Source organism: Diceros bicornis, chromosome 12 (genome assembly GCF_020826845.1).
Source record: "Diceros bicornis minor isolate mBicDic1 chromosome 12, mDicBic1.mat.cur, whole genome shotgun sequence".
NCBI classification, from domain to species: domain Eukaryota; kingdom Metazoa; phylum Chordata; class Mammalia; order Perissodactyla; family Rhinocerotidae; genus Diceros; species Diceros bicornis.
In genome coordinates, this window is record NC_080751.1 from 44,036,179 (window position 1) to 44,612,894 (window position 576,716).

General features: G+C 39.1%; 1 protein-coding gene across 4 annotated transcripts; it reads left to right on the forward strand.

The window, feature by feature from the left end:
- The first annotated feature begins 43,154 nt into the window (after positions 1-43,154).
- SLC8A1 (solute carrier family 8 member A1) lies at positions 43,155-364,883 on the forward strand. Of its 4 annotated transcripts, XM_058551369.1 has the most exons (10): positions 44,571-44,743; positions 62,794-64,625; positions 299,847-299,950; positions 302,967-302,984; positions 303,100-303,114; positions 306,981-307,049; positions 312,215-312,345; positions 316,393-316,492; positions 335,315-335,590; positions 361,369-364,883. In XM_058551369.1, exons 2-10 carry the CDS (start codon positions 62,827-62,829, stop codon positions 361,743-361,745), a joined length of 2,889 nt encoding a protein of 962 aa, XP_058407352.1. In that variant the 5' UTR covers positions 44,571-44,743; positions 62,794-62,826; the 3' UTR covers positions 361,746-364,883. The 4 variants fall into 4 exon arrangements, with proteins under 4 accessions (XP_058407349.1, XP_058407352.1, XP_058407351.1 ...); XM_058551366.1 differs by lacking the exons at positions 44,571-44,743; positions 303,100-303,114; positions 306,981-307,049 and adding an exon at positions 43,155-43,219 and having other exon boundaries at positions 62,791-64,625; XM_058551368.1 differs by lacking the exons at positions 303,100-303,114; positions 306,981-307,049.
- Positions 364,884-576,716: the final 211,833 nt, after the last annotated feature.

A 576,716-nucleotide genomic window follows, 5' to 3' on the forward strand; every position in this document is an offset into this window, starting at 1 on the left:
GTTCAAAAGTACACTGTCATGTGCGACTTCCCTTTTGACAGTTAAAAGGGAACATGTTCATTCTTTCCACGTGCTGAACAGGATCTCAAAAAAAGAAAAAAAAAATTGAGGGTAAGCAGCTTGGGAATCCTGTTTCAAGAGAATTCGCCTGCACATCAATGAAATGAGACGGCAAGAGTCACTCCTAAGAGCATGTGAAAGGACCTGAATCGCCTCAATTCTATCTGTGGCCATTTGCTGGCGTTTATAGTCTTGCGCCAGCTCTCTCAGTGAGCTTGGGCACAAGTGGAGAGAAGGATTATGGATAAAAAAGCCCTCACTTTCTTTCAGTCTATTTATTTCTGTCCACAGAAGGTATCCCCCTTGTGGTAGTACCAAAGGCTAGTCTGGCATTTCATCTATCTTGTGATATTTCAGACGTGTACAAAGACTTTCAGTTTTCTGTCTAGCTACCCTTTAATAGCTCTTGCTTCTAAAAGGGTAAACGTTTATTCAAATACTCATGCCTCTCTGAAAGTTAATGCTAAACTCAAAGCCAGATACGCAGTCAGCTGGCTTTAAACTATTTAACCTCGCATATTATTTTTACATTCTCTTTTCCTGGGACTGGTTGTATCGTTTTTCCATGAAGTAGTATCAGAGATTAAGATGGTGTTATCTGTCCATTAACAATTTACTTACTGGAGCATGAAAAAGTGCTTAAGCACAAGTGTCTGTTTCAATGCCATGGCTGACCATTAAGCATTCTCAATTATGCAGTCTAGCTTTGCCTTTTTAGCAACGATGGGAAAACCAGTCTGAGTCAGCAGGCTCCGCAATGGGCTTCTTCGACTCCTGTTCCCTCTCCTTGGAGTCAGAGTAAACACTGAAGTAGTTGGCAGTTTTGCTTATTTTTAAGGAAGTACCTCAGCTGAACTGCTGGTTCTCTATTTTGAGTAGTGAGTAGGAATTAACTTTTTTTCCTCTGTCTACTGTGTCAATATATCCAGTTATCCTCTCCAAACTGCAGAAACAGTAAAGCTTTATATACTGCTTTATTCAAGCAAAATAAAAGGTGATTAAGAGCTCTGAGTCCTTAGTTTTATAAAGAAAATCCAAATTAGGTTCTATCTTAATTGGAGAATTAAAAAAAAGAGAGAAATGTGAATTATTTTTCTCAATTGGCTATCTTCTACAACTAAAGTAATTTCTAGGATACTTGAGGAAAATGTGCATTATGGGTCTAAAGTGTCGAAAATAGGAGAAAATCTGAGTAGTGGTAAATGAGTATCTAGTGGTATGAATGTCTACATCTTACGTATTTTATCTCTAATGCCACCTCCTTAAGGAAGCCTGACAGTGTGTGTTTTTCACCATTGACAACTCAATAGCCTGGCCTATTTCCTAAACGCAATACATGTTGTGAATTGAATAACTGAAAAAATGAAGTAGATACTTTAGCAATACTTCATATTTTTATACCACCTTCTTCTCAAAATCTATTTATACAAATGCCATTGAAGGTTGTTTACAACAGATTAGGATGCTAACAGGAAACCTCATTAATGTGGTGTTCTTGGACATATTTTCCCATTTTCTACGTATTCTTTCTAACTTTTACTCATTGATACGTTATCTTTTTTGTTTCCTAAAACTGCAACAATTTTTTAAATGAAACATAGAATGGCTCATATATAAAACACATTACAGAGAATGAGAATTATTTGTTAGAAAGAGGGATATATCTTATTGTCTAATGGCAGAATTGTCTTTCAGGGGATATGATCTGATTAAGCATCCAGATTCAGGGACATGCTGAAATAAATTCCACCATATTTGATACTCAGACTGAAGCAGGAAATATCAATGCTCTCTTTCACAGTCTATGTTATACATCTTGTATCATGAGTGTCTTTTTCTGGCAGACACTCTTTGCATAAATGTGTTCATCGTTTGTTTAAAAATCTGCAGCATAAACAATTCTATTGTTTTGTATTGCCAGCCTGTCAAGGCGGAGAAGCTGGAGCAGACACTTAGATCGATCCAAAGCAATGGTTGATTGGTTCATTAGCACTGACATTTGTGAAGGGAAATGATTTGATAAAAGATACCTGTGCCTCTACCAGCTTGGGGGCTCTTCATTTTTTCTGTGGCATTGGGCACAGTCTAACTAATGAAAATAGTGCTTTTAATCATGCCCTGTGATCTTAGGACAAACTGCCGGTGAGTTAATATTGAATCCTGGGATGCTTAGGAAGCTCATATAAGGCAAAATTGCCACTGTTCCAAGCACTAAATTGATCATCAGGGGAATACTGTACTCACTTTGGAGACCACATTTTTAAAGAGTTAATAACATATAAATGACCAGCAAGGCAAAATATCTGGGAAGAACTTCATTGAGGAACAGGTGAAGGAGCCATGGATGTTTAAATTTATTTGAGAAGGCAGAACTTCCTTCTAATACAGAAAAGTCCATCATGTGAACTTGAGGGTTGTGTTTCTACTGGAACAAAAGCACCCATAGGAGACTTCACAGTATGAAAGAATTCAGGACAGCACAAAGAAGCTTCCAATAATTTGAGACGTACAGCAAAGAGTTGGACTTCCTTGCAAAGAAGCTAATTTCTTTAGGGTGATCAAAGTGGTCAAAGAATGCCAGACAACTAATTCTCAAATGTGTTACCAAAGGAAATACTTTATTACCAAAGAATTTAGGCTATACAGTATTTAAGGGCACTTCCAACTCAAATAATTCAGAATTATTCAATTATCTAGCAGGTAGGAAGTTACGAAAGGAATGTAAGATTCAGAAGATAAATTCAACTTCACATATAACAGGTGAAAACAGATGCTTATTGAAGGAATAAAGGAGAATTATTATTAAGGGGCCTGGAGTATAAAATCAGCAATCTCAGATGAAGCAGAGTAGCAAGTTAGCCAAGAAAAATGGCTTCAAACCAAACTATGGCTATTATATAATTTGAAATATATGATATATATAATATATAATACGTTATATATTAACATATAATATAATATATAATATAACATTTATTATATTATATATTAACATAGTATATCAATATAATGTAATATATAATACAATTTATATATTATATATATAATACCATTAAGGGAAGCACAAAGTAGGTTTTCAATTAGTATTTGTTGAGATTCATTCATGCGATCATTTATTGGGCACCTCATATTGTCCATGCAATATGCTCAGCATACCTACTTTGTACAAAGTACTGTGCTAGATGCTGAGAACACCAGAGTGAACATTCTCTACCCTTGATAAGCTTACACTGCAGTTGCAGAGCTAGATATTAGACACAAATTATAATCTTAACTCATTACAGTTACAGTAAGTGTATTTCTAGAAGTACAGGCTATATAGCAGGGACCTGACCTGGTCTAGGTAAGCAGGGAAAGTTTTCTTGAGGAAATAACATTGATCTGAGTGATGAGAAAATAGCCACCAAACTTGAAAGCCCTCATAGAATGAATATAGCAGTTCTGTACCAAAAAAGTGAAAATGCATAAATATAGACCGCAGAAAAATATGTAATACCATATGAAGGCACATTAAATATGTATATAATATTTGCAACAGTCATATGCTATTTATACTATGTTATTATCATGTATAACCTAGTTTCCAATAAAGAAATTATCAAGCAAGGTGCTTATGGTAAAGATACATGTTCAGCAGGTAATGAATTACATTTAGAAAAATTGGGGCTGGATATTAATGAAACAACATTAACAATCCCTTCCACCTCTAAAATTATGATATCTGTCAGACAACCAAAAATGTAATTGATTAGGAGAAATATGGAATATGTTTGACTGTGAATCATTAACATTAAAATTATGAATAATGGATACAGTACTGAGGCATATTTAGATTACACATCATCCCCTTCCACAGTGTTGATCACTTAACAGGCCTTCAATTAATAATTGTTGAGTGATTGATTCTCTAATACTCAAATTAATTTATTGATTTAGAAGAAACAGATTTTCTCTTTTCTGAAAGATAGTACTTTGTTAGTTTGATTAATTATTAATCTCCCCCAGAAGCAATTATTTTACAATTTAGCTGATTTTTCTTGACTAGTATTGGTTCTCCAAGCATGAATTGGTTGATTTTAATCATATGATCAAACATTTGCTCTCACCTTCTACACCACTTCCTCTTATCTTATAAAAGTGATTTATTTCACACTTTCCACCAACTTCCTCCATATCTCAGATGTTTGCATTTGCATCACATCCACCAACTGTGCCATTTGTATAAGAGCAATTTATTTATCAATTTATTCATTCAACAAATATTGAATGCCCAATATGCCCAGATCATATATGAAATATTCTACATAATATTTTTTGAACATCTCCAGAAAGACGCCGTGTATAAAATGCCTTCTCTCTTTTGCTAGAAATTCCAGCATTGGTGGAATTACTTTTGCTAAGATTGTTTTCCTGGGGATCTCATTGAAGTGGTCGTTGTTCTAGAGAGAGTAACAATTTTAGCCACTAATAACGTAGTTAAGAGTATTCAATTTAAAAAACTGTTTATTGTGTGTTTTCCTTCAATGGGAGAAATCAGAGCAAAATGACAACAATGATCCCTGAGATGAAGAGAGATTGCAGAAAAGGGGAAGTCGCCCAAGATGAGGAAGAACATATCACCTGCCTCATTGTTTACTTAACATACCTCATACTTAAAAGTGACTAATCATTTGAACAAGCAGGATTTAGAGGGAATGATCATAAAAGCAACATCTTTTTTCCTCCCACTGTTCTTTTAAACCTAAATACAAACCTAGACAGTAAGTAGTAAAAGGTAGTTGTTAGAAGTTCTGCAATCACTTTAAGACCTTAATGTGGTCCCAATTCAGAAAACAGAATGTCCCATGTAAAGCTCAGTTTAATTTGACATAAAGTTGAGCCTTTTTCCCTGGGCCCTGTTGAGGTTGGCTCCAGGTGAGGGTGATGACTTGCCTGGTGAGACGGAGGAGAGAAGGGAGGAAGATGGTTGTTCTCTCCATGTCTGCCTGCTTCCGTTCCTCCTCCCCATTCTTGCTAACCCAACTAGAGTTGAGGGTTGTGGGGGAAAAGAAAGAGGAAGTAGGAATAAGGATGTGCCAAAAAGCTCTTACTCGTCCTTTGGTAGGAAGACTTCTCAGAGTCAGGCAGGTGTCCAACTCTTTCTCTCATGGGAACCGTCTTTTAAGAGATTCCAGCAGGGGATACATTACTTTATAATTCCCAAGATACAAGCAATGCATTGCATTTTTCTCTGACTTGCCATTCCATGTCCAGCATCCTTCTGCTGAGGTTCCATCACATGCCAGGTGGCCCTAATGTATAGAACCTAACATGACCCCACACCAGCTCCCTTGTGTTCATGGCCCACACCTAAGCCCATGAGAAGCACTTACATCCTCTGAGTGCTGCCTGTGGTTGTTCACTTAAGTTCTGAATGCAGAACTCAGCTCTCTCTCCCTTTGCATTGCTAACTCAGGTGATAATACCGACTTTCACCTTTACCTTTTTGAGTGTATATTGGACATTAAGTTCCCCAAATTCTGGGAGACACATTTCAAGCTCTCAAGAGCTTCTCACTAGATTTGGGTGATGAGAACAGGGAGTACTAAGGGATGCTATGTATGTAGGATCATCAGAGAAGTCATCTGTGATAAGGTTACATCAAAATGATTTATTGTAAGGATATTGGGAAGCTCGTAGCATCCCTGGGAATAGTGGAGAAGCAGGCTTGGAGCATGGGTGGAAACAAGGGAAGGATGGGCAGTCAGACTCCATCCAAGCTAGTCTAGTAAGGATACTGCTCCACCACAGAGCCCTAGGTGCCAAGCTTGCACCACCACACCTCCTATACTGGGTAATGCCAGTTCTTCCAAAGGACACTCTGATCACTGCCATATCTGGAAATTGGGTGTTGCTGCTGCTCCCACCACTCCAGAATGGATGCTCCATTGCTCCTGCTTCCCTGCCCCACTACCTCCCACTAAGAGGCACAGCCAGGTGCCTTTGGCTGATCGTAGGTTTTATGCCCGTATTCTAGGTGCCCAGGGCCCAGAGAAGCAAGCATTAGACTTTTCAACATCTATGGTGAAATGCGAGCTCTGCCTTAACATTTATTGATTGAATAATAGTTACTGAACAACTTCCATGTACCAGCCACAATTATGCACTATTCCCTCAGGTTGAACAAGACAGTAAAACAATAGTCCCCGCCTCATGGAGCTTCTATTCTAAAGGAATGTATGAGGTAATGTTAATAAGTGATGCAGGGAGAAATAAAGCATGATAGAGGACTGGAGAGCAGACAGAGGGAGTTACCCAAATTCATACGGTGGATAATTTCCCAACCAAATGAAGAGCTTCAAATACTTAGAAGCAAAAATAACCCAATAAACATCTACTACAGGGACCTAATTTATAATAAGATGTCTATGGAAATCATCTAAACACAGTTCCCAAGGAAAAGCTCTAACACTAATTCGACTAATAGCAGTATGATTGGAATAATGATCATCTTTTCTCCCAAAGTGATAGCTTGTAAGGGATAATTTTATTTGGGTGCATAATAATAATGCATTTGTTAAAAAAATAAGTGTAGTCTTGTGTTAGTTATAGTTATACCTGCTCTATACAGTGGGATCTTCTGTACAGAATGGTGGTTCGAGGCAGCATTCTCAATAAAGGTTTTTATCGGTTAGGATTAAGTTCAGCTGCAAATGGCAGAAACCAAAAATAGACATTTCTTAAATAAGTAGTGATCTGTCTCTCTCTGATGATCATAATCTGGAGATAAGCAGTTCAAGGCTGATATAGCGGCTTTATAATCACTAGAACTCCTATCTATCTTGATGCTTTACGAACCTTAGTGTGCTGTCTCGTGGATCCTGATGGCTACTCAAATTCCAGCCATCGGTCTGCATTGGAGCCAGCAGAAAGGAGAAAGGGGAAGAGAAAGGAACAAAGGGAGCATGTCAGCTGTCTTTTAAGAAGATTTTCTGGAGGTTGTCACATGACACTTCTGTTTCCAGTTCATCAGGCAGAATTTAATCATGTGGCCACACTTTACTGCAACATGGTCTTTATTATAAGCAGGTAAAATTAAGGGGTCTGTTACTAACAGAATATTGGACTTAGCAATTAGCAGTCTCTGTCAATTTTTTTTTCTTTTATTTTGTTTTTGTTTAAGGTAGCTATTCTCTGGTGAAGGTTAAGATTATGCTTTCTCTCCTCTCTGAATGGTGAAGCTTTCCACATCCTTCCTTGTGCAGCTTATAGGTTTATAGCTATCTCGCCTCGCCCCTCCCCTTATAAACCTTCGGTTTATCAGAATATAAGCTTCTGGGGATCAGAGACGTTTCTTCTTTTTCTTTTAACCACTCAGAATCTTCATCAATTATTTATCATATATATATTTCTCAATATATATTTTGAGTGACTGTGTATTTTGAATTTAGATTTTAGAATATAAAAATATGTAAATAAATAGGGTAGCTTAGTCACTAATAATGAACAAGTGTTCGACTAATCATTGTATCTTTTTGTTTGTTGTCATCAGTGCTTTATTTCATCCACTAAGAGTATAACTGTGGCTCCTGTAATGGAAATTAGGAGAAGCATTGTTTTTCTATGGCTTTCAGAAAACAGGAAGTATCTATAAGAGGCATTATCTTGCCAGGGTAAAAAGAACAAAGGGTCTGGAGACAGGCTGCCTGCATTCAAATCCCAGCTCTGCCACTTACTAGCTGTGTGAACACAACAAGTTACTTAATGTCTCTGACCCTCAGTTTCTTCACTATATAAAGTAAAGACAGAAACAAAATGGATTGTCATGGTGGTACTCGGAAGTGGATGTACTCTGAAGCTAACGAAGCTTATGTCCAGGGACCCTGATATCCTCGGGTCCCTTCCCAAGCACTAGGAGGGATCCCGGAAATATGTTCACCTGATCATATGTTTTGGCTAAATTTACAGAAGTGAGATCTTTTTTGTTTTTTTAAAGCAGGCCCCCAAACTGTATAAGCTTCAGTCCTTGGAAAACTCAAAGCCTCCCCTAGCAGTTCTGCGCTGAGTCAGAAGCAATAAAAGACACAGCCCTGGGTGGAACCTTGAATTAGACAGACTTAAGGCAGGGGTGCTCCATGTGGGTGTGGACCAACTGAATCAGAGATACTGGGACATTTGTTTAAAAAATGCAGGAACTTGGAGCCTATACCTCCAGAACAAGAATCTTTTAGGACAGGTCCTGCAAATCTCCATTTTTATCAAGCTTCTCAAGTGATTCTAATGTGCCTTAAATTTTGAAATACTCTATTGTAATATCGCCTCCACCTCTGAAATTCAAATTTTAAACTACACAATCCTGATTCAGAAATCACCAACCAAATGGCTGTGGAAGAATCAGAAACCTGACTCCCTCTTGCAGGATTTGCCCAAGACAAGGAATGCTCTGAATTTTGAGAGAAACAGAAAGGAGTGGGGACATGAATGTTGGAATCCCACTTTTGAGCATGTAAAAACAACTCTTCGGAAAGGGTTAAGACTTATGAACCACTGGTTTTCCACTGGTATATTTTTAAGAATAAATAAATTATTCTATTTCTTCCTCCTACCCATGAGCCCAATGGTAAAGATCATGATAATTCTCTGCAATATGAGATTTTATTAGCTCATATTGCTAATAAAACCAAACGAAGCTATGTTTTTTTTTTTATTGACTTACTCTTTCCCAGACACACTGTTGGATGCTCTACAAATGTTATCTTGTTGAATTTTTACAACAATCCTGCAAGAGAGGTGGCATTCCTATCTTTATAAATAAGAAAACTAAAACTCAAGCAAATTAAATCATCTTGCATAGAATCACTCAGCTAACATGTGGCAGGGATTTAACCCCAGGTATGGCTGAATTCAAAGCCTGTTTTGTCCTCCCCAACACCATGGTGCTTACAAATAAATATGGCTTTCATTTGTGTGTGAGGTGACATTCAAAGCTTAAACCTTGAAAAGATATGATGTGATATGCCGCAGAACCAATTAATTGCCCTCTTTTTTATAGCCATCCCTCCCATGGTAACTCGTGTTCTTTAAAATAGTAAAGTGAATGTGTGCATGTGCAAACACACAGACACACACAAACACACATACACATATGAGAACATTTGCTTCCACTTGAAAAATGACTCTAAGAATGATGCCATTTATGAAAAGAAAGCTGGGGTAGCAGTACTCATATCAGACAAAATAGACTTTAAAACAAAAACTGTAAAAAGAGACAAAGAAGGGCATTACATAATGATCAAGGGAACAATCCAACAAGAGGATATAACACTTGTAAATATCTACGCACCCAATGTAGGTGCACCTAAATATATAAAGCAATTATTAACAGACATAAAAAGAGAAATAGACAGTAACACAATAATAGTAGGGGACTTTAACACTCCGCTTACACCAACGGATAGATCATCCAAACAGAAGATCAATAAGGAAACATTGGCCTTAAACGACACACTAGAACAGATGGACCTAGTAGATATATACAGAGCATTCCATCCAAAAACCGAAGAATACACGTTCTTTTCAAATGCACATGGAACATTCTCCAGGATTGATCACATATTAGGCCACAAAACAAGTCTCCATAAATTTAAGAAGATTGAAATAATACCAAGCATCTTTTCTGACCACAACTGTATGAAACTAGAAATCAACTATAGGAAGAAAATCAGAAAAGCCACAAATACGTGGAGATTAAACAAAATGCTACTGAACAACGACTGGGTTAACGAAGAAATCAAAGAGGAAATCAAAAAATACCTGGAGACAAATGAAAATGAAAATACGACATGCCAGAATTTATGGGATACAGCAAAAGCGGTTCTAAGAGGGAAGTTTATAGCGATACAGGCCTATCTCAACAAACAAGAAAAATCTCAAATAAACAATCTAACAATGCACCTAAAGGAACTAGAAAAAGAAGAACAAACCAAGCCCCAAATGAGTAGAAGAAGGGAAATAATAAAAATCAGAGCAGAAATAAATGAAATAGAGACCAAAAAAACAATAGAAAAAAATTAATAAAACCAAGAGCTGGTTCTTTGAAAAGATCAACAAAATAGACAAACCTTTAGCTAGACTCACCCAGAAAAAAAGAGAGAAGGCACAAATAAGTAAAATCAGAAATGAAAGAGGAGAGGTTACAACAGACACCTCAGAAATACAAAAGATTATAAGAGAATACTATGAAAAGCTATATGCCAACCAATTCGACAATCTGGAAGAAATGGATAAATTCTTAGAATCATGCAACCTTCCAAAACTGGATCAAGAAGAAGTAGAGAATTTGAATAGACCAATCACCAGTAAGGAGATCGAAACAGTAATCACAAACCTCCCCAAAAATAAAAGTCCAGGACCAGACGGCTTCCCTGGTGAATTCTACCAAACATTCAAAGAAGACTTAATACCTATCCTTCTCAAACTCTTCCAAAAAATTGAGGAGGGGGGGAAGCTCCCTAACTCATTCTACGAAGCTGACATTACCCTGATACCAAAACCAGACAAGGACAACAAAAAAAAAAGAAAATTACAGGCCAATATCACTGATGAGCATCGATGCAAAAATCCTCAACAAAATACTAGCAAATCACATACAACAATACGTTAAAAAGATTATACACCATGATCAAGTGGGATTTATTCCAGGTATGCAGGGATGGTTTAACATTCGCAAATCAATCAACATAATACACCACATTAATAAAATGAAGCACAAAAATCACATGATCATCTCAATAGATGCAGAGAAAGCATTTGACAAGATCCAGCATCCATTTATGATAAAAACTCTGAATAAAATGGGTATAGAAGGAAAGTACCTCAACATAATAAAGACCATATATGAGAAACCCACAGCTAATATCATCCTCAATGGTGAAAAACTGAAAGCTATCCCTCTAAGAACAGGAACCAGACAAGGATGCCCACTGTCACCACTCCTATTTAACATAGTACTGGAAGTCCTAGCCAGAGCAATCAGGCAAGAGAAAGAAATAAAAGGGATCCAAATTGGAAAGGAAGAAGTGAAACTGTCACTATTTGCAGATGACATGATTTTATATATAGAAAACCCTAAAGAATCCACCAGAAAACTTTTAGAAGTAATAAACGAATATGGTAAAGTTGCAGGATACAAAATCAACATACAAAAATCAGTTGCATTTCTGTACACTAACAACGAAGTAGCAGAAAGAGAAATTAAGAATACCATCCCATTTACAATTGCAAAAAAAAGAATAAAATACCTAGGAATAAACTTAACCAAAGAGGTGAAAGATCTGTACACCGAAAACTATAAAACATTTCTGAAAGAAATTGAAGAAGACACAAAGAAATGGAAAGATATTCCGTGCTCTTGGATTGGAAGAATTAACATAGTTAAGATGTCCATACTTCCTAAAGCCATCTATAGATTCAATGCAATCCCTATCAAAGTTCCAACAACAGTTTTCACAGAAATAGAACAAAGAATCCTAAAATTTATATGGAACAACAAAAGACTCCGAATAGCTAAAGGAATCCTGAGAAAAAAGAACAAAGCTGGAGGTATCACACTCCCTGATTTCAAAATATACTACAAAGCTATAGTAACCAAAACAGCATGGTACTGGCACAAAAACAGACACACAGATCAATGGAATAGAATCGAAAGCCCAGAAATAAACCCACACATCTATGGACAGCTAATCTTTGACAAAGGAGCCAAGAACATACAATGGGGAAAAGAAAGTCTCTTCAACAAATGGTGTTGGGAAAACTGGATAGCCACATGCAAAAAAATGAAAGTAGACCCTTACCTTACACCATACACAAAAATTAACTCCAAATGGATTAAAGACTTGAATGTAAGACCTGAAACTATGAAACTTCTAGAAGAAAACATAGGCAGTTCGCTCTTCCACATCGGTCTTAGCAACATCTTTTCAAACACCACATCTGACCAGGCAAGAGAAACAATAGAAAAAATAAACAAATGGGACTACATCAAACTAAAAAGCTTCTGCACAGCAAAGGAAACCATCAACAAAACGAAAAGACAACCTAACAATTGGGAGAAGATATTTGCAAACCATACATCTGATAAGGGCTTAATCTTCAAAATATATAAAGAACTCATGCATCTCAACAACAAAAAAACTACCAACCCAATTTAAAAATGGGCAAAAGACCTGAACAGACATTTCTCCAAAGAAGATATACAGATGGCCAACAGACACATGAAAAGATGTTCAAAATCACTAATTATCAGGGAAATGCAAATCAAAACTACAATGAGATATCACCTCACACCCGTCAGAATGGCTATAATTAACAAGACAGGAAACAATATGTGTTGGAGAGGATGTGGAGAGAAGGGAACTCTCATACACTGCTGGTGGGAGTGCAAACTGGTGCAGCCACTATGGAAAACATTATGGAGATTCCTCAAAAAATCAAGGATAGAACTACCATATGATCCAGCTATTCCACTGCTGGGTATTTATCCAAAGAAATTGACAACACCAATGCATAAAGATACATGCACCCCTGTGTTCATTGCAGCATTATTTACAATAGCCAAGACTTGGAAGCAACCTAAGTGCCCATCAAGGGACGAATGGATAAAGAAGCTGAGGTATATATACACAATGGAATACTACTCAGCCATAAGAAACGATGAAATCCAGCCATTTGTGACAACATGGATGGACATTGAGGGTATAATGCAAAGTGAAATCAGTCAGAGGGAGAAGGTCAAATACCGTATGATTTCCTTCATTAAGTAGTAGATAATAACAACAATAAACAAACACATAGGGACAGAGAGTGGATTGGTGGTTACCAGAGGAGAAGGGGGGAGGGAGGAGGGTGAAAGGGATAATTCGGCACATGTGTGTGGTGATGGGTTGTAATTAGTATTTTGGTGGTGAACATGATGTAGTCCATGCAGAAATAGAAGTACAATGATGTACACCTGAAATTTTTACAATGTTATAAACCAATGTTACTGCAATAAACAAAAAATTAAAAAAAAAATAAAATAAAAAAAAGAATGATGCCACTTTTCTGACACAATTGTATCTAAGGGCAAAGAATGCACTCCTCTCTCCCCCTCCCACATTATAGGACATGACTATAATGAAAACGTTGTGGTTTTGATCTTTCGTATTTTTAGTCATTTGTGTTTAAATATTGATGCAGTTATAGTCACTGACAAATCCCTTGGAAGTGTAAGATTATATGTGGGTGCTGGTCGCAGATGCTGCACTGTATCATGGTCTTCATCTTTTAGCCTCTCACTGAGCTCATTCATTCCTGACAAGATATGGACTGTATTTTAGAGTGGTCCATGCACCCAACACAACTTGAAAAATTATGTCTCTGAGCCCCTTTCACCCCAACAAGACTTGTTAGGATTCAACTAATACACTCAACCTCTTTCATCAAAGCAAGTTTAGGGCAGCCTAACCTTTGGCGGCAAAAAGCAGTTCATTTGGGGAAGAGAGCAACATTTGGCTTCCTCTTTCAATGTTTCATAAGGTTTTTTGTTTTTGCTCTAAAGAATAAATGTTTGTGGCCTCTCTATTGACACCAGAGAAAATCAGAATCGCATTTGGAAAAACAACAATAAAAGTATGCAGTTTCTATCTTATGGCCCTTCCTTGTCCATTTTTGTCCCATTCCTCGGTAAAATCAAGTTACTGTGGAAACCTTATCATGGGCCCTCAGTCAATTTTTATAGCTATAGCAACAGATTGTGGCGTCAGGAAGAAATTGCCCTGGTACATTAATTACCGGCCCCTGGGTGGGGACTGAGGACAAGCAGTTACACAGCTACTATTGGACCATTAGGAAGAGATAAACAATGCAAAGGATGTTAAATAGGCATGTATTTTTCTCTCGATATTAATGATTTTTAAAATGTTTTCCACAAATCCAGAAGCGTTAGGATGTCAAAGCACCTTGTAATTAAAGCTGAGCTGGAAGCACTCATTTATTGTTAATATTTTAGTAGTGATTTTTCCCAATTAGAAATAAAATCAGTGTTTTAAGAGCTGGGAACATGAAAACTGTACTTATTGCCCCCGGAATATTTTCTTTCTAAGATGAGAAATTCCTGTTTCCTCATCTGTAGAATGTATGAAGTATTTATCGTCATTATCTCTATATCAGAATACCTTAAAAAAAAAAGTGGTAGCCAGGTGACTAAGAGAAAGACTTCTATGAGTTTAAAGAACACTTTTATGATTTCCCTAAAACAGAGAAAATTCATAATCATAAGATAAATAGTATATTAAGAATTTGGGGTACAGGTTTTACTGGGACAATGAATTCATTGTGACTCTATGCTATAAACATAAAATAATTAGACAAAAAAAGTAATTTTAAATTTAGAAGTTAAAATTACATACAAAAATACAAATTCTGACATCTCTTAAATATTTATTTTAATAAAATACTGATTTAGAATTGAATTCCTACCAAAAAGGGCCCCAAAAATTCAGTCAAATATACTTTAAGTGTTTATTTCGCAATAACCACAGGTCTAAATGTTTGTACATTCTGAATTAGTGGTTTGAATTGATGAAGCTTGAAAGTTTTCCTGAAGTTTAAAATTAGTTGGTGGATAATGAAATGCAACATCTAGTAAAATGGATGTGAATTTCCTTCAGAGAGTTCATCAAAGTATAAAAATCATATTGAAATCTTCTGTCTCTGAGATCCTTTAGAACCCGTCAGAATCTGATTTTTTATGAGAGAGAGAGAAATGCACTCTGTATATATAGGAGAGTTTTTTAATGAAAAAACCTAACTACCTGAGCTTTTTACCACTCAAATGTCTATGAAATCACAGACATTTAAATGGACAGTACAGGGCCGGCCCCGTGGCTTAGCAGTTAATTGCACACGCTCCACTACTGGCAGCCCAGGTTCGGATCCTGGGCGCACACCGACGCACCACTTCTCCGCCCATGCTGAGGCTGCGCCCCACATACAGCAACTAGAAGGGTGTGCAACTATGACATACAACTATCTACTGGGGCTTTGGGGGAAATAAAAAGGAAGATTGGCAATAGATGTTAGCTCAGAGCCAGTCTTCCTCAGCAAAAAGAGGAGGATTAGCATGGATGTTAGCTCAGGGCTGATCTTCCTCACAAAAAAAATAAATCAATAAAATAAATAAATAAATGGACAGTACATTCGATTAGCTAATGCATGTTGCTTTAAATAGGTTTTTCTTAATGTTTGGATTTATAAATAAAAAGGTGACTGCCTATTACAATGTGTCGGGTTGGTTTAGCTCTGTAAAGGTCATACTGAGTTTAGTCAGCCTCAGCAATATGTAAACAGAGCATGAAAGACACTTGGTTCAGCCCAGTACTCTACTGATGGCGGCTCAAATAACAATTGTCCTCACTGTGACAAGTAGAACTGCCTTAAACAGGTGACTTGTTTTGCTTTTCAGAGAAATGAGAATGGTGTGTGTGTGAGAGAGAGAGAGAGTATGCGTGTGTGTTGAGATTAGAAAAACTGGGAGATGGAAAGTGATCTACCTTCCTCAACCAAGATACAGCTGAATGTGAAAAGGCAGAATAAAGAAATTACTGTTCAAACAAAATGAAAGAACAGGGAAAAAAAGAGAGAGTAAAACAACTTTCCGGAAACTGTACTACTGGATATTCACAACTTGATACCAAAACCTATGGCCGAGGGAGGCAGACTGGAATAATAACAATGCCATGTGTTAATAGAGGATTTCCCCCCTCCCCCCAGAAGCTTTTGAAACATTGTGACCATCTCTGGCCTTTCCCTGAGCAGCAGTCCAAACAGCTCCTGAAAAGTACTGAGTCACAACTCTTCTGGAAACGCACTATGTCATATCAAGTATTCTAACTCAGAAATGGACATTTATTGAGCATTTTCTGGGCCCCTGGAAAGTTTATTAATCAATGTGTTTGCATTCAGTTCCCACGTTGACCAAATCTCCCCCCTACACACACACACATCTTTACTGAAATTTAGCAGTTCAACTCAAGGGCGAAGTACTCGTGTGGCTTAAGTGTACAGAGCAGAGAAAAATGCAGTTAGGTTCATCTTCGGCCAGAGGAAGGAAAACTTTCCATGCCAACTTACCCCTTTTTTAGCTTCAGCAAAAGGTCAAGAGTCTTTTGCATTTGGGCGGGGCCTGAAAAGTTGAGGGATCATTTCTAAAATAGTTTAAGAGGCAAGAAATTATCCTCTTTATAATAATGGGGGACAAAGAAATAGGGAGGGGTCGGGAAGAAAGGAGCAGGTGGATCATTTTGCAGATAAACAACCTGAAGCAGAGAGGACTGAATTGATTTTCTTGCATGTATTCAAAGCGTTCTTGGAATAGGAAGCTACAAAACCCCAGCTCTCAATCTAGAACTATATCTAAAGTCTTCTGTCTTTTAAGATAATAGAAATCTTACATTTTCTTCAGACTCCATGGTAGTTCAGCCTACTAAAAATAAACTAAAAAAAGATCACGTTGCCCAAGAAATTCACTTATTTATTTAATAAGCTCTCTGTTCCTATTTTCAGAAAATAGTATTATATATATTTTTTTTATTTTTTTGCGTGAGGAAGATCAGCCCTGAGCTAACATCCATGCTAATCCTCCTCCTTTTGCTTAGGAAGACCGGCTCTGAGCTAACATCTATTGCCAATCCTCCTCTTTTTTTTTTTCCCCCAAAGCCCCAGTAGATAGTTGTATGTCACAGTTGCACATCCTTCTATTTGCTGCATGTGGGACGCGGCCTCAGCATGGCTGGAGAAGTGGTGCGCCGGTGCACACCCAGGACCAGAACCTGGGCCGCCAGTAGCGGAGTGCACACACTTAACAGCTAAGCCACGGGACCAGCCCCAATAGTATTATATTTTTAAAATTTTTTTTTTAAATTTTAAACATTGTTTTTATTTATTTATTTTTTTCCCTTTTTCTCCCCAAAGCCCCAGTAGATAGTTGTATGTCATAGTTGCACATCCTTCTAGTTGCTGTATGTGGGATGCGGCCTCAGCATGGCCGGACAAGCGGTGCGTCGGTGCACGCCAGGGATCCGAACCCAGGCCACCAGTAGTGGAGCGCGCGCACTTAACCACTAAGCCACGGGGCCGACCCCTAAACATCGTTTTTAAAACTGCAAAGTTTTTGAACCTTGAATGTGACAACTAATGCATGACACTATGATTGCCAATATTATGTTGGCTATAGGTAAAATGTACCCATAGATTAATCATAACTATATTTTCCGGACCAAAATATCAGAAAAAATAATCCGTTAACTTTTATTCGTTGATTTACTGGTTCACTCACCCCTTCAAAAATTTAACGTGTACTTAAAATGCATTAGACATTAGGTTTGGTGCTGTAAATGAAAAAGTGAACAAGACAGACTATGGAAAGGTGATTATATTGGAAAACCTGAAATGAGTGATCACTATCTCTAGATACTCAGAAATCAAGAGAACATTGCATATCCTATATTCCAAGTAGCTTCTCTGGAGAGAAAAGAAATGTATATTTCCCCTAAGATACTCTACTCTTCTTGATCCAGTCACACGATCAGGATAGAAATTAATGCTGGAGGTGCCAGCCTCCAAGTGTGCCCCCCACTTTTTGGAAGTCTTCATTCGTAGGTTTGGAAAAGACGTTCAAGTCCTTTGTCTGCAAGAGGTAATCAATAAACTTTGTTAAAGGAATGATTGAATCGTCTAGTCTAAGGATGGTAAAGAGGTTTCATTCCACATCTGAACTCTGGAAGTTGCTATGGTAGCTCCTGGTGTGACCCTGTTACTGGCTGAATTGTGTATAGATGAAAATCTCTCCAAGAGTTAAGGTCTTATGTTCAATCTCAGAATTCATGACGGGGATCTAAGAACTAAAGACACAGCTACCTAAATTACCACATAAAATTAGTGACAGCCTAAATTCTTTTGATTTTTTTTTCTGATTCCTCAAATAAAATCCCAAATTTGTATTGGGGTTGCCTATACAGCCCTTTGCTTCTCATGCCTTATTTCTCACCACCTTTCTCTATGCATTAAGCATTCTAAACATGTCAAACTTCTTGTACATCCCAGGAAGCAACTTGATCTCTCATGCCACGGTGGTTTCGTATGTCACTGCCTCTCCCTGCGACGCCTTCCTAGAAAACCTCTAGTGGTCCTTTAAGACTCAGGACAGCCGTCCACTTCTCTTGAAAGCCCTACTTGAGCCTCCTCATTTCTTTCCTCTCTGTGGGGAGCCAGCCGGCCCTCTCTCCTCTCTACTTCCATAACACCCAGACCATATCTCTATTCTGCATTTGCTTGCTTGTCCGTCTATCGTCCCCATACCAAGGTGGAGACTCCTAGAAGGCAAAGATTTTGACTTGTTCATTTCTGCCTCTCTCTACAGACCAAGCTAGCAGGACTGCAGTAAATGTTGGCTGACTGAATGGTTAGATTAAAATGAATGAAAAGCAGCATCCCCACAGAAGTTGAGAACCCACTTCTACTCAGCTTTCTCTCCTCCCATGTCTAGAACCAGACACCTGGGTAGACTAGATCTGCAATATTTCAGGCAAGTTCCAGTTGCTTAAGGACCTGTCCATCTTCCCAGGCATGGCTGGAGACAGTTCCCTACCCTGAGAGGGCAACAGCAAGGATGTGTAAAGCATTCAAAGGGTGGGACAACTACTCTTTCTGAATCTGATATCAGAACCTCTGAACCATTCCTCATGTTGTCATTTCTTTTTTTTTTTTTTTAAGATTTTATTTATTTATTTTTCCCCCAAAGCCCCAGTAGATAGTTGTCTGTCATAGCTGCACATCCTTCTAGTTGCTGTATGTGGGACGCGACCTCAGCATGGCCGGAGGAGCAGTGCGTCGGTGCACACCCGGGATCCGAACCCAGGCCACCAGCAGCGGAGCACGCGCACTTCACCGCTAAGCCACGGGGCCGGTCCTGTCATTTCTTTTATATGTCATTACTTTCCCACCAGGACATGAGGCCTCAGGGCTCACCCATGTGAGTTGGGCCTGAACCACAATGTACTCCCCAGTCATTTGTGCCTTACCTCCTCGTAACTTGTGCTTTTCTTCAACTGTCTAGGGACTCTCCTGACAACTCTCGCCTTAAAATATGCATTATGTAGCCCAACCCTGACTCCGTCTCCCCGCATGACTATGATCTGAGGCCTCATCCATCTTCTTTTATTGGCATTGACAGTCCACAGCAATGTACAGCCCAGAAGAGAAATGTCACCTGCCTCTCCTTTCTGCTGATTCACTTGCCAGTAAACTCTTCTGTTAGCTGTGCTTAGAAAACATCATTTTCTGCTCAGTTATTCTAGTTAGTAGAGCTTAGCTACATAACCACACATTAATTTCTGATTCTAGAAGAATAGGAGGTATTATGCTTAACCCTAAAGGATACTCAGTGTAATTATATTTTCTTTAATGATTCAGAAGACTTTGGGGACCATATATTAATTCAAGGATATCATTATGAACATCAATTATTTTCTCATAAATATGAAAAAGATCCAGTTAATATAATGTTCCAGAAAATAATTACTGAACAATTATCTTGTTTTTGTGGGTTTTTTAGTTGCATACAGCAAACCAATTTGTTTCCAGTTGATAAATATGGTGCATTTCTTGGAGAAATGTCACGCTAGAGGAGGGGTGGGCTTTGAAGGGATATGGGGCAAGGATCCTGGTCTATGATATCTAAAGCATGCTGTAGCACAGGATAGGGACAGTCTAGGAAGTGGGTAATACCAAAATAAAGGCGGAACAACTCAAGGTGAAGCTTTAGGTGTAGAATCTAAAGCTTGTGCAGAGAGGAATATAGATGGGACTCAGCACCAGGCACTCAGATGGCTTTTTAAAGTCAGCAGCAGGAAAAGGCCCTGTCACCCAGGGTACTTGCTGCCTACTTTTCTAAACTTTTGCATCACTTGGCTCCCAGGACATCACATTCTCCTCCAAAGTCAATGCTTGCTCTTCTCCAAAGTCAGTGCTTGTTCTCCTCCAAAGTCAATGGCCATTTGACCTGGTTTCCTGCTCTGATTCCTGCTCTTCTTCTCAATCTTTAACTGTAGGAGTGCTCTGGACTCAGTCCTCACATTCCATATTCTCTTCTTTCTACTCTCACTCTTTATTTGATTCCACCCAGTACTGTGAATTTTTAACAACTATATATATGCCAATATGTTCACATTTTTATCTCAGGCCACAGCCCTGAGTTCCAGACTCATACACTCAACTGAGAAGTCAACATCCCTACTTGCATATCTCCTAGGCATCTCAAACTTCATACGTTCAAAATAAAACTTTTCATTTTTATCCCCTGGTCTCCCTGTCTTAGTAAATGGCAACTACATTCACCCAACTGCTGAACAGAAAAATCCATTTACATTTGTTTATTTTGTTTTTCATATATCTCACTTTTGATCCATCAGTTAATTCTGTTGTTTCTACCATCCAAATAGAACCTAACTTGGACCACTCTTCTCCCACTGCTAATATCCTAGTGAAAGCCACCAGCAACTCTCTCCCCAGTGGTCTCCCTGCTTCCATCATGCCCCTAGGGCAATTCTCCACAGTGGACTCAGAGTGATCCTCTTTAAACATGACACTCGTCTACTCAAAACCTTCCAGGAGCTTCCGGCACTCTTAAAATAAATTATAGCACCCTCTCATGATCTTCATCTCATTTCCTATCTCCCTATCACTTGTTCATTTAGCTCCAGCCTCATTGGCTCCTGCTGCTTCCTCAAATGCAGATAAGCCAAGTTTCTTCTGACCTCAGGGAATTAGCATTTTCTATGACCGCTGCCAGGACTGATCTCGCCCCAGAAATAAACTTCTCCCTTACTTTATTCGGGTCTCTAAGTGAATGTTACCTGCTGAGGTAGGCTTTCTCTGACCCTCTTACCTAAACCCCTTTGTCACTCGCTAGCCCCATAACTTACTTGACTTTTTTCTAGGGCTTATTACTGTCTAACTTACTACCACATAACTTAGATTATATCTTTGTTTATTTTTAGTCTTCCTCAGCTGAATGCAAGCTTCATGAGGGTAAGACTTTATTTCTCTATCCCTAAATGAATGAGTTGACCTCAGCAGGCATCAAGAATTTAGCCTCTTTGCAACTGAAGTCAGGGAAAGGAGTTTGGACAACAGTGCGTGGTGGCCTGGGGAACTGAGACAACCCTCTGCTTTAGGCCTCAAGTTCAGAGCTTTTATAGGGTCTCCTTTAAGGAAGACAAGTGAAAATAGGTTGCTGTAAACTGGGTGATATGAGGAATCCATAAACAGGAAAAAATCATAATTTCTGAAAAAGAACCTAACACTTGCATGAAATATCAAAATGTTCCACAACTAACCTCAAAATTCTTTAATTGACTTGTAAATAACGCTTTTTAATTTCTCATTACTCATTTATTTCCATGCCTTGACACAAAATAAAAGCTCCTAGAGATAAAACAAGCCTGGGAATATGTTAAGGTTGTTAACTATATTTTGAATAGAAAATTGCTTAGAGGAGGGAAATTCCCCCAAATCCCTTACAAATTCTGAAGCATCGTAGAAATATTTTTTGGGGAAACAGAACTGAAAATAGGAGAATCTACAGCTTATGTAATGATCTAAAGGAAGCCCTAGGTTTATTTTGTTTTTCTCTGAGTCAGTCATTCTAAGACAACGGTTCTCCAAGTGTGATCTGGGAGCCCCTGAACATCTCAGAAACTTTTTCCGGGAGTCCATAAGGTCAATGCTATTTTCATAACAATTTGAAGATGTGATTTGCCTTTTTCATTTTCCTTTCTTCACACGTGTACACTGGAGTTTTCCAGAGGCTACATGGTGTGTGATATTGCAACAGATTAAATGGAAAAGCAGATATGAAAATCCAGCTGTCCTCTCTTAAGCCAGACATTAGAAATATTTGCAAATATGGAAAACAAGATCATTCTTCTCGCTAAATATTTTTCTTTTGGAAAATGTAGTTATTTTCATAAAAATATATTATTTGTGTTAACAGTTAATGGGTACATGTTATTGTTACTTTTATTGAATTAGTAACTAAGTATTTAATAAATTCTTAGTTTTAGCTTCTAATACAGTAAATGTCTATAGATATAACCCACAACAGCAAAGGCTCTTTTGGATCCTCACTAATTTTTAAGAGTACAATAGGGTCCACAAAGTTTGAGAACTGCTGATCTAAGACACTAAACTACTGACAAATAGATTCCTAAATAAATAGTTTATAAATTAAATTTAAGACAATGAAGACATAGATATATTTTAACCTGGATCACTTTACTTAAATATGTTTCTCGGGACTCCAAGATAATTATGATATATTTTTTTTGCATCCATCATGTCTTTCTCTTTCTGCAAAGGTTTTTAGTGTTGACTCAGACAATTGTTTCAGCTTATTTGCACATGCAATTAACTAAAGCTTTGCAAACATGAATCCAAATGGAACCCCATGGAAAGTTTTAGGTCTAGTGCTGTGGCCATGAGCACAGGCTTCCCAAACCAAACTGCCTAAATCTCCGCAACCCTTCTTTGCTTCAGTTTATTTAACTCTGAAGTATGGATGACATTAGTACCTAAATCAAAGGGCTGTGAGGCTGATTAAATACCTTCATAGTTATAAAGTACACAGAATAGTGCTAAGCACATTTCATAAATGTTAACTACTATTATGGTTAGTATAGGAATGTTAGCTACCATTATAATCATCACTGAGAATAATACCAATGTATTATCAGAAACCATGAAGGAAAAAGGAAAACTGACATTAAAACTTGAGGAAGTATTGGGATTTCAAAGTAATTAGAAATTGAAAGATAAATTTAATCTTACCCCGGAGACAGTATCCTTTTCTGAGAAACCATATATGTTTTCATGCAACAGTAAATTTCTCCTGCTGGTACTCTATCCAGTAACCATGTGATAAGGTTACATTATGCAGATGAAATGTATGCTCCAAAGAAGAAAACAGAGACTGCATATTATGAAGATCAGCAGTTATAGAAAAGATAATCTGTTAGTCCTAAATATATCATCTCCTGATAACACTGCCTCTCAAGCCAGGGCGCCATATTTAAAATCATATGGCTAAAAGACAATTGTCCCAATAAAGTATAATGAGAATCAATGAAAACCAACTTTGTAGGAAAACAGTGTATTGAGAAAGCCAGTCTCATCATTTGCACTACAGAAAAGACAGCAGTGGGAATAATCTTAAATGGAATATCCTGGATCACGTAAATTACTTTTTTATTAGTACTATGTCTATAACTTGTAAAAGTTACATTTTTGGCATGTTTTCAATCCTAAATTGATATATGTCTACATCTATATTGAATATCAATTCATATTAGAATTAGGATCACTAAATAGAGTTTTCAGAGTGTGGAATTTGGTTCAATGTAAGAAGAAAATACAAAAGAGCAGAGTTGGCTGCCCACCTTTTCTGAGGTAATGAGTTCTCCGCCATTGGATGTATAAAAGGAAAAGTCTATATCTTTCTAACAGAAAAAAATCATAGATCCATCTAATTATACTCTTTACGCATTGCATTAATACTCTAGTAAACAAACCCATTACCCCTCAATTGTCTGTAATAGAAATAAACTGCTCTAGGTGGCAACCTAGTTCATATTCTGGACAACTCTCATTCGTTTATTCAACAAACATTTATATATCAGACATTCCTCTAGGAACTTGAAATATTACAATGAACAAAACATATAAAATCTCTGCCGTCACATGAAATATTATTTTGAGGCAAGGCAGATTAATAAATAATAAGTAAGTAAAATATATATGTGTCAGAAGGTGTTATGTGCTATGAAGAAAAATAAAGCAAGGAAGTGGGATAAGGAATGTTGGAATGGAGGTGAAGGGATGTTAGTTGGTTAAATAGTGAGGAAGGATGTTCCCAGAAGAAATAGAAGAAGTGGGAGTGAAGATTTTAGGAAGATTTATATTTGGCCATGATTGAAACGAAATTTGCTATCTGGAACCACAGCAAATAAATTTAATTTATTTATAATTAGGTATTTATTATGTTTAAGTCTTTAATATTCTAGGCTAAATATCTTCAGTTCTTTCATCACTTACTGTGTGCTATGATTTTTAGATCCTCTGTGTCTTGGTTCTCTTCCTTGGACACTTAGCCAGGAGCACTATTCTCAAAAACGCAGAGTAGAATGGGAAAATTACCCAGTACTCCCATTCTGCATTCTGTCTTCTGGCAGAAGCAGTCTTTCCTTTGGGATGCCTTCCTGACTCCCAAATCTGAGTTACGTGTCTCCTCTATGCATTATCTTAGCCATATTATGCTATATTATAGCTCACCTTAAACTTGGCAGCCTCCAGGCTGCCTTCTAAGCCAGAAGATCAACAACAGATAATGTGTATATTCTATTCCATCATTGTGCTTGACTCATAGTAGGTCTTCAGAAATATTTGTTGAGCTGGATGAATTAACATCCTTCACAAATCTAGTCATCTACAATTTTAGTCTTCACTGGTTGGACACGTAAACTCCAGGAGGCCATAAGTTTTACTGCATTTACTGCTATACCCATAGCACCTAGAAGAGGCGTGGTACATAGTAGACACTCAAAAATCATTTGTTGGAGAACTATCCACCTTTGAAACAGCCAAGAGGGGTGTGGGGTAACAACAGTTAGGTTTGGGTAATTGGCAGATAATTCTAACAACTCCACCTTATATTAATACAGTGCTCTATGTTGTACCAAGTCCTTTTTTGTGTATGTTCTCATGCAATCTCACCAACTCCGCAGGGTAGGTGAGATGAAATGCTTCATTTCCATTATAAAAGAAGCAATTTTCTGAGGCTCACAGAGGTTAAAGATTATTTTGAGTGGTAGATGTTGTCAGGCTTGAATCCAGATCTTCCAAATCAAGGTCTTATGGTTTTTTACTCCTCAACAGGCGAGTATAAGTTTTCTGCAGGGTTGCCATGTAAAATGGACACTTCTTTATCAGATACAAGTCAGAAGGTCACTGTTGACAGCACTTGGCTTTCCATACAACTTTGATTCCTCTGCTTTCATGCCCGTGTTTCATGCCGTCGTTTAGATATAGGTCAAATTTGTTCACAGTGAATCTCAGTCCATTCTTTTCCCAAGCCGGAAGAGTGCTCTATCCTATGTTCTTGATGCTCTGCACTTTTCATCTGTTAGATGATGTATCATAGCTGGATAAATATCTTTTAAAATTTCTTAGTTTTTAAAGATTTGCCAGCATGATATAGAAACATGTATGTAAAAGTTTTGAGTAAAAAATGACTCTTGCCCTATCTTGCCAAAGGTATCTGATATTTTCACTATTTGTAATTTCTAAAACCCTGTTTCAAGTCGTTGCAATTGCAGTAATCATTTCAGATTTCCTGTCAACCTTACTGCCTTGGGGTGTATGAATAGGGTATTTCCAGACAGATGCCTGAGGTCAGTAACTTCTTATTTTAATGAAGGGTGTGCTTCCTCTATATGACTGGTGGAGAAACATTACTTTTAGGTAGCAGAAGCAATTCAGTGTGCTTAGCTTGCAATTTATTACTATCTCAGTATGCAGGGTGATGGAGGAAGTAGGGCGTCCCTCTTTCACAGGAGCTGAAATTGTGCTAGAGCCATAAGAGTTTGGACATTGATGGATAAGGTAATTTATTCCAACAGAAATATGGTGTCAGAGAATTAAGTAAGATATTTTCTGTGTGGTTAAGACTTGTCAGATAAGACTTTCAAGGTAGAAAAGAAGTGAATGAGACTAATGTGGGAATGCAGTGGTCAAGCAGGCAAAAAATGGACTTTAGAGTAAAAAATCCTTGGTCCAAGTTCCAGCTTAAGAGTTTATTACTTGAGTGAACATGGGTTTTTCTCTCACCTGTAAAATAAGAGTTATCAATACTTATATTAGAGAGTGGTTCTAAAGATTAAATAGCATAATATGTACAGAGTCTCCATGCACCACAGAACATTAGCAGTGGCAAGAATTTCTGTCTGAGAAACGAAACCTTCTGTGTAAATTTTCCAGCAGCCCAGTTCAGTGTAAAATCAGCAGTTTCACAGGTGATAAGAAGCAAGTTGAGACATAAAATTTTAAAAGTTGGATGGTAGAAATCATAGTAATAGCAAAACCACTTACCTGTTTCTAATCTACACCATGAGATTTAAGGGAAGAAGAAATAATGGTTCACGTTAGGCTTAAATGACAATGGACAGGAATCTTTATTTACAAATTGAAAATTGATTATTGGTTTTTGCAATTAAAGAAGTGTTTCTTATTGTTGATTGAAAATACTTCTTTAATAATAAAAAAATGAATGAAATTTCAATTTATTTATTTTTATTCTTAATTGTGAAAAAAAATCATGCATTAATGAGAGTAAGTAAAGTAGAAAGAGAAAATTACTCAAATGCCACCACCAGAAATCGGTAAATATAAGTAACATTTGAAAAGATAGGCTTTCAGAATTTTTTATGCATATATCTATATATATAAGCATCTATTCATATAAAATTGTTCTTTTTACAAGTATAGCATCCAACTATATATGATGTTTTGTAATCTGCTTTTAACACAATATTTGTTCATGTCAATATAAATCTATATTCTATATTGATCTATAGATCATTCTGTTTATGTCAACATGGATCTATAATTCCATTTTTGTGTGTGTGTGTGTAAGGAGGATTAGCCTTGAGCTAACATCCATTGCCAATCCTCCTCATTTTGCTGAGGAAGATTGGCCCTGGGCTAACATCTGTGCCATCTTCCTCCACTTTATATAGAATGCCACCACAGCATGGCTTGACAAGCCATGTGTCGATCCATGCCTGGGATCCGAACCTGTGAACCCTGGACAGCAGAAGCGGAGCTCACAAACTTAACCGTTACGCCACCAGGCCAGCCTCTATAATTCCATTTTTAATGGCTGCCCATGGTTTTCATAATGTGTTAGACAGCCTATTATTAGGTTTAGATTGTTACAGCCAACATTCAGATGTAACATGTTACATTTAGATTGTTAGATTGTTACATTTAGATTGTTTGCAATAATGTTTTCCTTTTATAAACAATGCTGTGTTGAATTTCTGTGCATTTATATTTGTGCATACTTTTCAATTATTTTCTTAGGTTAAGTGTCTTGAAGTAGAATTATTCTGACTAGGGGTATGCACGTTAAAAATTTTATAAAGTTTGCCAGATTGATCTCTAGAAAAACTGTTTAGATTTAAACATAGAAAATGTTTGTCTCTATAAAGTATGGAGCTATAATTGAATTAACACTGCTTAAAATTTTTAATTATATGTTGTCTTCCAAAGGAGGGAAAGTACATAAAACTGTGGATTAAATCAAATAAGAGAAAATAGGGAAAGAGTGTGCATAGGTAGGATTTAGTGAAAGTATTAAAATACTGTTCAAATCAACTTCATGGTAACCAAATAGTTGATGAGAGTGTAGGAGAGGAAAAATAATTTTCCCTCTAATTTTCCCAGGTCTCAGTTCCTGACTGAGACCCTCCTGTAATAAAAGACAGATTAACAGGAGAAAAACAAACAGAAGTTTAATAACATGTATACCTCCTGTATACAGGGGAGATACGGAGGAAAACTGAGTAACTCCCTGAAATGGCCCAAGCCATCACCTTAAATACTATCTCCAGCTAAAGACAAAAGAAAGATATTGGGAGGTTGGGGAAGTCCAGTTATGGGAGGTTACCAGGAAAAGAGCAGTAAACAAGGGTGAGGTTGTTATGCAGATTTAGGTCATTGCCTTCTTCATTGATAAGAGTTTCTGGAGATTTAGTCATCCTTCTCTTCCCGATACAGAGAGGAAGTCATCAAGTTGATTCCGACTCCTAGTGACCCTGTGTACAACACAGCAGAACCCTGCCTGGTCTTTTGGCCCCATCCTCTCACCTTCCAGCGCTATATCAGACAATGCTCTGCTGCTATTCATAGGGTTTTCAAGGCCAATTTTTTTGGAAGTGGGTGGCCAAGTCCTTTTCCCTAGTCTATCTTAGTCTGGAAGCTCCACCTAAACCTGTTCACCATGGGTGACCCTGCTGGTATCTGAAATAGCTTTCAAATGGCACAGCTTTCAGCATCACAGCAACATGCAGCTGCCACAGAGAGGGAGATACCCTTACAAACGGAGATTTCTCTTATAAATGTAAATGTCTCTTAACAACAGGATAACTTCTACTCCATTTCCAGAGCTTCTCCTATGTCTGCTGTTTCTTAAAAATAATCAGCCTAAAATAATTCTTATGCCAAAAAGACATATTTTGAGGTGGCAAATTCTGCTCCCCTTCAAGAGAAAGTTCTTCTTTTAAGAATTCCAATTAGTAAATTATGAAGTAATGATAGATAACATATTACCAATTTGAAATCTCCAATGAAATAAATGATCTAGGCAATAATCATCAGTGGCTGCTGAAAACACTAGTTGGAGACCTTTATAACAGATGAATCAAGCTGATGATACCTGAACACACTGATAAGTTTAATAACACAAAAAGAGGGAATCAGATATTATTTTATTCTTGATATGACAAAATGGAAGATATATACACAACACTCCCTGTGACACAGTCAGGCCAGATAAGCATCTAAGTTTATAGAAAAGATAGGGGACAGAAATCCATTAAGATACCACAGCAATGCCATCAGCAAATTCCAGAATGTGTGAAACTTGACAGAACAAAAGACTCAATTTCTTAAGACATTAAATTCCAAGAAAAAAAGAGAGGAGAAATTTATAAAGAGGGTCTTAAAGACATTTCAAACATATATAATGTTTTAATGTTATTTGAATCATTATTCTTACATACCTACTATAAACATATTATTAATGAAAGAATCAGAGAAATTTCTACACTGGATGACTATTGTTAATATTTTAAGCATGATAATATTGTTGCTGTTATGAAAAACAAAGAATCTTCTTTTAGAAATATATGTTGAAGTAATGTTACCACACAAAAATGGGGTTCTCCTACTCGATGCACATAAACAAGCCAATTAATTACGGCATCAGCTTTTAGGGGAGAAATCAGCTTTATTCTGTGAGATTGATCTGCAGAGAGACAGGGGTTGTGTGCCCTCAGATCTGTCTCCCCGATTCAGGATTTGGGGAGAAACTTAAGAGATTGGGGAAAACAGTTTGGCAAGTGGAAAACCTGGCAGGACAGGTTTTGATTGGTGGGCTTCAAGCATTTATGGTAAGGTTCTAAACATTTATGATGAGATTCTAACCTTTTACAGTAAGGTGACGAAGGAATTTTAATATTAGATCTTTCTGAGTGAAGAACCCGTCGCTTCTGATAAGAGTCCAACTTTTAAGTTCTAGTTATGTCCTGGTCTTTTGGTTCCATGGGGAGGAGAATCTTGGGTTCTGGGGTCATTTCAGGTCAAGATTTCTTCTTCTGTGCATACTCTGGCTACGTCACTTTGCAAATTTTCTGGAAGGCAATGTCTTAACCACTCTGTTGATAAGAGATGGGGTCTGTTCAAACTGGCTCTAAATGGGCCTGTGGTTGCAGTAATTACTGATGAAATAATGTGATATCCAGAAGTAGCTTTAAAATAATCAAACTTGAAAGGTGGAAGGTAGATCTAGATACCACAAAATTGGCTATTTGTTGTCAATTGTTGAAGCTGAAGATGGGTATGTGGAGACTCATTCTATTTCTCCCTCTACTTTTACAGATGTTTGAAATTTACTATGATTAAAACTGAAGAAACTATTTAAACATAGATTATTACATGCAAAAGATTTCTGCACACCGGGAATACACAAACTACAGAAAAGAAATTTAATTAAGAGGAAATTAAAATAAAAATAGAAAATTGTGATAATCTAAAAATTCTTTCTGTTTCAGCGCAGCTTACTTAAACTTGATGAGCAATGCGAAGAACCGTGTGGAAAGACATGAAAAATCTTCATAATCAAAATAATTGAGTGATTGTTGATTTTAAAAATAACTGTTTAGATGGATAGGAAAGAGCAAATTTCTGTAAGAAGCAATAATACTAGGGCCGGCCCCGTGACTTAGCGGTTAAGTGCACGTGCTCTGCTACTGGCAGCCTGGATTCGGATCCCGGGTGCGCACCGACGCACCCCTTGCCCGGCCATGCTGAGGCCGCATCCCACATACAGCAACTAGAAGGATGTGCAACTATGACATACAACTATCTACTGGGGCTTTGGGGAGAAAAAGGTGAAAAAAAAGGAGGAGGATTGGCAATACGAGTTAGCTCAGGGCTGGTCTTCCTCAGCAAAAAAAAAAGAGGAGGATCGGCATGGATGTTAGCTCAGGGTTATCTCCCTCACAAAAAAAAAAAAAAGGAAGCAATAATACTAAATAGTAAAATAAAAATACATAAACATCATTTATTTTTAAATAAGTAAATGCCACTAAAGTTAGTGTTATCTCAGAGTTATCTTTCCCGAGAAAATGAAAGACTATGTTTTGAACAAGATAAAGAAAATTCCCAATCATGGAGGAGGATGCTAATAATTCCATAACACCTCTCTTATAAGGTACAATTAGACCAAATGGTGGAAAGTGAGCTTTGAAACCAAGAGTAAGCATTAAGACTATGTATCATGAAATCTCAATGTTTTAAGGGACAAAGAGACAGAAAACAATTCCACACTCCCCTTTTAGAGATAGTCAACCTGAAACCCAGGAAGCTGAAGCAATTTGCTTAGAGTTATACCCACAGTTATTAGTAACTAAATTTATTTTTGCACTGTCATGTGGTCATATATGAGAAAGTCTTTATTCTAATTTTGTTATCAAAAATTACTTTGTGAAGATTACAAAAGTGATAGCATAAAAATTTAATAACGTGAATGTAGTAGATAAAGATGGTGAACCTACTAGTGAATTCAAAAGTGTCAAGAAAGCCACCATTGTTTTCTTTGGGAAAAAGCAGAAAGTAATCAGGATTTAATTAAAGTGGACCGCATTCTGAAGGGAGTAACAAGGACAGAAGTTATTTATGTGAACGTCAAATGAAAAGAGACATTATATGCCCTTTAATTAAGGAAGAAATTGCCTCTAAAAGGAACAGAAGGTAGCAAATCATTATTCTGTAGAAGAAACAAAAAGAGACAAAGACAGCAGCTACCAATGTTTTTAATTGAGAGGAGAAAGATAATTTAAAGAAGTAAATGAAACGGTTTAGGCTCTGTCCTCCCTCCATCCATACTTAGTAGCACCATCACCCGCTCATCAGAAGCAACTCTAATCATCACAGTGCAGACCTCTGTTTAGGAGGGCAGTGCTACTGTGTGATCTATAGAGTGATGCTCTAGAGGGCAAATCCTTTCACTTGGAATCATTCCTTTAGTGATGAGATTGGGTTGCATCCATCCCCTACCACACTCTCGGCTCTGCGCAGAAGGAGACATTTTCAGGATGAGCAGCTGGGATTAACAGTGGAGTCTTTGGACAGGCAAAAATTAAAGCTGAATAAGCCGCTTGCGGATCAAATACATACTCTACAGGGCATCATAAACACGGGGTTCTAACCATTTTAGCCTCCAGCCAGCCTTGGGAACTTAACTCCACTCCTTTCAGAGGACTTAACTAACTGCTCCCCTGGTGTTCACCAGGTGGGATTTCACTCTCAAATGAATCCACCTTTTAAAACACTTATCCAGCTTCTTTCTTTCTCTGCGTGTTTTGTTTTTAGATCACCAGTTCGTATAAAACATATGATTAACTAATCTCAATATCTAGAAACTACTATATTTATTTTTTCTTGGGCCATTTATAAATGAGTTAATGATGTCAAGTAATCATAAACAGTGTTTTCAGGTACATTATACACGTGAATGAAGAAGTTAAGCATCATCCATTGGAAATATAGACACCAAGTCAAAATTTCCAGCATCTGTCCTCCTTGGGTTGGGGTGCGGTGGGGAGGAGGGAACAGTCAACCAACCAACATGAACTATTAGGTATTCTTATATGCACAGCCTGGTCCTGAGTACCGTCAAATGCAAGAAGGTACAGAATCACAATTTCTTTCATTACGAACACTTTGTACTTATTGCACCAACGATTAGTACAATAGTATTGAAAGAAGTAGGAAAGTTATTAGTATTTTCACTTCGCAAGGGAAGCAAGGCTCAGAGCAGTTGTGAGTTTACCAGCACGTAGTTAGTAGCAGAACTGGAACTACACGTTCTTTCCACTCTTCAGGTAAGTGGCAGGTAGCTGACCATTCAATTGGATATAAAATCTACTAGGAGGACCCTTAACATCGTTTTCCAACGGCAGGCTCCTTTCCTGCAGAGGCTTCCTGAAGAGCAAATCAACTCAGACAATTTTCAATCCTTTTTAGTTATCGAAAGAGCCTCATTATTGTAATTGACTCATTCCTATTCATTGTTAAATTTCAATCTCATAATCAATTCAAATTTCTCCTCCAATTCCTGCCTTTGCCACAGTAAACTATATTCGTAAGTCTTAGAGAGTTACAAACTTGGAGAGGTTTTCAATTCCTTTGGATCCGATTTCCCCCTTTTATGACAAATACGCTGTAGTAACCTCTTCATTATTCTGAAGTAAAATTAATTGATAAATTAATCAATTCCAAGAATAATTTTTTCGAATTCTATATAATGGTCTAACTATAATATAAAAGTGGAATAAATGCCAATATTTTATACTAAACTAACACGTTATTCAGTTTATGAAACTCAAGTATGACCACTCTAGAAGATACGATGGAGCAGTCAGATGCTTGTCCCATTATGTAGAATCACCCCAAGGACAACAGCTACAAATGCTGGTTAACAAGCAACATTGCCATCAGTGAAATGATTTTCCAAAATGGTGAACAGCTCTTGTTAAATTCCAAATAAAACAAAGTACATTCTTTATCAATATACACAGTAGTTGCATTCCTGGAAAAAATCATTTTAAGTTAAAATGTGCAAAAGATACTTGGTTCTTATATAAAAAATGGAGTAAATGTCTGGCCACAGACAATAGGTTTTTCACCTACATGAGTGCCCTGCACAAGATTTGAAAGTTATATGGAATGAAGGACAAGTATTCACTCTGTGGGACTGTCTCACACATTGCAAGATGTGTTCATCCCTGGCCCCTGCCCAATAAACGTCATAGCAATTTCCATATTATTGTGGCAACAATGAAACACCCCTCATGAATTTCCAAATTGACCCAAAAGAGCAGTACTGCCCCAGTTAAGAACCACTGCTCTAGAGACTTGGAGAGGAAGGGGTTATTGTCCACCCTGTGCCCACACTCCTTCCTCTACACTCCTGTAGTGTTTGGGCAGGGAGGGAGGGCAGGGAATACCTCTTGTGGCAAGGTTGAAAGTCCTTCATGTAGGTCCCTGCTGCTGACCCATTTCATTGGTTATATGCTCAGTAGGGTTGGGTCAAGTGGTCAACTGTCTCCACTGGAGAGGGACCTTTTACTTAGCATCTCCTCCAGGCATTGAGGATCTTCTGTGTGATTGTACTATTACTTTAGGTTAACCCCCAACTGGTGGCTTCACACAAAATCCATCTCATGTACTGTAGTGGAGTCCTTGGCAGGTCCACAGCCCCAGTCTCCTCTCCCCACTACAGCCCCACTTCTGCGACCACCCCATCCCATATCTCCCCCGTGGTCTTTCCCCTACTCCAGGAGTACATGATATAGAATTAAATGGGAAATCAAATGCCAGTCTCTTCTTCTTACCATCTTTAAAGCAATTCTTTTGGGAGCCTCCTTTCTTTACTTCAAAGAGGAACCAGCTGAGTACTCTCCTCCCACAACTCCTAACAGAGTGGGTAGCATGCTGGGTGTGGTGGCTGATTTGTTTATATACCACAATGCAGAAATTTTCACTTCAAATAAACAAGTAGGAATCTTTTAAAGTGACGAAATGCATTGCTTCCATTCCAGAACTGAGCCAGTGCTTTTCGCTCACTTCGCCTATCAATATTTCTTCTTATCCATAAGTACAAGAGAGTAATTTAGAAGAGCATGTCTGGAAGCTATCTTGATCTTAAGAAAAGACCAAAACACCAAGCCCTACAGTTCTTCACGGGCCTGCCTACACTATAGCCCCTGCTAATAGCCTCTCTCCCTCACTTTCTGTGCTTTAAACCCTCTGACCTCCTTCTAGTTCCTTTTCTGCTCCATCTCACCCCAGGGCCCTTACACCTGAAGCTTCTTCTGTTCAGGACTAAACTGAGCTCACGCTCCTCTTCTCTTAGCCAGTTCCTAGTACTCTTTTAGAGCTTTACAGGCTCTCCTAAAAAACGTCAGCTCCCTCTGTTAGAAAATTATGTAATTTGGTTAATATCTCTTTTCTTCCCAAGATGAAAGCTCCATTCATTCATGTGTTCACTGATGATTCCCTTATGTCTAATTCAGTGCCTTGCTTACTAGTCACTCAAAAATACTCAATAAATGACTGAATGAATGATTTTTATCTGTGATTATATAGCTATCAGGTAACTACCAAAATTCAAGTCCATTTCCACAAAATTCAAGCTCATATCTTCTCTGATCATGAGACACTGCCTCTCACAGAGAAAGGAAAGAAGTTTCCAAACTTTTCAGGAAATTCATTAGGCATTTTTCTAATATTAGTATTTATAGGTAAATAAAATGGTATTTTATTTATTTAAATAAATTTATTTAAACTTATTTAATTTTAATCAATCATTAAATATGTTACATTTATTTAAATAAAATAAATAACATTTTACCTTAAAACAAGAGGCTAAACATCTAAAAATCTAACATATGCTTTCCATTTTAAAAACATATCCTATAGTGTCAAGTAGTACTGGTGTAAACACTAGATTTCTCATAATGATGAACGTACAGTTTGTTAGTTTGTGTCAGATTAAGGGTATATCACAAGAGAAGTCAGAAATACACGTGAAAAACCAAATCAATTAATTTTATCTTTGGATATGTTATCTAACAAATAAGACTGCTTTTAGCAAAACAATGTTCTTCTGAAAATATATATATATATATACACACACACACATATATATGTATATATATGATCAAAAGACAAAAAGATTTGATTAAATGTTTGATTATGTTCACATTTCCTTCACTGATTCTGTACATTTCTAAAATACTATTAAAAGCAGCTATAGTTAGGGGAAGCAAGAGGCTCTTTATAAAGTCCATGCTTCACCAAACTTGGCTCCATTTGGCTTTCCCATACAGTAAATATAAATGTCTGGAGATTTACTAGTGGAGTGGTTGGCGGGGTGGGTGTTGGGGGAAAGAATCTTTTCACTTGCTCCCTAGTTACAATGCAGCTCGATGTTGTAGAAAGAAGACCACATCTTCTCAGCTTTCTATAACCAATGTAAAAGGCAGCCACTCATCAGGGGGCCAGGCAGTGGGAGCAGTAAACCTAAGGTACAAAGAGTAAGGGGGTGCATTGTCTGTAGAGAATTTAAGCACAGTAATGAAACCAACTAAGGGTCATCTCCTCTTTATTATCACAATGTGCCTTCTCAGTGATGAAATACTCTCCCTGCCTGCTGGAGCAGACTACACCCTCCCCCCCCACACACACACAGACACATACTGTACTATGCCACGGTTAAGGGAGACTTTTTTCCTAGAATACCAACAGCCTTATATAAATCGTATGTGTTCTAATTGAAACCATCCAGAATGATTCCTCTGAAAATAAATGCTCAGTACTTCTTTTAAATACTGGGCTGAGGTGGAGGCGAGGAGGGTAATGGGACTTGGCCAAGAAGCGAGCCAGAAAAACAAAACAAAACTGTATTCTTCCCTTTCTTCTCCAGTCAATGTTTAGAGTCCTCTTACTCAGGCCTTCTGTGAGATGACTGTAACCATCTCCTCACCGGTCTCTTTATCTCTGACCATGCCCACTTTAACACATCTCACACAGTCCTGAAGATGCATCTTCCTAAGGTGCATATCTGGCTCCAGTGCTCACATGTTTAAGAATCTTCAGTCTAATTCTAGCTGTGAGACTATATTCCTAGAGGTCTTGGACTGTGTCTAATTCATATTTTAATCACCACAAGACTTAGTTCACGGCTCTGAATGGAGTAGTCAGTCACTATTTGTTGCCTGAATATTTAAAAATTTAGCCAGTAAATCTACTGCAAAATTTTCTTTAAATGATTGCCCTATAATGAGGTGTGCTCCATTAATTTACATAATTATTTAAAATTTGAAATATTTATTCAAATATTTTAAATATTTGGCATATCTATTGATCATCTATATGAGTTAGGTAAGCACTTTGCTGTGTCGAATAATTTTCCATCCAAAATCTACTGTTTCTTGAGCAATTTCCACATTCAGAGGGGTTTTTTTGGCAAAAGAAACAGGAAAACAAAAAACTCCCACCTCTCTTAAGATTCATAAGATACATAATTTAGGTATCTTTTATTTTTTTCTTTTTTGTGAGGAAGATTAGCCCTGAGCTAACATCCAATGCCAATCCTCCTCTTTTTGCTGAGGAAGACAGGCCCTGGGCTAACATCTGTGCCCGTCTTCCTCTACTTTACATGGGACGCCGCCACAAGTGGTGTGTCGGTGCATGCCCGGGATCCGAACCTGCGAACCCCAGGCTGTCTGGCAAAGCAGAGCGCGTGCACTTAACCGCTACGCCACTGGGCCAGCCCCTAGATATCTTTTTGAGGTCTCAAACCTATCATTGTTCATTTCAAAAGAGAGCAGTGCATGTGTCACAGTCTGCTTTAGCCTATGAGCTTCTGAGTAGACTTGAAACCAAGTATATAAGACCTGGCAAATAAAAGATCATTCATGTTAAATAAAATTAGAAAAATAAGAGGTCGGCCATTATTTCCATGAGTTATTTGCAAATTTGCAAAAGGTGATTTTCCAATAATTAGATATTTGGCCACAGCTAGGAATCACATATGCGAGTGAGTGTGTGAGTTTGTATAAGAGGGTGTGTGTGTGCTATATGTATTGTGTAGTCTCAGGTAAGAATGTAGGAAGAAGGAAAAAGAGGTGTGACAAACTCATGGAGGGAAGCACTGGAACCATCGTTAAGTTACACATGTGTGATTTCCCTCTCTCCTCGCCAGTGCCATTGACTTTGTGGCAAGAGATTCACCCCTGAGACCTGGATTTTGCAGTTTAAACTTTGCAGTTTAAAAACTGTTTAAAGTTTGCCATCCAGTTGCATTAATAAGATGCTATTCTTTAAATAAGACCAGAGGGGCGCTCAGAATTCTTGCTTCAACTCTGCCTTAGAAGGAACACCAGCATTTTATGTGCAACCTCTGGGAGCTATCTGTCTTTTTGGAACAACTCTTGGATTTATATCCTATGAATATGCTCCTGAATGCAGAGATGCAAAAGCCGTGTGGCCATGCCTCTGCAGCCAGCGCACATGAAGCTTGGTGGCTTTGAGGTGGAAACTCCTAAAGGAACCTCAACTCAGGGCAGAAACGAATTATCAAACAAACAAAACACTGCGCTCTATCATTTCATCTGTTTGGAAGTCTCAAAAAAGGGGTGACATTGTCAATGAGAAACCCTAACTTCATTCAGGTCTCTGCAAAATTGACCACCTAAACTAGTACTTGCTCCCGGAACACTCTATCTTATTTTCCTAGCTTCACTTCTTTCATAGCAGTATCTCCATCTCAGTCCCTGTAATGTGTTAATTTGTTTGTTTTGCTTACTGCCTGTTGTTTTCAAATAGAGTATAAGTCCCAGGAGGGTGGGAACTTTTCCTGATGTTTTGCTGTTGTAGCTCCAGGGTCTGGGACAGTGCCTGGCTCAAAGTAGGTCCTCGTAAATCTTTGTTGAATGAATACATGAAGAAATGAATGAACAAGGGAATTAATATGACTATTCTCAACTGTGTTTTGTTTGTCTCTGCTCTGCTCAGCTTTTTGCCTTTAATAAGAGTTGTTTGAAGGCTGACTTGGAACATGTCAGGAAGTTCACAGTTTCCTTGATTCTTGAAAAATAATAAATGAGAATACAAGCATAATACCCATAGAATCTATGCCTAAAGGGCCCCTCTTCACAGGAAATAAGAGTCTCTGACATGCTTACAAACAGGGCCAAACAAGAGCTTATAAGTAATCCCTGAGATAACAAAGGGTCAGTTTACAGGCACAAGCCTGAGGCTCAGTCAGATTGCCATCTCTGTGTGGTCTGGTTTCCTGCAATGTCACAGACAATCTGTCTGTCATCACAGAGCAGGTGGCCAGGCAGGACTGTGGGTGTGGATATGGTGACGATGTCAGTTGCTAACCAGGGCCTGCACTGTAGCTACAAGGAGATGATTGCTATTAAGTTGCAATTTGCACTGGACAGGAGCCTATAACCAAAATCCATCTTCTGTCCACATAGGCCATCCCCCCACAGGGGACATTCTATTAACTCAATTACCACACACCAAAAACTGCTGTAGACACTGGGAATGGAGTGTTCAACAAGGCAGACAGAGGCCCTGCAGCTGTGGACTTGACTTTCTCGATCATATCTTCCAATCTGCTTGTACATCTTTGTCATGTCACTTACAATATCCACTTGTAGCTCTTGGAGACTCAAAACTGCCCTCAAACATTTGTCAGTTCTCTTAAACTTCCAAGAAAAGTCCCAATTTTTACATTCTGTTAAATAGCAGTGTTCAATGGAGAAGCAGAATAGAAACAACATTGTGCCAGTTGTAAGGAGATTTTTTTCACTTGTCTTTACCACCAGTTAGCTATTTGATCATAGGCCAGTGGTTCTCAGCTCAGGCTGAACTTAGAACCACCTGGGGAACTTAAAAAAATACCAATGCCCATACTCTACTTCAGACCAACGGGAACAGAATCTCTGACAGTGGCCTGGGCTTCCGCATTATTTTAAAACAATACAACTGATACTTCTGTGTAGCCAGGGTTGGGCAAATCTCCGTACTTTCTTTCTCAGTCTGTAAAATGAGAGTAATCATAGCTCATCCAACTAGTTCATAAGGATTTCTTACATAAAAATTAGGTTGTTAATGGAAAATAATTTTAATATCCACACAAATAACATTTATTTTGGTCTGCACGCTCAAAAATTTCGAAACATATCCAAAGATGGCTAAGTTTTTCTTATGTGACAGGATAATATTTTAAAAGAAAAGGAAAAAACAATGTAGTTTCTGAACTTCTCTTGCTCATGATTGCTAAGGATTCTTTAGGTCACACTATAGAAGATTCTGAATTTTTAAAGAGACAAAAGCGTATAGTTTCATTATTTCCAGACACTTCCAGTTGTAGTGGAATCAGCATCATTAAAACCAGGGATTAAGACATCCATAAATTCAGTCTATTTCCCCCTTAGGTACCTTGTTATGACCATTTTCAAGGGCTACTGTCTGGGCATTGCGGTAACCACTAAAACACTGGCCGTTCTCAGCAGATTCTAATCACCAGCCAGCAATTGAAGAAGCAGTGAGGGAGCTATACATTATAGACAATGTCTTAGACAAGAGATTGATGAAAAAGCTGAAGCGCAATCTCTCAGGGACATTGCTTCAGAACGAGGTTGCAAGGAACAACTGCCTGGTGCAGAGCACCCCTGGGGCTTCATCTTGAGTCCCTATTGATGGAGAATCCTTGAATCAATGTTGAGGAAAGTGTGTGCAAACTTAGCGAAGAAGTTTGTGTCCTACAGATAAGGTCCTCTCTTAATAAAAGTAAGGTGACAAGCAGAATCTTTGTTGTAGTGAAATTTATTTAAAATGGCTCTATTGGAAATTATACCCTAGATTATAATCGAGATGGAATCAAGTTGACACCCAGATATAAATGAAAAGAAATATTGTGATCCAGCAAAAAAGTGATGTCCCCTTTATCAATCAGGTAACCACACTCTATACTTACAAAATCAGAAAATGCACAAGCAGCTTCTTCTATTACAGAGAAAGAAAGTACTCTAGTACTCTAGAGGCATCCATTTTCATGGATTATTCATTGTATAGAATTCTGCATACCAAAAATGAGAGCATAATTATCGATAATGAGATGGCCTAATTATGTATAGCCCAATTAGACAGAAACTTTCTTTTTACTTATGGATATCATTTTTATGGAACTTTACCAATAATAGTAATAATAACAACATCATTTATTGAATAATTACTATGATTAGGAACTATGCTAAGCATATTATATATATTTTATTCTTCCTATAACTCCTTGAAGGAGATTCTATGATATGGTTTTCCAGACAAAGATACTGTAACTCAGAGAGTTTAAGAAACTTCCCCAAGGTCACACAGCCAGAGGTGAGACTCAAACCCAGATATTCTGACTTCAAAGCCTTAACTCTGACCAGTCTCTGTTCTTTTCTGACCCACTAGTTGCTCTAAATAACGATTCTGCCATTGAGTTACTCATTGGTAACCTTACCATTAGCAAGGTTGTGGGATATAGAGTAGATAATGTCTTTAATGTAATAAGGGGCAGAAATGGAAAATGAAAGTGTCAGGGTTTTGTACAAGCCCAACCCTTGACTGTAAGTTGCTGAAATGCAGAAGTGCAGGCCCCTGATGTCCAAAGATTGTGACAAATTCAGAGGATGGGGGTGACCCCACAGTGAAGGAGCACAGGGGATGATGGGTTATAACTGTGAGTCTACCAGGAAGGCTGCTCCCATCCAGCAGCTGAGCCCACTTAGTGGACGGGGTTCAAGGGTGGTACTCAACTGTCAAAACAAAATAGAGAAGTAAATCTTAGTTACAGGAACACGATCCCAAGGAGGAGGAACAATAGCACTTGGAAGTCAACAAAGAATCCCCACTGTCATCCCTGAAGCAAAAAACCTTGAATCCAATCAGCAGCAAAGAAAACTTGGCCCCGTGGTCCACCTGAGATTCCTAGGTGTGGGAAAATGGCTAATGCTAAGTTCTCCTTGCTGGCCTGGCTGGGGGTGCTATAACATTTTTTTCTTATGTAGGAATCAGTATTAGACTTAGCCCAAGAATGAGCAGATAGTTGAGTGGTGAAGACTGGCAGACTAGGAAATGTGGTAGAGAATGACTAGTTCTGTATTTAACACTCTTAAGAGGCATCAAGCACTGAAAAGAACAGTGGTGGCACTTCTGACCTAAGTAATTCAATTTAAAAAAACGAAAGGAATTACAACAAAGTACTTATTTTCCCTTTGATGAAAATTATCAGATGTTTTAGTAAAATATTAAAAATTAAAAAAATTGGAAGTACCCTTGATCACGTGTTTAATTTTTCCATAGATGGGATAAAAACTAGGGCCTAATTCACGACATCGTCACTTGGTCTGAAAATGAGTTTGCTAAAAGATCCCCTGAAGGTTTGCAGGGAAATAATTCATGAGAATCTGAACCATATTTAGAATACATACATCAAATCTTAGTGATCTCCCTGTGGAGTGCCCAGAGTGGTCAAGACATACTGCTTTCGATAGATAACAGTGGAGACCCACAACTCTGAATCTCAAGTCCAAAGGAAAGAATGGCAATCAGTGTTCAAGAATACAATTAAGAAAGACTATTGCCATTGGAATGTAAATCACCACCTTCCTACATACAATATTTCTTCTTTCAAAAGCCACAGCCTGCAGCAGCCTCGCTCTTTCCTTACCTAGAGCCTTGTGGCAGTCATGTAGCCTTTGATAATTCTTACAATGAAAATCCAGTCATGTATGACATTTAGGAGGGAGCAAAAGATTTGATTGCCTTGGGGCCCTGGAACCCTCATAAAGATGCCTTTAATGAGAAATGAAAGGCAAAAATATTAGGGGCTCAGATATTGAGCCAAAACAAAAAGCATGCCAAATTAACAGGCACTAGGCTCCCTTTTAATGGTTTTAGGTAAAGAGAGGACCATTTAATGCAGCTTTTTTGCTCCCAAGAATTTAAATTAACCTAAGTATCAGTCTAGATTAGAAAAGACGAGGAATAAAGAGGACCAAGATGTAACCTTAACACCTTCTCAGCTGCTGACAAGATGGACTTTGGGCACCATTGGAATATAGACGTTTAAGAACAGGGCTTTTGTTACCCTGTGTCGTGAGCATGCTCACGCTTTCAAGAAAATCTGAGTTTCTTTAAGTGGTCCCTAACAACAATAACAGGCCACACCTTTCCTACAAAATCTATTCCAATGAGATGTAGTCCGCTCACATTTTCATTTAGCTCTTTTACTTAGTTCCTTCACTTAGCTTTGTCCTATTTCCTACGTGTAGTCTTTAGTTATATGCTTTTCTTGGTGTCGTTTAGAAAGCAGACACTTCTCTCCAAGCTCCTTCTGCTGAGTTTGGGCCAAATATCTGCCTCTCACACTCCCTTGAAGTCAGGACCCTAAGTAATTTTTGGCGGAGGACATACTCCAACAGAGAGATGGTGACCTTCTGTGTCTCCCCACATGCCATTCTGTTCACACCCACTAGTCAGTGCAGTCGAACAAAAAGTTTGTGTGGAGAGTGTCTTCTAAGAATATTTAACTCAGCAAGGAAAGGAAAATGTTCTTAGAGTGGAATGATTCTTGGGAATATACAAGACAAGAAGAAACTTGGAGCTTCCTCCACCAAGCTGAGTGTCCACAATCACTAGATGGATGCAACAGACCCTTGCTCATTCAAGTGTGGTCCTTGTTCAGGCACCATCGACATCACTCGTCAATTTGCTAAAAATGCAGATCCCAGGCCTGCTCCCCATCTACTGTATAAGAACCTGCAATCCCCAGGTGATCCATACACACATGCACATTCGTGTCTGAGGAGTGTTGACCTGGAACAGTGGTTCTCAACCTTGATTACACAGAGGAATCAACTAGGGAACATGAAAAAAATTACTGATGTCTGGGTCCCACCCCCAGAGATTCCAAGTTAATGGGTCTGGGGTGTGGCCTAAGCACTGGGATTTTTAAAATCTTCCCAGGAGATTCTGAGGTGCAGTCAAGGTTGAGAGCCACATGCACAGAGGCAGAGGAAGGCTACTTCCATTCCTCGCTCTTTGCCTCAGAGTCGAACGGTGGTAGTCCCAGAGTCAGCATCTCTCTTTTCGTATGGCCTGGCTGCCCCAGAGCTGCACTGTAAGTACTGGGGGAGAATCCTACTGAGGAATTGAACTTTCTGCCTAGAGTTGGGCAGCTCCCTCCTTCTCTCCCCTTCTCCACTTAGCTGCCCCTGATCCCGCACACCTTGGCAAACCACGCCAGTGGTCAATATCAACTGGTGCTTTAAAAACACAAACTTGGAGTCCAGCTTGAGAGCAACAACATCAGAGTCTCAAGACGGGACGCTAAAATCTGCATTTTTAACAAGCTTCCCAGGTGTGTCTGATGTGCAGCCAGGTTTGTGAACTCCAGAGGGTCTAGCCTTTCACCCTGCCAAGTCATTAAGGATTTGTAAGGATGAATGAGCTGTCAAGAGAGCAAGGGCCTGATGCAATGCTCCTTTATTAATTATGGGGAAGTGATGTATTGGCAATGATAATGCTTCTCTTGGAAAGGGCAATGAATGGTTCGTCGATTGCTGCATTAGATTTTCCCCAACTCAACCTTAATGCTCAGCTTTTACTCCTCTCTATAGTTTAAAAGCTGCACAGCTTTCACATTAAACAGCCTCTTGGTCTTTATTCCCAGGTGAGCTGCAATCTTTGAGGGAAATACCAACACGGAGTCTCTCTCAGAGTTCTTGGCTAGGGAATACCTCTTCTCCACCCTCCATATCCTTATCTGCTTGTGTCAGCGGCTACTAGCCAGCGTATTGCCGTGCATGCCTGATATACAGGAAAAACACGGAGTGAGGATTTAAGAGAAAATCATTGATATATCCTCAGATCCCTTTGCTAAAAGAAAGCTTCCTTTAGCAGAGGGATAGAAGGTGGAGGAAGAAAGATACAGCTGGATTAACAATTTCAGAGGTGAGAAACGGGTAGGCGAATTGGGGTTGGGGTTCTGTCTGGCGGTGAAGCGAGGAAGGTTGCAAAGAAAAGTTGCAGCGCCTGTCTGCGCGTGTCATCGATAGGCTGGGTGTCCGAGAGAGCGCTAGCGCGGGGCTAGAACGCACTGCAGGGCCAGGAGGAAATCGAAAAAATCTTCTTAGCGGCAGAGGCTGGGAGGCTGGAAGCGCTACCCATCCGCTCGGTGCTCCAGAAACGCGCCGGCTCTACGCCCAGGCGGTCGCCCAGGGCGCGGGGCTGGGGGCGCAGGGGCCCGGGGCGCCGGGACTCGCCGGTGCGCGGCGGCTGCAGCGGGGCCGAGCGCGCGTGTGAGCGAGTGCGAGGCTGCGGGCGGCGGGCGGGCGGCGGGCGGGCGGGCGAGTGTGCGCGGGAGGGCGGGGGAGCGCGCGCGCCGCCCGGGCCCCGGCCCTCCCAGCCTCCCGGCCTCCGCGCCTGCCTCCCGCCCGCGCGCACCGGCTGCCCGCCGCCGCCGCCGCTCTTGCTCGCGCCGGCGCTGCACGGGAGCCTGCCCGCCGCCGCCTGCTTTGTGCTTCCCCCCGAAGATGGGAGCGACCTCTTGCTGATCGGGAGCTATTTAAAAGGAGGGAGTGCGCGGCATTTCCTACTAGCGTGGAGGAACGGGGGAAGGATCCATCCACGCTCCCCAAACCAGGTAGGATCTTACGATGGGCAAGCAAAAGGGATTTGATCAGATACCGCCAACTATTTTCCATTTGTTGTTCATAAGGCTACACTTTTCTCCGGTCTGGCAAAGGACTGGTTCCTAAATTGTATGTGTTTGTGTGTGTGTCCCTACACATGTTCTGGGGGGTCTGCGCTTCTCGGGGAGTGAAATTGCTCGGGCTGGTGCGTCTGGGCGTGAGCGTGCCTGCCTGCCTGCCAGTGCCGGCTGCCGGGGGAAGAAAGGGCTGCTAAGGAGACATGCTGCACCCTGCACCGCGCTGAGCTCTGAGGATTCAGGGCGCGAAGAGCTAAGTCCACCTGGATTGCAGCGCTGCTGGGGATCCAGGCGTCCCCACCCACTGGACTCTGCTCCTCGGTCATCCCTCCTCCTGGTAATCCCTGGGGTCTCCCCCAAGGCCGCACTTGCGAGTCCCCTCTTTTCTGGCGAGCTCTGGGTGCTCCTTCACCAAGGACTGCGGAAAGGAGGGAGGTGTGGCCGGGGCAGAGGGAACAGGCAAGGGAGAAATGCAGCGGGGGAGAGGGCAGAAAGGTCCCCGTCTCGGGTGCTGTGCTGGGTTGTGCGCTGGGGATTCTGCGCGCACAGGCATCTTCCCCAAGAGATTCGAAGGGAACTTTGCAGCTGCATTTTCTGCCTCTGGAGCTTTGCTGGCTCTTGGGAAAATGGTCTGTGTTCTGAGATGTGAGGATATCCTTCTTGGCTCCTCCTTAATGAAGAAGAGGGAGGTCTTATGGGTGGACAGTCGGCTAAAGAAACCAAACCCACCCGGCGATGCTTTTAAAAATACATGTGTGCATCCTTGATTTTTAAAATCCCCCTTCCCCCATGGATTCTGTTGACTGTTTGATGAATGGCTTGGGCTTACAATTCGTATTTCCCTCTCCAGACGAAGTGGCAGTGGTTGGGTTAAGAGCAGAGTGACCAAATTTAACAAAGAATTTTTCGAAGAGAGCAGTGTGCATGGTGTCCGCAGTCACTGGAAAGAAAGTCCTGCTTTGCACTAGGTATCTGTTTAACCCCCCTTAGCCTGGCTCCCTGGCTGGCGCTCTCCATCTCTCTCCTGCTAGTTAGCCACTAGTGGTTGTGAATATAACAATACAAACTTTGTCCTGCTGGAGGTGTAAAGACTAAAAAGAGAAAAAAAGGATATCAGTAGGAGGTGTAGTGGAAGAAGCTTTTTAAAAAATGACAGATGTGGTAAAGACAGTACAGGCATCCCTATCATGGAGGAGCTAGCGGAGTAGGTGGGAATTCTGAACAGATCTGGTTAAAGGCATAGCTTGAGTATTTCCAAATATGAGCAACTGAAGACTCACAATCCAGCATCCATGTGAAGATTTCCTAAGGGAAGTGGGGAGCGACGGGGAGGGGATTCGGAAAGTATACCTCCCACCCACGCCCCCAACACACACATACACACCCACGTTTTCTCAATCTCTCTCAAAGCTACTCCTGCAGCAAGTGAGGAAAGGAGGAAGATGTATCTGTATGTTTCCTTCATTTCAGATAAGAAAACAAAGCTGGAATAGGGATGATTGCTTTTAAGTTCCTCTTTCAAATCCTGTGTTACTTGGATTTAGCTCTATGGGTTTGCTAAACTTGCTTAATTGGGAAGGTTAGGCGGATGTAAAAGAAGGAGGAAGGAAGAGAGAGCTCCATCTTGGGGGCCTTGTGAGTGAGAAGGTGGGGGAAGACCCACTTATTTCATCAAGAAGCAAGATGTATTTTCTTAAATGGTTTTCATTTTACAAATTCTGCCTGCTTGGAGGATTCCATTGGAATGTAAGGGCTCTTTAGCTAAGATTTCTCCCATCTACTATAAAAGGAGCCTTGGTTTTTTTTTTTCCCCTAAAATGGCTGTTGTCTTTTATTAAATACGGAATGATTACTTCCTAGGGGGAAAAAAAAGAACTGGACAGAGGTAAACCATTATTCACTGTTGAGCTGTGCAGGGGTTGCAAAGGATATAAGTGTCCATGACAATCAGACTACATTTACTCTGTCGTGACAGCTTAACAGGGCTGGAAGAAGAGAGTAACAAATTAAAAGAATATGAAGGCTGTGCTTTACATCTGTCTATCTGTCTGTCTATCTACCTGCTCACCTATCTACCTATCTATCCATCTTTCTATGTACTTTACCATTATTGTTTAACGGTTTCTACTGTATCATTTTGGATTAAGATTAAGAACTAGATAACCCTTTTGTTGACCATGAAGGCGAAGAAACATGCATAGCAGTAGCAGTGCTTTAACTCCAGATAAAATTACAAAAGGAAGGTGAAGTATAGTCAGTAACACCTACAGGACTATTTGCAGGAATTACATTCATTGGTCTTTCAAGCTTACTATGTTTTGAAAAAAAATTCCAAGAGAGCTTCAGAATTTTGTTAGCAAGCATATTTAACATGTTTTTATCAGACAGAATTAGACTTTTATTTATCTTGCAGAGTCAACACATGGTTCCTTCCCTCTAAGTGCTTAATCTGTTTCTTTGACAAAATAAATGATGAGATAAGCTCTGCAGATCCAATAAAGTTGCATTCCCTCTTTAAAGCAAGTTAAAGCATTCATTTAGCTCATGGGTGTGATTCTCCCAAAGTAAGTGCATTTTAGGACCTTACCATCTGATTTTTATGTTGCAGTTCAGTGAGAGGAGCCCTTTCTCCATGATGCTTTCAGGTAGAGGGAGAATAGCGTGCAGGTAAAAGCAAGCAGTCTGCCCCATCAGTGTGGAAATAAACAGAATTCAAACTGAAATAGAAATTACATCTGGAAAAAGAAATACACAATTGAAAGAGAATGGCAGAGCATATAGTCTTGCATGTTTTATATTTTTGCAGTGTGTATCTATGTTGCTTTTAACTAAAAATTAAATTGTGCCTTTACATTTGCTAAGAACTGAAGAATCAATGTGCTGCCATCTCTCTCTTCTTCCTGATCCTTTCATCCTTTTTTTTTTTCTTTAAGGGATAAATGTCTCTTGCCAAAACATCTTCCGATGTTTTGTTAGACCGCTTATCATAACCTCTATCGAATAGTCTCCCATCTGACCAAATTCTACTGCTCCCTCTTGTGGCAAATATTCTCCCTGGCTTTCCCTAGATTCCCGAATTGCATCTAACATCGCTTAGAACTCCCTTGGCTGCCCATCACTCAGTTCTAATTCTCAGTAGTAATTGTGGCTAACCAAGCCAGTGGGTTGCTGAAGTAGCCGTTTCCAATTTTCTCTCTGAACAAAGGGATGTCCATCCCCTGGAGACATACTTGAAATTTAGTGAAAGTAAATGTCAGGTATTTTCCAACCCACTGGGATGGACTAGATTCTGGGAATGTGAGCTTTCAGAGTCTGCCTCTGAGATTTTGGTTTGGACTCAGGGCTAGTCCGGTGGGGCCTCATTAAGTGCAGTGGGATGATTTTCAGTTTTCTCTCTTTCTCCTCCAAAAGATACTTCTCTGTGTGTGTCTGTGTCTGTCTGTCTCTCTCTCTCTCTTCTTGCCTCCCTCCCTCTTCGGCCTCTCATGCACACACACACACACACACACACACCACAAAATATATTTTACACAACACATTTTGAAGAATTAGACTAATCAACGGTTAGGCTCTCAGTGGGGTTTGTAAATCAAACAGCGCATTTTCTGAGCTGGAGACTCCTAGGATAAACTACTCTTACTGGTATGTTTTCATCAAGAGCAGTTCAGAACACGAATGAGGAGATCCGGCGCCTTTTTCCAGTGTGTTGACTCAACTTGGAAGATAGTTGCTCGCAGCTCTTGCTGCCTCAAGTGTTTTTGTAGGCTCTTTGCTGACAACTGGGTACTGAACCCTAAGTGTTTTATATCTACATTTGTGATTGTCCTTTGAGCTGCACAGCCAGGAGAGTGTAGTAAGAAGATAGGCAGAGGTTAAGAGAATCACATTTTTTCTTTACCTGAAACCTTCTAGCCAATTTCAGAAGAAGGAAGAGAACATGTGGAAGGATAAAAGTCCTGCCTGGCAGCTGACATGAAGGGAACATGTTTGTGGTCAGGGGCAAGGACATTATAGGTAGCAGTCTATAAAGTGATTTGAGGAGGGCCAAACATCCCCGAGTTCAAAACATTTATCCATCGGCCAACATAGGATCTAAAATTCTCACTATTAGAGACATTCATTTGAATAAAATAATTCTATTTTATAGATCCCTCATAAAATGCAATGATGTTACCTAGGAAGGAGCTACTGTTAATTCTCAGAAACCATAGCGTCTGTTCATTTTTGAACCTGGACTGGTTTATCAGATGAGCTAGCAGATAGAAAAGTCCTGAAGGCCTGGAATACAGGAAGATGCAGAGGAAGTGAGAGAAGTTTGAAACTGGGTTGCTGCCCAGTTAATGCCCTCCGAGGGCTCTGCTCGTGGGGCAGTGGGAGGGACCTGAGTGCCAGAGAGCAGGGCTGCTGATGGCAGGAGTAGAAAGTAGCCAGAAAGAGGCCAAGATAACCTTCCACCTGACACTGACACTTCTGGAGCAGCAAAGGTAATAAAAATTTGTTCCTTTCTTGACAACCTACTCTTTTTAAGTCTCTTTAAGCAAAATGTTTTCCAGCAAGTGTGATACCAATTCGGATAAATGGTTTCTTGCATATGTAATAAACATAGAAAAATAAATGTTAATATGAGAGTCCATCTTAATATTTTTTAAAAAGACAGAAAAAGTAATCACTTTGTAGATGTCCTTGCATGTTAATTTCCTGGTTGAATCTAATGTGAGATGAAGTCAAATAGACAAGGGGGTGATTCAGCAATTTGCTTCAACTCAGCCGTGACATTTATTGAGCACTCAGTGTGTGCAAGGCAGCGCGTGGCACTTTTCAGAGAATGCAGATGATGAAGAGGAGTTATTTGACATTTGTTGAGCACACATTTTGTTCCTGGGACCAGACTAAGCACTTAGTACATGTTTTCTTGTTTAATGCTCATAAGTGCCTTGCAAGGAAGCATCCTTGTCCCGATTTAAAGATGAAGAGTATGGCTCAGTTAAATAACTTGTCCAAGAGTTTATAGAGGATGGTACCCATTTTTGAGGCTGTTCAAAAGCCGTGCTCTTTGTGCCATGTTCTGTGTTCTTGGGGATGTCATTGTCTAGACCACCCAGATACTGCACTGAATGAGATAGATGGCTGCAGCTGTCTAATGAGCAAGTTGAAAGGAAGTAGACAACGTTTGAAAAGGCTTCATGGAGGAGGAGGTATTTTAGTTCTTTCTCAAAGAGTGAAAAGGACTTCGAAAATAAATAAAGCCTAGTTATGTTTAAAATGTGTAAACCAGCCCCAATTAGTTTATGACAAGGACAGCCTTGGGGCAATGTTGGGGCCATTGTCAGACTTTTCAAATCAGCTATATATCCTAGTGAGGACTATGTCATGGGAACTGTGGATCTGGATCAAATGAGAGTGTAAGCCATTACACAAATGTATTTCACATGTGAAGCCAACATTTATGAAGAATTTCCAGCACAGCCTTGAAGGCGAGAAGCTGGAACAGTCTGGGAGGTCAGGCAAGGGTCAGATTACCTGCCAGCCTATTTTTCCCTTGAATTCGTTGGTTATGTTTTCTGTGCCGTTACAGGTGGTTTTTGTTTCTTGGTTTAGCAGCGAATGGCTCCGGTGCTTTCTCCCTTCAGATTCTCGAGCTTCTCCTGCGTTTCACTTCTGCTTCCGCTTAACGCAGAGGGCCCAGGGCCCCCTTTGGCTCTGCTCTGCTCCATGTACAGCACCCAGTCCTAGCTGCAGGTTTAGAGAACTGGGCTGCTCACTCTACAGGGAAACCCAGACTTCCTCCATCAACCGTGGTGGAGCCCCAAAAGGGAGTGGCATCAGCCAGGGGCCAAAGGCAGAGTTTGGAGAGGTGCTCAGTCTTATATCACATGTCTCTCAGAAGTTCCAAGTCGCTCTTCCCAAATAATCTACCTTTCACATGTGGGGGGATGTGAGCCCCCTAGAGGTGAAATTTGCGAGTTGGTGTTGGGCAAAAGTGGCAGTTCTTTTTTTCCCTCACTCCTCACTGTCTTCTGCACATGCAGCTGTCAGTGGCCCTTTTTAGGAGCCTCTCCTTATCAGTGCTGTCACTGCTTAAAGCCACAGCCAGCTCTGGAAGAGACATCAGAGATCATCTAGTTTTTGTTGTTTTTTGAAACAAATAAACAAATGGAGCCCAGATGAAATTAAATGACTTTATGAGAGTGAAATTGGAGATAATTGAATCCAGATCTATGACCCTGAAGTCATTTCACCAGAGTCACTTCTCTTTTGGTTGATAATGTAGAAGGCCTCTAGAAATGGGCCTGGGTTTTCTGGCCTCAGGAGTCCCTGGATGTCTAGCAATGATTCCCAAAGGTGGAAAGAGAACTATGACTTTGCTTCTAGATTGAGGATATTGACTGACATTGAATGAAGAACGCTAGGGTACTGAGACTAAAGTTCTCTGAGGTCAGCAGGTCAGCAGACATATCGTGATAGTTATAATATTTATTTGAAATCAGCAAATGATGTATTCCACATTGTGCAAGGTACTTAACTCCTCTGTGCCTCATTTTCTTTGTCTATAAATGGGAATAATATTAGTAAAAAGACTTATGGGGTTTTTGTGCAGAATAATACATTAATACTTGTAAAACATTTGGAACAGTTTCTGGCACATGAGCACTCCATAAAGATTGCTTCTTATTACTTGAGAGATGAATGGTGAGAGAGCCCCTGTGTCTGCTTTTGTGCCTTTACAGGAATATGTTATGTTATGGGAGGCCAGTTACGGGAGGTTGCCAAGCGGAGGTTGCCAAGCAGAGGGGACGGAAGATAAAGACACATAATGACATGCACCAAAGGTCGCAAAACTGTTTTTTTAAAGGGGCACATAGTAAATATTTTTGTTGACTTTGTGGACCACAAGGTCTGTCACAATTACTCAACACAGCTGTTTTGGCATGAAAGCAGCCATAGACAATACTTAAATAAATGGACACGCTGTGTTCCATTAAAAATTATTTATTGACACTGAAATTTGAACAGTATATAATTTTCACATCACAAAATATTTTTTTTTCATTTTTTCAATCATTTAAAGATGTAAAAAATGTTTTTAATTTAATGGGCCTTTTAAAAACAGGTGGTGGGCTAAATTTGACCCCTAGCAATTGGGGTTGGTGTCTTGTGAAGAGAGATTGTCTAGAAACTCAGAGACGTTGTTTAGAAAAAATCTCTTAGGTTATCATGGTCGAGTTTTCATGTCGTGAAAAGGGACAAGGTGCAAAATTAGATGACTTTGAGGGGACTTACTAGCAATGAAAGCAGTTTTATGAAAGGAAATGGGACATTTGATGGATCATGGAGGACAGGTAGAAAAGCATGAGAAAGGAAAACATGGTACATATTTGGGTAATTTTCATTTAGTAGCTCAGCTGACTACCAGGAGCTGTAAACCTGGGAAGGTAGGTGGGTGCTGGATTATGGATGATGACCTTGAATGCCCAAGTGAGGGATCAGAATATCACAGCTTCAGATTGTTAGCAAAATTCCCCAGTTTAACAGATCAGGCTGAGAAAGGGAAAATGACTTGTCTAAGGCCGTATGACTGGTCAGTGAGAGCAGAGACCAGCACTCACTTCTTTCAGCCCTCTGACCAATGACCCTTCTGTCCACCACATGGCCCCCAGGGGTGTGGTAGAATGCAGTTAACTGTGATTGCATGATTCCCACCTCAGAGGGGAAGAGTCTTATTTAAATTACAGAAGCTACTTTCAATTCATTCTCAACATGATCTCATACCCCAGCATATCTAAGAAGGTAGGTCTGTGAGTAATCCCATTACAGAGAAGAGTAATTGCAAAAATGTCAACCATAGGCCTTGCACTCTAAAGACCTTTTGTCTGGCTTCCTGCTGATTGTCTTTTAAATTTCAGCTCACATGTTATTTCTTCAGCAAAGCCTTCCCTAACACCCTAATAGGTCAGGTCCTCCATTACTTACTTTTGCAGGACTGTGTTTTTCCTTCATAGTCTTTATCAGAGTTAATAATTATGTTTCTTTTTGTAACAATTTAAATTTACATCAATCATCTGTCTTCCAGCTAGATAATAAATTCCATGAAGAGAGAGATTGTGTCTGTTTAGTTCATGGTTCTAGTCCCAATGCCTTGCATGTTGCCAGACACATAATAGACATTCAGTGTTTGTTGAATGAATGAATGAATGAGTGTTCTCTCCTTAGTCATTGATATTGATGAAAACAGTTCTTGCTTAAACAAAGGCTTAACAGGCAGAAGTTACTATCTTCACTTGCTAATTAAGTGATTAAATGATTAGCGTTTCTTTCTCCACTGACTTTTTTCCTCTACATTTTTTAATGGCTCCTCTCCAATCCTCACCTATCACTAAAAGACAATAATAGTCTTGGCATAGTTGCTAACATTAAAGCCATAATGCTTAAGCCAATATTTTAAAAATTCTTCAAATACAGATGTATGGGATTGGTTTAAAGGGCATATTCACTAGATGGCTTATTTAGTAGAGAAACTGTGTGTTTCGTAAACTGTGCTCAGAGATTTGTGTAAAAACTGTGTGTTTTCCCATAAGCCACTCCATTTATTCCTCTAAATAATAAAATTTGCCTAGTTCCTTTCTAAACTGTTTCCATTTTTAAGATTTATTTGTTCTATGTAAATATACACTCAGTTTTAGAGCCATGTCACTGAGTGACATGTCATATTGTCAGGAACTTGAGAAAACTGAAGCATAGAATATGGATGAAGGGTCACCATTAAGTGAGCATCTATTAACTTGAGATTTTTTTTAAACATTTCTTTTTACTTCCTATTTCTACTTTTCTCAAGAGCATCTTATTCTTTCAAGGACTCTGATTTGAGACTATGCAGGAAAATTTAAAAGACTTACAAACTTCAAGTTGATGGGGCTCTGTCTCCTGAAAAGCAATCTTCTTGAAGATGAAGCTTAATGACTCAGGGAAAAAGCTGATGAAATTCACCAGCCTCTGCTCACATAACCGGCATTTACCTTGTTAAAAAAGATTTTTTAAAAAAGGCGTTCTGGATGTTCCCATCACATAGCTTGAAATTGGATTCTGTATTAAACATCTTCAGTCCCAAGAGGCAGAAAAAAGCGAAAACAGTGACTGCAAAGATTTACTCTTGAGTTGAAGTGAACAAGGGGAGTAGCTGATGCCCCATAAAGAGCCTATCTGTAAACTATAGTCCCAGGCTGTGAGAAGGAAAGCCCATCTGATGTATTCTTATTTCACATCAACGTCTTACTGATGATAGAACAAACACTGTTGCTAACTTTTAGGCATTACCCTCCGTCAGGTACCTTATTTAAGGGCTCTGCTCTCCAGTCTCTGTTTGCTACACAAGCCCCATGCCCTTTATGTCACCTCTGCCCTTCTTCCCAGTTCTACACTGTATGCCTTTCAACCCTTTATGCCAGCGCCTCTGAAAGGGTGGTGCCAAGACCACCTACATCAGAATCACCTGGGCTGCTTGTTACCATTCAAATTTAGGGTCCCTCTTTGGAGCTACTGTAGATCTGATGACAGGGCCCAGTTATCTGCATTTTAATGAGTTTCCCAGGTGATTCTTAGGTGAACTGAAGTTGAGGAAGCATTGCTCTATGCCTTTATTCCCATCATTTCTTCCTTCTGGAATGTCCTCTCTCTCTTTCTCTCTCTCTAGTTTTTGTCATCCTTCCAATCTCCTCCTTTTATGGAATGTTCCATATTCTTCCTAGTATTCATGGTTATTTGAGTAACTATCCCTTGAAGACAGTAAATTCATCCAGTGCAGGGACCGTGTGTCAATCATCTTTGTAATCCCCCCAGTGTTTAGTCTGGTGCTTTGTAATTAGAGGTCACTCACGAATGCTTGATGAATAAATAAGTTGTCCACTGTCTCCAGAACGAGAAATATAGAGAAAGCTATATTTCACTCACCAAATTTCTTAAGGTACAATGTCAACAGGCTAGTGTGGAAAATATTTTTAGGTAGGAAATCTTTCTTGATGACCCAGATATAAGTGCATGCATACGACTTCATTTTTTTTAAGTGTGTAAGGTTGAACATCAAAGAAAGGCTGCTCTTTCTCTTCAGGGTGGAAAGTGAGCAAGTTATTGTCTGAAATAGTTGTTATTGTGCATCATGAGGTCCCTGAAAGATTCAGAGAACAGTGGAGATACTCCAAGGCCCTGCCTTCAGGAGCTCATTACACTTGAAATCTCTTTGTTGCAGGATTGTAGGTTGAGCAGTCTGAGGTTTCTAGAAACCTAGTTTATTAATCCAAGACCACATGTGCATTAACCTGGGAACTAGGTAGTCCACTTTGAGTACCCGTGGTCTCACTATCTGAATGCCTGGAAAGTCTCTCCTGTTCTGTGATTCTCTAGTAATAGAAGAGTTCTGTCTTCCAGAAACGGGACTCACTCCTTGACTCTGGTAATACCCCACTAGAATATGAGCTTCTTTGGGAATGTTATTTTGCTCGTCTTTGTAACACAGTGTCTGGCACATATAAGAGAAGCTTGGCAAATGAAACTGTGAATGAATATGTTGTTTTCTCATTTCTTTGGATTACTTACCAGTTTAAAAAGTTTTTAAAAGTAATGTCTTGACCCCAAGACAGGAAATGTGTGAACCTCATTGAGATTCTTGAAAAAAATGCTGATTTATTGTTATTAGAGCAAAGATTAACTAACTCACTATGCTAAAATTCAGTATCATTCTCCCCCTCTCCACTCATTGCTCTCTTATTTTAGTTTTGCTTGCTCACTGCTAGGATTTCTTTCCCTATTTTCTTTTCTCCTGAACAAATGGAAAAACCGTGAGATTATTACATGACTTTGGAGTGATTTCAGAGCTCAGATTGTAGTTGATGATCCCCCAAATGGATCATCTTTCTGTTGCTACATGATGAATACAAATGCTTATAAAACCTTTCCTTGGGGAGTGGGGAGGCGTGAGACAGGAGAGGGACACATGGAGGGCTCTTGATGAGATGGGGCAACCCATGTGCATTTATTCTGGTGGGAAGGAGGGGCACACAGGGAGGTTATTCTGCACTAAGTACCTAAGTAAGGAACCCTTTGGTCTCATAGAACAGTACTGTTGATTTATGTAGTGAAAATAAACAAACAAAAAGTTTCTGCTGTTTTGGAAAGCATTATGGCATAATGCAAAGGGCGTGAATTAAAATCCTGGTCTGTCAAGTATGTTTGTATGACTTCAGCCAATTTGCTTTTATGAACCACTTATTTTTCTCATGTGTAAAACAGGAATGAGAAACTCTCTTTGCAATATTGTCAGAAAGGATAGGGACAGTGAATGCAAAGCAATCAGCACAGCACCCGGGACGAAGCAAGTGCTCAGCCTGTGGGTTCAGTCACTGTTGTCATAAACGCCCTTGCATGGGGCCCTTACCTTGCCCTGGGCCCTGGTGTAATGAATCTGAGGACCATCCTGGCTGACTTCACGTGGAGGCCGAGATTAGCAGAAGTCTTCTTTATTTAGTTACTATTGGAAGACTCTCTTTGTTCTCCAGCTTTTTCTTCCTCCTGCCCACATTTCCATGTCAGTGTGCAGAGTTAGTATATTTAAATTTAAATTCTTGATACACTTTCCCTTCTAGGGGCCTTTGTCATGGGGGTGATTTTGGGTTGGTGTTTAACTAGATGTCTTTTTATTGTACTAAAAGGAGAGGAAGATAGGCTTCCTTCAGGATGTCCAAAATATTAGGACCCTTTTGACAGAGCAGGTGATCTTGGTATTCCAGAAGAAATCAGCAAGCCAGGGCTGGTGTAGGGGGACCCACACCCAGGTCCTGGGGAAAATGACAAGGTCTCGGCCCCTCTTTATGCTGGAGATCAATTTTTTCTAGCCTGAGGTTCTTTGCCCATGAGCCTGAATCACAGGACACAGACATTGCTTTTCAGTCTGATACTGGCCAATGTTCATTTTAGGGGCATCCATTTTACATAGGGAACATTTTAAAATGCGGATGCCTAGCCAGCTTCCGGATTCTGATTCAACGTCAGAGATTTGGTGAATCAGCACATGAGCCTATGAGGATTATTTTAGTCATTCAGTAAGCATGTGCTGTGCAACTTCTATGTTCCAAACTCTGCTCTAGGAACTGGGGATACATCCATGAACCAAAGAGACAAAAATCCCTCCCCTTACAGAGTTTACATCTATTAGAGAGAGAAAGACAATAAACAGGATCATTAAATAAGTTACATAGCATATAAAAAGTAATATGTTCTATATAGATAAAGTAGGGGCAAGTGCCAAGGGGTGCATCTCATGACTTTTCAATAACTTTTTCATTATCCTAAATCCTAAACCTATCTTTGTTTTTTTGGCCATATCACCTGACCATTACCCCAATTGTTTCCTTTGGTGAATGAGGTTTTCTGACATGGGACAGGATCCTGACTCTAGTCTTGTAAGTTCAGGCAGAAGGGCTTGAGCCCCTTACGTGACCTCTCACTGCCTGTCCCCTAGAGGCTCTGTCCCAATTTATCTGGCAGCAAAGAGGAAACTCTCTCTTTGGAAGAAAAAAAAGCAAAGGTAATAGCAGAGAGTCAGTGTGGAAACCGAGCTCCTTCCTGAAGTGTGGTCGTGACCTGATGGCCTGAGGTTGGGAGCCAGAACAGTAATTTGCACCCTAGATGGATGATCAGATAAGGAAAGTCATCCTCTGGCATCTTCTCTTTGTTTAGAAGCATTTGGAAGTGCTTGCCTCACTAGTGGATAAGAATTATGGTTGCTTTAATGTTTAGAAACAGATTAATTGCTTAGCTTTTGAGGCTTTCAGTCGGGAAGAATTACATGGAAGGGAATTCAGGTCCTGGTGAAGGAGAGTCAAGAAGTTCCTTGGAATAACCCCACCTGCCAATCAACAGAATGGGGTTAGGCTGCCCCATGCACTGGACTGGCGGGAATGCCAGACGTATTCCTTCTCTCTGAGTCAGCTCTTCCTTGGTAGTCAAAACTGGTTACAACTTCCCACAGGGGACCCACTGCTCTGCTGCCTAACTTCTCCTTAGGCCTCTGCTGTGAGAGGATCTTCCTCACTCTTTACAACAGCAGTCTGATAAGGATCTGTCTTGCAGGTACATGTTTCCATTCCTGTGACCCCTCCCTTCCACACAGGTGGCTGGGCTTACTCAGTTGGATATCTTTTCACCATCCTTTGTCAATGCCATTCAGGTCTGTTATCTGTAGGTGCAGGGGTTGTTTGGTTTGTTCTAAAATAAATAGTGAGCAGAAGAGAATTCGAATATTCTTGATGCTGTGCTGAAGACTCATTAGGATAATGTAATGGATATTCTTAAGCAAGAACTGGCCATAGAGGTAAGAGTTGATCTGAAACCAACATGAAAATCAGCCTAGCCCTTGTTATAGATTTCAGTAGATCAAGGCAGAATATAAGAAAGCCAGGCAGCAGACCAACATATCAGCAGCCTCTATTTCTTGCTTAGTTTTCATGGAAATGTGTATTTGAGGAGACAGTGGGGAGAGTCAAGTAGATCTGCTTGAATCCGATGACAGAGGAAAGACATTGAAAGATTGGAGACAAAAGAATGAAGAAGGAACTCTCATTCAGATCCATCGTACATCCCCACAAGCATTTAGATTTGGAGTTAATTTAATAAAGAAAGAGACTGAAGTCCAGAGAGTTCTTTCCAGTTGCTTCATTGCTAATAAGATTTATCAGTGCTTTGTGTACACTGATTTCGCAAATTATAATACTACTACCTTTTGAATGTAATTGTGACATTTTTGAGTTAACCTCAGAAGCCCGTCTCTTGTTTCTCTGACGGTGATGAAGGATTTTTACTGCTCCATCCACCCTTAGACATTTGTACCCTTTTGGCTAGGAACATATTGTGACATGTGGGTTGGGGCGTAGCTTTTTCTTGGCAGACCTAAGCGATTGCCCTGAGAGTGTGCAGGAAGAGGTTGCCAGGTAATTGCTAAAAGGCCGGAGGGTGAAGGGCAGCTGTCTCTAGGAACTTGCCAGCCCACATGTTACATCACGCTATCGATGCTCGTCTGTTGGAGCCTCTAATCCATAAGATAAAAGCCAGACTGTTGGAAACCGTCCACGGGGCTTTTGCTACTGAGGCCCTTCTAACCTTGCATGGAAGCCAAGAGGGTTCCCCGTGGGCTAGTCCAGGCCCAAGTGCAATAGTTCTCAAAGATTCTTCATACACTGTCAGAGATGATATAATGGAGCAGTTAGTTATGTCCGTCTCAGAGACAGACCAGGGTTTTAACATCAGTTCAGGAGTTTACTATCTGTATGACTTGCAATAAGTACTTAACCTGTCTGAGCTTCAGTTATCCCACCACCAAAATGGGCCCATAATATCTACTGTATAGGGTTACTGTGAGGGCACCAAGCATCACACAACTCCAGGGGTTGCTGTTCACACAGGCTGCTGGAAATGGCAACGCTAGGAGTTGTGTGACACGGCAATGCTGGTTATTTTAAGTATTAAACATAATGATTCATGTGAAGAAGTTAGCATGGCGTCTGGGATAGTGTTTTTTTTTAATTTTTTTTATTTATTTATTTTTTCCCCCAAAGCCCCAGTAGATAGTTGTATGTCATAGCTGCACATCCTTCTAGTTGCTGTATGTGGGACGCGGCCTCAGCATGGCCGGAGAAGCGGTGTGTCAGTGCGCGCCCGGGATCCGAACCCAGGTCGCCAGCAGCGGAGCACGCACTTAACCGCTAAGCCACGGGGCCGGCCCTGGGATAGTGTTTAAGAATGGAACCTAGTGTCATTCTCTCAGACAATCGACTGTAATTTGCTGTTGTGCCATTTTGAAACCTGCTTCTAAGAAGGAAAATAGTTTGGGGCAAAGAAAACACAATCTGCAAAGACCTGAAGGTGAGAAAGTGTTGTCATGTTCCGGGAAGGGAAAGAATTTCCATATTCTGGAGCTCAGCGGCCAGATCCTAAGAGGTCTGAACAGCTTATTGAGGAGTTTGGATTTGTCTACAGGGCAATTGGCAACCAATGAAGATTTTTAAGGGAATTGAGCAAGTCTGATCTGCACTAAGTTCATCTGCAGTGAACTTAGGAAGTTCATTTTGGCTGAAATGGGAAGAATGAAATGATGAGATTTGGCAGTAATTTGAAGGGAGTGGTTAATTGTATCAGTCCTGGAGACAGACACAGGTCCAAATCTCTGTTGGATGTTTACTATCTCTGTTCTACACTACTGTCTGTGACCAAATACTTAAGCTTTCTGATACTTACAGGTTCCCAAGACATTTTAAGTTGCAGATCTTCCAAAAGGATCACTACAAATGTTTCTTTCTCCCTTTTAAACTTTAGATCTCTACTGTATCATTTTATATACCTATGAGGCATTGGGATCATTTATAAATCAGATTTTTTTATAATGGGCAAAGGCTGGTCTCCTTGTTTCCGCCTTTGACCCTACAGTCTATTCTCCACTGAACCAGCAGAGAGATCCTTTGAAGGGAAAAATCAGATCATATCACACTTCTGATCAGAACCTCCCTCTGATTCCCATTTCCCTCACAATCAAAGCCAGTGCCTTAACAGTGGCCTCAGTGCCCCTCAGGATCCATCTGCACTGTGTTCCCAGCTCCTGAACCCTGCTCCCCTCGCTCCTTGCCCTCTCATCACACTGGCTTCTCTGTGGTTCCTAGACTATGCAAAGTATAATTCCCGTCAGGGCCTTTGCACATACTTGGAATTTTCTTCCTATAGATTTCCACGAGGCTTGGTTCCTTGCTTCTTTCAGAACTTTGCTCAAATGTCACCTTCTCAGAGAGGCCTTCCTTAACCACCCAATATAAAATCTTACGTGCCATGTGCGTGCACACAGTGACACACACACAGACTTGTACTGCTTCCCCCCTCCCCACCACTACAGCACTTTTTACCATCTGACATTTATGTTTATTTGTTTGTTTCCTCCCCATTAGAATATAAGCTCAGTGAGGATGGACTGTGGTTTTTTTTTAATTCACTGATGAATTCTCAGGACCTAGAAGAGAGCCCAGCAGGTCATTCTAAAAAAAGTATTAGGCACTCATAAATATTTGTGGAATAAATGGCTGCATAAGGGAGTTGGAAGTAGATCTCCCACTCCTCTTGCAGGCTGGTTCTGTGTCACCTTGTTTTCAGCAGAGATCCTACATCCCACCCAAGCCTTGTAATGACTGAACAAGCAGATACACTGACCCTGAACTTCTGCATATTTTGAAAATATGCTACTTCTATTTTTCAGCTTTTTATTTAGAATGGAATTCTTCCACCACAACCATCTGCTGTGTCTTCTTTAGTATGGGAAAAATGTCAAAGAAGCTTATCTCTTGATAGTGATGAGCTAAAAAGGGTTTTAGGCGATGATGGGCTCTCTGAGGGGCTGCCAGAATATGCTGGGCCAGAGAGGTTCTCCTGGGCCCTGGTGCAATTTTCACAGAAGCCACCAGCAGCAAACATGGGCCAGAGAACATAAGAACATCTGGGAGCCACTCTCAGCCAGCCTGAGGCTGTGAAAGGCTCTAATCAAGCCCCACTTTTTACTTTTTATCAGGCCACAAAGCTATGTTCTGGCTTAGGACCCCTTCCTATCACCACCCTATCTAAAGTCATAACTGGCCCTTCCTGCAAGGCCTTCCAGACCAGGGTTACCCTGACTGGGAACAGACCCTCCTCTACTTCAGAGTCCGCCTGCAAGCCCTGGAGGCAGAGGTGATGGAAGGTCCCAGCTGAGTTTTGTCTGAGTGGATGGGTGAACTTGGGGCCGTGGTGGCTCAGTCCACCACGTTGCTTTGCTTACCAAGCTTTGTGCTGCTTAGTGACTGTTGCCATATCCCTAATTGCCTACAGCCCTTCATCATATGTATACTTTGTGGTCACTGTCATTCTGCCACATGAGCTAATTTAGATGGAATTGTTGCTCCTGCTTTTTTTGGTCACTTGAACCCTCTATAGAACTAATATGTGTTTTAGAATGACCATGGAAAGTATGACATTGACACCTAAAAGGAACATTTTATGGCTGGTAATGATGGTTTCACAGCCTGCCAGGCAAGAGTCTTACACAGCACTAGACCTGGGCCTGGTTATCTCCCTTTCCTGTTGTGAACAACCCACAGATTCTAAAGCGAGATCTGTACACAGATGTGAAGAATTGTGCTTGAAGAATCAGATGCCCAGCTGCTAATGTATCAGGAGACCTGGGCTTGCTGCAAATTAGGAGGAAATGTGCTCTCATCAAAACATGCTTTTAAAAACTGTACTTAATGTGTGGAAATATTGCATTGCAGCAGAATATTCTTTCCCTCGAGTACAAATACCATTGAGCTTTGATTGCAGGCAAGCTTCGAGATTTCTCTGTGTTTCCAAATAAGTGTGGAGCCATAGGACATGATTTCATGAAATGCAGTGTAAGATGTGCTCCAGAATTTAAGATCATCACTAGGCCTTGTGTTGGTAGGATTTTTAGAGTCTGAACTTCAAAGTATCAATTTTAATAAGGTGATTTTGGCAATGAAACAGTTTCTGGGAGGTAATTGTACTAAGTGAAATTTAAGAGAAAATCTGCTTTAGCAACAAGGAGAAAATTATTTAATGCTTCAAAAGTTTTGGGTTTTTTTTCTTATTGGCTGTTAGCATACATAAATGTGTATTCAGTGAGGCAAGGCTATCATTGAACTTTTCATTTCCAATAAATCTGTTGTATATCTTGCTCAGTGAATGGGGACTGCATGTCGAAAATCCGTAAAGGGAGAGAATGAGTTACAAAGAATTACTTAATCGCTGATGGATTCGTAGCATAATGATTCACCATAGACGTTGTGATAGTCAAATACAAACGAATCATTGGTTAAAGTAATAAAAATAAATAATCAGACGCGCCTTGGGTCTGGCTCTAATGATGTGATTTTTTTTCCACCTTCCCTCCATCTTATTTTTACCAGTAGGTTGGGACAGTTGGAAGTCTGCCATTGTACAACATGCTGCGATTAAGTCTCTCACCCGCCTTTTCGATGAGATTTCATCTGTTGGCCATCGTGGCTCTCTTATTTTTCCATGTGGACTATATAAGTGCTGAGACAGAAATGGAAGAAGAAGGCAATGAAACCGGTGAATGTACTGGCTCATATTACTGTAAGAGAGGGGTGATTTTACCCATTTGGGAGCCCCAAGACCCTTCCTTTGGGGACAAAATTGCTAGAGCTACTGTGTATTTTGTGGCCATGGTCTACATGTTTCTTGGAGTCTCTATCATTGCCGACCGGTTCATGTCCTCTATAGAAGTCATCACGTCTCAAGAAAAAGAAATAACGATAAAGAAACCCAATGGAGAGACCACCAAGACAACTGTTAGGATCTGGAATGAGACGGTTTCCAACCTGACCTTGATGGCCTTGGGATCTTCTGCTCCTGAGATTCTCCTCTCAGTAATTGAAGTATGTGGCCATAACTTCACTGCGGGAGACCTCGGTCCTAGCACCATCGTGGGAAGTGCCGCATTCAATATGTTCATCATTATTGCTCTTTGTGTTTACGTGGTCCCGGATGGAGAGACAAGGAAGATTAAGCATTTGCGTGTGTTCTTTGTGACGGCAGCCTGGAGCATCTTTGCCTATACCTGGCTTTACATTATTCTGTCTGTCATCTCTCCTGGGGTCGTGGAGGTCTGGGAAGGTTTGCTTACTTTCTTCTTCTTTCCCATCTGTGTTGTGTTCGCTTGGGTAGCGGATAGGAGGCTTCTGTTTTACAAGTATGTTTACAAGAGGTATCGGGCTGGCAAGCAGAGGGGAATGATTATTGAACATGAAGGAGACAGACCATCTTCCAAGACTGAAATTGAAATGGATGGGAAAGTGGTCAACTCCCATGTTGACAGTTTCTTAGATGGCGCTCTGGTTCTGGAGGTCGATGAGAGGGACCAAGATGATGAAGAGGCTAGGCGAGAAATGGCTAGGATTCTGAAGGAACTCAAGCAGAAGCATCCGGAGAAAGAAATAGAGCAATTAATAGAATTAGCTAACTACCAAGTCCTAAGTCAGCAGCAAAAAAGTCGAGCATTTTACCGCATTCAAGCTACTCGCCTGATGACCGGAGCTGGCAACATTTTAAAGAGGCATGCAGCTGACCAAGCAAGGAAGGCTGTCAGCATGCACGAAGTCAACACTGAAGTGGCTGAAAATGACCCTGTTAGTAAGATCTTCTTTGAACAAGGGACATATCAGTGTCTGGAGAACTGTGGTACTGTAGCCCTGACCATTATCCGCAGAGGTGGTGATTTGACCAACACTGTGTTTGTTGACTTCAGAACCGAGGATGGCACAGCCAATGCTGGGTCTGATTATGAATTTACTGAAGGAACTGTGGTCTTTAAGCCTGGTGAGACCCAGAAGGAAATCAGAGTTGGTATCATCGATGATGATATCTTTGAAGAGGATGAAAATTTCCTTGTGCATCTCAGCAATGTCAAAGTGTCTTCTGAAGCTTCAGAAGATGGCATACTGGAAGCCAATCATGTATCTACACTCGCTTGCCTTGGATCACCCTCCACTGCCACTGTGACTATTTTTGATGATGACCACGCAGGCATCTTTACTTTTGAGGAACCTGTGACTCATGTAAGTGAGAGCATTGGTATCATGGAAGTGAAAGTATTGAGAACATCTGGAGCTCGAGGAAATGTTATCGTTCCCTATAAAACCATTGAAGGGACTGCCAGAGGTGGAGGGGAGGACTTTGAGGACACATGTGGAGAGCTTGAATTCCAGAACGATGAAATTGTGTAAGTTCTTTTTTATATATATACATACATGTGGTTGAGTGCATTTGTGGATGTGAGAGTGTGTGCATGGTTTTTTAAACTAACTGGCATATAAGGTATGAAATAGTTATTATACACGACTGCTTTCAAAATACCAATCCTTGCTTGTGTGCACTTCTCAATATCCTCTATACACACAGATCTTAATTTGACATCACAATTTTATTTTTACTTTTGTGCTGTTACATATTTTAAGTACATTATAGACCATGATAGAATGAGTCTTGTGACACAGTTTTCCAAACCACTTACGATGGGTTGAAAAATTTGTATTGTGTTTTGAGTCACATAATATACACACAGAAAAGGAATATTTAAAACATCATGTTAGGTCCCTAACTTCATTACTGAGTACAGATTGGGAAAGCCCAAAAAGGAAACATCTCTGAAAAGAATTTCCTGACTACCAGGGCTGGCTGAAACTATTTCTACTGTTTTTATCTGACATTGTGTTTTTGTGACAATATAGGATGATGTTTCTGTTTAAATGCTAATGCTTAATTATGACTTAATGACCAATCCTGCTTTTTCAGTTTTATGCCAACGTGGGAAAAGCCATACAGCTCTTATTTAGTTCCAGTCAGATTTTACTTTAGATGATTAAGCAAACAATTTTACCCTACTGATATAGCGATGGGGGGAGAAATAAGATTCTGTCCAAGCATCCTAGTTGACAGGGAGCAGTCAGAGAAAAAAAGTGGGATGGGAACAATTTACTCTTCGTATGGGCACTTTACAGTGATACTTGCCCACATTGTAACACGCAGAGAGCCTGGTTGTGCAATGATTCTTCCATTGACAGCTGCTATTTAGAGAGCTAGTCCTCCTTCCTTGCCTAGGAGGGGGCATTGCATTCATTAAAAGCAAACCAGAAAATTTGACTCAATGAGCAATGTCCAAACTAGAAGGAAGGAAGAAAGGAAACCATTTATAATATCTGCAATACAACATAGGACATTAAAATGAATGATTATGTTGGTTGACTCAGAGGCAACTTAGGTATTTCAGGAAAGAAAAGAAGTATATAAAATACAGTTAGTTCAAAAAATAGTGAACTGTTGTGTAAATGGCATGTGATAAGTCAAATGGCAAGTACGTTGTCTCCAAGGTGAAATTTCTCCCACTGAAAATGTAGGGAAAACAAACACAAAAGTGTTGTGGGATGGGCAGAGGGAACAGATTTTCCCGAAAGAGCCTTCCAATGTCTTTGCATCTCTTTGATGTTGTTATAGAGTGAACAATTACTGAGTGCGACATAATGAAATCAAGCAAAGCAGAGATTATAATATTCATCTTCGGATGTGTGTGTATGGGGATAGCTTTTGATGAATATCTATTTTATGTTGGTTCTTATATAATGTTCCACTTATTGAGATGTGCTTTGTTGGGACACTTATTTTACTGAAAGATAGTAATATAGTAGGAAATGAATATCCTGCATACCCAAGGAACGATTTTCCCAAAGGCCTTGCACTGAGTATGATCCTGCCCACGTTAACACACATAAACTTTATTCCTTTGGTAGGAATTCTGTCTCATTATATTTTCTAATCATTTCAGTTATTGAGCCCTCTTGAATTAGATAGCACTTGTAATCCATGTAAAAGTGTATTACTTGTTATTAAAGGAATATTGCAAGTTATTAAATGAACTCACAAGGGTAGCCCTCAAATCTGACCAAATTGGTGTTTTGTTTTGTTTCTTCATTTTACTTAGCATGTTTTCTGATGAAAATTTGATCTTGCTTTCTCTTAAGAATAATGGCTCTGTACTTATTTATTAGAGAGTCAGGTTTTCCCTATCTTTTCTGCTATCCAAGACTTTTATCAAACCATAAATAAATAGCCTTCTTTCAGGCATAGTGTAGAAGAAGAAGAAGGAAAAAAAAAGAAGACTGGCGGTGATTTGATGGAATAATTTTTTCTGCCAAGCTCCATTTAAAACATTCATCCTATGCCGTTAAATTGATTTAATTCTTCTAAGGAAGGAATATTGCCAAATTCCAGCTTTAGAAATTTAGATATCCCATGAAAATTGGTAAGAATCAGTGGACTTATCGGCATGCCATCTCTGAATATGTGTTTTTAGGAGTATTCTAGATCAATCACCAGTTTCTAGTTTAATAAAACTTTTACTATATTTTATTTGCTAAGTTGAAATATGAAATTTTAGAAATGGCAAAATATTTTGTTTGTAAGTAGAGTGAAATTACAGACCTACATTTTTTTCTTCTTTCTAAAATTTTAATATAAAACAGTTTTCATTTTGATGTTATAGAGTGTTACCGTTGATGAACTTTGTAGATGCTTCATAGGTCTACTGCTTGAATAAATTTGTTTGGATGACTGGGACTTAGCCTTAAGCTAGGTACCAAGGATTCGAACATCATGTTTATAGAAAAATATAATATTATCAAAGATCTCTTATTCTTTTTTTTTTTTTTTTTTTATGGATCATTTTTCCTCTGGTAGCTGTTTCCAATGCCAGGTCCACAGACATCCAAGTGAAAGAGAGTTTGTCATCATGCAGTGAAGTTGAAGTATGTAGACTCAACCCAATTTATCTTTAAGAATGAATTTATATCTCATCCAATTACAGAGTTCATCTCGAGAGATGACTTTCTTAAAAACATAGATGGGGCTGTTGACACCACTGAGCTTTATTCAATATTTAAAAAAAATATTTTTGGGCCGGCCCGTGGCTTAGCGGTTAAGTGCGCGCGCTCCGCTGCTGGCGGCCGGGTTTCGGATCCCAGGCGCACACTGACGCACTGCTTCTTCAGCCATGCTGAGGCCGAGTCCCACATACAGCAACTAGAAGGATGTGCAACTATGACATACAACTATCTACTGGGGCTTTGGGGGAAAAATAAACAAACAAATAAATAAATAAATAAAATATTTTTGTTTGTTTGTTAAATGCTGTGCATGAAGCCAGAATTTATGATTCTTTCCAGAGCACCATAAAGAGATTCCTGGAAAAGCCTGGATTTAAAGCCTATCTAATTTTAAGAAGCCATTAACCAAGGTTGAAATAGGGTCCAATCTGATTAGGGATGGAGATCAAGAGGCAGTCAACTTTATTGATTCTTTGGTTTCAACAACAAGATAGATTCCTAATGTTTGATCTTATTTTTAGTGTGGAAGAAGTCATTTAAATTTGTAATATAAACATTTTTGTACCTATTCATTCATATTTTTACATAAATGAGTTGAATTATTTCAGCTTGACCTTTTTTAAGACCAAATTCTGTATTTGAGAAAAATATTGATAAATAAGTGGTGCTTGTAGTCTCTAATAAAATGTATCCTCGGCAAAACATTTTAACATTACAATGCAAAAATTCATTAAATAGATATAATTAACAGCACATGCTTTTGTATAAACTCAAGCAATGACAAATACTAAACCCATGCCAGCTAATCTTAACTTTTAACGGGGAATTCTGTCCAATGTTAACAGCTAATAAAAAATAAATGAAGAATATGCTCATTTGATTTGTGGTTTGGTAGGTGATGTCCACAAACTTGAAGTGCTACTAACACTGTTCTTTACTGATGCTAGTTTAGTGGTAATAATTATTACAAAATGTTGTTTGGTCTCAAAAGGCCTAACATTAGGTTGACTGTTCTAGAAAATGTTAAAGTTAATTAACTACAGTAGATACAAATCAGGTTTAATTACTTAGTTAAAACCCAGTAATAATATCATTTTTGGAAGATGACTCAAAAGATCATGAGCATTTGCTATTACATGTTTACAGTATATAGTTGAAAAACAAAGTATGTAGGTTGGGAAATTTGCATAATATATTGCTTAGCAAATCAGTTTACTAGGGATTCCTAGCCACAGCATAATTTATTAAATAATAGGTCTGTCCAAAATTAATTTTGTTTTAACAACTATCACATTTTCAAGTATGGTTGTAACTTCATTAACTCTAGGAAATACAATATGCAAGACATCTCAACAAATATAGCTCTTTGACACTGAATATTTACATCACTTTTTTTGGAAAAAGAAATAGAAAAGAAAATTTCAAGATGATATAGATTATATGGAATTATTATTATTATATTCCAGGGAAAATAAATACTTTGTGTTTGCTATTTATGTTGCCATTATTCTTCTCTTGCTCTATATAATTCCAAGGACTAAAGACCTAGCTATATGAAATAGCAATTTAATTCTGAGAGTAGAACAAATATGTAACACAAGAAAGCAGCCATCTATAAAAACACATGAACCAAAAATATTAAGAAAACTTGAAGTGATCAGGACAGAATAATAATTATGTGTGTATGAGGGAATCAGAAATGATGAAAAATAGTAGAGAAAATAACTTTAGGCAAGAAAGGCCATTAGTACATATTACCTTGAATCCCACATATTCAAGATTTACTTTATGGAAGAAGAATATTATCTGCTACATTTAGCCTATCAAAATGATGGAAGCGTGGTATTTTATATTGACATAAAATTATCCTAGGTAATGTGCTAATGTAAGAAATTTAGTTGTAATAATTTTAGGATTTTAATGGATTGATTTCTGCTTTGGTGGATTATCTTTTCAGACTGGAATATTTCTCTCTCAGAATCAAACCACATGTAGTATCATCTGCAAATCTAGATTATAACTACAAGAAATGTTTTTATAAATGTATATGTTTTTATGAATGCATAACTATTATAAAAATAAGACAAGGTAAGAGCCAAAAAGGAAATTTATGACTTCTAATTCACTAGTGCCAGGAGCCTAAATTGATTATGTGCAGAAGGGTTGTTTACCATGTCAACCAGATTGCCATGTTTGCTGTTGTAATCTCATTTTTCCACTGCTAATTAGAGTTTGGGGCTATAATATAGTTATGTAAAGAAATTTTATCTTAGCAAATGAGGATATTTCATAGTTTAGACACACTGAAGTGTTTACATTATGGGCTCTTTTCTGAGTCGTCATTCAAGGCCATTACATAGGGGTCTGGTTGCTTTACTAGTTTAGGGCTAGAGAAGAATTATATATCAATCAATCTGCACATACTTAATAAGCTACTGTTTTGTGCCCAGAACTGGGCTAATCATTAGGAAGGAAACAGAAGAAATATACTCCTTATACGCTAAAATGGGAAACATTGAGATAATGCTTATTTTGATAAGTACAAATATCATTACACAGATGTGTATGTGCTGTGTAGGAGAAGGCTTAATTTTGGACACAGTATTTGCATTTGCTTTTGAAGGACAGAAGTCATAACTGGAGAGAAAAATGAGATGTACATCTTAAGATGGAGTCATCTCTTGGTAAACCCGAGAGTATGGACAATTTCACTAAATAGGATGGTTGTCAAACTTAATGAACAGTCAGTGAACATTCATTTTCTTTAATGAGATGTAAATCATTATGAGAGTGTTTAAATTAATCTGAGTATATATCCCTTTAAGCCAGTCACAGAAGGACAAACACTGCATGATTCTACTTTATGTGAGATATCTAAAATAGTCATAGAAGCAGAGAGCAGAACTGTGGTTGCCGGGGACAGGGGGCAAGAAAAATGGGGAGTTGCTAATCAACAGCTATAGTTTCAGTTTTGCAAAATGAATAAGTTCTAGAGATATGCTGTACAACATTGTGCCTAGAGTTAATGTTGTATTGTACACTTAAAAATCTGGAAAGAGGGTAGATCTCATGGAAGTATTTTTACTACAATAAAATAAAAATAAACATTTTTTTAAAATAAGTGAAATAGTTGATCTACTTGAAAAATAAAAAGCTTATCTGCTTGCCCTTGTGTACCACATTGCCTCTTGTAGTTTCTAAAGAAAATTTACAAGATTTTTAGTAAAATGTTGTCAGCATTTCACTTTGCACTTTGTGAATTAGTCCTTGGTCTCTAGGAATGGTTTTGACCTACTTTGACTCTGTAGCCACTCTCACCCCACTCTCCTGCCTTTTTCTCAGAGTTACCAGTGTACAGCCACCAGCTTGGTAAAACCTGAGCAGATTTTACACTAAATTGTGAAGTGGGAAGAGATTTTCTTTACTGAGGACACTGGTAACCCAGGGAAGGAGATTTAAACATGCTTAATTCTTTTGAATGGAGCGACCTTGAGGGTCTAACACCTGTATAGGGTTATTTGTTGTTATGCTGTCTGTCCTTGTTAGCCGAGGTGTAGAAAATTGACTATGAGTTACAATATCATGGGGACTGTAGAGGTTTTCCAATAAAATATCTCCATCATGTTCTGTCATGGTTACTGAAATCTGCTCACTGGAGATTTGTTCTTTGGGATGGCAAAGCTGTTCAGCCCCTATCACATTGTCAATGCCCATGCAACTCTTAAGAGTTATCCTTCCGGGCTGGCCCCATGGCATAATGGTTAAGTGCGGGCGCTCAGCTGCTGGCGGCCCGGGGTTCGGATCCCAGGCGCGCCCCGACGCACCGCTTGTCAGGCCATGCTGAGGCCACGTCCCATATAAAGTGGAGGAAGATGGGCATGGATGTTAGCCCAGGGCCAGTCTTCCTCAGCAAAAAGAGGAGGATTAGCATGGATGTTAGCTCAGGGCTGATCTTCCTCACACACACAAAAAAAGAGTTATCCTTGTAAGAGTAGACTAGAAGTGGCACTGGGCCAGGTGGCAGGAAAGGAAGAGAGGACAGCCAAATGTAAGGTGTGTCAGTGGCACTAGAGATCGGCTTTATAAGGACTTGGGAGAGCCAGCTGAGAGGAGCTCAGTGGAAGGTGCCGATTGAGCAGGCAAGCAGCTTTGGCAGCTAGCGCACTTTGGCTGCTGGCTTCCCACACTGCCTTGCCCTTTCTGCCTTGGTAGTGGGGAAGTCCAGAAGGTCCTAGGAGGGAAAGCAGTCAGTCAACAATATAGGCAGAATTAAAGGAAATCTCCTCCTTTGCTTCCTCTCCTGGCTGGACATAACTGCCTACGTAATACCCATCTATTTGCCAAAGGTTGAGCCAGCCAGAGCTCATTCTTTTCACAGGCCTATCCAGCTGTCTCACTGTAGATCCTGGTGAAATAAACAGTGCATTCTCATTTCCTGCCTTTCTCCCGAGGACTCGTGCTTTAGGTGACATTTTTTTTTTTTTCCTCTTACAATGTCCCACATGGTCAGATATGGGAATAGGCATTGTGTTCTTTGGTGACAGTTGAAAATATAGAGGCAAGGGACAAAAACAGATCCGAAAGCAGAACTTGGGTTCCTTGCCTTTCAGGCTGGTGGTCATAACGGGGCAACCAGGGAGATTCAGTATACCTGGTAATTCAGATATTAATGAAACAGCCTGGGATATTTTATTTCCAGGTACAATTTTTTTTAAGCTTAGGTATGAGAGATCTGGAGTTCTTGGTACCCTCAAAACCAAGACCACCTCACTTTTCATGTTAGAGTTCCTGAGATAAAGATGGACCTAGGAGGAGCTCTCAACTTGGATTCCACACTCAAGTTTGAGCTCTACCTTTGTTGCCGACTAGCTTTGTAACTTTCAGCAAATTACTTAAGCTCTGATTCAGTTTCCTCACCTGTAAAATGAGGATGATGGTGGTACAGGTGGTGATGGTGTTGGTAGTAGTGGAAATGGTGCTTTGACATATGGTGGTGGTGGTAGTGTGGTAGTAATGGAGGTGGTGGAGGTGGTGGTGATCACAATGGTGGTGGTGCTGGTGTTGGAGGTGGTGGTGATGATGGTGGTGGTGGAGGTAGTGGTGATGGTGGTGGTGGTGGAGGTAGTGATGATGGTGGTAGTGGTGGATGTAGTGGTGTTGGAGGTGGTGGTGATGATGGTGGTGGTGATGGTGATGGTGTGACAGTGGTGGTGATGGTGGTGATGGTACTGAGATGTATTGAGAGCCATGTTTCATGCTGTATGAATTACAATGTTCATTTGATTTAATCCTCACAACAACTATATAAGGTTGGCACTATTATACTCATTTTACAAGTGAAGAAATTGAGAATTAGAGAGTAACTACCTTCCTTTGGATCACACAGCTAATTGGAGTGGATCTAGAGTTTAGCAGTAGGACTGCCTGACTGTACAGTCTGCACTGTCTCATCAGGGATTGTTCCCTCTTGCATGGCTTTCATAGGCAAGGACAAGCATGTAGGAGGCTCGTGGTGCTGTGACCCTGATTACAACATGTGCTCACACAGCTCAGAAGATGGGAAACTAGAGCAGTCATTTGTCTTTTCTGGAATTCTTGAACATGCACTAACCACATTGCACCCCACCCCCACTCTCCATTAACCTAGAAGAGCCATGATTAATGGAGTTTGAGAAGCAAGAAAAATACCAAATGCCATAAGCCCTCCATGTACCTGACCTGTCCAATTATTGTCCATTCTTTTGCCTCTCATGGTATTTATTTCTCTTCGTTCCTAAATAAAAAAGAAACTTCTTTATTAGTAGCTTTCTGTGCTTGCCTGCACTAGCCCTGTATCGTTTAACTTCCTTATATGGATGAACAATGAATGTAGCTTTTCTCCATCCTTAAAATAGTAGTTTCTTGGTCTATCTTTTTTTAATATATTACAAGACAGTGTAAATTAATGACAACAGAGAATCAGTACCAGAGAACATTTGTCACCTGGTGTCAGCACTACCAAGAAGTTTAAAAATTTCCTTTCTCTGCCCATGGAGGTCATTAACGGTAAGAATTCCTGGTTAAGTTTTCCTATAATGTGACCCACATGGCACTTCATCTGATACAGACCTACCCACAGCAAATGGAATATTTTTAGATACTGTTTTAAAAGTCCAATTCCAAGCCGCTCTTGCTTCTGAACTACATTCTTTCTAGGGGATGAGAACAAAGACAACAAAAAACCAAAAAAAACTTCTACCTAAAATCAGATGATTGTCCCATGACAGCTTGCGTACACTTTATACAAAATCAGTATTCAGGTGTGTCTGTAACTAATATGATTTTAATAAAGTAGTTCTATTTTATTTTATGTTTTTAACTTTTCCAGGTGAATTATTGGTCTGTTTAGAGTAAACTCATTGACAATATGTTTATAAATGTAATTAATTATAATTTTTAATAAAAGCCTCCAACTGTTCCCTTTCAACAGAAACTTTTCTCGTACACACAGACACACACGCGCATTTGTAATTTACCAAGCTAAAGATGGGAACGTAAAATTAAGTCCTATTTACATAGAGTTTAATTTTTAGGACATAATAAAACCAAAACAATTCCCAAAGGACAGCTTTCATTCTCGCACACTAAACATTACAATCTTAACTTGACACAGTTTTTTAAATGAGCTATTCAGTTTAATATGGCTATCTGTGTGTCTGAGATTTGTGTATCAGCTCAAAGAGGGGGAGGGAGAGAGAGGAGGCAGAGAGAGAAGGGAGAAAGAGACGGGTAGAAGGAGGGAAGATTGGAGTTGAGGAATGAGGCAGCAGGGGCTAGATGAAGGCAGAGGGAGTGGGGAGGGAGGGCAAAGGGGGGAGACAGATGTGGGAAACAAGGGACAACAGAGAGGCAGAAATGGAGAAAGGGACACCGAGCGAGGAAGCGCAGAGAGAAAGAGAGTGGGAGGAGGGGAGGGAGGAAGAGAGAAGCAAAGAGAAGAGAGAGACGGAGAGATATATAGAAAGAGAGATGGAGCAAGGGGTGGGGGATATGAAGAGGCAGGCGGGAGGAGGAGGAGGAGAGAGAGAGGGGTGGATGCAGGGAAAGTAAGAAAAGGGAGGGGGTAGACAGAGAAAAAGGCAGGAGGGAAGAAGGAGGCAGGCAGAGGGACAGAGACAGAGGCAAAGAATCTATAGCCCTGATAAGATTTCAGCTATTACTAAAGTGAAGTGAAGCCTGGAATTAGTCCAGATTCTTGCTCAAGCAAACAAAAGACGGTGTGAGAATAAGAAGATAGACATGGGATTCACTCAAGCTGCTTCTTTATCAAAAATAGACAGCAACTTTGTCTTTGAAATCAAATGCACAGTAGTTCCCCCTTATTCGCGGTTTTGCTTTCCGCGGTTTCAGTTATCCAGAGTCAACCCGGTCTGAAAGCAGATGATCCTCCTTACCGGGTATAGTCAGAAAGTCACTAGTAGCCTAACGCTACGTGCTGATGCCTTTATCCTTCACCTCACCTCATCTCATTTTATCATCTCACATTTTATCATCTCACATCATCACAAGAAGAAGAAGGATGAGTACAGTACAATAAGATATTTTGAAAGAGAGAGAGGCCACATTCACATAACTTTTATTACAGTATATTGTTATAATTGTTCTATTTTATTATTAGTTACTGTTGTTAATCTCTTACTGTGCCTACTTTATAAATTAAACTTTATTACAAGTATGCATATATAGGAACAAACAGTATTTATAGAGTTTGGTGCTATCTGGGGTTTCACGTGGTCTTGGAATGTATCCCCCTGAGGATAAGAGGAGACTACTGTACATACAATTGCCTGAGTATGTTGGAGGAGCCAGAGGAAGCTTGTGGAATCCAATAGGGCTGGTACCCTATTCTTGCTTTCAGCAAATGTTTTATAAGCACCTATCCGGTGTCAAGTCCCTTGCAAGATGCTGGGACAACAGTGGTGACTAAGACATGGTGCCTGCCATAGAGAACCTCATGCTCTACTTGAGGAGGTGGGTGTACAAATATTCGTACACCGTTGTGGATGTTTCGTCACCCCTGAAGCTTCTCTGTGCCTTCCTTGGCACCATTCTCTCGGCGCCTTCTGGATGGGGCTCTTGCCACTAGTGTTTAAGCTGAGAATGAATGATGATGAGCTGTCACTGTTGCTGCTGACAGTAGCAGTCCACGCCATGAGCCTGCTCGTCCCCAGAAGAGAACCACAGGGCTTCTGTCACCATTTGGCTGCCCTCTCTAATGGAGAGCAGAAGAGTAGAGATTGCGAACAATTCAAATCTGACTCATTGTTCATAGCAATAAAGAACTTAGAGGGATGTGAAGGAGGGGAAGGTGGCAATATTAGCTTCAGACCTGAGCAGCTGCCTCTCTCCTACTTTGTTTCCTAATCCTGTGCATTGCTAAGGGAAGTTATGTCACTCACGTCTGAGTCCTTCCTCTAAATGATATGATGTTATTGAGCATAAACAAACAAGGCTATTACAGACATTGAAGTACCTAGCCAGGAAGCCAGGAATTCAATCAACTGGGGCTTGGTGCCTTCGGATTCTCAGACTCAGATAGCCCAGCTTCTCAGAATATCTGGACATGGTGTTGAAGGAGGATGGACAGATTAGCAAGGAAAGACAGAAAGCTGCAGGGGGTCTTTTTGAGCTGTTGTTAATGTGGAAGAAAGAACTCTATGTGGGTGAGTTTTGGGATGCTTTAAACTGATGTATTATATTGGAAGTGATTCATCTGACCTACACATTGTCTAATAGAATGGTAGAATATTATCAATATTAATATAATGTAATAATGATATAGTAAATATCAATATAAGTATAGATATAAATATAAAAATAATAATATAAAGAATATTGTCTTCATTTATCTGGCAATATCTAGTGCTAAAATATCCTGCAAAAGTTAGTTGTTGGAATGACTAAGCATGTTCTATAGATTTGAATTCTCTCAGGGAAGGAACATCTTTCCTAATATTCCATGACTTCCATAGTCATTGTAAGTGATATTCTCGTAAATTAATATGTTTTTATTTGGTTATTAATTTAATGATCAATTCTTACATATGAACTCTTGGGATATTTTGAAGTGGATCTAGGCCTTTGATCCTAACAGTAAAGTTTTCCAGTGTTACGGTCTGTTGAGTTTTGAGTCCTTGTATTTGCCATATATATAAATATGTATTCTTTTTCCTCTTTTACAGTTAGACTGTCAGCGTGCCTGACTCTAGCTGTGTTCATTTTAAATTTGTTGCTTCCCAAACTTGCACATAGAATAAGACAGAATGGTAGGTGTTCCTTGTGTATGTAAATGACAGCCTTAGGAGGTCAAGATCTTAGCACTCTCCTTAGAGGATGGTCTTTGTGACAGTTCTTGCAAGCACCCAGAGGCATCATCTGCAGTAACATAATGATTGAGAGCACAGGCTTTGGGGCCAGACTAGCCAGGGTTCAAATCCTTGCTCTGTCATTCATAAACTGTATAAATTCGTAAATATTTAATTAACCTTTCTCTGTTTCAATTTCGTCCTCTATAGAATGAGGATAATCGTACCTATTTCAAAGGAATAAATCCAGTTAGCTAGTACTTACTTGCCTTATAGTTAGCACTCAGTAAATGTTAGTTGTTATTGTTGTTGCCTTTAGTTACCTTCCAGATGGTTGTTTACACAAGTCTAATCTAGGCTTGCTGGGAATTAGGCAGAGGGGGCTTCTCCTCTTATCTTCCTTTTCTTAAAAAAAAAAAAAGTACACTGCTGAGTTTTGTGATTCACTGTGTGTGGTGCCTGTGTGTGCACTTGTGTGTGTGTGTGTGTGTGTGTGTGCTTGTGTTTAGAGTAGGGGCACTCAAGGCATATAGTTGTCTTCTACTAGCCTAGTGAAAATGATAGCTACAGAAAATGATCCAAATTATAACAAGATGCTGCCCAGAGTATGCCCCATCACTGCAATCATCATTTTGGTGGAAGAAGAGAGGGGAGCAAGATGTAATGCGGAGACCAGGGAGCTAGGTGAGCGGGGTCAGAGATAAGACTTTTCCTTTCACATGCCACTCTGCTATTTACAAGGTTCCTACATCTCTATATTTCATCTTCACACCAACCTTTGAGGCATTAGCACATTTATTTTAGGGCGGAGAGAGTGCCACTGTGATTAATACCTAGTAGGAGCTCCACAAATGTTTCTGAATAGATAGCAGAAAGAGAGAAGGAAGCAACAAAGACTTTCACACATGGGAAAACTTAAGTTCAAAGAATTCAATGAGTTGTTCTAAATAGCAGAGCCAAACTGGAAACCAAGTACACTGGCGCCTCATCTGGTGATCTTGACACCTCACCAAGGGGTTAGTTGCTGGGTCTGGGACTTACCCTTCTTCTCTTTTGTATGCTCTCAGCAAGTCCAACTTTTAGGAGAAGCTGTTTGGCTGGGTGCCCACTCAACCTGCACAAACCTTTCATGGCGTTTATTTCCCTTATTATCCTTTGGAAGAGTATTTTAAATTGTTTGTCCAACGAGGGAAAAAGTGGTGCATTTTGATTCCCTGTGCTCTGCATCTCCTTGCCTCTGAGGGATATCCATGATGATGTTGATGTAAATATGCCTGAGGAGTTTTTGTAAGATACATCAAGTTATTCAGACTTAGAGTTGGGGGAAGGCTTATGATAGAAATAGTAAGAATAATAATATGCTGTATTGCAGTGGAATGTCCACTTCTATTATGCCTGCTATGAAATGAAAGTCCTTATGGGACAATGCCAGAATCATATTCTTACTCTTACCCCAAAATAAACAGGCCTGTGGAATTGAGTAATGCTTTTCCCTTCAATGTTAATGCTGCCTTAAAAGAAGCCAGTTATATTAGCAACTTACCCTTGAATCCTCATCGTGCCTGACATGTTACTTATATCTTTGCGTCTACACTTATCTTTATTCCTCACCAGTCTCATTCTTTCATCCATCCATGTATTAACTAACCAATTAATTCAGCAAAAATTGATTAACTTTTCTGTTTTGCTGAAGAAGATTCGCCCTGAGCTGACATTTGTTGCAAATCTTCCTCTGTTTTGTATGTGAGCCACCACCACAGCATGGCCACCTACCAGTGGTGTAGATCCACTCCCAGGAACTGAACCCGGGCAGCCAAAGTGGAGCATGCCAAACTTAACCACTAGGCCACCAGGGCTGGCCCTATTAACTTCTTAATTGTGGCTTAATCTAGAAACTTGAAAAAGATTGAGTCCCTTTTTTCCAAGCTTAGAATTTAGTGGAAAAAAGAAAACTAATTACAACACAAAGTGATATAATCATGATGGTAGAGATATATGCAAAGTGCCATGGGAGTTCAGTAAACCCTGGTCTGCAATTGTACTGGTTTACTTTCTTTTCTTCTTTCCTTTCCTTTTCTTCTTTTTTTAATGATCCCAGGACATATTTGTTACAAAGAACTGCATTCTCTTGGCAATTGTGAAAAATTTCTGGAAGTCTTAACTGTCTAAAAATAATAATCAATTTTTTCACAATTATGACCATACTGGATATTCATTGTATGTTGACTGATTCCTCAATGGAAATTAATCCCTAAATAAGCATGATTGGTCTAAATTTTTATAAATGTCAGACAGATAGAGACATCAAATATATATGAAATCTTCATACGAGAAATTTCAGTGTGTTAAAATCCAGTTAGTGTAACTGCTTCTTGAAGTTATTGATATGATAAATTCAAGTAAACGTATTTCCCTGAATCAAATGCACATTCTAATTCAACTCAATATTTAACACAGTATATAAATCTGTCAGGAAGGAAATAAAAGCACTTTAAAGATGGGTGTTTCACTACTTTTGTTTTGTCAAGTCTATTGCTTTCAACGTATTTGTTTTTTTTTTAATTTTACCTTTAAATTGTTTGGGAAAACTAATCCTAACACTTATTTTAAGACCCAATTAAACTTTGTATTAGACTGAATATTAAGAAGTAAATCTTGATTATGTTTTCCTTAGTTTAGCTCACAATTCCCAATGATGTCTCATGGGCCCATCCTTCCAAAGTTCCTTCTTTTCTTTTGTATTAAAGTCTGTCCTGTTGACGTCAGTGACAAGATACAGAACTGGGAGAGCCTTCTTTGTATTATTTGAAGAAGCAGTCAAATATCAATAGTCCAAGACATTTTAAAATGCTGATTTACAGACACTACCTTCCTTTGCCCCTTAAGAAAAAAGTTGGTAAATTAAAATTTTTATTTTTGGTCCTTCACTTTTTTAATCCACCTTCCCCTCTTGGAAAATGTAATGTTTAGGGAAAGGCTAGATTTTGATGACTTTTCTCCCTACCAGGAGGCTTGTAAGTAATACAAGAAATGAAGAGTATAATTCAGGAGACAGTTTGGAATGCAGGAGGAGGCTTGTGTTTAGACTCCAGTCCTCAGACCCAGCTCTGCCACTAACTAGATCAGTAGCTTTGGGCAAGTCATTTCATTTCTCTGAGTTCATTTCAGTTTTCTTGAAAGTAAAGTCAAGGAGTTGAAGTAAATGGTCTATACGTTTTCTCCCATCTCCAAACTGTTTGCTCTTCTTCTGAGAGAGAACACTGAAAAAAAATCACATAACAGTGAATAAGATTTACAGTCAAGTATGAGGAAACTTGATTTGTATTTCTTTTTGTTTTTGAAATCACTCCATACCTTAGTTTTCTTGACGTAGTTATTTATAAAAAAGAAGCATATTGAGAGACAACAAGTAATATAAAAACCAAATCAGAGGAGCTTAAATCCTTTCTTAGTGAGTCTTGATAAGTTTGAGCTTGCAAAATTATATGTGTCCGCTGGATTGGTCTGTTAAAGTGGTCATATCACTTTTGTTTCTGTGTCTTGTATAAATTGATATTCTTGTCACAATATATCTAGGGTAATCATGTAATTTATTGTCCAAATCAGAGCACTTTGGTGAGTAAAAGGGGGTACTCTTCATAATTATGTAGGCGTAATAATTAGGAAGTATGGCATAGTCATCCTAATTTTAACCACTGTCTGTGTGCGTGCTGTCTCAGAAAACTAAAGATTGCTTTTCTGTTGAAGACTCTTGTAATAAGAGAGCAATAGTCATCAGAAATGAAAAACTTTGTATTTGATATTTCTGTCTATTAGCTTCATCTACCCACATCGTATCCACTTTTTTTAAATGAAGCTATTCAAAAATCGTCTTAATACAGCGTGGCTAGTAAACACGTCTGCTGGAATGGAGACAGATATGAGGAATTAATTAGCTTAGAGGCAATGGAAGAGGGAATCCATTATGCCTAAACCATAACTCCAATGGTTTGCTGGTCAAACCACATTGGCAGGTTTGTTTTGTTTTTTTTTGTTTTGTTTTATATGGATTAAACGATTGATTTTTCTTCTGTGTCTTTAGGGAAATTGTAGAGCTGCAGTTGAAGCAGATCTGTGGGATTGTAAGTATAGTGTTGTCTCTGCAGCACTGAAAAAGTTACCAATTATGTCTTTATTTAAAAAAAAAAAGAGAGAATCTCTGAAGTCCCTTCCAGCTCTAACATGCAATTATTCAGCAGCGTTATTCCTTCCTGAGACCTTGTGACCTTGTCTTATCTTATCTTGCTCTGAGCCTTGGTTGTCCAAGTCTAGAGAAATGCTTGATCTACTTCTAAGCTACTGTGCCTCGGCTATCCCCATCAGCCTTCTTCGCGTGTTCCGTGGAACTCCTCAGGGCCCTTTCCTTAAATATGCTTCCATTCCCGTCTACAATACTATCTGAGCCAGATAATCCATACTTTTTGGTATTTAGATGATACAAGTCTGTCTGTGTCCCTTCTTCCTCAATATTGCCATCTGCAAAGGGTTTTCTCAAATTGATACCTATTGTCTTATTATAAATATATGTCATTACCTTTATTTAGCCAATAGTATTTTTTTCAGGATGACTGTCTAGGAGTAGAAAGAACACTATATTGACCTCTAGGCATATGCGAATTCATTTCCAATAAAGTTAGCTCTATGTTTTCTGTAATAAATGTATTGTCTCATCATAAAGGATGACAAATGAAGCTTATTTGATTTAAACAAAGGGAAAAAGTATTGGAAAAGTATGTAAATAATGAGTAAACCTCGAAGAGACTAAAACAAGTTCTCATTTAAACATAAGACTGTGGATGGAACAGAAAAATTATTAAATATTTTAATTAATGAAGTGATGGATAGTTGTAAATTAGTCAGGGCAAGAATGATATAGAATTTAGCACAAGGGAAAATCATTCATGCAAGTACAGAATCAGAAGCATTAGACCTGGAAATATTCTTAAGTAAAATAACATCTGAGAGTTTTAACTGACCACAAGTTTAATGTTACTCAGCAGAATGTACAGGTAACATTATGTAATGGTCCCAGTGTGCTAGGCACGGATCAGTTACACTGTTAGATTAAAACACCTTGTTACTACATCTCGTGTGGGACCTTATATATGGATGCAGATGTGTACAGATGTGTACAGACTGTAGCTTCCCCACAGTCTAGCTGTCTCAGCGGCTAGAACTTGAACAGTTCCCAGAATTTTGGTCTCAAAGTAGAATATTGTTTTCCAACAAAATCAATACCTAAAATAAAAGACAGCAAAGAATGCAATTTCATTTATTAGTAGTTCTGTAATCTTTGATTTGTGTTTCATTTTATAAAATACTTGAAGAGCATGAACAACATTTTTACATTGGAGAAATCAATTAATTTTCTCTTTCTAAATTGTTCATACAATTAAGATGCCATTTAAACATTAGGTTATTTCTCTTGCATAATTCTCATGAGTTTTCCTTTTCAATTGGTATAAAATATGGTACTCAAGAAACAAATTCTCTTAGCAGCTGTTTGGTGGTAAACCATCTGTATTCTTACATGTGACACCTAGCAAAACACCTCATCATGTGCCTGCAATGGGTCAGCTCATAGATCTTGAGAATATAATATATAGGTATATATAGATATATATAATGTATCTTTTTCTGTTTACATCTGTTATACTACTATCTATTTGTCCAGGGAGTAATAAATATAAATATTTGCCTTATGAACAAAGGAAGTTTGAATGAAACTTCTTGACACAAATTACATCTTTCTATTCCTTCGAGTTCCTATTTAAAGGATGTTGATTTATAACATGCTGTGAAATGTATCATATATAGTAAAACCTCAAACAGGATACAGGACATGAGTGTTTTCACTTTCGTTTGATAGGAGACTTACATGATATTTGAAAGAAGGAACAAATATAAGGTGCAAAGTAAATCAATGCTAGTAACTTCTGAATTCTTCCTGACTTTTTATTTATTAAGAAAAGAGGGATCTTTGTAAAGAGTCTTAAAATAGATAATTTAAAAATCAGCAATAATAACCAGAAAAAAAACCTCACACTAAATTAGACTCTAACATCTCAGAGGACACTTAATTGGAATCAATAACAGCAAAAGTGTCCATCAGTGGTTTTCATCCGTAGAAAATTGTCTGTGTCTTCCTAATTGATACTATCATGATAATAGTCTATATTTTTATTGTTGTGACTGACCTTTGCAATTTTAGCAGCTGTGGTTTTGTGGGCATTTATATTTGCCAATGAATTTAACAGGAATTTCCCAAATCCATCAAGTTACCTGTGTTGTCTTTAATCTATGCAGGTGGTAGTGCCTAAGAAACAGATTTTAGCAAGGAAACAATCTGAGTCTACTTGCTCTTAATGTAGTGCTCTCTTCTTGTGGTCAAGAAATAGCTTCAGTTAAGAGTACATGCCCTCTCCAAGACAGTGTTAAACTTATGGCAGTGAGCACTGTAACTAGTACTTCCCAGACTTCAACCAGTGCCTGGTACACTGTAAATGGATGATCACAAAAATGGATGTAATATCACTCTATGTTAAGTAGCCTTTGTGCTCTCAGGATTAAGAAATAACACTTTCATGAAAACCGATCATATATAGGGTAAGTTAAGTACACTTAATACACCATCAGAATCACAAGCCTTCTCACCAATGAGGCTATAAAATTTCATAGGCAATGGTCACAGTTGTAAGAGATCACTTTCTACATAACTAATATATTCTGACACATCACCAAGCAGCCTGTATAGTATGAACAGTATAACATGGCCTTGAAGAGCATGAATTCTGAAGTAAAATGGTTCAAAACCCAGCTCAAATATTTACTTGAGCTAGTTATTTAACATCTTTGGGCTAGTTATTTAACATCTTTGCCCCAGTTTCCTCATCTAGCAAACAGGATAAGTATCTCTACATCAATGATTTTTATGAGAAATAAATGAGATAATATGTGTAAAAAGGTTAGAACTAGCCTGACACGTGGTAAAAACTCAATCCACATTGACCATTGTTAAGATAAGCCTTCAAAATAACTTAGGTGTCTGTATAAAAATAATATACCTGATATAAAATGTTTTCAAAAGAAAAGGAGAAAATTGTAAAAATCCCACAAACCAGAGATGCTTACCTTTTACCTTTTAGTATATGTAATCTTTGTTTTGTTCTTGTTTTTGCTGTGTAGGTCTGTGTTTAAAGAATTCTTTATATAAATAAAATTATTTAAAATAAAATCTTAATAGCTGGATAATATTCTGTTATGTAAATACAGTTTACTTAATGAGGCCCCTATTATTGGTTTCTGTTTTGATATTGTTTAATTTTTACAAATGTTTACACGTAAATAATGAATACCATAGTAAACATTTTTGAAAAAAAAATCTTGGTTGACATCTTAGATTAGTTCTTTAGGCTGAATCCTTAAATTGGAATAAGTAGACAGTTAATGCTTTTAATAACTTTTCACCAAGGTATTTTATGAGACTGTACCAATTTACATTTCCAATGTCTATGCATAGTTTTCTGATGAGACTGATTGTTTATTATAAAACCTTATCAGTGCTTATATATGGAAGTGGTTCCTTTAAAATTTTTCTGCTAGTATTTATTGAGTGTCTACTGTGTGCAAAATATTGTGCCAGCCATTATCTTACTTTAAATTTGTTACCTTTGAAGTGTACCTCAATACCAATATATCATTATTGTTCCAAACTCTTCTTAAATTCTTCTTTTGAAATTATCTTCAAAGCCATAGATAATATCTGTTAAAAATTTTTATATGGCATTATCTTGCCTTATCATTCACTTTATTCAAAAGTCTTAGTGCCAAACAACTTGAAGCTGGTCCCCAAATCAGCCTATGCAGTATTATAGAATGGGCACTATTCTTGAGGTTGAAAAATCTCATTTTGAATCCAATTTACTGGCTTTATGGGCATAACTAATTTAGTTATGTGCTCTTAAGACTCAGTTTCCTTTTCTGAAAAAATGTTCTTAATCACAGTGGTGTGATGAGTATCATGAGATAAGATATGTGAAAATACCTTGTTAATAAGAAAATATATATTATCAAATATTGAAGATAATTTATGAGACAATTCAAAGAGTGGAAAGATGTGTTAGAATGGCATGTTAGAATTATGATGTTGACTATATTTACATAGTAGGAAACTCTCACAATTCTGTATTTTCACTGCTATTTCTGCAAATAGATATCTGCAAAGTTTTATTCTTTCCTGTAATGCTCATAAACAAGAAATTATTTGTAGAATCTATAGACCTCTTTTACTAGTCACCAGCTAGAAAGATTTTAATGCAAACCAAATAAAACTACTTTGAGTGTAATCCCTAGTATCGGATGTTGATTTCATCCTGCTTCAGCCAGTAACAGGTCAAATCAAAAGATTTTGCTGGGATTTCTGTAAATTGGGATAATTTAATGTTCTGATTTTTTTCGTTACAGCATTTCATTGCCCTCAGAGGGGTGCTGCAGTAAATTAACAAACCATCTCTGAGACTTATTGCCTGAAGCTTTAGTGAAGCGAGGCATGTATACTATCCCTTGCTCTGTGATTTATTGAAAAGTTAAACCAGAAAGTTTTTCTTTAATGGGTTTCCTCTAGTATTCGCTTCCAAAAGTTGCCCCTTTCTTTTTTCTCTCTATTTTCTCTCTTTCTCCCTCTTTTTGCTCTTCTCACTCAGTCCACGTTGCTCCTATTCACTGGGTTATTTTTTAGACAGCTCACAGCACTCCATTTTTGGTGGTGAAGGGATAGGAGATATGGAAGACTACCTTTAATAAATTACCAGCTTAATTGGTTGGTTGGTAGCCAGTTGTGAAACTGAAGGTAAAGTAGAAACAAGAGGACCATATACATATGACCCCGTTCTCACTACCACTTCTACCTTTCAGATTGATGATGGCAACCTTTGGACCACGTGGCACTGGAATGCATAATTTCCACTGTGTTCTGAGCAAGATGATTTCTATTGTAATTATTTCCAAAAACCTGAGCGTCTTATTTCTCTTCTTCCTTTCCACTCTCCAGCCTCATTATTTGCCACCACCTCCAGCTCTTTTCTATTCAGCAAACTAGATGACAGATGGAGGTTGTGCTGTAAGAATTAGAGTATTCTAAATCGATGCGTACATACCCACTCTTGATAAACTGAAGCTCTGATGTGATATTTTGTGGGCATGTTTCTGAGGGTTTGTGAATTTAAAAATCTTGAGGGGGTTCAAATTTGTTTCTGGCCAGCTACTTGTTTTGGGCAATTCTGAAGCAGAAGTTCTTGACAAAGAGCCTAAGAATCCATTATCTTTTGGCTATCGAGCAGGGCAGAAACCCTGATTTCTCTATGGACTCCAAGTGTATTTCTGAAGCCTTAATCTGCAGATTAGTTTTCCCAATAGAAAAAACAATTCAGAATATACCCTTGTAAAAAAATATGATTGGGTGCTTATAGGTGGTATTTTATTCAGCTAATAGGCAATTTCAAATGAGTACCAAAGCCAAACCAGTGTAACTATTTCAGGGAGATTTGTTCTCTCTGAGGAAAGTACCTTACACTTTTGGCTCATGGTCTCAAAAATAGGAAGAATTTTATAGGCTTTTCTTGAATTGGTATTTTGCAATCATATCAAAAGTAATGCTTAAATATAATCATTTACTCTGATTTAAAGCATGTTATATAAATATAACAATTTTTTTTCATTCTTGTGCAGTTGCAGTTGTTACCAAGGAAAATTCATTTTTTTAGGCTTCTTGAGGCTGTCAATTATTTCCTATATTAATGTCTTTTAACTTGATACTGCAGTTACAATTTGATCCAATGCTGCATCTTTTAGCATAACAGAATTGATCAAGCCCAAGGGACAAGTAATTTATGTTGCTAAACGTTGATCACGCTCATGAATGTTACGTATCTAACTGGAGCTTCTCCAAAATATGGGCCTTTGGTGCTGTTTTACCACTTTTGTGAGCATGAAAGCGTGCTTCAGTGTGCAGTGCTTTGTTAATTAACAGCTATGCCATTGTAGTTGCGTTTCCTCCAATTGGGCCACCTACGTGTCACTCCTTTATTTCCCAAAGCTGTCCTAATTGCTGTCTCTCTTTGCCCAGATTCAGGCGGGGGAATGATGTTTTATTGTGTCCTTTGTGTAAAGGGAATGTCCAAAGTGTCAAAAGTCCACATGGTTTCAGGAGGGAAATGTACAAAAGAAAACAACAGACAATCTTTCCACCTTAGTATTTCCCAGTTGGCCTTTGTTTGTGTGAATCTGCAGAGGTATGTCACAGGAATGAAGCTATCCACAGTCTAAAAGAAAATGTTGAGAAATTAAGGCCAGGAGTGGTATCTGAATGCCTGCATATCTTACAGAGAACAACATAAAATAAAGACTTTTGGGGGAATGAGTTGAGATTGGATGTGATCTGGTTCAACCCCAAACTTTCAGTAAAAATGTATTAAGTAATTTGGTGCCTCAAACTATGTCAGGAGCTGAGTGGTGGGGAGGAAGGAGATAAAGAAGGAAATTTACAGAGACAAAGAAAATGTGGCCCTTTCCATGGGCAAATTCACAGTCTAGTGTGATAGAAGATTATTCACTTGTTATGGAGATAACACATTTGTGGCTTTATACTTACAGAATATATTCTTTGGTACCTGACACAGTTATTTGCCTGCACTTGTGATTGAATAAATGCAAACTGGTCAGTAATTACAGTCACCAGTGAAGACCCATCTCAGAAAAGTCACCTCGGAAGAGACAGACCACAAAACCAGCTTTTTGTGAAGAAAGTTGGCCAGAAAAGCAAAGTGTGACTCCTCTTGACCATTCCCTTCCTCTAAAGGGACCTTCCAAGAAGGTTAGGAGGGGCAGTTATTCAAAAGATATTTATTGATTGCATGCTAAGTGTCACAAAGTTGGGAACACAGGATAAATAAGAGAGAAGGTCTTTGTTGAAAGAAACTGAGAGTTTATGGAGGCAGAGCAGTCGAAACACTATGTGCTGAGAGCCGTGGAGCTCCAGGTATAAAGTGGTGATATTTTCCCAAGGCAGGAAACCTGTGAGGGTGGGAGGAGAAGCTTCGTTGAGATGAAGGGTTAAAAATTCATAAAATAGAAGTGGAGGAATGGACACGGGCAAAAGGCAGAGACAGAGCAAACTACCAAGAAAGGAGAAACTGAAATTTAGAAGTGAAGGAATCATAGATAGCATCTAGTTAAGCATCTCCTTTTGTAGATAAGGAAACAGACCAAGAGAAATCTAGTGAGTGACTTACTAAGATCACACAGTTAGGACAGGACAGACTCGGGCCTAGAACCCACTTAGCCAAATCCTCAGTCCACTGTTTGCATTGCCATCATGAAATAAGAAAATTTGGGGGAAGAAATGGGAGAACACAACACAGAGAGGGATTACTTTGTCCCTGTTTTATGTATATGCAGTCAGCATGTAACATAGATACGGGGAATATATATCATAAGCCAACTTACCTAAGTTTAAACCTCAAGTGGTAAATGTTGAACATCAGGTTCTTCTGTGGATGTCTCTGAGCTTCAGAGAAGTGACCTACAAAGATGGTTTGGCTTGGAACTAATGGGATGAGTTGACAATGGTTACACTGTAGGCTTGGTGGAAATGCAGAACCACCCCAGCTCTGTTATTATGGCCAGGCCCTTTGCACCACGCACACAGCAGCGTTGGGCAGCAGAGGCCCTTGGCTTTCCCATAGTTCCACCACACTGATTTCATTAGTTGGTCTGGGAAGACACTCCATTCCTCTAGCTGACTAGCATACCCTCCACACTCAGCCCTCCCCTCAGCTCACCTATCGACATCCTTTCCTCCCCTCACCTCTCTGGTAGTGAAAAAGTGCAGACATCAATAGTTCTACAACCCACTCAAGAGTTTTTAAATTCCCTGTCTGGCATTTATATATTGAATGTTATATTAAAATTGCTTGGGGAACATCTGGTATCTTGCCAAAAAAACTATGTATTCACCAAGAATTGGAAAGTCCAGGAATGCACGAAGCTCCAAGAGCAGTGATATTTTCTATCATTTTTACATTGCATATCAAAAAGAGCATGCTCTAAATGTTTCCTGAGATCATATTTACCATAATCTTTGGCTTATTTATAGAAATTGTTTGAGGAAATGCAGAATTTAAAAACTGGATCTTCTAGATGTGTGTGTGTATTTGTGTATGTGCATATTTTGTAGAGATGACTGATGACGAATGAATTCAACACTAATTGCATTTCCCCATGAGTGGAAAACATTTAGAAGCTCGGTGCTATAGAAAGAGGATGATATATGTGTAGCATACAGTGATGTACAATGTATTGCATAAAATGATTTTATCAAGGTTGTGATAGTCTTTGAGGACCAGCTAACAGATTTTTCAAACTCATGCTAATCATTTTCAAGGAACACAGCACATTTATGGACATTTAAATTAGACTTCAGGTTAAACCTTGTTAATACAATCAGAATAATTTACAGCTACTGTGTTGTGTGGATTGACCAGAATAGACAAAAACTAGAATGGACAAAGGAAAAATAAAACACCTGTTAGCTCAAGTATAAACACCGTATTTCATTAAAATCATTAAAGATTGAGACAGCTGAAGAATTATCTCATCCTTCCCAATCTAACATTTCTAAAATAGAAACATGGCCAAAATAAACCATCATGCAAGCACTGCAATGCAAATGAAATAAGGTGAAGTACCTTCTCTTTGTTGGAAATTGGAAGATGAATTGGGGCATGAGGTCTCCCAAGAATTCTAGTTTGTGGGATGTGCTGGAAAAGGGGCCAACTGTTATATCATGACTCTTCCATTTTATTTTAAAGACAACTTCTTAAAAACTATCATTTACAAGATATGGAAACATCCATGTACTTTTCTTAAGCAATCTATGTTTAAGACATTCCTTGGCTTTGATCCACAATGTTTCTCATATTTATTTTTTCTTGCAGTAATTGTTTTAGCAAATGTAGATATACATCCTGTCCTAACACTAAGCCACTAATTCTCCTCTGACATCTTCACTAAGCAACAAAAATGGGATTCATTTATGCTCTGAAATGTGGCTATTCTCTCCAACAATTGGGGTGTTTCTTATGGAAATTGGGAAGCATGTTTTCCTAGCATTTTCCCCGTGCTGCCTATGTGGCCTACCTCATTTACATCATTGACTTCAATTCTCTGTTGAAATGAGTTCTATCCGATGGGGCTGGGGAGGGGAAGTAGCAGGGACTTGCTCAGTGGTTCAGTAAATTACAGATTTTCATGGAATTATAAATCTACTTCTGGATACAAGTATTTGACAAACAGAGATAACTGCTGTTACCCAAAAGCTTTCATCAGTTTTGAAAAAAGGAAAAATCAGTCTTTGCCAATTGCTTGGATGTAGCTTGTCTATAAAACAAAAAATCACCGTGGCACCCTACTTTTCAGCATTCATTTACACAGCAATGGGGTCATTTTTGGACGTTCTGTTTAGCTGTTCCACAGCTAGCTTTCTGGTTAATTATGCATTTCAAGCTAGGAAGCAATGTACTCATGCCAGCTTAAAACTACTGAAATGTTTTAGTTCCACTTTCTGATCATGAAAAGAAATGTCACCCTAAGTGAGACCAATGGCCTTTAGAGCCCATATTCTATATTTTAATGAATCTAAGGCATTGATGTGCAGTGAAGAAATGATGATTCATTAATTTAATTAATTGCTTAAATATTTCTTGAATTTGTTTCCCCAACATGCATAAACTCTTGGAATATTCAATTTTACAAATTTGATAGGTGTTGCATAAAATTATATATTTTAACATAGCCTTTTCAAATCACCATATCTATTGCAAAAAATATATTTCCAAAGGCACTAGCAAAAGCAATGCATTACAGATGGAATTTGGAAGTGATCTCAGTGTTTGCAAATGATTAAAAATAGTGCAAGGTTTGGTGATCATAGGCATATACACATAAGGACAAAAAAAGGAGAAAAGATTTTTGTCAGATATGTATAGAGAGAAGCATTTCTTCCACTAATGATTGACAAGTGAGAAAGCTGTAGAGAAATGTTAAAATTCATGGATCTACTTTATCTTGATAGTCTCAGGTTAATATGCTCTATTAGATGCCAGTAGATCTGCAAATCCATGACAATCTTAAATTTATGAAAAGTTACATTTTAAAATAATCAAATGTAATAGTGACACTTAGTATTCAAAAGCAACAAAAGCTTTCTACTTATTTCCTTGAGGGCACATATGGCCCTGTCAGGAGTTTATTTTTACTTCATAGCTGTATTGTCATGCTCTTGCCTTCAGAGACAGTGCTATTATTATTCATTATTAGTTACACATTTGTTTTGGATGGCAGAGTGCTTTCTATGAATAGGTTCTGTACTTTTTGAATCTCGCACAATAAATGTTCTCTTACTAGTCTGAAGCTAATGTTGAATTTCAAGCTAACTGTATATGAACAGAGGAATAACAGAGAGAGGAAATTATAACTGGAAGGTTTTCCAGATTAATGCAAAGATTGCCTAGAATACCTAGCAGTCAGATGGTCAGTGGCTTCACTGTTTCAGACCAATTAGAGGGTTCTACTGAATTTACTCCCGGAGGGAAAGAGAGCAAAAACAGAAGCACTCCCTTGGTGGGCAATACTGTCTTCCTCAATTAGAAAGCTGCAGCTAATGGACAAAGGTGTTGGAGGGGCTCCTGTGGCCTGGGGGGAATAAGGGAGTGGGGGCTGGCTGGGGCTCTTTGGAAGGGAAGCCATTGAGAAAGCTCCCTGGGCTGTGTACACTGCTTACTGTGGAGCAAATGCATTTCCGCCTTGAGTAATTAAGAGCCTGCTTTCTTCTTAATGCTTGGGTTTAATGGGAGAATTTTTTGCTTTGCAACATGTTTGCTTTTGAATAAAGGGAATTGGCATGCTGTACTAAATAATGCCAAATTGCTTGGTATTTTTCAAGCCTGCCTCATTTTTAATATTTCCTACTCAGTGAGGATTAACTTTAAATACCAATTTAAATCGCAATTTAACTTCCGAAATGATTTCATGTGGTGCTATTGATGTGTATTGTGCATAGAACCTACATCTTATACATTTGAGTGTCGTTTGTGAAAGGCACAAATACCTAGCTGGGGAGAAATTCATTGCTTTAATTTTGTTGATTGTAACTCAGATGTGGAGCAATAAGCCAGAAATAAAAATCAAATGGTGCAGTTGTGTCAGTAGCTAACAGCAAAGGCTTTAGTCTGAGTGATGCATTTACTGAGCACCAAGTTAAAGGAGCAAGTGATGATGGTTTAGTCAAGGTGAGCAGCTGAACAATGACTCCAGGACAATACTTGCCAGCCTTCTTTTCCCTCTCCTGTGATGGAAAAGATGAGATGGAAGCTCTGTGGTGTGATGTGGTGAAGACAGTTTTTCTTTAGCATTGGACGCATGGCAGCCATAACTAAGGGAAGAATGAATGCTAATGTCATGACAAAAGTCAAAGTGAAATTTGAGGTTCTGTGTAGCACCTATGTTTTAATCATTAAAAGCTCAGCATTGTATACCTAGAGTTAAAAATTTAGATGTGGGACAATCTACACATGTATTTTTTAGTACCTGACTGCGTATAATTTTTCAACAAGTACTGACTTCTGTATTTAGACATGACTCATAACTCAACAAAGAAAGATTCAAAAATTTCACTCATTTTAATTAATTCAACAGCCCCACAACCACAGACACAAAATGTTATATCAATATATAGAAATACATACAGATAGTCCTCCATAAATATAAGGTATAGAATTCAGTTAGTAAAACCTTACGCTAATTATAAATAGAATCTGCTTTGGCTTCACGGAATATTTTTTCATTTAATGTACAAGGAAATACATATTAAGAACTTAAAAGTTGTTTGGTTTTTTTTTTTACTAGTCTGTTCATTCAAAACCAAGTTCTTATACTGTGGAGGGAGTTTTATTACAAATTAAAATGAATACGAAGTTAAATTTGGTACAGGAGAAGAACTGTATATAAATACCTGTAATACAAAGAATCATGATGAAAATATCATAGAGGAAAAACAGATAACCTGGAGATTTAGACCTTGACAGATGTGGGTAACACTCTTAATCCAAGTTGGGCAAAGGAGTTCAGGTGGCAGAAACAGCATGAGCTATGACAGAGAGGCAGGAAAATGTGCAGCATGTTTAAAGAATGGTACTAATATGGTTTGCCTAAAGTATAGGAATCTGAACATAAATGGTGTTTGGAAGATAGCACTGAAAAGGTCAGTTGGGTTTAACTTCTCAAAGGCCTTGAATGCCAAGTTAAGTAGACTTTTTAATATTCAGAGAGTAAATGGCTGAGTTCTTGAGCAGGAGTTTAAGATTACATTCATGTTCTATGAAAGTTTCTCTGATGAAACTGTAATATTGGTTTGTTATTTGAGTTGGATAAGAATTGGATAAGAACTTGAACATCAGAGGAAGGCAGAATGGAAAGTGGAATATGCCTTTATGAGATTCAATGGGATTTAGGGACTTTGTGAACTAAGAATCTATAGAGCTTGGCAACTGATTGGAAGTCAATAAAAAAGATTGATAAGGAATGTCCAGAAAGGAGACTGAGGTTAAAAAGGAGAAATTTTAGGGTTCAAGATCTTGGATTTGAAGCAGTTCCTGAAGGATGGTTGTGCAGCAGTAGAACAGACTAAAGGGAAGGGCGCTGGAATGGAGGGCAAGCCAATTCAAAGCCAGGGTAGCGGAAGGTCCTCAACTCTACAATTTGAAATATACATTTAAAAACAGAAGATACCAAAGTTAAACATCTTATTTTTGTGATTACACTCACATTTGTAAGAATCTCAACCTGAAATGCCACATTAACTACAACTACATGCATTGAATAAAATTAAGAACAGGATTTTGAATTTTTTTATTGCTAAATTTTATTGAGAAATAAATAGAGGAGGGATAAATATAATTATTAGTCATCCGCTAAATGTAGTTTATAGTAGGGTAGTTTTAAACAATTGTTTCAGTTTTTGGAGTGATGAGGAAACAGTTGTTAGGAAAGTGTGGCTGCTCAGTGGGTGGAAATGTGGACCCTCCCCCAGGCTGCAGACCTGCCTGTGGAATTGAGCCCTAGGACTAAGCAGGAGTCTTACCACGTGGGAAAGAAAGCCAATTAGCTGGTGGGTAAGTGTGTAGAACTCTATGAATCCAAGCTTATTTTAATCTTCAATTGTTGGTTTTATTCCTGGCAGGGCCCCTAGGGCTAGCATACAGTAGGTGCTCAGTAAATATTTGTGGAATAAATGAATTTACTGTCATCTGTCAATCTTGTCAAACTATCAATTGTCAATCTTATCAATTGTCAAACTTATAAAAAACTAATAAAAAAATAAAAGCAATCTTCAAAAGATACTGCTAATCATCTTTGAAGTTTGTAAAGTAGACGAGGGAAAAATGATTTTCTGGCATAGTAGAGAGAGTTGAAAGTTTTACAGTTCTAGATGCAGGGAAGGATGGCTTCTCTGCGTGCTGGGTGAATGACCTTGGTCAAGTTATCTAACTTTGTTGAGCTTTAGTTTCTCATCTGCACTTTGGGTTTAGACCCAACTTGCATGTTACCATGAGGGGTAAAGACACTATATGTAAAGAACATGGCACATAATGAGCACTCAAAGGTAGCCACTCTAGGATTTCCTACCATGTCACTAGGAGGTGGAGACTGAATCAGACTTGACATTTGGGTCTCTATCCTTCTTGTCCATCCGCCTAATGGACTAATCACTAATATGGTGATGCCATATTGCTTCCACTCATTGCAAAGTGGCAAAGAACCCAGATGTTCAACTAGGCCTGATTCAACAGCAAAGTCAGTGTGCTCTGGGGTAGTATGAAGTTAAATGAGGACCCAAAAACCAATGAAATGTTTCTTTATTGAGACAGGTATTCAAACACATACCAAAATCAGTACTGTATTTGGATTCACTAAAAACCTCAGATTGGGTACTATATCCTCATTTATTTTATGTTGTTACAGAATTGTCACTTATCTGTAGCATTCATAAAGAGGGCTGACAATACACGGAAGCTACAGTTGAGGGGGGCAGCAAAGCAAGATGATTTAGAAGCTAGGAGTAGTCAACATCTATCCTCTTTGGAGGACACAGGTTTGAAGGTCAAAGGAGGCTCTCCTGGTGACCAGTGGATTAGTTAGGACTTTGATGTCACAGGGTTTTGAGCGATACCTTATTTTCCTTCTAAACTCAGAATTTGTGTCTTCGTTTCCTTCTACCCAGGGGAAGAATGACTGTTTCTAGGTGTGCTAGTAGTAACAATATAACAATACTAATAGTAAAAACTAGCAATTTAAGAATACATTACTATTTACAGTGCCCTTCTCACTCTATTCATTCAGTGCAGACCTGCCCCAGAGAAGCTGCTTAGATGTAGTAGAAAGAACATTAGAACATTAGATTCGTATAAGAAGACTTGCAGTCAAGGGTGTCACTTATTTCTGGGTGATAATTGCTTCATCTGGAAAATAGTGATAACTGTGCCTGCCTCACAGATCACTGTGAGGTTTCAATGTGTATGGTGTCTGTGTTTTGTAAACTATAAAACACCATGGAAATATAAAATATGGATGTCTTCCTCACTGAGGGTACCAAGATTCCATGTGGCTCCTTCTGTCTTCTCTCTCCTGTCCTTCAAATGTGGCTTTTCCCACTGAGTTGAATGCTCCCTGCCCATTTCCTCCTCTCCTTGTTGCAAAGAGAATTGGCACTCGGCACTGTGCCCCTATGCCAGTTGGCAGAGTCCTTAGAAGGCAGATGCTCTGTTTCTGACATCACCACCAATATCTCTCCCAGGGTTCTGAGAAGAGCCCTCCCCTGCCCCCTTCTTGCAGAGGAACTGGCACCTTTCTCTCTCATGGTGCTCTGTCCCTCCCACTTCATTCTCACTCAGGAGTAGGCAGTTCAGTCACTGCTGAGTGTGCCAGCAGGAACACCCTCTCATTTCCTCCCTCCCTGCCTGCCTCTCCTTCTCCCCTTTCCTCCCCATCTGACCCGCGAAAGTTTTACAAACACCTTTTACTCAGAGGCCAAGAGAAAATAAAAGACTCGAAAAGAACAGTCCAATGAATGTATGGTTTGATTTGAAATGAATTTGCTCTCGTACCAGGGACATTTTGACTGGCATGGCTTCTAGTTTCCTTGGTGAATTCTGATGCCCAGTCTGATTCCTTTTCTTTTTCTCTGCTGGATGAGTCTTTCCCTCAATTAGCCATCCTCATCTTTCATTTCTAGGATCTGCCTTCAGCCTCTGACTCTGTTCCCCTTAAACGTAAGGGGAACTTTACTATTTGTTAAATGGAATCTAATGTAGTGACCAGTGATGTAGGTTAATTGGCTATGGAATTTAGAAAAATGGTGGTTTTCATTTTGTCAATTTTAGCAACTTAAAACAGTATCCCAGTTCTTCATCAGTGATTTTTTTTTTTTCAAATGTCCTTGGTAAAAGAGAGAGGGGCTATTTATTTAATGTTAGTGTTTCTGGGCCGGCCCCGTGGCTTAGCTGTTAAGTGCGCGCGCTCCGCTACTGGCGGCCCGGGTTCGGATCCTGGGCATGCACAGACGCACTGCTTCTCCGGCCATGCTGAGGCCGTGTCCCACATACAGCAACTAGAAGGGTGTGCAACTGTGACATACAACTATCTACTGGGGCTTTGGGGGAAAAAAAGGAGGAGGATTGGCAATAGATGTTAGCTCAGAGCCGGTCTTCCTCAGCAAAAAGAGGAAGATTAGCTCGGATGTTAGCTCAGGGGTGATCTTCCTCACACACACACAAAAATATATATTAGTGTTTCCCACAGCATAGCATCTTGGAAACGTAACAAGTTAAGGCCCCTAGGGAGTATTTAGATGGTTTTTCATTCTGGTGAGAGTCAGATAAAAAATTGCAATCTTTTTATTTTTTGGATCGAGACCTCTAGAGACTTGGCCATTCCAGACCTGAGTAAAATTCCTTCATCCCCTTCAAGGGTTCTGCAAAAGTCATGCTAGTGTGGTCTTGACCTGGAGCAAGGTCCCAGTGACTACAACCTGCCTGGCTTGTGCTTCTGCTGTTCTTGTTCCCCAAATGGCCTTGATCCCAGGTTGGGGGATGTGAGGTAGGGGAGGTGAGGGAGGGCCTCACAAAAGCCCTGTCAGCCAGTCTCACCTTCAGTTTCTCCAGGGCGTGTTGCTAGCTCCAGCTGACCTTCCAGGTTTCCTGTTGGGAAGCTCAATCTGATAGAGAATCTTTCAGCTCTTCTGCAGTTCTGGTCTAACCCAATCAAAGAGAATGAAGTGATACCTCGGCTGCCTTGCCTGTTCTTTCCTCTTTTATACCCATGGAAATGTTAGCAAATTGAAGTGGACTTTCTAAATAGTAGCTAATCCTGACTGATGAATCTCTCTTATTTGGGGCTCTGGGCTATTTGTACCTCCGCATTCCTCATTTCATTTTTTTTTTTTTTTTTGGGGAAGATCAGCCCTGAGCTAACATCCATGCTAATCCTCCTCTTTTTTTTTTTTTTTTTTTTTTTTTTGCTGAGGAAGACCGGCTCTGAGCTAACATCCATTGCCAATCGTCCTCCTTTTTTTCCCCAAAGCCCCAGTAGATAGTTGTATGTCATAGTTGCACATCCTCCTCATTTCATTTTTAAAAGTCAGTTTTTAAAATCTTTTGCCATATATATATTTCACTTCTAAAGGACTTGATTATTGTCCTGCTCCAACAGCACAGTAAAAAGGAACTGCAAGCTCCAGGCCTGTACTGTGTGTCACCACAGCAGAAACAGGACCCACTGGAACACGTTTCCCACCCAACCCCACCCCAGACCTACTCACCAGATAAATATGTTACAATTTTTTTTTTTAAATAAAACAGGATAAATTAATAACTTAAGTCATTAGGCACCAAGAGTGCCTATAGTGAACAAATAGCGACCATAAAACAGCAATCCTTCCTTGGAGGCATTCGGATATGACAGTAACACGTATTGACCTGTTTCTTGATAAGCCACAGTGAAAGGCTTTGTAAACATTAGCATCTGTTGCTTCTTCCTAGGCCTAGGAATATGGGTCATCATCACTCAATCATGATCGCACAGTAGCAGTTGAAGAGTTACGAATATCATCGTAGCATAGTTATAACAGCAGACTATTCAAAACAACTAGATAATTATCAATATGGAGATGGTTATGTAAATTACAAGGAGATACTGTACAACCATTAAAAAATAATATTCTAAATGAATAATTATTGGTGAAAAGATATTTATCTGTTTTATTTCACAAAAAAGGAAGATTATAAGATATTGAGTATTCTGTGGTTGCATTTTTGTAAAAACAAAAAAGAATATGTACATAGAAAAGGTGTTTGGAAATTGTATTAATAGTCGTTATAATGGAGATTCCTTTCTTTCTGTTCGTTATATATATTTTATAATAAACCTGTATTGCTATTGTAATTTTCCACATTATTTAAAATTTAACAGCATATAGTAGAAAAACCAATATACCACCAGGAACCAGGAACAAGACAGTAACATGACATATGATGGGGAAAGGATCTAGAGATGATGCATTTGTTAGCAACAGCTCAGAAGGCGACTCTCTGATAGTGCTGCTAGACTTCTCTGGAATGCCAGCCAGATTGGAGGCCAGGTCAGTCAGAGGAATTGAAAAAACAGATCAAGACTAGAAAAAGGCACCAGGGCACACTTTGTGCTTCTTTTGAGCCTGGAATCAGGTTGAAAATAAGTTGGAAAAGAAAAAGTAACCTCATGTTTTAAGAGCTAAAAGATTACGGGTGTTGCTAGATTATTTTCTTTCAATGATCCCAGGGAAAAAAATGCTGTTTTGCCAAGGTGGCAGCAGTGTCAGATGAACAGAGGGTCTCCCCATTCTGTTATTCCCTGGCAGTTGAAGCATCCGTTGGCGCAGCTGTTTAGTGTGTAAGTTCAGCGTCCCATGGGTCATTCTCCATAAGGCAGCAGCTACCCAACCATAATAAATTCAGTGTCAGGTCTGGATTCAGAGCACACTCTGTCCCACTTTAAGAAAGTGCTCTGGGTCGTGTAGAGATCCGTGCAAATACTGGTGATTCCCAGGGGAGAAAGACTATTTTCCTTTGACCCACAATCTCTATTTCTCTTGATTCCCAGGATGATCATCACGGTGAGAATCCTTTCCATTTCAGAAAGCTTTGTTTCACTTTTCTCAGGGTGGAGCCTGAGCACTGATATGTTTATGGAGCTAGATAAGTGATTCTCATGTGCAGCCAGTCTTGAGAACTCTCATCTGGAATTGTCAGGCTCAGCAAATGTATCCAGATATATAATAATGACAATATGAAAACTTTCGAGTGCATAGATGGTGCTCATGCCCGTGATTGGTGGACAATGCTCCTTGTGTTGATTTTTCCACCAGTGAGAGCAGATTTGTGGCTGGTTCTCATCCCTTGTCCTCATTGTAAGCAATGGAAAACTTGTTTGAGATGGTCTTTGACTATGGGATAAGACAAGCCAATTAATCCTTGGTGAAACTGATCCTGAACTTTATTGTCCATAATACTTGTTTTTATCAACTGAGAAAACTGGCCTGATGTTCATAAGGTAGACCATCAAATGGGCATGTTAGCTCATGACATGTTTATACCGCATTACCAAACACTGGCGTATAGCTCGGAGAGAATGGGAAAGGGTGGAGTCAGACACATTACTGGATACCTATTATGTACCAGGAATTGCTTTAAGCACTCTGTGTTTATTTTTAATTTAATCCATAAAACAACAGTTCAGTTTTCTTCTGTTCAATAAAAGTCGCTGATCCAGTGCCTACATGGAGTACTGAGACATGCTCATCACCATTTTTCAATTAAGGAAATGACATCAAGACATTACTTTCCCAGGGCCATAGAAATTGCAGATTTAAACCCTGGTCTTCCTGTTTAGAACCTGTCAAATCTTATGTAGACTGAGAAAACACACCTTCCCAGTGCCACCCTGAGAGGTAAGTCCCTATAGAATAGCTAGAGGATTGACCTAGAAAGTCGAGTCATCATCACTGGATTAGTTGTTATCAACACAGCAGCCTATAGTTTCTCTGGCTTGTTTCTTTTATTTCTCTTCAGGTGTTTTACTTGTTTTTTTATGATGATTGTGGCTCAAAGGATACTGCTTAATAGAGATAAAAGCTCATTTACACCAATAATTTTTTCTCTTTTTAATGAAACATCAGGCTCCAGAAAAATTTAATGACTTATTCAAGTATTTCTCATCACACTTTTTCATTGTTAACTATTTTTTCTAGGCTGGGTAGGTAGTTGAAAAGGTGTTACATTGCCTGGTATCCTTTGATGCAGTCTTGTTTTGTAATCCATTGCTTTCAAATTTTTATCATCATTTTCTAATGATCTTTTTTTTTTTGTGAGGAAGATTAGCCCTGAGCTAACATCCATGCCAATCCTCCTCTTTTTGCTGAGGAAGACCGGCCTGAGCTAACATCTATTGCCAATCCTCCTCCTTTTTTTCTTTCCCTTTTTCCCCCCAAAGCCCCAGTAGATAGTTGTATGTCATAGTTGCACATCCTTCTAGTTGTTGTATGTGGGACGCGGCCTCAGCATGGCTGGGCAAGCAGTGCGTCGGGGCGCGCCTGGGATCTGAATCCCGGGCTGCCAGTAGCGGAGTGCGCGCACTTAACCGCTAAGCCACGGGGCTGGCCCATTTTTTCTAATGATCTTAAATTTGCATTAGACTTCTTGAATAGAATGGTGGTATCATTATTATTATTATTATTGGCAACAGAATTGAAGTCTGGCCTATAAGTAGTTTGCAGACCATCCATAGATTCATGTAACCTTAGAGATTCGTGAATGAGTGAATAACTGACATCTAGAGGGAAGGTGGTACCTCTCGAGTTGCTGCCTAATTAACAAATACTTTGTCTGTAAACTGAGGATCTAAAGCAGAAGAACGGTCGTAGTGCAATCAAAAGCATATTTGCTCCCAATTATATATTTCTCACATTTTCCTTTAGTGACTAATTCCTTTAAACACATTTTATCAAATGTTTTTGCTTTCTAACAGAGATGCATTCCTTTAAGAGCATTTTCAGCAAAACATTCAAGATTTCAGGAAGTAATATCTTTCTTCATTTACACTCTTGCCCATTTCTACCATGTTAGAAGGAAATGCGTGGCCAGCTGCTTGTTTCTAGTGTAAAACAATAGGAAATATGCTGAATTCATGGACAGAACCATACGGACAGTTATAAGGGTCTATTTAAACGACAGTGGGTGTTCATTCTCCGTGCATGCTGTTAGTAAAGATGAATGGTCTTCTCCCTCATCGGTTCTTATTTACAGAGGGTCTTTCCTGCATTGAGGCTCCTATGTAAGCTGGGGTCCCATTCTGTAAACTTTGGATAAGGAACAGCTTGAACTCCACATCTCTAATATTTCCTTTCCCATGTCTTAATTTTGAGTGCTCATTGCTCTGATGATGAGCAGACATTTCTGCAAATTGAAAATCCTTCAGTTCTGCTTTTGTTTTTCTTCCCCCCACTGCCTTTCATCAATCTGAGAGCAGTAAATAGGTCAGAATGGGAGCCTAAAGCCAACCTCTGCTCTTTCTTTTCTCTGACTCGAATACTCTGACCCAAGTAGGTGGCATTTCCCTTTACGAGTTGGACAGACTTATGGAATACCACAGGCAGGACAGCCAGTGGATTTGACTTGAGAAATTGAGAAGAATCTGGCCTTTCCAGTTTGGAGTATCAGCTATGTAAATCCAGATTAGCACAGACCTTAGTCATAAGACAGGTCTGGACACAGTTCTGGATAGGTATGTTTATAGGCATTTCCTGGTCTGAAGAGCAAGGATAGATCGGATTTAAGATTTGATTTAACCTAGTACTAGAAAGAATTTAGTCAGTCAGGATACTCAAGCAGGACTTTTTGTTTTATCAAGAATTGAACAGTTGATTTTGGTTTCTTCAACAAGGTTTTCCTACTTCTTATATCAATCACCTCAAAGAGGTTTTTGTTTGTTTGTTTTTAATGCTATTGTCGTTTTGGCCCTACCCTCAGAGGTAAGTAGATTAAGGTAAATTTTTGTCTTAAAAGGTGTTGTCTAGTTAGTCCCTGTTTTCTGGACACCAGTGGTCTTTTAAAGCTATTTCCAGGAGGAGAGTTAGTTTGTTGAGGCAGACGTGGTATTTTACCAGGGAGTTTGAGGTTTCACCCCCTGATAGGAAACTTTGTGGAAAGGAAGAGAGGCCTTACCTCCTTAGCTTCGGAATCTTTTATTTCGGTGTCTCATTTCCTCTTTGGGATTAGGGTAGAGTTCTTGGCACAAAAGATACTAACAATTGACTTTCTGGGAATCTTCGTGTAAATGACAAATTCTATGGCCGTCAACCTCCCTAAGCTAGCATAATGGGTAGATTAATATGTTCCTTCTTGGCAGGAATGGAAACTAATTTTTTAAAAGAAGGAGGAAAAAACATGTTGTGCTAAATCAGTGATTGCTATGGCAACAGGTACTCTATACATGTTAGAAAAAGAGGAAAAATGCAATCACAGTTCTCCAGAAAGGAAGAGAGCAGAAATTGGTTCATGAACTTTTCTTTTTTACAAATCAATAAATACGTATTAGATATCCATGATATGCTCTTTATAATCTTATCAAAGAGTGTAGCAGAAACTTGATGATAAAATTAAATCTGTCATTTGCTTTGTTACAATTATCTCTCTTGCAGAAAATCACAAAAAAACACAAAGACTACACACTATATTTTAACTGTAATAGTTAAATTTCACTGCCCTGATGAATCCACAATTCATCTGCATAAGAGCAGGCAAACATCTTATTAGTTAAGTGGGAAGAAACACCTGAATGGGAACAAATTACTCTCCCTAGAGTGGCTGTACCTCCCCATCACTCCCCTAGAATATAGGAATTTGCATACCATGTTGCAACTGCGTTGGGTGTCTAGTTCTTAATGTTTAGGGTGGGGTTTCTCACTCTGAGCACTGTTGACATTTTAACCCAGATAATTCTTTGTTCTGGGGGCTTTCCTGTGCATTCTGGGATATTTAGCAGTGCTCCTAGGCCCTACTCACTAGATGCCAGTAGCATCCCCAAAATTGTGACAATGAAAAATATTTCTAGACATTGCCATATGTCACCTAGAGGGCAAATGACTGCTGGTTTAGAACCACTGGTTTGAAGTAACCTGGTTGTGTTCTCAGGGCTTGTGGTGTCTGAAGTAACCCACTGCCACACCAAGGGTAATATACATAAGTAGGAACACTGAACTTCTCAACTTTTTGGTTGATTGGGTGATTTAGGTGATAGCTATCAGTGATTTAGCCCACTTGGGTTACATTAGTTCTTCATCTGGTGACAGAGCCTCTTACATAAATAAAATCACTGATTTTTCCTGCTCTGGTATCCAGTTATGTTACAAGGTGAATTTTGACAAATTCAAGAACACAGAGATAATATTCCAAACCTTCATCCTTTTACAATATACAGTTATCCCCCTCATTATTTTTGCTGGGAGCATCTTCATATGGATTTATATGGAATTGGAAAGAGATTACATAAATTAGAGTATATACCCAGGATTAAGACTTCACAATGGAAATAAGAAAAGAATGAAATAATATTTTACTATAATGGGAGTGCAGATGGTTTTTATGGACTGAAAAACCAGTGAGCTAAAAGAGGAAAGATAAGCATTGGAGCATAGAAATTCTTCCTTTGATCCTGTAAATGTCATCTTATAAATTTTATTTGTGAGATTTTGTTGTGTTATAATGGCAGTTAAAGTGACCACAAGCAAAGATTGCTGGGTTTCTTAGTGTACATGTTCTGCAGAATGACCCCAAAGCAAAATAGAGTACTCTTGGCTGGTTGTTGAGGTTTCTCTAGCTAAATATTACAGAGCTGTGAGGTTGGAAGTGTGTTCTAATCATCACACTTTTTGAATTTTCAGAAAGAATAGAAGTGATGCTAACTTCTGTGTTTTGGATATTGTGACTTTGTTCTTGACATTTTATAATTCTGTAAAAAGAGTTATCCAGTGTTGTAAAAGATTAGACAGTTTGCATATTTTAAAAAAATTTGAATGAGTTTATATATCTGGGCTAAAGATGAAAGACCAATAAAATTCAGTCAGTACTGGCACTGTTCTGACAATATATTTCTCCTACCCGTTTTATCTACTGACTCACGCCACCAACACTGTAATCTTCAGGGTTCTCACAAGGCACAAACAATTAGTATTTAATTCCATGTAGGGTAAGAATAAGTGAACCCAGAGATGAATAGTGTAATCTGTCCCAATATTTGTAAACATTAATGCCAGAAGCCCTCCTTTGCTCCATAAATCATAACAATGATATTTCCCTTGTCCTCTTGTTGGTTTTCTAATCTTTTCCTCTAATACTTTGATCATCAGCATTTCATTAACAATAAACAAGAGGGAATATGAAGGAGGTAGACAAGGTAGACAAAATCTTGGAAAGTTTTGGAAGTTTCAAAGATGTTTTAGCAAAAGCACAAAGCAAAATTCGTAGCTCTGTAGCAATTAGCACCTACCTACAACAATTGATGCCAGCTTGTTATATCAAGATACCCATGATACAGTGTTCCTTAGATGCATAGGGTGATTTTATTTTCCCACATTCATCAGTAAATGAGCCTAAACACTTACGTGTCCTAAATTTACCAAGGCATCTCTTCCTTTCTTGGAACTCTGTAATAATAAAGGAGGTTTCTAGCTGTTTTGTTCTCTGTTTAGTAATTCCCAGTTGCAATGGTAGATAAGATGGCCTCTTGAGATTTATTCTCATCTGAAATTCTATGATAAAAGTTATGATAAACATCTTTAGGTACATAGATTTATTTTTTTTAGGGAAGGCAACCAGCATTTTGCTGTCTCCACTTGAGGATTGAATGGGAAGAAATGATGTTGAACTTGATCACGGATGACTTAGTTTAGCCCTGTGTAAAAATATCCCAATGGTAAGGACGGTTAGTCACTAGGAAGATATTGATGATGATGGAGGCTAGTGAGATGAGGCTGAGGGCTCTGCCTAGAAAGGTGGAGCCCTGGCTCTTTGTTACTGTGTGATGTGGATACCTGATTTCATTTTATCAGCTGACAAGGGAGGGCATGTTTCAGTGGCCCCAAAATTTCCTCTAAGGTTCTGTAATTCTAAGGATTGGGACTAAGACTTCTACAGTGTACAGGCAGGATGATTGCTGAGCGGCCCTTGAAGTCCCAGAAGACTTTGAAGTAAAGACTCTGGGAAAGAAAGAGCATGAGAGGCATAATGCTCTCATAAATCTGGGGAGATTTACAGGAGAAGCTTTTATGGTTAGTGTCAAATTCCTTCTGGCTCCATGACTACCCCACAGTGAGTGAGGAGAGAGAAATTAGGCTGTATGCTGCTGGTTTACCATTAGCTAGAACAAATGGATTTTCTTAAAATAGGAGATCAGAGCTTCCAAAAAGTATTTCTAGTTCTCCACTCTGCTTTTTCAAAAGGATGCATATTCCTATTTATTCAAATCCCCTAATGTCACTCTAGCACCACCATCCCATTCTTAATAATAAAAAAAACTACTTTTCCTCAAAGCAGACTTTCCCCCAAAATGGAGTTATTTAAATATAATAGTATACAAGTGTTATATTTAAAAGTATATATTATTATATATATATATATACGCACACATATATTTTAAAGGGGAATAGAACTCTTGACAGGAAAGATTAGTAGAGAAACACTCTTTCAGTGTGAACACTCTTTGAGTGTTTTTCAAGTTAGAAAAAATCAAAAGGAAACAAAAACAGCTTCCATAAAGTGGTCTCTTTTGTCAATAATCTGTCTAGAAACAGCCCCACAGCATGTTAGACCTGCCTCAAGATAAATCCACAAAGAGTCATTTGGTAACTTCTGTATTTACTGTTTGCCCCTACAGGCATTTCTACCTGAGAATAGAAACACTAGAGTAAGATAAAATTTCCATTAAATTGGTTAGAGATCTTTGAAGAAATGTACTTCTCATTTTCTTCTGAAGCTCATTTGGAGTGATCACACCAAAGTGTTGAGATTAAGATTGATGCAGACCAGTAATATTAAAATGTCGCTGGGATAAATGTAATGCCTCAGACTGTTAAAAGAATTGGTGGGTGCCTAGGTGGGTTTATGCTTGTGCGAAATGGCTTCCCTGCATAGCATGGTCTGTCTATAGGATAATGGTTGAGCAGGCATCAAGGTCACCTGGAAGTTTATTAAAACATAAATTGCTAAGTCTAATCCCCAGGGTTTATGGTTTGGTAAATCTGGAATGTGCCCAAGGATTGGCATCCTAGCAAATTCTCAGGTAACTCTGATATTTTGGTCCAGAGACCACACTTAGGGAACCACTGGGATCATAATTATGCTCCTGTAACTATTTAGAATAATTAGCAGGAAGTATGTGAGAAATTGCCATAGGTTTTGGAGCTGAGGTGAATCAGCCCCATTTAAGGTAACACCTTGTTCAGAATTTAAAACTTTAAAAAAAAAGTGGTGAATAATTAAATGATTCTAAGACAAGAGAGAGTTGAAGGATGAACAGAACCTTCCCTTTAAGGAAGGCCAATGAAGAAAACAGGAAAAGAGAGCTGAATCTGTCACTTAACAGCATCTGAAAATATTAAACTTGCTACGAATACTCTTTACTACAGTGACTAGGCTGTATAATCCAGCTCTTCTAGAAAACTATTTCTTCCATTACTAATGCTCAACAATAAATTATGTTATATCCATATAATGGAATATCATATAGCCGTTGAAAAGCCTGATTTTGAGAAATTTTGAATGATGAGGGGAAAATGTTCATGACACGTTGTTAACTGGTAGAAAACCGAATTTTGTGTGTGTGTATGTATCTATAAATTGGAAGAAGGTAACCAGGCTATCAGCTGTGGTGATTTTGGGAAGACTAGATTATTATAACTAATTTTGTTCACTATTCTTTTCTATATTCGCCAAGTTTTTTAAGTTTGTATAATAAAAATTTATGTGAAAACAATTTCTTGTAATTTTAACTTCTCCTCTTTGCTCTCCTACACCTAGTTATGAGACCTACAAACGGACATGGGGGTTAGGAAAGGAATAGCACTGGGGGAGTTTTGGCTGTTTCTTCAGTTGGATGGCATGGGGCCATAAGTTTTTTTAAGTGAGACATAAAAGTAGTCTAAGTGATAGACTTGTGATTTTTGGTAACTGACAGAAATTTTTGTAACCATGTTTAGTCCCAACCATACTAGTCTCAGCAATTTCAATTTGCTAAAACTTACACTTGATAAATATTTTTAAATGTCTGTTCTATCTATCAGGGTGACAAAGCCCTGGAAGCTTAGGTTAGATTGCACACAGGAAATATTATGAATTCATGGCCTAGGATTGGCACAAAAGGGTTTAGGAATTGGATGTTCAAGTCACCCCTCTTAGTAGACATGGCATTCACCAGGGGATTGGGGATAAGGGATTTGGATCACTCCCTTGGGAAGCTAAAACAGAAAGGGGAAAAAAAAGGCTCTCTACACTAGCCAATTATTGATCTCCATAAATTGTCAATATGGTCTCTCTGTTGAATAATCCTACCAACAGAATCAAATATGAAATAGGAATATTTTAGGTAAAGCTTCCTCTTCATTGGAAGCCTTATTTAGACACACACACACACACACACACACACAGTCATATATATATATATATATACTCACACATATATTTAGCAAAAATACATACAAAAGTATAAAAATCAGCATGAAATACATATATAATATGATATGTATGTAGGAGGATGTTCACTTTGAGTTATTATTTGATTTGGCCCAAGCTTCTAAATAAAACAAATTTAGAAAAAGAAAATATTCAACAAGTTTTCAGAAAGCAATGGGTTTAACAAAAACATTTGCCAAGGTGACATGGACTATTCATGATAGTGTTGCTTAAATGTATAGAGTGATTTTCTTTGGCCCACTCTCATCAGGAAATGAACCTAAAATTTTAAACAGACCCTACTTGTGGTCTGGAAACTTGAAGTCAGTATTGAAAGAGAAGCTTTTCAGTATTTTCTCTGTCATCCATCATTTTTTGCAATACTGTGAAATGAGAGTTAAGATACTACTGAGACAAACATCATTTTCTGTGAAGTGTACAGCGGGAACACATTATGCAACAACAAATATATATTTTATGTTACTGGGGGCACACACACATGTTAATGTGATTCATAAAACATTTCCAAATGGCTTCTGTATTTTGTAGCAATTCAAGTTTAAGCACTTTTATGCATTTAATTACGCTCTCAAATGTATTGTTTAATCAATGTCTATAATCCCAATTCCTAAAGCAAGTTGTGACGATTTCCAAGTGGCTCTACTCATCAATAACAGACACATTTATTTATCTGGCCTAAGAAGAAACATATTTTATAGTAACTTTCTTTGTAAAAGGATCATGTAGTTTTCCGGTCACAGTTTAAAGGTGTCAATCTGAGATGCTTCCTAGGATTGTGCTTTCATCTATACACATATATCAATGTGGCTGAATTGATTAATTAGTGTGAGAGATTCCCCTAGTTAGTGGCCCATCAGTCTCAACTAATTCTTAAGTACCGTAAAGTCACTAAGTACCCTAAGTGACTATCCTGCTGGTATAGTCTCGTTCAGCATAATCAGCACAGCTAGTTGTACATGAAAATACAGCTATATGTTCTATGGTGCCCCTTTATGCAGATAAGTAGCAGTGAGAGTCAGAAACAACCAAGAAGGAGCAATCAACCCCTCTTCGGTAGATTGGCTACAAAGTTATGCATCTGGTTTCAATTAGCTTTGCAAAAATGTGGAAAAACACACTTGAACTTTGAACGCTTCGGCAGTTCATGAAAAGCTTGTTTCTTCCCACCTTCACTCTTGTGCGATATATCAACTCCATTTTTATTTGAGTAAGCAGATGTGGCAAAAGAAGACACATTTTTAAAAACAGAATCAAAGAAAGGGATAACAGGTTTACATTAATTAATTATTCAATCATTGGGTACCTCTAATTTGCCAAGCACTGTATCCCACACCCATATGTCAACGTGCTTATAACCATAAGACACATAGATTGTGCATTAGATAATATAAAAGCAAATAAAGTATAGTATTCATCAAATATTCAGACGAACAAATGGATGAGTCAATGAAGGACATAAAATAATTACAATGCTTGGTAGTTAGTTAATCAAAATGTCAATTAAAGCAGGAATTTTACATAAATTTAAAATAGGCATTTTATTTAGTTAAAACGTATAAATGTACTTTCATTCACTAATATTTTAACAGAATAAAGTTTTTCTTTAAATAAGGATCCACTAGTTGTAACTCTGTTTTCTTATTTGTTTAAATCCCATAATGTACAATTTTCAGTTTCAGTTTCTTTAAAGATAGTTGCAAGGCAATCTAATTGCAGAGTTCATTCAGATTTTCCCAATCTTTTACAGTTTTCTTGCCCTCCTCAAAGTAAACAATTAAAAAAAAACTAGTCTTTGCTGAGTATTTGCAAAACATTCTGCTTGACTTTCTTAGGAATAACTGTATTTTTAAACAGTCATATTTCATTAGTTTGGTAATATTTAATTAATTATGTAATTGCAGTAACAAAAATGGCATAAACAGGTTTGGGATAAACAAACTTTTACCCTTGGTAACTGTGCAATTCCACCATCCAAGCATGCCTGAGAATAATCTACTAGCTACAGGTACATAACGTGCCATGGAGAGCATTAAGTTCATCATCAAGTTCATCATTAAGTAGAGATTGGTTAGAAGAGCTTCTACTCTCAAGTCTGCTGAGTACCTACAATGTACTGGGCACTGTGGAAGGCCATTGGGTTTAGCCTATCTTGATGAATTCACAGTCTAGAGAAGAAGACAAATATGTAAATAAATAATTACAGTATACTATTAAGTGCTACATCAGAGGAATGTGTAAGTGTCTGAGATTGGGAAGGAAGGTTAGACTAACTGTATGGAAACAGGAAGAATGGGGCACAGTGGAAGACATTTGACCTGAATTTTGCAAAATGAATAGAATTTCACCAAACTGAAGAGGGAGGAATCTATTAGAAATATGGGTTGAAGGTTCACAAATTAATGGAGATAGGTAAGAAGAGGAAGTAGCCATGAAATTTGTCCCACTGGAGCCTCTAAGATACTAGGCAGCCTGTTATAATCACTTGAAGAGAAGTAGAAAAGGAGTTTTATGGAAGGACAGAGAAATGGAACAGTTAGTTCCAGCCAGGTGTGTGTGTGGGTGGGTAGAGGATGTGATAGATTGGGAAAGGCTTCCTGGAGGAGATAACATTTGAGCATTCATCATGCAGTAAACCATTTCAGGCAGGGCTGGTCTTACTGCAGAGACAGACAACCCCTGATTTTGATGTCTGGAGCAATCACAGAGATTGTTGACATGGATATACAACCTCGAGAACTTGGCTAGCATGCTTGGTGGAAAATTTTCTCTCTGTGGTCACATCCTCTTATAGGAAGCATAGAGGTTCATGGGACCCACAGATTCTGGGTTTCTTCGTTCTGAGAAAAACTTCAAACTCAGACATTGAAAGGTATAGTAACTCGGTGAGTCAGAGCTGAAGGAGGAAAAGAATCTGGCATGTCACAGAAAAAGAGACATTTTTACTGCCCTACTTTGGGTCAGATATGCAGGGTGATTTGTTGAAAAGTAGCACATCCCCTAAAGAAGTAGGACACCTGATAACCTTTATTTTAGCAGAAAGGCCAAATCTGGCCATAACCAGATTAGTAAGTAATTTCTGCTTTCCTGAATTTGTGAAAAGCCCACTCAGATCCAGTGTGGACCCTCGTTACTCAGGAAATTTTTTAAGTATAATCATTTGAAATCCTAAAAAGTGTAGTAATAAAATAATTAAGGCACTCGTCACTTGCCAGGAGTTACTTTATTTTGCTTTATTAGGATGATGAGGCATGCATCAAGTGCAGCTGGCAGAACCCACTTGTGCAGAATAATTAGTGATGATTTCTGTCAAACATCGACCAACAAATCAAAGAATTATCTAAACATCTGTCTTATAGCCCTTGGTTAAAAAAAAAAAAGTGGAATGGCACAGATAAGTTTTTTTTCCTTGTGCAACTTCTCTGTGAAGACTATAGAGTATCATGAAGAAATGGAATCAGTCAGACATCCAACGCACGTTACTGACTGCACTCATGGCATTTCATAGCCATCCTTTTGATTGATTTATTCTTTTTCAAAGGTGTTCTGTAACTAGGCTGTGGAGGCAAGGACCTAGCATCCTTGACGTATAATTGGGTCTAACTCCTGCTACCTCTCAGCATGGCCTGAGGGCCTTGACCTCTCCAAGCCTCAGCTTTGTTAAATGGAAAATGAGTACAAGAATATTTGTCCAGCTTACGTCTCAGTATTGGTATTGAGATAGAACAACAAAGAGTACTTTGTAAACTGCAAAGCACTATCCAAGTTGAAAGTATTAACATGCAGTTTTGCATGACACTCATTGTGGACGTGATGATGCAATTATAGTGCCACAAAGTGCTCGTGTGTGGTATTGTTACATAAACCAGATTTGAAATGCTTTATTAATGTTCACATCTCAAACAATGTTAGATCTATTAGAGTTCTTTCTTAATAGCTCCATATTGGCAAAATACTGAAGTGAGCTGTTAAACTTTTATGGTTGGGTATATGTTTTACATTAAATTTAGCCTACGAACGTCAATAGATTTTTTTAAAAAAATGAATTCAAGTCATCTCTATTAGCTAAAACTTCTTGATAGTCACAGAAGCTAACTAGACATAAAACAGTAGTTATCAAAGTGTGGCCCACGGAGCATCAGCATCAGCATCAGCATCAGCATCAGCATCACCTGGGACCTCAAACCTGAATCAGAAATTCTGGAGAGACAGTTCAACCATCCATGTTTTAACAAGCTCTCCAAGTAGAGGACCCGCTGATACTGGAGTAAATAACAATGGAGAATTTAAGCATTCACATTTATGCATTTACTCACTCAAAGAAGTATCAAAACAGCATCTATGATGAGCCAGAAGCTACTCTAGAAGCTGGAGGTAGAGCAGTGGGAAAGATGAACAGGGAGCCTGCCCTCATGGAGCGTCCATTCTGGTCTGGGGGACAAAGGGCAAATAAATAAATAAATTATGTAATGTAATGTGATGATAAATGCTATGAAGACAAAGCAGGGTAAGGGGATAGAGTGTTGGAGACTGCTGTTTTAGAAAATGTGGCAGAGAAGGCTTCTCTGCGGCAGTGACATTTGAGCTCGGCCTCAGGGGAGTGAGAGGCAAGGCCCTTTTAAAGATGGCAGTGAGTGAGCTGGGCCACAAGAAGAATTTAACAGGAACAGGAGCATGAATGGGCTGAGCTCTCTCCCAGCCTCTGACTTCAGCTTTTCCCCACGTATCTGACTCATTCCTCTTTCTCTGCAAATGAGACTCTGCTCCTTCTACCACAGGATGCGTAGAAGCCACTTCTAGCTATGTGACCACTCTGACGTGGTTCCAATTTAAAACTCCCAAGAAATGATGCTGATTTTCCCAGACACTCCCTTGCTGAAAACCCTATCCTGGCTTCCTGCCTCATCAGAGTAAAAGCTCCCCAAACCTGGTGTCCTGTTGCCTCTCAGACCCATTCTCCCCATCGCTTACCTTGCTCCAGCCACCTGGGCCTCCTTCACTTTTTCTAGGCCTTCTGCTGCAAGGTCTCTACTCAGACAGAGCCTTTACATTTGTTCGTCCTTCTCCTGGAGCACTTTTCTTCTAAATATCCTCTTGGTTTGCTTTCTTCTCTCCTGCAGGCCATTACTCAGATGTCATTTTCTCCAAGAGGTCTCCCTGAGTGTCTATAGAAAATTGCAGCTCTCTTGTCTTTCCCTGCGCTGCCTTTCCCCTTAGCACTCATCACCACCAAATATACTACAGATTTTGATTATTTTGTTTATTGTCTGTTTCCCTTTCACCAGAATTTAAGCTCTATGAGGACAGAGACTTTCGTCTGTTCTATTTACTGCTTTCTCACCAGTTCCTAGAACAATGCTTGGCACATAGCAGGTGCTTCAGAAATACTTGATGAACAAGTCAATGGGTGCCAAGGGGTACAGGGTCATTTTCTACAAGGGCTGTGAATTGAAATTGAGTTTAGGGTGGGAATATAAGGCAAGGAGAAAGGTTACAGCAGAGTGGAGTGAAACATGTTTCAGTTGCCTGTGAGGATTTCAAGACATGAGGCTTCAGCCTTAGTTTTCTACTGAATGGCCTTGAGGAAGTCACTGAAACGTCCTGGGGCTCAACTTTGTTATCTATAATAGGGAGAGGGTGGTAGAAGTAGAGCTGATTGGAGAGGCAGGGAGAGAACTAAACAGTGTCTGTGGAGGCTTCCAGCCCTTACTCTGTAATGCAGTTCCTAGAGCCCAAAGACCAGATATGTGGAACAGGGTATTTTATTGTCCCTGTGGAAATTTACTTAAATTTACCTAAGAATAAACAATGTGCTGCATGTGTGTGTTGATTTGTTTCGAGCTCTGCTCCAGGGCTGTTAGTTAGCATCTGAAGCACCCGTCTCAGAAGTGGTGCTTAAAGCACTTCAAATATCTTTATCATAGTCCACATGTACTGGTTTTGTATTGCTGCATAACAAATTACCAGAAGCATAGTGGTTTAAAACAACATACTACCTTTATTACCTCATGGTTTCCGTGGGTTAGAAGACCGTGCAGAGTTTATCTGGGCCATCTGCTCAGGGTCTCACAAGCCTGCAAGCAAAGTGATGGCCAAAGCTAGGTTCTTATCTGATGCTTGGGGGTCTTCTCCAAAGCTCATGTGGTTGTTGGCAGAATCCGTTTGCTTGTATCCATAGACTTCATGGTGGCTTGCTTATTCAAGGCCAGCAGGAGAATCTCTTTGAGTGTCTTCTTTTAGTGAAGGCCTGGACCCTCTTTTAAAAAGCTTACCTGATTAGATCAGACCCACCCAAGAAAAACTCTCTTTTGATTATCTCTAAGTCAAATGATTAGGGACCTTCAGTACATTTGCACACCCTTACCTTAATGTAACCTAGTCTTGGGAGTGGCATCCCCTCACCTTTACCATATTCTGTTGGTTAAAAGCAAGTTACATGTACTTCTCATGCCCCAGAGAAGGGGATTATACATAGTCACAGGTCACTGGGCATCATCTTAGAATTCTGCCTATTATACCATAATAGAGAGTTTGGTAATTATCATGAGCTAGGAGAAATAACTTTCCATTTTGGAAATGAGAAATATTCCGAATATTTGGTTGGCCAGAGAGATTTTGTGGGCCCCCCTGTGCCTGCGTTAAGGATGTATAAAACCTGCTAGCCCCACTGCCCAACACCTTTGAAGCAGTTAGTAATCATGGTCAAGAGCATCACTGGTCTGCTGTCTCCCATTTCCTGGGGGCTCTGCTGCCCAACTTGATTCTATGGTTGCCTGCTCCTGCTATCAGATGGTTACATTTGCCTCAGCAAGAGCAATTTTTATGAGGCACGTGTCAGACTGTCAACCGAGTGGGACTTCCCTGAGTTTGCAGTGCCTATCTTTGTGCCTGCTCATAAATAAATGTTTAAGGTTTAGCAGAATTTAGTCTGAATTTGCTTTCATGGAAAAGACCACTTGATAGTGAAATTGTAGGAGAAGAGACCGTAGCTACCATATACCTCTAATCCCAGATGACCATGAAGATTTAGCAAAATATTGAGAAGCAAATTGGCTTCGGTCAGTTTACATAAGAAAGAAATCATGGGGCCGGCCTGGTGGCGCAAGCTGTTAAGTGCGCGCGCTCCGCTGCGGTGGCCCGGGGTTCGCTGGTTCGGATCCTGGGCGTGCACCAAGGCACCGCTTGCCAAGCCATGCTGTGGCGGCGTCCCATATAAAGTGGAGGAAAATGGCCACGGATGTTAGCCCAGGGCCAATCTTCCTCAAGAAAAAAGGGGAGGATTGGCATCAGATGTTAGCTCAGGGCTAGTCCTCCTCACAAAAAAAAAAAAAAGAAAAAGAAAAATCATTAGGATGCTTATGTTGTTCATTGTCACGTGCTTGAGGGTGCCAAGAAGTACTAGAAGGCTAGGTTAACAGTTAAATCATAAATTTGTTTAGCAATTAGTGAAACTTAAAAATAGCATGATAATGATGTTGGAAAAAGTGTACTCTGGGGAAACTTTTAAGTTGGAGAGTCTGCTTCTTTATTCAGAGTTCTAAATATCTCGCTGAAGGAGTCAACCTACAAACCTAGACACGTGGCTCCATACAGTTGCTGAATCTTTCAGCTGCTTCAATTTCTTGAGGGCTGGATCTCCCCTTATCTAAAATCTATAATAGCTTTTAAGAGAATAATTGATTAGAAAGCTCTTAACCAATTTCGTTTAATTCTATCTGTGGTAATGATCCTGGAGTCATGTGTTCTACGTGGAAGTTTAATGAGGATGTTATAGTATTTGATATCATGTTGAAAATAGAACATATAAATTCTTCTAAAATTATCTGATTAAGAGATCTCTTTGAAAAATGAACTGCACTTTGCTAAATGGATACGTTTATTAGTTAGCAAAATCCCTCTGCTTCAGACTCCATTTAAAATTCTTCAAATTTTAAAATTAAAAGTCTTAAAATTCCCTAGTTGGACTGAAAAAGAAACAAAACAAACAAACAGGAAAGGAAATATTACCAATATATTGAGTCAGTTCCGTTTTGAATTCATCAAAGCTGCACGTACTGATATCTGAGTATCTCCTGTTCTCTAACTCCCTCAGGCTTTTCCCTTTTTTTTTGTTTCTTTGCTGTGTTTTGTGGTTGTTAATTAACTGATTGAGCATTCCTTCGATCTCTAAATTTCTTTAAAATATCAAGTATGTCTTGTGACCACCATCAGCTGCAAACACAGCATCAATTAACTTACCAAAACAGAGTCTTTGGTGATTAATCTGTAATGACAGGGCTGTTCTCCCGACTGATTAAATTCATTATCAAACAGCCAGAGGTAGAGCACTTTCCATGGAAGATTTATTGCTCTGGAATTACCTTTCTCCCTTGTACTGATGAAGCTAGATCTGGTAAATAAGAGGAAAATGCAAAGGGCTCCTTTTTAAGAGATGATGTTTTTTTTTTAAAATGGCTAGTCTCTATTTTCATTGCCTCAACTCTAAAAAACAAAGTACCTCCTTAAATGTATGTCATCTTTGGTCTTTCACAAAGCAATGGAAACTGCTTTACTATCAGAATGTGTAGTGATGGGTCTCTACAAGGATTCTGTGTGTGAGTCATGCGAGGAAAATGATTGTCCTTGTTCTTTCTGGCACCACCTTGGTTTACCTTATCATCAGCAAGGCTGGATTTGGGTAATAACATTCTAAATGGTTTCTTTGCCCAGCTTTCCCCTCTACTAGCCTATTCGTAGCCAGATTAATCTCCCTTGCTGTGATCTAGACTCCCTTGTACAAAATTTACAGTCTATAATTTAAAATTATTCACACACACACATGCACACACACACACACCAGAATAGCCTTAAGCCTTTTCGCTGTCTAAATTCTATTCATTCATTCATTCATTCCATTCTTTCTTTAAAGTTTTCCTATTCACTTGAGCCCAAAGTGACTTCCCTCTCCTCATTGTCTGTATGATTTTTGGCATTTAAAGAGCTCTTGGCATTATTTCTGGATGTTTGTTTTGAATCCTCAGTGAACTTGTGGGTGCCCAAGGATAGAAAAGTCTAGATTTTTACTTCCTCGTGCCCTGTGTTTCACACTGGTTCAGGCAGGGAGTATATCTGTAAACAGACAATACTTCTCTGAGATTTCTTGGGAAGATGATGTGAATTTATTTACTCTATCAAGTTGCCTCCCAATCCGTCTGATACAGACTCATGTGAAGATGTATGAGGGAGAATACCTATAACTACTGCTTTAGGGTCACTGTTAGGAGGTATAGGGCACAGATAGCAAAGAATGCTTGAAGGGAGGCTGGGGATACATACAGTGAAATCCAGTACCCTCACACCACTTGCCGTTGATCCTTACTCTGTTTTATCTTTTGGTTTGCTTGTTCCTGGGCATGAGAAATGAGAATTCTTGGCTCTAGATCCTACTGTGCCCTTTTGGTTGTTACTCAGGTTCTCTGAGCATTTGTTTCCTTATCTGTAAATTAGATATATTAATGCCTATTCCAATGCGTTGTTGGGCAAGCTAAATAGGGTAATGTGTTTAAAACAACCTGTGAGATACCTAGCTTAAAATAGACTCAGAAGAGATCTTAGTCTTCCCCCCAAACTATAAATTAGTCTTGGGATCATTTTAGGGAAGAAGGGTGACTATCACTGTATTATTGGTTATTTAGGATATTATTCATATTGACATTGAATTATAGACAGTAAATTTTGATCCTGGGAGATTTCATCACGACTGTGATAATCTATTTTTGAAGAGCCTCTTTTGCTGAGATTGACTTGGGGAGAGGACCTGTGGGTGGAAAGTAGGTGTAAATCATTCAAGACAGCTTTGTGTATTGGTAAAGGGACAGAGTCACATATGCTGAGAGAAATTTAATTTGACAGTTGACATTCACCCTTTTATAAACTCATTCTTAATATTATAACACAAAATCTAATAATAGCTTTTTAAAGAGACATTTTTCAAAGCAAAATAAGTAATAATATTGATGATGATAAGCATTTTGACATTTCTGGACTTCTTCAGTTTACAGTTGATGACATAGTTTAATTTTTTTCTAAGTTGTTTAAGTTTCAATGGGGACTATAAGGCTGATGTCTGTATTTTGTAAGAATTCCTTTTTTCCCTTTAGCATCCTTCTACCTTTGTTTTCCCACAACACCTCTCCCCAGAACCACCTGGGATTTCCCTTCCATTCACTAGGAGGTGAGGCAGTTGGCTCTCCTCTCCTACGTTAAGATCAAAACCAGAGATAATGACTTGCCATTGTTACACTGGGGAAATGAATGAAACAACAAAATATCATCCTATAAACAATGGCTCATTAACTGCAGGGGAGGAAGTATCTTCAACGAGATTCCCTAGAACCCAAGCTTATTCTGGAAGTGTCGTCAACCTAGAAAGAATGCAGGAAAATGTTATCATTTCCAAGAATATTTGAACACTGTCAGGAAACATCCTTTCTAACCTAAAGGCCAAAAGAGTAGCGAGAAAGGAGTAAAAAAAAAGAGGAGAGAGAGCACTCTTAAAAGTCTGCCACAAGAAAAGTTAATCTCTCTTGCCCCCTCTGGGGCAGTGAAGCCCACAGAATTTGGAATTCAGCTGACTTGGATGTTTATCAAGCAGTTTTATCTGTGAAGAAAATACTTCAGCATGATAAACAGTGAGATTTTCCCAAAGAGAGGGGAGTTTGTGGCTTCTTTAAATGGAAAGTGTTACATGTACTTGAGTAAAGCTCATTAATGAATCTTACGTGTACATTTTGCCAAGGTTAACAGATCCCTGTGGTAGAACATATACACAAATTATAAACTACATGGCATCTGAGTTTTCTTCCTCCATCTTTTCCTTTTTCTTCCCCTTAGGAGTTCTGTGACTATATATAGCCATGGCATCAGCTTACAGTCTGTAGGATTAAAGTTTTCTGTTTAGATTCAAAGATGAAAGTCCGGAGTTGAATGTGATTATTGTAAATATTTCTTGATTTCTGGTAGCAAGCTGTCTAATCCTTCCTGTATTAAGAAGAGTTTATCATAATTTTCTTCTTTTTAAATTACCTGGCTTTTGCAGCCGTGCCTTAGAAAAGCATTTAATTTGCTCCGAAGAGAATAAACAATGCTTATAAATTAAGAAATGGGGAGGACATCGCATCCTGATTTCATGGACGAATTTAGCCCTGCATTTGGTTCTCAGTGTCTGCCCTGGAGACCAACTCTGGACCTCGTTCTGTTGTAAAATTATGTTGTCTGACTGCAGTGCTGCTGCTACAGCAACGGAGGAACCAGCAATGTCACATGCTCAGAATCTGCCTGCCAGAGACAGCATTTCCACAGAACAGGGTCAACTCCGCGTGGAGACAATTTTGCACACCCCATTCCAAAGAAATATAGTTTAACCTTTAATTCTTTCATGTTCTCTCTTTAAGTATATTTGTCTCCATTTGTTCTATCTCCAGAATCAGATAAAATCCCATAATCATAGAAGGAGATAGGATTTATTGAGCATTTACTCTGTGCAAGTTAGTATGCATTGTGCTTTACTTTCATTATCTCATTCCATCTTCACAAAAACCCTAAAAGGTAAAAGATTTTATTTTCATCTTTCCTTTAGGAATCAGGAAACTGAGGCTTGGCAAAATTGAACACTAAAGTCCATGTTCAGAATCATCGGAAACTAAACGTGACTTTCCCAGTCAGGTCCATGATTGTTGATGGGGCTGCCCTGGGCCTATGTCTAACAACCTCTTTTTTCCTCCCCAAATCCCACCCTATTTCTAAAGCCGTGATATTTATATAAAAGACAAAGATGAAGAAATTTTGTTTGAGAAATTTTCTTCTATGTTTTCAAAAGCTGACACCTAGACTGGAAGGAAAATGCAAGTCTACACTTGAAATCCAGATTCTTGGGTGAAGTGAAGTAAACTGGAATCACTGTACAGGTGGGGCAAGGGACCACTAGTATTTAGAAATCCTTGAACCTTGGGCACAATTTGGCAAAAAGAGATCCCTTCTAGCTATTGCCCCCTTAAAACAAATTTTTCTGAAACTTGGAGAGAGCAGAGTCTTAGGTCTCCCAAGGCAGAAAATGAAATTTAGGTGGTCCTTCTAGTATGGAAATCTAGAGTGTGGTTCAGAGAACTACTAGTGTGTTAAGTAAAAACCTAAATAAAATCCATGGACTTTAGAATCATGAGCTTTGGAGTTAAATTTCACAATATCTCAAGTTAACTTCTCTGACCTTCATTTTCTTTATTTGTAAAATGGAGATGATGATAGTAATATGGTATTAATAAAACTGTTAATATTATGGTTGTCATATTAAATAAAAATACAAATATGAAAGTGCTTTGTAAATTGTAAAACACTAGAGTTGGTATTAATTTCTTAAGCGACTAACCCAAGAATACAATAGAAGCTTTCTTTGCTTTCATTGTAGTATATTTATTGACTTAGTGTACTTTGTAAATTTAACACTTTGTAATTCATCATTAGAGTTGAACACACTTTTAGGAAGAAGCTCAAGTCAGTCTGATAAGAATAAGATAGCTAAGAAGTAAAATTTTCACCAGAAAATTGTGTTAGACTCAAGAATAGATTAGGCTGTTAATTACACAGGAAAAAGCAAAGTCACTTTAAAAACAACACTAAGCCAGTGAGGCCAACACACAAGTTTGAGGTGAAAGGAAGGGGAAAGGAGAAAAGAGACATCTGAGAGCCTTTTCCATACAAGAAGTTGGGGGGAAGGTGCCCTGGAGGGAAGGCAGGAAATGTAAATTGATTTCCTAGGGATCTGGTGTCCTATTCTCTTTTTAACTTCTAGAAAAATGTCTGAGACCTAAGAACTCACCAACCTATGCTGTAGTTCTAGAAGAAACTCTGAAAGGGTTATCACTCCTGCCCATATAGTGACTCAGTGACAAGCATAGAGAAAAGAAATCCTTTCCCTTATTTTTAATATGTATTACATTCTTGTTGAATCTGTTGCCCAGAATTTATATCCAGAATTTATAAATGTGCAGCTATTAGAATGCCGTATCTCTCTCTGTCGTGTTTTCTAAGACTAACAGCATCACGTAAGGTTTTAAGGTTATCTCAACCTCTTTACATCTTCCTAGTCTTTATTTCATAGATCTTTATCCTTAAAGAAATATCACAAAGATATCAAACCAAACCAAAGGGGAAATTTGAAATTCTTTCATCAGTGTTTCTAACCAGTTTTCTGCCTCATTTCTGTCGACCCCAGCAGCAGTAAAGTACATTTCCTTCTCGTGATATTCAGCGCGCAAAATTGGTTGCCAGGCTTAACCCACAGATGCTTCTCCAAATTGGCTCCAGCCAATGGCTCAACAATTTAACCAGAAAGACATTTATAAGAACTACTAAAGAGAATCCAAATGGACTTGACAGAACTTTGTTTCCTGCATACTCCATGCTGTTGGTGCTAACACATATGGAAATGGCTGACAGCCGTAGATAGAACAGGATCCTTGGAGCTGGCTAATCCGTTACCCAATAAGCATTTCTTAAACAACTGAGATTTGACTGGGGTACAGTGAACCATCCCAAGACAACTGATGGCTGAAAAACGAGACAAAACCCCTAAAATTAGTATTGCTAAAACTATCCAGTGTTTCTTAGAGTGGAGCTGTTGAAGCTCATGCACATTACCAATTAGGAGATTATGTGCTGATGCTTCTGTTCCCAACGTAGTTCTTCATGTCCTCAGCTAATCGCTGTCACGTAGTTGTTATATCCCTGAGCATCGTGGAGGTTGCAGACACGGAGGAAACAACCCGTCTTAGATGATGACAACATGAGGGTGGTGAGAACAGTAATAATAGAAAATGTTTCTCAGTTTTAATAAAAGAGGAAGAGAATTATCCTGGAACTAGCAAATCTCACTTCTTCCCAATACAATTCAAAGCCAGAATATTAATTTTATTATATTAATAAATTAATATTAATAAATTAATTACAATTAATTACTAAAATTATAATAAATATATAATTGTATTTTAATTGTATTAATAGGATAATCTATATTATATTAATTGAGTAATATTTAATTAATAGTAAATAGATTAAAGAAAGAATTTCAGATAAATATAAAGACTTGAATTTCAGTTTAAAAAAATACCAATTGCATAATGAGGATGTGGGAGACCTGGCTTGGCACCATTTCCTGGGAACAAGTATAGAGGTTTTTGTTGCCTTCAAGCTTCATGTGAGTCCATGGTGTAACGTGTCTGTGAACAAAGATAGTGTAACCCTAGACTGCATTTTAACAGAAGCAATGTATCCAGATCTTAGATGTCCTCGTCTCCCTACACCTTGTATTGGGTAGACCACAGCTCCAGTATTCAATTCCATTTAGGACTTGAATGTTCAGATCTCATTGACAGCCTAGAGGCATCTAGATGAGATGGTGACCAATTATGGCAAAGTGGCACAGAATGATAACACATGCATATTTGTCTCACTTGAGAGTGGGTGGTTGGTGTTCAACAGGATAAGGAAAAGAGTGACTGCACAGTTTGGTAAATTGTGTTTCCATTGGAAGAAGCAATTTACCAACATTTATCAGAAATCAGCAGAGCAGGGGCAGAAATGGGGCTGGACTGGTATGTCAAGAAGCCACAACTTGGAGGTAAGTCAGTAAGAGAAAAGAGGACATGTGGGTACCATGGATGCAGAAGACAAAGCACAGGTCAGAGTTGGATGTTAAATAGTTATAGTGTCAGAGAAGGTAGGCCAGGGCCAGTGTCAGGAAATTCCAAGTTGGCTGGAAGACGTAGACAGAAGCAGATTCTAAACTATAGACTCCCACCTTTGATGTCCAGGAAATAAATGGAGGCAGAGACTAGGAGGAGAAACAAGGACACCAGAAGTGGCACCTCAGAGGCCAGCACAGGTGAGAGAGCTGGGCCTGTTGATCCTACGTGGTGCCGTCTGCTTGATTAAGCAAGAGTCGGCATGAGCTTTTACCAGGTGAAAGCTTGCCTTTGGGGACCAGCATAGTGGCAGGGGGCTGGGCTCTCTAGAGAGATCTTAGAATTCTACCAGTTTGGTTTTGTGAAAAATCCTTATGAAATCACCCAGAACCACAGTAATTCATCTCTCTTTTTTGACAACCCCACCTTCAAACCCTTAAAAATGAGATGCCAAAGGTTAATCTCCAGTGGGATTTTAAGATGTTTAGTTTTAGTATATGTAACCTAAAACTGATAGATGAAGTCCTCTTAAGAGGACTTTAGACTGATTAAACTTGTTAATTACTATCATTGGACTGCTGCCACACACTTTTTTTTTTATTCCTTGGCAATGACAAAATATCTCTAAAGTGTAAACTACAGTTTCATCAACATTATCAAATACCATTTATAAAAAGCAAGCATAGCAATACTCAGAAATAACGTTGCAGAGAGATCATAGCTCTGTATGGAGCAGTTATGAAACAATGAAAAAGATACTGGGATTGGAAGGACAAAAAAGACCTCTTTTTTGGCCTGATATTCCTACATCCCATCTAAATGACCTTGAGCAAGTTACATAATCCTCTTTAAGCCTATGCCTCATCTGTAAAATGAAGATAATCACATCTGCAGAATGGTGTATTTGTGAGGATGAAATTAGAGAATAAACATGATAATTAACATTTATTCCACACGTTATAATTTATAAAGCATTTCTGACATATATTATTCCATTTGATCTTCATAACGGTCTTGGGAAGCAGTGTTCATTATTGTTGGTTTCAGTTGCTTATTTTTCTGATGAAATAACTTCCCCCTAGATCACACATTGGCAAAACTGAGACTCATTTAACATGCACCCCATTAACATTCATTTTGTGACTACTATGTGCCAGAACTATTTTAAGAAGCACTGGCAACTGTAATATTAGCAAAACTAAAAGTTAACATGTACTGAGTGCTCGCTGTAAGTTGCTCTAAGTATGTATGTGTATTAGCCCATTTAACAATGCCCTTATGGGGCAGAAACTCTTACCATCTTCATTTTCCAAATAGAGAATAGAGACACGAAGGAGACATATTACCAGTTTTTAAGTAGCTTGTAATGTACTGGGGAACAATGAAGCCCAGGTTCTCTGGCTCCAAAATCTATTTTTTAAAAATATAGTAAAGCAATCTTTAGACTCGCAAGTTCAATGCAAATGAATGACATGTTTGTGTGTGTAAATGTAGCTATGGATAGGTCATCAGCTAAATGGGAAACGTGACCTATGCCTTCTGCCAGAGATGGAATATTCCTGAAGAGATCTTGCAAAGGGGACTCAGAGTCTCCCCACTGTAGGGATTCTTGAATAGTGTGATTAAGTCCAAGAGTAGAAAAATATGATTTGGCCACATATATCTACATGAAAAGTGAAATGAGCAGTTAATCATTTCTCTCTTATGTGTGAATGTCAAATATTTAGACACATAATTGTAAACAAGTAAATCATTGATTTTATTTTCCATAGGTTATTTTGATGTTTGAATTAATAATGACATAACCCTGAAGGAAAATCCACATTAAACTAAGTATAAAAATATGATATATCAATATATAGCTGATAGAAGGACCACCAACTTGGGTGCTAGTAAGTCTGAATTCTTGTCCTATTTTCATCTTTTTGGTCTAGTGATATGTGAAATGGGAGTATAATACCTTTCCTGCCTACCTTGTGGTTTTCTGAGGTTCAGATAAGGTAAAGCATTTAAATACACTCCAAAAATGGGCAAGTACCATAAATAACTCATTAAAAACATGGCCGGTGTGGACCAGTCCCGGAGTAATACAATAATATAATAAAATAATTCAAGTCCCTCACTTGATTTCTTGATTAAAGAGACATGCGCTACAGCAATAGACTTAAAATCCCCCTTTTCTTCTCCCATCTGTTATCTGTTCACACCTGGAAGCTGCTCCTTTTCTTCTCTCAATAAAAAAAAATTTAAAAGAATAAAAAATTGCATCCATTGCCCCTCCTTATCCTCATCTCCTCATTCTTTCTTCCTAATTTCCCCATAAAAATAACCCAAAAAACAGTCTGGCAAGCAGGGCCTTTCTTGGAGGACACGGTTCCCTTTAATGGACAGAGGAAAAGAAAGTCTGGGAAATGGATTTTCTTTTTAATTTTTACATTTATTTTTCCCATTGTATGTTGTAAATGAATGGGGGTAGTAGTAGTAAGAGCAGCTAGTACGTTTGTCATCTGCTAAACGTAAGTAATCTAAGTACCTGAGAATGGAATATTAAATTGAAAATATTTGGTGGACATACACGTGAATGGAGCAAAATAATTGTTTAGGTAGAGAACAAAAAAAGTTATTCAATTTTATTAGATTATGAGATTTTTAGATGGAAAGGCTCTAATTTTTTTAGTTGTACTTACTGTATTTTCCAGCTTATTTTATTTGTTTTTAATGAATCTATAGAGCATATTACCCCCATCCCCTCCAAAAAACTCTTAGTAATTGGTCAATTTCAATGAGTTTGAAATTTGGTAATGTTTAAGACCCCATGGTTTTAGAGCTATTTTTTCTGAATTGTTTTGTTTCTCCATATTCCCATCATTTAATTCATCTATTGATCATTGAGAAAAGTAATATCAACTGATGTGTTTTAATTGTTTTTATTAACTGTTATTTCTTTTAAAAAATCTGAAAAGTATCCTATACCATGAACAAACTGTATTATCAGGCAATTGCACATTTGTACTATCTTATTGAGAGAGGAATACAAGCTGCTCATATAAAAACTATCTTTGGTGCTATGGGTGCAGAGGTAACAAGGTGAAAAAATCCAGGGTAATTCTAATTAGTCATTTTTTAAGCCACTTATATTGTGCTTACATTTTTTCTCTCCAAACTCACAGGCACACATTTAAACGCTACTGAAGAAAATCTCCCTTGGAAAATTTATTGCCCTACTGAACAGGCAAATAATGTGACTGTCCAGAATCAATCAACCTTAAAGCGGTGACCGTTACAACTCAGGGCCCAAACACAAAGCTGCATTTGCCGCACTAGGCACAGTCTTAATAACAACCAGTTATAAATAATCTAAGCCAAGCCCCTGTATTATTACCTGCCAATGAGGTGCAGATCTAAAGGAAATCTCTTGCTCTGATGGGCTTGTTTCCATGCATATTTTAAGAAATGTATTGTCCATGGTGTAAATAAATAACTACTGAACAACTGGCATGACAGTAAGACATGCTTTTTTGAATTATTGCTTCAGGGTGGTTTGGGACGTAATGATAATAGTTTTTGTTTTTTAGTCATTTACCATGTGTCAGATGTTATGCCACATTATTTCTCATGGATCATCTCTAATCTTCACAAGGACCTCACAAACGAGCTCAGAGGGCTGTTGTGTAGCTTATGTGCATTTAAAGCACTTAGTTTAGTGTGGCACAAAATAAGTGCTTAAGTAAATGTTAGTTATCATCATCATCATCATCATCATCTTCTTCTTCATCATCATCATTTTTCAGTGGATCTAAAAGTTGGGCAGGAAAAGGGCAAGGACACAGCTTTTACCATCGGTTGTTTCTTATCCTTTTGGCAATAAGCTTTAAGTTCGAAAAAGAAAGTATGTTGAATGTATGGCTTATCTTATTGACTGAAAGTAGGGCTTTGTGGCTCTGAGTTTTATTTACATGGAGAAAAATGATTATAACTTTCATCTAATACCAACCTTTACCAGTAAAAACGATCTCATTTCCCTAGATCAGGTGTACAAATTGATACAGAAAAGTCCTAAGCAGTGGTTCTGAATGAAAGCAGTACCTCCTGGAGGTGAAGGGGTTGGGCGGAGGACAGATTTTGGATATTTGTGGAGGCCTGTTGTAGTTGTCCTAGTGACTAATATGGAGCAGAATGAGAATTTGGTGAGTGGGGGCTAGGATGCTGGATGCATTGCATTGCATGGGATAGTCTCAATTAACAACAAGTCTCCTTGGGTTCTATGTCACTCTGAGCATCTCCCAGAAATCCACATAAGTAAAGCTTCAGTTTATAATTATCAGGGCATAGAATCTAACTTCTACAAAGAGCAAAGTAGTTTTTGCAGTGTTTTAATATATACTGAATGTTTAAGGAATGCAACTATCATGCCAATCAAGGGAAGGTTGTACATTACTTGGTTTAGAATTTTACCCCAAATTATTCACAATTATCATATCACCAAGGCAACAACAGTTGTGGTATTTGAGTGACTAAGACAATGTATCTATATCGATCTGCAGTTAGAACTGTCACATGCAAATATGTAATTAACATAGTATATTATTAATAGTTAAATATTGTTATGAAGCATTTAAAGTATTTTTTATTTTGCTACCCTATTCCTATATATTATAAAACAATTGGTAGCACAATGATAATCCTATCTTCCTTTCTTCATTTGATACTTGGTAATTTGTCTTTGATATTTTATTCCTACTTTCAGTTAAGATATTTACCTCTTTCCATTTTCATATACACATAAATCCAGTCTGTCATTACTTATCCTAACATTGGTTTTTGTTTTTGTTTTTCCTTTTATTTTTCTGGGACCCACATATATAAGTTTTTTATTTTCCAGTATCTGTTAGACAGAATGACTGCCTTCTTATCTTTTCTCTTACATACAAACTTATTCATTATAAGATAACCATCTGTCTATCTAGTGTCATTATTATTGAACAATTACATATTTAAATACATGATATTTTATTGTAAATTAATATCTTATTGTTCATCTATATTACAATCTGGGGGTTATACATGTATATTTGTCTTTAATTAGGGATGTAGGTAAATTTAATTATCTAGGAATTTCATGTCAGGATAATGAAGAAGAGTGTTATAAAATATTTGTTATAATAGGGAATTGGATCTGAGAGTTGATAGCCACCATTCTAGCAAAACTGTGGAACTGCTCCTCTGTTAGAACCAACCCTTAAACATTCATTCCTCATTTTTTTTTCTAGGTAATAATTTTCGTGAGGTAATATGTAACTGATGTTGAATGTGATGAAGAGGTTATCAAATTGGACTAGAGTTCATTTGGGGAGAAAAGTTATTTCCCTTTGGGATCTCCAAGAATGGGCTATGAGGAATTTGAAGGGGTTGCCATACCTTCAGATCACATAAAAATATAGCCGTAGAAATACTGTTTTTCCTGCTGGTGTAGACCTGTTTACTTAGAAACTTATGTGGTCTGGGGAGACACCTGTTCAAGATAAATTGCAAGGTGGAGAGGGGATGAGCCTGGAAAGGTGGATGGGGGCCAGTCTGAGAAGAACTCAGATAATGCTGTTCTGTGGATTGGTGGCTTCAACTTCAGCAACAGAGAACTACACGTGTTTTTAAGCAGGTAAGTGACATGACCAGGCATTTATTTTACAAAGATAATTATGACATACTGTGGAGGGCTTTTTAGAGATGGAGGCCAACTGGGAGAAAAGAAATCAGTTTTAGAAAATTATTTAAATTTTACAAAGAATGGCAATGGAGGTGGAAAGGTGGACATGGATTTAAAGCATACTTGGAAAAGAAAACTCATAAAATCCGGGGTCTGACGGGATACAGGCAGGTGCAAGAAGGAAGTGGGAGAAAGACCTGGAAGTCAACGTGATTCCAAAATTTCCACCTTGAGTAAATGTCCATTCATCAAGACAGAAAATACAGGTGGAAAGGAGGTCTGTGGGAACCTGTTAGGTTAGTTTGGTGTGTGAGCCGTTTAACTTCAGATACTTGTGGAACATCCAGGTAGAGATGTTAACTACTCCCGTATTAGGTGTAAGGTTGGAACATACATAGTGGAGATGTCTTATAAAGCTTAAAAGTAACATAAAGCATATTACCTACATTGTGAAGTTAACCCAAGTTTACCAATAATTTGATCTCCTATGAGAAAGAACCTGTAAGAAACACAAACTACTAGAAGAATTTTTATTTTTAACTTTCTTTAAAATTTCCCACTTGAACGAGTTTGCCCCAGTCGTTGGTTTTGTCTGACTTTCCTTTTACCTAGGAGCAATGTGAAAGTGGGTCACGGTCCCACCAGTCATCATCTTAGCCTCTTTCCATCTTGTAGAACGAATTCCAGAATATTCCATACCAGTTACCCTTGAAGAGCTGATTTAAGTTACTACTGCATCAAATTTGAATGAACTCAAGTTGGATATTTTTGCTAACATAAAAAAACTTATATAATGTTTAAAAGAAGGAAGCAATTTTCAAAGAAAAAGCTATATGTGTTTCCAAGTATCTTTTCTTAGGTGAATTTCAAAGTAAAAAATAACATACTTTTCCTCTTTATGTTACAAAAAACAAAACAAATGAGCAAATAACTCCTCCCTGGCCAGTGTATCAATTCTTAATCTTTTCTCTTCAAATGAAACTTATCTGACCAAATATTGTTGAATGTCTTTTTTATTTCTTCATTTCCTACACTCTCAAATAAATACTTTCTGTTACCCTTTTCCCTACTAACTCCTCCATCCTTCACCCAATCCTTATTACCAGCCTTCATTTTCTAGTCTTCAGAATTTTTGTCCAAATGTTAGTAGATTTGTAAAGGCCATCAGAGAACATTGTGTTGAATACTGTTTAGAAAACTATTTTCAGAATGTCTCCTAAGACCATTAATTTACTGACAGATTTAATATGACATACAAAAGTAGTTTTATTTATTCATTCACTATGTGTTAAGTGCCTACTAAATGCCAGGCATTGTACTAGATGCTAAGGATGCAGTAGTGAAAGAGAGATTAAATAAAATAACAAAGGAGGGCAAGATTTGCCCTCCTGGAGTTATTAGTATAGCCAGGGAGACAAACAATTAGACAAACAATTATAAAATGTTATGATAGGTTCTCTGACAGAGCAAGTGTTGGGAATCTTGGCAGAATTACTTCTCATGGTTGCTGGGTGGGCGGGGGCAGCCCTCCCTACCTATTATGTGTGGGCACTTAGCACATAGGGCATTTGGTCTACTTCCCTGATTCCCAATGACTGCAGATGACAGCATGAGTAGAGAAGCATCATGCTGCTCCCAGTCTATAGGCAGTGAGCCACCTTATAGATTAGATCACCTTATAATGACATCTTGATTGCACTTCAGACTATCTTGATGGAGCACCAGATGGGATCCCTTTATATCAAACTGCCAGGTACTGAATATTGTTTTAAAATTTTTATAGTAATAGTAAGACTATTTTTTTTTTTAAAAAGTGATTCCTTTAGGGACTTTACTAATGTACATGACAATTTTAAAGTATTGAAAGAAGTGAAATGTTCACATTAGGCCCATATTTGCCCAACAGATTTTCCAACCAGAGCACTAAGTCCTCTTATACATCACAGAATCAATTTGTAATTTGACACTTGAGGTAAATGGCACATATAAAATGCCTGGATGGCTGATCATAACCATCCAGCTCATTATCTGCACTGCTCACGAGCTCTTAATGCCCAGTGTGCTTAGAGGGTATCTTAACTATTAAGCTCCATTAGTGATCAAGGGTCTCTTGAATTCACTGTTAACACCCCTCTGGGATGGTTTCCGCTGTTGGGAAATCTTCAACTTTCTAAGCCCCTTGCTTCACCTCTTTTCCCTGCCCTATCCAATGTCATCAGAGACAAATGATAGTTTCCTGCCAGTGAACAGTTCAAGACCCAGGATAAATGTGCCCTTTGCACTGAAGGAGATGCACGCAAGATCTACAGGCTCTTTTTGTTCTCATTTTTCTCTGACTCTCCAAGTGTCTGACTCACTATTTAGCCTTGAATGATTTCCTAGGTTCATGAGAGGGTGCTCCGAAGAACCATCACACTGTGTGGCCCCAGGAGAGGGTGCTGGACCAATGGCAGGAAGGCAGACTTTGCCCCAATCCTGGGAAGACCTTTGTAAGAACTGGGGTCCCGTGGAGCAGTGGGCTCAGTCTCATAGTGGTTAAGAGTTGGTATGGACTCTTCAGTTAGGTTCCTTGGGTTTCATGCCTTTACAGCTGTGTGACTTGGGGTGAGTGACTGAAGCCCTTTGTGCCTCAGTTTCCCAATTTATAAAATGAGAAAAAGAACAGCACCTACCCCACAAGATTGCTGAGAATGAGGCATAAATAAGATAATACATGTTAAATGCTTAGAGCAGTGTCTGGCACACAGTAAGTTTTCAGGAAATGTTAACTATTCTTATTATTCGACACAGTGCGGATGATCATCTGTCATAGATAAAGAGCTCTTCCGTAAAAACCTGTTTACTTAATCACATATAAGTATATAAGCTATCTCTGATTCTATTTTTTTAAAGTTCCAACTTTGATACCATGTGCTTGAGTCAAGATACTACAAGGTTGAAACTTGATTCTACCTCTTATGAGCTGTATAACCTTTATTCATCATTCTGCTGTATTTATTGAGCATTTAGTATAGGTTAGGCGGCATGTGGGGCATTAGGGATATAGTGGGGAGTAGGAATATAGGGATATAGTAGGGAAATCAAAGTGGTCCCTGTCTTCATGGAACTTCAGTCAATTTTTAAATCTCTTTGAGCCCATTTTACTTATCTCTAAAATGGGATAACAATATGACCTCATAAGTTTCTTGGGAGGATTGAATGAGTTAAATATATGAAGTTCCTGGCACATGGTAGTGAGCACTAGATAAATGGTAGTTCTCTTTTCTTTTCTCCTCAGGAGCAGCCCTTTCACAGTCTCTTGTACATAGTCGATTCTCATTCTGTATCTGTTGATTTAAGTTCAGCTCTGATTAAAAGATATTTAATGGGGGCCGGCCCGGTGGCGCAAGCGGTTAAGTGCGCGCGCTCCGCTGCGGCGGCCCGGGGTTCGCTGGTTCGGATCCCGGGCGCGCACCGACGCACTGCTTGGTAAGCCATGCTGTGGCGGCGTCCCATATAAAGTGGAGGAAGATAGGCACAGATGTTAGCCCAGGGCCGTCTTCCTCAGCAAAAAAAGAGGAGGATTGGCGGATGTTAGCTCAGGGCTGATCTCCTCACAAAAAAAAAAAAAAAAAAAAGATATTTAATGTTCCAACCAGAATGCAATTTCTTGACATGATGTTGGAATCTGATTTTTAATGAAGCCCACTCTAAAACAGAAGCAGCAGCAGCCGTGTTGTGTGCAATGGAAGGCACATCTTATTTTTCTCTGTGGTCTCCCACTGCACTGAATTCCTACCTCTAGTATAGGACTCACGACTGTACATTTCATGTTTCTGTATATATCTTTGTATTCCCAGCTGAACTTCTGCCCCGTGGAGGTTCTCAATACCATATCCAATATACTGCTAGGGCCTATTGATGTTTTTCTCCTAAATATTTCTCAAACCTCTCCACTTCTCATCACTATACTTCTTAACCGTAAGCCAAACTGTGATGAGGCTCTTTGCCTGGTCTAATGCAGTACTTAGCTGACTTTCCACATCCCCTCTAGCTGCCTTTTGATCTGCTCTCCACCCGGAAGCTAGAGTGATCCCATCATCCCTCTACTTAAAGCCTTCCAATGCTTCCCACTGTAGTCAGGATAAAATCCCTTGTCCAGAATTCAACGGCTCTGCATGTACAACCAGCACTGTCCAATAACAATATAATGTGAGCCATGTATGTAATTTTAACTTTTCTAGTAGTCATCTTAGAAAAGTAAAAAAAAAAAAAAAAAACTCAGATGAAATTAATTTTAATAATATGCTTTATTTAACCCAATATATCCAAAAATAGTATCATTTCAACATGTAAACAATATACACAATTATTGAGATATTTTTCATTTCTTAATGCTAAGTCTTAAAAATCCAGTGTCAATTGTACATTTACAGCTTGTTTCATTTCACTTCTCTCCTGTGCATTTTCAACTTTAAAGTCACATTGACCTTCTTTCACTTCTTCCTCACCACTGTGCTCTCTCCTGTACTGAGGTCTCTACACATGCTGTTCTCCCATCCATCCCCAGTTCTCTCTCATTTACCCATTAGGTACAGTGTCTCCCTCAGTGAAGCCTGCTCCAGTGTCCCTGTCTGTGTTGGTTCCTTTATCAAGCTTGTAGAAGCATGCCCCTCCATCAGAGCTCACACTTCAATTTGTCATTATAAATTCATTCGTGTGGTTATTTTATCAGCAAATGGCTGCCTAATAGAGCAAGAACCCCATGAGAGTAGGGGCCTTATTTGTTTTTTCTCACCCTTTTATTCCTACTGCACCTCGGACAGTACCTGGATCATGGTAGGGGTTGTTGAATGAATGAATGTATAAGTAAATGTATGAACCAAATAAATTGCATGAATTCATTTATTCGATCTTCAGTTCAGCTCCGTAAGGTAAAGAGAATAAGTAGGATGAGACAGGAATAGCTCTCAAACTCAGGATTTTCTTAGTCCAAATTCCTTCTTCCTTTGATGCTGCAATGAAGAAGGAAACCAAAATTTGGGAAATTTCTGATCTATGCATTGCCTTTGATATTCTCAAGTAGCTAAAGCTATAATTCTATTAGCTATCATTCTTTAGCTATCTATATTCTGTATTAGCTCAACTATATTCTTTAGCTATCAGAATGTGAAAATGTGCTCTGTGGGGACTACAGATATTTTTGCAGCCACATTTTTTAGGACATATTTAAATGTAGGAACCATGCAGTAGGCTACTTTTTTTTTAAATCCTCTGCCCAGATTTTAATTTTAAAAAGTATAAGCATTTGAGGAATGATGTAAAAACCTCAGATGGTTACTGAATTTTGCTTGGATGAATAATGAATGCATGGGTGGATGAGTGGATGGATGAATGCTTTCCTCAGCCTTCTTCCAGTTTCCCCATTCACGACAAGGATGAGGGCTAGGTTACCACCAGTCTCCTCTCTCTTTTTTCTTTTTTTTCCTTCAGTTGCATATATTTTTTTGACATTCACTGAACAAAAATAATTTTGTGATGGATTTCCTTTTATTCCCTTTTATACAAACACATCAGGATAAAATATCTGGCAGCAGAGATGAACCATGTGACTCAAAAACAAAGATCTGTCTTCCTAGCAGCTTCTCTCCCTAAAGTCAGGGGACAGAGGAGACAGGGAAAGGGGGAGAGAGAAGCCGTCAACTGGGTTTTCCTTAAGATGACTGATATGTGCTGAAGGAATGCCACGTAAGCCAGGTGTTGGAATCTGATTAGCATCCAATGATGTAGCTGGCATTTTATATGCTGGTTATTAATGTGAGGAGATTGCTTCTACACTGAGCACAGAAATATTGCTCTTTACGTTCTTTCTTTAAATACATTTAAATATCTTTTAGAATGTCATTTCAAGGGCATGTGATTATCCTAAAAAATATACTTTCCAGGTGATTTGCTTGGATGAAGCTGGAATTCTCTCTTTTATTGGCCACCTACCCCAACATACCTACATTCATAAAGTTCTGCTGGCGTGTTCTGCAGATGTAAGTGGCAGACAGACTGCTGTGTTGTAATTACACTCTGAATACTTGTGGAGTGTCCCTGTTTACAATCAGGCAAGACGGTTGGTGACAAGAAGCAGAGGAGACATGGCATGCACCTTTGGTCATTTTTTTATAATTAAGGCTTAAGGAGACGTAAGGGTTGTGTTTCTGTAATTAAGCTAGAAATATGACTGCTATTGTCTCCCATTGGTTTCTCTCCACATTAACAAGGCTGCCAGAAAGCGGAAGCAGAGAGAGTTGACAGCCTGAAAAAGCAGGCCGATTGAAACAGAGGAAAGTTGTTCTTAGCTGTGTTTTAGTCTGGCCTTACCTTTGGGTGCTTCTCTGTACAGGACCATGACTGAGCTTGAGACCAAGATCAAATTGTTTTAACACTGTCCAGACTATCTTTGGAAGGTAAATTTGAAAATGTCTTCATAATTCGAAAATATTTATATGTTTAAGAGATATTCTTACAATTTGTATTTAAGACGTCATAAATGTTATTGGGTTTTTTAAGTAACTTAGAAAAGCCGAACTAGATTTTATGTGATCTTTGAAAACAAGAATTGTTTCTTCTTCATACCTTGATTCAATCAGTCAGTCATCAATCTGAATACTTCCTATGTGGCAGTCACTGCCATAGATGCTGAGGTGATAGAGATTAAGGGAGGAGGCAGGCATGCAGTATAAGTGTGATGCTGGATATCTGTAGAAGGAGCTGTTTGGGAGTTGGGGGGGTTACGTATAATCCAGACTGAGGTGAGATGATGCTCAGTAAGGCTTCCTGGAGGAGGAGGCCTCTGAGCTGCATCTGTGGGGAGTGTGGCAGAGCATTTAGAAAAAACAGCATGTGCACAACCATGAATGACTTTGTACCTCCGGCCCTCAGCAGGCTGCCTGGCATGCTGTAGGCTCAGCACATGTTTATGACTGAAGGAGCGAAGAGGCCAAGCAGAGCATCAAGCTTTTCCAAAATATCCCACTTTAGGGCTTGGTAGAACCAGACGCAATTTTCATAATTTAGTGACATTGATCAGAATCTCTATTGTAATAAAATGGCATAAAATATCAGGAAAAGCAAATGCCAAAGGAACAGAACAATCAGGACTGCCAGTGAGTTTATATTGACGTTTAAATACCGAGCTGGATCAGGGGACAGGTGTGTGTTATGTGTGTGTGCACTACAAATTAAGTGAAGCTGGATCCTGACCGACGTGGTGACCTGACCCCAGGGTAAACTGCTACCCAGACAGGTATGTCCATGACAGTCGATAAGCAGAGAGTAGGTTCTACCTCTGAGAAAGAAGGGTGATTAGTGTCAAGGTCTCCATGACATAGTATGAGGCTATTTCTCACGGCGTTATAGAAGCGTGGACTCTCACATCCTTCTGGTGGTGCCCAGGAGATGGACTAAGGGAGTCACGCGCTGCCACCAGGCTGTCTTCTGTGGCACCCCCCACCTTACAGGTCAAACTTGGTGAGAACTGAAAGTGACTTTGTATCATACCCCTCTTTAGAGATGAGTCACCTGAGCCCTGAGAGGCCCTGTGACTAAGAATATACAGAGTGTTGTCAGAATTCAAACTCATCTGGATCACCCAGTCAGATGCTCTTCTCCCCACAGTACCAGTTTCCAGCATAACCACAAAGACCAGACCCTTGATTTTTTTTTTCTGGGAAGAAGATTCTGCAGCCAAATTATGATGGGAGACACTTATTACTTTAACTCTTCCTCATATCAAAAGCTTTGAGAGATCTTGCAATAAAAGAGCTTGCATATCTATATTTCCTCCAGCACTTCCCATATACGTTTGGTAACAGGACACTTTTTTTCAAGAAGTGCTTATTAATACTTAGTAGAAATTTTGTTATGTGTAACACTCTTTAAGAAGCACTTCTCTGTGCCGTGCTACTTGTTTAATCTTAACACTTTCCAGGGATATTTCTGGAGGCAATCTGAAGGGTAGAAGTGTGCCATCTGGGCCCTCAACATTCCACATGTTTGTCAAAAATAAATTGCAGTCATGCTTTTATTTAATGAGAATAAACTAGAAATGAAGTTGTGGAAACCACATTGGTGGTCAGGTGTGAGAAGTTTTTCTTGATATTTTCTTCCCTCCCTCCTTCCTTCCTCTTTCTCTCTCTCTCTCTCTTTCTTAAGATTCACACAACTTATAGAACTATGACTACTACATTTTAGAAAAAGGAGACAACAAATTATCCAGGCAAGATCCCAAAAGAGCATGGAATGTAAATTTACTGACTAAGCAATCCTTCCTTACTATGCTCTGGAGAGTCACTTTCACACGCTTCAGTCTGCTTCTGCCAAGCCAGCAACTAAAGACGGACTATGAGCATGAAGTCTTCTGTGTCCCTTTGCTCCTTTGACACATGTCACATCCGTCCTCACTCAATTCCACAACATGTGTAAGCAGCCTTAGCCTTGTATCTGGCAGACAGATGGGCTGCCCATGGGGTGTGACTTGAAAGTAAAGAAATAGTGCTTTGCATTACCAAATGCCTTCTGCCAAACACAGAAATTTAAGGGAGAATACAAATGGCCCTTACACATGTGATAACCTCACTCATAATAATGTAAATTCAAACTGTGCCGAGAAGCTATTTCTCATTCATAACATTAGCAAAAATTCAGCAGTTTGATATCAAGCTCCATAGCAAAGCTGGGAGAAAACAAGCACACTCATGCATTTCTAGGAAGAGTGCAAAGTGCTATAACCCTGATGGAGGGAGATCTGGAAATAATTAACAGAATTAGAGATGCATTTGTCCTTTGGCCTAGCAACCCCATTTCTGGGACTCTGTCCTATAAAAATATCTGCATGAGAATGAAATAACTTATGTATAAAGTTTTTCAATTTGGTGTTGTTTTTAGTTGTTCAGCCACTTACTAACTGTGTGCCGTGTCAGTAAAATGATACACCTATTAAATGTCTAATTCCCTTTCCCTTCTCTGAGTCAGAAAGAGGGTCCAGGGCCATGAGGAAGTAGCTCCTATGATGATATCTCCCTCCCTTCAAAAGACTTTAACTATACTGAAAGGTGTACAGATTAAGGGTGGCAACTGTAATAGTGCCATTTATCACCCTCAGGGACCAGTTGGTGAAATGAAAATGGGACAAAAGTTTCCGAAGTAGAGGGGGCTTTGGGAGAGGAAGTAGAAGGGCCTGTGGGCAGTATTAAGGGAGAAATAGACTCTTTTAGTTCTTAGTTCTCAGGCCTAGAATTATAACATGCCCGAAGTTTACCACCGCTGGGGATTCTTTTCCCTGTTCACAGCTCCAGAGAACGTTTTTCACTCATAATATTAGAATGTTGGACTCCATGTGTTAGTGATGTTATAATGGGACACAAGAGGCGGGAGGTTAGGGTGGAAATTGTTTAATAATGGGTTAGGGCCATTTTCCTTAATGAAAATCAACAGGCCCTGGAGAGCCGGTGAAGAACAGGGGAGAGTTACAGTTGAGGCCAGGTTTTCGTGGTTGAGTGACCAGGAGGAGGGTGGGGCCACAAGGAAAGGCTCTAGGAGGAGGATTGCTTTCTTTGCTTCCTCTTTTCTTTAGCTGTCAGGTGTTGGCCCCGAAGGAGACTCAGAGGCATACCTGTATGACAGCAAGCAGGTATTTGAGGAAGGGAGGATTTAAGCAGGTAGGAGAATGTTTCCTGAAAATATTCTCATCCAAAAAAATTTTTTTATCTAGTACTGAAAAAGATGTACGCCCATCTCCTCCCAAATAACTTCATAATTGGTGATAGAAAGTTATAGATGAATGAGAAGTAAGTCAGAAGTTGAAGACAAAAGCATGGCTATGAGATCTCCACCCCTTCAGGGAGGCAAAGATAAGGACTTAACATAAAGTGGGGTGTGAACCTTCTGTAAATGAGCTTTACACCCCGCCGGCTTCTAACACCCTCCCTGTGTTAGAATCCCTGGTTTCTCGGAGATAGGCCAGATAAGGCACAGAGACTTGCATGGCTTTTACTTGGTGTAGATGTGACTGGACAATGGGGATTAGCTCACCCGGATCCAATAGACAAACACCAATGCCTACGCCTACCTTTACTAACTTGGAATCCTGGTTTTAATTTAAAGCAACACTTTACTTCTTAAAGCAGCCTAATTGTATGAAAAAATTCATTTTTTTCTGACTAGAATGTGACCACATCAGTAAGGTCACTTCAACCATGCTTTGCACATAGCGAAAATTGCATCTAGATTTTTAGAGACCAAAATTGTGTGCTATAGCCTTCGTAATCTCTAGGAAATTAGATTCCACACCCATTTTTGTAATGAGTTCTGATGACTCACAGGCTTCTTTGAATTCCCAAAGATTTTAGCAAGAGAACTTACTGGCCTTTGGATAAAGAATAGAAACATCCATTCTCCAATGGAGGGAACAACATGGGAAAGTATAAGGTAGCCATTTGAAACATACTGAACTCTTAACACGCCATAATAAACATAATGGATTATTCTTAGCTTTGGAGAATGTTATTTCAGAGATAATAATCTTAATATTCTGGACTAAATTTAGCTTCTGCTACTTTAAGTCCCTAATTGAGTACGTTCTCAAACTGAATTCTTCACAGGATGCATTGGCTACAGACTCCAATATAACTGCAAATTTCTGTTCTGAATTCCTGTGAATAAACTTTTAAAAAACAACAAACAAGTAAACTAGGCAAATACGAACTACTTATCTATTTATTTCTGAAGGAATGACGTGTCACAATTGCTCAGTATAGTTTTTGTTAGGTTGATATAAGCAATGCTCATTTTAAAACCTTTCCATTTTCTTTATATTGGCTTTTTGCTTCTTTTGAATAAGACTTGAATTCTTTATAAGTACACATATATGTATTTTGCACAGTATAGGAGAGATCTCTAAAACCCCTTAATTTGTATTTGCTATGCATTACCTTAGGATCACTGGGGAGTCCCTTGGATTTGTTGGCTTGAATCTTTCATTCAGATAATTTCTGCAATCTCAAATACTCAGGCAAGCTAACCCATTAACTGTAATACATAGAGTTCCTCACTGTCTCCATCAAAGCTCCCCAAGTCCCCGCCCTGTCTTTCTTTTATTGAGAAAGGGGCTAATTTTAGTGTATGCTGAGAGTTGTTTGTGAGTGCTTCATCTGTCCTGGGTGGAAACTGGACCTAAGTATAAGCTTTACTTATATTACCAGATCTACTGGCCAGTCTACTCAGATCTAATACATCCCTAAGAACAGACACTAGAATTGGAGATTAGGGTACTGAAGCCATCTCAGAAGATAAGTCCTGGGCAGCCCAGGAAGTCACTGTGGAAGGCGAAGTGCTGTGATAGAGCCTCTGTGACTGATATATCCTCCCCTCCTTTAGGACTTCTCATTGCAAACACTGTCTTCATATTCTCCATCACTTGTACTAACTCAACCAGAGAGATGAGAAAGTGCGTGAGAAACCAAAGAGATCAGAGGGTCAGGGAGAATGTAGCCTCTCTACATCATCTCCATGGCATGTTTCAAATCTGTAATATGTACTCATTCACTCAGTGAGAGTTTGGATGTCTACACGGTACAGAAATAAAGTTCAGACTCAGTCTTTGGCTTATAAAGTAAGATGTGGACCTCGATATAAGTAATTAACATACAAATGTTGTCAAATATGATACAAAGGACAACGGGAGGTTCCATTCTCACGTAAAGTCCAGTTATAATGCTTTACTTGAGATTGTCTAAATTTTCTTAGTGTATTAAATATTACTTAGAAGAATATTTAATCCTGTGCATTACAGGCAATGGAATAAGGACGTGGCTGTGAGGGTCAGATTGACTTGCATTTGCTTTTCAGCTCTGTCACGTAATAGCCCCAGGCCCTGTGACAGGTCACATACCTCTTGAAGCCCCAATTTCGTCATCTATTAAATGGCAACAGTAGTAATATCTTCTTTACAGGATTATTTTGAGGATTAGTGATAATTTATATAAAGGGGCTACCAGAGAGTCTGGCTCAATAAATGGTAGTTTATACTTGTTATCCAGAAATTAGTTAAGTTTTTGTGCCTTTATAATTTATAACATCTTTCAGTTTTGTGTAATAAAAGATATATTATGCTTAAAATTATAATATGTACGTAAGATGAGTGTTATGCCAAATTTAAATATAAAGTAATAGTTCAGCCATACCCAGAAGGCTGTTTGTGAGCGTGTAGGTGGGGGGGCAGTGTTTACTCCACTCAAGGGCAGGATACAATGCTGACACTGCAAATATGATTGCGACGTGGCCTTAGGTGTTCAGGCTTGCCTATTTGATAGTGAAATAGGTTTATACAATATTTGTTTCTTTCATTTAAAAATCATTAGTATAGAGTTTCATTAAAGCCAGTAGGTGTTATACAGAGTTAAAAGGAAATCTTAGTAACATTAAAGGAAAATTTTATATCTTCTCACTGAATCTTCCCTAGAGCTCGGTGGTGTGGATGTTATACCCATTTACAGATAAGGAAACTAAGGGTCAGAGAGGTTAACTAAGTAACTCTTTTGATGTCATATATATAGCAAGAGGTGAAGCTAGGCGTTGAACTCAAGTTGTCTGAATCTGAAGCCTGCTTCCTCGTTGTTCCATCTGACTTCTTTGATAGTACATGCAAAGGCCCTGTAGTGGGAGGAAGAGTGGCATGTGAGATTCTCAAAGAGATTCTGCCTTTTATGTGGTTAAATTTACAGGTTAGAAAAAGTGAGATGTGGCTTGCTTTACTCTAAGAAGTGCTGAGGTGGCACTGGTTTCCTGTTTACTGCAAACTCAACACCTAGCAACATGCTTCTTAAATGATCTTATTCTAGCCTGAGAAAAATAACCACACTCAATTTCCCCTGAAGGACTGAGATACTACAACTATCCTTACTATTAATTTACTGAGTGTTTCTTATATGCCTTGCACCGTGCTGAGTGATTCACATGCATTATATCCATTTAATGGCCTACACATTCTGTGAGGTGTCTACTGTAAATTTAAAGATTAGGAAATAAGAGATCTCAAATTTAACCCACCAAAGAAACTCTTGATTTACACTCCTTTCCTCACCCAAACCCACTCATCTCTCTGGGCTCCTGGTTTCACCAAATATCATTTCCATTTACCCAGTTGTTCAGAGCAAAACCTAGCAGTCATCCTTGATTCTTTTCATCAGGAAATTGGTTATCTCCTCTTCAAAAAATATCCTATCTTGATGAATGGATAAAGAAGATGTAGTATATATATATAATGGAATACTACTTAGCCATAAAAAAAGACAAAATCATCCCATTCGCAACAACATGGATGGAACTTGAGGGTATTATGTTACGTGAGATAAGCCAGACAGAGAAAGACAAACACCATATGATTTCACTTATATGTGGAAGATAAACAAATACATGGACAAAGAGAATAGATTAGTGGTTACTAGAGGAGAAGGGAGTTGGGGGATGGGCATAAGGGGTAAAGGGGCATATATATATGATGACTGGCAAATAGTAATGTACAACTGAAATTTCGCAATGTTATAAACTAATATGACACCAATAAAACAATATTGATAAAGAGATGGAACATTAACATTGAACATTACCACAATTCATCAGAGGTCAGCTTCTACAATGCATTTTGTTCATGTACAAAGATAATCATATCCAGATCATTTGTAAAAACAATGGCACCAACCTTTTGCATAAAATAATCTATGCTGTGGAAGGATATGCGCCCATTATGAAGAATGAGGCAACTCTAAAGGTATAGACATGGAACTATTTACAAGATGTACTATCAATTGGGAAAAAAAATCAACTGGCAGGATAATGTGTATAATATGCTACAAATTTTTGTGTGTGTGTGTGTGTGACGAAGATTAGCCCTGAGCTAACATCCGTTGCCAATCCTCCTCTTTTTGCTGAAGAAGATTGGCCCTGGGCTAACATATGTGCACATCTTCCTCTACTTTATATGGGACGCCACCACAGCACGGTTTGATAAACAGTGTGTCGATCTGCGCCCAGGACCTGAACTGGCAAACCCTGGGCTGCCGAAGTGAAGCATACGAACTTAACAACTATGCCACTGGGCCAGTCCCTGCAATTTTTTTTAATATTATGTTTTTACTTTTTGAACTTTGTTCCGTATGATGTATTAGTTTTTTGAAAATAGAAATAAAAAAATATTTTAAATGTCAAAAAAAATGTCCTATTTATCCATCTCTCATCACCTCCACAAGCCACCATCATCTCTCTCCAGTCTTCCCATGGTTTTTTTCTTGCCCATTATCCACACCTTCTGTCAGCTCCACGGTGAATTCTTACACAGCAGCTGGAATGATCCTTTAAAGTCTAAGCCAGGTCCTAACATTCTCCTGCTTAAACACCTCCAATGTAATCCTATCACATTAAAAAGAAAAATAGGCCAGACACGGGACAAATACTACATGATAACCGCATATATGGGGAATCCCAAATAATTAAACTTATAGAAGCAGAGAGTAGAATGGTGGTTTCCAGGGGTTGAGAGGAGTGAAAAGGAGAGGAATTAGTAAAAGGGTTCTAAGTTTTAATTTTGCAAGATGAATAGGTCCTAGATATCTACTGTACAGCATGGTGCCTATAGTTAACAATACTGTACTGTATATTTAAAGATTCACTAAGAAGGTGGATCTTATGTTAAGTGTTCTTATAACACACACAAAAATCTGTACCATTGGCTACAGACCTCATATAGTTCTACTCTCTTCCTCTTATGCCTCTTGGCCACACTGGCCTCCTTGGTGTTCCAAACACTCCACACTCATTTCTGCCTCAGGACTTTTGCACCTGCTATTCCTTTTAGAAAGTTCTTTCCCCAGATAGCCTCACGTCTCTCATTTTATTCAGCTCTCTGCTCAAATATCAAAGAGGCTTTTACTGCCCATTATGTTTAAAATAGCACCTTCACCATCAACCATTTTTATCTCCACTACCCTGCTTTATTTTTCTTCATAGGGTTGACGTTATTTTGTATACATATTTGTTATTTGATTGTTTTTTTATCTTCCTCTGGAAAGTTTGTTCTATGAGATCTGAGTATCATTCTTGTTCACTATGTATGCAATATTTGTCACAATTTTTCGTAGGTAATAAGCACTCAAACATAACTGTTGAATGAAGAAATCAGTGAATGAATGAATCCTACAGAAGACAAACTAGTTGCCACATTTAAAATAGCCAGTAAGTAGCAGGGCCAGAATTTGAACCCAGGCATGGAAAACTACCCAAGTTCTATCTAAAATACTGTTTATTATCGTGATTCTGCAGAAGTGTTCCCGTCACATGCTGTACCTTGATGTATATATGAAAGGAGATGTGGGAAATAGAAAATGAAATAAGTATTTTCTCCATCTCAACCTGCTTGTATGTGAGCTGATTACTCAAGGGAGTAAAAGCCAGACTGAAACTTGGTGGAACACAGATGCTGGCTGAAATATGCTCAGATTATTGCTCAATTTAAAATTACTCCAAACTTGAAAGATCGTTGAGCGCCAAGATTTTTTTTCTTCCCTTAGTTTATTCTCTGTAAATTTTGGTGCCTTTAGACAAGATGCAGACAAAACAATTTAGCCATACAGGTCATTCTTCTCTGTTTGGCACTCAGATTTCTTTCCCTCCCTGCATTCCATTTTGGGGACTGCACTGGAAAGGCCAGACTTGTAAATTCCATTATAGCAAGAGCTCTGGTGGAAGAGAATAAAACATTGACTCCAGCTTGCTCTCTTTTCCAGAAAGAGTCACAGTAACTCATGGCAGGCTGTGGCCCTGGGAGGAATGGTGCTCTGACCACAGAGCAGGGCTTGTTACAATGCTGAGTTCTGGGCCTCTCTCCCAGAGAGTCTAATTCATCTGGGGTAAAGCCCTAGAATTTATATTTCTAGCAAGTTCCCAGCGAGGCTGATCCACTTTCGTATGGAGTACAGTGTGTTTTCTCATGATAAGGCAAGAAACTACCCATTACAACACTAGCAAAAGAACAGCTTGGGAAAGGAAAGTCTCAGCCCTCTTGTCACTCACTCCATCAATTACTTACTGTTTGCAATACAGGGGAACTAAAAGGACCCCAAATGTACGGACGAATAGCCAGGCTTCCTGAGAAATGAACCGATTCAAAGTCTTAAGCCAACTCTTGTTAGTTCTGAAGAGTACAGTTGGGAACCTACAGGAAAAATAGAAGTTTTCAAAATGCAGATTTTCTGGTCATTGTAAAGTATGTTAGTTCAGAATTTGGTTACTCAGACACAAATTTACTTTCGTTCTTTTATTCATTGACTAACAACTCTGGGAGTAAATCAGTGGCCCTGTCCATCTCAGAGTTGAAAGGTATCATCTTCCACGTTCTTTACTGTATGGATTTTCTTCTCTGACGTTCTCCCTGGGCTCACAGGAATCTTCTGACTGCTTTCCTATATAACTGAGATATAAACATGTTTTCTTCCACAACACACTCCAGTTTCCTTTGCAGATAGATGGAAATGTAGTTTATGAAGCACCTCTAACATTTTTCAAGCCTGTTTATTTTTAAATATGTCTGTTGTTATTGATGAGGCAGGGGTGGAGTGATTCCTTTCAAAGCATGTGGTAAGAAGCTAGGGATCTGAGAAGAGGAGCAAGACCCAAGTGAAGGCTTTTTCTATGCTTTATTGTGACTGAAGGAGATGGAGTATTAAAACATCTACTCTTCATACCCATCACCATCAAACGTGAGTGTCCACCGCACAACGAAGAGGGTGTCTTGACTCTGGAGAAGCAAACAAAATTGGAAAAGCTTTGCATTCTAAGCCTGGACTATTCAAATTGAACCAGTTATCAAATTTGAAAATCAACATCTTATAACATCGTGCCCCTTTTTGAAAACAGACGAACAAAATACTGCAGAGCTCTCAACAGTTTGCTCATCCTGACCTGTGCTGATTGATTCATAATGTGGATGTCAGAGAAAGAGAGATTGGATAGGGAAGCATATATATGTGCCCTGGGATCTCACATGCTTATTACTGTGCTCAATGATTAGTTTTGAGTATCAGGTTCAAGAATTCTTGGGATCAGTCTGGGAATCTAGATCTCGATAGATACGTGACGTAAGGCCAATTCTGACCCAAGAGCTTCCTGGCAGACCCAACCTCAAGAATTTAAATTTGTGTACATTGGGCTAAATTGGCCAAGACTAAGGCCACTAGGAGACCTGAAGTTTTATGATTTTTTTTCCTCACCGCATTTAAATATTGCTTACTCTCAACAGATGCTTTTTTGAGTGCATTTCTCCCAGATGTTTTTCTAATAGTTTACATTAAAATAAAAAGTAGATCTGGGTGTCTTACTCGAAGATGAACTTTCTCAGAGCCGAAACCACTATGGCGTGTTTGTAGTGCACACCTGGGGTGATCTGGTTTCTTGTCCCTTTCTTTTCGTGTCATTGTGGGGGAAGCGGGAGGGTGGGATAGAAATTCTTTATAAGGTTTGCACTGTATCTCTTTCTCCAATGCATCTTTCCTCACCTATGTTGGCACAGACTCAGTCCTTGGCACCTTCAAAGAATTTTGCAAAAAAATCCCAGACAGACAATTTGTGCAATCAGCAGAACCTATCTCTCTGAATCGTCCTAGGAAAGGGGAGTTGATTTTGATCCTCTACTGCTAACATCTCGATATTTTAAATAACTCTAGTGGAGTTTATTTTTTGCACCATGCCCTCAGCAGACCCCTTCTTCCTCACAGAATGATTTCTCTAAGGCCTAAGTCGGTTAGTTTCCCTGGAAGCTCTCCTTGATCATCTCTCCCTCTTCTACCATATCCCTGATTCACTAGAATGCCATTGGACGCAGCTTGTCTTCTTCCTAAGACTGTGGACTTCTTGGGGCCTCTATCCCTGTACCTGACCCAGGTACTGGTGTGTAGTTGACCCTCAATTGATTATTGAATGGTTTTGTATGTTTTGGTCACTAACATTTTCATAATAAGTATGGAAAAGAATATTTCTGAGACTCATCCAATCATTAGCAGAAGTTTAGAGTTTTTCTTTGATTCTAAATGACAAGCAGAGTGGTTTGGAAATTAGACGTAATATTTCTCAAAGTAGTTTTCAAACTATATTTTCCATTCATATTTTTCCTCAATCTGTCATGAACATCTTTATCCTTAATCAATAATAATCACAATTACAGAACTTATGGTATGTCCATAAGTGTTTCATTTATAGTAATCTGTGCTTGTTTTTTGTTTTTTTAATTCTAGCCACCTCTGCTTAATTACCTGAACAATTTTGCATATGTGGGTATTTAATCCTATAGGCCCCAGGACATAGAAGGCTGACAGTCACAGGCACCAGCATTTTCACCTGATCTGAATGGGTTAATATTTGGTAAGTGAATAGGACAGTTCCTGGCAAGGGAGTAAGTGCTCTATAAATTTTAAGTAAGTTGTTATACTAGTTAGAATTTCAAGTGAACTCAGAGATGATTAATCCAGAATTTTCTAAAGTGTTATTTAAAGCTCGAGTTTTAAGTTCATAGATGATGTTCATAGGCATATTCATAGGTGAGGGACAAGAAGAGATGGAGCAGAAGAGAGTTTTCCTATAGCCAAACAGATTGAGGAAATGCATAATTACGTAGAATTTAAAAGGCTTATTTGCAGGAGAACTCTTTAGAGGGTCTATTATATGTCACTCTGCTTCTTTTTAAGTAGGTGTTTCCCAAGTGTTACATTGAATCATAAATCTTTTTTCTTCTATTTTTGTATAGAACATCTCACAGAGAAAGAGAAAATTGATTTAGCCCAATATCCTTACGTTACTCAATTAAAATGAGGTCCTGAAAGCTTAAGTCCTGAAAATCCAAGCTTATCTAGAAATTTCAGGATATGACCAGTATCGTGCTTACCATTTCTTAGCATGTGGTGAAGACTGCTGTGTAGACACATTTCACTCAAGTATAAATCTTAAAGTAGCTACATTTAGCACAGTGTCAAGGATACTGAATACTGTTCATATTTTCTGTGACTGATCTCCTTAGTAGCCCTCTAACCTCTCTGGGTGTCCATCATCTGAGATATAAAGTATAAGCAGCTGGTAACGCACACGGAAGTTTTTCTGTGAGAATTTAGAATCACTGAGTACAATTATAATAGCGTATGTTCCGGTTGTTAGTCGGAAGGAGCCACTTTTTAAGTGAGTTCCCTGACTTACTTGTCACCATAGACCGTACAACAGCATGTTGGCCCCCAGGAGAAATACAGAGAGCAAGCAAGTTTTCACGTTTTTAATCTAAATTTTCCAGAAACTCTTTGTTCCCAACTAGCTATTCATCCATCCCTCTTCTCATTCATATTCTGCTATTGCTTTTTCCCAATATCAGAATATATGCTACCAGCTACCAAATCCCACTATAATTACCTCCAGAACAACAAAGTTTCTTTACCACAGTTAAAATATAATTTAAAAAAATTTAAAACATGACTTACATACATAAAATGAACATGTATCAAAAGTTTATTCAACTTATTTATTAGTTGGAAATTCAGTAAGATGATAAGGCCAGTTTAAAGAACTGAGTATGTATAGGCCATTTAATAAATGTTAGAATAAGATTGCTGGGTTAGATACAGAAGTGGTTAATAGCTACAGGGCATGAAACTGCAACTTTTGGGGTTATCTTTAACTCAAAGTAACAGAAATTATTTGTACCTCTACCAGACAAAATTCTCCAGATTAACATGAAACGTCACTAAGTCTTGGATCTTTCATCCATAATAAACAAAGTAGGTCAAACAAAATGCACTTTCCGTAAATTATTAAATAACTGTTGGCTAGGTCTATGCTGCCATATGATACTGACAGGGCATACTACCCACCTTTTTGCCTATTTCTAAAGTTATAAATAATTTTGTGTAATATCTTAAACAGCGTCCATACTTCAGGCAGATAGGATACATAATTTTAGAAAGATTCTCTTAAAGGTACCTCAAGGATAAGAATTATGCTCTTACCGGTCCGTGCAGTGGGATTTGACCCATTATTACTGTGGATGTCGGAAATGGAAGTCATGCATAAAACCAATATTAATAATAACATTTTAAAAAGAAGCTTATAGTTTAAAAGAGTACATTCACACACTCTTATATTATCTTAAAAACAACCTTGAGGAATAAGTGATATTAATTATATTTTACACGTAAAAAAAAGATGCTCAGAGAAGTTAAGAAACTTTCCCAAAGATAAGATGTTATTATGTGGCAAAACCTAGGGCTAGAATCCCGGTACAGATTATGATATTTTAACTGCATGTTGATATTTGCTGGAATCTCGTGAGACCTCAAATCCACAATAATTTGATTTGTTTTATATTTTGAAAACACTAAAATATTTTTGTTACTTTTAACAAAGAAAATATCCTTAATTCATAGAAGGTAAGCAAAGTAAGGACCTTGCGAAATCAGTGAAGTCATAGAAGGAACTCTCCTTCATTTTATAAAATAACCTGCAAAAATGCCCAGAGTGTCCCTTTCAGCTACTTGATTTAGACTCCAGAGTAATCAAAATGAGTGCTATGGTTCTAATTAGAAGGATAGTCAGGGCCAAGTAAGAAGGCAACTATTTATGCCCCACCATTTGCTTGTTTGATTTATTGATCTATCTATCTGTCTATCTATCTATCCAACGTCCATTTGAAAACCAAGCTAACTCCAGGCAAGAGTGCTTGCTAGTGCTCTTTGAGCTCCTTCCTGAAGATGACTTAACCTGTTTCAGGGAACCAATGAATTGTTAATCTCACTTTTCTATACGTGAAAAAATAGGCACAAAGGACCAGGGAACACACAAAGCAAAGCTAATGCTACATGGAACAAGGAAACAGGCTAAATTACCTCCCCTGCTTCATGCTACACCACCCCTTTCTACTCTTGGGCATCAGCTCCTTCAAGTGCTTTCTTCCTTAAGAATCACAATAGCCAAGACTTGGAAGCAACCTAAGTGCCCATCAAGGGATGAATGGATAAAGAAGCTGTGGTATATATACACAATGGAATACTACTCAGCCATAAGAAACGATGAAATCCAGCCATTTGTGACAACATGGATGGACATTGAGGGCGTCATGCAAAGCGAAATAAGTCAGAGGGAGAAGGTCAAATACCGTATGATTTCCTTCATTGAGTAGTAGGTAATAACAACAATAAACAAACACACAGAGACAGAGATGGGATTGGTGGTTACCAGAGGGGAAGCAGGGAGGGAGGAGGGCGAAAGGGATAATTCGGCACGTGTGTGGTGATGGGTTGTAATTAGTATTTGGGTGGTGAACATGATGTAATCTATGCAGAAATAGAAGTATAATGATGTACCCCTGAAATTTTTACAATGTTATAAACCAATGTTACTGCAATAAACAAAAAATTAAAAAAAGAAAAAGAATCACATGGAACAATTCATAGTAGGTTATAAAATGGCTGGTAATAGCTCAAAAGGTGAACTCTTTCAAGGAAATTTGTATTTGTGCAGGAATCAAAAGCCTTAAGCAAAAACAACAAAAACGCAAGCATAGCTCTCGGTGTGTTGGGCAGCAAGCAGGGCTTTGCCTTCTTATTGTCTCTGAAATAACTCCTTCAGACTTCTTACCCTCAACACTTGTGAGGCTGACTTGCGTGATGAGTTTGTATTTTCCCTACTCTCACGCTGAGCTTGCGGTTTAGCAAGAAATTGATTAGCCCAGGCCAGACTTGGGAATTAATCTCTGAAAATATTGAGTGCTGTGGGAACCTCCTGTTGGTTAGAGGATTACATAGCGAAAATCCTAACCCTACGCCTGGGCTTCCCAAGGAGGAGATGGGGAGCTGTGTTTGACAAACCCAGTCTCGCAACTCCCTTCTTGACCAACTTGCCCAGTCAGCCCACAGAGATAAGACAAGGCGTTTGAAAAGGACATGTTCCTCGTGGCTGTCAATGGTACATGTTGATCAAAATCACAGACCACCATTTCATATTTTTTTTGGTGAGGAAGATCAGCCCTGAGCTAACATCCATGCCAATCCTCCTCTTTTTGCTGAGGAAGACTGGCTCTGAGCTAACATCTATTGCCAATCCTCCTTCTTTTTTTCCCCAAAGCCCCAGTAGATAGTTCTATGTCATAGTTGCACATCCTTCTAGTTGCTGTATGTGGGACGCGGCCTCAGCATGGCCAGAGAAGTGGTGCGTCGGTGCGCGCCCGAGATCCAAACCTGGGCCGCCAGTAGCGGAGCGCGCGCACTTAACTGCTAAGCCACGGGGCCGGCCCCCACAGACCACCATTTCTAATATCCAAAGAGTACCTAGCATATCTTGACTTAAAAGTGAATTGGCTAAAACTTACCAGTGGTACAGGCTACGATGAGCACTATTCTCTGTATGTGAACATTTCTATTCTGTTTCACATGACTATTTATTCTCAATAGACATCCATAGTGCACATTAAAAACTCTGAAAAGTCATGAAGTGATGAAATATATTCCACTTTATTGACCTAGCATTTTCAACTGAATTTGTGAAGGTATACATGATAGGTATATAGTAGGATAGATTGTGTCTTGCTTATTTTCTGCATAATGATGTGTGTTCATGATTTTTCTAATTACATAGTAACATCTATCTACCTACCTACCTATCTATCTATCCATCCATCCATCCATCTATTTGGATACATCTTAGAAATTAAAAGTATTCCCCAATACCAAACTTGTACTCCCTTACCCCAATTCATTGCTAATAATTGAGTACTTTTCAAAATTTCCCTATACATGTGCTAAACATTCATTTGTTATATACAAAATGGCAAAATGGTATCATCAGTTGCATTCTATTTTGTTAGCTATGTTATTCACTTAACAGTATAAACTGGACAGTTTTTCTTACATGTGCATAACTTATTTGCTTTGTACTTCAGTTTTTTTATTTCACAATCTGGTATAGTGAAAATGGTAAAATAAATGTTTCTAAAACAAATTCTAAAACCAAGTGTATACAAAAATGGTGGAGTGAATTCTGGCTCTGCTTGACTTTAGAGAACCCTCAACTTCTCTGTAACTGGATTGCCAAAGCTCATGAGAGGGACTCACAGCACTGCTGGTGCCATCTAGATGAACGTAAGGAGAGAACGCACATTACCTTTATCTAGTCACTGGACATCTTTAAACAGGATACTCTGATCTGACATGAAGCATATACAGCCTGCTGCAGATAATAGTATCTTAGGAATGAGTGGCCTATTATTCCATGCTTACTAAGAACTAAACAAAGAAACATGAAAGAAGATGCTGGAGGCAAGTAGTGGGCATTTGTTTACTAATATAAATTACCTTAGTTCTTGAAATTCAGACAGATGCTGTGTTGGTGTGATCTGTGTTGTGGGGTATCTTATTTTCTTTGCCTTGGGAGCATAGGAGCAGCCCATTATCTGAGGGCAACATTTTTCTTTCTGGGAAAGTTCATCATCTCTGGCTTAGAGGTAGTTCTATCAGAAGATCATGTGTTAATTAGTAACTTAAATTTTAATTCCTATCATTTCAATTATTTTTATTTTTATGTTTACTTATAATGTATAGCATATTGTTTTCAAATATTTCAAGTTACAGCTGTGTGTAGTTAACCCAGCATTTTGTTGAATTCTTGTAGTATATATAGTACAATGTTTCAAGACTTATGAGGAAATTTTAAAAAGCAGAAAATCCACTTACTGAAAACATTCACGATCTAATTTCAAAGTAAGAGTCATCACTAGTTTTGTGATAGAAACTTGACTTATTGATGGAAATATGCCTACAGTCTTGTTAAAGTTGCTTCTCAATAATCATTCACATATGTTTACTGAGTGCTTTCAATAGTGTCTGATGCCATATGAGGAAGTTTACAAAGTAGCAATAGGATCAAAGCCCACGGTTTGTGGACCAGGAGCCTTGCTTGTGCTGCCTTCCATCCCAGAGGAATCTTCAGTCAGCAGGCTCAGTGTTCTTAGACTAGCTGGTGTCCGTTTCATATTATCCATTTCATAGAAAACTGGCCTTTGCACACACATGTGCTATTATTTGTTTGGTTTTATAGGTTAGTAGGTGCCAAAGTTATTTTTTATGTGTCAAGATTTGTCTCACAGGCAGTTTGGCCGTGCTTCACCAGTTGTGAATCCTCAAATATCTCTGTCTTCTGGGAAATTACTAGATGCTGCCCCACTAAGATTATCCATGGCTGAATTTTAGCCTTATTGAGGAATGAGAGAGAGAGGAGGTTAAGACAGAGCTCAGCCTCCAGATCCCCATGTTTCCTAAGTTCATATGAGCTGAGTGATGTTGTCCAAGTTACTTTACCTCTCTCTGCCTCGGGGACCTCTCCTCTACAGTTACACTTATAATCAAACAAGTGGTTTTTTCAGCCCAATACCAGTAAGACAGATCTAATTTAGATGATTTGGGAATATTAAATGATAGATAGAACTCACAGGTGAAAAAGAATCAAGGAATTTAATGTTTATGCAGTATTTTGGAAAACTTTCAGCAATTGAAATGAGACATCCTAGAATCATCAGGATGGTATATTTCTCCATGAATAGAAAAAATAATTTCATATTTTCCTAGAGACATAAATAGGAATACAGAAATATAACTAACAAGAAAAATAAATTGAATAGAAACCAAAGGAAAAATGTCTAGGAGACTACGGGGAAAGTATCTAGGGAAAGAGAAAAATAAGAGGTTAATTCACACTGAATAATATCACTGAGTGCCCACTATCTGGGTCTAACTACTGTTGCATTATTGAGGATGGCCTAGATGGAGGTGAGTAGTTTGTCGTTTTCCTTGCTTTTTTACCCGGCTTCCTTGAAGAGCTCTTTTTTGAGATAGGTACTTTCTTAAAGCTTAGAGATTTCAAAGTTATAAGGCAAGAAAATAAAGCTATTCTGTACAAATCGGCTGCCTGGAGCAACATTATGATATTTACAAAACAAAACCACTGTTTATGAAGATACATTCTTTCCTGGAAAGTCATTCCTAACAAAATATCACAATTCAGGTATAAATCTCAAAATACCATTCTGAGACAGTGAATTTATTTCCTCTTTTCCCCATTCTTACAGTAAAAAGAAAAGAAAATTTATTTTATATTTTTAAAGATACACAACAGCTGGAAAATATGCCCAGTACCTTAAGTAGCTAACACAATTATCATGTTTAAATTTAAATAAAAGCAGCAACATTGCCTTGTTTCCAGCCATCTTGAGAAAAATTGGTTGCCTTTGGGCATTACAAAAATGTTCATATTTTTTTAGGGATCTTTAAGGCCACTCTTTACTGAATACCTAGTTGGTGTACTATGTCAGCTGCATCGTATTTGATGCTCACTACCCCCTATGTAGTAAATACTATAATCCTCATTTCCAGGAAAGGAAACTGAGTCTCAGGGAGTTAACTCAGCCAGAGTCAAACAGAAAGTGACAGAGCCAAGATTCAAATTCAGATCTTTGACACCAAAGTCCACGATCTTTCCATGGACTTTGTATTATTTTTTCTCATTTTTTATTTAAATAGGAAGGAGGAATAAAAATACTAAGTTATCCTAAAATGGAACATGCTGGCAGGACAGAGAGGTTTCTGCCTATTTTGGTGGTGAACCAGAATGAGCCTAACAACCCATATCTCTGATAGCATCTCCAGAAATGGAGCCCACACCAGTAGCTGGAGGAGTCCCAGGGGAAAGAGTCAGTTTAGATAACCTCCTAAAGGATGTGAAGTTATTTTTCAGAGAAGAGAAGTTTGGTTAAACAAGATTTATGTGGGACTCTGTGGAACCCTCTGGACTAGTTTAGACCTCTCAGGGGTACTCAGAACTGTCTATAATATGGGGCATTCTGAGCTTTTCTTAGTGAACGTCATTACAAACTGCAGGCAAGAATGGGCCCTGCAAAGCCTTTGCTGTCTTGGTTAAATCTTCATTCATTCATTGATTTGTTTAATCATTTGAATATATAGAATATGTCAGACACTGGTGCAGTGTGATGTAAATATGTCCCCTGCCTTCAAGTGGAGGAGACATGTAAACAGAAAATTATAATGTAGTGTGATCATTGATGTACTAAAGATGCTCACATGTCTTTGAGGTTCCACTCAAAGTGGTCCTAGGGAGGCCAAAGGCATCCTTGAGATTGGAGCAGCGTGGAGAATCTTAGAGACCAGCCATTTGCCCTTAACCATAGGCAGAGATTTAGTTTGTAACCATGACATGATACTTTAGGGAAATACACCACCCTATCTTCTCTGACTTGTAAATCCCAATTTTTTCGAGATATAGCTCTAACATCACCTTCTCTATGGAAGCTTTCCTTTCTCCCTGCTCATTATCAAGCAATTGGTTCATATACCAACTAGTAGTGTTTTCTAAACTTCATTCATCTCTTTCTTGACTTTTTTCCATAGACCCATTCCACTTATACCAATAAGGTTAGATTTCTAAAGAGCCTGTATTCACACAGAGTCAGCTAATCATGAAAAAGACAGAGCCTCAAACACGCTTCTGTCGTGTTAAGGAAAGGACCGCCTTATTTCAGTTAGGTGATCAGTTCTGTGAGCCATGTAGTTTGTACTAAAGAACTATTCCTGGGCTGGCCCTGGGGCCATGAAAAATAACCATTCCTGTTCTTCTTTTAGGGCTGTCACAGTTCTAAGTTTGGAGAAAAAATACTTTTGCATTATTTACATGATTTTTTTAAAAATACAAGTAAGGGAAAGGAAGCTATGCTCGTTATATTTCTTAAAAGAAGTTAGTTTAGCATCAGTCATTCCTATCCTATTTTCCTGTTTATAGACAATATTCTTCACAGATTTAACCTGACAACACAATATAAATTTAATCACGGTTATGGACCAACTACTTTTGCTTAATTACAGGAAGTGTGTTTTCCAGGTGAAGCCATATCTGCGTTTGAATGAAATCAAATATACGGTAAATGTTAGTTCTTTCAGTGGTTATTTATGCTTTGATATTTTAGGACATTTAAACATATATGAACATATTGCTAAGCTTTTTGGGCATATGTGTATTTATTTTGTCTTTACAACGTTAAATTTCTAAGATAACAGGAATGAAAGCCACCTTCAGGAGGATGGGTATATAAGTATTATATATCTATATTATATCTCTACCTACCTACCTATCTGTCTATAGCTCTATCTATCTTAGCTGGAAACTCATTTAGGATTCAGAATATGGCTGTCTACAAAAGTGGAGTGCTGGTGCCCCCCTAGAGGCTGAGATCCATGAGTTGATATGAATAGGGTTTTTGGCTTTTTGGCTGTAGGAGGGTTGAACAATTTTTACTAGAGGCCTTGGTAGAGGTCAGGGGGAGACAAGGACCATGGCAGGATGGCATGAGTGTCTCTCCACCCTCTACCCATACCCCAGCAGGTTGAGGGATTAGTTTAGGGTGCAGAATGAGAGACCTACATGACTGAAGGGCTGCTTCAGCCTTTCTTTCTCATTATATTTATTTTAAATGTCCCAGACACAAGTTAGGTACCGTTTCTCTTTGCTATTATGGTGTTACCTGTCTAAAAATAGCACATCATTTGATCAGCGGTTTGAGAATTTTGTCATTATAGCCCTCAACTTCGGTTATTCATATTTATGGCTAAAAACATGTTTTTCAGGACATTTTAAGGACATCCTTCTTAGAATGATTCTTGCCTTTTGAAAGCATTGCAGAGCTTACCCTTCTTTCTCCATGGTAGAATCACAGATAATGCTTTTGTTACGAGTACTGATAAAATCAGCTTTTAAGAATGTTAATGCTTATATATTATCTGTTATAACCCAAATTGTATTTATAAATTTCATTTTCTAGTGTTATTTCAAAAATATGCACACTGATGGTAAAAAATGTTGTCATTGTCCAGATGTGTGACCTTAAACTACACTTAAGACATCTACATATAAAACTGAAATGACGATACCTCTGATATTAAATTGTTGAGTGTTTGAATGGGCTAAAAGGCATGAAAAGCCTAATAGAATATTCAGTACGTGGTAGCTTTACTTTTTTTCCACCCATGGCATCACATTGGACTGGAACTCGAGGTGGGAGGGTAGGAATCAGACACAAGCTTTTCTGGGAGAAATGACTAAGCTCTCTGAACCTCATTTTATTTACTTCTGAAATAAGACAGCTGGATAATCTTGAAGGCTCCTTTTAACTGACTCGAACATTCTGTTTCTATGTATATGTTAATAATGGCACAACAAAATGGAATAGCTAGTATTATGCATATAGATATATTTATAATGTGATGATTATTGACTCCAAGCTAATAGGGGACAACTGATTACATGTTAAAATAATACTAAGTTAAGGAGCCCCTAAAAATTGAAATTGTTTTATTCATTCTTCTTCATACTATTGAGATGATAAGGGTGATAGAAAATGTATGTTTTCCATCGCAAAGCAGAATAAGCTCAATGGGAGGCCTGAGTCTCAAATAACAAGACTTGAAATTCTTCTCCATAACATTGGTTGCTTCACCATTTTGATGAATGAAATTCTGGAATGAAAGAGATTTTTTGCTGAGCACACAAGCATTTTTGTTAAGAGGGTTTTTTTTCACAATTTATGATCCTACTCAGCCAACCTTTAATCCAATTGGAAGCCCTAAAATTCTAACATAATTTAGAAGCATTAAAAAAAGAAGAGTGAAGAAAGAAGGCTGTACATTTGTTTCTGCTTGTATAGTGTTGTGCCAACAAGTAAATTCAAGTGGCTAACTTGCTTTTTCTGTCTATGAAAAACGTTGGGTGGCCCCACAGGGCATCTCTTAAGCTTCCTGTGCTCCACCATGCCATTTTGTTTGGAAGTATTTATGTAAAATATATTGCTTTGTTTATCTGATAGCAGATAACCCTGGAAAAGTGAATCAATCTAACTTGACTCATGGAAATATCAGAATGATTCAGCTGGATCGTTAATTTTGGTAGTCTTGGATTATAAACTCACTTCAGAAGACTTTTAAACAGGTTTGACATTCCTTTCCCATAAGAAACCCTGTATATTTTTGACCTTTGGATTTAAGCCAACACTTTTCTTCTTTTCTGGAACATGGTGGAGAATTCTGTTCCTAACCCATTTTTGACTCGCTGGTCTGTCTTTCCCCCCAGCATCACCACATAGTGCTGAAGCATAAGGTTAAGAGAAAGGTCAGAATAAGGAAGTTTAGGGGAGGGAATCCTTGCAGTAAAATGGACTCACTTGATAAAGACATAAGAAGTCACGAGGGGAAACACCCCCCCCCCCCACACACACACACGTATTGGAGAGGGAAGATAATTCCTTTGCTGTTTGAATTGAATTATGTGGTAAAGTGAAGGGTAAATCCAGGGTCAGGACTTGCAGTGCCAAAGTTCAAAGCCACTTAATGAAAAACAGAGCTCTTTGCCATCCTCAAAAAGCATTTCCTAAGCAGCCAATTGCATGCGGTGCTCCAAAGAGAATTACACAGACCCAACCCATGACCTTTAGAAAGACATAAAAAGATTTAGAAATAAAATACCTATAGTGTTGTCACGTCACTACAGAAATCCTTCAGTAAATCTCTATTTAGAAAAACCATGATAAAGGAAAATAATTGATAAGGTTCTATACAAAGCCCATTCCATTCAATGGAGTTAACTCACATGAAATGCCACTAATATATAGGACATTTTCTGATTCTCCTGGGAGTTCTTTACTATAGGGTTGTATATGCATCAAAATGGGCCGTGGCAGTGAATCAGAGAAATACCAAGCACAGTTGGGCACTGGAGGAAGTATTTTCAGTGTATGGGTGTGTTTATTTGAACTAGATTATTCTATGAATATTTTGTAGAAAATAAAGTTAGAAGTGCTCTCTAGACCGTTCAGTTTTTCAGCCTCACTAATAATAATAATATTAATAAAAAGCCACATTTACTGAGAATGTATCATGTGTCAGACACTAAGCTTAGCATGATTTATGGCATTCCCTCAATTAATTCTTACAACAATCTTGTAACATAGATATTATTACCCTCATTTTCTAAAAGAGGAAACCGAGGTGTAAAGAAGTTAGGTAAATTTCCTGAGATCACAGAGCTGGTAAGTGCTTGGCAGAGCCAGGATTTGAACCCTTGTCTGTGGACGTAAAAACCTGGTGCTCCTAGCCTGTACGTGTACTACTTCAAACTATATAACATGCGTTTTATTTAACTTGGAAAAAGAAATAATTTATGATTATCTTGAGACAATTCTATCCATTCTATTTTGCATGTGGCTCTGATTTGCAGGACACGTGATAGTGTTAGATCAGATGTTTATCTATAGTTACAGGGCTGTATTTAACAAATATATTCCAAATTAGTGAATTCTGCCATTTGTCCAGAATGCCTTAATTTACTGAATCATGATCAGTCCATTACTAAGCAGTCAATGCAAAAAAAGGAATATGTTTTCATCTTTTTTTCTTTCCTGAGCTAGTAATTGGTGAAATGATGACTATTTCTGCATTCTCCTTTGCAAATATAAGCAACAGACTAAGAGTATGAGGCATTCTGTGTACAAACAATCTTCGCTCTTTGGGATTGTAACTTATTTGTGTGCATATACCAGGTTGGAATAACTGGCTGATTTGTTAATTCAGGGAAAATATCAGGTGCCACTCTTCTATTTTCTGGTTTTCTATTTCATTTTAATTTATCAAATGCAGGCACCCTTAGAGATTGCCTTTATTCTTCACTGGTTGTTTTATTCTTTTCATACATTTAATCCAACAACATGCATAGTTTTTGAACAAGTAAAACTCAAGTCCATGGGAATTTAGCCTGAAGAATCACAGGAAGAACTGGTCTTAATGAGACATGACCATTTATCCTCATCATTCTAATGCATTTTTTTTTTTTACCAACCTCACAGTCTCACTTTAGGCAAAAGCAGATACTATCATTCTCCTGCCTCTACTACGCAAATGGAAAAAGTACAGTGCTGCCTCGTGTCATGAACCCAGGAAGTCAGAAATAGGTCTTGGGAATAACGCTGAGTCCTAATAAACAGGGTTGTATGGTCCATTCAAAAATATCATTTAAAATCCAGTTTTCTTAAGATATGGCATCTACTTTAAAAAAGACTCATGCTCCACACCCGTTTTTATTTAGAAACATTGATTTATGTTTCTGATGTTTTAGCTCCTGCTTTTTAAATAACTTGACTTTGTTTTTTCCCTTCTTATTAGCTCAGTACTTTCCCAGGGTAAGTGATGAATAAAGCTGAAGTGTTGGTCGTAAATTCCCTTCCTCTATCTGTCCTCCATCCTATCTCAGATTTATTTGGAGACCGAGACATCCCACAGTGCACTGGGACACCAATCAGCATCACATGGAATGGTATGAGATTGGGGAACACTTGCAGCCAAGGAGTCTTCTGAACTTAAAGCTGTCACTTTAAACCTAAGCAAGGGCCTAGGAGTGGAACAAAAGAGCTTAGCACGAGAACTTGAATTGGCAATGCCACATTCTTGCTAAAGAACCCATCATGACAAGCAGTTAGAGTTCTTGGCCCCATCTTGAAGATAGGTCATAGAACTGATTAGAAAGAAAAATCATTGGTAACTTTTCAGATCCTTTTCCCCTTTCTTCCCCTCCTCCTCTCCAGACCTGTTGGATAAGGATTCTACTGAACATCTTCTTGAAGACTTTTGGGTTTAGCTGGCAATCTTCTAATAGCCATTGACCAGGCAGCAAGAGGAAGCTCAGCCTTTGGTCAAAGAGATTAAAAAATTTAAACACACGTATTTATTGAATTGCTTGACTTGGCCTTTAGAAAGGGAACATTCTAGTTATGCAGACGGAAATATAAATTAACTACTCTGTGCTATAGAATACAGGAGTTCAAATTGAGGAGACAGAGGTCTGGGAAGGCTTTTTGGAAATGATAACATTTGGTTGGACTTAAAGGCTGTATAAGATTTCAGTAGACCAGAGATGTGAGAGTATTCCATTCAAAGGAAACTGTAGAATAAAAGGTTCAGCTGGGTGAAAGTCCATGTCTGTTTTCAGTGGATTTTAAATAGTCGAAGGTGTGTGTGTATAGATGGTTGTAGTGTGAGGAAATGAAATTAAAGAAGTAGCTTGGGTCCAAATCATAAAGGACCAGGAGAGACACATTAATGTGTTTGGATTTGATTCTGCCAGCTGACTAGATCTATTGGAAGTCCTTGAGCAGACAAGTGATACAGTCTATACCCTATGCTTTAGGAAGGTACCTGGTAAGGGTGTGGAGCATAGATTGAAGAGGATGAGGCTAGAGGTAAGAGATCAGATAGGAGCCCTTGCAATAGTCTAGGTAAGAGATTTTGATAGCCTACAATAGGAGGAAATTGGAATTCGCTGTGAAGCTGGGTCCACATTTGGAAGCTTGATTGTGAACTATGAGGATGAAAGAGACATCAAAGATGAACTATAATGCTTTCAAATGATCTGGAAAACCCAGAAAGAGTTTAATTTTGGACTTGTTGGGTTTCAAATGCTGTCAGTGGCAGGTGGAAATGTATGTATCAGACCAAAAAGGAGAATTGAGAGCTGGACATAGATTGGAGAGTTAGCAACGAGAAGTAATGGCTAAAGCCCACACATAAAGTGACATTACCTACAGAAAGAATGTGAAGTAAGAAAAGGATTGGAAGAGAACTTTGAGAAATGCCTTCTATAAACGAGTTGTTGGAGGGAGAGGAATTGAAAAGAAAGACGGACTGGTTAGAGGCAGGGGAAGTAAACCTCTATAGCATCACATCAAATGGGACAGGGGAAGAGAAAGTTTCAAGGATGAGGGTGAACAACTATTACTAGTGATGGAACTACCCTTGTAGGGGTTGCAATGTATGTGGATCAGACTAATGAGTTAAATTCACTCACATGGTACTTTCGAGGCACAGGGAATTCCTGGGGTTGCTTAATTTCCTTTCTTATCACACTATTTACTAGCCTAGATATTCCCCCATCTCAACTCATCCAAAGCTACGAATGTCCCAAGACTCAATTAAAAGTCTAACACTTCACCCACTCCTGCTGAATATGATCTTGTTCTCTCTTCTCTAAACCTCTATAGTTGACATAGTTAGTTCTCTTTTCACACGTGTATGTCTTATTTCTCCCAACTGAATTTTATGATTTTCAGGGCAGTGACTATATTTTAAGCCCATTCATTTCTGCCTCAAAGCCTAGCAAAATGCTTTGTGCAAAGAAGGTACTTGAAACATTTTTGGGGGGTGGGGGGGAGCTACGATGTGAAATTTGGTAATATATATTAGCTGTCATGTCTCTTTTGACACATTAATACCTCTTCTGGGACTATATTCTACAAAAATAATCTGGAATGTGAAAATGTCATATGCACAAACATACTTGCCAGAGTTTATTCAAAACAGTTCAAAGGCCCAGTATTGTAATAGTGGAGTGTTTATGTGAATTGTATAAATATTTCATTCAATGGAATCATACAACTTTTAAAAATTATGAAGACTATTTACCAACTTAGAAATGTTGTTATTATTAAAAAAAAGCAGGACCCAAAATTATTTGTGCAATATAGTTTTAAATATACAAAATGTCCGTATGGAATATACTGGAAGAGAATAGAATAAAATGGTAAGTTTTAAGACAGAGAGATAGAATTGCAAGTGGCTTCTTTTTAAAAATCGCTACAATGTTATATTATTGTTATGTCATCTTACATAAAAGCAATGTTTTGTTTCTTATGAAGAACTTAATACTGTGCAAGTAAACTTGGAAAGTTACTTGGGCCATTAGAGCTTTCTGTTAGTGAGCCAAGATCTTGGGATCAGTACTTCTGCACTCTGGTTAGGAGGACCCTTCTCTAGTTTCCACACAGTCATCTTTAAGTTTGCATTGTTAATCCAAATAGATCAAATAAATTTGATTAAGGCAACACTTAAAGTACAGGTCCTTCTGGAAGTGGCTAAAAGGTGTTCTCTTTAAATATACCAGTCCTTACCAGGCTGTCAGGACCCATCAGTTGCCCATGGCAGTGGCCATCACCATTGATCAACCGCCAGTTTGTTTCAGCTCATAATTTTGGACAAGGAGACCATCTTGTCCTTTAAGTGTTGGCAGTTCTAAAGTTAAAAGAGAAAGAAAAGAGAAGAAGAGAGTTAAGAGGGTGGAAATCTGAGAAGAGGGGTGGGGGAAGCCAATGAGTGGGCTGTGAAAGAAATAGGAAGAGACAAGAAAAGACCAAGGACAGAGAAGACAGAGTTTTAACTCCACGATAAATGTGTCTGCCTCTCTCTGATGTTCTCTTTCTTCACCTTTTTTATAACTTCGCTGCTGCTCAGTGGAGCCTTTCAAATAGAAGCACTGTATTTTCAAAAGCCGTGACTATTTTTGATCTTTCCTCTAATCAATATTCTGAGGTGGTCTTGGCAAGAGAGACCTACTATCTGGAATTACAGAGTGTACTGTAGCAGAAGTGGGAGGTTCAGCATCACAGATAAAGATAAGTACCAAATAATGGAGTAAACAGAATATTGGTAGTAGGAAAGGGAAGTGTGAGTATAGGCTCATCTGGAAACTATCGGATGCGCCCTCCAGGCGCCATTTAGCCTTTCCTACCATGTGAAGGTCCCCAGTTCTGAGTTTGAAAAGGCTGGTGTAGATGAGTGGGTTTTATCACTCTGCTACCTAGGCCTGCCTGAAAATTCCAGAGCAAATGATCCTTGATTCCAACACCACACAAATTGCAGAACTGCTGATAGAAGGTGCAGTACCTCTGCTTGTGAATTGGCTCTGGACAGTTCCGAGTTGCAGACTCTCCCTCTTGGGCTATTGAAGAAGGCAGCCCATGCTTCTTGACGTTGCGCAGGTCCAGTAGGATGCCTAGCACAGACGTTAATGTGCATTTTACCTTTCTACCCCTTCTAGATAATTTATAAAGGACAGTGAAACTTAAAGGGATATCAAAAGGAAGAGGTGCTTAGTTTTCATGACAGTGAATCAAACACCTATTAGATTGATTCATATTCCAAGATCTGAAAGGAATTGCACCAGGATTTTTTTAATGGCATTCTTATAACATTAAATATATATAATATATTATAATATGTAATATAATAATGAAATATTAAATGGGTGCAACCTGATTGTATACTCGAGTTGCTCATAAATTGATGAATGGATTTCCCAAGAAAGTAGTCATTATGCCTAGCCTTTCTCAGGTGTACCATTAGCCAAATTATCGATCTGCCCTACTGGTTTGAAAGAGAAGAGCAGTGTTCTTGGGCTAGACCAGGACTCTTCCCTGGTTCTGGGGGCTTGACAGTTCTCTCAAAAAACATTCTTTTTCTGACCTACCTCAAAGGGTCAAATTTTTTCTTTGGACTTACTAGAGGGGGCAGAATTGTGTTTTCTTTAAATCACTGAGTATCAACTTAGAGCCTCACATGTAAACTGTCTGCTTTTTTCTGGTCATAAAACAGAAAATACAAACTTTTTTTTCTATAAAAGAATTAATTGCAGTTTTTCTCTACAGAGTTTGTAGGGAGAAAGCAGGCCTTTACATAAATAAATTGGGTCATTATTTATTAAGGAAAGCGTGGCAAGGAATGTGGTGGGGATTTCCTGGGACTAAAGAAAGGGTGTGGAAGGAGAGCAGGAACAGCCTGCCCAGCACACTGGCAGGATCTGGAGGGAATTTAGAAAGGAAATAAACAGGGATTAAAAATCGTGGCACAAACTATGGGCCACATCTTTCCCACATCATCTGTGTAGCCATTCTGTCCTCGCACAGCAGGAGGTGAGGTAGTGTCAACCCTCACCTGAAAATAGCTGCACCTTCAGAAGGTGCTGTGCCTGTGCTTCTATAACAAGATATGGTGCTATGACATTTCCAGTTAAACCAAGAACTTGGCAAGATACAACCTTTGTGAGAAATCAGAAGTAATCATACATACTTGTGAGTATGTTCCTGATAAACTTCAGATTTGAGACGTTTGTGATTCTACTTAAACGAAAGAGAGGGAGGGAGGGAGAGAGACACAGAGACACACAGGAAGAGAGAGAGAGAGAGAGAGATTGAGGAGAGAGAGAAAGGAAAGAAAGAAGAAAGGAAGGGATTAGGGAGGATAGGAGGGAGGGAGGGAGGGAGGGAAACTGTCCAATAACCTAATTCTCTCCAGTGGGTGAACAAACTGGCCATTTTGTGGAGACTAAAACGTCCTTAAAAATGAATGAGCTACTTTGCCTCGAATCATATTTAGAACACGGATTTATGAAGTTTCCCCTTATAGTGACAATAAAGAGAAAGAACACTTCTCCAGAATTAGAAGAAAAAAAAATTTGAATGTTAGTCCTATTTAAGTGTACAAGAGGAAATTTAAATAATCCTTCTATGTAGATTCAGGAAGTGCCTCTGAAAGGGCCTCATCTTAACTTTGAACCCTGTTTTGTGGTTTTCTGTTCAAAAACAGATGCAACTCCCATTCCTATTCCTTGATTTTTCTAAACATTTCCCCTCTTTGAAAATGTAAGCCCTTCTTACCTTCCCACTTGCAGTATCGATTAATACCACCTCTTTACTTTCAATCCAGTGTCTGTTTAAAAGTTAAAAGCTGTTTACAAATTCTTTTAATCTCATCATATTTCAATCCTGTGGATCTCTGTTTAGGATGTCTCCGTCTCTTTTTATGTGTGTTTATTTGTAAATAGGGTGACTCCATGTCCCAGTTTTCATGAGACAATCTTGTTTACAAGTATTGTAATTATTAATAGTGCCCCTTCTACTCACCAAGTGGCCCAATTTGGAATATAAATTATATAGTAACTCTATTTATAAGTTAAGTATGCATGGAATTGAGCAAAATATTTTCACAGACTTCTTTTTATTCTAATAAATCTTTTAAAAAAAGTAAACTCACGAAGCTAGAATCACCTGTCTCATAATTTCCTCATACTTGTACAAGAACAAAATAAGCACCTTGATCAGAGGTCTTCCGATAACATTTTAGATCACTTAAACATCCTGGAATGTTCGTAAATCCCTGCAATGCATTTAGAGTCTAGTTAAACACTCCCGGAAGTTGCTTGGATAGGAGAGTTTGTTTTTGTTGTATTTCCCCCTCCAAAAACTGGGCAGTGGGACAGATCATCATCGAGTTGCAGCTGTTTTGGTCATATGCTCCGTTGTAATGCCACTCCGTTAATTTTACATTATGCTGCTTCCTGGTACTTGAATTTTGCCTTACAAATATTTGTGGAATGGGTGTTAATAGAATTTTAAATTGAGGATTTTAAAAAGAAGATTATGACAGGCAAGTAAGCCAGAAATCCAGACTTGTTTTATGTCAAATAGATTAATCACTCACTCAGAGTTATTTTTAACTAAGGAAATTGACATTTTTTTTAAAACCAGGTGAAGAAGTAATTTGAGACTCAGAAATGATAATTCTATTTGCAAGACCTTTGAGCTTTTATTGGCAGCAGTTTCTTATGGGAGTCAATTCAAGTCTTAAGTTCCTTATGTTCATATTTCAAATGCTAAAAAGGAAATATGGATAAAAATCAGGATGACTATCAATTAGATACTATGCTATGGATGTCAATCTTTACAACTTTTCAAGAAGAGTGATCATCAGCTTTGTGATTTGTCTGTGATAAAGACACTAGAAGCTCTTGAGAAAGAAAGCATTGTAGCTGTCTATGTGATGTTGCTTTACAAAGAATTAAGAATATTTCTGTGAATGTTCCTCTTTTCTGTCAATAGTCTTTGAATCTATATATCATTAGTTAATTTTAGCTGTTATTTAATCAAATAAGTTTTAAGTTCTAAAAGCTTTTGGACTAAAATTTTCATAGTAATGGAATGGAATGTGACTCTTCCTTCTTGAGCAATGCTAAATATGTCTCAATTTATTTATGTTTAAATGTGGATTATAAAAGCTACCATAAAGGGTTGTTCTAAGGATTAAATGAGATTTTATATATACACACACGCGCGCGCATACACATATACATATATATGTCTATAGTAATATATATATTACCCAATACCTGATACATGGAAGGCAGTACCTAAGTGGCATTTATATAATCATCTTTGTTATTATCTCATACTACATTGATTAAATTGATATTATTCAAACTTGGCTTAATGGCAACTTGAGAAGGCATTAAATGTGAGAAAATTATGGCTTCCTTACCCTTCAACAAACATTTATGGATTACCAATACCTACTATAGGATAGTTCCTTGAAATTAAAAAAAAAAAAATGAATAAAATAGTTCTCTGATTGAGGAAGCTTAGCTGATGAACAAGGGATACCCAAAAACCCTGTTCTTTTGTTAGGCAAAGCCACGGAGCGGCCTGCCTGAAATCATTACTGATGCAATCTTTTCTTAAGCTTATTCAGTGAAGGATGAAGTGTAACAGGAGAAAGAAAAAGTCAAAGACATGGAATTACTGCTTAAGAAGATGTGAATTTTATGAATAAATATTATATCACCTCTAGTGGCAGACATCATGCATGGACCTTTCCATTTTCATAGAGATTCACTAGCAAATCCTAAGGTGACTAATGAGTGACAGGATTCTTTAGTTGAAGCAGACAGTAGAAGCTCAATAAATGCTTGTGAATTGATAAATAAGGTACTTTACGTACCAGTATCTCAGGTGATTCACGGAGTGGAAGATAACAACCTGTAGACCCCGTGCCTTAGTGAGAGCTTTCTGCTCTGTTTTCAGATCACTGCCTTCCTGAGCATATCAATCTTCAGGCTCATTTTCTTTTCTGATGAACAGAATCCCAGTTAGAACTGATACAAATGGTCATTGTGGTCATGAATGTCTTGGATAATTGACTTGTGCAAACCATACACCAAGATATCAGAAAAATCAATTACATTCCTTAACAGATGTTTTCTATGCAATGTTAAATTTATTATTTGAAAGGGAAAAATCCAGCTATTGAATTTGTGTGAGAAAGAGACATATACGGGGACTTTGGAAAAGATCGAGTTTCATATCCCCTTTCATTTGTAGATGAGGAAATTGAGATAGTGGAACCATAAGTAAGTGTATCACCTTGAAACACATGTGGAGCCAAATATAACACAGAGTTCCCACTCTCTAACCAGGAATTTTATGACCTTTCGCCTTTGGTGTGCATGATTCTTTTCTCGCTCACCATCCCTCCAGCTGCATGAGTAGAATGGGAAGTCCAGGGGGACAGGCTATTAGAATGAAGGGATAAAAGCTGTTGATGACTAGCTGCCAAATTGGCTAATTTTGTTCTGAGCAGTGACTGATAGAATGTTCTGAGGGCACAGAGAGGGAAGAGGTCAGCCACATTTAATTTTAATGTATTTTCATTAGTTCACCACATGCTCTTTTGAGGAGACTCTTAAAAGATCAAGTTTAAAAAATATTGAAAATGGAGGAAAATGTCCTTTTTAAGTATGATCTCCAGTGTCACATAATCCATTTAAGATCAAGTCATTCCTCACTGTTCTTAACAATGAAATACACATCAAAGTGATTCGAAGAGGAAATATTGAGTTTAAAGAGACCTAATATTGCTCAACTGAAAGTGATTTATTTATTATTTAATAAATTTTTTAGCTTAGGAAGATCTCATTCTTTTTCATTTTTAACATCAAATTATAGTTTGATGTGGATTTTATTAGAGTTATCTGTAGCTTGAAACATACATGAAAGCAGACTCTATGTTGAAGAAAGTCCAAGAAAGCAGACTATGTTCAGAAAGCCATCAGCTAATCCCAGGTAAAGTGGATTTTTAGTTAGACCAGCCAACTAAGTACAGAAGTGCTGTGGGACAATGGTTTGGAAAATCGTGTAATGTTGGAGGATAAAGTTGATCCCTCTTCCTCTTGGCCAATATTTTAATCAGTATTTTGATGAAGACATTGGTTGTTTATTAAGTTTACATTGAGTAACAGAATAATTATTCAATTTTTTTTGGAATAAACTGAATATATATGTGTATGTGTATACAAATGTATTATGTGGCTCTTAAGTTAAAAATAAAAGACACCTGCAAATATACAGGCTGTGACTTAGGTAATATGAAGATGATGGTGGTGGTAATGATGATGATGATGATGATGACCACAATGACAACAAATACTAATGTTTGTTGAGTCCCAACTCTATGCACAGTTCTGTACTTAGCAGTTTATCTACATTTTGCATCCTTGCAACAACTTTACAAGGGATGTTCCATAATCCCCACATAACAGAGAAATCATCCACTTATTCAGGAAAACATTGATTTAATTCTTCCTATTTGCTAAAACTTCACAAAAGTTAATATATCGAAGGTGAATAACAGAGAAAGTTCTTCCTAGATCCTGAGACTACAGTTGTTGGTTCTGTTATGCCATTATCTTCATGTATGTTAAGTGCACCTCATAGTATGTGGCACAGGGTGGGTGTTCAAAAACTTGTATTTACTTCCCTTGTTTTTAAAGTGCAACATCTAGGAAAAATAATAAGACATTTTAGTTAATTGCAAGACATTGCTCAACTAAAGTGCTTCATAAACTCTTGAAATCTATGTTGAGAAAACATACTATTTTTGGAGGGGGCATGAGTGTTGAGGAGAAGAAAGTTAAAGATTCAGATGAAACTGCAATGTTCAGCTCCCATTAGGAATACTGTTTTCAGTTCTTCGTGCCACTTTTTAATAGGGACATGGACAAACTCTCTCCAGAGAAAGATGATCAAAACTGTGAAATAGCTAGAAGTCATATTATAAAAGAAACAACTGACAAGAATGTGGAAGAATTAGGATTTAGGAGTTCATAATAACTTCTTTCAGATATTAAAGGAATGGCCCTTGGGAGGAATTGTTTGTAGAAGAATGATGGCTAATGGAGGAAGGTTGAATAAAGGAGATTTCTGCCTAACATGAGGAGCTTTATGACAGGCAGAGCTGCTCACACGTGGGATTATGACAGGGGCTGCTTAGCGAGGCATGCATTCTTTCGTTTATTTAATTGTTTGTTCAGGAAACATGTATTGAACATCTCCTATAAAGAACATATGGCCTGGAGAGTGATCAACACTGCCAAAGCTGGATCAGCCGGATAACAAAGGAAGCTCCAAGGATTAACTGAATAGCACCTGTAAAGGTCCGTGCTCCAGAAAAGAGAAGAAGAAAAGCCTGATGACATGAAGTGAGGCATAGTGGGTCCCTTAGTCCAGCTGCCTCTGAGCAGAGTGAAGTAGAGCAAAATTAAATAGAGTCAATGTTGAGCAATTTGTGTCTTATTCCAAATGGTAGACCTGCTTGAGGCTTCATGAGCACCTGCTAATTGTTCCACTTAGGAAACTGGAAATGCTCATTGTAATTGCGTACATCTTGTAAGCTAATTTGTCACTTTGATTTCTCTCTGTTGTAAAATGAAGCCATTCTCATACCCTCCTATAAACAGAAGTATGCCAGGAATTAAAGGCCTTCTCCTTGAGTCTACCTGTATTACCTACTCAGCTGGGCATTCATGTCTTACTTTTCATGTTCAGTGTCCTGGAAGCTGAAAGCTTTCCAGTAACTGTTTTTATAATAGTGACATATCCATAGAATCATTGTTCAAATTCTACTGACTATAAAACATCGATAGGAATTCCTTACCCCAGGCACCAATTTTATGTTCAAACATCTCATTAAAAGGTTGAGGAGAAAAAAGAACAACTTTCAAAAAATAACCTTCCCGTGTGCTGAACACAGAAGGCACTTGATACAACAGACTTGTGTCTAATCTTTCCTAATGTAATTTCAAGATTCCTAAAGACTGAATTCTAATACGTATGTATTTTTGTCCTCATCAGTTACGCTCAGGAGATAAAAATATTAGCATTATTTTTGGACTAACTCTCATGAATGTCTCTAGGTTTTACTTAGACAGCAATGGTCTACATTTATATGGGGGGTTGTACTCTATATGATTGGAGGCAGTTTTGTATAGTGGTTACGTGGTATGAGATTTGGAGCCAGATGGTTCTAGCTTCTTCACTTATTGGTCATGTGACCTTGGGAATGTTACCAAGTCTTGGTTTCCTTCTCTGCAAAATGGGGATAATAATAATACTTGCCTCATAGAATTGTAGTGAAGGTTATTAAATTAGCTAATGTAGTACATGGAAATGGTTTGGTACAGTCCTTGGTGCGTAAGAGTGAAGTCTAAGCCAACTTCTCTCAAATTGTGCTGAGTCTCAGAATCACCTGGAATGGGTTTTTAAAAATACAGATGCCAGCCCCCTTGGTGAGAGTCTCTCATTAGGTAGTTCGGAGATGAGGCTCAGATAATCATATTTTGAATCATTTCTCCAGGAAATTCGTATGCACACCAAAATTTGAAAATCATGTGTTGATGATTTTGATTTTTTTTCTCCCTTCAAAACTTAGCCCAGTTCCAGCAAGTTTACTTGGCCTGCCTAAGATGTAAAGACAGAAATATAATTAGGTTTTCCACGTGATAGCGCTTGTTACCATGGATCCATATTTAGCTGCTCCTTTCCAACCGAACCCTGGTCTGGCCTCTTGTTGTTCTCAACCCTGACCCACCAGGAAATCTGCAGCATCAGTGTACACTGAGTCCCACAGCAGTGACATCCAAGGACTTCAGACACCACGGCAAGGAGTGAAGCAAAGACCAACATCAATTTTCCAACGTAATGAAAGTAAAACACAATTTTTAAAAATTGAGGAAATATCACAATTTACTGTCTTATTTACATGCTGCCATGATTTTCAGATAAAAACAGTTCTCTTAAATAAGGACCACTTAAAGTAATAAACTTATAGGGTTTGAGGAATTTTATATTCAAATTACAGAGTGAGCTTGTTTCATTTTTCAATAGCTTCTATCTTTAGAAGAAAAGGCACAATGCAGAATAACATTTTAAAGAAATATTCCTATCATTCTAATTACATATTCTATTTTTTAGTTGTTGGCATATAGCCATGTGTGTTTTTGTTTTAAAGGATATTGAGTCAACTTGTAATTAACCAATTGTTGTATAGAGTTGTTGTAGGTTTTCTCTAATAAAAGTTGCTTTCAGTTTTTTATTTCTATCAGTGCCTGGTTTGTCAGTGATTTGTTGACATGAGTCAGAATTCTACTCTAGCCTAAACCAAAACAGCTATTTTTCCTAACTCAGAAAAATATGAATCATAAAACCAATATGATTACATGATGTAAGTAGCTTATTTTGTTACCACTGCCTTACATCAATCTGAGAATTGATGGATATTGTCTGTCTCCAACCTGGAATAAATATCAGAGGGAAATTGAACAAGAGAAGTTAGAAAACAGTGTCTCTGCTTGAGTCAGGAAGAATTAACCTTGTCTCTGCCAAAGATAACTTCAGCAAAGCTGAACTTTTAAATAACTTACAAACTTAATTCTGGGAGAATTTATTTTCGATGTTACTAATACTACTAATAATGAAGGTTACCATATAACAAAATTTTTGAACACTTACTGCAAGTCAGTGAACAAAATAAACAAATTCTCTGCCCTCATGGAGCTTCTATTTGAGTGGAAAGAAGCTTAAATAAATAAATGGGTCAGGCAGTGATAACATGAGGCAGAGTAAGAGGGATGTAGAGAGTTTCAGGGTTGTTTTCTGGTTGTTTTCTCTTATCCTGATGAGACTGAAGTTAGATGTTGGCCACTCTGAGATGCTGGACCACTACTGGGTATAATATATGAAAAGAAAACAAAATGGGGCAGGGACGTGTTTTGGATGGCAGCCATGTAGGGTCCTGCACGTAAAGCAATTTGGAAATATGCTCAGAAAAGATCAGAGAAGAAGCGAAGGCAAGGAGGATTGCATAAGAATACTATCAGGTGAAATCTGCTGGAGAGGAATTGACATTGGCCTAATATATTATTATGTTTATTTTGTAGTAGCTACCTTTTTCTTCTGAATTATCTTCTCTATGGGAGAACTTGTTAGAAAGGCAAATTCCAGACCCCATCCCAGACCTACTGAATCAGGAACTCTGGAGATGGGGCCCTGCAATCTGTATCTAATAGGACCACCAGGTCATTCTGGAGCCTTGTTTTTGAAGAGGTCCTAGCCTGTGAAGGAACTTTATTCTGTCTTCCCACTCCTTCTCTAGGAACAATTTCATTAAATAGGGCTGTTGACCCACTCCTAAGGACCCCCCATTAAGGTAAGGAAATTCTTTGAAGTTGCCTGTAGGGATCTCTGAGGATCTGACAGTGGGGAAAAGTCTCTCGTGCATGGAGTCTGGATGCATCATTTCTTGTTCTCTACCCCACAACATAACAAAACCTACTCCAATGTTAATAAAATTACATGATTCCATTAAGGGAAGCCTAGAATTTAAAAAGTAAGGATTAAAAAATAGTTTGCAATCTAATGAGCTAATATGAGAAGCACCTACAGAGGCAAAGTCCAGTTGGCCTTCACAGGGCTTGTCAGCTCTCAGTGCGCCACATCAGAGCAGATGTGTCCATGATGCTGGGGCAGCCAGATGTGTGTTGAGAACTTGTTAGAGTGTGGCCGCCCTGCCCATAGGCTCTGGCCTCAAACTACCTAGCTTCAAATCCTTATTCTACAGCAGCACTTGAAAGTTAATACTTTTAGCAACTGTATCTTACAAGTTAGGAAATGGGGCACTATGGCTCTATTTTATCACCTGTAAGATGAGGATAATGTTAATAATAACAATAATAGTTAACATTAGTTGAGTGCTTAGTAGGTACCAGGCACTGTACTAAGCACTTTAAATGTATATGCCATTGAATCCTTCCAACATCACTGTAAGTTAGTTACTATTATTATCCCCATTTTGCAAATGAGGAAACTGAGGCCCAGGAAAATTAAATAACATACCTAAGAGTGTACTAGTAGTTTAGTGGAAGAACTAGTATACAGAACCACGCAGTCTGGCTTAATTACTATTACACATTAGTGTAATATTGCTCAAATTCTAATTTTAGATCTACTGTTATTCAAAGGTAGTACAGAAACACATCTTGAAGTCAAATATCAATGACTTTGGAATTATCTGACTGGCAAATACCTTTTCATTTTTCCAGTAAACTTCAGTGCCATCCTCTTTGTGAAGCTTTTTGCTGATTCTCCCCAGAGAGGTCTCACTTCACACACACACACTGATAGTGTGTCTCTCTGACCAATAAAATGAGAGATCTTGAAGCACAGGGATTGTTTTATTTACTTGTCTATTTCTAGCTCTGGCACATATTCCCTTTTTCCTATTGCCACACCTTTGTGGCACATTGGTGCACATCACTGAGGGTTATATTTTAAGGTGCAAGCAATACATCAGAATGTGAATTGACACACGAGCCTTGTGTGTGCAGCAGATGGAACCATTTAACAGAGGATCTCATGGGCACTTTGTGAAAGACTTTCCAAAATGCTGACAAATGGTCTTCTGAGAATCTGTCATTGTCAGTGGACTTACGGCATCATATATCGCAATGCAATTATGTTACCTTTCCGCACACTGGTTATCTTTATGAACTGTTCTTCACTAAAATGTTTTAGTGAAATAATGACTGGTAAGGGAACAGAGTGGGATCAGAAGTCAGTAATCTCCAATTTGGTAATTTTTAAACCTCATCTGTTACATGGAAGGCACTGAGGCCCTCAAGAATCAGTAGCCTTGGAATTACAAGTGAACCTGCTCAATCCAGTTCATTTCCATTCGTAAATATATTTGGAAGACGCTGGGAGCAGATTTTGAGAAAAATGTAATTCAGTCCCTAGAAGACCATAATGACCAAATCAACCAGGTTTATTCTCTCTAATATTCCTGATAAGGTAGTCTAGTCTTTTGTATCTAAATTTATTTTATATTTGTGTATGCAAAAGTGTTTATGGAGCATCCACTTTTTCCTTGACTCTGAGTTTTTGTTCAGGATGACTAAACTCATTGAAATTCACAAGTGTTTTAGGAATGGTATATGGAAGCATGCAGGTTCTAAAGATTTTTTGCCAAATTAAAAAGAAAGCATACTTCTTCCTAAAGAATTGAGTGGAATAAGTTGACTTAATGAGATACGTCTCCCCTTCATGTTCGTCTGAAGTTGTATATTGATTTCAGAATCATTTTATTCAGCCCTTGTGATAATTTCATTATTAACAGTCTTGATTGCATTGACATCCATGTAATGTCCCAGTCAGCCTTGGCCTATACGTAACCAATGACCAGTCAGTTTATGGGAATATTGATCCAACTGGTAATTTTATCAAAAAGAACTTTTTCTGAATTAATGATCACTTGAGTAAAATGTTGGCCTCTATAATTCTGTAAAAGTACAATCTGAGATCAACATGTGTTCCATTTTTATTAAACAGGTGAATATCAATGAACATTTAAATGAATATAAGTAGTCCTGGAACTTTTAGTTTATAAACCGAATATATTAAGTATCATGGATATTGATATTACTATTGTTTGTAATTCCCTTATGACCTATGTAACAATCAGACTTTTTGTGATAAATTAATTTAGAAATGTTATTTAGTCATTAAAAACCGTGGAGAAATTTTGTTTACAAGCTGATATTCTTGAATTCATGCTTATAGCTATTTTAAAAGAGAATCAAACTTTGAGAATGGAAAATTGTTTTGTTGTGAAAAATTCATGATCTCAGCTAAATTTTTATCCTGCTTAAACAAAGAAATATACTCCTAATTTTAATATTGATGATGAACTAAGCAGACTTTTTATACAAAACTTATTTATTAGTATTTAACCAAATTCTGCCTTCATACACAGTGCTCAAATTAATATAAAAAATTCCTTCTAATCCCTTAAGCCCTTTGACTATCTCTAGTTTTTTTCTAATGCAGTGAACCCATTGCTTTGCAGAGGTATCTAAACTCATTCAAGTGGTATTCCTTTTAGTAAATTACTTTTTTCCCAACACCCAATTGGCAAATCTACTTCTCAGTCTCCTTATGCCCTTGAACTGCAAAAGAAAGTCCAGTTTAATCCAGAGTCATGCCAGTCTGAATAGATCCTGGCTCATAGACCAGATATGTTTTTTATTGACCATGATCAGCATAAACCAACACTTGCTTTTTCATCATGCATTCTGTGTCAAGGAGTTCTATGTACCCACAGAGATTGTCTTGCCAACAGAAACTCAAGTCCTGCTTCAAGAACGAAAGACTTTCATATGATATTTTTTCCATGTAAGATTTAAATACAAAACCTAGGAACTTCTTTCTACATAGAAGGTCTGTAGTACACAATTTAAATTGGCCTGAGGCCAGTGCAATTACTTATCTTGGTTGCATGCCCAGGTTCATTTCTTGATACAGCCTAGTGACAAATGTCCTCATTGGAAGAAGCTTTTGAGTATTCCTCCCTTTTGTTTCTTAATGTGTTGTAACCGTGTGCCAAAGGCTACACAGAACCAAGGTAAAATTTAGATAAATTTGTATCTCTGGGACCCCGTTACTGGAAAATAGTTTTCTAAGATGATTGCTACTCTGGCTTCATGAAAAGACATTAGATAAGTATTCCAGAAGGTTTATTTCGGATAAGAGAGTGCCATTAAAGACATGTGATCCATTTTTATTTGTCTTTATCTGTTTAAACCAATTCTTCAGGCAGAAATCATGATTTGGGGCCACATTTTAACTTACATATCAACTTTAAAATTCACTGCATTTTTTCTCTTTTCTAATGCTAGTTCAGAACTAACCCTGTTGGATGTAGCAAATGTGGACAGAAAGGCAGTTGTAACAGATTTAAACAATTGAAATTCAAAAGAGCATTCTTAGAAAAGAAAATAATTATTTTTTATTTCACTCAGTCCAATCTAATATCATGGAGGGAGCAACCTTGTCTAAGCTTCTGCTTATTCAGATATTTGTTTGTTTTAGAATTTAACAACAGCAAAAATAATAGTTAACCATATCATTATGCTGATGAGCATCATATTGACAAACTAAAAGAGGAAGAACATATGGTCATCTCAATAGATGTGGAAGAAGCAATGACTAAATCTAACATCCATTCCAATAAAAACTCTTGGAAAACTAGAAATAGGAGGGAAGTTCTTCAACCTAATAAAGGACATACACGACAAACGTAAAACATCACACTTCACAGTGAAAGACTGAATGCTTTTCCCCTAAGATCACGAACAAGACAAGGATATCTGATCTTACCAATTTTATTCAGCGTTATACTGGAGATTCTAGTTAGTGCAATAAAGGAAAAAAAAAGGCATCCATATTGGAAAGACAGAAGTAAAACTCTCTGTATTCACAGACAATGTGATTGTCTATACTGAAAATCTGATGGATCTACAAACATAAAACTACTGAAACTAGTAAGGGAGTTTAACAAGTTTGCAGGTACAAGATCAATATGCAAAAATTAATTGTGTTTCTATATACTAGCAATAAATGCAAATTAGTATTAGAGAAACAATATCATTTACAATATCATCAAAAATATGAAATACGTATAAATCTGTCAGATTTATCCCAGTACAGGCAAGACCCATACACTGAAGACTGTAAAATCTTGCTGAGAGAAATTTAAAAAAACCTAAGTAAATGGAGAGATGTACCTGTCCTGAAGACTCAATATTTTTAAAATGTTAATTCCTTCCAAACTGATCCAGAGATTCAACATAATCCCAATGAAAATTCCAGTAGACTTTCCTTTTTGTTGGTAGAAATTATCAGGTTCTTTCTAAAATTCGTTTAGACATGCAAAGAACCTAGAGTAGTTAAAACAACTTTGAAAAAGAAGAACAAAATTGGAGGGGTAACACTACCTGATTTCACGATTTATTTTATAACTGCAGTAGTCAAAATAGTATGGTAGTGACGTAAAAATAGATCAGCAACAAAATGAAGAGTATCGAAATAGATCCACATGGATGTGAACAAGTCTTTGTAAAACAAGAATGCAAAGACAATTCCGTGAGGAGCAAATGTTGCTGGAAATATTGGATACCCATATGCAAAGAAAAAAATGAATTTTGATCTATACTTCACACTATATTACAAAAATTAATTCAAAAGGATCATAAACTAAACTCTAAGACTTTTTGAAGAAGACAGAGAAGAAAATCTTTGAAACCTTAGGTTAGGCAAACATTTCTCAGGTACCTCACCAAAAACTTAGGTACCTCAAGAAAAAAAATTGATAAAATACAAACATTCTACTCTTCAAAAGACACTGTTCAGTGAATGAAAAATAAGCCAGACTGAAAGAACATATTGGCAAATATTTATGTAACAAAAGACTTCTATCCAGAATATGTAAAGAATACACAAAATTCAACAGTGAAGAAAATATACCATCAAAATTGACAAAAGATTCGAGCAGACATTTCACTAAAGAGAATATACAGATAACAAATAAACACATGAAAAGATGCTCAACATCATTAGTCACTAAGGAAATGCAAATTATAACCACAGTGAAAAATCACTGTGTGCCAAATAGAATGGCTACAGTTAAAAAGACCATACCAAATATTTGTGAGTACATGGAGGGGCTGGAACTCTCCTGCATTGCTGGCTGGAATGTAAAATAGTATAATCACCTTAGCAGACAGTTTCTTAAGAACCTAAACATATACCTGCCATATAATCCAGTCATTCTGCTCCTTGATATTTACCCAAGAGAAAAGAAAGCATATATCTATACAAAGACTTGTACATTTGAAAACAACCCAGATGTCTATTAACAAGGGAATGAGTAAACAAATTGTGGTATATCCATATACTACAAAACTATTCAGAAATAAAAAAGAATAAACTATTTATACATGCAACAACATGAATGGCTCTTAAAATAATTATGCGGACTGAAAGAAGCCAGACTCACCCTCCCCGCCCCCACCCCGGCCCTGGAAAGTGCATAATGGATCATTCCATTTTTGTGAAACTATTGGAAATTCAAACTAATCTATAGTGACAAAAAGATCAGTGGTTGGCTGGAGAGGGAACAAATAGGTGTACAAGGAAACTTTTAGGGGTGATAGATTGTCCATTATTTTGATTGTGGCAATAGTTTCACAGATACATGTTTCAAAACTTATCAAATATGTGAAATTGAACACACTTTAAATATGTTCAGTTTATTGTATGCTAATGGAACCTCAATAAAGCTGTTAAAAAAAACTGGAGCTATAGACCTTGAGAACATGAGAATAATTGTGAAAAATTATAAGATATAAAAGTAATCTGCATTTGCTACAATTGATAGTCTAACACTATATCTGACAAGCCATGATTCCAAATCTACAAGAGCTTCTGATTTTATTTATGTGATCAGCTTAGTATCCAATCCTGTCTTGTAGTTTTCAATGAATATGGTCCATTGGTTTTGGAATTAGAAGTCCATCTTTAAAAATACTTGTGAAACTTATGGAAGACATAAGGAGAATCTCTCTCTATCTCTCTCTCTCTCTCTCCCTCTGTGTATATGAAATAGAATGCAGTTTCCTGGACCCCTGTTAGAGGATGTGCACTGTACAAACCTAGAGAAAACCATTAATATAATCTATGGTGAAAATGATGCCTCTCACAATTGTTTATCATGATGACCCTGGTAGTCCCTTGTAACATAAACATAATCTATTCTTGTAGCTTTCAACCTCATAAGCAAATGAGGTGATTTAAAGTGCCCCATTAATAGGACTTTCTTATGAGGTAAAGGTGGTGGAAACAAGCTCAGCGAATGTGCTCATTGAAATGATGCTCCTGTAAACTTGGCAGCAAGGCAGAAACTTTGCATGTTTCAGATATCAAGTAGACAGCCTAAAGCTCGAAGATAGATCGTAAACCACAAGTGTTGTGTTTAGCCTGGAGAGAAGATGCTGATTTAAGAAATCAAAAGGAGTGAAAAGGAGCTATACTTCTTTGAGATTCAAGAGCATGGAAGCAAGGGAGGAGAAGGGAGGGTAGGTCAAGACCCCACACATTTGTTTCCTAAGCTTCCTTTTGTGTTGGTTCATATTTGATGTAGAAGAATTGAGTACTTTCTGAGTTTCCGAAGATGGTAAGGACAACTTGGTTTTACTTTGTCATGGATTCTAAAAGATATTTTTGTAGGAAAAAATAATAATGAACCAGTCTTACAATCACAATATTCAAATATTCAAAATGAAGTCTATTTTTAACATTTTTAATTATAAGGTAATCCGTATTCATTGTAGAAAAATTAGAAGATGAAACTAAGAGAACAAGAAAACAAAACAAAACAAAAACTAAATCCTCTTGTAATTCCACTACTTGGGGATACAATTCTCAATATTTTATGGATGTCCTTCCAGATGTTTCCTTTGTATATATACCCAAACATAAATCTATGTATATTTTATAAGATATATAGACATCAAACTTTATTCTTCTGGACCTTTATTCTCTTAACAAGTTATCAGACTCCCCATAGCAATAAATATACATCTATACCACCATTGTAATGCCTTCAATTGTTTCATTATGTGAATGTACCAAAAAAATTTAACCAATATCAAAGCTGTTAAGGTGTGTTTATTTTTAATTTCCTTTTTATTTTTCTGAAGGAACAAAGTTTTCCTCTATAACATGATTCTAGCAGAAATTGATTAAAAAGCTACAGTTCTGAATTGTAAATGGCAAAGTACTCTTGGAGTCATGCGTTTTGAACTGTTAATTTTACAATGCTCTTGAACAGTAAGCACTCTTTAGTGATCATTACATGAAATTTATGTGCATATTTTGGGCATGACTGTTCTAATCACAGTACAGAATTAGGCCTTTTCCACTGGCTGACCTCTTAGGGAATCTCATTCATTTCTTTCAGTTTCTAAACCTATAGATTGATACTAATTTATGAAATTTATTTCAAATATAAAGGAACCCCGTATGTTTAGACAAGTAACCAATAAGGATTAGGTCAAAGGACACCAAACATTTTTTTTAAGCTAATGTCAAAATATCTTAAGACCTTCAGCTGGCTCTTACATAAGCATGAGAGTTTGTGAGTATATATGCCTACTGAGCCGCGTTTTGACACTAACATGTGACCAGATCCAACTGTTGGAACTGTGGCAGTGAGCTCTTGTGGAAGATGTATCCTACTGAGAGGAGGGAGGCTAAGGAGGTAATCCCTAGGGTTTGTGAGTTTGGGGAGATTTCTTAGCCTCTCTGGGGCTGAGAATGTTCATCTTTAAAATGATGGAGTTGGAGAAGATAGCTCCAGTGCAAATATTCTGTGCCTCTGTGACAGGGAACGCTGGAGCCCATGCCCTTATTCAGGGCTGCTGCTGTAGACCCAGATACTTCAGATCCCTGACTGCTTGGCCTACATCCCTGGCCACTGACCTCATCTCACTCGCTGCTCTTTCTCTTTTATTTGATCTCTCACCCTGTGCTCAGATCTTAACTGTGACCTTTGGACACCTCCTTTATCTTGTATTTTCTCTTCACTCCCTGGTTATGTCCTGTCTCTTGCTTGTGTTCTGTGAAATCTGCCATGTCCCGTTGGTTTAACCCAACTATTTTTGGTCCTAGTAACCCTCAGCTTTCACTATGAGCATGCTGCCTGTGACCATGGCATCCAAAATTGGTTGTGAGGGTAAGTTAGGTCTGCTCCAACTCCGTACATCTGGAAGAAAAGAAAAGCTTCAGTACCTAGCTGTCTTGTACATAGTGATTGCTTAAAAGGTGTTAGTACTGACACATGTTACGTTATGAACTTGAAAACATTACGCTGAGTGAAAGAAGCCAGCCACAAAATGCCACTTATTGTATGATTCCATTTATATGAAATAGCCAGAGTAGGCCAGTACATAGAGACAGCAAGTAGGTTAGTGATTGCCAGGGGCTGAGGGAAGGGGAAAATAGGAGTGAAAATAGGAGGTAATTGGTACAAGGTTTCTTTTTCGGGTGATTAAAATGTACTAAAAACCACTGAATTATACACTTTAATGGGGTAGATCTTATGGTATGTAAATTACATCTCAATAAAGAATATTTGTTGACTTAAGTAAAATATTCAGGTAATCATTTACTTACACAATATGAATTGCTTAGACATTTGGGAATATTTCAGTAACCAATTTTAGGGAGACGGTTGGGACCATGCAGGTACAGCCAAAAACACAGGTGCTTTTTATCTGCGTGCCTTCCAGAGCCTGGAGCACTTCTCACCAGAGAGGAGCCTCTTTCCATCACCGTGGTGAGCAGCAGGAGCTGCAGCAAATACCTGCAGACTTTATTCTTGTGTCGAAAATGTAGTTCTTGTCCAAAACATTAAAAATGCACCTTGACGAAGAAGGTAAACAGGAAAGAAATGAGATTTTGCGTGAAGCACTCTCACCTTGGTATCTGTCCCCTCAAAAGCTAAATTCAGGAAAAAGAAAAAAAAATAATAATAATAATGAAACATCAACAATAACAAAAACAAATTGGATTTCACTTGCAGAGCTGTTTTTTTTTTCCCTGCAAAATAATTGATTCAACTGGATATTTCACCGTTGTCTAGGAGTTTCAGGTTGAATAAACGTAATCAATATCTCCAGTTTGCTTTGGAGCCCAACTGTTCACGGGACCCAGTGCCCCAAATATTTTGGAAGGCCATCTTCCCTATCCACTTCCCCCAGGCAGGTTTATACCCTGTCCTCTTACCTGCTGAGAGTGTGTCCTATTTTTAAAGGCCTCCAGAGAATGCTTCTTCAAAGAGATGGGATGACAAAGCTTTACCCTATGCAGCACTCCCAGTGGAGCCAATCAGCCCAGTGTCTGTTCTCTATGGCGTCTACCTGGCTCCCTCCTCCCCGGCAGGACTAAACTGCTGTCGGAAATAATTGTGAACCCAGCACACCTTTAGGGTTTGTTTCTATTTTGTTTTGGTTTTTTTCCAACAGAGAAATTCCTTCTGCTTACTGAGTGAAGTACAGCACTAGGATATGAGCGACGATTCCCAGAAGTCCCGGTGGCTCACAGCCGTACAGCCTCACTTCCCAAGCTGCTTATTCTCATTGGCTGCTTAACAGAAATGACCCAGGTTCACTCAATCTGAGGAGTCGCTGGTTATTTTCCACCACAAGTTGCATCAGCATGTCCTGTGACTTCCGCTCCACCCTGTCTCTTCACGGCAGATCTGAAAGTTGTCTAGCTCAGTCTTGTCACTTTGCAGAAGAAGCAGCTTAAGATGAGGTACAGACTTGCCCAAGATGATCCGTCAAAGCAGTGATTGGTTGAGAATCCAGATCTTGAGGCTCTAGTTGGGTGATTCCATACTCCTGGCATGGAATACTTCTCTTCTGTTAGATTCCTGTCATACCGGTTAGATTCATGCTCCTTTCACCATAGGAAGAATTATTAAGATAATGTCACTGCAGCAAATCATAACGCATTTTCTACCCAGAAACTAGGAAAAGGCAGAGGCCACAAAAAAAGAGCAACTCCCGTGCTTTAGTAAGGACCAGCAATACTCTACTCTAGTAGTCTCTATATTGGACCAAAATGGGTTTCTTAGGCTTGAGAAACAAAACTCTCTTGAATAGTGTGGTTTGATTTGTATTATTTTATTTCATTTTATTATTTCTTTTTTGTGAATCTCTTAGTGTTTTTTTCTTGCTCTTGATGACACAGAACTGGCAACGGTCTTCAGAGTTCGTTGCTCAGGATGTTACATTATCACACCCCAGTGCTGCCAGTGGCAGCTAACACTGCAGTACTAATTATCCGTTTTCCCCTCTGGAGGGTTCCAGAGGCTTTGCTGTTATCCCATGCCACTGAAAGGCATAAACTAGATACAACGTGGGACCATAGTCCTAAATTGACATTTGCGGATTTGTTTCCTTTATGTGAACAAGTGTGTTACTAACCAGACCCCTCTGGTAATCAGGAGCCTTGGCTGCCCATGCTAAGATATCTAACCAGAAACTATACCCCTCTAGCCTGTTTCTAATACTAAAACCAAAAGAGAGTATTATTCAAGAGTTTTGGGTTTTCTGTGGTTGATTTATTTATATCATGATTTTTTTCAATTTATGGACTGAAACAGAAAAAGCCTTTACTGTAATAAATGCAGGAACACTCTTCATTAAACAAAAAAATTAGACATTTGTCTTCTGAGTCATCACAATATTCCTTCAGCATAGGTTGGTGGAAAATATTAACTTCCCCATTCTCCGGATAGGAAAATTGGAGCGAAAATGTTTCACGTAGCCAACCAGCTATGGGGCCTGGCCTCGACTTCAGATCTGCTGATTTCCACTTCTGTGCAAGAATTGACATTGGGGCTTAAATTAAGAAACTGTATTCTGAAAGGAAAGGTTTGCCATTATTTGGGTAAAGGCTTACTAACTTTGGCAATGAGACCAAGTGTCACACTTTCCTTTGGCAACTGTGTGTATTCCAGTCCAATCAGTGTATATTTCCAAGAACTTTCCCCATGGGCCTATTTTTGGCTTCCATTTACAAAATGTTAATGGATAATAATGTCTACCAAGTACGTGTCTAAAAGCTTGCACTGAAATGTTCCATGCTATGCACCCCCTTCTCCATTCCTCTTCTTTTTATTTGTCCTCAAATGCCCTTGCATCTCTGTATTCTCCAGTCACAGACTTCTTATTGTTCTGCTTCAAACTCATACTATTCTCTATTCCTGCCTCTATATTCAGATAAATAACCTAAGCATCTTCAACTTGCAACCTCATTATATGTGTCCAAATACTGACATTATTTATCTTTGCTCTACCATCTGATGCTAAGACCACAACCCTACAGCTGTCCTCCATTCAATAAATGTAGACTCTCCCTGGCTTCCTTCTTACTCAGGTTCCCCAAGCTTCTCTACTTACTGGCTTGCCGTCCTATTTATGCATCGTCACATGTCATACATCTGGGTAGAAGCATGGGCATCTCAGAATAGACAGTGCCTTGGAAATTCATTCATGCTCACAAAACCTCTAGGGGAGAAGACACAGCTGCTTAAGAGCATGCATTAAGGTGAGCCAATCTACAAAATGCACCATTCTGCTTGAATTCATTTACAGAGATATATGTACACACACTCCTTTTTGTCATTTTCTAATATGAGTGTGCATATAATGCCAAAAAAGCAGTACAAACTTCCTTTCAAAAAAACTATTATTTATTATTGTAAGAGTCTCATTTTCTTACAAATATCCATACTCCATCTGAATTATTCTGAAAGATAAGCTTGCTTTCTTCCCGTGTAATGCACCTGGTAAATATATCCATGGAAATTCATTATGTCAGTGAAGTAGTTAGATGTTTATCTTTGGAATGTGCAAGTATGATTTCCACTAGATGAGGCCAGAAAGGTAAATCATTATCGTTACCAGGGAATGTGAGGCAGTTCATTTGTTTATCTAAAGAGCTTTCCTTGAGCTCTTACTATGTGGCAGATGCTCGTCACACACTCTGAAATGCTAGTAATCCCTTTTCCTGAACAATGTGTACACAGCTCTGTAACTTCATCCATCATTTCAATTATAGGCCTACCTCCTTTTATTGCACATCACTTTGTTGCTCTTCAAAGATATTGTGTTTTTCACACATTGAAGGTTTGTGGCAATCCTGCGTTGAGCAAGTCTATTGGCGCTATTTTTCCAACAGCATTTGCTCACTTTGTGTCTCTGTGTCACATTTAGGTAATTCTCACAATATTTCAAAATTTTTCACAATTATTATATTTGTTAGGAGATCTGTGATCAGTGATCTTTGATGTTACTATTGTAATTGTTCTGGGGCACCACAAACCATGTCCATATAAGATGGAGAACTCGATAAATGTTGTGTGTATTCTGACTGCTCCACTGACTGGCCATTCCCCTATCCCTCTCCCTCTTCTCGGGCCTCCCTATTCCCTGAAACACAACAATATTGAAATTAGGCCAATTAATAACCCTATAATGGTCTCTAAGTGTTCAAGTGAAAGGAAGAGTTGCACATCTCTCGCTGTAAATCAAAAGCTAGAAATGATTAAGCTTAGTAAGGAAGGCATGTTGAAAGCCAAGATAGGCCAACAGCTAGGCTCTTACATGCCAAACAGTCAGCCAAGTTGTGAATGCAAAGGAAAAGTTCTTGAAGGAAATTAAAAGTGCTACTCCAGTGAACACATGAGTAATAAGAAAGGAAACAGCTATATTGCTGATAAGGAGAAAGTTTTAGTGGTCTGGATAGAAGATCAAACCAGCTACAACATTCCCTTAAGGCAAAACCTAATCCAGAGCAAGGCCCTAACTCTCTCTTCAATTCTATGAAGGCTGAGAGAGGTGAGGAAGCTACAGAAGAGAAGTTTGAAACCAGCAGAGGTTGGTTCATGAGATTTAAGGAAAGAAGCCATCTTCAAAACATAAACGTGCAGAGTGAAGCAGCAAGTGCTAATGTAGAAGCTGCAGCAAGTTATCCAGAAAATCTATGATAATTAAGGAAGGTGGCTACACTAAACAAGAGATTTTCAATGTAGACAAAACAGCCTTATATTGGAAGAAGATACCATCTAGGACTTGCATAGCTGAAGAGGAGAAGTCAATGCCTGGCTTCAAAGCTTCAAAGCAGGCTGATTCTCTTGTTAGGAACTAATGCAGCTGGTGACTTTAAGTTGAAGCCAATGCTCATTTACCATTCTGAAAATCCTAGGGCTTTTAAGAATTATACTAAATCTACTCTGCCTGTGCTGTGTAAATGGAACAACAAAGCCTGGATGAGGGCACATCTGTTTACAACATAGTTTATGAATATTTTAAGCTCACTGTTGAGACCTACTGCTCAGAAAAAAAGATTTCTTTCAAAATACTACTGCTCATTGACTATGCACCTGCTCACCCAAGAGCTCTGATGGAGATGTACAACAACATCAAGGTTGTTTTCATGCCCGCTAACACAATATCCATTTTGTAGCCCATTGATCAAGGAGTAATTTCGACTTTCAAGTCTTATTATTTAAGAAATACATTTTGTAAGGCTATAGCTGCCATAGACAGTGATTCCTCTGATGAATCTGGGCAAAGTAAATTGAAAACCTCTGGAAAGGATTCACCGTTCTAGATGCCATTAAGAACATTTGTGATTCATGGGAAGAGGTCAAAATATCGACATTAGCGGGAGTTTAGAAGAAGTTGATTCCAACCCTCCTGGATGACTTTGAGGGGTTCAAGACTTCAGTGGAGGAAGTAACTGCAGATGTGGTGGAAATAGCAAGAGAACTAGAATTTGAAGTGGAGCCTGAAGATGTAACTGAATTGCTGCAATCTCATTATAAAACTTTAACAGACGAGTTGCTTCTTAAGGGTGAGCTAAGAAAGTAGTTTCTTGAAATGGAATCTGCTCCCGGTGAAGATGCTGTGAAGACTGTTGAAATGACGACGACGGATTTAGAATATTACATAAGCTTCATTGATAAAACAGTGGCAGGGTTTGAGAGGATCTATTCTAATTTTGAAAGAAGTTCTAGTATGGGTAAAATGCTATCAAACATCATCGCATGCTGCAGAGAAATCATTCGTGAAAGGAAGAGTCAATCAATGCGGCAAACTTCATTGTTGTCTTATTTTAAGAACTTGCTGCAGTCCCCTCACCCTTCAGCAACCACCACCCTGACCAGTCGGCAGCCATCAACATCGAGGCAAGCCCCTCTACCAACAAAAAGATTATGACTCACTGAAGGCTCAGATGATGGTTAGCATTTATAGCATTAAAGTATTTTTTAATTAAGGTATGTACATTGTTTTTTTAGTGCAATGCTATTGCACACTTAATAGACTACAGTATAGTGTAAACATAACTTTTATGTGCACTGGGAAACCAGAAAATTTGTGTGACTTGCTTTATTGTGGTGGTCAGGAACTGAATGCACAATATCTCCGAGGTATGCCTGTGTTAATTTACTTGTCTGTCTTCCCTCTAGACCAGTGGTTCTCATCCGGGGGCAGTTTTGTCCCCCAGGGGACATTTGGCAATCCTTGAGACAATTTTTATTTTCACAACTGGGTTGTGCTACTGATATCTAGCAGGTAGAGGTGCTACTGATGTATAGTGACTAGAGGCCAGGGATGCTGCTAAACATCTTATCAGTCACAGGGCAGCCCCCCACAACAAAACATTATCAGCCCAAAATGTGAATAGTACTGAGGTTGAGAAACCCTGCCCCAGACTATGTGCCCTTGAGAACAGGGACTGTGTCGTAATCATCTTTGTATCTCTACTACCGCGTACATAGAAAAGCCTCCCCAAGTGGTGGCAGTGATGATAAGGTTGAAATTCCAGGAGTCCCAAGATGAGTAGGACAAAGCACCTGTCCTAGAGCCTTGCTATTCAAATGTGATCCTGACCAGCAGAATTGCAGTGACCTGGGAAGTTGTTAGAAATGCAAAATCTCAAGCCCCACTCCAGACCTACTGAATCATAATCTGCATTTTAACAAACCCTCAGTTGATTCACATGCACGTGAAAGTTGAGAAGCACTGACCAAAAGAGTTTTAGAGTTAAGTGGGTAGGGTGGGTAGGCTGAAGATACTCAAAAGCAGAAGTCCAAGTTCACCTGGCAGCAGTCAGCAAAGGAATTCCACCTGGATTCATCCCGGGAGCACAAGGTCTAGGTGAGCATGGCTGTAGTGCAGAAAACAGCTGGAGTTGGGGACCTCAGAGCCACAGCTGGTAACCCAGGCAAAACAGTGCAGTACCAACAGAATAGACGGCAGTGGTGGTGCTGAATGAACAGACACTGCAGCGCAAATGGCAGCAGCTGGGTCAAGGAAAGGGGCGGGACCAGACTCTGGGCCGTCCGTGTGGAAGAGGAAGACTGCCAGGCAAGGAGGCAGACAGTGGGAAAGGACAGGCCATGTGCCAAGCCCAGGAGAGGCCAGGCTCTGAGACTGCGGGGGTGAGAGGCGGCAGCCCAGACTGGCTACAGGCAGTTCATTCCATTGTCTGGGTGGCTCGAGTTCATTAGGGGAATCGAGTTACTCAGAATCCTTCTACAATAGTTCACAGTCCTTCCAGGACTTGATAATGTGGTAATGAACATGGGGATTCCAGGAATGCCTTGGATTTGAGTTCTGTCTGTAGCGGGCTGATATGTCTGGAATCTGGATATTGAAAATTGCTATTCCAACATCCTCCTTATTTCCTTCACCAAGGATCAAGTGGACTAAAAATCTGAGCAAAAGGGCAAATAGGAACTAGAGGAAGGAAATCTCTGAGGGGCGCCTTCTGGTAGCATTTGTCAGGTTTCCCAGCAGCACTTCTGTATTTGCCTGTGGTCAAAATACTACCGTTGTGTTTGAACATTGTGGCATTATTAAAGTTTATGAGAGATATCAAAGGACTTTGATATTGTGCTTCTGTTATTTTATGTTTGTTCAAAAGCCACTGGAGCCTTTTTTTAAGGAGAGGTTGACTTAACCAAGCTGTCTTGCTAAATGACATGTTGTTTGGGGCTCCTGTCACAGCCTAACCACGGCCTGGACCATTTCACTTGCTCTGGAAGATGAAGGAGAGTTGTCATCTGCCCAGACTGTGGTTACAGGAAGACTCATGTCCCTTAGTAGAGTAATGAGTCTTTCTTTCCTTGCCCCAAATGAGCTTCAGCAATTGTCTTTGTGTCAGACTTATCTCCGACTTGACAACACGAGGTTTGGAAAACCTAGAATCCCCTCATATTGCAAACAGGATAAGTTGCTTAATCTTCTGGGAACTCACCAATAATTCCTCTGAGTATGTTTTTATAGCAAATTATACTTCTGGAGTGCATCCATAACTTCATTTCCGATTATGACTAGGCCTTGCAAGTCAATTCTTTGCCATATATGCTTTTCTCTTCCTCCAGCACCTTCAGGAGCATACAGGAACATAGGCAACCAGATACCTAAAGGTATCCCAAACTTGAGATGGTCCAAGAAAGGCAAAGTCGAGGTAGTGCAGTAGTTTGTCCTTGGCATGGGCTGTGCTTGCCAGAACTCAGTGTACTCTGCCCATGCAGTCCATTTTATAGCAAAGATATCTCCTCCTTCCACCCTCCTCACCTGGTGTTGACCCCAGCGGAATTCTGGCCACTGATTAGACTCTGAATGTGATGAGTGTGTTTGCAGCTAAGCAACTGATCCTTGGAGTAACATTTCCTCCTTTTTGGGACTCTTTCCTGCTATTGGGGGGTGGGGGGTTATAAAACCTGGAATGGTGCAAAGTTTTTAAACTGAATGAACATAGCATCGTATGGTCATCTGAGAATTATACTTCTGGAAACAGCCACTTGTCCAAAATAAATAAGATTCTGGCAGGGTGTAGTCATAGTATACAGATTCAGTTTGTTTTGCTACTGCTAGAAAATGCCTTATTGGTTTACTTCTTTTAGGTGTTTAGATCTCCAGGGACTTCCAGAGCTAAGCTGACAAGCACTTTGCAGATCCTGTGGCCCAAGTTCAGAATTTTATGGATAAGGAAACTGAGACTTTGAAGGACCAAGTAGGCTAAAGGTTCTAAGTTTGAGTGTTGGATTCATATTTATGTTCTACTACTAGCTTAGCCACTAACTAGCTTTCTGGCATTGGGCAAGTTGTATCAACTCTTCCCCGCTTAGTTTCTTTATCTCTAGGAGGGGCCTTATAACAACTCGTTTATAGGAGTGTTCTAAATCCTAAATGAAATAGTACATATAAAGCACTTAGCAAATTCTCGACACATAGAATTCAATGCACAAAGGTTGTTATCACTATCTTTATTGTTGTTATTTTCCAAGGTCGTGAAGCTACTTAGTCCAAGAGGCAGGATACAAAGCTGGACCGCCTGACTCCCAGCCGTGTGAACTTCCTTGACCTCCTTCTCCTTCTGTTCCTACAACATTGTGGGGGCCCAATCACATTGTCCTGTTTCTCTTCCCCTTGAAAAATTCCTGTCCTCAAAAAGGATGATTAAATATCAATTTTTCCTGAATATGAACTGAGTTGCCTTAACCTACCAGTGTGAGACGTGTGTTGGTAACCCCTTCCCAGTTCTTTGGTCTATGTATTTGGTTAAATACTTCTCCATATGGCTCTTTAAGATCATCAGCAAAAAGATTCCCTGTAAGGCCAGATAAAGACGGAGCACTGCTGCAGCTGGAGTAAGTTCTCAGAAGGCTGCTGTCTGATTTGAGCCTCGCCCTGAGCTGGCTGCTCGGCCCACTTTGCTTCTGGAGAGCTGTCACTTGTGCTTCTACCCCTCTCGCTCCCAGAGATCAGGAAGACGGGCTTCTGGTCCCAAGTCTGAGCTCAATTTCCAGGCCGTGGCAAAGCTCAAAGCTCAGGGGGCTGCGGCTCAAAGCTTGTGTCTGAGGTTTGAACTGCAGAGAATTCCTGGGTTCACAGGGCATGGTGGGACTCAGAGGAATTCTGGTCTACTGTGCACGTCTTGTTTCAGCCTTATCCTGAGGAGCTGAAATAATACTTTATCGTGAACCAACCGAGGAAACAAATAAGAAATGTACAATGTCTTCTCTATGGGATAGAACATTCTAGATTTCAAGCACCCAACTTTCTAAAGCAACGAAACATAAAGGCTTTGGAATCATCCAGGGCTGGGTGGAAATCCTGGCTCCACAATTTACTGGTTCCATGATCTTCTGTTATATGACCTCTCTAAGCCTTTTTTCTCTTGTGTAAAATGGGTATAATAACAATAATGTCATCATAGGATTGCTCTGAGGATAAAATGAGATAGTACTTAACATGTTTGTCACCAAAGCAAGTAGCAGGTGTTAGGCTTTTCCTCTTTGGAATTATTGGTGCTCTATGATCGTGTCCTTTCCCAAGGCCCAGGATTGTGAGGGAGGCATCTATGTGTGCCTGAGGGGAGGAGTTTAGGAGGCTCAGGGATGCCCACAGGGAGATTCTTCTGGAGATTTTGCCACTACTTTGTCACTACTTCCCTAAATTGATTAGTATGGAGAAGGGTCTACTCCTTGGCAAGTCACTCGGTTTATTTTTCTCACGTGCCTAGAATATGACCCAGGGCTTACTGCGCTAAAACTCTCTTCCACCCAACTACATTTCCGCTTTGGAGGATGTTTGGGCAGAGGCAGATGGAAAGCTCTTGCAGGTGCAATACAGAGCGATGGAATTGAAGATGAGAGAGGATGCAGGCAAGAAGCCAGTCCCCAGATTCCCTGGATCATCATGCCCACAAATCCAAATGTTTCCAAACCATCTCTGCAGTGCCACTTCCTGAGAAGTGAGCCAGGAAGATGTCACTTCTCTTATATCTCCCTTTGCTTCTTCATGTCACATCCAGTTTTAGAATAGGATTAACAGATGTTCCAGGGCACTTGAATTCAAGATGAACAATACAAGCAGGGAATGAGTTTATCTATACTTTCTATTAGAGAATGAGGGAAAGAAAGAGAAAGAAAGGAGAAGAGTCTGACTGCTGACGGTGCATTCTTGTGGCTAAAAGTGTCTTTAATCTTTTTTTCCCCACTCTGTAGAAAGCAGGCAAATCACTTAGGCAATCAGCTCCTTTCATGGATAATGAGTATGGACACCTTTCCCAGGATCCTGATGGCAGAAGATGTAGAAACAAATCGTTTGTGACACAGAGCCACAGAAACATTAGCTGGTAGGTGCAGACAACAACCTCACATGGCTCTGCCGCCCAGAGAGATGGGTTGTGCAATGCCCGCCAGCCTCGAATCCAGGTCACTTGGTGAGAGATGCCCCGAATAACTGCCTTACTGGAGACTTAAGAGTCTGGAACCTAGTTTTTTCTTACTCTTTGAGTAGCCTACACCTCTGCCTCCAGTGGATCCAGGTTCATTGCAGTCTCCTTACTCCCTGTAAGAGGCCAAGGAGGGGAGGCAGGGGGCAGGAGGGATGAGGCCCAGGGCAGAATATGGACCAAGTGAATAGTTGCTGTAAACATCTAAATCATTTATTCTGAGTGTTCTTGAGAAACATCTCTCAATTCTAAATAAACAATCATCTATTTTATTTCACCATCAATCATAGTACTCTACAATTATATTTAACATTTATATAAGATTTTATAGTTTTCAGCCTGCTTTTCTGTACCATCTCTCACATCATCTTTATAATAATGCTCCATAGTAAGTTATTACCATTTTACAAGTTAACGAATGTAGACCACAATGTTGAAACCATAGCCTTTTAATTTCTTTAAAAATACGGTAAATGGTAGAACTTACCTGGAACTAATATAAAAAGATTTAATTAATTCATCAGTTGAGGGACAGCAAAATATTGGTGAATATTGTCTGTGTGTTTTTTTTCCCTGAAGTTAACCCCTCCCTCCATTCCCCAAATGCCTCAATCTTCTCCCAGGATGAAAATCCATTAGTAAATTACTCTTTTTAATAAAAACAGCAGATTTCACTCATAAACCCCATTAAACTAAAGCTACTGAAAACACAGTATACCCAGTTTTCCAACTCTATAACCAGATCCATTTATGGGATGACAACAGCCAAGAAGTCCGTGTGACTCCCAGTAGGAGGCAGGTGGAAGCAATTTGCTGGACAAAGTAGCCAATTTGTGTTTGATGTGTGTGCCCCATTTCTATCAGCCACACAATAATTAGCCACAGAAACAGAGACACTAGAGTTTTTTAGAATATGTATTTCATAATTCTCCCAGTCTGTGTGAAGCTCACACTTAAATCATACGTCTTTCTCTTAGTCGTTCACAGAATTCTTCAGTTTAACATAGTAAAATAGTAGCTCCTCCTCTTGGAAGGACTGACTGAGGATGAGTCATTAAAGGTTCACTCATTCCTTGGAATTGTCAATCTACTGATGCTAAGATCACCAGACTTCCAGTAAAGTGTTTTATGGTTTCTGAGTGCCTATTCACATATGTTAGACAGCCAGATGAAAAATCCAGTCTGTGTTATTTTTTCCAAGCTTACAAATGATTGGTGTCATATTGAGTTTAGATATGCGATTAAATATTTGCTTTACACAATGTGGAGACAACACATCGTTTTTTATCTCCACACCTATTGACATATTAAAAATAAATATTTTAAATTTCTCTCAGAAAACTACATAGAGTTAGGGACATGGGTCATCGTCCCACTTTGTTGCAAGATAAGGAATGATCACTCTGGGTAGAATTTTATACCTGAAAGAGATCTTAGAACTTTTTAGTACTTTTTTGTTTCAGATTTAGAACCCAGAGTCTTAAACACTGAAAGTCATCCAGCAAGAAAATAGCATAGCTAGGACCACAAATCAGCTTCTTCAAGAACCTGAGACTTTCCCAATAAATAATTATTGATCATATATTTACATGTCCTGCAGTCACCGCGTCTGAAACTGGAAATTCAGGGATGGATAGGATACAGTGTCTGCCCTCAAGGAATCAACTTTCTGTTTCTATATCTTTTGACATAGTTCCTGGTGGTAAGACCAGGAGAAAACCGCAAGTATCACGTGCCTTCAGTTCAGCAAGACATTGAAAAAGAACTTTTATTACAGTCACATGATTAAGATGGAGAAATATGAGGTCAAGAGGGGCTGGATTATGCAACTGTTAAGTAACAACCATACCAAAAAGTGTTGCTTGGTGTCAACGTGGCTTAGAGGGAGTCTGTAGTGGGGTGGTGTAGAGCAGTCCTTACAGAGGTCCATCCAATGCTTTGTCAGCTACTTGGGTGAAAATACGGGGGGGTTAATGAACTTGATGATGACATAAAGGAAGGAGACAGGGCAAAGACACTATCTGACAGTTTTAGTCTCAACAAACAATTCCTACAGGATGGAAAATGAGTCAAAAATAAATAAGGAAAATTAACAGGAATAAATATAAAATACAGCACGAGCTCTCTAGTTTGACAACAAGTAAAATTAATTAAAATGACTTAGCTATTTTATTTCCATTGAATATTTTTAGCAGAGTTTTATCTTTAATTTTGTTTTATTTGGTAAGAAGAGAAATAAAAAAGAATCAGAAGCAGAATTTAGGAAGTTGTACTATGAAGGTATATTAAGGTATAAATAATGGGTTTATTATAAATGAAAATTTTGGCTTTGGTAACTTCAGTTTTGCCCAGTTCTCTATGACTTACTTTATTCCTTAAAGGTATCCTATAGAGAGGCAAATTTTTACGTTTTTCTGCTTGCCTTAAAGCAACAGTTTGAATTTTGTACATTAGATAGTGAATCTTTTATATTCAGTATCTTGTTTCAACACATTGGCGGAAGAAATGAAGGATGATTTAAGTACATAGTAGCTACTCCTAGTGTTTCCATTCAATAGCATGCATTTGTTTATAGAAAACATGCAATTTAGCCGTCAGTTGAAATTTCAAATGTCCACTTATTGCAAGTCACTTAGTTAATGGAGAGTTAGAAGAGACCACCAGCTAGTTTTTCCCACCCGTAGAATGTTATACGGAAAAATAGGAAAATGTTTCTTCAAGCCGTAGAAGGTAGCAAAATCTCATTTTAACTGGAAATTTAATATATCTCCTAAATGAGGCATAACATCCTCATAAAAAAGAATCAGTTTACAGCTGTTGCTTGGCTGGTATCTTTACTCTCATTAAACAACTGGAATTTCTTGGTAGGAGTTGGGCTCTAGCATCTTCATATTTCAGGTTGCTCTTAAATGTCATTCCTGGAAATTTGGGGGCCTAGTCATTCTGGCCTTGGGTTCTCTTAGTTAAAAAAGAAAAATACCTGAAGCACTTTCTAGGGTATTGTTTTTCTAGAATCACTCTTCATATTCTTCACTTGCCACTGTGGGAGTACTTATGTACAATGCAAATCAGATCTGACTAAATGGATTAGGGAGAGTGGATTGAGGCCTGCTCCTTATTTCTTTGCAAAACTAAGTAAGTTATTATTAGGTTATCTAGCAAAAGTCCAAGAGCAGTAACAAGTCCTTATAGGCGGTAAGGGCAATTCTCAAATTCTCAGTATGGTGCTTGGACACTAGAAATGCCTTTCTCTCTTCATCACCAGCAGCTTCCTCCACTCCCCTCAGGCACACCCTTTGTTTTCCCTTTGTCTCCTGCTCACAAGAGTGAGCTGTTGGAGAAGTAGCAGGAGAGAGGAATTTTACCTTTAAGCCTTAATGATAGCTGTGTCTCTAGATGTGAGGTATTCTTTTTTTTTTTTTTTTTAATTTTTTGTTTATTGCAGTAACATTGGTTTATAACATTGTAAAAATTTCAGGTGTACATCATTGTACTTCTATTTCTGCATGGACTACATCATGTTCACCACCAAAATACTAATTACAACCCATCACCACACACATGTACCGAATTATCCCTTTCACCCTCCTCCCTCCCCCCTTCCCCTCTGGTAACCACCAATCCAATCTCTGTCCCTATGTATTTGTTTATTGTTGTTATTATCTACTACTTAATGAAGGAAATCATACGGTATTTGACCTTCTCCCTCTGACTTATTTCACTTTGCATTATACCCTCAATGTCCATCCATGTTGTCACAAATGGCTGGATTTCGTCGTTTCTTATGGCTGAGTAGTATTCCATTGTGTATATATACCACAGCTTCTTTATCCATTCGTCCCTTGATGGGCACTTAGGTTGCTTCCAAGTCTTGGCTATCGTGAATAAGGCTGCAATGAACACAGGGGTGCATGTACCTTTGCAAATTGGTGTTTTCAAGTTCTTTGGGTAAATACCCAACAGTGGAATAGCTGGATCATATGGTAGTTCTATCCTTGATTTTTTGAGGAATCTCCATACTGTTTTCCATAGTGGCTGCACCAGTTTGCACTCCCACCAGCAGTGTATGAGAGTTCCCTTCTCTCCACATCCTCTCCAACACATGTTGTTGCCTGTCTTGTTAATTATAGCCATTCTGATGGGCGTGAGGTGATATCTCATTGTAGTTTTGATTTGCATTTCCCTGATAATTAGTGATTTTGAATATCTTTTCATGTGTCTGTTGGCCATCTGTATACCTTCTTTGGAGAAATGTCTGTTCAGGTCTTTTGCCCATTTTTTAATTGGGTTGGTAGTTTTTTTTGTTGTTGAGATGCATGAGTTCTTTATATATTTTGGAGATTAAGCCCTTATCAGATGTATGGTTTGCAAATATCTTCTCCCAATTGTTAGGTTGTCTTTTCGTTTTGCTGATGGTTTCCTTTGCTGTGCAGAAGCTTTTTAGTTTGATGTAGTCCCATTTGTTTATTTTTTCTATTGTTTCTCTTGCCCGGTCAGATGTGGTGTTTGAAAAGATGTTGCTAAGACCAATGTCGAAGAGCGTACTGCCTATGTTTTCTTCTAGAACTTTCACAGTTTCAGGTCTTACATTCAAGTCTTTAATCCATTTGGAGTTAATTTTTGTGTATGGTGTAAGGTAAGGATCTACTTTCATTTTTTTGCATATGGCTATCCAGTTTTCCCAACACCATTTGTTGAAGAGACTTTCTTTTCCCCATTGTATGTTCTTGGCTCCTTTGTCAAAGATTAGCTGTCCATAGATGTGTGGGTTTATTTCTGGGCTTTCGATTCTATTCCATTGATCTGTGTGTCTGTTTTTGTGCCAGTACCATGCTGTTTTGGTTACTATAGCTTTGTAGTATATTTTGAAATCAGGGAGTGTGATACCTCCAGCTTTGTTCTTTTTTCTCAGGATTCCTTTAGCTATTCGGGGTCTTTTGTTGTTCCGTATAAATTTTAGGATTCGTTGTTCTATTTCTGTGAAAACTGTTGTTGGAACTTTGATAGGGATTGCATTGAATCTATAGATGGCTTTAGGAAGTATGGACATCTTAACTATGTTAATTCTTTCAATCCAAGAGCACGGAATATCTTTCCATTTCTTTGTGTCTTCTTCAATTTCTTTCAGAAATGTTTTATAGTTTTCGGTGTACAGATCTTTCACCTCTTTGGTTAAGTTTATTCCTAGGTATTTAATTCTTTTTGTTGCAATTGTAAATGGGATGGTATTCTTAATTTCTCTTTCTGCTACTTCGTTGTTAGTGTACAGAAATGCAACTGATTTTTGTATGTTGATTTTGTATCCTGCAACTTTACCATATTCGTTTATTACTTCTAAAAGTTTTCTGGTGGATTCTTTAGGGTTTTCTATATATAAAATCATGTCATCTGCAAATAGTGACAGTTTCACTTCTTCCTTTCCAATTTGGATCCCTTTTATTTCTTTCTCTTGCCTGATTGCTCTGGCTAGGACTTCCAGTACTATGTTAAATAGGAGTGGTGACAGTGGGCATCCTTGTCTGGTTCCTGTTCTTAGAGGGATAGCTTTCAGTTTTTCACCATTGAGGATGATATTAGCTGTGGGTTTCTCATATATGGTCTTTATTATGTTGAGGTGCTTTCCTTCTATACCCATTTTATTCAGAGTTTTTATCATAAATGGATGCTGTATCTTGTCAAATGCTTTCTCTGCATCTATTGAGATGATCATGTGATTTTTGTTCTTCATTTTATTAATGTGGTGTATTACGTTGATTGATTTGCGAATGTTAAACCATCCCTGCATACCTGGAATAAATCCCACTTGATCATGGTATATAATCTTTTTAACGTATTGTTGTATGCGATTTGCTAGTATTTTGTTGAGGATTTTCGCATCGATGTTCATCAGTGATATTGGCCTGTAATTTTCTTTTTTTTTTGTGTTGTCCTTGTCTGGTTTTGGTATCAGGGTAATGTCAGCTTCGTAGAATGAGTTAGGGAGCTTCCCCCCCTCCTCAATTGTTTGGAAGAGTTTGAGAAGGATAGGTATTAAGTCTTCTTTGAATGTTTGGTAGAATTCACCAGGGAAGCCGTCTGGTCCTGGACTTTTATTTTTGGGGAGGTTTTTGATTACTGTTTCGATCTCCTTACTGGTGATTGGTCTATTCAAATTCTCTACTTCTTCTTGATCCAGATGTGAGGTATTCTAAATGTAGATTGTTTGTGGATGGACTGAGAGTAAAGTGCTTGTGTTAATAGGAGCTTATTAAATTGAATTTAATTTATAGAATTAATAGTCTTTTGATCACATTATCACTATCTAGGACTTATCAAAAGTCAATGTGAAAATGTCGTGGTTCACAGGTGTTTTTTGTACCACATTTCCTTCTTGTGATTAAAATCGGATGGACTCTGGGTCGGCCCCATGGCTTAGCAGTTAAGTGTGCGAGCTACGCTACTGTTGGCCCGGGTTCGGATCCCGGGCGCACACCGACATACTGCTTCTCCCGCCATGCTGAGGCCACGTCCCACATACAGCAACTAGAAGGATGTGCAGCTATGACATACAACTATCTACTGGGGCTTTGGGGGAAAAATTAAAAAAAAAAAAAAAATCGGATGGACTCTAATCCTGCCTTGCATCCTTCATCACATAGAAGAATTTCATAGCATAACACTAAATAAATAAAACTGTCAAGACAAAGAATTTTCTCATTTCTTTAGTCGTGTTTATAGATAGATTTTTTTTTTTAAGTACAAGAATCCTTTAAGAATGACTACAGTATATGCCAAATCACTACAACTTCCATTATGATTTTTATATTCAATATATTCTTTTTAAATCCATTGTTAAGTAATTTTGTTATTTTTATGGATTCATTGTAGTCATCAGTTTTCTCCTGTATATGCTATGTGTCTAAGGAAATTTGAGGATAGTTCAGGACTTAACATAGTCTAACTTTCCTTCCATTCTTTCTTTTCCTCGATGGAAGTCATCTCAGGACTGTACATTTGGTACATATAGAGTATATGTACATGTGAATATAGACTATATAAAATTTCATTCTTTAATAATATCTTTTCATTATTAGGAAACAAAAATACGAACAGTTAGTGTTATACCTTTTTAATTGTTGCTTTTAGGGCAAGGTGGGAATGGGGGTTGCATTTAATGTTACTTTAATAACCCAAGAAATGCTTAATGTCTTTGCCATTCAAAAATATAAAATTAGGGGCCGGCCTGGTGGCGCAAGCGGTTAAGTGCGCGCGCTCCGCTGCGGCGGCCCGGGGTTCACTGGTTCGGATCCCGGGCGTGCACCGACGCACTGCTTGGTAAGCCATGCTGTGGCGGCGTCCCATATAAAGTGGAGGAAGATGGGCACAGATGTTAGCCCAGAGCCGTCTTCCTCAGCAAAAAAAGAGGAGGATTGGCGGATGTTAGCTCAGGGCTGATCTCCTCACACACACACACAAAAAAAAAATATATATATATATAATTAAAATAATTCAGAAGTTTAAAAAAAAATAAAAGATGAAAGTCCACTTTAAACCTCTGCTTACAAATAAGAGATAACTGCTGATTGGTTTGGACAGATACTTCTAGGCTTTTTCTAGGCATTTATAGACATACGTAGATATACATATGTAGTGCTGTTTAGTTAGAACTACATTTGCTATTATGCAACTTGATTCTTTTTTTGTTAACCTAAAATTATGTCCTGAATACTTTACTAATACATTTAGGTCTACCTCATTTTTTAAAATTCTTGCTTGGATTCAAACCCTAGCTTGGCCACTTTATATCTCTGTGGCCTCACACAAGCTACTTTACCTCATCTTTAAAGTGGGGACAATAACTGAAGATTGCTGTTGTTATGAAGATTAACTGAGTATTTGTGTGAAAAAATGTTTAGAACAGTTTCTGCAGATAGCAAACAGTATATGTCATGAAAAAAAAATCCCATAGTGATGGACATTTGTTTCCGAGATTTTTGTTTTTTTAACAAAAATGCTACATTAAGATTTTTTATGGACTTGTGAAACAATCTTTAAGATAAACTCTTTGAACTAGAATTGCTGGATTAAAGAGTATGCATAAATACTCTCCTTGCTACTTTTGACCATAAAGGTATCTCTCATTGCAGTTTGAGGTGAATGAACAGCAAATTCTAGTTGGTTTCCCTCTTACCATTCAGAGCTTTATTTAAAACATTAAACAGATTTTCATGGATTCTATTGATACCAACACTTTCTATACACAAAACTTAGTAAACCTTTGCCACATGAACCTTCATATAATAATCGAAAACACCTTGAACTCTGTACCGATCGATACTGTTTCTAAAGTAACATCTGGATACCTTGTTTTACAGCTGATTCAGTAACATCAAGAGTTTGACTTATTTTTTCCTTTTGATGACAGAAAATTATAGAAGTGAATATACCATAGATAAATCTATTAAACCTACTCCATCTATACACCTCTGACTGGATAGCCGTGGAATAGCCACTCACAAATTGTACCCAATTGAGGACTTTTCAATTGCCTTGAAGAAACTAGAGAGAAACTAGGTCAAAAGCTTCCTAGAATTGCTTTCTCTGCCCTTCACTTAGCATCAATACAGTGATTTTTCCTGTACTTAAAAAGCCCTATAAAAAGTCTCTGATATTAAGGGAAGATAGAAGTGTTTAAATTTCAGCTACAAGACATACTTCTATTGAGAAAAATGTAATTTTAAAGTATGAATGATTGAAACTGGTTTGTATACAAATTCTAAAACTCTAAAGTTAGATTAAAGTTTATTTAATGGAACACAGTAACATCAATACAACTTTATTTAAAATCCACAATTATAGCTGTCAGTTTTTTTCAGAGACTCCATTCATCCACTTATTTTTTCTTAATTCTTTGATATGACAAATATTTATTTAGTTCTTGCTGTATGTTAGCATACGTGTTCCCTGCCTTTGTGAGGCTTTCATGCCAGTAGGATACACAGAAATAAGAAAAGAGATTAACAAACCAAAAGGGTAATGCAGAAGTGTGAAAAAAATTCTATACAAAATTAAAGGATTCAATGAAAGATTGAATAGGGAGACCTGATTTAGATTAGATGGTCAGGCCAATTTCTTGCTAAGGAAGTAGCATTTAGAAACCTGAAGTACATGTAAGATTCAGGAAAATGAGGGGTAGAAGAAGGGCATTCCAGACAGAAGAAACAGCATGTGCTAGGATTCTGTGGCAGGAAAAAAAAAATGTGATCTACTCAAAGAAAGGAAAGAAGGCCACAGGAACAAAATAAGGGAAAACTAACCCAGAATTAAGATGGAGAAGTACATAGGCCCTCCTCTAATGTGATTTATGGTCACTCAAAGTCAGTTGAGGATGAATTTCTAAATGCCTGTTCTCTCTGCCCTTCGTGAAAGTCTTTTCCTCAGAATGACTTAACAAAAGACAAATCAAAAAGCACAGTGGTGTGTTGAGAAGGGAACCATTATTTTCTGAAGTCAACTTACAGAAGGTCCAAGATTTTATTGATTTAAAAAATCACGATCACTCCTCTGAGTGTGCTTCTCTCTAGTAGGTCTTCGATCTACACCATGTTATGTTCTGAAATGAGCTTTCCTGGGCAAGATTTGTCCCCATGGTGGATCATCATGTAAATCATGGCAAGTGACCAGAGGTGTCTCTAGAGGTGTGTCTCTGAAAGCAGCTGTTCCACAGCTCATGACCCCAACTCCAGCTCAGACACTGGAGATGAAGCCCAAAGCCCCATGTGAGATTCCCTGGTTATTTGGCAGTTTTATTGCCGAACCCTCCAAAAGACCATCGCATTGTGATGCAGGGGAAATAAAAATGAGAGAAAGGATGGATAGATAGTCTGACTGGTCAGCAGTAGGCATTTGAAAACTCCTGTAGTATGTGTTGGCATCATAGGTAGAAAAGTCCAGGAAAAAAATGCATTTTCTTTTGTCATTGCGTTGAGGAGAACACGTGTCATAGAAAGAGAAGACTCTGTTATATTGGTTTCATGGCTTAGTTTTTTCCCTCCCTCTTTTCTTGATTTCTTTCCACTATATCACATGTGAAACTCCTTATGTAGTTTATATTTAACTCACCAAGTACATGTAAAGACCAAAAATAAAATTAATAATTATGCAGCTAACCATGTAGTGCTAGAAGTTAATGTGATATTAGATCTCTGACATCTGTTGGTTGTACAGGTATTCTTAATGATTGGCAACTTGTAAGAATTTAAAAGTGAGCTGCTGGCTGGTGAAAGGTAAAGATGCTTTTTCCAATAATCATTGTATTGTTGTGACTGAGTATGACTTCAACTTCATAGTAAAAATTGAGTGAATACATTTTAGCTGGTTTTATGAAAATATAAAAACTTTTACATTAACTGAAAAATCCAATGGATAAAATACATTAACATAAAATAACAAAGGGCTTTTTGAGGGACATGGGAAGTTATTCTTTAAATATTTGAGGTCATGTGGTTCTTTCAGAGGCAATTGAAGCAGTTCTGCTCTGGAGTGACAGGAGTGCAGAGTCACTGTGGCGCATTTGCAAAATGCAAATCCCCATGTTGTCCTTTATAGAAGTCTACCCCATTTTCCTGCCTCTTTGCAAAATTATCCCTATGACTCATCTACAAATGGGAGTGGGTCATATCATGATAGTGGTGCCCTGGGTTTCATCAAGGGACTCCCAGTTTAGGATCCAGGTAACTTGTAGAATTTCAGCAGGGAAATTTACCTTCCTATTGATAATGTATAGACTTTGTGTTCATTGTTTAAATTTTGTTGAACATAGTAAGGAACTCAGATACAAAGCCATGGAATCATAAACTCTTGAAGACACTGGTTTAACACTTTGGATACACCTTCCCTTTGTTTCATCTGTGGCTTTACATTGTAGGCTGGCAAGTTTGTTTGAGAAAACACTTATAATACTCAAGAACACAGATGTTTAGTCTGCATAAACTTTGCCTGCTGTACATTACATTGAATTTTTTTGTCTAGAAAATATACACATTTCTCTCATGGGCACACACCAAGGGGAAAATATCAAAGTTGCTGGGTAGTCAATTAGTGTCTAACCAAGTTGCTTGAAACATTTTGGTTTTGTTTTTTAACTGCTGTGTATCAAAGGTGAAGACAGGGTGATACTGATATGGACTACTTTAGGGTATCTATGAAAACAGAGGAAAAGTCATTACTCATTATTAAATATACTAATGAGATCTTCAAGGCCCTTCAAATCCTGATGACTAAAACATAAAATTACCCATAGCAACTAAAATATTCTTTGCTTTCTGATTTCAAAAAAAAAATGCATTGTTGTTTTTTAGAGACCCAATTTCCCTTTGCTGTAATTCTCTTATTTTTGAGCATGTAACAAAGACTCCTAGGACAGGAAACTTGGATAATGAGAAAGCAGCAAGTTATCCCGGGAAATACATTATTGTAAATCTGGTCCTGATGCTGCCACAGTCTTTTTCTTTGACAATTCATCAGCTTGGCTTCCTCCTCTATAGGAGGAGATGAAGTAATCATTGTGGAAAGAACATAAGTTTAAAATCTGATGTTATCTCCACACTTAATGAGAATTGATGCTATATATGGGTCAAGTAGAAGATGTAGAATTTGCCCAAAACCATATCACCTACATTCTAAACTAAGATAAAAACACAGAAAAACTTCGGGAAAGTAGTAATTTTTTTTGCCTTTCATACCACATTCCTTATTCATTTAACAGGTATTTATTAAACTTTAATATGATCTAGGCGCTGTCGAGCACAGCGATGAGGAAGATACAGAGTCCTTGATTTAGTGAAGCCAACTGTCCAGCTCACAAACTTGAGACCAAATCATGGGCAAAAATTCTCCCTCCCTCAAATTCCCTGCAAGTGCCCTTATATTGTCCCAAATTCACTATTCCAGGCCTCTTGCTCCTCTAGTAGAACACTTGCACAAGCCTTCTCCTGCGTCCAACTACCTACCAAAACATGTTTATCCTCCACCCTGCTCCCTCAGACCCCATCTCTCTCCACTAATCTGACAAAATATATGTATTTTTGATAATCGTTTATTTCCATGTTACCTTTCCAGGGAACCAATGTGTATTTTAATGAGATTGTCTGGAGACAGTAGCTCAATGCCAAAGATAGACTACAAATAAGGCATTCAGAGCTTTAAAGCAAGCTGGCAAGAAAGTTGTTAGAGGCTCTTTTGGGGGCCCTCAGCACCCCCAAATGTGAAATTATGTTTGTTACTTGAAAAGGGAAAATTTTGCCCTTTTCATTGTAACATAAACGATACTCATAAAGTTTCTAACCAAAAACATTACTACAAATAATTTAACAATATTTTTCATCACACTCTGTCAAAGCAAATTATTCTTTGAAAATCAAGATTTGTTTAGTCTACCTGTTTTTTTATTATTTTATAGCTTACATCCCTATACATCCTCAAAGGGGAAAAATGATATTACTTATGATTTTATAACACATTTGAGTGAAAAAAGAGCCATTGTCTTTGAGCATTAAATTTAGCTCTTAAACTATAATCTGTTTTTATAGAACATATAATAATATTCTCCAGCCAAAATATATGGCCATTTAGTAGAGCTATCTTAGAAGTAAAGTACTTTTTGAGGTTCTCTGAAAAAAAATGTGTTAGTTCGTTTTTACCCAGTGGTGTGCTGGTAAATTGTCCCTCCTCAAAGAAAAGTCCTGATTTGTAGTGTTTGTCTATTCCCATGTTGTAAGTACGTCTACCATGGACGATTTCAAGCTACCAAGATGAATTCATTGAACAGAGTTGGGAAGAGATACGCACAATTGAGTCTCAAGAGCCAGGATGAGCCCGCTCCGGCACAGCACAAGTTATACTCACTTTGAAGTTATCCTCAGCTTGGGTGTTTCAGCTGTGGTAGAAGGGAGGGGTGCAGGAGGTGGAGAATTTTGGCCAAGTCTTGGTCATCAAGAACATCTCATACTAATGAGTCTCACCGAAGGCAGAACTTCCCCAATGAAACTTCTGTCGTTTTCTTTTTCTTCAGCCGAACTATATTCCCTTTGAAGGCTATTTTTAAAACCCTTATCTCTGTGTCAGATTTTTTAATGACAAATGATTAGCTTTCCTAAAATGTGATTCTGTTAAATAAAAACAAAGCAGACGAGAAGTTCATTTCGTGTGTGAAGCCCTAGAAACAATTTTCCGGGAGTGTATTTATTTGTTTTTTAGATGAAAATTTATGAAAACACTGTCGTGAATTCAGACCCCATGGCAGGTTTATTGCCAGAACAGACCACCTTGCCTGAAGCACCACATATGGTTTGCAGAAGAGTCTGCAGGAGGCAGTGGGGCTGAGGACAGCAGAAAGGGAAAGCAGAAGTGGTTTCTAAGCCAAAGAACAGGGAACTGCTTTCACACTAAAATCCACTTCTTTTTCTCTCCCCTGTTGCCTCAGGCCACCTCGCATTAAAGTTTTATAACCTCCTATGTGCTCCTCCCCTTTCTAGAATCCCTATAGGAACCATGATAAGACCTGGGGCTTGGCCTGGCAGAGTGGCATCAGTGATGAGCAGTGAAGCAGAGGGAAAGCTGCCTTCTGTTTCCATTCGTCCTCTCTGCCCTCTATAACTAGCCAGGAGTTAAAGAAGAAAACAGCAGTTCACTCTTACCACGATGCTATTCTGTCTTTATCGAGAGGGAGACAGTGCCTGGCTCAGAGTAACACAGAATGTTAATGTACAACCAGTTGGAGGAGAGGAGACAAACTTGCAACCTCCCACTTGCCAGCGTGGTTCTTCATTATCACACCCTGCAGAGCCCGCATTCCAGTTTCTCATCCTTCAAGTCTCCATCCCTCATCCTTCCCTGTCCCTCACTCCAGCCTTCATGACCCTGTCATCTTGGTGTAGTGAGTTGGACCTAAGAACCCCCTTGTCTTTGCCCATATGCACACACACACTCAAACACACAACCTTTCCCCTGCGTGATTGGCTGAGAGAATCAGGAATGGGATTACCCTCTGCAGGGAGCTCCTAGGTGGGTATATCCCTGGCATCCCAGATATTGTTCCGCTTGGAACAATAAAACATCATGAATTTGTATTCTTAAGTTTATGGTTCAGGGGCATTATGAATAATGTAAGCTTTGTGAGTGCCTAACTCCCATTACTTCTCTGAAAACATATATAGACTACTGCCAACTTACAAACACGTTTTGGAAACATGGCTGTTTTATATACTCTTGACTCATTGACATCGCAACCAATCACTTAATTCTACACCTAGACTGGTTTGTATTGCTCTATAATTATTATATTTGTATTTGTCTTTTCTACTCAACTAGACAACATAACACCATGTTATACTTTACTTTTGTCTCAAGGTTGTATTGTTCAATAAATATTTACTGACAAATTGGTAACATGATGAGTCTTATATTCTTTTAAATATTCTCTGCCAGACAAACAAGATTTGGAAGCTCAGTATAATATCACTTATTAAGCTCCAAATAGTTTTAAACGCCTTTAAGGAAATAGAGGGGGAAACTTGATGACTATTACTCCTCTGGAAGAGAGCAGACATTACTTAAGGATCCTAGGAAGTCACTTTTTAAAATCTGACTCCAAATTGCACTCATAATGGCCTGAAGGTGTGATTCCAGCCTGCCCATGGCTGCATCCACCTCACTGTGGCTAAGTTGAAAGTTCAAGGAAGAACACATGTGCAGAGCTGGTTCAATCATAACTTTGGTCAGACCAGTTAAACACGTGTGGCTTACAAGACAGCAAGATCCGTAGAGCACTGGAATCATCAGTTACTCCAAGTTCTACATGGTGGGTCCACGGTTGTTTGGTTTCAACTGAAAGTTACTTTAAGAATGGTTCTGAATGGAGTGTGTTTGAACATAAGTGTCCATCTTAGCTGAGGACTATGCAGCAAGTCATCAGTGGAACAGAGACACCAGTATAAGTTGCCTGCTACAAAAAGTTCATTAAAACTTTTAGTTAGATTGGTACCTTAGGCCAGCTGCCTTAGAAGGTAAACTTTCCATTTTACAGACCAGTCATTAAGGTGCAGCCAAGTCTTTCCCCTTCTGGCCATCAAAGGCTGACCCCCAAGGAGTCACAAAACCCTCTTCTATAATCAATGATTTCATTTTAAAGAAAGCTCATGTAGTAGTCTTAACATAAGCATATTTCCAGCAAGGCTACCTCTCAAAATAAATGCACATGAGGCAATGGCAAATTAGAAGAGGTGTCACCTCTCTTGTGTCCTGGTCTGAGTTTTTTGCTTAGATTATAGTGTAGAAGCTTGGATCAGAAATAAATCAACAGAAGATGCTCTCCTGTGATCTGGGATTATTTGTATAATGAAGCCTCCTCTTTCTGAAGATAAAATGGAGTAAAAAAAAAGTGGAATGAAAGAGTCCACCTCTAGAAGCTGCAGAAGGCACCAGAGTGGAGGATTCCATTCACTCTTTGAACAGACATCTCTTAACTACTGTTGTCTACTATGTGCCAGACGCTATTCTAGACAGTGGGTATTGAGCAGTGAACAGCACAGAGAACTAACCCAGAGTTCCAAACTCAGGCTCTTAGCACTTCTTCTGGTTCTAACATTTTTCGCTTGGGAGTTTTTGAGATATTACTTGTGTCTCAAACATTATTTTGGCAGTTAATGTCCAATCAGAAGATCATTTAAAGGACTTCAGGCAAAATATTCTGTTATGAAACACCATGAAGAAAAGCCAAATGAAAAGTAAAAAATTCCATCCTTTTTTGATGCCCAAGGACCCATGGAACTGATTTTCATTTCTGTCTCTATTGATGGGATTAACAAGCTATTTTGTCCTAAAAACCACATTATCAATGTCTTGTGAAGAGAAATGAACAAAATTGAAAGCACTGCAAGTGCACTTACCTTGTATGAGCAAAATAATTATACTTTGTTTAACCAAGAGTGATTATTTAAGTTGGCATACAAGACTCAGAGGAAAAGCCAAATTACCTCATGTGTCAACACTGTGATCTCCCTCTCTCTGTCTGTGAGAGTGGGCCACTCATGTTGTCATTCCCTGGGTTTAGGTTTAGATGAATCACACTCAGCATTGGTGGGGTGACATAAAACAATGCTTAGTTTTTAGGCCAATTTTTATTATATTTTATTTGAGAGAGAGAGAATATTAAAGAATAGGAGATCTGTTAAAAACAAACAAACAAACAAAAAAACTAGAAACTGGCTTCCCGAGCTCAGCCTCATAGTCTATTATGCTATTTTTTTACACAGTATTACTGAGAATGTGAGCTGGTCATTACATAGAACTCTTTTCCTGTAGTTATGAAAAAGTTACAGAGAATGTCTGTCAGATGTGTATTGTAGTGGTTAAAAAATACAAGGCTTTGTGATCAGACGTGAGCTCAAGATCCCATTTTGTCTCTTACTAGCTGCGAACATCTTGAGCTTCCATTTTCTCATCTGTAAAGTGGAGACAATAATACCCAATTCACAGGGTTATTGAGAAGGGCTTAATAAATGTCTCTTGAAGGAAAAAATTCTGCCATCTCCCTGTTCCTGGAGTCTGGTTGACCATTTTGCACAAATGAATTTGTGAGAGGTTGTACTCTATGGCTTAGAAGGCTTATAATCATGTTTCCAACTATGATATTCTCTCTGATTATAAAACTAGAGTGTCAAAATGCATGAGACTGAGAACTGAAGAAGGCCCGAGCCTGCCCACGTAACCATCCATATGAACATGAAGCTTGCTTCTTCCTAGGGCTGCAGGCATCAGCCCCATTCACCTCCTGAAGAAGGGCAGGGAGCGTCCCCTCCTGCTCAACTGCATAAAACAGCACTTTTCGTTAGTGAGCAGTTGTTTGCAAGGCAACCATTCGATATAAGACTGAGCAACAACCAAAAAAAAACCAGTGTGGAAAAAAATATACGTATGTATTTTTTTTTGTTAAAAAATATTTTTTTTTTGTTGAAAGCTTTTGGGAACCATGGAAACAATAAGATTCATGTGCAGAACTTTATGCAGATGAGAAATTTGTTTTCCAAATTAACCTCCCAAGGGTCTGGGCTACATATTTGCAGAGGTATTCTATATTATGGCCAAAACCACCACTTCTCTGAAACCACTAGAATTACACAAATAATTGCAAGCCTGCTTTTCCTGGACTCTGCCAGAATCCCTGGGTGAATGGCCATACAGCTTTGCTTTTCAGAAAAAAAAAAAGAAAGCTTGGGTAGGGGGCGGATAAATATGCCAAACCACTGATTTTTCCAATTATTTTCCTTCTGCCTCATCACAGCTGTCTATTCTCAAAGACTTCCTTGTCAATGAAAGTCTAACTCTATCTCATCTTCAGTGTCTATTGTTAGGAAGCCTGTGAAGGATATACTGGGGCATTCAGATTCTTCTAGAGATGGTGTTGCTTTGCATGTGGCAAAAAGGAGAGCTGAAGTGAAGCCCAGACAAAGGGCATGGGAGCTCTGCTCTGATGTTTTCAAGTCTAATTGCAAGACAGAATCAAGCAACACTGTTCTCACTCTTTGTGCTTTGCCTTCGTGTTTGTTTTCTTCGTGATTTTGGAAAGGGCTGTTACAAAAGACTGTGTTGGGAAGATGTAAATCTTCCTTGGTGTCATTGGAGCCAATGGCTCTTGTTTAGGTGTCTTTGAGAGGGAGGCTGTTCACAAACACCTTTAAAGTGGTCCCTGATGAGCCGTATAACACTCTCCAGATAACTTAACACTCTCCAAATAACTGTTTGTTATTCTCTTTTAGAAGCCATTGCCTGTCAGAGATCCCCATTTTACCATTTGTTTAACTTGTTCTTCAGGTTTATCCAAAAATCAAAGATAATAATAGCACCCAGCTCTTACTATGACACCAGTACAACTTACGAGAAGTCATGAAATCAATGGCTTTACTATGTCTTTACTTTCATGTCCTCCTCCTCCCCTTGGGGGACAAAAGGAAAAAGAGTTTAAGGTTTTTGGATTTTATTTTGTTTTGTTTCACTGAGTGGGCCAGTTGTTCTGATACCATGTTGATACCAATCAAAGACTCCTAGATTGTATTGAGATCTAGTAGAATAGTTAACTTAATAAAGTAAAAGTAGTGGCTTGATAAAGAATCAAGGCTTTTTTGAGAATGAGTAAATGAGAGAGAAAACTAATGAAATTCAGATCCTTCCAGGAAGAACCTTTAATGAGGCAAGACCAATCGGGTTTTTTTACTGTGTGGACAAAGGAATAAGGCTAACTCCAGGATTTTCAAGATTCATGGGGGCTCAGGGATGTGGGAGGGCCGATGGGAAGGATGTCTGCATCTGTTGGACTTACAGTGGATCAGAGGTCAAGTTCCCCTTGCAGCCAGTATCTGGATACTTTTAATAACTGTTCTCTGTTACTGGGCAGGACTGAACAAAGAGAAGATGAGGATCCTCTTTAAAATTTCTGGCAGCTAATTCCAGCAAAAATGGGATCTCATCTTTCCCCCAAAAGCTATGGCATGTTTTTCTTTTGGTACTAGACTGAACCGAGCAAAGAAGTGTGACAAAATGAAACAGATGCATCTCACCTAGCATTCCAGTTGGTGGAAGGAAGGTATCCTGAGAGCAGTCTTTCGGTTTCCGTTTATATTTCTAATCTTGGATAATAATAATAAATTAGCAATCTGTGTGTGCCTGAGTGCATGAACAAATGTACACGTGCAAACTTCAAAATTAAACATCTTTTGCATTTCGGTAAGCATTATGCTTGCTCACAGCATGATGCTCAGTGTTCTGGCTAGCATAGAGATACAGAAGATGTAGTCTTTACCCTCTGCTGAATATGAAAAGAGACGTCATTGGGTAACTATAACACTCTTTCCTTTTTTCTCCCAAACGTTGGTTAGTTTTCTTATGTTTTGTACCGGGGGTGAGAAAGCTGATTAGTGGAGCTTATCTCAGATCAGAAATTACTCACTACTACTACTCCAATCTTGAGGATTTCTAGAACATTTTCCTTTCAGATTTAGTTAAATTTCCCAGCACACCTCTGAATTAGGTGAGGAAAATAAATGCCCTAGAAGGAGAAGGGAAAAGAGAAAACAGAAAAAGTGGCATTTTGCTATTTTGTTGTTAAAAGGAGGAGAAAAGGCTGAAGTTGATGTAGCAGCCCTGGTCATAAAGCTCTACTCTTGTATTGGTAGCCAGGAGCGAATCCACTGTTATCACACTTATTCAGAAGAATAAACAGACTCCTGTGAATCACCCATTTTGAGTATTAGATTAGGATGAATCCAGGAGGGCTTTATTCCACCTGAGATTCAAGTGAAGACAGCCTCAAAAGCACCAGGATGAAGAATCACTTCCTGAGGATCAGGAACATTTACCTTTAATAACCATCACTATCTGATTCCAGCTTACAGAAATTCCCCCGAGAACTGGTGTCAAAATAATCGCTGCTCTCTGCTCTACTTATGTAAAAAGAAATCAGTTTTAGACGATGGGCCTTCCTCTTTCCAGAAATTCCCAGCTCCATATTCTTAAAGCTTTCCTTTGTAAGTTGCCTAAAGAGAGCAGAGCCCTGCTCATGCTCTGAAATGAACCTCTTTTTCTGTTGGACCTGACCAGGGCCCTGAGCTGTGCTGGGGAAGGTTGCTGTCTCTTCAGAGTGACTTTCACAAATGCTGGTTGGGACTCCAAAGTCACAAGACAGAGCTCATAAGCCCCAGCTGATTTGACTTGCCACTCTGTAGCTATTCTTGGCAAGGGGCCCGCGTAGAAAGGGCCTGTGAGACTTTTCCCCGTTTATAGCACCTTTCAGCTCAGGCACTGAGAATGCTGACCAACACTGATGAGCTTTTTTTGTTCTTATTGCCTTTTCCAGAAACTGTGTAGAAGGCGAAGCAGTTCCCATTTCTCATTCCAGCCATGCCATCTGAGAGCACATTTCCCAGACCCTTTTTCCACATGACCACAAAAATGTTGGGGATGAGATTCTTTGAAAAGACTGAAAGACTCTCCTGTCCTGTCCCTGGGAATTGGGTCATGTTTGCAAAAACCAAAGGGCTGGCCTTGTTGATGAGTGGCTCAGTGAGTGTTTTGGTGAAGTGTATATTTCAGAGGTAATTTTTGTGAAATCTCACTGTAATTCATTCGTTCATTCCATCAGACCTATGTGGGCAAGTTACAAGCGCAAGACCAAACAGGAGGTACAAAGATGGATCAGCCTGCTTCTCGGGGGTTGCTGTCTTCTGAGGAGGGCAATCATGTAGATCAATAAAAATACACATAATATTTGTGCTAACAGAAATATAGACAACATGCTGAGGCGCTGTGTATGAGACTGATTAATTCTATCTGAGAAGTTACATATGCTTTTCCACCCATCTCTGCTTTTGCACAAAACATTCCTCCTGCCTAGAGAACCTTTCCCTGGCCTTTAAAGACACTGTTCAGATGTCATCTCTTCTTAGGAGTCTTTCCTGACACTGCTGGTCTGGATTCCTTCTCTCCTCAATTCACTCTTGTATTTATGTCTATCACAGAGATAATCACACCATCTTTCAATTTTTTTTTTTTAATTTTATTTATTTATTTTTTCCCCCAAAGCCCCAGTAGATAGTTGTATGTCATAGCTGCACATCCTTCTAGTTGCTGTATGTGGGACGCGGCCTCAGCATGGCCGGAGAAGCCGTGCGTCGGTGCGCGCCCGGGATCCAAACTAGGGCCGCCAGCAGCGGAGCACGCGCACCCAACCACCAAGCCACGGGGCCGGCCACATCATCTTTCAATTCTTTGGTGTTTGACTTCCTGGCTAAAATGTAAACTCCTAGAGGCAGAGGTTAAATTTTTATTTCAGCATTCCCAGTGCCTGGATGTCACTGTTTTCAAAAGGAAAGAATGAATAAATGAATGAGTTAATTAAGCATCATGGTGTTGCAACTTTTCTGCTTATCAGAGTTTCATGATTGAAGGCACATGTGATATTTGTGTACTTTGACCACTAACTTTTTTATATCAAGAAAGAGTAGTTATCTAAAAATGGAATACATATTTCCATCTACTCATGTGAAAAATTCTCCATGGGGCTTTTCAGAAATAAATTTTTGTTATTTTTCCATTAGAACAGATGTTTTATCCTATGACTATGAGTGGTGAAATTAAATTTCTGGACTTTAAAGGAAGAGAAAATAACCTGCTATTTTCCAGTGTTTATTTCCTCAGGTTTTATTATCATTAAATTCTTTTATAATAGCAGGCAGTCATATTTTAGTCAGGCTTTCATTGTCAATGTTCATATCTGCTTTTGCAATTTACGTGAGCCAGAGATAATCCTAAAAAGGTGTAACTACTACCTAAACGGCTAGGATTTTCAATTCTTTGTTGTCCTCATCTAACTTCTCAATATGGCATTCAGTGCTCCCCATAGCTTGCAATTCAGAAATGCCTTATTCTTAAAAAAAATGGTTCCCATGATTCTAAATATCATATGATCTACATGGTCTACTACATATAGATATAATTGTATATTAATCACAATTTTTTTATCAGAATGGAAAAGAGACAGGGAACTTTTTTTTTAAATCAAACATTTATATAGTGCTTTCTCTGTGCATGAAATAATTCTAACATTTTAAAGATATGAATGAATTTAACATGCAACAATCCTATGGTATTCTTAGGATTTTATAGACACACACAGAAACTAAGGAATAAAATGCTAATGTAGGAGGGTTGAAGAATAAACAATCCAAGACTAAACCACAAATGCAAACAGTAGGAAGGTCAAGAGCCAGCGATTTCTAGTGACATCTGTACATTGGAGGCATCTTAGAGCCAAAAAGCAAAATGTTTCAACTTTTCACCCTGGTTACTGATTTTACTTTGTGTGCCAGTGTACTTCAGGTTGATCTCATTTCCATAGCTGATACAATGACTTCTTCCCTTAACAAAAGGACTGGAATAGGATTTCCAGTGCACACTTGGGAAGAGAGGTGTCAGGCCCTATCAAACGTGGAATCAGGTATACACCTCCAAAATCATGGTCATGTGCATAAAAGTTGATTAGTTTGCCCTAAAGATTCTTGCTTTGTTTTTCAATGACAACATTAGAAATTGCTCCATTGAGTTTCAGATGTTACAATGCCCAAAATTGATGCTTTATTAATCACTTTTCTTTATACTAAAGAAATTACCTACCCCTGATCCTAGTTTAAGTAATTTTTTCTCAGTTCTGGTACTTGCTTTTTTATTCAAGAGTCATTTTCTGTTCACCAGCATTTGAATAAGTCTCTTGTTTTAAAAACCTGGATTATAGATCATTGCTCAATTGTCCAAGTGCCCTGTGAATGCCTGATTGCCATGGGCCTCAGTGTAGTATAAGGGAGCCAGAAAATTGCTAGTTGAAGGAAATGCTGTCTAAAATGAGAGTGAAATTAATAGCAGCCCCAGGAGGATCAGCTCTTGGACTCTCCGTGATCTCGGGCACAAAGAGACAACAGCTGTAAACCGCTTGTAAATAGCTGTAGACCACACATTTCAAAATGTCTACATCAATGGGAAAACAGTTTCGATTCTTAAAATTACAGACTTGATTCAGAGTTTTGGCCTTGTAAAATAATCAAGCTGTCACGTCTTAAAAGTCAGAGATCAAATTTAAAATTCCATGGCTCTGGAGTAACCATTAAGACCCAGAGCAACCAATATTTAAGCATCTGGGCTTTGAAAACAAGTCAAAAAAATCAAGGGGAAATCATTACAAAATAAGAAGGGGAAAAAAAGCTGTCAAAAAGGAATATTGATTAAATTGTACAAGATTTTTAAGAGCTCAGATGTCAAGTGGGGGGGTTCTGTTTTCTTGTACAGGCATTAGTGACGGAATAGGAGGTAGATATGCAGAAAAAAAAGAGAGACAAAGGGCCACCTTGTCATAAATCCAGACATCCCATCAATGTGTGCCTCCTAAGAAAAAATGGAAGAGAGATCAAAGTGCCTTAATCTCCAGATCTCACTCTCTAACATTGAATTATATTGCTTTGCCCACATTTGGCATCAGATACTTTTTTTTTTTTTTTGCATGTGTGAATGAATAGTACACAAAATAACTCTAATTTCCCCATATCATCATTTTGTGATGCCTTTATTTTCAGAGCTACAAGTAAATAAATTATAGAGTTAATGGCTGCTATAAAAGAACCGTTGCCTATTTTAGAAAATCAGTGATTCATTTTTGCACAGAAACCAATGATGTCATAAACAAGATTATAAAAAACAAAAGTTTGTTAAATCACTTCAGGAAATGCTGAGATATTTGCAGATTGCCTGGCCAAATCCTAGCTCCATCGTGTAGACTTAAGTAAGTTACTTTGCTTTTCTGTGTCTTGGTTTTCCTATGTGTACAATGGGGGTAATAAGATATCTACCTTATGAAGTTGGTGTTAGAATTAAACACGTTAATAGATATAATGCTTATATGTGTTTAGGACAGTGGTCAGTACATTGTAAACAAACTATATACATGTTTATTACTATTCTCATTCTTGTTCTTAGTTTTTTATTTATTCGTGTGGTCAAATGATAAGTATTATTGATTTTACTACATCTAATGTTTATTGAGTGTTTACAATATTTCAGACACTGTGCTACATACTTTGCAGTGATTATTTCATTTAACTTTTATGACAACCTTATAAGGTAGCTACTTTTACAATCCCTATTTTAAAGATGAGAAAACTGAGGCACAGGAAGGGCAAGTAACTTGTCAGAGTAACAAAGCTAATGAGTGGTAGAACCAGATATGCCAATATGTGTTATTGTTGTTATCGGCTTTAACCGTATATATTTTCGTGGTATTAATTTCCTCTTCCTCTATCCTTGCACCTTACACCATGATGTTCGGGCAGCAGGATTCCATCATTGATTTTTAATTTACATATGACATTTTTTTTAGTTGAATAACTTCAGGCTGCTGGATAGACTCTCACTGTCCTTCTACTTGGAGGAAGTAGATCCTGTGATATGAATCATTTTAGTCATGGGAAATGCCTAGTATAGATAGAAACAAAGGAGAGAAATAAAAAATTCTTGCAGTCTGGAATAAAGATGTCCAATAAAAACAGCAGCCTCTTTAAAATGCACTTTGAAGGATTAAAGAAGTAGTAACTTCCTGGAACTATTAACACACTGAATAAGACAAAGAAAGAAAAGTTCTGTCCTTCACCGCACCCGTCCCTGATATTTTACATCATCCACTTCGCTGGCCTTGATGTGAGTAGAACTCACTAAGTTGCTTTGCTAGCTGAGCATCTCTGTTTTTTAAAACCATAGTCTCCATGAAGAAAGAATGAGCTGGGCGTCTTTCTTCTGTTGGCTAGAGAAGAATGCATAAGGAATAGACATTCTCTGAAATGAGGAAAATGCATCAAATCTGTTGAAGGCTCTTTTGTTTTCTCCCATTGTTCTCATTAAGCCTTAGAGATCTGAATGGGAGCATAATGTCAGTGTTGTGTCTTCAGTCTTCATCACGTACCGAAACAACTTAACCGACTCCCCACATAAAGACCTGCATTTAAGGAATACATAGTCATGAAGAGTGGCCATGAAGATCAGGCAGCAGGTCGGATTGCTCTCTGCTTACTCTTCTTGCTCTGGCTTCGTAGCATGTGGGAGGACGTGAAGTGAAGGGAAAGCAGCTGTTAATTAGCTCCCAAACTCAAACTTCCCAAATATTTGCCGGATTTGCCAATATAAAGTCATTAAACTGGCAAAACTTAGACCAGAAGATTTCACGTGTTTGATTTTTACAACTAGCTATATAGATCTGTTTGCAAATTACAATATAAACATCCTTGGTGCTCAGTCTGCTCTCATGATGGATTGAGCTGTGGCTAATGAATCTTTCAGAGTCTAACTGTACTGTAGTATGTACAGGGATCCAGCCAGAGGGGGATTCAGCCCCCACACTTTGAATGAGATAACCATCATGCAGAGAAGGTAATGAGTCCCTCCCCACACCCCTCCCGCAACAGCCACCCTAGCTGACCTCCCAACAGAACATTCAGGCTTGAATCTGGACTGCTGGGTGCCCTGCCTTATTAGAGTATTTCTCAGTTTACAAAGCACCTTTCACATAATTATCCCAGGTGATCCTCACAACAGCCTTTTGAGGTAGACAGGGCCAGGATCTTTATCTTCATTTTAAAGCCAGGGGAAATCAGGCTACAGGGGCCTGTGGCTTACTCAAGCTTACATAAATGCCAAGTAATAGAGAAAGGTCTCGAACCCAGGCCTTCTGGCTTTAAGTCCAGTTCTCCTTCCAGACAACCTGCTACTGCAGATGAAAGCAGGCTCTACCCTAAGCATCATAGAATATATTCCTTTTGGAAATTAACTTTAAGAATTTTCTCCGTCGGTGGTAGAGTGGTTCATTTGTAAAAACTCATGCACTTATTTAAGGTTTGAGTGACATTTGTAGCCGACAGCTAACTCTGTGGATCCTTAATATAAAATAATTCTCTGTTTTGTTCAGATAATAACAATTTGAATCTCATGGCGTCTATGTCCTGTAGGTATCTCACGGTCAGAATTAGTGACTTAACTGCAATAGTATGGACAGATTTTTCAGTTTTCTCTTTTTTCCACTGCTGGTGGTTCCAGGATAATAAAAACTGTCATACAATAGTTTAAACTCAGTTTAACATGCTCTAATTATAAAACAAACGTATATATTTCCTGTTCCGTTCACTTAAAAAAAAGGTAATATTGGAAAATTTAACCATTTGTCAAATATTTTGATACTAATTGGATTAATCTTTGTATATGAAATAAAAATGCTTCAACTTTGATGCACTTTTGCAGGAAAGAAAGGAATGAATTCGTATTTTCATAGTCTACCTATTGCTTGTGGAAAATAGGCACTTTGTGCCTTTATAATTTCATATCTATATATAGCCTCAATTTAATGTAAGGGAAAAACCAAATGGTTGATGCACCTCACGGCTTCCACCCTTGTCCGTTTACAGAGGGACCTTCTGATGAGCCAGTCTCCATTCAAAACAACCAGATTAAATGCAGGAGCACTTTGTGTTTTTAGAAGTGTTTGTTGTTGTTCTTCTATGGAGATATATAACTTTTAGTCATTTATATTTATTGAGGCGGCCACGTAGCATTTTCGTTTACTGTCAGCACTGAAATTAGTTTTCCAATGAAAATAACAGGAATTCCTATATCTGGATTCCCTACAACACAAATAGACACCTGCTGATATGCATGTATCATTACCAAATCTTTTGCAAAATTTCTATTAATGAGCATTTATGTCAGATGATCAACAGTCTCACATCTGTTGATCCCACCCTCCACCCACAGAGTTGAGCAGTCTGTCTGATATTCTCATTTTCCAGACGGCTCTATTCCATGGCTTTTCACCTAGCTGCGGTTGGAAAGTCTTAGGGTATAATTTCCATGGCCCTTCAGTATTGGGCTGGACAGCCCAGCTTTGCTGTTACTAGTTTATTTTTAATCCTAGAAATTATGTGTTTATTTACACAGTGAGCAAATTTGGATAAATCAATACATATAGGTGAGGCTAAAAACAAGATAAGATGCTGTGCCCCAGGTTTCCATGGTGGAAGACGAATATGTGAATGTCGTCACAGGAGGCAAACAGCTGGGAAAGCAGCGGCACCCAGTCTATTTTGTCCAGAAGGACTGTTCCACATCTTCCTATGGTCCTCTCACCCCAGACTACTCAGCAAAGGAACTGAGCAAATATGACTACTGATCTCAAAAGCAGCGGCGTGGCACCTTCTGTATAAGGGGGCAGAGAGGCTGAAGGACAACATCCAGCAGTCCTGGGAGACACGGACCCCCGCCCACGGAGAACTAGGACCACTTCTCTGTGCTCTGGCCAAGAGAGAAGGCTGTCAGCCCAACTGAGCTAAAATGAAGAGAGGAACATGGCCTATTAACTATCTCTTCCTCCTTCTCCTCTGCTGTGCAAGAGTGCCTTAGTGAATGACTTCTCAGGAATTTCCCCCATCCTGAGGTGTTAAACCAGAGAGAGAAAAAGTTCCGACGGACCTAGAAATGCTGTGGTGTCATTTAACAACCTTATTTAGTTAATTACTGATTAATTTAGTTAATCATTTTCAAAGTACAGAGTTATGCTTAGCCCTTATTAGAGCTAATAAATAACATCTAATTTTGCGTAGCCTATCAAGTACTTTGGGGCTTTCTCTATTGCTTATACTTCAAATAAAGTTTGTGACATAAAGCTTTTTTTCCCACAAAGCAATGAGCAGGACTAGGATTTGTGTGCCTTGCATAGCTTCTTCTTGGCTCATCCGTTCATAGGAAGCGTCTCCTTACAGTTCTTAATTATTGAGTATTTGGAATGTGTGCATCTTCCCACACAGAGCCCAAACTAACTCTGCCTGACACATCCTGTAGTACACATGGGCATGTGTCAGTGCTCTCTGTCTGATTTGCCATAGGCTGTGGTAGCAGAGTGAACTCAAGGTTGAAATTAGCTCAGGCTAGTTTAGAACCATCTATTTAGCATATGTTCTTTAAGGAAACATAGAATTGCAAGCACAATGATGAACAAGAGGTGAACATGTTAGAAGGACATTGCCTGGTGCACTGCCACCTAGGCTGGGCTGGGAATTAGGATTGCATGCCTATTCTGACTTGGCCAGTGCTAAGCTAGTGGGACCCTCTAGACCCATATGGCAGAGTCTGCAGAGGCGCAGTGACCTGACTCAATCCACAGGGCACAATCTCTGTATTGTTGTTGCTGGGACCATGTCTCAACTCCTACGTTACCAAAATCCTTTGATTATCTAGGGAACCTCTGTTATTACTTTAAGATGCTTTCGTCTTTGTCTGCAAATGAATTCATAAGGAAAAGAGGAGGTCTGTAGGATTAAAGGAGGGAGAGGATTGGGGAAGAATGGGTTGAACCTTTCTACCCCTTATCTTCTTCTCATCATGGCCACCGGCACAAGAAACTTCCCAAACTAATGATGTTCTTATTTCAGGCACAGGGACCTATTATAGATCTAAGTTAGATACTCAATAAATATGTGTTGATTGGATGAATGAATGAAAGAATGAATGAGGACAGGGGAGAGCCATGAGATGGAAATAGGAATTAAAAAATAAACTTTGGTCATCAGTAAGAGTTGACTCTGGATAGGAAAACCAGTCAATCAGGGGGACACTTGAGGGAAAAGGGCAAACCATGTCAGTCTTTTTCACTGCGATATCACAGTGTTTTTCACATAATTGGTGCTCAAGAAATACGTGTTGAATTCATTCATTCAACAAATATGTGAATAGCTCTAATGTGTAAGGTGCTGTTCATGGCTCACTGGGAGTTCCCTGCCCTCAGGAACCTTCCACATTCTGGTGGCAGGGACAAATTATCAACAAGGAAAACAAGCAAACACATGTAATGTCAGGTAGTGGTAAGGAACATGAAAAGTAAATAAATACATTTAGTTAGGGGGAGACATTCAGTGAAAGAAGGGGTTGGTATTTTAGTGAGGGTGGTCAGAGAAGTTCCCTGTGGAAATGCTATTTCATCTGGGTCTGGAAAGAAGAGGGAACAAGCCATGCAAAGATCTTGAGTCAACTCTTCCAGGCAAAGGGAGCAACAGGAGCTGAGATGAGAGTTGGCTTGGGGAGCTCGAGGAACAGCAAAAAGGCAACTAGAGCCCAGTGACCCAGGAGAGGAAATTGAGGGCAGATCAGAGAGGAGTCCTGGCCAGGCCATGTAGGGCTCTGCCTACCATGGCAAGGAGCTTGGGGGTCCTGTTCTAAGTGTGAGGAAAGACAGTAAATAGTTTTGAACATGAGAGTGACATAATATGACTGTATTCTTAAGGATAACTCGGGCTGCCATGGGGAGAATAAGCCTGGGGCAGGGTGGTTTTGGATATAGGGTCATAAGGGATCAATGACGAAGGAATAGAGTACAATCCAGATGAGAGGAGATGGGCCAGAATGATGTGGGGCAGTGAAGGTGATGAAAAGAAAAGGTACTTTAGAAAACCAGTCTCAACTCCTTAAAGGGTCCTGGAAAGATAGCACAGACCTGAAGCCCCACTTCCTCCTCCAGCTAGCTTCTTATCTAGGATCCTTTTAGCTTCTGGAAACCTCCCTCTTCACCCCTTCTACCCTGTGTGATAGGCAGAATAATGTCGCCTCCCACACACACAGATGTCCATGTCCCAATTTTCAAATAAGTGACTTGACTTGGCAAAGGGGACTTGGCAGATGTGATTAAGTTAAGGACCTTGAGATGGGGAAATTATCCTGGATTTCCCAATGGGTCCAGTCTAATCACATGGGTACTTAAAAGCAGAGAACCTTTCCTGTCTGGAGTCAGAGGCAGATGTGACTGTAGAAGAATGATCAGAGACACAATATTACTGGTTCTGAATATAGAGGAAGGGGCCATGAGCCAAGGAATGTGGGTGGCCTCTGGAAAGTGGAAAAGGCAACAGAACAGATTCTCCACTAAAACCTCCAGAAAGGAACACAGCCCTGCCAACACCTTGATTTTGGCTTAGTGAGACCCGTCTAGTACTTCTGACCTAAAGAACTATAAGAAAATAGATTTGTATTGTTTTAAGCCACTAAATTTTGGGAATTTGTTACAGCAGCAATAGAAAATAAATACAACCTCCTATGCCATCCCCCTTTTTAGAGCTCCTGGCACTACCTTGGACCTGAAGCTAGAACTGGAATGTTCCTACTCTATGATGGAGAAAGTGAAAAGATCCTGGCATAAAAAATTGGGCTCTTGAATTTCCCCATAGACACAATGGCGGTAATCCTGGGGCTCTGCACCCGTCTGTATGCCTCAAAGATGGCGTGACTTACATGGGTGCTGGCTTGAGGACCTACTGATCATTTGTAATATGGGTTTTGTACAGTTACCTGCTCTAGACTAGGGACTTTGATGATATCTTAATTAATTAGGGAGCTGTCAGGCTCTCAGACATACCAAAAGACAAATGGTGTAAGATAGGCCATTCATCCTCCATACCATGTGCCCTGAGAGACTTCAGTTCTCTACCTTTCTATACTACTTACTTGGTGCTTTACAAAAGCAATAGTCAAAATGAGCCAGGAGAAGGAACCGAACGGCAACATGGTGATGGGGAGTAACAACCTGTAAATTACGCTGAGCCCAGTACCCACCAGCCCTCATGCTCCATTGTAATCTGTGGTTTCCTGCTCCAAGATTTGGCTGAGGTTCGTATCTAGACTGAGTTTGATAAGTCTTCTTCTTGCTTTAAAATTCTTCATACAGTTCTGTAACTTCTCCTCTACAATAAGAATAGTCAATAATAGAGTTGAGTTCTGAAAGCCTGAATGCTCACTACTCTTTCTACACCAGGTTCCCTGACTCTCTTAGGCCCCATAGACCCATCATCCTTATGGTTTTCGTAGGAGCTTGAGTGTCTGTAAAGCTCTTGGACATCATGAGTTCAAATTTGGAGTTCTTATGCTCTCTAAATTGTGTGTCTTAATTTCTTGCTGCTCTCTAAACTGCAAGTGAGGTTACTTTGGAGTGGCAGTGTGTTATTTGGGGAGGTTAATAGCTTTTAACAAGTTTATTCCGCACTACGTCCTTTGAGGATGATTTGCTTTATGTGTTTTCTTGCTATTGAAACTCTTTTTCCTTAAATGTTGGACTTTCTCTGACCTCTCTTAGCTCTGGGGCTGTCACTCACCGAGGGAGGCAGGAGGGCAGGAGCCCTTTCAGGACTTTGGAGTTTGCTGATACAATGGAATAGCTTCCAGAAAGTAGCTTACCAACTGTGACCTATTTTCTGCCCTATGCATAGGAATGCCCTGTGCATAGGAATCCAGATGGTTTGATTAAATATAGCCTCTCCTGGTTGTAAAGGGAACACTTTTCAGCATGGAGTATAGAGAATTAGCCACATGATTCTCATTAACATTAATGGGGGGTACCAAGGCATTCCCCATGTTCTGAACTGCAAGTGCATGAAAAATTTCTTGCTCTAAGAATGTGAATTTAGAGGCTTCTTAACTTCTTAACTTTAGTTTGCGTTAGAACCGTCTAGTGAGTTGCTAAAACTGGAGATTCCAGAGACCTATTTTCAGAAATTCCACTTTAGTGAGTCTGGGGCAGGGCCCAGGAACCTTCATCTTTAGCACCCATGCGCGTGCACTATGCAGGAGAGTTTGGGAAAAGTCATTTCATCTCTCCTAACTTTTGATTACTCATTTGATTATAAGACTGCTAATGTCAGCATGATAAGTTTGTTTTCAGGATTAAATGTGATAAAATATGTAAAACACCCACCACAATTCAATAGTTATGTTTTTCTTCTCCCTCCCATCCCATCAACTAAGTGCTCAACAGGAAAGGCGAGCTGTCATTAAGGAGTCTCCCTTATGCCATCCTGATGACAGGACACAGGAGAATCTCAGGAAAATATGCAGGAAGGGCCCTGATTGTCATAGAGTGGGGAATCATTGCAGAACAGTTCCCTTTATGCCGGACACATCCCTGAAACTCACTGAAGCTGTTTCTTCTTCCATAATATGAGAAAATAATATCTGCTTTGTAGAGTTGTTATGAGAATTCAAATATGATTAGTGAAATGCCTAGCACCTCTCATCCCCTAGTAGGTGCTTAATAAATGACAGATTCTATCATTTTTTTCTCATTCGTTCATTCATCCAACAAATAGTTGCTGAATACCTTCCACACACCAGCTCCTGCAATGGCTGCTGGGATAGACTGTCAACTTACATGTTTCCTTCTTTCACAGAGCTTACAGCTGAATGAGGGCAAGCAGGCAATTACAAGACTGTGTGTTGAGTACTTAGTATCTTTCTCTGGACTGGTATTCTTAGAAGTAACTATAGAAATCAAGATGAATAAAAGCATAGTACACAGAATAGTGGTATGCCAGGAAAATGTTAATGAAAACGTTGGTCATTGTTATGTATTATGAGCCCGTTTCTAGAATATCAGTCTATATATTCTCTGGCCTACATCCCTTTATTTCTGTTACTTACAAATGATAAGGATTAGGGCTGAAGTTATCTGGAGATGTAAGACTCGTCTAGGTGACTCATGCAAATGTAGTCTTTCTCCTGCAAGGGAAGGATCCAGGATCTTGTTAATACGTCAGCAAAGCCCTTGCTCTTTTGTTTTCCTGGTTTATATTCCAGTTAATGAAAGTGTTTCAATATTGATGGTGGTAGAAGAGTTCTATTTTTTTTTTTCTACTCTATTTTAAACAATTTTGCCCATCTTTTTGCCCAGCAAACCTAATGAACTGGGCTTGCCAAAGTGAGCTGATAAGTAATGAACCCCATACACAAAACAAACCACAAACAGGAAGAAAAGCCCTCAGCCTCTCCCTTTGGTTATACTTCTTTTACTTCTAGAGGGCTTAACAAATAACCTGTATTGACAGGATATTTTATCCTGTCATAGCAGTTCAGGCCATTTACTGATGAGCTAGCCATGCCTCTTAAACAATCCAAGTTTAGTGAGAGTAAAAGCAGAGTACTAATTTCATTCACAACCCACTTGAGGGCTATGGCCATGCTTAATGATGCAGGAAATAGTGATCCATAGGCATCCACCTGCAGCTTAACCAATGTCATTATCCCAATGAGGAGAAAGTGTGCAGCGATCCAAGGAGAAGGATGTGGTACAAAATGTACATGAGTCTGTGAATGGTCTCCAGTATGAAGCTGGTAATTGATCAAGCTGGCTTCTCCTAACTGTTCCCTTGGCAAATTTTGTCCTAGAAAATGGCGGAAGATGAAATGGCAGGCACCGTTCTCCATAGCCTTCTACTTTCTAGTGTCTAGAAACAATGGGAAGACTTCTTTCCAATTGTCTCACAGTAGTTCCTACTCTCCCTCCTTGCTATTCAAGGTCTTTACCCCAACTCTAAAGATCATAAGGTACCGAGGAGATACAAAGTAACTCCTCATTATCAAATTATTGTGGGCTCTGGGCTAGGAGTTTCAGGGTGATATGGTGGATGAGAAAAATGTGACCCTTGCCCTTGTGAACCTGGTCCTCAGATAGTGGTAGACATATTGGGCTCAGGCTGGCAAGCTGAAGAGTAGGAAGCCTAGGAACATAGTTCTGCAGTTTTGAAAGAAAGGAATACCTGAATCTGATGACCCAGAAGAGACATTCTTATGGCAATTTTTTTAAAGGCACATTTATTTCCAATTAAGTTGAAATAAGCTATGTGCACAAAATTCTAGAAACTTTTTGAACTCAGTCTTCTGGGGGAGCAAATAGGAATTCTAAATTATTTAACCTCTTACTGTTGAAGTTAGTGGTGAGTATGATTTGCTATAAGAATGGCTCTTCTTGGGAAATTAATTTGGTCCTTTTATGTTAAATGTGTTGAACTGAATAGATTGAAAGATTTGGCCTTGCAAAGTCTTTTCAATGGTTATTTCAGTATATGTTGAGATCTTTGGCTTTAGTAGATTTTTTTTTTTTCTTTTTGCTTGGGACTTCTGTCAGTAAATAATTTCATGCTATAGAAATGTCATGCTCTCAAATTTTGTTTCCAGTAATGTACGAGGGGATGCATGCTGTAAATAAAAATTAATCATTTTTCGACATCTGAGCAACAGCCTGAATGCCACATAGGAAATGAATTACTGCCTTTGGTCCTGAAGAACATCATATATATCATTCAAAATTGATTTTGTAGCTGCGGAGTTGCAAGCTTTTGATAAGGGCCTGCCTTCATCCCATGTAATCTTCAGGTGATGAACCTGTGGGAAATAAACAGTCCTGCAAAACTAATGGATCTTTTTGACCAGCTTTATTTCTGCCCACCTCTCTCCAACTTTTTAGTTCCCTTCCATTGACCTTTGCTCAGAGAATTTTCTTTCTACGTCTGTGGAAAAAATTAATTTTTTTCCAAGTCAAGGATAAGAGCAACAGGAAAGTCAATTTTCTCCTGAAGAAGTTGCATCTACTGAGTGTTTTATTTCTAATAAGTAGTGAGGATATATAAGGTGGTACAAGAAGCATTGGCCTTAATATCATAAGATCTGAGTTTGAATCCCAGATCTGAATAGTTTTTAATCTTAAGCAAGTTAGGATAAGGCTTTGCTGCAATAACAGACAACTCCACAAATCTCAATGACTGTAAACAACAAAGATGTCTTTCCTGCTCCTGCTGCGTGTGCATCATCATTGGCAGGGGGCTCTGCTCTACAGTGTCCTCACTTCAGAACACAGGCTACTGGACAGTCTTCCTTCTGGAACATCACTGTTTGTGGTGGCACAGGAAGGGGAAGATGGCCTTTTAAAGGCTTCCACCCCAAAGCAGCAGTGCTTCTTGACTTACATTTCATTAGCCAAAGCAAGTCACAGGGCCACATCTAACTTCAAGGGAAAGGTGAAGTATAATCCTCTCCTATGCCCAGAAGCCCTGAAAATATTAGTGTTCTACCCCTTTAAGCCTCAATTTTCTTACTTGCAAATTGTATATACTGCTGTCCTTTGAGTGTTGTAATTAATAGTCATTAATGAAATGTGTGCTCTGTCTCTGTTGAATAATCACAATTAACACTTATTCAGCTGCTATTATGTGTCACTTACTATGCTAACAATGCACTGTATTATTTTATTTTGTATTCACAACAACCCTATAACCTAGGTTTTATTATCACTGCTCTATAGATGAAACTGATACTTAGAAAGGTTAAGTAACTTTCTCATGAATCAACCAACAAATAGTAGAGCCATGACTTAAATTATTTTTGTCAACTGATTCCCCAACCTATGCTTTGACCCTGCTCTGTAGGTTGTTCAACTTTAGATCATTCATTGAAGGGATGTTTACATTATGGAACCACTTTGGAGTTGGCATGGCCGTATTATGAAGTCATTTCAATGCTTAAATATCTCACCTTCTTGGGAATTACAGGAGGATCATTTGCTAAGACAAATGTTACTGCACTGATCCATGGGCACCTCTTTACCCACTTCATTCTGCACTTCCAGATGCACCTCTTCCTTTCCCAACTTAGTTCGTGAGAGAGGTTGCAGGAGAACTAAGTATGATCAAAATTTTAGAGATCCATGCTATCACATCATTTGTTTAGAGCAATTTGGCCTAGAACTGCTATTTTGGACTCCATGCCCACCAGTTCCAATGATATGTGCATTATGAGAGTGAAAGCTCCATGAGCAACCCATCTGCCATATTCACCTTGAAACCAGAATAGTTCCTGGCACAATGTAGGGGCTCATAAAATATTTCTTGAATGAATAAATGGATGCTATTATATTTTGTCTTTAAAAAAGACAGTGTTTCTATTTTATGGCTTAAAATGATTTACAAACCAGTTACACCAAAATATACTAGGAAACATTTGAATTTTACTTAGTTGATATCCAAGTAGGATATTGCTGGGATTCCCGATAGATCAAAGACCATGTTTACCAGCTAATCTTCGTCATTCCACCACTGACTTTGGTCATCATCAAGCCCCATGAAAGTCCATATTAACTTCTCTCTTGGAGAAGAATGGGAACCATTGGTTTAAAGGAGACAGTATTTATTTGTTCTTTCTTACAGTGTGCTGAGAACTGTGTAGGTATTGGCAATATAATGAACAGAGCAGACATATTCCCTGTCTTAAGGGGAATGTCTTCAATTTATTTGTGGAACGAGCACTAAACAGACACTACACAAAGGAAGACAAAATTGTAAACTTAGATAAGAGTAATAAAGGAATAACTTTCTCTTACGCACCCAAAAACTTCCCTTTATGTCCGCCCCATCGTCATTTTCTCTTTGTCTTAGCAGGAAGACATGAAAGGAAAACTTTTGTACTTATTGGAAAAGCCAGTACAAAGACTAAGTTGCATTGCTATGCAGTGCCCACTCCCACATTTTCCTCCTTAAATAATTTATTCACACCTGCACACAAATGAAGGCATAGTATCTTGACATCCAGAATAGCATGGGATCTTCCTCGAATAGCTGATGTAAAAGCTGCCTCATTTTCAGGGTCTACCAGAACTCCTGTCTCAAACTAGCATTGCCTAAATCTCTGAGAGCAGGAAATCAAGTCAGCCAAGTGAGACCTTGGGATTGAAGTTACCCAAAATGCCCTAAAACTTTCATGATATTTTGTTTGAGCATTTCAACCCTAGTAGAGCCCCAGCAAAACACCAATAGAGCAGTTTCTAATACATTCTGTTAGATTGGTGCCTCTGCTTATTATAAAGGAGAAACCTTTTCAGCCAAGAGGGAAAATAACCAATAAATAGGATCTGAAAGGAGCTGAAAAATGATTTGCCCCTGCAAGCACAAGCTGTTAGTGTGTGCGCAGAATACTGATAGCCTGGGCTTCCCCTGTTTCGTACAGAAGAGAGGCTCCACAGGGACTTCTGGGTAGTTGATCTTGACACACACGGTGAGCAGGCCCCAGATTGGCCTTCCAGTTAGTGTGATAGAACGGCCCACCCTTCTGCTACAGAAGATCCTCACAACCAAGATTTCCCAAAGCACAGCAAGAGTCATTTTGACCTGGTTCTGTTGCAATCTTCATTTGCTCAACATATTTAGATTGTAAAGAAAAATTTATAGGAGTCTTTCTATCTTCTGTCCTGTCTCTTCGACAAACTGTATTCCAAGCTGTGGTTACATGGAGTAATTCCACGCTTTTTAATTTGTGAATGGAAGCAAGATGAAAAGTTCTTGAAAAAACTTTGAATTCTGAAATGTTTGCCACATACTTTTAGTATGATTATGAGGGAAAGAAAACTGTATGCCTAACTTTCTTGCATGAAAGGGTCCAGATATGTAAAATGAGCCACTTTGTTTCAGAGATTGTGGTCACATGTGGGAGATCTAAATTAAAAACAAAACAACATAGAACAAAACATCATCTCGGTAAGGAAAGATAATATTTCAGTAGACCATGTCACAATTGGGATTGAAAGGAACCCAAACTTTTCATTTCAACATCTGCTTTCCTGGAAGTGTGAATTCATATTACCTTTCCTCCAGTGACTGTAGGTATAACTGATATAAATTTCAATGTCTTTGAATTTATTCAGTCATCAACTTTGGCAAGAGAGAAGACTTCTAAGAGGAAGTTCATTTGTTTGGGCCTTATTGCTAATGCTTTTGTTTATGATCAGCCCAGGTCAACCAGAGTAGTTTGGAAGCCCATGGGACAAAAGGGTGCTAAAAATTGATTTGGTGAGGTTGGTCAAGAAGCTATTCTTTATCTTCGAAGTTGACACCACAGACTTGTCTTCCACAGGCCATAAACGTTTGAGATGTTCATTCTGGAGCTGAGATGGGTTTTCAGGGAGTTCTGCACATCCCTTACCTGGTCCTCCCTTATGGTTTGCCTTTGAGAAACAGCTTCCAGAGTTAGATGAGCGGATTGTGGGGGATAATTCACATTTGTCTATAAAGAGGAATGAGAGAGAGAAAGAAGGTAGAGAGAGAAAGTCAAGCCTCTGTTCACTTTCTTGGGCTAAGGAAAGGAGTCACTGTTAATATGTAAATGTTAGTTGGGTTGCAATACATTAAAGTTTCCAGATATAAGCTGTTAACATCCTAATGTAAATTAGTCCATTGAATTCACTGTAAATTTTCTTAGGTATGAGACATAGGACACATACATTTTGGTAGGAAAGATGGTTGGAAAAGGTCCTAAGTGCCATCCAGTTGGGCTTAATCTAGTGAGAGGGTCCCTGGGCAGCCAGCAGTCAGCATGAAGACATTGAGTGCCTTGTAAAAAGATTAATAGAAGAAGATACATGGTCAAAGGAAAATTAGAGCTCATTTACTCTGTGTGCTAACCTACATGATTTGCTATATTTCAAGTGAAATGACTATTGGCTTTCCCTAAAAATCAAAAGCTACCTAAATAAAATGAAGATTTATTATACTGATGATACTCAATGAGCGTCCAAACTCTAACAAAAGAGGATCATGAGAAGAAAATTTCTCTTGTTGGTGTAAAGATTGAGAACAGGATGAAGAAAGGAGTGGGAAGGAGCTCTTACAACAGGATAGAAAGAAATGGCTATGCAAACAAGGCAATATCCAGAGGTAAGGGCTGTCGTGTTAAGTGGATCTTGATGTTGGGACAGGAGTGGGAGGGGCTGTTGAAGACAGTGAAGATCCAAATCTTAGGTCTTTTAGCAGCCAGGTGTTTGTAATGGAAGGACTGCCTCATCCCCATCCTTGGAAGCATTCTAGCTCAGAACATTAGCCAGGAATATCATAGACAGGATTTGTCTCATTATTTGAAAAGGGAGATTATATGACCTCTAGGGTCCACTTCAACACTTAGCAACTCAAACATCTAAGTTAGAGACTGCCTATGGATTTTCTACAAAGTAATATATTAACACCTTACATCTGTCTCATTGGCTCAGGATCTCTGAAAGGAGGTCTCCTTGTAGTACTTCTCTCAATTTATAAGAATTTATCCATAGAGCTGTGCCAAACTCTAAAGAAACTGGATTAGAAAAGTATTGTTTCCATTTCTTTTTCTTTCTGGTTCAATTACAGCCATTGGGGACATCATCAAGAAATTTGATTTTATATTGAAGAGATCAAAGCCCTTAAAATACACTTTAACCAAGTCCAGAACCCCAAACAAGGTCTTGGGTGGAGAGGGATGAAGAAGTGACAGGTAGAAGACCATATTTCAAGTTTTAGGACCCCTGTAACCCTAAGAATCTAAGGAGTAAATATGGATGCCAGTTATTTTATTTCATTTTGATGTCTGAAGGCAAGTGGCTTCCCATGCATTGAGAGATACTTTGCTCTTTCTCTTGGCACACCAGCTCTCTCTGACAGTGGCTAGAACCTGCCTCAGAGACCTACTCAATTAATGAGGGAACAAATTGCTGAGCATTACATCCAACATTGGAGATGTCAGTCTGCAGGCAGTCAGGAAAGCTGGGGGTTGTAATTTGAACAAAATGTCACTGTTTAGAGATTTTTTTTAATGTGCTTTTTCTGTGATGATAAATTACAGGCCTGTGCAGAGGATAATAACACAAAATGTTTGACAGCTTTTCTTACAATTGTTTGGCATTCTGTTTGCCTAATTATTGTCAGCATCACGCACACTGGTAAATTGCTGTAGAGGAGAACTCAGTGGTGACTGTCAGAGTGTGCACCCACCATTCTCCTGCCCTCCTCTCTGCTCCTGACACTGGGTTATAGGTTGGGCATCACCAGTCTTTGCTGTGTGAAAGGCTTAATTAACCTTGGAGTCCTGTGTTCATGTGGAGATGTGGTTCTGCCATCTGACCAGAAAGGAAAACAAAGCAGAAAAATTTGATGGAGAATTTCTGAAAGTGCACATAAAGAAAAAGGATCATTTAATTCAGTTTGTTTCTTTGACACACTGAGGGAAGTGCAGAGAAATCACTTGCCTTATGGCTATGGATTGGAAAATTATCTATTTATGTAATCACCCTGCTTTGAAAGGGAAGGGAATTAATTGCTTTAATTAACTACAGTAAAAACTAGACTGTCGCAGGGGGAGTGTTGACATAATGTGCTTTGCCATGATCTGATATACCCTTGGAAGTAGTGGCTATCTCTGTAATCATTTTCCTTTCTCTGGGACCTCACTGATGATGTTCCTGCCATAAACTAGGCTGCTTATGAGGAGGGTCAAAAAAACATCACAGAAAGGATGGTAAAGAGCTCATTTCCATAATTGTCATTGATTTTTTATGGGGATTTCATTGTCATTTCTTAGGTTTCTTCTATTTTGGCCCATCTAATTTTCCACCAGTAGCTGATAGCAAGTGAATGGGACTTAGTGAGTCAAATGTCATCATCTGTTTATGAGCTGCATGCTGAGAACTTGTTTAGAAGATATTCCCCTGTGATATATCTAAAAATGTTTTCTGAAATATATGGAAGTGTGCTGGTGTGTTAGGAAGCCTCCATAGTACACTGGAGTTCATTTAAAGTGAGCTAAGACTTGCAAGTAATTTTCACCATTCGTTTCGCTAAAACACAACTAAAAGATTATAGCAGACTTAAGATTCAGGCTGAGAATTATGAATATAAATGTGTGTATATATACGTATATATACATATATACAAGTATATGTAATATATATACATATATGTGGATAATATATAAAAAATAAATGTATATATATTTCTTTCTTGGTAGACTCAGTCCCATATTTTGGCAGATGGAGCTACAGAGATTCTAGGGCTATACTTGAGAAGGGCTCACCTGCTGTTCTAAATTGCAGCAGCATTCCCCCACCCCCCTGCCCCACTGTCACCCACAGCTGCAGAGAGGGAAAGGCACCAATGTGAGATGAGACAGGCTGTCCCGTCCCAGGTGGCAGGTTGGAGGGATAGACCCAGCATGCCCAACCCTGTGGATGCAGGAAGTGCCTTTGGCCTCAGGCATCTGGTAGGGCTGGGGTATGTTCTGGGGAAAGCCCAGCTCAGAACTGAGAACAGGTCTTCCGGCTTCTCTACAGACTTTTCGCTTTCCCTTGACTGCCTGGCCTAAGCATCAGGAAGTGTTGAGTGATGCTAAAAAGAAAAACAAAAAACAAAAAACCTACCAAGCCCATTTATAGAGCAAAAATGTGTCCAAAAGGGAACATATAATTTAATACAGAGGAAACAAGAATACTAAATATATCCAATAGAACACTCTAGATGGTAAAGACAAAATTACTTCCATTATGGAACATTTGAAAAGAGGATTGTCTTTTACATTCATTTTGGCATTTTTGTCATATAAATACATACACTTGTGTAACATATGTGTAATAGGGCTATATCATAGCTATCATAACATTCTCAAATTCATGAAAATTTATCTTGGCCAATGAGCCTTAGTTTTAAAACATATTTGAGTAACCCCACCAGAGCCTAAGCAGCCGCCCCAAAAAGTAATTTTATATTCCATATCTTTCCTGTCTTCTTACATAGTATTTGTGAAGTATCCTTAAGACTGTGTTGACATGACATTCAGTTAGGAGTGGGAGGGACCAATATCATTGGATGTTCATTTTAGGAATCAAATAAAAATGTTGTGTAGCTTATGGTTTTAGAAATTTCTTACACGGTCACAAGGTGGCTTGTCATACAAATTTTGCCATGTCAGTATCCCATTGTGGTTACCCCTCCTGTGGCTTCTGTTGGAATTCAGAGTTCCAGAATAGCACCAGAAACAGCTCCTAGGGCCTGTCAGCCCCGCTCTTCCAGTGTGCAAACTGGGATGACTATACCATGGCCCTAATTTCAGTTCTGATATGCACATGGACACAACGGTGATGCCAGTGAGGCCACCAAATGGAATCATTGCCTCCATCTTTTTAGCGGAAGTCTCTTGGGCTCAGGGTAATCATCTTTGCTCAACTAATTGATGGGAAGAGTATGTCATTTTGCTTACTTTTCTGCCATAAGTCTTGTCTCATAGATGTGTTTTGGGAGTGCAGTGACAGTCTACTCTTAACGTAGCTTGTCAACCAAGGCAAAGGAGACATCCCAAACTATTTTCGTTTTTCTCTTAATTCTGCACTTATTTTCCATAACAGAATCATGGAATTTTAAAGCTGGATGCTCTTTCTTTAGAAATGAGAAAAACAAACCCCAGAGAGGTGAAGTGACAGACCCAATATCCCATAATTGCAAAAAGAGGACCCCAAGGACTGAGGATCCCTGACACCCAGTCCAGAACACTATTCTGTACTCCACGTTAGCCTCCTTTTGTAGTGAAGATCCTCTCTATACAAAAATAGCTTGGAAAAATGTTCAACATTTTCCCTTTGAATGTACATGACAAGAGATAGTCCAATAGCTGCGAGGCATCATGAGCTTCTAGAACCTCCCAGAAGCTGACGATCTGGATCCCTGCCATGGACTGCATCTCCAGCTGGTTTTCTACCCACTTAGAGCCTGCGAGGGTGCAGATGGTGAGGATATCATCATTTCCACCATGGTGGTGGGGGAGAGAAGAGACACTGTTTCATTGCAGTTTATTTCGAATTCCTTGTTGTTTGTCATGTTAATGTTCTCTCACATTTGCAGATGTTCACCAACAACTAAGAGGAAAGAATTCTTGTTTCAAGTGCAGTCGTAGAGAGATGGCATCAAAAAGGGAAAGATTTGTCATTTTTTGAGAAGGAAGGAAGGAAAGAGGAGGAAAAAGGCAGAGAAGGAGGGAATCTAGGAAGAAATAGAAGAAGTTGGAAAGAGACAAGATGGAAGAAATGGCAGTCAATGACAGGGCTCAATCCCTACTGTTCTTATAATTAAATGGTGACTTGCACATCAGTCCAAATGTTCACTCTTTTGATATAATTGTCTCCTCATTAACATATGCAAAATTACAATTGCACAGTATGAGCTCTCAAGTGGAGATGTCAATATTAACATAATGAGCCTGTCAATCTTGTGAAAATGAACAGAAACAAATATGCCAGCAGAAGTTCACAGTCTCCTGAGAATTTGGTGGATCTGATAAATTTAGCAACTGTTCAGACCGACTAGATCGCATTAGGGTGGCATTATCTTGGAGCGTGTATCTTGGAAGTTAAAACTGACAATTTCCTGGAGGGAAATTTGAAATTAAAAAGCAAGTAAATTTTTGACCCATTTATATAAAGAAAATTATATTTTTGAGAGTTCAAGACAGTAACTCTTTGCTGCATTTAGCTTCATGTTTTCTGATGACCGTTCTAAAGAGTCTGTATGATGCAACATTATAGCAGCCTACAAAGAAAAAAGCGTGTTTAACAAATCAAGTTAGGAACAGTTTGCTAGAAAAAGGGTGTGTTATTAATTCAACCCGCCAACTCTGAGCACTGAACGTTGGCTGCCTTCTTACAAAGTGGTGTTCTTTTTGACCCTTACAATGTAGGGAAATGACTTAAGACCCCAATCTCGTTTCTATTTTTAATCTATTGATGATTTAGCAATTGGAAAGAACTCTTTCTTTCTTTTAATGTATAAACCAATGCTAACATTTGCCTTCTGATTAGTGGAAACTTTCCAATGAAATAAGAGCTGGTTTGCAATCTTATTTTATCCCCCTTCAAAACAAGCAACTTCTGTGATGACAGGTTTGAAGACTCATATTAAAAAAGGCATCTTCTTTTTTAAAAAAACTTGCAAACAAACTTACAGATGTAGAAAGAGCTGTTTTATATCTCGGTTTTGTCAAACTTAATTTGACATCTCAAACTCTGTAAAAGAATATACTGCAAAGTTCAACATCTGAAACTAGATGCACGTTAATAAACTACAAATTCTCTTTGTATGAATAGTCTTGCAGGCACATTATAGAATACTTGGAGATGAAAATTAAAAGAAGGAAAACAACAATAATCCATGGTTTTCACATCCATCATTAATGGCCATTAACTGTTTACTTATTTATTGTTTGCCCAAGAGTTTTACATACTTGTAATCATACTGCATACATAGCGGTGTAAAAACACAAAATGTTTCTCACTAAAGCTTATCATGGTTTTTCTATACCATGCACTATAAATATCTTAAGGAATAAGATTACTTGTAACTCCAATGCGTTTATGTATAATGCCCCATATGTATTGAATGAATGAAGCTAATGAAGGGGAAGTAATTGCATTTGGATATATGGTTGGATTAGATATACTTCTAAAAGAGTAAAGAGATGTAAGTCATAGGAGGCTTACTGTGTGTGTATTTACTTATTCAATGGTAACTTCTGTCAGGGAGGCAGACTCAGTTATTCACCGTCTCCCCCAACTTCCAGGCATTGCCCCCACCTGGGAAACACAAAGTAAACATAGGTTGAATGTCTGAAAAGGTCTCCTTTGAGACTACTTCCTCACACAGCTTATCAAAGTACAGGGGGTAAAGTATTAAGGGAATCATGAGACAATGCATAGGGCCTCCAAGTTTATTTCCAAGTGATTTACTAACATATCTGCCTAGGTTGACTAGGTTTGTCTCTCAGGGACTCAGATGGCCCTCTTTGGAAGAAAGGCTCTTCTATTCTTGTTTTTCTCCCTCCCTGCCTGCCACCTCTTCCTGCCCTTCTGAAAAGAAGCACGCCGCACAACAATGAAGAGGTTTTCCACATTAGCCTCATTGCCAGCCAGCCACTTCTCTGTGTTTAAGTCTGTTTACACAGTCTCCTTGGCAACATGCGGTAGAAGTTGATATTTTTTGTATCTCTAACTAGCAGGTTTGGTTTTCCCTTTGTCTGAAGCTTATCTACCTCACACAGAGTTTTTTTCTAGTGAGATTTTTTTTTTTAATTTTAAAAAGAGAATCATTTTCACTCTCTAGTATTTTAGTAATATGCCATTCAGACATCCAATATTTTAGGGTGTTCTTAAAAAAAAAATCATCAAAATTTTTAATCGATAAACCATTTCTTCTTTACTAAAACTTGCTAACATTTAACTCTTCTCAGTAATTTCAGTAGGTCCTGAGGATTTGTACACGCTCTTCTAAACCTGATGCCTTTATGTGATGGCTTGAAGGGGCCAGGGACCGTGAAGCAGAGAAAACTAAAAAAGCTAAGTGGGCATCAAACTCTTATTTCCCCTTGTTCTATAAACCAATCAGTGGAATTACTGAGCCACCATCGGCACTTTTTTGCATACAAATATCCTTAAGTTATTTCAGCTGTATTGTGCTGAAGTACTCTTGGAAAACAGTCCATTTGTCTTTCCTCAAACCCCAAAGTAAATATGGGCCAGAGAGACTTGAACCATATTGACATTCTTGGCTAGGAAAGGTTTCTTCAGTAGCAGACCACTAAGCAATGACGACCAAATCATATTCCATAAATATGTCTATTGAAGAGATTAAAATTAACTGGACCAGTCATTCTTAACCAGAGGTGTGCATCAGAATTATCTGGGGAGCTTTCTCTAAAGACACAAGTCCCACTCTAGACTTAGATTCTCCTGTCATGGAACCAGGGCATGTGTATGTTGAAAATTTGCCTGGATCATTTTTGTTTAAAGTGCCAGTTAATAATCACTGATTTTAATGATAATGGTAATATTGAGTACCTATTATTTGCTAAGGTATTAGATTGCTTTCTCCAGTTAGTATTTATAATCTCTTTGTAATGCATATATTATTCCCATTTTCCAGGTTAAGAAACTGAACCTCAAAGATGTTGAGTAAATTGTCTGTCACATAGTGATAAAGCAAAAATGTTAACTCAGCCTAATTCCAAATCTTATTCTCCTAACATTATATTAAATTTCTTCCTCCCAAATAATAAAGTAATACTTAAGAAACAATTCACTGTATTCCAACACAATTTTTATTCTGATAAGATGTTTTAATATTCATCACAATGTCCCTTTAACAACTTTAGCTAAGGAATTGTTTCATAAGGTTTGAAGTCAGGGTATAGAACAATGGCTTGGTTTGAATGACTTAAAAAATATCACATACACACCCAAAGTTTTTGAGAATAGATAACTAGATCAGTAGATTTGGATATTTGCTTCTTAATATAGCCTCAACACCTTTCTTTGAAACAACTATTGCTACTTATCAAAATATACATCTTTTTGAACTAAAATCTACAAATTGAACATCAATGAGTCATTTCCAGTAAAGTCACCACCCTTCTTTGTCTTAAATAGGGTCTGGGTAGATAATCAGACCAGGAAGCATTTTGAGCCACATAATACATTATAGTTTTCAATACTCTCAGTATTTAAATGATTCTTTGGCAACTTTTACTACCTACAATGTGAGAAATGCATTGCAGTTATTCAAAACAATGGTGATATTCAGACTGGCTTTAAGTAAAAATTTTTTTAAAAGCCAAGTTTTTGAATGCTTGAATATTTTTGGAGGAATCATCTAGAATAGTGCTTCTCAATAGGGTGGGAATGGGGAGAAGAGAAACACCTCCCCTCTCTCTCGCAACCTTGCTGGAGACTGGCAGGGTAAGGCCCAGGCCTCTCTACCCATTTGAGAAGTACTAAGGGTTATGAAAATATTATGGAACGTGGCAAATTATGCAAATGAACAGTACCAAGACTGAATTTTGAAAACCACTGATGTAACGGGACACACTGTTCTGTTTTTTAGCATTTATCTTAAACAAAAGTACTTAAAATTTTTGCAACCACTGTTCTATTTATTTCAAAAGGTTTTGAGAGTATCCACTTTCAAGAATGGATGGGCATTTCTAGATCAGTAAGCCTATTTTCCATTTGATAGATGTCATCACAGAGACATTTCTAATGAGCTAATGCCAGCCCCAAGAGGTACAATACCAAATGAATTGATCTGCTTAAATTTTCAGCATGGTGGTGCAGCTCTTGGCTTGTTCTCCTTCAACGGTCATTATTTTATTTAAAAAAAAAATCATCTTCTTATAACATCCTGAAGAAAATTGGAAGGAGCCATAATTCCACCTCCAGAGCAATGAAGTTTTGTGAAAGTTGGTTTTCATCTTGTGTTCATTTCCTAGAAGGTATTGCAGCAGGACACATAGAACCCAAGGACACAGTACTGCCATAATTGGCAGGCTGATCACATCTACAACTCTGCTAGTCATCCTGTTCTCATTGAGTGTCTCTAGAAATAAAAATCTATTTTGCCCCTAGTGATATGAAATCAAAGTAAAAGACATCATTGCGTATAGATTTGTTTGTTTGTTTGTTTGTTTTGAAATTGCTTATGGCTAAAAGGTTACTTTACAATGAATAGACAAATAATACAATCCCTTCAAAACTGGAAATGACCTAAGGTTCTAAATATTATATCTAGATCTTCTCTATCCATAGCCAGTAGTTCCACCTTCAGTCTTAATTTGGTTACAAATGCCAATCCATTTATGACCAAACTACATATCACTCCAAGGAGATTTGAATATCGGTTGTTAAACCTAGAAAAAAAAATGACATATTTATCATTTCCTCCAATAAGACCTCCATAGGGAAACCTTGAAATCAATTTCAATCAAATGACTGTGGAAAAATGCACCTTATAGTGGCTACTTTATTTTTAATCACAATCTGGAACATTCAGTTCTCTTAATATGCTTTAATGTCATTAAAAACTTTGAAATTTTTATTTATCCATCCCTTGGAATGTGTTTTTTCTAAGAATTCTATGATTATTTTTAGTTTTATATAGAACTAAGATAAAAAAATCAAATGATTTGTTTTAAGGGACTCAGAATCACTACCTTCCCTCAAGTGTGAGGTCAGGGAACATACTCTTACAAAATGTTGTTGCAACATATTATTGAGAATTGAGCATAGCTGACATAGTTTATTTTTGCCTCTGAATCTATTACAGGTGACAGTGGAAACAGCACTGAACATGAAGTCGGAGAACCTATGTTCTATTCACAATTTTACCATTAATTACCTGTTAGACCTTTAGCAAGTCACTCAACTTCTCTGCACTTTGGTTTAATTCTTGATCTCACCTTTAAAATGAGAGCTGGAGGAGATAATCTCTAAGGTTCTTTTCTCTTGTAAAATCCAGTTATTTATGCATTTTTATTAGAATTCTATGTGTAAATTTGCATTTTCTATTAACATATTAACAAAAAATTTAAAACAGAGCTATAAGCTGGAGTGATTAAAATATTTATCATTTGAATGTAGGCCAATACAACCAATGTGACATACATGCCCTGAGCCTTTTTTCCCTCATTTTTGTAGCACCGTCTGGTGCTCTAGCATATGGGAGAGTTTTTTTAAATAATCACATTAGTAAAATCTATGCCTTACGCCAATCTCTATGGGCGCACTCATGTACACACACACGCACATGCACAAACACACACACACACACACACACACCCCTTTGTTGTGTTCTAAAGTTGCTTTGGTCAGGCTTCTTCCATATTCTGAGATTAAGCATTTCCAGTGCTTCACTTCACTTAATGCTGAAGTGAAACAAGGCCCCTCTGGATTTGGCTTAACCTGGAGTCTGACTGGTCAGGACCATGGTGGGCCTGAGCTAAGCAGTGTGCCTCGCCTGCACCTGTCATGCTCTCTGGGGGCAGTGGGCCACTCCCATTCTTGGCTGCAGAAAGCCAGGGCCCTGTGCTTGGAAAATTCACCAGGGCTCCTCATTTCTGCCCAGGAAGAAGGCCAAATTCTCCTCTAGCACTAGTCTACAGGAAATATGCTTGGGCTTCCCACTCCAGCGTGTTTTCACACTAAAATGACTGTTTCCCAGATAAAATCCCTTCAGATATTACCTTTCAGAAAGTGTGAGGAAAGATGGAAGAATCTGAAGCAATAATGGAAAATGCTCATTTTTTTTTTTTAACAGAAATCTGTTAGAATGTAAGCTTCGCCAGGGACTGGCAGCTGGATTGTGTTTGCACGGCTCTAGTTACATCTGACCATTTTCCTTTAAAGTGATAGAATTAAAAACAAATTAAAAAATTTCTTTTGAGGTGTCATATAGAAGCCCATGAACAAATAGTCATAATTTTAAAAATTATATGTTCAGGAGAATACAACCCTCCTGTGAATAGCCTTAGTGTGAAAGCATATCAAAGGAATATGTGTCGACCATCCACCTTCTGAAACGAATGAAGTAGCAGTGATTTTTCCTTGTACAAGGTCTGTTTGGAGAGCAGTATTGGAAGCACAACACACTCAGCTGGCAGATCTTGATTAAAGAGGGAGTGTGCGGAGGGGTCAACTCCTCAGCAGATTGACCCGCCCAGTGTCTGGGCTGTGCTGCTGTTATCTGAGGTTCTGCAGGTTGAAACTCAAGGAAGAACTACAATGAACAAAGTCTGTCTTGGGGACTGGTTGGAAGCATTTACAATAAACCATACTGAGTAAAACCCAAGGAGAAAAATTTTGTTGCCCTATTTGACTCTGGCCAAAAGTTTCATGCTTACAGAGTAAACCCAATAAAAGCAGGCATTCTTGGGTGAAGTCAAGACCATAGTCTGCATTTTTCAAGTTTCCCCCGTTCAGAATGTGTTTCTAAAGCAGGATCTGGATGGATGCGTACCCTGTGCTTGTGGTGTGGGTGTAAGCACCAGTAACCAAAAACTGAAACTATAAAGTCTCTATCAGGAGCGCGTTTTTTGTTGTTGTTTTTTTCCTTCATTTGCACTTGTGTGTGTATAGCTTAAAAATTAAATTATTGCCTACCCAGGAAAAAAAGCACTTAAAACTTGCTAAAACTATTAAGAGAGGTTAATTGAATAGCTATTTTGTAAACTAATCCAAGATACGTCATACAGCCTAATGATTAAAATCTGAGGCTGCTGAGACAGACCTGTAGCGTCCCAGCTCATCTGCTTACTAACTGTGTAACCTCGGACAAGTTGCTTGACCTCCATAAATGTCAATTTCCTGATCCATGAAATAGGTTTTGTAAAATAAAATAAGGTAATATATATAAAGCATTCAACATCTCTAATTATATATAATTATAATATAATAATATATAAGATATCATTGTAGCTTAGAAACTGGACATGATGTCTCGCTGGGGTTAGTTGGCATGATTTTAAAAACTCTTGTTTGTGTTTCACAATATGCATCACAAGAGACCAGCAAATAGTACGGGGAAGGAGTGATTAATTTTTAAAAGAGTCAACTTTATAAGTAACGTGAAAATATTAATGCAAGGACAGGTCTCGTTTGGTTTGCTTCTGCTAAATTAGGTAGTTCAAGTGGGTCCTGTACGTTAATGGTTCTTTTCTAGGCAGAAGCAAACATGCATACCGAATAAAGTCAGAACATGAGGAAATTTTATCTTGTCAGATTCCATGCTTGCTAAATTGTCCTCCCTGTCCTGAGAAAATCACACCGCTCCACTTTGGATTTGCACATTATTCTTCCCAGGTAGTCATTGGGCCTTTGATTGTGAATTTTGTCACAGGGAAAAAATGGCTTGAATATAATTCTTAATTTACAGACCCTTAATGTGACTACATAGTATGTGTTGGGAGTTGGAAAGGGGTATCAGAGGGATCAGGCATAGACGCTTCAAACTAAAGAGAAGGGGGTCATGTTGGGGAGAGAGACCTGTAAGTAGAACAGCTCAAAGGGTAGAATTTCAACCCTCTTCTGTGTGCCACTTCCATAAGGCTGTGTCAATTTCAGTGGGAATGATTCTTAACTTATACTGAATTTTGATTTTTTCATGGCCATGACATATGGTGTGTATCATAGCCAATTTCAGGTTGCTCAATTATATTGGTTGCCCATTTTTAACATAGCCATTTATATAACTCTTTCAAGAGCCAGGAAGCTACCTTTGAACACTCTAAATTGTCCAATGGTCTTTGATTTACTAGATTCCTTATCACTTGGCGAATATATACAGCAGACGTTTTCCAGAGAATGAGTGTATGAGTCTTATCCTCCAGACATTCCTTCCTTTTGTTAAACAAACCCATAGGTGCATGCTGGGACTCCATCAGTTCTTTCTCTGTCAGGAAGAAGCCTCTGGATTTCAGGAGTGCTCCCCTGTGGCTACTCCACAGTGTCACTGATACTCTTTACTGATTTCCCTCAGGCTGGCTAGGGTGACACTCCACAAAGAGCAAAAGCCCAGCTGAAAATTGAGGTAAAATCTATTCATTTAAAAGTATCCAGCAATAGGAAAAGGCCTTGATCGTTCGTTGACAGGCTGAAATTGACTAGTACTTTGTGTCAGAATTCTTTTTCTTTTTTTTTTTAGTTTTTCATATCACGCACAACACTTGCCTCCTCAACTCCAAAAACAACATTCTCTCACAGCAATTGCCAGGGAAAAACATGAGGTGGAAAAATCAGAGTAACGTCTTCCCTTAGGGTGAGATTATACAGGAAAAGTCATTGGACAACTCCCAGCCTGGGCCTCATAGGTTGGCAGGAAAGGCTGTCATTACCTTAGCGTTGTTGGGAAATTTGAAGAGATAATAGACATTTAATGCTCAGAACAAGACTCTGACATAGTTGGTGCTCAGTAAATGTTGGTGGTTAGCCTGGGGCCCTGTTCATCTGCATTGACTGTTTCCTGATCTACCTCCCAACACTGAATCCCAGAGCCCAGAGTGTCTACTTACTTTCTAACCCTCTGGTGAGAAGGTCTGGAAGGCTTCAAAATTTCTACATGGGAAAGCTTAGAGGAAGCAATCTAGTTGGAATGTAATGCTTGCAGCTGCGTTTTCACGGCACTTTCCATTAAATTGCTCAAATGTTTATTTTTCATATCAGAGAAGGGGGGCTGCTGATGCAGAGTTGGCCCTCCAACTCTAGAACCCTCTGCACTCAGTAATTACTCAGAAGTGTCGCAATCTGCCTGCAAGCTGTCCCCATTCTACCTACTTTCCTCTTACATTGCTCCTGATTCAAGTGTCCCCCTCGAGGTTTTAGAAATGATGTTTGTTTATCCAGCACTTAGACTCCAGAGGGAGGTGCTGGAGCATTCACATGGAATTCTTCCCCCACTTGAATATTTTTGATTTGTCAGAAAAAACAAAAGATTCAACTATAAATGCGCAGTAGAGTTGGGTTCCCCTGTGAATGTATTTTCGAGTGCATGGGCCAATCCGTCACCAAGGGGAGATGCAATACCCTTCAAAAAATATATGGTGCTGATGTCATGTTGCATTCCTTTGTTCATTTTCCTAAAGTGAGCTTATGGGCTACAGGCTCCATTTGAATGAATTTCTTAGTCTAAAATAGGTAAAACCAACCCAAAAGCCATGATGTCACTACTTTTTTTCATATTGAATTTAGACTTGAGAAATTTTTCTACTTTCTTTTCATGAGTTGGAAATAGTTCCAGTAAGTACTGAATTAGCTTAGTCTAAAGATTTGGGGGCTTCCTTAATATCCAAAGCATCATAGCTACTTTATGTGGAAAGTAAGGGCCATAAAATGAGTCTTCGGTGTCACTAGTCCGGCTCTTATTGACATTCAGTAGGCACTTGTATTCGTGTTTGTTGATGGAATACATGGATGATTTGTCATAATTACAAATCCTCAGAGATCCTAGATTTAGGAAAATAATCTTAATAACCATGGAATAAAGAGCACAGCCTCACTATCTTTGCTTTTTTAAAAATGGAGATGGCAGAAAGTACACTCTGCATTTCACGTTCTCTTTCCAGTCTGGATAACTTTGCTCAAAGACACAAATTTAGTCTCTTTTTTTCTAAACAAGGCTAGAAAGTCTTGAAACACAAGGTATGGTTGGATCCCTCTTTGTCTCCTGCTGTTATTGAGTAATTGTAAGCACAGTATCTTAAAATCTCTGGCCCTTGCTTTGCTCCTGACAGGATGGATAAAGTGATACCCTGAGTAAATGTTGAAAGAGGGGCCTATTGCAAAGAACCAGTGGCAGCTGTTTTCCTAATATTTTTAGGCCTTTGACATTCAAAACGGTATTTACACCAGTCTGTTTCCAATGTCGAGCTTCACAAAGGGAGAGTCGAGTTGCTGGGTGCAACCATTGTTCTTGTTAGTGGATGGAGATTTATAATTATACCCTTTTCTGCTCAGAGCACATGCCACAGGGAGAAGCTGCATAAACATAGACAGCATGACAGGGAGGATCCAGGATGATAATGAGATTACAAATTATACAAAACAATTTCCCCATTGATGAAATAAGCTTTATTTGCAAATATGAAATGAAATGTAGACTTTTTACCCTTATGCTTTAATTTGTTTTCTAAAATGATATTTACAAAGAACTAGACAGGCCTACTTAAACATATTTGATGTTTTTAGTTCTGGCTTGCAGGGAAATTCTAGTAGACTCATTTCTCCTAAATATTCTCATATACATTCTCTCTCTCTCTCTCTCTCATATGCACACGCAGGCACACATACTACCGGTATTTTTCACTTCTTAAGGAAATCATAAGGCATTGCTGTTATACGTAACAATATATGTAGTCAAAATTGAGACATCATAGTCCCATTATGTTTATTTCCTGGGAGTCTACCCCAAAGTCAATAGCAAGCTATAGGAAACAGACCAGACTATTGAGTGGAATATTGCTTGAATGGTAGAATTATACATAATTATTCTTTTCCATTTTATTTTTTATAACTTTTATCTCAAATATTCAACAACATAAATATATTAATTTTATAATCAGAAAAAAAAACGCCTATATCTATCTCTTTGTCTAGTCTCACTGGATTTAGACAAGTTTGCAGATGTTTATGATGAAAAAGCTCCCAGTCCTTGCTGGATAGTCCTTGCTCGGAGTCTGTGGGGTACTTCTTTAAAAGGAGAGGGTTCAGCATGGGTGTCACAGGCTCTGAATTGGTCCTACGATGGACCACCTGCACACCCTTCCTTCTCTACCATGTTAAGGATGGTTTGCAGAATTTGGAAGGACAGAAAGGTTATTCATATCTCAAAGCTGGGGGACAACAGAGAAGAGGTGTAAGGGAAACTAATATTTATGACAGCCTACTACACTCCATGTGCTTTAGTCGTGGTATGTCTTTTAATACCTATGAGGAAGGAATTCATTTTGAAAATGTGTGTCATTTTAAAAATGACACACACACGTGGTGTGTGTGTATGTGTATACACATATACATACTGGAAAAGCATGCTGGGTACTTAGTAAGTTCTCAATAAATACTTATGGAATGAATTATTCTAGTAATATAGATTTATATAACTTTGCATATCTTATATATCTGTATATTTATACAAAAAAGTGTTTATAATTCACATTCATGTGCAAACATGTAAACGATTGAGAGATGGCTCCTCTGAGACTTGTGGAAGATGGCAGGATTTTTTTTCCTTCTCTAATACTACAGCGGAGTTCAGTTCAAAAACTCCTCTTAACCAATCCAAATAGTGTCATTTCCCAGCTGTGGTGTTACATTGGGTCCAGTTCAAGTGCCAAAAGCTTAACCCAGAGGAAGCCAAAACAATCACATCTTGAACAGTAAGAGTATTTTCCACCCATCATCACTGTATGACACACTGTCTCAGGGGCCTCCTAGAGCCTGGGGAGTCCTTGGCTCTGCCAGAAACTCGGCTCAGAGCCTGCCGCACCATCAACCCTTAACAGGAGTTACATAATACGTACTCTCTGTCTCTGGGAGTACCCATTTCCCAGTCATAATTTATGACCATGAGGGCTTTCTTTCCCTGAGTATAATGCCATAACTATGTGCTCAAAATAATATACTGGAGTCGCAACCATCATCAGATAGCTTTAAGTTAAGCCCCACCGATGGGTTTCCCAGGCCGTTGACTTGGAGTTAAGCACTGGTTTCACAGTTGGCTTTATTATGAGCCTGGGACATTTGATTCACATGACGTCAGAGTACAGAAGAGGTGAAGCAGTGATTACAAATCAAGAAAACTTTCTCTTCTTTTATTACATTAAGGTATTAGTTTGGTTTCCAAGGTATGAAATAGTAATCCCCATGCAATCAATTTGTTTAGTGAAGAGATACATACTTTAAGGGAGAAGTTAAAATTTTATTTCATTTGGCAAATTGGGCTAGCTCCTTTGAAGACATAAGTGGGCAATAAAAGTCCAGATATTGAAATTCAGAACTTGACTTCCTCCCTCCATGAAAGAATGCACCAGCTTTAACTGGTGGAGAGGAGGACTGTAATTCACAAGGCAGCACAGTGATCATGTGCAGGGAGGAGGGTCAGGGACCTGAGTTCTAGTCCAACCACATGAACTTTTGTACCTTGGACAAGTCACTTACCTTTTTAAACCTTCGGTTCCCTTCTCTGTAAAGTAAGAAGTTGGAATAGATGTTCTTTAGGTCTCTCGCTCTGAAAACATTATAGCTCTAAATCTGTTAACCTTATAACAATAGAAAACTCAAAGATGACCAAAACTAGGGAAAATTTTCAGATAACTCAGTGATCTCAGTATGCAGCACCCAGGCAGCTAATGCTCAAATATGCTTCAACCAACAATAGGAATAGTGATTGAAAACGGGCAATGTTAAAGATAAACATTAAAGAGCTAGCATTTGGGTGCTTCGCTTATCTTTAAATAAAGCTCTTTTATGTTCCCTTTTGTATGCTTGACATTTACTGACTCTTGTTTCCTTTTCAGAGGAAGGTTACTGCTGTGTGATTTTAGTCAGATTTTAGTTGCAAACTTCACTAAATAATTTAGAAGCCTCCATAAAATTCTTTTTTTCCCCTGCTATAATTTCATTAAAATTCATTTGGGAAACTTTACGGCCTCAATAATAGAATCGTATCTTATGTTTTGGAACCGTTTCCATGGCAACAATGACAGGTGCAAGTTGTGGTGAATGCGTATGTTCATTTAAAAGGTTACTGCAATTATCACTGTAAAGGTAAATTTCATTGCAAATAACATCTAAGTACCTACATTGTTACTCTTACAAGAGAATGGCTTCTATATATAATTATATACATTAATTTCCTCCAGAAGAAAAAATATTTCATAAAAGGCTTATTCATAAAAGAAAATCTTTGAACAAACTTGAGTTATTATATATAATAAAAACTCATACTTAACTTCATAGAATATACAGACATAAGGAATTTAGAAAACTTACTGCATAGCTCTTACTTGGGGGATATTGCCAGTAAGAAATAGAAGAGAAAGTTGGACATTAACCAAAGGTTATTAGGACTGCTTCTACAATTTGAGGATATGGCTTAAATCTCCTTTTTTTATCCTATCCTCCAAATCTCCAATCTCTTTGCGTAGATAGATGCCATCTAAATGGAACATCACCCTGAATGTATAAACCTTGTCATTCCTTGAAAAAAAGTTGGCGACCAAAAAAATAGTCACCGGTACCACATTCACATGCTCCATCTCTCTTAAAATAGCGCGATCTGTCTGTAATTAGAGCATCTATGTGCCAACCAAAAGAGGACATGCCTACCTATATGCCCCCTGATTTCCTCTGCTTTCCATTACATTCCTATGACCTAGGTGCTCAGACAGAGTTGAGAGTTCAAAAGAAGGCAGAGTGTAAATAGTCTTTCGGATAATGTCCAAGGTCTCCTCAGGGTTTCTGCTTCCACAAACTCCTAGCTAGATTCTGACCCTTTGTCTACCTTGACCTTTAATGATCTACCATCTCTCTCAAGCCTTGCTTTACTCTTTGAACTGGAACCATTGCCTACTAACACTTTCCTGGCCTGCCCTATCTTAGGACACAGCCTTATTCTATTAGATTATATGCTTGTTCATCACAGGAACTCGATCTTACTCGTGTTGACCATCCCTCCAGTCCCTAGTCAAATGCCACCTACATTATAGGTATCCCAGGCCAGAGTCCAAGGACAGCCAGGCCTGGCTCCAGTGTCCCTGTCCTGGGCCGGATTCACGTTCAGGTAGGAATGCTGAAGAAAGAAAATAGGTTCCCAAAGTAAGTTGCCTTCACAGGTGGTGGTGAAGGTGGATGCTATTGGTGTAGGTGTTGCTGGCTATCGATGAGAAATGCACACACCCAACAGCACTTTAACCTGAGGGGTTTGTCTTCCAAGTGCGATTTATATGAAAGAGATGAGAGAATATAATTGCCCAAAGCTCAGGGGAGGAGAGCAGTGTAAGGAGCTCTGCAGAAAAATTAATTTTAAGAGGAAAGTGAGAGCACCAGATTCAAAATAGATGGGAAAACCCATTGGAAGTGAGTTCTGGAAGAAAAGAATGAGTATTTGACTTTAAATCAAAGAGGAAAAAAAACAGGGGGTTAAAATGGAGGACTGATACAGCCATTTTGAAAGAAATAGATAGCCATCCACCCAAAACGTCACCTATGAAGATAAAATGGGAAGATTTGGAATCCTGAACAACCACAAAGATCTATAGCTGTGTATTACGTACACCCCCAAAATTAGATATTAATGCCAAAAGAGCAATGGATATTTTCTATTTCTTACATGTATACATATATAGACTCTTCAAAATTTTACTTTATTTTTGCTTTATATTTGTCATGCCACATTTTTCAGTTTAGAAAAAAATTGTGTCAAGAACCAGTACCTCTCTTGCGTAAGAGACATTTACTACTCTTCTGGAAACATTGAGTATTCCTTACCTGGTGTCCTCAGACAAAGCAGGCCAGGAAGATTTTAGCAAACAGCAATGGGTCCAGTTCAGAGAATCAAGCAAGGCTTGAGAGAGGTGGCAGATCATTGAAAGTCAAGCTTGATTTCCATCCTCCCTCTTGGTTTGGTGGTAGCTTCAGCATTTGACTACTTGTGTATCAAAACAGGTTTGTTTTCAACTGCTTCTAGCCACAGCTTCTAACCATTTCTGATGCCCATGTAAATGGCAGCAGATATCTGCATGTGGAAAGCTTACTCCCACATGAAGTAAGCTTTCAAAAAAAGACAAAGGGGCCCTTCTAAATGGAGAGCAAACAGCCATCCTTTAAATTTGTTTATGAAAGTACATTTAGCTCTTGTTCATGTAGGCTATACAATAAATATAGTAAAGAGCAGAACTTGATTTACATATAAAATTTGCATTAAATTTTATATTAAATATCTGTATATGATCATTAATTCTAAACAACACTCAATTAATTATAATTTTAAAGGAAAATTAAATAGTACATAAACATTTCCCATTCATTGAACCATTCATAACATGCTCCTGCCTATAACATACATCCTTTCAGTGATGAAGTAAAAGTTGAGACGGAACATTATAATTGTCTCACTTGTTAAACTAAGATTGTAAAACAGGTGAGAGCAAGTGTTTATTTTGTTTTGTATTGTGGCTCTAAGTAGTGCTTCTCATTTGACCCGAGATGTAGTGTGTGAGCCGTTATGATGAAACCCATCCTCTGGAATGCGCATTGATGGAATTAGAAAGAGGTGATAAGGGTCAGGGCATTCTAAGAAGTGGGAAAGGCACAAACAAAGTCATAACAGGGAGAAGGCAGAAGTGCCCAGGCTTCGTTTGGAGCTGAGGATTTGTGTGTAGAAGAACAGGGGACACAAGGCAAACCCAGTGAAAGCTGAGTCTTTGGAAGAACGTATAATGTTGCCAGACTGGCTGGAGCTCTCAGTAAGCCAGTACTCTTCTCATGGTACAATGGCTTGCCTTTGAGCCTGGAGTCCAGGGAAAAGCTCCAAACTGGGGGTCCAGAGATACAAGCTGTGGATCTCGTAGCCACAGCTTGGGTGCCAGCTCTGGAACTTGTAACAAATCAATTCATCTTTCTAGACCTCAGTTCCAAATCTGAATAATAAGAGTTTTGGTTTAGTTGATCTCTAAGTCCATCAAATAAGATAGAAACTTACCTAGCTTTTGGGACTGATGTCATAGTCATTAGCAACTAGACTCTCTTAAGATATACATTATTGATAGCTTCAACCTACATACTTTTTCCTAACACTCTTTCCCTTACACGTGAATAACTGCTCCTTAAGAAACCAAACACAGAATACAATGGAGCAAAAGATAATGTGTATGACACACAACACAAATGTTGCCAGGCTGTTTCCAGAGCATTTAGAAAAGCGTAGTCATCAGGTTATGCTCAGAGGATCATAGTGACCCAGGAAAGGACATGGAGATGAACCACGTTAACAACAGTGGTGCAGTGCTGTGGAAATAGGGAGAGTTATAAGCATTTGTTTGGGAGTTTTGTCAGTAGAATGTCTTGCAAAGAATATCAACTCTTGCTTGATTTAAATGAAGTTTTGCAGCTGCATAGAAAATACAAAAGAGAGATTAATGCAAGGACAAGTTCTATCAGCTTTGAAAAGAATTAAGGGATTTCTCTGACAATTGATTTTTTGAAGTGTTTTCTCTGTTGAACTAGTTCCCAAGTTGTGTGATTTGTGTTCTTAAATACAAATATCTTTACTTATGGGAAAGTATATTTCTATTGAAGTGACATTCTTATTTTTCTATTTTTCATAATTATAATTATGAAAATGTTATTCATGTAACTTAGTGGGGTCAGAGGTCATTTGCTATCTCTAATTGGCCCCTTTTCTACTCAAGTTTTATCCCTGTTAATTGCACATAGAACAAATTCAGTTTATATTTGAACAGAAGCCAGGTACACAGCTTTCTGGGACACAGTCAAAATGAAAGGTAGAAATCAGTTCAGCTTTATGGTTATGGTTATTAGATTATGTATAAAAAGAAATACAATTATTAGCATGTGAACATTTTAGCATTGCATATAACCATTATGATATTAATCGCAACTGGCACTTAGCAGCCTTTCAACCAATGATGGCTTGAATACATGAAAAGAACAAGCGCTTTCTCTTCCTTATAGCTAATACAAGGGAAGCAATTTAGCAAAATACATTATTGGCAAGAAGAACTGAAAAGTGAGCATATTTCACATAATCAAAATATTTAGTAAATAATGTCTGTAACCATAAGTGTAACCTGATTCCACCCTCCCAATCCCCATGGTTTGGTGACAAAGTCTGGGTACTTGACCGTTTGTGCCTCAAAACAGGTTTGTTTTAAACCATTTCTAGCCACACTCCCCGTTTCTGCTTTCCACGTAGATGGCAGCAGCTATCTGTATGTGAAAAGCTCCCTGCCACCCAAACCTTTAATGAGGACTGCAACATGGCGCCCCCCTCCCCACAGCAGGGGGGGTCTTTTCATTAAGTGAAGTTCAGTGATGCCAAACCTTTACTGCCTCTGCCAGGCCCCACAGCAGGGCTTTTGACACCCCAGGATCTGGGCTGCAACCGTTTGCTTCTGCTGTCAAATTCCCCAGCTTTGTTTCTCAGGCAGCTGCAGCTGCCTCCAGTTGGCTATAATTCCGGTGTCATGCTGGTGTAGACAGCAGCATTTTCCACCGTCGTTTCACATCATCGTGAGTCCCAGAAGCTAAAACTAACTCTAGCTTGCTGCTTTATGTATATGAATTCTCGTGTAGGCATATTTGGTTCTTGTCTGGTGTGTATGTGGTCTGTACACAGGCATAGTTAAAACTAATATCTACTGCAGAAAGGAAAAAAGATATTACATATATGATGCCAAAGCTTGGGTGTCCTTTAGACTGAGATGAAATTATGTGAAGAATGACTAACTTACATAAGTTCTGTATTTCATAGCAGGGAATGGGGCTTTGTCAAGAACTTTATTTCCTAGGGGCAGTAATCAAAGCAAATTGTTGTTTTTTGTTTTTTGTGTGAGGAAGATTGGCCCTGAGCTAACATCTGTTGCCAATCCTCCTCTTTTTGCTGAGGAAGATTGGCCCTGGGCTAACATCTGTGCCCATCTTCCTCTACTTTATATGTGGGACGCCTGCCACAGCATGGCCTGACAAGCGGTGTGTAGGTCCATCCCCAGGATCTGAACCCGCGCACCCCAGGCCACCGAAGCAGAACACATGAACTTAACCACCACATCACTGGGCCAGCCCCAGCAAAATGTTGTTTTAATTGAATAAATGATTACATTTGGAAAGAGAAAAGTAATATTAAGCACACATTACGAATATGCTAATTACATTTCCTCTTGTGGGTATTCAATTCACCAGCACGATGTGAATTCTATGTGTGTAAAATGAGAGCAATAACCATTTCTAGATTCAAAGCCCTTTGAAGGCAGGGAGTGGCTCATTGTTCTCTGAGTTTTCTAAGTTATGGGAACAAGCTGAGTCTACACAACAAAACTGTCTATCTCCTTGGTCACAATACTCAGCACTGCCCTGCATTGTGCAGAGCCTAGTCCTGGGTGTAGGGAAATCAGAGATGAAAGACACAATCCCTGATTCCAAAGAACCTCATGAAAAGGATGAATTAATGGTTATTTGCATATTGATTAGGACGTAAAAAAGGAAACAAAACCCTCTGAGATCACAGAGTATGATACTCACACAACCTGAGTTGGTGAGAGGGAAGACAGACACCCTATTATAGATACAGTCTCTGTTTTCTATTGCTAATAATTTTGCTGAGGAGACTATACTGACACCCATAAAACAAAAAAACCATAAAGAAGTGCAAACTTCGATGTTCAATTAAAAGGCATAGCCTCCTTGTAATGTAACAAGTGTTCAGAGAAGAGATCAGAGCTTTTGACACCCAGTCAGAAGAATCAAGAAAAGTCCTATGGAGAAAGAGGGTCATAAAGTACGGCTGTCCACTACCCCATTTAAAACTCAATGGTGAGCCCCACCAAGCAATGCCCAGCTGTTAAAATTTCCCTTAGTTGTGATCATTTTCTAGCTCTACATTTTTCAAGAGAGATACTCTGAGACAGAACAGTATTAGGTTGTTTTGTCCACATGTTTTATTATACTTCCCGACCATTACATTAGCAGTGTTACTTTCCTTGTCTTCTATTACTAGATGCTCCTTAGTGGCACTTCCGTTAACTAATTTCAGGATTATACTAAAAGCGACCAAGTAATCTTTTAGATCATTCATTAATGGTTGGACGCCTGCATTTGCTACTCTTATGGACATTCAAGTGAGGACACATTAGTCAAGGATGCTTCCACTTTACTCTCAGAAGGAGATAAAATGTAAGTCAGTCTAATACCTATGCTGTTGATACTCCTCCGCCCCCAGAATGGAGGGGAGTAGGGTAGCAGAATCCAGGTCCTTTCCAGAATCCTAAGTGTCTGTAGCTGACTCTGCTGTGGAGGAAGCATCCAGAGGTAAGGTCTATATATAGAAACCAGATTATTCTCAAATGCCTTACCCTTCTAGGCTTTTTCTGTGCCTGAGCAGGTGTGTGGTTCCCACATGCAGCCTATGATTTCCCAAGCCTCCATTTCAATTTCTTACGGACCACAAAGCTGACCCTTGAAATCACAGAAGTTTGCAGTACAGAGAATACAGACAGTATACAATGCTTCCAAACCTCCATCCTCTCATGTGCCATGGAGCATTCTGTATACAGAAGAGTTGAATAGACTCAGCAAGGCTAAGTTTGAGTAATTATGTTGCAAGAGTTGAACCAGCCCGATTTGCCATCCCTTGCCCTGCCTATCACCCAGAAGGCTCCGCTGTGCTTGTAAAGTAACTGTCGTATCACGGCCAACCTTTTAGAGAGAAAATAACAAAACCAACTGTCATTGCATGTAATTTAAAACAGGTAAGTTAGCCAGAATAATTGGAAGTGAAGCTGGCTTGTGAATTCTTCATAAATCTGTATGGAAAAGAAAGTACTGTTTATCATCCTATTTACTTGTTTGCTAAGCTAGTGGAGCTCACCAATTATGTAAAAGCATCACGATTGTCTACGCACTGAGGTATAAATAGAGCAATTCTAACGCTGAAGTTCACCATTCAAGTGATAAACGTACTTGTCGATGTCTAGCAGCTCATAGAATTACACCAGACGAATCTGTTTATCCAGTGAGGCCAAGGTTAAGCGTGATGCTTAGTGAGTGGTGTCACCAAGAGGCATCTTGGAGAAGGGCTTTAACCTCCCCACCCCAGTCTCCATCAGCCACCCCAACCCCCACCAAAACGCCATCTAAGAAAACATAAAGGGTTTGATAGGCATAGGCAAATAAATGCAGCTTCAAGTCCCCTGTTCCGACCTGATTTTCACATTGAGCCCCTTATATAGAAATATATCCTTCAGTGGGTGTAAGAGAGATTCTGCGTGATTTGTTATAGTCTTTGACATTATCCCACCTCTAGTGCCTTCTCCCCAGTCACCACATTCTTTTGTTTAAAGATAAAGGGAAAGAAGAGAAGAATGGGACCAATGCCATTGTCTCGCCAAGAGAAAACTATTAGTAGCCATAAACATGGCAGAAAGAACTACTACTTGTTGACTATGTCCAGGCACTATTTTAACTACTTTATATATTTTTTATCATTTAATATTCAAATGCAATTTGAGATATCATTTACCATTCCCACTATACAAATAAGAAAACCAAGGCTTAGCAAGGTGGCATGCCGGTAGTCACATAACTAACCCAAATTAAAACCACTGCAATGCAAACTCCTATGCTCTTTTCTGTATACCCTGATGCCCGCAAATATATTGCTTGGTTTCTCTCAGAACAATCACTCAGATGATGAAGTGGAATACAGTTGGAAGTCTCACAGTTATCTGCTCAAAACCTAAGACTTCAACCCTCCAGGGAAGCTGTTGTGTTAAATGGAAAAATCAAGCAACTAGAAATTATAGACCCGAGTTCTAGTCCCCTGAAGTCTGTCAAACATGATCTTCACTTTCATCTTCTGGAGAAGATGGGGTAATAGTCCTGCCTCACAGAATTGTGAGAATGAAACAAATAGTTCTCAATGCTACAGTGACTCAGAATCATTTGTGTAGCTTTAAAAAAATGATACTTGCCTAGCTCTAACCCAAAACCTAAAGAATCTGATTCTCCAGTGGGTAGTGAGTTGGCACACATAGGCAACTATGTATTTTTTTGCTTCTGTGGGTGACTGAGATGCACGACCATGGCTGGTAATCACTGGATTAGATGAGATGTGTGAACCTCAAACCACTTAGCACAGTGCCAAGCACATACAGGCATGCATCGCTTAACAACGGGGATACATTCTGAGAAATGCATCGTTAGGCGATTTCATTGTTCTCAGGTGCTGGTCGTTGTGTGAGCATCATAGACTGTACTTACACAAACCTAGGTGGTAAAGTCTACTACATACCTAGGCTATAATGGTACTAATCTTATGGGACTGTTACTGAACCAAGTGGGCTCACCTCCTGGTGAGTTAAATAAGACTATACCAGTGGAAGTTGTCTCACAAAGTAAAGTGTATTTGCAGCAAATAGGAGGCCATGAGTGATCATTTCCAAAGTCATGGGGGCCCAGAACAAAGGGAAGCAGGAACTTTCATTTTGGTTGGGGAATGAATATTCAAAAGGGAGAGGCGGGTATTCACTTACACAGGCTCAGTTAGAGAACATGCTTCCATGTAATGAGGCCTAAGCTCCTCCTGAAGAGATCTTTGCATTAAAAATAAGGCAAAGGTCATGGACATAGCTCTTGTGGTGAGGCTTGGTCGGTTTCAGGATGGTTGGTGGTTACATCTCCTTAACCTACAAAAGGAAAAGAAACAACTTGGAAAAACAGTTAATTGCTTCCAAACCCACCTTTGAGTTTCTCAAGGCGCCTAGTCAGTGACAAATCCCCCCTCTAGTTTTATCCTGCTCCTCCTTCTCGATGGGCATAGGTCAAATGTCCCTCTTTTGTAATTGCTTCCTGCTGAGCATGGGCATTGTCATAGGGACCAGTAGAGGAGCAGAATTTCCAGCTAATCTCAAATAGGGTTGTGGGTCACCGAGTCGTTCGTAACAATCATCTGTAATTTTATAGCCTCAATGTGTGTTTTTAAATGGGTAAAATGGGAGTGTTCCATGGGGATCTATATGGCCTGATCAACTTCTGTTCTAAAAGCTTATTAATTATAGGAAGGATTCCTCTTATGGCTTCTGGCTTCAAGGGGTATTGTTTTACCTGGGGCCGGTGATCTGTCTGCTTCACTTTTACCTTTACTGGTGTGGCACTGGCTGCTCACCCCACCTGTCCTTATGCCCATACTTTCAAGGCACCTCGGCTTAAAACATTTAGGGGAATCTCTTCCTTCTCAAGTGCTGGTATATTCTGTAATAGGGCCATAAGCTCAACTCTCCAACTTTTGGGAACTTGGATCTCTATCTTATTTTGTTCCCAGCTTTTGGAGGCCCCTAACTTAGATGGTATATCCCTCCCTAGAAGGGAAACATGGCATTCTGTAACTCAGGAGAGTGCTAAGCATTCCTCGTTGTAAGCCTATACCTTTGCTGTTCAGTTAAAAGAGTAAGGTGCTAAGTGATCACTTAAAGTGACTCCATCTCATGACAATTAGCTATCACTTCCCTACCAAATAATATCATGTATGAGTCCCTACAAAGTGAAAATTCCAGGCCCTGTAATATCGTTGTGGTGGACGCATTTGTCACTAAACTATGCTAGGCCCACACCACTAAGGCGGCTACTGTGTAATTTCTGGGCCAAGACCCACTCTGATTCTTGCAGGCTCATTCCTGCTTTGTCTCTGATCATTCTAGAGACGGGGCAAACTTCTTGTTCATCCTCCTCCACTTCTCCTATTATAAATTAGAACAGACTCACTGCTTGTATACTGACAATCCAACAGATTAGGGAAAAAGCTGTTCTTGTGACAAAAATATTCACTTAATTGAAATGACTTAGTTAATCGTTTGTATATATAACCCATTGCTTGTTGCTTGCTTTCCTGGGACCAACATTTATAATACATTAGATATTATCTAATGTATGATTATCTAATGTTTATCTAATTATCTAATGATTATCTAATGTATAATTATCTAATGATTGATCACATGGTGATCAATAAGAATACCAGACACCAGTTGCAAATGGGTCTTTTTTTCCCCAGTCATTTCCAAAACCTAGGGAGGGAGAGAAGGTACACAGGGTACAAGAGAGTTTTAATTTTTCCCTTGGGAAGACAAAGCATTCAAACAGCAGTGGCTAATACTTAAGAGCACCCAGATATTCTCGTAAGAAAATGTCATATATTTTTTTAACTATTAAGAAGAAAAGGGGCTATTCCCGAACTTGTTCCCTCCTTCATCCAGTCTGAGCCTCTTATAATTCTTCATCATTCTTGTAACCATCAGGGAACCTGTCAGGAAAAGGATGAACAAAGAAGACAGAACTGGCAAGAACAAGATGAATGCTGAGAGCTTTAAGCCAAGCAGAGTTTTAACCGCCCCCACATCCAAGCCTAAAATAGACACAAAATTGCACATGCTTATATTTCATTGGCCAGGGTAAGAGTTAGCAGAAATTAATAGCTGAGTGCCTTTTTCTTAATGGAGGTACTGCTCTGCCAGGAAAATAAAACAGAGGAGTTGCAAGATTAAACCAGTCTCCAGATCAGCTGGCTAGCTGGCCAGCAAGTGGCAGACCAAATGCACAAAGACCTGTGCCCAGTGGGCTGCCCGGCTGAGGATCTTCCCAACAAGCACCCAAATGGTGATGGCTAGGCATCAAGTTTAAGCCTGACTCACAAGTGATCTCCTTTACGAATAGTGCTGTTCTTCCTTCGCTCAGGAGGTGAAAGAGCCAAGTTAGAGATGTGTCAGCTGTCAGAGTTGGCACTCTCGTGGAACCTTGATGACTAAAATTATTTTTTCTCCTCCTTCCTAACCTCCCTTCTCTCTTACCTCCCTTTTCTTTCCGTTTTATTCTTCTCTCTACTGTTATCTTCCTTCTTCTTCAGCCTTTGTCTTTCTCCTCTTCCTTTGTCTCTATTTCTCCCTTTTCTTCAAAGAAAAACCTATTAAGTCATAACCCCGATTATTCTCTTTCTCAGGCTCATTGCTAGGCAGTTGCAAGGCCACAGGTTCAAAGATACAAGAAGAGCCAAGAAACTTTGGCCTCCTTTGCCTGAGATGAAATAAATGAAACATAAGAAATAGTGATTCGTATTTCTCAGATGAGATACAAATAATCTTATTTACTTGGTGCAATTTCGGTGAAGTTCTGCCTAACCAGACTTTGACAGAAATGTATATTGATTGAAAAAAAATCATCCTATCGTTGGGGAGCTCTACTGGGACTAAACCACATTTTTCAAGTCATCTCATGGATGGGATACTGAAATGTAATCACATTTCTATTTTGGACTTAGTAATACTAATTAAGATACTGATTTGACTCCTTTATGACTATTTCTAAAACTTAAAATATAAAAACATCATTGCTATAAGTGGAAATGATTTTAGAAGACCTTTACTTGTTAGGCAGACTAACAACTTACTAGAATGAAAGACTGAAGGGGGAAAAGATATCTTATAATTGTGGTATTTGAGGCCTTTTAAAAAATGTTGATGAGTTTTGTTATATATCTGAAAGCATCATTGAAGGAGACTACAAGGGTATATTTCAACTCCATTTCTATTTCTTCTGCTTTGGAATACTTGACCAACATTGAACTGGACAGAGAATTTCTAACGTCTCCAATGATCTCTTATGGGTTGATGAGAAATTGAATAAAACTACCAATATTTTGAAATGTTTGGAAAGAATTCCGTGCTATCCTATCCATAGCAAACTTTGCCATGTGCTGACAGTAGAGGATGAGGCATGATTACTGCTTGTAAGCCTCAGTCAGTTTCTGAATTTTAATACCATGCAGAAAACCTACAAGGTCAAGTGAGAGCTGCTCTTCTTCACTCTGCCTTTCTCCTTGTTCTCTGCTGTTTCCACTCTGTGCACACACAAACCTCAGGATTCATCTATGACTCAACTCCTCTCCTGCATCCCCATTGAAAGGGGCACATAGATTGGGTTTCCCAAAACTGGGAGAGTCCTCCACACATTCTTCCGTCCCTAACTTCTCCGACAAAGATTTTTATGAATATGGCAATTATATCAGACCAAGGAGGCAGTCGAGGGTTGCAGGTGGAAATAGTATTTGATTTTGATGCTTATCTATAAGCATATATAAAGCCCAATTTCCTTTGATGCACTGACAGATCTTGCTTTCTCAGTCAAAACTTGAGTGTAAGTTAAAAAAAGCGCTCGGGGGTAACTCCCTGCCACAAAAGCTGGGCCTGCATCCAGGACACTGTGCTCATTAGCCTCGGGGTGAGCCAAGATTCCCAGAACACACCAGTCAGCATTTTTCATCCAAAGATGGGGGTGTCCTGCTGAAATCTAAGACAGATGAAACAAGGTTACCAATCTCTGCCAGCAAGGAAGCTAATTGGTTTTTCCTCCCAGAAGAATGTTTTCATCTTTTATAAAGCATTATAGGCCCTAGATAAATGTATTCATCTGTAAAATCAGAAAAATACATAGGTTGAGGCCTAGAACATGCTTCCTCTTTTTTTCCTTTGCTTCATAGGCATACAATTCAATAAATAAAAATGTATAATGATCATTTTAACCTACTTGGTCATAGCAAATTTGCTGTCGTTCAGAAACAACCTTTCTAGCTGCTTATATTTTATTCAAAAATGCTATACCTAATTTATTGCCATTCTTTTATTCAGAATGCAGTAATTACATACAATTTGTAACGAGTTTATCAAAGCAAAACACAGCAAGCAACAGGAAATAAGACATTTTTTTTTTTAATATAAGCCTAGTAATACAGGCATCCTAAAAGGTAGCAGAGGGGAGGAATACTGACAGACTGAAATTTAGATCCAAGTGGTTATTAATTGAAACTCATTAATAACAATGCCAGAGTGAAACAGATTTGCAAGTTAACTGTAAGTAGTTGAAATATAATCTCCCATGACGTTTTGAAGGCTGTGTCCCTTCCCTACCCCACTGAGACAAATTAGTTGTTCCCTTCCTCTTAATATTGTGCCTGTAGGCTTGGATAAGAAGGCATGCCTTCATGCAACCCGTTCACCACATGTATGTTTATTTCAGAATACAGAAATTTCGCTGTTAGTAAAATATAAATTCAATATATGGTTACTTAAGAATGTTTGTCACTTTTTAACCCCAGTCCTGTTGCCATGCAGGTATAACTTAGATGGGCTTATCGGTTAAGTTACATAACTGTATGAAATTAGCATTGTGTGTGTCAATGTTGTGATTAAAATCTTCAAACTAGTGGTTTCACAGATTGACAGGTGGGATAATTTTAGCAAAGCCTTACCTTGTTGTTCTATTTAATTTGGCTTCCAGGGTAGAGGTTGGGATCACAGTTTGCTCTAAAGTGGGAATCCTCTGAGCTCAGAAAAACACCAAAAGCCGTGTTAGGAAGCCTCCCAAAAGATGACCTCTAGTTACCTAAACAGAAAGAACTAGAAGGCAGGGAAGAGAAGCATCTGAGAAACCATCCAGGACAGAGGAGGAGCCTGATAGAAGGTGAAGCCCAAAGGAGAGGTTCAGGTCAAGAAATAACATGCACTTGGGAGAGCATATATGTCAACCCACTGTCACCCATTAATACCTAAATGCCGGTTACTTTGTCAGTTATCAGACCAGGGCAGAGGAGTTTCCTAGGCTCATGAAAGACAAAAGGGAATCTCCACTGGTTTTGGAGCTGGGACCTGTGGGATATGATTAGCATAGGTTTTCAGAAAGATAGTTTGACCAGTTATAGGATAAAAATAGTAAGAGCTAACATATATTGAGCTCTTTTACTGTGCCATACTCTTCTAAATGCTTTAGCAAGGCCAGGAAGGGAAACTATTGAAATACTCATAGGAATTAGCACAAAAAAATTTGGAAAATATTTCTAATGCATTAAAAAACTCGTAAGATCCTGCCTGACTTTACAGTGTTCCTGAATTTGAAAGTGGAGAGTGGCCCTAGCTAGTCCTCTGCTCCGCAGGAATTGATCCTATAAAATGATTAACATATCCATAGAAGCAAAAATGAGGAGACAAAAACTAAGTTAGACAAAAACACTGCCCTGTGTGAACTGGAGAGGAAAGAGGAACAATGAACTCCTAGCTGACCTCTGAGTTCTTCGGTCTCACAAACCTCACAGCCCAGGAGTTGCTTTCTCTGAAGTTAGAGGCACAATTTGTGGTCCTGGTCTGAATTCTGTAATGAACAGGTACTTGGGATGTCTATAGAAGCGATGGTGTGATCCTGGACCACAAAAGTAGTAGGAGCACGTGAAGGTGGCTTCCTACTTGGGATGAGAGTCTTGGCCCCCAAATTTCCTCATTCTCCGCAAATTCCCTGCTCAAAATGCCCACCATCTGTTATTCTTTTGAATGTTGGCCTAGAAATCTCCTATAAAGTACTGATCTGTTATACAAGTTAGCATAATATACAAATAGATGATCTGCTGAACAGCTTTTGAATACCTAGCCTGGAAAGCATAAAAAATAGCAGATATATTTGGGGAGAGTTGAGGAGTTAAGAACAACTCCCCAACATGGCTCACTGATCTGGAGGGAAGTGCTATTTGGTTCCTGCTCCAAGGGACCTGGGATGATCAAGAAGGCACCATGAGGGCACCTGGAGAGTGAGGAAGGAGTTGGGAAAAGCAGACTCTGGAGAATGTGAGGAAAACTTCACCTGATTCATAGCTGAAGAGGCCATAATTCCTGTCAGCATCCAACAGTTGTATGTTTTGGTCTTGAACATGCGAGGGTTTACGTGCCCAAGTGTGTGCATATTCATACATGACAACGTACAGAGACAGATGTAGAAACAGATGCATATGCCGATTCCTAATACCCATCAAACCAGGCTTCTCCAGCCACACAGTCATTATTCCTACCACTGGCGGTCACACACAGCCTTTCTGAAGATTTCTGAATATCCATGATCATCTGTGGCTGTTCATTTTCCGTGGCCCATTTAATTGAAAGGTGGTGCGGTTACTGTTTTTCTTTTAGGAAAGTGGAGTTTATTGCCCTGCTGTCTCTGGAACTTAGCCACAGCTCACAAATTTGGAACACCCAAAGCAAGCATGATAAATTATCCTCAGTGTAATATCCCCAGTGCTTCTGCCAAAAGAAAGCTTTGGCAGCCTGAGAGAGTTGACGCGGCTTTCTTCCTTGTCGTACCAGCTGCAAAGTGGACTTTCCCCCATCCCACCCTCCCACCAAACCACAGAGTCAAATGATCACTTTTGAAAAACATGTAAGATGGAGGGAGAAAAAATCACACTTGAGATTGTTTCCCAGATGCTGGGCCGGTGTTAAGCAAAATCGTAAAGAAAGGAAGGGACTTGGAGCACTCCAAGTTTCCTCTGTGTCCCACTGTTTACCTATTGCTAATGCCTCTACTCAGTGGTTCACATGTCGGTGAATAACTGCATCCTCTCTTACGAAACACTTCAGGCAAGAGCCATCGATATCATTCATTACACTCACCAGCTGCATTTACACATTAAGCTCAATATTTAGTTGTTGGTGATGACTTTGTCCCTTTTTGAAAGACTACAGCATTAACTAGCAGGTACAAGGTTCTGGGAACCACTTACTCCATCTACTGGTGAAAAACATTCTGTCTAGAACAGGCTATTTCCCTGGGCTGTGTGCGTAGAGGGGTGGAGTGGGGTAGGGAGCAAGGAATGCAGTTATAAACAGACGTCTTTAACCTTTAATGGTAGGTTTCATTCCTGAGTCACTTTGTGGTCTTCCCAGCAAATTATTACGCATGCTGATATCACCAGGAACTGGAATTTGAGGCTGAAAATCTGAAACGAAAATATGCTGTCATTTCTGAAGTCAAAGGGGATAGCCTACAGGGAACAGGGAACTTGGTCATCTACTTTATATTATAAAGATTTAAAGCTGGCACATCACAGTTGCGTTCTTAAATTCTGGCCAGTATTGATCTGCAGCTAATGATGATGTCATTTCCATAAATCAGACATGAGTGTTCTATTGAGTTGCCTGTAGGCAGCTGCTCGCCCTGACTTAGCCTTACCCGTCTTGCCCACTCCCAACCTCACCTCCACGCATACACTTTGTTGTTCCCAAACGTATGGATCCATCCATAGGACTCTCCAACCAAGTTCTACATGTGGCTGCTGGAAGAAGACAGCACTGTTATGTAAAGAGGAGCTCTGAGTCCAAGCCACTCTGCCCAAGAATTTGAAAAATTTTATCGTTTCCTGGAGGAAAGCAAGGAGCCAGAAAGTCTTCACTTTTTGGTGCTCCATCCTTGCTTGCATGAGGTGCTCTTGATGCCTTCATCTCTTCTGTCTAGCTCTTGGATAAGCATCAGATAGTCATCAGAAAAAGGAACTATCACTTAGTATCTTCCCTTGGGTTGCCTAAAAGTATGTCCTCTCCTCTTCCCTCTCTCGGGCCATATTGAAATTCTTTCTTTTTCTCCTCCTCCTCTTTTTCATTGCTTATTTAAATTATATAAAATATCATAGATTTTAAAAACTAAAACAAATGTAATGTACTGGAAAATATTTTATGAATTCATCCAAAATTCCTTTTACTTCTGCTTTACATTTTGTTCATCGAACTTCGAGTAAGTACAGAATCACGGTGTTATGTACTCTTCCATATTTTATTCATCTATCACTTTTTATCGTTTTAATGTTTTACTCATGTATGACTCTACCCTTCCCTCTTTTATTTTTTTATTTTATTTTATTTTATTTTATTTTATTTTATTTTATTTTGGGAGGAAGATCAGCCCTGAGCTAACATCCATGCGAATCCTCCCCTTTTTGCTGAGGAAGACCGGCTCTGAGCTAACATCTATTGACAATCCTCCTCCTTTTTTCTCCCCAAAGCCCCAGTAGCTAGTTGTACGTCATAGCTGCACAGCCTTCTAGTTGCTGTGTGTGGGACGCGGCCTCAGCATGGCCGGAGAAGCGGTGCGTCGGTGTGCGCCCGGGATCTGAACCCGGGCCGCCAGCAGCGGAGCGCGCGCACTTAACCGCTAAGCCCTACCCTTCCCTCTTTTAGAAAAATCATTTCTTCTTCTTTCTAAGTCTAATGCTCCTCCTCTTATCTCCAAGATTCTACTCACACCCATGACAGAAGAAGATCATTAGTCTCTGGGAACCTGGCTTTTCATCCACAACTTTGCTGAACCCGCTCTCTTTAGGGTGACTGGTTTTTTCCAGGTTCCAAATCTGCAGTTCTTTTTTGACCCCTATAGCACTGGTCATTTAAATACCTTAAAGAGCTATTCCTCGTATTTCCATAATACTTTCAGGAGTCTGCTGCTCAGCTTTTCCCATTGCCCCTAATGGGTCCTTTTACAGCTGTCTTTCTCTTCCCGCTACCTAAGCAGGAAAATCTCCCAAGATGCTGCTGTCAGTCACTGCTTGTGTCTCCAAGGATCTCTTTCTTTTGTGAAACCTATTCCTATGACTCTCATCTCAGCATTGATAATTTTCCCTTCTATATCTTTGACCCCTATCTTTGTTGTGAACTTCAGGCCCACATTATCAGTTGTCTGTTGAAAAAGCTCAACTATAGGTCCTACTGGCTTTTCAAATAACAGTGTCAAAAACGGAATTTCAGAGTCCCCAAATTATTAAAAATTTTTATAGGGAGGTGGGAGGTGGCAATCTGCGTGAATTTCACACCTAATGAGTATCTACAGTAAAAAAATGAAAAGGGACAAGTTTGGCATGGTTGTTGTGAGATGGTTAGAGAGACTCCTACTAACTCCATGCCCCAGAGTAGGTCCTCAGCCAATGGCAGCCGTTCATTTTATTATTGAATTTGACATAACAATTATTTATAGACTGCAAAGACAAAGAAAAGATCTATAAGAATGTCCTGATTTTTCCAAAGGTGATAGACCATTCAAAAATGAGGGTCTTGATAAAATCTAATATAGAACTCTGCCATGTGTGAGCTAGCCCTGGCCATCTGTTTATAAGTGCATATGGCCTCACGGTGTTAATGGTGCCTTATAAACTTGAGACTGTACATGACAAAAAGGACAGAGTTATGAACACACTCAGATCAGGTAAGAGAGAGGAAGGATTGGAAGGGTAAACAAGCCTTCCAAGAAGTAAACTGAGTAGGCAGGAGAGTGGAGAGGGAGATGACGAGAAGCAATTCAGAAGAGTAGGGAGTTCTAAAGGTCACAAACCAATTCCCAGGGTCGGTGCAGAAATGACAATAAATGTTTTGATTACTCAACATTTATTAGATAATACTAAATTTCTGGTGAAGCAGGAAAGTCATTTACATTTCAGATTTACCCCTTCTCCAACTTTCATTTTACAGCAAGAGCCCTTTCAAGATGATTTAATGGACCTTTGTTTCCCCTTTAAATTGCAGAAGCAAGCATACACACCACATTGAGTAGTGACTAACACACTCTTAATTATCTCCTCAAATTCTTGAAATCAGATGTGATTCTGATGGGTCCTGTTTAAAAGTCATGCTAATCTATTCAAAAAACAAACCCTGGCTGATCTCCCTGGAATCTTTTGAAAAATGAAGCCAGTATGTGCAGAAGATATAACCTTGAGCCAGAATGCAAAGAACTAAATGTTAAGTGGAAATCCAGTGAGCAGATATCTTCTTCCTGCTGTTTTAACGGAGCTCATGTTTCAGAAACTCAGCTGCAGCTCTTGGTACCCTTATCCTATAGCATGAATTCCCAACAGCCTTTGTTATCAGGCCCTCTTGGTGCATAATATTTAGATAGGCATTCTAATTGTTTTCTTTACTAGAGCGCCAGCTGATTGGTAATTGGTAATTGAAGCTATCCTCAAAGATGCAAGTTTAAAAGACACTCTCTGGACCTCAGTTTACCAAAGGAGTAGGTTAGATTAGATCAGAACTGACAAATAAATGTTCTGTCATCTGCCAACTCAGATGAATTAATAGAGCTGCCTGGAGCTCTGGGTAGAGAAAGATTTTGATACCCGTGGGAACAAAGGCAATGTTGGGTGATAAACACTTGATAATACCATCAGTCAATCTGTATTTCCCTAGTCCAAATCCCTCTCCCACTATCCCAGCTATTTCAGTCAAGACTTCTCTCTACTCAAATGTCCAGTGCCTCCCTTCCTCTGTCCTCACTCCCAGCTGATGACCTTGCTTCCTATTTCTCTGAGAAAAGAGAAACCATCAGAATAGACTTTCCACAGACTCCCTCCACCACATCCATCTGCCGGCTTCTATGGCCACACACTCTGCCTTCCAAAATTTTGTCTTCTATTCTGAGGTACCCTCATCTTTTACCCGGAACTACAGTCGCCTCCTGGCTCCCACCCCTATCTCTACAGTCTATTCTCAACAGAGTAGCCAGAGTGTCTTTTAAGGCTTAAGTCAAATTATATCCCTTCTCTGCTCAAAACATTGCTCCCCATTTCACTCAGAACCAAAGTCCTTCCGAGAGTCTCATAGCCCAAGCGATCTGGCCTCGCCGCCTACCCTTTGCACTCCACCCTGCTCTTACCTCGCACCTTTCTTCCTGATCCTTTTTAGTCCAGCCACAATAACTTCCTTAAACCATAAATAAGACAGGTAAATATGCTCCTGCCTTAGGACATATGTGTACTGGCTGGACCGTTTTCACCTCTGCCTCCCCCCGGAAAATCTGGACGGCTGATCACTTCATTTCCCTCAAGTCTTAAATGCCACATTCTCGATAAGGCCTACCTGGACCATCCTTTTTAAAATTACAACTGCGACCCGCCTACCCTAGCAGTCCTCATCTCCCTAACTCTCCTTTATTTTTTCCATATCACTTCCAGCATACTATATATTTTAATTATTTATTATCTATATTGTATACATCTCTTCACGTCAAGGAGAGAGCAAGGATTTTTTTCCCTCTTGTTTCACTGATCTATATCCAGCTGCAAGAACAGTCTCTGTCACATAATTGATGTTTGTAAATAATTGGTAAATGAATGATGTCTGGCGTGGGTGTGGGAAGGGAGAATGGAAGCATTCAACTCTGGACTAAACAATCTCAAAGGCCTCCTAAATTTGACATTCTCTGATTCTTTTCCCCTCAAAAGTAAGCATTCATTTAGTGCTCAGAGTTCTGAATTTTTTAAAGAACATTTAAGCCTAAATGGATATATGAGAGGAGAAGGGGGAAAATGACTCTCATTACCATCTGGTTTCTCATTTCAACTCATGTTTGCTTTCCATGGGGTAAGAGGAGGCAACTGCTGAAGGCCCTGAGGATTCCTCTGGTGCCCAAATTTGTCCACTCTTTCCTGCTTATAGGATTCTAAGCAGAGTCAATTGATTGATGTGCCACAGAGAAAACTGTTGCCCTCTGTATAATTTTACTTCCAAGTATAGTAAGCAAAACTCCAGGATGATGCCTAGAAAAAAAGGGGTTCCTATTGCATTGCCGGTTAAGCTGTCACCCTCCCTGATACAAAGGGCCAAGGATCTCTCTCCATTCCCTCCCTTTCCTGCCCAGTGGTACTTGAACACTTCAAAGAGTGTTCATTTGATGTACATTCCCCATTGATGTACAAGTGCCTGGTGATTCCTAGGAGAAATTTAAGCAGTTAGCTCTCATGTGTGTAAATGAGATTTAGATCTATTCTTGCAAAAAGGATTTGATAAGGAAGAGAAGAGATGGGTCTTTGGAAATTTGACTAGGGTAAGAGGTATATATCTAGAACGTAAGAGGCCCAGAAGACAAACTTTATGAATTTGCTTCAATAATCACAGGCTCAAGACATAACTTGAGTTCTTTCTACAAGCTAGACACTACTACTATCCTTTCCTGTTCCTGCCCCTCCATTCTTCCTTCAATGTTGTCATCTCTTTCTTTGACTGTGAGTGCTAAAGGTGAATACGCACATTTACAACAGTTCTCTTTCATAGTTTGGATTATAGAGAGAGAGGACATCCTTCCAGTGATGTGACTATGAAGGAGGTCTGGTTCATAGGCCTTAAGGTTACTTCAGTCTGGCCAATTTCAAAGACCTGCAGCATATTTTGAAAAGAGACCTAACGCATATTTTAGGGCCATGTGTTAGGAAATCCTCCAAATAAAATAAGTTGCACCTAGTTGGAACTCCAAAGAGCAGCACCCTAGTGATGCTGAAAAACGAGAAGAGAGGTTACATTTTACCAACTTAACACATTTTCTAGGGCTGGCACTATAGATGATTAAACCAAACATTCCAGAAGGCATGATTCCCATATTGTGGTTTAGAAACTTGGAACCAGCTGCTATGATATGAGGACCTTGTGCCTCTTATTTTCTTGAGCAATCATTTCATGTTACTTTCATCTTTTTAGTGAAGTGGATTTGATAAATGTATAAATAAATTTATTTTGTATTTGAAGTCATTTCAAGTAATTAAGTGAGAGAACCAAGATAAAAAATTCTTTTGTCTTACCTTGGATCACTTTTTTTGTTTAAGAAACTGTAATCATGATCTCTGTAGAGCTTAGTCAAGAAGTAGAATCCCGTCATTTGTGTGGGAAAAGTGAGAAAGTTGCAGACAAGACCATCCAATGTCTTGTCATTCAGGGAGCAGCATCCCCCCCACTCTCTCCAAGGGCATTCTTTGCATAAAAGTATGAAATCACACACACTGAGGGATAATGGGAAAGTGGCTGGCCAGTTGAAGGTGGCTCCCATTGGATGGAACATATCACTTGAACAAAAAGGCCCTAGGAAATAAAAGAGATGTAGAAGTCAATATCATCTTTAAATGAACTTAAGACAGCATTGATTGTACCTGCCATTATTTTCTGTACTAGTAGCAAAGAAACAATGTATGACACACTACTTTCTTATCACCTAAAAATTTTATTTTATACTTAGTGAAAGAGACTTTTTCAGTCTTAATTAAACCGATTTTTCTTATATCATTTTTCTTTACTGAGGTATAATTAACATACAATATTATATTAGTTTCAGGTATACAACATAATGATTCAATATTTGTATACATGGCTAAATGGTCACCACAATAAGTCTAATTAACATCTGTCACCATACATAGTTACAGAATTTTTTTTCTTGTGATGTGAAAGATCTACTCTCTTAATAACTTTCAAATATGCAATACAGAATTTCTAACTATAGTTGCCATGAGGTACATTACCTCTCTGTGAATTATTTATTTTATAACTGGAAGTTTGTAGCTTTTGACTCCCTTCTCCCATCTCACCCACCTCCCACTGTATCTTATGTCATTCTTTTTCATACATAAGGAAAATATATTTGAAAAAAAGTTGGTTATGTTAAAACTTCTTCCCTTCAGAGTTTGGCTCCTCTGCATCACTTTGCCATTCAGAATCATTAATGCTCCTGCTTTTCTCCATGAATTCACATTTTGTGCCATCATGAGTATTGATAATGCAGTGCCTCTTAAACGAGTCCATGAGAAAACTAAAAGCCATTGATGCTAAGCTCTTAAGAAGACTGTGGTTTTGTAGTGCTAACTTCCTTTTGAGTCCTGCTTCAGGAGCATATCTGATTCTCTGTTGCCTTCAGACCTCCTCTCAACCCATCTGGTCCCTAGGGGTGAAAAGGATGCTCCACTTTTGTCTCTAACATTTTGTTGCAAGCCCTAATGCTCATTCTACTGGTTCTAATGCTTGTGCCTTTGATAATTGCCTTTTAGGATAATCAAAGGAAGTATTTGGGTCATTTAATGAGTCTTATTTCTAATTTTTATTAAAACCTTCAGGCTTCTCTGAATTTCTGAAGCGTAGCTATATCATTGTGATGAACTACAACGTTAGCATATTCTCATTTTGAGACTGATATTCATGACATCAGGTAGGAAACATTTCCTAAAATCAAAAAGATGTAAGAATCCTTAAGATTATCCTTCATCTTGGCTGCCTGAAACGTGCATTTAAAAAGCACTGAATCGAGGAGTGAGTAAGGAATGAATAATGCAATCACTCTTTGAGTTAATAGGGTTTCGTGACAATAGCTTGATCGAATAATTACATTCAGGACAGATTAAAATAAATGTCCCAAGGTGATGAAGTGACATCTCTTGATTCCAGAAGTAGGAATTAAAGAAAGTGGCAGATACTTTGATTTTAAGACTAAAATTCAATAATTTTCAATAATTACAGCTCTGATATTTGTGATAACACAGGCATATTCACACTGGCATTTCAGAAATTAGGTGAGGACACAATCTAATTGGTTTTTGTTGGTTCTTCATAGCCCCCGATCCCTTTGTTGGTCCCATTATCGTTGCAAAGTAGAACCTTAGTGATTTATTCCCCTTAAATTTGGCAAATTCTCTGAAAACAACATGATTTTCTATAATTTTATTTTTTCCGGTCAGATCTTTTCATGAACTATATTTTATTTCCACATCTCGAAGAGAATTTTTATGTCAACAGATTATACAAGCACAATTCGTTCCTTTGTCAGATCATCTTTCCCTATGTCTTGGTAGGAAAATATGATCACTGTCCCCATGGGCTATTTGTACATGGCACAACTGAAGCAGAAAATTGACAAAATTTTGGAGAAAAGATATTCAAACTCTAACTTTCACATCACGCCTTAAGGTGCTTGTAGCATTCTGTAATCACTTACTTCGAAACGGGTCAACCGGCTAAAGGGTTGGGCCTTATTCTGCCCCTAGCACTTTTTAGATCTAAAAAACTTATGTGTTTTTCAATAGAGATGGTTTCCTTAATAGGAAGCAGGCTGGCTCTTATTCTTTTACCTTTAGGTTAATTCACCATTATAAATGGCAGTCTGTCCAGCAAATGTCCAGGTGTGAAAAGTGAAGTACTAAACTCTTAAAAAAGACTAGAAGTGTGAACAATGGAAAGAAAATGGAGTGTCAAACCTCACCACTTAATCCTGCACTGTCTAATACACTAGCAACTAAACATATGTGGCTATTAAATAATTGAAATGTGGCTAATCCACATTAAGAGATGTTGTAACTGTAAAATATATACCAGATTTCAAAGATTGAGTATGAAAAAAGAATATAAAATATCTCATTAACAAATTTTATATTGATTGTATGTTAAGATGATAATATTTTGGATATATTGGGTATATAAAATATATTATTAAAATGAATTTTGCCTTTTCTTTTTACTTTTAAAAATATATCTATGTGGCTTGCATTGTATTCCCACTAAGCTGTCTAACCTGTTCAAAATGAGGCAAACTTCTCTAGTCTGCTCTGAAACAAGATAGCATTAGCTCTGCCAAAGGGATGGAGTCATTATAATGGGGCTAATCCATGGTCTCTCACTGGTTGGGCTTTGTAAATTTAATTATCTAATGGAGCGCTGGCTAAGAACAAGGACCATATGGTTGTTTTCCCTTCAGTTAAGGGCAAAAATGTGTAGTCACTTCTGCTGAAAATTGAGGTATGTAGTTGTTATTGTGTTTACACTTAATAGGGATGGAAAAATAATCTGAAAACCTGTAATTAATTTTCTTAAAGGATCATGGGAAAAATGATAAATTTAAAATGCCCTTGTAAGCTTATAGGAATTTTCAGACCTTAGAATTGTCTATAAATGTTGCACCTGGAATAATGCCACAATTCTTATAAAGTAAGAAGCCGTCTAAACCAATCTTCAAAGAGAACAATGTATCCTAAATTTAAGGTGTTTTCTGAACAGACATTGAAGCATACCGCCTGACTAGCAACAGCAACAAATGGTTTTTAAAAGCATGTAAGCATGTTTCAAATGTCATCTAAAGAACACACAGATCTTTCCATATTTTTTTCCTTCCTCTGTTAAACTTGGTTTGTAAAATTGTTTTTAACCCTCACCGTGTTAGAATGTAGGAATTTAGTTTAAAGGAAACTCCCCCATTAGCAGCACTGAATTCGTTAATCTTTTTCCATTTATTGTTCTATTGGTTTTCTCCATATGCTGTAGTTATGTATTTTTTTGGCTAAGACTCCTCTGAGCTATTCTTGCAGCTTTCTTGGGCAAGGAATGGACGCTTCAGCAGTAGGCATACTATGGAATGGCATTTTTTCAGTCCAGTGATTGGGGAATAGTTCATGGATGTGGAACATTTTCCGTTTAGGCTTTGCTGGCAACCAAACCTGGTAAATGGAGAGAGCCAGTAGTAGTGCAATGTTGTGGGGGAACAGGATGCCTGATTTCTAAATATATTACAATGAAGTTCTTTAGCTGTAAACTACCCGAATCTTCTATGCCCTTTAATTTGTTTATCTCTGGATATACTTTGAGCCTCTTTCCATTTGCTAATGAAAGTTGTGTCTCTAGCTTTATTACCTCCAAGATCAGGAATGCAGAGTTTCTAATAAGTGACATTTGGAAGGAATTGCAAGTAAACATACTTAAGGGGGCCTGAGCAAAGCAGCACTAACATCAGCCAATTAGTGAGAATAAGGGAAGGCTCCCTCAAGATATCGCTCTGTTTTATTGAATGTGAGCAGTTGGCATAAAAGCAGCAATCCCACGTTATTGTCTGAGTGGGCTCCAAGCACAGCATGGCTATAGAGTCACTGAGTTCTTTAACATAGCATGTCAGCTCTCGTGGCTCATCACGAGGGCACTTTTTAAAGCATGCCTAAAGTTGCTTACGTAGATGCCATTCTGGTTGGCATTAGCTTCCTCTAGGAAAGCCAGGGCCTGGGCCTGGAGACAATTTCTTGGTCGTGAACCCGTGCTTTCAAACCAAAGGGTAATTGCAATTCATGAACAGTGACTTTTCAATGAAATGACATGTTGGCTGTCCAGGGCCATGACTTCATTGACTCCATGAAGTGAGACTCTCCCTGCTTGTGTGGGTGTCCACAGTGTAGCTCTAGTGTACTTCTAAACCTTGCTCATGTTATGTCGTGAGTCTCAGTGCTTTCTGCAAATGCTTTTTTAGAGTAGGGAGAATAGTATTGACCTAGAAGAAAAAAATTGACATATATTATATAATTAAAATTAATAGAATAAAACATATAATAAATTAATATAATTAAAATTAATATAAATGTATACTATATTTACTATAATAATAAAATATAGTAAATACTATTATTATATGTTCTGATTCAATAAATATTTCTTGATTGCTTTCCCTTCTCCTCAGAAATGCAAAGTTGAAGCAGACAGAGGTTTTGTTCTCAAAGTATTTATAGCCCAGGATTGGTGATCAGGCAAGAACAAAATCACCAGGCAAATTAGAAAGTGATATATGCCATGTAAATTTACAGAAAAATGGTGATAGTAAATTCAGAAAAGAAAGAGGTAATCTGAATGATGAATCATAGATGGCTTTCTGGAGAGGGCAGCCTTCTAACTGTGTCTTAAAGGACTGAGTAGGCTTTGGACATGCAAAGACATGGAAGAAAGACATTTGAGGTGGGGGGAATAGCATCAAAAAGTGAATAGTATGGTCAGATCTCAATGAGAACTTTAAACACTTTGATCTGTTTGCCTGACTACACTGAGTTGACAATATTGGATTCATGTCCATCCCTTGCTCTTTGCATGGTGCTGATCTAATCTCTGGAAAACCATCCTCTAAGGATAAGACAGCAGGAAAAGGCCTGGAGCATACACACGAGAACACATACACACACACACAACACTCTTATATGTAAAATGCTCAGCACTTCCTATGACCAAACAGCTTTTCATGTTCCAGATTGTATAAACCTTTGGTTTATATGACTCATATCAGCATAAGTTTCCTCAAGCCAAAGTATCCAGGAACCTCTACATTTGACTTTCCAGAGCCAAGCTCAGTGTAGTATCATGCAGTCATTCAGGGATCGTGGAAACATGCCTATGCCTTCCATCTAGATCAGTGGTTCTCCACTGGGAGGATTTTGCTGAAGTTGATCATCTAGATCAAGCTTTGCTCCCATTTCTCCCCAAAATAATATACCTGCCTTAAATCTCTGGTTTGGAGGAATAGATAATCTCAAATTTACCACAAAAAAAAGTAAATCTGCAAATTGTTTTGTTTTGATTACAGAGCCAAGAGCACTGAATGAGTAGGAAACATTGATTATAACCCAGCTTATCACATCTTGACTAAGTCAAGAAACTGAAAAACAAAAACCATAAAACATCTAGACTAAGACCCATGGGAAGCAATGGAGGCCTTTATCTTACATGTCCTAGTAATCTTGAAGGAGAAGTATATTATTTATGGATAATTTTTCACTATTTATTTTTGAGGGAATGGGGTCTCCGTTCAAGAATGGAATAATGTTTCTGAGGACTTTGGTTTTATAATTTATGCTCTACCTTTACCTTGAGTCTTTAGAGAATAAAACAAGAGGGGAGTGTTGTGAGGAAATAAATGTTAGCATTCCTCATAATATTAAACATTTTGGCTTGTTTTACTAATCTTGCTCATAATCATTGGTTTTAGCATATGTAAATATCTAACTGGGTTGTTTTTTCCAATGTGAATCTTTTGTATAAAAATGTATATTGCATATAATTAGAAGCATGAGGTCAATTAAAGGCAAAATCTCTAAAACTAAAAGAAAAACTTCTTCCTTTCTTTAGGCTCATTGCAATAGTTTGAAGAATTTTAGTGACTCGGTCAGCAAAGGATGTCCTCATTTGGTATTTTACCATGAGAGTCCCCTGAGGATGACTTTTTGTTAGTGCCTGCAGTTCTTGGTGCCCAAGCCCATCATCAAGGCCCCAGAGGTGATAAAGCAAGGGCAACTGCAGCAGAAATAAGGAAGAGAGGAGAAATTAAGCTTCCAAAATTATGGTTTACATGTGCTGAGTCCACATGGATTCTGAGCCTGGATTTGGAATTGTTATTTTCCAAATTCCAAATGTTAAATGGGAAAGATAGTGCACGTGATACCCTTAAGCACTGGACCATAAATTAATTCAAGGTCACCAGGGCCCAAGAAGGAAGGACAAAGAAAACAGTCAAGAAAAGAGCTCCAGCCAATGAAATCTTTGGCCTTCTACCTACCACAAGAACACATACTTATAATTTCCTCCAGGAATCAAAGACATCACTAGAAAGGGTATTTTATGTTGCAATGACTTGAAATATGCTACAGAGAGATATGGAGATGTAGGCTGTGAGCCAGCTAGTGAGTGCCCTGAGAAAATCTTAACTCCTCCTATAGTTTGTGCTTGGCAAGTCCTCTGGAAAGATCGAGCTCACCCTCTCCATGACAGTATACAGAGGAACATTAGTGTGATCTATTTAAGAGTGATGAAAGCTGACTTTGTTATGAAAACAATGTAATTTTAACATTGGAATGACATCTGGTCTGTGTCACAGCTCTATCAGGATGAATGATAATAGTGGAGGAGAGAGACCTGGCTTTGCCAAATACGGCCACTGATGAGTAATGCTTTATTCCTCTCCTAGTTCCCCTGTTAAGACTGAAACTAAGAACAAGAGCCTAATGTAAGTCCTGTCAATTTCCAAGTGATCAATTACCATGTAGAATCAGCAACATGTGTCAAAATGCACAAACTATGGGGCTGAATTTTTGTAGTTGTGTTTTTCTAAATGAGAATAATTCTGAGGACATAGTTTCCTGGCAAATAGTATAGGAGAATTTGCTCTGCTTACTTCCAGAATTTTAATTCATACAGTCCAGGAAATACTAAGAATAATGCATAATCATTAAAACCTTCTTTTGTTGTTTAATCATTATTCTGTAGTATAGTATTCATCCCTTAAAAAATATATCCTATTGGCTGCCAGCATTTTGATCTCCTGTGATACAGTAAGACAGACTATACTTGTGATGCTCATGGAGGTCTGTTCTCTGTAGTCTAATACCCTTTCTAGTGATGTCTTTGATTCCTGGAGGAAATTATAGATATTTGTTCTTGTGGTAGATAGAAGGCCAAAGATTTCATTGGCTGGAACTCTTTTCTTCACTGTTTTCTTTGTCCTTCCTTCTTGGGCCCTGGTGACCTTGAATTATCCTGTGTCGGTCTAGAGGAATGCTACTTCAGAACAATCAGCCCCTGCACTCCAGGCTCCATCCCCAGCAAACAGTGATCGAACATTAAGCAGTCAAGTTTCCCAAAATGAGTAGTTTCCATTTCCACCACTGCAGTAGAGCTGTGTAATGCAAACTATATTACAGTCATTCATCCCTTAATGACGGGGATACATTCTGAGAAACGTGTTGTTAGGTGATTTCGTCGTTGGGCAAACATAGAGTGTACTTACACAAACCTGGATGGTACAGCCTACTACACACCTAGGCTACATAGTATAGCCTATTGCTCCTAGAATGGTGTGTTACTGTACTGAATACTGTAGGCAATTGTAACACAATGGTATTTGTGTATCTAAACATAGAAGAGGTACAGTAAAAAATATTTTCAAAAATATTTTCTTTCTTTTTATCCTTATTCTAAAAGCTTTTTTCTACTTTTAACTTTTTAAATTTTTGTTTACTTTTTAAATTTTTTTGCTGAAAACAAAGACACAAATACACACATTAGCCTAGTCCTACAAAGGGTCAGGATTGTCAATATCACTGTGTTCCACCTCCACATCTTATCCCATTGGAAAGTCTTCAGGGGCAATAACACGCATGGAGCTGTCATCTCCTATGATAACAATGCCGCCTTCTGGAATACCTCCTGAAAGACTTGCCTGAGGGTCTTCTTGACGAGGTATCACTCTTCTCAGAAATATGTCAATGGTGGTCTACTTGGTTTGTTTCTTTTTTTCATCATAGATTTGCTTCTAAGCAGATAATGCACCATGAACATTTCTCTCTATTAATGAAAACCTATGATGTTATTATGGCTATGACATCACTAGGCGATAGGAAGTTTTTGGCTCTATTATAATGTTATGGGACCACCATCCTATATGTGGTGTGTCATTGACAGACACATCGTTTTGCAGTGCATGACTGTATTTAATTCCTCTGTTTTCCAGGATATTGAGTAGGCCCCATCACATACCCTAAATCTGATGACTAAAAATATGGAAATGTTTTTATCCCCACTTTGAAATGAGATCATGTTAATTTTTAGAGTCTTAAAATTGAACAATTTTCCACTATACTAGCAGCCAATTTTGATATTTATTAAGTCCATTCCAAAAGAATTTAAAAATATAATGCCTTCCATCAAGAAACTTATAATGGAGAATCATGTTATGGGCTCTATGACAGAGCCCAGTTCAACTCCTTCAATTTTTTTTTCCTTCAATTGACTTTCCATAAAGCTGTGCAATCCCTCTGGAAGCTCAAAGCATTGAGCATAGAGCAAGCCCGTATCCATAGTGAAAAGGATGGACACTTGAGTTGAAGTGGATTTCATCGCAGTAATGAGGACCTGGGAACCATTTTAGAGTCACTCTTTGGGGTAGTTAGTGCCTTGAAGAGGAAGCCTCTCCAGTCTCATGCCAGTGTTCTCATTAACAGGTTTCCAAACATGCTTTCCATACAACTAGAGAGTAGATCAAATACCAAGGTCTCTGACTTTGGGTTTTATTCTCCTTATTTTCCATATTACTGTGGAATTTGTTTTTCACTGTGAATTACATTCTGTGTTTACACTCCGGATTAGTTTTATTAAATTCATTCTTTTTAAAAAAATCAGTAAATAATTTTCTCATAGCAAATGAAATTAATAAAATTTGAAATATTTTATAGAAATTATATGAGTTAAATATGTCACCAGGTTTTTTCGGCATCTCAGCGATCATACGATATAAATATGTAATGTTGATATTTATATATCATCTTTCTAGCCTAGGGAAATGCAAGTAGAACTCTGGTTAGTAGTGTTCCCTGAAAGAATGTCTATTAAGCCAGCATGCATGTGAATAATACTCCATCTCAAACACAGGTGTCTCCCAAGTGAAGAGATTTTTTTGCTACCATTATCTTCCCTACCACCACTCCTCCTTTATTTCTGATTTCTACATTTTACCCATGTTTACATGGTTCCATTGTACCTATATCTTTCACTTAAAACAACATAAATTCATTTGGTAAGAATTTGAGAAGAAGTTAATATAAACACAATGACTTTTTCAATTATTTAAGGAAGAAATAAATTTTGGTTATATAATTTCATCTTATATTTTCTCAGAGAAATAGTCTCAAAGATCCCCAATATTTCCTTCTGTCTAAAGCCTGACCAGAGTTAGCAAGTCCTTCTAGAAGTTTAGAGCTGACCTAAATCTTATGGTTCTCTGCTGCTCCCCATCTGGCCAGTTCTGACGGGCCCTCATGGCGGTCCTTCTGACCTATGTTCAGTTTGGCACCCTAGGCAACTGAGACAACTAAAGATGCAGGCAAGAGGCACTGCTTTTCCTCCATAAAAGCCATCGCCAAGGAGCAATTCTGAGCAGTCCTTCTCCCCTGGAGCTGTGGTAGCAGATCCAATCTTGAACTCAGACAGAACACCACTTTCTTGATTCCAGAGATGGGAAAAAAGATGTAGCAAGATAAGAAAATTTCCTAATAGGAAGGAGTCTTGGAGACAATCAGTTTCAATCTGAATACTCAGTTCTCTCCCATTCTAAGAACACTCAATATTTCTTGACAGTCCTTGTTTATAAAAGAGTTTGGGAAATGGAAGTGAACCCAAGAACATACCCACCAGAGAGTGAGGGTGCAAGCCAGAGGAGGGATGAAAGAGAGGTCTCTTGCTCAGGAGGGAAAAGCACCTCATTTTATCGCAACTGTCTGCTTAATTAAATGCATTTCCTGAGCTGTTTTATTCATAAAAGTCAATGTGTAGGTTAGGGAATAATTGATTGCTCCGAAACTGGCAAGTACTTCCTAAGAGACATTTTTCTTTACGATATCTTTGGCATTTGTGGTTTACTAGTTCCATTTCCAGTCTTAGACACTGAACCATAAAATTATAGCTCCATCCCAGGGCACCAGCTGTCACTTTTGCCAATAATCTCTGGGCCCTGAGAAAACAGCACAGTTACCTGTATGCATGGAAAGTGGATCCCTCAGTAAATGCTAAATTTATCAGGAAGGGTATCACTATTGCAATGCAGTGAAAATGATTTCATCTGGCCCCCAAATGGGAACAGGGGCAAATGCTTTGCATGGAGTAGCTCCATGCAAACCTGGACAGGTTTGGACCTGTGGACCAGGACAAACCTGGTCCAATTCCACAGTAATAAAGGCCAGACTTCGTTTTATTTGCAGCCACTGATGTATGTGATATGTACAGGAGCATTTCCGTGAGATCTTCTAATGGACAGTTGTATAGGTTGTGGAACAAATCCATCTACCATAAAGAATATCCCCTCTACAGAATGCTTTACAGACTTAGTAATTCTATGAGATAGTAAATGGATTTTTATCACTAATCAATGTACTGAGAGTAGACTTGATGGAAAACTTACCTGCTACATTACAGTGGGCAGAATCCGCAAGGACCATAAAGAACCACATTTTTCTTTTACCCTGAACAGTAGGCAATAATCTAAGGAAGTGTTATGGAAAAGAATAAATGTCATGAGCTGTTTAAATGTGTGAAGCGAGACAAATATGAAAGTTAGGTTTTTTAAGCCTCCTCTCTTAATGATAGTTGCTGTTGAGCCTCTTAACCTAGGGATGCAAGCTGGTATAGTAAAATATTTTCCTAAGACTAATTGATGGATCATTGCCTTAGAATTATTAGGGGAGCTTTTTAACACTATAGATTACCCTCACTCACCCTTCACCTACACATCCAGAGGTTCTGATTCTATAGTAAGGGCGAGGAATCGATATGTTTGTTTTCAAAGCTCTGCAGGAAGTTCTGGTGGTCAGCTGGATCTGAGGACCCACTGGTCTAACATTGTGTTCCTTCCACAAACCTCAGGACCTCATAAGTTCAGAATCTCATTTCTCAAGATGTCATGAGTCTGGTTTTCACTAGGAATCCATTTCTAAAGTTTTAATCCATGCTCAAGTTTTCTCCAGTCCCTTCCTATGGAAAGTCACCATTTACAACTGCCTCTACTATATGCCATCTCATTCACTTTCTCTTTTGTGTTAAAACTCTTTGAGTGCGCCAACAACAACAGTACTACCTCAAAATCTCTCCTTATCTCCCTTCAAATCACTACATAAATCAGCTCTTTGACTTTATTTCCAATAGTCTCCTCTTGGCTCAAACTATGACCCTGCAATTTCTCAGCCTTCCCATAACTAGTGCCTTTGTGTTTCTGTCTCTGTCTCTGTCTTTCCCCTCCATTGCCTCCCTCCCTTTCTCCTCCTCCTCCTCCTCTTCCTCCTTCTGTCTTCTCCTTCTCCTTCTCTCTCTCCCCCCTTGTTTGCACTGTTACCAGAGATACTGCAGTATTGGGTTCTACATTCCTTGGCTTTTTTTTGTAAGGTCACTCCTTTGGAGAAAGTCTATCAGCTTGCATGAATGGCTTCAATTTCCATCTCGATATGCATGACATATATGCAAAGACCTCTCATCTAGATACTTCGTCTTCACTGCAGACCCATATTCCGTATGTTCTATAAGCCATTTCCCATCGTGGCTTGGATTAAACATATCAAGACCAGAGTTTATTATCTTCTCCCCACAAAATTCCTTAACATTCCATGTTATTATGTTAGCTATCTCCCATGCTTAGACCCTTGGAAACACCATTTACTTAAATATCTAATTGTTATAGATAATCATAAAGGAAGATATAACCATACAGAAGAGATTTGGGAGGAAGCAGCTTGAAAGGGTCCAAGGAAAAATCATTGTGGTGGCTGCAATTTTTTCTCCAAGTTCTTTCTCAGCTTTATCCCTTTCCTGTGGTTCTCCACAACCCTGAACTGGTCCAGCCAGCTTTCTCAGCCCCACCCCACCCTGACTTTAAGTAGGAGGGATTTCAGAAGTATTAACCTGGCCCTCTGGGCCTCAGCATCACAATAAGCTTGTTAATCATCAGATTCTGACGTGCTCTCCAGTTCTAATAGTCCAGTATGGCCTTTACCAAACACTATGGAATTGCTGTGCATCCTAGGTATTCTTCCAGGCATTCAGGAAAAAAGCCATAAACCATTAGATTTCTGAAATCTATCTAAAAATCAGGTTTGATTTCCTATCTGGTTTCTGCCTTCCTGTCTTGAGTTCAGCATTAAATGAAGGCACGTCCTTCCTGTGATCAGTTCCCTCAGAGAACGGGTGCCTCTCCCAGGTGAGGACAGGGTTCTGCTGCCTGATGCTATATGCAGCCCTTTGTCCTCTTGGTATTGCTTTATCCTCAATTCCACATCACTCAGCTCCATGCTTTCTTGCCCATCCTGCCCAGTGGTTTACCTGGCTTCCGTCTATTGTATATTTCCATACTTTCTGGGTGCTGTGTTTCACTTCTTTGGAATGGACCTCTTCCTCTCCACCTTTGGTGGCTTTGTACAGCCTCCCTGATATCCAATCCCCAGCTCTAGTCCAGTGAGCAGATTGAGTTCCAGTCTTGTCTTCTTCCAGTCTGTTTCATCCCGCTGTGTTGAATCAGGCCTGGTCCTCGGACGTAACACCAACTGCTGCTGCTGAACCCTTGTCATCTCTTTTCCTTCAACCTCTCACTGCTCCCATCTGCCTAACACAAAGAAGAGCAAGGAGCTGATGTCATTTTATTTATGGCTTCCATCTTTCTAGATCTCGTTTACCTCCCATAGTAAATTACTATTTCTTGTCATAGACTTCAAGACACTTTATTCTTTCTATTCTCTCTCTCTCTCACTCTCTGTCTCTTTTTCTCCATCTCTCTCTCTGAGCAGGTGGGCATGCGCCTGCACGCGCGCGCGCGCACACACATTGCCTGCTGAGTAACATAATCACTTTTGTTATTGACTGCTCACTGTATCAGGAATGATATTCTTTTTACCCTTTCCCACAGCCCAACTTGTAAATTTCCATTTCATTACATCATTCTCTCACCAATCCTGCCAATACTGTATAAGATAATGTAATGTGATAGCAATTTTCCTTGTAATTCATTAACCCGAGACTTCAGTTTTTGATTCTTTCATTTAAAAACTTAATGTATACATCTAGATATCATTTTGTCATAAAGCTTGCCAAAACCACTCACAGTTGATAAAAAGAAAATGAAATATGTGCTCAGACCTGAATTGATGGTAGATAATTAGATTTTCTGTTCATGAAAATCAGGTCAGTTTTACATTCTGGTGATGTTTTCTCCAACAGAATTTGTATTTTACTACCTCCATCTTGCTGTAAGAAATTAATCGTTGCAGACAAAAGGAGGAGCTCAGAGAGAGTGTTTCATGGAATTTCAATTTGTTTTCTCAAACCCACAGATAAGTTTACAGGAAGGAGAAGTTGCAGAAAAGAAAGCATTAAGCAATTTCTCTCTACTTCTTCAGCTTGGACAGTTCTAGACTGGATGCTGGGGGCCAAACACTTTCTCAAAACATGCTGCTGGAGGGGAACCTGGCAGAATATTCTGGCAGGGACTTAGGCTCTTCTAGTCCAGGAGATAGCATTTTCTCCATGGCTGCTTCCCTGGCCCTCTCCTTCACTTTCTTTCTATTTTTCTACAAACAAGCTTTATCCCAGAGTTACATTGATTGTCCTAAAGGTCAAAATCAATCATGGCAGTCCACAGCCAAACAGGCCCCCTGGCTCTTTATTGCAAAATTGTTTTCACATGACTTAGCATTTCTCCGAACCCCAAGCCCCTTTCCTTGACTCATCTCTCATCAACCCTCCACCACGTACGTTTGCACCATAAACACGAGCGAGACAGAACTTGACACTTTTTAACATGCTGTGCCTTTTCTTTTCTCCGTTATTTGCACCAAGTTTTTTTTTTCTTTTTTGTTTTTGAGCCTTAATTACATTTCTGCCTGCCGAAATTCAACTTTTTCTTCAAGGCGCAGCCCAATTATTCCTGCCATTTGTGAAGTTCCGCACCCTCTAAGTTCCCACAGCACAGAGCCCATACTTCTAGTTAGCACACATGGAGCTATGTAATCTTTGGTTTACATGCCTGTCACACCTCTAAGCTGTGAATTCATATTCCTCTTTTTATCCCTGACGCCTAACGTGGGCCTGACACATAGTTGGATACTCGGTAAAGGTTTGTGGAAAGGCTGGACAAAATAACATGCTGGAGGAAGCTGAATTGCACCTCATATGTTCACTTGGCTATTCCTGATGAGGTGCAAGTCATGAGCTTGAATCACCTACACGCTGCTCATTTAGCTCACTCTCTTGGCCAAATCTACACTAAGAAGCCTATCTTTTCATCTGAAAAATAGGTGGGCTGCTTTTTACTGAGAAATCTAAGAGACCTTGACGGATCAGCACAAACTCAAGTACAAATTTGTGACGGAATAGCTGTGTCCATCGCAGATGTCAAATTAAGCAAATGCCATGTGCCGGCGCTGTGCTCATTGTCATGGGGAATGCGCGTGAAACCCCTCGTGGTGTCCTGGCCCTCAGTGACATGGTTACTGTTGAGTATAGATGGCTTTGCCGAAAGACTTTACATTACTGGGGCTCTGAAGACCCAGAACTGTGTTCTTATGGATTCTCTTCAATTCCACCACCAGTCTCACTAACCTTTGAGTGTCTATATCAGGAAGTCTGACTTCATGAGAGAAATTTAGTTAAAACTATAAAGAGGATTTTGATTATTCTAGAAAAATATTCAGGACCTATGAATGTTACACCAAGACAACAAGTTAATATAGAGGGGAATACCATAAATAACCTTTTAAGTGTTTTCTGCTCTAAATAGTACAAAAAATCTGACAAATTCTTATTTCTACTGAGTTAGTAGGATTTATTCACGATACGTACACGTGTCCTTGAGGTTCACTCTCATTTCTCCATTTTATTAAATGAACCATGTAGTATCATTAATATAAGTTAAATCGAATTCTACATGATTAAAGTTAGTAGAAGTTTTAAAATCCAATAGGACAGTATTTTAATAAGTATTTAATAAAGTATTAGTTCATGTTCTAGCAGTAAGTTGTATCTGCTGCTATAATTTCTAAGTTTTAGTTATATAAACATAAAATGTAACTCTGAAAGGAAATTCATGGATAGGTGTCAGATGTTCCTGCCTTCCTGTTCACACGGTAAACTCTTATTTTCCAAAATGAATATAGGAATATTAATATTAATCCACTATCCATATTTTAGAGTGGAGCTGAGAAAGTTTTAAGGGAAAGATTCTTGGAATCAAGAGACCTACGTTTGCTCAGTTGCAAAATGAGAAGATTAAGTTAGATAACAATAATAAAAGCACATTACATTTGAAAATGCTTAAAGTTCTTTCATATACATAATTTCATTTGTCTTTCATGTCAACCCTGTGGGGTTCTCATTTTACCTTTCATGAAATTGAAATTTGGAGAGAGAAAGTGGTTTCTCCAAGGTCATGCTTCTAAATGCTATTATATTTATATAAATATGCTCACATATTTATGTATTTGTAACTATATTTATAGCTAAAATCTGTAAATCTAGATTGCAAATGCAAATCTAGATTTCATATATCCCCTCTACCTACAAGATTTTCTGAACAAAAGTGCAGACATTCTAGAGAATTTGTAAAATAGCACAAATCCTAAAAACAATAACCTTTCCCGGTAAGAAGATTACATCTGGGTCAAAAATTGAAATAATAGTGAGGATTTGCTTTTTGAGCACTAACTGTGAACTACATATGATCCATAACAAAATAAAAAATAAAAAAAAATTTTTAAGCATACTTACAGATTACCCCCTACAATCAATGTGCACTTTAAATGCAGCTCATCAGAAGCCCTGTAATTAATCCAAGAATTGTTCACCGAGTACTTTCTCGCTCTGTTTGGTCTAGTGGTTCAATTTTGTGAAACAATGTCATTACTTGCATTCTGTAAACCTGCTCTGCTTCTACAAAGTCTAACTGGGGAAAACTTCCATTACAAACAAGAAACATAAAAGAGAAGAAAAGCAAAACGTTTTCAATTCAAAGTCAATAAACTCCATTCTGGTTTTGGTTAATTTTGATTTTAGCTTTAAATTGCTGGTATCAATAAGAAGCTAAATTGTCTTCTTGCTAATTTTCTCTTGTGATGATCACCTATAAAGTGCCTTGGGTCCCTTCTGTTAAGAATATGACCGCCAAAATGATAACTGTTTGGTGCGGTTTTAAACCGAGTAAAATACCTGGAAAAGATTTAAACATCCATATAAGTGTGGTAATGAAAAGTTCAGCGAGAGTCCACAGTCAGTGAATCATTGCGTTTTGCAGAAAGTGGAAAGCAGCAGCAGAAAGCATATATTGAGGCCCTTGATATTTTGCTGATAAGAATTTTTGATTCATACTTTATACCAGTTTTATCTATTGGTGATTAGACACTCAGGAAGTATTTTCCTATATGCAGGCACACTACTTGGAGCGCTTACAGGCTTGCCACATTGCTGCAAAGCCAATCCCTTCCCTAATTACTCCCTTTGAATTAAGAAAATGGAGTTTCTTTAAAATTGGAACTAAATTTTGTAAGTGGAAAAAATTACACGCAATTATTGACCATTCCCACCTCAGTGCGAACAGATCATCAGGTTCCTTATCTAGTGGTTGACAGGGGCACACCAGGTCAAAGAAGGAAGGAAGAAGAGAAAAATGCAATGATGGACAACTGCTAAATGTGATGTCCAGAAGACGGGGTTGCTAACAAGACTGTGGTTTGGTTTTTATTTGTTCTTTATTCAGTGTTTCTGTGGATGTTGTAGATTCTTTCCACGTCGAAGGCTCACCAAGTCATGATTCTATACAGCCATCCTTACTAAAGGAAGTCCATTGTATGGGCCATTTAATTTATAAAGCATCCATCAGCATGATGGACAATGATGAAAAGGCAGTGAGTTACCAAAGAAAAGCATGCATTTCCTTCTCTTATTAGCATCAGTTGTTAAGTAAAAAGAGAAGGGGAATGGAAAAGTTTTCTTTGAAGAGTGGTGAGTTGGATTTCAGCAGCACCAGAGAAGAAAAACACCAGGAAAATGGCAGAGTAAACAAATACCAACTGTGGATTTAGAGTCTGGAGTAATCCTGATTCTGGCATCCGCTAGCTTTGAGGATGTGGCTAATTTCAGTGAATCTCAGTTTGCTCATCTGCATAATGAGGGGTGAACAGGGAGATTTCTATGATGGAAGATTGAGAGACTGTGCTTCTAGACTGGAGAGTGGAGTGTTTGGGAAGGCAAGGGCTGAATTCGAACGGAAAATGACTAATGCTATTTTGATGACAAACTTGGGAATGGGTGATTACTAAATAGTAGGGCACTAATCATTGGTATTTGTGAGTAGTTTAGCATGAGGAATTATTTGTTACAGAATGAAGGGAAGCTTAGCGAGGTAGCCAGAATGGCCTTCTAGGGAAACAACATTGGCAGATGATTCCTGAAAAATTTTCCAGCAAAACTAGCCAAAGGTTAGTAATGACCAAGGAGAGAATTTCTCCTTTTAGAAATGGACATACACATTTTCCATAGGGCAGAATTCAGACAAGAACTTCAATAAAGACCAATAGAAGAAAAAGAGGAAGGTTACCACCTAAAAATTAGGAGTCCGGGACAGGGCCCAAGCATGCAAAGAGTTTTGTAGGGAAAAGAAGCATTCACCTCTAAGACCTAATCCCAAATAGCACATCCATAGAAAAGCATCAAAAGTTCATAATATTTTGGTTTGGTTTATTTATTTCCCCACATAAAAAACAGATCAGTCTATTTAGATAGGGACGGTAGAGAGAAGAAAAACGGCCCAGAATCCATTTGTAAAGATATAATTACATTATTGTAAAGACATTTCATGGAACATCTTGTGCCATTTTAAAGGGGAGTTTTAAAAATTTTTTCTTATGTCATGGGAAATGTTTAAAATACAACGTTAAGTGCTGGCCCCATGGCTTAGCAGTTGAGTGCACGTGCTCCACTACTGGTGGCCCAGGTTCGGATCCCGGCGCGCACCGACGCTCGGCTTCTCGGCCATGCTGAGGCCGCGTCCCACATAGGGCAACTAGAAGGAGGTGCAACTATGACATACAACTATCTACTGGGGCTTTGGGGGAAAAAAAGGAGGAGGATTGGCAATAGATGTTAGCTCAGAGCCGGTCTTTCTCAGCAAAAAAAAATACAGTGTTAAGTATTTAACATTTGAAAGTGTTAAATGGTGATCTCTAGTGGCGGGCTTATAGGTGATTTTTATTTCCTTTTCTTCATTTCTGCATTTGTCAAATTCCCAACAATAGACAAGTATTACTTTAATAAAGCAGGAAAAACACTCTAAGAAAAAGAACATACGAATTATCTGAAAGCAATTCATATTATTTTAGTTGTATTTAGTGAAAAAGAGCCCATGAAATACCAACTTGCTAATGCAAACGATTGTCCGCTCTGCCAACTTAATGGTGTTTCACATAAACCAGGACAGAGTCTGTTCAGAATCAAGTTTAGTTTTGTCCAGGTTATCAGGGAAGGCAAAAGCCAAAGATAGACACTGAAAATCTGATTTTCAAAAAAGTCTGTATCATCGATTTCTATTAACTTATCCCTTGATATCAGTAAATCAGCCTTACTGAAATACTTTACTTCAGAGTCTCTCTATAACAATAATTTTAATAACCATCACTTACTGAGTGCTTGCTATGCTCCAAGTCCTGTTCTGTTTTCCCATATAGCCCCCTCCACAACCTTATGACACAGATATAATTATTCCTTTTTTACAGATGAGGAAACTAAGGCTTAGAGTAATTCACTTGCATGAGTTACAGGCAGTGCAATCCCAAGAGTCCCAGTTCTTATTTGACACAATATTGCTCTTGGTTATAATAGAAATAGCCAATATTCGTTTAGTACTTAATACTTTAGTACTTAATATGTGCCAGGCTCTGTGTTAAGCATTTTATATGTATTATCACAATTACTGCTTACAGCAATAAGATGAGATAAATACCATCATTATAACCAATTTACAGAGCAGGAGCTCAAGCCTTAGAAAGAGTAAGTAACTCACACAGGTGCAGAGAGTACATGGCGGAACGAGAACTCTGCAACCTGAGTCCCTTTCCTAACAAAGCATTTTAGGTCATTTTACCCTGCCAGTGATTTCTGTGCAACCACTGAGAGCCATGGTCACAGAGATCTGATTAGCCTTAATAATTATATTGTTCATGGAAATAAATTAACATTGGAATAGCTTAATAGACTTCCTGGAGAGCCTCTTACATGACACCTTTAGGATAAACAAACCTGAGCCCAACCTGCCTTTCCAACCTTATATCCCCTCACTGGGTAAGTAGCCAGTAGATATGATTACTTATTTACTTACTTTTGTAAACCATAGGCCTCCATTGTGAAATGCAAAACTAAAATCCAAACATATTTATAGAATATATATATGAAGACATAAGGATTGATTGCTTAATCTAATGTAAAATAACAATAAAATATTAGACATGGAATGGAAATGTGAAATTTAAAAATCAGCATCAATTCACTAATTATTGATTTATTTTAGCTACGTTCAAGAAAATATCTGGCATCTTGACTTTTGAATATTTTATTTGTGTGCATACAGAGAAAGATGGATTTGCCAATGTATGTTTTGTAGCTATGGAGAAAGGGAGGGAAGGAAGGAAAGAAAAGAGAAAGAGAACATGAAGAGAAAAACTTAAGAAAGTCTGGCTTTCTTTCCTGGTGCTCTATTTTTAAAGCTGGCCTCTTTCTGATAGAGCTGCTTGCAGCATATTCTAGCTGCTGTCCTGCGACATTCTAGGAGTGAAATCTTTCCATTGTTTTCCAGGGAAACTCTGTACTTTGAACAAAGAATCTTGACAAAGGAGGAAAGACCAAAGGTAGAAATAATCTCTGGAAAGAGTCTAATGACAGCCCAGGAATGTTTCAAGTTGTCAAGATGAATACAGCTTTTGAGAAGGATGGGAAACCAACAGTTTCTTTGAAATTCAATAGCATCAATTTCACTTAATTCCAAGTTCTTATAAAGAGCCGTGACAAATGGAGGACTGATCAAGTTTCTAAAACTAAACCAAAGATGTTTATGTGTACAGTTTATAGAAAAGATGCTCGATGCCACAAAGTACTCAGCATTATCGTCAGCTTTGAGTCGTTTGTTAAAACAACTTTTTCTAGAGAAGCTAGATGTTTCTCGCTCCCTTTAAGGAGTACAGGGGAGATCTCAGATTGTAGATAAATATGTAGTCTACCAGGTTAAGGACTGTTTTAAGATAAGAATCCTCTATCATTTTGTTGAAAGTGCCTCTCTCATGGAACTTGCACAATGCCAGTATTATTAAACAATAAAAAAGTCTAGACCAAGATGTATTTTGATGTATTTCAACACGGTGCCCAATCAATGCTTGATCCACTTTATTTTCACTAAATTGACAAATTGTCTCAGCATGCATCTTTAGGTAACAAACCCAAGATCCTTATTACTTTACCCTCCTGAAGACTGAAGTTTATTGACTGCAGAGGAGGGAGGCAATGATAAGGTATACATTTTATATATCACAAAATTGTGGTCACTTTTTAATGCATCCATATCATTTTCTCTTAGTAAACTTTACTCATGTGACTTTTGCATTAGCCTGCCATAATGGGATAGAACGTTGGGGGATACTAGAATTGCCAGCATATTATTTATTGGAACAATAACTCTAGGACCTCTGCAGTGTCTCTTTTAAGTGGTCAACCAGCATCTCTTCTAGGGACAGAAAGATAGCTCATAGGTTTTTCTTTTGAGACTAAAGCTGACAATTTGATTGCTGAAAGGGGAGAGGTCAAAAAAGAATTACATTTGTGCTTATTTTGCATTTGAAAAAATGAATTGGTTGCCTCAGTTTCAAAAGTAAGCAGAGAAAAGTAAAATAGGGCAAGGTTATGTTGGAAAAGCCCCACTCCAGTGCTCTGTAACAGTCCCCTGCTATCCCCAGAGAACGACAGGATTTTAGCTGTCCCTGCCCCTGCTGCTTGAAGCAGTGATTTCAATTACTGCTTAATAATGCAGACAGATCAGTGCACGGATCACAAGGGTTCCTGGAGAATTACTTTGTTTAGCTACTTTAGCAACTCTCATCTTTGGAGTCTATTTAAATTACAGAATAGCACCATCCCTGTTTGTCAGGCTCTGCTTCACAGCAGGAGCTCCAGGAAAAGTATGACTTCAGTCCCCTCTGTATATCCAGCTTAATGTGGTGAAGGGGCACCTGGCAGAGCCAGGCTGGGAAACTAAACAGTAGCTCTTGTGCCCCTGGCTTCTTTGATTTTGGGGTTCTGACTTGGATACCCCATTATATGGGATGTGATCCCAAGCTACATATGGCAGTGAATTTGAGGGTATTGCCCATTACTTCATCGAGTATTTCCTGACCTCCCCCCCCCACCATCTGCCAACTGCCCCTCTTGGTGACTGGGTGAATGGGCAAATAAAAACCACAAAGTAAACCACTCCGTTTCAACTAATAATAACTGTTCCTAACGTTTTACAGTCCTTTGCAAAATGATTTTGCATGCATTATATTATTTGATCTTTGCAACAACCTGTGAAGTTTTATTATCCACAGTTGACGAATGATGTCACTCATTATTTGATCATCACAACACTGTGAATATCACAATCGCTGTGAAGTGAGTTTTATTATCCCCATTTGAAAGATGATAACTTTGATGTTTAGAAAGATGCCAGAACTGGCCCAAATACCTCAGCTAGAAAGTGGCTAAGTCAAGATATGAACCTGGATATCTGAGTCCCAGTTCCGAGCTCTTGATATTTCAGCAAAGGAAATGATAGATTTAAGTCATAATCTAGTCCTCTTCCATGACCACCTTAGCATAGGACCTTGAGCAAATATTCTTACCAATCATCTAAAAACAATGTAAAAATATTATTAGCAATAGTATGACTAGCAGCCTGTTCTTATCCTGTTTGGAATGTTAATTAGACAGGGAAGCTGATTTGGGTCCCTTACAGAAAATGAGGAGAATATATGCACGGGTCTTCTCTGACTGCCCCTTTCTTTCCCTAACTCCAAATCACCAAGGGACTCACCAGAACAATTTTTGAAGGAAAAAAACTTAAAATGGGCCAGGAATTTAAATCAAGTGCTACAAAGGCAACCCATAGCAAGCATATCTTTCCTTGTAGGTAGAGAAATCAATGCCAACAAGGGCACTGGATAATGCCTGAGGTTATGTGAAGAGAGCTGTTGACTTTGCAAGGGCAGCAGGCATAACCCACGATTATACTTTCCTTTTATAATAAATGCCATGAAGGAAATGCTGCTTCTGACATTGTTATACTTTATACTTTGGGGAAAAGAAATCAACCAAGGAAGCTAGGCCTGAGGTGAAAGCCACCAGAAATGCTTAGCATGTCAAAGCACAACATCAACAGCCCTTGATCTTGGAGGAGGCAACAAGCATTCTATGGGAAACCTGAGGAAAGGGATGGATTGAGGGCAGTGGAGCTGACAGACACAGTGATGGCATTTAGCTTTGATGCAAGTGGTTTCACTGTCTCATGGCATGCAGTAGCCCAGCTTTCTGTTTGGCAGTACTAGAAAAATTTGAAACTCCTTACTGAAAACCCCAAAACTCTCACAACCTTCCCTCACCCAAGGAAACAGGCTTTTCTAGACTATGATTTATTCAGAAGCTTATTTTTTTTAATAACAGCTTTAAGATATAATTCACATACTATAGAATTCACCCATTTAAAATATGCAATTCAGTGGGTTTTAGTATATTCTCATAATTGTGCAACCATTGCTACAATCAATTTTAGAACATTTTCATTACCCCAAAATGAAATCCCACACCCATTAGCAGTCACCCCACATTTACTCCCCTTAGGCAACTCAAATCTACTTTCTGTCTCTATGGATTTGCCTATTCTGGACTTTTCGTATAAATGGAATCACACAATATGTGGTCTTTTGTGTCTGGCTTCTTTGACTTTGCATAATGTTTTCAAGGTTCATCCACGTTGTAGTGTAGGAGAGGAAAAATACTTTTCCCTCTACCCTTCAGAGTTCTTGGCTGAGATCCTGTAATAAAAGACAGATTAACAAGAGAAAAACCAAAAGAAGTTTGTTAACATGTTTACCTCATGTATACATGGGCGATATCCAGAGAAAAATGAGTCACTCTCTGAGGCGGCTTAAACGTAGGCTTAAATACCATCTTATTAGGGAATGGGGAGAGGGTATGTATGCTTCTTAGGGGAGAGTAAATGATTTTTACGAAATATGAATGGGCCCTTAGAACAGATGGGAGATATGACAGATTGTGACAAAGTTTGTCTGGGTGTGGTGTGGACTTCTAGTCTCCTCTCCTGTGATGAGTCAATCTTCCTTGGTTGATGAAACTCCCGAGGAGGGAATTTAAGCAATTGAGTTCCTTTTGGAGGATCTGTCTTTAGGCAGATAAGGGGAGTTCAGAGAGAACCTGCCCCTCTATTGGCTGTTTTACAAGTGCCTACAGCACAAAATAATCAATATACCAAAGTGGTATATTTTGGGGTGGTGTGTTATGCTACCCTTCAGTAGCATGTATCAGAATTCCATTCCTTTTTATTGCTGATAATATTCCATTGCATGGCTATACCACATTTTGTTTATCCATTCATCAGTTGGTAGATATTTAGGTGTTTCTACTTTTTGGCCATTATGAATAATACTGCTATGAATATTCATATACAAGTTTTTGTGTGGACATATGTTTTTAAACCTCTTGAATATACACCTAGAAGTGAAATTCTGGGTCATATGATAACTCTTATTTTTAAACTTTTGAGAAACTGCTAGACTTTTCCAAAGCTTCTACACCATTTTACATTCCCACCAGCAATGTAAAAGAGTTTCAATTCCTCTATATTCTTTACAACACTTGTTATTATCTGTCTTTTTGGTTATAGCTGTCCTAGTAGATATGAATTGGTATCTCATTGTGGTTTTGATTTGCATTTCCCTGATGACTAATGATGTTGAGCATCTTTTCATGTACTTATTGGCTATTTTTTTTTATCTTCTTTGGAGAGGCATCTATTCAGATCCTTTGCCTATTTTTAAGTTGGTCTTTTTGAGTAATAGGAGTTTGTCCTGAAGCTTTTAACATCAGGTGTACTGTGGATTGAATTTCAAACTTCCTTACCTGATGACATCAATCTGTGGTCAGAGAAGTTGCCAGATCTTTTCCCTTTTTATGTGGTCAGTCCTGGGTCACTTCTTTCTTGAGTCTGAGTGTGGTAGCTTACATATGGAAGCTTTCAGTTCCACAGACATGGCCTTTCACTGACATGGCTCAGAAGCTCTCTCAAGGGGAAGATGAGGCATTACTGTCTTCTGTGGCAATTGAAACCCTTAGTTCTTCTACTCTCCAAATAGATCCTCTGTTGTGTGAAAACTTATCACCAGAGTTCTTATCACTTTGTTAGAAGGAATTCATTGCTTGAATGCTCAAGGCCTTTCTTCACCTGTGCTATTGAGGTTGCTGGCGGAGACCACATTTCCTAAGAGAAAACAACAACTTTAAGTTCTCTATACAACCCAGAAAAGAACACCAGGGAAGGACAAGGCAAAATGTTTCAGCCTAGATTGCTAATTAAATCTAAAATTTAGTTTTGACTCTGACTTCTTCACAATTCTATCTATTCTTTACTTAATACATTTTTTTAAACATCAGGCTACACATTCTGGCTCTCCATTAGCCAGTTTCTAGCCCCAGCTACATATTAGAATCACCTGAAAGACTTTTACAAACTATATTCATGCTGGTGCTGCACAACCAGAGTTTGATGTCACTGATCTGGAGTGGGCCCAGCCCAGGCCTCTAGAGTTTGCAAAGCTCCACACGTGATTCTAATATTCAGACAGTTCTGAAACAGAAGCCCAACTATTAACAGCCTCTTATTATCCACCTTACAAAAGAACCCATTGTCCTCTTTAGATCAGCACTTCTCAAACTTTAACATGAATAGCCGTCCTCTGGGGGTCTTGTTAAAATGCAGGTCTGATTTGATGGGTCTAGGGTGGGCTCTGAGAGTCTGCAGTTCTGTCAGGCCCCCTATGAGGCCAAGGCTGCTGACTGGTTCCTCAAAGTCCTCAGAGTTGGGGACCCTTTACATGTTCATGGCACTTTTCAGTTAATCCTAAAGGAGCTTTATCTCCTCAAGGATTTGACTTTATGAGATAGCCATCATCGAATATAGTATGTGCTGCATTCCTTTTAAAAATAGAATTGAAATTCTATCGTTGCTCATATAGGCTGTCTTTGTGAACATAAAAGATAAAACGGTAAACCTCTATATTAATTTAAAATAATGATCCGGATGCTTTAAAGTGGTCATAAAACTACGGCACAGTTGAATGAATAAGGGAACTTGTGGGTCACATAATTGAAAGATACTGGTCTTTGGAGCCAGTCACAGGAGTCTCACTTTGCGACCTTGGAAGTTACTTGACTTCTCTGAGTCATTGTCTCCTCTTTAAATTCTGAGTCGTAGAAGTTACTTCTAGGGCTGTTGTGAAGATTTAAGAATTTAAGAATTCAGAAATGCAAAGTGCCCATCAGTCCATTGACCTCTGAGTATGCCTAAAGAGAGGAAAAATCTTTAAAATAAAATAAAATAAAGTAAATTTTAAAAGCCATTGCAGTATCTAAATGTGTGAAATCCTCACCAAAATCTTCTGAGCGAGGATTTAGAAAGGAGAGTCTCTTCCCTCTTTTTTTTTTTTTTTGTGAGGAAGATCAGCCCTGAGCTAACATCCATGCTAATCCTCCTCTTTTTGCTGAGGAAGACCGCCTCTGAGCTAACATCTATTGTCAATCCTCCTCCTTTTTTTCCCCAAAGCCCCAATAGATAGTTGTATGTCATAGTTGCACATCCTTCTAGTTGCTGTATGTGGGACGCAGCCTCAGCATGGCCAGAGAAGCGGTGCGTCGGTGCGCACCCGGGATCCGAACCCCGGGCCGCCAGTAGCGGGGCCCACGCACTTAACCGCTAAGCCACGGGGCTGGCCCTGAGAGTCTCTTCTCTTAATCCTCCAACTTGTCTATTTCTCACTTCTCCCAACATCAAGGGCAGTCTTAGAGGGAAGAAACCACAAAAGGACACACTGAGGCTGAAATTGAAAAAAGGGACTGTGATACTACTTTGGCTTACTGATGAGAGACTAGAATATATTTTGAAGAGATTTTCTTTTTTAGCTCCCACTATTAAACCCACCTCTTTCCTTCCTCACTGCCTGCCTGAGTCACCACCTGATATAAAAACTCCTTGTTATTAGAATGTGTTCGGGTCCTTTGAGACCCATCAGATGAGAAATACTGAGAAGTATAGATGTTGGTTTAGTATCATCAAAGGAAAGACACTGCAAAAGTTGAAAGGAATGACCTGTATTTTTCCACTAAATAAATTGATCTTTCTTAACCAAATGCTTTTTATTTTCTAGAAATGGAACCAAAATGTATTTCCATAAAAATTTTGGCCATATTGAAAAGTTATTTAATGTTATCATAAGATTTGTAACTGCTTTACTTGTTTCCAGAAAACATAATTTTATAGTACACTGTCCAACTTTCGGGAGATGTGAAAAAATCAAGTGAGATGTTCTCCTTACTGTCTTCATAATAATTATGGTAGTTGAAAATTGCAGGGCATCAGTTTTTCTATTTGTTCCTTGTCGGTGCAATAATAGTGCAAGAGTTGTTGTTGGATGAAGGGCTGTGTCTACCCAACTGTTAGACAGTCTCGTTTTGGTTAACCTATCAATTTAAAGAAATAACAACAGCTATCTGACTGCTTCCCACTGGTAAATAGAACAAAAGAACCACCAACGTGGATCTGTGTTCTCAGGGAGAGGGAGTCCTCGTGACAGTGCAAAAGCCCTGTGAATATGGGATTGGTGTGGCAATAGGGGCAAACTGGAGGACCTTTAAGGTCCCTTCAGTCCTTGAGATTCTATTTCCACTGCAGAACTGGGGGGAACAGAGGTATGCTTCCGCTGATTATTAGGCTAGTGGAACTGAAGTCTTCACCAAATCAACCCCGTCTCGTGTAACAGAAGAAGTGGTGGAAGAAGTGGTGACCATCTCTTTGGTGCATTAGGCTCTGCAAAGTAAGCAAAAGACATCCCAAGGTTATGTTCCTTTAAAAATGACATGGGTTAATTTCACCTTTGCTACCTTTGCTAGGGGGAGAAATAGTTCTGTTCTGAAGTAAAAGGTGAACATTACCAACGCCTCCTGATTTTTGCCTCTCTTGATTCAGAGGGCTAATTCATAAGGATTAACTTCATCCTGCCTCTTTAAATTGACTGAAATGTCTTTGAATAACCAAGGTTTCTATTAATAGCTGTGCTATGCAAGAGGAGCAAAATCAATACATGATTTAACTGCACCTCCTGTCAGGGGCACTATTGATTGTATTATCACTGATTTTGAAATAATATGACATTATGCAAATCCCATCTATTTTAGGTGTCTTTTTCAGGCACCTCCTGTTTGCTTTCTTTTCATCTTTGATTTTCCAGTGTCACAGTTATTAAAGACTGAAACATTTTCTAAGGATTATGATCCTAGTTAATAGTGGTACTGTAATGATAAATTTTAAGTGCTTATTTTATTATGGAAACGATTTGTGTGTGGCCTATATTTCTCACACTCATCAGCTACTCAGAGTATAGAAAATTAAGCTGTTACAGCAATAGAGGATTAAATTCACCAAGAATAAGAACCAGTATGTTGATTGTTTCTATTTATTTGTGAATAAGTGGTCATGTTGCCCTTTGGAAATGAAACTGGTAGCCTTTCCTAAATAAACTTTCGCCCTCTTAGCAAGGCTACTCCAGTCATCTTCACTGTGCTTTCTCTGTTTCTGCAATCTAATAAAATCTGTTATGAGATGCAGGATGGGTTGGGAGTGCAAGATGGAGAAAGATAAAGTCAAATGTTTCTAAGTAATATAAGCAAGAACATTGCAACATGATGTCCACTTTAATGTACCCTGCCATGAAGTGCCTTGATAATGAATGTTGACCCATCAGGTCCAGAAGACGGTAGCATGGCCCTTCTAATGCCCATCAACACTTTCACACACTTGGTCTTATGATGCCAAATGCTTTAGTAGAGATGTACAACTATAGTTTATGATTACAAGGCAGTAAGATGGAAATTAATACCTAAAATGCCTAAATTTGATGACAAAGAGAGTAGACATTTGGCAGGTTTTTGTAGAGTAAATTTAATCTCACATATAACATCAAATTCAGTTCTGAAATAAAAAGCACACATGTCATCATTTCTTGTATCTTCTTGTGCTTTCTCTAATATTTTGCATTTTTTGGATATTAAGGAATGATCAGATATTTTGGTTTATTCGGGGCAGACTTTTTTTTATATATACTAAGTAAATAGGTGAATTCCAGAAAGTCGTTCTGGAAGTTAGACAGCAACTATTCACTGTATACGTGTAGTTGAACTTTGTCACACTGTTCGTAGTTTTGTAAATATCTAACTACTCAAAAAATGATTATTGCTTTAGTCATTTACAGCTGCTCATCTAGCCTTAATATTTCAGTCTTTGAGGACAGAGCTGAGATATAAAAGGCACTGTCATTAGCTCCAACTCCTTAGTAATGGAAAATTGGGATGTGAGCATCACGCAAGGATGTTCTTGAGCTGAGGAGCAGAGGGTAGCTTGTGGGGCTCCGAAGGACCGGAAGCAATCATTTGATCTCACTTCTACAATGCTAACCCAGGAAAGCAGTACTAAAGCATTTAGCATTAGAGGATGGAAAATTCGGAGAATTAAAAGCAACTTCTACCTTTATTCTCATTCATACTATGAAAGAAAACTGATGTTTTTTGGCATGCATAGGTCTAAATGAAACTTGATGAATTTGATCGGTAATTTTTTTAAAAAACAGATTATAAACTAATGTCATTCCAGAAGACCTAGAAAATTCCACCAAAACTAAATAATGTCCATGACATTAAAACTATGTGTCTATATAAACTCATTGTTTCAAACACATTAGTCGGAAATGTTCCTGGCCGATGTTACTGAAAAGAAATATATTTTCAAGGACAAACAAGTGTTTAGGGGGCTCTGAGTCAGTTGTAATACATGAAGTGATTAAGCTCTTATTCATTAGAAGGTAATATTAGATTTATTTTCAGAGTCATCAAGGCTTCTGGGCAGTTGAGATTTGCATAATATTGCATTGTCTTACCTGCCTGTCAATCACTCACAACCAGAGGACCAGAAGGCAGGAGGTGCCAAGGATGGATTACAGGGAGAATTCTTAGCGAAATGCGTTGGTGTATCAGTCGAGTTTGAAAGTAGTGTAAGCGGCGTATTTTGTCAAAGTTGAAACTCAACTTTGGGAGGGAAGAAAATGACTATAACATCATGACTCCCCACTCCTCACCTTGCAAAACAGCTGTTGGAAGGCTTCAGCTTCCATCTTTAGAAAGACAAATCATGAGTGACTTCCCCTTGTGGTCTAGGTGGAAAATCTGACTCAACTTAATAAGAGTTTGATTCTAGAGCATTGGTTGGGGTAAGAAAAGACTTTTATTTTGTGATTCTCTTATACATTTATTATTTTAATAAAATTTTATGATAACAATTTGATGTTTGGAAATACAATAAAGTCGAATGAAGGCAAAAAAAAAAATGACCCGCAAACCTATTAATCAGAGATAACCTCTGTTAATATTTTGATGTGATTTACTGATTTGTTCTAAAAGAATGAATTCCAAGGCACAGCTCAGACAATCCTACAGTTAAGGCATTTACTAAATAAATATGTTTTTCTTTTCTTATTATTGTGACCTGTGTTTCTCTGCTCTTCCTTCTCATGGTGATGATAAACCTATTAGCACTGAGTGCTGTATTTTGCCCAAAATAATTCTGTGGCTCTGGGAAGGGGAGCTATGCATCGCATAACCTCTCCAATCTTTCAGACCTATCCCACACCCATTCTGGAAGAACATGCTCCCAGTACAGAAGTTTCTCAGTTGCCGTTTGTCTGGAAGTGCAGCTCATTAATCTTGCTTCCCTCTTCTCTATGATCCTTCTCTTTTCTTTCCGCTTCCCCTTGTTCGTCAATTTCTATTCTTCTCTGTTTCAGCAAAACAATATCAGTCAAGGTAATTGATGATGAGGAGTATGAGAAAAACAAGACCTTCTTCCTTGAGATTGGAGAGCCCTGCCTGGTGGAGATGAGTGAGAAGAAAGGTGGGGGAGCTGCTCCAGGGCTGAGCCCAACAGCTTCTGCTGGCCTGTGCCACCCCTGGATGCCTGCACTCTTCAGAACATGACTTATAACACGCACATCCCTCCACCTATGTAACAGGGCATAAATCTCACCCAGGGTCACAGCGGGCCCAGTCTGGAGCTCCATAAGCCAGTTTTGGCCACTCTGCACATTACAGGTCTGAGATACTAATTTTCAGTGCTCTCTATCAAGCCTCCATTTCTGGAAAGTTGGTGCTGATGCTTGCTAAGCCAAAATGAAGCCAACTTTCTGATTTCTCTTCCTAATTTGGGGTACCTCCTGACTGCTAATTGAAGCAGGAAGAATTTGTGCGAGTGATAAATTAGCAAAGAAAACTTAAAGGGGGCAGCTGAGAGTGCCCGAGATGCCCTTTTACATACTTCGGGAGGTCCATGTGTTTCCAGTTCTCCTTCCATAACATCACAGTAACATTCAGCTTGGTGAACACCTAGCATGAGCGTGTGACTCCAACCATTTGTTTTGCCTTTGTCTTGTGTTCCCACAGGAAGATCATTACCATTAGAATATTTGACCGTGAGGAATATGAGAAAGAGTGCAGTTTCTCCCTTGTGCTTGAGGAACCAAAATGGATAAGAAGAGGAATGAAAGGTGTGAGAGTATACAAAGACATACCAGCGAGAAATTGTACTCTTCTCTCTCCGTGTCTCCCTACTCTCACACTTAACCCTCTCCTCTTCCTCAGTTTCCAAGTACTTTACTTCCATTTCCTTTGGAGCTTTAGCAGTTTCGTTGCCCTTTCCTAATTCACAAGTGCACCAAGCCATGTCCATTTTCTTCAGGAAATGCCAACTAACCTTGATGGAAACCAGATTTAATAAATACTGGAAGAAATTTCTGTAATTCAGAAGTGATGAAGTAAAAGAATGATTTATGTGTTTAGTTTTTCACTACTTAGGGATCATTCCACTAACTAATATGTTAGTGATAAAGACTACTTAATACATATGAGTCATGGTAGTTGAGTCTGATGGCAGCTGATAGGAAATTTCAGAAGAATTCAATAATTAGGCTTCTTTAGAGAATCCAGTTTAAAAAAAATAAAATTAATAAGAACAAAGATCCTTAAAGAGTAGTGTTATCAATAGTCTGGTGTTCATTTTGGCATAATATTTTTCATATCATCAAATATGACATTTAAAAGTGACCATATGTATGAAACCATAGTCATATCAATTTTCTTTAGTAGAAAGGATATGGTCCTTCAGTAAGAATTCAGCCCTCACTTAAGACCTATCCAACCTTATGCTCCAAAATCTTTTGATCCTTCTGGAATTCACAAATTTCTAACATGTATAGTAAAAAAAAAAAAATTAACAACAGTATCTTTGTAGGTAGTTTTTTTGGTTGATGTGTACTTACATTTTTAGAAAATATTTGAACAAAGAAGCAATTTCTTTGCCTTCTTTAATTTTATATCTATTTTATGTGGCCTATATTTAATAAGGAATGGCAGGAATTTTATATCAGCTTGAAAGATAATTTTTTATTCTGAGTTATTACGAGGGCTTCCTATAATTATCTTCTAATAGTAGCCATTTTAAAAGGAATCCTATCCATTTAATTACATATGTAAAATGAGCATACTCCATATAAATAGCTCTTATTAATTGCATATAAACAATTGATGAGAGCAGTATAGGAAATGATTAGATGGACCACTTTGCAAGAAATTTGTACTTTTACACATAAGGAAAAAATCAAATATATAGGACTAATTCCTATACAGACCCAACATTTGGGGGAATTTAATCCCACATTTGTAAGAACTCACTGGCCTCAGAGTCTATCAGAGAAAAAAAAAAAAGTATATGTCCCTGATTTAATCATGTTCAAAATGGTAAAAGGAGACTTTGGAATGATGGAGAAAGGAGCACTGGGGACCCGTGTTACTGCAGCTTGTTTAATATGCTCCATAGGCAGTAGGTGGAAGGAAAAGATACTAGAAAATCGTACTGATTTCTTACAAAGATAGGATCAAAAATACCTCATTAACATACAGGAAAAAGTACTTCTAAATGTATTCTTCCAAAGAACTGTCTTTTATCTAAAGGAAGAGCATCTTGGATACAGCTCTTTCAATTGTCATTTCAGTAGAATATGCCCTCATGTAAAAACAAATTAAAATTCCTTGATAGCACTATCCGGTTTCGCACCTGCCAAGTGGATTCTTGTCACTATAAATAAAATTACTGACTTGTTTTAGAAAGTGTCCTGTAATGCCACTACCATTAGAGGGAAAACTGGGCCTGAAAAAGTCATTGTGACATTCCCATCTACAGCTCCGGAAGAAATTTATTTAATACATTTAGCCACGTAGTTTTCACCAAAATCAAGTGCCACAGTTTAGTCTAGGTTTAAAGCACATAAACTGAAAGACAAATTATGTATGCCTACCCCTCCCTGCCCCCACCTTGTCAGTTTCCATGGAATTACCTGTCCACAAGAAGGATTCTGGCTGTCCAATTATAATGTGCAGAGGTCTTAGATAAGGACACACAAAGAAGCGCTAATTCCTGGAACTCAAGTTTTAAAGATTTAAACATAACCATTTCTTGATGGCCAAAATATCATCAAATAGAACCTCCAGAAAGAGCACTTTACTGTGGACCAAAGTGTCCTTCCAGGCAAGGGAGCCAAAATGGAATTTCCTAAGATGTTTAATCTGTTTTCATTGAATAAAAAGGGACAATATCTGAGATACTGAATGATTTAAGACTTCCATATGTTGAATTAACCTAACTCCCAGGCAATATTTAATGAGGAAGACTCACTCAAATAGAGTTCACGATTAACTTCATAAAATGTTTCTACTATATTTGGTAAACTAGATATATACACTGTGTGTACACATATATAGTAGAAATGTCTTATTAAATGTCAAAAATAATATATAAAGTGAATTGTGTGTATGTGTATATATATACCTATAATCAATCACATACATTTGCAGAAATTAAGTGTTGGGACTGTTCATTTGGAAATATTCCCAATGCCACATGTCCTTAGGGTGCACCAACTTCTTAGCAGTGGCTCCCTGCCACTGTAATCAGATCTGCCTGGATTTCTTTCTGCTGATATTCCTCTTACTTTCATTATTCATCTGGTCTCTTATTCTGTGTTTGTCTTTGTCTGTTTCCTTCACAGCCCTGTTATTGAATGAGCTTGGTAAGCATTTCATTTCTTGCATTTCCTTTCCATCTCTCTAGGTTATTTTCCATTTCTATCAGGTGATACAGTAGCTTTCTGACTTTTAGTTCTATTGATTTACTAGCAAGATTGTTGTTTAGGGCCTTTGGCCTCATTTTATTAAGGTTAGAGAGTTTCTATTCCATTTTCAGTTTAATGTAACCTTTTAAAAAATCAGTGATTTCTTAGGTATGCACAAGAATTAAATTCGTGCACTAATTCCCATAATCTTAAAAGAATGATTCGTGAGTAAATCATGAACAGATGTTTTCATATTTTCCTTAGTTGTAAACATAATTTGGCAAGTTTTTGTACCTTGGATGGGCTGTCAGGCAGTCTAATGTCACTGGTATTTGTTATTTAGAGTGTAAGTTAAATAAATTGTAACATTTGTGTGTTTTTTTTTTTTCTTTTTTAGGTGGCTTCACAATAACAGGTATGAATTTTTAAAGTCTAATGGCATCAAATTTTATTTTTTTACTGTCTGTTCTCACCATATGTTGTTTACATTGTTTAAAGTCATTTCTCATTTTTACTTGCTTTTAATGAAGGGAAATACCTGTATGGTAAGATAATTATTTTTAATGTTCCTCATTTTCTCCTAAATACCCTTAAAACTAAAACTAAAACCCCATCTTATGTAACTTGTATTAATGTTTAGCTGTGGCACATGGTGTGCTCTTGCTACTTTTACACATTTAACATTTTACACATTAACAATGTGTTTGTTGTGTTTATTTATAAGCAAATTTGTGTGGAGAACCTATAATTATTCCCATTTTGACACTGGTCAGTTTACAGATGTTCACATAGCACTGATGATGTACAGTGTAGCCTGCTGGATGTTCCAGAGAATACTAGACCAGAGTACCTATGTCTCAAGGAGACATAGGAGTTGACTTTCCAAGACTGCTCCATGGCCCAAGCTCAGGATCCTAATAATAGATAATGCCCTACTGGGAGAGGACAGAGCAGTCCCCTCATTTCGTTACTTCGATCTGAGCCCCTCTCTGGGGACTTAAGTTTTAGTATTATTAACATGGTAATGAGTAATATTTCTGCCACTTAAAGTGCATTACAAAGTCAAAATGCCAGTCAAAAAGTTTAAAACGCTTAGATTCAGAATGGTACCCAGCCTGTGTTGATTACATTATTTAGCACAACTCCAAAGCTATTTTCTTGTGTAGAGAAGGAAGATATTTCCTTACAGCATCCTCTCTTTTGACCCTAAATATGTTCTCATCCTTTCAGAATCATCTATGCAGATTTAGAGAGGGAGATAAATATCAAATGGTAGATTTGATTTGTCTGAAGCTGCAGGGTGAAGACACCTCTAAAGGCCATCCTAATGGCCATGGCATTTTCCAGTATATTGTGCAGATATCAATACTCTAATTTTTTTTTTTTTCTGAAATCTGGTAGCTGATCAAAAATATTTAGAAAGGAAATATTTCCAAAATTTCTAATTTTGAAAATGCTATGGTGGGAGTTGGGGTTAACTTAAACCACTGTTAGTGTAAACTCGTGATCAAGTAATTCTAATATGATTCTGTCCAAAGTGGAGCTTTCTGCATGCGAGCAATTTCACATGGGCTGTGGCTCTCCACTGCTCCTCTCCAGACACAGCTTTTAATGACAAAATGATTTATAGATTCTCAGACATAGAAATTGAAAAGGATAAAAATGCTAAACAGGATGAGTCCTTGTAGAGGATTTCTTAATTCTGATTCATCTGAAACTCCCAGATCAAGTCTTCCCAATTCTGCACTGCCCAAGATGCTATTTTTGAATCCAAGTATAGAAATTTACATTTATTCTTAAAACTTTCATCTTCTTTTTCTCATCCCATCAGTTTAACTCATTGAAGTCTTCTTGGAAATATTCTGATTCCATCACCCAGTAAGTTAGTTATCCTTGTAAGATTTGAGGAAGGTAGAAATTTGGCAAGTCAGTCTTCATGTCTTCCTTGAAGTAATTAAAAAAAAAAAAAGTCAACCATTGTAGAAAGAGTATAGTATCTAGCAGCAGCTTCAGCCCCATGCAGCCTGATAATAAGATCTTTACTGAAAATCTTTGGCTGTAGAATACCTTGTTAAACTGCATTGATGTGTTTGGATATCTTCTTATTTTCTGTATCATTGAATATGTTGGGATTTTGCTTTTAGGGCCTTCCTTCCACATCATATGAAGTATCTTCCTTTTTAGTATCTAGGTAATGAGATCTTAGTTTTCTTTTCTCAGAAATTGTTCATATTAAGTTCTAGAATATCTCTCCAGTCATGTCCGAAGTTTCCTGCCTTGGACATGTCTTGCATCCAAGAGGACAGAAGCATTTCTTCCAAAGATTTCTATCATTTCAAGTACTTCATTAAGTTTTTTCTTATGGCTGAAACTTTAATCTGAAATAAGAGTTTTTGTATTGATACCGTCTCTTCCCAAGACTTGAAATGGATACAGTTAGAACAAGAGAATATTCCAGAACTCTGGGAATCTCTACAATGGCCTGCTCCTCTCACTTTACAATACCTTCTTCTGAACCAGGCCAGAATGTCTGGGATCCACTGTGTATAGATGCCCCTGGGAAAAGTTCTAAAACTCAGGTTTACACAGTGAAAAGCAGCAGTAAACCCTAAAGAGCTTTTCTTTGAAGTTGATTTGAGGCTTTGAAGTCAAGGCTTTGAGATGCAGGAGCAGCAGGGAGAATTAATCTAGCCCTTGGACTTTGCCTGCAGCTCTTATGTGGTCTTGTGCAGCTGAGTGTGAAAATCTAAATTCGAAGCAGGATATATGGAAATTGAAAAAGTCATTTGGCCTACAGCCCAATACCTATATTTCAGAGATATCAGTAAGGGCTGGAGGTGCTTTTGGAATTTGCAAATTTTTACCTGTTGCTTCTAGACCTTGCCTCATTGAAAGGCCCTTGTTTGGACCTGTGATCTCATTCCCCCTCGACCATCAAGGCACGTAACACAATAGCCCCCTATATTCTAGCTCGTTAATGAGAGTTTGTAAAGCATTTCTTATTCATTATATCATTTAATCCTCAACCTTGTGGAATAAGATTATATTGTTCTCACTATAATAGGAGAGGAAGTGAACAGTCAAAGAGATTGATGAATCTACCCCAAATCACCCATCCAGGACTCAGAGCCTGGCCTCTTACTTTAAGTCCAAGGCCATGTGATGACCGTTCTAACCCCAGCACTTTTTTTTCCTCCCTCCCAACCCCTTCATTCCTCCCTGCATCTTAACCCCTTTTCAATCCAAAGCCCAGCTATGTCTCATAAATGCCATCAGTATGAATTCCAGTCAAATGAAAAATGGGAGGGACTTCAAAAGGGGGGAACTAGACCATATTAATTTGTATATTTTTTTAAAAATTAAGAATTCTGGCTCAATTTGGAAAAGAGAGAGTCATGTTTGATTCCCCAAACAGGCAATACTTTTAATTGATTAAAAGTATATGACAGTCAATACACCTCTTTAAAAGTTACTCTTCCGATCATATTATGCTTATCATGTAATAGACTTAAAAAGGCACATGGTTTTCTTAAGGAAGCCAAACTATGAAAATTCTAACAATTAAAAAACACCTTAATCAGTCCAGTATATAGGTTAGAGGAACGAGTCCCCTCCAAGTTCAGTTGTCTTTCACAGTTAAACAGAGAAGAGAAATACCTTGCCCAAGTTTAGATGGCAAGCATATGGCAGAGTTGGCATCGACTCCCAATCTCATGAGTCCCAGGTCAGTTCTGGGTAGCTCTTGGTAGAAGCCAACAGCAGGTGGATCTGGCAGTCAATTGAACCAGGAATTTAATGAAAACTCGAGGCCTAGGTAATCCAAAGAGTTGCTATGAGCAATGGCATACCTTTGCAAAGCCTGCCAGTGCATATGACATTCTCCCATTCAGACTGCCCAGGAAATAAATAAGCATGTTCCCAGATGTTATGTTACTGACCCTCAAACAAACCTATGATGAGGACAGAGCAGGTACTATTATCCTCATTTTACATGTGGGAAAACTGGGGAAATGGCCTGCTCAAGGCTATGTTATTGGCACCAATAGGCTTCAAAACCAGGCTACCTGTCATTACGCTAAGTGCTTTCCGTTGTTTCATGATGCCTCTGGAAGCAGTAATTTGAAGGACATGGATACTCCATTTCAGACACCTGCAGGAATCTGGCTGCACCTCCTGCTGTGGGGTGTGTGGTTCATGCACATCACCTTGTTTGGCTAATAGAACACTTGCCCCATTTACCTGCTCACTTCTGCGACCTGCATAGGAATGACCTATGACCACTCAATCCCCAAACTAACATTGCTTGTGATGTGTGCATCTGGGTGTGATGTTTCATTTACTAATTCCACAGAGTTCTCTTGGCAAAGCAATGCAATCCATTCTGCTGATTTTCTGCCTGCCCTTTTGCTAGGCCAGCCTGTCTTCAGGAAAGTTCATGCTAGAGAACATCCGATTCCCTCTACTGTAATCACCATTGCAGGTACTCATTTCATCATGGTCCTCGAGAACCATAGTTTAATTAATTTGAGGTTAACTGCCTTCAAGTGTTCTTTAGGTCTTTAGACATTAAAGTGACACAATTTAGCCCCTGTCTCCTCTAAAGCATTGCTAAATAACGTGGTGGCTTCTCTGCAGCTGGGAGTATGGAGATCAGCAACAAAACACAATCACATCAGCTCAGGACAGGAGGCATGGTAGAGGGAGCAGCATGGACCTACTGAGAAGATTGATCCCGATGGCCTCTCCCTCTCAAGTTTCAATATATTCCAGATTTCTTGCAAATCTCACTTCTCAAAATGGGTCTTTTGTTCCAAGTATAATGAAGTTTCTTTAAAAGCAAACTATTTCCTCCTAGAGCCTGCGTTTCCTGCCCTAGACAACATGATGCTAGCCATGTATGCACAGATGATCATACATCTGTGGGGTTTCTCCAAAGGGGAACACTGACAAGGGACTAGAGGATACATAGCTATCCCAGATCTACTGTAGGTGTAGAGCCCAGGCAGCATCTCCTTGGTCTAAGTCTCTGGATGCGGAGGGATATCCCTCTTCAGTAATACCATCACCCCTCACTGGCCATGGTGGTAGAAACACTTCTGCCTGCCCCAGTATGACTTTCTTCATCCTCACATCACATACATAATCATAATACCCAGCCCTGACTTCAGAGTTGTTATAGAATATTCCTCGTGGAAATAAAAGTACCAATCTCCTTAGGCTCTAATCAGAGAAGCCAGCCAGGTGCTGGAAACTGTCAAGAGATCTCTGCTGTCACACTTGTCAGCATAGATCTGAGTGAAGGATTAAAATAACCCTGAGCAAATTGTCCCACCACTGGCCTTGTACCCCTTTCCAAATTGCACATTGTTTTTTAAGATTAAAAATTACAAATGCATTAAAGAATATCCACAGTAGCTCCTCAGGCACAGATCTCTTTGCGGGATGTATTGTTTTCTAATAGGGATTCCTACTCTCAGCCCTTCACCTCTCACAGTGATGCTGCTTCAAAATGCAGCCTGAGCCAGAAAGCGTTAACAGCAGCTTTCTCATAATTCTGCTTCTCCCAGATCCCAGATATCTGTTAGCTTTTGTTATTTGTCATTTGCAAAATCAATTACTCAGGAGAAGGGAGGTTCCCTACTGGTGATTTTGTCACAGGATTGTTTTATGTCCTGTCAATACTGATTTTAACGGTGGCTATTGATTATGCATTTGATCTTTAAGTTGTGTTGATTGGTTAAGACCATGATGATATATAATTTATTATCAACTTCTCAATGAAATATGATGAGTTTAGAAAGTATACCTGTATATATATGTGTATATATATATAGAGAGAGAATTAATTTTCTCTATCTGAGAAGCAAAACTAAAACCATGGCAGGTTATCACTCTACCTAAGTAAGGAAATGAAACTGACTTGAGGATAGTAAAATGGACTGCATTTGATCCAGTGCTCAAAGTGAAAACGAAACAAACATAATAGATGATTTAAAAAAATGCTGTTAAATTTTCCAACTCAATAAGAAGTATCTAAAGAGAGGACACTCTTGAAAAACAGACTCAGCTCTCTTCTTTGCCAGCGTCACAAATCTGGACCATAAATGATAATTTGTCAGTATCGTTGTAGAGCAATAATAGGATTTATCCAGCTGCCTTCTCTCAGTTACATACAAGTATAATTATTTCTTATATGTTCATGACATTTATTAAGTGAAAATAGCCCTGACCCTTCCATGACACTACGCCTTTGTGCTTTGACTTCTCTCTGCCTGGAATGCCCCTCCGTACTCTAGCATCTCCCAGCCATTCTCACCACCACCTTCACCTGGCAAGCTTCGAAACATGCTCCAAGGCCAATTTCAAGTATCTCCTCTTTCCTGAAACCTTCCCTGACTCCCTCAGGCGTGGTCCCCCACCGTGGTCCCTCAGCCCTTACCTTGCTGTACCAGAAGTTGTCCCATCTACATGCCTCACTTACCACTAGACTATCAGACCCCCTTTCCGGGGGCGGCGGGCAGGGGGAGGCGGGGGAGTGGGTTCAGTGTGCTGACATATTGTAGGAGGCAGTGACATGTGTTAAATGAACAAATGACCTTTATATGCATAGAACAATGAAGAGGCTTTTCCAACAGTGAGTTGGGGAGTCACACAACAAATATTTATTGAGCACCTATTACGTACCATATATTGTAACAGGCTCTGGGGGATGTGAGGACAGTTCAAAGAGCAATGAGACGTATTGTTCTATCTCAGTAAGTTTACATGCTGGATGTTTGTATATAAAGGTAATTTAAAAATAAAAATATAGTATATTAGAAGTATCCCTGTTCAGTATACACAATGAATATTAAAGAATGAATTTAAGGTTAGAATGGTCATTCCTAAATAGGTCAGTTGGGGGATATTTCATGCAAGAAGAGGTGGGATTTTGAAAGATAAGTAGGATTTAGCTAGATGGAAATAGGGAACCTTTTCCAGATGGGTAGACAATGGGATAAAAGTGTGCATTAAATTCAAGTCGGTTTTGGAGCGAGAGTGTAGGAAGTGCTAGAAACAAGGTGTCATATTTCTTTAGGTTCGTGTGAAATCTAAGACAGTATTTCCTAAATTTTGGTCATTCTCATACCTCCTTTACAATATTGGCTTTGGCTGCCTACCAACTTAACTATTATCTACTTAATGTAATTTTTTGAAATTGCCTCATGTTTTTACTTCACTAGATTTGTTTTTAAAAGAAAACGTTGTCACTTACACAAATGGAAAACTAGTATCATTTGTCATAAATAGAAAATAAGGCAAGAAAAATTTTAGAGTGGAAAAAAAGTTATTAAATTCTAGCTAGAGACAGTCAAATGCTCGATGCCTGAGAATTGTTTTCTGCTTCTTAAATGGTGGAAACCCAAATGTCAGGAACTAGTTACAAACTAGCACCAAACTATTTCTTCTTGATCAGAAGGGCTGATGGATGATTAAAAAGGGAACAACCTTTTCACTCATTGTGTGATTCGATTTCATTTACTACCGTGTCCATTTATTTAATACCATGTTCCAAATAATTTCTTTTTGTGAAATGCAGCATTAAACAGTGCCACCATTGTCAACTTTCTTTTGTAATTTCTCTATTTTTCTACCTAAATTTCCTTGAATCCCATTAAAAGCAGCTTACTATTTATAAGTAAACTACAGAAAAGGGGGCCGTAGTAAATATTCTCCCTCAATGGCCTTGCAATTCAAATAAAAATCCAAGTTGCAATAGTTCCTCTTCTGGAAAAATAATTCTTATTTGATGTAAGTCTCGAAGACATTCGTGTTCGGCCAAGGTTTTGAACAAAGACACTAATATAACCTGCTGCTGTGAAAACTACCAATGACGTGATCCTGGGTTCAAGGATCAGAAAGCAGTGGGAATAAAAATATGATTGATTTGAGCACTGGGTAAATTGGCCTTCACATATCTCAGCCCACCCCCGTGACCACACACACATAATTTCAAGGACAAATCTTGAGGATGGGAACCTTTTGCCTTCCCTTGGGTCATAACTTCCCAAGCCTACTATGAAAAATATTACCACTTTTACAATTAAAATTAATCTCTTTGCATCTCTCCTTTGCGTCTGCTAACAATCAGCAGTTTCTGGCCAGTCCAAAATCAATTATTTTTAGTCTTCATCTAATTTCTTTGGGGCCCAATAATTGCTGGGGATAGGAAAGCAGATTCTGAAATATCCTTTTAAGAAGACACTATTGAATACATACTAAGGAATTAATTGATATGCTACATTCTGCTTTTCCCTTCAGTTGGTTTTGACACTTGGTCTGTAAAATTCGAGAGTGCCTCTAGCCCATCTGCTCCGTGTCCTAGCAGTGAACGACTGGCCTAGAAACCAGTTCTCTGCAACATTTGCAGGAGCATCAAATGGAGCCACCACCGCAGGGTCCCTCAGCAGAGGGAAGCCACCTGTCTTTGGAGGGAGTGGGGGGGGTATGGACTTCTGCAGAAGCCGATGCCTAAATGCAAAAGAGAAGAAGCCTGGGCTGTAAGTCCCTCCCTTTCTGATGTCTCCTCAGTCAACAGACTCCTGCTGCAGACAGTTTGCCTGGAAAGTTCTAGAAGCAAGGGCATCAGGGCTGAGGTCTTTCTACACCACCGATTCTATTTCCTTGGAGATGAGGTTCATTCAGCTTGACTCTGAGGGGAAGCGTCCTGAGCTGTTCCAGCATCCTGGGCATGAAGGATAAGGGGGCTGAGTGATTACAGGAGTAGTGTTTGTCCTTCACGTGCACATGAACTTTTCAGTCTGGGATTTATCCTAATGACCTTCACGCAGAGAGGAGCCAACTGTGAGCCTCCCCTCATTAATGGATTCTCAAGTCCATTAACATTTTCTCAGTACCCAGTAGCCTCCTCTGGAGTGTAAGCAACATGGTGGTTCTGGAAATAATCATGCTCACATGGTGAGTAGTACTAACTCCCCAAGGGCCTCACCCTCGCCCTCCCTGTTTACTTTAAGATTAACATGGTCATGGTCTTCCTAACACATCTCAGCTTTGCACCAGAGAGAGGAAGCCCTGGAGCCCAGGCATCTTACTGGAACATGGAATGGATGTTTTGCTTTTTAACTTGCAGCAGGGTTCTTGGCAAGTGAGAGGCTAAAATCAGTATTTCCCTTCATCATTTCTTTGGTCCTGGGGCATTTTCTGTTGCCTGTAGGAAGTGGAGAGGAGGAGGCCAGATTCCTCCGTCCCTTGAGTCTAGTACTTTTAATTGTGTTTCCCTTTGGTCACGAGCTAAAGGAATGTGTACAAACAGCCAGATGAGTCAGCGTCACAGGGGACAGCTGGGTGATTCCCTCAACATAGACAATGCACAGGCAGAGTCTTTCCCAGTGATGTGCCCTTAAGTTGCTTTTCCTGATCTGCACTTTGGTGTGTGCTTAGGTTGTGGGACATTATAATCACTTGCTGTCACAGTGATGTGCTGCCTGATTCGCCAAGCGTCTCCTCCAGCATTATAATCTCACCCAAGAGACTTTTAGGGGGTCATTAGGGCTTCCTTCCTTCTTGGTTTTCTTGTAGCAGGATCCAGGGATTTTCAAATAAAGTTGAGCCCACTGCTCACTTTCTTGCCCTTCCCTTCCACAGAGGAATGTGATGACAAGCAGCCGCTGACCAGCAAAGAGGAAGAGGAGAGGCGCATTGCAGAAATGGGGCGCCCCATTCTGGGAGAACACAGCAAGCTGGAAGTGATCATTGAAGAATCCTATGAATTCAAGGTATGCTCACCAACACTGCCCACCAGGGAGGCCAGGCCCATCTTAGGACCAAGACTGTTCATAGCATTGGCCTACGCTGTAAGATCCATCTGGAAAGAGAGGCAGATGTAATTTCAGCAACTGGCTTGTTAATTGTGAGACCTCAAGAGGAGAATTGGAATTAGAGCGTTAGTAGGGAACCAAGAGGTCCTGCAAACTAAACAACATTAGAACCAGGATCCGGTGGGCGGCATCCACCACTGTACAGGGTAGATGTGCCCCCAAGGGAGGGCTTTGTCTGACGGGATAGCAAGGAAGAAGCAAAGGTGGATTCCAAGCGATTGTCATGTGTGGAAGAAACCAAGCTCTATTTGAAAAAGCTAATAAAGCTATTAGAAGCAAAATATTCACATTCCTGAAAATTAGGAGGCTTTTGTTTTGGAGGGGGGATGGTAAGCTCTTCCTCTGGTACATCCCGTCGACAAATTCTCATTTATGTTTAGTCGTCCTCTTAAGATCCTAGGACATTTTAGCACAGTCAACGTACTGAAGATATAGTGCCTGGAACCAGAGAGTTTATAATTGGGCTGATAAAATTGGATTTCCAATTTTCTAGATAATGAAAGTCGTTTTTCAGAAGTTAAACAAATGGGCCTTAGGGTGAGCTTAGGACTTGGAAGTGAAACTTCTTTATCCATTCTTAGCTACTCCCTCTGCCCCTACCCCACCTCCCATCCTATCTCACTCACGTAGTCCTAACATCTGAGAAGACCCTGGTAGAGCCACCTTAGTTCTGTAGCGGGACATGAAAAGGAGCATCCTTTCTCTGGCTTTCTAGAACTACAAACCCAGAGCACAGAAGTATTTCCCCCAGTTATTTTTCAAAAGCAGACTCTGCTCTTGTTTGGAAAACCAGAAAGAGGATTCTGAAGGGAAGAATCAGGCTACCAATTGAGAAGCCTCAATATTTTATCTGGATTTCTCATAGTAGTGGCCTCTTTTCCTGTAGCTAGGCCCATTAATTAATTTTTTTAATTTAGTTCATAAATTGAGGTGCCTGATAGGAGATAGGTGGAAAGAAAAACATATTTGCAGTTGAGGTGTAATTTTTAAAAGATAAAAAAGCAATTAAGTTTTCCCCTTCAGCCTACTATGAGTCTATCTGTTAACTCTTCCTTTCACTTATTCCCATAGAAAGAAAGAGCAGAGGTAAACCCTGGGATCAGTGCTTTCTAGGCAGACTGCAATCATCAGAGCCCACCCGTTGTTTGATCTGGAACCTGGCTCGCTGCACACACATAACTGGTACACGCACAAGTTCCCTGTGTTCCAGAGGTACAGATATGTCAGACTGTCCATTTCTATGGACCAATCTGTCCAGATATGTCCAACCTCACTCCTCCTCTTGCATCCTCTTTTCACTGGAATCAGAGGGCGTGGTGCCACTTGCTGTGTCAGAGATTCTACAGCTTGGCATCCCTGTATAAGCTTGCCCCCTACCCCTCCTGGGGCTCTCATGGGGAATAGCTGTGTGTTCTCTCTCTTATGAGACAACCCCTAACCTTCCCCTTCCATGTACCCATGACTAGGAGGAGCTATTGCAGTAACTTCCTGTAGGAAGCATTGGGTTGGGTACGGCAGGGCACAGTCTTCTAGGCAGCAAAGCTTTCTTGGGTCTAAATCTCTCTCTAGTAACTTCTGCAATGATCTGAGCATTTGACAGTCCCCCACGTCTCTTTACATAAGTCCATTTGTTTGGAGTACTTATCTTCCTAGAATAGCTTCCGTACACTATTTCTTCCCATCTCCTCAAAGTTCATCAGTACAATTACTGTTAACACTAAAGGGCACCTTGGGGTCATGTTTCCGAAGTGCCCTTAGGTAGCAATTTTGATATTATATTATTCTTTTAAAAATTTCTTTTTCTAGACCATAGCTATTTTAAGGAACTTGTTCAAAGCTCTCAGAACTGCATTAAAGACCCAAATCTGGGTGACACCTCACCATGTCCCACTCTGCTTTGCCCACTGGGTTCTTGTTTACTCTGTCGTGACTAAGGGCTTGGCTTTCCTAACACCCATTGCTGAGGGTGAGGTTATAACAATCGCTTATAAGTCTAGTGCAGTGAAGAGCTGATCACGGGCATTTAGGAAATCTCCAGGTAAGTGTAGATGGCAATGTCCAAGTTCAGGTGTCTGAACTTCAAATTCATTTTATTCACTCTCCCTCCTCCTGTAGGTCAAGGGAGGTAACACAGAAATTGAGTCCTAGAAAGAACCCAGGCTATCCCATCGTCTCCCAAAATTAACATGAGCTAGAGTTTACAATCTACCCTGGGTGTAACATAAATATAGATTTTAAGTTTAGTTTATCTTAAAACTTTGTTCTTTAGAGATATTTCTTAAGTAAATTTTGTATTCAACTCTTACAGCTGTTTATCTGTTCAACTGTTTATCTCCCAGGTGATGGGATTCTTTGCCCTGGCTTCAGAACAAAGAGGTGTTCCTTTGGAGAGACCTGCCCCAAGTTTCCATTGCATTTAGGAGAAATCAAGGTCGTTTCTTATGACATTCTAGACAGAACTTTGAATTGGTGTCAGCCAAAACACTCAGAGTGCTTGATGAGATGTGGCTGAGTCAAGAGAGAAAAGACAGATGCTTGTCATGTGCTTCAATTACAGTGGCCGAGAGCAGTGACTGTTACAGCTATTATCAGGGGCACTAGCAGTTCTAGACACAAAGCTGGGGGCTGAAAGGTCACCACCCTAAGGACAATCAATCTAGCAGAGCATGGTTTTGAAAATACAGAGTGGGCCAGTTGGAGATGGGCCCTTTCATGTTTATTATCATCTCAATGTTTCAAGTCAAGTCAAATGACTCTTGTTGAACTCACACTTGACATTCTGATTTAGCTTTGGCCTTCTGCACAGGCCCCTCAGATCACATTTTCCTTACTCCCATTTAGCTGATAACCTTTTCCCTCTCTCAAACCATAGTCAATTCAGGTACACTGCATTAAACCTGTACAGATTTTGACCTAAGACAAATAATACGTGTTTTCTGCCCCTTTGCGATTAGTGGGAATTCGAGGGTTCGAATTCTCACTCTGACAGTAGGTGTGGATGTGTGGTAGACTAGTTGATGTGGTGGTTTCTTTAGGAAGAGTAGCCTCATGTCCTGGAAGTGACCCTTCTCCCTGTAGTGCCTATGGTTTGTGGTAGCGCTTTGGATGCATCTGCTTACTTAGTATTCTTGTGAATGCTTGGCTGCCCCTGTTGTTACATTAACTGACATGTAGAAAGCTAGAGAGTGCTGATTGTACAAAACCAAGTGCTTAAAAAAAGGTCTAAAGAAAAATAAAAATAAGAGGCTCAGTGCTGGCAAAGTAAAGGGAAATTCAGTGCATGGTAAATTGCAGTGTGCCCTAAACTTACAAACTGACTTTTTCTTGTCTTGTCTTTTCTTATTTGCAACAGGAGTAGGGTGAGAGTGAATTCTCTAACAGCCACCAGGCAGATAAAATCAGTAGCCAAAGAAAAATTGATTTATTGATGATCATGCAGCAGCAATCGTGAGGCTTTGCTGTCTGGCTGCGTTTCATTGATCAACAAAAGTCCAATAGTAACAGTTTTTAGTTCCATAATCTAGCTGCCATTTCTGGTTATTCACAGATATGTAATGCTGAGCAGGGCATATATTAATTCAGTTGCAGACAACACGCTATAGATGAAGCCAGTAGAGAAACAAGTTCATAAGGCATTCAAGGGGAAGTGATGGGCTTTTGCAACATCTGCTGTTCTAAACACTGAGGCCATTCTTCATTGGCCATTAGGCAGTGAAGGAGGCTTGTATTTGCTATGAAGAAGAAGTTTCCATTTCAGAATGTTTCCAAGTAAGGACTATGCTTGTTTGCATAATCATAACAGTGTTTGATGTCAGTACTATTGTTCTGAGCCTAACATCTGCTACCCTTTATGTAACTTTGGGGTTTCAAAATCAGCAAGGTCTTAGATTTCCTGAGGCCTTAACCAACCTAGCAGTTATTATCTTATTCTTTTCAACCTTCTAGAGTACGGTGGATAAACTTATTAAGAAGACAAACCTAGCCCTTGTGGTTGGGACAAACAGCTGGAGAGAGCAGTTTATTGAAGCTATCACTGTCAGTGCTGGTGAGTGCCTTTCTCTGCATGTCCTAAATTATTATGGCCCAAGCGAGCTTACTTTTCCCACTGTGACCACTTGTTCTGTGTCAAAGCACCAAAGAACTTACATGATGTAAGAGAAATAAATGTATTTGTAGCATACATGCACCTTTTGGAGACTAGTTTAGACTTTCCAGATGAAGCAAATGTCTTCAAACATGACGTTCTTCTCCATCTACATTGTGTCTTTCTTTCTGGAAATAGACAAGATAAGTTGAAAGCCTTTTGTGTCTCTAGCTCGTGGATAGCCAATCACCAGGCTTTGTCTGGAAAATTCTCTGAAAGTAGAAGTGGCCAAGTGAAGGTCACAAAGGAAACAGCAAAATCATAGGCCGGGCAGGATGACATTAAGACACTTCACCACTACCATCTGCATCATTTTACACTCTCTTCAATAAAGTCTAACAAATAAGTGTTTGCACTGGCTCTGAAAGTGAAAGTAGAATCACATTCTGTTTCTTCCTGTGCGAGCAAAGCACAGAGTTTTATTTAGGAACATCCTACGAAATGAAGTGTTTTTCAAACAGGAGGAGCCAGAAACTGGAGAGAATTAAATTCAGAAAGAAGTGTCCCTTTCTTGCCTTGTCAAACCTCATCCACTGTCTGTGTGATTGTATAAAGATAAAGGAAAGTCCCTCCCACAGAGTTATGAAAGCAACACTATCATGGGATTTTTTTTTCCAGTTCTGCTGCTCCATCTCCGCTGGTGCTTTCCTTTTAAAGATCTCCACAGGCTCATCTTCTGCTGTTACAGCTAATGAACAAAGCTAGAGTTTTCTAACTAGTGATTCCCACTGGAAAACATGGAAACAGCGTCACTAGTAGTCGGGCCATGACTTCTAACACAACCCCCTCTTTCCAATCTGCCACAGAATAATTTGACATCTCCCAAGTGCTGTGGGAAGAGGGTGGTAACAATTTTTGTGCCTGTTTATTATTAGTGCTGTTTATAATCACACTTTGGTTTCTGGCAATTGAGTATACAATGGAAATTTATGAACATTAAATGGTGGGTGATTGCTTAGGAGAGTAGACTTGGGATTTACACGTAAGTTCTAATGGGGGGAGGGAAAAACTCCCTGCTTAGTCTCTTTGGGCTGCCATTACAAAATACCATAGACGGGGTGGCTTATAAACAACAGAAATTTATTTCTCATGGTTCTGGAGGCTGGGAATGTCAAGATCAAGGCACCAGCAGATTTGGTGTCTGGTGAGAGCCTACTTTCTGGTTCATAAAAAATGGCTGTCTTCTCTCTGCATCATCGCATAGGAGAAGGGACAAGATTGCCCTTCAAGGTCTTGTTTATGTGACCATGAAGGCAAAGCTCCTTCCAAAGGCCCCACCTCCAAATACTATCATATTGGGGATTAGGTTTCAACATGAATTTGGAGAGGGCACAAACATTCAGTGTATAACACTCCCTCATTATGGCTTATGTTTTTCTATAAATCCACGATTAGTATCTGAGGTAGGAGCTATACTCCCTCTTCTCAGAGAGGAAAACTAAAAATACAAAGATAGCTTGAATAAGAAACTGTTGACAAGGCCAATAGTAGAAAACATTAGGGCCGGCCCCGTGGCTTAGCAGTTAAGTGCACCGCTTCTCCGGCCATGCTGAGGCCACATCCCGTGTACAACAACTAGAAGGATGTGCATCTATGACATACAACTATCTACTGGGGCTTTGGGGGAAGAAATAAATAAATAAATAATTAAAAAAAAAAAAAAAGAAAACGTTAAAAATAACCAAATTGTTTTATGGGCTTTGACATATGAGAATTGAAACATTAAAAGCAACATAAGCCTTAATGAACCATTCCTAATAGTTTCCAGGCTTTCTTTGGCTGCAGATACATGAGCATTTGTATAATGGTCATGTGCTGGACATCGTTCATTCATTTTTCTGTATATCAATCATTGTTCTTGGTTTGAGGGATATAACAGTGAATGAAACAGAAAAATATTCCTGCCGAGTAGAGCTTACATTCTAATGGAGGAGACTGCAAATAAGTAAAATAACATGTCTGTATGATGGTAAGCTTGTCATGGTAAATAACAAACTGTGAGGGGGGACAGGAAGTGTATGTAGAGGCTGCATTGGACAGTGGCCAAGAAGACACTATCAGTAGACACATCAATGACGAATTTGCTTTTCTAGCAGTGGACTGGTTTTGTGTTGATTCATTCACACATTTTTTTAACTCTCAGGGACCGGGATAAACATTTTATGACCGGTCTATGACAATGGAAAAGGGTGGTTTTAAACAGTGAGAGAGATTATACTGCAAACAAGGCCAAAGTTGTGTATTTGATCCTGGTCAGAATAGGTATACAGAGAGACAACTATAAAGATGCTAATACTTCCTTACTTTAAAGAGGAAGATTTGGGGTTTGCAAACACTTTCATGTATTATGTTGAATTAAACCCCCTCAAAATCCCATGAGGTAGATATTATGATCATCCTTACCTTCTAGAGGAAGAATCTGAGCCTCAGCCAGGCAACATGGCTTTGGAATGTAGCTGAGAGCCTGGAGCTACCGAATACTAGTCCAAATGTACTGTCCACTGCCCTTAAGAGAGAAATTTCATAGTGAGGAAAATTGCTCCCCACTTCTGGTTCATTGAGGGACATTGGCCTTGTCACCTCTCCTCTGCCATGGTTTGAGCGCTCTGGTGATGGGACTAACTCCTGCCGAAATCCTTTGAAGAACCATTAATGAATGAAATACAAAACCTCTCAAGTATTCTTATTTGTCATGCAATATATTGTGTTTTATGTTGCTAAATGACTGTTTGGGAATAAGACAAAATTGCTTAGAAATTTGCAGGCTGCTGGGTAAATTGAGCCCATTTACAATTTTGGGACAAAATATCAGAAAAGCAAACCCATATTTTATACACACTAAATTACATGTTACATGAAGGGCAGTTAGAAAGCTCAATAATTGTCATCATGATTAAATTTGAGTGTCTAAAGAATGTTAATGTTCTTAGGTTGTTAAGTGGACAATAAAATTTGTAAAGCAGCATTTATTGAAAACAGGCTTTCATTGGATTTTAAGATTTCATGGCTAAATAGTTGAGAATCAGAACAATTTGCCTTATTAAAAACATTAAATTGCTTTTAAATGGCTCTACTGAGAGGTTTTTTCCTATGCAATTTTCTGTGCAAAATTGAGTCTATATATCTTGCGAAACAAAAATAATAATTTTGTAAATAGGATTTTGCTTCTGTTTCTCACAGACTATATTTAAACTAGTTTCAGGGTAACCCCCTGGCAGCCCTTTGCTCCCCTGCTTTTTCTGAATAGCTCAGTTCCTCAGCCTCCTATCACCATAATGTTTCTGTGAACCAAGTTCTTTGGTTCAATGTTTGAAGAGTTAAAGGACTTAGGAGACTCCAGAGATTAGGAAGGGATTGAACAGTCATGTCCCAGCGGTTCTCCTCCTATCATTTCCTGGGGGGAATACCAGGAGCAGTGGCATGCCGCAGTTAAGTGGCTGTCAGAAACTTGTAAGGCAAGTCTGATACCATCCAGTGCTTTTAAGATGTGTCATCAGATGCACCTCCAAGTGAAGCTAGCATTCACCATAAGTCCAGTTTGAATTTCCCCCAATGCATACTTCTTCCTAGTGTCTCCACCAGGGCAGAATGGAGGGTTGGCTTTAAGAAATCCTGTACCAGCTGGGATACAAGGGAGAAACAGATGTGTCAGGGAAGAGAGTGTAGGGGAGGAAGAAATATTCCTCTACCCTCTAGGTTCTTCTGGCTGGCCTAAGAATTAAATTGACATGAGACAGAATAAGAGGAGAAAATCAAACAAATTTAATAATCTGGGGTACAGATCAGCCCAGGATTCTCTACACTGTGAAGAGGGCACTCACATGCTGTGCCTGGGGCTTGAATATGCACACACACACACACACATGAACACACATGTAGAACACATGTGCACACATACAGTAATACACAGACGTGTGTGCATAAACACACATGAGCACACAGAGACATACACACAAACACAGGTGTGCACAGACACACACAGAGATACATAGAACACACACACACGGAGACATGCACATGCCTCTTATATGTTATGTATCTTTATTCATTTAGATAATTGAGCTGCAGCTTGAAATATGAAAGTTTTTTCCCTTTATATTTGTTAAGTCTCCTTAAACCTAGTTCATAGTCCCTTAGGGAGAGTGCCAGTCAATTCCCTGAAGAACAAAAGAAGTATTTCTTTCCCGAAGTGCATCCATAGGCTTCTCCTGCCTAGTAATTTGTGACATTCTTTCAAGAAAGTCAACACACTGCCCTCTTTTTTACCTGAAAATTTTAAGCGTCCAGCTAAAGCTTTTTCTGAAATTCTTTTACTTTTGCCATAGATTTTACATATCTAACTTAGTATCTATTGGCATTCTTATAATAAAGGAACACTCAAAAGTGGCAAAAAAAAAAAAGAAAAAAGAAGCCTCTTTGTAGTCTGATTCTGTCTCTTACCAACTGTATAACCTTGACAAAGTATTTAACCTTTCTGAATTTGAGTTTCCTCATCCGTAGAATGAAAGGGTTGGACTAGGTGAGTTCTAAGATACCATCCAATATTGAAATTTGGGAGCTCTGTTGATAGCTGTTATAGTTCTACAGTACCCCAATGGCATTATGCTTCATAGACCACTTGATTTTGGCAATGGAAAAGCATACTCTTCCCACCTACCTGTCTTGTCTAAATTAGATGTTCAGCACATAGTCCACATCTATTCTCCTAGAAGGAAAGGGATAAGAGGATGGTCTTCAAAGTGTAGCCTCAAAGAAACTAAGTGAGAATATTATTTGAAAGTGCCTCATTTTCTTTCTGCTCCATAATTAGAGCTCAGAAATGCCTATGGAATCCTCTGCAGTAGAAGGCCAGGCTGGTAGATGTGCCTGGCCTGTCCACACTCACTACACTTCACAGTGGGTTACAGTCAGAGACCTGACATCTGTTAAATAAAGACATGGAGAGGGCATGGTCTCTGGAGCCTACCGAGCCAACATGGAGACTAGTTCAGTTTGACAGACGCTCTGCCATTAGTCCTTCATCTGTGCATGCTCTGTGGAGTAATAAGTGCTCTCAGTTAAATTGAATTATTTCATAGCAAAAATTGTCAACTCAATGGTGCCCCTGGGCAAAAATTCACTTGAAAATCCTGTCAACCTGAAGACTGATCCACTCCAGAAGTCCTAAATAATAAATAATAAAAATGATACCTCCAAATGAGTTTCAAGGGCTTGCCATGCAATCTGGTCTAAGCAGGAATCTTTCTAGCATCTTCTTTAGTTTTGAACATTACTGTCGAGATATTTTCAATGCTTAATGTGTTAACCCTGGGTCACAAGAAAATCCCATTTAAGCAGTGAAAAAGATCCTGCAAGGTCAGGTTTGACACAGCCTCAGTGTGACTATAAGACAATCAGAAAAAAAGGTGGGGGGGAAAGGGTGTAAGGGGTTGGGAGTTTTCATTTTGCCCTGTTTCTTGTGTGACTATAAAGATTCTTAATTTTCCTTTATCTAAAAATGTAAGCTGACTGAGGTTCATGAAAAAGGATCCTGGTTTCATGAGAAATAGTAGGTATAATTGCCTTAAAGAAAGTCTGTCAAAAACCTATGTATGAAATTGAGGCTCACTTTCTGCTTAAAAAATGTTACCGTTTATTGGGTGTCGACTGCATGGCCAGTGCTTTATATATGTTATTTCTATTCCTTACAGCTCTACCCTAAGGTAAGTATTTTTGGTCCTAAGTTTACAATTGAGAATCCTGAGGCCCAGAGTGCTTATATAGTGTGTTTAGTTGGGGTCATCCAACTAGCAAGTGGCCAGCTAGAATATGAAACCTCATCTTTGTGAGTCCAAAGCCCGTAAGCTTTTAGGGCAACCCTAGGTGTCCCTCCTACCAATTTAACTCAGGTCTTAAGTGGCCAGATTTCAAATGAGTTAACGCAAGACAAAAGGGATGACGTTGAGTCTTTCACCCTCAGTTACACGTGGTGAAGTTATGGATTTGGATATGAGTGTGTGAGCGTTGGACAGAGGTGCAGAAGGATCAGAAACAATAGCAGTCATGGAAAGTGGACAGGATCGGTCACTGCATTTCCTAGCAAGTCCAAGTTTAATCCCATGAGGAACCCGGAGGGACTTCCAAATTCTTTTTGTGATCTTGGAATTGTACTTATATCTGCTGCTAGAAATTGTCAGTTTTTCTGAAACAAAACAGAATCAACGCCCATCCTTTTCTCCAAGCTCCTGCTGTTTCTCTGTGGTATGATTTGTTATCTGTGGTATGACTAGTTATTCAGGTAGGTTTTCCACGCTTGGAATCACTGAACTAATAGGAACAGCAATTATTTTAAACTCTAAGAGAGGTGAACAATACTGCTGTCATCCAACTTAGTTCTTGTTCCTTTTTCCAATATACAGCTAAAATATTCACATTCTTTGTGATAGAGAGGGCATACAATATGGATGACATATGAAGCATTTAATTGTAAAAAATTGTATGTTGGGATCTTTGGCTTCTCTGGAGACTCAAGTTCAAATGGTCAAAGAACCAGCAACTAGTTATGTAGCTCTAGACAATTCCTCTAACCTCACCTGTGAAATTAGGGGCTTGGAACAGATGACCTCTGTCTTTGGAACATGGAAATACTAAAGGGTCCTCTAAAGCACCCTTCCCATTCAGCAATAAATGTCAACTTGCTTTCCACGGTACTGCTATTTGAAATTTAGGACTCTGGCTTTAATCAAATGGAATATCTACCTTACAGTACAAGTTAGATAAATTGGGTAATTACATCGACTTGGCCAAAGCTCATTTAAGATGTCTAATGCTTAAGACACACTGTCTAATGGTCACATTAACTAAATTCAGTAGCTGTTCTTCCTCGCTTTGAATTAGATATCAGGAAAGTAAAGCTTCTTTAACTTCTTAGCAGAGCATCTTTCAAAACTGCCCTCATTGGATTATAATTTAGTTATAATTTTAACTTTTACCTTTAAAGTATAATATTTGCAAAGCATTATTTTATCTTTCCTTAGCATTAATCCTTCATGACGTCACTTCCTATACTTAAAGAAAACACGATAAATTCCTACTTTAAATAAGTTTTGTTTTCCCAGCAAATTAATTTTTATCATCTCCGCAATTAGAAAATCGTATAATTCAATGTTTTCTTATTTGCTTTGGCCATCAGAAAGCTTAGTCAATTTTTTTCCCCCAAGCGTTCAAAATTCTCTCAACTCAGGTGTCTGAAAGCATCTTTTATTTCTGCTTTCTTTAGACACTTTTTGTCCTATTTTATCTTAAAGCTTCTTACGTTCTATTAATAGGTATAGGTCTGCTCAAGTCCTCTTAGAAGTAGGAAAAGTCTAAATTAAAATCCTTTTTTTTTTAAATAACAGCAAATCTGTCCTGTTTACCACCATTTCTCTAGTACCTAGGACAGTGTTTGGCAAGTATTTGTTGAATAAAGATTGAATGAATTTATGTGCTAATCAATGTTTTCCAATCCACCTGTAACTGGATTAAAAGCCTGTTTCACTACATTGTACTGACATGTCTGATCTAGAAAAAAATCTATATAAATATATACATACTCTCACACATACATATGCCATGTTTCAAAGAGAGCTTCAGACATGTTTAATTCATATATAATAAATACATATACACAGGACATGCAGATACACATACGCATGTATTTGTACACATAAAATATATTTATTTTTGCATGTGCAAATTGGATATGCAAATCCATATTTAAAATGGCATTTTCTGCCAATTTTGTTAGTGGAATTTTAGTTTTATTTGGCTACTAATCATGATCCTGAGAAAGAGGAAAAGCAGAGGGCATGGGTAAGAAAGAGGATGACAGTAAGTTCCAGAGAGAAAACTATTTCTGGGAGACATTTTAAGGCCATATTGGTAGGTAGGCCAAGCAAATCTAGATATCTAGCAACGTAAAAATGTCAGTGGTAGCAGGGTAAAATGTTGAATCAGATAGCTTCAACTCCCAGTCTCAGAACGAGGCAGGCCAGCTACACAGGTTGAGAGTAGAAGAGGGCAGGAGAAACAAGCAATTATTTTCTGGCCTCTGGATGTGCTTTAGCTGATATTACTGAAAAGAATATTGGCTTATTGGGCTGTTTTTCTCTTAAATTGCTTATTACAAAATCATGAGGAAAATGCCGTGTTGAAGAGCTCCAGAATGATTCAGCGCTCTTATTTGTAAGCCTGAAGTCACATCTCGAATGCAGCTTTTGTCTGGAGAGGCAGCAGCCCAGCTCTGCAAACAATGCACCATCACTGGATCCAGAAACTCTTTTATTGGCATCCGCTGCTGTGATTTGGATACAGTTTTAGCTGTTGCTGACAAATCAACGCAAGGGGCATGGGGGCTTTTCATCCCCAGGCAGGAGCCTTTGTACACTGTTTTCAGGGGTGGCAGGGGAGTGGGGGGAAAGATTTCAGCACAATCCAAAGAGGTGAAAGGAGGAGAAAACATAGCCACCCCCTACTACACACACACACACACACACACACACACACACACACACACACACACAGAGCCCCCAAAGGCAGAGAGGAGCCTCATAAAAGTGACTTGCAGCATTAACCCTTGCTGTTCCCAGCTGGCACTCTTGATAAAGACCTTGTCATTCTGACTCCTGCCATCAAAACCACTTGCCTGAACCAACAGGCTTTGACACAACCCCCCACCCCATGCATCTCTCCTGCCTTGCCTGTTCCTGGTCGTGACTCGCTGGATATTGTCTTATGTCCTGTTAGAGCATCTTAGGCCAGAATCCTGCTACAGATCTGAAAAGGAGGTTACTAATCAGCTATTTCAACCTCTCCTTTTTTTGATAAACAAGAAGCTGAGACCAGAGAGGGAAAGAATTTCATGCAAGGTCACACAGAGCCTGTTTTAGAATCCAAGGTTCTTGCTACACCATACAGCATTGCTCTTATTTATCTTTTGGAGTTGGCATTTGTGGAACCAGCACCTCAGCCCTTATTGCCTGCCTGTCCCCTGACATTACCTAAGGACCTCCAGGCTTCTTGATGACGTGATGCTTTAGGATTAAGTGAAGCAAAGACCGAAACTTTCCGGGGCCAACAATTTAGCGGCATTGAAATGAGTGAATGGCCTCACCGTTGGCGAATAGTTTTGTGTTCAGACAAGCCTCGCAGCAGCCCTGTGCAGCAGGTCCTCATGAACCCGTTTACGAGAGGGGGAGACAGAAGTTGGGATTCACACCCTAACCCATGGGGTCTGATTCTGAGGTCAGTCCTCTTTCCATCTTGTCATACTTGTGTCTCCCAGGTTAATGCCTGTCGGCCCTGTTGTTTGCACTTTGCTCTTGACTCAGGGCCTGTGCACAAGCTGTCTCCCCTGCATGGAAGGCTTTCTCTCCACATCTGGGTGTTCTCATCATCAAGGTCTCAGCTCACAGGTCACCTCCTCAGTGTGATTTCTCAACCACTCACTGTTTATCATATTACCTGACTTCATTGTCTTCATAGCCCATGTCAATATCTGAAATTATCGTCTTTGGTTGTTTTGTTTGATTACTATCTCCCCTCAAAAGTACAATGGGGTCTTATTTGTCTACATTTCCAATGCCTAAAACTGTGCCTGACGCAGAAACTATTAATAAATATTCACTGAAGAAATGAATGGTACAAATAAAGTCATTCTTTCAACCACTCCATTCCCTTTGAAGGTTTACTACAGATATTGGTCCAGGTTAAGGGTTCAGCCTAGGCTTATGGTACCAAACTGTGACCTGAAATATTTTTAGAGTTCAGACCTATACACTTAATAGCATTTGCTCCATGCCCTAACCAAATGAGGAAAATAAGCCACAGACTTATTGAAAATGAGAGAGAGAGAGAGATTTTTAAGATCATTTATATTGAAGAAAAGCATCACAACAGCTCCATGCAGGGTTATTATTTATGAGAGGTTAAAAAGCCACTGGCAGACAGACAAACTTGATTGTCAACACCCACCTTAGCCAGCCTCCCCTCTAAAAAGTGTTCATGAGCAGTGAGGGAATAGAGATGTTCCATCTGAATTCCACTAATGAGCTAATCTTCCTGTCCAAAACTGATTTTACTACATATAAGATTATAGCTTCTCTTAAAAATGTCCTTTATTTATTTATTTATTTATTTTGATGAGGAAGATTCGCCCCGAGCTAACGTCCGTGCCAATCTTCCTCCATTTTGTATGCGGAATGCCTCCACAGCATGGCTGATGAGTGGAGTAGGTCTGCGCCCAGGATCCGAACCCATGAACCCAGGCCGCCAAAGCAGAGCGCAGGGAACTTGAACCACTCCGCCATGGGGCCAGCCACAAAAATCTCCTTTATCTTTTCATAGCAGCAAAGAGAAAGTTATGGCTATCCTCAATTTTCAGGAGACGAAACTGTAGCCCATGGAGAATCTGTGAGGTGCCCAAGAACATGTAAATCATTGAAGCCTCTGTGTTGTCAGTGGAGGGCCCTTTTTACTGGGATCTCATTGAAAATCACAACAGAGAGAAGGAAACGGACGAGAAGATGAGGGGTGCCCTGAGTAATTGCAATCACTTTGTATTGTGCAAACCGAGGCTGTGATTAGAATCTGAGATACTCAATTTATATCACCACTTTGCCAGCAAATCAACTCATAAACCCCATGATCAGAACAAAGCCCCTTCAACTGATCCTGAGACCACGAAAGCAGTCACAGAGAGGGAGGCGGTGGGGAAATGTCATTGCTGAAGAGCTAGCTAGAGTCCTTCCTATTTGCTACACGGAGAGAGAGATGTTTGCCACCAAAACGAAGAGAATCCCATGTCCCAACAATGAGATAAAATCCACTAATAGAGGATTTCCCCAAAGATGAAAGGAAAACAAGACTCTTTAGGAAGAAGAAAGGAAGGCGTGCCATCCATTCATTCCCCAAAAGAGCATTCATTATTTTATATACGGTACCGTATGCAGAGGGTTGTTTTAAGGAGGATGGTTATAGCCCAATTACACTTTTCGTAAAACAATGCCATATGAGCTTAGATTTTATCAGAATGGATTTTTGCTGGACAAACCACAGAGAGTTTTCTCTCTGGAAACAGTGGGTCAAGTATTTGCAGTGAAGTGGTGGAAAGTTTTAGATCTCATAAGCAAGTTACTTAAACTTTCTGAGCCTCGGTTTCTTCATCTTTAAAATGGAGAAAATAACACCTACTTTACCAGGTTGCTGAGAGGATGAAGATGAAGTGAGATCTAAGTATTTAGCCATATGCATGAAGGTAGGCACTCAGCAAGTGAACCTGAATTCATGCTTAATCACAGCAGCATCTTAAGAGAATCCAGACAGTCTTTATACCCCTCTGTGTGTGGGGCAGCCTTTGATACACATCTATCCTTTATATAAATTTCAACATTTTCCTAGGACATAATACTGATTTTTTTGTTGAAAATTGCAGGATTATTGCTGCCCAAACAGTTCCTCCCGGGCTCAGCTTCCCACACTGTGGGAGGCTAATTCAGACACAGCTGCTGATGTTTACAAAGTGTTATCAGAGCCCTCAGGCCAGTCTTAGAATCTGGTGTGCCCACATACTACCCGCTGTAACTAAACCATCTAAACTAGCAGGAGGCATCTCCACTTGCTGAGTATCAGTTCTACTTGTTGATGGCTTATTTCTTAGGTGTTCAAGTCTGCAGGCAATGTGCTTCTCTATTGCAGGAGCCTGGAATTCTGTTAATCCTACCATCAATAAAGATTAAGAGGACACTCTGAATTTCAAGATTCTTAGCCTGACTCAGAGTTATTTTGCAAAAACAAAGCTTGGGGCAAAAACACATCCGCCTAATTACGTCAATATCCAATCATTCAAGAACACTCAATTCACATAGAGGAATTCTTAAAAGAAGGAGAGAGGCTAAACCATCGATTTTCAGCTCTAAACTGATTCATTTTGCTGATAATCAAACTTGCATGGAGGTAGAAATCCTTAGTGGATCCGTTTTTCATTTTGACAGTGGCTACATTTGCTGAGAAATATTTCTGTCACATTAGATATCTCTTGTGCTGTGTTAAGCATCCTAGCAAGGTCCACAATGGCCTAAGCTGGTAAGCATACTGTTTTTGTGGAAAATATCACCCAAAGGTTCATTTGTTCCAGACAGGGTTGAAAGTTATTCGCAGAGTGTGAGTTGTCTCCTAGCATCCCTTCAGTACTGTCACAGATACCTATCCTTAACTCCCAAGATGAGTTGAAACTAGCACTGGTCCTGTGGGGCAGAATGACCCATAGCTGCCTCTGGTTTGTAAGTAGTTTGGAGGGAGCAAGTAAAAGCCACTGAGTTTAACTCAAGCCCTTATGTGTCAAACGCACACACATATACATGCGGATATAAGTGAGCAAGAGAACAAAAATACATCAATTGAATCGCAGTTCTCAGTTTCTTCTCTTAAAATGAGAAGGGGTAAATTAGCTTATTGCTAAGGTCTTTCATCTTAAACATTTTATGATGCTGTCAGAACCTTTGAAAATGAAGAGAAATGGAAATGTGCAACAGAAGAGTAGAACTTGCTCTGTAATTACCATATATCAGATTGCAAAGAAAAGTGACAGCTATGGAGGAGAAAGACCATTCAATCAAATTACCTTGCTAATTTGTTTGAAGGCAACAAATCTTTGTGCTCAGAAACTAAAGAGACACAAAATCAAATCAACTTCACTTGGAAAAAAAGGAATAAAATTCCAGAACAAAATTATGCCAAAAACAGTGTATGTAGAATGTAGAAAACCACTATAGTGATGTAGCTTACACTTATTGATTGTGTATTACACAGGGCTGCTGAGTAACACTTGTTGCGCTCAGAAGATCAGACAGATGGCAGTGTGGTTGGCCACAGAGGTCATCCGAGAGCCATCTTGTCATACTCCTGGAAAGCGTTCTGATCATGCTCATTGTTCCCATAGTTGGAGGATACTCTTGCAAAATAAAAATGGACTAATATAGATAAATGAATACCTAGAAGGAATAAAAAATCAGACGCTTCCTCAAATTAACAGCAGCATGCATTCCCTAACCTGCTTTCCATTACAGACTTGTGATGATATAGGCCAGTTTCCCAAATTCTAGAGTGAAGAGCTAGAAGTAAACCAGGATGTTTGATCTTGAACTAGATGATTGACCTTGGATAACCAGAAATGGAAATAAGAACTTGCCACATTCTACAGATTCCCAAGTGGTCACAACCATGATGCCCTCCCTTTATTTGTTGTCTTGTTTCCTGCGTTTAGTTGGTCCCCAAGGGCTTGAGAAAGAGCATCTGGCAGACTCTGCCAAGAATATATCAAGAAAATAAATCATATCTAGGAAATAAATTAGAATAAAACATTGCTGATGGTGCATTGGTGTTTTCACATTCCTACAAAAAGGCAACATTGTATATAGCACTAGGCATCATATTTATATAGCACTGCTCCTAAACCTGCTTCAAGAAGACATCATGTGTAGTCAAATGTTCTCTGGGCTGTGAGATGAAATCCTGACTCAGCCACTTACCAACTGTGATTATTTTAGAAAGTCACTTAAATTCTCTGAACTTCAAGTTCTTCATATGTACAATGGGATTAATAATGCCTACCTCACAGCATCATTGTAAGGATTAAATAAGATCAAGTATGTGAAAAAATTTAGCTCAGTGCCTGTCACTTAGTAAACACCCCATCGTGTTCTCTCCCTCTGTTCCTTTCTTCCTTTCTTTTTTTAAAATCAAGCAGCTCAGGGAAGCTGTAGTGATAATGGCTCATTCAAACAGAATATAGATTCTGTGAAATCAGGATACTAGGATCGTATTGATTTACTGCTTTCCTTCTGACAAGTAATGGTGATGGAATATGGGACATTTGTCTGTAAAGGGGTTTACAGTTTTGCAGAGGACTGGGACATTTCTTCTGCTGGTCCTCACCACTGAGATGAGGGAGTTAGGAAACTCATTTGACAGATGAGGAACTGAGGCTCAGGAAGGCCAAGTGTCTTGCTCCAAAACAAGCTAGAACCAAAAACTGACTTAAGTTTTCTGACCCAAGTGTCCACTATACCCTAGCAGCCTCTTTTTCTGGTTCTCAAAGCTCTCCCCAGGGCCAAACCCTGAGCACCTCTAGAGGGATATAAACTAACAATTGGTGTATTTTAGATGCTGTGTTGTCTGCAGGTGCCAAGCCTAGGGGTTCCCTCTCATGATCAGTTGATGCCCTTGTTCTCATGCTCCAGAGCAGGGTCACTGTGAGTACTGTTGTATCAATAGTTGAAGTGATGCTCTCTCCACTCCCTGTGGTTTTAATGATTTGGCTGTTTTTGCAGTTATATTTAAGAAGTCTAACATGTATCAAGGAAACCATTTAAAAGGCCATGGGAACGATTAATCGAATACAGCTTGTTTGTTATCTTTCCATTAGTGGAATCCATAAAGCTGAAAAGAAGGATTCTGAGATAAGAAGATCCTTTGCTTGGGATCCTATAAAAGGAAGTGCACCAAACTGCCTGTTTCTTCACTAATGCAGATGACGGATGCAAAAGAATTATGTAGCCTCCAGTAACCCTGAGCTGGCAAACGTACAGCAGCAGATTACTGTCATGTTAGCCGTCACGTAAAAGATGCTCCCAGGTGTTTTTTTAAATGCTCCACTACTCTTTGCAAGGAACAGACTTTAAGTATAGTCCAGATGGTGATGGATGGATATAATATTTCTTTGTCCTTCTCCAATACCGGGTAATTGTGTATCATGCATGGCAGTCAGTGGTCATTTTTAATATTTAAATGACATCTGAGTTGGAGATTAAAATTTATAAAGAGCAGTGAGATCCCAGGAAAAAGGATGGGAAGCCACTTCTACTTTCAAATGCAATAAAACAGATGGGCCTCCCATTCCAGACTTAAGCATTAAAATATTTAAGATTTCTTGTAATGCTGGAAGCCTACAGAAGGAAATGTCTCTCTGTCTGCCTGTCTGTCTTCCTCTCTCACACACACACACATTTTGCACTGCACACTTATAGATCATGAAGTTAATTCCAGAGAGCAACGTTAAGCTTTGTGTCTAAAAGCCTAGAATGTAACCTTAGGACCCAGCATGTTGACTAAGCAATTAAATAATGATGGGGAAACACAGTAACAATCCTAAATGGAGGAAAATAATGATACCTACCATGATAATCATTCTCTTGAAATATCCTCAAACACTTTGCAGAGATGATCTAATTATTCCCCTGCACATCTCTCATGGGAAAGCTGTTATTATTTCCATCTTGAAGACAAATATAATATCTACTCTCAATTTATGTGTCATTTTTTCTGAGAAGCTTCATTATTTGTTTTCTTGTTCATCTTCACAAATATGAGACTTAGACACCCCAAATTAAGTAATTTTGTAGAGTTAGAGGCAAAATAATCTGTGTTTTTATGAATGATTGGTTAAAATTCAGTGTTTTCGAAACTGTTTTAATCATATACCCTAGGAAATTATAAAATGTCCACAAATAATAAAAATTTAAAAGGATCAGATAGAAAATAAATATAACTAGAAGGTCTAGTGCTTTTTCTGAGCCTTCCTGGGGTATGTACAAACCGCCCTGCCCTTTGGAATGGGGAGTGGGGGAGGAGAGGAGGCAGAGAAAGAATTAAGATGGTTCTCTTCTCCCTTCCTCCCTCACGTCAGCCCTGACAATTGCAGCTGACACAGTGAGTTCTACCTGGAGCTAAAGAGTAGGGTCAAAGGGAAATGGAAAGAAAAGTGAAAGAAGGAAAAAAAAAAAGAGAAATGGATAAGGAAACAAGAAAGGAGTGGGTAACAGAAACAGAGTGGCCGTTCCCATGTGTCAGTGTTATGACAAAGGAGGCTTCAGTAGGGGTGCTGTGTTAGTTTCCTAGGGCTGCAATAACAAAATACCACAGACTGGGTAACTTAAGCAATAGAAATTAATTTTCTCACAGTTCTGGGGGATAGAAGACCAAGATCAAGTTCTTGGCAGGTCTGGTTTCTCCTAAGGCCTCTCTCCTTGACTTGGGAGAAGAAAGGGCTGCCTTTTCACTGTGTCCTCACATGGTCTTTCCTCTATGTGTGCGCATCCCTGCTGTCTCTCTGTGTGTCCCAATTTCCTCTTCTTATAAGGACACCAGTCAGATTCAATTAGGGCCCACCCTAACAGCCTCATTTTAAATTAAGCATCCCTTCAAAGGCCCTATTTCCAAGTACAGTCACCTTCCGATGTACTGGGTCTTAGGGCTTCGACATATGAATTTGGGAGAGACACAGTTCAGCCCATAACGTGTGCTTTTATTTAAAAGCATCTTCTGCTTTCAGGCAAGGATGATATTAGAAGTCTGTAGTAACCATACAACATGAGCACTGTAGGAAACAATTGTTAAAAGGTAATGAGGCATATTAAAATTTTCAAGAGTTTACTTGAGCAAACAGATTCAAATCGGGCAGAGCCAAACCAAAAGTGGTTTAGGAGCACTCTACCAACAGGAGCTCGGGGAGGGCTTTTATAGAGCAGAGGTGGAAGCAAAGCAAAGCAATTATTTGATTGGCTGTAGCTTAAGTGGTTTCCTTATATGGGAAAGCCTAGGTGGCTGTTTGTGATTGGTTGTTCTCAAATTTTGTTTTCTTAGACCCAAGGGTATTTACAAGACTTGACTCTGGATTAGGTTTTGATTTGCTTACGCAGCTACCAAGGCATTAGAGCCACCCAGTCTAATGGCCTCTTTGTTTAATAACCGTAACCAGGTCAACAATGCTTTTTCACCCTAGTGAGTCACACTCTTTTCAGTCAGCTCCCCTGACTCAAGTTCCCTACCTACTTAGTCTCTGTAGGTCATTCCATTCACCTGTGGGGGGGCTTCCTCCCAACAGTTCATTGGAGACCTTCCAAAGCCTCAAAGATGAGGCTGATTTCTCCATAGATCCCCAAAGATGGTTTGCATAATAAGTCTGATCATGCACTCGTGAAGAATGGGCCGTTGCCTCTTCTCTCCTACTGTAAGATGACAGGTGACAAATCCTGACTTTCCTCTTTTCATATTTTGTGAGAGGCACTTTTACCCCAAAGCTCCTCTGCTTTGAGAGGGTTTCCCAGTTGTGATCTGCACCAGATGGCCTCACCACAGAGTATCTCACAAAGAGCACCCGCATTTGCTCCATGCTGGCAGTGTCAGGTCACGCAGTCAGCTGGAAAGTTTGACAGCCTCACCTGCTGCCAGCTGCATTAGCTGGATGAAGGAAAGTAGATCTCTGGTGACAAGGTTGGGGGGCTGGGGGTGGTGAACAAAGTCCTCAAGGAGAAATTCTTCTTTGCAAAATGGCCACAAAACACGTGAATATATATTTGCCACCTCTTCAAGAAGAGTTGACATTCAATATCCCAATTTTAAAATATGTAAATGGGGATTGTATCACATTATAAATGAAATCTCTGTGTTAGAATACTGTTATTGATATCCTGGTTCCTTTAAGTAGTAAGCTTTGTGCATTTCTTTGTGCATTGATAGTAGGATGTAATGGGCAAAATTGTGATCTGTGTATATATTATCTAATTAAATAGTTTTGTAAAGTCAGTGGAAATTCATGCTTGCATGCATTCATTTAACAAACACTTAGCCAGCTTATTCCACATGCTGGAGATGGTACCAAACACTAGCAACACAAAAATGAATAAATTTCTGCTCTTGAAGGGCTCATAGTCACCTGGAGAAGAGGAAAGCGAACAGGCACAATCCAATTGAGCATGCATGAGAATCACTCAGAGGGCTTGTTCAAACACAGATTTCTCTGCCCCCCACTCCCCACCCCATGCCCACTCCCCTAGTTTCTGATTCATTGGGGCCAGGAATTTGCATTTCTAACAAGTTCCCTGGTGATGCTGATGCTGCTGGTTCAAGGATCACACTTTGAGAACCACTGATCTAGTGTTACAAGTGTTGGGGGCTACGGAAGCTTTGAGAAGGGGTTCCTAGCACTGCTGGAGGGCGAGGGGGTCAGAGAAGGTTTCACACAGGAAGTGAGTTTTAAAGGATGAGTGGAGGAAGATAAGGAGGGAGGGATCAGGACATGCCAAGCACATTTAGTTCTAAAGGACAGATGTAGGAGAAAGTACATTTGGTTTGAAAAAATGCAAATAATTCCATTTAGCTGGGATCAAGTTTGAGTTTGAAGAAGCTTCAGGAGTTGAAGCTGGAGAAATATGCAGGCCCCAGAGCTGTGATTGAGGCTCTTGTTTGAACATTGTCCTGTAGGTGATTATATGATCATGAATCCCCAGAGCTCGACTCCCAACTGGAAGAAAAGAACCCAGGCAGAAGAACTCTGTCATAGTTATCTTTCATTAAAAGAGGCTTCAGCCTTTTCAGCCTTTTGGAAGAAATCCTTTTCATTTATCTGAAATGACAAATCTCACTGGAGGTGATAAGAGAGTAGAAAGGGTGTGTTGATTGCATATAACTAGAACTTGGTGAGGGCTTAAGTTTTTACCATTGACCCATGAGCCACAGCCAGGGGGCATGTCAGTATCTTAATAATTAATTGGGTAATTATGATTGACTCTTGGAAAACCTCAAGCTTTGCCCACCTCTAATGGCCTCCTGGTCACTCAGAGGGGAGGGATGACAGGCCTAGGAAGGAAGGAGTGGGAGATAGGAAGTACGGGTTGTGATGAAATGTGTTCATTCCTTTCTCTCTAGGGGAAGATGATGACGACGACGAATGTGGGGAGGAGAAGCTGCCCTCCTGTTTCGATTATGTGATGCACTTTCTGACTGTGTTCTGGAAGGTTCTCTTCGCCTTCGTTCCCCCTACAGAATACTGGAATGGCTGGGCGTGTTTCATTGTCTCCATCCTCATGATTGGCGTACTGACAGCTTTCATTGGAGACCTGGCTTCCCACTTCGGCTGCACCATTGGCCTGAAAGATTCCGTGACTGCAGTAGTGTTCGTCGCACTTGGAACTTCAGTACCAGGTAGAGAATACAGTCATATATGATTTCCCCGGAAGCAGAAGCCCATTTGCCTTCTTGGCTTTTTCTTTCCCACACTTTCAAGGAATGTGATAACAAACCAGGCCTATGAAAGAGGAGAGCCTAGAAATATAAATAATATCACTGCCAGAACATTGTCTTGGCATTTTTCAAGTTAGAAAGCTGGTCAGTATCAACATGATGACAGGAGAGTATTCCCAGGGGGACTGCATGGCCTGCATGGAGAGAGCAGATTGGTTTGATGGATAGATTGGCAGATCAGCTTCCCATTACAATTAGCATTTTCAAAAACACAAAACAAAATTACAGAATCGTCTTTAAGACCAAAATTTCTGTCTTTTATATATTTAGTAAAGTTTGGATGATTTCCATGAAACTCTGTATTCGTTGGGTAACTAAGATAAATACTTACTGAAGACCTGATACAATATTCTCTTGACCCAAGTATTAATGGGGATAAATAAGAAGTAGACATTGAACAGGACAGGGAAAAAGTAATCCTGACCAAAGTGAGCAGGCCAAGTGCACATTTCGTGGACATCCCTGCATGCATTCCTTATAAGCTGATTTTTCTTCCAATTTACAACTGTAGCTCATTATGTTTGCTCAGACTTCTGAGTAAGACGTTATCCTCCCAAACATGACATTGACAGCAGTAATTTTCAAACTTTGATGGGCATCAAAATTACCTGGGAGCTTGCAAAAAAAATGCAAATACCTGCAACCCACCACTAACCTTTTCCTCTAGATCTTCTTCTGATCTAGAAGAAGATCTAGAGGAAGGCACAGCAATGTGTGTTTTAAGCTCACAGGTGATTCTGGTGCACATCTGAGCTAAATGTAACTAAAGTTCTGGACCTACTCCCTAGCACTAGTTGACACTTTGACAGATGTACAGCCTTTAACTGAGCAACAAGACTCACATTCTCTACCAAGTAGCAGGTCAATGACAAGCGTTACAGTGGGCTTGGGGAAAGGCAGGACTTGAGAGGAAATACAGTCCTGCTGATGGTGCCATTCACTTTCCACTTTCCACATCTGCCACAGCCTTGAGATAAACGCTGTGAGTTTTACTTATACTTGCCAGAGTTGGCACCCCTGGCTTTTGGTTTTGAGTCTGAAAACAAGGACAGTTTAAATCATGTATATCTCTTCACTGGAATTCACTAGCTGTTCTTCACTCAGACATTTATCATCTCAGTGGCTGGGTAAGTGACTTAACCTCTCCGAGCATTGGTTTCTTTATTCATAAAACAGGCATAACCATACTTAACTTGAAGAATTATAGAAAGAACTGGAGAAAGCTCCTATAAATTATGCATCTAGTGAAGCAACTGGGATATAGAAGGAATTCAATAAAATAGCAGCTTTTGTGATTATTATTTGTATTGAATAGCTGAGGATGATCTGACCAGTATAAATCTGTACACTTCATCCTTAAGTAACTGGGGATGAATTGTCCAGATTTATACTGCTCAGCCATAGCACATGGTGTTTTCCAGCTGTTCGACCATTTGGGAGTCCTTATCAAGGGGCCCAGCATGGTTTTGGTGTCCCATTGAGTTAATGGCGGAGCCAGGGATTTAGGGAGATCTCTTACTCCTGCCTTAGTGAGCAAGGCTATGCAAAGTCTTCCAGTTAACTGCTGATCCTCAGAGGAGAGCAGACTCCCTCTCAACACCAGCTGTGTCCCAGCAGTTCCACATTTATTTTGAATTTGTTCCAAAAATGACCAGAAATTTATCAAGCAGGAGGAAAAACTTAACATATTCATATTTTAGGTTGCTTTGTTTAGAGAACATATGTACAACCAAAGGGACTAAACATCATGGTTATCCATTGCTCTATCTGAGGCTATTATAGGGAAACATGTTTTAGGGTCTACTTTCCCTAAGGCTTGAATCACTGTATCAAGAAGTGCCCAAGTTGGCACACACTCTTGGCCACAGTTTAACACTTGAGGAGAATATGAGCAAATTATGATAATGCAGGCAAAATTAGGTCTCTCATGATAGTTACTGAAAATCAGCCGGCCTTTCTGGAATGTCGGCAATTGGTCCTACCAAATGCATCTCTTGCTTTCAAAAGGATGAAAAAATGATTTTCCTACATCAAACCTTTGTTCCTAAAAGTGTGATTTTTAAATTTCCCAACTCCTCATCTCGATACCTGGCTTCTTTTTCTACATACTGATCTTTCAAAATGGCTCTGTGCCTCTCTTGTATTAAAAAACTCTTTTGAGGGGCCGGCCCGGTGGCGCAAGCGGTTAAGTGCACGCGCTCTGCTGCGGTGGCCCAGGGTTTGGCGGTGTGGATCCCGGGCATGCACCAACACACCGCTTGGCAAGCCATGCTGTGGCGGCGTCCCATATAAAGTGGAGGAAGATGGGCATGGATGTTAGCCCAGGGCCAGTCTTCCTCAGCAAAAAGAGGAGGATTGGCAGATGTTAGCTCAGGGCCGATCTTCCTCACAAAAAAACAAAACAAAACAAAGCAAAAAACTCTTTTGGAAAGTATGGTAGTCATATGATTAAAAAAAAAATTTTTTTTCTGTAACATGAAATGTGGATTAAACCTTAGTGTTTGGAGAAGATGTTTGTTCCGCCACTTAAAACCAGTTCAGAACCCAGGGGAGTCAAGAGGTAAGAGAGCCTGTTGCAGAGAACACAGCAGAATCATTAGTTATCAAAATGGTTTCCCTGCACTGCTATAAATTCTTCCCATCGGGAAATAGCATTCTTTGCTCTGTTTTTGGGAGATTTCTTATAATTTGCTGCAATAGTAACTGTGCAGCATGCTCCCCAAACAATATATTCACAGGTAATCTCAGATAATCATATCTATATAAACAGACATTTTGCCCCCCCCAAAAAAGCTGTGCAAATTGAACAAGATGCTGAACGAACATAATATTTGACTTGATTCTTCAACCCTGATGATTCAGAGAAGCACTTTATTATATCTCCTGACTCCTCAAAAAAAATAAATAAATGATGTTATTGTTCCCAGATGATGAAGCTCAGTTGCTACAGGCAGAAGAAAAATAAAGAAAACGAATTCTCTTCACCTGTAGCCTACCGTCAGCATTGCCCTGGGGGCCAGCTTTTCCTCTGGGCTGATGCCTTGAGACTTTGGCTAAAGTAGAAAGGCTCCTGGCTAGTGTCAGAGGTACCGGTGCTTCCTTCTATGGGAGACTCTTAGATTGTGATGGCCTGACGGGCATTGAAAACTTACCCTACTAGTCCTCTAAATATCTATCTATCTCATTAAAAGTATTTTTTACCATATTGTTCAAAATTTATGGGAAAAAGAGCTTATGACTTTTCAGGAGAGACAGAGCTTCTTCCTCATACCAACTGGTAGCAAATGATCATTGTAATCTACTGGCAGAGAAGGACTCATGAGAGTCTTCACTGGCCCTCAACTTTAGGTATACCTACAAGAGCTTAAAGACCCATACCTGTTAGTAGACGAAGGGCTTTCTTTTCCAGGGATCATCTTTCTTCCTGTCTGGAGAAGAGGGGACTTCCTGAACAGTCTCTTCCCACCTCTGAATGTTGAGTGAGCCAGAGCCTAGTCTCCAGCCCTCTTCTCTTCTCTGTCCATGCTCACTCCTTGGACCATCACATCAGTTTCCATGGCTTAAAGTTGTGTGCCAACGATTACCAAATGTATATATCTAGCCTCAACTTTCCCCTGAGCTCTAGATTCACATACCAACTACCTTCCCTGTATCCATGCTGGATGTGCAGTTTGCAGCTCAGAATTACCATGCCCAAAATAGAACTGTGGATGTCCACTGACTAACCACCTTAGCCTTCAGCCAAACCTATTCTTTCCAGATGTTGGCTTTCTCAGGACAACAATATCATCATGCACCTATGTGTCCTTGATTCCTTTCTCCTCATCCCCACAGTCAATCCGTTTATAATTCCTGCAGATCTTTCCTCTAGAGTATATCTTGATCAGACCCACTTTGCTCTCTGTCTACCACCACCATCCTAGTCTAGGCAGCCGTTCTCTCTCACTGAGACCTCTGTAGTAGGCTCCTATCTGTCTCCATGCTTCTGTCAGGGATTGTTTTAAGATGTAAATCAGACCACATTACTGCTTGCACTCTTCCAGTGGCTTCCTCTTTCACTTAGGATAAACTTCAAAAGCATCACTCTGGCTTACAAAGACCTACCTGATTAGGCCCCTGCCTGTCTTTCCATTCTGGATTCCTCCTTGCCCATTGGTCTTCAGCCCCACTGGGCTTTTTACTCTCTTCCATGCACCAAGTTCCTTTCTTTCTCAGGGTTGCACTGGCTGTCTAAAATGCTCCTCCTCTTCCCTCACACAAGACTGGCTCTTTGTCTTCAATTGTATCTCATCTTAAATGTCACTTCAAAGAGTCCTTTCCTAACCATGCAAGATGAAGTGGTCAGCCAGTTCTGCCGTATTACAGCACCCTATTTTCTGTAAAGTATTTATCACTTGGATTTTTTAGTTTATTTTAGAATGTTATTATTGTCTAGTTCTCCCCACTGATATGTAAGCTTCATGGGAACAGAAACCTTGCCCTTTTCTCTCTCTCTCTGTTATATCCCTAGCTCCTAGAATGATGCTTAGCTAACACATAAGTAAAGCAATTGTATGTGTGCATGTGTTTGTGTGTGTATGTATGTGTTGTATATATAAATGAATGTACAAATCAGTCATTTACACATTAATACGAGTTGGTTCAGTCAGATTGCTTTCTTCCTAACACCTTCTAAAGCTAAGAGTTAAAGTTATGACTGAAGGAGATGAACAGTAGTTACTTGTATAGTGTGGCCTGTGTTTGAGGAAATGAATATATCTGAGTAGTATATTGTGGTAATAAGGAGCAAAAGTAAATTTAAGAGGCCTAAGGGTCTGAGAACAGAAACTTTTCCTCTTTCATAATTTTGGCTATGGTGGGAACTGGGATGAGGAGCAAGATCTTATTTTTGTGTCTCTTCATCCTTTTCTCTGCTGTGTTCCCTGCTTCCAAGACCCAGAATTCAGGCCAGTGCTTTTAAAACTTTAGGTATACTCTGTGGAGTGCTAAATAGGCATTTTGCAGTAAGTAGCCTGACATGGGTCCATAACCGTGTTGTATCACATTGTTTCTATGGAAAAACAGGGAATTCAAGAGAAAATTGAAGAGAAAAAAATGTAAAACGGAACATTTGGAACCCAGCCTTTTTTGTACTAGGAACCACCTGTAATTGCACATTCTTTTAGCTTACAATTATTAAAACTTGGGTATATTGAGACAAGACATTCCAGCCTATATACCAACTATGGATTTTGCTGTCATCTCTCACTCCTATTGGAATCAAATAGAAGTGAACATTCTTTAATTACAGAGAAGACTCTTAGATGTTGATGAGTTAGGAATATTTTTACCTCACTAAATCCTACCTAGGTCTTTCTCCATCCATTGATTGGGCTGTGGCTGAAGCTTGCCTACTGTCCCCTTTATCTTCCCTTTACCAGCTATTTACTCCTGAGGCCAGAACAGTTTAAAAATCAGGTATTCTAGGCTGTTCCTTAGCCTCTGGCATTGTCAGATTTCCTGTTGGCTTCCAATGTCCTGAATATCCTTTGAATTCTGTCAAGTAGGAATTATTTCACTCAGGAGATTTTAAGGTATGAAGAGAAAGGAAACATGATTTTAGGTCCCCCCCCCCATTTTGTATATAGAACCTATTTAAAAAATAAAACCTTATTTTAGAGAAAATGTATGTCATTTTTAAGTTAATATCACTTCCAGACTTCTAAATACCATAGGAACAATTCAATATAAAACTACTTATACTAGCTGTTCACTTTCATCTTTTAGTGCAGTGATAAAGAATATGTACCAAGGAGGTGTAGTGACAAGAACTTTAGAACTGAATTTAGGAAACCAGACTTCTAACCATTACTCACTGTGTGGCTGGAGTCAATTTCTTGACTCAGCCTCAGTTTTCTTGCCTGTAAAATAGGCTTAATAATACATGGCAGTTTAAAGTGAGTTGATGAAAGGATTAAGTAATATGGATCTCAGAGCACTTTGTCAACTGAAAATTGGTATAAAATGCAGGAAATAATTATGAATATTTACACTGAGATCAACTCCCAAAATGTCAAAAGGAATAGAAACCATCAGAAAATGACAATGAATGGGAAAAGTTTTATGAACAAAGAAGGAAATTTTTAAAATTTACCACATAGCTCCACTGTGTGCTAGGCATAAGCACTGTGTATATACATTATCTTTTTACTTATTTAGGTTATATCATGAAATGTGAAGTGATTTTTGCCTCTTCCCAATGTTTATGTTCTTGTCCCTTAGACTCTTCTCTTGAAAATGAGACTTTTTTATCTGTTTGGCACTGTGCTATAAAACATTATATTATTTGCTTTTGCAACAAAAAATATTAGCTATTGATAATTTACATTTTTCAGTTTTTAATTTCCTGACATAATTATTCTGAAAACTAATATATTCGCTAGTATAATTAAGTAACAAGTACGTTACAATTTATTATATCCTGCTGCCTTATTTCTCAGTGGATCCTAAAGTAACTTGAATCATTGTGCAGGTTGTATACTGCAATCTCAAGGGGTCACCATAATCTAAATGACATCCTCGGAGACATACAGGGTATGTATATCCATGGATATATATAATGGTGGCCCTGTCTAAAGGCCACTTTATAGCATATAGGAGAGTGAGCACCAGTAACCTCAGCTGTATGAGGAAATTAAGGCTCATAGAGAATAAATGATTTGCCCGAGTTTACATTGATGGTAAATTGTGGAATCCATATTATCTCTCTTTTTTATAATCTGGTACTTAATCACTCTATCATTCCACCTTGGATTCATTTCTAAAGTAAGCATTGCACACACTCTTTCCTTTATACCTTACAATTTTTTGGAAACTATTCATTTCTCTCTTTGCCTCAATTTTACTATTTTCTACACTTAAAGCAACAGTGGGAAGAGAGATCTGGGCTCGTGATATAAATTGGAGAGTCATCAGAATATGGATGATACATATGTTGGATCAGATTAATACAAGAATGCTCGGACTTAAGAAGTAGAGACTTTGTAGTTAAGACTGAATTAAGAAGAAAAATTTTTCAGTTCATATCCATATCATTGGTCCTCAATTTGAAAATACACAGACTCAATTTTGCCAATTCATGGCAGGATGAATGGTTCTGGGGACTGATTTGTAGTAATCAAACCTATAGGTGACACTGATAAAAAGAGAGGGCTTATTTGTTAATGTAAGTGGATCATTGAAAATGCAAAATTCACTGTAATAATAGTATAATATAACTAGAATAATCGAATCCATAGGTCAGCTCATACCCTTAGTAGTAGGAAAGTCTACTTGGGAAACCAAATCAACATCAATAGGGTGTTTGTTGACTATAAAGTTTTAAAAAAAGAAAATGTATGACTCTAAGGGCTCTGGCAATTTGATATATCCCCAAAGTTCTACTTGTACAGGATTCTATCCTCCAAGCAGCCAAAAAAAACTTGGCTGAGCAGAACATCCTCTTTCCTCCCAACTCTAGACTTATACATCAAAGAATAGCATCTCAAATGGCGGTTCCCCAAAAAATTAAAAATAGGATTACCACATGATCCAGCAATCCCACTTTGGAGTATATATCCAACAGAATTGAAAGCAGATATTTGTACATTCAGGTTCATAGCAGCATTATTCGCAATAGTCAAAATGTGGAAGCAACTCAAATGCCCATCAATGGATGAATGGGTAAAGAAAATGTGACATATACATACTATGGAATATTATTTGGCCTTAAAAAGGAAGGAAATTCTGACACATGCTACACCATGGATGAACCTAGAAGACACTATGCTAAGTGAAATATGCCAGTCACAAAAGACAAATACCATCTGATTTCACTTATATGAGATATGAGTATGAGTATGAGGTATGAGTAGTCAAACCCAAAGAAACAGAAAGTAGAATGGTGGTTGCCTGGGGCTGGCGGGGAGGGGAGAATGGGGAGTTTTTTGCTTAATAGGTATAGAGTTTTTGTTTTCCAAGATGAAAATTTCTAGAGATTGGTTGCACACAATGTGAATATACTTAACACTATGGAACTGTATACTTAGAAATGATTACGATGCTAAATTTTTTGTGATTTTACCACAATTAAAATTTTTTTTTTAAAGAAAAAGTAAATTAAATAAAATAAAACGAGCAACAGTGGGATTATATTCAAGCTCCTTGAGGTCAGACATTGTCATTATTCCCTTTGGCATGGAAAATACCTAGTAGAGTCCATGCTTCAAAAAATTTCAGAAATGAATAAAGACCTATTTCTGTACCCATAAACTCTTGGCATTTCATACATGTAAAAATTTAAACACTGAGACAACTAGAAACCATTTTAAACACGTTCAGCTCTGACCTAGCTGGCAAAAGCCAGAATTCCAGGGTAATCCCCATCACCACAGCTGTGTGCTGCTAATGGTAGTGACCACAAAAGGAGGTTTGTTCATTCTGGGCCTACAGCAAAGCTGCCTGTGATACATGGCTACCCAGGTATGGAGTCAGTGGGGCCCAGGTAGGGCATATTGGGGACACTCTCCCAGCAGTCATGTTCTGCAAAGATTTACTAGCAATTTTGGAAATCAAGTTCCAGTCTTCTAGGTCTCTGAGCAGAAGAAGTAGGAGACTGGGAGCAGAATCACTAGAGGTTACTGGCCAATGCATCTATCAGTGCACACACTCAGTCTACCCCTTACTTAGCCACAGAGATGGGGTCAGAAGGGAACACAGTGGCACCCCACCCAAAACAAACACTCTTCTCAGGGGACATTGTACCCGGTCATTATGAATCTACCTTGGAGAACAGCAGGGAATCAGATTGACTCAATCTGATTTCCCTCAATCTGGTTTCCTCTCCTCCCATCCTACTTCAGATAGATTTGACATTCTCATTGCTGGGCTCACAGATAGATTAACTGGTTAACAGCCTCAATCTCAGAAAAATTACACAAAATCATCTCTTAGTGCAGTGTTAATGAATAGGCACCAGGGAGTATAAAAGAACATGAGCTGTAGAGTCGGGTAGATCTGAGTTCAAACCCACCCGCCCCCACTTACTAGATGTATGACACTCCCAGAGGCAAATTGCTTAACTCCTCTCAGCCTTCGTTCCTTCATATGAATAATGAGGACGTGAAAATCTATCTCACAGATTGTAGTGAGGATTACATAAGAGTGTCTATCGGGTACTCAACGCAGGGCCTAGAATATAGTTGACACTTGAAAAAATGTTGAGTCTGTTCTTTCCCTTCTACTTCAATGTATTAATAAATGGGTTTAGGCTTCCTGGGGTATTTGGCTCAGCTATAGCACAGCAATTGAAAAATAAAAAATCAAACTTCTTAGCCTATCTTCATTATTATCCCGTGTAAAGAATTCTGGTGAGTGGACATCCCCAAATGTGTTCCTGTTTCCTGTAATTTCACTGACTCTCCACGAGCTCTATCCTCTGAACATTGGCATTTCCACTCACACAGCCTCAGGTTAAAGAGGAAGTGCCACAGCTACGCTGTGTATAAGTATTTAATTGGATGATTGACATTTCACATCAGCTTAAATGGAAATGAAAACAGAATTACTTTACTCTGAGCCAAGATTTCCCAGTGGCTATGATGTCAAGTCCCCCAACAGGATCCTAAAGGGCAGCTATATTTTGTTTTGTTTTGTTTTTTTATTGAGGTCACATTGGTTTTAACATTATATAAATTTCATATGTACATCATTATATTTTGACTTCTGTATAGACTACATTGTGTTCACTTCCAAGGGTCTAGTTTCCATTTGTTGCCTTGCAGATGTCCCCTTTTACCCCTTTTGCCCATCCACTCTCCCCCCTTGCCCTCTGGTAACCACCAATTTGTTGTCTGTATCTATGTGTTTGCTTGTTATTTCTTTTTTTATCTTCCACTTATGAGTGAAATCATATAGTATTTGTCTTTCTCCATCTGATTTATTTTGCTTAGCAAGTACCCTCAAGGTCCATCCACGTTGTTGCAAATGGCAAGATTTCATCTTTTTTATGGCTGAGTAGTATTCCACTCTGTGTGTGTGTGTGTGTGTGTGTGTGTGTGTGTGTGTGTGTGTGTGTGTACACCATATCTTATTTATCTATTCATCTGTCAATGCAAATACTCCAATAAGCAGTCAGTTTCTTTGCCACTAAGCAAGGTCAGCACTGCAGAAAATAGGCCCTGTGATCTGTAGTCAGGCCAAGAGGCACAGCCACCCAGGGATATGGCCAGAGGAACAGCACTGGGCAGCCATAATCTCTCAAGTGGCTTTCCACAGGACCTTATCTTAACCTCATGCCAGTGAGGAGCTGTCTGGAGGTAAAACGCTCTGTACTTTCCAGCATACTTTCCCATGAACAGGTGATGTCCTTAGGGTTGAAGGAAGCCTACAAAAGCAAAAATTTACAGGGACAGAGCAAAACAAAGGAAGGCCAGACACCAGAGTTCCCACAAGATTTGCTCCGTAAATGGCACAAGAATTGCCTGTTGTCCTAAACTAAAAAACACTGGGGAGTAGACTGTATGCAACAGGCCCAAAAGCATTTGGTAAAAACCTGGGAAAGATGCATTTCAAAACTATTTGCATCCTTCTGCTCAAAAGAAGAGTTTATCTTGAATACTTTTAAGGTTTTTTGTTGGCAGTTACCATCCTTAATTTATTTTTTTCAAAGGGCAGCACTGTGTGGGCACCTGGCATTGAGCACAGGCTAGAGGGGGACCAGGATGAAAACAGTGATGTCATCTACCAGGAGGTGGTCAAGGAGCAGGATCCTTAGCATGTGTCATGCCTAATCTGAAGCTCTGCAGATTTTAGGATTGGGTGCCCCGATTCCACACCAGCCACGTTCACTCAGTCCCACAAAATTCACAGTGTAAGGGAAGAGAGCTAAAAATATTTCGTCCTAGTCTTATCTGAGCCTTCTTATAAACTCTAGGTCAGCCAAAGCAAGGACACTTGGCAGAAACATCATGCTGTACAAGTCCAAGTGTGTGCATATGTGTTCGTATGTGTGTTTTGTGTTTGGAGAGTTGGTGTTATGAATGTGTGATGTGAATGAATATCAATTTCCTCTTCTTTTCCGTCTCAAGGTGTATTCCACAGGGAGTGAGCATCAAGTGTAGCGAAAGCATAAGGCCTTTTTGCTCCAGGGGGATTAACGAGAGTGTGGGTCTCTAAGGAGTGACTTGTAAATAATGTTGAGGTGATGACTTTCATTTCTCCGTTTGCGCATTTGAAAATAAGGTAATGAAAATGAAAAATTTCAAGAACCACTGTTTTGTTTTTTTCTTTCAAATTCAAGCCTCAGCCTGCATTTTTAAGCAACTTTATTGAGGCATAATTTATGTACCACAAAATTCACCCACTTGAAGTATACAATTTAGTGATTTTTTTAGGTTGACTGTGTCATGCAACCATTACCCTAGAACATTTCATCACCCCAATAAGATGCCTCGTGGCCACTTACAGGTGATCCCCATTTCCACCTCCAGCCTCAGGCAACCACTAATGTACTTTCTGACTCTACCGATTTGTCTTCTCAATATTTCACAAGGACTAATTTTAATATAAAGATGTCATGGATTCTCTACATGATAGTAATTGTACTATAGTAATACATAATGTAGGGATTTACTATGGATTCTATAAGACTTAAAAATAATTTTTATGTAATTCATCACAAAATCTCTATAGACATTTGCAAACTACAAGTGTGAGATATTTTGGGTTTTCATTGTTTTGTGCATTTATGGATTTGTGCACCTTTTAAAACAATCCCACCACCCTCCCCTAAGCAGTAACTTTGGCTTAAATATTAGGAAGTGTGGGAGAAAACATTATACAATGGTACTTAGAATTAGCACTATGAATCTTGGGGTAACAGCGCGTGTTATAATATAAGCAAATGCTAAATGTCCTTGGCCAATTCAGTCAGTTGACAGTGCTAAGAAGGCAACTCTCATAAGTTCGGCTTCTTACTCTCATCCACAGCCCCAGTGTGCCACCCTGTAGATGCTGGTTGTTGGCCCCTGGATCAATACAAATCCATGGAAACCATTAGGAAGAAAGTAGAGACCAAGACCTATTGAACAGAGGCATGTGCATGATCTCCCTGCTCAAAGAATGACACATTGTTACTAAATTCAAAAGAAAAAAATGTGGCTATAAAAAAGCATAACTTAATTGCCGTTTTATGGGCACCGCATGAGCAACAAAATGAATTTAAGGCCCATTGGTATTTTTAGAAGAGAAGGCAAATAAAATGCTAACTCAATTTAAAAGGAAAATCTTACATGGACTATAAAAGAATTTTAATATCTGTTGGGGATAGTGCATATTATAGATATGACATCATGGTGCTTGGCATTTATGCACGATGCTGGCTAGAATGCCATCATTGCTCCTCAGCACACAGACCTCACATCCTGCCTTTTCCCAGGAATGAAACATAAGCTATATATTACTTGTTTATATTCTGCTTTATTCCAGAAAAGGATTTAAATCCATTAAATGCCTTATATTGTTCAGCCACCTTTTCTGGCACTTGATTCAGAAATGCCAAATCTTTTCGTGACCGTATTTGATAACTTTTGTTTAGCACAGCACATATAAATCTTGTATTTTGTGCACAAGGAGAAAGTAGCTTATTTTGGTTTTATTATTTACAGTCAGGAAATTATGCGTCGTGCTTGTTTTCTCCCCTCTCCCCTCCGCCCTCTGGAGCCCGGGAGACTTTTTGGTATGGTCCTCCATAAATTGCAAGCTATTATTAGGTTATCACTGTAAAAAATCATGGGTTGAGACAACAAGCAGGACTTGCTATAGCTCCAAACTAAAATGATCCCCATGGGGTCCACACACAGGCCCAGCAGAGGACCAATTGTACCTTTTCATTCCTGAGTTACAATCGGAAAACAACAAATAACCACAAATGTGCAAAAGGATCGTGAAAACGTCCTTCTGAAGGATTCTATGTATGGTGATGCTTCACATGGCTGTAGTATGGCAAACCAAAACTCCCAAACTCACTCGTCAAACTAGAGGACACTGCTCAGGCTGCTCAGATGGGGTTGGCACTCAGCATGAGGCTGCATTAGAACTAGTTCCAGGTCCTGCCAGACCCTTCCTCTGTGCTTCTGGAGCGCCACATTTAGAGAGAAAAGGGACAAACCATGCAGAAGAACCTGACATCCATAAGTTCTGCTGGATCAAGTATTCTTGTCCTGAGAGTCAGAATTAAGCCTTATCTTCTACGACTTCTACCCCTGAGCTGAGTCTACAGTAGAATATTAGTGACAAGTAATGTTCAGAATAAAAAAATATGGGGGCCGGCCTGGGGCTGTAGTGGTTAAGTGCGTGCACTCCACTTCAGCGGCCTGGGGTTTGCGGGTTTGCATCCTGAGTGCAGACCTACACGCTGCTCATCAAGCCGTTCTGTGGTGGCCTCCCACATACAAAATAGAGGAAGATTGGCAACAGATGTTAGCTGAGGGCCAGTCTTCCTCACCAAAAAAAATTTTCAAAAATTAAAAAATATCTTCTGAGAGATGATGCCAACAGCAAACTAGGAAGCCCAGACTGAGTCCCTGAGGCAGCACAGCATTCTTGATCATCAAATATTCAAGTAGTCTTCCCTCTACACTAGTTACCAGGCATTAAAAAGGAGATTAATACCATTTTGTAAAAATTAAACCAAAAGAAGCAGTAAGGTACAGTGGCAAGACACAGGCTTTAGAGCCATCCTGCATTCCTTTTCATTTATTCTATAAATGTTAGGTGAGCACCCACTAAGTACCAGGCCCTGTTCTACCTGGTGGAGTTAGAGAGATCAACCAGACAGATATTATGTTTAATCCCATGAAGTTCACACTCCAGTGGGAGGAGATAGATAACAAAAATATGGTAAAATTCAGATAGCAGTGAGGATGAACATTGTTAAGAAAATAAAACAGGATCATGGAATCATGAAATCAAGAGTGTGTACCTGTGTGGAGAGGGAATTTAATAGGGTGGCATGACTCTTTGCAGCACCAATCGTTGGCAAATTACCTAATTACTCAAACCTCTGGTTCTCCCCTGTAGACTTATGCAGCCAGTTCTAGTCTTGGAAACTATGAAAAAGCATTACTTTTCTTGGACTCCCACTTTGCATAATGCCTTTGAGTTATCTGGTGTTTTCTTTCTCTCTCCGGCAGCTAGTGCTCCCCACATCTGTTCTTACCAGATAGCACCTCAGTGCCCTGAGTTTTTCTCCCCAATACCCTTTCTCTTCCCAATCTAACTGGGTTAGTTCTGATTTTGGAATATCCAACAAATGATCCACACTAAGGCTTGAGCGATTAATGATGATTTCATGAGGGCAGAGCATTTATTTGCATTTAACACAAAACGCGTTTCAACAGTAACCACATTTGTGTAGCTTCACTGTTTAAAAAACACATTTGTATAATTTATCTCTTTGATATCACAGCAGCCCTGGGAGTTAGGCAATCTAGATGTGTTACCAGTTTCAGAGCATGGGGGACTATGTGGCAAGAACAGGATTTGATGAAAGATCCTGGAAATGAGATTGCAGCATGAGGACTTGGGCACCAGGAGTCACAGAATGTGAATTCTAATCCCATCTCCTGCATTCACATTCCATCTGACCCCTAGGGAGCTTCACTTTCTTGCCCTGAAAAAATGATGCTGATGGTAGCTGTTCTTCCCCACCCCACCTCAGAATTGTCAGGAAGAGCAAATAGTATAACATCCATGGAAGTGCTCTGAAAATTATAAGATGTTGTAAAAATAAGAGATATTTGTCCAAAGACATTTATTAAGTATCTACTAAGAGTTGTGCTAGGTACCTGAGAGAGAGACAAGGACAAAACGTTAGAGTTCAACCTCATCAAATATTTAGTAGCTTGGATAGAGCTCTACACCTTATCTTCTGGTCTTTGCAATACAAGTTACATCTCTAGTAAGAGCCCAAGTATGAAATGATGAAAGACTTGGGTATTACATACCTCCCCAGACATCTCAAGGACACAAATCTCTTAACAAGCTTGCGGAAAGTATTTGTCAGGTCAAGTGAATATGCAAAGCAATTTTATGGGTTGAAGTCAATAAAATATACTGTTAGTAAATAAAACATAATGTTGCTGTAACACAAAATACAAAATTAAGAGAGAGGATTTTGGCCTTGCTCTATAGTCCATCATTGCTTAACAGGAATGTTTGGAAGAAAACTAAGACACACACTTCTCTTCCCTTTACAGCGGTCCTAGGAAAGCTTTTATAGTGGGTGAAGTTTGTTTTTTAGGATTCTTGTTCCACTTTATGGCCTGTCCTGGGCACCTTCCTGACTCAGGACTCCAGGCCAGCCCCCCAATAGCCAGGAAGTGTCCTCTTCATCTCTTCTACTGGCCCCTCGTCACCTCCACATCCTTTGAAATGTACCTGCTCTGTATGTAGTATTATGACATCTTCCATCAAAGTATCCGACTACAATAGCCATGAATACTAAACGGATCAGAAAACGCAGAAAATCAACCCTCCATCCGTTCCTAGACACACCCTATCATTTAGATGAGACTATTTTCTAATATATATTTATTAGACTTTTAATAACACACATAATAATAATAGATTTTCTTTGTAAATAAAATAGGAAATATTAATAAGCAAGGAGTAAAAAAGAAATCATGCAATCCCGCCATCCATTTGTATTCTTATATCTGTCTTTCAGATTTTAAAATCCTGGCATATTTAAATAAATTGCACAAAAATGTCTATACGAAGACATATCAAATATTTATCCACACTTTTTAATGGACTCATAGGAGGCATAGTTACATAACCTGGTTTTTTGCTTCACAGTGCGTCATGAACGTTTTTCTTTGTTAGTGTCCCCCTTTACGTGATTTTAACAGATGCATAGTATTATATTATATGAAGTTGCAATTTATTTTACCAAAAATGATTGACAATTCAATTGTGTCTAATTTTTCTCTAACATAAAAACTGTGCCCTGACTATCTCCATACATAAACTTTCACACTTAGAAAATTACTTCTAAATCCCCAAAAGTAGAATTTCTGGACCAAAGATTTTGTGGATTTTTAAGACTTTTGTTAGACGCATAGGCTTTTTGCACCATATGATTAATCCGTAGGAATGAGCTAATGGGGAAATTTTACACCAAGTCAAGGGAAGGAGGAAGCAGAAATGGGAGAATTATCAGAACTTTCCAGAACCTCCTCAAGTCTCACCTGCTGCCTCCAGTGCTGGGTTGCAGTCGTATGCTGTGACTTTTCTGTTTATTGAGTTGTCTCTATTTGCCTACTATTAATAGTGTTCATCTTTTTCTGAACTTATAATGCACAAAGCAATCCCTTCAAAAAGAGAGCGTCTGTGTGGAATAAGTAACTAGGTAAATATACACAGGGCAAAGGCACATGTTGGATGTCCTCAGGGTGTTGCGTAGATCCATTGACTTAGAATCATACAATAGAGCCAGCTGACACGCAAGTTCCTTTGTAACTCATTAAGGCTACCTGGAGGTGAGAGTGAGGGTTTCTGTTCTGTTTTTTTCTCCAAGTTTTTCTATCAGATACTTCTCAGCTATATGCAGCTCTAGAGAGACTTGGGGGCACCTACGGCTTTACTATCTCTAAAGTAGGACTTAAGAAGAGGATTTGAGAAGATTCAGATAGGACGTGGATGTTCCAGAAATAGAACAAAGCATAGAAGAAAGAAGCAGCCTTCAAATGCAAGGAGGGTTAAGAGAGAAAGAGGGAGATTATTGGGAAGGAAGAAGAAGCGAGCTGGAGGACACTGTTTCACACAGGGCAGCCCTGGTTGGTTTGTGAGGCAAGAAGTAAATTTCAGTTGTATCCATCTAACAACAAACCAACTGGCTTGGAAAAATGACAATCAGCTATTTCTTTTAGCCCCAAATCTGCCCTTCCTTTTTCCTTTGCAAAATGTTACTTGACTAAATCTTACCAATTTTTTACTATCATGGGCTTGGTATTATTAAAATAACAGTTCATTATAAAAGTAATAGAATTATGGCTCAAAATTGAAAATATCAAAAACTTGATGTTATTTAAAAAGTAGGTTCATTCAAACCCATTTTTATGTACTATAAAGACAGTATAAATGTAATGCCAGGATAAGCCAGGAACTGAAGAAATGAAAAAAATTACTTTATCAGTCAATGATCTCTAATATTGTTCTAAAAGAATGAGGGGTCTTTCATGAAAATAGCCCGTTTTTAATCTGTTTTTGATTCATGCCGATATAATATTTTGCTAAAGGAGTCAGGCTGATGTTTCTATATGCAACAATTTTATTTACTTTCTTTCAAATGATCAGCTATTTTAACATTGTGTTGTTACAGTCGGAGTTGAACATGATGAAACTTCTGTAGATTTTCTTTGAACCTTTTGTCCATTTTCAAATTTATATATATGTCAGTTTTCTAGACCTTGTCAACACCCCATGGACTTGTGGTTAAGAACGTGAACTCCAGCTAGGGTCACACTCCTTTGGTCTGAATCCTAGCTTCACCTCTTACTAGCTATATAACTTTGGGCACATTTCTTATACTCTGGGCTTCAGTTTTCTCATCTATAAAATGGGGATAATACCCACCTGATTGGGTTGTTTTGTGGATTAAATGAGGATCCGTATATAGTGCCTCACCTAGGAAGCCTCATAAATGTTAACTATTGTTGTTCCCCTCATCGCCACCATCATTTCTGGACATTGAGGACAGAACCACATTTTCACATAATCCTACGTAATGTTTATTAACCCTAAATCACCTAGCTGAAAGAAACCATAATATTTTAATATCACCATTTTCTTTGTTATCACCAGAACAAGGATTTCTGAAATATAATAATAGGTAACATTTGTTGTACACCTACTAATTTCCAGACACCATGATAAGCCTTTTTGCATTACTTCTTTTAATTATCTGAACAGCCATATGAATGAGGACTTGTATTTCCCTCTTTTACAGATGAGGTATCAGAGGCTTAGAGAGGTTAATTATCCGGAGGTCACACAGCCAGAGCATGGCAAATGGTTCCAGGACGAGGTCTTACTCCATACCTTAGGCTCCTTACTACCATAACTAGATACATTATGGAGGCCACAGTTATTAGAACTCGTATTCTTCAGTAGTAATAGTGGTTCCCCACAGAGTAACATAGACTCCGATAATCAAATTAGCCACTCACAGTGGCCTCAGCTTACTAAGTGTCTCAATGCCAAGAAGAACCATTAATTCACATGAACCAACTGGGACCTGCTGGATGCCATGGTCATCATCATCCTGTTGCCTGTTCACCAGGTTGACCAGATCCAGACTTCTTTCAAGTCAGTCAACCTTGTACCCCTTACATGACCAAGCATACATTGGAACTTCCACCACTATAATTTGCATAAACCTTTTTATTTTGGAGAGTAAACAAGCAAGACTCCCAAAGTGAAGGTACCAAACCTACCCAAGCATATATAATCTGATCCACTCCAGAACCACGTTAATCCAGGTAATGTAGGAACACAGCTTTTTTGCTCCATATCCAGCTAGTTGGTTTAGGGCTCTTTTTAGGACCAAGAGTGGGAAGGGGAATAAGTGACCCAGCAATTGAATAGAATAAGCCTCCTCTCAGATAAACCATCAGAATTCTTTGAAAGGCTCAAAATGTTTTTATTAACTTCAAAAAATTATAACCAGGGGTTTTAGAAAATTTTGACAAACCCCGTGAAGCTAGGGGTTTGAACAAGGAAGGGGAACCTTGGATCCTCCCTTAGACATTCATGAGCATTGTTCTGAAAAATAATCCCATTCTGGGTGCGTAAGAAAGGAGTATTATCAATTTCTTTTGAGAACATGCATCAAATTACAGTTTGGAAGGCAGATCAAATAGCACTGTTCATTGTGTTCATTCTCTTCTCTGCTTCATGCTGTCTGAAAAATAAACCACTATTATTTTTCTCTTTTAATTATAATTAATCTCTTTCTTTGAACTTAAAATATACCAGGATTTCAGATACATAATAAGAAAACTAAGTCCCAGGGGGTAACTCTACAAAGTGCAAGCCTTTAAGTTAACGTAGCAAAATGAAAAATAATTTGTTATTTGATTTAAAAAATGGTTGTTGTTTGTTGATCTATGTGTCAGAACTGTTCCGCATATTATCTGGGCTATTCTGGGGAGCTGCCATTGTCCTTACACAGACAATGAAACGAGGGCTCTATTGGTTAGTTAGTGGGTCTCAGTCTGGTTGGGGGAGCTTGATAAAATACTGGTGCTCAGGCCACATCCCAGACCAATGAAGCAGAAACTCAAGGTAGAACTAGCAAGTTGGTATTTTTCAGAAGTTGCCCTGGTGATTCTGATTTGCAGCTGGGGATAAAAATGAGTAGAAGCAGGTGTTCTGATTTGCCAACATGAGTCCTCTTGAGCTTTTTTATTTACCTCTGTTTTTTTCTCTTCTAAAAATAGTTAATGTTACTGTCTCCATTTCTTTTTCACTCTCTTCAGGGACAACTTTTATGGGCAGAAATTTTAAGTGCTTTTCCCTTTTTCAGTTTTTACAACTTTTCTCCTAACTAGTCATTAATCAGTCAAACATCAGTAATTCCCTGATCTCTTAAACTTTACTTGGAAGCCAAATAAGGATTCTTTTCACATGAACCCGTGAAGTGAGTGTGGGTTTCTGAATGAGGGAGTGTGCGTTTCGTATTTACTTGGGTAAATATCACAAAGACAAAACCTTGTATAAGGTGCTCAGTCACAGTAAAAAATTATACATAAATAAACAATATTTCCATTTGAATTCTAAGAGAGCAAGACAAAAAGTGCATAGAAAAAAGAATAGAGAGGAATATGTACATTGTTTAAGCAAAGATGTCTGCCTTTTAGCCACTAGTAAGATTAAGACCTTAAACCAGAAGATCTCTAATGTTTTTTTTTTTATGACTTAGGTTATATGGAATTTTCAAAATAAAGTAAGAATCTCTTTGATTTTTAAGAATAATTTTATGCTCTATCACATTTTTAAATGCAAAGGACCATAAAGTTAATACGTCTTTAAAGGGTATTATAACTCCCCCAAAGTTTAGAAGCTTTACATCAAGTCAGAATTCCTTACGCCTTATGGACTCACTTGGGATCTGGCTCTGTTGTATTATAAACATGGCTAATAATACTGAGCACTCATTAACTGCCAGGCCCTATTCTGAGTGCTGTTCATGTTAACTCATTTCCTTCAAAACTCTACAAAGTAGGGAAGCTTCTCACCTGGCAAGTGGAGGAGCCAGAATTCAACTAATTTAAGGAAATTTCCCTCCTCCATTGGCTTTTCATAGTAGCCGTGCTGGAACAGGGTTTAAAAAACAAATAAGAGCAGAGTATACCTTGAGAGTGGGAGAACTTGATAGTTAAGCAGTCCCAGCCCCTCCACCAGGCCCACCCAAGTTGTTTTATGAGCCAATGACCACCATATCTGAGGGCATCACTTTCTCTAGAGAAATTAGCTGCTCCTTACTTCTCCCCAGTTAGCTGCTTCCCTGAAACTCAAAACATCTGTTCTTCCCAGCCAAGCCCCCCAACCTGTGGGCACTTGGAGCAATAGCCTCCATTTCCATACACTGGGGCTATGGTTCTCAAAACTTTTATAAAAAAGAATAACCGGGGGCCGGCCGAGTGGCGTGGTAGTTAAGTTCACGCACTCCGCTTCAGAGACCTGGGGCTCAGATCCCAGGCGTGGACCTACACACAGCTCATCAGGCCATGCTATGGTGGCATCCCACATACAAAATAGAAGACTAGCACAGATGTTAGCTTAGGGACAATCTTCCTCAGATATTAGCTCAGGGCCAATCTTCCTCACCAAAAAAAAAAAAAAAAGAATAACCAAAGGCACCTGTTGAAATGCACCTTCCTATGTCTTTTCCTCAGAGAGTCTGATTAAGAGGGTCGAGGGGGGAGCCCCAAATCTCCTTTTTTGTAACTAAGCTCTCCCAGTATTTCCAATGCCAGTGGTATGCAAACTTGATCAACATTACACACAGTATTTAAAACACGGTCATCGCCACCACCATTTATTCCAAGGCTTCACTCCTATAAATGGACACCTGATGAACATGATTTGAAGTAAATAATTTTGCCAACATTTCTTATCTATTTTTAAAAGGTAAATGACTCTGTGCTGTGTGGTTTAATTTCAAAAATATTGCCACAATTTGATCAACAGCAATATCTTCAGGTCTAGAGGTCTTTTTTCCTAGGATCTTTGAATATCGCATTTAGGTCATTTTATTCTTTAAAGTAAGAAGAAACTTTTTGTCATTAGTCAATTGTAGTGAAGAAGGGTGTTCGTGTACAAACTCCTACAGAAAAGAAAAATTACACCAAAATCATATACGTGAATTTAGTATTTTCAGGTATTCTAAACACAGTAAAGTTAGGGAGAGTCTTGGTGATGTTTCTGGTCTAACTACTTCATTTAGATGAGGAAACCAGAACCTAAGAAAGTGAAGTGTCTTGCCCAAGAGCATAGAAATAGAAGAGCCAAGAGTGTCTCTTTGATGAGGCTTCACCCACTACGACACCATGAAGAGCTGTACCCCCTGGGCTGTCTCTCATATTGTCAGTAATTCACAGGTGCTGGGGGGAAACCATGGCTCCAGAAGCAGGCTGGACTCTAGTTAAAATCACTGTCAGTGTTGGTTCCTGAGCACAAACCACTTGAGAGCTGAACAGCTGGCCCCCAAAGTATGCTAAGAAGTCAAGAATAAGATAAATCATCTGGGGTGAAACCTTGCTCTAGATAATACAAAAACCCTACGTGTGACCTGCAGGACTGTAAGAACTAGCCCTCTTACAGAAGAGATGTTTCAGGCTTAGTCTATATGTAGCTATAAAGTTTGAGAAATTCGGGTAAAAAATAATTTCTGGAGGAAAGGGGAGTATGTTGACCTATTCCTGCATATTGACCAGGTCACTTGGCCACAGTTATGTACAGTGAACTCGAGACAGGCCTGCAGAGAACAATTATGTCCTGACTCTGTGATATGTGGTTTAATTCCAGCCACACTGCATCTGAAACAAACCTTCTCTGTTACTGATTTACATAGGTACCGAGGAGACAGGATCAACATCTAAGACTATACAACTAATCTAAAATTTATTAGAATTCAAGGTGGGAGTTAAAAGCAAAAATTCCTATTAGAAACCTAGCCTGAAGTATATATATAGGAAAACATACATATTATGTTATTATCAACATGACTTAGTTTGTGCCAATCATATTTGCAATCTGATTCGGATGTGTTTGTATTTAATGGGCCAAGTTCTGAATATAATTACAACCCTTCTGAGACCGCGGCAGTAGTTCTTCCTCGGATTTTACTTTGGGGAATGGCATTTGAATGGCTTTTGCCTTGTTCAGCCATAAGCAGGTTATGGGCTCAGCGCTCAGTGTAGGGGTTGGCAGTGCCCAGCATATGGTGTGTGGTGTGTTGTTCTATGCACTAAGCCACAAAACAGTGACAGCAGGTAATTTGGGGAGATTCCATCACACTTCATGTGGAAAACAGAGTTGTCTCTGTTGGAGCTAAGGTTAATGGTTTGGATTTGCATGTGTTTCTACAATTTTGATTTTATGTGGTTTTTAAATTGAAAACAAACAAAAGGCCTGATGTATAACCCACATAAATAAAGCTTGCCATTCTCAAAGAGGCCCCAAAAATGTTTCATTTATGTGACAAGCTATTACTTTGGCTGCTAATTTTTAGGGAATCCAGAGAAAGGCATTGCAAACAAAAACCTAGTATTACAAGAAGAATTCTCCTGTGATATTCACATAAATAGGCTACTTAAAAATGGCTTGAGGGAGAGGAAATCCCTACAGACCCAGGTGTGCCCTCCATTTCAGGCAGAAGGACTAGTTTGGGTGTTCAGGGTCCCCAGGCCCAGGAATCTTGGATTTTATGCCTCATTCCTTTCTGGCACAGTGGCAGAGGTGCCATCTGGAAAGTCCAGGGTTTCTGAGTAGAGATGGGGCACCCAGGAAGTCCAGTGTGTGTGCACCAGGTGCCAGGGGAGGTAAGCAGGTGTGTGCTGTGGAACAGCGCCAGGTCACCTGCCCCCGCAGCATGGGGAGGGAACGCCCCCACCCCGACGGCCCTGCCTAATGTGGCCATCTGTTCACCACCAGCCATCACCAGCAGCCATGTCAGCACAGAAGAACACCTCAAGTGCTCCTTGGTGGCGGCAGAGCTGTAAACTGCTTTCTCCTGCCTTGGACTCTATTCCTTTACTTTTCTTGCTCAGCTGTCTGTCCTTGAAAAATAACAGCAAAATGACTTCAATTTTTTGAGCCTGCTGCTGCGGCAGCTCCTAATAACTCCTAATAATGAAGTGCAAGAGACTGTTAAGATTTGTCTTGCTTGGTTTTTACTCACTGGCCTCTGTGATAGTCCTGACTGGGCTGCAGTGTGATCATGGATGCACGAAGCAGCACAAATCCAGGAGAGCAGGTAACCAAGTGCCTACGCCTCCTTCAGTCTTTGCTGTCACCGATAGAGGAAAGAGTGTTCTACGAGAATCTGCTCCAAAGTTTCTGAGTGGAAGGAATGGGGCAACCCGAAATGGACTAAGAGGAAGGGAAAACTTTAGCCTTCCTCGGAGGGGCAGTGTGGTGTGGACTGAGAATGGGCTCTGAAATCAAACATCTGGTTTAAAAATCCTTGTTGGTCAGTCTGGGTTGACCAACACCCCATCCAAAAGGCGTAATATCACAATGTCACAGTTTCCCAAATTGTAAATGAGGAGGAATAATATCTTCTCCATAAGGCTAATAAGAGGGTTGAAGGAAAATGTACATGTAACATGTGTAGCACATAGTAAGCAGCGTTTGCCTGTTGATAAAGAAGTAACTAAAACCTGCTTTCCATCACAGAAGTCAGAATCAATGTGATGGGCTCTCAAGGTTAACCAATTCCCTTTCAGAAAGAACGTGATACTGCAGACCCAGTAGCCTCTGAGCAGCCTAAATAAACTTCTCTCTCATTGTAAAGCACGAGAATCTACAGGCTGATATAAACTTACATGCTTTATGTATCGTCCCTGTTGGAGATTTACTGAAGAAGGATGGTGGCAACAGAATAGCAGTAGAGACGAGAAGGTACTCCAGATATTATACAACTACGTGCATGCTTAGAGCACGCCAGGGACCTCAAGAGGACCAGAGTTCATGACATGATGCCTTGCAGTGATATCATACCTGCCATTACTGGCTTTGCAAATGTGAGTTCAATTTGGCAGTTATTAACATCTACTATAAATCTACCATGCAAGGTATATTGCAAAGGTAGCTGAAAGGACTTTGCTATCAGTAACTAGGCAATCGCATAGAAAAGAAATTGAATATCTTGCAAGTTCTGTTTACATGCTTGATAAAGGGAACTATTTCAGATTCTGCCTCAACTATTAATAAACTGATCTAACCAGCTCTTTCCAAAACAACAAAAAGAGCTACTCTTACTTTGTACCAAGAAACAAACATTTTACATATACTATATAACTAACAATGGCACTCTGAAGTCAGTATCCTCATTTCACAGATTAGGAAATTGAGGCTCAGAGAAATTAAGTAGTTGGCCTGAGGTCACACATTCAGTTGCAAAGGCAGGATTTGAAAGCTTCTGAATCAAATGTGCTCTAAACGCCTGTGCTCTACTCATCAAGCAGTCTGAGTCACTCTTGTCCTACTCCCTGTATGGACCATCACTTTCTTATCTTCAGAAAAGGATGCATTCAGGATTATTGGTGAAGAGAGACCTGTGAGGATGCTCACTGGTACTCAGGGCAGAGTGAGAGGTGAGGTGGCACAATCAACAAGCATTTGCCTGGAAGGCAGGAGGCCGAGCTCAAGTCCTAATGTGGTTTCTTCCTCATTGTGTGATGTTGCGCCCATTACTTATCTTTAAGCCTAGTATCCTCACCTATCAAGTTTCCTCCCTCATACAATTGTGGTAATATAGGTGAATCTGCTTTCCTATTCATAAGGCTCTAGGCAAATGCCATTTATTATTATAGTTCAGTTAGTTTCTGTTCCACTATTGACTTGCTCTTGAATCTTTGGAAATACTTCCTGACACCTTAACTTTCTTATCTATAAACTGGAGCTGATGATACAGCATCTTTTAGTAACACCCTCCAGCAACCGTTCTCAAACTTTAGTGACCTAGAATCTTTTGGCATGTTGTTAAAACAGATTCCTGGGTCCTGGTGGTTATGATCCGGCACAGCTGGATGGAGCCTTGTAATATTCACTCTTAACAAGGATCCCACGTGATCACTCTCAAAAATGCTGCCCCGCAAGCTCAATATTACAAAGAAAACTGTGGTACCCGCGGGTAGAAAATTTGACCAGGATCACCTGTAACGCGGCCAGCACCGAGCCCTTGAGTCCTGATACCTAGATCCTCTTGTTCTGACCACGCGACTGGGACTCAAGAGAACAGCAAAACCCTCTCCCGGTCGCTGGGTTTCTATCAGGAGTTTGATTCTGGAGTGCACAGCTGAAGCTTTCAGCACTCCACAGACATCTTTAAAAGGCTAACTAAGTGTCATTGCCTTCTTCTTCCTCCGCAGACACATTTGCAAGCAAAGTGGCAGCCACCCAAGACCAGTATGCAGATGCATCCATAGGTAACGTCACTGGCAGCAACGCGGTGAACGTCTTCCTGGGAATCGGCGTGGCCTGGTCCATCGCTGCCATCTACCACGCGGCCAACGGGGAACAGTTCAAAGTGTCCCCTGGCACGCTAGCTTTCTCTGTCACTCTCTTCACCATTTTTGCTTTCATCAATGTGGGGGTGCTGCTGTATCGGCGGAGGCCGGAAATCGGAGGTGAGCTGGGTGGGCCCCGGACTGCCAAGCTCCTCACATCCTGCCTCTTTGTGCTCCTGTGGCTCTTGTACATTTTCTTCTCCTCTCTGGAGGCCTACTGCCACATAAAAGGCTTCTAAAGGAACGATCAGATATAGTAAATTTATATATAAATATATATATATACATAAAAAATTATGGATAATGAACAGAGGAAACTGACATTTGTCATGTTCACTTACCTGCTGATGGCATCCAGCTTCAAGAGCATACTCTGTACTAGGGCCGAAGTGAGAGACCATCACCTCCCATTCCCAAGGGCATCGTCACGTTGAACAAGGCATGGAGGCAGGGCCATCTTTGCAGCTCAGCCTAGAGGGCTGTGTTCTCTCCACGTTCATAAATCGTTAAGTCTTTGATTTGTTTTGTTTTTGCTTGTTTTTGATGGGGGTTGGGGAGGTGGTTGATGTTTGGCTTTTCTTTTATTTTGTTTTGTTCTGTTGGGAGGATCAGGGTTGTTGCTTCTCTTGTGGGAGGCAATGACCAGTCTAAATGCAAATGGTTTTGTGGTAAAAATTGAAATCATTAAGATTACTCTCTCTTCCCCTAAATACTTTAAAAATTATTTTGGATTAAGAAAGGATATGAGCATGGAAGAAGAAAGAAGCGTGTCTTCACCATATTACTAAATTTCATGCTTATCTCTGGAACGTGAGCAGAGGTGAAGCTGCCGCTAAGAAGAAGCATGGGAGTTTGAACAGGGCTAAGAAAAGTGATGGTTCTAGATACAGTCTGATATTTAAAGATATGATGCCTGACACTCTTGTTCAACAGGTACAGGAATAACATGCCTAGATTCCCAGGAACATGCAAAATCCTTTCTTTCTTCTCTCTTTAGCTCTGGACTGTGATTAGCAAGGCCCTTATTCTGAAGTTCCAGCCCAGCTAAACCCTCAGATCCCCCATCCCAGCCCTCCTCCTCCTGCCCACCACCCTTCATGCAAACAGGAAGAATAACCCCATCCAAAAAGCACATCATCCTTTTCCATTTGCATCAGTATGTGTCCCAGTCCCATGTTGCTGTTGCCTGGGATCGTCCATCAGTTTTATTTTCAAAAGCATCCATGGCTTGCACAATCCTATTCCAGTCATGACTATTTGCTCCTTCTTCATGTGCCTGTTTGGGAATATTGTTGTAATACCTGTTACACAGTGCATGGATGAAAAACAAATAAAACAAAGTGTATCTGTATATAGTAGAGTATAGCATATACTGTTCTCCCATTCAGCGACGTTGATTGGACATGGAAGACATCAGTGAGTTTTCTTTTCACCTGAGTTGTAACTTTTGTGTTGTTATCGAGTTTGATTATTACTAGGGGTAAAAGGAGAAAATGGCTTATTGTTCATGGATCTGCACATTCATTTCTAAGAAGCAATAACTGTCACGCGAGAAGTTAAAGCTATCGAGAGGACAGCAGGCAAACTACAAAGTATGTTCATGGAAAATTAGCCATGTGGAGCACATCAGAGGCCTCTAAAAATCGCCTGTTGGTTCAGGAAGGCCAAGGAGAAAGGCGTTGTAGAGAAGTGGATGCGTTAGACGTGCCTGGGCTTTGAAAGCCTCCATTTTCACAACACCCCTACCCCCAAAGTATTTATTTTACATCTGCTCTGTCTGGCACAGATGGTAGATAGTGCTGGTTTGTTTGTTTTATTTTTTTATGTTAAAGGCTATTTTGAGCCCTGTTTCTTTCACCGTCCAGACCCCTCTCATTGTATCTGCAGTTCCTGAGTAGGAAGGAAGCCAGGGTGACCCGTAGGCCTTTACAAGTGCATCTTCTCTGCTTATGACTAAGAAGTAAGCAATTAAGTGAGAAGATTAGTGCCTCCCAGGAGGATGGCCCTGGGAGGTTTTTAACCCTGGAAAAGAAATGGCTCTTTCTATTTCAAAATACCAAAGAGCATGGATGAACCCAACATTCCAAATTAGTGAGTCCACTAATGAGGAAAAATGGAATGACTTTGGTCCTCTCTCAGAGACTTCTCTACCTATAAAGAATCCCAGGCTGGAGACACCCCTGGCCTTCTGTATTGATTCAAAGATACTTAAGAAATAAAAGCAGTTGAGAGTTATTTTCTCTTCTTTCACTCAGTAATCATGATCATTCATCATTTAATGAACATTTGGTGATTGAATGAATAATTAAATTCTGGTTACCCGCTCAATACTGTGTTACTTTTGGGGACTAAACCATGAACAAGATAGCCAGATCCCTGCCCTCAGGGGGTTCACAGTTAATGTGATTGCTATTTCCATGAGTAAAAGTTAACACAGCCACATTGAAACAGTGGTATCTTGCAAGGAAAAACACAATTATAAACTCTTTTAACCTAACCACATTGAAACTGTACAAATACAATTGTTCAAATATCTATTTTCTTTAACCAAGAGAGTATAAAGTATAGGGTAGGAAAAGCATCCTCTGTTTCCTTGGCCAGTCTTGCAATATGTACATCTCCCCGTTTTAAACCAAGAAAGTCAATCATGTTGGTGATTCAGATCACTGAGAAGGCCCAGTTAATCCCAGTTCTTATCTTGTTGGATAACAGTACTTTTCTATGCCCCACACCTCTACAATTCCTCAGATCTCCTGAAGACTCATCCCTGACCTGGCATGGCCCAACACAATGGTGGCCTAACTCCTTTGGGGGCACATTCTAACCCATCTCTTTTTTTTTTTTCTTTTTTGAAGATTTACTAAATAGAAAGCTAGCCTAGAAAAACCAAGTAAATATAGTCAAGGGATGTGAGTTTTTCAAACATTAGAAAGATTTTGCACTCATTTTTAGCCATATTTGGAATGTCAATAATCCCATAGCAAATTTTCACAGAAGACTTTTAAGAAATTCTTGCCATTGGTCAATTTTAATTTCAAAGCTTTTTGGTTTGTTTGCTTTTTAAGTTTTCATGTTATAGCGAAAAATGATTCTGGTTGTTCAGGGTTGTTAATAATTATAGTTGTGTAAAATTATTTCATTTTGTTTGATTATTTTATTTTGTGTGTATTGCGCACAGCTTTAGGGGAGAAGTGCACTAATCGTGCTGTTCCTTATAAATGGTACACATTATTGACACAGACAAATAAAGTTTCTAATTGTTTCTGATTTAATCACTAGTGATACAGCATATTCTGTATGGAATGTTTTCTCTCTTCTCATTGTCATCTACTTCATTTTTTGTTTCATGTTTTGAAGAAATAAAGACCAAAAAGGTATTATTGTGCAATTGGTATCCTCATCTAAAAGAAAGAAAATAGATACCCAGTATTCAGCTCTTGCAAATGTCAACCCTTCGGTCATGCAACGTTTCCTTTTTAATGTCCTAAGAAAGCACAGTGGCAGAATATTGTCTATCTGACAGTGTTGAGATAAATGTTGGACTTTTCTCCATTTCATTAATTGTTTTCTTACATCTTTTAGTACCACTTTATCTACATCCTTTCTGCTTCTAAGAACATGAACACATAAATAGTTACAGGTCAGACCACTTTTTAGCATGAGTATTATATCAAATCAATCAATCCCAATAAAACTTTAAACAGCAAAAATAGTAATTTGTTGCCTAGAATAGCCTTGACCATTTAACAACCCTTCAGCAAAATTCTATGGCCCAGTGATACTCAACCTCTTATAAGCTAATTTTATTTCTTTCAAAGATTCTGATTCACTTTCCACCAGTGAAGATTTGATAGAGCTTCACTTTCTGTGGTTCATAGCATAAACCCACTAAGGTTTTTCATTTTCAAGTAAAATAAAATGATAAAACATGCTGTTTTAAACAACCCTGCAGATATTCTGATAGTTGGCCTCATCCACAATGGGAAACCCTAATACAGTAGCTTTCCCCCACTGGTCTCACTATTAATAAAAGCTCACCATCTACACTGCTTTTTCCACCTGGGGCTTGATTCATTGTTGATCCACAGCCCAGGGCCCCTGACCCTGACCTGTCAAAATAAAGTGAGATTGACTGGTTTGCTCTGCATACATCTGAGAACTTTGTGGAAGCAATTAGAAAAATAACAAATTTCCTCTGGTAGATGATGAAGCCCTCCATTTTCTAATAGTGACAAAGCTTCACCTTCTAGAGAATGTGTTGGCCCCTTTAAGACTTCTTTCAGTGTTTCCTGGCTCAAGATGTGGAGTCTCTCTTTTTGATTCTGTTTTTTTTTTTTTGTCTCTGATCTTGAGCAGTTCCATCCAGAGCAAGTCTTGAGTATAGTTTCATAACTTCAGGAACATCTGGCTATTTCACGATTGACAATGTACAGCATTGGATCTCACCCTGACCTACAACTGGCATTTGGCTTTTGTTGTAGTAATCACTTCACTTGGCCAAGGCATTCTAGCTGTTGGTAAAATTGAGCGTTTCAATCAATAAACAGGTGAATGCATTATGTCAAAGAGACACACAAAATCATGTTTATCTTACAGAAAAAGAAAGGTGCTGTTATGAGTGGATTCATTAGCTTTTGTTCAGATCTACCTACAGATTTTTGTTAATAGATTGCGTTTTCACTCTTCTTTTCAACCATTACATTCTTATCACTTCTGGCCACATTCATTATCTTCCATCGAGCACATTTCAAGTGTTGGGCGGTCAGTCCTGACAGTATTCCATCTACAGGGATAACACAGGAAGGGGAAATAAATGTAGTAGTTAGATATTTCATTTTTGGAGCTTAATCATGCCATGGTTAATCATCTCCCAAAGGAGAGAATGTCTTATCTATAGAAGGAGAAACCACTGAGTGGTGGGACTCCCAAGGGAGAGAGTGCTTCAGCTTTCCAGCTACAAGAAATGGTGAGTATCTAGCTTTCTGACTTTTTCTTTGCCTGCCAAGATATCCAAAAAGATACTGCCAGAGGCTCGACCAATTTTCAGTTTTGTCAAAGGTCCTCTGATTTAAACTCCTAAAGGACATTTAAATCAGTGGTTATTGTATAAATTATTATTTTGATTTATCTATTTGTAGGAAAAAACATTACTTCATAGCTTGAAAAGCAACACGACTTCGTAGTTAAAACTATGACCTATGTCTTTACAGAAAGACTTACTTGCCTGGAATCACCTTGTCTATCTGTAATCAATGCAGTACTTCACCTGGACCACCTGCTCACATTCTTGAGATCACGCTGTCCTAACCTTTTTCAAAGATCCAGAGAGGTGTCCCCTTGGGAATATGTAATCTTAATCTTTATTTTCCCTAATTCCAACCTTTGTAGTTCTTCCGTCACTACTCCCATCATATTCATTACCCTTAGTAGTGCTCACTATTACCTCTCAGCAATGAGGAAAAGGGTCATGATAAAGGTGCTCTGAGCATGTTTTTCTGAAAGTGAATTTATCATCAGAAAAATCAAACATAGTGATATTCCACCTAGAAAACAGTCGTTATATCATAGTATGGTATCTCTATAAATGTTTAGGACAGATTATGCCCTATAGCTACACACTACAGCAGTATTGTTGATTTTACTCCTTTTTGGATCACATTTTTCATGCTTCAGTTGCCATCTATCTAGCCTTTTATTCTATCAATCTATGTAGGTAAGGATTGGGAATAAGGATCCCGCACCCACACATGCACACCCGACTCCCGTAAAAGTTTCTACAAAGGTGAAGTATGTAAACCATAGAAAAACACATAGCTTCCATGCCTCCAAAAAATACAAGTGGGTCAAATGCCTTTCTGTGGGTATTACATTCCTAATATGCAAATAGTAGGAAAATTCACAATAACCAAACATACCGAAAGAGAAATTAGCTAACTTCAATGTTACTGAGTCAATTTTGGCAGTTAATGCACAGCCCAGTCCTCCTAATTTGTTGACTGCAAAGATACATCTACCTAGCCAAATCCAAGAGTGTACTGGGGTGGTGGTGGGGATATTAATTTACTGGAATTGTTATGTAGCCCTCTCTACTGAAAATTGCTTATTCACCTAGAAGGATCTGACCCAGAGATTTTCAAATAGCTTTTCTCTACATTTCCAAGTTGAAATAACCCACTTGTAATTTACAGAATTTTTTATTAGACCCCTTGAAGCTACATGGAAGGACAATAGATAAATTCTCTAAGGAGATCTTTCCTAAAACTGTGATTCTAGATTTACAATGATCCATTCTCTACGGTGAAGATCCCATTCTTCCCAAGTGGAAGGAACAATTCTGTTAAATAACCAAATACATAACCACTTTTAAAATATTTCACCTAAAAAAAGAATAAACTAATTATATAAATATTCAAGATAAAAGTGATATGATCCAGATGGCTAGTTTTGAGAAAAATAATTTTTTCTATAGGTACCTCTCTCTTCTATAGTCATCTTAACATTAAACTTTGAAAAATACTCCAGGAAAGAAATCTTGAAAGATTTTACGTTCTAATAGAACTCATTTAATTGAGTAATAGGGCTAAAATAGTGATTTGGGTGAGAATTATCTATGTTGTTGACAAGAACATATTTAAAAATAAAAGAATTATATAATATAAACGTGTTAGGTAGGATTTCATCACAGACTGTCCTTGTCTAAAATATTTGAAAGTCATTATCCTTAAGCAAGATAGATTCCCAGCTTCCAGAAACAAAAGCACAATTTAAACTTGTATTCTTGGTTTTTATACGAAAACCAAAGCTAGGCATACATAACTTTTGGCTTTGGCAACCACAAAACAGTGTTCCATATTATTGAATTATTTTGTGGAATACACTGGACCTATACAGATGTCCGATAAAAGTGTCTTCAATAATTTCTCTCTTCTTATTTTAGGCCATGAAGTTTCTAAATTTCACAACTTAATAATTTGACAATTTCATTTATAGAAACCTAATTCCATTTTGATGTTGCTATTTACATTTCAGAATTAATATTTAAAATAATCAATATATCAGATAGGATATAGAGCTTGAGGCTAGCCCAAATAAACAATAAAACATAGACATACCTACCAATAGTTAAAAAGGCTTCTGAAACACTGGCCTTTTCATGCATAGCAAATAGAAATGTCGTCTTCAATCTTCTTTCTACCAAGAGTTGCCATTTCAACCAGTGTAAAAACAGACAAACAAAAATTTGAAATGCTAGTTTGAAAATTATTTCTATGAGAATCAGACATGGTTTCAGCATTAAATCCCTCAGTCCCATCTCTCCCTAGAGTATAGAGATACATACATAAATACAAAAATAGATGATGTGTCAAATAACTTGAATTGCATTTCTGAATGTCTAGGATTGCCCTAAAAGCCATGTCAGGTTAGTGTTCCTTTTTATCAGATCTCTTTTATAAATGGAAAAAGGGAGAGAGATATGGAAGGAGGCCCGTTCCTGACTTTTTTTTCCTTTCTAGCTAAAGATGCAAATTCTAAGTTGTTTGAAAACTGCTTAGGATACTGTTAATTACACATATCCTTCTAAAAAACATAGGTAGATTTTTAAAAGAAAGAAATTCATTTTTCTTCCCTTCATTTAGCAAGCATTTCTGATAGAAAGTTTTTAGAATCAATTGGGGCTCCCTTTCTGACTTTTCCAGTTACCCTAGGCCTTTTGGGGAGTGTTAAAAGAGCTCTTGAAAAAATATCCTTGTCTAGATTAAATCCTGGGGGATTAAAAGGATGAGATTTCATATTTTCCCTAGAAACATAGCACTGAGCAGGCAGTCTCCCATATATCAGTCAAAATTTTCTAGAATGTGTTTTGGCATGTTGAGAGAAAAGGAATGGAACTCCCACCCAGTCTGCCACAAATACCACCAGGTAGCTCCTCCACTAGCTGTAGTTCAGCTTAGATATTCTCACTGAACCAACCCTCAACTTGCATCTATACTGGTTGTGTTGTCTCTAGCATTTTCCCTGCAAGATCAAAGCAACAGGCAAACTAGCCCTTTCAACCAATTGATACATAAGATTTCTCCAAGGCATCCTGTCAGGGTGAGGAGTGGGTACAGAAGGGGGCAGTGATATTGACGTCAAGTCACTGGAGCCTGCTTAGTCAACTGCTTCATTACATATTGGACCCTGTTTGGGACACTTAGTATTGGAAATACCAGAAGGCTTTTCTCTTATTATTATGTCAACAAAACTTTTGTGGTATTGGATCTAAGCAAAGGATAACATCATGCAAAAACTGAAAGTCATTTTTATTAGCTATATTGTTATTGTTACAATTTGCAAGAAAATATTGTCTTTGAAGTTTCACTCCAAAACTCGAAGAAGAACAAGGTTTTGCTGCCATCAGTAATCCTATAGGAAATTTGACACTCCAAATCTTCTTTGAGACAGTTGATGCTGTGGTAAATGTATGCATGAGGCTTAAAATATTCTTGATATTCTCAGGTTGTTCTCACAGATTCAGCATAGATTTACTTTTTTAAAAAAGTATCTTTCTCATCAAAATGGATTGGGAATTTTCCCAATAACTGGTTTGATTTTGTTGAGAAATAAGTCTAGCACTCAAAGGAGCTGTGAGCAGAAGGTTCCATCAGCAACTCTGCTTCTATGCCCCCTTTTCTTACTTCTGACTCTTAATCCCTGAGCATGTCTTTCAGAAACAATTGTTGGTGGTGAGAGAAATCGGAAAGGGAAAGAGTTGTCCTCCCTTTCAAAATGGACTAAATCTACTTACCACTTTTAAAACTTTGGCTATTTAAATTTTTCAACTTTAAGCACAAAACAAAGAGAGATGCTTTTAAATGCCAAATCTGAAGCAAAGGTTGCATTTTTTGCAAAGCCGTAAGGAAAATGTATGTTAATTATTGAGACATGGGATTTAGTAACATCAGTGCCCAACCACTGCCCTCCCCCCTTCTTATTCATACAGTATCTAGAGGTAAACAAGCAGTTTGGCAGGGGAGACAGGTCACAATTAATGTCATAATCATATCACCCATTACTAGATGTGGTCAGGAACTATGCAAAATTGATGGGGCCAATCCTAGTCCTGGAGCCACACCGCCACCCTTGCTCACCCCTGTGATGGATATGGTCTATGAATGTTAGAACAATGCCAGAGTAATTTTTTCACTTGATGTGAATATTACCTAGAGTGATTCCTTTCTGCTCTGAGCCAGGCTGTTTTGTTTGACTCCAACCTTTCCAAACAGAGTCATGCAGCTCAATCACACGCTTGTTGCCTGCATGGAGAGTGAACCCGTCTTTTCAATCTGGTTGCCATGGAATCAATTTTTAAAAACACTGAAAAAACAGCATAGCCAAATGGATTGGACGTAGCGAGGAATCTAAACTTAGAGGAGTCTAAACTTGCATGTTTTTCTTCCCAGCCAATACTCTAACACTCCAACTCTAGAAGTCATTTCATTAGTAAAATGAAAATAATAATTGCTTTCTCACTGTTTAGAATTAATTCATACCTCTTCAGAGCTTGAGGCTTTCACTAACCAAAACTAGATCCATGGGTAGTATTATTATGACTTTGCCCAAAGACTGGGTTTGTTTTGTGAGGAAACCAGAATTGGTTTGGGTCCCTTTAAAGCAACAGACAAGATATTTAATAACATTTGAAAACAAAGAAGAAGGTTCAGCACAGGCAGCTGGGTTATAGAGGAGGGCAGGGCTTCTGACAGGCTCTCGAAGTTTTGCTCTTCCTTGTAAGTTTTTATCTGTCATGGTTCCCAGTGGATTATTTCCCCATGCTCATTCAGCGGAGGATGCTGACATAGCTCCACACTCTGCCTTCTACCAAGAGAAACAGCCATTCCAGAGCTTGTAATATAAAAGAAAAAAATGACGGGTGCCTCCTTGGTTGATCCAGAAGATTGTACAAAATCACAGACCATTCTGATTGTCTCCATATTAACATTGCACTCACCAAACGGCTTTTTTAAAGTGACTGTAACCCAGGAAAAAGATTTGAGGAAATATTTCCAACTCTTAATCAAAAGTCAGAAGTTGCTTTAATGCCAGGTCTTATGTCACTTTATCTTCCTGCCCAGTCCTCACAAATCAATAAGGATTGAGAGATGCAGAAAGTGTTTGGATGGCGCTCATCAACTAAAATTCAGATCTGGAACTGGAGCTAGACAAATATAACTGGCAAATTACCCGAGGAAAAAGAATCGGAAAGAAGTTAAACCAAAGAGGGCAGGAAATTACTCAATTGGGCAAGTCTGTCTTCCAGGATCATCAACTCACTTTATATTCAGTTAAAACTTTTCAAAAACATCTATACAGTAAAGGCAGTGGAGCAATTTTTAAATCAAATGTCAGAGTCTATTATGTTTTTCAATCATATAATTCCATAAACCTCAAGCATTTATTTTGTACAAAGTATTTTACTAGGCACCCTAAGTTGGTATGAAGAATTCAAGACAAAGTAATTTCAAGAAAATTAACACTAGCCCTGAATTCAGTCAGGAAGAGTCCAGTTATGGGACTCTAATTAAATTAACCTTCCATTTTGGTCTAGCGACATTTTATCAATTTGAGCCTGCTTACTTGGGTCATTCTGAAATCTTTCAAGGAGCTTTCCTTTAATAGAAATAGAAATACTAATTTTCTTAACTTCACATTGTCTTTCACCAATGAGATAAATGGATTCAGACTCAGCTAACAGATCCAGAGTCTACAATGAGCCAAATCCTGTGTGAGGTTGATGTAAGGTCTTTCATTTAACATTTTGAGTTGGGAAAAACTTATTACAAAGATCATTTACCTCTCCACTGCTGAATGTTTTTCTATTGGATGTCGATACTAATCCATCACTGGATTTTCTTAACTCGGCCTGTTGCTCTTTTGACTTGGAGGCATCTGGCTCTAGTTCAGCAAATTACAACTCCAGCTGTCACCATTAAACGGCCAACTAGGGGAGAAGACCTCAGTCCCCATGTCTGAGTACACAATTTTCTTCGCATTTTAACATCCAATAGTCACCAGAGAGGAGACCCAAAGCCTTTCCTCCTTTGAGCATTGGTACTTAATTGTTTTAGAGGGTTATGAATCTTTAGCTCTCTCTGGACTTGAATTTCCTCATCATTAAATGAAGGAACTTCACCTTTGGCTTGATTTTCCAGGATACATCAAGCCCTCCATGATCCATGGTTCCCTATTATCATCCAGTGGGTACGGGTTGAAGGTGCTTTACCTCGTGGACCACTTGCTCCTCATAACACTTGATTACCAGTGTAAGTGTCAAGCCAATAAACCCATATGAAGTCTGACAGGAATTTAAAGATTTATTTTGAAATAATTCTTTGTGCACTGCTGAGAAAAAATTTCCCATCCCTAAGGGGGATGAAAAGTTTCTCTCTTTGGGGGATGCCTACAACAGAAAATTAAACACAATTAGAATGGATTCCACATTAGTGACCTTCAGAAGGCTGAATCCACCCACTATTCTTTTAAATATAGACCTTAAGTTCACACAGTTTCCCACAATAATTCAATTTTTCATTCTTTGTACTTAATGACAACCTTTTAGGAGGAAGAGACTGACAGCAGTAATTTTATACTAAAATGTGTGATTACAAACAGGATGCGCATTGAGCAGGCAGAAAAATATTAAAAGTTACAGGGATCCTAAGGGAAGACAAAAAAAGAATTACGTTTGCTACAGATTCAATGTCTTTTAAATGCCTCCCTTGTCATGGAGAAAATGACTACTCAAAAAGATTTTACAAAAAGACTTAAATCTCACCCTTAGCAATCATCAGGTTTGCCACAGCCCAAATGCCTCATTAGCAATCTGAAATTGCACACAGTTGGAGAAAATATAGCAAGGGGATGTAGACATTGCCATGGAGAAAAGACAGAAAAAAAAAAAAAAAAAGCAATCATGGTGAACTCTGCTTATATAAACAAAAAATGTTTTAGTGGAATAAATGTAAGCTTTCTCTTGAAGGAATCCCAGTTAGAATGTCATCGGAAATGGCAAAACCATTTCAACATCATAGCAGTAATATATTCCAGTTTTATTAGCATGGAGACACAAATTTGTCAAGGGGAAAGGTAAACAAAATTCCCGACATTGCAACAGATAAAGTGATCTTGTGAGCCTCACTGTGGAGGGAGAAACTTAAAATAGATAATATTTTCGTTATAACTATAGTAATTTCTATGACTTCCTCCTAGGGATAAAATTACTTTTCCTTCTCTCATTGTATATCTTTATATAAAGCTGCTATTCAGTTGCAGTAGGTATTGTATTGTTATATTTCAAAGAGTCCCTCACGTGGAATTTGACCCCCATTTCACATTTGATTAGGAAATCCTAAATTGGAAAGGTAGGTTTTTCGGTCTTTTTTTAAACAAATCTGTGCATGAGCATTTTCTGGAGGTGACTGCCTTAAGCCATTCTGGTAGCTCTGTCAGTCAGCAGTAGGTGCTTGGTTTTAGGCAGAGAGCCTGTGACTAGACTGAGCCTTCCTTCTGCATGGGCCGCTGCTCATTCACACAAACATATCTCTTCTTATTCAACTCCTTGGGCCAATCCAGCCTCTTGAATTGACCCAAGTCCACTTGTCAGTCAAACAAACTACAATCTCTAATTCCGTGTGCTGACATCTTATTCAACTTAATTCCTCATCAACTGAATTTCACAGATCACCCCTTGATGTTCTTCCCTCTGTACGCCTCTAAATAGGTACTTGCATTTGATATACTTTAAAAATGATTTTACTAGACAAGTCAACCAACCTTTGTGTTCAGTGAAGAAACTGAACAACCTTAGCTGTTATGTGAATCATTCTGAGGTAATAGGGAGAATATCACTCGTGTGGCAAGAGAAAAGTTTTATGCTATTACTAAAATACTACCCTCTGAAGAGAGGCTCTAGAGTCTTTCACAAATAGCCTTTTGGAGACTCAAGTTTACAATATAGAAAGATCATATTCCGTTCAGAGGAAGGTCATAGGTTAGAGCATGAGCTTGAGTCCTATTTTACTTACAGGTTTGCTGTATATACTGATATGGTGCTTAAACTTCTGAACCTCTGGATTCTCTGTAATTAAACTAGCACCAATTGAATCTCCCTAATCTACATTATAAGAATGTCTAGGGAAAAAATCTAACATTGACCTTCACATTCCACATGGAATAGCTTTGTCCTGGGAGTACAATTAAGGTGATTTGGGTATCTACAGAGTGTTTTAGAATAAGCTACTACAGTGATTCTTATTGTTTGGTCCCTGACAAAGCAGCATTAGCAACAACTTTGAAATTTGTTAGATATGCAGATTCTCTGGTCCCACCTAAGACCCCAGCTCAGACCTACCAATCAGAAATTCTGGGAATGGGCCCAGCAATGTGGGGTTTTAAGAAGCCCTTGGGATGATTCTGACACGTAGTCAAGTTTGAGAACTACTGAACAGCACTCTGAGGGGTCAAGTTAATGTCACCCACTGTTTAACTCTGCTTTCTCACTAAAAAAGCCTAAAATCTTAAGTGGTAGGTTCCATCTAGGCCCAATCACATTCTGAGATGGTGGACAGAAATGTCCACCATTTGGACTTAAAATATAATTTGAAGGAAAATTAATCCTTACAAATATTCTTTACTGGTATAACTGAGCTTCAGGCAGGCTCTTCAAGCAGAGAGATTTTTAATCAGTTTTTCTAGTTCTTTTAAAAAACCAACAGCTAATCTGCTTTGCCTGACTGCCCAGGGCCTAGAAAATGACCTTGGGCACCTTTCTCTTAATTGATTAGCTCTGGCCATTTGCCTTAATGCTAAACCATCATGTAATAGTACTGAGTTACATTTAATGACACAGTCTACTTACTGGTTTGAAAAGTGGGTGTGGACTGAACCTAAATGACTACTGGTTATGAGTGAGTTTTGGTTTTAGAAGATAGTTTCAAAGACTCATGTGACTCATAAAACCTGGAAAGCATAGACAATGTAGACATCATCCCAAGACCCCGGAAGCCCCTTTCCAGGCTTATTTGAATTGGTGCAGAACCGGAGTGGAGAGTCAGCAAGTGACTTTGCTTATAAAAGTGTTTTAGAAAATGGAACTTAAGATTGTGGGTTATATGTGTGTGCACATGTGTATGTATGTTTCTAAAATCTAACCTGAAAATATCACATTTATGCATATTTAAAACACCCATGTGTATTTTGACCCTTCCTTTTGATCCAGAAAAGTAATACAAAGAAGGCCTAAAATGGAAGCTCAACAATCATATTTTGGAGAAAAACTCTATAATTGTCCCTCCAGGCCTCCCTTAGAAGGAGCCAAGCTTTCAGATATTTTGGAATGAGTCTTCCTTTTCAGGAATTACTGAAAATGTATAACTGATGTATCATAATATGTTCTACCTGCTTCTCTAAAATATGTGTTCTCCTGTTGCTGGTCAAAGCTTGAGCATTTGGGTGTCCATTTTCTGTCTCCAAGAGCATTTTCTCTTTGGCTCTTTCCCATTGTCTTAATCCTCCCTCTCACACCTGATCACCAAATAGCTCCAGCTAAAGCCTGGTCCTTCCTTCCTCTGTCTCCACCTTTGTGTCCATCTCCATTTGCATGTTCTGTCTTTTACTCAAAGCTAAAGCCTCACTAAGAAGATACTTCTTAGAACCATCATCAATGTCAAGGCGCTTTGGTGATGGGAAATACACCTTTGCAGGGAGAGGGGCTGGATCAGACTGACGGATTCACTCAGATCTGGAGCCTTGACCTTCTTCCAGACCTTTGTAGTCCACAGTGGTTTTTTTTAACACTCTTAAGCCCAAAACAAAGTCATAGCGGTGGCTTGCCTCCGTCCACAATCCATGGTTTGTGTTACTGGTTTAAGTCTTGAAATCTTGAAACAAACCTGGGTTAAAAATTTCTGTCAGAAAGCTTAGGAAAAACGGTCCTTACTCTAGAGACCCTTACTTATGTGGTACATTAAAAAGGCCTTGACATGACAAGGTAACGGATCATTGTTTTTAATCTCCCAACAGCTTTGCCTTTCAGTGCCCTTCATGGTGATTTTTCATAGGTCAGTGGTGCAATTCAACCCTATTTTAATAAGCCATAATAATAATTGTTGGCACAACTGTTATTACAACGGGGATTTCCGTGGGTTTCACCCATCGATTTTTGTAGACAGTAGGAAGCTCACACTGAGGAGACATTTGTAGCTTCCTAGACAAGGGCAAAGGAAGGAAGTAGAATATTGTACATACTGTATATATACACAAAACACTGCTCTGTGCCACTGGGGTGTTCTATGAGGGGCAGGCGAGAAGGAAGAATTCTAGTAGGAAACAAATTTAGAACTCTCTCGCATTTGTTGGTTATGATGGCAATTTGTTCCCACTGAATAAGCTTGGTGGCTACTTTTGAGAGTAAACTGAACTCATTCTGAGCCAGCACAATAGGCAATCCATAAAGAAAAGGGTGGCAGATCATTGTGCCAGAAACCCCCTCTTCCTAAGAGGCGATCATGAATTCCCTGCATAGGATGAAAAAGAAAAGAACAGCCTGTTCACACCCTGTCTGTGCAGTTTAAAGGACCCATCACAAATAACCTTCAAAGACAGAGGGGGAGAGTGAAAAGGAGAGAGGCAAAAACGGAGAGGAGATCTTACCTTGAAAAATGAAGTAAGCAATCCTCATGTTCCTCTAGTTGATCCTGAAGATGTTCACGTCTAAAGCTATTTTTTTAAATAACTTCACTACACTTTGAAATTCCTAAGTAGTGGTGTGTCCGTAATACATTTGGATACTTAACTGAATTTTTCTGTTTTTATTCTTTCATGCCAATGAATGTGATCTCTAAAGACTTGTCATTTTGAGTACACACACACAACCACACACACACACATATATAGAGGTATATATGCATATAAAGATATATGATAGATATATGTATATAAAGGTATATTTATCATATATTACTCATTTTGTGGGAAACACAATGTATAATAATCAAAAAGATTCCAGTGGATTCTTTCAGTGTGTTTCAGTGATAATATTTTGTGGGGAATAAAAGTACTCATACCCTCTTTGCTGACCATATTGTTAAAATTATGATCTTAAGCAACACTGTTAGAAATGCTTGTGTAAAATATCTTCTTTAGTATCAATGAATCAATACACTTTGAATTTAACTTTCAAAAAGAATATGTGCTAAACATAAATATTTTTATATCTGTGGTGTTTTCCTTTTAACCTATAGTAGTGAATAAGTGACCATATACCTGATGTCATCAAAAAGGAAAATGGCCTACCTGAAATGTTAACAGTGGAGGAAGTTATTTATAAAGTTTTCTGCCAAAGACCATTGTTTAATGATCTGTAAAATGTAGATTAACTTCTTTTATTATGAATGTGATTATAAGAAATGCTCACCTTATCATCCTCTATCTTTTGAAATTTAATATTTTGTATTTCTAAGGACCAAGGAAAATATTTTTTAAGCCAATGTAATATACAGACACCTTGGAGATGAGAGGTACAATGACTTGGATCAACTGCATAATGCTAGATTAGAATTCCAAGATTCGATGGTAAATTTATCACTTTCCTATAATTCTTATACTGCACTAAATTACATTTGGGAATTTCAGCTAATCTGTTCAAATTAAAGGCACCAACATTAATGACAGATCTTGTCTAACATGGAAGGCATTAAAACGTTCCCTTTCAAGCACATTGAGTGGATGGAAATTACCATCTAATTTTCCCACCTAACCATCTCATGTAAGTTAACTCAGAGGTTGAACAATGCTGCTTAGAAGGTGAACAGACTACATGCACCAAGGATATTTAATTCATGCAGTTAGCAAGAATTAGCCATTTAAAAAATATCTTCAACTGTTTGTACATAAAATTTTTGATTCCTATAGTTTTGTTCAAACTGCTACCTTTTAAAATAATTAGATTTTATTTGAATTTTAAATATAATCTGTTATAAGTTAGATTTTGCTTTATTAACTCTGTGATTCAATGTACACTCAGCCATATTCCTGTGGGGAAACATCAATCCTATTGACTTTCTTGGTGTGAGCCAGATATTCATAGTTTCTTTAAGGACTCTAAGTATGAGACAAAAAACAAAAAAACAAAAAACACCAAAATTAAATGATAGCGAAGAAATTAGAAATCTATTGTAAAAAATGTATTTTTGAAATCTTAAGATATATGTGGTTTACACTGCCTGTTAATCTAGTCTCTTTGTGAAATAACCACAGCATAATATTTGTTAAGACTCTGAAAAACCAAATATTTGTGATGTTTATATAGCACCGTTGTTATAATATGTGATTTCAAATGGTAAGCATCTTTGTTGTAATCATGTGAGCCCACGGAAGAATAAATTCTTGCTGTTATGTAAAACCAGCTCTCAGAATTCAGATTTCCTGCAGCTGCTGTATCACCAATAAATGAGAATTAATTGTGAAAAACAATTTTTAAAGAATTGAGTTTATGATCACTGTGCATTTTCCTAATGAATGAATTGAGAGTGTTTTATTTTTACCAGAAATACTCTCTCCCAGTCAGTAAAAACAATTGCTGATTTCAACCATCCTATTATTTCCATGGTTTCTGTATTCTTGATCTAACTACCAAAAACTGGAAGCTTGTGGCAAGGTGTGTCCTAACAAATGTACAATAAATGACTTTTCTTGCATGCTGCCTGAGATATGTTGTAATTTGAGATGTCTTATCAAAATTATATATTCCATAACCCAAAACTGAACTGGCAATATTTCTCATGTGTATAATCAATGGTATGTTAATATCAAAATCAGAAGCATTGTCTGTCAACCATGTTTGTGTTATGTGATGTTTAATTTGTTAAACTGTAATCTGTGAAGTGTTCATTGCCTGAATTAGTCAATTCTGTACAAATCATTGTCTTAACTGTTTTCCTAATCTTCCCATATTTCCTAACACTTAAATATAAATGTTTGTAAATTCGTCATTCATTCTTTTATCGACTTTTATGTATCTTCAGTGTGACTTCATTAACTAACTCAACAAAAGAGAATCAAAGCTTTCCCCTGTCATTGTCCAGGCCAGGCTCAGGGATATTTTAGCTATGGCAAAAAGTTCATTTGTCCATCTAACAAATATTTATTGAGCATCTACTATGAATCAGGCTCTATACCAAATATTGGAAGAATTCTCGAGAACCAGAGTAATCACAAACCTATATCCCCCAATAAGGATTTCTGAACCCTCCCTAAGCTGTTCTTCTGTGACTTCCATAGAATTAAGAAATTATTTTGTTTCTCCTGTTATAACAAAGGTAGAAAGTATCCACAGAAGAGTCTTGGATTAAAATACAGTACATTTGGCCCAGGAAAATGCAACTGTCACTCACAGAAGTATTGTCTTAAAGTCAAATTTAAAAATAAATTAAAATAAAATTCAGTTTAAGGGATTTGACCCTAACTCTGGAAGAAAGACTTAAAAGATCCCCTCTTGCAATTTGTATATTGTGTCTGTTTTAAAACATTATCCTTGGGGGCTGGCCCGGTGGCCTAGTGGTTAAGTTCACATGCTCCGCTTCAGTGGCCTGGGGTTCGCAGGTTCGGATCCCAGGCACAGACCTATGCACCACTTATCAAGCCATGCTGTGGCAGGTGTCCCACATGTAAAGTAGAGGAAGTAGATGTTAGCCGAGGGCCAATATTGCTCAGCAAAAAGAGAAGGATTAGCAACAGATGTTAGCTAAGGGCTAATTTTCCTCACACACACACACAAAAAAAACAAACACCACAGTATCCTTAAGGTTTTTGCTACACATAAAATACAGCATGAGATCACATTTCCTAAGATGGTACCCCTGTGGGTGATCAAGGAATTTTGTAGAAAAGGAGAAAAATGGCTAGAGAAAGGGTATATATTTATCCACAGAATACCACAGACGGGAATACACCCAGGATGTTCTCAATGTACCATGTTTGTTTACCACTTTTTTATTAAAGTGCTTGTATGTGCACACACTCACAGCCAAATTCACATCTCCCACCACATTTTTATTTTTCTTATTCAAGAAGATGCACCCATAAAACCTTGTGGTTCCTGCCATTATGCTGCTTAGGGTAATGAGATTGAAGAAGGGTCTATGCCTTGACTTTGGTATCACAAGTTAATTTTTGCAGCATTTGTGACTCCTCCGAACCCATTGAAAACAATTGTAACTTGCTCTTCTCACAGATATTCGTTCATTCATTCACTGTCAATATTTGCTAAGCACTGGAGGTGAGATTAGATCTATCCATACAGCCACAGGTACACAAGATGGAACAGTGCCCACCACTGCTGGTTGTGGAGTCGGGAAACTCTGGCTCAGATTCCAGCTTTGTCAGTCTCCGTGGGTAATCTTGTGAAAATCCCTTCGCCATTCTGAACCTCAATTTCCCCGTGTGTAAAATGAGACTAAGAATATCCACTCTTCGGGATTGTTGTAAGGGTTGAAGGAAACAATGAACATTTATTAAGTGACTGGCACAGAGCCTGATACTCATAAGGCACTCAATAAATGTTTATTGGTATTTATGTCCTAGGTAGCATTTACATCCTTTATACCAGTGACAAAAACTCTCTCCTTGACCGAACTTGAGTCTGGCTCCTCTGAGACCTCTTCTTGGCTAGGCCTTGACCTTGGGCTTTGTTCTTGGCCTGCTTAGTCCAGTTTTAGCAAAAATCCTGTTGGGTCAGTTTAGTGAAAATCCCTCCACCCTTGATAACTGATTAAATTCCTCATCCCCCACCTTTGGTATCTTATCACCCTGGCCTGCCTTTAGCAAGAATCCTGTTGAGTCAGTCTAGTAAAAATCCACCTAGCCTTGATGTTTCCTCTTAGTAATTTTCCATCCACTGTCCCCAACCCAGCTCCTTGGTTATAAATCTCCACTTGTCCTCATTCTATTGAGAGTTGAGCTCAGTCTCTCTCCCCTACTGCAGAACCCCATTGCAATAGTCCCCTTCTTGAATAAAGTCTTCCTTACCATCTTGAGCAAGTATCTGAATAAATTTTTCTTTAACACCAGCAACATCTTCCATGCTGAAAGATGAACAGACCAAATGAGCTAAATTCCGACTCTCTTCATTGTAGTAGCTTTAGATAACGTTTACTGGGTGCTTGCCACCAACCAGGCAATGTACTAAGCACTTTACTTGGATTATATCCCAGATCATCATAAAAACCTTCTGAAAGGAGTATAATTTCTGCCCCTTTTTACACATGAGAACTTGAAGCTTAGAGAAGTTAAGTACTAGTCTGAAATCACACAGCTACTGAGTGGAAGAACCAGAATTTGAATTCAAGTCTGTCTGACTCAAAAGCTTAAGCTTATGATCATTGTGTTATTCTGGCTCTTTATCAATCTTGAAAGTACCTACTTGGATTGAGCAAACACCCAAGATGACGTAAAATGACAGCAACATCTGTCAATATATGCAACCAAGGCAATCACTCTGATCACCAGTTTAGTCAAAAAATTCCATCCAGATTTGATGTACAACTCCACAGTAAGAATCCTACACCGTTATTATCATAGATCTTATGTTTGTGACAAGAGATTATATAGAATGTCATATCAGTAAGGAGACTTTAGCTAATATCCCCCAAATGCAAGGAAAGCACACAAAATAAGTTTTTCATGCCTCATCAAAGTCTTCTTGGAAACAGCTCATCCAACATCACCTTCAATATTTCAGACAACCATGGAGAACAGATATATTTATTTCTGGCTGTTTTGGCCTGCCTTACCTGTACACATCTGATTTGGGAACAAAAATAAATCTAATTTCACTCATGAATTTACAACACAATTCTTTTCTTTTAACAAAGCAAGTTACAAGATTTTCCAGAACAACAACAAGAAAAACATGACTGTGGTAGATAATCTATGAGTGGGAAAAATTACCAGTCCAAAAATGGGCTTGAGTACACCAGGAATTCTCTCTTATTGCAAATGCCCATTTTGTTCTAAGATTGTCCATAACACTAGCTACGTTGCAGCACTGTTTTCATCATCTGTAAACAGCTGTGATTCTCCAATTGTGCCTAGTCTCTGTGCTTATTGGCTACATACCATGCAGTCACCCAGACAGGGAAAGACAATATAATCAGATCCAGATATTTGCCAATAAACTCCTGATTTTTCTTTTCATTCAGACCCCAATAATTGAAATGTTTACGTGTAGACTCCCATGATCCTACAGCTTTACATGTTTACACACATAGAACTATTAGTAGCTCTTCCTAGGATCTGTGCTCAGCCATTCAGTGGCAGATGAAACGTCACCCCATTTCAAGGAATAATAGGGGACACTCTGCAAATAAACAATTAGTGAAAGTTCACATTCAATCTTTGGTTGGCACTTCAGCCAGATCCTTTTTAAGTGCCTCTGTTTCCATATCTCATCTACTGGCTGAAAACAGAATGCCATGAAATATTTCCAGAAATTCTGAGATGATAAATCTGTAACATGTGAAGGTTATCTACCATGGTCCCAGGCATATCCCCTCTATTGAAAGGAAATTACTTTATCTCAGTGATAACGTTGGCCTTTGTTACCAAAGATCTGATATTGCAGGGAAATTTTTATTTTTTTATAGCCATGAAAAATTATTAATAGGCTATATGCAACAAAGGATTCATTCTGGGTTCTTTTTTGTATTATAGGTCATTAGAAACAAGGTACACGTGTAATAAGAATCCAGCAATACAAACCAGAAAATACGACAAAAGGTCAAGCCCTCATCAAACAGCTGCACCTGTTCTGACAGTTCTGCTGATTTTACTTTTTGAGAAAAAAATATTGACAACCTTCATTGGTTACCATGAGAACTAGAGGACAAACAACCAAGCAAGTTTCCTAGAGGGAAAAAAGCATGTGGCCATCTGTTTTAAAATTCTAGCCAACACATTCCAAGCGTATGTAGATCCCAGTCCTAAAGAAACCAGAACCTAAAGATGCAAATGAAAAAACCTTGTCCTTGATTAATCTGAGGGCACTTATGTTTGGGAATAGTGCTTTAAGCAATGAGGCAAAAATTATGGTTCCTGCTGTTATTGATTACAGAAAATCTGTAATTTCGTGACTGAAGCCACCATGACGCCTCATCCCTCACACGTTAGTGAGGGTTCCTACTAAGCCAGAGCGCCATAAATTCTGAGGGAAAGATTAACTCACAATTCCTAACTAATCTCCTTCTATTGACAAATCAGAATGTAGAGACTTCTCTCAAACATCCTTCCCCAAAGGCTTTTCAATTCAATAGAAACAAATTACCAGGTTGCCTGTGTCTTTCTGAAGATGATTCAAAGCAAAGTCCAGATGTCCAAAAACATCCAGTTGTCAAAAAACGATTAGAACGCACACACACACGTGTACACACACACACACACACACACACACACTGGCTACAAGAAGAACAAAGACAATATCAGAGCCTTTAGAATTGATGAAGGATGAAATAGAAAAAACCATAGGCAAATGTCAGACCCTTGAAGACCAGTCAACCAGAGCACTTCATTTTATTTGAGTCAGAGGAAGCCTGACATGGAGCAACATGTTTTGTAGTCACGGAAGCACCAGTGCTTGACCTGCTGTGACCTTTGAAAAATTGCTACATCTCTGTTCTCACTGCGTGGGGTGAATCCTATGCGTTTAAGTGTCACTGTACTGTAATGGCCTAACTCTCAGTCCTCCAGAAGGGCACTATAGAGTAATGGTTAAGAGAAGAAATTCTGGAGCCAGACCACTTGGCTCTGCTAAAGCGTGTAATCACAGGCACATTATTTACTTTGTGCCTCAGTTTCCTCATCAGTAAATGGGGAGAATAATAGCACTTATCTCCTGGAGTTGTTGTAAAGATGAAATAAGTTAATACACACAAAGTCCTTAGAGAGTGCCTGGCACAGAGAGAGCGCCATGTAAATGTCACGTGCTCTCATTGCTGCCATAGCGAAGAGAGAGCTTCACTAGAAAGCACTGTCCATCGCAAAGTATGGCTTGATTCTTATTCTATGTTTAAAAAAAATAGAAACAGAGAAGAACAGAAGCCACTGAGGCACAATTGGGAAGACACAAAAGGAAGAGACTGAAAGGACTCATTTTAATGTAGAATAAGAAAAGAGGGGTGGGATAAGGAAGGAAAATTGGTGGGTTAAAGTATTGATACAATTAGTGATGCCTGCTAAAGTACTCCAGAACTTCTGCTTTATTACCATATTATAAACAATAACAATATCAATAGTTCACCTTATTAAGTACCAGCCACTGCTACGCACTTAGCATACATTATCTCATTCAACCCTCACAGAAAAATACCCCCACAAGTCTGGTATTATTATCTCCATATTTAAAAAGAAAAAAAATGAAAATTAAAGAGGTCCCTAATACGTGACGGTTACATGACTAATCAATGCAGCGCCAGCATGAGGACCAGTCCAACTCCAGAGGCTGCACACCCACCCACTGTGCTGCACTCACTCCCACACAGGCGTCAGGACATGGCTTCAATTCTGGAAAAATCCAGATGTTGAACTGGATGGAAATGGTAACAGCCATAAAGAAACCTGCTCCTGAAATTTTCTCTTCTTTTCTCCTCCTCATGGATTTTTTTGTGTTATAGTAATAGTTTTGCATTGTATAACTCCACCAATAGCAATAACCTCTTACTCTTTGGTAGTTTTAATGAATCTATGGATTCACTGTTGTTGTTATTGTATGTAGGCAAAAAAATATACTATTTCAGCATGTTGCATAATTGCAGAACCAGGCCTCTGATAATGGGAAGAATAAAAGTAATCCTTACATTACGGGTCTATTTTTTTTAAAAGTTCCACACAGCAAAATATCACAAATCAGGCTTAACTTTCCCACAAGGGGAAAAAATGAAAAATGGGAAATTAGGTTTATAACCACAAGCACTTATGCTTGATAAACTATTACATTCCAGAAGTCTGAAATGCATCCAGTTTTCTAAGCTGAAATACATAAAATTTTCTAAAACACATATAAATCTTTTTCACAGGGAAACCAACTATCTAATTGTAGAAAAGTATGTTGAAGCTGATATTGCATCATAGCCTACTTGACAAAGTTCTTATGAAAGTTCTTCTTTTATAGTTCCTTCAATATTTTTATAGCAACATGTCAGAAGGTAAAAGAACATGTTTATTGTGACCATAAAATTCATGGTGTATGTTTTGGGGGAAATTTTACAGAAATCTTTGAAGAGCCCCTGAAGGAGATGCAGGGTCACTAATCATCCAAGGAAACTTGTACGTTGTCCTCTTCATTCCATTGTAATGACATTGTAGCACTGTATCCATGGTAGGCATGAGAGAGCAAGTCATTGTTCAAACTTGGGATTAATTTCCTCCAACTGCCAAGATGACAAATGATCGCTTACATGCTGCATACAAGAATCTCTTAGGAATAATGTGTGTAATTGGTGAAGGGCTTTAAGGGTAATTACTTGCATCAAAGACTGCCTATAAGAATTTAGGACTAAATCTACTATGACCAGGATAGGGCATTTCCTTTTGATCTACTTAGAATTAGAAACATTGAATAAACTATTGTCTTTATGTAATTGATTAAATGGAATTAAAGATGAGTTAGAAGGTTTCAGAATCCCTAGAAGACATGATGGACTTTTTTTCCTTATATGTCAGAGTATAGAAATCTTTCTTGACTTCTTCTGGGGGTTAATTTTGCTAAATTGCTATGGTTATTCATACAGATGTTCAGGAAATTAACCCAAAGACTCAACAGCCATATGTTTGACCTAGGGTTGGTACTAATGTATTTAATGAATGAATGGGTGGATGGGTGGGTGGATGGATGGATGGGTGGGTGGGTGGATGGATGGGTGGATGGATGAATAGAAAGCCCAGGAACAGTCAGAGTCTAAAGATTAGATGAAACCACTGTGGTAGATGAGGTTATGGGGAAGATTTCAGTCCCCACCTATTAGAGCAGTGGTTTTAACCCTGGCCACACAGTAATAGCACCAGGGAAGCATTTAATATAAATACTTGGCTTAGGACCCAAGTACAGACCAACTAAATCAACATCTTTACATGCGAGGGTAGGTGGTGGAGCTGAAGTACAAGTATTTTTCAAAACTCTTCCAAGTACAGTTGCCAGGTTCTACAAATAAAAATATAGGATGCCCAGTTAAATTTGAATTTCAAAGAAAGAACAAATAAATTTTTAGTGTAACTATGTCCCAAATATTACACAGGACATACTTATACTAAAAGTTATTTATTGCTTCTCTGAAATTCAAATTTAACCAGGAGTCCTTATTATATCTGGCAACCTTATTCCCCAAGATATTCTAATGCACAGTATTGAGAACCATTGAGTACCGCTGAGCTAAGATAAGTGGGTAGAGCATGACATTAAGAAAATACAACAGCAGCAAACTAGGATGTCCAGGACACCCAGCTTTTGGCAACCGACAGTGGGCACACAGGTTCAGAATCATTACCCTATCCTGGAAAGACTAATGGGGGTCAAAGTAAATCCCCAGTTTCAGAGAAATAGGGAATCTGATAAAAAAGCCTAGGCAGAAACTTAAGTTTAAGTGAACAAGATGGGGACCCAACTGTATACTATGATGCACTATGGGAGTTTTGATGGTCAGAACACTGTTGTGGAAACTGAGTTAAAAGGTGAGAAAAGAATTCACAAATAGGCAAAACCCTTCACTCAGCACCAAATTATGGATCCAGGAGACCTGTGTTTTCTCTGCTAAGGAATGAATTCATCACGGAACCTGGGGTGTGTAATTCCAAGAGAGTTCTGAAGTGACCTTAGTTCTGTAATCGGAAGCCTTTTGGGCTGAGGGTTGGACATTTCATTATGGCAGAATCAGTGGGTAAGCCAGCATTCAGATGACTCTTAAAAATATCTCTACTGACCAGTATTCATGTCAAAGCAACAGCCCAGATGAGAACAGTATGAAGAGGTTAAGCCTTGAGCAAGATAATTGTCTGTCACTACCTATAAGAGTTTCTTTTTGTGAACTGGAAACAGCAAAATGAAAGTAGATTTGGACATTAATGGAATTATCAAAGAAAAAAAGATTTAAGGAGTCTTGTTCCCCCCTAGAAAAATCCAAAGTTACTCTGGTAAAAAACATTAGAAAATATAACAGTAGAATTTATCTCATTTGGAATGCCAGTTTAAAAACATAGGAATAATCTTAAGAAATATATATAATATCTTTAAAAACTCCAATAACTTCTATGTGTAAATATAAAAGAAAGAGATTTTAATAGAAAAACGGACAAGAGAGTACAATAAGCACTTACAAAATAGGCTATCCAAGTGGCCAAATACAAACAAACAAAACACACAAAGGCACTTAACCACTTTAGGAACCAAAAAGAAAATGCATATTAAAACGCAGACATACCCACCAAAATACCTAAATGGCTACATACCTATCAAATGGCTAAAATTAAAAAGACAGACAATATCAAGTGTTGGCGAGAACATGAGTAATTGGAATTCACACACTGTTGGTAGGAGTGTAAATTAGTTCAATCGTTTTGGAAAATCATTCAGCATCACCTATTAAATTTATAAATAAATATGCATATCCTATGGCCTAGCAATTTCACTCCTCAGCACTCCACAGAAATGTATGCAATATTAACCAAAACTTATATGTGTGTATATTCATAACCCAAACTGGAAAAACTCAAATGTGTGATAATAGAATGGTTCAATAAATGGGGGTATATTTATGCAATGGGTACAACACAGAAATGAAAACGAACAAACTACAGCGTTTCACAATCATTTGATGAATCTCATAAACATAAGGTTGAATATAAAAAGCAAGACATAAAAGAGTATATTCTGTATGATTTCATTTGTATAAAGTCCAAGAACAAGCAAAATAATTTTAATGCTAGAAGTCAAGATAGTGATTATTTTGGAGAAAGATGAGGATTGGTAATTGGGAGGAGATATCATGGAAACATTTAGGATGTTGGTAATGTTCTGTTTATTGACCCGGTGGTAGTTACTTGGGTATGTTAATTTAGTGATGCATTTATGCTCATTTTACTTTTCTCTATGTGTGCTATATTTTAATAAAAAGTTTCTAAAAATTAAAGAGTTATAAGGGAATCTAAAAGAAGATTTACATAAATGCAAATGCCCTATTCTTGTAGAGGAAAACTCAATCACAATGTCAATTCTTCTTAACTTATCTATAACTATAATATTATCCCAATATTATTTTAGGGTAAATCCCTTTACCCTAAAAAACCCACCAACGGTTTTTTAGGGTAAAGGGAGAGTCAGTATTTAATAGTTAAATTAACATGAAAAATATAGAATAGAGTAGTTCAGGATATTTAAAAAGTTAATAATAGTGATGAGGAGCTAGCTCTTCCCAGATGATAGTGTCAAAAAAAATTCGGAGAGCTTTACTTGACATGAATATTTTACTTATTGAGAAACAAACTATTGGTGAACAGGGAGACTTCAAAATCAAAAGTGTAGGAAGCTCTGCTCTCAGCAGTGACAGCTCAGTTATAAAGCATAAATGAGGAAGTACATTGTTTCCATTGCAACTGGGTACTAGAAACTTAAATTCCTTTTAGGGCAGTAGTACTGCGTAAGGTTACTTGCTTGCAGCTGATTGGCTAGGAAGCTGCAAGGTCACGCTGACGTGAAGAAAGCTTTTTTGTATAAGGTCAGAGTCAGCATTTCAGGAAAATCAGGACATAGTTTCAAGTTTGGGTTACATGGCTGTGGGTGGTTGGCTGAGGAGTATATTCAAATTATGGCTTCCATTTTGGTTTTTCTTAATCAAGAGTAAAACATTTAACAACTTAGTAGTAAAACATAAAAATAAATGTTAAATTTCTAAGTAAATAAGGTATACTATAAAATCACAGTAATAAAAACATTTTGGGACTTGTAAACACATAGAGATTGATAAATTGAACAGAATTGAGAGCCCAGCAACAGACAATTACATTTGGAAATTTGGTGGCATTCCAACTCAGAGGAGGAAAAACTGGAGTATTTAATAGAACACAGTGGAACAACTGTACATTCATCTCAGAAAAATGTTAGATCCTTGCCTCACTCCTTACAACAAAAATATTTTAGATGGACTGAGGATTTAAATGAAAGTAAAATTAAAATGCCAAAAAAAAAAAACTGTACATAATCACAAAAGAAAAAATTATTTTCTAAGACAGAAAGATCAGATGTCTTTAATAGATTCGTATCTTGAATTACACATGCAAAATTTTTAAAGCTATGTGGAAAAAAGAATACTATAAACCTCAAAAAATTACAGACTGGGAAAAATATTTGCAGCAGATTGCAAAGGACTATTTTCCTTAGTATAAAAAGAGCTTTTAAAAACCAATAAGGAAAAGAGCATCAAGCTAATAGAAAAATGGACAGAGGACAGGAACAAACAATACAAATAGGGTATATGAAAATATATGAATTTATACTGATTCTTTTTCTTACCATCGTAACCATTTTTAAGTGTACAGTTCAGTAGTTTAAAATATATTCGCATTGTTGTGAAACAGATCTTCAGATATACTGACTCAATATATAAAATACAAATCAAAACCGTAAATTTTCACCCAGTAATTTGGCCACAATCAAAAGTTTGGTAATATGGAGCATTGGTGAGGGAAACGGGTACTCTCATTCATAAGTAGTAGGAGTGCAACTTAGTTTACTGTCTTTGAATGATGATTTGGTAATGTCTTCCAAATTTTAAATGCACAAAGTTTTTGATACAGCATTTACACTTTAGATATTTTTTCTGCAGGATATATTCACATACATACACAGACTTATAAAACATATTTGGCTCAGCATTGTTTATGAAACCTAAATGTCCATACATAAATTATGTCATGCACACTCAATGGGGTACTACGTAGCCCCTATAAAGAATGAGGTCTAGAGCCAGCCCTGATGGCCTAGTGGTTAAAGTTGGATGCTCTCACCGCTTTGGCGGCCTGGGTTCATCTCCTGGTCATGGAATCACACCACCCGTCTGTCAGTTGCCATGCTGTAGCAGCAGCTCACAGAGAAGAACTAGAACCACTTATAACTAGGATATCCGACCATGCACTGGGGCTTTGGGGTGGCGAGAAAAAGAGGAAGATTAGCAACAGTTATTAGCTCAGGGTGAATCCTTTCCTGCAAAAAAAAAAAGAAACAATAAGGTTGATTTTTGTGTAATGATCTGGAACAGCCTCCAAGATATATTAGAAGGTGCAGAATTCAATATGCTACCATTTGTGTTAAAAAATATTGGCAGCGCTCAAACGGTAAAGTGCTCAAATATACAGAGAATTTCTCTGGAAGCATTTGCAACAGAATGGTTTGAGAGTTACCTCTTGGGACTAGAACTGGAAGATTAAGGGTCAAGAGCACATAAGACAAAACGATATTTTTCACTGTAAACTTTTGCACTATTTGAAATGTGCCACCTCCATGTCTTACTAAACCAACAGCAGCAAAATGAAGAAAGCCTAAAACAAAATATCTGTATGAGTCTTACCATCCGTGCATTTTCCCCTCAAGAAGAGTAGGGATTCTTCCTAGCAGCTAGACGGCCTGGCCTTTGCTGAGCAAAGGAGGTGGGGAAAATGTTGCTGTAGCCTTGTGTTGGACGCCAGGTTATATGATGGTTTCCGAACTCTCGGCATAAGAGAGATCATCACTAGGCAAGTCTAAGATTCTTTGGGCTCTCCTCAATGAGGTAGATTTAAGCACTTAACCACTCCACACCTCTGTTTTGTGCTCATCTGCAAAATAGGAATTATGAAAATGCTTGCCTACTTCAGAGGTTTGCGTGATCACACGAAATCATGTTTATGAAAATGCTTCATCAACAAATATTATTATTGTTTATTTTATTCATTTAGGTCCCTGAAATAGTTTTCAAAAACACTCGCTTACTTATACAACTAATGTGCTGTCTGACAGAGGTGTCACAGAAGTGCTTTCCCTGCTTCTGTAAATTAACCAAGACAAATGCAGCTCACTGTTTTCTCATCTTATGTTAGATACAGTATGAGTTTAACAGTCTGAACTTTCAGACACAGCAGGCATTGAGGATGATCATGTCTCACCCCCACATCCAGGGAGCAATTGCATACAGCCTTTCAGAAAATGAGATAGATTATTCATCATATTCCTTGTATTCCCTATTCATCTAACTCTCAATTTTCCCCAGAGAGAGTTATCAACAGTTTTCAGACCATTTCAAATTTAAAATGTGGCATTTCATGAATAACAAGTGCCCTAGAGAAAGGACTTGTAACATGTTACGATTGCAGTAAATTGAGGTGCAACAGGTGACTTATTTCACTGTCTGCTCTCACTTCAGGCAGAGAGATCCTTCTAAAACCTCTCTTCCTTTTACTTTAACTCATGCCAAGAACTATCCTTCCAGGTGCCAGTGGTCTCTCTGAGGCTTCTGCTGGCTCAACACAGCCCATATATCTGCCTTTGTACCAGGGCAGCAGGCAGGTCACTCGAGGTTAATGCTCCACCGTGACTGAGTCCTCCTCTGGCATCATCCCTGCCTCTCCTCTACCGTGCGCACAGTTGGCTTTAGTCAACTGTTCCTCTTGCCTCCCTTTCCATCCCAAATGTTAAGGCGAGAGTTTTTCCTAAAATTTCCCCTCAGTAAAGAGGGAGTGACATTATCCAGATCCTTAAAAAGTCTCACACACACACACAAAAAAAGGGCACCATCTATATAACTTTATTTGGAAGAAAAAAGTACCTTTTGGATTAAACATATTAGCCTGAAATGCCCACAATCAATGTTAGCTTGGATGTTTATTGAGGTCACATGGTGAATTAGGTTGTGGACAATAAGGAAACAAGAAATCTAATAAAGATGTAGTAATTATTCCTGGGGTATGAGCTCATAATTTGAGTGCCAGATGCCATTGTAAACAAGCCCTTTAAAGATCATTTGAAAAATCAGCATATTGATAAATTATGCTGTTCACAAACACGCACTCACAAAAGAAATGGAAATCAAGTATACTAATGTATTTTGAATGAGTGTTTGTGACAAGGGATAAGGAATGCCAGTGAAAACATCATACACAGATTCACAAGGAACTATGCCTCAAAAATCTTAGATGGAAATGAAGATGGAGTACTCTGGAAAACTGTTAGATGATTCAAAAGTGGCTCTATTGATGATGATGCAAACGCTGAACATCTTATGTGTTTAAATAAAATTACTCATGAAACATGAGAGTAGAAAATACTGTATAACTAATTATTTTTTTATAAAATATGCTATTTTAATATGCCTGTATAACTCAAAGTAAATATATTTTGACACTCATTTGCATCCTGAAAAGTTTACTTATTATAATTGAATAAGCTTGTTTTGCATGCCTGTGATACTTTCCATTGGGAAAATGGGAGACACCTTATTCGGAGTTTCCTCATACTTGTGCTTGTATATTAGTCATTTGAGTCCTTCCTTGACTCATGCATTCACGTACTTAAAAGAACTGAGGCCCAAGGGGATGGTATTACAGTCAAGACTCACACAAAGTGGTTAGTGGCAGAAGGTGGGCTAGAACCCAGGTCTCTTCTTGGGTCCCATGCTCATTTCAATCCAAGAGGGAAATCCCAGCAACATCACAGTGACAGGGGCAAGTGTGGTGGGTGTAAAAAGTAGTGAAGTCAGTAAAGAGTAAAATCCCATCTATAGAATGATGGGAAGAGACCAGAAAAACCAGAAGACTTTCTTTTTTTCCTAAAATAACTATATTCATTTTTTTTTTTTTTAACTGAAAAAGTAATACATGTCATGGTGAACATGTTGTTTGGTTTCCTTTCTTTTGTGGACTAATTATTCCTCTACTCCACGAAGTCTTGTCAGGCGTGTCTACCATGGAGTTGTGCCCTCAGCAGCAGGAGAGGTACATGACCTCGGCTGCACCTGTGAGAGTGTCCCCCTCTCCTGAATGCAGTTATGAATCTACCTGAGTCACACTGATCCAAGAGAATCCTCTGTAGAAACTCTCTTTCTTCTGGGGCTACAGAGTGGAAATAACAAAGACTAGTGTTGCCATTGGCCATGTTTCCTGGCCACGTGGAGGAAGCTCATCTTCAGTGGGTGGGAATGAGATCAACACTCAGAGAGAAACGGGGTCATGAAATCTAATGAATGCGAGTACCCTTCTTTGAGCCCCTTGTTCTGGCTGTTGGTGGAATAGTGTCCCTAGACTTCCCGGTCATATAAGCCACTAAATATCCCTTTTTATTCAAATCAACCAACAGTCTTATAAATACAGCGAGGAAAATACAGACAATCAAAAGAAGAAAATAGAAATCAACCATAGTCATTAACCAGGAATGAACATACCCATACACACACACAATTACATGTGCAAATATACTGTTTAATAAAAGATTTTTATATATATTGCAAATATATTTTCATAGGAGATTTTACTTCTACTGTCAACTCTAATATTAACCAGCTGGGTAAGAGTGAGCCATCTCTTAAAATCTCTGGTTATCAGTTTTTGCATCTGTCAAGGGAAGAGTTTAGAACTGGATCACTAATGAGTGGCAATCATTACTACAGCTGAGCCAAACTCTATATAACACCCATTCCTAGAAATAACTTCGTCCCCGATCTCTCTTCCTTCCAGCTCTAAACGATTACATTCCCAAACCAGCACGGTTGGACAGGTAAAGTGAGATCAGTGGATGAAAGATTTTAAATGCCAGGTGGAGAAATTTGGGTAGCAGTGAACTCGGTGGGCTCCTAAGCCAGAGAGTTCTTCCCAACTCCATTCTTCCACATTCTTTGAATTTTTTCCCTTCTTACAGCACCATTTGAAATTTTAAGATAGTCCCCAAAATACAATTAACTTTATTTTCTTCCTAGTTTCCTGTCCTTTCCTAAAAATACATTTTTATTTCTCTTATTATATGAAATGAGCCCTGTTATACATAAGCCATGGTTGCAGCCTTGGCTTCTGAAGAGTGGAAGTTTTGAAAGCTCATTCCTACTGCTTTCATGGACTTAGCTCCATGCTCTTATTTAAGATCCTCTCCTAAATCCAATTATAATTGATAGTACCTCACCAGCTGATACAACCTCAGCTCGCCTCTCATCTAATAATAGCCTGTATCTGGATTCCCTTTCAGACATTTCTAAATTTGATTCCTCTTCCTTTCAGCCGTGGAGCAATCCCAGAGCAAAGGTAAAAGTAGGTTATGGGCTTTCAATACTTCTGGGAATTCTGGAAACCCGAGAAGGGATTCTCCCAAGAAAAGACTCTCCAGTATAAAAATCTCCCTGTGGGGAGATGAGTAAACCTATTTATCTGGCATGTGGCATTTGCTCCTTCTTCCAGTAAATTCCTTTAGGGACATGATTTCTAACAGCCTTTCCTGGAATTGGTGGATGCTGTAATGTACAATATACAACCTGAGAAGAGCAGTTCTGACACATAACCAGAGTCTACAGGCAGACGAGGCCCTCCATCCCTCTGCCACAGTCTCTTCCCTATCTGTGTGGCATGGTTTTACTTTGTTACATGGCACATTTCCTAAAACGAGTGGTTTCCTTTGAATTAACCTTTAATGTTCCACCTGCTTCAAAGTTATCCTTAGACTAATGGCTTTTGAACATGATTTCTTAGTACTGGAACTCTCTTTATCAAGGAAATCAGGAGCAGGGGACTGTGAGAGGAGGTGGGAAGGGTGAGGGTTCTCTGTATTTTGTGCTTCTGGTCTCCAGGTCATCACCAGCACCTGGGTGTGAGGTGCTCCTGAACACTAAGTAGCTCCCACTTAGGAAAGGTGGGAAGAGAACCGATATTTTGAGTGCCAAGTGCCCAAGCACTCTACTTGGCATTTATGTTCACTATCTGATTTCATCGCGATAACCACCTGGTCTATAAATCTTATCATCTTTTTTGCAAATAAACTGTCTCAGAGAAGTTACTCTCCTTTTGCACATTATCATGTAACATGGTAAGTGAAAGAGCTAGAATTAAAGCCCTCATTTGTGTCTCTTCCCAGATCAGACCAGAACCTTTAATTCAGAGAAATCCCTAGAGGGAAAAGAAAGAGAACAGGATTGTCATCTTCTCAGAATGGATCTGTCACAGCTGATGATTCATGGTTTGATCTTGAATAGTTGTTGACATTCCTTTGTTTGAGATCTATTGTGAAGGGGAGGTAAGTGGAGATGGGGGGTGAAAGAGTAGCAGGGAATTGGAAGCCACATTTGAACGTTTAAGTGCTGGTAGACTCTTCTGACCTGTAACATACAATTCTGGGGACCACTACTAAGGCTCTTCTCAATTTCTTCTCCTAGTAGACATAAAAATAATGCTACCTGTCTGAGCTGAACAGGAAGGACATTCAAACGGAGGACAAAGAGGGAAAAGAAGAAAGACGGCAGCAATGGCGTCCTTTGGAGATTGTTGATTATTCACAGTCCAAATATAGGCTTGACCATATTAACTCTGTGAGGTGGGTAGGCACATCATGATGCCAGGGAGAGGTGTAACCCAGTGAAAGCCATTCTTTATGAGTGAATTAAAGCAAAAGATTGGTTTCAAATTCTTGCCATCATCCCTCGACTCTCACACCCCCACCACATACATGCACACTTACAAACACAAAAGCTTTGCCTCGGGAATTCTCAGGATGCCATATCAACCCTGTCCTGTGTGCTAGTAAATATAGTTCCATAACTGGGAAAAGGTTCTGCTTTTTAGCCCTTAAGAGATAATGGGGAGGTTTTCCCGTAGAAGATAATATAGTCCCTCTGCCTTCCAGTTCCTTGGATGACACAGGTGATCTTAATTCCCTACTATCTCCCTGTCCCCTCATGATGCCCACTAAGACTGTGACGCCAGGAGCCAAGCCCAGGCTGTCCCTGCTGCCTGAAGTGAAATTTATTGCTCTTCTCATTTGCTGGTGATTAATGGAGAAATTGTGTTACATGCCAATATCAATGGGAAAGACTGACCTGAAGGGTAATCTATGATACAAAGGAATGAGAAAGATATCAAATTGAGCTAGGGGAAATTGAGTTAATCAGTAAATTCAGAAGAAACTGCATAGCAGATCTTAAGAAGGAAAGAAAAAAATAAAGAGAGAAAAAGGCAGAATTGTAAACCAGTTTAACCACAATAGTGAGGATAATCAAGAACGCTGAGCAAACCAAACCAAGGCAGGTTAAGGCCCAGTTAAGGCTGCACTGTGTACACACTACCCTGGCAATCATACATTCACCTTATGCTAACCGGATTTTAATGAGAAAAGCTGCATGCAAATGAAAAAAACAGTAATGATGGGGCAGAGTGGCACATATTCCGGTTTGCTCCATCTCGGAGGCAGTTCTGGGGAAGCAGTTCTTGGAGAAGTTTGCAAACCAAGATTATATAAAGGGGTTAACTTGCTCTCCAGAAGAGAGACAGACCCTCAGTGCTAGAGACTTGTTGTTTCTGCTGTTTGTGGCAGAAGTCATGGTAATAATAAGTCATATTTCTATATCTTGGCTAACTTCATGCAGCCTAAGACTGCCTCATGGCTAGAAATCAGCACTGAGGGAATGTAGATGCTTGCTCTGTGGTGACCTCTTTTCACTCAAATTCCTCTCCCTGCCTTTGTCTTCATCCTGGAGATCTGGGCCTTCCTCGAGTAGAGTTGCAGACAAGGAGTCAACAGCTAGAACTGGCCAAAGATCACGTGGCCAGGGGCAGCCTCTAGATTCGTAGGTCATTTGAAGATGACCTTCACAAAGAAAGAGACTAGATGGGGTTGCAGAGGTTAGTGACACCTCTCAAGCAAAATGGCAGTCTGAGCCTTTTTTTTGGCTGTTGCAGGGCTGGAGACAAGAGCCTTTTCAGCATCTGGGGTTTTAGCTATGGGCTGGAGATCACAAAAGTCCAATAAGAGGGCCAGCCCCGTGGCTTAGCAGTTAAGTGCGCGCACTCCGCTACTGGCAGCCAGGGTTCGCGTCCTGGGCGCACACTGACGCACCGCTTGTCCGGCCATGCTGAGGCCACGTCCCACATACAGCAACTAGAAGGATGTGCAACTATGACATACAACTATCTACTGGGGCTTTGGAGAGAAAAAGGGAAAAAAAGGAGGAGGATTGGCAATAGATGTTAGCTCAGGGCCGGTCTTTCTCAGCAAAAAGAAGAGGATTGGCATGGATGTTAGCTCAGGGCTGATCTTCCTCAGAAAAAAAAAAAAATCCAATAAGATAAGGACCAGACTTCAACTGAGATGCAACTATGCTGATTGCACTAGCTGTGGCCAAGGCTGGCTTTAAATAGACAGCACCAAATCAGTATACAACACCATGTGAGGGATTTTACATGTACATTTTACTTTTACATTATCTCTCTTAATCATCACAATAAATTCATGAAGTAGATACTCTTTATCATTTTAAAGGTTAGGAATTTCAGCTCAGAGAAGTTGAGTAACTTAAGTCACACAGCTATCAAGTAGCAGAGTTAAGATTCAAACTCAGGATTCCAAAGTTAGATGCTATTCGCCTGCTGTGCCTCCTATTAAAAAACAGCTACACCCTCACGCCTGCCACGCATGAGCCCAAAGGTCAGTAGTCAGTATCAGCTCCACCTTACAGGTTGAAAACAAGCTGAGAAAAAGATGGGACGGAAATGGTGCAGGGAGCAGCAATAGAGAAGAAATGGCTGCTGAAAGGAGAGGGGGCAAGTATTGGCCTCACTGAGCTCTGGGTGTGGCCTCAGACTGGCTGGCTGGCACTGAGAAATGACCGCTTTGGTCAACGGAGCTTGGAATTTTGGAAGCAGCAAAATTATGCCACTCCCAAGTGGGAAAATGGCTACTGGCATAGGATCTAAAACTCTAGAGAAAATGCAATAGCTAAATCCTTTAAAAAGAAAGGCCTTGAGGAGGTCTGGCCTGTAAAAGAAGAGGCAGTTCATTGTGAGAGCTGATTGTCACTCCACAAGAGACCAAGTGAAATTCACAGAAATTCTTAGAGGAAAAAGAACAGAGAATAGGATTGTTATTTTCTCAGAGTGAGTCTGTCATGGTTGACGATTCACGGTTTGCTCTTGAGAAATTGTTGACACTCTTTTGCTAGGGTGTAGAGTTCAATCTCCACGCCAAAGGCAATCAGAAATGTAGAGGCCTCAGGAGTAAGGACACATCAGTGAGGCAGCAGATGTCGCTCTTCTGGCAACCCACTCTACAACTTGGTTAACCTTCCACGGCTTTTCAGGAGTTCCAGAGAGACGTGGAAAAATTTGCACTCTAAAGAAGCCGCCCTGTTTTACCCACCCAAACCAATGGCATATCTTATGTTTTCCTATAAAACCTCAGTATCCCTTAAAAATCCCCTGTGATGTGAGGAGGATGGGGAAGAGCTCATTAAGCTGTTACGAGTCTTGGTACTTTCATGTGATTGAGTTCTTTACAGAATTTATAGAGTTTACCACGAGCAAAACTCACAATTCAACAGATAATCTCTATAATATCTCAGGAGGGGATAGGTATTATTATTCTCTTTCTACAGATGAGAAACTGATACTCCGAGAGTCAAGTATCCACTTCTCACCCTTTGTCGCTAATGCAGTGTTCTCTCTACTCCACTGTACTGCCAATTGTGGGAAGAGGGAGTGTGGTGCCTGGAGTGGGGCTGATGTGGAATGGGCAGCATCTAAAGCATGGCAGAAAAACTGCACGAAAAGGGTCAACTAAAGCTCCAAAGGCGCACTCTTTTGGGAGCTACCGCCCCCTCGTTCTCTGAGCTACATCTGCCAAAGGACAACACTCTACTCCCCCTGCCTCTTCTCTTGTCTTGATTCCTCCTCCTACAGGTGCTTTAATGGGTTGAATTGTGTTCCCCAAAGACTGTATGTTTAAGTTCTAAACCCACTACCTCAGAATGTGACCTTACTTGGAAATAGAGTTGTTACAGAGGAAAACGAGGTCATTAGAGTGGACTCTAATCCAATATGACTAATGTCCTTATAAAAAGGGGGAAATATGGACAGAGACAGACATGCACAGAGGGAAGACAACATGAAGACACATAGGGAGAATGCCTTGTGAAAACAAGGGATTGGAGTGATGTATCTAGAAGCCAAGGAACACCTGAGGCTACCAGAAGCTAAAAGAGAGCATGGAACAGTTCATTCCCTAGTGCCTTCAGAGGGAGCATGGCCCTGATGACACCTTGATTTCAGATCTCTGGCCTCCAGAACTGCAGGACAATAAATTTGGTTGTTGAAGCCACCCAGTTTGCAGTACATTGTTACGTCAGCCCAGGTGCCTTTTCCTGGCATACGCCACCTCCTCTTGGGCCTCCAACCCGGACCTTGGGTAGCTGGAGTCAGATGTCAGCCTTGCTCTGTTCCATAAATACTCTGCAGAGATTTCAGTCCTTTGTATTTTATTGCTGTTGAAGCTTTTTCTGCCTCCTCACTTAGATTTCTAATGTCTCCTCCTGGACTCTTATATCTGATGTTTTGCATTTCAAAGGATGTTTATTGCCCGTGGAGCCAGACCTAGCCATATTCTGGTTGATCCACTATTCTTAGCACAGTGTGTGGTTAATAAGGATCCATATGCCACTTTATTGACTCCTTCCATAGAGACAGTAGTTTGCAAACTTGAGCGTAGATCAGAATCACCTAAAGGACTGATTAAAGCATAGATTGTTAAGCTCCAACTCCAGAGTTTCTGATTCAGTAGGTCTGGGGTAGAGCCCAGGAATTTTTATTTTTAACAAGCTCCCAGTTGCTGCTGGTCTGGAGACCACACTTTGAGAACCATAACACTCAGATAATCATGCTGGGGAGGGGAGCGAGATGACAGGGTTAGTAATGTCCTGGGGAGGGTGGAGGGAAGGCAAATTCAGGCCTCAGAGCCTCAAGCTGCCTGGGAAATCCAGGGCACATTTTTAATTCATTAATGTTTGCTGTCTACATTGAAGGTACCAGGACAGATGCTTGAAACAAGTAGATTTATATCTGGATACCAACAAAGAAAAATATTTCTGTATCTTTGCTTCTTATGAGTTAGCCTCAAATGAAAGCTGAGTAATTCTATCACCCGTTCACCCAGGTTTTGTGGTTCAAGAGTCCTGAGGGGTTGTTTTATAGCGCCCAATGTGTGTTCCTCTTCCCACCCATCAGAGTCATTCTTTAAGATTAAGGTGTCCTAGGAAGTGCCACTTAAATGCAAGCACTTTGAGAAGGTGGTCAGTCAACAAGAGGCAGTGAACATGGGGGCTAAGAGTGCCAGCCGTGAAGTTAGATGGTCTGAGTGTCAATTTCTACTCTGCAATGTGCAAGCAGTATGACCAAGGGCAAGTCACTCAACCTCTCTGTGCCTAAGTTCCATCTTTCAAATGAGGATAACAATACTACCTCCTTTCAGGGTGGTTATGAGATTATAATAAACTAACTCAGTTGCTGACATGTAGTAAACTTTCAATAAAGTTTGGTTATTGCTAGTTTCATCCCAATATTTTTCAAGAACATTTTAGCATGAATTCTCTTATCAGTTGAACAGTCTACCAGTGCATAAAGCAAGAGTTACAAAAATATGAGGAACTGTGCTAGGGGATCATGAGGTTGGAGTACTACTTTAGGACAGCAGAGCATATAAGGGGCACACGAAGGAGGACCCCAAAAGAAGGTAAGTGACAGTGAAGTAGGAGACACAGAGATACTAAAAGTGAGATGCTTATGTCACAATGTTGCCTATGGCTAGAAGAGAGGGCTCCTACGTTATGAATTAGACTTAATGATCCCGGTATTTACCTGTTTATACTTTTCCTTTCTGGAATTGATAATCAATCTGCATTAACTAAATCCAAAAGAAAGAGTTCTCAGATTTCTTTCCCTCCAAATAACACTGAGATGAGTTAAGTGTAAATGAATATGAAGCAGATGGATTCAATTGCCACTTAAGTACACAGGGGGTTGAGAAGCAAATGGAAAAGGCAGTTAGCAAAATACATTCTGAGTTCACTGAACCTGAAACACTTGAAAAGGTGTTTGCCAGGTGGAACACACCCAAAACGCAGCTGCAGTTCTCCAGACCCCAAGCCCTCTGTCACTGATTTCCCAGAGTCCTCATCTTTCACTTATCTCCATCTGCTTTCACCAAGAGCTGTATAGACACGCAGCAAAGTTTCATTTTCACTATGAGAACATATTCCAATTATATTATACTTTTTAACAATGAAACTGCTCTAAAAATTCTCTACTTTTGAAACTAGCCTTCAAGGCTTACTTGTATTTTTTTTGCCCCTGAAAAGCACAACAACAGGAGATCGAGGTTAATGTCTACATGGGTTTGAAATCCATAATTGCTGTATTTCTTCATGTACTTGGCAAGTATATATCAAACAACTACAATGTGGAATGAATGAATATGCAAGCATTGTGTCCTAACTCAGACAATGGCAGACGTCAAAATGAATGACATACCCTCAAAGACATCATACTCTAGAAAGAGGTATAAAACACATACACAAAAATCAGGATGAAAAGATTGAGATAGGGCCACATTTGTAGCCAAAGGGCTACAAGCGTTTAGCAAGCAGAGTCTCAGAGAGCAGCAAACTAAATTAGAAATTATGAAAGAGGTCTGATTTCTCTTCTTAGCGTTACCACTCACTAGCTGTTCCCCTGGTAAGTCACTCTGGGCCCCAGTCTCCCCACGGATAGGTGATTGGAATAGATTAATTTCCTAGCAACAGCACACTTTTTACTTTTAGTAAATGAAATCTTAGCATAGAATTCCAGTATACTAATAGGTAGAAACAGATCTTTTCCAGGAAACAGTGAGTGGAGCCCCCACTTACCCTGTCACCCGAATCACACGAAACAGAGGTGGAAATCTTTGGATGACATGCTTGAAGATATTACCAAGTTTAAAAACCCATAAGCTTGCAAAATCACTCCCAGATGAGATGTACCAAGAAGATGTCTTTCAAGGAGAAGGAGAAAACTGGATACACACAAAGGAATTTAAGGAAGGAGCACTTCCTCCTGGTGTAGGGACCTCTAAGCAGCCAAACACTGCTGTGAGCAGCTTGTCCACTCTTCCGGAGCAGCATGAATAGGAGGGGCATTGGTTTTGGAGTCAGATGGCTGAGTTTAAATCTTTATTGTGCTATGAACACAGCTGGGTGACTTTGGACAAATCACTTTATTTCTCTGAACCTAATTTCCACACTTTTACAGTGGTTTAATAATGTCTGTCTTCACAGGATTGTTGTAAGTTTTAAGTGAATTTTACACAAACACACACACATTTCCTTTTTTATTGTGGTAAAAAACACCTAATATGAAATTTACCATCTTAACCATTTTTAAGTGTACAGTTCAGTAGTGTTAAGTATTTTCACATTGCTGTGAAACAGATCTCCAGAATTTTTTATCTTGCAAAACTGAAAGTATACCCATTAAACAACACCTCCTTCCCCCAGTCTCTGGTAACCAACATTCTACTTTCTGTTTTTATGAATTTGCCTACTTTAGTTACCTTATATAAGTGAATCATACAATATTTGACATTTTGTGAACAGACTTATTTCCCTTAGCATAACGTCTTCAAGGTCATCCATATTGTAGCTTGTGAAAGGAGTTCCTTCCTTTTTAAGGTTGAATAACATTCTGTTGTATGTATAAAACACATCTGGTTATCCATTCATCTGCTGATGGACATCTGGGTTGCTTCCATCTCTTATCTCTTGTGAAGAGTGCTAAGTGAATAGTGTATTTTAACAAGCCTAATTCTCCATAAGTATTGGCTTGCTTTCTTTGTTTTTTGATGATGTTTTTGTTTTTTAGCAAAAGATCAGTATGCCTTGCCATTTATAGTTCATGGATTTTGCTGTTCTATCCATACTATATTACCTGTTTTTCTTGTAACCAATAACATTCATTTATGGCCAACAGGCCAGGGTAGATATATAATGAGCAGCTCATAATAAAGCATAAGAGCTAATGTGCCCAGCTGAGTATTGAACTCATAATAATGACATCATGGTACAATGATTCAGTTGAGCTCAGCAGCCATTATCTTCTATTACAATATTGCCTTCTCCTGACCTAAAGCAGCAGATTCAAGAATTAGGAAGATCATCTCTAATCTTCATTAAAATACTCTCAGCTTTCTTACTTTCTCCACCTTTTTTGCACTTTTCTCCAACAAGGAAAGTCCAAACTAGCTTGCATACATCTTGGGACTGGACAGATTTTGTCTCTGAATTCTTATCTCCTTTCCTATTCTGTTAGCTGGACGAACAATCCAAAAATGAATCTGAAATTACCTTCACTTCTTTGCTGTGAGTTAAAGCATCCCAAACAAAATTCTGCTTCTACATGAAAAGTGCTCATCCACTGATGACATTACTATCAACAGCAACTAACACATAATTGTTTGGGAAGAATTGTTTTCAGGTTGTTTACTGTGGGAAGGCTAGTCAGGTGGCAGTTATTATGTCATGGCCAGAAGATCAAAAGTTGATCAACAGCTGCTATTTTTGAGATCCGATTATGGACCATTGCTTTTACAGTCATTATCTCTATTCCTTACAACCATTGCTGAAAGGTTGATAGTTTATTTTCATTTGATGGGCAAAAGACCAGAGGTTCAGAGAGGTAATGTCATTTGCCCAAGATTGTATAGCTAGTAAATTGGTTCTGATTCCAAAGACAATTTGAAGCAATTAGTAGATCGTTCCTCTTTTTCTGTCTACAGCTACACTAGTTTTATAATTCTATTTTTCCTCCTACCAGAATCCGTATCCACTGATATTTTAAGATGTTACCTTCTCAAATGGAGAAAACGGTAACTCTCCAGTTATGGCAAATGACCAACGGTACAACCTTCTGGAGCTTAAATTTTATTCAATAGTTAGGGCTTTAAAACATTTTTATTTTAAAACAAGTATATATATTATGGAGTAGAATGCATAATCTACATGAATATTTAAGATAAAATTGAAGACTTTAAAGAAATATTGTTTTTTCCAGGAGGCTGCTTTAGATTACTCCCCCAGAACCCCAGAAGTATAACTTTATTGGGGGCACTCATGAAAAATTTTATGACGCACATAAGCCTGAGGATATGTGCAGCGTATCAGGGTTGAAGGGAAGAGAGAATGCAGGTAAGAGAGGTTGAGGATAAAAGGGGCCCCCTCTTCTATCACAGGGTGGGGTACAGTTTCACCTCCCTCAATAATTTCTGGCCTCTCCTGGTTTTATACCATAGGGCATCTTGGCTGCATTTATGAAGGAATATCTTATCTCCCTCTCCCTTCTTCTCTCTACCACAGTGGCTTTCAAACTTATGTGTCTATAAGACTCACTGAGGGAACTTTTTGAACATCCAGACTCCCACCCCCCACTTTCTAAGGATCTGATTCCGTAGTCTGAAGTAGGACTCAGGAATCTGCATCCTCAAGCCCTCCAGGTGATTCTCATGGTCCTCTGACCACGTAGAGAACCACTACTCTATCGTATATTCCAGGTGCAAGCCTGGGGAGGTTATATAATCTACCAATATTTCTTATTAGTGGGCAGTTGACGACAGGAAAATAATACCAACTGTTGAGTAAAAACTTGTCGCATTTTCTAACCTAATTATTTTAGTTGAGCAAGAAAGATCAATTCATTAATGCTACAAAACTTCACTGAATGGCTCCCGAACTGGGATCTTAGACCTCAAAATCAGAACCACACATTCCCTAAACTCAAGCAGCTCACATGCTAGTCAAAAAGACAGATGTGTAAACAGTTAAATTACAGCGTAAATCTGTTAAGTACTATTCCAGAGATAGGAAGTGGGAAAACGGAGTACAAAACAGCGAACTGCTTGGAGGCAGTCAGTAAAAGCCACATTAAGTCAGTGACATTTAGGCCAGGAGTTGAAGGATAAGCGCACATTTTTAGCAAAACAAGGGGCAAAGAACATGTGTAAAGTGCCTAATCTGACCCTTCTGTCCTCTCCATGGAATGGCCAGAAATTCAGTGTGGCAGAAGACTGGGTGATGACATGTGGGGAGAAAAGCCCATTGCTTCAAACTGTAGCAGGTGGGTTTGACCAAGAGCTAAAGAGAAGGGCATCCATGGCAAGAAGTAGCAGGGAGTAAGGATAAAGTGCCAGGAGATGGTATAAATCCAGTCAAGATGTAGCCCAGGGCCTACTCTATGCCTCTCCAGAGCCAGAGAGTTGTTTAAATGCCCAGAAAATTATACCCAGATGTTTTGACATGAGGACCTCATTTCCTAGGAAGTCAATTAGACGCATTTGTTGCTTATACGTAGAGCTCTGGTCTCTGCCAGATTATTATGCACCCCAGGGGGATGTGTTGTTCAACCCTGTCGTGTCTCCCCGGCATAATTGTCATGTATGTGTCTGGAGCTAATTGATGCTTACTTGCTTTTTAATAATTAGTCAGGTGGTGGTAATAAAAACTGAACAGAAAAAGAACCTGGTCTGAGTTTCATTTAATGACTGTTTGGGTAATGAAAATTAATAGCAGAAGAGTCCAAGCACAACTCGCTTTGACCTTGTGTGCTGAAGTGGAGGAGGGCTGAGGAAGGTCTATCTGCAATTCCCTCAGCTGGGTCTCCCACTGAGCATGAGGGGTGGGGAGAGGAAAATAACGCTGGGTGTAGTCTGAGATTGTTTCAGTTCCCTGGAGAAAGACACTGAGTAACGATCAATAGAGCAAATAAAACCTGACTTTAGAACATTCCCTTTTCATCTTCCTCACCCTTTCCCCACTCCTGGCACTTCTTCCTCAAAGTTCTTTCATGTGGCCCCATTTTGCACAAACCTGTCCAACCAGGAGGACCATCTGGGTACCGCTTTGATCTGCAATGTCCAACAGGATGCTAATGGAGGGCTCCAGAAAATGTACTACAGACAGTTCTACCAAAGGCCCAGAAACCTCTGGAATAAAAGTTTGGATCAAGTCATTAGACAAAGAAACTGCATCAGTTGAAGCTTTGGCTAGAGGCAAAAAGAATACAGAATGAGTAATGTTAGAGGAAATTCATTAATATCAGCTATACTCTTGCAAGTATCTAGGAAATAATTATTTTAGCTTCCACATGTATTCTTGTTTTATATTTACCACTCAAGCCTGGGCCTCTCTAGTTAACACCAGACTCTTATATTCAGCTGACCTTGACATGGAGCCTTAGAAGTCTTATAGGCATCTTAAACTTATCACGTCTAAAAACAGACTCTGTATCTGCCCCAATCTTCTCCATCTCAATAAATGGCAACTTGCAATATTCCATTTGCTCTGGTCCAAAACCATGACATCATTCTTTATTTCTCTCTTTTTCACAGACTTCACATCTAATCCATTAGCAAATACAGTTGGCATTCTCCCTTCTATATGAGTCCAGAGTCTGATTATTTTTCATCACCTCCACCACTATCTCCCCAGCCCAAGCCACTGTCATTTCTCTATTAACCAGAGTCTTTCCACTGGCAGCCTGTGAGGCTTTTCTGCATTCAGGCTAAGAGAGAACTTTTATTGAGCTCTAAGTACTAGCCACTGTTCTAAGCATTTCACAAGTATTAACTCATTTGATCCTTATAACAACTTTATGAAGTTAGCGCTATATTTATCTCCAAGTCTCCAAATGAGGAAACTGAGGCATGAGGCAGTAATCATTTTGCCTAAGCTCTCAGATCTGCCCTGGTTACTGTCCTTTTTAAGGACTGATTGGCTGCCTCTTCCTTTGAGGCTGAGCACCACCAATGTCCTTCTAATAAGTTATTATTAATAAAGATAATTTTATTTTGCTTGCATCCAAAGAAGTATTGTATGCTGGTCTTATCCATCAAAATGCCCTTCCCTGTGTTTCTTTCCCTTAAGGATAGGTATTTGATTAATTAGTGTGCCTAACATGTAAGTGGTGTATGTGTGCCTCAGACCTCACAGGGAAAAACTGCATTTTCATAGAAGACTCCTAAGTACACAATCTCTTAAGCCTAGAGAAATAAATAATTGCAAAATTCCTGGCACTGTGATAGGTTCATGACAGAGCTATTCAGGGGAAATCTGCTCATAGATGATTCCCCTGAAGTCACAGCTCAAAATTGATCCCTAGCCTTGGCAATAGCCCCTAAACTTGCCTATGGTCAGCCTGAAGCCTCAAGGAAAGATTTATCAGTCCCTCTACCACCTCCGATACCCAGACTTTTCTGAAAATCCATCTATTGGTAAAGTCCCACGATATTTTGAAAGTGGATTTAGAATGTCAGGTTAAGATATTTGGCAAACTAATAAAAATATAAAGAAAAATAATCTCTTTATCCTAAAAATAATCTCTTTATCCTTCTACACTTTCTTTTCTATTTCTCTCTTTCCCATCCCCCCTCCCTCCCATTCTCTGTCATTTCTAAGAGGCTAAAAGGAGCTCTGTATAGCATACTCAAGAGATTTTTCTGGTTTCTATTCTTTAAAATGCTCCAAAGGTAACATTGGAGACGTATATTAAGCGGAGATGTTGATTTGTTAAATGTGGCCAATAATTTCCTCCCATAAGAAAAATATTAAAATGGCCTTTGGAGCCAATTTCTTTAGAATTGTTTTTACATAGTTTAATATAAGGACAAATTTGCCAATTGCCAATGAAACCAGCAGTAAAAATGAAACCCTCAGGAAATGATTTAATCTAAACTACGTTAAAAATGGATGGACTTATGAACCATACTTTTCAAAAAATAACCCTTAGTTTGCCAGCTACATACAAAGGGTAAGAAGGTGCTTTGCATTAGAAATCACTGCACAGACTCAAGGGTCTTCCAGATCCTGTATGGAGGAAGAGTAATGATTCAATGCCCTTTCAAATCCCTTTCAAATATTCTTTAAATATTTGTTCAATGTTTATTTAAAGAGATTAGGGGAAATCTGATATTCTATTGATAAAAATTTTATTTTTAAGTTCACAATATGGAAAGTTATTACACACATTAAGCATGTGGAAGGACAATTTTTGAGATATAAAGTTTCTCCCTCTGTTTTCTCCTTCTCCTCACCAATTAAGGTAGGTAGCAGGTATTAGATGAGAGACCTCTGCCTCCCTGCCCTCATGTTCCTTATTGAGGGACCTCTGCTAGAAGAACACTTCAGCATTCCTGGTTCCTTTACTCTCTCCTCCCCAGGGGAGAGTGACATGTCTAATTGGTGAGCTTGGGAGAAGTCACAGTATGTGCGTGGCTTAGTGACTTCTGAGTTTGCTCCCTCTTTGGTTCTTTCTGCCCTCAACATATGCACATTATCCGCTCTCTGGCAAGGGCAAGGGTCTCTGGAATAGGTTCCTGGAGAATGAGTTAGTGCAGCTCTGCCAGGGGCTGGCTGCATAACACTTCCTATCTCAGGGGTAAAGTATTAGGAAGTCCACAGTGAACACAAATAAAAAGCCACTTTCTCAAATCACCTTCCTCAGTAGCAAAGCTTACATTTTTTATCTCCATCCTCCGTCTCTTGTGTCTCATTTCAAAGATGGCTCCAAACTCAGGAAGAAAATATATGGGTTGTATATTATTTTTCTATCGCTACTGTAACAAATTACCACAAACTTAGTGACAACACAATGCAAATTTATCACTTAGTTCTGTAGTTCACAGGGCCCAAGGATTATGATGTGGATATCTTAAGGGAGCCACGGGTGATAGGCTGTCTGCTATCCCATTTGCAGGCTCAGTGCTGCCTACCTTGAGAGAGACGTGGAAGGGCAGGAAGTAGTGCTGGCTGCACAACCCAATCCTTCCCGGATTTTGTTTCCCAAAGTCTAAATTCTTTGTAGAGATTTTGCCAGGTGACTTGCAAGATTTAAAGAGAAAGGGTTCTTGAAGGAAAGCATGAAGATAGAGTGATTTCCTCCAGACTAAGAGGAGATTCTTGGAGCTTGGAAGGTGGAGTGGAAGATCTATGCATTCTGGCATCCACCAGGAACCTTTCACTCACCTGTGAACATGGATGAATCAATGGCCAGGTGCACCCTGGTGGAGACAGGACCTCAGCACCAGGGTTCCCAGACATAGAAACGATCCCCATTCCCCATGGGATGTATGGAAGCGGAGAACCACCAGATTTCCTGGAATCACTATGGCGTGGACAATGCCACAGTGACTACAGCAGATGAGATCAGGGGCTCTTTCTCCCATTTTCTGAATCATCATTAGAGAGACTTGCTCAAAATAAGCACAACTTTTATTCTCCTTCCTTTCATGTCAGAAAAATTTCCTATTTGTCTATGATTTTCCTCCTCCTCCATCCTCTTCAGCTTTCCTTCATGATTTTCTAAACCAGATGATTTCTTGGAGAGCATGTTAAAATATTTGAATTTTAAATAATAAATCACTCATTTTCAGTACATGGAACAATGCCATACATTGTTTCGTTTTTCTAGCCAATTGAGACACAAGGTGCCAGCTGGCTGATCTTAAGGCTGATGGATATAACGTGTAGGCACAGAGATGAGATTGGTAGAAATAAAAAATATATATATTTTAAAAATGTTTTCACTGACGGTTATTATCTGGGGATCCTAGCTGAAGTGGGGCAAATTTGCATTCCCTTTAAGGAAACCTAAGTTAACTAGCCCCACATTTCCAACATTTCTAAGAATTCTGGCATGCTCCTTAATCTGGTTCTGCTGGAAAGCACAGAAGTCTAGAGAGGATTGCCTTTTGGAGGATGCCCGAAGTTAATAGTGATAGGAAGCAAGATAGTTGAGACGGTAGGAAGCCAGACCTCACAGAGTTCATCTGTGGCTTGCTGAGAAGGCCTTGGGGCTTTGAAATGGAGCAAGGGGCTCTTTTGCCTCTTTGTTGATTCCCAGGAGCAGTGGCGTGGGTGGTTCAAAGGGGTGGGCTGAAATCTTGACACCCTGCATGCATGTGTGGCTAGGATTCCTCTCCGCTTGCCTTGAATGCAGTTTGGGCTCAGCACTGAGTTTGCATCAGCCCTGAATGAGGAATCTGCTTTCTAGGCTGCTGGCTACACCACCAAGCGCACAGTTTAGACGTTTTGCTCAAGTATTATTTGTCGGACTTTTGCTCCTGAAGATAATTCTATCTTTATTCTTCACTGATACAGCAGTGATTTATCAGGTATTTGTTAACTTACCTATTTGTGACTATCTTGCATCCTATCTATATCCCTTCCAATCAGCACTCCATCTTTCTTTGGGGAGAACACTCCGCTCTGCGGAGCCTTGTGGAAGGGTAATTTCTAACACCCGCCTGCTCCTGCAGGTTCCTCCCATGGAAGCTCATAGGACCTGTGATCAGTCAGTGGGATGCTTACTTCTGGGACCCCAAATCTTGAGCAACTGTAAGCAAGGCAGAGGGAAAATGAGAGGTCAAATGGATCAGAAGTGGCGGAAGAGTGGTGGCACTTAGACCAAAGTGGCTTTACAGCGTGACCCCGGTGGGGTAGCTGGCTGCTCCCCCTTCAGGACTCCCTTGGTTTCCTGTCCACTTGCCAGTCTTGGATCTTGAGTTTCCTATCACTTCAGGGACTCCCTTCCAGTATCCTGCTGGCAAGTGTCCTTTTTGTTAAGACAGTTTGTCTGCAATCAGGAACCTGATAGTTACATTTTCTACAGACATTTTAGCCCATCAGTCAAGATAGTCAAGAAAAAACATTTAATATTCTCTCCTATTCCAGCAAAAAGGTGAGTTGGGATGGGGATGGGGACAAAAGGAAGACGAATACAGATAATTTAGAACCTGCATTGGTTCTATGCATTATTTCTGAGAACAGTACGATCTACTCTCAGCACAGATGAGAGAGAATGGACGTACTGAGGAGGAATGGTGAGATAGGCGAATCAGGCTGTTTCCTGATTCTTCTGTGTTGGTGACATCATTATTTGTGATGAAATACTGAGAATTCCCAGAATTCTAGATACATAAATTCAAATTTAATCACAAAATTACATTCCAACACAAAATATATTCTTTCGATAATATTAACCATTTGGATTATCTCAGATAATCATACACAATCAACTCTGTTATCAGAATTCACAGGGATTAACAGTGGTGCAGAATAATTAAAAAGAGAAGTGCAAGGGAAGAAAAAATATCCAAAAACCTGGACGATATAACCAAAAGGAGCTGATTAACTCAAAATCTTTGGGATTCCAAGACCATCCTAGGCACTACAGAAAGATTCCAGTCTGTCTTTCTCCTCTTCTTTCACATTGATAAATAGAGCTGTGCTTACTCATGAAAACTCTAAATTTATTAATAGCTTTTATTTAAAGAAAAGTACTCTAAAATCTTGAAAAAATGTAGATCAAACATGAAGTGACAGGTGTGATAGCCAACAAAAGGTCCGCAGAGAACAGGTCAGAAAAAAAATTCAGGTGAAATGTTCTAGAGAAGACACACTTCCTGTAAGAGGTATTAAGAGAGCCATTTGCCAAATTAAATAACCTGGTGGTTAGAGGTTTTCAATTAGGCCACCACAACAAATCACGTAGATTAAAAGGGAAACCGCACATCCATCAAGGTAATAACATTGGTTTATTAGTTCCAAAAGTACTGTGTGAAAGCTAAACAGGCTATTTACTAAGTACAGCAGGATGAAATGAACATGTAAGTGACTACCAATGCTAAGAAATTTTTGTAAATTAAATAGTAACAGAGGCTGCTCAGTTATCACATTCAAAGCCCCATTATTAATGAACTCGGGGAACTTACAGCTTGAGTAGTTTAGTTATGCAATATTTACTTGAAATTTTGGTTTTAAAAATAAAAATCTTATCTGTTGAAATTATATGAGTGTGCATCGTGTCAGCTATAAGTGAATTGTAAAACATAGGAAAGCAAAGCCTGGGGAATCCAAGTTTCTGAAATTTGAATAGTTTGGCACTAGCAATAACTCAAACAAGTTTTCTTTCATTTGGGATACTTTTCCTACATGTTATCTGTTTCCCCGCACCCCCAAAAATGGGGAAAAATGAAATGGGAGTATATATCTTGAAGACTTATAAAATACTTTTAATGTCACCTTACCTCCCGCACTTACTCAACCGTATCTGTTTGCAGTAACGTTGACTCATGTGTTGAATTAGAAACAGTAATTTATTTGAGCTGATATCTGTCGATCCCACTCTGGAAACATAAAATGGCATGGAGATGCAGTCACTGCTGTCAAAGGAAAATGCTTTGCCTCGTTTGAGCTCTCCAGCCCATCTTCCCGCTGTTTACGTCAGAGATAAATGGGAATAGCCAAGTCAATGAGAACAGCTTCATGCTTAGGGATTCTGTGGGTGCAGCTGAGCTTCTCTTTTCAAAGAGTCCCACTCGCCCCCCCCCCACCCCATGCTCACTACCAATTCACTCCACTTCTGGGTCTGGCTGCCAAAGGAGCAAAAAGGCTTCAGGAAGAGAAACTGGCCTCTGGCAGCAAAACGCACGGTGCCCCTAGCTGGAGAGAGATGGCCATTTCACCTCCAGTGGTGGAGCTGCACGTTCTGCAGCCTTCAGTCACTACCCCACTGGAGCTACCACCTGTGTGCACTGGTGGATGGAAATGGCTGATCCTTGGCTGGAGGCAAGGTCTTCAATTTTAAGTCAAAGGTAAGGCAGGAGAGGCAGCCTGCGAAGTGGAGAGTTGGAAAGATTTGGGACTGACAGCAGCCAAAACCAGAATCCTAACTTCAATATCTAGAAAGGAAAATTGCCAAGCTCTTGATAAGCAGTCACATCTCACTGATTTCCCCAGAAATCTCTGTATGGAGATTTATAATTACATATATATAGAAGTCACCACTATTGTCACTTGTTAGCCACACTCATCTTTTCCTAACATGGCATTAAATATAACCCTTATGGAATTGTATTATATCATTCATTGGAATAGAAATTACATTGAAATATTTTATGAATGAAGATCTATTTTTGTAATCATGACTGCTATCCAAGTGCATCTGGGGTACCGTCTTTATGACAATGTGCTTACTTAGAGCTTTGTAATAATGTTCTTTTGGGTAGAAATCTCCTGGTGAGGTTAGAATAGTAAATATTTTATTTTTTTCAAGTCCTGCTAATTTCCAAATGCTTAGGAAAAAACACTTTTATTTATAAATATCTTACTTTGTTCCAAAATAAGTTAAGGCAGCAAAGTAAAACAAATTAGAACTAAGTGGGGGGAAAACACCAAACAAACAGAAATAAAATAAACAAATGAATACAAAAAGATGTAAAATAGAGGCTGATTCGATTGCGTTCTCCTTCAATAACCTGTACCGGTTAGCATGGTTGCATGCCCTTCCATCCACTCATTTTAATAGTTAATTATTTAGTGTCTATATGCCAGACACCCTCCTTGGAACTTTTCGCTCCTTAGCTTTCAGAGCAATGTCCTCTTATGATGTTCCTCCTATCCTCTTAATTGGTTCTTAGTCTTGCTTCGTCCTAACTTGAGGAATCTTTTTTGGTCTACTCTCAATCTCTTCGCGTTTAACTTCTCTTCTAAAGTAACTCCTCAGTATGGGAGCCACCTCTTTCCAAAATTCAAGTTCTACATTTCCAAAAGGCCACAGGATGTCTCCACCTTAATGTTGTGCCAGCACCACAATCTTCAAGACAAAACTGCTCTGTGCCAACCTGCCTGAAATCTCATTCTCCAGAAGGCACACTCACACACTAGACACAAAACTATCTCATTGTCTCCTTCATTTTATTGAGGTCACTGGCAAACTTCCAGCCTCTCAGGTATTAAAATAGGGAAGCACCTTGTCCCATTCCTCACCAACCTCTTACCTACCCTCCCCATCACCCTTACAACCAGCACAGACGAAGGTAGGTGGACAGAGTCAGGGATGCATTGCCATCTGCACACACATGAAAAAGGCGTGACTAGCCATCTGCTCATAGACAGAGGAGTTGGTGAAAAAACAAGTCAGATTTACAGAGAAAAAGGAGCAAAAATAGGTGAGCTTAGAAATAATAAAGAGATATAATCATAGTTGCAAAAGATTAAAATATTCATGAAATAGTGCTACATGCAACTCCGCGGCAACAAATATGAGCAACTAACGCTTATACATTTGATTACTGCCCTTGGTAAATAAACATATTGACTCAACAAACAACTTTCCCAATGCTATTACTTTAGATGAATAATTGGTTCTAAATGTAAACAAAAAACATGGACATTGAAATTGCTTGGGAGTACTTATATGCTTATACTAATAGCTTTGTTTTAGTTTTAAATCTTCATTATGCATCATAATTATCATCAAAAAGCTATTGCTTTTTGAACATTTACTATGTGCCAGACGGTATTCTAAATACCTCATATTGGTTGTCTCATGGCAACTGTAGGGGGAAGAGGGAGAATCTCCCTCTGCCCTTTTTCTTAAGGTTCTTATGGCTGGTCAAATAACTAACAAGACAGGTTAGCAGGAGAAAATAATACCAAGTTTAATAACATGTATACATAGGAGAAAGCAGGGACACTGCGTTTCTCAACACAATAGCAGAAATTTTCATCTTAAATATCATGTTCAGCCAATGACAAAGGAGGATTTTGGGGGTTGGGGGAGTCAGTTACAGGAGATTACCACTAAAGCACAGTAAACAAGAGTAAGGTTTATTATGCAGCCCCAAGGCCTCACCTTCCACATTGATAAGTCACTAGAAATGAGCTCATCCCCCCTCTTCCCAATACAGAGAGGGAGATACCTTTACAAATGGAGACTTCCCTTGTAAATGATTGTCTGGCAACTCCTTGCAGGGCCATCCAAAGAACGTGGCCAGAGAGACAGAACTCCCGATAAGATGGGCTTGTTGGTGCCTTTTCTATTGTAACCTCTATCCTACATTATCTTTATAGCAGTCATGATAGATCTGTTCTAGGAAGGAGCCACCATGTCAAATTCTTTAGGCAGTTAGTGGGGGAGGTCAAATGTCCTTCAGAGAAAACAACCAAGGTAAAGAGATAGATTTCGTGGTGACCAAATCTTGATCTCCCACAGTATCGCCTTTGAAACTACAAGTTTCACTGTCTTTTTGAAACTTAAAGAAGTTTCATAGTCCAGAAGCTGAGTTGGTAGATTGTTTCATCTCACTGAACACATTTCTTAGTCCTGATAATAGATCAGTTTAATTAAGTTCCTTTTGGAAGGTGGGCTCTCAAGGTTACGTCTATATTGTGGAAGCAAGCAATCAAGTATTTAATAGAAGCATTTCTATGGAAACAAAAGAAAAACAAGGTTAATGGTTGGAGCAAATTGTAAACCAGTTTCTGAGGTCAGAGGACAGCCAGTTAAGATGATTTTTAGATGTCAGCGTCAAAGCATTTTTTGCAGTTTAAAATGTCTTTGATGATGTCATAGGGTAATCTCTTAAGTTTGTATCAAGTCCATCAGCTTTAGTTTGTAAGGCTTTAGGAAAAAGGGCAGGTTTAGTTTTCAGTGATTCTAAATGAAAATGATGGAAAAAATCAAAAACGTTAGTTTGGACATCTGTAGCCAGATATTTTAGGAGACTAGAAGAAATCAGGATCCAGTCCAGTCAACAGATATAAAACAAAAACCTTAAAAGACAATTAACAAAACTAGGATCTAATATCCGCAAATGTATACTATAGTTTTTACTGAAATATAATTTTTTTTCTCTAAAATCAGCTTCATTTTTATTAAGACAGCAAAATTAAAACTAGTTTGCAAAATAAGTCTAGTTCCAATAGAGTTGGCCCAATTATTTACATAAGTACAGCAAGAATAGCAATTGATCACATAGGCTCTTTTAAATCTGCTTTGCTGGAACTTTTTGTAAGGAATCTCACATTGAACTTCAAAAGCCTCTCAAGGCCAGGAAAGCCAACCCAAGGATTTTGTCATCAGACTTTGCCTGCAATATCTACAGATTTGGGTGAATTCCTCTCTTCTGAGGTTCCCCCAAAATATTTCGAGGTTCCTTGTACCTACCAGATAAGTGACATTCTTTACTTGTCCTGGTAAGTGCTGCTTGGAACATAAGGTACCAGGCCAATATTTCCACGTGGCTTTATTCTATAAAGTCTAATCTTCATTCCTCAAAAGCTGTATGGTTATATCGCAAATATGATGTTCCAGTCACAACCTTGGTAATATAACCAGTGTTTCCAATTGTGTCCTGTTATAAGGAGAACAGATTCTTATTGAACTTATGCAAATAACTATATTGCCATGAAAACAACAATATTCACTTACTAAGAGTTTTTAAATTCGAGGGGTCAGATAGAGAGAAAAAGATAAATTTTTCAATTTTGCTTACAAAAGTATCATTTATCAAATTGTTATGTCATAGCTATCTCGGGAGAAAAGAGAAAAAGTTTTCCTTAAATCTGAAAAAACAAAACATTAAAAATTCAGCAATACTTTAAATGAAAAATCATAAAAATTATAATCATCCTTATCAGTTCATTCAGTCCTGTGTAATCCATTTTTGATCCCAATCTTTTTGTTAGCAGCTTCATGAAGTCAGTTTCTCCATCATATTTCTGTAATTTTTTTTACCAAGTTCAGTTTTATGATCAGAAAATTTGTCAGAAACCTGTATTCCAGTGTAAATATCAGAGTCCTTTCTATGAATTTTTCTGAAGTTGAAACATATTTTGCAAAAGCATTAGAGCAAAGAAATGTCTGTAAACAACAAGACCTCAAAATGGCAATTGACAAAGAAATTTGGTTAATTTTGTGACATACAACACTTTAAAATAATAATAACCAGAATTATGACTGATAACCAGGACAGATCAGAATTTCAGTAATGTTATACAATTTTAAAACACCTATGTCAATAACATTTGTCCACATAATAGCACCTAAGCAGGCTTATCATCACTTGTCTGACAATGTTTTCTATGTAATTTAACATACTGAATCAGCCTAATAAGTTTAGTATCTTTCTCCTTATAGGAAGAGAGCAAATTTCTTTGAGAAGTTCCAGGGCCCTTTGAAAATTCTCAAAGAAAAAAAGTAAAAAAAAAGACTTTATTTAAGATATGAATTTTGGGGAGCTTGTCAAAAATATAAAAAGTCAAAGCAAACAGAGCATTAACAGTCCAAAAAGCCTTAATAGAGAGATCTCAGACTTTTGAACACAGGAAATTATTTTAACAGTTTTTTTTTTTTTTGGTAGACTTACTCAAAGGTAAAGAAAAATCTTTTATAACCTCTTTATCAAGTTTAAGCAAATTATCCTTTTACGAGAAATTTCAATTTTGCACCAGCTTACTTCTGCTATTAAAACTCATTTACTTAATTAAATTTATTTCAATCTTAGCCAACTTGACCATGCAAAAACTCCTTTTCCAGAATTCCTCTTCCACAAACCTTTTATAACTTTCTTTTTACATTCAGAATTTGTCCCATGTCTTTCTTTTCCCTTCTAGTACTTGAGGACAAATTTATCTTTCTTAATCAACCAAACAAAATATTTTCATTCTTTGTTCCTTCTTTATACATCTTACTTTCTCTGTACACAGACATATTTTTCTTAATATTTAGTAGCTTCAATCACATATACTAATTAGAAATTTTAACCTTTAGAAACCTTAATTTGTAAGTAAAAACTAAGTAAACCATTATAAACTTTCTTTTACATTAGTATCTTGTGGCTTGGAAAATTTATAAACACTTCATAACTTCTAGAAACATGTTACTTTATAGTACAATCTTTTAATAAAACACATGTTTACCAATAGACCCAAAACACCTTTTAGTTTTCCTGTAATGAAAAGCCAAAAGTAGACAAATGTACATTTAGCAATCAATGTCTAATATCTTATCTTATTTGGAAATGATGATACTCAGAGAATTTTTTTTATAATTTTTTATAAAATTTAGCAAAACTCTAAAAGTCACCAAAAAGAGTTTGGAAGCTGTAACCACCGTAACATTATTGTTTAAAGTTCACCCAACATTCATCTTTTTCACAACTATTTAGTTACTTATTCCCGATAATTATTTAGATTGCCTATAAGACTTCATAAGACATTAGATAAAATTAGCCATCATTTAAATTACTATTTTTGTTAACAAGTTATGTAATAGAAATAACATCAGTTTTTTTCCTGCAAAATTTCATGTAAATTTCATCACCTCTTATAACTCTAAACATAGTTATCATTAAGATTTTTATCAATAGGTCTTGGTCTTATAATTTTGGACAAGGGAAGCATTCCCAGTCAGACATTTTAAAACATACTCAGGCAAAGTTGATGTAACCTCTTTATATAAAATTAGCTCAAACATTCCAACCTTTATAATCTTATCAACACTTACACTTTTACATGTTCTCAATTCAATTGTAACCTGAGTCAAGGTCTTAAGGCTAGTCAAATTTTTCCCTTCCTTTTTCTGGCCTTTTTTAGGTACCAAATAAATAATTATGTGAGAGCTCTCAAAACATTTTTTCCCCCCAATTTAGAAGTTTTCCCAATTCAAAGGATCCGTCCTCTGGCCATTAACAAGTAGGATCTTCATTTGTATATTTATTCCAATAGTGACTCGAACCAATAAGCCTTTTTAAGGAAAGACCCGGAGGTAACTTTCCACGCTTAGAATAAATCTAACATGGACGCAAGAGGCATCCCTGGTGAGGGCGCAGATGATGTAGCCCCCGTGATCCACAGAATTCACTCCCAAAGATATTCAGAGAAAGTAAAGACCTTCGTTGCACAGGCGGTAAGGATGGTGTAGTGAAAACGGTGTCTCCGGTCTCCCACAACAGTGTGGGACGCCTCCAGTCACAGACCCGCTAATCTGTGACACCGGGCAGGCGATACTGGAATGGGATTTTTCCAGCACTAACAAGTAACGAAGGTAAAGACGACAAAAGCCCTTATGGACTGGGCCTTTTATGACAAACTCCCCTGAGATCTTGGCACAGCCGGACAAAGAGACAGTTCGGAACCCCAGTCTACTCGACTGGCCACCAAGGTGCACTCCGGTAAATGCACCTTCCGTATGGTGGAGACCAAGGAGAAGTCTCTCACTGGTCACAAAGCCAAGTTTTCTCAGGACACAGAACAAGACAGAGACTACTCTGGGAGGAAAAGGTATCAAGATCAAAACCAAGAGTACTCTACCAAATTTAAACCAAGAGTCACTAAAAGCACAAGAAACTAGTTTCCCAAATATTTTCTCCTGCCAATCTAAATTTAGAAAAAGAAAAAATTCTCACCATTTCCTTCCGCCAGACTCCGCAGATAGAGATTCCGGGAGGCTGACATGGTAAGAAGTCTTACCTTTTTGCCGGCTTTCGTCAGGCGTTCCCGTATCTCACCATCTGCGGTAGTCCAGGGAGAAGGCAGGTCTTCCAGCCAGAGAAGGCAACTTGCCAGCCAGTGCGGATCCTGCCGACTACGCCAAAACTGTCGGGGGAAGAGGGAGAATCTCCCTCTGCCCTTTTTCTTAAGGTTCTTATGGCTGGTCAAATAATTAACAAGACAGGTTAGCAGGAGAAAATAATACCAAGTTTAATAACATGTATACATGGGAGAAAGCAGGGACACTGCGTTTCTCAACACAATAGCAGAAATTTTCATCTTAAATACCATGTTCAGCCAATGACAAAGGAGGATTTTGGGGGTTGGGGGAGTCAGTTACAGGAGATTACCACTAAAGCACAGTAAACAAGAGTAAGGTTTATTATGCAGCCCCAAGGCCTCACCTTCCACATTGATAAGTCACTAGAAATGAGCTCATCCCCCCTCTTCCCAATACAGAGAGGGAGATACCTTTACAAATGGAGACTTCCCTTGTAAATGATTGTCTGGCAACTCCTTGCAGGGCCATCCAAAGAACGTGGCCAGAGAGACAGAACTCCCGATAAGATGGGCTTGTTGGTGCCTTTTCTATTGTAACCTCTATCCTACATTATCTTTATAGCAGTCATGATAGATCTGTTCTAGGAAGGAGCCACCATGTCAAATTCTTTAGGCAGTTAGTGGGGGAGGTCAAATGTCCTTCAGAGAAAACAACCAAGGTAAAGAGATAGATTTCAGGCTGGCCAAATCTTGATCTCCCACACAACTCTATAAAGAAAGTATGTTATAGAGATGAAGAAACTGAAGCTTAATAAGACTAAGTAATTTTTTAAGGTCAAACAGCTAGAAGGTGGTAGGGCATGGAATGAAACCTGGTAAGCCTGAGTCCAGAGTTGGTCATGTTAATCAGACTAAGGCTTAACCATTAATTTAGGATATGCTATCACTACAAAATAACTTCCAAATCTTAGTGGCCTAAAATAAGTTTATTTCTTTCCCAATTAGACCACAAAGCCCAATTGAGTCAAGCAATTCTCCAGGGCAATTGCTCCAGAAGGTGACACTGTGATCCAGGTTGCTGCCATTTTATAGCTCTGCCATCTCAACACATAGCTTCCACAGTTACAGTGGTAGAGAAAGAGACCTGGAGAGCTGCACACTGGCTTGTAAATACTTCAGCCTGGAAGTGACATGTGTCATTTCTGCTCATGGCTTATAGCTCAGACTAATCACATGACCACAACCTAACTACAAGGGAAGCCAGAGACTATCTCCCTGAGTGCCCAAGAAGAGGAAAATGAAACGAGATTTGGTGTCTCTGCCATAATGCTCTTGATCACTCAACTTCAAAATTTTTGAAGAGGCTGTTTTATGTATGACACACAACTTTATTCAACAGAATGCCTTTTAGGAAGAGCACTGTCTGTATCTAGAAGAACTATTTCTTTAAGGAAATTGTGGAAGAACATGAGACTCCCCAGGACATGATCAAGCTCCAAAAGGTCATTAGTAACTTGTAATGAAAATGGAGAGACATTTGTTTTGCTTCTTAGAAGGATGATCACGAGCGGAGAATGCATTTAACAAGCAATCAGAACAGACCAAATTGGAACAAACACCAGCCTAATGAGCAAGTGTAGCATAGGAGACCATTCTTGCTACAAGGAGAGAGGGGAGACATAGAAAGAGGAGACTGATGGATAACGTGATCTCTCCCTGTGACCCCAAGTCTTTAGTAAAGTTATCAAATGAAATAGAATAAGTGATTTTTATTTTTTGAGGAAAATTATGAAAGAGTTGCATATCTGGGTTAATATGAGCTGTATCAGAGACAGTAGGTTGGACTCAGGAGCCAGAAGCCAAGGAGGCCACGAGAAAGTAAGAAGGAAAAAACAGAAATCTAGAATTTAAATCCTCGCTTTGCTTTATTTATTTCTTAATCAAACTAAAGCCAATTATAAGCCCACATCCACAGGGGTGGTGGGATAATTCACATGAGTCATTTCTGGGAGTCCCTCTCCTTAGGGTTTTGGAAAAGTCCCAGAGCATTATGCAGAGCCAACCATCAGGGAGCTCCCCTAGGTCATCAGTCATCATCACTGGTCTGCACTGGTCACTTACCCGATCCCCAGATGCCACTACTCCAGCAGGCTCAAGACCTTCAGAAGGGTGGATCTGCTTTTCTTGTGCCTCATGCGGGGTCTTGGAAACAGGGGCCAAGCTGAAAGCACCTATGCCTCAGATCCAGTCTTTCTGGGGCATCAAGGAGTTGCCCTTCTAAGCTCTGGTCACCCATCCAGGGTACAACCACAGACTGGAAGGGGCCTTGATATACCTGAGAATCTCAGGCCTCTAGCCTCCCTTCAGTCTTGGGTTGAATCTCTTTCTTCTCTTTTGCTACTGTCAGGGTGCTATAGACTGAATGTTTGTGTCCCCTCCCAAAATTTATATGTTTAATCCTAACCCCCAACATGATGTATTTGGAGATACGGCCTTTGGGATGTCAATAAGTCATGGGGATGGAGCTCTTATGAACGGCATTAGTGCCCTTATAAAAGAGAGCTCTCTGCTCTCTGCCATGTGAAGATACTAGAGGTCTGGAGTCTGCAACCTGAAAGAGACCCCTCAACAGAACCTGACCATGCTGGCATCCTGATCAGACTTCCAGCCTCCAGAACTGTGAGAAATTTCTGTTGTGTATAAATCACCCAGTGTATGGTATTCTGTCACAGCAGACTGAACTGACTAAGACACAGGACCTCCCTGATTTCCCCTTTTCCTCTAGAATAATCTCTGCAACATTCTTAGGGATTTACAAAAGACAAGAAGATGCACTAACCTCACTTATTGTCTACTTTCACTTCTTCGAATCCCCCTGAGACAAGTAAATACTAAGGATTGAGCTGCTTTGAATGGTGGAGAAACAGCAAGAAAAACATCAAAGTAAAATTTCAAACAAAACAAAGCAAAACCCCACCAATATACACGCATAGAATACATACACACACACACACACACACACCCCTATGGAAAATCATTTTTTGCTAGGAAATACACCAGAATAATGACAGTGGTTATCTCTGAGAAGTGGGATTACGGAATTTTATTTTCTCTATTTTCCAAGCTTTCTGTGGTGAGCACATGTAACTGTTATCATAAATAAACAACAATCCCCCAGGCTGAGTTGAGTTCACCAGCAACCGGGCTAGGTGGTTTCCAGTCTGCTGATAGGTCCTGCTTCCCTCTTCTCTGTCAGAATGCTTTCTTGAGCATCCGGAGAGCCCGCTCAGCCTCAGTGCACCAGGAAGTGCTATGGAGTTGACTACTCCAGGGCCAATCCCCAACTGATGGGGGCTGGGAGTCAGTAAATGTCTCAATTCCTCATCCTCTGGTAGAGCAATTCTGGCATGTGTGCCACAAAGCACCTTAGAGGGTCCCAGTGGGATCTGCCTCAACTGCCCAGAGTGGGACCTGCTCATCAACACACCTCGTATTGGCTCTTCTCCCTTCCCTGTCCCACCTTCCCCAGCTACGATTTCTGGGTTCACTTCCCGAATAAACTGGCAGGGTCTGCTTTGAGGTGAACGTGAACTAAGACAGAGGGAAAGTCAATATTTCACAATCACAAGCTTGTTCACATCCATCTATAATGCAGCGGGCTCTGCTGAGAGCTTCACTGAACCAGGTTAAGAGAATTCCTACAACCAGGAACCCCTAGATTACCAAGCACCAACTTTCACCCTTTACCTCTGTACCTTTGCTTCACCAACATAGAGCCTTGTCCACGTTAGACACACTAACACGTCTGTGTGTTAGACACGCCTATGGAATTCAATTAGATTTTAATTCACCACAGCTATAATGGAAACTTGAATGCTCCCTTAAATGAGTCGGCACCAGCATAGATTCAAAACCAGACATTTGAATCACAAAGTGTGCACCTTAAAAGGGCACGGTATGGGGGCCGGCCCCGTGGCTTAGCAGTTTGGTGAGCGCGCTCCGCTGCTGGCGGCCTGGGTTCAGATCCCGGGCTCGCACCGACGCACTGCTTCTCCGGCCATGCTGAGGCTGAGTCCCACATAGAGCAACTAGAAGGACGTGCAGCTGTGACATACAACTATCTACTGGGGCTTTGGGGGAAAAAAATAAAAAATAAATACATAAAATTATTAAAAAAAAAAAAAAGGGCACTGTATGGTGATAGTGGATCTTCTTTATAACTTATGATAGTACCCAGGAGCACAGATGGCTGAAGTCAATGCTGTTAGCTTACAAATCAGTTCAAGTGGGATTTCAGTGATGGTAGATGGTATACATTAAAAGAGTCTTCACTTCCCCTGCCCATCCCCTCTAGAACAGTCACATCCTTTGTCACCAGCAGTACCTACACAATGGTAGTTACTCTCAGAGAGTAAATACTGGCTCATTGACATTCTCTTAATATGAGGTTTCCATGAGCCATTGCTTTCACAATTTGCTGGTACAATGAGAATTTATATTCATAATGATGCGACAGAGGCACTAATTGCATGATCCTCAAGTGCTATCATCAAAGAAAAATTGAATTAAGTTTGTTTAATTGTAGTATCATTCTTCAAAAATTGGCAGTCCATCTGTGGGCAGCTAGTACCTCTCAGTTAACCAGAGCATTTTATTAATAGCAAGACCCTGAGCATGCTGAGCAATGTGAAGTACACAGGACTTGACCGTCTTCATCCCTGAAGGCACTGACTACCACACCTGGCACTCTTAATAGTCTTGTCCCTCTGCCCCATGACTAGTAGCTCAAGTCTTTCAGCCTGGCATCCTGAAAGCAAGGAAGGGGACTGAATGGAGGAGAGAGGAGTGCATAATAGCTTGGACTTTGGAGTCAGACACAAGTCTGTAATCTTTGCTTCCACATTTAAACTAGCTCATTACGACCTAATAGATATTTGACAAATAAAGGTGGGTATGATTTTCATGGTCTTTTTAAATACCCAAAAAAGAGTCTCAAGCACTTGGTGGCATTTAAAACTTCCAGAAAATGCTTCTCATCTCTCACTGCATTTGAAGATTAATTTAGGACTGATCTTGCCAAAGGAAAAGTTGGCAGAGTTTCTCCTCTCTTCTGGTCCCTCAGTTCCTCCACTTAACCCCCTTTTCTCTCTTCCTCTTGACTGTGCGGGACCGGATCAAAAGGGAAGAACAAACATGGGACTCTCCACAGCCCCTCCCTCATTGGGAGTTTAGTTCACAATTAAATCTGTGAATATTTCCAGGTGAAGACAGAGATCCATGTTTCATCTGTGTTTGTGTCTAGATAAGACAGGAGGTGGGGAGGGCAGTAGGTGAAAGGGTGATAGAGAAGGTTGGTGGGCTCCTACCTGATGGAGTCACACCTCTTCAGATGTATGTTCTCCTAGTTTCTCTTCTCTTCCCTTCCTGCTCCTACCACTACCTCCACATTCTCCTAGTCTTACTTCTTATTTCTACTCCTTCCAAGAGATACATGTGGAAGAAAAGAGATTTGAGGTGGGTTTTTTTTGTATGTACATTTAAGGATGAACCTGCTCATTATACGCTAGGCACAATTCAAGATATTTTCATATGTAATACCTTAGTGCCTCTGTTTACATTCAAACCCAGTTATCCTTCCTCTAAATTTAGTGCTATTGTTTTCTACCCAAAATTATTAAGAGGAAGGTAGTCAAAGTTAACTAGTAAAAATGTGCTTGTACTTCTTTTGCCCGAGTACCAAGTTTTAGGTCAAACTAAAAGGCAATTATGAATTCAAAAGAACCAAAAATATATACAAGTACATCACCCTCAATGAGCAACAAGAAACGATTGAGAGGAAAGTACTACTGTAGCTGTGACTGGTACCCAGATAAGGTACCCAGAATAGGAGAGTGGCTAAAATTTGGGGTTTTTTTAGTTAGGTTGCCTGGTTCCATTGTCCACTACTTAAACTTTCTAATCCTCAGTTTCCTTACCAATTAAAAGGACACACAATAATCCTATGCCATAGCATTGATAAAGGATTACATGAGATAATGCATGTAAAACACTTAGCACAATCCTAAAATATAATAAATTACCCATAAAAGGAAGAAGCTGATTCTGAGCATAGAGTTACTTCTTTCTCTTCATTTTTGTTTAATGTAGTTTATACTTAAAATTAATAGCCTTCTTTCCTTCCTGATTTGCTTGTGTTCTCTGTATGTTATCAATTAGAATCTCAGCTATTCTGGGAAACAAGGCCTGATTCACCATGGGAGTTGCCACACTCATTGATAGTAATTAGACTAACAGCAGTGGCTGCTCTTGAACCTTAACTAGAGCTGTCTTCAAAGGCGCTGACTGACTAGTTTTCTCCAGCCAGTGGCATCCTGATTATGCACCTTCCTGCCTCATTCACTCTTGCTCGCAACATGGTATTTACGAGTCAATACCCTCCAGCTTCCTAGCTTGGTTAAGACAGCCTGAAATGCCGCCCAGCTTCAGCTCAATTTGAGAAATTAGAGGGTAATGAGAAAACAGGGAGTTGGTAAAGCAACCGAGGATGATGGAAAGTCTAACATGATTCACACACAAAGATCACTGAAGAAGGTGAACGAGTAAAATAGAATGTGGCCGAGACAGAGAAGAGCAAATTTCTGTGCCGTGTTATACTTTGAGAACTAGCTTCACTGTCCCAAAAGAAAAAAGTAAAACTTGCCAATGAGCATATGATCAAGTCAAATATGGAGATTATTTATTTGTTAATAATATATTCAACCAATATTTATTGAGTGCCTACCACATAAGAGGCACTCTTCGAGATGCTGTGATATAATGCTGAACAAAACAAACAAAAATCTCTGCCAGCGGAGAGTTGAAGTGGGCTGCCTGCTAGCATTGGACCACCTTAGCTTTTCTTGTCTAGTGCTGTGGGTCTGAAAATTTCATGGGTTTAAAAGAAGCCAAAGGATTTTCACTCCCTCTTTTGCTGATTTTTTAGCAGAAAGCTCTTGAAGGAGCCACATTTGTGCATAAAAAGACACTGCAAGTGCTAGGGAAGAAAACAGAGAGAGGCAGGAAAAAGAGCTCTCATAAACTAGAAGGTACACAAAGGCAAGCCTGTCAACACCAGAAAATGTGATGATAATGTTAAGTGAAGGAATCAGAGAGCTAAGCCCTTTGAAAAACTTTCCAATGCTAAACATCTAACCTTTAGTGCTAAGGTTACTAAAGCTGAAGAAATCAAAGTTAATTTTGCACTTTTCCCAAGCTAACTCAGTAAAAAGCCAGTAAGCATCACGGAGGCAGTGTGGTACAGCTGTTAGGAGTTCCCTTAATGAAAGCAGCAGCCATTGGGCCATACTTTGTTATGCACCTAGAAACAAGAGTAATATAAGTCTGTCCTCTGATTCTCCATAGAATTGAGGAGAAAGGTCCATGCTGATAGTGGACTAGTGACTTAATTCTTAAGATGTAGTGGTTTTATTCAGAAATCTACTTAAGAATTGACAGAGCGGATGACATCACAACCAGTTGTCAAGAGAATGTTGTTTAGTGAATGTGTTGCCTTTCCTCCTATTTATTACCACACAAAATAGTAACTGATGTCAGAAATTCTACTGTTACCAAATAATTTGAAAATATCCAGTAATTTATAACTTCTCTTTCTCTGGATCCCAGCTCCCATCCCCAGACGGTATTAACTTTCATAGCAACATGTAGCTCCCTCTATAGCAATTATTATGGTTATATTTTTATACTTGACTTGGATGATTATTTGATTGGTGTCTTTTCCCTCTACCAGGCTATAAGTGCCACAAGCGAGAGCACAAGTCATAGTCTTACTGATTAATGAATCGCCAGCACCTCGCACATAGCAGAGCCTCAATAAATATTGGTTAATTGAGTGAACTTTCAACTTTTAAGGCTGCGGAATTGGTTATATTCCAAACACAACATTATGACGGGCAAAGTTGGTGTGAATAAGTCATGAGGAACTTGGGAATGGGAAGTGGAATGAGATTATCTGTGATAACTAGTAAATTGTGCCTGTGGGAAAATCCAATTCAAATTCCAGGAAAGGGTAAGCATAAATCCATGAGAAACAGATGTGCTGATGTCAGCTGCTTCAGCAGTTTTCGCTGATATTATCAATGGTCATCATCGTTATCATTATTATTTGGGACTATTTCTGCGCTAGGCACTTTACATATATTACTCCTAATCTCCAATAACCCTCTTAGGTGGGCATTATTACCCCCATTTTACGGATGAAGAGATTAAGTTTCCCAGAGTTCTTAAACAGTAGAGCCAGAAATCGAACTCAACCCTGCTCCAAGTATACTGCACTTTCTCCCCAAGACTGCCTCAGGAATCACAATCTTTTTTTCTAGTGGAACATCTTCTCAAAAATTCACCACCTTAGATTTGAAAGCACCACAGTTTTGCCTCCCCATCTGACTTGGTTTGACCCTACTGGTGGCCATTAGATTCATCATCTTTTTTCAAAGAAAATGTTTCTCTGATATGTTAGTTTCCTATACAGTCCTATTCTGACAGCTGTGGCTACTCTAGTAGATGTGACAGATAGCCTTGGAAAGAATACCCTATGGTAAAGTGCTGATATCATTTCTCTTTTGACTTTCAGGGTAAAGCCAGTTTGAGAATATCATTCTTGGTATGGCCATAGACTATGAAAGAAGGGATCCTTTTGTTAAAGGATCCTTTTAAAAGCCTAATTCTTTCTTTTTTGTTTTCATAAGTTCAATCATTCAAAAAAGGAAAGTGCCAAGTCTTAAAAATGTTTGTGTTGTACTTCCCCATCTCTAAGCACAATTATTTGCATAATAAAAACCTTATAAATGTTTATTGAATCTAACTGCTTTTTTAATAGATCAGATAGTCTAGGGAGAAAGGAAGATCCAGTTTGAAGTTGATAATGAAGACTTAAGGAATAGATCTAGTCAGATTTGATGGCAGGTAACTAGTGGAATTGAGTGGAATTATACACAGGTGCATGACTCTACCTAGTCCATGCCATGGCACCTTAGTGGGCACTGACCTACACTGCCAAGGCCTGAAGGACCATCAGAGCAAGGCTGGAGAGACTAGAACTAAATTTAACGTGGTTTGTCTTTCCTCTCAGAAACAGCTGGCTTTGGGAAAATGATGTTCCTCATTGACCCACGAACACAGAAACTTCAGGTCCCCTGTGGGTGTCTAGGATAGAAAAATTGGGAAATCATGCTGGGTTCAGTGCAGGTAGTATAAGTCAACTAGTTTACCCTCACTGATCATCAAGAATAATTTTCTCTTTGATTTATTGGATCTCAGTATCTAGCATGTAAAAAGACTACCTCTACACGTTCCGTTTTCATTCAGCTTCAAAATGTATGATCCTTTGCCAAAATATTGATAAATGTAATAAGTCAATGACCGGAAGGAGAGAATCATCTGTTGGGCAATGTTTCAAGTTAACAGTGCTCCCCACTTTATGGAAATCTAATGTATGAGATTCTAAGATTTCAACCCAAAATCTGTATATAAACTATGGATTGGAGGAAGGTGCGGAGGGTTTATTTAAATTACTAAAATCATCTGTTCTATAACACAAGATTCTCTAAAGGTTTCCTTTAAATAATGCATTAGTACATTATTTAAAAAATATGGAATAGGATTTAATGGCGTGGATGAAATTAATATAGTGTCCCAGGGCTGCTTCTTTCAGATCCTCGACCTTCAGATTCAGTTCAGCAAACTTACAAGGAGGGCTTGGCTCTGGTAACTACTGGAGGTGTGGGAAGATGGTACAGAACCAGTGAGTCACCTCACCTCCCAGGGACACAAAAATATATGATTTCCTTTTGTTCCAAATGGTCTCGGATTCCAAGACCAGCAACCGCAATTTAAAAGAATCCCCAAATGAATTAACCTTACTGTTTTAATAAACTAGATGGAGCATTCACTGACATGAAAGCATAACAATTAACACTGAAGCACAGATGAGCTGGAACTGGAGAGAGAGGAAGCCCTATTAAAACCAAAGCTGTCTTTCCTCTCATGCCCTCTACCCCCAAGCACACAAAACAGGCAGTCGTGTGCAGAGGGAATGTCAATGCCTTATTAGGATAAAAATAATTATGCTAAGAGTAATACCACAGACAATTATTATAATGATTATAAAGCATTAATAATATCAAACTGTATTGCTGATGATATCACAGTAATGACTACTTTACCAAAGTAAATCTCAAAGGCTAGTTTAAATTATTAATAGCAATCATAATGCAATTGAATTGCTTTCCATATCCTCCAATAACTAGGGGTTTTCTCAATGACAGGGAATAAGAAGATACAGATTTAAAAGTCTGGAGAAAGACTTCTGAGGAGAAGATAAGGTGACTCCTTTTGTACCCCTACCGGCACTGAATACGGGTCCACTTCACCCTGATCCCTGGCTATTGACAAAATTTCCTGTTTTCTCATTTCTTTCTCTACCTTTCCAATATACACTCATCACCAAAAGATGCCCAAGCATTTCACTGTTTCTTGCAACCTCAAAAAGCATATCCAACTCCCCTGGCAAATTCCAAGTCTGCGTAACTACTCAAAGCTCATTCTGCTGCTTTAAGAGATTGCAAGAAGGGAACAGAAAAATCTCTCCCACTTCCACCTCCACTAGTGCATATGTCCAATGACTTAAGACTTCAGAGAAATCAAAAAACTATCTCATCACGAAAAGATTAGGAATCTTTAATCTACGCTCTCTGCTAAAACACATAACACAGTCTGGGGTAAAAATGTCTGACAGTCAGTGGTTACTCAGTGTTCTAATACATCACCTTCTAGCTACAGACCCAGGATAACAGAAGAGGCAGCTCTGTATTGCAATTGCTTCAGGCAACTGAATCAGGTTTTCTACCCCAAACCCTGCCTTACTTAGCTCTCTAGTGTCTGAAACTCCGTACCCTTATATTTAAGACATATCTCTCTTAAGCAACATTTAGTTGGGTTTTGGTTTTTAAATCCAGTCTAGCAATCTTTATCTTTAAATTGGAATATTCTTAGCAAGTTTACTTTAAATGTAATTACTTGTGTATCCGAGTTTAAACTACCATATTACTGTTTACTTTCTACCGGTCCCATCTGTTCTGTGTTCTGTGTTCTCTCTCTCTCCCTGCACACCTCACCCCATTTGACTTCTTTCAGATTTTTTAAATTTATTATTTTTAGTCTATCTTTCTCTCAATTACTTTGTTTTGTTTGTACTAGCCATGCTTGGTGTGTGTCTCTGGCTTGAAGGTATTTGTTCCTTTTGGAAAATTCCACACCATTATCTCTTCAAATATTGTTTCTGTCATATTCTCTTAGTCTTACCTTTTATTTTCTTGAAAATATTAAGCCTAGTTACTTTAAAGTCTAAGTCTAACAACTCTATTATCTAGATCCCCTATGGGTCTGGTTCCTTTGTCTCTTGTTTCTTTTGGTTTATGGTCACAAGTTCTTGTTTCCTCATATTAAATGAAAAACAGAGAAAATTTAAGTCTCTGCAATATGGTATCTTCCTCCCAATGCATTTTACATTTGCTTCTGGATCTAGGGTAGGGGAAATCACAATTCCAGATCAACACAATTCAATCACAGTTGACATGATTCAAAACTTCTCTATTCCCAATTTACCCTTACTCCTGAGGAGTGCTCCTCTGGGTTCAAAAACCTGAGGAGTTTGCCAGAGCTCCCTGCTTGGTGAACCCTTAACTCCAGTGTTTGTCTCACCAGCTCTGTAGGCCTGTCAAAGCTCTGCTTAAGCTTCTCAGCCATTGAATTTCCTCTTGCAGAAATAGTAGAAACCTCTAAGGGAAAGTAACCCCAAAGGCCACGCTCGCCTTTTTGGGTTTCTTTCTTCTCTCAGATATTTGATCCATAAGTTGTCACTCTCTTGCTCCTTTCTTAAGCCTTAGAATAGATGTTTTCCATATTTGATCAAGCTTTTCCACTATTTCCAGTGGGAAGTTCTGCACAAATGACTTAGTTCGCCGTTACCATAAGTGGAACTCCCAGTGCCTGGAATCTAACCATTGGAGAGTCATCTTGGGCTGAAGGCTTTGCTCTTAAATACAAACACTGACAAAGAGCACATTAAGCCTCATCACTCAAGGAAATAAATATGTTTATTCTTTCCTGGGTGGTGGGATTGGGGGTAAAGAACACGGAAGGAAATGTTGAGTGTCTTAAGTTACAGTTTAGCTGGTGGGAAGGCTTTCCCAGAACATCTTGGATATACAGATAACAGGGATAAACCAGTATACACATGATCTACACACACATATTTTTGATCCTGGAGTTTTGCAGATGCTGTTGTCTTCACCGTTCTTTGCTGCTGAGAGTGCCTCACTGAAAAGATCAGCATGAGGACAACAATCCATCCATCTGTGGCTGCCAATGGCAAGGTCAATCATCATTTGTACTGTTTGCCCTCAGCATGAAAAATCTGCTCAACCTTAGCCTCATAAGTAACTCTGATGCTTTTCCTCAGGGAAGCACTGGCTGCTAATTATGAAATGATTCCCTTGGTATTTCATAAAATTTATGCTCCCAGCCAAGAGTGGGGATGGCCCTTTTTTAAAATATTTATTCTTAAGCATTTTTTTTTATGTGCAAAGCACTCAGCTAGGTGATATGGAAGGAAAAAAAATGAATCTCATTCCCACCCTTTCATAACATGACTCTAGTTATGTTACCATGGTTTTAAGAGTTTTATTGTACACGTCTTTATTGTAAGTCATTTCAAGTCCTTTTTGAAAGCAGTCAAGGCATAAATAATTAATAAATCCATGAACAAATCTCTATCCCTGTTCTCAAGGACTTGATGATCCAGAACTAACTCAGCTTAATCAGGATGGAGTTGCCCTTGAATGGAAGGTCATTGAACTTCTTGGGAACACAGTGGGATGCTCTTGTGAAGTGGATACTGTGAGTTGCCTGCCGGATAACCAGTGCTCCTCCTTCTTTCTTAACACGACCCTAATTTTGTTCATATATCTATCCTCTCCACCCATAGTCAAGAGCCTTAGGGGAAGCTGGCCAATCCTCACTCTCCCACAGCTCCAGGGTGGGTGTGATAGATCTAAACTTAACTCTCTTCCTCTGGCCAGTAATTAGGGCACTGGTATGCATGTGACCCAGTTCTGGCCATTGAGAAGTGAGAGCAACTCTTTTAAGAAGCTCCTAAGACAAAGCGACAGAAAAAGGCTTTCTCTCTTCATCTTCCTGAAGTTTCTATGTTTAACTAGGGCACCTAGAACTGCCGCAGCCATCTTGCAACAAGGCTGAGGATGAAGCCCACACAGAGAACAGCAGATTCTAAAGATGGAAAGAACATGGCACTCTGATGAAATCATTGAGCCAGGGGACTGCAAGTATAAGTAATTCATTGTAGCTATGATTTTCAAGAAGGAGAGAATGTAAAGAACAAAAGAGTTAAAAAATATATGAGAGAAAATAAAACTTTTGGTAAAACTGGAAGGAGTAGTTTTTATAATGACCTTTAATATTCCAAGACAAAGGTAATAGGATGAGGAACATGATACCTGATGAAATGATACCTGATGCAAGCATCTATCAGGCTTAACTATAACATTCCTTGAAGATTTTTAAAGGCAATTTCTTCAAATAAGCACGTGATCACAATCAGTGCATTTTATCAGCTGTTCTCGATTAAATGGCTGAGATCAGGGTTTCTCAATCTTGGCACTATTGTCATTTGGGCTGGATAATTCTTTGTTGTGGGGCGTTTATCAGCATCCCTAGCCCCTTCCCATTAGATGCCAATAGTAACCTCCTCCCTTTGGTTGTGACAACTAAATATGCCTCCAAACATTGCCAGATGTCCCCTGGGGAGCAAAACTGCCTCCAGTTGGGAACAATGACCTAGATAAAGTCACTTTTTTACCCACCCCAGTCCAGGATGAAGGAAAATATGCATTCCTTTTAAAAATACCTTATTCTATTTTCTTCTATAAAAAAGTTAACATTTTGAACACTACAGAAACATGTAATATAGAAAGAGAAAGTCATTTATAACCAACCCCCTCTCAAATATTAACAATTTAGTCTATAAGCCTCAATATTTTTTCTATTCATGTTTTTGTATATAGAGATAATTTTGTAAATATAAATAGGATTGTAATGTATGCTGTATTTTAAGCTTTTTATTTCCTAATTATCAATGTATGTAGTGCATCTTTTCATATTTATAAATCTATATTTATTTATATATATTATATATATGCATATTTCCCAACCTTATTCTTTACAATAGCTCAGTGGTTTTATATTGCATGGATGTTCCACAATTTATTTACCTAACTATGTAAAGATGAGCATTAGAGTTATTTCCAATTATTTGATATTACAAACAACAATACAATAAGCATAATTCTATGTAACTCTTTATATACACATACATTTCTTTAGAATAAATTACTTGAAGTGGAATTAATGGATCAAAAGTTATAAAACCAGCTCTTTTTGAAAGTATAAGTGTATGTCCAAATATGGAATAATAGAATATAAGAACCAGGAGAAATCTATCGCATAACATTAAACTATGCTAATTTATGTATGAGAAAAATTAAACCAAGGGAGTTTGAGGATAAATTAGCTAAAGTCACACAGCTTTTTTTGTGGCAGAGCCAGAACTAGAACCTGATCCTCTTGAGCCTATTCTGGTATATTAAATAGGGAGAAGTGTGTGGAATGCCAATTTACATTGGTCCAAGTTTCTTGGATTTTAAAGAAAACTGTTCTTCATTTGACTGGCTTACAAAAACAAGAAACAAGCATTGAGTTTTATAGGGAGCCATGCTTCTCAACAGGGAGTGAGTTTGCCCCACTGGAGGACATTTGGCAATATCTGGAGACATTTTTGGATGTCATAACTGGGGACGTAATACTGGCATGTAGTAGACAAAGGCCAGAGACGCTGCTAATTTCCTACAACACACAGGACAGCCCTCATAACAAAGCATTATAGAGCTCAAAATGCCAATAGTGCTGAGGATGAGAAACTCTGATACAGAGAAAAGATTTTTAGATATAGAGAATGTAGATTATTTTTCAATGTTTGGTCCAGGAAAAGAACCAAGGATCCTGCCACAGCCCCTCCCTACCTCATTCTACACATATTCACACATGCAAGAATCACAGGGAAGTCACCAGCGTTGAGAATAATCATTAACCACATCTTTCTCCTTGTTATGAGTTTGACCTCATTTGATAAGACAGAGGAATTGGACAAATGACAATGAAAATGACAGCATCATTCCTGATGAGACAAAACTAAAGAGTTTGGCTTGACCTATGGCCAGAGTTAAGCTTCCTAATGTATCTAAGTTGCACTTTCCCCTACCCCTTGTAGGGACAGGACCTACCTAGAAAGCTCATCACAGTTATGAGCAAAGAAGTGCTACTGAGAACTGGTCATTCCAAGAGACACCTGGGCAAGGCTGAGCCCTCCGTGCTCAGTCCTTTCATTATCCACACTTACCAACCACATGTCCCCCATTTCCCCTGAAGAGTACACTGAGGGCTTAAGAGAGGCCATATGTGTTCCTCCCACTCTTTTCCATGTTCGAGCAGTAGAGTAGTAGTTACTTTCTATGTACGAAAACTTGAGGAGGGGGAATAGCTCTTTCACTGTAACAGTGGGAGAAAATTTGCATGACCTAATAGCACTTGTTTTTCACATGGTCTAGATTCCAATCTTTGTAGCACATAAAATAAGTTGGTTTAGATTTTTAAAAAGACACAATAGATGGGTGGATATATATTAACTCACATATACGCACATATGAACATATGTATATGTATACATATATATTATTGTGTGATAAGGAAACCAAATTTTTCTCAGTTAATACAAAAATTTAGTTGTTGGAGATTAATATTTCCATTAAAGAAAATCTGGTGGAGTCATTGTAACTTGACACAGATTACCTGTGCACCACATGAAAACTGTTGTGGCCTGTGAAGTTTGCTCCATCACTGCTTACCTCTTAGATCATTTTTTCAGGGTTTTCCTTTGTATATCCAACTACACCATCCACAGACAACAATTTCTCCACTTCTTAAATGCTTACTGCAATGTAGATAGTTTCTTCAAGATTTTACTTGTGTCTCGTGATCGTCCCTGCTTCTCATAACTAACAAAAGCCTGGAGAGAACAGGAATGACTTGAATTGTGCTTTCAGGCCAAATAGGGAAAAAAATCAATTAAAGCCATCAGTTTTAAACACCTTGGTCAGTCACATATCCATGAATAATAATATTCAGAAACTGCTCAAAATTATGACGTCTCCGTTGAAAAGACATTAGCCACACTTCAATTTATGGAGCACCAGCTTGGGGCCTTCTCCCACGTGATCCACCATCAAAGGAAGGAATCGCTGAGCCCAGGCATGGGTTTAGCAGCTCAAAGCTCTATTGGTAAAAAATGCTTTTGAGCCCACTGCAGTTTCCCAGCCAAACAAAGGAAATCTCCCTGAGGGCAGGTGCAAAACCAATGATGAAGAGAGGAGTCAACATGTGCGTAGGGAGCTGCTGTCCAGAAGTAACATTTGTGTGGCCAATCACCCTTGATTTGAGCCTGACGGGAAGCTAACAGACTCTCCAGAGCTGCCTGCTCTCAGAGTCACACAAACTAGGTTTGGTATTTTCTCACATGAATGCCTAGTAGAGATGAAGAAAAATGAAATGACACTGTCTTAAGCAAAGATTTAATATATGCATTAAAATAACACATTCTCTAATTCTCACTCTTCTTTTTAAATGAAACTTTTAAAAAATGAATTTTACCCCCAAAAATTAGAAGAATAATATAATGAGCCATCTGTGCACTCACCAACTAACTTGAGAAATAAAATATTATAAACACATATAAAGCCTTTCTCATTCGCATTACCCTCCTTCCTACCCCCACAGCTAAAGACTCTCCTGAATTTGCTGTTTATCATTCTCGTGTATGACACTTTTTACCACATATATGTAATTCATAATCATATATAGTATTGTTTTAATGGTTTTTAAATATATATAAATAGCACCCTTCTGTGAATATCACTTCTGCAACTTGCATTTCTTTCTCTTAACATTATGTTTTCCAGATTTAGCAGGCAATGCATAGTAATTTAAGACTTTTGAGCAGAGGAATGACAAGATGTTTCCTTTTGTTTTGACTTAGATCATCATAGTCTTGGGAACAATCAGGTAGATGAGCAATAACTGAGATAATAATCACTCCAAGACCTCACCAAGGTTGTTACTGGGTCCATCTATAGAGCTAATATCAATATTCTTCAAATAATCGGAAAAAAAGATTATTTTTCCCTCTTTATAGATTTTGCACACCATTTCTTCTTTCATAAGTACCACCCTCCATCCTTTTTATCTGCCACCATTACTCTAAGACAAAGAGAAATACGTAGATACCAAAATATCTTACAGTAGGAAGGAAATAGGTAAGATGGAGTCATCAGGCTTGATCATAGAAAAATGGGAGTTATCTTTGAAGAATTATGATAGAGTGGGTATAAAAGAGACTGAGCCCCCAAGTCATTCAAACAGCAGTCCCAGTATGTTACAGTCACAGTTCTGTCCCCCTGAGGTGTAAGCCCCATGAAGGCAGGGGGTATGTTTGTACTTCTCTATATCCTACTGATTAGCATAGGCTTTGCAAAAAGCAAGTTCACAATGAATATTTCTTGATAAGTCTGATGATGGTGAAGACGACTGGGACCAAACAAATGAAACATTAACAAAATTTCAGGGTTTAAATGATTAAGATTACTGACTTGTTGCATTTTTATATAAGTTCCCCTAATTCTAATTTTTCCATCACAAACATCCTTTTTAGCATGCTTTCAGTCTCATTAGTAAAAAGGGAAAACTTGCCATCTTCGAATAATAATTATCCTGACATTTTCATACCTGAGGCTAAATGTGTCATCAATAAGCTTTAACCTTATCAGTTATAGCCCCATACCGCTGTGCTGACAGGAGGGCCAGCCAGTTCCCAGGGGATAGTCTGTCACAGCTACAAATCAAGATCTTCTTCAAGGCCTCGTCAAATACTGCTTTGTCTAGGCCATGGAAGGAAAAATGAAACGTATGTCTCAGAAAGCCAATACACTACTTTACAATAAGAAATATAACTACCAAGGAGAACAGACTGTGCTGGTTGTCAAGCTTGGGCATCCTCTTTCTCACAAAATACTGGAGACTTGCTGATGACACTTGTTTTCCAGAAGGTCACCTGTGTGTTTGCCTCTTTGCAGACTTGGAAGAGTTCCCATAATTCTCAGTCAGAGGGAATGTCCTACTTGACCAAGCTTACCTTTCTCAGAGGTCTATTTTACACTTAGGAGGCTTCTAAGTAGAAGTATGAATCTCTGCTTTCAGTTTCTTTTGAGTCCTTTTTTGCCCTTCTATTAGTCCTTCTTATTCTTAAAAATTGATCTCATTAAGTCTTGATCCCAAAAGCAAACCTCATAAAGGTACTGAGTAATGTGAGTGTAAGGGTTGAGCTTAGTGCCATAAAACCTAAGGAGGCTCTTTCTATATGAAAATAGTCCATTATCTTACACCATACGTACAAGTTAACTCAAAATTGATGAAAGACTTGAATGTAAGACCTGAAACCACAAAACTCTTAGAAGAAAATATAGACAGCACACTCTGGCATCAGTCTTAGCAGTATCTTTTCCAATACCATGTCTACTAAGGCAAGGGAAACAAAAGAAAAAATAAACAAATGGGACTACATCAGATTAAAAAGCTTCTTCAAAGCAAAGGAGACAATCAACAAAATGAAAAGATAATCTTACAACTGGGAGAAAATATTTGCAAATCATAAATCTGACAAGGGGTTAATTTCCAAAATATATAAAGAACTCATAGAACTCAACAACAAAAAAATGAACAACCTGATCAAAAAATGGGCAGAGGATATGAACAGACATTTTTCCAAAAAAGATATACAGATGGCCTACAGGCACATGAGAAGATGTTCAGCATCACTAATTATTAGGGAAATGCAAACCAAAACTACAATGAGATATCACCTCACACCCATCAGAATGGCAATAATTAACAAGACAAGAAATAACAAGTGTTGGAGAGGATGTGGAGAAAAGGGAACCCTCATACACTGCTGGTGGGAGTGAAAACTGGTGCAGCCACTATGGAAAATGGTATGGAGATTTCTCAAAATACTAAAAATAGAAATACCATATGATCCAGCTATTCCACTACTGGGCATTTATCCAAAGAATGTGAAATCAACAATTCAAAAAGATTATGCACCCCTATGTTCATCACAGCATTATTCACAATAGCCAAGATGTGGAAGCAACCTATGTGCCCATCAACAGATGAATGGATAAAGAAGATAAGGGATATAGATATATACAATGGAATACTACTCGGCCATAAAACAAGGCAAAACTGTGCCATTTGTGACAACATGGATGAACCTTGAGGGTATTACGCTAAGTGAAATGTCAGACAAAGAAAGACAAATGCTATGTGATTTCACTCATATGTGGAAGATGAACAAACATATAGATAAGAACAGATTAGTGGTTACCAGGGGAAAGGCAGTGGGAGGAGAGTGACACATGTGTATGGTGATGGATAGAAACTAGGCTATTGGTGGTTAACATGATGCAATCTATACAGAAACTGAAATATAATAACGTACACCTGAAATTTACACAATGTTAAAAGCCAATATGACCTCAATAAAATAAATATTAAAAATTAAAATGTCTGTACTGGATCTACTGGATCCAATCTGTACTAACAGGAATCTAAAGGATAATTAAAATATTACTATCACATGAAAGAGGCACATCTCCAAGAAAGTCATTTTCATCAGCAAAGCTCACAATTCTAAAAATTTTATGTTAATTCATAATCTGAATCAGTGAAGATACAGAGAAGGAAATAGATGAATAATACACTTTCTGAAAAAAAGAAAACTCAAGTGACATTAATCCTCTATGACATTTTTACTGATATTTTACAACTTCAGAATGTATGAGTTGAAAAAAAATAAATAATCGATTTTTAGGACAAATCTCACAAACGTGTTTAAATTGACTCTTTGGTCAAAATAACCAAACTATCACTGAACATTTTATCAGGACATTACAACATCTAAATCAAACATTTAAAAACTAACCATTGGGGCTGGTCCTGTGGCGTAGCAGTTAGGTGCGTGTGCTCCGCTGCTGGCGGCCCGAGTTCAGAGCCTGGGCACGCACTGATGCACCGCTTGTCAGGCCATGCTGTGGTGGCGTCCCACACATATAAAGTGAGGAAGATGGGCATGGATGTTAGCCCCGGGCCAGTCTTCCTCAGCAAAAAGAGGAGGATTGGCATGGGTGTTAGCTCAGGGCTGATCTTCCTCACAAAAAATAAAAATAAATAAATAAGCAAATAAAATAAAAACTAACCATTGATATAGTCAAAATTTATATTAAAAGAAAAATAATGAATCCATCATATGAAGGCCAAGTAAGTTCCAACTTCAACCAGCCCCTCTACATCAAAACCAGCATAAAAGATTTCCCATTGTGCCCAGTCATTAAACATTTATGGATTTTATTTAACTTCAAACCCCATAATAAAAGAGAACTGAGTTCCAGTCAGATCATTTGTTAGGAAGCCCATCGTATACTGATTTTAAAGCCATTTAAATAATTTGGGAAATGCCAAAGAAATTCTTGGAAAATGAGTTAGGGCAGTTATAAGTTTTGGTTGGTGTTAAAGGCCAATCTTTCAATAATTCCTTCGTGAGTTTTTAATAAAACATAAGCTAATATAAACCAAAATTCTTTGACACAAAATCCAAAGGCTTAAGATAAGGTGTTCAGTTGCCATCTAGTAAAATTAGACGGGTTTGTGTTCTAAAAAAATGCCTCGTTTTATCATTTGAGAATCTCCCCCTTCTAACTTCGAAGCCAGAATATGAGCTTGTGCATTAACTTTAGAGGACGGGAGTCTGGGGGCTGTCCTCATGCTGAATGCAGAGCTGAGCCACTGTAACTCAGTTTGGGGAGAGAAGCTCCAAAAAGCTTCAAACGTTGACCCTGCCTTGTCCAGTGGGCGTCAGAGGGGACAGAGCTGCTAAACTGACGTCCATTGCCTCAAGAGAGCAGCAAAAATACCACAATACCACAAGTCTGTCAATGAGCACCATGTTATTTAGGAACAGTAGTTAACATTTCCAGGTTTTATTTTCTTCATCTGTAACATGGGAATAATTGTACCTACCTTGCTTTTCAAGAGACTTCTTCACAATGAGTTTTGCAAGGGTGAGGAATAGTACATGGTAGGTACTCAGTGAGCGTGGTGGAAGTAGTGGTTGTTGCTGTCACTGCTGCTGTCCTTTTTATGATCATATTCATGCTGGTTGATTGATCTAGGGACGCTGTGGGACTGACTGAATAACAAGGTGAAGGAGGAAGGGAGACAGGAAATGGAATTGCCTTGGCGGAAAGAAAGGCAAGTAATGGCGTGGAGGGAGGAAGAATAGATCAAGAAAAATAAAAGAGAAATCTTTAGAAAGCCAGGCTGAGAAGTCCTCTCTGGGAGAAAGCCAATAAGCAAGCAAAAAAAGGTTGAGGGAAGGAGAAAAGAACTCACAGGGCTGGCCATGGTGGGGTAGTTCTAGCAATATCGTCGAACACAAGAGAATAAAATGTTTCCCTGGTAAGTGGGACCACATGTGGGCGCAGTGATGCGTATCATTTGCAGAGATTCCTTGGAAAAAGCATGCCATCACTACAGCCACTTGGGAGCTCTGGGAAAGGTGTGATTGGTGCTGTTATGCAGGCGTTTTAGGAGAATCACTTTGATTACACTGAGAGAATATAACAAATACATGCAAATTCTATTGGGGCATTCACTCTCCTTCTGCCTCCTAGCTTAAGGGAAGGGAATGAGAGGGGAAAGAAGATGTCAGTTCCAGTAGATTCCTGTGCAGCACTGAATAGCAGAAATACTGTGGAGAGGGGACACAAAGTTTCCATCAGCCATCAGGACTTTAAGTACCAAAACCTTAGGCCCTCCTAGTCTAGAGGACACCGTACATGTTAAAGGGGAAATTTCTGAGAGGGAATTTACTGCTACACAAATCACTCTTGCCAAACCACGACTAATCATTCAGGTTTACTCAAAGAAATCAAGGAGTTTCTTGGTAAATATCACACTAGCATCCCCACCTTCCAGCACACAGGGGAAAGGCCTTCCTAGTTCTGTATCATGAAGGAACGGTTGAAGGTGCCTCTCACAAGGCCCTACCCCATCTTCCATAATGCAGATTCTTCACCTCACCTCCTCCCTTACCCATGCATCCAGCTGCTTGGATACAGAAACTCTTCATCAACCACAATAGAACGGAGGGAAGCTTGGTGACCTCAGCTTCTGAGAACTCAGAACACCTGATCCGAAAAGGGCCTCCTGCCTCGCGCGACTTCTCTGACAAGGGAAAAAACAGATGGATTTCTTGAAACCCCGGGAACTCTACCAGGCTATAGTAATGTAGGGCATGCCTTCCTAGCAAAGATACTTCAGCCTCGAACAGGATAAGCAGAACAAACTCCAAGATGGGCAAGCAACATGTAGAGATCCAACTTCAATAGGGACAGAAACAGTGATTGAAGGAATACAAAGAGAAGAGCAATGGAAACAGGCAAACGGACATCATGAAGGACAGAGGGTATGGGACAAAAGGACTGGACAAATGTAGAATGCTGTACTATCCAAGAGCTCAAGACAGGGGCAGGCTAGAGGGAGAAGCACCAAATGGGAACGGGCACGGAATTCGCAGCAGAGAATGGGGGAGGGCAGGCAAGAAGAGAGACTATAAAACAAACTTTTTCTGAAGTTCCAGCTTCCACCTTACTTATGGCTGCCTCTGTGAGGAACCACAATAAAGCTGGTTGCCTTCTTTACTTGACAGTGTGGACAGTTGCAAAGAGCTGCTGTTTGGCCATATTTTACATAAAACCACTATTTTTGAAGCAAAAACATTGGTGCAGGGTAAGAAAATATATTCCTAGGATTTGAGTGGCTTCTGTCAGACAAAGGGTAAAAGATATAGAATCTACTTCTACATATCAGCTTTCAAACTGTCCTCATCGATACATATTCCTTAAACGCTACATAGGACAGAGTTCAGTGAGAAAACAATACTCACTTCCTTATTTTCAATTAGGTCTCAAAATACTAAAATTACATTAAAGGACAAATCCCTTTCAATCCTTGTGAAAGGAAAATGCTCCAAAGAATAAAAAGATGAAAGTGAACCCAAAAGTCCTCTGATTCTTGTTTTCAACCTGCTTGGTTACTAACACTTTAAATACTCCTCACTGGCCCTTTCGCGGAATTGAGCAACCACAAATCTTCTATTGAATAGTCATTCTTCTTCAGGCAGATTTACCCATACCTAAGAAAATGCATTTGGCATAAAAAATTAAATGCAACAAACGTTTACAATGCTATATAATTTATTTTTCAAGCTGGGAAGAAAGGGGGACTAAAGTGGTCATATTCCTCCAACACTGTGGCTGCCCCAGTGTCCATACAAGCCTAAAAGTACCCAACTTGTCTGTTACTGATTCCAATAAATGAACAGCAAGACCCCCAAGTCCCATGAGTGAGGAATACGGCAAAATAGGTGCCACAGAGTTCAGAATTTGTCTCTTTCCTCCTCCCCCTTCCCCTTCTTAATCCACAACCCAAGATGGAGATAAATAAGGAGAAGGGACGAATAGAATGACAACAAGATTAATCCTGGGAAAAGAGAGAAAGGTGAGGTTCATCAAGTGGTAGACAAAGTCCTATTTAAACACCTGAATACCCCACCCATTGCCAAGTGTCACTGAAATCAGCTAACAGATTTCAGTGGAGAGGAAAAAAGAAATTCCTACGTATGGACCAGAAAGCCTCCTCCACTGCATCTTATTGGTTTCTCTGCTCTTCACTGTGGAAAGAGGGGTCACAATGTGTGATACTGGGTGACACAGACAATTTACAACAGTCAGACCATCCTGGAATGAGGCCCAGGTGGTACCAGTGAAGAAGTTATTGAGCAAATATTCCCAGTGTCTGTTTTTTTGCAGGGTATTTTAAACAAAACAAAATAGGAATTATTGTTTTATTATAAAATAAACAAAACATCACACATCAAATCAACAAAATGGTTTTGCTCTCCTAATATAGTCATAATCTTATTTTAGATGAAAGAGTGGCGAATACCCATCACAACCAGGTTTCATCAGTTAAGAAGATTCCGAGATCCATTTTGCTTTGCTTTGTATAACTCCCATTTGGTGACATTTTCACTGGCTTTTGAAGCCTGCATGGTACAGTAGTCCTCAAAGGGAAGATGTGCAGAATATTTATTGATTTTAAACATGGCTGGTAGTCAATAAAATAACAGTTATTTCACTTAAAACCCCTGTGTCCTCATTCCCTCCTTTCTGCCACTTTTGGTGTCTGGATCTCCAAGTGTGTAATTGGAAAGCCCCACTAATATCATGATGATATCCAAATGTAGGACTTGTATATTTAGGGCCAGGCAGACAGTGTAGTAGTCGCTAGTAAATAGTGTTCCTAAATTTAGAGATAAAGTCATCCCCAGAGGAGGAAACTACTGAGATTCAACACATGATTCAGAAGTGGTTTGCAAACACACCACTGATGAAGAATTGGGAAACACACAAGATCAGCATAGCCTGCCAGTAACCAATGGAAGTTATAAAGGAATCCTTTGTCCTGTGACTTGTCTGAAGAAAGATTGTGTTGAAGAAGTTGAGTGGCCTGCATGGAGGTTTTTTGAATGAATCTCCAGGTAAATACTTTCCAGTCAGTAGCAATGCCTTATCTACTGTAGAACAGGTATGGTTCATCATTCATTAAGCTGCTCTAAAATTGGGGTATCATATTTTTCAGGACAATTTGCTTGCCTTTGTTCTGACTCCATGATTTCAAAGCAACTTTATGAGCATTAATTTGGTGTGCCAAATACCACGACATCAGGAAGATGTCCTGGATACTGAACACATTACTCCAGTCCCTGGAGAGGCATTTGCCCCACTGTAAATCAATATGCCAACCTCTTGGTTTATCATGTATTTCTTGGGGGGTTAGTCAGTGTGTGTTAGTACCTAATAGCCTCAGGAACTCTGGGAAAATTAAATCAAGAAAGCTATCTCCTGTCCTTAAACCATAGCATCCCCCCCAAGGAATACTTAGTGAGGCTTTAGCTGAGCTCTGGCTGACTTCACTCAGCAGCATCCTTTTTCTTAAAAGCAGAAAAGACAAAATGTTCTGCCTCCTAAGTACTCGTCAGTCTTCCTCCAACATCACTGTGTGCTCTCAACAGATCATTCAAAGGCACCCCCCACTATCACCATTATGTTTTGTTCTGGTGAACAGTAGTTCTGAAGGCAGACGTTAGAACAACAAAAAGTCATTTTTATTGTGAAGCCTTGATAAGTGTACTTCAAACTTGTGAATTTGATAACTTCTCATTCTAGTACCCAAAGGCAATGTGTCTAGTCTACCTCATTGCAACCCGACGCCCTCCAGCACACTGAAAACCCATTTAGATAGAATAAGACACTCCAAATACCCGCAGCACTGAGGAAAAGATCCCTGCTGGGTGTGCATGTGAGATTTCAGGCCCTTGAAAATGGGAAATTACATAATTTCTTTATGAAAAAAAGTCATTATCCTTTTATTTCCTTCACTGGGTTGCTCCAAAATATAATCAATACTAGCCACCTGTTTCTCTTTTCCTTGGAGCCCTAGGCCCTTCATAAAATACATCATTTCATGGTTATGTACCTAAAATACATATCTGAATGAATAAGTAGCTGGGTCAAAGCAGCTCTATTTGTCAGTGTGGATGAGGCTTAAAATTTGGCTTGGATTTAGACTCAGACGTCAGTAATTTAGAAAGTAGACTTGAAAAGACTGTTGAACTAAAAAAAGAGTACAAATGATAACTAGCACTTATCTTGTGCCAGACACTGCTTGGGAGCTTTTGACATGTTTGTAATTTCTCCCAACTCCTCTGCAAGATAGTTATTATCCAGCTTTTACTAACGGAGAAACTGAGTCTTAGGAAGATTAAGTAACAGTCCCAAGGTCACAGAGCCAGACAGTAAGAGAGACATGGCTATCTGACGTCTCAAGACTTTTTCCTTGAAATACACTGGAGCACCACTCAGAACATCTTTGCTCAGTTCTGGATCAATGAGTAACTTTAAACAGTCTTTCTTTGCCTCAGTTTTTTCTTTTATAAAATAAAGGTAATACACTAAGTAATTCTGAGTTTTCTTCCTGCTTTAAATCTTACAACACGATGTGAATTCCACAGCTAAAGAACACACTGCCCGATATACCATGTAGCAGTGGCTCCCTAGATTTGCAGAAGACTTTGAAATTCTAAAAAACAAAATCTTATCTACAATCTATTGATTAAACATTATACTAGCAATTACCTTCAATAGGCAATTAGAAAAATTGAACCTGGAGGGCAACAAATTGTCACGGTCTTTCCTAAGAGTGTGAGTGCAGTCAACAGAAAAGAACAAATGCTCCTCAACGGCTCTAATTAGAGTCCTGTAATCACAGGGTACCCAGAGGGCTGGGCTTGCAGACAACTGTAGCTGCCACAATTCTAATAGTGTCTTTCATGTGCTTTGAGCTAAGATTTCCTGTCAATAATACCTCTTCCTTACGTAGATATGAATATCTGAGAACTGAAACACTACAGCTGACAGTCTCCATAAAATTCCAGGTTCAAATAATCTAGTCCATTGTAAGATCCCTTGTTAGCATTTGGGGTTTTAAATTAGGCAAAAGAGTTTTGCTGTAAGTGTGAACTATTTCTGGCAACATAGAGAAGTAAAGTCAGACTCAGGTACAAGTCTTGTTCTGCCGTGAACAGGCTGTGTGACAAGGGTTAGATAAAGAGCTGACTGACCTACTCTCCTCACTGGTGAATGGGCACAATATTTAACTTAAAGGATTCTTGTGAGAAATAAGTGAGACAAAGTATATACCTTGGCTAAGCCACCATCATTTCATACCGGGATTTGTGAAACAGCCTCCTAACTGGTCTGCTTCTATCCTAGGCCCTACAGACTTTTCTCAACACAGCAGCTAAAGGGATCCTGATAGAAATGGAAGTAAAAGGACTTACCATCTTACTCACAGTAAAAGCCAAATATCCTTATGTCTTATAAAGCCCTCCATGATCTTCACCCTATCCCCAATCTTTCATCTTCTCTGACCTTACCTCTGGTCACCCTCCCTCTTGAACACTGCTGCAGCCACTCTAACCTCCCTGCAGGCTCTTGAGCACACCAGGCACCTCCTGCCTTAGGGTCCTTGAACTTGCTGCTCCCTCTCTCTGGAGTTCTCCTCTGGATACATGTATGGATGTTCTCCTCTGGATACATCTCACGCCCTCACTCCTTCAGGTCTTGGCTCAAACAGCACCTTCTCAGTGCAGACTTCCTTGGCATTCTTTCCAAAATTGTCATTCCTCTGCTCCCAAGACTTCCTTGGCATTCTTTCCAAAATTGTCATTCCTCTGCTCCCAAGACTTCCTTTCTCCCTTCTCTGCTTTTTTCATCTTAGTATTTATTACCATACAACAGACTCTACATTTTACTTATTTGTCTTGTTTACTAGCTGTTTGCCCTCTAGAATCTAAGCTACAAAGAGAGAGATCTCTATCTGGTTTGTCCACTGTTAAGTCCCCAGTTTTTAGAATCATGCCTGGAATGTTAGTATTCCATAAGTTTTTCTGATAAAACAAAAAAGGAAGGAGGAAAAAAAGAAGGGCAGGAGGGAGGGAGAAAGAAAGGAAGAAAAGAGGAAGTGAAGAAGGAAGGGAAGGAGAGGAGGGAGGAAGAAGAGAAAGAAAGAAAGAAGTCTCTTCAAATCAGTATTGTCTATAGTAGCAAAAAGCTGGAAAAAATATCCATCTACAGGTGAGTGGATAAATACATTGTGGTATGAACACACAAAATATTATTTAGTAGTGAAAAATGAATGCAACTATGTGAAAAACATACATAGTTCTTAGAAATGCAATTTGAGTAAATAAAGCAAGTTGCAGAAGACTATACACAGCATAATACCAAAGCCCAATTATAAGGAAAACTAAAGAGTATATTGTGAGGGATACACTCATATGTGATAAAAACTAGACATTTTTTACAAAGGGATTAATTTGGTTCCCAGGAAACTCCCGAACATTATCCTGCCTCTAGTTCTCACGTGTGTAAGTCTGGCCTTCCACACAAAACAATAGTATGCATTATTTAAGTAAACGTATATAAATACATAGTGAAGGCATGAAAATAATACAGAAATGTGATGTAAAATTGCTTCAGATTAATGGTTATCTCAGGAGAGGAAAGACTGAGATGGAATGTGAAGGGGTATCTTTAGCTGTATCTGTAATAATTTCATCTTTCTTTCCTTCTTTTCTTTCTCCCTTCATCTTCCTTCCTTTCTCTTTGAGAGAGAAAGAGAAAGAGAGAGATTTGGAGAAAATATGGCAAATAGTCAAAACCTGTTTAACTTGGTGGGATTTTATATGACTCTGTTATATAATTTCCTGTATATTTTTCAATAGATTTGAAATGTTTCTGATTTTAAAGTAAAGTTTATATGAGAAAATTTATGTTAATATGAACACAGAACAAATGGATAATTTTCTAAAGAATGTGTAATTTATCAAAATTAAATAGAAATTTAAAAAAAATAGACCTAAAACTATTTAAGAAATGAAACAGTAAATTAAAATCTACCAACTGGTGGAGGAAAAATAAGGCCCAGATGATTTTACAAACAAGTTCTACCATATATTTAAGAAATAGATAATCCAATTTTATGCAAAATATTCCAGAAAATATATATAAAAAAAGCAAATTCTCCCTAACATTTTTTAGGAGTCAGGTAAAATATGGATTCCAATAACAGACAAGGACCATAAGAGAAAGTAAGAAATCATGAGTTATGAAAATTAAATAAAGGGGTAAGATTTGGAAAAGATAAAAACTTCCCTTCACTGAAATTACATATAATTGTAGATTTTAGAAAATCTAAAAGATTCATATTCAACTATTAACACTAATGAGAAAGAAAATTTCCCAGATAAAAAACTAAATGTACAATAATCATGTTTTATAGAGAAATTTTTAAAGGTAAAAATAAATTTGTAAAAAAAATGCCATTTACAGCAGCATCAAAAACAATATACTTCTTGGGAATAAATTTAAAGAGAAAGAGATGAGAGAGATACCATCGCTTCATGGAGAAAGTTATTTCAAAAACCATTAAAAGTCATTTGAGGAGACAAAGGAGATAAAAAAGTGGAGAAACAAAACACATTCACTCATGGGAAGAAAGAATAGTGTTAAAGTATTGTCAATGTCCCCAAATGGAAGAATGACTAAATAACTTGTGATATATTCACACAATGGAACACCATACAGTAAGAAAATAAATGAACTGGAGTTGTGTTTACCCACATGAATGAACATAATGGAGAGTACAAAAAAAAGAAAAAAATTTGTAGAAGAATAAGTCTAGTTTATCATTTATATAATTTTACCCACATTCAAAATATGCCAAAATTTTTTTGTATAAGATCACATTTTACACTTTTTATGTATAAAATCATATGATAATCTGCATAGATGCAGAAAAAGCATTTGACAAAATTGAACATCCATTTATGATTAAAAACCCTCAACAAAGTGAGTAAAGATGGAATGTGCCTGAACATAATCAAGGGCATATTTGACAAGCCCATAGCTAACATCAGAGTCAATGATGAAAAGCTGGAAGCTTTTCCTCTAAGATCAGGAACAAGACAAGTATGCCCACTCCTGCTGCTTTTATTCAACATAGTATTGGAAGTCCTAGCCAGAGCAGTTAGGCAAGAAAAAGAAATAAAAGCCATCCAAATTGGAAAGGAAGAAGTAAAACTGTAACTATTTTCAGATGACATATTATATTTAGAAAACCATAAATACTCCATCAGAAAACTGTTAGAACTAATAAACAAATTCAGCAAAGTGGCAGGAGACAAAATTCATATACAAAATCCATTACATTTCTGTACACTAATAATGAATAGCAGAAACAGAAATTAGGAAAACAACCCCATTGACAACTGTATCAAAAAGAATAAAATACCTAGGAATAAATTTAACCTAGAAAGTGAAAGATCAGTACACTGAAAACAATAAGATATTAACAAAAGAAGAAATTGAAGAAGACACAAATAAATGGAGAGATGGTCCATGCTCTTGGATTGGGAGAATTAATATTATTAAAATGTCCATCCTACCCAAAATTATCTACAGATTCAATGCAATCCCTATAAAAATTCCAATGGCATTTTTCACTGAAATAGAACAAACAATCCTAAAATTTGTATGGAACCACAAAAGACCCCAAATAACCAAAGCAGTCTTGAGAAGACGAACAAAACCGGAAGTGTGATGTTCTCTGCTTTCAAACCATAATACAAAGCTTTGGTAATCAAAACTATATGGTACTGGGCTGGCCCCGTGGCTTAGGGGTTAAGTGTTTGCGCTCCGCTGCCGGTGGCCCGGGGTTCAGATCCCGGGCACGCACTGACGCACCGCTTCTCGGGCCATGCTGAGGCCGTGTCCCACATACAGCAACTAGAAGGATGTGCAGCTATGACATACAACTATCTACTGGGGCTTTAAGGGGAAAAAAATAAATAAATAAAATCTTTAAAAAAAAAACTATATAGTACTGGCATAAAAACAGACACATAGATCAATGGAACAGAACAGAGAGTCAAGAAATAAACCCACACGTATGTGGTCAATTCATTTACGACAAAGAAGCCAAGAAAATACAACGCAGAAAGGACAGTCTCTTCAATAAATGGTGTTGGGAAAACTGGACAGCCACATGCAAAACAATGAAACTGGACCACTATCTTACACTATACACAAAAATTAACTCAAAATGGATTAAAGACTTGAATGTAAGACTCGAAACCATAAAACTCCTAGAAGAAAACATAAATGGTAAGCTCCTTGACATTGGTCTTGGCGATGATTTTTTGGATCTGACACCAAAAGCAAAGGCAACAAAAGCAAAAATAAACAAATATGACTACATCAAACTAAAAAGCTTCTGCACCACAAAAGAAACCATCAACAAAATGAAAAGGCCACCTACTGAATGGGAGAAAATATTTGCAAATCATGTATCTGATAAGGGGTTAATATCCAAAACATATAGAACTTAACACCATAGCAAAAAAAAAAAATGTTCTTATTTAAAAATGGGCAGAAGATCTGAATGGACATTTTTCCAAAGAAGACATACAGATAGCCAATAGGAAATCAAAACCACAATGAGATATTACCTCACACCTGTTAGAATGGCTATTATCAAAAAGACAAGAAATAACAAGTGTTGGCCAGGATGTGGAGAAAGGGGAACCCCTGTGCACTGTTAGCAGCATTGTAAACTGGTGCAACCACTGTGGAAAACAGCATGGAGGTTCCTCAAAAAATTAAAAATAGAACTACCATATGATCTAGCAATTCCTCTTCTGGGTGCTTATCCAAAAAAAACTGACAACACTAACTTGAAAAGATATATGCACCCCTATGTTCATCACAGCATTATTTATAACAGCCAAGATATGGAAACAACCCAAGTGTACATTGATGGACAAATGGATAAAGAAAATGTGATATATTTATATAATTTATATATGAGATATGTGTGTATATATATATATATAACGGAATATTATTAGGCCATAAAGAAGAACGAAATCTTGCCATTTAAGACAACATGGATGGACCTTGACAGCATTAAGCTAAGTGAAATAAAAGAAAGACAATTATCATATGATCTCACTTCTTATATATGGAATTAAAAAAACAAAAACAAAAAAAAAACAAGCTCATAGATAGAGAGAACAGACTGGTGGTTGCCAGAGGCAGGGGAACAAGGGGTGGGCAAAATGGGTGAAGAGGGTCAAAAGGTACAAACTTCCAGTTATAAAATAAATAAGTCATAGGGTTGTAATGTGCAGCATAGTGACTATAGTTAATAACACTGTATTGCATACTTGAAACTTGCTAAGAGAGTTCTCATCCCAAGAAAAAAAAATTTGTAACTATGTATGATGATGGATGTTAACCAGACTTATTGTGGTGGTTATTTTGCAGTGTACACAAATATTGAATCATTATGTTGTATACCTGAAACTAATGTTATATGTCAATTATATCTCAAAAAAATACCATATTTAGTAAAAGTATAAAAACACATATTGGGGGTGAATAAGCAACAAAGAATAGAGATTACTTTTAAAGAAGGGAAGGGATAAAGGAAAGGTATAGAGGGAGCATCAGTAAATACCTCTAATGTGTAACTTCACTAAAATAAATGAAGCAAATAAAGCAAAATGTAACCACTCACAAAGCTTAGGTGGTAGGTATGTGGATATTTATCTTATTATTGTCTATATTTTCTGTGTGCCTGAAATATTTCATAATTTTTTAAAATCTGAGTATCATTGAGTATACTGCTGAATACCACATTCAGAATGATCACATTCCTGTAAAATGAATAGAACAAATAGATAGGAGTATGGATCTATGCATGTATGTCAATGTATTAATGAAGGCTTGGAAGATGCATACAGACTGCTGACTGTGGCTTCCTGTGGAGTAAGATATGAAAATGGGGAAGGAGAAAGGAGAGGGACGTCCATGTTTTCTCTGGATGCTTCTGTATTGTTTGAATATTTTATCTGAGAATACATTCCTCGGGTCATAATAAAGAGAAAACATGAAAAGACCAAGCCCAGAGGAACACTCAAAGGCTAAACCCAAAGAACATGGAGGGTAGGCCTCAGTTATGTGGAAAAGCTAGAACCCTTCTAGAGAGAAATGTCTCCCCTCTTCAGTACCTGTGAATTCCTTTAAGGGTACCTTGGAGTGCTCAAGTAGATGAGGCATTACGAGGGGAAATCATTACCAGTGTTCTCCTGAAGCTACACTCTCTCAGCAGGAGACAGTCTTTTGATGACACAAAGATTATAACTGTCCTATTTGTTCATGCAGGTCAGTTGTTCCCCAAGCCAAGGAGCATTTGTGAAATGGAACCATCTTGAGTCCTATAGATTAACAGCAAGACGGTGCTGGGAGGGAGAGGGCTTTGAGAAGCTGTTCTGATCTCCAAAGATGAGGGAGCATATTCTCATTAATCACTGTGAAATCAGAGCTCAGCAATAAAGCAGCTGGCTTTAGAATGAGCTGTTTTCCAGGAGTCATTTATTTATTTGATGATATGTCACTGATAAACTGCGCCAACCACGACTCTCCGTGATTAAGCCAAGTTTATTCAGACGCACACCACTGCCTCCCGGAACAGCTAAGGCCAAAGCCTTCAGTCTTTGTCAGGGACTCCAGACTGTTTGGGCAGCTCAACAACAGGTCTGAAATGCTTAAAATGTAAGTCATGCTCATCAAGGTACCTAAAGCAAAGGGAAGGAGATGTGGGGGGTGAGGGGAAAGAGGGGGAGACTTTGTAGAACCGTGTCAGAGAAACTTACCAAAGTCAGGAGGCCTGTCCCTCATTGTTTTCAGAAATTCAAATAATTGGAGCAATATGTAATAACAATGTTTGCCATTACTTGTGGATCAATCACATGGCCAGCAGGATACGGAGCGCTGTTTGTATCCTACTTCTTGTAACCATCACAACCCCATGCAGGCAGCTGTATCATCAGGCCATGCACTCTGAGCCCTCTGCCAGCCATAGGGCCGGGCATCAGCAGGCTGGTGACGGGGTGAGTTGGGATAGAAGTCCAGTTGGCACATCCTTTGGCAAATCATTTCATTTCTCTGAGCTCCAGATTCCTCTCTTAATATTGGGTAAGGACAAGATAATTCTATAGAATCCACTAACGTTTGGAATTTTGTTGTATGATAGCCACAGCTCTCAGGGGAAGGACAGTGAAGGGGAACCCTGATCTGACAGGGTTGAGATGATTTCAGTAACCCCAAGAAGTTGCTAAAGAGCCCAGCCAAGGCCCGCATTCCAAAATGACCTACTCCAAATCCTCAGAAGACAAACCAAGAAACAGAACAAAAAAAGAGGCTGGTACGTAAGTCCCCAAAATACAACGCTACATACCTGTATCATTTCTCTATATCACACTGCTCATCTTACAACATGCTTCCAATGACCACTCCTGTTCTCTCCATACAAACACCAACCAGATCTCTTCATGAAGGCAACTTATTTCTTCTGGTCCATTCTTAGAGATTTAATAATGTAGTTTGTATCTAAAGATGGCAAATCATTGTACCATCAACAAAAATTACAGTGTAGTTTTATTGCTTTTAATTATTCAAATAAAAATAACATAAAAAAATGTAAATATTATGGATAAGCCTTAAACTCTCTTTGAACACTACCCATGATCATTTTTATGCATTTATAGGCATAGACACACACACAGACACGTGCATAAAATTATTATACGTGTCACATAAATGATGTTACACTGTACATATTCTGTAACTTACTTTTCTGCAACAGTATGTTTAGGACTTGTTAGCTGTGATGTCCTGTTTACGTAGACTCTGTTCTATGGAACATGATGAGACTGAGTGTATCCTATTTATTGGCACTTAAAAAACGTGGGGACAGTTTCCATTTCCGATTGAGAACAGAGAGGAACAGAAACAAACAACTGCTGGACTGGTTTCAGGGACATCAGGTGACCTGGTCCTCAGCTGAATGATTCAATCTACACTTGATCCCTTATTTATAAGTGACTGTGTCAGGAATCAGGCAAATCAGCGTGAAAAAGAGAGTAATAGCTCCCAGGGCTTTAAAACATAGAATCATAGATATTCAGCTGGAGTGGCCAAAAAAGATTTCAGATTTAAAATCCTTTATCTTAAAGATAAGAACTCTGAGACTAAGAAATATTATCAATTCATCCAAGGTGACATAGCCCAAGTTTCCCAGCTTTGTCGTTGTACTCGGTTTTCTTTTTCCTACTTCCCTAGATCTGTCTCGAGGACCTCAGGAGTAATCAACAAAGTAGCCCATATTTTTAAAAACAAACCCTTGCAGCTCACCAGCTATAAAAGATGCTGCATTTGATTTGTTCTTTGAGCTGGGACACTGCAGTAAAAATTAAATTGATATTTAATCAATCAACAGTGATGGTGACAGATTGTTTTCAGTCATTTCCAAAGGACTGAAAGTCAATATTTGCTCAAGTGGGGCAACCACAGGACTTCCACTAGCTACAAATAATATCTGCGGTGAGAATTAAATGAAATTAAATAATGCATGTGATGCATTTACTTAGCACAGTGCCTGGTACATAAACACTTACTAATGGTAGGCATTTTTATTTAAAGATGCCCTCTTTGCTGGAAACTCTTTCATTGCTCTGAATTGGCAGAAACTAAGGACCACTGAGTCCAGCTTGCCAGCACCCCAGCCCGAGTCTGCATTCCAATACTTGTTTTATTTTAATCAGAGAGGGGGTGATGATGGTTTATGGTGAGTACAGAGCCATTTGGGTCAATTCCAGAAGAAAAAAAAATCCTATTTTATTTCATTAGGAAAAATGTCTTCCCATTGTGGAAGTCAACACTTTTCCTACCTGGCAACCTGGCTCAGTTATGAGTGGAAATGGTCTCTAATCTTCCTCCCAGGCCAGCCCTTCTCCAAGTCTTCAGGCAACTGCAAAACGCCAGCTGGCAATGAGCTCTTGAATTAAGAGACTCTTCTCAGGTTTTTCACATTTGCTGTATTAAGAAGTTTATCCATTTGATTTTTTCCAAGGCCTTCTTTCTAAATGAAAAGTAAACATGCCATTGTCCTTGGATAAGAGCTTCTTTGACCTTCTCTCTTAGCAGCTTATGAGAAGCAGATGCTATGTGGTTATAATTTGGACCCAGGGAAACCCATCACTGTTCTAATCATATACGTGTAAACCAGATGTTGGCCAAGGAGTCCTGGCCCCTTGAGATGTAGATAAAATCAGCTCCAATCCCTGTTCCATGCCAGGTACAAGTCCAAAACATCTGCCCTCCCTCCAAACTCTCCTTCAGATTCCTGGGCAGCCTCATTCTCATGGTCATCTCTGCTCCAGGATTCTATTTCTCATGTGCTTGCTTTCTCTGCTCAGCACTGAATTTCCCCAACTGTCAAACTTAGCCTTAAAAGCAATTTTCAATCAATCAAACATCCCCAAAATATATATAATTAAATGAACTGAAGATTTGGGGGGAGACAGAAGGGAGTGTTACACAATGTTTATGCAACCCTGTTCTTAAAACATCTTTTGGTTACCTCACCTTGGGGAATTTCCACTGGCTGCTCCTATGAGACCAGCCTCACCCTATCATTTTGGCTTCTTTTTTCTTATCTAATCTCCTATTTCATCTCACCCTCTTCTTCATGCAACTCCAAATTTCTCTCCTTCAGTTAAACAAAGTCATTCAACTTTCCCAAGAAAAGACAGCAAAACTCTGTCTCAGCTTACCTTCGTTCACCAAACCCAACAAAATCTTCAGTAGAACCACACAGGCTCCACTCTCCTTAGAGGGCAGTTGTCAGAGCTAGTGGAAATTTGTTAATTTTTTTTCCATTTTGTTGGAAATGAATCATGTTCTTGGTTGGGGATGGCACCAGAGGACCACATCGGTCATATTGAGGTTTTTGTGAATTGCATCCCTGGAGTTGTGCAGTGCTCAGATATGTGGCCATTTGTCTTGAACAGAACCAAGGAGCAAGAAGCAAATTTGTCGAAGTTGTAGGAATTGACACCTCGGGAAAAAGTATTCAAGGCATAGGAGAGAAATGAGTTAACAGCTAAAATTATGGGATGAGAAAGGAATGTAAGAAAGAGTGAAGAAACAAGATGAGAAAAAAGAGAAGCAAAAGAAGTAGCTAGAAGGAGAAGAGGGGGCTGGTTTTATAACAAATAGAGAGAAAAGAGAGGAAAAATGTGAGAGAAGGGATGGCTGAAGAGGGCAGTGGGAGAATGGCAGTAGCAGAGTTTGGATGCCACTCTGCCCACATTTTCTCCTGGCTCCACCATCCTTGTGACATCACCCAGCCTGTCGGTCATTGGCAGCATGGTCAGACGAAACAGAGCACTAGTCTTGACCTCCAGTTCAAACTCTGATGAGTGTCTGTAAGCAGGTCATTTACTCTCTTTGGTCTGTTTGATTTGTCTCTAAAAGACAGCAATTAAACTCAAAGTTCCATTCCAGTAAGGAGACTCAGTGTCTCCGTCAGATAGGGTAGCTAATTCCTCAGTCTCCTACCCCAATATACACTTGCTCCTTTTTCCCCCCTCTACTCTTCCCTCCTTCTTCTTGATCTGGGTGTAGTGGGGCCAGAAGCCAGAGGCTCACACTGAGTCAAGTGTCCATTTAACAGCCAAGTAGCTGTTAACTACCTAAGAGCATCCCGAAGACCCCCAGAAGGAGGTACAATGTTCAACTGCACCTTTTTAACCACGACTCCAGCCACTTCTAAGTATTATGTAAAATTAGATTGTATCAAAAGAAACCGGTTTTCTTATTTTACCATTCAAGTTGACCTAAAAGGCCAAAATGCTGAGTGACTTTACATGTAGATTTATCTGCCTTGTTCAATACTCATCAAATGCCAGAGTGCACATGGGCCGGACCGGTGGCGTAGCAGTTAAGTTTGCATGCTCCACTTCCACGGCCCAGGGTTCACCCGTTCCAGTCCTGGGCACAGACCTACACACCACTTATCAAGCCATGCAGAGGCAGCATCCCACATAGAGCAACCAGAAGGATGTACAACTATGACATACAACTATCTACTGGGGCTTTGGGGAGAAGAAAAAAAAGGAAAAAAGGAGGAAGATTGACAACAGATGTTAGCTCAGGGCCAATCTTCCTTAAAAAAAAAAAAAAAGCTGGTGCATTCAAATGCCAGAGTGTGCAGACCTCTACTACAGGCTATGGGAGTTTCCAGAATCAAAATAATGCAGGTTGAGGGATCTGGAGTACCCTGACCAAGGAAGCGTAGGGCTGGCAAGTAGGAGATTGGGCTAGAGGATTCTAGAAGGAGAGTGCAACAGCCCTCATCAAAATTCCTACCCTCTCAAAGCCCCATCTCTAAAACCTTTCCAGGGAAAACAATTAGAGAAATAGAAAATCTTATTCACCACATGCTATCAATGCCTGGCAGATGTTTTTTCTAAGGCAGTACTAATAAAGCTATATAAATGGATCTCTATGTATATAATTCAAGTCATGTAATGGGTTAAGGAGAAATATAGATATTTTTGAGCAGTGGTATCTTTTCTGTGCCTCTGAAATTATACTACCCAGACCATATACTTCTCCATCCCTACATCAAGATGTGTTTTTAAAATTTTTAGATTTTTTTCTTTGCAGTGTGCTGATACTAAAAAGGAGAAAAAATGAGAAAATGGCTGGGAGATAAAGAAAGGCTAGGAAACTGATTAAGAGTACCAGGGATGGGGAATCTCACTGTTATACTTTATTTATATAGAGCAAGCCTGACTCGAGCAGATTAAGTGCCTGAGAATTAGGTCAGAGATTGGACAGCACTTACGGTTCTGTAAGTTCTAGTGGACACCCTGAGAAAAGGTTTCTATGATCAAATATATTTGGAAAATTCTACATACTATGCTCTCGTCTTTGATATTCACAGTAATACTAAAGACCCTGAGGTTTCTTATAGTAAAAACAATTATCTAATTCAATAAGCTCAGCCTTGCCCAAACCCATTTGGCCATAGAACCCTTTTGTCACATAATGCCTATTAGCATATTGCAGATTCAGTGTTCCAGGTACACACTTTGGGGACCACTGACCCAATGTCATTCTGATGCTCACGATTACCCTCTCCTCTGTCATAGGAAGATGAAGCCTAAGAGCTACATAGCATTAAAGATAAAATTATCCCTGATTGGTATTCACAGATGAAAAGCAAGTGGGAGAAAAGAGGTTGTAATTTTATCAGGTGTTTTCTTGCTGGAATAAAATGAAGATTTACCAAAAGCACCCAGAAGTTCATTACTGTAGGAAGCCTTTCATTTTTTGTCTATTTCTCTGGACATGAGGAGGACTACATGATTTTGAGCTACCTTTGCATAGCATGTTGTCTGACCTCCCTCCCACAGTCATTTTCCCTTCTTAATTCTTCAGGGAAGTAATCTTGTTTTGCCATTAGGGCACGAGGGGGCTATCTTGCTTATAGTTGTCACAAAACCAAAGATTCTTATGACAAAATGTAAGGAACACCAGTACATGGAAGACCAAGGCACATGCAGTTCAATACTGTCTGTGAGAACTAATAAGTACAGAGTCTTGAACAAGGCTATGCCACCAACTAGCTGCTGTATGACCTTGCCCAGACCACTTCACATTCAGCCATGACTGCCTCACTTCTAAAATGAGAGTGTCAGACTGGATACAGCTCAGAGGTCCCAGTCAGCTCTAACAGAACAGGAGACAAGATAAAAGAGGGGTTGAATATTCTGGGTTTATAGTCAGAACAACCTGAACTCGAATCCCAGCTCCACCACTTCAGTCTTCATGCTTGGACCAATCATGAAACTTCTCTTTACTTGGTGGTAAAAGCAATCCCCTACTATCCATCAACATTTAGTTGACCTAATACATAGGGATTAAATAAAATTAGTTATATTTACACCCTGGCACATAAAAAGAGATCTATAAACATCCCTATCATGATTATCATTAATTTCCTATGCCACTGAATTCTGGGTAACTAGGTAATAGGTGAGGCCTACAAAATGGCCAGATTGGGCCATGTGAAGTCAATAGACACATGTAGCACAATAGCTTGATCCTCCAGCCTACACCACATGCTAGAAATGTCTACTGCTAGATCATTTGCTGAGAGCTTGAAATGAACTAATACTACTTAAATCAGGTAGTGTCAATGCTCTGACTGAAATTCATAAATAGCTCTGGTTGCATCTAGAATAAAATGTCAAATGCCAATAAGTCCTGGTATCATCTGGCCCATGTTTCCTGTCCTCCTCACTCACCCTTCCAGCCATGCTGCTCTGCCTGCAGGACTGTGCCCCTGCTGCTGCCCCTGCCTGGACTGCATTTGCCCTCATTCTTTGATAGTCCCTTCTTTCTCTTCTTTCAGATCCCAACTCAAATGTCACACCTCAGAGAGACCCTCCCTAACCACACCATCTAAAGTGGCTTCCAATTTTCTCCACTTCCCCCACCAAATCCCATACTCGTTATCTTAGCACCCTATGATCAATTATTTGTCAATTTCTTGGGTCTAGCTACAATATCCCAAGGCCCATCTTAACAATAACAATTCATGCAGGCAGAAAGGAAAGTTAGTCTGAAATTATTACAGTCCTGAGCTTTTAGCTCCAGAGTCCTCTACTCTCCAATCATAGCCTCTATGTGTCTTAATTAAAAGCCTTTAAAAAAGAGAGAATTTACCAGTGTAACTAATGCTAGAGATTCATCCTTGGTCAAATCGACTACAGTGAGGAGGTAGAGCCATGTCGTACAAATGTGACCTACCATTGTGGGCATGGGCTGGGCAGATACCCCATAACATGTCTGAGCAGTGTTCAAGGCGAGCACAGTAGGAGAATCAAGCTCTAAGCAAAAGCTAGAAAACTTCTGCTCATTCAAGACCAAATCAGCCTCTCCTCCTTCTCCTCTTCCAAGAGGCATCCTTGACTCCCATAAAATCTTCTCCTAAGCAGCCATGACCATTTCCTCCTTTCAGAGAATACCCCCATTAAAGCATGTCTCTCACTGCATGTGATTCTTTGTGACTAAGTCCATCTCCCATACTGGGCTGTGAGCACCTCACACAGTGCCTAGTTTGTACTAGATGTTCAAAAATTCTTTAATAAATGGATGAACAAATTAACACTTGAATAAACAAACTGATTAACTGAAAATTAACTGGTGACTATGACATATTCAACAGGAGGAGAGCAAAGAATCATACTGAGCAATGGTGAGTCAGATGTTAGAGGTGTTGATCTATAGCCATGGATGTAGAGAGAGAGAGAATCTGTGTACCCCAGTGGCTGGCACATAGTAAACCTTCAGTCATTGATAGTTATTAATTTAATGATGATGATAATGATGATGATGATTCCAGCACTTAATGATAAGGTACATAAATTGTTTTGTCAATTCTGATACAAAGAGGAAAATTGTCCAGTCCCTTCCTTCATCTTCTCTTCTCTCCATATACTTTTAAAGGTCACATTTCATCCTGGTTCTGTGGGAGGATAATTAAAGTTAAAATATCTGCATTTCAGAGGATGCCTTAAGCTAAACTGAAATTAAAATCAAAGAAAGAATTCCATTTTTGTCCTAAGCAACTTGAAGCTCCTTTGGTCTTCAGCAGAGGAGGGTAATCCAGTTTTTATCATTTATTTTGCTCACATACAGCTGCTTCCTTTTGCTGAAGCAGCTGGAATTTATCTCATTTCCAAAGTTTTGCTTCAGAATTTGGCTTTTCCCCTTTTTTTCCAGGCCTGGTGTAAATAAGGACATGGGCTAAGAGAACGAAAACATAAACCAAGAGCAGCCATCTAAAGAGTTCTAAAGTCTGTTATCGTTATGAGCATTGCTGGGACTCCAATCCATCATCAGTTTCCCAGGCATGTTTAGATGTTGGATGGGAGACCAATTACAGATAGTCTGCAGAATGCAACCTGTGTCAAAAAGGATGGAGCTTCAGAAAAACAGACAGTTCTGTAAAAAACAAGTTGTATTATATTCTTGGAATGACAACCTCAATAATTTGGGTAATGTGAATGAAGCCCATTGAAGCATCAGCTCATGCCTAATAATCCTGGAAATAGGCTAAGTGTGGCATTCCTCAATGACAAATGGTTATTGCTGTACTGGACCTCAGTCATTGACTTTCCAAATTAGGAATGTTTCTGAGAGCACTGAGAGATGTTTCATAAGAGAAAATGGTAGCTGTTTTCCACATATTAACAATAGTGATGATGATTCCACAATAATTATTAATAACAAATTGCCAATGATATCTTGATAGCTTACAATTATAGACAATTGGGTTTGAATCTCAACTCTGCCACTTACTAGCTATGTGAACTCTAAGTTATTTAATCTCTCTGCGCCTCAGTTTCCTCATATGTAGTGTGGGGTTAATAACAGTATCTACCTCATAGGACTGTGTGAGAATTAAAGCAACAGTGCACAGTATACAATAAGTGCTATATAAATATTATCTCAATTATTATTGAGTTTTTACTATATATGTCAGGTTAGTTTGACACTGAAGTCTCTGCTCTTAATCATCTTGCATTCTATCTTGCATCCTGGATGATGGATGGTAGCTGGAGTGGGTGGGGAGGCTGGATGGATGGAAGATGAAGCAAAGAAAAGCATTAACAAATAGTCTCAAGTAAATCTTGTAACAGTTCACTTTGTGATTCATATCACAAATTCAGTGAGAGAGAGATTTATAAACCATGAGCTCTCTAGAGAGGAAGCAATCTTGGAACAAATCTCACTGTGCGCTCCATATTTCTTCCAGACTGTAATATTTTCAAACAGGGAAAATCTGATTAAAATTAAAGTCTATTTAACAAATGTTTATTGAACTACAAGTGAATGAAACAAGGACAGACCTGGGGTAATGAAAAGGTGAGAAATTTGCAGAAGGCAGTGAAGAAGGTGTGTAACGTGGCTGACGGCAAACTGGTGGTAGTTGGGATGGGAGGAGGTGGGTAGATGAGCTTGCAAATGGAATGGAGGCTATCCCAATCAGCCCTCTCCTCTTCTGTCCTATTCTTTTAATTCACATGACTGCAGAGATTGGATGACAGTAGGTTCTTTTTACAGTGGGTTCTCTGGGAAGCCAACTCTGAGACAGAATTTAATGTGCAGGAAATTTATCAGAAAATGTCCTCAGGATCAACTCTGGTGGAATGTGGGGAAAAGAAGCAGGATTGAGGGAAGAGAGAAGTTGATTTGTGAAATAAGACCTAAGCCTCAGCCAATCCCTTAGGGTGCTCTGGAGCTAAAATGGCCCATCAGATTGACCCACAATGGGCTGAGTTGGCGGGACCTTTGTTATTCCCGCCTGGATGGGTCACCAGATGTGGGATGTGGGAGGTGGCTTTCTGCAGCTGTGGCAATCCCAGAAGAGGCTTAGAGCTGAAGGCTGCTGACAGCACTCCCAGTAGCTGAGGCAACACCTTCCTAGAAGGGGGATTTAGACAATGCACCTGGCTGTCTCTCACAGCCCCCAGATCAGTGTTTCTCTACCTGTAGTCGAACAAGCACCTGCATCAGCATCACCCAAAAGGGGCAAATTCCTGGGCCCCAACTAGAGAATCAGAGTCTCTAGGGGTAAGGCCCGAGAGTGTGCATTTTGATAAGCTCCATGGGTGATTCTGGTTCACAGTGAAGACTGAGAATAGCTATATGTCTGAGAATCAAGAAAAACTTCTGCCAAACAAAGCAGGACCTTGAAAAAGAGAATTTCCAAATCTGCTACTAATCCTATGATGTTCAATGTAATTTACAAAGTAAATTCCTGCCTAAAATAAACTTCCTCCAGCCCCCTCAGCAACTCCTGTAAGAGAATTTTCCTCCATGAGGATAGATACATTATCTGCGGCTGGCCATCCATCCTGTACGTCTGCCCACAGACACCCAAGAGGGACGCAGGGCTTCTAATACACCAGCACGAGCCTGGCAGGCCTGGCGCTGCACGGGCCGATTCATCCTGCCAAAAAGGTCTGGGGGCTCATTTGGGTCTGTATTCCACAGAATCCTTGTTTCTTCTGAAGAGTCCATATGTTAATAGCACAATCCAGCTAAATCATTGCCTGTATAAGGAAGCTTTGGACGTCATTAAATAAGCTCCCAGCTCCTCATCCCCTGAGCAGCCAAATAGTTGGAGGGTGATTTAATCTTTGCCTCAACACTTGCACTTTTCTACGCTTACCTGCTCATCGGAAACCCGTCCTCTGGGCCACTGCCATGCTCACCCCTCTTCCTGCCTTCCTTTTAAAGGTCTTGGGCTGGCAATGACTCATCAACCTAAAGCCCTCAAGCCTAAACCAGAAATTGAACCAGCCAGGCAAAACTAAACATATGGAAGACAGCAAAGTTTTCTTTCTGAAAAAGTAAATACTTGTATTTGTCCACTTACATTGTGAGACTTACAAAGTTCATACGCTTTGACTCCATAAATTCACCTCTTGAAATTAACCTAAGGAATAATAATAAATGTGGAAAAAGCACAAAGATGTTCAGTACATAATTACCTGTCACAGTGACAAAAATGGAAAAAAGCTAAATATGCTACAAAAAGAGTAATTGAGTATACAGTATTAATTATGTAGTTATTACAATGTTTACGTATAGTTTCGAATAACAAAGGAAAGTGCTTTCAATTAATATTAAGTGAGAAGTGCAGGATACAATTTGTTTACATAGAAAGAATTCAAATGATAAAAATGCTTAGAAAAGGGGCCGGCCCAGTGGCGTAGTGGTGAAGTTTGCGCGCTCCGCTTCAGGGGCTTGGGGTTCACAGGTTTAGATCCCGGGTGCAGACCTATGCACTGCTTATCAAGCCATGCTGTGGCAGGCATCCCACATATAAAGTAGAGGAAGATGGGCACAAATGTTAGCCCAGGGCCGATCTTCCTCAGCAAAAAGAGGAGGATTGGCAACTGATGTTAGCTCAGGGCTAATCTTCCTCATCAAAAAAAAAAAAAAAAAAAGCTTAGAAAAAGAGACAAATTTACCAAAATATTAGTAGCAATGTCTCCAGGTATTGGAAATGAATAATTTTCTTTTCTTCTTTGAGAATTTTAACTATACACTCTAAGTTTATAATTTTTAAGAAACATATAACATTTAAATAAATGCTTGAGTTTATCAAGTCTCATTTTACATATTATCAGAGAAGTCCATTAAAATGCATATTCCTAAATATGAAGATAGTATTTGCTTCCGAGATAGCCTGTTATATAGAGACGTGTATGACAGAAGTGATAATCTGTTATTAGAGGTATCAACAATCCATAGACTTGGGCAATATTGTGCTTTTCTCATCTGTATTTTCAGCAGTGTTTTGTTTGTTGATAATCCCCAAAGGAACTAGCCCTTCCCTGGTGATGCAAGCACAGCCACAAGCGGTTGCCTCTGGAAAGCAACTTACAGCTGTCTGCCACTATACATGTGATAGCTACAGATTGCTTTGTTTTGTGAATTTGACAGTCTCTATGGGACTTTAGGTATTATTTCTGGTCATTCTGAATGGATTATCTTCTCTGCTTGTTCTTTCATGGAGAGAAATAAAAATAAGAAACATGTGCCAGAAATATGATAAAAGGATAGTGTCCTTTTATTAAAGGACAAATCAAAAAGATTTTTTGTACTAAAAAGAAAAGTAGTGGGCACAAAAGTAAATAGTTAATAGAAGTACAAGTTACAATACAATAATAAACAAGTTAGCATTCAAAAATGAAAAGTGATTTTTAATATAATATTCAATGCTGGCAAGCATACAGTGAAACATTCTCATACATTGATGATGGAAGTGGAAATTGACACAACCCTTCTAGAGGTCTGCAAGGCAGTATGTGTTAAGAGCCTTTAAAGTATTCATACTCTTGCATGGCCTTTCCTTTGCTAGGAATTTATTCTAAGAAGACAATCAGAAACTGTTCTGGTTATTTATTATTGTATAATAAATCTCAAAAACTTAGTTGCTTAAAACAATAGCAACCACATTTAGCTCACAAATGTGTGATTTGGGCAGGGATCTGCAAGTAAGGCTCATCTCTGCTCCATGAAGCAACTGAGGCAGATGGGGCAGGAAGATTCACTTCCAAGGCTGGTAAATTGGAGCCAGCTGGGAGTTGGGATGGATGTTCTTCTCCATGTGGGTTTCTCCACAGGGGCCACTCCACGGGCTGCTTGGGCTTCCTCACAGCATGGAGGCTGGGTTTCAAGAGACAGGAAGTGGATTCTGCCAGTTTCTTAAGGCTTAGGCCCAAAAACTGGCCTAGTGTCCCTTCTACTCACGATTTAAAGGGAGGGCCCTAGACCCCACCTCCAGATAGGAGAATTATCAAAGAATTTAGGGGCCATGTTTTCAAAGTGCCACAGAAATATAGATAACAAATGTATGTTATAAGATATTTATCGAAGTCTTATACATGTTAACTAGAGAAAATATGAAAATAACTGAATATTTAACATTACGGGAATAGTTAAATAAATTATGTTACATTTAACCAATGAAATACTATATAATCATTAATAATTACATTTATAAAGAATTTTAAATATCAAGGAAAATGCTTATATTAGATAAAAAAATAATCACAGACAAAACCTGCATACAATTGTGTAAAAAAAAGGTGCAACAGTTCTTTGTGTCTGCAAATTATCATTATTTTTTGTCTTTTATAATTACGTCTTTATTTTCTTCTAGTATTTCCCTAACATCCTATAATGGGCATATATTACTTTTATTATTATAAAAGAAAAATGTTTGATTTAATAAATTGGTAAGGAGCCCATAGATTAAAGTACCCGTCTGGGCCCTGGACAGGAGCAGCTTGGAATCTGCCCCATCCCTGCCCGTAATGGGCACCCTCGGACTATATCTGCTCTTAGCTTTAACCTTGCTTGGATTTCTGCTTTCCACGCTACCTGACTGTATAATTTACTCCTTGGCTTTACTGACCTCAGTGTCTCAGATATGCACCAAAGTGACTACGTTTTGTGAACGCACCTCCCCTGCCTGGAGCGGGAGCCAGCGTCCATGGTCAGCTGGAATGGCATGTCAAATAATAGCCATGCGCCGCTCCTCCCCCTTTCGCAATTACTGGCCATGCTCTCCAAATGGAGGAATGACCCCTGGTGTGCCAGAAAGAACTAGGCCTATTTGTCCACCACATTTCCTATTCCCTTTCTGTATCTCAGCTCACTCTACTCACACCACTTGAAAACATTCTTCCTCCATCATCTTCACCCGTTGATAGTCTGATCAATTTTCAAGTAAAAAGACAAAATTATCCAGGAGACCCCACCTGAGCCCTTTCCCTCTGAATGTTTATAGTTCCTTGTTTTCATAATTATGGCACATAATACTTTTATCCACATGCTACCCCTCTCTTCTCCTCAACAACTCAAATTAGATGTTGCTTCCCTAACATACCCCAAAACCTAACCCCCACACAGGCTATGCTATGTCCTTTCTGTCTGCTCCTGTACGACTCTATGCTGACCCTTCACACCGCACATCATATTTGTAGAATTATCCGCTTATCATTCATCTCTCCCACCAAATTATTAGCTCCCTAAGGACAGGAATTGTCCTGACCACTATATTTGTAGTAGACACTGGCTTCCCCCAAAGCCATTTGCAATCCCCTCTTCCTTGCCATATCTCACAATAAGGATTGGAAAGTCAAATGCTTGTATTGTCAGCCTTGTAGCGAAGGGTTATGGCCCATGAGACATGAGAGAATGTCTGCCGTGAGGACTTCTATTAAAACACAATATTCCTCAGTGGCCTAGCCCTTTCCTTTCCCTGTTATTCCTACCTTGAGTGCCATCATAACAGCTGGAGGACAGCAGTCATCCTGCAACTATAAGGGAAAAGCCAAGAAAATTTTAGGGACAGTGGCACTAACATGATCGAGCCTCTAATCCAACAGCAGCTATCTGTGGGTATCTTACTATACAAAAATAATAAACTCCTATCTGTTCAAATAAGCAAACTGCGCCAAAACTGGCTCATTTTTTATTTTTGTAAATAAAGGTTTATTGGAATATAGCCATGCCCATTCACTACATATTGTCTCTGGCTGTTCTTACATGGCTGAGTAGTTACAATAAAGACCTTATGGAAAAGCCTTGAATATTTACTATCTGGCCCTTTACAGAAAGTTTGCTGACCCCTAGTTTAAGCACCTGTTGGTCAGGTCTCCTGTTGAATACAGAGAAGTGACTTTTCGATTAATGTAAGACCCCCAAAACCTAACACAGGGCCTATCCCACAAAAAATCCTCAATGAAGGGGTGTCCAGTGAATGGATGGGTCAATGATTTGAGGTCAGTGACAATTTCTCCATTTAAAAAATCTCCCCCAGTGCCAAGCAGTGCCTTACATAGTGGATGCTTAATAAGTAAACATAGATTTTTGTCTAGAAGTGAATACAAAAAATAACATTCAAAACAATTAGAGAAAAATTAAATACTAAGCTGTGTGGACTTAAGTATAACAGCTCTGAGAAGGCTGGCTTATAATGTGTGGGCTAGTGCAGTAAAATAAATGTTCATGGTGCAGCTGGGAATTGTAATAATTTTATTCTCTTTTCTTGATGGAATTACATTCATACAACTCACAAGGCATTTGACCAATAAAGAAGGGCTTTTAGAGGCATATTAATCCATGATGATTCAGACCCATCTCATAGTACTTCTGGTCCTAAGGATTTGACAAGGACTCTCTGGCAGCTTAAGAAACTTGTTGTTTAACTGGGTAGAATTTACAGAAGAGGAGCTGGCTGGGTGGGAATTCCAGACGGGAGGCGGAAGGAATTGGCACAAATATAAGCACAAAGGTAGGAAAGACCATGGCACACATAGTGTGGAGGGAGTTTAGTTTCCCCATTTATTATGGAATGTGTTCTCCTTCTGAATAAAAACAAACGAATATTGAATTCAGGATATTAATGGGATCTCTCACCTGACAAATAATGCACAATTTCACATATCTAGTGGTCTATTCTTCTGAAGTGATCAATGGTTTTAAACCACAATGAACAAAAGAACTACTCTTTTACCTTAGGTTGATCTCTATGTAGGACAGTGTTTACTAAAATCATCTCTTTACAGTGTATGCCTTTAATCTAAAAACTCGAAGAAGTTCATCAGTAATCTTTGATCATCAATTCTTTTGCATTTTGAAGTGATTTCTGTCATAAAGAGAATGTAGTCAAATAAATATTCCACTTTTGATACAACACTTCTATCTCAAGAACACTGGAAGCCCAATGTTAAAGAGATTGTTTAACCACTCTACCATCCTTACCAAGTATTGCCTGAGGGAAAACTGCCAGAAATCTGAATTAAGAACCTCCTGACTCTCAATGAAGAAAATAAATGAAAAGCACATTTCTAGGAATGTAAAAGTGGTTATATTGGGGGTGAGGGGGATATGGGCGTGAAGAAAATCTTATCTTGAACTGAGCCAAATTCAAAACATAATAAAGACCATAATGGATCTACCAAAAGCTGGGATGAATGAATGAGTCAGGGGACCAAGGTTAGGATAACTTAGTGTAAAGAGATGAAATGGAAGCAAGAAGAGCAGGCATATGAAACCCACCTGCTGCTTCTACAATCTTGAACGTGACTTAAACATCACCCTTGCTTGGCCAGCTGGAGCCCAGAAGGGAGGACAAGACTTAGTGAGTCTGTTTCTCTAATACCTGTAAACCTTAACTCTTTAGGAGGCCCAGTTAGGATTTCCGCCTCCCTCTTAACAACTTTATTATCTTTCCTTAAAAGAATTCCATTCAAACAACGCACACAGCATTGGCCAATAAAGGGCTTTTAGAAGCGTATTGACCCATGATGATTCAGAAGAAAATCTCAAAGGATTTCTGATCCTAAGGATTTGATAAGAAATCAATAATCATCTAAAGACTCTGACACCTTGGGGTGCTCAAGAACTCCTTGCCCTATAGAACCTGTTTTTTTGCCTTTTTGCCTTTTGTTCTAGTTCCTGAGACTAGTAAGAGAGATGAAAAAAAGCACTATACTAAAATCAAGACCTGAATTCTGGCCAAGTTTCTGCCACAAATTAGCCTATGGCTTCAGTCAAGTCACTTAACCTTTCTTTCTTAATTATGTCTTTTGTAAAGTAACAGTTTAGAGCTCTGAAGTCCTTTCCAGCAATATGGGCCCTGATAGCAGCCCAAGATTATGTAGTGATTATTATTCTGGACTGTAACAGCTCTAACAACACTCTGAGCTGCTGCAGAAATAATTTTAAAAAGAGTGCATTTGGGAAGGCGGCAGGATGTAACATAACGCATTAGTATTTGGAGTCAGATAGGCCTAAGCTGACAGAGCTAAAAGAGCTGCTCTATATAAATACAATCTGTATGACCTTGGGCTGGTTCTCAACCTCTTTGAGCTTCATTTCACTATAAGGGTATTGTGAGAATTATATGAAGCAACATATATAAACATGTGGTATGGTGCCTGATAAATGTCAGGTACTTGATGTTAGTTCCTTATCCTCTTTACCCACGCTGATTAAAGATGGGGAAGAGAGTTAAGAGAGAAGCAAGAGTTGAAAATTACTAAGGTTTGACTAAGAGTAACTGGGAGTATAATGAATAAATAGATACAGAAATTTTAGTAGAATAAAATGGTTTGCAAGTAGAGAGAGTTCAGTTTTAGGAATATCAATTTGAGATGAAAGCTAAACAACTCAAGAAAATGTCCAGTTGGCATTTTGAGAATGTAGAAAGTAAAGCTTATAAAATTTGAGAGTGTATTTCATCGCTGACACTCTAGAGCAAAATTTTTCAAATGTTGACTGCGAGCCATTTTAAGAAATACATTTGACATTTCTAACTAGTACTTGTTAAAGAGTGTGTGTGTGTGTCTGTGTGTATACACACAAAACAAGTTTTCCATTAAAAAGTTTGTACACTTACTACATGAGATACAGTTGGATATTTTTTATTCTGTTTTTTTCTGTTTCATTAAGGGAAAAACATCCTAGAGACAATTCTAAATTGATTCCATGGCCCAATAATGGGTTGAAACCTACAGTTTGAAAAACACTATTTTAAAGGATATAGAGTCACAATGTATAGTTATTATCTAAACCATCAAAGTTAAGAACTCAATAATGACCTTCTAGCTTTCTCACAGAATGAGAACAATCCCTGCTTCCCTGTGACATGGTAAACTCTGCCATGTGTCTGGTAATTTAATGTTGTGCCCTCGAACAGTAACTGACATGGATGAAAGTCCTTAATAGTTTTAAACTGTGTTCATCTGTATTTGAACCTTTGATCTCCTCACCAACCCTAGTAAGAGTTAACATTCATTCATTTTATTCCCAAAGCAACTGAAGTTCCCAAGTCACACAGCTGTGAGTGAGTCCAGACTTCCTGATTCTGGAGGTCTTGCTCTTCACTCCACAACTACAACCTGCATAACTATTTTCTTCAAAGCACCACACAAATTAATAAATTACAGGCAAAGTAGTCAAATAAACTGATTGATTACTCAAATCAGTTCTGATACTGCTCAATATGGCAATCACTTTACAAGCTTAACTCAAAACAGTGCAACCTAGGCTTGTGTTTCCCTCCAATAGTACCTCCAGGTTGATGTTCTGTTTCCATCAAGGTCACATCAAGGTTCTAGGCATCTGTCTTCTGTCTGCAGCGAGGCTTCAATGCTATGCTGTTTCCACATAACAAGATGAGAGATGATCATAATTGAGATTATTTCCCTTATCTCTTTAATGACTGGTTTCCATTAAACCAAGTCCTTAGCTAGTCTCAATAAAAGAAAAGGCAATTTCCTGATATTGGTTCTTTCTATGACTTCTTGTAAATGACTCAGCGGGGAAAAAAAATGCCTTTTCTCACAACTCTGCCCTATAACAATTTTCTGCCTCGCAGAAAGATAAAAATGAGGAACATGATATAGTTTGTTTGCTTAGATCTCTTTGATCTCTGTTCTCCTCCTTTCAAAGGCTTTGAATAAAACTAAGCTAAATCACCAAATAATCTATTTCTCAAACGATTTTTATCTTGAAATTCCTCTTTTCCTTCAAGACTGACTCTAAATGCATCTTCTTTGCAAAGATTTCCCTGGTCATAATTAATGACTCCCTTTTCTTTTTTTTTATATAATATTTTTTTGATTCTATTTATTTATTTTTTCCCCCCAAAGCCCCAGTAGATAGTTGCATGTCACAGCTGCACATCCTTCTAGTCGCTGTATGAGGGTCGTGGCCTCAGCATGGCCGGAGAAGTGGCGCGCCGCTGCGCGCCCGGGGTTCCCAACCCAGGTCGCCAGCAGTGGAGCGTGCGCACTTAACTGCTAAGCCACGGGGCTGGCCCCGATGACTCCCTTTTCTAATGCCCCATAGCATGGTCTGTGCATCTCTAGTCCATCTGTATCATTCTGCTTTATTATTTAAAATTTATTTTTTAATTTAAAATTATTTAATTTTTATAATAAACTTTATTATAAATTATTATTATTATGCTTTTACTTTTTATTGGTTTATAATCAGTCTAGGTCTCATTCATAATTTTTAATCTCCTTATGTGATACCTTATACATAGGAGACCTTCAATAGATAGTGAGATTAAATGATCCATAAGTTGGAAATCAATGAAGTCTTGTATAAAAGATATACAATATCTTATAACTAATATTGTTATAGAAAATCATAGTTAAAACCACGGACAAAGAGAAGAACTCTTTGGAAGACTAAGCAAGAAAGGCAGAATCAATCATGGGGAATTCCTGTAATTAAGCAACTGAGAAGGTGAATGGGAACTGAGACAAAAGAGAAAAACAGTCATACAGAAATGAACGTAAAGATATAAAACTATGAGATAAGAAGAATTGGAGGGAACAACCTAGCACTGATGGTAAACCTAGTATATGCCAGATACACAATCTCCAATTCTCACAACAGTTAACAAAGGGGGTGATCTTTTCCCTCCCTTACAGATAAAGAAACTGAGACTCAGAGAAGTTAAGCAGCTTGCAAAGGTTACCCCTGAGAAGTACCTGAAGCAGGATGTAAATTTGGGTCTATCTGATGTAAATCCCTTCTTCTTTCCCCATACGAGACTGCCTTCTAAAATGTAATTTTTTTCCTATTCCAATTGATGGGCTATATAAATCCAGATACAGCTGTAATGTACTAGAATTTCCATCTCTCAGCTCTTATTCTTATTTTTGCCTTTGTCTTACTATTTTCCCAGGTAAGACGTGCTCCAAATGGTAATAATGAGACTGGCTTTATTTGCTTTTCCACAGACCCTTGATCATAATACACTAGACATTGGAGATACTCCTTTCTATCAAAGAGCTGTCAGAGCTGCTAACTTTTAACCATATGAGTCTCAGGACAAGCTTCTTTAGGCCGTAAAATGAAAACAGCAGGATTGAGGGCTCCAAAAGAGACAGGAAGCCTTGTTTATAGGTAATTCAAGCTACATACTCCATTGACTCCAGGGCGGAAGTCGTCGGGTTTTGCATCAATCTACAATCTCTTTTCCTCATTTGCACTGACTGTACGAGTTGGAAGATCTGTCTATCACATATTTAACAAAGTAACAAATAGAACTACCCCCTTAAAAGGCAGTTGAATGAATTATTCTAACCCCTGCCCTTGAGAACTTAATCTCTCATTACAAACTAAACCTATCAGCCAGATACCACAACAGTCAAAGTCACAGAACCAGAGAACAGAATGGTGGTTCCCAGGGGTTGAGGGGAGGGGGAAATGGGGAGTTATCGTTCAACGGGTATAAGGTTCCAGTTATGCAAGATGAATAAGTTCTAGAGATGTGCTCTACAACATCGTACCTATAGATAATAATACTGTGCTGTGCACTTAAAATTTTGTTAAGAGGGTAGATCTCATGTTAAGTATTCCTACTGCTTGGGGTGGGGTGCAGGGAGAAAAAAAAAAGAAATCTCAGCCAGGGTTCAGGACATCAGTTTAAAGTGAGCCTGTCTTTAGCTTCTGATTTAACCTTCCTGTATTTGCACTAACGAACAGATACATGTATTTTTTTCTACATTTCCTTCTTACCTACACAAAGGGTACTATATTATAGATGCTTTTTGTACTTTGGTTTTTTCACTTAATCAATATATCCTGGAAAATCACTCCATATCAGTTCGTAGAGACCTTCCTCATTCTTTTGACAACTGCCCAGAACTCCATTGTATGGAGGTACCAGAGTTGCCTCAACCACTCTACTCTGGATAGGCAGAGTTTTTCCAATTACAAATAATACACCTTGTGCATTTGTATTTTCATGCTGTTGTTGTATCTTCAGGGTAGATTCCTAGAAGTGAGACTGCGGGGTCAAAAGGTAAGCACATACGTAGTTTTGTTAGGTATTGCCAAATAACACTTAAGAAAGGTTGTGCCAGTTTGCATTTCAAGTGGCAAGTATAAGACTAACTGTTTCCCAACAGCATCACTCACAGAACATGTTGTAAATGCTTTTTAATTTTCACCAATCTTGTAGGTGAGAAATGGTATCTCAGTAGTTTTATCAATTTGCATTTCTTTAATTTTTGAATGTAAACATTTTTCATGTGTTTAAGGGCCATTTTTACATGTTAATTTGTGAATTATCTGATCATGTCTCTTTCCCACTTTTCTATTGGGTTTTTGATCCCTTGTTCCTCAATGTTTCAAGTTTCTTTGTATATAAGAAATATTTGGCCTTAGTCTGTAGTATAAGTTGCAAACATTTTCTCCAAATTTTTCAGTGATGGTATTTTTTGACATCCAAAAAAGTTTTATTTTATGTAGTTAAAGTTATCAGTCTTTTCTTTCACTGCCTATAGATTTTGAATCACGGCTAGAAAGCCTTTTCCTACACCGAGGTTAAAGAGGAATTCACTCATGTTTTCTTACAGTCCTGAATGAGTTGTTTTTATGTTTAGAATTTTGATGCATTTTAAGTTAATTTTGTGTGTAGTGTGAAGTGTGAATCTAACTATGTTTTTCGAAGTGGCTACCAAGTTGCACAAGCTTCCTTTATTAATAAGTCCATCTTTGCCTTTTATCATATACTGAATTTCCATATGAACTTTGATCTATTACTGAGTTTCTTTTCTATTCCACTGGTCTATTTGTCTATTTATGCTCCAGTACCTCATCGTTTTAATTACAGAAGCTGTATAGTATGTTTTAATATCTGATAGGGTTAGTCCATCCTTATAATTGTTCTTTTTCAGTGTTGTCCTTGTTGTTCTACATTTGGTTTTCTGTAAGAATTTCAGTATCAATTCGTAAAATTCCATAGAGAAGCTTATTTATATTTTATTATTATTGTGGTACACTTAGAAATTAACAGGAAGAACCGACATCATTTTTACAATGATGTTTGAGTTATTTGTATCTTTAATTCTCTTGGGTTTGTCAAATGTAATAACAGATCATATGCAAATAGAGAGTTTTACTTCTTTTTCCATTCTTATACTTTAATTGATCTCTCTCTTCTAATGCATTGGCTAATACCTCTAGCAAAATGTTGAAATTTAGTGAATATAGGGGCATCCATGCCATCCACTCCTGATCTTAGTAGAAATTCCTCCAGTGTTTTCCCATTAGTGAGATATTGGTGTTGGGACTAATTAATATATCTTTCATCATATTAAGAAAGTACCCCTCAATTCACTTTTTCTTGAATGCTTTTATCATGAATTAATGTTGAATATCATCAACAGTTTTACCAACATCTATGGAGATAATCACATGATATCTCCCTGAGAGCTATTAATATGGTATGTAATATTAATGGATTTCCTAATATCAAGCCAACCATGGAATAAATCCCACTAATTACAGGGTATTATTTTCTTAATGTAGCATTGAATTCTGTTTGCTATTATTTCTACATCAATATTCATAAATAACATTGGTCTATAATTTCCCTCTTTTGTAGTATATTTATCAGTATTAAATATCAATATTATATTTGCTTCATAAGTTAGGAAATTTTCCTTTGTTTTTAAAGCTCTGGAACAATTTACAGATCGTTAAGACTGCTTGATCTTTGAAGATTTATTCGAATTTTTCTGTGATAACATCTGAGTCTGGTCCTTTTTTTGTAAATTGGTTCCTTAATAACTTTCTCTATTTCTACTATGGAAATCAATTTGTTTATAGTTTCTAACGTTAATTGGGTCCATTCTGGTACTATTTCCTAAAAATTATCCATTTCATCTAGATTTTCAAATTTATTTGCATAGAAGTCTATGAAGTAGTCTCCTAGTAGTTTTAAACTTTCTTCTGTTTCAGTGGTTATTTGCCCTTTGTCAATTTTTATTTTGCGTGTATGTGCTTTGTCTCTTTGTTCTTGATCAAGTTAGCTAGTTTTGTTAATTTTTTAAAAAAAATACAATTTTGTATTTATTAATTAGTTCTACTTTTTTGCTATTACTTACCTCATTAACTTCTGCTTTTATCATTACAATTTCCTTGTGTTTTCTTTATTTTGTTGTTCTCTTACTGGTTTTTTCAGCTAAGAATTTATTTTCACAATTTCATTTTTACTAGTGTAAGTGTTTAGTACTTTGAATTTTCCTTTGACAACAGGCTAAAATGTATCCCATAGATTCTGATAGAGAGATTTCATTGTCGTAACTTTTAACTCTATAATTTCATTTTGGATTTCCCCTTTCACACCCAAGAGTTGTCTAATGAAATGTTTTTAAATTTCAAGATGGAAGAGCCTCTCTATCTTTGTTTTTCATTAGTAATTTCTACTCTTATTGCTTTGTGATCATAAAGTACCATTTGTGATATTTCTACTTTATGAAACTTAGTGGTATGCTGAAGCTGACTTGTACTGGTTTGTGAAAGCCAATTGTGTACATATCTTCCCAACTGCTTGTTCAGTGACAACACATTGGTACCTTCAAATCAGCCATGGGAGGATTTACAATAAAGAAATCAGCAAACGCTACAAATCAGGACTATTTTCTCCAAAGAGCTGCTTGTTATTTATTTACCATCATACCACTGAAGTTACTGTGTGTGTGTGTGTGCACACGTGTGTGTGCAGTTATATATAACCAAATTGACTGAATGTTGCATAAGCCCTAGAGAAGATATATTCTCTAGTGTCAGGGTATAGAGTTTGATATTTATTCATATGATCTTCTGTATTGATTATGTTTTTAGGTCTTCCATCACCTTATTTTTTGTCCACTTTGTCTATCCTGTATTGAGATTGCAGTATCAGTGTCTCCTATTGTTAGTGTGATTCCTTCTATGTCTCCTTGCATCTCCTGTAGTTTGTTTTCATAAAGGTGGTTACTATGTTATTAGATGCAGAAATATTCATAAGGATATATCTCCGTTGTGAATTGTGACTTTCCCATCAGAAAGCACCCTTCTTAGGGTCTCGAAGAGGTATGTGTACATCCATGTTCATAGCAGCATTATTCACAGTAGCTAAAAGGTGGAAGCAGCCCAAGTGTCCATCAAAGGATGAAGGGATATTCAAAATGTGGTATATACATATAATGGAATATTACTCAGCCTTAGAAGGAAGGAAATTCTGACACATGCTACAATATGAATGTGAGGACATTATGCTAAGTGAAATAAGCCTTTCCCAAAAAAACAAATACTGTATGATTCCACTTATATGAGGTGCCTAGAATAGTCAAATTCATAGAAACAGAAAGTAGAATGGTGGTTGCCAGGGGCTAAGGGGGGCAGGGTGGGAATGGGAGTTATGGTTTAATAGGTGTAGAGTTTCAAGTGTTTTTCTTTTTTTTTTTCCCCCGAGGAAGATTAGCCCTGAGCTAACATCTGTTGCCAATCCTGCTTTTTTTTTTTTTTTGCTTGAGGAAGATTAGCCCTGAGCTAACATCTGTGCCAATCCTCCTGTATGTTTTATATGTGGGTTGCCACCACAGCATGGCTTGACGGGTGGCGTATGTCTGCACCCCAGATCCAAACCCTCGAACTCAGGCTGCAGAAGTGGAGCCTGTGGAACTTGAACCACTCGGCCACAGGGCCGGCCTCTAGAGGCTCAGTTTTACAAGACGAAAAAGTTCTGGAGATGGAAGGTGGTGACGGTTGCACAACATGAATGTACTTAATATCACTGATCTATACACAAAAATTGTTAAGATGCTAAATTTTATGTTATATGTCTTTTACTATGGTACAAAAAACGGAAAATAAAATGCCCTTCTTTGTCATGTTTGCTTTTTGCTTGAATTCTATTTTGTCCAATCAGGATTACTATCCCTACCTTCCCTATTTTTCCGTTTGCCTGACATGCTTTACCCATATCAGTTCATCCATTTATTTTTAGCTTTTCAAAATCACTTTGTTTCAGGAGTATGTCTTATATACAGTGTATATACAGTTAGTGTTTTATGAGCCAAATTGAATATCTTTTTCTTTTAGTACATGAGTTAAACCTATTCACATTTATTGATATGTTTGGTCTCAACTGTGGCAAAATATTTATAATTATATGTATTTCATTGTATTTGTTATGTTTCTTTCTCTATGATATAGGCATTCTTGGTTCTTTAATTTAGAAATATTTTTGGCGTTTAGAAATGTTTATATTTTTGTTCTGGTGATCATCATTGTACTTATACTTTTTTAATGCCTCTGATCTCCTGGGTTTTTTGGTTGGTTGGTTTGATTTTGCCTTTGACTATCTGTTTTATCAGTTTCTGTTACTATAACTCCCACTGGCTGCTTATACAACAACCAATAAGCTTCCTCTATTTTCTTCTTCTCTCTCCTGTTCCTTCCCACTTATAAGCTGCATTATTTCTACTTTGTCACAACATATAACATTTGTATTTTAGACTTCCACCCTTATCCCCATCTTTTTTATTCTTATATCTGCATTTACATACTGAAATTTTCACGTGAGTTTTAGGATTTTCAGCAAAATCCTTTGGCTGAAATTTTCTCAGTCATCTCTTGGTTGGGTGAAGCTTATTTTCTATAACTGACAAAATTAATCAAACACATCTTTAATTTATTTTGCTATGTAAATATTATTCTAAAACTATGTTGTTATTTTCTTCCCCTTAAGTTAAATTAGTGGTAAAATACCAACTCTGTCTATCCTTCCCACCCACCTCCCCCAGAAAAAATCTTAAATCCATGGTAATATCCCTTTCACATTGAGTAACCCATTTGGAAACAACGTCATTAAAAGCACCAAAAGTTACCACATGTCAAAAAAAACAGTCTTTCCAAAGATCTTTTAATAACATTCTCACTGGAGTATTTAGATATAATCAGCATCTAATCTAATCTTTGCTAAAACCTATAACCTTAATAATGATACTCAGTGCTGGCATCATCCCCAGTCAATTGCAGTTCTATTTATTCATTTGATGTCTTAACATTTAGTTGAATTATCTAACCAAAACACTCCGAGAGAAAGAATGGAGTAATTATATAAACACTTGGAGCAGAACAATTATAAAGCAAGAGCAGTTAACATTTAGCTGGCTTAGAGACCTAATCTGCATATGCGTACATCCTGAGGTGCAGGCAGGGGTGGCCTTTACTATCTGTTTTGTTATGTTCTTTGATTTCTGCATGTTTGTTGATTAGTTTTCTTTAATTAGATGCCATAGAATGTTTCTCTCACTTAGGTGTCAACACTCATATACACTAATTTCAAATCAGAGATATGCCCAGGAGCCTTGGAAACATATGTGGGGTGTAATTATAGAACACTTGGGGATGTCAACAGGGAAGAAATGCATGGGAGAGTTTGTCTGGAGTTAGACCATGTGTGCCCATGGTAGGCACAAGGTCTTAGATTAAATTCCTAAGTGGGCCTTCAACCACACACACACATTAACTCATCAGGAAAATCTCCAGCATTTAACTGTAAATGAAAATGTCATGTAATTTTAGAAGACCTTTTTGCAGTTCTGAGTACATTTCTAAAGAAAAGCATGAAAGGAAACCTTTAAGAAGAAGCAATTTCTCTGACCTTATTTTCTCAGTATCCTTTCACATCATTCCTTTTCCTCCTTACCATCCTCTTGCACAGAAACTATAAATACATTTTCCTTGAGCCTACTTGCTTAGGTACTTGACAGCTTGTCTCAGTTCCCAAGGAAGATGTGGTTTTGATTCACATCTAAATCACTTGCTTTAAAAATAACACGTTTCTCAAGAATATACCACTTGGGTCCAAGTGAAGGCAAGGAATATTTAATGCTGTTTGATAAAACGAAACTTCTCTTTGGAAGAAAGAAAGAAAAAAAAAACCTTGCCACTATGGAATGTTGTTCTGCAATGTAAGGGACTGAATTGTTTCAGGGACAGAATATGTCAGAGCTCAATGTTCTGTACACATGCAACAGAAATATCAAGACGTGTGTGACCTGAGCAGGTTCACTGTTAATCCCATTCAATCTATGTGCCCTAAAACAAGGGGAAAAAATGAAAACCTTAAAAGCAGAGACACATACCTCTGCCTTTATACCCCAAGAATTTCAAGGACAGATGTATGTGAACTTAAGTCTTGATGAAGTGGTTAGTGTACAAAGGCAACATAAATGACTCATTCTCAATGATTCACTCTCATTCCCACTTAAAGAATTTTTTAAAACAGCATGTAATTTCAAAGGTTCAAATTATGTGACCGATTTTTCAATAACATGTGTTAAGAAATTTCTCAGCAATTAAAAATTTCCTGGGAGGAAGGGTATGATAGTAATCTGCTAGTATCTTTTTGATATTGATGTACCTTTTTCTAAAAGTGCTCAAATCTCTTCAGGTATAATTATTATCAAAGTTTTCTAGTAGTATGATTTTTAGCCTTCTCCAGTGTAGATGAAGAGAGGCCAACAAGTGCACCTGGAGTGAAAATGGTGTCTGAAACACCCGGGCAAGAAGCACAACAGACTGAATTTAGGATGAAAAAGGGAGGCATATGATACACAATGAGACAGAGGTTTTTGCCAAAATCAGGCAGGTTGAAAAGACGTCAAGAGGCCTGAGGTCCACTGGACATTACATCTAGATGAGTTTGTCATGATGTGGTTCTTATCCTCAACCTTATAGGCCTAGGTACCAGAGACTCAGAAATGAACAGAATCTTACCAATAGATACACAATAATTAAATTCACCTGAGACTCATATAGAAACCAGAAGGCCAGTTTATGAAATTTCCAGTGGAGTTGTGGTAGCCATGAAGGTTCAAGAGAGAACCTGTCACAAGGAGTGTGGTTACATCTTTGGGATCTGCTGCAGCATTCAAGCAAAGGCTATGCTCCTACCCAGCAGCCTCCACCAATGACCAAGCAAGGATACTGCACAACACAGACTCTTCTAGGGCCCTCGCCATTTCTGCCCAACACAGACTCTTCTATGGACAATGTACTAGAGTTCCCCTTAGTTTGGCAAATATTTTCTCAGAATTGCAGCACAGTCTAAGGCTCTTTCCACCCAATCTTCCTTCTTCCCTCCTCTGCTTTCACAAGTGTGAGACTGGCATTGCAGACTGAAGTCTATCCCTGCTTTCACCTGTTCTCTCTCCCTTTTGTCTTTTATAGGCATCACCTCTAATAAATCTTTTACTTCTCTTTCCCAGCATCTGCTTTCCAGAGGACTTGGCTATCCTGAGGAACCATCCCTTTCCTGTAACTATAATGTTATATCTGTATGACAGTGCCCTTGTCTTGTTAGCAAGGTATTAGGAGAGCTCAATCAGTAATCTGTTAAGTCTAGCAATGAGACGTGGTTGGTTCCTTAAATTCTATCCTCCAATAGTTCTGACCTGCTTGCAGTTGTCTCAAATTTACCACGTAATTTCCTCCCTCTTCCCCGACCTTCACTTGGTTTGCTCCTATTCACACTTCAGGATCAGATTAGGTATCTGTCCTTCCAGGAAGCCTTCTGTGACCTGAACTCACCCATAGCTTTGGTAGCCCTATTTTGTTTCAAAAGGATTATATATGTATCCTTTTTGTACCAGTTACACTGTATTACCCAAAAACTACATGGCTACTTGCCCTACTAGACTATTATCTTGTGGGCAGGGACTATGTCTTGTCTTTGTAGTCCCAGTACTAAACTCAGAGTCTAGTATTAACTAGTGCTCAATAAATACAAGATGTGGAAGGCCTTCCGATTTTGGAATGATAGCAGAATAAGATAACTTGAACTCCCTCCCGTCCCCACTACAAATACCTACGAATGCTAGAAGAAACATAAGAAACATTCTTTAAGATGCATAGCTGGGCTTACAAGGAAGAAGGGGAATTCCCAAATGTCAGATATGAAGGCAGCATTGAAAACCAGACAAATATGTCCTGCTAATGCTATAGCAGTCCTAGGAGAGTGTGGTGAGAGGTGGAGGGTAGCAATTTTGGTAAGCAGGGGATGGCATTCCAATGTCCAAGCAAAAATAGGAGATGAGGTCTTGGGCCACCATGGAGTGAAGAGGTAGGGTTGAGTTGGGACCCTTGAAAGGCTACAATGTTCATGAGTGGTTTGACCAGAAAAGAAATTCCCACCAACACTGGGAGATGAGAGGGGAGTTTCTCTCTCTGTGTTGGACTCTGGATAAAAACAAAAATTCTCTGTAAGAGTTAAAACCCAGGCCTGCACTTCCTTTGGGTTTGTAATTCAATTTGTATTGCCTCAGAATTTCCAAACCAACAAACTAACAGAAATTAACCTCAGACTCAAGATATCCCTACAACGCTTGTCAAGAATACATGCAAAATCTGCTCTGGAGAGACCTGGCCTCAAACTGAGCTATAGCTTTCTACCTATAAATCCTCACTGTGATCTAAAATAACAAAATACACAAGGAAACAATCCACTGTGGGCTAGAGACAGCATAAATATTCCAAAAATTTTGGCTGCTAGTATGACAATCTGAAAGAAGATATTAAAAAAAAAAAAGTGTATTTAAAAGTATTAGATACACTAATGGAAGAATTAGAAGCTTTAAGGAAAGAATAAGACACAATAAGAAAAATGGATAATAAAATTTGAGAGAAGGGCTACGATAATATTCAGCAGTAGAACTTCAGTTATTATTATATAATCTTAAAGAAAATATAAATGTTATTAAAGAAATAAAAAGGAAAGTCAGAAGCCTAAGAAGAGAATGAGATAGTATGTTAAAAATAAAAAAAAGAAAAAAACAAAGGGAAAATTAAACAAACCACTATTACAATGTCTCAAAATAAAAAATATATAGGCAGTGAAATTAAAAAACAGTAAACAGATTAACATCAAATTAAACAGTTTAAGAGAGACTTAATGAACTGGAAGATAGACCTTGAGGAAATCCAAAATGAGAGAGAGAAATAAAGAGTTGGAAAGTAGAAAAAGAAAGTTAAGAGCTATGGAAGAGAAATGAGTAGCTCTAATTTACATCTAGAAGGAGTGAATAGATGGCGAGAGGCAATTTCAAGGAAATAATGGCTTACCACGGCCTAGAATGGAAAAAAGACATAAATCCTAAGATTCAGGAGTCATAATGAGTCCCAAGAAGAAAAATTAACACTGAACCAACACCTAGATAATATACAATGAAATTGCAAAAAATAAAACAAATGCAAAAAGAAGAAAAATCAAGAAAAAAAAGTTAGAATACCTTAAAAAGCAGCAAAAATTAGACTAACAGCAGACTTCTGTTCAAGAATAGAAGCCAGAATAAAATCTTGGTGGATTGAATTCAAAAAGAAGAGTTTGGGACGGCCCCGTGGCTTAGCGGTTAAGTGCGCGTGCTCCGCTGCTGGCGGCCCGGGTTCGGATCCCGGGCGCGCACCGACGCACTGCTTCTCTGGCCATGCTGAGGCCGCGTCCCACATACAGCAACTAGAAGGATGTGTAGCTATGACATACAACTGTCTACTGGGGCTTTGGGGGAAAAAATAAATAAATAAAATCTCAAATAGAAGAGTTTGATTTAGGCCAAAGATGACGAAGGTTTTATTTTGTATGCCCTCTTCCAACACCTAGTTATGTCTCCCTGGGAGGATTTTTAAGTCCATTCAGTCTCAGTATGAAAAAAAAAAAAATATCCATTAATCAATTATTGCTGTCTGTCGTTGGCAGAAGAAGGGCAAGTAAAGCTCCATTGCATGTGTTTGTCATTCATCCAAGATTTAGGCCACAGTGAGGCCCAGTGAAATATTACTGCCCCACGGCAGAAAATACCTTTCTACAGCCAAAAAGTCAGAGTAAAGACCATTAAGTTTATCTAATCAGGTTATTCTAAGAATCAAGCTAATATATATACAATATGTCTTTGAGAAGATTTGTATTCAATAAATGGAATGGCAATTCTGATGATAAGACTGCTGTAAGGATTTTCATCAACATCCTCTGAGCCCCAGGACTTGGCAGCCAGACATGCCCCCTTCAACTTGGCAGAAGGAAGTTGATTCCTGTGGTATGAAGACTAAAGATGAAACTCAAGGAAGCTAATACCAGTTAGCCCTTATTAACCATACCTTCCTTGACAATGGCCTGGCATTTCTGTGGAATGAGTGCAGCATAATGATAATTGGTTTTGTAAAGGCAGACTCTACATTAACGAAATGGATTTTATGACTAAAACACTATAAAGTACATAAAACCCTTTGGAACCTAGGGTATATTTTCTCATACAAACTGTGTAACAGTGTGATTAGCTCTCAAAACGATCTAACAGACAAAAACCTGCATTGCCTATGGTGAACTTGAAATAGAACCCATGTCACTGGGTACCACCTCACTAATGTTTCTTGTCCCTAAGGGAATGTCCACATACAGATCCAACCTAAAATGGAAGATCCAGGACTGCAAGACCAAAGTCCTTTCCTCCAGCTATGGCTTTCCCACTACACCACGTGCGTACCAGCTCCCCTGCCCCTGGACACTGAACCCCACCCAATCCCAAACCCAGAGGAGGTTGAAGAAGGATGAAGGGCTCCAATAATACCTGTGAGAGCTTGGGATAGTTTGCCAAGAAGGTTTCTTTTCCTGGAGAAGATGTAGGCATGCTTGCAAGCTAAAAAGTAAAAAAAAAAAAAAATGGCCAAGATACTTCTATAAATTTTTTGTCCTCAAAAAATCAGTCTGTTAAACTCTAATTCAAATAATAATGTTTGAGATTTATTAAGTGTTTGAATGAATCAGGTGAGGCCTTGTATTAAGTACTTTACATATATTATTTTATTTAATTCTCCTAGCTATCTATAAGATAGGTAGTATTATTATTTTCCCCATTTTATAGAGGAGGAGACTGAGGCTTAGAAACGCTAAGTCACTAGTTCAGGGTCACAGAGCTAGCAAGTGATGGAGATAGGATTTGACGAGACAAAGATGAAGCCTAGGTCCGGCCGCACCACCACGCAGTACGGTTTCCTGTCCAATCCTATTAAGCTGTCAGGAAGAGTGATTACACACAGGATTGGCAAATAGGTTTTAACTCATGCCAACTCTAATCTATTTGTGGTTGTTTTGATAAAGATTCCAACGCTCCATCAGGGCTCAGTGAAAAAGAATGCCGTGATAATTTAGCAATGTCTGCCATTGGTGAGAAAGTGGCCGCGTGACGCTACTTGCTACATATTTGCCATCCCCGGAATAGTGAATTCTCTGGAGAGTTTCTGTCTTTAATACTCGAGTTAGAATTATAAGAAGAAACATAACATTGACAATTGCTGCCACTCCTGATTTGTTTTTTAGTGGAAAGACACCCATCTGTGATATAAAACTTAAAAATGGAATACAAGCTGCTAAATTGTTCTGAAGCCTGTATTGGTGAAGGTTAACCTCAAATACCATTGCTTCCAACATTTCGTAGTTTTTTTAAATGATAAAGAAGTGATAATCCAGCAGCAGAGACAAAGTGAGGTGGTATGCTTTAAAAAAAAAAAAGCTTCATAACTGTCAACCAACTGCCAGGAGTTTCACGAGTCAAGCACCCAGATTAATAAATTCTAGTTCCCACCAAACCGGGGAAACACATCTATCTAAATATATCTGACCACTTCTCATCTCTAGACCAGCAGCCACCATGGCCCAAGCCACCCTCATCTCTCACCTGGGTGACTAATATCCCCTACATGGTCTCATGGCTTCTACCTTTATCCTCTACAGATTTTAGCCAGGTGTTAGCATGCTTCTAAAACCATTCAACGACATCCCATATTACTCAGAGTAAAAGCCAAAGTCTGTACAGTGGCCTATTGAGACTGTGTCTAAGCTGCCCCCCTTTTCCTCCTATCTTCCTCTCACCATTGTCCCCTGCCCCTCCTCTCTAACGACATCAGCCTTTTTGCTACTCTGTGAGCATGCCAGGCTTGCTCCATCTCGGGGCTTTTGTACTTGTGATTCCCTCTGCCTGGAACATTCTCCCCCCAGATACCCCCACAGCTCCCTTTCTCATCTCCTTCTTGTCCCTGCTCCAATGTCCTTTTCTCAACGAGGTCTTTTTTTAAAACCGCAACTCCACACCCTCTACCATAACTGCCTTCTCTGCTTTTTTAAAAAATGTTTTCCTCTGTATCACTTATAACCATCCTACACATTATTCACTTTTTGTCTGACTTGCCCCTTCTCTCCACCCCCAATAAACTGTAAACTTCACAAGGGCAGGGACATTTTCCATTTTGTGCTCTGCTCTATGCCCAGTGTCCAGAATTGTAGTTGCTACATAGTAGGCACTCCATGAATGAATGGATGAAAGAGTTAAGCACCCAGATTCATAAATTCTGTTTCCTGGGAAACAAGGAAAAAGAAAGTAAAATCAAATTTTCCAAACATTTTTTACAGTGAATCAAGAACTCAGATTTTCATAAATGTAGCTTTATATGGACTATGTCTTGACAGATAAAGATGCCAATTTCTAGAAGTCTTGTCCCTAAGACTCCACACTAAAGCTCTCTGTCCACGATGAACACAAGAACATGTTCTGTCCTTACTACCGCACATGTAGTCTAGGGACATGCAGCATCAGCTCGCAATGTGTTAGAAATGCAGATCTTGGTTCTCATGCCAGAAGTAATGAATGATAATGTACATTTTAACACACACCCCTCCCCCAGGTGATTCTTATGCACACGAAAGTCTGAGAAGCGCTATCCTGTAGGATGAGTTTCCAGCAAAGGGCTCTGAAGTCTTAACAATGGAAGCACAAGCCCGTCTTTAGAATCCAGGAAAACCAAGTGTTGCTTGTTCCTAGAAAACAAAGCTTTAACAACAAAAAAAGTAGTTGAATCCAGGTGTCAGCCTTCCACTTCTAAGTCCTGCATCAGCTACATGTGACATCCCCTAAGTTAAAAAAACAACTCTTTCCATCAGTGTCCCACGCCACCTTCAGTTAGCATCTCACTGCCAGCATGCATCGCCACTTAGCCAGGAAAGCATCGCACCAGGAAAGTGATGTCTGAGCTCTTGAGCTGTAGGCTCTGAGGGAGCTCGCGTTTTCCTCTTTGGGGCACAGCTAACTCCTCTGTTTAAGTGGGTAGGAATACAGGCCTGCCTCCTTCAAAGATGTTTTGAGTTTCAGAGGGGATATTTGTGAAAGTTCTCTGAAAAGATAATAGTGCTGCATAAAATGAGGTATTATTTAAACATTAGTATTTTACTTGCCATTTCCTAACACATGCTTGGTTCATGCTTAGTGAGATGGATTCACGCCATATCACGATTTGCATTTGAAGACCAACTGTTGTTTGTTCTTATACTAGAAGCTGTAGCAGCTAAGGTAGGACATCTTCCAATTATATGGTTTTGGTTCTAATTATCTTGCACAGCACCCACACAGCAGTAAGTTTTCCCTTGCCACTAACAGATTTATGAGAAATAACTATCCTTCCCTCCTGAATCACCACAACCATTAGAACTGAGTTCTCCCCAGAGATCTCACCCTCTTTCTGTGCTTCAGCCACCTGGTCCCTAGTGAATCTTGCCTCACATTGAGGAGCACAATAGCCTGTCCTCACCAAGAAGAAAACTTCTCACCTACCAGTTGTCACCCTTGGATCAACAGGCAAGCCACAGCCTGAGAGTTGCATGCTGTCTATCTATATGTAAGGACACACTGTCCCTGATCTCCTGGTCTGAGCCCCGATCACCACCTGTTTGGTGAGACATGAACTCCTGCCTGTGTGTAAATCTGTATTCCTATCGAGACCCTTTTATTTTCTCTGGCTATTTGGATATCAATCCCAACTCGCCTGCTCCTTTGGTTTTTTGCTAATTCTGACCTCATTGTTGCTCTCTGAACTCACAGGATTTACCCACTGTCAGTTCCACAGCCCCCGGACCCACTGGTTGTGATCTTTGCCTATATGCTGCATCATCAACCAGAGCCAGAGTGCCTGGACCTAGCCTCTTCTGGGTCACTTGTTCCTATGACCCTTCAAGATGTAGTACTGAGCACTGACATGCTGGTCCTCCTGAAACAGCAGCTCTGCTTTTGCTACATCTAGCTGCCATTGTTATCTACAACTCATGGCTGCTCTATGGAAAGCTCTCTATCAGCTCCCAGGCTGGATTCATTTTTTAAAAAATAAACTATCTACTGAAACATAATAAACATACAGAAAAGTACACAAGTCATAAACAGCTCAATAAATGTTCAGAGTGAACACCTGTATAATGCCCATTTAGATCAAGAAATAGAACATTTCCAGCATCTCAGAAGCCCCTCCATGCCCTCTCCCAGTCATTAAAATCCCTAAGATAAATACTTGCTCTTCCCAGTCATTACCCACCTCCCCAAAATAATCATTCCCTTGACTTTGAACATCATAGATTAGTTTTGCCTGCTTTTGAGCACTATATATGGAATCATGCAGTATGTACTCTTTTGTGCCTGACTTCTTTTACCCAACATGACATTGACGAGATTCATCCACGTTGCTGCATGCAGCAGCAGTTTATTCTTCTTATTACTATATAGTATTCCATTGTATGAATATACCATTATTTATCCACTTTTGATGCACATTTGATTATTTCCAGTTTTGCCCTATTACAAATAGTATTACAATAAACATCTTTGTGCATGTCATTTGGTGAACATAATGTACACATTTCCTGTTAAGTATATAACTAGGAGTAAAACAACAGCTCAAGAGGACGTATACACCTTCACCTTTAGTAGATGTGGCAGTTTTCCAAAGGCGTTGTACCATTTGACTCTCCCATCAGCGTGTGAGTATTTCAATTATCCTACATCTTTGCAAACATCTGGTATTGTCTGTTTTTTTCATTTAGCCATTCAGGTTATTGTGATTTAATGTAATTTCCCTGATGACTGATGATTGCAAGTACTTTTTCATATGTTTACTGGCATTTTGGATATTTCTTTTTGGAAGTGCCTATTCAAGTCTTTTGCACATTTTTCTATTCACACATCTTTTTCTTATGGACATGTAGGAGTTTTCTATGTGTTCTGAATATTTGTGTTTGTAAGTAGTGCAAATACCTTCTCCCACTCTGTGACTTGCCTTATCACTCTCTAAATAGTGTCTGTTGATAAAGAGAAGTTCCTAACTTTAATAGAAATCAGACTTTTCCCTTATGGTTAGTACTTCTTTTGTGTTCTGCAAGAAGTCCACAAATTAACAGTCTGCCTTTGATGGATGCAAAATTGCCCCCATGTTGGCATCTGTTGATATGAAAGTCACTCAAAATAGTTAATTTTTTTGCCATTTCTATGACTTTCTCAGGTTTTCCTTGAAATTTTTGGCTGTTCTGAAAGCTTAGCCTAGAGCTGGCCTAGACCTTAAAGTTATCCCCACACAGAAAACATACTGTATCCCCACACTGCTAGTGTACTATTCATGCTTATGTCTCCCCTTAAATGTAGAATATTTATTGACATTGGCTTGAGAAATTCAGTCCCAAAAGATCCCCAGTGAATGAAGTAAAGACCTCTTTAAAAAAAAATACCTACTTCATAATTATCTAACAATTTGGTAAATAAAAACAAATAAAAAGTATTGTGCTTAATTGTATTGCCTTATAAAGAAAACATTGATTAGTATTAGAGTGTTAGAACCATTAAACCCAAGAGATAATTTAGGGCCATTTCATTTAATCCTCACAGCAAACAAGATACTACTATTATATATCTTTTACAGTTGAGAAGTTTGAAGTACAACTGTAAGAAGTTAGATAATATGTGCAAGTCCATAGAACAGTGCCTGTCACATAATAAGCAGTCAATAAATCTTAGCTACTGTTATTGTTGTTACAAGTCCTTTATTTTGCAGTTATAAAACACGAGGCCCACAGAGATAAAGTGCCTTGTCTCAACTCACATGGCTTTCTAGTTACAGAATTAAAACTAAACTCTATAAAGTCATATTCTCAGCCAAAGGATTCTTTCTATTCAACTTCACAGTCTCTCAGAATTGCCTACCTAAAATAGTTCCAGAGGATATTTACAAGGGAAATAGATTCGTAAATGCTTAATAACCAGCAGGGGTCATGACTTCATATTTTCATTTTTATCACTTGATAAATTACAATACTGTGCTTTTAATGATTTGATCTTTGTCATTGAAAAAACATTCTATTTTTCAATTAAGATAATTTTTCATCAAATATGAATATATCTTCTCCACCAAAACAGTATCATGAGTATTTTAGTTAACTTTTGTTGAGTAACAAACTATGCTAAAATGTGATAATGTAAAACAATAATCATTACTTTTCTCAGGATCTAAGGGTCAGCAATTTAGACTGTGCTTACCTGAGTGGTTCTTCTGATCTCCACTGGACTCACACATTTGTGCTCAACTACAGATCAGTTACACAGCTCTGCTTCTGGGGCTTGACCAGATAGCTGCTGGGGGGATGGAGTACCTGGGCCACATATGTCTCATCATCTGGTAGGCAGCCTGGGCTTATTTCACATCATGGTTCCAAGAGAGCAAATAGAAATGTGCAAAGCCTCTTGGGGCCTAGGCTCAGAAACAGCAAACCATTTTTGCTACATTTTATTGGTCAAAGCAAGTCTCAAGTTGTTGGAAGAGGTCACTGCGAGGACATGACCGCTGGTTGACCTGGGCAATCAGAAGCTCCTCACCCCACTCCAGTGTCCTTGGAATATACGTCCCGCCTACTATTCCCATACCATCAGCCATTTCAAGGATGTAGCGTTGGGAGAGTAAGGTGTTGTTGAAACTATCTGGACTAAGTGCGTGACTGAACCCTGTTTAGGGCCTCTACATAAATTTTTAAGATTCTGGCAGCCGGCGCAGAGATCTCCAGTTCTTGCGGCTGCCCAAAACCAAGCATCATACGTAAGTTCGCTTGCTTATTAAACCTCTACCTACCAATCTGGAGTGGTCTGCCTCTCTCTTCGGTCTCTTTCTTCCCTCTGTGTATGGGGGCCAATTAGCAAACTAACACAAGTCCAGCCCAGATTCAAGGGGTAGGGAAATAGACTCCACCTCTTGATGGGAGAAACTACAAAATCACATTGTAAAATTGGATATCGGGAGGGAAACAATTGTGGCTGTTTTTGAACAACTTTACTGCGATAAATATACACAAGTTAACTCTATCTTTGTTTGGATTAGAATTCCTGGTCTCTTAGGAAAGGAAAGCTTTCCCTGCAGTCACTTAAATGAGGGTTTATATTTTTCTCCTTTCACATGGGCAAATATTTAAAAATTATAATACCCAGGGTTGGCAAGGGGGTGAGGAAATGGGTGCTTTCATATGCTGATGTGCATGTGCGTCAAAGTACATCTTAAATCAGGAATTTCATGATGAAGTTATTTTAAAAAATCATGAAATATAATGATTTATACCATGTTATAAACCAATGTGACTTCAATAAAATAAATCATGGATTTCACAAAGTTTACCTCAATGGCTATTTAATGAAGCATTGTTTTAATACTGGAAAAATTAATATCCAACAATAAATAACTGGTTAAATACATTATGCTATAACCATGTAATAGAATACTATAAAATCATTCACAGAAAGATGTAGTAATATAACGAATGATATGGGAAGATAGTCACAACATATTAAGGTCAGAAAGATTATTTATAGGGTTATTTGCTTTATTTGTATTTCTGGCATTATTTTCTAAAGATATTTACAATTAGTATTTTTGGTTTTGCAATCAGCGGGATAAATGCCCTTTGAAAATAAACGTTTCAGTCCATTCACCCGCTACAAATGCAGCATAAAAAAAGTAATCCTCCAGATCTACCTTCAGCAATATGGTGTTATCACAGAAGAACTTACAAAGCTAACGTACTGTGAAGCATTGTTTAATCTTGAAGCTCTGCAACGAATCACGACCCTGTGCTTGCCAGTCATTTGATGTTTTAATACTCCAATAACTGGTATAGGCAGTACAGTTTATTTGGAATAGAAGTCATAAAATGTTGTTAATGGGTCCAGCTTTGCCACGTTCTGGTTGAATGCCTTGGAGAAAATCACCATCTCTTTTCGTTTCATTTTCCCATCTGTCAAATGAAGATATAACTGACTTCAAACTCCTGGAGAGAAAAAAGCAACCAGGTCTAATTTGACTTTGTGTCCTCAACTTCGCCTGGGGATACATTATATGTGCTCAATAAATAGCATACCTGCCTACATCCTATAGGACCCAATTGGAACCCAAACACATGCAACTCAAAAGTACATAAGAGTTAAGACTCGAGGTGAAACTCAGACCAGTGTACAAAGTCTTCTCCCCTCCTCCCTAAACAGACTGTCCTAAGAAATGGTCATTTATAGGGCCAATCACACTTGATACCAGTTTGCTAATGCACCATCATGTTAGCTTTCCTGCCTGCCTTTCTTGCTTCATTCCCCCTTTCCCACACTCTTGTTTCCTGGGACTTCAGCCCCTCTCAGGGAAGGCCATAAAAGTTAAGTGGTTAAGAAAGTCCTAGCAGGCACAGCTGTGAACAGTACATTTTATCATTCACTTTGTATGGAGAAAGAGATAGCCAGAAGTATAGATGTACTAGGAATCCCGGGCAATGGTGAATGGATTGGTTGGTTGGTCAGGGGCCTGGAAGGAACAGATTAGAAGACTGGGGAGAAAAGACTGTGAAAGACACAAAAGGATGGACATATAAGCATGAGCAAAAAGTGTGCAAGTTTTATGTCTCACATTGTTCTCCAGAGAGCATTCACCACAGAGGAGACTCTCCAAAAACCAAATGGATAAGAATGACTCATCCTACGGATATCCGCCAGGCTGTCTCCTTGGCCACCTCATGCTAGCACAATAAGCTCATAAACAGAGTGATCCTGATGGTGTGAATGGAGGCTGTGCAAAGACTCCACAGTATGGACTCCCTCTCAGAAAGGCTGATCTAGTTCTACTAATGCTGAATGTACAACCTGCCAGGAGTAAAAACTAATGCTGCTGAGCCCTCATGGCACCATTCTGGAGGGGACCAGCCAACCATGTGATGGCAAGTTAATCATATCAGATCCATTCCACTCTGGAGGACATAGCAATTTATCCCAACCAAAATCCATATCTACTCTGGATATGAGTTTGCCTTCCCTGCCACAGTGCCTCTGCCAGTATCACCATCTAAGAACTTATAGAATGTCTATTCTACTGACATGACATCCCATATAACATTTCCTTAGACCAAGGAATGAATTGCTTATCAAGAACACTCAACAATGGGTACACGACCATGTGATCAACTGCCTATCACCCAAAATTAGTCAACATAACAAGACAGTGAATAGCCTGTTAAAGGCTCAGCTAAGGTATCAAATTGAACATAATCCTTATATGGTTAAGGCTCTCTTCTCTAGAATGTGGTATATATATTTAACCAGTGGTGCTGTGTCCCCATTACATTGAATACAGAGGTTCAGGAACCAAGGAGTAGAAATAGGATTGGCTCCTCTCATCATTGCTCCTGGTGACCCACTGTGGAATCTGTGTTTCTCACCCTTTTTTCTAATTTTGGATGGAAGTGGGGAAGGAGTGAGCAGTATAAGGAACAAATTTTTCCATCAGGGAGCGCATAAGTGTTCCACTGAACCCTTTGCCATAATACCAAAGGTCACTGGTTTCCTCATGCTACTAGACAAAGAAGAGTTATTCTATTGGTAAGAGTGATCCATCCTGACTGCCATGAGGAGCTAGGGTAGCTGTTACACAATGGATGAATGGAGAAGTAAATCTAGAAGCCAGGGATTTCCAGGAACATTCCTTGGTGCTTCTCTGCTCAGTAATAACAGTAAACAGACAATTGAAGCGATCACAGCCGGATATAAACAAGGCATAGCACCCTTAGGGATGAAGGTTTGGGTCATCTTACTAGGTAAGCATCCCAGACCCACTGAAGTGTTGGCCACAGGTGGGGGAAATCTAGATGAGATGGTGGAGGAGGGAGATGATAAATATCAATTAGGGCCTTGGGACTGGCTGTCATAGTGGCAACTGTGGTTTGTTGCATTAACTCTCTTGTTCAAGTCTTTTCAGAGTTTGCAGCTGGCCATTACCTTGAAGGAGTGTCTATGACTGATTGGACCTGTGCCTCCCTCCCAGAGAGGATACCACTTTGTAGTACAGGAGCCAAATACAATGCTTCTCCTCATAACTGCCCCAAGTACTTCTTGCCTCCTGCTCAGGGTTTCCTATTGATACTGAGATGGGACATGCTGCAGAGCCCACATATGCATAGCCAAGAAGTTCAGAGGAATTAACACCCATGGGGTTAACTTTTGACCAAGGACAGACAGGAGCCAGTGGATCAATTCTTCTCCCTTCCTCCATTGGACAGACCTTGCAAATCGGTCATTTACATAATCGGAGAAGATGATCCTGCAAGATCAAGCTCCCAGTTGCTCTTGATACCACGTGGTGGCAGGCTTAATAATGCACGTTTGTATTGGCTTTCCCTCCTTCTGTGACTCTTTTCCATTTTCCTTCCCTCCTGTTCCCTGGCATCGCACTCCCTAATAACGTAGCACATAAGCCTCTGCCTCAGGCTCTGATTTCTAAGGAAACCAGGATAAGACAGAAAACAATTGGCAGGCACAGCCATGGTATTCACACGAGGGCAGAAAAATTTGTCAGGTAGGCAGCAAGGCCCCCAGAGATGGGAAGACACAGCCCACACCTCCCAAAACAAGGGGGTCTTCATGAACTTCCCAGGGGCTGTCCAACACCCAAGATTAAGGCTAGGAGCAGCCCCATGGTAAACAAATGGACAGATATTCCCATAATCTCTTTCTTCTTCATCAGCCTTAGAGCTCATCTTTCCTGTTCTGATGGTGCTGAGCCCATCTTCACCCCCAAAGATGGGCATGAGATCTGGCCTGGCCCATCAGAAGTTCCTTTTCTCCTAAGTATCATGATTGCTTCCGAGATTAGTCTTTGATTAGAGCCAAGACAGCCAGGATCCTCCCCAGGACCTTTCTACTAGTTCTATAAGAAAAAATGCTTTCTTTCTGCTGGAAAACTGAAGCTGGGAGGATGTGAGTCTCGAGTTTCTAGTGGCCTTCATTGATGCCACATGGAAACTGCCCAATAATGAAGCTAGTAGAAAAAAGCAGAGTTTAGGGCTGAAAACAGAGATTTTTTTGTTGCCACCACCACCATGGGCCCAGTGGGACTATTAAGAGATAAGTGTATATCAGCTTCTAGAGAAGGAGCCAGGGTTTTTTATGACCACAAGTGCTGGAACAATGTGTTGGGACCTTTATTAGCCAGAATTTGAAGGCTAACACCATTCAAAATGGCTAAATTGTCAAAATGGGAAATTTGTCAAAAATGTCATTAAAGCTGGTATAAACATAATAATCTAAAAGATAGGGCTGGCTTCAAAAATGGCTGGATATGGAGGTCCAAACAATATAATTATGACTATCTCTATTTTCAACTCTAAGCTCTACTTTTGTTCTGTTGGCTTCATTATTGGGCAGATTCCACATGGAGGGCAGCCATGGCCTTTAAGCTCAGTATAATTATGGTGGCTGCAGTAACTGGTAATTGCAGCAGGCAGGAAGCAGGAGAGGGAGCTGTGATGAGGCACATCTGGAGAAGGGGAGCAGCAAGTCCATTCCCACATTGGGAATGAAGAACAGTTGACAACTACCGCAAGGAGAATAGATGCACCACCCGCTCCTAGATTTGATGGAAAATGTAAGGAGAAGTCAGGCAGAAATCAAAGTTGGAGTTCTAGGGATTGCTCTGGAAGCAAGCTAGGAAGAGAAATTATTCTTTTGATTGGCACGTCTTTTCTCTCCAGCTCCACCTTTGTCCTGCTATAAGCATGAAACAGATCAAATGTTAAGCAGATGACATTTGACAGTCACAACACAATATTTCCTCTTCTCGTTACCATAACATTCCCCTACTACACCATTGGGATTTCTCGCTCTTGCCCAGAATTCTAACAGCTGAGTCATGAGAAGTGACAGACTGAAAAACAATACTTTCGTGATTTTTATTGTTTTAGGTTGAACATAAGTGTCAAACTGGAAAGGCTGAGCATACATGAAATGTAGTTCTGCAATTAAATAAAACTCCCAACAAAGTAGATCTCATACCTTCTATGACATGCATAGATAGCATTCTTATGGTGCCCAGGAATTAAGCATGTAAGCTGAGTGGCTCAAGGAAATGACTCTTTATTGTTGTATTTCTCATAAAGCCAAATCAAACATTTCTAGGTCAGTTGCAGAGAAGGCAAAGAAAACAAATGGTTCCCTTTCTCCTCTTTCACCAGAGAAGCAATGCTGGGAGGAGATAATCACTCTCCCAAGGACCTCATCCCTTGTCTGGAATTTAGACATCCCCACCCCGCCCCTAAAAACCGGGGCCAAGACAGGGATCAGCTGGTGGCTTCTAGAACAGCTGGAACCTCCATACGGACACATACAGGAACCTCAGTGGTGGCTTTGCTCACGCTGTGATTAATCCGAGAAATTCCAGGGCAGCTCCCTGTTTCTTTTAGGGAACACATAACTCAATAAAGGGATTTTGAAGTTGGCAAAAGTTTCCAAAATATGTGATAAAGCGGTGAGTTTTGCCAAAAATAAGAGGTTTCCTGTAACTAATTCTCTCTGCTTTCTAGAGGATTTTAGTATCCTCTGAGCTCAAGGAAGAGAGAAGAATAAGTGCTGAATTGCAATCCTTCCAGAAAAGGAAAGACAAAGAAACTATAGGAAGACAGATGAAGCTAATACTAATAGTTATTTGAAAGGAAATGTGATGCTTTCCTCTGATTTAAAAAAATAAAAACAAATAAAAAGTACGTGCAGTTTCCCAAACACCAATCCCCTTCCTTGCCTCTCACACTACACTGCCATGTCTCTACCTGGAACGGCGCTGTGCTAGCTGAGGCATAAAATGGTGGGAGAAGGGAGAGCTTCCCCTGCCCGTCTATAATCAGGGAAGCGCAGGGTACGCAGAAGTGGTGAGAAGGTCCCCCTCCCCCAGACTCCAGGGGTTAGAAAAGCTTCCTGCAGAGAGTGATATCTAAGTTGAAAACTACAAGTCAAGTTTAGACAATGTGGAGGATAATGTTCCAGGCAGAAGAAAGATATACACTAAACCTAGAAAGGATAGAGTCACTGAAAGAAGTTTAGGGGAGGTCACCTATTAGGGGGCAGGGGGTGGGCAGGGAGTAGAGAATAAGGAAGAGATGAAACGAGAGGAGGGACTAGGGAAGGAGGAGAAGATGAAAATGAGGGGAGGAAGGAAGGAGCCAGATCATGAAGGGTTTTAAAGTCATGCTTAGGTATTTGCACTTTATCCTAAGAAAATGAAAAGACACTGAGGAGATTTAAACTGGAGAGGGGTATGAACATATGTGTTTGAGAATCTTTGTAATCCCAGTGTCCCATGGTGCCAGACTCTTAATAGGTACTCAATAAATGCAGGGGTGACAGGGTGTGGCAAGTGCAGAAGAGATGACAAACATAGTCTATATAAAAGTCATCTTTTTAATAAGAAATATTTATAAATATGGTAATGCTTGTAAATGAATAGTACCATAAAACAGTAAACTATCATTAGACCACAGTCACAGAACAAAAAGCATCACGATGTTTAAGATACCAACATCACATCCTAAATATTAAAAACAAAACCATAAATTATTCATGAGTGTTTCCTCATTGCATAAATCAGATACTTTCCCTAAATGCTAACACCAAGGGAATAGGTGGCTTTCTGGAGGAGAGAGAAGAAAGCAAGAGTATTCTGGAACCTGGGGCAGGGAGAAATGGTAGCTTAGCTGTGAAGGACATGGACTCTGGCTTTAGCTACATTCAAATCCTGGATCTTAACAAGATTCCCAGATGCAGAACCTCGGCTAAGGTTTTAACATTTCTGTACCTCAGTTTCCTCATTTGTAAAATGGGAATGATATCAACCACCTCACGAGTTTATTGTAGGAATTGAATTACATAATCCCTATAAAACAACCACACCACGCCTGGCAGAGAACAACTGCTCAGTAACCATTCCCTCTCCTTGATTATAGAGGTAGGCTTTGAAGAACTACATTCTGACACAGAGACAGCACAGAACTCTTGAGGGTTGGAAGCCAAGAATAAAATTTAGAAAGAAGGGGGTTGCCAGAGAATGCCGATCAATTCTGAAACTTTATCTAGAGTTAGACCACCTCCTTTATTGAGAATTTAGAATTGGGACTAAGTTCTGGTTCATTTTAGGTTCATTCCTTCATTCAGTCCATGAACATTTGTTGAGCACCAGCTACATGCTAGGCATTGCTTTAGGAGCTGGAGATTTGACAATGAACAAAACAGAACAAAAACAAAAGCAAAAAGGAAAGCCAGGAGAATTATAGGTGAAGAACTATTATGAAGAAGATTGATGCCCAGAAAAAGGGAAAGGAGTGATTAGACCGGAGTTCTTCAGACGTTTTGTGAAAGATGAGCCTCTTTTTGCTTCCCCAATCCTGGAGATGAAGTGCTAGCAGTAAAAGCCCTGAGCAAACGTAAACCCGTTGACAAGCAGAGAATGGTAACGGCAACTGCCCAGAGATGAGGCGGATACACATGAGCACACCACACGAGCGCACGAAAGTCACGGGGTTAGCAGAGCTTGTGGGGACTTCCTGAAGAATCTTTAAACTTTTCGATAAGAATTAGAGAAGAGTAGAGATAGCACATGGAATGTTTTACATAATAAAATGGGAGATGGGAGTGGAGATGAGAAAGCAGGCGCAGCAGCAGCTTCTGCAAAGGTGCTAGAGAACTTAGAACCACGTGCGGAGCATTTCGGTTTGGTATACAAGTGCGAGTGGACTGGACACAAAAGGGGAAAAAAAAAAAGACATTTGTGGGGATCTCGTTAAAGAGATAAGGGAAAGAGGAAGTCATTAAGACTTGTAATTCACATCTGTGCTCAGTAAGGGTTTAGAAGGACAGCAAATTTTATATAAAAAAGCTAAAGAGGGGATAAGAACCATGAAGCAATTTATCAACGTAACCGTCATGGACCTTATCTCTCATAAATCACCAACCCTCAAATTATGATATCTGAGATCCTTACTCCATTTGACTGGATAAGTTTAGTCCTCATCAAGTTTCCATCCCCAAGTATTCTGGACTCTCTGGGAAATGCTCGTTTGCTCTTCAAATCCATCTTGATTGTCACCTGCCAACTGAGCCGGTCACTCGGCTCCAGGCCTTTTTCTGTGGACCATTGCTTGCTCCAGCATATATGACCTCTTGCCACCTCCTTGGAGGTTTTCGTCAGGCCACTCCTCTTCGTTAGACTGCTTCATCTGAAGCCTGAGTACAGATGCTTCTATAAGTCCCAGTTATGACAGAGATCAAGTCAACAAGATTATATTGCCGTTTGGGGGATAATAGAGGGATCGAAGAAAAGGAGATAAGACAGTAAAATTGAAACCACTTTTAGATATGGTGTCCCCAAAACCTATAAGCCAAGACCGAAGGCTAACTTCAAGAAATCTATACCTCTCTCATCCAGCCCATATTTTAGGAACCTGTTTATGAATCACACATATACCCTAGCGAATGTCCTTAAACATATCCTGGTTTTCAATGAAACAAGTTCCTAATCCCAAGGCCTAGAGAAACACAGGAGTTTATTCCTCACTTCCCAGGGCTCATTCCATGACCTTAGACCTTCCTCTCCTTTTCAAGGGGAAACCCCCAAGTTAGGTCTTGCTCTATGGCCCTCTTTAGAGTGATCCCATAAACACACAAGAGTTCCTGCAGATTAATTCCCAGGTCTGGATATTCACTCTTTAATGTAAGATTTGGGACCTCAACAGTCTAGCTTGTGTTGAGCTGCATCAGACTCAGGCCACATGAAGTGAAAATCATATCTGTACATGTTTCCAGCCATGGCAGATCTCAGCTTCTACTCTCCTATTGGCAGCGACTTAAACAAATACGTAGGGACTTATCCAGAGCAAAGGCAAGACCACATTGCTAGAGGGAAATCCAGATCTACGTGTAGAAAAGAGGCATGTTCTAAAGGAAACAGTCCTCTGAGAGGAATTCTGTCTGCTGTAGAGACATACTTTTAAATTATAAGGTCAGTTTTGCTCTTTGGGACCAAGAAGTCCCAACTCTTTTGAAATCCAGAAAGGAAACTTTGCTCTATGTTCAGCTAAAGGCCCATGGGATGGGAGATGATGGTCCCGCAATAAAGAATGACGATAAACCTCTAGTTAAGCAGCTGCTCTGCTTTAAGCTCTAAAATGAGAATTTTTTTCAACTTTACCCTCTGCATTGTTAGGGACTGTCACATAAGACCCATACATAACCAATTTGATATTTGTGAAGTTTTTAATGTTGTAGCGGTAACAGTAAATGTGTATATTACACATTTATCTTTCATAATTTAAAAAAATAAACCTTGAAGGCCAAATGTATGTGAAGGGGTTTTGACAAGTAAGTGTTGCCACAGCAACTCTAAGGATGTCAGGTTTGGAAAGGCACAGACAAAATAATTTGGAGACAATGCAGATTGAAATAAACCCAGGACCTTGCATACCACAAAGAGAGGGGCAATGTCCCCAAATTTTCGTATCCCAAATTATATCCCTAGTACATTTTGAAAACTCATTGCCACATATCTGTGGCCAGAGGTCTTAGACGCCATTCATGTCTCTGAGCCCTGGGCCGGCCCCGTGGCTTAGCAGTTAAGTGCTCGCTCTCCGCTGCTGGCGGCCCGGGTTCGGATCCTGGGCGCGCACTGACGCACTGCTTCTCTGGCGATGCTGAGGCCGTGTCCCACATACAGCAACTAGAAGGATGTGCAACTATGACATACAACTATCTACTGGGGCTTTGAGGGGGAAGAAAAAAGAAGGAGGATTGGCAATAGATGTTAGCTCAGAGCCGGTCTTCCTCAGCAAAAAGAGGAGGATTAACATGGATGTTAGCTTAGGGCTGATCTTCCTCACAAAAAAAAAAAAAAATTCTCTGAGCCCTAACCCTTAACTACTTTAAAGTTCTTTGGTGCCAGAGAGTCACTAGTTGGTCAGTTGCTACTCAAATTGCATATGCTCCTTGTATCTAAAGACATTTTACAGAAATTATATTAAGTAAATTTTCCATAAATTTGAATATCAACCTTGGGCTTCCAATTAAACATCATAACGACTTGAACACACAGTTATCTTCACTTTTTCCCAACCCTACTAAAATTACAGTGAACTCATTTCAAAAGGCAGGCCAAATTCCTTAGGCTCAGGAATTCCTTGGAGGTACCAAGTGTCTCTGAGGTCATGGGAATTCAGTGCAAACCCACATGCTGAACGTGAAATCTTTAGTTCTTTTCCCAACTCCCAGGAGGCAAAGCAGTCAAGCATATGTTCCTCAGCCAGGAGATTGGAGAATTCTCCCCAGGAAAAACTACAACTCAAGGGAAAGACCTAAATATATTGACATTTATTTAGGTCATTTATTATAAACACCCACCACTCCACAATGAAATGTCTAGGTCACACTTGATCACAAAAGTCAGCAAGCCCCATGCTCACATAAGACTTTCCAAAAACCATTTCAATGTCCCACTCTCAAAATACACAGCCAAAGATCACCAGATATTTAAGAAATACCTCAAAAATGAAGACAAGACCAAAACAAACCAGAAAAGAAAAGATACAAAGGAGGCAGAGATAATGCAGAGAAGAGAAGAATATCTGAAAGGAAGTATTATTATGCTCCAAGAGATAAGATTTTTTTAAATATTACAAAAATGAGGTGCTTGGAGGTGATATCAGTATATTGGCATCATGGCAGCATAAGATGTCCCTTGTTTTTGTCCCTCCTCCCACCAAAAAACCCAAAAACTTAGCATCCATTCAGAGACAAAAGTGCCTTTGAGGAAGCTGTAGGATCCAGCACCATATGCCAAGTGACCCAGGAAGAGTCTCACCCACTCACAAATCAGCTAACAGGCAGACAGAACTCAGTCTCAGTTTGGACCTTGCAGTAGCCCATGAAAGGTTTCAGCCTCTCCCACCTGTGGTCCAGGAGCCCCTGGAAAACACTGTCTTAGACACTCAGCCGTGGACAAGAGAGCCTTTGTGGAAGTTCAGGTTTCCAGAGAAATTCCAGCACATGGAGCAAAAAAATACAAGTTTGGATGCATTGGAGTAGGTAAGAAGAATAGCTTGACTTTATCCACATCACCTCCCCTCCAAGGCAGCAGCACTTAGGGCCAAGAGAGATCTTCCCTTGCCCATGATTTCTCCTGCAAGAGAAAGGGAGTGTGAGTGAGTGAGTAACAGGGATCCCCAGCTGTGTAGGATGCTGCCATTTCTCTCTCACCCCATCCAGAGTAATGAATTGTGAGTTACATGACTAGGAGGTAAGGAAGAGACTGCGAGAGTGGCATATATATCTGTCTGATGGCATTAAGGGACTAACTAGCATTAGGAACTCCATCAAGAAGCCCACCCACGGACACACATAGACAACAAATATTTGACAAGGGAGCCAAGAATACTCAGTGGTAAAAGGATAGTCTCCTCATTAAACAGTCTTGGGAAAACTGGATAATTATATGTAGAAGAATGAAATTGTATCCCTACCTTATAAAACTCTCAAAAGTTAACTTGAAATGGATTAAAGATTTAAATATAAGACTGAAACCATAAAATTTTTAGAAGGAAATACAGGGAAACCGCTCTTGACATTGGCAATGATTTTTTGGATATGACACCAAAAGCCCAAGAAAAGCAAAAATTAATAAGTAGGACTACATCAAACTAAAAAGCTTTTGCACAGCAAAAGAAAGAATCTATAAAATGAAAAGGCAACCTACATAATGGGAGAAGATATTTGCAAATCATATACCTGATACAGGGTTAATATCCAAAATATGTCAAGAATTCATAGAACTGAATAGCAAAAACACAAGCAACCCAATTATAAAATGGGCAGAGGAACTGAATAGACATTTTTCCAAAGAAGACATACAAATGGACAACAGGTACATGAAAAGATGTTTAACATCACTAATTATCATGGAAATGCAAATCAAAACCACAATGAGATATCATCTCACACCCATTAGAATGACTATCATTCAATGACAAGAGATAAGTGTTGGCGAGGATATGGAGAAAAGGGAACCTTTGTGCACTGTTGGTGCGAATGTAAATGGGTACAACCTCTATCGGAAACAGTATGGAGGTTCCTCAAAAAATTAAAAATAGGGGCCGGCCCAGTAGCGTAGTGGTTAAGTTTGTGCACTCCACTTCGGCGGCCTGGGGTTCACAGGTTCAGATCCCGGGTGGGGACCTATGCACCACTTATCAAGCCATGCTGTGGCAGGTGTCCCACATATAAAGTAGAGGAAGATTGGCACAGATTTTAGCCCAGGGCCAATCTTCCTCAGCAAAAAGAGGAGGATTGGCAGCAGATGTTAGATCAGGGCTAATCTTCCTCACCAAAAAAAAAAAAAAAAATTAAAAATAGAACTACCATATGATCCAGCAATTCCACTCCTGGTATATATCCAAAGGAAATGAAAACAGGATCTTGAAGAGATATCTGCACTCCATGCTCATTGCAGCATCATTCACAATAGCCAAGATATGGAAACAACCTAAGTGTCTGTCAACAGATGAATGGATAAAGAAAATGTGGTATACACCAACAATGGAATATTATTCAGCCACAAGAAGGAAGGCTGGACATTGAGAGCATTATGCTAGTGAAATAAGTCAGAGAAAGACAAATACTGTATGATCTCACTTATATGTAGAATCTGAGAAAGCCAAACTCATAGAAACAGTAGAGCGGTGGTTACCAGGGGAAGGGGTGGGGGAAATGGGGAGAGGTGGTCAAAGGGTCCAAAGTTCTGGTTATAAGATGAATAAGTTTTGGGGATCTAATGTACAGCAGAGTGATTACAGTTAATATCATATTATATGCTTGAAAGTTAAGAGAGCGGGTCTTAAATGTTTTCACTACAAAAAAGAAATGGTAATTATGTGATGGGATGGAAGTGTTAGCTAACACTACGGTCATAATCATTTTGCAATATAATGTATCAAGTCAACATGCTGTACATCTTAAACTTGCACAATATTATATATCAGTTATCTCAAAGCTGGAAAAGATCACGATGGCAAAAGCTACTATCAGTAAAATTTGATATGCATAAAAAATGTGTGGTGAACAAAATTTTTAATTGATCCCAATGGAATATTTCAGAAAAGTAAAAATATTTTTTAAATGAAAAAAAAAAAAGAATGAGGTGCTTTAAAAAATAAAAACGGGGGCCAGCCCGGTAGTGTCGTGGTTAAGTTTGCGTGCTCCACTTCAGCGGTCTGGGGTTCACAGGTTCGGATCCCTGGCGCAGACCTACACACCACTCATCAAGCCATGTTGTGGTGGCGTCCCACATATAAAATAGAGGAAGATGGGCACAAATGTTAGCTCAGGGACAATCTTCCTCTCCAAAAGAAAAAAAAAGAACAGTATGGAACAAGGACAGTTTGTGATCATGAAAAGAACCATATATATTAAAAATCAGTATGTCTTGGAAGATAACAGTCGAATAAGTCTCTCAGGGAAACAAGTAGCAGTGGCTGTTTTGGGGCATAGGCCACTGAAATGCCACACGAGCTGCTCCCACCGGAGCTGTGCCACATCTGGCCGCGCTCTGGAATTGAGCTTCCAGGGCACCGTATAAACTTAGTCCATCCTAAACAGCCTGAAGCAAAGTCTCTTGAGCTTTTGTTCCTTGCTCCTCTCACACAGCGCCAAAGCATTCTGCTCAATGTGACAACTGACTTCATTAGATAGTTGGAATGCAGGATGCCAAATATCTCAACATTCAGTTCAGTCCATATGGACACTGCCCTGGAGGAGGGAGAGACCCTGACATGTCCCACAATGTGCACTGTAGAGCAAGGGGGCATTTTCCCCCTGCACTTCCTTCTTCCACCGTCAGTTCCAAAGGAATGATTAAAACATAGGAAAATGTGAGTCTTTGTCACCCATCACTGTTGAGTAACAATCACTTTAGTCATGAAGGAGTCTGCTCGGATAAGGAAATGCACTGCCTGGAAAATGTAATGTTTCATATTCATGCATCTGCACTCTTGCAAATGCTTTCTTGGCACCATCCTATTTTGTATGATTAATTTCCACTAGATTTACAAAGGAATAAAAATTCTTCTTTATAAAAGTTTGACTTGTATTTTCTGAGTAACTTCTGACACCAAATGCTGAAATTATGCCTCAGTTTTCAGCAATAAAAAAATAATGTTATTTTTTTTTAGGTGAATATTTTTAGTTGGACGTTATCTTTTCTAACTGCATGCTTTATCAAGTTTATTTAGCAAAGCACATATTGGATGTGCACTATAATATACTGAGTCTCCAGGCCTACTGTAGTCCTCCTAAACTTCCATATAGAAAGAAGAGCGAAACTCAGGACCTCCGTTCTCCAGCCCGTGACGTACAGAGCAGGCTACTGGAGATCCATCAGAGCACAACTCTAAGACGGTAAGCAGGCCAGTCTGCAGGAGAATGACATGGCAGTGAGCTGGGCTTGCTGTCCATTCTGAGAACACCGAATTATCCCTCTTTTCAGAATTCGAGTCAGGGTCATGGATAAGTGATGGAAACTTCAGGGTACTATGTTGAATGAAGAACAAGGAAGTAAGGTATACATAATAGGTGCCATGCTTATATATTAGGAGGCACTATATTTTGTAGACAGTAAGTATTATAGAAAAAAAAACAAAAACATAGCTTCTTTTCACATCTCTCTACCCCACTCTGCCCTCACCAAAGACACACACACAGACAAAATTTGATTCATTACATATAAGATGGGGCCCAAGAATCTATACCTTTAAAAAGCTCCCAAATGATATCGATAATCAGGTAGGGGACCACCTCTCTAAGTGATCTTTTAAGTCCCTTCCAGGGCTTTGGTAGATAGAAAATACAACCTGTGCCCTCCAGGAGCTTGAAATATAATTAGAGAGTTAAGACAGAACAGGGCAATATAAGATAAGTGTTACATGAGCTATATGAGTATCATAAATAAAAGTCCTAAGAATGTAAAGGTTCAGAAGGTCATCTCTGGAAGACGAAGACACTGAGATAAGTCTCAAAGAATTTTTAGAATGTGCAAAGGCAGGAGAGTTGGAGGAGGCCACTCTTTGAGAGAGACAGGAGAAGGGTACTGCAATGGCATGAAGCAGGCCCAGCGATATATGCAGGCAAATACTGGCTACGAGCAGTACCAGCTTGGTCTTGACCTAATAATTCGAGCCCCTGGAGAGTTTTCATCCAGATTAGTTTACCTTAAGATGCCCTGCAGGGGGAAGAAGACAGCATCAATGAGTAGTCAGCCTACTACATTGATGTAGTTGGTCTGGTGTAACTTTCAAGGCCTAACTCGAGTCCAACCTCTTCCATAAAGCCTTCTCAGACAAACCTAAACTTATCTCTTTCTTTCTCTGAACTCAGTTACTGCCTTATACTGCAGAGCATCATCCTGAATGATTCGGTTGCTTTCCCAATGTCACACAGGTAGTAGAAGAGCCAGGAGAAATAGATCCCTGATCTCTTGTTAACAGCCCAATATTCTCTGCATTACTTCACTTTTCTTCCTTGCAGAAGGGACCTAGCATCAGTTCTTAATGTCTAAACCCATATCTTTTAATCTTCATTATCATCCATAGAGTCTAGTGCAGTGTCAGACATATGGAGTACCCAATAAATACTTGTGAAATGGAAGTAAATTCTTTCAACTGTTTATTGAATAGAAGACCGACAATATAGAAAGAGCAACCCCCAAACTCACTATATTCTCTTTTCCTTTGTGCCTCTGAACATGTTCCCCGGAATTCCCTCCCCATCCTTCTTCCTTCTCCTCTGGATAACTCAGATACTTTCAAATAACATGGCTCGCAGCTGACATCACCTTGAGAAGCCATCACAGTTTGGTTTCCCGACTCCATATTCCCATAGCACTAGATCCCAATCAAAGAACAAATCACACTGAATATCAATCCTTCCAACTGCTCTGTGAGCCACTTGCAGGGAGGCATCCTGTCTTAACCATTTGTTTCCCCCAATATCTAGCATGGTCCCTGGTAGAGAGGGAGATCCTCAGAAAGTATGGAGTGAATGGACTATTTTTTGCTCTCCACAACCAGAAGTTCATATTGTGACATGTGTCCTCCACTGGATCAGAAAGTTATTCATATATTAGACAAATATGACAGACTACTAGGGAAAAGGCATCAGACTGAGCAAGCTATAGGTAACTATAATTTAATTTTTTTTTTTTATTTATTTTTTCCCCCAAAGCCCCAGTAGATAGTTGTATGTCATAGCTGCACATCCTTCTACTTGCTGTATGTGGGACGCGGCCTCAGCATGGCTGGAGAAGCAGTGTGTCGGTGCATGCCCGGCATCTGAACCTGGGCCGCCAGCAGCGGAGCGCACGCACTTAACCGCTAAGCCACGGGGCCGGCCCCTAGGTAACTATAATTTAATTGAAGCAATTGTTCTTATTTCTAAAACAAAAATTTACACTTTCTCAAGTATAATTTTTTAACATTTTTATTTTTGCTTTTTCAAATTTTAGTTAAAAGGATTACAAAAAAATGATTTTTTTTAAAGTAGGGTTATGGTATATCCATACAATGGAATATCATTTGAAAATAAAAAGTGAAATATTTATACATACTACAACATGGATAAACCTTGAAAACATTAAGTGAAAGAAGTCAGTTGCAGATGACTACATATTATATTATTCCATTTATATGAAATACACAGAATAGGCAAATCTATAGAAACAAAAGGTAGATTAGTGGTTGCCTAGGGTGGGGTGGGGGGAGGCTAAGGAATAATGGCTAAAGAGTATAGAGTTTCCTTTTGGGGTGAGAAAAATGTTCTAAAATTGATTTTGGTGATGACTGCACAATTCTATGAATATACTAAAAGCCATTAAATTGTACACTTTAAATGGATGAATTGTATGGCATGTGAAATCTGTCTCAATAAAGCTGTTAATAAAAACAGAGTCAGACTTCCACTTACAGGAAGATGGAGCAGACATACTTTTCCCTATTGCTTCCACTAAATACAACTAAAATCCCTGCACATTGTATATAAAACAAGCATAAGAAGACTCTGAAAGGTGGACAGAAGACAGACACTCAAAAACACTATAGATAATTCAAAATTCTGAAAAGTTGTTCAAGAAACCCACAGGAAGGCAGGAAAGAAAACAAAAACAAACTGAAAGAACAAACAGAAAACAAAATAAAATGGTAGGTTTAAGCCCTAATATATATAAAAATTATATTAAACATAAATGGTCTAAATTTATTCATCAAAAGACAGAGACTGGCAGAGCAGATTTTTTAAAGTGATCTAACCGTATACTATCTACAAAAAATTCACTTTACAACAATTTAGGCAGGTTGCAATAAAAAGATAAAAATACATCATGCAACTATTACTCAAAAGAAAGAAGCAATGGCTATATTAATATCAGATAAATAGACTTCAGAGAGTCAGCACTGGTGGTCCAGTGGTTAAGATTCAGCACTCTCACCCCTGTGGCCCGGGATCGTTTCCTGGTCAGGGAACCACAACACCCATCTGCCAGTTGTCATACTGTGGCAGCTGCATGTTACTGAAAGCTATGCCACTGGTATTTCAAATACCAGCAGGATCATGCAGGGTGGACAGGTTTCAGGGGAGCTTCCAGACTGACAGACTAGGAAGAAGGAACTGGCCACCCACTTCCAAAAAAACTGGCCATGAAAACCCTATGAATAGCAGTGAACCATTGTCTGAAATAGTGCAAGATGAGAGGATGGCACAAAAAGACTGGGCAGGGTTCTACCCTAGTGTATACAGTGTTGCCAGGGACCAGAATCAATTTGACAGCACTAACAAAGACTTCAGAGTAAAGAACGTTACCAGAAACAAAAAGAGATATTATATAAGGATAAAAGGGACAATCACAAAGAAGACATAGGAATCCTATACATGAATGCATCTAACAAGAGAGCTGAAAATATGTGAAGCAAAAACTGGGAGAAAAAATATAAAATCAACAATTGTACTTAAAGACTTCAACATCCCTCTGTCAATATTGATAGAACTACTCAGAAAAACAGAAAGGATATAGAAGAACTCAATAACACCACCAACTGACAGGATCTCATAAATGTTTATAGAACACTCCACCTGAAAACAGCAGAATACACATTCTATTCCAGCACCCACAGAACATCTATCAAGATAGCTATATCCTGGGCTATCAAACAAACCTCAACAAATTTAAAAGAATTGAAATCATATAGTCACTAACCACAATAAAATCAAACTGAAAATCAATAACAGGAAGGTAACAGAAAAATCTCCAAACACTTGAGGATGAAAAACACTTCTAAATAATCCATGAGTCAAAGAGGAAGTCTCAAAGGAAATTTAAAAATACATTAACTGAATGGAAATGAAAATACAACATACAAAAATTTGTTGGACATAGCTTAAACAATGCTAAGATGAAAATTTATAGCACTAAATGCATATATTAGAAAAGGAGGAAAAGTCTCAAATCAATTGTCTAAACTCTTGCCTCAAGAACCTAAAAGAGAGCAAAATGACTGAAAGCAAGCAGGTGGAAGGAAATAAAGAACAAAAATCAATGAAATTGAAAGAAAAATAATTGCAAAATCAATGAAACAAAAAGCTGGTTCTTTGAAAAGATCGACAAAATTGTCAAACCTCAAGACTGACAAAGAAAGAAAGAAGACACAAATTATCAATATCTGGAATGAAATAGGTAATATCACTACAGATCCAGCAGACATGAAAAGGATTATGAGAGAATTCTAGGAATATCTCTGCATGCATAAATATAACAACTTACAAGAAATGGACCAATTACTCAAAAACACAGACTACCACAAGTCACCCAATATGAAATACAAAACTTCAATAACCCTAAAAGATATTGAGCTTTCATTTTAGAACTCCCAAAAAAGAATTCATCAGGACAAGATGGTTTCACTGGGCAATTCTACCAAACATTTAAAGAAAAATTAACATCAATTCTACATAATCTCTTCCAGAAACTGGAATAGGAAAGATTCCCAATCATTTTATGAAGTTAGTAGTGCTCTGATACCTAAACCAGATGAGACAATTTAAAAAAAAAAAAGGAAAGAAAGAAAAGAAAAAGAAAACGACAGACCAATATTCCCACACATATAGATGCAAAAAGTCCCTAACAAAATAATAGCAAATGGAGTTCAGCAATACATAAAAAGAATTATATGTCAATTACATCTCAATTTTTTAAAAATTAAAAACAAAATTGTACACCACCACCAAGTAGGTTTTTTCTAGGGATGCAAGCCTGGTTCAATATTTGATAGTAAATCAATCAATATAATCCATTCTATTAACAGGCTAAAAAGAAAAATCCCATAATTCTATCAATTAATGTGGAAAATGCATTCAAAAAAATTCAGCACTCATTCATGATTTAAAACAAAAACAAAACCTCTAAGGAGGGAGGACTTCCTCAACTTGATCAAGAGAATTTACAAAAACTCCACAGCTAACATCATACTTAATGGTGAATGACTGAATGCTTTCTCCCTAAGTTCAGGGACAAGGCAAGGATGCTTGCTCTCACCACTCTTATCCATGATTCTACTGGAAGTTCTAGCCAGTGCAATAAAGCAAGAAAAAGAAATAAAAAGGCATACAGATTGGAAATGAGGAAATAAATTGCCCCTGACTGCAGATGACACAATGGTCTATGTGGAAAATTCCAAGACATCTACAAAAAAAAAAAAAAAAAAAAAAAAAAACCTCCTAGAACTAATAAGTGAGTCTGCAAAGTCAACAGAACACAAGATAAATGTATAAAAATCAATTATATTCCTATATACTAGCAAGGAACACTTGGACACTGAAGGTTAAAATACAACACCATTAATTTTTGTTCAACAATAAAAAAAAACACAAAGGTATAAATCTAACAAAACATGACAAGCCATGTATGGTGAAAACTACACAATGGTAATGAAACAAATCAAAGAAGATGTAAATAGATATAACTACATCCTTATCAGAATAACTAAAATAAAAAATAGTGACAATACCAAATGCTGGTGAGAGCGCAGAGAAACTGGATCACTCATCCATTGCTGAGGGGAATGTAAAATGATGTGGCCACTCTAGAAAACAGTTTGGCAATTTCTTTAAAATCTGAATGTGAAATCACCATAAAAGCCAGGAATTGCCCTCCTGGACATTTATCCCATAGAAATGCAAACTTATGCACACACAAAAACCTGGACATGAATGTTCATAGAAGCTTTATTCATAATAGCCAAACTAGAAATAACCCAGATGTCCTTCAACAAGTAAATGGTTAAACTGTGGTATATCTATACCATGGAATACTACTCAGCAATAAAAAGGAATAAACTATTGATACACACAACAGCTTTAATTTCCAAAGGAATCTGTTGAGTGCAAAAACCCAATCCTCAAAGACTACATACTGTATAATTTTATTTAGAGATCCTTGAAATGACAAAATCATAAAAATGTTGAACAGCATAGTGGTTGCCTGTTAACAGGAGTTAAGTAGGCGGTAGAAGGGGGAGGGAAGTGGCTGTGGCTTTAAAAGGGCAACATGAAGAACCTTTGTGATGGAAATGTTCTGTATCTTGACTGTATCCTGTCAATATCTTAGTCGTGATATTGTGCTATAGTTTTGCAGGATGTTACTATTGGGGTAAACTGGGTAAAGGGTACATGGGATCTCTCTGCATTATTTCTTACAACTGCATGAAAAGCGGCAATCTTGAGACCTATAACCTGAAAATAAAAATTTTGGTTAAAAAATAGGGTGGCATGCTTCATGAGATAACATGAATAAAATTTTGAACAAGCAGAAATATTTATTTCTCGAAAAAAACACTCTTTCAAATATCTTGTCCTGGATACTCACCCACTACTCCAGCCTAATGGTTCTGTAGCACGGTGGACGAAGGGCTAAGTAAGGTAAGTCACATACCTAGGAAGACACTGCTAAGCACTGGAAATCACTCAGTCAACTCTGAGTTGGACAAAATGCACCCCCTAATCCAGCTCCTGCTCCACAGCCAAACAAGAGGGAGACTTGAAAGCTCAAGGACTTTATCTTCCCAATTATGTAAAAGGGCATGAGGACAGCAGCCCCCACGCACCCCACAGGATGACGTCTGTGACAAGAGGTGAATTCCTCAAGAGACTTATTAAGCGAGGAATCAGCTTCTATGGTGATCATGGTTGCAGTCTGAAGGAAAGAGAAGGTAATTCACACGGGGAACTTCCAGCATGCCTACAATTTGCAGATGGAAAAGTGAAGCAGGAATTGAGGTAGAAAGGTGAAAAGGAAAGATTTTAGCTAGCCTTGGTTGACTTGGGGCCTGAGGTAAACACCCCCACCACCACAGGCACTGGACTTAAAGAATCCCTTCAGGATGTATGCTGCCAATAACACAGCAGAACCCAATTACGATCATGTGGCGTCTCTTGTCATATCAAATTGTTTCACGAAATCACTTTATATACTGCAAATTTAGCAAGAATCCACGTTTCACACACAGCTTTCTCTCTCAATTTGAAGAATTGTAAACGTCTAAGTGTCATTCCAATGCCAACACTACCCTCTAGTGGCTGGAACAGCTAGCTGGCTTGACAGAGCTGAACTTGCCAGCTCATCAAAAGCAACTGCACAAAAGAATCAGTTTCCTTTTTACTAAAAACTAATCCACTCTTTGGTATCATGGACTAGCACATTAGAACAGCAGCATTAGCTAATAGGTTAGCTATTATGACCATACTTAAGCCTCACTTGAAGTAATATCTAAATTATATTTACTGAAAAATTCAAGACTTAGAATTTCTTTTAAATATTTGTTTAAATATTGATATTCCTTATAAATTTGGAATGTGATTTGATTTACAAAAACAATTTATTTGCCCACAACTCCAGGAATACACCTATGGCATAAGAGGAGTCCATAGGTTTCCACTGCCATTTAAGGATGAAAGGATCATTCTGCCTCCTCAGAGGATGAGGATATTTAGGGAGTCGTGTGGAGTGAAGGGCACACGTTTTGGAGGATCTCAGATGTAACCTTAAATCCAGCCCTGCCACTCGTTCAGGATCTTGGTCAAGTCACTTGATTTTGTGATGCTTTGGATGCCTCTTCTATAAAAATGGGAATAAAAATAATGCCTACCTCAAACCAGGAGAGGGGAAACGTATGTACAATTCCTGGCATATAATAGGTGCTCAAGAAGTTATATCTAGTATTAGGTATAAGTAGGCACCAATTTACACATGCCTAAGAAACTCAGAGTATAGGTGAAACGTCGTTTGGAAGAAAATGAAGGCTACGCGATGAATGCCAGCCTTTCCTTTGCAATTTAGTTACCAAGATAGGATCCTAAGACCATATCTATCTTTTAGTAATTCTTTGAAATAATAATAACCAACATTTACTGTGTTCTAATCACTGTTAAATACCTTATGTGGAATATCTCATTTAATCCTACAGGTCCCCTACAAAAAAATAAGAGACAGGTCAAGATCACACAGCTTCTATGTGACCCAACGAGCACCTGAACCCAGGCACCTAAACTCCAGCCACACCCTTCTACTGCTATGCTATACCACCTCTCTAAGGCAAGCCCAAGCATGTGGAGGAGAACAGTAACTGGGGTGTGTTAGCACCGATGGCTTACTCTTGAGAAGACTTAAGATCAGGCTGACCAGGTCTTAGAGGATAGAGAAGTGAGCCACTGCCCAAGAGACAAAATATTTCCAACTAACAACTCTTTCTACCCACTCGCATTTTATTTGCTTGCCATGCATAAACCAGAAAACTGAACAAGCAAAATGTTCACATTCATTAAGCACTTTACAGTATGTGGTTTTTTCAAACTACTGAAGACTGTTTTCATCCTCACAATAATTCTGACACAGGAAAATATCATCCCCCATTTTATACATCTGAGGCTGGGACAGTTAAATGGATCACCCAAGATCACAAAACTAGGAAATGGCAGAGCTATGGCCTTTAAACCCCATTTTTTGCTGCCAATTCTGTTCTTTCCCCTACAAGGTCTTTGTAGATAAGATCTCTAGAAAATCCTGTTTCTAAGTGGAAGATCTCAAAGCCTACTTTCAACAGAGCCAGCAGTTCAATATCCAGTCTTCCTTGGGGGGGAAAATGGAAACAAGTTTGAGGTTGATCAGGCCAGAGTACCACATTCTCAAAGAGCCATTGTTGCCTTTTTCTGTTCCCAGGTCAGCTACGGCTCTACCAAGCCACAAAGGAGATTAGAACAGGGGACAGCTACATAGGAATGAATCCTCACATCTACCTGTAAATTCACTGGCACTAATAGAAACAAATACTCATCTGCCAACTTTCAGTAACTTCATTGCTGCATTTGGACGATGCACATCACGGTGTGCCTTACAATTAGCAGGCAATGGAATTAGTTTTGTATATTGGTATTTTGAGAACTTTCAATAAAATCTGAAGATGATGAAGAGGCTCTTCCCAAAATTATCACATCAGACTTGCAAAGGCTCATCCTATCCCAGTGTTCCGCAGGCCACATCTGTATTTCAAGCTATCTCACATCCTAATACCTCATCTTCAAAAGATATTTTAGATGTTAAGTTGAAGGGGCCCAGTCGCTTGACATTGCTATCCTCCAGCCTGGAAAGCCTATCAACTCTTCACGTTTATAATCTTCACTCAAAATGAAACCATACTGATTGCTTTTTTTATTGAAGGGGGAAAAAACCTCTCTCAAGATAAAATTGACTGCCTGTCCCCTAGCTACCATGATGTCGTATGGAGGGGCGGGACGTTTCAGTGGCTTTTCAATTCAAGAGGCAAAGTCAACCCTCAAGTCTACGGGGACAACCAAGACAACACTTTCCAAAGTTGTCAGGCAAATTATCTTGTCCCCTACTCAAAGAAAAACAAATCCCTACAGATAGATGCAGCTGCAAGGAATTACTCATCTCCATTAAACACTCACTTAAAAGACTAATTCAAACAACCCCGCTGCCTACACCTGTGTGAGGAAAGTAACCAAGTTATCAGGGGAAAGGGCAACATCTACATAAAAAACCTGTCTACTAAAGCGTGTAAATGGTCATTTCCAGAACACCAATATTAACTAATCAAGGCATCAAATAACTGTCCTCATTACTAAGTGGACTGAGTTACTCCCAGGAAAAGGAATTTATTGCTTCTGTTGCTAAATATTGTCAATCTCTTACATAAATACAAGTCCCATGCTACCCTTTAAAAATGGCATAAAATTATTTGAAAGAGACTTTAGGGCCCAAGAGTAGCCCCCTACTTCCACCCAGGGACAGAAGAATGTGTGCTTCAAGATTTCATGAAGCAACCAAAAATCTCTGCAGAGCGTGCACAAGAGATACAAAGCAGGACCATTACCAGGCACGACCGATGCTCCAGGCAGTGTGCTGGGAACATTTCAGGGGTTATTTGATTTTCACCACAAATATATGAAGACGTATCATTTTCAAAGTTTACAGAAATGAGGTAAGCTGTCCATGGTCATACAACTTGTAAGCGGCCAAACAGGAATTGGAATCATCTTACGCCTGAGCCCAAAGTCTTAATCACTCTGCTAGTCGATCTCAGGGGCTGACCGTCTAGTACACAGACTCTCAAAGTTGGCTGCACATTGGAATCACCTGAAATTTTTTTTTAATGCTAATAGCTGGAGTCAACCCTCAGGGAATTTGATTTAATAGGTTTCAAGTGTGTCCCGGACTTTGGGATTTTTTTTTTTTTTTTTTTTTTCCCTATAACGTCCCAAGTAATTCTCACGTGCAGCCAAGTTTGCGAATTACCAGTGTAATACAACCAAAGCCTTGTGCATTCCTTTTCTCTTGATATTTGGTCCCAGGAATGGGAGCATTTTAGCATAAGGCTTAAAAGAATCACTTTGGGGGTCATCTGGATCTGGATCCAGAATCTCAGCTCTGTCACTTGCTATTTTTATAATTTGGGCAAAATTGAACTCTCTAAACCTTAATTTTCTCAGCTGTAAGATGGAAACTCAGAGTGCGTGCATGAGGATTAAGTTAAACACAACTGAATAAGAGCTTAGCTTGGTGCCTGACGGGAAGTATTCCGAAAATGTCACTATTATTATTCCTGTCATCATCTTTGAAATATTATATATCTTAGTTTAGTGATTTCATTAGACCTAGATAAGAATTTATGCATAAAATAACATCATTAATAATGATAACTATCCTAGGGATTATCCATCAGAGTTTCTGAGATATATTTACATACCTCCTCATTTAATACTCATCACATCTCTGTGACATATTACCCCATATTATAAATGAAAGTGAAGTTTAGGGCCACCAAGTAGCTTTCCTAATGTCACAGTTCCTAAGTGGCAGAAACAGAATACGAATCAACTATCAAGACAGTTCAAGTTCAAATCAAGTAACACTTCATACAAACTGTGAGACTGGTATTCTTTCCAAAACATAGCAAAAGCCCTAAGAGTTTTTCTTCAATGTGGACTCCTTATTCTAAACAATTTTGAGGAGTTACCTTTTGAACTACCTTTGGAGCTAGTTTTTTTTTATTTTATTTTTTTAATTTTCTTTTTGTATGAAGAAGATCCGCCCTGAGCTAACATCTGCCAGTCCTCCTCTTTTTGCTGAGGAAGACTGGCCCTGGGCTAACATCCATGCCCATCTTCCTCCACTTTATATGGGACGCCGCCACAGCATGGCTTGACAAGCGGTGCGTCAGGTGCATGCCCAGGATCCGAACCAGTGAACCCCGGGCCGCCACAGCGGAGCGCGTGCACTCAACGGCTTGCGCCGCCCGGCAGGCCCTGGAGCTAGTTTTTAAACACGAGAAAACCGCTCTCCTTGTTGTTCCTTGTTTTATACACTGGAAAGTATTACCCAGTTGGATCACTCAATCCACTGTACTTAGTTTTAAATGATATTTCTTGGAGTATGGATGTGATTTCAGGAAATGCACAATAGAGAGCTTTCAGCAATGAGCAGGTTCAAAAGGATTTGCCTCAGATTCTGCAGGTAGCTTGAGAAAAGGAATTTCAGAGATGATGAAACTATAATAGCACCCCACAGAGATGACTGGAAGAGTCTGAACCTCTTTGGACGTACAAGGTCTGGTTTGTTTGTTTTTAATTCCTGTTTCCTCATCTTACTGCGGCAACTTGTATACGTCTAGAGCTATTTCTAAGGAGGCACAAGGGAGACCTCAGGAAATGTCCAATCACTTGGACAATTACAGGAAAAGAAATTTTTTTTTTCACTTTGGATTTCGGTCAAGCCAAACGCCCCAAAATCTTTTTCCTCCATTGGGAGTAGTTTTTCCCCTGGTCCATACAGATAAAATGACCTGACTTCATTTTTCTTTCATTTTATAGACATAGCCTCTGTAAGGATATCCTGAAGATTTACTGATTCTCACATTAATTTTTCTTTTTTATTTTATTTTTATTTTATTTAATAGTTCTTCCTAAAGTTATGACTATACTTATATCAACCCCATAATCTTTCTGAAATTGAGAATGTTCTAAAAAATGCCTGAAAAGTAATCTCAGAAAATTGGCACTAAGTAAATACATATGAAATACACAGAAAGAAAAACTAAAACCCAATATAGGCAGCATATGGAAATGAGGCCTAAAAACTGTTAAAACAAGAAGGGACACTAGAAATCATCTGGCCAACTCACCCACCCTCCCATGGGTTAAATAAACTGAGGCTGAGAGATCTTAAAGACTTGTCTGCAGTCTCTTAACTAGCAGATTGGGGACTAGAATTCATAAAACTTATCTTCTGACTGTTAGGGCAGGGCCCCACTACAGTGTTTGGTTTGTTCCAAACATTAGTAATAGGAGAGCTCCCTCAGGTATAACAGGTTTTTAAAATGCGATCATAATGAGATATTTTAAGGGTGAGGAAAAAAACACTAATGTTGAGTCCAAAAAATGTTACACTGTTGAAAGTGAAATCTATAGATTCCAGGGGCTACAAAATCAATAGGTTCCTAGGGCTTAGGAAGGGATTCAGAGTCCCTCACTTACTTTACAAATGAGGAAATCTACATGCAAAAGAGACGTTGTAACTAAAAAATAATCGTAATAATAGCACGCACTAACTTTTGCTCTGGGTCAAGCACTTTGCTAAGCCACTGATGTGCAAATTCTTACCATTTTATCACAACAGCCTTAATAGGTAGGTTCTATTAGTATTCTTGTTTTTAAAATGAGGAAACTGAGCAAAGCAGTGTCAGCAAATTACCAAGGTCACATGGCTATTGTGGTAGGCAGCTTTCTAAAATGGCCCCCTGTGATCCCTACTTTCTGGTATTCTCATTTACTAGTGACTGATTTCTAGCAAATAGAATACAGCAAAAATTATGGGATGTTATTTCTGAGATTAGGTTACCGAAGACTGTGACTTCTGACTTGCTGGCACGCTATAGTTCTTCTAGCTTGCTCACTCTGTTAAAGCCAGATGCCATGATGTGAGCTGCCCCATGGAGAGTCCCATGTGGCATGGGACTGAGGGTGGCTTTTGGCCAAGAGCCAGCAAGAAACCGAGGCCCTCAATCCAACAGCTGGCAAGGGACTGAATCTTCCCAACAATCATGTGAGTGAGTTTAGAAGCTAATCTACCCTCAGGTGAATATTGAGATGACTGCAGCCCAGGCTCACACGTTGGTTGCAGCTTGTCAAAGACCCTAAGACTGTGGGTCAGGGCTCATGACCCACAGAAACTGTGAAATAATAAAGATTGTTTTAAGGCACTAAGATTTGGGATAATTTATTGTGAAGCAATTGATAAATAATACACCTACTAAATTGAAATCTCGGGACTTATGCTCAAGGCTATCTGATGTCAAAGTCTATTTTCTTACCTTATACAATAATGGCACAAGGATAGACTGTGGCAGATCATAGTTAGCCATGAATTGTAGGTTAGGTCCACATCTTCATTCATTAATTCATTTAAAAAGTAGTACTGAACCTCTCCTAGGTGACAGGAACGCTCCTAGATTCTATGATATGAAGATGAGTAAGACAAAGTTTCTGACCTCATAGTATTCACTTTCGATTAGGGAAGAAAAACATGCAAAGAAGTAAACATTTGAAAATTACGACTCAAATTCAAATTGCAGATATTTATTTTCATGACTATATGTGCAGTTCTGGCCTTTCCAGATTTTAAGTAGATATCCACTGAGCATCTAATTCCTAACCGTATTTTACACCCACACACACACACACAATGTTATTTAGTATAAAAAACATTATTCCCTTCTATCTCTTCATTCAGCCTAAGCATACTAATATTTTACATAATGCTTCCTGAAATTAATACAAAGTAGATATACAGCAGATGGAGTATTACAAGAGGAATCTATAGGGAAAGAGAAGAATATGAGGTATTTAGAAGTAAAGCATAAATTAGAAAAAGGAGATTTTTAGGGGAAAAAAAAGCAAGGGTGACATTAAGATTGACAGAAAGGAGCTGATAGAATTATGCTTGCTGTAGCTAACCCATGTGCTGACTTCGTTTTTCTTCCTTTTCTCTTTGGTGCAATTGAGGAGAGTTTGCACTAAAATGATAATCCGTGGCTTATTTGAAAATGTATCTGACAATTAGCAGAGGATGACAGAGAGGATAATGATGGCACTGAATGTTGACTTTGGGTTCCTAATGGTTTTCAGGAGAATTTGTCTCAGTTTGGTTGATGAGACTGACAGGCTAGGAAGTGAAAGTAGCAACAGAATAAAAAATGATGTGTTTTTTCCTCAAACTATTTGATCAAGAGCTGGAGCTGGAGATATAGATTTTTCATGAATTTACATTTTAATATCCATAAATATTTTTTTCTGCTTCAGAAAGCTTAAAGTCTTTGTTTTCTCATCTTTTCAAAAAATATTAACTCTGGCTTACTTTTTGGTTTCACATATTTATTTTCCTTAACTGTGCTAATGCTGTATGTTACACCCTACAAATGACTCTTTTATGGAAATTAACAAAGGAATTTTTTTTTAAAGAAATTTTCTAAACCAAAAGAATTTCACATTAAATTAGCCATGCCCTAATCATTTCTGCCAGACCATGTGCCTAGCGGGTAAATGTCTTCTCAAGGGAATTACCCAAGAACATGAAAACTCCATTTGAATTTCTTAGTGCCTGTCTTAATCAGCTCAGGCTGCTTTAGCAAAATAGACTGGGTAGCTTAGACAACAAGACATGTATTTCTCATAGTTCTGGAGGCTGGAAGTTTGAGATCAGAGTGCCAGCATGGTTGGGTTCTAGTGAGAGCTCTCTTCCTGGCTTGTAGACAGCTGCCTGCTCTCTGTGTCCTCACCACAGTGGAGAGAAAGAGCATGCGCTCTAGCCTCTTTCTCTTCTTAAAAGGACACTAATCCCATCATGGGGCTCTACCTTTATGACCTCATCTCAACCTAATTACCTCCCAAAGGCCCCACCTCCAAATATCAGCACACTAGGGATTAAGGCTTCAAGATATGAATTTTTGGGGGAACACAAACATTCAGTCCATACTAGTACCTATCTTCCATTTAGTGCACTGAGGCTAATAAGCCCAAAGTAGAGTGAGATGCTGGCCCAGCCTATGCGGCCATAGTCCTGAGCAACATGAGGCAAGATGATCAGGCCAACCTGGACTATTTATGAAGCTCAAGTACAACTAAGAGAACAACCTGTATATGGAGAAGACTAATGCAACAGGAGTTTTAAATAAGTATAACAAATAAACCAAACTGACAGAACATAAGATAAAGTAAGCAAAATAAATGTTGAATGCATAAAGCAGGGACAAGATAGATTAAAAAAACGATTTGAAAAATTGGATATGAGGGGCTGGCCCAGTGGCACAAGCAGTTAAGTGCACGCGCTCCACTGCGGTGGCCCGGGGTTCGCCAGTTTGGATCCCGGGCGTGCACCGACGCAGTGCTTGGCAAGCCATGCTGTTGCGGTGTCCCATATAAAGTGGAGGAAGATGGGCACAGATGTTAGCCCAGGGCCAGTCTTCCTCAGCAAAAAAAGAGGAGGATTGGCAGATGTTAGCACAGGGCTGCTCTCCTCACACACACACAAAAAAATGGATATGAAAGATGTTGCATTGAAATGAAAACTTGATAGAAGGAATTAATAGCAGAGTAGACAAAGTTAAATAGCAAAGTTAAATAGCAAACTGAAAGATTGGGTTGAGGAACTCTCCCAGAAAACATTAGGAAGGATATAGGTGGGGAAGGGGAAAAAGATAAAAGATATAAAGAACAGAAGTAGAAGTGTCCACAAAAGCAAAAGTCAGGGAAGGGGGAAAAATTGTTTGAAGGAATGACTGATGCAATTTTTCCCAGAACTAAAGACAGACTTGGAATTGCAGACGAAAAGAGTTTGAAAACAGAAGAGATTGAAGACAGAAGGAAGAAGATGGAAGGAAGGAGACGATGGAAGGAAGGAGACTATAGAAGGAAGAGGAAGACAGGAGGAGACAGGGACTACAGATGAGGAGGACAATGGAAACGACAATAGAAAAAGAAGAAAATATAACCTTAGCAATCTGGGGAATGGGGGATCTTAAAATACTAACAAAAGAACTGAGGACATGGAGGTGGGGCGGGAAGAGATGTTAGGAAGGTGAGAGCATTCTGCTGTCCTCTCCTTATTTGGGATGGAGGAAGGAGGGGCAGACGGAAGTACAGATGCCCTTTATAAATTGATAAGGAAAATAGGTGTAAATATGGCTTTCAATAATTTAGGAGTAACCAGCAGAATAAAAATTAAAGCTCAACTTTCAAGCCCATCTAACAAAGTATAATTTTTTAAAAAAAGAAAAAGCATGGCAAATAGGAAACACTGAGATAATTCAGATATTTTTGTCTTTTTGACAGTAAGTATGGTAAACCACATTAATACATTTTCTGATGTTGAATCACTCGAGATAAACTATATTTAATCAGGATGCATTAAGAAAAACTATTTGCCTATGTAATATACTAAGACTTTTGTTTCTATGTTCATAAATGAAATGGCCTTGTAATTTTATTTTGGTAGTGTTCTTGTCTGGTTTTTGTATCAAAGTTAATCTGTCCCTGTATAGTGATTCAGTAAGCTTTCCTTCTTTTACTATGTTCTGAAAAACCTTAGATACACCAGGGTCTATTTGTGCTTTGAATATCCTATAAAATCCTTTGTGCCTAGCACCTTTTGTGGAGGGGTGGATTCTTCCCATTTTAATGTCTTTACTGGTTAACAAGGCATCAAGCCTCTTTTCAATCTGCCATTTATATCTCCAGATATATCATCCTCAACTTCTTACAATCTATGGTCCAGCCAAACTAGCCTACTTACAGTCGTATGAACGTTACTTTTTCCCCTCTCACTTCTTGTCCTTCACACATGTTATTTCTTCTACCTGGAATCACCACCCATCCACCCACCTACACTTATCTGCCAAATTCCCACTTGCCCTTTACGTCTCAGCCTGGGCATTTCTTCTTCTGAACACTTCCTTGATCCACCCTCTAAAGGACTTACACTGGTCTTGTTTGTTGGACTGAGTCAACTCCCACAGACACCACGCTCTCCATTTATGTTTCTCTTGGTTTCATACTTGACACATTTTCACAGTTCTCTTAGGTCAGGACCCAAGCATGGCAGGGAAGTTCCTGCTGCAGCAGCCCTGGTCTCCTCTGTTCTACAGAGTCAAACCGACCTCAAGATTTAGGAGCACTTATCAGGCCTCAGCAACCTGAGGCCACAGAAAAGGGATTTTTTAAAAATGATTAACATACGAGAAACAAGTAGTATTTTTTTAATAAACAGGACCCATCTCTTACAGGACCATCAATTTACCAGGATATACATTCAGCCTGACGGGATGCCTCGGGGCATTCTTTGGTTAACTTCTTTTTTTGGCTCACCCTCTTCACATCATCCCGCCACCACACCTCACAACCCTGTGATTACCATTATCAAAATCCTTATCACATCATATTGACACTTTTCCATCTCTGTGTGTGCCACTAGACTAGAAGTGGGTGAGAGCAAACTGGTAAGAGGCCACTGGGCTGAAGCTAGACCTGGCATCAGAAGTGAGGTTAAGTACCAGCAACACTCTTCGCTAAATTTGGTGCCTTGGCTAGTGCTCTTGTAGTGCCCTGTCTTACTTTTTCTCTATAAAATAAGCATCCTCATCTAGCTGATAAGGATCCCTACCAGGAAGGGGATAAAATGAGATTTCTCATATGAAAGTGTTTTATAAACTGTGAAGAATTATGCAGATATAAGATATTATTAAGTGAGCAAAGAATTGTTGGCTGGCCTTAAAAAGGGCTGCAATATTTCATGGTTGGCTTGCACCATTCTGTGTACTAAGTAGAAGAGATAATTTACCAAATGACAGTCTCCTGGCTTTGAAACGTTCATATAATTCCCCTAACTAAAAATTTTGCTGACTTCTTAGAGAAAGGACCAGATTTTTTCCATCTGCATATGCACATAACAGGGTCAAAAAGTTTAACTCACACAATTCAGATGTGCAAGGTAGACAAATCATTTAGTCTATGATTAATGTCATCTTTCTTCCAAGTCTCTAACTTCTTCTCAGTCCTCTTCAGATATAGTCTGATTCAATAATTTAAATGATCTCTTAAAACAGTGCTCAGCCGCTCTAAGAAAGGATGCCCAGAGTCCCAGGTTACCTCTGTCTGCCCCTGCCTCTCCCCCTAACTTGGCATCCAGGTGTATGGGGGGTCAGGTATGTGAGTGCTTGGAGACATTGGGGGTTCTCCCTAATCTTGTACTGGGCTCTGTGTGCATCGGTTGGCCTGGGCTGGCCTCCAGAACAATGGCCCTTGTCTGCCTGGGTGCCCCGGGCTCTGCTGGCCTTCCCTGCTGAAGTTGGTATAACTCAGACTCATTCTTCTGGCTCAGATGGTGCTCCTGTGCTGACTCACCGTAGTTTGGTTTCCACGGGCTGCGGGCCCATGAGCTACTGACCATATCCTCAGTTGAGGGTCACTGCACACTGCTGTATCAGCCCCCTAAACAGGCCCACTGGCTCTCAATTCAGTGTCCCTGACAGAGGAATTAGGGCCACTCGGGAAATCTCAACTACTGGCTTCTCTGTGCTGACGACTCAGTATGCTTTCCTATGGCTGTGCTCCAGAGAAACAAGGAACGGTTAGCCCCTTCTGTCTGGCATTAGTCTCATTTATCTAACACACCTGTTTCTCAAGCCTAAACCTGGAGAAGGAAAAATGGGCAGCACACTTCTTACCAACTCCCTTCACCCTTTTTATCTCTATTCTGTGCATGTTCTTACAAGACCAGCAAAAGGAGGGGAGTTCTCTTAATTCTCCTACGTCTTATCCTCTCCTCCTCTCAGAGGGGCCGGGCTGGCAGGAACAGACAAGGCATCTTCTTCACACCTGGGAGGACTCTGCTTCTTTGCTGATCCATCCAGTCTTATTTGTTGATATTCTTAAGGGGAGATGAAGGGACCTAGAATATTGTTTCTCGGTACCACATCCTGGCTTGCAAGCCCATTATTGTCTTGCTGAATAATCTGATTTTGAATATCAAAATCTGAGTATGTCCTAGCTCTTCCCTCAGCATTTCTGTAATATATTCTGTTCCCCAGCCCTCCCTTCCACCCCCCACCCCAGATGGCTGCCTGGGGGAGGCTGAGCTAGAGAGCTTGTATTCAGAAAGGGAAAGAGAAAAGCAAACTAATATATTTTTAAAGTATTACCCCTGTGACAGACAGGTAAAAACATTGTGGTGAGATAGAACATTTCCTTGGAAGGATAAGGAATAGAATTCAGACACAGACCTCCTCTGGAAGTCTGACCGCCTGAGGCTTCTTCAGATGTTAGTACAAGGGAGTCCCTGGTATTCAGAGAACCAGGAAGAAGTAGCCTAGAGAGGTGCTGAGTCTCACGAGTGGTCAATGCTAATGTCAGTCTACGGCCAACATCCCAAATACTCCTGACGGTGATGGTGGGGAAGCAGTGAACAAGGGCTAGCCCGAATCCCTGTGTTTGTAGGGAGCAGAGGCCACAAACCCAGGTGCTTACAGGCGGCAGTCTGAGGGCACGTATGTCTGAAGCCATGGGCAACCAGACGTTAGAGAGTGGATAGGGCTTCCAGTGAACCACAGAGCAATTTGTTTTTTAAATGTTTTAAACACTATTTCTGCCTCCCCCACCCCCCGCCACCACCACGAATAAATCATTTATTAAGGCCAGGTATAGCCTGTAACCCAAGTTTCCTATCTTTGGGATTTACCTAGAATTAAAATGATCCTAATGATTAGTGTCCTCAGAGTGGAGGGGGGGTTGGCAGCATTGAGAAAATAAAAAGCATCTCAGAAATACAAGTGAAGAGTTATTGACTTGCTACATTTCACTTCATGTTAAACTGGAATGAATCTTCACCGTAAACCTTATTTTGTCTATATTTATGGTGGGGATTTTATTTCTATCATGATTGATCTTAAAACAAAAAGTATATTTAAGTCAGGAATCACAAATCCATGCGGCCTCAGGGTTCACACAGTCAGGATCACTGTGCGGGGCAAGAGGTAAACCACAGGGTTGGTGGGCTGTGAAAGCCTGGAAAGGCACGCCTGCCTGCAGACGTTAGACGTAACATTTTATCTAATCCTGAGTGACAGATAAAAGACATCTGCTGGGTCCCTTTGGTTAGCACACCACCACTTGCGACCTCTGGTGTATGCAAACAACTCATGGATCTTCTGAGGAAATGGAATTGATTTCTTTTTCATAAAACAAGATTATGGTGTGTGAAATTTCTCCTCTGTGTGAGTCCAAGTGCACCTGTGTGTCTGTGGCCCAGACACAGAGACACAGAAGAACACAAGTCTGTATCCTTTGAGGTAGTCCTGTGTGAAAAATCAGTGCGATTGCTGATTAAGATACTAATGCCACAGGTTTAAAATCTTTCTCCTTAAGAAAGGACACTGAGACACTCATCTCTTTCATATCTTCTCATTATCTTAATGAAAGGTAACCTGAGGGGCTGGCCCTGTGGCGTAGTGGTTAAGTTTGCATGCTCTGCTTTGGCAGTCTGGAGTTCGCAGGTTTGGATCCCTGGTGCGGACCTACGCACCGCTCATCAAGCCACGCTGTGGCGGCATCCTATATACAAATAGAGGAAGGTAGGCACAGATGTTAGCTCAGGACCAATCTTCCTCAGCAAAAAGAGGAAGATTGGCAACAGATGTTAGCTGAGGGCAGATCTTCCTCACCAAAAAAAAGGTAACCTGAGTCAGAGAAAACCATAGTAGGTTGGTAGGTGGGAGTATGAGGTAGAGGGAAGATAAATATGGAGAAACCCCAGGCTTCTCCCGTGTTATTCGCTGCACGCACAGAAGCCCTCCCTCACTTTATAACATTGGGTCTTTTTATAAAAATCCAAATCAGAGTCAAATTTGTCTGCAGACATATTTCCTTTTGCTTGTCTCCTGTTTTTTTAATCTTTGAATTATCTCCGTCCTTTAAAAATTGGGAGATTTGAGAAGGCCCAGCAGCACTGGAGCCAACATTCTGCCGGAGTTGGACAGAGAATGCCCCTCTACACAGAAATTGTGCTCCTGTTCATCACGCTCCCCACCACTCCCCTTTATTTCCCCACCATGGAGCTTGCCTTTTAATGCCATCTTGTGCTATTGTTGTGTTTTATTTTTAGATACCTCGTTACTTATGTTTCCTGCCTGGCACCATGGGCAGTGGAATTTACAATGTGTCTTCTAGAATCCCTTGCCACTCCCCCTTCCCTGCTGTCACCCAACATCAGGTTGTGTTCAGGATTGCTGCCCCATGCTCAATACCTTGCCTGTGTACTCAAGGGAGTACCAAAGAGAAAGATTTAGAGTGTGCATAGTTAGATGCCTACTAGGGAGTAACGGTCTCAGAGGGAAAATCATGACTCAGCTAATCCTGACTCTACTACCCGGCCTGAAGCAGATCAGGTTCTGAACATCAACAACAGCACTGGATGGCAGCTGGCATAATTTTTGAAGAGGTTCTTACATGAATTCCTAAAGTGACTTGTTCCAATTGTTGCCATACATGAATTTCCTCTTTCTGGAAAAGACCACACAGATCTTAGTGATATTTAATAGTCATGGTTTCTCCATTTGGTCTTTTTCTCAAAAGAGATGAAATAAACATCATCAAACCTGATGAGTATTAGGAGGGTGTGAACAAGCTGTGCTTGAGATAAAAACAGAATTTTTTATCATGTTTTTCTTACCAAGTTGTTATTTAGTTTTCTGCCTCCATGTGTGGAGTTATAGAACTTATCAAAATCTTGTAATTAGACCTTCTCAAAAACCTACACTTCTAGCTTCACTGATTGCGGTGATTCATCGTGCTCACAGAAACATCATCTGTGTTCTCAGCAAGTGTCTGACTGCCCTGGACAGATAGCCTACGACTCAGGGTGTGATATTGCCGTGGACCCTCTGAATACCTCATAGGCTGAAGGCTTCTCTTCTTCCTCCCAAGGAAAGGCCAAGCCTAAGAGGGTGAAAGATGTCATTTGTGAAAATAATAGGCACCATCTGTTCTGGGAAAGCAAGCATGGAGTTAGAGGTGGCGGGCAGGGAATAGGGACAGAATTATGACCACATGCCATTTGCATTTGTGTGCATACTGGGAATATTTTTAAATACTTCCTAACATATTTGTCATTCTCGGTAATTGTTTCTTTCCCTGCAGCCCTTCAGTTTTCGCCCGAGAGGAGGAGGGCCAATACCACCTGGGACAGAAGGAAATATAGGGGTAGTTTCTCTCAAGAAGGGGGAACAGGAAGTCCTCGCTGTGAGGGGAGAAGTAGCTATAAGTGACAGAAAGAGAACCTGTGAGAAGTCAGATAAATTTCAACTGGGGGAGTAGGGGATAAATTAAGAAACCCAGTTAGCTACAGGTCAAGGCATGTTCTAGAATCAACTTTATCAGTAATAAAACATTTTATCTTTATTTCTTAACTTCTATATGATATTTTTTCAATAAGTTATAAATACAAAACAGAAGACAGGGGTGCTACTTATCAATCCCTCCTTGAACCCTAGGAAATATCAGTAGGAGACTTTTGTGTGCAGAATATTGGCAACTCTCCTGAAGCGCAGCTTTAATTAAATTCTAACATCTTAAACAATGATACGGATAAAATGGGCTGTTGAATCTGGTTAAGGATCATTGTCAGCCTTCCATAGGAAATGGAAAGAAATGAAATAAAACTGTACTGTTACATAAAAGATAAAATTGAAAGGACTATAAGCGATGAAGCAATGGAAGAAAACCTCTTGGCTGCATAACTAAGACTTTCATGAAAAAATTCAGCATTATTAAATCAAAATCAAACATTCTTCCTCCCAAAGGCCAAGTTTAAGAGCATGAAAGAGGTCATTTCTGAAAAGAATAAGTGTATATAACCATCAAAAAAATTATAGCAGAAGAGTCAAAAATCACAAGGCAAAAATCACATGGGGGTTTGTAATGTTAACATCAGAACAGAAGGAGTTAAAGATGAAACATTACCATTCCTATGGAAAAATGGCAGAATAGATGCTGATGTTCTAGAACAATTATTCTATTTCCTGTGACAGAGACCCTGCAAATAACAAAGGACAAAAATATGACAGAGCCAAGGTGAAGGGCATTGTTAAGATCAAAAGTAGAAAGTGAAAGAACATGAGGACATCACCCTACATATCCTGTCCCTTCCTCTCCTGTAGTAAGATCCATAGATGAGGGCTTGACCCTCTCTCACCTGTGAATCACACAGTCAGTGAACTGCCCCTGACTTCCTTGATCAAACCTCAACATTTAGGTCAAAGGGGATTTTTTTTCTTCACCAATTCCTTAAGGCCTATCGCATCTTCCCACTGAATTGGAGATATGGACAGGTAATGGGTTCCCAAAGCCCTTTACCTCATAACTTGAATATTTCCTTTTTTTCTTCAGCTCCTCAAACCAGCTCCTCTACACCTTGCCAGTAAATTTGCTCTTCTGTGACTATTTCATTATTTCACTCTCCAGTCTTCTCTCCCAGGGCATGACTCACCCCGGAATTGCATCCTCATCCCTGCCCCTATTCCAGCCATCCATCCCCTGTCCCACCCCACCAATTCACTAGGCTTTTCACTACTGTTTTTCAAAAAGCTAGCACAATCTATATTTTCTCAACCTGACCTATTGGGAAAGAAATAACTCTTTTCTAGAATTCACTCTGCCTAAACATGCAAATTCTACAAGTTTCTATTTACAGAACAATATAATTTTTATATCAAATGCAATCAAAAGGGTAAATTCAGTTTATGGAGGTAATGAGGATATCTGGATCATTCTTTTATTAGATTAGAGGTTCCTAGAATGTAGGGAGAGATCTTCTTTCTAATATATAACATATCTCCTAGAATAGGTTATTAATGCTTTTAATAATAAAGATGAAATTTCCCAAAACTGTGGTTTTATTCTTCTCAAGACAAAAAAGGGATCACTTCATGCCTATTAAGATGTCTATTATCAAAAAGACAAGAGATAACAAATGCTGGTGAGAAGGCGGAGAAAAGAGAACCCTTGTACACTGTTAGTAGGAATGTAAAATGGTGCAACTACTATGGAAAACAGTATAGAAAGTCCTCAAGAAATTAAAAATAGAACTACCATAGGATCAGCCAATCCACTTCTGGCTATTTATCCAAAAGAATTGAAAGCAGGGTCTTGAAGAGATATTTGCACACCCATGTTCACAGCAGCACTATTCACGAGAGCCAAGAAGAGGAAGCAACCCAAATGCCCATCAATAAATGAATTGATTAACAAAATGTAGTATATACATAGAATGGGATATTATTCAGCCTTGAAAAGGAAGGAAATCTGATCACATGCTACAATATGGATGAAGCTTGGGAACCTAATGCTAAGTGAAGGAAGCCAGTCATAAAAAGACTTTATGATTCCACTTATATGAGATATCTAAAGTAGTCATATTCATAGAAACAGAACGCAGAATGGTGATTGCCAAGGGCTGGAGGGAGGGGGAAAAGAGGAGTTGTTGTTTAATGGGTATAGAGTTTCAGTTTTGCAAGATTAAGAAGTACCGGAGATCTGTTTCACAATGATGTGATTCACTTAACACTATTGAATTGTACACTTAAAAATGGTGAAGATGGTAAATTTTATGTTGTGTTTTCTAACACAGTAAGAAAAAGAAAAAGTGCACTCAGCTTCATGTCTAAATATTACCTGCTGGGTTCTGATGTTCTGTGTACTCACACATAAAACCTGCTGATTCAGTCCATTCAATAAAATATCTTGTTGAATCAAGGTAAAATGAATAGCTCAAGCTAGGTTTTGCACTAAATTAACCAAAATCTTTATGTAGACAAGACTCGGGCACATGAAGGTGTTTGTATGGCTAAGGTAGGATGTGAAAATAAACAGAATAATAGTGTACCTATGGTTAGGAACTTTGCCAAATAGTGTGACAAAAAGTACTGTGGGAGTGGAGAGAGTCTAGTTTCCCCTTCCCTGAGAAGCAGGAACTGAAACTTTCTTCCTGTGGTGTTTGGGAGTCTGAGCTGGCAATAGGGAGAGGGGCTGTAAGCTTTAATGAATGAAATGAAATAAGGTAGAAGGTTTGAGAGACACTGTCCAAAAAGAGAATCCAAACAGAACATCCATATAAAGAGGAAGGGCAGATCGAGAGAAGCACGTGGAGTCCAAGGAAGACAGAGTAGATGAAAAGGCTTGAAAGTCTCTCTTGACCTCCTTACTAGGCCAAATGACCATATTTTATATACTCTCCTTTTTAGGAGACAAACTCTTCTTCATAGCATTTATATCAGTGACAATTATATCATAAATGTAAACACTCAACTTGAACTCAATTTTCGAATTTTGGTCTTACCAGAAGGGAGAAGAGGGAGGCCACCTTGGTAATCATATTACAGACTAGGAAACTTAAACGAAGAGAAATTGTCCAGGGTCAGTCATCAAGGTTGGTAACTCTAAAAGCTGCATACTCTGCCCAACCCGTGGCCTCCCGGTTTAGCCGTAGGAATGAAGCCCACCTAAGCATTTGAGAATCATTTCCCCCGTGGCTTAGCGGTTAAGTGCGTGTGCTCCGCTACTGGTGCCCCGGCTTCAGATCCTGGACGCGCACTGACGCACCGCTTCTCTGGCCATGCTGAGGCGGTGTCCCACATACAGCAACTAAAAGGATGTGCAACTTTGACCTACAACTATCTACTGGGGCTTTGGGGGAAAAAAAGGAGGAAAATTGGTAATAGATGTTAGCTCAGAGCCGGTCTTCCTCATCAAAAAGAGGAGGATTAGCATGGATGTTAGCTCAGGGCTGATCTTCCTCACAAAAAAAAAAAAAAATTTCCATTTGGGAGACTGGAATCCAGAGAGGGGTTCAAGTAGGATATTAAGCAGGATTTGTTGATTTGCTATTTTGTCAGGGTTTCTTTTAACCATTTAACAACTGCCCTGGAAGAAAGAGGAGAGGACAACCAAAAATTTCTCACATTTGTGGAGACAAGAAATTAGGACAAGCCCTGTTTAGAGGAATTTGTTTTTTGATTTGGTTTTATAATCTTCACATCTTTCACAAAAATTTGGACACTACTGAGGATTCAAGGATTAGGCTATTTTTATTTTTATGCTATTTTAAGTTTTCTGAATAGAATGTAGGAAATTATACTTTAGAAACTAGAGGCGGACTAATTTTTCAAACACTGTAGTAGTAAACAATGAAGCTATCCCATTTAACCTCAACAAGCCTCAGTATCTGTTTTCTTCTCTAAGAAGCCACCAGAAGCAGCACATATCCAGGTATAAGGGAGTTAATTGAAAATAAAAAGTAGTTTGCCTAAATTTGAATCCCAGCTTTACTCTTCCTTGCTATGTGATCCTGAGAAGATTTCTTAAACTCTGTGCCTTCATTTTTCTCATCCATGAAATGGGTATAACAATACTATCTACCTCATGGGACTGTTGTGAGGATTAAAAGAGTCGATATATATAAATGCCTAGACCAGTGTTTGGTATACAAGAAGTGCTATACAAATCTTAACACTTATTTCCTAATATTCACCAGATTGGTTAAGACCAGTTTGGTCTGAATCTTAGTACTTAACAACAGCATGTCCTAACCTCCACAAAATGAAGTTTACTCATCTAAAAATGTCAAAAACCATTGTGTCTCCTTTACAAAGTTTGGTGAGGATTAAATGAGATGATCCATGTAAAGCATTTTGCCCATGCCTTGTACATGGTAACTGCTCACTTTTTGTTTTAGCTTTCATTCATTCAGTTAACAGCTTTTGAAGGCATTCTACTTAAGGCATTGGGCAGAAGAATAAAAGACTCAGCCTCTTGTTCTCAGAGGTCTTATTCCCTTTTACTGAATTAAAATACATTTATAATTATGACATGGGAGAAGTGCCAAAGAGTGGACAGAAGAGATAGAGCAGGGGCAGATTGCCAAGGAGGGAAACTCAGGAGAAGGCTCCATGGAGGGGACGGCATCTGAACTGAACTTTAAAGAATGGGCAGGACTTTGAGAGATGGGAATGGGGGGCAGGGGTATAGCCTTATTTCACAGGTGAGGAACTGTGTCTTAGGAGAGCAGAAGTCACTTGCTCCAGGGCCCTCATTTAGCAGGTGGTGGGGCCCAGACCTGAATCCAGCCAGTTTAGCTCAGAGCTCATGCTCTCCCCCTGTTTCACCCTGACTCCTCCTGGAGTCTTCACTTTTTCCTCTTTTGGAATAAGATTTAGGTAATAGATTTTAACACTAAGTAGTTCGGATTAAACTAGAGAAAACTTCCTGGCGCAGTTAACACCCTCATTCCCACGGCCAAAAATCCTCTAGCTGTTGTTTCTTTACCTGACTGAAACATGGACCTCTATCACACCCCAACCCCAGGAAGGCCCATGGGGTTGAATAAAAAACCACATTGCATTTGGGGGACAAGAGACCTGCTGGCCTGCTGCTTTAATCTTGGCACTGTCTCTTCCTTCCAGATGTTTATGGAGCTGCTATTCATGGAGAGGGTTGAGCCTCTCAGGAGGGCGGCAAGGATGACAGGCGTTAAGAGTGACAGGATAGTACTGATTTTGAGTGACCTTGGGAGATTTGTTTCTTCTTGAGTTTTTTGTTTTTTTTTTTTGAGGAGATCAGCCCTGTGCTAACGTCTGCCAATCCTCCTCTTTTTGCTGAGGAAGACTGGCCCTGAGCTAAAATCCATGCCCATCTTCCTCCACTTTATATGGGACACCGCCACCGCATGGCTTGCCAAGCAGTGCGTCAGTACGCGCCCGGGATCCAAACCGGCGAACCCCGGGCCGCCGCAGTGGAGCGTGTGCACTTAACCATTTGTGCCACCGGGCCAGCCCCATCTTCTTAAGTTTTTCCCCCCAGAGCGGGCATGGTGATACTTACTATGTATTCCTCACATATGACCAAGGCCCAGGTTTATTAATATTTATGTTTATCTCAGGGAGGCACTGAAACCTTTAAGGAAAAACAATCTGGAGCTCTCTGATGTTGACTGACACTCATGATCCATTGGGGATCAATTGGTCACCGATGGCAGTGACACTTTTCAGAAACTAGCTCACCATAAACCAAGTTATCTACCCAGGGTAATGGCCTGTTCTCCCTCGCCTACTGGAAGTCAGATTAATCTATTTTCCATTGATTCCAGTTTGTTTTCAAGTAGTTCCCTTCTCGTAGTCTCTTTCAAGTTATGTGTCATAGAAGGTCTCGAATGACACCAGATGCAATTATATTTGCCAAAAGGTAAGAATTCCTCAGATATAGTTAAATAGATTATTCCAGAGCTACAGTTCAGAGAGAAAATGGAAAATCAAGGTGGAGAAAGCTAAAGGAATCGAAGTACCACTCTGGGGAGGAATGGGGAGTCAGAATGACAAGTCTCTTCTCCCTCCCCAGCCTCTAATGGTATCAGTAGCTCTCAGTGACGGGACATTTACTAGATGCCAGGCACCACAGCCACATGCTTTACATACCCCAGTTAATCCACACACAACCCTGGAAGATATATTCTTGCTTATATTTTACAATTAAAGAAACTAAACCTGAGAGTAGTCAGGAAACTTGTCCAAGGTCACAGAGCTACTAAGTGTCAGAGCTGGCATTTGAAAACAGCTCTGATTCCAAATCTCCTGCTGTCCTTCTCCCACACACCCGGATCCTGTGACTGGCCCACTGGACACCCCACCTATTCTAGAAGCAGGAAAGGAAGGGGATAGAAGGGACTGATATAACTAAGTAGGAATCTTCTAGGCATAAACTGTTGTAACGTTTACATTACGATCAGGAGGCATAAAGTTAAATCTGATGACACAACCATTACAGGAATGAGAACAGGCTTTAGCATGAGACAGAGCTGGGGTCGATTCCAATTATAAATTATGTGGCATCTCTGAGCTTTTCTGAGTTCTCTCCTGTGTAATGGAGCTAACACCACCTAGTTCAGAAAGTTGTTATGAAACCATGAATTATTTAACCTACATTAAGTTGTCTAAAACATAGTAAATGCTTAAGAAATGCTAATTCCCTCAACCCCTTCTCATAGCCCCAGGACTCCCCTCTTCTGTCTCCCAGTTTTATACAAGATGAGCACACAACCCACAGAATAAGCTCAGTCCAACCAAGTGTGTAACTTTGTCATGGCCCAGGTTTCTCTTCTGCAATTTTCTGCAATTTTATAACTCACTGAAAAAATGAATGTTTTGAATAAAAATCTATCCTTAGCCAATCCATTCCCTTTATGTCACTCCCTTTTCTATACAAACCTCACTTACATGTGGGAGAAAAAATGTACTTGATAATATGCTTTCAGATATGATTTCCTTCCTTCCAACTTCCCTATGGGCACGGCTCCCAGAAAAACTCTTCATACCTCATAAAAATCACTGACTTTATTAAGAGTTTAGTTCTGGCTAGTCTTTCTCTATCCCAAAAGGTCTGGCTGCTATAGGACTTTTCCCCAAAAAATATTCTAAAGGAGACTGACAATGGAAAAACAAAACTCCACAGGCAGGCTGTAAATCTTATCACTGTTTCAGGCATTATGTATATGATTTGCCACACTTGATAAACAAAGATGCAACTTTAAGAAAGAACACATGTGACAAAGAAATGGTAATTACACGATGTGATGCAGGTGTTAGCTAATGCTGTTGTGGTAACCATTTTGCAATATGAGTGTATCAAATCATCATGTTGTACTCCTTCAACTTACACAATGTTATATGGCAGTCATGTTTCAAAGCTGGGGGAAAAAAGAAATAATACATGTGACACTGTTACAATCAAATGCTTTGAATTACATTATCCAAAACATCAAAATCCATTTGCTAATTTAGATGGAATTATGATTTACTTAATTTTTCTTTCGTATTTTTACATTACTTTGAAATCGGAAATTTTTTTTTAACCACTGCCCATCAAGTCCCTCTCACACTCATGATTCTAGCACACCCTCCCATCCTTCTAACAATACAATTTAATGGTATCCCATTGATGTCTGGAGAGATTCTAGTCCCTGGAGGGCAGATGCCACATAATTCATTTTGGCTCCTGGCTCAGGGTCTTGCACATAATGGATGCTCCTTAAGTATTTAAAATCAATTGAAGCACATTTTTTGTATCTCTTGTATATCAAATGTAGCCTAAAATATTACCACGTATCTAGGCCGTATATTCTTGGTTATTTTACCGAGTTTATGGATTGTTAACTTCTTTAAGGCAAACAAGACACTTTACATAGGAGAACACATTGTACAATGAAACATTCTCTGCATATTCAATTAAGTGGGAATTAAAGCGAACACTCCATGAACAATTGCTGGGCTGTAGATTGGGGTCCTACTTAAACGCTCATATGGGAAATGGGTAATTGACGTTAATTCTTACAGTTGAGAGATCGAGGAAGGGTTCACTGCAAGTGTGAGTGTCATTTTCCTCACTTGAATAGGGACAGTTTTCACGATGCATAAGGGTCCTCCTACTTGTAAAAGGCTCCAATTTTATGAATATCGCACTACATGACACTAAACAGTGTAGGACTTCTCCAGTAGTGTAAAAAGTGACCTAAATTTCAACTGGGAAATACTTCTAGATCAGTTGAAACCAAGAATCAAGTTAAAAATTCTTCCCCAGAGTAAAAACTGAGATAAGCTTTGCTAACTGCAGCTGTGCATACTCAGTATAATCAACTGTTGTTCAGAACTAACCAGGTCTTTCTGTCCCTCCTTAGTATATGGGTGAGCTATCTTTCCCAGGAATTCAAGGTCCAGACGTGAAGATTCAGCCTCACAAGGCCAAACGCAGGCTGAAGATGAAAACCAGAAAAGTCCAGAGAGTCAAGGGAAAAGAAATTCAGTCTTCAAGGCCAAACACAGGCTGGTGGGAAGGCACCAAGCAGCAAGGCCACGTGCTCCACCTCCGCTACCTAAAACTTCAGATAAAAACCCCTACCATTTTCGCTTTGAGGATGTGGATCTGAGTGTTAACTCTCATCTCCTTGTCTGGCTGCCTTTCAGTAATAAAGGCCCCTTTCCTTGCCACAAGGCTGGCATTTCAGGTTTTTTTTTTCTTTTGGCACCTCTTGTGCGGCAGGTGAATGAACCTGTGTCTGTGTAACACAGTGATTCCCAACTGGGGGCAATTTTGCCCCCAGAAGACATGTGGCAACATCTGGAGACATTTTTGATTGTTACAACTTGGGGCAGAGGGAAGTTTACAACTGGCATCTAGTGGGTAGAAGCCAGGGATGCTGCCAAACATCCTGCAATGCACAAGATAGTCCACCACCGCGAAGAATTGTCCACCCTAAAATATCAATAGCGCTGAGGCTGAGAAACCCTCTTCTACATCAAACTCTAAGACTTACTACTTATGTGACCTTGACCAAGTGACTTTTCTTAAGGGTGATGTGGGGCATGGAATTCCTTCCCTTCTAGATTATAAGTGTTGTGAAGACCCAACATGTTAACGAAGAAGTATTTATATAGGTACTTACTGTTTGTCAAATACATGTTAGTACTAAAGCATATTTAAGAAAGCATAAAAATCGCTGGGTCATAGGTAAACTTGGCCAGCCAGTGCACCTCAAAATGAGCATCCCCAAGAGGCCAGGCCAAGGACGTAGCTTCAAACACAGCCGTCTAGCAAGAAGGCCAGTTTTTCCTAGGATCTCAGGTCCACCTCAGAGCAGGCCTTAACCCTCAAGACTGTTCTAGAAGGAAAGTAGTTCCTCAGAGAGCATCTAAGAGATGCCTTGGAGAACCACTAGAGAACGAGGTCTGGTTCCCTCCATTGTTGGCCTCCATCAGACACCAAGGTAGTGGCCAGCTGGCCTGCCCCACGGCAGACTTACAACTAGAGCCAACTAGTAAAGTCAAATTTCCTTCCATTCCAATGATATTGCCTTAAATACAGAAACATTATTTGCAGACTGAAAATAATTTCTCAAAGACATTCTACCAAAACACGTTGACCTCAAACCCTGGCATATGAGTGCCTAGAATTTAGGGATTAGTAATAAGTCTAGGTCCAGCCCAAACTCCTGCGGATACAGGGGCAAAGAAGTTCATAAAAACAGTTAGTATCAAAACATACGGTAAGTTCTTTTTTTAGCTGATGAGAACTCTAGTAGAAAAGGAGCCCTAAGTATTCATTTCCTTGTTATGCAATTCTCAGAGAAAGAGAGAAATTCATTTTCTAGAACTGTCTTCAAAATCAAACTTACTTGATGGAAAAAAAGAGTTTAGGTACATCTGAAAGTTCGAACCATATGTTTAATTTATTGCAAATCATTGAAATTTAGGACCTTTAGTGTCATGCCCCAAAGGCCAATAAACTGAACATAAAATTCTAAGATTTTTCTTTGAGGTTTGACATTAGTATTAGTTCACAGTCAACCTGCATCGATAATCTCCTATAATTTAATAATACAGAGTAAATCTCTATAGTTAGACTGTAAAGCAGATGTTAACACGAGAAAAATTAGATATGTGTGGATTCAGAACTTAACATGGGAATGAACAAAGGAAAGTAACAAATCAGAAGTGTGTCATTTTAAATAAGTCATCTTTGGTGGGAAGCCCAGAGTTAAGTTTTCCTCAATGTATGGCCATGAATTTTAAGGCATGAGGATGGCATTACTTTTTAAATCACAAGAAACGAAATGTTAGTGATTATAGTATGTTACTATTGGCTCTAGTTTTCTTGCCTTTCAGAAAACATTATTAAAAGATCTGAGAAAAAGAAATATTGATTCTTCCTACATTCTGTGTCTGAAAACACACTAAATCCTAACTTTATTGAAATGTGCTTATTTCCTTCTCTTTAAGTGATCCTGGGTTAGGAGCTTTAAGAAAAGATCAACTATTGACAGTTTCTTTTCAAGTACCTAAGAACAAAGCACTTTGTTGAGGGCTCTCAAAAACATCAGATCCCAGAGGTTCCTGCTTTCATTTTTTTTTTTATTAGAATGTTTAAATTTTTCAGCTATATTGGGGAAATATGAGAGAATCTGGAAAATATGATAATACAAGAGATTAATAAATGTTCAATATACCATCACAAGAGATTTTATAAAGCAGAATATGATTACTTGCTCTGTGTGTAGGGTAAACTAAGTGCCATTAGAATACAAAGTCAGAGGAATTACTGTGGACGGGGAAGACCTGGGAAGGCTTCACAAGGAGGGATCAGAATAACGGTTTCAAAGATAAATAGCACAGTGATTGGCAGAATAAAAAGGGAAAGTATTTCATTGTGCCAACAAAAATACAAAGGTGAGAAAAGCCAGGGGACAGAGGGGTGAACAATTTGACTGGACCAGAGGGTGAAGGTGAGCCTCTGGAGGGAAGATTGAAAAAGAACATGTTATGAAGGACCTGGAAGGTAAATTTCAATTTGGACTTTTCCTTGCTAAAAGAAAGAAAGGAAAGGAAGGAGGATAGGAGGAAGAAATCCCTCCTTGATAACCCAATCCTGACAGGACAAAACAATGTTTTCAATAAGATTAATTTAGTAGTAAAACATACAGTGCATCAGAAAAGGGAAAGCCAAGAGTTGGATGGACCAAGGCCAAAGACTGGAGGAACTGCTGGATACCTCCAAAGTTTCATTTTTTAGCTATCCAAAGCGATGTATAGAGGTTACTGAGAATGACCTATTACCAATTTTGACTCACCTACTAAAAGACAGTTCATATAAACATAGCTGCCAATTATTTAAGTATGCTTTCTGCATATCAATCAATACTGTTAAAAATGAATTCTACCACCCCACAGTTAAAATGTTGCTTAGTGATAAACAAGAACCATAGACTATCACAAAGGCTTGATAAGATTATGTAATCCCATAGTGGCTAAATGACAGGAATATTGTTCAAATTATGAAACTCAACAGTTTTACTGATTCCTACACGTCTGGAACATTGTGCTAAATTCTAGAGACCATGTTTTAGAAGGACATTGGTTGATATGCCAGAATGGTCTGGAGTGGGCAACCAGGTGGGTAACAAATCTGGATATAAAGCGAATCAAAGACCAATTGAAGGAACAATCCAGATTCCTTACCAATCTAATTGCTCCATTCTGAACTATTATATTTTATATATATTATGTATTTGTTTTTCCACCTAATACAAGAGAAATGAGAATCACAATAACTTTCACCAAGAGTTGAAGAACCATCCTGAAAAAAAGGCATTAGTCTATACTACTCTGGATGTCAGATCATAAGCAATAGGTAGAAAATATAGGAATAACTTTGGATGGATAGAAGAAAGTTCAGACAATCAAAGATAACCATTTGACAATAGACTAGATCTCCTCAGATCATAGTGAGCTTTCCATCACGAGAAGTATCCAGTCAGAAGCCAAACCACCATCTGTCAAGGAGGCTATAAGAGTGATTCTTAAATTTAAATCTAGGATTTAATGCAACTCTTACATCCACGTCCTAGGATTCTCTCTTCTCCTGAGACTTTTTTTTTTTTTAAACAAGGAACTAAAACCTACTCAAACTAGCTTAAACAAAGGGGAAGTTTTACTGGAAGGACCTAGGGCCGTCTCATAGATCCAAAGGGCGAGACGAGTAGTCGGGCCACAGGTGGAACTGGAGACAGGATCAGAAGGTGATCAGGAACCAAGAAGCAATCTTTCTGTTTCTCAGTCTCTCTGTCCCCACTTCTCTCTCCATAAACACAGTCACGTGTTGCTTAATGACAGGGATACATCTGAGAAATGTGTCATTAGGCAATTTCATCGTTGTGCGAACATCATAGAGTGTACTTACACAAACCTAGATGGTATAGCCTACTACACACCTAGGCTATATGGCACTAATCTCATGGGACCACTGTCACATATTCAGGCCATCACTGACCGAAACATCATTATGTGGGGGGTGACCGTATATCACAACATTCAGATAGCAGCAATACTTCCCACACATATGGAGGTCTCATTTTGATCTTCAGAACAACTATAAAGGTTGGCAGAGCATATTATTATCTTCATTCACAGACTATAAAACTCATTCAAACATTAAATGAAATCTACTATTCTTGCGTTAATGGCCTAACAGGGCCTACAACCAGGATTTCCTGAGTCCTTTCAACTGCTCCTGCCGCACAACACGCTGCCTCCCATGATCAACTTTATTTTTTAATAAATCGGTAGGCTCAAGTAAGAATTACTTCACAGCTTGATGAGTGACAATTTACCACCTCTTACACATCTTTTCACAACATGCTGCTTTCAATAACTACATTAAATTGAACTTGGCCTTGAGAATAGTTTCAAAGAATATTATAACACAGACATTTATAACTGCTGTTCCTTCTACCTGGGATACTCTTCCCCTCAGATACACGTCTCTTCACCATCTCCCCCACTGGAATATAAGCTCCGTGAGGGAAGTGCCTGGAATAGCACCTGGTGCCATGTAGATGTACATAAATATTTGTTGGATGAATAAATAAACCCATCTCTCTGTTACAGAGTCTATGGCCCTCCAGGAATTCCAGATCTCCTTATAACAGAAGAAATAACTTTCCAGCAGTCACTTTGCTTGGTTTTGCTTTGGAGAAACTTTATCCACCACACAAAGTTGAATACAACCTTGAATAACAGAAGTAGGTAGGATATACTTCCAAGAACAATTAGAAAATCCTCTTACCTGCCTAACGTAAAAGAAAAATGAGAGAGAGAAAGGAAAGAACAGACCCACATTAAGAACAGTGGACAAAGGCCTATTAATACTTTGGCTGAGACACCAAAAGGGGACAAGTAGTGGCGAGTGAAGCTACTAGAAGAAGAAAGAATTGAGAGTGTAGGGCACCAGCATCAAGAGCAAAAGGAGGGTTGTAGAGGGACAGTTAGAGACAGGTCATCAGCAATCTAATTACCTTGGGAATCTGAGTTAGAACTCTTCTTGCAAGTGAAGAAAACCCAATACAAGGCAACTGGAAAGTCCTGCATACTGGTTTCAGGTACAGCTTTGAGCAGGGTACAAGTGATGTGACCAGGACCCAATTTTTCTCCTTCCATCTTTCTGCCTTTTTCTGTATTGGTTTTATCTTCAAATAGATTTTCACCCTGGGACTATAAGAGGCTGCAGCATTTCTAGCCTACATACTTCCAATTTCAAATCTAGCAGGAAAGTGAATCTGCTTTAATAATGGCACAAGCCCATGTGCCAGAATTGAATCTCATTAGCTCCGATTGGCCTGACCTGGGTCAGATGCCCATCTTTTATCCAACCACTTGGGTTAGGGAGATAGGATGTTTTGATTGGCCTACGCCTAGGTCTCATGGTCCCTCCCTAAAATCAAGTATGGAGCCAACTTCCCTTGAAACACATAGACTAAGAGTGGGAGGAGAGATGGTTCCCCCAATGGATTATCAGGGCATAATTTTCATAAGAAGGAGAAGTAGATGCTAGAGGCAAAATCACTAATGTATACTTCATTCTCCAACTAGGTTTAAGTGCAACTTTTATCCCAGTTGGCCTAGAGTGAGCTTTGATTCTAAATGAGTGAGCTTTGATTTCAGAAGCCCTCAAAACAGCAGAGGCCGTGAAGATTTGGGAAACAGACAAATATGAATTAAAACCTGGCTCTGACATTTATTCACCATGTAGCGTAAAGCAAGTTATTTAACTTCACTGATCCTCAATTTCTTATTTATAATATAGTGATAATAATCCCTCCTCCATAGAATTAGGAGGACTTAAATAATGTATGTAAATTGCCTAGCTCAGCAATTAACCAGTGAATCCCAAAGATAGCTGTGGTGATGACGATAATCATGATGGTGATGGTGCCAGAGTTGCACTACTGCCAATAGAACTCAGTTATTAACCAATTTCTCTATTTCGCTACACTCAGCATACTGTTAATGAGGCATGGTTAGCCTGAAGAACGGGCAGTGGCCATCCTAAGCCACACAGTCTACCTTTCTTTGATCTACAACCTCATTTATATGGTGCTCAGGTTAGTTCCACTACCGTTACCCTTTCTATAACATATTTTAGTATATGTTACATAAAGCAAAAAGAATATTTCTCCCACAAAATTAAAGATTTCAACTAGTTCTACCCTAGAAACTCAGAACTTCAGTAATGTAAAAAGAAAACAAATGCCAAAGTCCTTTGGAAAGCTGGCCAAACTCTGAAAAGCTCTGTTTATTTAAAACAAGCACATTTTGCCTCTGTGTCACATTCTCTGCATTTACAATTTTGGCATTCTCTACAAAAATCTCTTTTCTTGGAAATAAAAACATTCCCAGTTTATCACCTCCTGTTGATGCGTCCTAATGAGGCTGGTTTATCAATAGAAATGGGCAAATCCTCTCAATGTCTCCCAGCACCTTCCCAAGATCTAGGAAAATGGAGCTTCCACCTTCAATATAGAAAGCTCTCATTTCTGTTTTCCCTTAGAACGTGCTGCCTGGTCCTCAGGCTCTCAATGACACTGGAAAGGACTTGCTCGGACCATTAGATGGAAGGCAATATTTCTCTGCACATTTTAATGGATCTGTATTTCTAATGCTTTCTCTGTGTCCTTTCTTTGCCTTTCACTATCACTAGCCAATCCTCAGAGGGCCTCTTGGCACTGTCCATAATTCAGCTTCTCCTCATTCAATTTTATTCTACCTTAGAGAATAAATAATAGCTGATTACGGTCACTCTTGTCTGTGAGCTTCCTTTACCTCAGAGGAGAAACTCAAAATCCTATCATTTGGTTCATAATCTGAAATATTCTTAGCGCATGTTTTCAGTATTAAAAATGTTGTACAAGAATTTAAAAACAAACAACACCTTGATTCCATGGGACATTTTGTGTGTGTGTGTGTGAGGAAGATTAGCCTTGAGCTAACATCTAATGCCAATTCTCCTCTTATTTTTGCTGAGGAAGATTGGCCCTGGGCTAACATCCATGCCCATCTTCCTGTACTTTATATGGGATGCCATCACAGCATGGCTTGACAAGCAGTGCAGGGGTGCGTGCCTGGGATCCAAACCTGCGAACCCCAGGTCACCGCAGCGGAGCGCGCGCACTTAACCACTGTGCCACCAGGCCGGCCCCCATGGGACATTTTTTAAGGTCCGGTTTTCTAACATCTTCCACAAGTAGGTAGAGTGGTCACCAGCAGACCACTCAAATAACGTTAATTACATCCTTTTTTAGCTTTATTTTAGGAAATGTTAGAGGGCAAAGTGAGTTGTGAATTCCAAAGTACATAGACTCAGAAGAAAACTTGAAATTGTATGATACCTTGACAGCGTTCAAGATACTTTTTCTTTATCATTGCGCTCAGCTGGTATGAGAGCCCCACATGGTGAAAGTTTTAAAACAAAAATCAAACTCTAATGGAAGCTCATCGTGTGGTGTCATGAGATCACTAACCCCAGTACACCTTCTTCTTTTCTTGTCAACTAAAGAATCCTTGCATGACACATTCACTTTGTTAAACCCATCTGTGTGAGAATCGTAAAAATACAGATTCTTAATATTCTCTTCTCTTTAACATAGATCAAACAGCTTCTAGGAGAAAAACAAATTCCCTTTCAGACTATACTCTACTGGATTAATGAAGCCAGAAGAATAGAGCATGTTCTTCACAGATCATCATGAAAATGAAATTTCTCAGGTTAAATCTTTCTAACCCATCAATCTGACAACACCAACACCCCATCCTTCAACAGCAGCTTGTTTCCCTGGGAGACATCTGCTTTTAAGACATTAAGAAATGTTCTGTTTAAAAATCAAATTCTATTTATGAACCCTGTTTTTATTTATTTCTCCCACTCCAATTTTACCTTTCTGCTTTCAAAAGACAAAGATACATTTTTGTCTTTTGGGGATTTTATTTAATCTTCCCTCCAGCCTAAGAGTCACTATCCATTTATAGAACTTCTTATGGTTAAAATGTTTGCTGGAATTTGAAGGAAACTAAGGTCCCGGGAGTTTAAACAAGACTTCCTAGCATCAGAGAAGCTCCACCCCTACCCCCAACTCCCTGTTACAGCTCCAGGAGAGGAGAGGGTGGTAGTAAGGTCGAGTAGCCTACATCAGACTCCCTTCCTCTCTCCACGCTCCGTGCTAGCTTCCTTACTGGCACATCCTTGCCTGCTCCGTCCTCATGGAGCTTACAGACAAGAACAACTGCCATGAAAACACAGTATGTGAAGTGCCATGGTATGTGAAGTGCCACAGTGAGAGCACAGGGAGGAGTCGCCTTAGCCACCCTCAGGACAGGTTTTGTGGGTGTGCAACTGGGGAGTCACACGGGGCTCCACGCTCGGAAGGGCCCCAAGCTTAGTTTCATGCTCTGTTGTTGCTGTCTTGAAATGCTTAATTTTTAAAAAGGGGGCCCTGCATTCACATTGCTCTGGGTCCTGCAAGTTATACAGCTAGTCCTGGACACACCTGTCATCCAGAAATCAGACACAGGCCATTCCCTGTCTCAGGCCCAGTCTGGCATCTAGAACTCTCTTTCTCTGAAGCAGGTGCCAATGACTTAGCATGCTTCCCTTTCTTCTTTAGCGCCACCACTGCACTCTTTATTCCTTGGGCTTGCCACCCTCCTAAACCGGCTGCAGAACAATGTTTAATGCATTGGCTCTCCACTTCTTAGCTGACACCAGTGATATCATTTTTCACTTGATGGTCTTATAGATAATCACTAAGGAAACACAAAACTAAAACAGGGAGATATTACAAAGTTACCAACAAAGCAAATGGCAGGCCACATACTCCAGCCCAACTGTTTTATTACTAGGGATAGAATGAAAAAATCCACCCCCACCAGGCCTGAACAGTGAAGAAGGGAAGAGCCATAGAACCTCCTTGGGTAACTGGACTTTCTGCAGCCCAACAGACTGGAGGACACCCCGTTCTCCAGGCCCTTAACTCTCGAAGAAGGGGATCCTCAAAGAATTTTCCCAGAGGGCAAGACTCAGGAGCAAGCAAGCCAGATTGGGTCAGAAGATGGGGCCCTCTGCTCTGTGCGATCTGGGGCACCCCTACAAGACACATCCTATGATCGGACCCATTTTGAAGAGAACTCTGGTGCTTAAGGGGGTGAACTTTGCAAAAGTCACATGGCTAATTAACAAATGAAGGACCCAAATCCGACCTGCCTGACTCGGGACCACCGCTCCTGACTTCTACGATGCACCGTCTTCCACGACTCTAGTCTTCAAATGCAGTTCTTTTTTTTTGCCTCCCCACGATTTTCCCTAAAGAATTCTCAGCTGCTGTGTAAATAAAAGGGTGCAAATAGAAACAAGGGGCTCTACTCCCCCAGCTCTACTCACCAGGAGCTTCAGGTCCCAAATGTAAATATGCACTTAGAGGGAGAGGTGGAGGCATAGCCAATTCTAACTGCCTGGGAAGCCAGCCTAGGGATGGGGTAGGGGACAGGCCTGCACCATGGGCACAGGTAAAGGCACACCCTTCCACTTCCCAGGGAGCTGCACTCGAGGAGAGGGTCCTTATAGGAAATAGAGGCTTTAGAGAAGAGGACAATGGAATCGATACCAAACCAAGTGGGCTCACCTCCTGGTGAGTTAAATAAGACTCTACACCAGTGGAAGTTCTCTCAAAGTACAGTGTATTTGCAGCAAATAGGAGGCCATGAGGAATCATTTCCAAAGTCATGGCATCCCTGAACAAAGGAAAGCAGGAATTTTTATTTGCTTGGGGAATGAATATTCAAAAGGGAGAGGCAGGTATTCGCTTTCACAGGCTCAGTTGGAGAACATGCTTCCACATAATGAGGTTTAAACTCCTCCTGGAGAGATCTTTGCATTAAAAATAAGGCAAAGGTCATGGAGGTAGCTCTTGTGGTGAGGCTTGGTCAGTTTCAGGATGGTTGGTGGTTACATCTCCTTAACACACAAAAGGAAAAGAAACAACTTGGAAAAACAGTTAATTGCTTCCAAACCCACCTTTGAGTTTCTCCAGGCCCCTAGTTGGTGACAGAATGAGGTCACAGCACAGGAGAAGCCGAAGGGAAGGATTGGGGACAGTGCTGCAGTGAAAGCTTGCCAGAGAGAGGAGCAATTTTCAGCAGCTGCCATGAATTGGAAACCACAAAGAAAGGAGGATTGCTAATTTTTAGGAAGACTTCTGTGTAGAATGCTGCATAAAATACCTATACTACCCTTCTAAAGAAACTTATGGTTGAAAAAGAAAAGACATTATTCCTCAAGTCTTCTGAAGTTAGACTGCTGTTCCCCTAATGCAATATCAACATACACTGGGCCCCATGAGACTCGGGGATTTATTTAAGTGACATAGAGTACAAATTAGCAATTTTGCCACTTTTTCTATTTCTTTGGAAATAACTAGAAGCCTCTCTGATATGACACAGCCTACCCACGAGTTCTGCAACTAGCTGTAAGTCAGGTAGATACTGGCTACTTTTTTTTTAAGTCAAAAGAAATCTTTTAAGACACCCACACATACACAAATTAGACATTAGAGTTTTTAAAAAGCACTTCAAGCAAAAAGGAAAATTCCAGAAAACATAATCAGCTACCTGGAGAGCAGAAAATAAAACCATATATAGACTAGATGTGTTCCTTCCAAAGTGTTAAAAAATGAGGTTTGATTATGGACTCAGCAGGAACGTGAGTTTCCCTAATAGGCATCTGTATTCCAGATGAACATTTTGGACCCTGGAGGACTCCGGGAGCATGTGCATGTCTTCAGAGATAATCAGTCATCATTTAGTGGATGGTTATGCCAATTTTTCACCTTAGCGAAGCCTCGGGTTGAGAGTCCATTAAATTATGTTTGCTCTTTGGAGACTGGCTTCCTGATCTACAAAGCAGAGTAAAGAAATACTGATACATCATATCAGGAGATGAAATTAAGGAGGCTATTTTCACCTTAGCAGGGAATAATTCACCTAGTAAACAACACAGGAAAAAAAATGCTACAATGTGAGAAGTAAAGATCTTGATGTCAAGTTAACTCCCAAGCTGCTGAAAAGATGATTAACTTTGTTAACAAAATAAGTTTCCTAGACTCTAAAGAAAGCCGTTCCCTGAAATAGAGACTAACTCCAAGAGCGCAAGGCAAGGGGAACGTTTTTCCTCAGACTGTAACACAAGCCACTCCAGTGAAACCCGCTTCTCACACAGACAAGAAACTCCCATAACTTTTACCCAGAGCTTTCCTCACTAAGACCAATGGTAACTTACATACTGTAATGAGATGTTCAGGATCCTAAAGAACAAACAGTCCCAGGGCCCTTTTTCCTTTTTTTTTTTTAATAGAGGGAAAATTCACATAAAATAAAATGAATCGTTAACTATTTTAAAGCATACAATTCAGTGGCACTTAGAACATTCCCAGTGTTGTGCAATTACCACTGCTATGTAGTTCCAAAACATTTTCATCGCTCTAAAAGGAAACCCCGTACCCATTAAGTAGTCACTCCCCACTCCCCTCTCCCCCTAGCAAACTCTAGTCGGCTTTCTATCTCTACAGATTTACCTTTTCTGAATGTTTCATATAAACGATATCATGTAATATGTGACCTCTTGTCTCTAGCTTTTTCTACTTAGCATAGTATTTAATATGCATCCACATTGTAGCATGTATCAGTACTTCATTCTTTTTCATTGCTGAATAGTATTCCGTGGTATAGATATATCACATTTTGTTTATCCATTCATTAGTCGATGGACATTTGGGTTGTTTCCACTTTTTGGCTATTATGAATACAGCTGCTATGAGCTGGGGCCCTCATTAGTAATATAAATATATTATTCCTGTAAAGCACTTTATAATCCTCATCAATTTGCATACAATACCTCATTTGACCCTCTAATAAGATCCTCCCTACTCGTCTCTCAGGATTATTTCTCAGACACAAAGGTATAATTCCAAGTCACCCATTTACTGAATGTTAGGACCCAGGGTCCTTTGACTCTTAGTAAAGAGTTCTATACCCCACACATGAAGACTTCTAGTCCTTCTTAATGATCTTTTTTTCATCTGGGATCAATTTTCCTTGGGCAGGTGAAGCCACGCAAATTCATTTCATGCTCCAAACTCCATTCAAAACTGTGGCTAGACTTTAAGTTCCTAGAAGGTAGGGACTGCGTTTTACTTATCTTTATAGTCTAGCGTCTAATACAGTGTCTATCTAGCACAGAGCTGGCACCAAAAAAGGGTTTGGGGGGAGGGGAAGGAGAGGGAGAGGGAGGAAGAAAGGAACAGAGAAAAGGAGGAAAGTAGGACACACACTAGGCACACTCACGCTGTCAAGGTTAGGAAAACATTTGCTCCTGTGACTTCCCCTTTGCACACAATGGGAACACAAATGACAGGTGCCTTGGAGAAAGACTGTACTTTAGGTAGAATCAGTGGTGAAAAGTGATGTGGTCAGATGCCCAATCAACAAAGTTCCTGCCATGACATCAGGCCTTTTTTCTTCCCTGTTATGAAACAATTTCACTATCTAAAAACAAAAACCAATAAGAGAACTAACACCACCACCATCAAAAAATACTTCCTAAAGGGCATTAATTCCATTATCCTACCTCCAAGGTTATAGTACCCAGCCTGTTCTGTGTCCAGAGAAGTTATGGCTCTGAGTACATTGTTCTTCTATCTAGGCAAGCCCTGGATTTATTTATGATCCCACACACAAAAAAGTGTAGTTTCTAGGACACTGGACCAGGCACCAGAAGATGGATTCTGCTCTTGGATCCACCCTAGATCAAAATCTCAGAAGCCTATCCAGTTCAGATTCCCAATCTTTTCCCTATTGTAGTACACATAAAAAATTATTTTCCTGCAGTGTGTTAAGTGGACAGCTGTTCATAGGTGGAGGCAGTGGTTCTGGGCCTGCTAACTGAGAAAGAAGGGAAACTTTTTTTTTTTTTTTACACAGAAGCAAACAAAAACCCAACCAATAAAAATCAGCAAGAGATTGAAGGTTATTATCCTAGAGTAACAACTTATTGCTTAAAATTTTCTTCCCTGTTTCCTGTGTAACCTTCACATGTGCATCATCTAATGCTCACAATGACTACTTGAAGTAGACAGTAGTAGCCTCATTTTATAGATAAGGAGACCGAATTTAAGTGTAATGAAGTGATTTATCCAGCTAGCAAGTAGCAGATCCACTGCTCTAAACCAGGTCTTCTTTTTTCTTTTTTTTTTTTTTGGTTTGTTTTTTGTGTTTTTTTTGTGAGGAAGATCAGCCCCGAGCTAACATCCACGCCAATCCTCCTTTTTTTGCTGAGGAAGACTGGCCCTGAGCTGACATCTATTGCCCATCTTCCTCCTTTTCTTCCCTTTTTCTCCCCAAAGCCCCACCAGATAGTTGTATGTCATAGTTGCACATCCTTCTAGTTGCTGTATGTGGGACGAGGCCTCAGCATGGCCTGACAAGCAGTGCGTCGGTGCACGCCCAGGATCCGAACTCGGGCCGCCAGTAGTGGAGCGGGCGCACTTAACCACTAAGCCGTGGGGCCAGCCCCTAAACCAGGCCTTCTGATTAAATCTATTGTTCGTGACATGATTTGTTCCCAAATTCGGGTATGCATCAGAATCATCAGAGAAGCTTGTTAATTACAGATTCCCTAGGGTGGAATCGGGGAATCTGTGTTTCTAATACACCCCTGGTGCAGCCAGTCTTGGGGCCCACATTCAGGAATGGCCCCAGAGTTGACATTTCACCACAGCTGTCCAGAGAACTTGAAGTTGACCAAGTGTTCAGTTACCCATTAGTTACCCACTGACTTCGCCTGACCAAACTTTAGTCAGGCTTCTCTCCTCCCACAGGCCCTGAACTTGGACTTGCCCCAAGCCTGAGCAAGGACTAAAATACAGAACATCTACCTGAACAGCTCATCCCAAGGATCGGCCATTTACAGTGAGAAACAATTCCCATCAAACGCCTATCCTGCTGTCTGTCCGCCCCACTCACTTGCCCAATTTCCCCTCACAAGTTTCTGCCAGCCCTGCTTTCCCCTTTCTATAAAAGAAGAGCCTTTTCCCATTTGGTTTTGAAACGCTTGTAGATCTGAGAGTTCTCCCTATGGCAATAGTCTTTTTGAACAAAGTTTCTCCTTACCTAAGTCCAGATTTGTTTTTATTTGACAAAGTCCTCAGCCACTGAGTGAGCCTCAAGCTTCACAGAGAAAAGGATTTGGCAACACCGTTTGGGGTTCTTTCATGTATGCAGCAAACTGGCAGGGGATTTGACCCCATGGACAGCCTTGGGCTGCCATGGCAGGCTGATATGTGTTTGCTAGAGCTCACTGTGGACCTTTCTGATCTTAGCTTTAGGACTTGATTCCTGGCATTTGAACATCAGGCCTATGGGGACCCTAAGATGAAAGGCTTTCTATTTCTCCAGTTTCTCTCAAAACACAAAGAAGGTAGCGTCTGCTGTGAATCATTTCTTTCCCAAGAGGCACCCAGCATGCATGCATCCTCCAGAAATGTTTTGCAGAGTTGTCAAGGCCCCTCCTGTCAGTGACCTTGGAAACTAACTATTTTCCTCCAAGGAGCTGCCTGCCTTGGCTTTTGTGACTGCCCGAAGTTGAGACACGCACTTCTCATCAGCCATGACTCTGCAGAATATAAACAGTCCTGGGCTGCCCCCACTACCCCCTCTCGCAGCTCAGCGCTTGGCCTTGGCTTTGCAGCACTCTTGCCAGGAAACCACACCGGCTCTTAAGATGCAGATTTTATGGGAAGAGGAGAGTGCCAAAGAATGAAATTAAAAGAACTTTTTTCTAAATGTAAAATCCCTTCCCGTCAGAATTAGAAAGCATTAGGCTGTTTCTAGTCTAATGCGTGAAACAATTTCATTTGATGATTGTTTCTATTAATAACTATACAATTATGCCCTATTCCACAATTCTATGATGTTGCCAACTTTGTCTTTCAAGCAACAGAATAAAAAATATTTATTCTTTTTGTAAAAATTATGACTATCACAGGAAATGCTGTGTCTATAGTGCTACCAGCATGGTTCTGAAGAAAGTCTATGGTACAGCTTTCTGAGTAGGTAATACTTTGTCTTTCCTACTCGCCTAGGAGACTCAAGAAAATAAAAGAGGTCACCAGTAGGTTAATAAGAAGTAGCACATGTTCAGAGGAAAAATCCCTGAGTGGAAACAGCTGGGTTTAAATCCCAGCTCACCACCTATCTAAGGCAAGTGTGGGCTTAGGCAAGTCACTTAATCACTTCAAGTCTCTATTTCTTGACGCATAAAAATAGGCACAAATAACATACAACCCAGCCTACCTCATTTGGTTGAGAAAATGAGACCATTTGAAAGCACTTTAAAACAGGAAAGGTTTTAGAAAAGCAAATCAATAAAGTACCATTATTATGGCCTTCAAATCATCCCAGCACAATTGCTATATACCCTTTATTTTATATCTCCAAAGAAAGGAGAACAATTCTCACCTTTGTAATATATCCTGAAGTCTTCGTGAATGCTTTTGTCAAAAAGACGACTGTACGGGTGAATGTTGGTACGTTAACAAATATCAAAGTACATAATGTATGCAAATCTTCCTAAGACAGGGCCGGCCCCGTGGCTTAGAGGTTAAGTGCACGCGCTCCACGGCTGGCGGTCCGGGTTCCGATCCCAGGAGCGCACCAATGCACTGCTCCTCGGGCCATGCTGGGGCCGCATCCCACATACAGCAGCTGGAGGGATGTGCAGCTATGACATACAACTATCTACTGAGGCTTTGGGGGAAAAAATAAATAAATAAATGAAATTATTAAAAAAAATGTATAAAAAAAAATCTTCCTAAGACAAATCTTGGAGAATATATACCATAAATTTAAGTACAACAGCACTCCACTTGTCCAAGGCCTTGTTTGAACTCTTCTGAGGATTGAACAGTCAGTTTACATAACTCAGTAGAACTGATTGTATACGTAAACGCACAAGTTCTATGCCTTTCTAATGGACCGGAAACTTGCCATGTTTTTCCAGACAAATCTTATCATAGTATCTGAAATATATTCTATTTCTCATGTTGGACCTGCAATGGAGAATTATTATATTACCACCATTTTATAGAGAAGGAAACCAAGGCACAAAAATGAACAAATCAGTCAAAAAGAGCTTTTAAGTATCTGTGATGTTTCTCTAGTCCTAGCCTGGAAAAGAAGTTGAAAGTCAAGTCTCTGCCTTGTGTGAATTTCTCTTGCGGGGTGAAAGGGTCCACGTGGCTGGGAGTGGGAAGGGAAGGTCTTGTGGTGGGCAAGAGTTCAGAACTGAGGCCTTCAAAAAAACTGTCACCACAAACATTCCACAACAGAGCAAAGACCCAGTATACATGGGCCCTTTACCACCAAGTGACACTCATTTCCAATGGTCTTCAAAATGCAGCCTTGGGGCCAGCAGCAGAAACAGCAGGGCCTTCTTAGCACTGCACATTCTCTTGGCCCACCCCAGACAGACTAAATAAGAAACTCTGGAGGCGGGGCCGATCATCTGGGTGGGGCCAGCACTCTGGTTTAACAGGCCCTCCAGGTGACACTTAAGTTTGAGCACTTCCCTTCACGGTATGGTGGAAAAGCATGACATCTCTGGTTTTATGATGCTGTTCCTAGTGCCTGGGTTCAAGGCAAACTCCCTTCATGTGCCACATTTTATAATTTTTATAGGAAAAAATTAAAGTCATGTATTTTGTAAAAAAGGAAAAGAAGGTAAGTAATACGGGACAAATAGAAGACACCTGTGATCCCACAACCCAAAAATAACCACTTAGGACCACTGCATTGCACAACTCTGGGGCCGTGTTTCACACAGAATACAATGTGAGTTATGTAACACAGTGGTCTTGACCACTATTCATACTGTTGTGAATATCTTCCAAATATATCCTCCAAATACAATCGATGGTACATACCATTTTAGACTCGGTTTTTTCACTGAAGGATATAGTCATGAATACTTATGTCTTTATTTATAATTTACATTTTTTTTTGAGGAAGATTGGCCCTGAGCTAACATCTGTTGCCAATCTTCCTCTTTTTTTCCTTTTTTTCTCCCCAAAGCCCCAGCAGATAGTTGTATGTCATAGGTGCACATCCTTCTGGCTGCTTTATGTGGGAGGCCGCCTCAGCATGGCTTGATGAGCGGTGCATAGGTCCGCACCCAGGATCCGAACCGGAGAACCCCAGGCTGCTGAAGCTGAATGCATGAACTTAACCACTACACCACCGGGCTGGCCCCTCTACCATGTTATTTTTAACGACAGCAGTGGTCCTTTTAGTGGATATACCATAATTTAAGAAATCTTATATTGTTTGATAATTTGGTTATTTACAATTTGGAACCCTTATAAATATTACAACAAACAACTTACAGCTGTTTCTTTGTGCATACCTGTGGTTATTCCCTTGCGGTTTAGTCTAAGCAGAGAAGAATAAGGCTTGCTCTTCCTTTGCAGTGTTTTAATTCTATTCTTCCTGGTAGCGAACACTAATCTCTATATTTTCGAATAATCCTCAATTCCCTATTTATGCTTGTTCAATTAAATACGTTAGGCTTTACCTGTCTTTATTCATCATAAAAGCATCTAGCTCAACAAAGAATCAGTAAGATCTGTCTGCATGCTGCCATGTTAAAGAGAAGTGAGATCCTATGGTAGTTCTATTTTTAATGTTTTTTAGGAACCTCCATACTGGTTTCCATAGTGGCTGTACCCTTTTATATTCCCACTAACAGTGCACAAGTGTTCCAGTTTCTCCACCTCCTCACCCATACTTGTTATCCAGCAATCCCATTTCTGGCTATATAGCCAAAAGAATTGAAAGCAGGGTCTCCAAAAGATGTTTGCACATCCATGTTCATAGCAGCACTATTCACAACAGCCAAGAGGTAGAAGCAACCCAAATGTCCATCAACAGATGAATAGATAAACAAAATGTGGTCTATACATAGAATAGATTATTCAGCATTAAAAAAGGAGGAAATCTTGTCACATGGATGAAACTTGAGGACATTTTGCTACGTGAAATAAGCCAATCACAAAAAGACAACTCCTGTCTGATTCCACTTATGAGGTAAAGTAGTCAAATTCATAGCAATAGAAAGTAGAATAGCGGTCACCAGGGGCTGGAGGGAGGAGGAAAAGGGGAGTTGTTTAGTGGGTATAGAGTTTTAGATTTGCAAGAAGAAAAAGTTGTGGAGATCTGTTTCACAACAATGTGAATATACTTAATACTACTGAATCCGTATGCTTAAAAATGGTTAAGAGGGGGGGCCGGCCTGGTGGCGCAAGCGGTTAAGTGCGCGCGCTCCGCTGCGGCGGCCCGGGGTTCGCTGGTTCGGATCCCGGGCGCGCACCGACGCACTGCTTGGTGAGCCATGCTGTGGCGGCGTCCCATGTAAGGTGGAGGAGGATGGGCACAGATGTTAGCCCAGGGCCGTCTTCCTCAGCAAAAAAAGAGGAGGATTGGCGGATGTTAGCTCAGGGCTGATCTCCTCACAAAAAAAAAAAAAAATGGTTAAGAGGGTAAATTTTACCTTATGTGTTTTTTGCCACAGTAAAAAAGAAAAGCAAATGCACTCAGTTTCACATCTAAATATTGCTGGACTCTGAGGTTCTGTGTACTCACACATAAAACCTGTATCTAAAACACACAAAGTCATAGAAGAAGAGAGTAGAATGGGGGTTGCCGGGGGCAAGGGGGAGAGAGAAATGGGCAGTTGTTCAATGGTATACCTATTGTTTGCATAAACTGAAACCCAAAGTTTCAGTTATGCAAGATGAATAAGTTCTAGATATTTGCTAGACATACATAGTGCATAGTACAACATAGTGCCTACAGTTAACAATGCTGTATTGTGCACTTAAAAATTTGCTGAGTAGATCTCATGTTGTGTTCTTACCACAATAAAAAAATAAAATAAAGGACCGGCCCCATGGCCTGGTGGTTGAGTTTGGCACACTCCACTTTGGCAGCCCAGGTTCAGTTCCTGGGTGCAGACCAACACCACTCGTCAGTGGCCATGCTGTGGCAGTGACCCACATACAAAATAGAGGAAGATTGGCACAGATGTCAGCTCAGGGCAATTCTTCCTCAAGCAAAAAGAGGAAGATTGGCAACAGATGTTAGCTCATGGTGACCTCCTCAGCAAATAAATAAATAAATAAATAAATAAAAATCAATAGAAATTCTCAACCGCTTTAATAATCAAAGCAATGCAAATCAATGAAAAAAAAGAAAGAAGGAATTGAGATCCTAACACCAAGATGATGTCTTCTACCCAGACAGAGAAGGCCCAACAATTCAGCATTAACGGTGATGACCCACACAATTCCTGGAATCAGGACTGCCCCCTATAGCTTTGAAGAAAACTAATTCACCAAGTTGAGTCCTGTCGGCTGCATCACAAAGGAAAATTTTCCCCCACATTTCTGATGCTCTTTGGTCACTGAAGTTCAGCTACTTTCCTGTATCTGGAATCCTTCAGTGGCTCTTTATTCCCTTCCACCTGTGACTAAATGGACCTTTAATCAATTTGCATCATGTAGAAGCAAAGCCACACTGGAACAGATAGTGTTCCTGTGCACTTAGCGCTGGTGGAGGAGATATACTGCAAGGATATCAAGGAGCCAGGTTCATAATGGAAGGCATGACAGGCACTTTATGACCCTGAAGCTCTGTGATTACAAGCTCCGGGCCTGCGTGAGGCAGGCAGGGAAAATCCACATGTCAGTACAGCATGGCCAGGCCCCACGTTGGAGTGCTGCAATCATTTGGCTGGAAGCTGCAGAGCAGCTCCAAGGCACCAGCTGAGGGAGAAAATGAATCACACAGTAAAAGTGAACATGCTCATCTCTCTGGTTGCCACACGTCTATGTGCAGGCTGGTCCCTGGATCCCCAGCATGTCCAACTGGGACCATTATCTAGTTTGCATGGGCTGGAGGGAATTAGGGTTTCTCAGTCTTCCAGATGATCACCTGATCTGTTGTGTTATTTTCTCCAGTTATGGCAGACACTGTAATACATAGAGGGAAGCAACACATCTAGAGAAGGTGGTCGAGAACCTCGGGGAGGTAGAAATCACCAAGGCCTTGGCTCCTCCTTCCCACTGATTCCTCCGTGTCCTCACCTGTGAACTGGTGAGACTGGCAGCTGTCCTCATCTCTCTCATATGTTGGCTACTAGGCTGGGCCAGCAATTCCCATCATTTATGAACTTCCCCCGTGCCCCGTTACCACCTTTAGGGGCAAGCCCTAAGGGAATGGGAAGTTAATTATGTCAGAATTTAGAAACCTACAGGGGGCCTTGTTTTGCCCACTTGAAATGGTCTCTTCCCACCACCCCCTCCTTCACCACCTATTTGAATGCTGTTTACCCTTCTAAGTCTTATCAAGCTCTCCTCACTCTCACAACCAGGTGCTGACTGCCCAGTCCACAGTGGATTGATGGATCACTGAAGTATTCCAGACAACGGAAAGTAGCTGAAATTCGACTTCATATACTTCAACTACATATTTCTGAGCACCCAGTCCACAGTGGGCTCCTCCTTCCCTAGTCTCCTATAACACTTGTTGTCCTTTCCACTCCTTTGGGGCTTATACTTGCTGTGTTATCATTTAAATTTGTGTATATGTCTCATCTCTACCACTAAATTGTAAACTCCTTAAAGTCAGAGATTATTAAGTATAGTCCTGTGCATGCCCTACAATGCTTCCCATCACAGAATTTATCCTAATAAAATTATCACAGGCACTTAGGATTGATTAGTGGCAACCAATCTGTCAACAATAATAACCACTCCCAATAGAGCCTGAAAGAGCAGTGATAGCCTATCCTTCCCTCACTTATCCACTGTCACCTGCTTCCTAATTCTCCACATCCCAGGACCCAATCCCCCGGAAAAGCCTATTCTCGTCTCCAGTCCTCCAAAAACTCTGGAGATTGTTGGATTGAGTGAGGACAAGGTGAGGTTGTTGCTAAAACATCCAGCAGGGTAGTACTTGTTTGGCAAAATTCCAAACTGCCTCCCATTTCCTCAGAAACAATCACAACATTCTCAAAAATTCTCAAAATCAACAAAACACTGTGTTCTAGGGAGAATTCTGAACTGAATGAGTGAGGATGGCGGAATTCTTGAAGAATGGGGAATCACTGACCAGGAAGAAGGTCCCTCAGTGATGGAGATACTGATGTAAATGGTGCCTGGGCTCAGTGGCAGGCAGGAGACAGCGGGGCAGCTCTGGACGGGGTGGGCTTCACTGCCCACTCCCAGGGGCTCAGTCCCTATCTCCTTGCTCATGTCTGACATTTATTTAAAAACAGACAAAGCCCTTTGTTCTTCAATCAGAGATCTATTTAAAATGCAAATACTCCTAGTGTTTAAATTAACATAATGAGGTGAATGGTTTGTGTCAAATCGTTTACTTAAGGCAGGCTTTGATAGTAGAACTATAAGAGGAAACGCTGAATGGAAGAAGAGAACAGAAAAGGAGAAAAAGTCTCCCTTTTGGGCCAACAATGGATTTTTTCCCTTTTTTAGCCTTGATCACTTCTTCTTCAGAATAATAATAAACCAACAGAATCAAAAACAGCAATTTACTCTTGTAGAGTGGGTTGTAGTCTACAAAATACCTTCATCTCCATTGCCTGATTTGTTTCCCAAAACAATTCTGTGAAGTAGACATAGTTCCCACTTGATTGGGAAAGGAAACCAGTCTCACCGAGGCAAGGTGAGGACTTCAAGGTATCACGAGTAGTGAATAATCACGTCTCAAAACTTGGTCGTATGTCCATTTATTCAGCAAATAATTATGAAGGACCGACTCTAGGCCAGACTTGTGCCAGGTGCCAGGGATAAAATGATGGGTAAAACCCACACAGACCGTCCTTATGGACCTTAGAGCTTATTAAGGAGACAAGTGCTAATCAACTAATGACAGAAATAAACGTAGCTACAGTTACAGCTGCGATGAGAGGAATGGAGGTGATTACAAGAACTGACCTGGACAGGGCAGCCCGAGTTGAAGGGAGAGTTCTCCAGGGAGAAAGGCCAGGCAAAAGTTTCCTGCAGAGGGAGCTCACACAAGCAAGGGCCAGTATGTGCATTCCAGAAACTCTAAGAGGGCCAGCATGGCAGCAGGCAGAGTCAGGGAGCGAATCATGCAGATAGAGTCTGGTTTGCAATGACGTGGACTTCTGCTAAGTCCATTGTCTTTCTGCTAAGAACAATTGATGCCACTGAAATGTTTTAAGCAGGGGGTTGATTCTGAAAAGTATCCATGATGGAAAAGCATTGTCACGGACAATGGCATCATATTCCCACGCCACAAACACTTCAAATCCAACTGAACATCTATAACGGGGAGCCACAGCCCTGCCACTTGCCACAGCTGTCCAAATCTGAGGGCTCTGCACCCGACCCAAGGCCACGAAACCTTCCTTTTTCCATCCAATCAAATGTCTCTAGAGAGCCTGCCACGTAAGGTCCTGCGCTGGGCACCACTACAAACAATGATGTCTCACACTCAGACTCTGCTCTAGGCTAGGAGCCGTGTAGACAAAGAACTCTAGAAGAAGGTGGAGAGTAACAACTACCTCCTGATAAAGGGAAAGGAAATAATCACAGAATGACTGAGCTGGAGTTTTTCCTCAAGATTCTAGATACTGGGGTTCCATTGTTTTCTGACACTTATTATAGCAGAGAAGTCAGAGACCACGCTGATTCGTTCTTTTTATGCAATCTCTCTTTTCACTCTTTGGACATATGCAAGCTTTATTCTGTATCCTTGCAATTCAAAATTTGACTCTGGGTCAGGTCACTTTTCAGTGATTTTGTTGGCAATATAGAGGTTTTCAATCAGCCTATTCAAATCTTTTTTCAACTCGGTAAAATTTACATCTAAATATATTGTTAGTTATTGCTTCTATTTGGAATGCTCTGGTACATCCTCAGGAACATATACAATGATTAAGTTGGTTCTCTACTATACAAATAAATATATGTATATACATACAGATATATGTATATATACACACATATATGGATGTACATGATATCACCTGATATGCATATGTATGGAATACCATCTTATCTTTCATCATTTATTATCTCTTTATCCTTTTCCTCTGAATTCTGAGAGAGCTACTCTGTTTACCTTCTACATCATTGATTTGATGTTCAGTAATGTCCTTTCTTCTCATTACTGCCTCTGATGAGAATTTAACTTCTACTTCATTTTTAACTTTTTCATCCTTTCTTATTACGCCAGTTGCCCTGATTACAACTCTGGTTGTTCTCTTCTTACAGTTTTCTGCTGTTGTTTCAAAGATACTGTGTCTTCTAGCATTTTTTGAGGCAGCTAAATAGTTATTAAATTTTCCCTGTGCTCCCTGCAGTAAATAATTTTAATAAGTCTGCTCTTCCTCTGAATTTTCGGGATGATGTATCTTCTCACTTATTTTGCAGAAAGTTCTGTCTCATAGGGAACATATTTTTGTTGGAGTTTTTTAAATTCTGTTTTTATTAAAACTCAAATGAGGAGCTATCTATCCAGGCCTGCATTTGCCAAGAGACAAGGAGTTCGGAGTGTCCTTGACCCAGCTCTCTGTTTCATTTCATCCTTATTTAAAATCTCTTCTCAGATCCACAGGTTGCTGTGCACAGTTCAGATCAGTTTCCCGTCTTGATTGGACTTTCCTCAAGAGCAGCTCTGCCAGGCTTCTGTGACATCTTCCCCAACTCTGACTGGCTACTTCTCCAGTGTGTTGAACAGGTGGAGTAAATCTCTCTGCACCTGCCTTCAGCCCATTACTTGGGGGATCAGTACCAATGAGAATATCATGTTTCTCACCATCACTTCCTGCCCATGGAGGTCCCAGTCTCTGAATGGAGGTGTTACAATGAAAGCAAGAGAGGGGATTGTACTCTGGTAACATTAAATTATTAACACATCAGCCATGTGGTAATAGAGATGGAAGTATAGTTTTCTGGGTGATACAAACCTTTCACGTGCAGGTAACCCACATGGAATGGGTACCAAGGGTACTTTCTACCTGCTCTTCGAAAGGGAGTCTTAGTTCATTTCTGACCACAGGTGGGCTGCTGATTGTGCTGTTCAGCCCAGTTCTTCAGCCACGTAGTTTGTGGAAACTTCTCTCAAGTCCCAGCGATGGGTTAACTGTCACATTTCCCATGTTTTTTAGTGTCTTCTGGGAGACTTTATTCAGAAGCTGAGAGAGGTTACTTAGGGACCACTTAGACCCCACTCAACACATGTTTTTGTAGAGGTTTCTTCTCTTTAGTGTCAGGACTCAACTGCAAGAACTATCTCCAAAGCTAAGAAAAGGGCAGGATAAGGAATCTGAGGGCTGGAAAGATTCCGTCCACTCCTCTTGAGTCTGTACATTCTCACCTGTCTATTGAATAGAGAACCTATAAATGCAAGTGTAAACACTTTAACCCTCAGTGTTTATACTGCCTGCCACTGAGACAATGCTTCTAGGAGCACCAGACTAGAATCCATGCCTGAAAACTTAGTGGTAATCAAACCAAAATAAAAATAAATGTGAAGTCTCAACTAGGAGCTAAGACCTCGAGACTCAGGTCGAGCTGTGTTCCACCTGGCTGTGTGACTGTGGGAGAATTCCTTTACTCAGCCTTGGGGACACTCATTCACTTAAAAAGTTGCTACTCTAAATTAGTGATTCGCAACTAGATGTTACTGATAGGACCGCACCACACACACCATGAGTGTGGAGGCAGATAAATGATGGAGAACACCTAAATCTCTGCCCAAAGAGGCAGCCACGTCTAAAATCCTATGGTTTTATGAGAACTGAATTTGGCAAATGAGAAGTGGAGTTCTGGGTGATATTTGTTCCTACGTCCTGAAGGCCCGTAACTTCCCTGAACTGCCAGGAGACGCTCTTGCCAAGATTTCTGGAATGGCTTAATCCAAGATTACTTTAGGGCTCATGTGTGCTTTCCAAAGTGTTAATGTTCCTTAGATTGCCAAACCAGCTGTGCTGGATTCAAACAATGACAAATAATAAAGGTAAAACCCATTAAACCAAACCAGGCATAAAGTAGTTTAGGCAAACGTATATTGCACAAAATAGATAGTTTTATCTTGTTTTTTTCTTTCTTTCCAGTAGGGTGGGAAGGGGAGACAAAACCTAGATCACTTGTATCACTTGTATTTCAACATAAAAAGGGAAAATGGCACCCTCTAGTGGTGCCTTTACTGTGTCTCCCACTTAACGCTAGTCACACACAGGGCCACTTGGTAGGGTTGTGCGTTGATATAGACTATAATGTAAATGGCATTCTCTAGGTTGTGTACTGCAAGTCCCAGACAACCACACACAGCAACTCTTGTACATAAAGATGTGAACATGTGTATGGACATACCTAACATATACACATACACATATCCATACACTCAACATACACACACACATACCCAGGCACATAGATACACAAGTACATACAACAAATACACCCCTACATAAACACTAATGTATACATGCAAATACAAGCACATATACCATGCAGCGCATGCACAATACATGTATATCTAACATACACACATACACATATCGAAAAGTACATGCGCATCCACACATGTGAACAATACGCATATATTCAAACACATAAATTCACATATAATCATGTATGTGCATATATACACACTGACTTTGTGATAATAAATTGTAATTAATAAATAAAAACAATAGTAACTGTACTAAGCACTTACTATGCATCAGGCACTTGTCTAAATGATTTACACGTATTAGTTCATTTAGACCTCAAAAAATTCAATGAGATAGGTCTTATTTTTATCCCCCTTTGACCCATGAACAAACTGCAGCAAAGGAAGGTTCAGAACTTGCCTGTGGTCACAGAGCAAGCAAGGATTGGAACCATGATTTGAATAGAGTCCATACTCCCAACTTCATGAAAGCTAATTAATTATATCTAAGATATTAGGGAGCATTTCTGTGTGTGAGAAGTACATCATCTTAGTAACAAAATGGTCTGTGATAATGTCTGTAAGGCAACAAAGTTGGACTGCAATGGCCTCTCACCAGCCCTCTTGGAATGTTTTTATTTGTTTTTTATTATTTATTTATTTTTTGGTGAGGAAGATTGGCCCTGAGCTAATATCAGTTGCCAATCTTCCTCTTTTTGCTTGAGGAAGATTGTCCCTGAGCTAACATCTGTGCCAATCTTCCTCTACTTTGTATGTGGGTCACCGCCATAGCATGGCTTGACGAGCTGTGTGTAGGTCTGCGCCCGGGATATGAACCCACGAACCCTGGGCCGCTGAAGTGGAGCACATGAACTTAACCGCTACATCACTGGGCTGGCCACTCTTTTGAAATATTTTAATTTCTTTCCTGATGCCTCTGTATGTATCCATGTCCTCCCTTACCGTTCTCACCTCTACCTCCTATACACACACACACACACACACACACACACACACACGCTCATTTTGGCAGTCTTTCGTATCTTTACATTATATATCTACACATACATTATGTGTATTTATTTATAATTATATCTAGTATTTATTGAGTGCCTGCTATAAAGAAGATGCTTTCATATATTTCTATATTATTTAATTCTCACAGCATCCCTGAAAGGTATTTAGTATTGTTCCCATTTTGTAAGAAGAAACTAAAGCACGGAAAGAAAGAAATTTGCTCAAGGACACATGACTAGTAAATGGCACAGCAGACGTGAAAGCCAAGCGTTCTGGCTCCAAAGCTCGTGCTCTCTTCACCATGTCTCCCTGCTTCTCTCTTTTCACCCCATAAAAATTCCTACCATTTTTATGCACAGATCACAGCAATTGTGAAAGATGAAATCTGGTGAGCCAAAAGATTTTAAGATTTTTGAAATATGACTGCTGGATTGGATTGTAAATAATAAAATCATTGTGGCCATGTTTCGGAGAAAGATGTTTAATATAGGTGATTCAGTGCTTACAAAATTATTGAAATGCCTGAAGGAGCAGGGCCTAGGCTGGGCCTGACTCCCAAAACACCACTGCAAAACTGGCCCTAAAGTGGAACTTTTACCTCCGACATAGTCAGGAATCTGGAATTAGAGAGATGCTGTTCCAGCTGCTGGCTCCCAGGTCACCTGTGCCAGCTATGATCTGGGGATCAGGAGGCCCCTTTAGAAAGGCTGGCCCTGGAGCAATGCCATGTCTGCTGGACCCTCATGAGCAAAACAGACACCTCCTGCAACACCACTGTTCTCCTCTCCCAACTGATTTCTGAATTTGTCTCCTTTGAGTGTGCCCAATTGGCAGAACCCTAATGGTATCCAAATCCCTACTGCAAGGAAGTCTGGGAAAGAAAGTTCACAGTTTTCCAGCTGCAGTACAATGAGGCAGACAAGAAAGACTGACACAGGTGTTGAGAGAGACAGTTCCCACCCCATCACTTTTTTTAACAGAAAGGAAGTGAATCTCTAAAAGAGGGATTTCTGAAAATGTATTATATTCAAGTAAAGGAGCCTCTCAGTCATCCAGCAAATAGCCCCACAGAGGAAAGCCCCTGCTCTGTCCACTGATAAAGCCAATCTTTTGTGCTAAAGAACGAGCTTTGCCCTGGAAACTTTTAAATATTTCGCTTGCGACAGGAGGGCCTTCAAAGATTGCAATCCATTAGAGCTATCACTAGAGCAGGGGATCGTGGGCCAGCCTATTCCCAGTCGCCAACTTTGAGAGTGTCTGTCCCGACACTGAGAGAGGACAGGCAGGCACTAACTTGGCCCTCAGTGGGCTGTGAGAGGTACAGCACTTCCCCAGAGCTGTCACTTCCTGGCCTCTCACCACCTGGAGCCGGCCTGACACTTGGCATTTCCATCCGGCACTCTGAGGACTTGGCAGGGAGAGAAGCCATCCCAGTCCAAACCAGGCAAAATGAAACACGTCCCTCTCCCAATTCTGAAGCCAAGAAAAAAGTGTGCAATGACTCCCTTCTTCCAAAATCACCTTTATCTTAATCAGTCTCTGTTCACCTGACTTCGGGTCAGATGGGCTGCCAACAAGATGTGACAATGCAAAGCAACTAAACGGTTATTTGAACGAAAGAATGGATTTAAAAACAAAAAAAAAAGGAAAGAAAATTTATTTTTGAATACCTTCCATGAACCAGACACTGTTCTAGGCAATCTATGTGTTACTTGATAAATCCTCACACCAAATCTATAGAAGAATTATCACTGTCTCAATTTTCCACTGGGAAAACTGAGGCTCAGAAATTACATAATTTACTTCAGCTATGCAACTACTATGCTGTAGAATTTAGACCTAAATCGATGACCCTGTAGCCCTTGTGGCTCCCATTACATGGGTGTTCTCAGCCCTTTTTAGCCTGTCCCACCCCAAAACCTTGCCAACCATTCCTTTCAGTAGCTTATATTACAAAAATAATAGGCACTTTTCTCACTTCCAAATATGAGTTATTATATTTCATTTTCAAATACATATTTATTACATGATTCTATTTACTCTACTCTTTTAAACTACACACACATCCCAACCCCTCCAGGGGTTATAACGGTACACTGTTTCCCTCACCACTGCTATTAAGCCCTAAAGGATTAAAATAACATCAACCAATGGAAAGTAATTGAAAAGGAAGTTGAGGCAATGTCTAAGCAAAGTCAAGAGTCATGAAATTTAAAAAACAATCACCTTAAAATAAGATATCCCAAATTGAAGTTTGGATCTCTTGGGAGCTGGCTTCTTCATTTTTGCATATGTGATATCCTGCAAAACTTAAAAGAGTTGTGAAGAAGAATTATAAATTACTGATATAAATTATCAATTATGTAGCATTTGCTATGCAACATGCTTTATAAGTTGAAAGGCTGCAAAAGAAGATAAAGCGTTATTTTTGGATAATAAGATATCTATAACTAAATTGATCCCTATGACCTGAATAATCCAAAACTCATATTAAAAAGCAGTTGGTTTCTTCCTCAGGTAGATGTGAGCATAATACTCTGAGAGAAATTTGTCTCAGAATTCCCTGGACAGAAATTTCTAGAGAATGGAGATTTTTGTTTTGTTTTGACATTGGACCCCGGAAGTGTGGCCTAGTAAAAGAAAGAGCACACACTTTGGAGTCAGAAATCCTGGATCTGAATCCAGTTCCTTCACACGCTAGTTGAGCAACATTCAACAACTTGCTCTCTCTGAACCTCATTTCCTCATCTTGAAAATTATGAATTCACCTACATCACAGGCTTATGGTGAGAATCATGTGAGACCAAGTATATGAAAGCTCTACACACACATAGTAATTATTACATTACATTCAATATATCAGTATCCCCGAATTCATCACACATCAGAGAAAACACCAATTTACCTTTTGATAAAAAATTTATTTATTTATTTATTTTTTTTTTGTGAGGAAGATCGGCCCTGAGCTAACATCGGCCAATCCTCCTCTTTTTGCTGAGGAAGACTGGCCCTGGGCTAACATCCGTGCCCATCTTCCTCTACTTTATATGGGACGCCGCCACAGCATGGCTTGCCAAGCGGTGTGTTGGTGCGCGCCCGGGATCCGAACCGGGGAACCCCGGGCCGCCGCAGCAGAGCACGTGCACTTAACCAATTGTGCCACCGGGCCGGCCCCTATTTTTTTTTATTTAAAAAAATGAGGATTAGGGGGCCGTCCCCGTGGCATAGCGGTTAAGTGCACGTGTTCCACTTTGGCAGCCTAGGGTTTCAGGTTCAGATCCTGAGCGCGCACCAACACACCGATTGTCAAGCAATGCTGTGGTGGCATCCTGTATAAAATAGAGGAAGATGGGCACAGGTATTAGCCCAGGGCCAATCTTCCTCAGCAAAAAGAAGAGGATTGGCATCGGATGTTAGCTCAGGGCTAATCTTCCTCGTCAAAAAAAAAAAAAAGAGGGTTAAATATCTGTGTTGTTCCTAAAGGACGAAAAAATATCTAACCCACCTGACCAAGCAGGTAATGCTTTTTGATCAAGATCAAACCTTTCAGTTCCCACAGCTTCTTCCCTGAAATATTAAGATGAGGTTCTTGTATCTCTTTAGTTTCTTTTTTGAACATTTACATCCGAATACTATTCACTCAGGAAAGATATGATTTTCTTAATATTACATGTAGCCCCATTCGGAGGAGCAGTAGAGAGCTGACCCTTAGCAGTGCCACCTAGTGGGGCAGGAAGCAAGTGCATACACAGCCTCAACAAGCAGTGTGGTAGTTGTTATTTCTCCAAGTTTCTGAGACACTTAGCCAATCTTATCCTACCTTGTAAAATGTACACTGCACATTGAGGTACATTAAAGTTAAGAAGTTTATTTATCCACTTAGTGTCTATTAAAAGTGTAAAAAATAATTTATTGGTATCTTTTAAAAATATTTAAACAAAATACTAATTTTTTTTTTTTGCAGGGCAAGATTTGCCCTATGCTAACATCTGTTGTCAATCTTCCTCCTTCCCCACCCCGCCAAAGCCCCAGTACATAGTTGTGTACAGTTGTAAGTCTTTCTAGTTCTTCTATGTGACCTGCCACCATAGCATAGCTACTGACAGACGAGTGGTGTGGCTCTGCGCCAGGAACGGAACCCGGGCCACTGAAGTGGAGCACACCAAACTTTAACCACTAGGCAATCAGGGCTGGCTCGAAAATACATACTTTTAACAGACCCTGCACTCTTAGAATATGAGAAAGGCATACTTCTAAAAATATTTAAAATATCGTTTCTATACATAAATCTAGGAATATTTGTGGGAAAATTAATATTAATCATGAACAAACTAGTTTAGCAAGTGTTTTCCCCAAAAATGGTAAAAATTATACCCTTAGTCACAGATTCCAAGTACCAAAGAACACAAAATTTTTTTAGAAAATGACAAAAAATATAAGGAAAATGCATATAACTTGTTGGGGGGGTAGATACTGATGCAAAAAATATCTGAATAGTTGTGAAGTGCCAAGGGCAAAGACACACACACACACACACACATGAAACTTCAAATTGTGTGATCCATTTTTTCTGGGGCTGCCAATCCAATTGAGAGCCACCTTTATCTGCATGGAGGAAGTGGTACAGTAAAGGAGACTATCCCTGATAGCCCTGGGTAATCTGCCAATACCTGCCCTGGGCTGGTTGTTTTTTTTTTTAAAAAAGATAATAGATTTGTGACAATCCCTGGAAAATTATCATGTCGTATCTTAGAGAACAGATGCCCACCAAACTCCATTCCGTAGCTAACATGAGAATTCAGAGATTTTGTTTTTGTTTTTTTCAGGTTTTTTTGGTGAGGAAGATTAGCCCTGAGCTAACATCTGTTGCTAATCCTTCTCACTTTTTTGCTGAGGAAGATTGGCCCTAGGCTAACCTCCATGCCCATCTTCCTCTACTTTATATGTGGGATGCCTGCCACAGCGTGGCTTGATAAGCAGTGGTAGGTCCGGGCCCAGGATCCGAACGTGTGAACCCTGGGCTGCCGAAGTGGAGTGCGTGAACCTAACCACTATGCCATGGGACCAGCCGCTAGAGATTTGGTTTTTATTCTCTATTAACTTTTAAGTCTGAAATATTTCAAATATATGGGAAAGTATAAAGAATAATGAACACAGATGAACCCACATAAACAATTGTTGACATTTCATCCAATGTGCTTCAAATATTGTGTTGTTTCTTTGTTTTGTTTTATTTTATTTTAAGGAATAAAGTATTGCAGAGATTGTTGAAGCCCTCTATTAACTCTTCCCCAATCCCATTTCCTTTCTTCCTTCTCAGAGATAATCACAATCCTGTGATTAACGTCATTCATTCCCATGCATGTTCTTACACTACTACACTGCTACCTTCTATATGTGTACGTGCTCACAAATAATATAGTATGGTCATGGGTGTTGCAACTTTAAAGAAATACTATCATACTGTATATCACACTCTGCAACTTGCTTTTTCTCTCAACATTATTTTTTTAAGTATCCATATTGATAAATGTGGTCCTGGTTCATCCACCTGTAGTGTAGTATTCCCATGAATTCTTATTCCATTATTTATTTTTCATATACCATTGATGGTTATTTTGGTTATTTACAATATTTCCTGATTACAAACAGGGCTTTAATTAAAATGATTATGCATGTCTCTTTAACTACACATGTAAAAGTTTCTCTAGGGTATATATGTACATATGTATAACTCAAAGTGGAATTAGTAAGCAGGCATATCTTAAACTTTATTATCTATTGCCACATAAGTCATCAAAGTGGTTGACTTGATTTATACTCCCACCAGTAACATATGGGAGTCCCCATTACTTCCTCTCCTTGCTAATACTTGGTATTGTCAGTCTTATTAAATGTTTGCCAATCCTATGACATGGTGTTTCATTTTGCTTTGATTTGCTTATCCTTGATCACTACTGAGATTGAGCACCTTTTCATGTGTTTATTGTCCATTCAGGTTTACTCTTTGTGAACTGTCTAGTCATATTCTTTGCCCATTTTTATATTGAATTGTTAATTCTTTACTCATTGATTTCTGTACGTTATTTATGTATTCTAGACACTAATCCTTTGTCAGTTCTGTATGTGTTTTTATAGTATGCAACTTGTATTTTCAATTTATTTGTGATTTTCTGTACAAAAAATGTTTTTGAGGAAGTCAAATTTAGCAATATTTTCCTTCATAGTTTGTTTTTTGGCATCTTGAGAAGTCTTTTCCTATTCCTAAGATTATAAAGATAATCTCCTCTATTTTCTTCTTAAGGTTTTAAAATTCCATTTTTAACATACAAGTGATTAATCCATCTGGATTATTTTTCATAAATGGTTAAAAGAAGAAATTAGTTTGGAGCCAGCCCCATGGTATAGTGGCTGAGTTCAGCATGTTCTGCTTTGGCAGCCTAGGTTCGCAAGTTCAGATCCTGGGCACAGACCTACACCACTCGTCAGCCACGCTGTGGCAGCGACCCACATGTAAACTGGAGGAAGATTAGCACAGATGTTAGCTCAGGGCTAATCTTCCTCAGCAGCAAAAAAAAAAAAAAAAAAAAGAAGAAGAAGAAATTAGTTTAACTTTTTGGCATGTGGATAACCAGTACCATTTATTGAATAACCCATCCTTTCCACCGTGCCATATAATGCCACCTCTGTCATAAATCAAGTTGTCTTTTTTAAATATGTTGGGTATTCAGGGTTTCTCTATTTCATCTGATTGGTCTATTTGCCTTTCCATAGGTCAATACCACATTGTCTAAATAACTATAACTTTATGATAAGTTTAGATATCTGGTAGGAGAAATGTACTCACCTTACTCTTCTTCAAAATTATTTGGTTATTCTGGAATTTTTAGACATCCATATGAATTTCAAAATTAAGTTATCAAGGTTCCCCCAAAAAAGCCTAGTTTTTATTGCATTGGAAATACATTTAATTCATAGATTAATTGAGAGTGTTGATAAAATATATTGAGTCATCTCCTCCATGAACATTTTATAACTTTCTATTTTAAATATTATTTTATGTCCTTAAAAAACATAAAGGTCTTGCATCTATTTTGTTAAAGTAATCCTATATACTAAATAGTTTTTGTTTCTTTTCCAAACTCTAAGATTATTCAATGTCTCTATCCTCCTCCTGAATAAGGCAAAGAATTTTAAATGCTTGACCTATCGTTTAGGTTGTCTTTTTGTTTTGTTGTTGGTTTCCTTTGCTGTGCAGAAGCTTTTTAGTTTGATGTAGTCCCATTTGTTTATTTTTTCTATCCTTTAAACATAACCCCATTTCATTATTTTTACATACAGTTTACTTTCTGCATTCTTTGTGTGTACAAACCAAATTTATTTGTTTTTATAGCCAATAAAATTTACTGATGTTTTATTCTTTTTGTGTTCACCATCATTTCTTGCCTCCTACACCTTCCTTCTGGATTTACTTTTTTTGGTTCTTTTAATACATTTTTTAGTGTAGATCCATCAGTAGTAAACTCTTAGTACTTGTATTACTAAAATGTTTTTATTTGTATAATAATTTAGAGTATATAATTCTAAATTTACAATTATTTGCCCCGGGAAATTTGGAGATATTATTTATTCAGTTTACTTCAGTGTCTTCTGTTACTGAGGAGATCTTTGCCATTGGTCTAATTGTCATTCATTGTAAGAAAGCTGACTTTGCTCTCTGGTAATTAAATTTTGTTTTTAAGATTTTCCTTTATTCCTCAGTAAGCAATAACATGTGTAGATGTGGATTTTTTTAAATTTAATCTGAGAACATTTATCTTTCTTCAGTTCTGGAAAAATCCCAGCCATTAGCTTTCAAATATTTCTTTTATTTCCTCTATCCCCTTCCTCTGGAACTCCTATAAGATGTAGAATGGAGCCTGTCAATCTATTTTCTATGTCTCTTAATTGTTTTTTTTTCATATCTTCAAAATGTGCTTTCTGGGTGAATTCTTCTGTGTTTTAATTTGCTAATGTTCTCTTTCATGAGGTAGATGGCCAACTTTTTTATTTCCAAGATTTATATTGGCTTATTTCTATATCTACCTGATATCGTTTCACATCTCTGTGTTTTATTTCAGAATTTAATCTCCTTTTTTAAAGAAAAATAAATGTTATTATGCCTTCATCCATCTCCTTGAGGATCCTTTACATACTACTAAACTACTAAAGAGTTTTTAAAAGCTAGCTTTTAAAACTGCTTTATTATTTTAATTTCAACCAGGTTGAATTCCTCTTTTCATCTTCCTATTATTAATTGTATTGGCTGTCTTTCTCACCTCTTTCTTTGGGATTTTAGTTGCAAGCTTATTTTTGTGTTGAAGTGGTTTTTCTTTCTTTCTCTTCCTCTCCTCCACTCCTTCCTGTCCAGAGGTTTTATGTTTACTTTACTCTCAGATCAGATTCAAGTCAGTCTTGGTGGATAAGGCCAGCCCTGGTGATCCAGTGGTTAAGGTTTGATACTCTCACTGCTGCAGCCTGGCAGGGAACCACACCACCTGTCTGTCAGTTGTCATACTGGGGCTGCGTGTCACTAGGAGTCAGAATTGTCTCGACAGCACTAACAACAACAAATTGGTGGATCTGAGTTACAACCCTAGATTAGGAATATAGCAGACACCCATCTAGAGAGCCCCTTGCTTCAGTTCTCAGTTGAGTCTGGATCTGGGTCACTTTCTAGGCATTGGTCTTGAAAGCTTCAGTCCAAGGAATTGGGCATCAGCAGATTTTTCTCCCTAGCTTCCTTTAACAAGAAGTGAAGTCCCACCAGGGCCCTAGTTTCAAATGTTCAGCCCGATTCTGTTTCCCTGCCTTGTAAGGAGAAATTTTAATACCATGAGATCAGAGGAACCCAAATTCCAGCCACAGAGCATGCATCCAGTCCTGGATTCCAGCTGGTCCGTGGCTTCAGCCCCGTCACCACTTGGTGTTTCTGATTCAGATCTTGTCCATGAGATGTTTACTCAGATTTTTAGTACATGATTGATTTAAATCTTTTCTTTTTAAATATGTTATCTTTCATTGGGGAAAAAAAAGGGAGTGCCTTGAGCACACAGAGCCAATTTTATTAAAATTCTTTCTTCATTTCCCAGATTACATTATTATGGAATCAGTGTTTAGGATTTAAGTTCCAAAAGTATTGAGTAGAGAAATGTTTCTCTGGGAGGTCGTTTGAACAACCCATACCTGGGCGATACTCCCGATGATTCCATGGGGAAGTTAGTATCTACTTAATTCAACAAGTATTGCATTGTCAGGTTACTGAAGGATCCATTGGAGATAATTTCTGGGTTTCTAGATGAGGACTTAAAATTCTAAAAACAGTAAAAACATGGCACCCACCTCTATCACCATTCCCTTCAAATCCATAACAGACATCACGAATTAATCCCACTCTCCTCCTACTCCCTTAGCTCAGAAATACCCTCAGAATACTTCTCAACACACAGCACAGTCAGCCCACTCCAATCAGTTGGTGTTGACCCAAGAAATGAAACCTATTTGCCACGTCTGGCTCAAGACGATAAAAGCAAGAGTGTGGCCAAAACAAGAGTCACATGTGTAAGAATTCATTACGACAAAATATTATCTCCATTTAATAAGACATGCTGGAATTAATGCTAGCAATTATGAAATAATGCAGAGTATCTGGTGGGAATAGTCAAAAGTAGAATGTGTTGCCTTTGTTTGTTTTGCTTCACAGTCTAAGTAAACCTGATTAAAATATACAAATAGATTAAAACAATCTACTCATTTTAAAAATTAAAACTAGTCAGTGTCTGTTACAAGGACAGTGTTCTTTTCAGCCTGGGATGATATTTCTACCCCCAAGCATAGCAGTTTTAGCCAAAGGACTCAATATTGCTTAATTTCTTTTGTTCCTGCAGCTTTCTTTGCAATATTTCTCCCATTCCTTATATAGTATTCATTATCCAGAATGTTCAGGTTCATATTAGCAGTTTCCCTCATCAACCAATAGGCTTTCTGAAAATGAGAGCAGCATTTCCAATCAGTCTGCGGTCCTTTACTGATAACTCAATGTCACTGCTAACTCAATGTCACTAAATATTTGGGCTGCAGCTTCCTCGCTTTACAGCTGCACTTCCTGAAGGCTCTGTCATTTCAGAGTTATTTTCATCAGTTCTATTGTTTTATTAAATGAATCTCAAAATCTCTCTCCATTCATTTCCTTTCTGAGATAACTTTTGAAACCACTATCATAGAATACACTTTTTCAATTTTGTGTTTCCTCTTGTTTCAAAATTTTTTCATCATAAGCTGGGCAAGAATTTTGGAATTAAATCTCCCTGGCTAGAGAGGTGAAAGATGTAACACACCCAAACAGAAATATTCTGGGGTGCTGACCATCTGGTTTTGCCTTCACTGAGGATCAGGGTTCTTGCCTGCTACCTATCAAACTGCCCATGTATTTATGTAGAGTAATAATACTGAGAGGGAGTATCTTTAACTTCAGGACTTTATGAAGATAAAAGGAATTGTCAGGATGACTGAATTCACATTTGCCAGTAAACATTATAAGCAATTTACTATATATATTTGTATGTAACAGTGTATAGGGTTCAGCAACTGTTAGTAAACTTTGACTGCCATGGCTAAGGGAACAGTTGTGGTGGTCATTATTCCACCTCCACTATTGTTCTTTCCCTGAATGGTCTTATTTCAGAATCTTTCTTCCTCTCACAGATCATTTGTAGGCTTCTATCATTGACCCTGGGAGACTGCAAAATGCTGCAGCTCTCCCTCTCTGCCTCCACACTTGGAGCCTGGTGTCTGCAGAGTAGCGTCACTGTCATTCTGAGATCCATCTGAGCACTGTGACATTGCGGGAGCAGCGGAAGCATAGCCTTCTGTAGTCATGTAGCTGCAAGTGGATTCTACATTTGCGTTGTACTGTGATACTTTCTGTACAACATCAATACATATTCTCCAACCTCCTCATAAAGGTGACTTGGGAGTTTCCAGGGCATTATTACTGAAGTACCCTACGCCCAGTCATTGGCCTTCAAGTGTCCTTTGGCAGTCATGGGGAACCACCAAAAGTGATTGATCTGTTTTCTGACCTTCCTGACCTAAAATATCCTGAATAGAAGAACAGAATCTTGGCCACAAAAATGAGTTGAACGTCATCAATACCAATATAAGAGTATTTTCATGGCCCTCTCCAGCTACAAGGAAAGTGCAGCCACAAGAAATGGAGAATCACTGACTCAAATGATAGAAAAGGAAACAGAGATGATATGGTTGAATCCTACCTATCTTTCAGTTCTACTGCCTTCATGAATCCTGAATCTCTCACCCTACTAATGTCTTCCTTCTTTGAACTCCCGCTGCATTTAAATTTCTACCACACATTATCATATGGCTATACACTGACCCATATACTCCGCCAGTGGTCCATACCTTAGTTTTGACTCTGCAACCTATTTTTGAGAAAGAGTGCTCTCCAATACCCATGAGTCCCTCTCAGTACCCTATATCTCGGCACATGCTACATGCTCAATAAGTACTATCGTTTGATAGCAGAGTGCTCATGATTCACTAAGGACATGATTCACAAGGATGTCCGTTGTAAATCAGCCTTCCCAAAATAAAAGCTAGCATGCCACGAAGCCAAACTCTCTCAAGCTGAGCCATTGTCAAGCATTTCTTCTGGAAAGGTAGGTCTAGAATGGAAGGTGGACAGTAACCAGCAGACTGTGCCCCTGATCCCACTGCTAGTTAAGACCTGTTCCGCCACTGTCACCCCAGTTAGTACTGGTACAAGTGCAGAGCAGGTATGCATGATGCCAGTGTCAGAGTGAATGTCAGAACATCATCACTGCCAGTCTCACCACGAAAACACCAACACCTTGCATCACCCTTGCATTCCCTCAAGCCAGCCCATGAGCTTTAATCAGGAGTCTGCATCACGGTAGATGTTCAAGGCAGAGCACCCAACACTCAGGTTTGGGGGAAAGAAAGGCTAACTCTAGATCATTGTCTCTTTCACAGATTATTTTGCAACGGTTTAAAGGAAATGAGCTGTGGGGCCAGTTGCGATAAAGCTGTATTAGACCTGTGACCCTACTAGTGAGGAAAAGAGACCTGCATGGCCTGCTGTGCCAATGAAGCATGAAATGAAAGTCTATTCATTTTTTTCTATATAACCCAATAGCAAAAATAAACCAATTACTAGTTCTAACCCCCAAACCAAGTGCCATTATTGTATAGGATCCCCTTGAATCTATAGCTCTGTCTATCTATAACAATGCCCATCAACTGTCCAAGTAACGTCTATTTAAAATTAAAACGTGTTGCAGACTCCAACACAACAATTATACTTTGATTTATTTATTCAGTCTGCAAACAATGTTTGGTACATGTATAAAGTCGCTCACGAATCCTATATAATCCTTCAGCCCCTAGGAAGTATGGTCCACAGATTGGGACTGATACTATTCATTTGACAAGTATTGGCCAAAAATCAGGATAGTCTTGAGTTGCTATATCATTCATTTAAAAGTAAACTGTATAATGAAATTGATCTCAGTTTTGTTGTTCAGTTTTATCCCCAGGGCCTGGAATAGTAAGTGTCATATAGTGGGCATTAATCAGACAGTTGTTAAATGTTACATGAATTCGTGCAATTTAATTTCATTTTTCATGTATTCATGGTTTCTTTCTCCAATTAGATTGTGTGTTATTGGGATAAGGGGCTCTTTCATTCATTGCAGCCTCTAAAGTATCCAGCATTGTGAAGTGGTTGCTCCTTAAATATGTGAGCGTTTCCCAAAATGTATTCCATGACAAACTTTTCTGGACAACATTACTAGGGTGTAGGGTGAAATAAAGTGTTATGTGGTCAAATAAATTTGCAATATAAATCTGCCTTAAAGATTCACAATGCACATTAGTATATTAAAGGCCTTGAGAAGGCCTGCAATGAAAAATCCCAGCTTTCTTTGTGCAACAAATTTTTCTCAAATTTGAGCATAATACTCCCTTTTTTTGTGGCATATTTATTAATTCCTTGTAGAACAATATTTCACGATTTATCTACCAGTTTGAAAGCGCAGTCCTTCAAGTCTACGTCTCTATACATAA

Excerpts from the sequence above, each read along its gene's own strand:
- SLC8A1 (XM_058551369.1), top strand. The coding sequence starts at position 62,827 with ATGCTGCGATTAAGTCTCTCACCCGCCTTTTCGATGAGATTTCATCTG. Across the intron at positions 64,626-299,846 it reads TTCCAGAACGATGAAATTGT|GAAGATCATTACCATTAGAA; the intron begins GTAAGTTCTTTT and ends GTGTTCCCACAG. Across the intron at positions 335,591-361,368 it reads ACTTGGAACTTCAGTACCAG|ACACATTTGCAAGCAAAGTG; the intron begins GTAGAGAATACA and ends CTTCCTCCGCAG.